At 41.7% G+C, this 576716-nt stretch overlaps 9 protein-coding genes, 2 non-coding genes and 2 pseudogenes across 43 annotated transcripts; 4 read left to right on the top strand and 9 right to left on the bottom strand.

Annotated features, from left to right (window-relative positions):
• The first annotated feature begins 3006 nt into the window (after positions 1 to 3006).
• TERF1 (telomeric repeat binding factor 1) lies at positions 3007 to 34312 on the top strand. 4 transcript variants are annotated; one of them, XR_012491918.1, is made up of 12 exons: positions 3007 to 3333; positions 7047 to 7142; positions 12144 to 12265; positions 14453 to 14539; positions 17147 to 17296; positions 18028 to 18137; positions 20927 to 20977; positions 22515 to 22603; positions 24678 to 24787; positions 31092 to 31286; positions 32394 to 32443; positions 33062 to 34312. XR_012491918.1 is itself a non-coding variant. In XM_074319299.1 (11 exons), exons 1-10 carry the CDS (start codon positions 3030 to 3032, stop codon positions 31266 to 31268), a joined length of 1296 nt encoding a protein of 431 aa, XP_074175400.1. In that variant the 5' UTR covers positions 3007 to 3029; the 3' UTR covers positions 31269 to 31286; positions 32394 to 34312. The 4 variants fall into 4 exon arrangements, 3 of the variants coding, with proteins under 3 accessions (XP_074175400.1, XP_019581508.1, XP_019581518.1); XM_074319299.1 differs by having other exon boundaries at positions 32394 to 34312; XM_019725949.2 differs by lacking the exons at positions 32394 to 32443; positions 33062 to 34312 and having other exon boundaries at positions 31092 to 32328.
• On the bottom strand, positions 25903 to 59470 carry SBSPON (somatomedin B and thrombospondin type 1 domain containing). Of its 2 annotated transcripts, XM_074319300.1 has the most exons (6): positions 59034 to 59383; positions 49684 to 49878; positions 41326 to 41416; positions 39534 to 39710; positions 37686 to 37811; positions 25903 to 29979 (listed from the first exon to the last, which is right to left on the bottom strand). In XM_074319300.1, exons 1-5 carry the CDS (start codon positions 59245 to 59247, stop codon positions 37694 to 37696), a joined length of 795 nt encoding a protein of 264 aa, XP_074175401.1. In that variant the 5' UTR covers positions 59248 to 59383; the 3' UTR covers positions 25903 to 29979; positions 37686 to 37693. The 2 variants fall into 2 exon arrangements, with proteins under 2 accessions (XP_074175401.1, XP_074175402.1); XM_074319301.1 differs by lacking the exon at positions 25903 to 29979 and having other exon boundaries at positions 33876 to 37811; positions 59034 to 59470.
• LOC141568718 (U8 small nucleolar RNA) lies at positions 27482 to 27648 on the bottom strand. Its single transcript, XR_012491938.1, has one exon. It is a non-coding gene; the product is annotated as a U8 small nucleolar RNA (small nucleolar RNA).
• A 74275-nt stretch (positions 59471 to 133745) lies between the features above and the next one.
• Positions 133746 to 158050, bottom strand: LG14H8orf89 (linkage group 14 C8orf89 homolog). Its single transcript, XM_074318935.1, has 6 exons — positions 156771 to 158050; positions 144185 to 144348; positions 142511 to 142664; positions 140348 to 140420; positions 139499 to 139556; positions 133746 to 134522 (listed from the first exon to the last, which is right to left on the bottom strand). Exons 1-6 carry the CDS (start codon positions 156935 to 156937, stop codon positions 134374 to 134376), a joined length of 765 nt encoding a protein of 254 aa, XP_074175036.1. The 5' UTR covers positions 156938 to 158050; the 3' UTR covers positions 133746 to 134373.
• LOC141568768 (U6 spliceosomal RNA) lies at positions 153744 to 153850 on the bottom strand. The gene has a single exon (XR_012491962.1). It is a non-coding gene; the product is annotated as a U6 spliceosomal RNA (small nuclear RNA).
• Positions 158051 to 162336: 4286 nt separating the features above from the next.
• RPL7 (ribosomal protein L7) lies at positions 162337 to 165646 on the bottom strand. 2 transcript variants are annotated; one of them, XM_019725936.2, is made up of 7 exons: positions 165504 to 165646; positions 164615 to 164720; positions 164160 to 164326; positions 163470 to 163607; positions 163240 to 163349; positions 162725 to 162934; positions 162337 to 162406 (listed from the first exon to the last, which is right to left on the bottom strand). In XM_019725936.2, the coding sequence occupies exons 1-6, from the start codon at positions 165515 to 165517 to the stop codon at positions 162726 to 162728; spliced, it is 744 nt and encodes a 247-aa protein (XP_019581495.1). In that variant the 5' UTR covers positions 165518 to 165646; the 3' UTR covers positions 162337 to 162406; position 162725. The 2 variants fall into 2 exon arrangements, with proteins under 2 accessions (XP_019581495.1, XP_074175374.1); XM_074319273.1 differs by having other exon boundaries at positions 165160 to 165534.
• A 1205-nt stretch (positions 165647 to 166851) lies between these two features.
• Positions 166852 to 192196, top strand: RDH10 (retinol dehydrogenase 10). Its single transcript, XM_019725924.2, has 6 exons — positions 166852 to 167491; positions 169239 to 169474; positions 188170 to 188268; positions 189443 to 189588; positions 191148 to 191279; positions 191372 to 192196. The coding sequence occupies exons 1-6, from the start codon at positions 167203 to 167205 to the stop codon at positions 191493 to 191495; spliced, it is 1026 nt and encodes a 341-aa protein (XP_019581483.1). The 5' UTR covers positions 166852 to 167202; the 3' UTR covers positions 191496 to 192196.
• A 31673-nt stretch (positions 192197 to 223869) lies between these two features.
• LOC141568693 (anterior gradient protein 2 homolog pseudogene) lies at positions 223870 to 224391 on the top strand (annotated as a pseudogene).
• Positions 224392 to 253687: 29296 nt separating this feature from the next.
• Positions 253688 to 477207, bottom strand: STAU2 (staufen double-stranded RNA binding protein 2). Of its 26 annotated transcripts, XM_074319217.1 has the most exons (18): positions 476508 to 476597; positions 470401 to 470466; positions 467805 to 467859; positions 459888 to 460009; positions 459426 to 459472; positions 455733 to 455863; positions 447481 to 447640; positions 443226 to 443361; positions 405861 to 406020; positions 404487 to 404594; positions 402080 to 402292; positions 396019 to 396156; positions 389007 to 389138; positions 385827 to 385887; positions 363055 to 363362; positions 349608 to 349721; positions 255895 to 255983; positions 254235 to 254773 (listed from the first exon to the last, which is right to left on the bottom strand). In XM_074319217.1, the coding sequence occupies exons 6-18, from the start codon at positions 455844 to 455846 to the stop codon at positions 254680 to 254682; spliced, it is 1827 nt and encodes a 608-aa protein (XP_074175318.1). In that variant the 5' UTR covers positions 455847 to 455863; positions 459426 to 459472; positions 459888 to 460009; positions 467805 to 467859; positions 470401 to 470466; positions 476508 to 476597; the 3' UTR covers positions 254235 to 254679. The 26 variants fall into 26 exon arrangements, with proteins under 26 accessions (XP_074175313.1, XP_074175326.1, XP_074175319.1 ...); XM_074319216.1 differs by lacking the exon at positions 467805 to 467859 and having other exon boundaries at positions 476508 to 476619; XM_074319213.1 differs by lacking the exon at positions 459426 to 459472 and having other exon boundaries at positions 476508 to 476612.
• An 18868-nt stretch (positions 477208 to 496075) lies between these two features.
• On the bottom strand, positions 496076 to 537591 carry UBE2W (ubiquitin conjugating enzyme E2 W). The gene is made up of 6 exons (XM_019725851.2): positions 537307 to 537591; positions 526326 to 526417; positions 520668 to 520770; positions 511386 to 511541; positions 507679 to 507754; positions 496076 to 499554 (listed from the first exon to the last, which is right to left on the bottom strand). Exons 1-6 carry the CDS (start codon positions 537574 to 537576, stop codon positions 499541 to 499543), a joined length of 711 nt encoding a protein of 236 aa, XP_019581410.2. The 5' UTR covers positions 537577 to 537591; the 3' UTR covers positions 496076 to 499540.
• An 11200-nt stretch (positions 537592 to 548791) lies between these two features.
• Positions 548792 to 565258, bottom strand: ELOC (elongin C). 3 transcript variants are annotated; one of them, XM_019725842.2, is made up of 4 exons: positions 565045 to 565258; positions 556984 to 557037; positions 554368 to 554511; positions 548792 to 550672 (listed from the first exon to the last, which is right to left on the bottom strand). In XM_019725842.2, the coding sequence occupies exons 2-4, from the start codon at positions 556985 to 556987 to the stop codon at positions 550482 to 550484; spliced, it is 339 nt and encodes a 112-aa protein (XP_019581401.1). In that variant the 5' UTR covers positions 556988 to 557037; positions 565045 to 565258; the 3' UTR covers positions 548792 to 550481. The 3 variants fall into 3 exon arrangements, with proteins under 3 accessions (XP_019581401.1, XP_019581396.1, XP_019581402.1); XM_019725837.2 differs by lacking the exon at positions 565045 to 565258 and adding an exon at positions 564869 to 565005; XM_019725843.2 differs by lacking the exon at positions 565045 to 565258 and adding an exon at positions 564661 to 564742.
• On the bottom strand, positions 550824 to 550920 carry LOC141568712 (U6 spliceosomal RNA; annotated as a pseudogene).
• Positions 565259 to 569420: 4162 nt separating the features above from the next.
• On the top strand, positions 569421 to 575577 carry TMEM70 (transmembrane protein 70). The gene is made up of 3 exons (XM_074318720.1): positions 569421 to 569748; positions 570855 to 570960; positions 574907 to 575577. Exons 1-3 carry the CDS (start codon positions 569539 to 569541, stop codon positions 575362 to 575364), a joined length of 774 nt encoding a protein of 257 aa, XP_074174821.1. The 5' UTR covers positions 569421 to 569538; the 3' UTR covers positions 575365 to 575577.
• The last annotated feature ends 1139 nt before the right edge of the window (positions 575578 to 576716 follow it).

The following is a 576716-nucleotide window of genomic DNA, read 5'->3' as shown; positions in this document are numbered from 1 at the left end:
ATGTCACTTAATGTGGATAATTTCACCCCGATCCTTGATGAAAATTTTTCCAGGTCTCTGATTTTCCTGTTCTTTCCTCTTAGGTCCTATGGTCACTTTAATGAACAAACACAGGATGAATACAGAAATTAGAATGTGCCGTCCAGAGGTTAATCAAAATTCTGAATTTGATTTAATGTCAAATGTCTCTCCTTCCAGCGTGAGCCTGATTCAGAAGGGAAGCCTGGTGTGGGGCATCTCTGCCCCACAGAGATGCCTTGGTTGGCATCTGTGTATCTGTTTCCTTTTATCCCTCCAGGCTGGCACATTGGAAGAGGAGGAGGAGGAAGCAGGGAAGGTCCTATTTGACCTACTACCATCATCAGCCTGTTTCTCATATGCTGAGCCTGATGGTAGTTTCAAGATGAATCTGTCTTCTGGTGTAAGTAGGTGCCACCTGGGCCTCTTCCACCTTCCGGAGGGCCCTCTGACTGAGTGGCTCCCTGATTTTCATGTACTTGGTTCTAACAGGTACCACATGGGTGCTCTGGGGAGGGCAGAGAGAGGAATCTTAGATTTTTAAATCAGAAGAAATTCCTAAAGCCAAAAGAGCAAACATAGTGATTCACATTCGTGAATGTTACTTGTGTTAAAAAAAAGAAACAATATGGCCACAATGGAGTCATTTGCCAAGCCAAACCAAAGCTTAGTAACTTAATTAGTTTCCTCCTCTCCCAAGAGTGGAATTTTAAACCAATCAATCTGGAATTTCTTAATCCACATTAGTGACAATCTGCCTGATAAAACCCACTAGCTCATCAGAAGGGAAGGTATCCCTGCCTAAAATAATCCACTCTTTTAACTTCTTAGTTTCACCCTCTTTCTGCCTATTAAAACCTTCCATTTTATACAATTCATTGGAGTACGCTTCTAGTTGTTAGATGGAAAATTCATGACTTGCTTAATAAAGCTTGAAAGTGAGCTAGTAAGAAAGAATTTCATATTTTTTTTTTATTTATTTTTTTTTAAGATTGAAAACCTTTGCATTGGGCGGAAGTACATTAATGTGTTCTGTTGCTTAACCAAATATTTCATTACATAGTGACCTCTACTGGGAAGACTAAGTATATCACCAGGGCTAACAAAATAAGAAGCCAATTTAGTCTGTTTAGTCAAGGTATTGGTTAATTTGGAAAGGCACTACGGGTCAAATCTGTTATTTAGAATTGTTAAGGCCCAAATGTACTCTGAATATTTTTATCTTCAAAGAGATTTTGTAAACGATTTCAAACTTATTATGTATAGAGAATAATAATCACATACCTGCCACTCAACCTTATCAAATGTTAACATTTTGCCATATTTACCTCAGATCTTCTTTTCAGTAAGACAATTACATACACGTGAAGCCCCTCCCTGAAAACAGTCCCTTCCTCCCCTCTCAAGGGGACACGATTGGGGTCATCATTTTCATGAATATTTTCATACTTCTCCTTATGTGAATGGATATATAATACAGAGTATTGTGTAGCAAGTTTGAAATTTTTACATAAATGGAATTACACACACACAGACACACACACACACACACACATATATATATATATATATATATATACTCTTTCTGAAATTTCACACTTTTCTGCTGTTTGAATTGGCCTATTATAGAAATCATGCCCCTCCCTCCCTTGAAGTGTGTGTGTGGGAACTTTGAGATTTAAACTGACGGGGAAACCATGATTCTTCCTAATAGAGGTTAGGGGGGGCATAGCAAGTTTTCTAATGTCTCTTTTTATAAGGACACTAACCCTATCAGATCAGGGCCCCACCCTTATGACCTCACTTAACCTTAATTACCGCCTTATCCGCCCTGTCTACAAACACAGTCTGAAGATTGGGACTTCAACAAATGAATTGGGGTGGGACACAATTCACTCCCTAGCAGAATCTTTCCACAGTATCTTTTTCCAGGGGTCACCCAGCCTTTACATCAACGATCCTAATGGTGAGAAATAATTACCTGTCAATACTTCATTGTGGGAAAGTTCTGATGGTTAGAAAGTACATGTGATAGGAAGTTACATTTGCATTTCCAAAACTTCAGTCTTTGCTTTCACAATGTGCTCTTAGGATCACCACCACCACCACCACCACCCACCCCACCCCAAAAAAAGGAAAGAAAGAAAATTTTTTTAAAAATCAAATCTCTCCCCTCTTAACAGCCCTGTAACTAAAGATAACTGTAGCAATTGTGGATCTCAGGCGCAAAAAAAAATTTCCCCATCACAGAATGTTTACTAATTGCATCCAGATTTTACTGAAATGCATTCTGTAGTCTGTTTCAGAATCTGATTGAAATTCATTTCCATAGTAATATGCTCTTTCGAGAACAGTGATTCCCAAAATGCGGTCTCCAAAGGAGCAGCTCCAGCATCACCTGGGAACTGATCAGACTTGCAAATTCAAGAACCCCAATGCAGACCCACGGAACTGAAGCTCGGGAGGGGCCCGGCAACTTGTGTTTTAACAAGCGCCGGGACTGATTCGGATGCACGTTAAGGTTGGAGACGCATGGATTTAAGTCCGTTGTTAAGTTTTGGTTAGTGATTGCACAGTAACTGTGTTAGGTGACTCTTAGGGCCTAAAGCGTTAAGCTGGACTAATGGTGACAAGTTCTAATCACCTATCTCTTTTCGAAGTACACTGCGGGTAAATGCTTTTCATTTTAACTAACCGTGTTGTTGTTCTAGTCATTGTTGCAGTTTCGCACTAGGATAAAGCGGTCCCCTCTCCGCCCTGTCTCCCCGCGCAGGCTGGAGTTACTAGTTTACCAACAAAGTCCCGCCCTAGAGTGGAGGGAAATTCAACATTCCGAGGAGTGAGCAAGTCTCGACCAATCAGAAGCCGGGCTCGAGCCGCTCGCCCATCCTGGCAGTGTGATTGGTGGTTTCCCGGCGGAAGAGCCCCGTCGAAGCACCGCCCCCACCCTCCGGCCCGAGCCAATCGGCGCTCGGTGCTCCAAGTGGCAAAACCAGCGCGGGTGGTTGAACATGGCGGAGGACTCCGCGGAGGCGCCGAGCCCGCGGGGGCAGGCTGACGGGGAGGATGCTGGCCCCTCCGAGAAAGGGCTGTCAGAGACGGCGAGGGCTAATCAGGAGCAGTTCGAGTGCCAGGAGCTGCTGGAGTGCCAGGTTGAGCTGGGGGCCCCCGAGGACGAGGAGGACCGGGGCCTGGTGGCGGAGGCCGAGGAGGTCGCTGCCGGCTGGATGCTCGATTTCCTCTGCCTCTCTCTGTGCCGGGCCTTCCGCGACGGCCGCTCGGAGGACTTCCGCCGGACCCGCGACAGCGCGGAGGGTAAGTGCTGGGCGCGCCGGGGCGGGCGGCCTGAAGCGCCGGCCCCCAGGTGGGTCGGGGGAGGGGAGCGGCTGCGCAGGGAAGGCGGCTCAGGTGGAGCGTTGGCTCGACCCAGTGTCCGATTCCGTTCGTCTCCTTTGGCGCCTGTAGTTGTTGTTTCTTTCGACTCAGGTCTTCGTGTGATGGCATTTAGTCCGCAGTCTCGATGGTCTCCGAGTGACGTAGGCGTCGGTGTTCTCTCTTAACTTGGGAGCCATTGAAACCTCGTCTGCCCTACTTGCTCGGTACTGTCGGCTTCGGAATAAAAGTGACTGTCCGAGGAGACAGCCTGTAAGTGACGGAGAAAGACAGAGATCTGTAGAGAACAGTAGCCTGGCTTTGTGCACAAGAGAAAGATGCTCTGGTGTTTATTTCAGAATCCGCACGCACCTTATGGCAGCTGGATGCACCCCCAAGGTAGTATTTAATAGAGGGTTAAACCCTTAAGAAAGCCATATTGACACATTTCATCTTCACAGCAAACCCCACGAGTTAGGCAAATCATCTTAGTTTATAGAGCAGTGAACTGGTTAAACATCCTAAAGTAGTGATAGCTTTGAACCCCTTTTAAGGGGGTGTCCCAGACCCATGCTTACCTTCCAATTCAGGAACCTTTCCTCTAACTGTATCACAGATAACACTAGAGCCCGGGTTAATTAGCATTGATTAGAAAGGTAAACGGTAGAATAATTAAATAACTGAGAGAAGAGCCAAAGCTGCCGTGCAGAATTTCAAGTAATCTGTGCATCTGCTCTGTCCTCAAGGAGGTGAAGCAGGACCCGCCATTCCTAAGTGTGGGCTGTGCACGAGTGACTGTTTTCTGAAGAGTCCAGTACGGAAAGGGGGCAAAGGGTAACTTTACAGGAGGGAAACTGACAGACTCTGCCTCACCTAGGTAATCACTGTCAGCCTCAACCGTGACAGGTGGTAGTGTGTCCACTTGATACCTACGGTGAAAATGGACCTTTATGGTCTTCCTCCCCAGATCCCATGACTCTAGTCTAATGATGAGAAAGAAACACCAGACACGTCCCAGTAGAGGTGCATTTTACAAAACACCTCCAAACTGTCAAGGTCATCCAAAGGGAAAATCGGATGACTAATTGTCATGTGGTCCTCTGGATGGATGGGATCCTGCAGCAGAAAAAGGACGTGGTACTAACAAAGGAATTCTGACTAAAGCGTGGATTTCAGTTAATGTATCAATATCGGTTCATTAATTTAACATATACCATAGTAATGTAAGATGTTAATAGGCAAACCATCTTCATAATAATTCTGTAAATTTAAAAACTTCTAAAAAATCCTGTTTATGAAAAAAGTAAAAACCCTTTTCAAGGTTCTAGCTCAAGACCTGAGAAATAATCTAGGCCACCTCCATTATTTGCAGGTCGGGTACAGAAACCCAGAGAGGGTCAACTGTGTTTCACGTTGCACTGCTAATCCATGGGAGACATGCAAACCGCGAACATAGTTTTATCTTTTGTCTCTGTGTTCCCATCTTGACGGAAAGGACTCCCTTTTACCTTTTATAGAATTTTATTCACTACGCTTTTCAATATTGTAAAAATATATGACTCTTGATGCCTTCTAGAAAATTCTTAGCTCTTTCATTCCAACTCAGAATTGTTGTCACACCTCCCATAGATAATGCCTTTCCCAGACTGGTGTTCCTTATCTTAGATAATTCCTTTTCCAGACTGTTATTCCTAACCTGTCTCCTACCATGGGAAGCAGTGCGGGGTATTAGGAGCACAGACTCCAGAGTGAATGATCTGGATTTGATTCCTGGCCCTGCTGCTGTACAGCTGTAGGACCTGAAGCAAGTTGCTCACCCTCTTGGTACCGCAGTTTCCTCACCAGTAAAATGGTGATAACAATATTTACCTCGCAGGGCTGTTGAGAAGCAAATGAACTGAGGTGTGTAAAGCAAAGTTTCTCGACCTCAGCACTGCTGACTTTTGCACCTCGTAATTCTTTGTTCTGTGTATGCCTGAGGGTGGAGGAGAGTGGGGATGCGGGTTCTCCTGGGCGTTGTAGGATGTTCGGCAGCGTCCCTGACCTCAGCCACTAGGTGCCAGTAGCATCCTCTTCCCCCCTTGACAATCAAAAATGTCTCCAGATATCGCTCAGTGTCCCCTAAGAGACGAAATCACCCCCTGTTGAAAACCACTAGTAAAAACCAATGGTATAAAGAATGCTTTCTGATATTATGTACATATATATATATATATAAGTGCTTAAATGCAGTTGGCTATTGTTCCTGGTCATTAGATCCTGCCTAGTGCTTTGCTGTCGCTGTCGGCAGTGTTTGGTTACAGAGATGGAAAGAGCAGATAGCCAGGTGCAGCCTGAGTAGGTTTTCCTTGTTTTGTTTTGTTTCTTTGCCTCGCAGGTAGAAAGAACAGAAGGGCAGTGGTGCATAGGATATCTGTAGTTACTGCATTGTTGACTAGATGGAATAAGGAGGGAAGTGAATACAGAAGGGTCTGCCTTTCTTCCCTAGAATAGATTAGGTCTTTCTTTTACTTTGCGCGCCTATGCTATACTTACCCATTGTGGCACTGACTAAAATTTTAATGAGTCACTTGCATAACTTTCTTCATTTTGTGCCTTCTTAGACTAAAACTATTGGCAAGGGCAGGGACTGGCTAGCCCATCATTCAGTTATCAATCCCTAATATTGGCTAGCAGTAGATGTTCAGTAAATACTGAATGAATTGTGTTTACATTTCATGCTGTTCTTGAATCCTATTAATTATATGATGGCTATAATTAGCCCAGGTAATTGCTAGTATAGTATAAGACGATGGCATTTGAGAATTAAGGAAATAAGTACAAATAAATGTGTTTATTTGTCTTACCTGCTTAGTGGCTGCAGGACTGTGTTTTGGTTTGCTAGTTAATTTAACCTCTTTATTTACACCAAGCCAGCCCTGGGCGGAGTGTGATATATAAGGCTAGTGGTACCTTCTGGTCTTGAAACGTTTCTTCAGAGAGGCCTTCCCTGGTATGTCCTCCCTCCAACTAGCTACTGAAACACTCGGTAACATTGTTTGTTATGTTTCCGTAGCATTCTATACTTGTCTTCTTAGGTTTTCTCTCCCTTTTTACTTTAGTTGTTCAGTCATTTTTCTTTCATGGCTACATGGTAAGAAACTCTCTGAGGTCCAGGACCATGGTTTACTCACCATTGTATACAGTCACTGCCTGGCGTAACATCTGGGTGGGCATTCAAATATTTGTGAGATTAATATTAATATGTTTTATAATAAATCTTTGTAAACTAAACAGACTCTCAGTTAAATGAAACCGTGACAAAAATAATGTGAAGTATTTCCTATAATATTAGTTTTAAGGTATAAAATAAGCTTCCAGATAATGATTTGACTCACTTTACAGGTTGGCTGTCTCTCTTTTCATTAGAGTGCTACCTGTGAAAGTAGTTTTAAATATTTATTCTACATGTGAAACATTGGTTTTATTTTGCAAGAGTTCATTGCTATTTTTCAGATTTTTAAAAAAATTGTCTAGAAATAAAAATATACGGCTCTAAACTTATGATAATTTTTGTGTGATGTTTATAACCTATTTTCTCAAAAAAACCACACTGGCACTGTGGGGTCAAGGTTTTTTCCTATGTTTAAATAAAATTCACTTTTTTTCTTTTTCAGCTATTATTCATGGATTATCCAGTCTAACAGCTTATCAATTGCAAACTGTACAAATATGTCAGTTTTTGACAAGAATTGCAGCAGGAAAAACCCTTGGTAAATATGAGTTTTTATCTTATATTGGAAATATTTCAGTCTATGTCTAAAGGTAAGACAGTGAGAAGAAAACAGATGGGAGCTGTCATTTGTTTTTGAGAGTTTGCCCACATGTATTTGTTATATGTATCTACACACAAGCGCATCTAAAGGAAGTAAAAGAAATGTAGTCCCAGTCTTAGAGCAGTGGTTCTCAAACTTTAACCTGCTTCAGAGTTACTGGAGAATTTGTTTTTAAAAAACAGAATGCTGAGTCCCCTTCCCCTCCACGAGTTTCTGATGTAATAGGATGGGCGAGGGCCCAGGAGTTACGTTTCTGATAAGTTCCCAGGTGGTTCTGATGCCGTTTTTGGGGTGCCCCACTTCGTGGGCTTTACCTTGCAGATTGTACTTTAAGTTGGTATGGTAACTTTGCGGTCACTCCTTTTTTCACTGGCAGCTATGGTAGTTGAAACCTCTTAGTTGAACTTGATTTCAGTACTTGTATAAGGGAGTATGATTTATTGCTGTATTATCTCCCTTCTCCACGTAGTTCATTTTAGATTGTAATGGGCAAGCCTGATTCAGTTGGTCAATAATGGCTGGTATTACCACATGGTCACTTGAAGGACCTTTTGATGCGAATGATTACCTTGGCCCTCAGCAGTCTAGCTCTGGCTCAGGTAGCATGCTTTGTGCCGGGGGTGAGGCTGGGTCTCGAGTTGGTACCAGGACCATAGGTGGCTAGGACTAGAGCAGAGTAGATGTGGGGGACAGAATTATAGGCAGGTCTGGGCTGAGGAAAAGGGGCTGATGTGGACCCAACGGGAGTATCCCTGACCACACAGACCGTGAGGTAACAGGGTTATGAACAGAGTGGCTTTATAGTTCAACGTGACAGCATATTCTAATGCTTCACATACAGCAGTTGTTCAGTGTATCTTCGTTCCGCCAATAAAGGGGTGGGAACATCTTTTTTTGGAGGGAAGGTGCTGGCCTGTGTTAGTATCCTGCATCCTGAATCTTGAAATTCACCAGGATCCTGTTTTGGGTGTATCTTGGATGTAATAGGCCAAGGTCAGTTACCAAGAATCAATATATTTCACCATAATGGACTCAAGCGAGAAAGCATTTAGAATTTCATTTTAATTTATATATTGGATTTTCAGTGTATGTACCCTTTCGCATTTTTTTTGTGGTTGCTCTGCAGCAGCACTGCCTGATAGAAATATAATGTGAGCCTCATATGTAATGGAGAATTGTAATAGTTACATTAAGTAGAAAGAAATAGGTGGAATCAATTTTAGCACTATCTTATTTAAGCCAGTATTTCTAAAACATGCACCAACATATCAGTATAAAATATGTTAATATTTTACCTTTTCTTTTTTTTTGCAGTAAGTCTTTGAAATCTGGTGTGTACTTTATACTTAAAACACATCTCAGTTTGGACTAGCCGTATTTTAACTGCTCAAAAATTACGTATGGCTAGGGGCTACCATATGCGCCCTAGTCTCCTGCCCCACATAGCTTTAAATATGGTAAATGCCTTGAAGGAGAAATGTTTGTTTATGGCAGGCTCCTTCTTTCATGGGATTTTTATCCATTAAGATCTGTACAACTCAGGGCGATTTCCCTGCCTTTCCACCACAGTTTCCTGCACTGCCCCAGAACTCAGCAAACGTCCTGTGGGGAAAACCTGTGTTTTCAGTTCCTCTAGTTTCCAGTCCACCCAGCAGCCCCAAGGAACCCACCAGAAGCTTTTCTCGTTTCTCTTACCCCAGCGAAATCTCCCTGCCTGGAGTGTACTGGCCCCTCAGTGTAAACGAACTCAGGGAAGACAACATCATCAGCTCACCTCAGGACTCGAATTGTACTTCGTCTCGTCTTGGTGCTCGCACAGCTACCCTATGTCTATAGCAACGTGGTTTTATAATTTGTCCAGTTTTTTCCCGGTGGTCGTAGGAGTGCTGGCCCACTGCAGTATCCTGCCTCCTCCCTGAAAGGGAAGGTCTACACAGTAAAGTTTTTGAAGTTAAGATCTAACATGTACACACATTTTTTTCTGCATCTCAGTTATAAGGAAGGCAGATTAGAGAGAAGGGTTCGATAATGTCAGTCAAGACTTGTTAGGAAAGAGGAGTACTGAAATGCAGGTTGAAAAGAAGGAAAGCAGATGTGAAGTGAAGAAGGACGAGGCCATCTGCCTTGGCATTTTCATTTCACGGCCTCACAGCAGGCGCCCTAGCCACCAGCCATCCTGTCACTCCGGAAATGTGCCTTTGGAGACAAGCAAGTAGTGCTTAAGGGTTCTGGTGTCCGTTTCTGCCACTTGCGAGCTGCCACCTTTCTAGATCACAGATCCTCCTTTATCAAACAAGATCGATGATACTGTGTACTTTTTTAAAGAAATTGTGTGGCTAAAGGCCTCCTGCATGTGAAGCAGTTAGCACAATGCCTGACACTTAGTAGGGCCTCAGTGAGTGTTAACTATGAGTGTGAATGTCTTTCGTAGGCCTCTGCCTTATCTTCTCCATCTTCCTGAAGTGTTCTTGCCATCCTCATCCCCTTCACTTGCTTATCTTCTGTTTACTCGTAATGTCCCATCCGGAGGACTTCTCCTTCACAGAGGATTCTTTTCTGGTATCCCTTCTGAGAGCTAATCCTCTGTTCCTCAGGTACACTGGTCTTTCTAGAGAGTTCCCAGAAAACAAAGGTGCATGGCCTCTGCTCTGTACTAATTAAATTGATCTCTGGGGGGTACGCCTAGGCATGTGTATTTTGCAAAAGCTCCTCAGATGATTCTGACATAAAGCTAGGGTTGAGAACCATTGGCATAGAACGTAATTCTGGTAAAGGACCAGTCACGTTGGTTTGTCTACTTGACTTCCTTCGTAGCTCACATGGAAGTTCCACATGGAAGTGCAGAAACTTTTTCTTCTTCGTGTTTGTGTCCTAAGCCTGACACAGAGCCTAGACTATAGAGACTTGGTCTATGACTGAATATATTTTTATATCTAAAATGTTGGAGAAACACTTTGGAGAAATCAACAAGAAATAAAGTAGAAATCGTTGAAACAGCTAATATTAAATTGCAAGCTCCCTCTAGTTTTTAAAAGGGAAAAAAAAGGACATTCTCTTAAGTATGTTTGTTACATAGTTGCTATGGAACTGCTAGTGTACCGGGAACTGTAGGGATTGGGAGGAATACACTAAATAACTCCTGCCTCAGAAATTGAAATATCATTATGCGTAGTAGAGTAAGAGAGTTTCTGCCTTCAAGACACTGGAAAGCTAAGGGATTGTTGAGGTAAGTATACGCAGAAGATGCTGCGAGGCACAGCGAAGATAGGAATAGTGATACAAGAGATTTAAGGAAAAGAAATTTCCTGCTCACTTAGAGTAAGGAAGGAATTCAAGACGGAGGCAGAGTTTGCTCTAAACCTCTTAGGCTTGATGGGTTCCCTCAGAATGTGGAAATGGTAGTCTAGACAAGACGAAACATCCGAGTTATTTGGCCACAATAGTTTACCTGGATAGTAGAACTCGTGATTTCCATGCTTGACTCCCAAAACTTGCTCCTCTCCCAGGCTTCTCCTGTCCATGGCGGCAGCACTATTTATGCAGTTAGTAAAGCCTGGGAGTCCTTTCTTTTTCCTCACATTCCACATCCAGGCCCCCAGCAAGCCCTGTTCCTTGTCCAGTCAGAGTTCCCAAACAGGCATTTCCTCCCTCCTCCGTCATCTCTGATGGCAGGCGTCCCACTTGCCCACTGCTTTAGCCGCCTGACCTCCTTTCTGTCTTTCTGAACACCAAACTCCTACTCAGGACCTTGGTGCTTGCTGTTCATTCCCTCTGGAATGTTTTCTCTGTAGATCTTGAAGTGACTGCCACTTCTGCCTCACATTATGCTGATCCGGGCCCACTGTCACTTCCTCAGAGAGGCCTTTCCTAATTCCCCCATCAGTTTGATTCCTCCTGTAGTACCCTTATTACTCTGAAGTTAAATTATGTGTAATTTGTTTATTACCTGTCTCTGTCATTAGCATGTGAGCATCCTAAGAATGGAGTTTGTCTTATTCACTGAGATATTCTCAGTTTTTAGGCGAGTGCCTACACATAGTGAGTGCTCAATATATATTGAATGGATGAATTAATAGATTATAGATGTAAGACATACATGGTGAAGGTTCTGAATTTCAGATTGAGATGTTTGTATTTAATTTGTTATGTAGCTACCAGCCACTGTGAGTCTTTGATCAGGATAACCTGGTAAAAATTCTATTTTAGGAAAGTTTAAAAGCAGTAAAAATACTATCTAATTAAATAGTCACACAAATCCTATGAGATAGAATTTATTTTCACCATTTTGTAGGTGAGGAAAAGAAAAATGAAGTAACTTTTTCAACACCACACAGGTAATACATGATGGAGTCCAGGAGAAACTCCAAAATCAAGTTTTTTAAACCACTGTACGGTGTTTTGCAACAACTCGGATACGGTGATGAGAAAGGGGAAGTAGTGAAACAATGAGTCCTCGGGTTTTAAGCCTGGGTGATTGGAAGAACGTTGGTAGAAAAACAACTTCTTGAAAGATCCTGTGTCAGATATCCACAAAATATATAACAGGGATTTCAAGTAGCATATGGTGAAATCAAATTCAAAGTAAACTGATTTTATGTTCCAGAGGTTTTTTTATAATGCAGTTAGACTTATGAGCCATTTAAGAATTCTGTTACCGTGACACCTTATGTAAAATATAGTTTATTTTAGCTCTTAAAAGTAATATTTTAGTAAAGAAAAGTAAGTTTTATAACTTACCTAGCTTTTCCATTGTTAAAGTTGATTTTAATAAGGCAATTAACTTGAAAGATCAAATCACTTCCCTGACCTGGTATATACAGGAGCAGTGCTTGACAGGTAGTACACACTCAGTAAATATTCAAAGAAATGAATTTTTAAAAATTGACAAAGTGATGTTCAACTTAGCTTTCTAATTTATTTTTGTTCTGGTTTTAAAAGATTTTCAGTTTGAAACTGATGACCGAATTACACCCTTGGAATCAGCCCTGATAATTTGGGCTTCACTTGAAAAGGAACATGACAAACTTCATGAAGAAATACAGAATTTAATTAAAATTCAGGTATGAGTGTTACTTTGTGTTTATAATTACCTATTTTGCTAGAAAATAAAAATATAGCATCTAAAGAAATTAAGAGCCACTTAATGAAAGTTGGGCACTAAACCCAAGAGTACAGTTTAATATAATCATTCTCTTTAGAAATTGGACCTTTGGTGTATAGTCTTGACATGAGCACTGAGAGTTGGGACTTAATGTTTGCTACCAAAGTGTTATTGTCCCCACTTCAGAAAATATGCCTCATCAATTTAAAGATCACCAAGCAACTTTCAAAGACTCGTGGTTTGTGCTCTCCCAATGTTTATTTAAAGATTATAAATATAAACATATTTGAATATTTGATACCAAATAAATGGATATTTGTGATTAAGAAAATGTAAAGTTTTAAGTATGTAGAGAGAATTTTAGGAGTAGCCTATTAAAGAGCGAGAAGCCAAAAAAAGCATTCAAAGGTATAATAGCAGGGAAAATATATCTTGCTAACAGGCAAAGCACATACTAGGGATTTTGTTAGATAAATACACTTTTCCTTACTTAAAAAAAATTTTTTTTACAGTTGGGTAGGAGGGAACATCCAGGTGGCATCCTACCTGCCCAAGAATTATTGGTAGCATAGTGACTGTCCAGTAGAATTAAGACCTGAAGAGAATGGGCAGAAAAATGACTGCTGCTTTTAAGAATTTCAGCCTACAGCAAAGAGAGTTATGTTACCCCCATCTGGGGGAGGGGAGCTTCTAGAGGAAGCAGGCCTTTGATGATATACTATTACAGTATAAAGTGTGGGTTACCATAAAATGCATAGCAAACATGTAATATATTGCTTACTATTTGCCAAGTATGTACTATTCTAAGCACTTTCATATGTAACTAATCCTCACTACAACCCTATGAAACAGGTACTTTTATTTCTATCCTTTTACATATAAGGTAACTGAGGCACCAAAAGGTTAAAGAATTCGCCCAAATTTACAAAGTTACTTAGATGGTAATGGTGGTTCCATATTTACCACATATGGTATCAAAAAGGGCAATTTATAAAATGATTATTCAAAAGCATCTGGCTTCCTAGGTTTCTATTAGAGATTATCCAGGGATCCTACTCGCAAATTTTATGTCTCCTAATCATCACAAATGCCATTTACCTCCTCTCTCATTTTCTTTTTACTCAAAATATTTAGGTGGGTCCTAAACATATATAATGTAGCTCCTAATTTATTTATTAATACCTGCCTTCCATTTGGCCTAAATTAGAAAGAGACAGAATGCTGGGTGTTTATGAGTAAATATGCAATGGGCCAATGCAAATTTTTCATCTTTTCAAACCACTGTTATTTTGTCTGTGAAATATTTTATATGATTTATCAAATCAAAATTATTACATAAAATATTTTTTAAGTAAAACACTTTAATGAATTTTATTTTAACTTATTTTTTTTAATTGGAGTTTATTGGGGTGACAATTGTTAGTAAAGTTACATAGATTTCAGGTGTACAGTTCTGTGATACATCATCTATATATTACATTGTGTGTTCACCACCCAGAGTCAGCTCTCCTTCCATCACCATATATTTGATCCCCTTTACCCTCATCTACTGCCCCCTCCCCCTTACTCTCTAATAACCACTAAACTATTGTCTGTGTCTATGAGTTTTTGTTTCTCATTTGTTTGTCTTGTTCTTTTGTTGTTTTTGGTTTATATACCACATATCAGTGAAATCATACGGTTCTCTGCTTTTTCTGTCTGACTTATTTCGCTTAACATTATAATCTCAAGATCCATCCATGCTGTCACAAATGGTCCAATTTCATCTTTTCTTACCGCCAAATATTGTTCCATTGTGTATATATATACCACATCTTCTTTTTCCAATCATCTGTTGAAGGACATTTAGGTTGTTTCCATGTCTTGGCCACTGTAAATAAAGCTGCAATGAACATTGGAACACAGTTGTCATTATGGCTAAATGTTTTCAGATTTTTTGGATAGATACCCAGGATAGGGATTGCTGGGTCATATGGTAATTAATTCTATTCATAATTTTTTGAGGAGCCTCCACACTGCCTTCCATAGCAACATAAAATATTTTAAATGAAGTAGTTTAGACTTACCTGAGTTATTTCGATTTTAAACAACAGTTAGATATTTCAAAAAGCAATATAAGGTATGTATTTGTCATCCTATCTTTTAGGCTGTAGCTGTTTGTATGGAAAATGGCGGTTTTAAGGAAGCAGAAGAAGTCTTTGGAAGAGTATTTGATGATTCAGACGCTGACACGGTAATTGTGTAGAATCAGAATTTTAGAACTGTTTATATGGAATGAGGAAAATTGAAAGTATATTGGAAGAGGAAAGGAATGGTTTCTTTTTTAAACAGTATAGAACACTCCTGTCCGATAGAAATATAAGTCACATATGTGATTTTAAATTTTCTAGTAACCACATGAAATAAGTGAAAAGAAACAAGTGAACTAATTTTAATAACACTTTACTTAACCCAATATATAAAAAAACATTATTTTTAATGTTTAACCCGTATAAACCAGTGTTGATGAGATATTTTGCACTTCTTTTTTTTGTACTGTCTTTGAAACGTGCGTTTTACACTTTTGTCTAAATCCAGGACTCACACATTTTAAGGGCTCAGTAGCCACGTGTGGCTAGTGGTTACTGTACTGGGCAATGCGGGTATGGAAGGAGGCATTATAACTTGCTTATTTTTTTCTAGAGGTTTCTTATGTGATCATTAGTAGTTTTTGTGTGTATGTGTAATTTTAAGGTCAACAGGACTAAGTTTTCAAATATTAAAAGCAAAATGCCATTGGAATCAATTAAGTTTATTCAAAGAAAAAATCGTTTTGTAGATTTTTTAGCAAACTTTTTATTGACCAGTATGATACCTCTAGTGGCGTACATGTATCATACATATGTAAATAGATGTGTTGTCACAAAAGAAACACATTTGTGTGACGAGCCCCGAGATCAAGAGCATCACCGGTGACTCCCCGCAGTCACTGCCACCTGCTCAGGAGTAACCACTGTCCTTAGGACATCCACGATTCATTTGGCTTACGATGGAGTCATACAGCAGGTTTACATTTGTAAGGTTGGTCCATGGTGTTGTTGCTGATAGCAACAGTTGTTCATTCTCGTTGATCCATGGTGGGAATGGACTACAGTTGATCCATTCCTACAGTTGATGGACATTTGAATCATTTCCAGTTTTTGGCTATTACATGTCTTTACACATCTTCTGTAGAACAAATATATATGTGTTTCTATTGGGTATATACTTAGGAATATAATTGATGGGTTATAGGATATGCACATACTCAGTTTTACTAGATACTGCCAGTTTTCCAAAATAGTTTCATTCTATTAATTCCTTCGGTACTGCGGGAGAGTTCCAGTTGCTTCACAGACCTTATCTGTGACCTTATCTGTCGTTTTCATGTTAGTCATTCTGGCACGTATGTGTGTATCACATTAGGCTTTAATTTCCATTCCCCTGATGACTAAAGAAGGGGAGCACCTTTTCATTTGCTGGTATGTCTAGAGTTGGGAGTGGTCACCTTAACCCGTTGAGGGACTGAGACACATTGAGGGCAGGCTGTAGTTTTTAGAGGCTCAGTTTGTCTGATGTGCGCCTATTTTTGGGATATAACCCTCCAGATTGCAGCAGAAAGCCTGATACATTTAGTGGGTTCCCTGCTGCTACTTTTTGCCTTAGTTACTGAACACTCTACTCTGTGTGTACTTCACGAAGAGGAGAACCTTATAGCCAGTAAGCATCAGAGAGCTTAACCTCACTGGTATTAGCAAGCAGGGCAATGCAGAGTAACACACTGAAATAGCATTTCCTGTACCTCCAAAGGGCAGTGATGTAAAAGGTCCTAGAATACCAGCAGTTGGCTCAAAAAGTGGAGAAATGCTAGGACTGCTATGCCTTCCTCTCTGGAGTGAATTGGTTCTTAAACTTGGGAGAGCATTTTAGCAAAATCTATAAGCATGCACTCCAGCATCCCACTTCTAGAGATACGCCTTAAAGTAGCTGTTTACACGTTTTAGAAGCTGTAAAACTTTACTTAAAAAAAAAACCCCAGGCCCTACTGAGACAATTGGTCTGGGATAGAGTCTGAGAAGTTGCCTTATAAAAGCTCTATAGCTTTTACTGCGCAACCAGCATTGAAAGAACTGCTGTACAAGAGAAACTTGTGCTGTACCAAGAAGACGTGGAAAAACACTGAACAGCATCGTGGTAATAGAAACAGCCTGAATGCTATCAATGGGCTGGAAGAGTGAATGAGTAAATGGGTGTTTTTGATCAACGGAATACTATACAACAGCGAAAGTTCTACACATATCAAATCTATATGGGTAAATGCCATAAACATAGAGTTGAGGAAAGTAGAGCAGGATTCAGAATACACAGTATAACACCACTTATAGAAAGTTAAAACCATGCTAAGCAATACTATGTATTATTTATGTATGTATACATGTGTAGTGCAGGTATGAAGAATGCACAGACATGGTACATTCTAAACTCAGGGTAATGGTTACTTTGAGGAGAAAGAGGCTGGGGGATTACCAGTCAGATTATGGTAGTAAACAAGGGCTGCATTTGTATAGATGACCTCTTATTTCTCAAGCTTTGTAATGGACATACAGGTTCATAATATTTTTTAAAGTCCTTTTGTGTATGTGTGAAATATTAGATACTTTCTTAAAAGTCAGAAAAAAAGATGTTGGTAGGCCATTTAAAACATGAAAATTTTTTAAATCTCTTAATTGTGTCTCAGAGTTTATATTTCTAGTGATCTTTTCAGTTATGACAAAATTTCTAGTATCTTATTTGTGATTTTTGTTTCTTCTGTTTTCTTTAGCCTTTACAAAGGAAATTGCGTATGATAATCTCTCAGAAAGATACATTTCATTCCTTTTTTGAACACTTCAGTTACAACCACATGATGGAGAAAATTAAGAGTTTTGTGAATTGTGTGCTCCGTGAAAAATCATCAACCTTTCTAATGAAGGTATGCATATTTCAGAGGGACTGGTAGACTTAGGAGAAATTATTATAATAAAGGAGAATACTTTAAATAGAAATCCTTTAAAAACAAATCAGAGTTTTTAGTGATTTTTGTAGAAGAATGTGACAGTGTTACAATTAGTAAATCTAAAGGGTTAATCGGTGACCTTTGCAGTATTTTTACAACTTTTCAAAATAAGGGTTGGGAAAAATTTCTCAAAGTAAAAAGTTGAAGTGGAAAACTTAGAATGAATTAAGCAGTAAGTAAAAAAAAAAAAAATTTAGTTTAAATTTAAATTTTAAAGAAAGTTAGAATATTTTTGGAAAGGGATAGACTAAAATTTTTTATAATGTTTTATTCTCTGTCTTAGCCTCAAAAATTTTTAACAAACATTGATTAAATTGAGGTAGTTTCATTTTATAATATCTAGAATTTTTATTGCCTTTCTTTTAACTGACCTTTTATCTTAAAATTGCCTAGAGAGTATTATGTGCAGCAAATACATTTACAAGGAAAGACCTCCATAATGCTTACACACCAAGCAGGTAGCTAAAGTAGCTGCTGGTGTTGTCATTGATACTGAGGAAAATAAACAGTGCCCTTTATTGCCCTTTAGTGTCTGTGAACAGACACTTGGGTTATGACCGTCAAAGAATTAGAAGCCTTAATCTACTGCTGTTTGTTTAAAATGGCTTAATGCATTTCTTTGTCTCCCACAATCCCCCCTTTTTAAGGCAGCAGCAAAAGTAGTGGAAAGTAAAAGAGCAAGAAGAATTTCTCAAGATAAACCTGATAGCAGCGATACTGACATGGAAACTGAAGCTAATTTGGATACAGGAAAAAGGTTTGTAAATTCACTGATTCTTTTTTTTGTCTTACGAATGCAGTGTCTTTATATCAAAGTGATACTAGTGAGCCATTCCTCATAAAAATCATTGAGCAGTGGGTGTCTTGTCTTGCTGATGGCTAACATTTGGCTATTTGGAGTATGTAGAGTTTCTTCATGGTTTATGCAAAATTCTGATTATATGTGCTGAACGAAAACAGAGAGTGAGAACACGCACAGTGTAAGTGGTGTGAGTAATAGCATTTAGCATTGTCGGGACCTGCTCTAGAACAGCGTGAAGGTTGGAAGCCTGACTCATTTGCGCCCCTTAGTTCTCAGACCCCACTGACCCCCCTCATCATGTGACTGTTGTACTGTCCGAGACTTATTCTGTTAACAGCATCTTAAAACATTGTTCGTACATCTTCTCTAAGGGTAAGCTGACCCGCTTCGTCGGTGCTCCACTGAAGAAATAGTAATTCGCTCCAGTGCTGGAGGGAAACCGCTGTGTCAGTCGTACATATCGAGAGACGAGTTCAGTCTCCAAACTTTCTTTAGGGATTTGCAGGGATGATTTTTACAGAATTGATTGTTACCTGTAGCTTTGGCTTTGGAAGCTAATCCTATCGAAGAAGATCAACTCTACCCTTATAAAGACCTTGTCTATTGAACCAGTGGTCCATTCCCGCTATTCCACCCTTAACCCAGTCAAATCCCATGTCTCTGGAAGGACGCATTTGACAGTAGATGTAATATTACTGTTTTTTCTTGGAGCTATGACTTGAACCCTGAAAATTCCTCATCCTAGCTATTTATTTAGAAGTGGGGATTGGGGTCCCAGTTAGGTGGGCATGGCTTCGGTCCCCCCGTGACAGCATCACCTGCTCCTTGCTGGTTCGTCTCCCCAAAGGCTCTGTTCATGTCTGTCTTAAGACCCATTTTGCTCTTTGGCTTATGTTTGTCTAAGACTCATTTTGAGAAGTACAGATTTTATTTTTACTGGCTCAATTATTTCATCTTGTTTAGGGAATCAAAATTTAGTAGTACTAAGACTCAGTGCATTCTGTGGTCCAGCCTTCCTGCCCAGTGTAATACTACTTGAAAATAAAATTAAATCTTACTGTGATTCTTACAGATAATGAACACATTTCCTATGCGCCCTCCTTACATAGTACCACCCACTTAGTTCAAATGCCCTCCCACACAGAGTCAATGTGTGTAAAACAGAATTCTTGATGTTCTCGTTTGTGTCCTCTTCACCTCACACACATCCAGTTATCTCCCCAAGTGTTATGAATCCCATCTCAGAAATGCCTCTCTAATCCACTTTTGTCGTTTATATCCTAGATTATTACTTAGCTTTGTACCACACAAATCCATCCTTGACATGACTTCCAGAGTTAGCTCCCCATGAAAACAAATCTGTTTAAATCACTTCCCATTTTAATAAGCTCTGTTGGCTTTCTGTTTCTTACTAGATGAGTTAGAACTTGTTGGCATGACTTACGAAGCCTCACATAGACTGTTTTTTGCCATAAACAACCTTGTCTCTAAGCATTAACCCCTCCCTGCTCACATATATGGTACTTTCTAGCAACACAGAACTTCTCCCTGATCTTGAAATGTTACAAGCTCTTTCATGCCTTTACTCTTGCTTCAATTTTGAGTTCCCTTCTGTCTGTTCTCTCCAAGGCAAGCCCTTACTTGCCATTCAAGGTCTAGCTCAGAGAGCGCCTGTACGAAGTCTTGCTGAGCTCATCAGAGTTGTCATTGCTGTGCTCCCACAGCACCGAGCCACACATCTTGGAAAGGAACACACCTCTGCCTGTCCATGTCTCACTAGATTCAGAATTCTTTGCAGGTTCTTCATTAGCTTTGTGTCCTGGGTGCCTAGTTCATTACCAGGCGTACTTTAGAACTTGTAGTGCACTAGACCCAGGGGGCAAAACCAAAACTAGAGACCAGGATCAACAATCAGGCAACTCTCCAAACCTTCCTGGAAGCAGATAGAATCGGGACAAAGAAAGCATCACATTCACCAGTGTCGGCAGGATGCAAGTGAAGTAAGGAGAGAATCAGCAGTGTGACTGGGAGGTCAGGCAGCTGCCAGGAAAGGTGAAGCCCCTCTGCTGTCAACGTGAGAGGAAAGAAATATTCTGTTCTGATACAGCTGACACACTGTTTGAGGCCGTGAAAATTATTGATGTGCAACAGGAGCAGCAGACGTTGCATAATTTGTTGTCAGAGTTTATAGACGGACATAAAAGCTGATGAAGTTGATATGGACAGCTCCCAGGAAGTGTTAGCATTGAGCAAGGCCTTGAAGGATAGTTATTTACAGGTGGGTGGGAGAGGAAGTGTCACTTCAGGAGAGAATAGTTCCAGTGAAGGCAGGCATGGAGGTGTAAATGGTCATGCTGTGCTTGCGGAAGCCAGTGTTAACCACAGCAAAGGAGGAATTTGTTTAACAGTTCAGTGGGAGACTGCTGGGGAGGACGAGAAATTAAGCTTGAATTTGTGGAAATTAAGGTAGATGGGGGAGTTTGTGAAAGAGTGACATGGATGCTGGATTACAGCATTAACTGCTTCACTTACGTTTGGGGACATTTCATTTAGCATCTCTAGTAGGCACATCTGGGCAAAAATTAGCCATGTTGTAATGGACTATATATGTCCTAATGTTGCCAGGGTTTCTTTCCAAAAGATATTTTTACAAATTGAAAAATTGAATAAATTGTGTGAAAAGTACTATTATGAAAAGTGTTTTTTTTTATTACATTCTTTAAAAAGTCTTTTTTTCTTTGAAGTGTTAGTGATAAACCATCTGCAGTAACTGAACCCACAGTATCCTTACTGAGGTAAAGTAAATTGGCATTTTTCTTCTCTGTCTTTAAAATCTTAGCAATTCATGCAGACCTATATGTTATTGTAGCTGCCACATAAATGGTGTTATTTAAAGAATATCACGGGGTCCTGCTAACTTCAACAGATATTCAAGACCGTGGCATTTCCTAAAATTCCAAACTATAGAAACCTGCCTTGGGGTCCCGGATTGGCTCACACAGTTTCTACAAGGCCAGGATTAGAATACACGTATAGGGGGTCCTGGAACTTAAAGCAGATGTGTAGTAAACTCTGATTCTGCCACAGAAACAAGGAGGGCATGATGCTGGGGCAGGAAGGGGACAGGGCTGACATTTCTGATGAATGTCCTAAATTCTGATTTTATGAAAAACTGTAATCTACTAGAAATGCTGTGACAGACAATACAACATGTTCAGAGAGCAGGAAGTCCGTATGAATGATTTCAGAGATAGCTCAGTCAGGATGCTGAATGGAACCATGGGGGAGGAGGTCATTGGAAATGAGACATTGAGGGGCCAGGATGGTATATCGGTGATCCATGGGAACAGTGAAATGATTCCTGGTGATAGCAGCAGTTGGGGGTAGACAAAGATCTGTGAATGACGGGGAGTACGTGAAAGGAAGCGAAGGGCTATGAGGAATGCGAGGTGGTGAGACCCTCAGTGCGTGAGTCCTCAAAGGCCAGGTTCTGGATGGAAGCAGCATCCCGACCGTAACTGTCGTTAGGAATGGAAAGTATAGAGACCCACCTCTGGGATTGCGTGGTTCGTGAAAGGTGGAAGATTAAGTCAGTGTCTACTTGTCCCCATGAGAGAGCTAGGTTTTAGACAAGGTGACGAGACGGAGGGCTGGTGAAGAGGTTTGTGAAAGGCATTCCAGAGAGCACGACAGAAAGTTTCGGGAGGGAACTTCTCTCCCTCCCGCTAGAAAGGAGGGAGGAGGAGGACTAGCCGGGTGCATAAAGCGTTCTAGGGGTGAAAGGACACATTTCAGGTGGTGTTAAAATAGCACCTAAGCTTAAATGAACTACTTCTTTCATCAGACTTTGCTCCTTCAAAATTGGAATACCGACTTTGTAGGATTGTCAAAAAATTCTGCCATAGCTGGTATTTCCTGACAGCCTTACCTTTCAAAAAAGCTATGAAGATAATCAGGTGATATCTGCCATTATGTATAAAGGAATTGTTGGATTTCTCTTTGGGAAAATAAACTTATAATCCATAGAAGAGAATGCAAGTTAATACTTTATAGTCTGAGGATTTTTTTCCTTGATCTAATTGGAAAACCAAAAGAATCTGGATTTCTGGGTAGATAAGATGGAGAAAATAAGTGATGGGAGAGATGGAAAACTGGTAACAAAAATCTTAAGAGGCCAAAGGTTAACATGGAGCACAAAGCATGGAAAGCACCAAAGGAAACAGGCCAAAGTAGAAGAATGTCCTAGAACAGAGATAAGACTAATCATCTACCTTTTTCCATAGCTTTTCTAGTCTTTGTGGAACCAATCACAGGCTTTCATGTTTCATTTAGGTCTCACAGGAATCTCTTCTTATCTAAGTTGCAAGAGAAAAGCCAGCAAGATTTTTATGAGAGAGAAGAAAGAGCAGAAACTCATCTAAGTGAGTACTCGTATTACATTTTAGAAGTGGAAAATTGATGTGTTCTCAAAAGCGAGCTGACCCTTGACCTCAGCACCACACCACACAAACACACACTTCAGAAAACTGGAGCACAAAGAGATGAAATGTCGTGACTTCGCAGAGTTAATTAGAGGTGGTGGTTAATTTAGAAAGTGAGCTGTTTGGCCTGCCTAGTGTAGAGTACTTTTGCTCTGGTGGTGCACTGCTTTTCTACCTTAACTTTACTTAGCAACCTGACATAGTTACTTATCTGAAACATAAATACAGTTGATTCTTGTTACTCACAATAGTTAAGGTCTGTGAAGTCCCATGAGCAGTGAATTCGTGAAAACTGTACCATTACAGGGGAATAAATACAGGGGTACGTTCTTTTGAGCCTCTGGTCACATTTTTGTCGGCTGATCAATACATAACCTGTTCGTGTGTTTTGTTTTAAAGGCACCTTATTTAATATATATTGTTGATCCATTAATATTCATGTCATGGCCGGCAGCACTGTAACTGTTGTGTGAATGACCACGTTTTCTCTGGGGAACGTCGTAGTCTCCTGGCACTTAGGAACACTGGACAGCATTTCCACAGCAACACTGCCAGCAAAAAGTACAAAAATGTAGTGCTACATAGGCTGAAAACTGGCCAGTTATTTATAGCGTGAGTGCTAAAACAAGAAGGCAGAGCTCCACCTTGTTGTGTGTGTAGAGATGAATCCGATTTTGTGCCACACTGCGCATGTCCGCCCATGACTACGAAAGCACTGAGGATTGACTTTTGAGTTGCAGAGTTTAGAAGGTTCGGTGAATTGGCAAATGCAGAATCCATGAATAATGCGGTGGACTATATATAGCATCTAGCTCCCCTCCTCATTGCATTCAGAATTTGTTATCCTTATTATCATCATCCTCATTTTAAAGATGGTAAAGTTACAGTCAAAGAAAGATTTTGTTTCATGTTGGTGAAGTTCCAAAATTGTTTTTCTTCATCTACTGCTGCAAAATGGCCAGGAATGGTAATTCTAAACTAAAATAATTTGGTTCCCTTGGCCTACGTAGTGCCTATCTAACTAACTACAGAAACTGCTTGGTATCAGGAAATAAATAAGTCTCATACATCCAGCAAGAAGTGCAAGGCTGCTGGCCCCATGGTGCACTACCTCTCCTCACATGTAATGTTAGAATACTCTTGTTAAGTTCTGCAAAGTACCCTCGTAAAATTTTGATTTGCAAGCGCATTGTAACAACAGATCATTTTAGAGAGAATTGACACAATTATGTTTGTCTTCCTACGCATGAACAAAAAGTAGATTTCTCTATTTAGATTGTGTTAATATATTTTTTCTTACAATGTATGTGTATATATGCACATATATATAGTACAGCTTTATAGTTTGCTACATACAGATCTTAACCACTTTTGCTAGAGTTTTCCCTAAGAGTGTTATATTTTTTGTTACTATTGTAAATATTATCTTTCAGTTGTTTTAATATTTTAACTGTTTGCTGCTATGTAGAGATATACTACTGAGTTTTTGTTTATTGATCTTATAACTAGCCATCTTGCTGAACTCTAACTCTTATTTGTATATTCTTTTAGGTTTTCTATATAAAAATCCTTTCAATAATTACAGTTCTATTTCTTTTCAGTTACATATACATTTATTTCTTGTCTTACTAAATTGACTGAATAAGAAAGGGAATAAGGAAAGGATTATATTTATTACACTGTGTCAAATACTTCTTAAATATTATCTTAAGAGAATTGCAACAATTTTACTAGGTAAATATTGTTTCTGTTTTTAACAGATGGTGAAAAGGCATGCTGTTGAGATGAAATGCCTTGTTTAAAGACATAAAAGAATCGAGATTCAAAACACACCCCTTCTGATTTTCCAGTACTGATCTTTGCACAGCACCATGATTCAAAGGGGGGAAAAATTAAGCTCATAGACTCTTTTTCTTTAAAGTAGCTAAAAAATAAATAGGAATTTCATGGTAACCTTTAAAAATACAAGTCCTCTTTTAATGTGAAACAGTTTTTCATGACTTTCTACTTTTAGATAGAAGAAAGATACAAGAAAATAGTAGACAAGCCACTGAAAGCAGGAGAAACCATGTTTTAAACAATCAGCCAGGAACTTCTCAAAATCATCGATCTAGGAAAAAACAGGTATGTTTATGATTTTTAAATAATACTTGGTGTTAAATTTAAACTTGAATAATTGTGATTGTTTCACATCATTTCTTTTCACCCGTAAGAAAACATATTGAGTGTAAGTTGTTTCTTCTTGGCCATCTTTGATTTTGTCATCTTAGGTTAATGGACCAATCTGCCTATTCAGAGATTCGAGAAAATACTTTATGTGCATTTTTAAAATAGTCTTAAGTTAGGCTTAGATAGGGTTTTTTTTATTTATTTATTTAAACTTATTGTGATACTATCATAAAATCAGTTCATCAGATATAAGGTGGGACTTAAGTTTACATTATAAGCTTTTATATTCATACTTTCTTAATAGAGGTCCGATTAAAATAGGTTCTTCTGTGCTTTAAAAAGAATAATGAGACACCACTTGATATGGAATTTTTCTATTCAGAAAGTTAAGATAGGTTAGTTTTAAGACTAACTTCATCTGTTTCCCCTCTAAGTGATTATAGCCATCTGTCCATTGTCTGAAACCATTGTTTCCTGTATTTTGTCTGGTTTTCTAGTTGTTTACAACAGGTGAATAAATCTGGTCCTTGTTCTGTCGTGGCTGGAAGTGGAAGGTTATCCTGCACTCCTTTTCTTACTCTCCTTTATTTAAGATGAGCATTTTCTGTTGATAAACTTTTGCAGATGGTTCATATTGCGATGTTAGGGCTCGGGTCAAGTTCCAGGCTACTAGGAGGATGTCCCGTGACTCAAGCTTGATTGGCCTTGACTTCTCAGTGAACATAGCAGGCACCTCCTACTTTTGCTTTGCTTCCTGCAAATATTGCTAATCTGTGCGATTCCTCATGTAGCCCCATCATCTCTAGCTTTGGAGCTATTGCAGCTTGCGGGAGGCTCTTGCTGGTGCGGCGAGAGGTTTAGGGTGTGCAGCGCAGGGTGTGGGCCTCACTTTGGAAAAGCGAGCCCCACAGGCTGTGTGAGATCTGGAAGCAGAGTGCCTGTGCCCTGCTTCTTCACATACCTTTTGTCAGTTTCCACTGACAGTGAATCCCTTCCACCTATATTATGGTTCAGGTCATGGGAGTCTAATAATTTTATCAGAGTTTGGGATTTTATTTCTATCCTTGGGTGAATTCCCCCAAGGAAAATAGAGAAATACTGTCCTTATACCACTAAAAGTCTCACGTATTTTTGTCTTTGATTTTTTGCACTGCGAATATGATGTGCCAAGGTGTAGATTTTTGGGTGCTTATCCTACTTTGTGTTCTCTGAGCTTCCTGGATCTGGTTTGGTGTCTGTCTGTCATTTTGGAAAATTCTCAACCATCATTACTTTAAATCTTTATTCTATTCCTTTTTTTTCTGGTATCCCATTACATGGACGTTACATGTTCTGTGATTGTCCCCCAGTTCTTGGCTGTTTTTCCTTTGTTTTTATTTTTGTTATCCCATTACATGGACATTACATGTTCTGTGATTGTCCCCCAGTTCTTGGCTGTTTTTCCTTTGTTTTTATTTTTGTTCTTTGCTTTTCAGTTGGGAAGTTTCTGTCGACATACCTTAAAGCTCACTGATTCTTTCTTCATCTGTGTCTAGTCTGATGATGAGCCCATCAAAGCCTTCTTCGTTTCTGTTACTGTTTTGTAGATGTCTAGCTCTTCCTTTTGTTTCTTTCTGAGGGTTTACATCTCTGCTTACAGTTACCCATCTGTTTTTACCTGTTGTCCCCTTTTTCCACTAGAGCCCTTCGCGTATTGATCATAGTTCTTATAAATTCCCACTCTGAGAATTCCAAAATCTCTGCCGTAGCTGAGTCTGATTCTTTGTCCCTTCAGGTTGTGCTTTTCACCTTTTAGTGTACCTTATAATTTTTGTTGATGGCTGGATGTGATGTATCAGATAAAAGGAACTGAGGTAAAATGGCCTTTAGTGTGAGGTTTTATGGCTGTCTGGTGAGGTTATACTGGTTGCCGTAGCTGTAGGTGTCAGGGGCTAAAATTTCCTTGTTTTTATCTCTCTTGTTGTCTCCGGATTTCCCAAGAGACTCCTTAGTGAGGGTCCAAGGCAGCTCCTTCAGCTGAGGTGGTTGCTATACAGGAGCCCTAGTAGTATGGTAGTAAATGGGGGAGGGGGAAGGGAAGCATCTGTAGTTCTGCGATTGTCTCATTCTTCTAGTGAGCCTGTGTCCTGGGCTAAGACCTTCATATGCACTTCTCAGCTTTTATTGTTCCCTCTCGGGTGAAACAGGAAGGCTAGCGGGGGCTGAAGCTGGATGTTTCTACAGGTCAGTTAGGCTCTGGCAAAATCAGTTTCTCTTGTGGGCAGGCTTCTGTCAGTGAGAATTGAATGCCCTGGAAGTGTTTCAGAATGACTGCTTTTTCCCCTCCCCGTTAGAAGAAGAGGGAGATTTTTCTCCCATCTTCACCCTGAGAACCGGGTGGGGCTTTTAGAGGTAAAACTCACAAAAGTTTGTTGGCCCCACTGTGATTGGGCCCCTGGAGTTTTATTACTGAAGCTTGTCCACAGTGAGCCCCCATCAGTTCGTCTGTAACAGTTAAATGTTTCTACCTGTACTGGCTCCAGCTGTGAGCTTCTCCACCTGGCAAGCTGGGATTCCCTGTGTCCACCCGTCTGTCATCCTCATTTTCAGGGCAGCAGTTTGCCCTGCGACATTAATTCTCTGATGGATCTAAGAAGAGTTGTTGACTTTGTCAGATTTGTTCTTGTTCTGAGGACTGGGTAATATTTCCAAGCTCTTTATGTAGTGGCCCAAAACCTGAAGTCTCTGCCTCATACTTTTTTTTTTTTTAACTCCATCGTCATGTTCTAGTCTGCCCTCCAAAAGGAGGGACAGGTAAGGATTGTCCTACCTGACGATCTGCCTCTGGTTCTTCTGGCAACAATTCCAAATGGGACTGTAGGTGTTACTTATGGATGTTTTCGAGAAAACAGTTTCTCTCTCTTTGTATTCGAAACAAAACGTGGGTTATCAACTACATAATTTAAAGACTAAGCATGTAGGTGCTTTGTCTATCACTGTTTACTGTCCCAAAAAATCATTCTGTGGCTAGCACTACTGTCTGGTTTTATTTTTCGCTTTCACCTGTTGGCTTTTGGTGGGACAACTTGTTTCAGATGAATGCCAGGTTTTATCTTATTTTGTGTTGAGATTTGGGTTCTTGCAGTAGTGCCTGCCTGATTAGACAGTGTCTCCTTGCTGCTTTTGTCTGTTAAACAGACATAGGTATTTCTGCTTGCCTCATCACAATTTAAAAAGAGACTTCGTTTTGTAAATTTATTTTATTCAAGAAATAAAGTCCTTTCAACAATACTTTTTTCCATGGATGTTATGCACTGGGAGCTACTGTAAGAGTATTTTTTTTACTATAAATGGTATCATTTTTAAGGCTTTATTAAAGCATTGTGTTTTTTCCTCTAACAGGCATTTGAAATGATCAAATATAAGTTATATAAAGTTCAGCTTTAGGAAAGAAAGATTGGTGTGTTTTAATTTGTTGTGCGCTCTTTGTATTTTAGGGAATGGTTATGGGCAGGGCTAGGATTGTTAGGATTTTGTATTGATTTTATTTTTTATTTTTCAAGAAAAGCAAAACGCAAGAGAATAGCACAAAGGACAGTTGTTTTGTCCTGAAATATATCATCTTAAGCTCTTTGTTAACTGTGTGTCATTACAAATGGAATATAGTACAATAAGTTAAATGTATAAAATGAAGAAATGAAGAGTTTAAAAAAAGGAGTAGACATAATGAAATTTTATGCCCTCGTGTTTTCTTTCTGATCTCATGCTGATAAGCCAATTGTGGCACTCAGCTCCATCTATAAAAAGTGGGAGTTGGCTTCTTTAAACTCTAAACTTTTAAAGAATATAGTTATTAGTTGCTATATGATCTTTTGTTCCATATGATATTTTTCAAGACTTTTTACCTTTAAATCAGATAAAATTAAGCAGACTGTAAAAACATTCAAATCAAACTAAATAAGGCATAATCAATCACAAAGTAACAATATATCTTTAGAGTTTCTCTTTTTTAATAGAAGAAAAAAGCAAATACTTAATGTTAAACACTGTAGTTTTCAGTTAATTTACTGACAAAATTGTATTAGGTTGGTGCAAAAATAATTGTGGTTTAAAAGGTTGAAAATAGTTACAAAAACTGCAATTACTGTTGCACCAACCTAATAACTTTCTCCTACGCCAAAGGTTGGCAAACTTTCTATAAAGGGCCAGGCAGTGAATATTTTAGGTTTTGTGAGACACATACCATTCCTGTCACATTTTTTTCTTTTTTAGAAACTTTTTAAAATGTAAAAACTGTTGTTAGCTCCTGGGCAGTGTGAGCTATTTTGGCAATAGCTTGCCAACCCCTGCTATATGTGATCCACTGGAAAATACTGCTTACATTTTTTGCACTCAGGAACCTAATAAATAGGATTTAAACAGATTATTAGTTATTTCTTAAGAGAAATGGGCTTTGGTATTATATCAGATACCATCTGTGCTCTCTATTCAAAGTAGTATAGCTCAGATTAAAACAAGAAAACAGTACTGTGTTTATGAAAGTTACATAAGCCAAAGACTACATTTTAAAGCTGAATAAATGTGTGGCAACTTCTTACACAATGGAAATTCTCTTGGGGACCATAAAATTGATAAGCTTTTTAAGGGGAGTCTAAGTGGCCCCTGAAATTTCATGTAAAATTTGATAAACCTTTACTTGTCTGTGAAGCGGTTGAACACAAGTGAAGACTCCAAGTCCATCTGCACTGTAGTGTGTACCCACAGCTTTTATCCCTTTCTCAAAGAGTTACGTGACCCCAAAGAGTAATAACGCACTGCTGAAGTCCTTTTTGTCAGGAAGCCCACCTCCTCCCCCTTAAACTCCTCACCACACACGTGCGCAGTTACATCTCTTGGTTTTGTGTCAGTGACGGCCAGTGTGGAGAGGCTGTGTCGGCGTGGTGAGTGGCAGGGAAGTGCGTGGGTCAGAGGGTCCCAGGAGGGTGTCCGTCGTCTGGGGGTTGAGCTGCGCAGCTGGTAGGTGGCAGCTCAGACAGACTCCTACAGGGGTTGGTCGTGGTCACTGCCAGGTTTACGCATCTACACATGACCGTTGTCACCTCGGCTTGTTCTCTTCAAGCCACTTTGAGTTCTCTTTCATAGTGCATCACGCAACTGAGGTCGGGTTTCTGTAATTGTAGTAAAATACACATAACAAAAGTTGTCATCTTAACCATTGGAAAGTGTGTGTATATATGTACATTACACACGTTCACATTGTTGCGCAACCAATCTGCAGAACTTTTGCATCTTGCAAAACAAGCTCTGGACACATTAAACCGCTCCCCATTTCCTCCTCCCCCCATCCCAGAGCAACCACCATTCTACTTTCTGTGAGTTTGGCTACTCTAGGGACCTCATGTGAGTGCAGTCATACAGTATTTGTCTGCTTGTGACTGATAGATGGATTTTTAATGAAAATGTGAAAGTCAGTGGGGAAGATGCATCCTCATCCAGGCTCAGTCAGTCACGCAGGCAGTCACATTGCTCCTTCAGCGTGGCAGCAGGAGGAGTGATCAGTTGGTCACCTGTAGCAAATGCGAAGTTTCTGTGTATGGTACTGATTTGATTTTTTTTTAAATTTTAGTCATTTTCTCCAAAAATAAACTAGTATAGTTTTAACTAGTTCATCCTACTTGTTTTCAAAAACCTATTTTTATACAGATTTGAGAATAGGGTTTACACTTAGTTCATTAATGAAATTAAATATTCATAAACTGTTTAGAGATATGTAGGGTTAATAAATACCAGTCTACTAACAATTGTAGAGAAGCATCTTAGGACACAGTGTGCACTGAAAGTTAGACGAATTAGGGAATTGGGTTCGTGTTTAGCTCTCTGACCTGCAGGAGTTGAGCCATCGTACAGTTATGTAAGATGAACAGTAATAGTTAGAGCCCTTAAAATGTTATTGTAATCAATATGAGATCTTACATAAGGCTAAGAAATATACACAGAAATTCTCCCATCTTTAAGAAACTAAAATTATCTTGATGAAAAAAGTTACATCTATAGTAGATATGTGCTTTAAAGAATTGTTTCTGTGAGTAACCGTTCTACTTTTTATCTACTTTTGATGGATGTTAACTAGACTTATTCTGGCCATCATTTCACAATGTATACAAATATCAAATCATTGTGTTGTACACTTGAAACTAATATGATGTTATATAGCAATTATACCTCATTAAAAAATATAAAGAATTGTGTCTGTGAATAACTTCTGTTTTTTTATCAAAAGGCATGGCTTTGGGAAGAAGATATGAAACTGAAATCTGGCGTGAGGAAATACGGAGAGGGAAACTGGTCTAAAATACTATTACATTATAAATTCAACAATCGAACAAGTGTCATGTTAAAAGACAGATGGAGGACTATGAAGAAACTGAAACTGATTTGCTCAGACAGTGAAGACTGATGTGTTTGTAAAAGCTTGGTAAAAGGACAGTTAAATATTTTGATCATTGCTTTTTGTTTGAAACTTGGTGGTCTTTGATGTATCTTAACGTTTTTATTTAAAACATTATAGTACTTTTCTTGGCACAGCCATTTGATTAAGGATTTGTGCTATAAGAGTAAGATGATTTGCCATCATTGTATTTTTTAAGTACCTTTTTACTCTGATGAAATGTAGATTTGTTGAACTCTGATGCTTTCAGTACCTCTACCTCCAAATCCTATATCAATAAAAACACGAAAACCTGGTAAGAGAAAAACTATATTTCTCTGAATTCTTAGGTTCGTAGGCTGACTTCAGCTCCACAGCACACACATAAAAGTGATGTTTCTAAATCAATGACTAGTAATAGGCCTTGAACATAAGAAGTAATGATTTATGGCCTTGATATATTAATGACTAAAACATTTGTTTATAGAATAAAACGTACAAAGTAATCTTTGTGTTTTACAATATTTAAAATTTCATTTCAGTAGTTTCATATAAAGGAAAAAACTTAAATAGTAATATCTGCAGGACAAAATTTGTACTATCACCAAGAATCTCTTCATTTCTCATTTAGGTACATTCGACCTTTCTTCCAGTGCTAAACCCTAGTCAAAGTTGGTTTTAAATAAAGCTTCTTTATAACCTGGTGCCATAAATATCATTTTCTTTGACATTTTTAATATAGCAACACTGTACCTAAATGGTATTCTGTAAATGCTTGCATTGATATTGACCAGGATCATTTTCTCACCTGTGATGAATCCTAAATAAGCGGGAGCATACACACCTTTCAGTTTTCACCAACATTTTATTCTTTAGAGAATTTAGTTAAAAACTAATACAGATATTTAGCAGGTTGAGTTACATGTGCTTTATTCAACAATTGAGTGAAAATGCTGAACTATTTGCATAAAAAGTTAAATGATAGTATTTTGTCATTTGTATTTCATCTCTTCTAGCATTATACATTACTTCCCCATTGTGCCTGAATTTGTTGTCATATATTCATAGTAAACAGAACTGTGGCTGATTACTGAATGCCTCCCATCTCGGTCTGTGCTGTCACACCACCACTTACTGTCACTGTGTTTCTCGTAGACATTTGGATGGTTAGCGCCCAAGCAGGCAGCGTGAGCCAGACTGGATCTGTAAGTCAACCTCCTCGTTCCAAACATACCATAAACCATCAAATCTCAGTTGCCATTAACTAGAAGATGCTCAATTATTTTATGTGCCACTGAAAAAGATCACTGTCAATTACAGTGTGGTGCTTTCTTATTTAGAATTTTCTTATTAAAAGAGATTTAGATTTAATTAAAACATAGATTTTTATTATATGACTGCGGGTACATAAAAAGGAAAAGAGCCATTACAGACAGGTCCCTTGTACACTGGTTCCAGTTTACCCCAGTATTTTGTAAAACTGCGGTATATTGATATTGATACAATCCACAAATCTTATTCAGATTTCCCCAGTTTTACTTGCATTCTGTATGTGTGGTGTGTGTGTGTATTTACCGTGTTTCCCCGAAAATAAGACCTAGCCAGACCAGCTCGAATGCATCTTTTGGAGCAGAAATTAAAATAAGACCCAGTCTTATATTTTATATTCCATTATATTATATCATATTACACCCGGTCTTATTTTAATGTAAGACCAGGTCTTATATTAATGTTTGCTCCAAAAGACACCTAGAGCTGATGGTCCGGCTGGGGCTTACTTTCGGGAAAACACGGTAGTTCTAAATAATGTATCATTTGTGTAGGTGTGTGTACCTCCCTCGTCAGGCGAGATACTGAACAGTTCCAGCACCAGATCCCTCCCGTGGACGCATCTCACTCTTACATCATTCCTCCAACCCCTGGCAACCACCACTCTGTCATTTTGGTAAGGTGATTTTGGTGTCTTTGCTCACTCCGCCTGTGAGGACAGCAGCCCGTTACTCGGTGCAGCTTGATGGGGCCAGAGGGGGCAACGCAGACCTGTCCTCCCAGAATTGCGGTTGTGTGTGTTGACCTGTCTTGCAGTTCCCTGACGGCTTAATTCAGAGGTTGGCCTTTGTTTTGCCCCTTCTGAACTCTCTGGGCTTTACAAACAGGGCCTACAAGCTGAAGACAGACCAGAAGTCCTGGGGAGGAGGCTGCATGGGGTAAGGAAGGGTTTAAGGACTCAAGAAAAGCAGGGCACTAGAAGGCTGTGCACGTGCCCAGACCTGGGCCGTCTCAGAAAAGACCTGGAGGCCCAACGCCTCCCTCTCTGAACGATCTCGGCAGCACACGTGCCGGAGGTGAAGGCTAAGGCCGCCTGGTAGGAGCTGGCGAGGCATTGGCGTACCCCAGCTCAGAGCCAGTCCGCACAGGCCGTGACAATGTCTTGTTTTTGTGCCTTGAGGCAGTTAAGGAAATTCAGTACTCTCTGTATTTGCTATTTTTTCTTTCACTCAACATATGTCACATGTAGCTGTAGCTTGTTCATTGTCATTTCTGTACAGTAATGTGTTGTATGATTGTATCACAGTTATTTACCTGTTATGCCATGGAGCATTTGAGTTGTGGGAATAAATGATGACCACTCAGGAATGAGAACAAACAGGCTGTTTACTCAGAGCTTGCTGTAGCCAGGGGGTCCATCACGAGTCTTGGGCAGAGACTTACAGTGGGGAAGCTTTGGAGTGAAAACCAGAGAAGGCTCAGGCCAGCTCTAGCTGGAGGTCGTTGGCATGAGGAAGCTGGGAGCTGGCCAGCCAGCAGCAGGCATCTTGGGTGCTTGTTTTGGCTTTCTCTAATTGGTTCTGAGTTGGAAGGATGTTGGCAGCCATCAACCAAGTCCTGCCGTTCTGGGGGCATTGCTGTAGTTTGCCTCGGCGTCCTCCACGCTTGCTGCAGAGCTCATGGGTCAGTTTGTTATACAAGGTCTGTCCGTTGTGGGTTTGTATTCAGGCTCTCAGAGTTGTTTCCAGTCTATGGCTGCTAGACTTTGCCCATTTAATACAGTGTGATACTAAGACTAATAACTCTTAAATAAACTGTAAAGTTAGGGTTGATATTAAAACCCCTAGAGCACCCATTTAAAAGAATACAGATACAGAGCCAATCATTATTAAAAATTATTCAAATAATCCAAAAGAAAGCAAAAGGTCGAGGGGGAAGGGAAACAGAAGCAAATAAAACCGTAAGGACAAACAGAAAAAAAAAAATGGTACACCTGAATCCAACCACATCAGTAATGAACATTAAAGGTAATAATGGTCTAAGCCAGAGGGTGGGCAAACTTTCTGTAAAGGACCAGATACAATATTTTAGACCTTGTGGGCCATTCAGTCTCTGTCAACTCTGCTTGAAATTAGTCATAGACATAAATATGTAAATGTGGGTGTGACTATGTTCCAATAAAACTAGATTTACAAAAACAGACAACCAGCAAGATTTAGCCTGTGGTCTGCTGACCCTTCCCTTTGAGTTCTAGGTTTTACATTTCACGAATTTGTCTCCCAGGATAGGAGTTTTTTAAAAAATTCATTTTTTGGTGCTCAGTGGGACCTCCCCACCCCAGGAAGAATGGCTGTCACCTCTGATTCCACCTTGTTTTCTACATATTTTAAAAGGTATGGTCCCTCCATTCTGGTTTATCCATCAGTGGAATCCTATTTTTCAATCTTCAAAAAAGTTCTTCAAAATCTCTGGGCTGATTTCCACCCTTCCCCCTTCTCATCTGTTATGAACCTATTCTCTTTTGTAAATCCTGCAACCTCAGTGGGATTTGGGGAAGGAAAGAGGGTTAACGTGTCCATGTCACCTTGATATTAAAAGAAATTTCCTTTCTCTCTCAATAGGCTCTTCATCTGATGTGCTTCTACCTCAAGGCTTTGCTTTCTACATTAGCTTGCAGTCATATATATGAACTTTCACTAGAATATTCTTAGAAGGCAGAACCAGATTTATTTTGCCTCATTTTTGTGTATACCTAGAAAAAGCAGCTAACTAAAAATTTTATGACAGAAGTAAACAAATTATTGCTTCCAACATTCTTGAATAAAAACAACCTAAAAAAGAATAGCGTGATTATAGTTCTTGTTCCTTTTTCTACTCTTTTTTTTTTCACTTTTCTAAATGAGCACCATCCCTAATTTCTTTCCCCTACTCTCCTGAGTGGGTGTATTTATTTTTGTTCAAATTACTTTCCACATGCACTTTTAAAAGTCAGTCGATTAAGTAATTCTAAGGTCCATCACTCATTGCATATAGTGCGTGTGAAAAGGACCCTTGCTCGAAGGTGCTCATTAAAAGAGAATTAAATGCTTTGATATTTAACTTTGAAAATAAGAACTTTTGGTTCTTCATTAATCACTGGGACGACATCTTTCAGTTCTGAACTGTTTCCTTGGGCTTTCCTAGAATTAATAACCATCTCAAAACCATTATTTAATAGGTAAGTCTTCCAGCCTATGAAATTCTTCTCAAAAATAGAAATTCCAAAAATCGACTTCAATATGAAACTAATTAATGGCCAGGCACTAAAAATAAATGCATACAGTGAAAAAGTGATTTTATGCAACTGAAATACGTTAAATGTTTTAACACATATTGGAACCATAAGTGCATCATAGTTTTGTTGCTGTTTGTTAGTCATCATACCCGATACCCGTCAATTCTGAAGGGTTTTTTTGTTCCATTCTGTTTTGGTGAGATTTTGTTTATTCTCTGATCAATCCAGAACATTTGGGTATTTTCTAGTAAAATAAGTAAAAAGCTTTTTAAAATGTGTACAGAAAGTTTATTTACTGGTATAAAAATTTTAAGTCACACTGAAAATTCCCCAGGTATATTTTCAAAACTCTGGCTTTACAAACATCAGAAATGGTCTTGAAATGTTAATGCTGAGCTATTAATTGAAGTTCTTAACCTTGATGAGACTCAAATTTTTTATTATTAATTTCTGAAGTTTAATTTACCATAAAAACAACTCTAACAGTTAAATGATATATATATATATATATACATACATATATATATATATATATGTATGTATGTATGTGTATATATGGTCACAAATATTGCTACTCTCAGCATTAAATATTGGGGGACTTTTCCATCCCTATGAAGCTTGCTATTGTCCTGTCATTACATAAGTACTGAGAAATATATATTGTAGTAAATCATTTGTTAGTGAATAATATTTTACACAAATGAAACTGAGGGAATTTCATATAGTTTAAATACTAAGATTCAATTCTCCAAAGAAAATATCCTGAATTTAAAATTTGTTTCACAAATGCAAAGGGCTTAGCTTTTACAGCACAGTGTTACGCATCGTCAAGCTTTTCATTGAAGCTGAGTTCTGGATGAGGAGCCGAAATGTGGCTCTGTGACTGACTTACAGAACGACTTGTCATCCCAGATCCTTAAACAAGCCACTTCGTCTCCGGTTCACTGATTTTCCAATCATAAAAATACGGAGACTAATACTTCTCTGCGTATGTGTGTGTGAGATCATAGCATTTGTAATAAAATTTCTCCCTTCTGTAATCTATGCTTTTGCCTTCTACCCCAAACATAAGAAAATGTATGCTCTAGAAAAAAGCAGTAAGTTTACTTCAACTAAACTTAACATCGGACTCCGAAAGATTATTTTAGTCAGCTCCAGGCTTTAGCCTTGGAAATAATCTTAGATGCTAATGATGGTAGAATTTTCATAATTAAAGCAATTCTTCCATTCTTGGCTGCCAAAATTTGTCTTCATGGAAAGTATAACATTTAAAGGAAATCATTGGCCTTGAATGAACATTTGATCTTTTCAATTAACTGAATACTTTCAAAACAATATTATTAGCATAGCTGTTAGGTTTTTTTATTACAAAATGCTTACTAAATCTTAAACAACTTGTCCTGTGGAAAGTTATTTGTGACAATTTGCTTGAAATTAATTATTTCAGAATTTGTGCACTAATCTATGGGGAAAGGTATGTGTGAAAGTGTACCTATATCTGCACACATCTTTAAAGTGAGAATTTCTGAAGATTACAGAATAGCAAGAAAAAAATGCAACATTCAAAGTGTGGATACCCTTACATGACAACTTATTCACCAGTAAATGAACCATGTTGTAGTAGTTGTAGTGCAGACAGACACCAGTTGAATGAGAGGATTCTATATGGAAGGTCAAGGACACAAAACCACAGGAGTCTTAAAGGGTGGATCCTCAACTCAGTAAAAATAAAAGTAAAGGTGCTGTGTTTCTTGAGAACCGGACCCTAAATTTTCTTTCTCCACTTCAGACTGTGGCAGTGACGTGTTCAGGAACTCAGCCAAACAGGTTTGGAAGGTTTCTGAAGCGTTGAACATGACTTGGTAATAGTTAGCATGTTTACAAACACATTTTGAAATATTTACCTCGCAATCTATATGAAAATGAAACTGTGAACAGCTGGACAAGAACACTGGTCTACTCGCCGAACTTTCTTCCAAGTCCCTTGACATCGAGGATTGCCAATTGCTTGCCAATGGAGAGTTTGATTCCTGAAACAATATTTTGGAAATGTTACACTAAACGCAAACCAAAGAAAGTTCAAATTTATAAAATTATACATTGACGTTTTCTGAAAAAGAACATGATTACCATACATAGAGTTTTGAAAAACACTGTAAATGAAAATTTAAAAAAATGATCACAAATGGAGTTTTCCTTCTTTGGGTTCTAACAGCACAAGTTACCAATTAATCCCTATTTGACAACACTCGTGCTGAGAGTAGTCTGAAGTCCCTGTGTTCCTTTCCTGTCACTTGATGTAAATATATGAAGTGCTACATAAAGGATACTGGCTTCCTGTTTTACATGTATTTAAATTAGAGGGTCTGAACCAAATCATCTCTTATAATCCTTTCCAACTCTGATTCCATAATGAAAAAAAATGGAAGAAGTGAAAAGAGCAAAGCCAGATTATTGAAATTATTATTTAGAGTCACTGAACTTCAGCCAGGGCTTAAGGTACTTTATGGGTACAAATTAAATTATAAGTTCATTTAAAGTCTAATTATAGATGAGGTATTCAGAAAAATAATAAGTCTAAATATTAAGTTTCTATTTCATATGAATTCCTTACCCACTTTACTGTTCATATGGTGCACTCAATAGAGGCTGGTAAGCACAAGTGACTAATAAACGTAAATTCAGGTCATTAAACATTAAAATATACTGTGGGAATAATGAGTACCTGGAAAGGTCCATATTTTCCTTTTAATCTGTATTTTGACCAGTTCCATCTGACATGCTTAAAACCATAATCCATGCCCAGCGCGAAGTCTACCCTTTTCTTATAAATACTATTAGCAGATTTAACTGATAAATGAGTACAGGACGGGAATAGCTTTTCAGGGTGGTAAAATGTTTTCAATGGTCAATTCTTTTGGACAATCTATAGATTTCTGTAGGTTTATGACCCTGCAAAGCTCAGCCCACCACCGTCTCAGTCATGACTTCTATGACTACCCCACTGAGCGGACATTCTGCAACTGCTGGGCATGTATCCTCTGGGCAGGGATTACTACGACCCGTGGGGCAAAGCCAGCCCACCCCCTGCTTTTGTGGAGTCTATGAGTTAAGAAAGATTTTCAGGTTTTTGAAGAGTTGGAAGAAAATTAAGAGAATATGAAAATTATTTTAAATTCGAATCTTAGTGTCCATTAATACAGTATTATTAGAACAAAGCCAAGCTCATCAGTTTACATAATGCCTATGTCTGCTTTCGTGGTAACGCTGGTAGGGTTGAGTGCCAGTGACCATATAGCCCCCAAAGTCAAAAATATCTGTCATCCAGCCCTTTACAGCAGACATTTGCTGACCCATCACCTAGGAGATTGTTTAAAATCCATCCCCAAAGATTATGGTTCAGGTGGGGCTCAGAAATCTGCATATTCTTAATCATCATCCCAAGATACTCTGACTCGTGGTCTTCGGAATACTGCTTTGGAGCGCCGAGTCTTCGGTGGTCATTTGGGAGCTTGGTCTGAACCCCCGTCTCCAAATTCACCCACTCGTCTCTGGTATAGAGCCCACGTCCCACAGTGTGACTGGGCCCTGGACTCCGCAATGGCCAGCGGGAAAGTTCTCCTCACTGTTTTGGCTCCCCAAGTCGTGCCTCGATAGTCTACACACTGGTCAGCTGTTCAGGACATGGAGAGGAGAGGACAGCCCTCTCCAAATGAGGAACAAGAAAAGTCCAACCCATCTCCCTCCCTTACCCGTCCGAGTCCAGGCCATCTCCGGAACAGCGAAGGCTCACAGAGTTCATAGCTGGCGGTTGACAGTCGACACACACCGTGTACCCCTCTCGGAGGTACTGCATCCAGCGGGTCAGGGGGCGGTTTTCCAGTGCACAGTGAGGCGTCAGGGACTCGGTCTTGAACTCCATACAGTATCTAGAGCAGAAGAGGAACAGTTCCACTCACTAATGAGAGGTGGCCTAACGCTGTAGAAAGTTAGGAAGCTCGTCCTCCCCAAGGACATCTGACAGACGGGAGGAAGTAATACAGGGCATTTTCACAGGTCACGCATCCGTCGCGGAATGCCTGCTAAAGTCTCAGTCGCTGTACTGTGACGACGTCAAGAAGACGACTACACAGAAGCCTGGGGCTCTTTTTTCAATCTGTGATCGAATTGCCTGGTCAACCTGAATTTGCAGAAATTTGGATATCGTGTATCTGTCTACTCTGACCACTAAAGTGTGCATGTACAAAAGCACGTTTCGGTCGGAAACTAGGCCATGATAACTTTGCAGATATTTTGATGAATTATATACATGGAACAAGAACTTGCATTGTATCTGAGAACATGTGAGTCCCAGGAGGGCTTATCTGTGATGCCCAGGCCAGCACCCAAGCTTTTCTGTCCCACAGACGTTCCCAGGGGCCATTCCTACACTGCTCACCCAGCTCAGCCGCGTGACATGCTGTAATGGGTTTTATGACTTGAAATCAAGCATCAAAATTATATCGGGCATCACAAACAAAAGAAAAATGGTGCTAACAATTGTCACCCCAATAAATTTAAAAAATAAATTTAAAATAAATTTTTAAAAAAAAGAAAAATGGGAAGCTAGGACATGTTTTTCTGTGACAAACTAATGTCACCTTTTATTGAGCTATGGAAAACTACATGTGATGAGACTCTGAGGGCCCCAGATACGGGTGACCATTTCAGAGTCTTGTTCTTGAGAACAACACAATTTTACAATTCTTCAGGGAAACAAAACAGTAAAAACCCTGCATGTTGCATTTTAGCTCTTCCTACGCTAAAATGGGATTTTTTTTTAAAGCATAGAACTATGAGCTATATAATAGGTTAGATGGAAAGTGTTTGGAGAGTCTGCTTCAAAGATCTTTAACAGTGGTAGGTATCATTTATTGGGTGTCTTAAGGTATTAAGGTAGGACATTTTATGATGCAACTTCAGTCAACTTCACACAGCGTAACCCAGACAGCTCTTCCATGATATTTTCTAATGAAATTCTCATAACAATCCCATGTAGTAAGTATTCGCATTCTCATTTTTTAAGAAGAGGCTGGTAAGTGGCAGTGAGGGGATTTGAACATGCAGCCATCTGGTATGCCTTTTGTGACAACAGAAGAGTGGCTTTGTAGCGAGCACGGAGGTTGCTGCCAGCCTGTGCTATTAGGTCTTACTAGAACTCCAGAGCTCAGGTGTGGGCCACTATCAAATTCACCAAGCAGAGGTGGTACTGGAGTGCATGGTCCCATAAAAACCCTTCGTGTGACTGACAATCTCACTCATTTTCATATAGCGTGTTTCTTCTTGGAGAACAGACCTCAGAGACAGATAAATCTTCATAGCCCCCCAGAAACAGCGAGGGAACAAGTACTTTCCCAACTCTGTTTAAGTGTCATGTTTTACCCAAAGTCAATGAACAGAAGTAACAGGACGCCCGTCACCCAAGGTGACCTTTGTGGAATGATTCGACCATACCAGTGGCAAAACGTAAATTAAAATAACACAAACAGCAAAACACCAAATTACCCGGTATCCTCCGTGTCTGTTGACCACCGTGGGGAGGCAGCGTGTCGTGTTCTCTCCTTGTTGAATGCAGAGGTGGTTATGAAGGCAGGGACTAGAAAAGGGAGAGTGGCGTTGAACACATGTAGCCGAAAGTACCCAGGCTGACGTTTCCCAAACCCTCCATTTCTCAGTGCGAAGGTCTGTGACACAGCACCAGGGAGCTGAAACAAGGCCAAGCTACAGTGTCCGCAGAACTCAAGTGGATAAAGATTTTTGAGCACGTCGATGAGTAGGGAGGGGGGCTGCAGACCTTGGACAAGTGGGCTTGTCTGCAGTAATAACACAAAAGGAAGGCGGGGAACCAGGAAGAACAACCGAGAGAAATCACAAAAAGATGGAGGGAGGGGAACCAAGGGAAAAACTGAGGTAATAGAGAAAGGGACAGGATAGTTTTTAAAATGAAAGGGAGAGAAATAGAGAAGAAAAGGGAAAACAGAAGAATAAAGTAAAAGAATAGAAGGGAGAGAGAAGAAAGGAAGGAAGGAAAGAGGAAGAAGGCAAAAGAGAGAAAAAGGCACAGAAGGACAAGAAGATGACCAGAGAGAGAGGAAATGAGAATGGGGGACAAAAGAAAGCAAAGGAAGGCAGTGTGAGGGCTTCCCTGGTCAGTAACCACAGCCTAGAAGCTTCGCTGCCAACCACAGAGCCCAGGTGCGGCTGCCCGATGCCGTGCCCACCTGGGGAAGGAGAGCTCAGTGGTCCCCTCCTCGTCCTGTCCCCCCACCTTCCCCCAGCCCTGACGGTGGGAGGAGAGAACAGGAGCCAGGAACTCGTGCCTCCTACCTCTGCTCCTTCTGTAATTGTGTTTTACTGGTGTGTCTCTCCTATTTCATCTCTAAGTCCAGGAAGGAACCTGTCACTCTGCATGGCACTTCTTGATTCCACTCTGCGGTCAACTCAAAGAAGACAGCGTTTTGCCTTGTTCATCAGTGTAGCCATTACACACTTAAGTGCGTGTGCAATGGGTCAATAAGTGGATGAATAAAGTCCCAAAGTGCCACCAAGGGGCACAGGTCCTACTTCCTTCCCTGTGGTGTTATGTTCTTGTACTGAGACTTGCAGCTGAAATGGCTCAACAATCCTTCCTCCCTTTCATTTCAGAAACTGGACCAACCGAGGAAGGGTAGATACCAGCTGATACTGACTTCTGGACACCAAAGCCACCACCAACATGAACAAAATGGCGGGAGAGTACCGGATGCAAAATTGATGCTTCCAGCCGATATGCTCATGTTACCTGGCTCCTTACTACCACAAGATGGCGACCCTAATTCTGTTTTAGATTTTCTTAATGAAGAGACATTTTTATATTACGAGGGACTATGAGTCAAGAGTGGCTTAATACCTGGCAGCCACTTGCTCCTAAGAGATGCAGGTATTCGTCTCATATGGTTTGGTGCCTACTCTCTCCAGTATAAAGTACCCACCTCTTGCGTAAGCCCGAGGCTCTTCCTTGCTGCACTAACATGTTTAATTGTTTCCAGAAGAGAACGTGTCACGCTTTCTAAATGTGACTGTAGCTTTTGAACTTCCAAACTCCATGGACAGAATCAAAAAGAACAAGTGGATTCATGTACACGATGATCCGTGTCTGTTTCTCTTAGACCTAATTATCAGAAACACAAACATCTGAAGTGTTTCGGTTTTCCCCTGGACTGGTTTCATTTCTGCTCTTCTGGCGCATTTATGTATTTATTCACAAAGTAAAGAATGCTTGTACTGCGAAATCCACGTAGCATTATACCAGTCAAACTATAAAATTTCACAATGTCTTCCTTTAGCACAACACATTTACCTGAACTCCTAACTTGTACTGCATATATTATCACAAAAGTTCAAAGGCTTACACGCTTAATGCATAGCTGGGGTGCGGAACGAGGTTAGGAAGTTGAGGGCATGTATATGATTATAGCTGCTGATATCAAACTCCTAAGAAAACGTTTTATAATAAAAGCTAACAATTATGTCCTTCTAAGTTTCCTGTCACAAAGCTGAGCACTTTTCATGTGTCAACTCGTTTAATTCTCACAACAGCCCTCTGGAATCGATCTTATTATCTGCCCACAGAGGCTCACAGAAGTTAAATGAAGGGAAAATAAATAGTAAAGAACGTAGTAAGGGCCCCAACACAGAAGATAGCTTCTGTTTTTTTAACACCTACTAATCGTGGTCAGTGACAAGCCTCTGTGCTTACAACCCATCCTGAAACCAGGCCAGTAACCCTGGGCCTCGTCCCGTGTGTGTCCTGTCCCCTCGGCCCCAGCTGGGTTGGTGGCACATTCTCCTGAGAGGACGCCTTCCCCCCTCACATGGGTCCTCAGTAAACAGACCAGGAGCCAGATCTCCTGGAGGTTTCGGAACCAGCCCCACTTTTTAATCTCCCCCACAAATTTAATTTTCACTAAAGAGTGGTAAGCAATTTAGAAATAATTTTTGTCTGCAGTCCCGCTTCTGCTTATGTGTGGAAGCCCGTCGCTACATGCCCGGGACAAAAACTCAATAAATGTGGTTTCCACCTCCTTTCCCCTCCTGGCAACAATATTCAAATGTAACAGATTCTTTGTGTACAGGCATATGCCAACTTTTCTGGCATCCTGTCAGCCTACCATGGTTTGGTTTTACCACTTCCACTTCTCAAAGCGTGGCACTGCACATACTGACTTTGAACCTGGAATTAAATTTGCTTTGAGAATTTCTTAAAGCCCTCTGACACAATGGGGGTTTCACAATAGCCTGCGTAGAGCCGCTGGTCTGTGGATAGAGAGTAAAATAGAATAGAAAGAAAATTTGACAAATAACACCAGTCTGGAAGCATACAGTTGAGAGCACACATTGATTTCCTTGTAGGAGGAAAACGCGTATAAGCAATGGTCAGTATGTGCAACAAATACAATCATATGGCTTTTTGGATTTGTTTTATGATAAAAATATAGTCAAGATATGCGTTAAATGAAACAGGAAAATGCAAGAGCTACTTGATCACTAATAAGAGTGCTTCCGTGATCGTGTTTTATTCACTGGCCTCACAGGACCTTTATATTTGTACGTAGAGTTACCAGAATCTGTATGTGCAGATTTAGCTCTAATGATAACAATTGACAGCAAAACAATACCAAGTGTAGGGCGGGACCCACAGGATTTAGAGCCGTGAGATCCAGGTTTAAATTCTGTTAGCCCTTCCTTCCGAAATGTTGTCACCTCTGAGCTCCAGTGTCCTCATGTGTGAACCAAGGATAATGAGACTGTCCCATCTCCATGCCAGACAGTATGATGGTCCCCCAAAGATACCCATGTCCTAATCCCCAAAACCTGTGACTATGTTCTGTTACGCGGCAAAGACGAAAGGTTGCTACTCGGTTGACCTTAAAATAGGGAGATTATCCAAGTGGGCCCATGTGATCACAGGGGTCCCTCAAAGTGTGGGGGGAAGGAGTCAGAAGAGAGTCCTAGGAAGAGGTGACCATAGAAGAGAGACGCAGTGTTGCTGGCTACACAGATGGACGAAGAGGCCAGGAGCCAGGAATGCAGGGGAACGTGCAGACGCTGGAAGAGGCAAGGATGCGGCTTCTCCCCCAGAGCCTCCAGGAAGGAACCCAGCCCTGCCGACAAATTGATTTTAAACCAGGGAGACCACGTGTCTGACTTCTGACTACAGAACTGCAAGATCATGCGTTTCTGTTGCTTGAGTCACTAAGTTTGTGGTCGTTGGTTCCTCTTTCTGAGGTAGGGACAAAAAAAGGTAATCAATCGAACCGCCACCCTTGGTGTCTTCCTCTAGCACGTGCTTTCTGACAGCGAATGAGTGCATCTCTTCATTTCCGTGTCCCTGGCCATGTTGCTAGGCTGGCAATTTCCCAATCCATCAAGTCCTGGTTCCGTGGGGATGAGCAGTTCTCCCCTCCATCTATCCCTTTGCTTTCCTGTTTGACTATGAGCAGCAAGAAATCTCCTCAACGAAATATCCAAGTTCATCGCTTACAAGTTTTACTTCCCACATACCCACAGGACACAATTCCTCCAAGCTTTCTGCCCCAATAACAAGGGTCCCCTTTGTGCCCTGAAAAGGCGAGGGAACGAATTCCCCCCTGGAGCCTTCAGGAAGGAGCACAGACCTGCTGACTCGTTTGATTTTAGTCCAGTGAGACCTGCATTGGGTCTCCCTCCCACAGAACCGTAGGATAATAAATGTATGTTGTTTTCAGCCACTAATTTGTTACAGCAGCCATAGCAGTCTTATAGGGCTGCCACAAAGACCGAATCAATAAGGTCTACAAGCTCTCAGCACACCAGTGTGAGGGGTTAGTGTGCCATGTGTGTAACAAAGGCACCTGCTCTGTAAATAGGGAGTCTGGTGGTGGGGGGGAACAGGTACACAGGTGACCACGCAGCAGGACTGAGCCCCAAAGTGAGGGGTACCCCTTTTCCGTGCGCCCTCACCAACCTGCACAGCCTTCCCTCACAGCCCTCACTCACCATTCTGAGTTCTAACTAACTGGGACGCGGTTCCCACTCAAGTTGGCATCTCCAAAACCCAGCACAGTGCGGTTATGTCGCAGATGCCCAGGGAGTCTTAATGAAATACATAAGCGAAGGTCCAGGGCCCAGGGTGAAACCGGGGCTGGGGGGCCCAGAGAACCCACCACTCTGCCTTTGCACGTTACTGTCTCTCGTTTCCCTCACGTCCCCAAGTTCATCCTTTTCCAATATGCATTTCACAAAACACTGGTGACATAGTGAGATGCCCCTTGGAAAAAAGGGTCATTTAACCAAGTACGGTGGGGAAACATTCCCTATCTTCTCCCTCTGGTAGAATGAAGACGCCTGTTAGCATTACAAAGAGAGGTTCTTTGGGAGAGAAAATTGTCTGGCTGATGGTCCTCACATTTTTTCCTGATTCCGCCCCTTGTTTGCACTTTGGGAACTTCTGCCTCCAGGGAGGTGTCACTGAAGTGACCCAGCTATGAAGCAGGGAGCTGAGGAAAGAACTGGGTTCGTGCTTGGGGCAGAGCAGCGGTTTGGGACATCAGTGAGCCTCACATCCCCCTGGAGGGCCTGCTCCAAGCAGAGGGCTGGGCCCCGCTGCAGCGATTGTGGGTCTGGGTGGGGCCCAAGGAACTTGCATTTCTAACACATTCCCAGGTGAGGCCCCGGGTGCTGGTCCAGGACCACACTTTAGGAACCACCAAACTGGGATATTCAAGGGGTCCTTCCTCCCTGGCAGTTTGTGACAGGACTCAACATTTCCAAGGTACTCCAATAGGAAAGGGAATCTCAGGGACCAAAGTCAGGGCTGCATATGTCTGTGGGCCTGCCCAAGTAGCGATTTCCTCCTCTCTTCCCAAACTGGGACATTGTGCTTGACCTTATTGTGAAAGGAGACCCTGAAGGAGAGCTATCTCCCACTGGTGTTATACCAGAATTGCTAAAACCTTCTGGTTGTCACAGAAGAAGACTACTGCTTCCTCAAATCCTCTGAGTGGTTTGGTGAGAGGGGTGGTCAGAGGGGTAATTTGGGAACATGGGACATTTGGTGGCAGGGAGGCCTGTGGGATTCACGCAGTCAGAGGACAGAGGGGTGGACATTTCCAGGCAGAGAAGGGAACCCCCGAAACCAATATGTGGGCCCATGTTCCATACCACCCTCTTCAATGACCTCCCTGTCCCCTGTCCTGGGACCTGCATTGTCCTGTTATAAAGAGACGCAGGGCTGGGAAGGGGTCTGAAACAGCCTGGTGGAACACTCCAGAACTACGTTCTAGCAGCCAAACTCTGTAAATGAATGGAGCCTTGGCTTTTCCTGATAGATCGACTCTCACTTGGAAGGGTCATAAAGAACATCAACAATGTCCTACGGCAGCTTCCTGCTGAGCCCTTTCTGCAGTGTTTCTGTGGAGCTCAGGAGCTGCATGTGATTTTGTTCTGCGACCCTTTCTCTGAGCACTCAAGTGCCGCGAGCTTGCAGTGACTGCCACGTCTGTGAGAGGTTTCCACTCTGGCCCTGCTGTTTGCCACTCCATTACCAGGGGGATCTTTTCAAATCACAGATCTGACCGTATCAGCCCCTGCAGAAAACACCCCAGAGGTTTTCCAGGGCTCTTAAGAGAAAGACCAAAACCCTAACCAGGGAGCTCGGAGGCCCTGCATGGAAGGGGTATCAGCCCCCTCACGGCCAGCCTCACTCTCTGCTCGCCCCACCCAGGTCTTCCTCCAGCTTCTCCAGTGGGCCTTGCGTTTCCCCCCATGTTGTATTAGGTTGGTGCAAAAGTAATTGTGGCTTAAAAGGTTAAAAATAACTGCAAAACCCGCAATGACTTTTGCACCAACCTAATATATGAATGAGCCAAAATGTGGCCCCTAGGTTGTTTATTTCCCCCACAGCAGGCTGAGACCTGTTAGTTCCAAAGCTTACTGGCAGCAAAGTCAAATTTTTATACATACAATTATTATAAAAATAGCCAAACAGGCAGATTTTTAGCTATTTAGCTCTGGCCTGCTTTGTATACCCTGTGAAACCACACCCAACATCTGCTGGCTGTTGATCAACTAAAGCCTTATACTCATGATACCTGTCATGCGGGAGACCCTGCTCGCTGCGCCATTTGTCGTGTGGGGCGGCCTGCGGGGTCTCTGCTCCCGCTCCCCATACAAGAACGCAGGACATGGTGAGGCCAAGAGGGAACACCCACGGAGCCATAGGTAGGGGAGTCATACCACTATATTCTCTCTGGCGGCATTATACTCTCACTGGAGGCTGGATCCACACTGTCCGCAAACCGCCATCCACGCTTGCCAGCCCAGCCACCATCTTCTTGCTAGCCCCCATTTTGCTGCTAGCGTAGCCACAGCAGTTATATTAGTGGCCATTGGCTCACTGGTTACAGCTGACGGCCAACTAGCCACAGCTGATGGCCATGCAATCACAGTTGATGGCCATTTACTACCTGAGCCAGCACCTGTCTATGTGAGGCCGAGAGCCTGGAAACTACTTTCTGGGGCTCTGTCCCCACAATACCCCATGGCCTTTGCCCTTTGCAGCTCTGTGACTCTGAGACCCCTGGCCTCAGCTGACATCACCTAGACACATAAGCCCCCCTCCTTCTCGACTGTGGTCCCCACACCACGACCTCTCATGCACCCCTGCTCCAGTACCACCCAGTACAGCTGGTGTGTTACTGCCTCTCAGGGTCCCCTGGTTTTCCCAGATCAACCTCTATTTATGGTTCACCACACTGGTCTGTCTGCCTGCACAGCTCTGTGTTTCTCAGCCTCAGCCCCAATCCCCCAGGAAGTCCCTCCCCTCCCCACCTCTCCCCCAAGACCAGGGGAAACCAACTCAATGCACACTCATAGCTCCACACCCCTCTCATGGGGGCAGTACCAGCTGCACCAAATCGCCGCTGTAATTGTCTGAGATGAATTTCCGAGGATTACCCAGTGACCTTCTCCCCCTGCCACTCGACGGTGAGCTACATGACAGCAGACTCCCGTCAACTTGTCTCACCACTGCAACCCTGGCAGCCAGCCAGTGCCTGGCATGAAGCAGAGTCTAGATAACACATTCGTGTGCGGAATGGGAACAGCAACAAAATGGCTTGACGAGGGTCATGTTGACATGCAATCTTCCAGGCTCCTAGGAAACAGCTGGGGTCTCTGCTATCCTGAGGATCAGGGTTTTCGTCTATCAGATTCCATCCAGATCAATACACCAGCACTGGCCTTTGTATTGATTTCTCTGTGAGCGTCCTGGGGCTCCCCACTCACTCATGAGGACAACCGCTGGCCCCTCCGTCGGCCGGGCCACAACCACACTGCTCTTTTCAAATCACAAATCGGATCACGTCCGCCCAGATCCAGTTGGCGTGAGAGGAGAGAGAGGTGTTTTAAGAGAATCAGTCTATCGCTGTTCAGGAATTTATAATGGTTCTACTATTGTCACACGATGTGAGTGTTGGTGTTGAAACAGGAATCGCAGTGAAAGGTAAAATGGAGTTCTCCTTATTGGACAGTCACTACCCTGTGTGAAATGCCAAGAGCCTGCCTGAAGCCCTCCGTGGCCAGCTGGACGGAGTCTGCTAAACACGGTGCACAAGGAGAAGAGGCCACCACCGGGTTATAAGCACAGGGAGGGAAGAGAAGGGACTGGGGACATTCATGCAGCTGACCGGTAACTCCTTTATCAAGCGTTTCCTGAGCTCCTTATCTGCTCCCCGCAGACTGGCCCTCCCCACTCCCTGCAGCGCATGCAACTTGCCCTGCACAGCACCTGGCCTCTCAGGGGACCACGAGATGGAAACGCAGCGCCCACGCAAACCTCCGTACCGAAGGCGTGCCCGCAGGCCTGGCCCTGCGGCGTCGAGTACTCCAGGCAGCCGGCTCTCTCTTCCAGGGCCGGGCAGGGCGCGCCGCCGTTCCGCGGCTCCTGCTGCACCAGGCGCCTCCGCACGCGGGCCGTCGGCTTGCACCGCGCTGCACAGCCGCTCCAGGGGCTCCACTCCCCCACGATGCACGGGCGAGCTGGAAAACAGGACCGAGGGACGCTCAGGCCGCAAGCCCGGCAGCCAGGCTGCTCCCCGCCACGTGGCGCCCAGCCCGCGGGACCTGAGCCCTGACTGGGCCCTGCATCGAAGGAACAGCCTCCGCAGGGTCTGGGTGACAGTGACTCCAATGCCCCGACGACGACGGTTAGCTGATAATCAAGTACCTGTCAGAGGAGGGTGGAGGTTTCCGGATCAGGAAGGTGGGTCTGAGCCAGGGACACACCCGAGAAAAGAAACAGAGGCCTCAGGCTATTTCCTCATTCTCCCCTGCTTAGATCAGATCTTCGCCCCGGTTTTTCCTTGATTTTAACTTTACCCTCCCCGGGCCAGAACGTTTTTTATTGTAGCAGGACTACATATTGCAGAAAACGTAAAGGGGAAAAAAAAAACGTTTAAAAAAAAAATGAACTTCACCCACCAATAACCCCACCACCTGCCCAAGTCAAGGCCACACCAAGGGACCCCTACGCTGGAGTCAGCTCCCGGGGGCTCAGTCTCATGCGGCTCAGAGACTCAAAAATTATGAGAGCTGGAGTTTAGAGATGAACAGCCAGGCCTCGCAGAGCTCGTGGTCACCATGAAAGGGCAGAATCAGGGCAAGAGTCTGGCCAACAATTCCGCGGCGGTGACTGTAAAATCAATGTGGCTGACATTGAACTGTCCCATTTAAAGTGCTAGTGAGCCTTTTCAAAGGACTGGAATGAGTTTTTTCATTGAGTTATTTCAATAGTTGGAATTGGACACAAGACAAGGACAGAAAGACAGAAGACAGACCTCTGAACTAGAGGCCAACACGCTTTCTTTCCTCGCAAAACCTGTATCACCCTCTTTCCCTAGATCACCCTCACGCTTTCGCACAGAATCTTCATCAAGGAAGCACCTTAATTTCTTTGAAATCTTCTGATCTTATTTGGAAACTCATTTGTGCCTCTGAGCACACTCTAGTTTGGGGTTCACGGCTTGTGGCAGGTGTATCATTTGGCAGCACATAGCTTCCTCAGACATAAAAAGGGTCACATGCAACATAGACTGTCTGTCACTAATTCAAAAATTCCAAACTTTTAAAATGTTTTTATTTAGTCACCTAAAACTTCACAGGTAGCACACGACTCATAGGTCAACTACCTAAAGAAGCAAAAATGAGCCACGTCAGAGTTCCTTCCCAATCTCTGCCGTGCAGACATCCTTTGGAAACTCGGTAACAGGTCACTTCCTGCTGTTGTCATCTCTTGTTGACCCTTCCCTTTTCGTTTTCAGAATCCCATGATGTAATTGGCCTGTGGAACTGAAAGGCATTTAAAGAGACTGTCAGGCTAGGACCTGGTTGAAAAGGACTCCTCTGGCCTTAATTCTTTCAACGGCTCTCTTCCCCACCCAAGTCTCTTCATCTCGGAGTCTAGCTAGTTCCTGCCCTGACGTTTTGGACTTAAACAACACTTAAGGATACACTTTTTAAAAAAATACACTTGTTTCAAGGATTAACATTGGGCATCACAATAAAATGAAATGTGCCACGGCGCTAACTCAGAATTCAGTAATATGACCTTGGGTTACACTCTATCCATGTGGTAAAAGATGACATCGGGGACAGTTTTCTGAATTTAGTCTCCCAGTACTTCAACATTTGTGCCTGTCCAATGTGTGTTTCTTTTATGTGGTTGCGTGCACCGTGCAAATCCTCAAATCACAGGATCATTGGATCAGCTGTTGTTCCCATTTGGTTCAAGTTTGTCCGTGGCAAAAAGCTACGTCCCGTTTTCACGATGCATGACTCTCATAGTCTCATCAAGAGAGTCAGAACGCTCTGGGGCCCCGAAGAATAACATCTCAATGTCTGCATGGTAAGTCAGAAGGAAAGACCAAGTTCACATGGAAATACAGGGTTCATGGAGAGGCAAAAGGTGTTCCACAAAATATTTTGAGTTGGAAGATTAATCTGAGGTATTCCTATTCTGTGGGAAACAAATCTATTCTTGACGAATGTGAGTTTTTGATGATTTAGATTGTAAATCATCGTAGGTCACATGCAATCTTTGGTCACGGAGCTTAGGGGAAGTAGGGAAACTTCTGACAGATTTATTACAAGTCCTATCTGACAGCTGCATGACACTGATTTCCTTTTGAACTATTCCATGAGTATTCTTGTTCCCTTCCCACGAAGCTTATCTAATTTACATCGACATACAGCACACCAAAATATTCTTTCTTAAAATCTGACTTTCTCAATTTTCACATTCCACTTGCTGTTCTGGGGCCTGACAGATGGTTATCTAGTGAGCAGAGTGATCACCTTGGACTCCCAGCTTGTCACAGCTTCCCGATGTCTGGAGAGTTAGGACATGATGACATCATCCCACTTATTGGAGGCGACAGAAGCCTAGATTTCATGGGTGCCAGGAACCTCGGCAAGCCCTTTTTTCTCTTCTTCATGTTTGTTTCAACACAATGTCACGTTCCGGTTGAGTTTCCCCAGAAGCAAATTCTGAGACACAGAGCTGAATGCAAGTAATTTATTTGAGAGGTGATCCCAAGAAGCGTAACGAGAGAATGGAGAGCACAGGCAGGCAGGAAACATGGAATAGAGACCAGGGATATGAAGCAGACACCCAAGTCCCTACTTCAGGCCCAGTGGGCACCTCTGGCTCCCAGCTCAGCGGGAAGTGAGATAATCTAGAGTGTGAGGAATTATCGAGTCCTTCCTGCTATGCTAGCTAGTTCCCTGTCCTCACGAGCTTTCTGTGATAGATGGCCCTACCACAGCCACAGGAAGAAAGGTCCAGAATAGGAAAGTAAGTTACACATTTCAGGAACGAATTTACACAACACAAGAGTAGGGTATATGTTTGCCTGCTCTAACAGGGTATCTAGTCATAGCCAGCCACATACAATTACCTGAAAAGATGTGCCACTGACTTTATTTTCTTTTTTAATAAATGGCCTTTGAAATTCCCTCAGTGGTTTGCCACTGAATTTGGAATGAAACTCAAACTCCCTGCCGTGTGTGACTGGCCTGGGCCGGCCCGTCCACTCCCATCTGGAACCGTCACCCCACTACCTCTGTGCCAAGCTCCAGCCATGCTGGCTTCCTGACCTCTTGAAAACACCCAAATTCTTTCACCCTCTCCTTTGTTGTATGTTCGCTCTGCCAGTTCCTCCCACACTGGGCATGGCTGGATTCGACCCATCCTTTAGGTCCCAGATGAATTATTTTCTCCTCAGAGAGTCCTTCTCTGGCCAGCTTAGCTAAGCTGTCTCCCAGCATCCCTTTACACACCCCTCAAAATTATTTCCTCTCAGACCTCAGTGTTCTTTGCCTTCTAGCAACTCCATGATTCATAATTCCTTTTTTTTTGTTTTGTTTTGTTTATTGTTGCTGAGTTTTTCATTTCATGCCTAGTGCTTGGCACTTGGTAGATGCTCACAAAATATTTGTTGAATGAATGAATAAAATGGCATTGGGCAAGCTCTTCCTCCTTCGTAAATAATGTTCTACATTGAAGCAGACTCTGGTCTGCTTATCTCATGAGTTAGAAGCCAAAGCACTGACGGAAGCTCCAGAGTGGGAAGAAAAGCCGGTGAAACTAGAAGCTCCCGTAGCCAACACGAGGGAATTCTTAGCCTGGCCCAGAGCTGTCTGCACCCTCCTTGCAATGGCGGCCCCCAAGGGTCTGTGCCTTCAGATTAGGTAGATCTGGCTGCTCTTGACAGGCACAAGTCCATTTATGTCTCCTGCTAGTACCACATCTCGAATGCAACAAACTTCTTTCATGTCACCATCTGCAGCGTGAAATGGTATTTCCTTTTATTTGAGCCAAATTTCCCTCACACAAGAATTTCAGAATCTGGTGCAAAAACATATCTCTGTTGATCTTATCTGTGCCACTCAGGAACTTACTGTTTCAGGAGGTCCCCTTTCCTCCAGCACAGACTTTTCAGGTTGAATACTCCAGCTTTTGGATCCATCTTTCTATAGACACTTCCCCTCTCAGAATGACCCCTGGACTCAGCCTTGGTGTGTTGTGGCAGCCAGAACCACACACACTAGTCTCAGTCTTTAGGTACTAAAGGGTAATTTTTAAAAATGGTTTTCTAGTGCTTTTCTGGATGGTGCCAAATATAAGCATGCGTACACACACACACACACACACACACACACAAACACACACACACCACAACAAACAGCTGACACCAGAAATAGAGTTTGGATTACTTCTCCCTAATGGAGGGCCTTGCTTTTATTCTCATGTGGCCTCTCCTCGGTTGAGCACAGACTCTCAAGCATTCCCAGTTGTATCTGACCCTGCCTGCATGGCTGTCTGCTGCCTCCAAGTTTAAGGCCACCCACGATCCAGTGCCTTCTCCCTTACACTGTCAAGTTCAGATATTCCTAATCATTCCTAAGGAAATATTCTTTTTACACTTTACTCACAGCAGGATTATTTACACAGGGCTGTTGCTTTCTGACGTTCCATGGAAGGAAAAGAAAGCCCCTTTATCCACACGCACACGTATCTCACAATTTCAAATGTATATTATCCGCCTTTTGAACCTTGCCAAAACGCCTCTAAAAGTCAAACAAGACTATGTTGCCCAAGTGCCTATTGACCCCCTGAGAAAGCCTCTAATAAAATGACCAAGTATTTTTTTCCTCTTGCAGAAACCATGTTATCTGGCCCCCAGTAGGGTTTGTTTTGTTTTGTTTTGTTTTTCTTTCAAGACATTAACTGGACAAGCTGCATGAAATGCTAGCAAGACAATTAAATGTGCTACCTCATTAGAAAAATGGAATTTTACACACCATAGAAACCCAGGAAAGAAAGGAGATGGAAATCAAAAAGATAATGATGCTTTTTCTGGACAGTAAGTTTCCAGGTGGGTTTTTGTTGTTTTTTTCTTTTGTGGCTCTCTATATTTTCCAAATATTCTGCAGCATAGCTTTTGTAGTCAAGGCAGGAAAATGTTATTTTTAAAAGGACATGTGGAAACACCCCAGCTGGCAGTGCCCTCTGACACCACAGAGAGCAGCCCCTCGGTGGAATGACTGCTCACGTTGTTTTGACAAACGTTATCAAGTGACACCACAGTAGCCATCAGGGGACTGCAAAGAGGAACAGGACACATTTTGCCCCTGAGCACACAGCCATGGAAGACTCATCCACTCTGCCAGTGTTTATCTGGGGTCTACCCTGCAAAGTACACAGCTTCTCATAAAGCCTCATTTCTCTGAGGCAATACAAACATAATGTTTAACCATGTGAGCTATGGATCTGGGTTCAAATCCTGGGTTCAAATCTCGCGTCTTCACTTAGTGGTGTGACTTTGGACAAATTACCTAATCTCTAACCACCTGGTGTCACACCTCATTTTATTGCGTTTCACTTTCCTGTGCTTCACAGTTGTTGCTTTTTTTTTTTTTTTTTTTTTTTTTCACGTATTGAAGGCAAGACCCTCCACCAGCAAAAAGATTATGACTTGCTCGATTGCGATACTCGCTTTATTGCGGTGGTCTGGACCTAAACCCGCCGTACCGCTGAGGTATGCCTGTAACCTCGGCAGGTTGTGAGACAAAAGTAAGTTTAGAGCTGTGAGGTGCCTGTGAGAGGGCCTGGCCTGGAGCCAGTGCTGGGGAAGCCTTGGCAACTCTACCCTCCTTGACTGCACACCCAGGGCTGCAGCCAAGTTCTGCATGATGAATCCTGGTGCCAGGCCTTGCTCGTTTTTTTTCTGCAGAGACAGAGGCAGGGGAAGCCACACGCGGTCTCTCAGTCACTCCGGCTCCAGTAAAGCCTCCATTTTCTAAATCTTTATAGATTGGGACATCATTCCCTTGGGTGAGTTTTGGAGCCCATATTTTTAAGGATGGTGCCCCTTCTTCCTCCAGATATGACGTCAGAGATTTTGGCCAGTTGGTTTCCTAAATGCCGCATAAATCTAGAAGAGACTGACCCATCTAGGCTTCTCAGTTTTGGTCCCTCTCCACTTGGGTTAATGATTCGTCTTCCCTTACGTTGTTCATCCAAGATCTAATGCAAACTACTGTTTCTATGAGCTTAGAATGCAGACTCCAGGAACCCAGCTGAGACGGGGACGCCTGTGCCTGATAAGCGGGTTTTGCAAGAAGTTCTCCCAGGACGGGTCACTTGGATCTGTCCCCCCTCTGCTTCGCCCCTTCCCCCCCAACCCCTGACCAGGCCAATGGTGAATTTTCTATTCTTTTTGGGGGATGGGGGAGGATGTATGAAAATACGTAATTGGTACTGAAACCCATGCCATCATCATAATGAGAATTTCTGAGATAATTAGTTTCAGAACAGATTTTTTTTTAATGGCAGCTTAGTAATTCTATAGATCCACTAATATATTTTTATTCTGAGTGAGTGAAAAATAACTTTCTATTTAGAAAAAGAAATGCTAGTATTTTATCTTTTAGCCACACCCCCCCAAAAAATGCACTTATCAAGATGAAAAAATCAGAAGGAACAGAAGTAAGGCATGTTTAGTTCTGACACAGTTCCATTTTCTGTTCACATTTAATGTCACTTCAGCCAAAAGGCTTCGGGCAGCATCAATGGATAACACAGCATTGGGTAAGGAGGAGATGAGATTCTAAGAGGCGGAATGGGGTATCCGTGCTGCCGAGCCTTGATTTAGCTGGAAATAAATCATAACCCTGCATTAGCACAAACAGATGTGGCTGATGGCAGCTTGAAATCAGGCAGCCGTGGGTTCAGCGCTCACTCCACGGCCCATTCGTGGTCACTTAGTAATGGGAAAGCCCTCTGGCAGCCTCAGTTCCTGTAAAATGCTAACACAGGCCAACCCGACCTCCCCCAAGCCCCAAAGTCAGCTCATTTGTGACAGTTGTCCAGGGCTGAGGACGCAGAGCACCTCAGCGCCAACCTGACCTTCACTCACTCTCAACTCTGAGGCACCAGCAGGCTCAGTCTCCCCAAAGTGGCCAGCTTCCAACCATCTCTATTTTCTTCCTCCCTTCCAAAAAACAAAACACTCTAGGTGCAGAGAATTTACCAACAAGGAGTCTTTTCAGTCCCGCCATCTTCTTCTGCTAAGCTAGATTTCTTTCTCAGTCTTTCCAGAGATGGTGAGGTCATCTCCCACCTTCTGCTATCCCTTACCCAATAAATCCCCACTCCAACACGACAGGCTTTTTGTTTTAATATGTCTACCTCCTGGACTGAAAAGAAGGGATGTATTTTTGACCAAATCAAGACTTGGATGATTCTGCAACTCCTCATAGCACTGTTAGGCCTCACTAGAAAGCCAGTTTTTCTCAGCTTGCTCACCTTGTCTGTGCTGGAATCGCGCCATATCTAGCTATATTCACTATCCTGTTCTCCAGCTTACCTTAGGGCCTAGCCTAGCACCTGGCATAAAAGGTTGACACCAACAACCAGTGATGCTTTCCTCCTAGAATTCCCTTCCCCTTCTAGAGACCTCTCGCTCATTCTCTGGGACTAGACTGCCCATCCCCTCCTCTGGTCTTCTGAGTGTTTCCTCTCTAGCATCCCAGGTCCTTTGTTTTGGCACTAAGCGTGCTGCAAGTGGTTTTGCATGTGTGACTATGAACTTCTCAGGGGCAGAGACTATGCCCTCACCATCTTTGTGTCACTGTGCTTGCCATGGTCTGGGGGACATTATCTGAACTAGGGGAATTCTGTATTTACCTTTAACATGTAGGTAAATCCCTCGCGTGGGAGGGTTGAGTGAGAGAGGCTACCACAGTGGACAGGGTGTACCTGAGTGACCCAGGTAACTGAGGAAAACAGGGGTTTTCCTGTTTGGGGTGGCTACCTGAGGAGGGGGCTGAGGACAGCTGGCCCGAGGGCACTGCATCTCCTAACTGACTCTTCACCTTACTTTAGTAGTAAAAGCTCCTGGCCTTGGAGCAGGAAAGTGAAAGAAGTTTATCAAAAAGAAAATCAATATTCATAGGTAAATCATCAACTTTCCATCAGGGTCAAAAAAATCTTAATGTGTTTCAACCGTGTTCTTTCAGCAGCGGGCCTGGCTGACCATCCTGCCATGGGCTCGTGGCCTCTTCCCGCAGAACAGAGGCAGGAGGGGAGCTGCTCTCTACCAGGCCCCCAGCCCTGCTGGTTACTCTCCCGGGAAGATGTGAGGATCCCACACCGAGATCCTTCAGGTCAAACCCTAACAACTGCGTGGCGTTGGGGGTGATGCGATTAAGGGGGGTGGGGGGGCCCCGAGCTACTTCTATTTCCGGAGCTGGCTTCTCTCAGGTGCACCTCGTTCTTCAGAACTACCCTCACCATTTCTTCCTTTCCCTTTTAATGTAATTAAATCATCATTTATTGAGCCCATACCAGGGGCTGTGATACTGTGGGAAATTTAAGGATGAAAAAGACTGACCCTAAAGGGAAACCAGCAAGATTACAACACAGTAAGATCCCTGAGATAAAAATAGTTATCAAGCTATATAGATAAAACTGAATTCAAAGGACAGAGGGAACACTTTTTTGTGAGGAAGGGGCTCTATCCACAGGCTGGAGTCTGGAGTCAAGGGCAATCGTGCTCCTCCAAGAACTTGAACTCCCCGCCCCCCCATCCCTGCCCCCGGAGCAAGCCCTTGGCACAAAGTGGGATCATTACACATTCCTTCTCTCGTCACCCTTCACAGAGCCCTTAAGGTCCCTGAGGATTAACAGGATGGAAGTGGAGCCTGACCCAGGGGCGGGTCCTGGAGCCTGTCAGCGCCGCTCTCCAGGCGGGAGGTGGCCCTAGCAAGCTTGAGTTCCTGAGAGGACGAATTCATCCAGCAGAAGTGACCTGCACCCCTCCAGAAAGTGCTCCAGCACTTTCCATCCAGGCTCTGGTGGGAGGGATGCTTTGGAGAGGGATGTGTAGATGGAAGGGGGCTGGAGAGGCCTAGGATAGAGTCTGGGGTGCCCACAGACGGAGGGAGCTGGAAGACCCTGGACAGATGGAGCTGGTGTACCTGGATGGAAGGGGTGGACCGGGATTGAGAGACCGGCCCCACCACGACGGAAGGGGCCGGAGGATGCCTGGTCCTCGGTGTGGGACTCTGTCCCTTGGCTGCAGGCTAACGGCCGGTGCCCTCCCTCCCCCCCCCCCCCCGGCCCCGCCACCCACCTGGACACGCCCTGGTGTAGTCGAAGCAGCAGTCCCCGGTGAGGAGGCAGGCTTGGTCACAGAAGCACGTCCCGTAGACCCTGTCCAGCCTCCAGCCTCGGGCAAAGCAGGCGGGGTCCCGGCCGGGGCAGCAGCGCCCAGCCTCAGCGCAGCCTGCCAGGGCGCCGGGCCACAGCCGCGCCAGCGCGCACAGCGCCAGCCACAGGGTCCTCATGACCAGCGCTCCCGCGGCGCCGCCGACGCCGCAGACCTTGGGAACCGGTTCTGTGCGCCTCCGACAGCGGCAGCCGGGAAGCGGCGGGTGGCTCTCAGCGGGGCCCGGCCCTGCTCTGCTCCGCGCGCGGCCCCCGCCCCCCCGCGCCGCCCCTCCCAGCGGGGCGGGTGCTGCGGCTGCCCCGGCCCAGGTGGGGAGCTCGCTCTCCCGGGCGCCCCGCGATCCGCGCTCGGGGCGCCACCTCTTCCCGCGGGGACCGCCAGGGGGCCAGCGGAGAAGCAGGTGCCCCGGATCCCAGCGGCCCAGCAGCCTGGCCAGGGCAGCCCCCTTTCCTGTCCCCAAACTCAGCTTCCTAACGTCTGGGGACATGTTAGCAAGTGGGCATTGTCACTGTCAAGCCAGGGGACGAAGAGTGCTTCACATGCAGCAAGTGGGTCCCAGCAACGCACTGCGCGCGGGTCACCCTGACTTCGCCCAGGGACGCCCGTGCTCTATTTACTACCGGGTACCGTCCCCACGGCCACAGGGGCCCCTCAAAATCGAGGCGATATGACCAAAGCAGCATCCTCTCTGCAGCATTTTATAATGGGATTTTCCTGCTCTGGGAAAACAACACTTTGCTTCACTGAAGAGGCAATTGACGAATGTTAAGGAAAGGAGACATAAAACATAAACGATGTTTTAGGAATAACCTCTGCTTTTAAAACATGCTTGCCTAAGTTTGTATATACATTTTCTTCCACCTTTCTCTCCAAGTATATTCTCCGCACCTCTTTTTGTTAACCAAAAAGAATCCTGGAAGTTTAATTTAAATTTATGCTCTAAATCACTTAAACTATTATGGTTTTTGCGAGAAACCAAGAATATAAAATTTCCTGTATCTGTGGATCTAAGGAATCTGATTAAAGACTAGGGTTTTTTTCTTTTCTCGTACAAAGACTTCTCAAAGATGAACTTCCTTTATTCTTTAGAGAGAAAAGTAACAAAAGTAAAAAATAACAATAATAAAATAACTTTACTACAAACGTAGTAAAACAATAATCAAACATAAAAGAATAAGCAAAAACAGTTGTGAAATGAAAAAGATATGAAGATGCATTATAAGAATTGTATCTCATAAACTCTAATCACAGATAAAGTTAGACCAATGTAAAAAAGTAATCGTTTTTCATTGTCCAAAGAAAATGCACTTTAATGTTACAGAGAAATTCTTTCTTTGTGATTATTTATGCAAATAAATTTTAGGGTTGGCCGTTTATTTTTGTTTTCCATTTTAGATAAATCTCTCTTACTTTTTGCAATTTAAATAAAAATCATATACTTCTTTATTTTTTATATTTTTAGTTCTTGGTAGTTGGTACTAAATACCTCTCTCCGCAAATTATACCTCTGCCTTTTACCTGTGTTGTAGGTTTTATTAGCAGCTTTGTACTAACTCATTCATGTAATTTATCCCTCACTTCTTCCCTAAGGCTATCTGCTTTACGGAATATCTTTAGCTAGACTTATTCTGTAATGCCATAAGAATCCGGAATTGTTCCAGAAAAAAAAAATGTGAAGGAAAATGATTCACTGGCAAGCTCATTTTCAGGAATAAAAAAAAAAAAAAAGGAAGACATACAGAAAATGGAAGAAGATGACCTCCCGTCTAGAAAATTTAAAAAAGCATGCCAAATGCTTGCTCAAATACCAATTTTTTTTCACTCCTTTCTCCCTTATCCCCAGACAAAATCGAAACCAAAAATCAAAAACAAAAGTTGGGGGTCTGTGCTCAGGAGGCTTGCGTCCAGTTCTGATTCCATGTTCTCGGACAAATCACTTCAGTGTCCTCAGCTCAAACACAGAACACTAAACCCTTTCAGAGTGCTGTGAGATGTCTAGAGAAACCAGACAATGTGTGTAAATTGAGCACACAGTGGGTGCAAAATAACTATTAGTGTCATAATGTCCACCCCACTCCTACTCCATAATTTAAGCCTACAAGCAAGTGAAAGACAGACTAAGTTTCAATAGTGTGCAAAGGCAGGGAAAGCACAAAGTTGAAAAGAACAAATAAAACCACAAATAAACGATGACTTCTTTAATGCCAAACATAGCATGGAGCTTGTCTCTGGTAAGTCACATTGAAAGCAACTCATCTCAAGTTAAAGCCCGCACTGTCTTAAAAACCTCAAGACAAGGCTCCCCTAGTGGTCCTTGCAAATAAGCATTTCCGGCCTGACAGGCAAAATCAGGGGGACCCTGACATTTAAAGCCATGGAGTTCACATTCTTACTGGAAATTGGGTGCAGTCAATGTAACAATTAGTCACTTTGTTTGCCATGTCTTGTAGATCTTTCGAGAACAGAAGTCATCCCAGCAATCATGGGGGTGACTATAGGAAGTAATCAAATGCACCTTAAAAGACACCCTTTCTTCTGAAGCCTTTGGAAGCTGTCCAAGACTGGTAAAATTACAGAGGGGAGCGGAGGCCTTTCTGCTTATCAGATTCCAGAATGCAGTCATTTTAAAGGACATCCACACATGTGATCTCACTGGACAGCACATAACTGTGAAGAAAATATTGGCACCTCCACTTTGCAGATGACAGAAATTAGACGTGTAGGTAATTAGTGGCAAAACGAGACTAGAACTAAAGTTATTCTTTCCACAATGGTTCCAAGTTCATCTTTCAAGCACGGTGGTTGTGGTGGTGAGATGGCAATGGAAAGTAAAGACAAGTAAGATTAAACGCTGTACTAAATAGAAATCATTTTCAAAAAGGTTTGGATACATTTAAAATATAGGGAGGGACCCAGGACGCGGTGAGGGATGTAAAAGGACTCTCGTGAGACTGACAAATAGACTAGTTGATTCTTAGTCAGGTTCGGAACATGTGTCAGAGGCAGAGTACTGCATGGATATCCATAACATTGTATTTTGTTATCAGATACCTTTGATTGTAAGAGTCACCATTATTTTATGGAATATTAAGATACAGTACATAAGACATAAGACAAAACACGATCAATTAAAGTATGGTATGTACTTACACGTGGATTACAGGATGGTTTTAGTCTTTCAGGCCACTATAACAAAATGCCATAAACTGGGTGGCTTTTTCTCGCATGTTTGGAGACTGGGAAGTCCAAGATCCAGGTGCCAGCACATTCGGTGTCTGATGAAGGCCGGCTTTCTGTTCACAGACGGTGCCTTCTGGCTCCAACTTCACGTGGCAAAGGGCTGGGGAGTTCTGTGGGGTCTCTTTTATCAGAGCACGCATCTCACCGTGAGGGCTGCACTCTCATGACCTAAGAACCTTTCAAAGGCCCCAACTTCTAATCCCATCACTTTGGGGGTTAGGTTTCAACATACGAATCTGGGGGGGGCACACAGACATTCAGTGCCTTGTAAGACTGGATCTCAGTTTCTGAGATGGTGACGTATGAGAAAACGTGCATCTTAGAAAAAAACGAAAAATGGAAGAGGTCACACTTTCTTCACTTTACATTTTATATGAGACACCGTTAGTTTTTTCATTTGGTGGGAGAGGAGGCTCAGAGGAGCTCACTGGACTCCCCAGTATTCCAGGGGCTCCAGCCCTCATTTCAGAGCTGGCACTGTTCATTCGGTTCCAGTCATTTGCTTTCTGTAGGCGACATGCTACTCCAGGCTGAGGGCCAAAGATGGGTGACAAATGGTCCTTCCCTAAGGAGACTTTTGTCTCGTGGAGATGTTAGTCATGTGACAGTCATGGCAACATGTTGTGATAGGTCTTATTCTAAAAGAGGGTGGTGGGGGTGTCTGAGATACCGACCCTGGAGCTGGGCAGACAAGAGAGGATTGAATTTGAGTTATAAAGGCTAGGATTGGTTCACTATTAGTCCCTTTACTTTCTCCCTGGAAAGTGCAGTCTGAGCCCCCAGGAAAAGCTCGCATACCTTTTGGGAAGGTCCTGCCTTGACAGGCTGATACCTATTCATTTAATGATGCCTAAAGTTCAGGCAAGAATCCAAAAATGCTTGTTGACGATTGGTGTACGTAATGTACCTTGAGCAATTCTCCCCTTACCACCTTAAAACAAGAGGTCCAGGACACCTCCACGGAAGTTTATGCTGCCAGTTGTGTATCTTTGACCCTACGGATTACATACCTGGGGAGAGGATACGGAGATGGTTAAGTAAATGCGTTGGTTGCCTGTAAAATATTCGTTCTTCCCTTCTTTTTCTAACAGCCTCCAGGTTTTCCTTTCCAGAAGGAGCACCCCTTCTCTCTATCATGTGACAGCAGCTCATCTTGGGTGCATGAGCTTCCCTCCTGGTTCTACGGATGGGTTCTGAGGATTAATCCTGTCCTCAGCATATGGACTAGTGCAGAGATTGGTCCAAGCAGAGCTGCAGGATCAGGACGTTCATTCGACCAATGATTCACTTTCACCTTGGCCTTTCCTGGGTGTGAATGAGGCCACGGGGGGCAATGTGAAGCCAGCGTGAGACCAGGCAGATCAAGCCAGGAAGTCAGAGCCCGGGATCTCAGGGCTTGGACTGAATGACACTGCAAGCCACACTTCCCCTCTTCATGCCCCAGCCCCCAATACATCCTTCTTATAATTTACACCATTTTGTTGTCGTTTCTGGGGCTTAAAACAAAAGCACCCAACAGAGGTGACACAGAAAGTGAAGCGCTCAGGTTTTAAAGAGAAAAGCAGATTTCAACTGGGGCTCTATCACTTACTAGCGATGTACCATGAAATAAGTTATGATAAGCTCCTCAAGCCTCAGTTTCCTGATCTGTAAAATAGAGATAAAGAAGGAAAGGATTAAATAATGCTTGTGTGTCTAGTACAGCTCCTGATATATTAATAGAAGAACGAGTTGGTAATTAAGGGTCATTATTGTATTTGTTCTCTGGACTTGAATACAAAAGGCATGCTTTAATTACGAGTAATAAAATTCCTTTCCATAAACTATTGTGTCAGGCTATATGGTATAATTAAAATAGTGCTGCATGGGGTGTCCAGAGACCTGGCTTCTAGGTCCTGCCAATTGTTGACGGTGGGCAGTTCACGTAGGCTCTTTGGACCTCAGTTGCTCCCATATAATTTGAAGGTGTGAGCCAAGAAAATCTCCCAGGGCCCTTTCAGCTCAAAATTTCTAATATTCAACTTAAGTACCAGTATACAAGTCATGAGAGAGGTCTCACACACTTTATTTGACCCCAATGGTAGGCTGCAAGTAACACAGTTAAGGAAGTCATTTTGCAGAGTCCAAGTCTCTCCAAGTTGAGATCAGAAGAGCTAATCTGGAGACCGACATTTATGTCCACAGATTAATTATAAGTTCACCGTAATGCTTGCCTGGACGCGTATCAGTCATGGTCATTACTGAAGAATGACATGGTTTATAAAAATCTGATGGAAAATATGGTTTTGCCTCCATAACTCACCAGCTGAGGAAAGCATTTAAATTTCGCTGTGTTCCAGAATTTCAGCTATAAAACGGAAGGCCTTCTAAAGCTCTGTAAGGTCTCCAGCAAATCCAACACTTGTTCTCTGACTATAATCTTCTAGTTTAGGGATAGACAAATTATGCCTATTTTTGTATAGACTGTGAGCTAAGGGAACATTTTTTTTTAAGATTCTTGTGTGTCATGTGGAAATTAAATGAAATTCAAATTTCAGTGTCCGTAAATAAAATTTTATTGGAACACAGTCATGCCCCCCTTTTTTTTTTTAACGTATTGTCTATGGCTGTTTTCACTCTACAAGCACAGAGTTGAGTAGTTGCAACAGATAAAAACTATACGGTCTGCAAAGCCTAGACCATTTACTACTTGGCCCTTTATAGCACATGTCTGGCTGACCTCTAGTCAATACATCCAGCGCTAGCACTCTATGAACTAATATACATTAAACACTTTGTAAATTACATAGTATCCATCTATATGTAAGGGGTTCATATAAAATGGAATTCTGAAATTAAAAAAGGGGCAGCCAGCAAACCCATGCCCTGCAAACATTGTTTACGAAGGCCGAAGCTATGGATACTGCCAAGTGAAGCCTGCACTGCTAGGAAATGTTGTGGAATTGTAAGCAGAGCTTAAAAAATGAAAAGGAGAAAATCATCTGGATGACATTAACGAAGTCATGTAATTTGCTCCTTTTACGGTAAAACAACCTTCTCTACTCCGCAGCAGGGATCTTTAGAGCAAATTGTTCTTTCTTCCTACATGCAAAACTCCCACTAAGCCCGCGAAGGGCACAAAACCCTACGAAGTGCCTGCCACACAACAAGCCAGAGAGAAATGAGCCCCTTCGAGGGAGAAGAATGTTCCTACTCCATTTAGTTCTAAGAAGTAAGTGGGAAGGGAGTGCACACGCTGGCGAGCCTGGCAGCCTTGTGTGGGTGTGAAAGCAGTCCACGGCTGCGTATTATGACTTTGACCTTGATCCTAGACTTTTGCTTGGGAGAAAACATGTTTTTTGCACGCTAAGCCTGCAGATTCTGGCTTATTTACAGGGCATAAAGGAGCTACCATTTATAAAGGCCTGTTTGGTATACCAGGGACCATATTAAATACTTAATGTATCTTATTTTGTTGACCCTGATGAGGCAAGTATTACCATTTATTTTTTCAGTTGAGGATATCGAAGTGTGATGACGTTAAATAACTTGCCCAAACTAGAGATATTCAAACCCATTCTGTGCAATTTCAAGAGTCTAATTTTTTTCTACTCGGAGAACTAATTATGTAATCAACAACTGGATTTCTATTAAAATTTCTTTTTTTTTTGGATTTCTATTAAAATTTCATAGGCTCTTTATGATAGGTATCTTGACAAATAGCACATAGTTAGGCCACTAAAAAAACTGAAGACATTAAACCATGTGGGATCATTTTCTATTGTCAGTTCCTTAAATTCTTTTTTTCAGTTACAAGTTTTTTTTCCTTATGATGAGAACTTTTAGGAATTACTCTCTTAGCAACTTTCAAATAGACAATCCAATATTATTAACTATAATCACTATGTTGTATATTAAATCCGTTATTTACATGACTTTTTATGTTATAACTGGACGTTTGTACCTTTTGCCCACCTTCACCCATTTCACCCACCTCCCACCGTCTGCCTCTGGCAACTGTTCTCTGTATCTATGAGTTCAGTTTTTCTTTTCTTTTGTTTTCTTTTTTCTTTCCTCTTTTCTTTTTCTCCTTCTCCTCCTCCTTCTTCTAGATTCTACATATAACTGAGATCATGCAATATTTGTCTTTGTCCAACTTATTTCACTTGGCATAATGCCCTCTCGGTCCACCCATGTTGTCACAAACGGCAGGATTTCCCTTTTTTAATGGCTGAATAATATTCCATTGTATACATATGTGCCACATCTTCTGTCTCCATTCAGCTATCGAAGGACACTTAGATTGCTTCCACGTCTTGGCTATTGTAAATAATGCTGCAATGAACATAGGGGTGCAGATATCTTTTCGAGTTAGTGTTCTCATTTCCTTTGGATAAATACCGAGAAGCAAAACTATTGGACCTACTATGTGGTAGTTCTCTTCAATTTCTTGAGGAACCTCCATCCTGTTTTCCATAGTGGCTGCACCAATTGACATTCCCACCAACAATGCACAAGGGTTCCCTTTTCTCCACATCCTCGCCAACACTTTTATTACGTATTTCCTTTTGATAATTGCCATTTTAACAGGTGTGAAGTGCTATTTCATCGTGGTTTTGATTTACATTTCAAGCGAGTCTTTAAATTTTTAAACATTTAATTTGTGATAGAGAATATTGAACTGAGGATGAGAAAAACCGGGTTTTAGGAGGTTTTTGTTTTGCTATCCCCTGCTTGTGTTTAAACTCATCTGTACACCATGGACAGTAAGGTCTACCTTGATAGCACCACGGAGCTTTTGTGGAAAGTGCTTTGTAAACACTTATTGTGATTTCTTGGAGATACACATATATATATATTCATATATATACAGAGGGTGCCAAAAACGTATATATACATTTTAGAAAGGAAAACTGTATTAAAATTGTAATACTCAGTATATACTGATAACAAAAGATGAATACAAGTCACGTTTGACTTCTGCGATTACAGGAGGTGCTCAGAGTGGTTACCATCAGCGTCCAGACACTTCTGATTACAGCGAACTACTGCTTGAGCAACGTGGGCCAGTGTCCACTTGTACACAGTTTTATAAGCACCCCCGGTATATAGTTAAAATGTTGGTTAAAAATATTCTAAGAAGTAAATGGAAACATGCCTCAAAGATTGAATTAGATGTCAATACAGGCTTTGTATGTATTATTGGCTTAAAATGTGAATTTTTTTTTAAAAAAGATGTCTCTTTCTAGTAAGCTTAAGGAGATAAAATTATTACAACAAAGAACAGCCATTTTCTAATTTTGTGTAAGATGCTATGAAAGAGAAAGGCACAGCCACAGTCACAGACCCTCTAAGAGTTTGCATTTCAGTCAGATGTAGCAAAAGTTCAAATTCCATGCCCACCTACAGCACTGCACACCTGTCTAGATTATAACCACCGGAGATATTTCCCACAAGCCCCTTTTCACAGACTTCCAAGAATCACAGAGGGTACTGGCCACAGTTAGCAGTAGTCTGCAAGCCCAGCAATTACCATCACCTGGATACTTACTCCACTTGCAAATACCTGACAAATGGGAAAGACCCATGCGGTTCCTGCTCCCACCTGAGAGCTGTTTCAATCAACAGCGCCATCTGCTGGCTGAATCCCGGAACTGATTAATGTCCTGTCTTCTCAGAACTTTCACCAGCTATCGTCACCCCTCTGTATTTCACAGTTCAGTTTATTCTGTTTATTAGGAAATGATTCTTTTGCAGGTAGTCACACATTCCCTTTCATTCCTAGATTAATTTCCTAGGGCTGCCGGAACAAAGAACTGCAAGCTGGGTGGCTCCAACAACGGAAATGGATCATCTCAGTTCTGGAGACCCCAAGTCCGAAACCAAGATGCCAGCACGTTGGTGCCTTCCGAGGACTTTGGGAAAGGACCTGTCCCAGGCCTCTCTCTTTGGCTGGTAGCCGTCTTCGTGCTGACAGAGTGTTTTCCCTGCATGCATGTCTCTGTGTCCAAATTATCCCTTTTTATTTTAGTGTATGTGCTGCCGGAGTCAGCACGACATTTTCCTTTTTATGAGGACACCAGTCATATTGGATCAGGGCCCACCCTAATGACCTCATTTTAACGAATTACATCTGTAATAACCTTATTTCCAAATAAGGCGATTTGCTGAGGTTCTGGGGATCAGGAGTTCAACGTGAATTTGGGGGAGGACACAATTCAACCCACAACAATTTCCTTCTCTCTGCTTCTTCCAACTTGCTCAGATCCCTGCAGGCCATCTTTTATTCTCATTGTCTTTTCTTCTCCTCCTCCTCCCTACCCTGTCAGCCTGTAAATGGTCCTGTCTAGGATGGAGACACAGAAGAATGGGCACATTTTCGAAAAAGAAGGCCATGTGCTTTGAAATATACCCTGACCTGCCGAGATATGAACGACGTCTTAAATCACTCAGGATCTCTCTTCAGGTCCTCACTTCCTCACCCTCCTTTATTTAAACGAGTTTGTTTTCTGTTCCTTAAGCACCATCGTTCAAAATAAATCTTTCCTACACAGCATTCTCCTGTTTCGACCATCAATAGTCAAACCATGTTGTATTCTGCTGTAATAGATTTTCTTTGTCAATGTGTAGTATTTTAACTGCTATGAAATAAATTGGAGTAAAAATCCTTATGAGATGATAACTATCCCCCACCCTGGTCATCAATACAATTCTTTTCTTTCTTTCAATTCTTGTTCTCTACATATTTATTAAGATGTGAGAGATACAAACATACAATCCAGAGGGGCAGCTAGACGTAACTAATACTTGAATTCTTATAATAATAGTATTTATAAGATGACATGGAAGCATAGAAGATGGAGCGATTAATTAAGCATTAGGAATCAGTAGTCATCAGACCCTATCCATCCAGCAAGGAGACAGGACAGCATTTTTGGTAAAGGTAGAATTTCTTAGCGGGTTCAAAGATGGAGAGAGAAAGGCTGGCCTGCAGAAGAGAGAAGCATTCTAGCACAATGGGGGCAAACTGGAAAGTAGACGGAAGGTTTAATTGGGGTACCTATCAGGTGACAGAGTCTTTGAGCAATCTTCCATCTAGCCATTGGCCTCTGTCTCCTGCTGTGAATCGGTTTGAATTTATTAGAGGCTCAATTATGTTAAAGTGATGGATGCCACTTTTGACCTGAGGGACAGCCACTGTCCAGTGCAAATGAATGAAGTATTTCTAAATTCGCTTTAAAAATGGCAATTCAAGCCTCTTCATCAACTTACAAGACTCATTATAATCATCCAACCAATGAATTGTTGACACACTGTTTCATCTACCCTACAGATGACTATTATGAGCTGTGATGCGACCAGTCATCCATGGAAACTTGGAATTTTCTCTTGGTAGTGCGTTTCCCATTATTTTTACTTACACAGTTCTCGCAGTTAGTTTGGGACTGAATTTTCTCAGCGCTCGCCATATACTCAATGACCTGAAACCTGGACATAGCCATAAGCAAGCTTCAGAGTGATTCTTTCAGAAGAACAGTTTCAGAATCCTGATTTTCACTAGAACCATTTGATTGTGGCTACATTAACCAGAAAGAGCACATTGGTTTTGTTTGCTGTCTGTGCCACTAAGATTTGGTCAAGACCTTGCACACAAGGTCCCAAGTTGCTCCAACCAAATCCCACCCCCAGCCCTGGAAGGATATCTTGTCCTCAGTTGAGTGGTACAGACCCGAGAAATCTCTGAATGTTAAAGCCCGGAGAGTTAGAGGTCATCTTATCCAATCATACACTTTTTCAGCAAGGTGCCTGAGGCGAGAGAAGTTTCAAGACCGACAAGGTCATGCAGAATCCAAACCAGAACCCAGGTTCCCAGGTACGCATTGTTGCTCTCAGTATTTCTCATTCTTATTCTTTTTTTGTAAATCGATTCCAGCCTTCACCTCTCTCTCCGCGTTAGGGAGTCTGATCTTTATCTAACAAGATAGGGGATCAACTGATGGATCGCAACCTGGAGGGAGCATAACCTGAGTTATGTTAGGGAGTTTAAATATATAGAGAGAATGGATTGCAAGAAGCCCTGGAACAGATATGCCTCATGGTGAGTGTCCCAATCACAACCCTGAAGTGACCCCATGTGCCTCTTGAAGCTCAGCTACGCTGGCCAAGCTCAGCATCCCTGAATGGACGCCTGGCCCCGGGGCAACCCATCGGCAGCTATGACAGAGTCTGCCCAAATAGAACTGGTCTGGTCTACTCCTCCCCCTGAGAGATGTCATCTGGGACATTGTATTAGTTCTATAAGAAAGCCAAAGAATGAAAAATCATTTTTCCAAGACAAAAAAGAAGGAAGAAAGAATGAGAAGGAAGCAAGAAGGAAAGAGAAAGAAGGAAGGGTGGAAGGGAGGGAAACTTCCGAAATGGTTACTATCGTTGTTTAGACCCCATAATCAGTCCTGGTGTATGTTTTGTTGACTTGTTCTATGGACCGATGGATTTCCAAACTTTGTGTGTGAAATGTGGTAGCTAAACTCACCACCAAGAAGAGAAGAAGAGAGAGAGACGCCATCTGCATGGGGAGAATCAGCTCTTCTCACAGAGGATTTACTCAATAGTAAAAACACTTTGTTCCTGTTTCAAGTTTAAATTATAGCCACTGCGATATTGAGGCCTCGATGAAAGGACGGTCAGGTCAACTTCAAAGCGCAGCTGAGATGTGGGATCTGTCAGTAGAGCTCATGCCCCACCTCACCTCCACCTCCTCACCCAGACACACCCAGGGCCGGACGGCAAACCCACCCAGCTCACTTTGTGTGTTCTCCAGGGGATTTAACTGATGGAATCAAGATGGGCAGACTTCAAACATGCTGCCTTCTTGTATTTTTTTTCTTTTCCCTTCTTCCCTCACTTGTTTATTTCCTGGTTTACTCTTGAGAGAGTTTTCTCTCTCTCTCTGTCTCCCTCCCTCCCTCTCTCTCTCTCCCTCCTTCCCTCCCTCCCTCATTTAATCTAAGAGCCTAGAAAGAAAAGTCTTTAAAACCAGAAGCTGCTTAGCTGTGTGCACACAGGGTGTGGCCCTTTGATTTACAAATTCATTCCTGGTGGACGAGTGGGTGGTTTGCCTTCCCTGGTTTCCAGCGCCTCGCTGGGGGCTGAGAGCTAACTTCCCACGAGAGTGAACACTGAATCATTTAAGCTTATAGAAATCCTTCTAATTTTATTTTTAAGATTACTTCAAGGATCCCCAAATGACCCTTATTTTTCTCTTTAGAAAACTAAATTTATTTTAATATCTTGGATGCCAATAAGCCTACAGTGGTACCAGGACACATCAGATTCAGATCAGATTAAACAAGCATTATAATTATCAAACTGCAATTTAAATTCCAGGCCTCAGAGGCCAACATTTCAGAAGGGCATTTCCCTCCTTAACTAATAACAGTAATTAACAATTGTGTTTTGCTTTTCCTTCACCCAAAGCACTTTTACCTCGTCTTAGGTCAGCCATTCTATAACTCTGGGCAGGAAACAGGGCATGTGTCATGCGAGCTCTAACAATGAGGTTCGCGAACTAGTTACAACAACGTTGCTAACCTTTTTGGATATCAGAGGGATTATTCATTACGAATTTGTACCAACTGGACAAACAGTTAACCAAGTTTACTATTTGGAAGTGCTGAAAAGGCTGCATGAAACAGTTAGACGACCTGAACTTTTCTCCAACAATTCATGGCTCTTGCATCACGACAACGCACCAGCTCACACAGCACTGTCTGTGAGGGAGTTTTTAGCCAGTAAACAAATAACTGTATTGGAACACCCTCCCTACTCACCTGATCTAGCCCCCAATGACTTATTTTTTTACCTGAAGATAAAGGAAATATTGAAAGGAAGACATTTTGATGACATTCAGGACATCAAGGGTAATACGACAACAGCTCTGATGGCCATTCCAGAAAAAGAGTTCCAAAATTGCTTTGAAGGGTGGACTAGGTGCTGGCATCGGTGCATAGCTTCCCAAGGGGTGTATTTCAAAGGTGACCATAGTGATATTCAGCAGTGAGGTATGTAGCACTTTTTCTAGGATGAGTTCACGAACTTAATTGTCAGACCTCGTATTATCTCCAGTTTACAAAGATGGGACACAAAAAGTAAGTGACCTGAGGAAGAAGGTAGCCGCTAGGACAGGACTGAGGTGTCATTTTGGCCCAATTCTGAGACTCTTCCACACCTGCAACCACTCACCTCCATTCCCCCCAAAAAGAAGCTCCTTTCCTGGAATTTACTTCAATGCCTACAAGCACCATGGTTAGAATGTGGTACACTGAAATACATTTCCAATATAATTGTATGTCTTATGTTTAATAATTAGGTATTTAAATTGTTCATATGTGTATGTTGTTTTGATCAAGTGACAGTGTTTATAAAATCACTGTGGTATTCGCAGTTCAGTGAATATATTAAAAAGAGTAATATCATAGTGTGACTTTTAAGTACCAATATCTGTGCTACAATAGAAATCGTCAAATTGTATCACTGACAAGACATTTTAGATGTCAACGTTTTTTTCAGAAGAGTTACAAAGTTTTTTCACATTCTGGCGGGGGGAGGCATAAAAATATTTTGCAAACCACTGCCTCAGAGTACCAGTTAGCCTCCAACAAGGGTGGCAAGAGTAGAGAAAGGTGACCATTTTAATGAACTATTGAGTGGGAGACAAAACCTTTCAATGGAATAATACAGGTCAATCGCCAGTTTGGATACGAGAACCCTCTGAAATACATTTCATGGAGACACAAAGGCATGAGGTACCTTGTGCCACATCACACGTCTAGAAAATGGCCAAGCGGAGATTTAAACCCTGTTCAGATGGGCACCAGTCAGGGTAAGATAAGATGAAAGTGAGGTAGCCCTCAGCTCAAATCTTTGCCCTGTTGGTAGTGTCTAAAAAGTGGTTTTCAGGTCAGTTTATACGCCAGAGCGCTATTAAGATATTAACACAGGAAGCTGAACTGATACGTACGGAACTGAAATGTTCTCAAGAGAGTAGCAAGCATGCTGAGAGCCTTAAAAACGTATCTACGCAAATAGAAAAGGTGTTCGCAAAAATCAGCACCTCTAGAGGTACCGTGGGCAAATGTCACAGAAATACTGCGTGGATTTCCATGAGTGAATGGGATCAACGATGGAGGACATACGGGGGATAAGAGTATAGCTTTAGGAATGCAAGACCAAGAACTCAACAAAGCGAGCCCCTGGACTGCCCGTTCCCTTTTCGTCAGGAAAACGGGTTGAACTTGCTGGATGACTCATGACACATCATCAGGTGTAAACTTAATGAAAACCAGGATGCCAAAATTGGTTCAGCAGGGAATTAAAAAAACAACAACAAAAAAAAACAACTCAGTGGTCTGTTCTATATTTTAACACAGAAGAAAAAGCCAGGCTAATTACACCGAGCAAGGCATTTTTGTAACGGGATTCATTAAGCACAGGATGTGCCCAAACGTCTTCCCGAAAGCGTGCTTGGTAGTCTTTGAAGATGTTATTGGCGCAATGAAATGCATTAATAAACCTAAGAAAACATGAATATGTTTTAACGTGAGTCATCAACATGAGATACACCCTTGTCCCCCAAAGCCTTCGTTCCAACACCCACTTCCATCCCTTTCTTTACTTCCTATCCCTTTTTTATAACTTTACAGCAAGAATTGAGATCTATAAGAAACTGTTATAAACTAGAGAGCTAAGTGCCAGGAAAACAAGGAGGAGTCTGGGAAACAAAATGGATTTGGAGCAAAGCAGAGAGCAAAAACGACCAAGGTCAGTTTGAGAGCAATGGCCCATGGTTTGATTCTGTGGATTATGTCCGATGTTAAATGGACTTTGCGAATAGCCAACCATCTAATGTACAGACATTAACCTTTGAAATATCCGTAGACCTGGAACAAGTGGATTTTGTCCAAGCTCAATATCAGAGACACCTGTGGAATTCAGCACAACGGCTGTGCAAAGGCAGCTCAGAAAACGCGGCAGACAGAAGGGAGTGTTTGCATTTAATGAAATCACTTGTAACTCCACAGGGCGTGTTATCAAACGATGCTCTTTTCAGAATGTGTTTCATCGAGGGGTCGATAGATATGGTCCTGGGAAAGTTGCTGGAGGAAAGAGAGATCGCTAGACAGAGTTAGGAGAGACGTCCCTGCGGAGTAGGGTTTGGAAAAGGATCTGTGAGGAAGAGACCGGGGTGACCAGGCAGGAAGGATGTGGGAGACTCTTTCAGCTGGGGGTGGGGGCCGAGCACAGAGACATCCTGGGGAACAAGAGAGAGGTCAAGCGTGTGTCTGTTGGGGAGAAATGAGAAAAGAGGCCCAGTGAGATGAAGGGGATGAGAGCATCACAGTGTCACTGTGCACAAACGCAGACAAGAGAGCAGATTGTGAGGAGGACAGAGGTGTAGCTGGCTCAGAAAGCCTGGAGCCTGAGATTGTCCTGGAAACAGCATTTTGGCCTCAAAAAAACCAACAGCATTGTGCTACTGAGCGTGTGAGTGGAAGCTTGCAAATAACACTGGCAAAGTCTGTCCTTGGAAGCAGGTTTTTGTGAGGAGCCAGCAGATTTGGGGAACCTTTAACACGATGTAGGCTAAATGCCATTCCCTTCTCCACGACTGTTTGGTTGGCAATCAGAGGAATACAAGATCAACGTGTAAAGCAGTGGTTCTCCACCGGCGGCCATTTTGGCCCCATGCCCACCCCGGGACATTTGGTTATGGCTGGGCACATTTTGGGTTGTAATGGGGGGTTGGTGCTACTGGCATCTAGGGGGAGACGACAGGGAGGCTGTTAAACACCCTGCAATGCTCAGGACGGCCCCCACCACACAAAGAATCATCCAATCCAAAATGCCAATAGTGCCAAGGCTGAGAAACTCTAGTATAGACTGGTCTGTTGTGCTCCATACCCAGGACACACACACACACACACACACACACACACACACAGTGAATTCAAAAATCTGAGGCTGGGTCGCAGGTGTCGGTCAAGGTGTTGGGCTGCCACCTGGAGGCTAGAGAGTGACTGAAGCTGGCAATAATAGCGACCGGCTTTGAGTGCCATGTGCTGGGTACCATTGTTTATTACTCTCCATAGCAGCCCTGCATGTTAGGTCTTCTCAGTTCAATTTCACAGAGGAAGAAACTGAGACTCAGGAAACTTATCCAGGCTCACACCACCAGGATGGAGAACCCATTTCTACCGACTCTAAAGCCACGTTTTCCGATGAGACTGTGTCAATATCCACTGTGATACCAGAGTCATGTTGATTCGGAACATTTTGCTGTGAAGAAAAAGGGCATCAGACTCTTCGCTGGTTTTTGTTTCATCAATGACATTTTGGTCTGTTCCAGACCCTCTCTTCTTTGATTGCCTGAGTGAGGGTGGAACCGAGGTGAGGCTCGAAAATATCTGTTGCTTGAGGGTTTTATGAGGTTACAAGAATAAAGCGGCATGAAGTCAGTCTGACTTTGGCCCTGTCTCTATAGTATTTGGCCCTATAGCATTTCTTCTGTCAGATATATCACCCTTTCTTTTCTTTTCTTTTTCATATATAACAGGGTGTTTTATCTTCCTAACTATTTCTGTCCCTTCTCCATGCTTTCTCAGGACATTACTAGCCCAGTGCTATGCCTTTGGCCAGCATTTCATAAATATTACCCTTTAATACTATTATTTCTCAATTTTGGTGCATGTTACAACCTGAGGCCGTACTGTCCGTTTATCTGTATCCTCTGCAGGACTGGAACCTCCTGTAAGGCAGGGGCTGTGTTTTTCTTGTCTTTGAAATCCAGCTCCTGGCACACAGCTGACACTCAATAAGTGTTTGTGGAATAAAATGTTTGTGGAATGACTACTCTATTGGAAAGTCAGCCTCAAACACAATGTTTTGATGATTCAGGAGGCCTGGTTCCTGCTTTCACTCAGCACTTTTGTTTCTCAAAAGCATTGGCATAACCCTTCAAAGCCGTATCTCTACAGAAATAGCAGGTTTTGGCTACTTCAAGCGTGGCACTTTGCCACTGGTGCCAACAGAGACGAAAAGAGTCACGCTATTTGTCAGGAAAGAAATTGATGGATAGTGTTCTCGGCATTTTGACGTGCCTCTATTTTATTTTTTTTAATTCTTAAAATTCAAAATAATAACCTAAATGTTAACAACTTAAAATTTTTAATTTACATGTTTATATATTATAATTTTTAAACAAAAGTTAATTTAAATCCAATAAAGGAGAAGGAGAAGAGAAAGAAGCAAGGTGTCGTTCTAACAGTCCTATTACCTCATTATTTCTAACGGAAGTGTATGGTTAGAAAGTTGACCTTGGAGTTAAAAAACAAATATGTCCTTCTTGAGTTGATAAGTAGGGCTTTTCTCTGTCTCTCTCTCTCTCTCTCTCTCTCTCTCTCTCTCTCTTTTTTTTTTTTTGCATTGATACAGTTCAAATTACAGACATTGGTTTCTGTAGTTCTTGGCTTGATAATCACCCTGGAAAATGATTTTGGAATGTAAGTGATTGCAAGAGGTTGTTTATTCCATGACTTTCACTCGGACCAAGCCCACGTCTTTCTCCGAAGTATGTCTTCTTTTTAAGAGTTTATAAATCAACTGTATTGTATAGATGGAATGCACCATGAAAGACAGTCACAAACAAAAGTCAGCTTTATTCAGCAGTACTTACATGGCAGAAACAAAAGTATAGCCACTGAGACATTTCTCTCCATGAGGTTCTAACTTTGGACACTTTCTCAGATATTTAACATGCGGTATTGTAAAAAGAAAAAAATCAGAAATCTACCTTGAAAGAAAATTTGGTTATTTGAACAAAATCACCAAAACTGAATTCTTATTCATTCCAACATGTGAGACTCCAAGTTTTAAATATTTAAAGCCTACTGAAGACACATGACTATTTAAAATGAGCATAAAAATAAGAAGAAGCAGAAGAAAGCCATTCATTAACACATGGTCACCTCCGTATCTAAAAAGAAAGTGTGTGTGTTCCAGGTCCCTTACCTGAGAGACGAACGCGCTGAATCACGTTTTTTTCAGGTCCTTTCCTGGTCTCCTACCCATGATTCCCTATTTCTCACTCCCAAGTCTACTAACCTCCTTCGAAGTTGTCCAATTTTACGTAACACCGACATCACAGTGTTTGAAGGGGTTTCGTTTTCGACATGAGAACAACAAGAATCTTTAAAGGTCAGTGAGATAATGGAACCAGTTTCCGGGGGGAAGTCAAACTGCAGGGGCAGCTCTGGCACGTGAACTCTGACGAGCTGGCACTAGAAATACATTCCCATGTCTTTGCTGATGGCGTCCCAATGCCTAAAGATCCCCTGCTCCTTCTCCCCTTACCAGAGACCCCAGCCCCTGGGGACCTTCACCTGCCCACATCCAGCGCACTTTCTCACGCTGACCCTTAAGCTCACCACTGCAGAGTTGTTTCCTTGCCCTGGTCATATCTCATGATCCCTACCTTAAAACACATCGGGTGGCCTTCATATGGGCCTTTGTGACTTTATTCCTTGGAAAGTGTCTAGGTCTATGCACTCACTGGTCTTTTGAAAGTGACAGTATCCAACGATAATCTCGGCACATCTGGTTTCTAAACATAGTCGTACTATTTTTCTTCTTAAACTATGTGTTTTACTTTGTCTTAATTTACTCATCTGGAAAGATAGGAAATAGTCACAGCCTTTGCTTTCTCACTCAGATACACGGAGGATAAACTAAGATATACACGCAAAAGTGATCTGAAGAGTTTTTCCTAGTTTTATCAATGTAAAGTCATAGTCCACAATGAAATTAATGTTCAAATGATCTCCAAGAAACATTTTTAAATGTGTGTGATGCCTCTTTGTGTCGGGTGCCTTGATAAATTATAGCTTTCAGATCCAAGTTAATAGAGCAGTGGGAAGGAATCTGCCCTCTCCTTTCCTCCACCCCCCTCTTTTCTCCTTGCCTGAAACATCTGGTGGCCCTTTGTAGTTCTGGATGAATTGATTTGGAATTCATTAGTAATAATTGATGTGCTTTCTGGAATTTGTTTAAACAGCTAATCGTGTGGGGAGTAGCTAAGCCATAAAGGATTGTGCAAATGGAGCTTGCCAACCTGGCAGAACGGAGCCGGGCAGGAAGGAGGGACTGGTGCCTGAGGCTTTCCGAAGCCGCACAGCCCTGCCCCTCACCCAACCTGGGTGTGAGGGAGCTTGTTTGTCACGGGGGCATCTTGGTTTCCTTGTCGTGTTCGTTTTAAGAGCTGCCTTTTGGCAGAGTGATGAGGAGAACAACCAAAGACAGCCGTGCTTTCATGACTACAGGTGATGTGTCCACACAAATATGGAATTAGCGTTTGAGAATTTTAAAATCTGGAAATCTGGGGACGGCGGGGAGTGCCCCCAGAGGCAACTCTAAATAAAGTGGGGAGGACTACTCTAAGGCAACTCTGGGGTGAGGGTTTTTCAGCATTTTTGGGTTGTGGCTCTATCTCTACGAGGACCTGATGAAAGCTACTGAGAGATGTGTGCGACACCGTGTATGACGTATGTATGAATGTGTTTGTGTATCTGTGTGCAATTCCTTGTGGTATACCATAAACGGGGTTCACAGAGCTCCTCGGCTGCATCCAAGGACCCAGGTTAAGAAGCCCTGGCAGCAGTGATGGTAAAATAATAAATATCCCATCGGTTATGACTCTTTCTGTTAAGAATAACAGAAAACTCATCGTTTTTTAGAAGCCCAATGTTAATGATTAGGTTCGATAGGCACAAAATTGCTCTGTTAAATTGCTAGAAAAGTTTTTAAATGTGTACTCTCAATATCTGTACTTATCTTTCTAGGGATCCGTAAGAAGCACTTTGAAGGCTGGCGTAGGACCATGGGTCACTGAGTAGCTACTAACTGGCCCCGTACTAGAGCACAACTCTTCTTGCTTGCTCAGGGACGTTACTTGAGAAATGTCCCCCCCTCTTCTGAACCACTAGTTTTCCCTCTCCACTAGATAGCTATCATCAGCCTTCAAACACACCATTAAGAAAGCTCACACTGACCTAATCACGAAGGGAGTTTATTGATCCTATGTCCACATACAAACCTGGTGAGGCATTTAAAGGCTATTTCACCCCTAAATAGTTCAGCATAACCTTTCTAAAACTTAAGATCAGTTTCTTACCTAACAACTATGTGACAATCACACTTAAGAAAATGTAACAGTAATTCCTTAATATCATTTAATATTCTAATTCCCCCCAACCCACCCCCCAATGTTTATTTACAGTTGGTTTGGTTTAATTAGGATCTAGGAAATTTCCACACGTTGCATTTGTTTGCTTTGTATCCTTAGTCTCTTATAATCTACTACAGTTTCTCCCCCATCAACACACACACACACACACACACACACAAACCATTTTTTCCCCATGCCATTGACTTGTTGAAAAACATGAGTCTGGCAATAGTGCAGAAGGTCGTACATTCTGGATTCCTCCACTGGCCTCTTCATGGCGTTCCCTAGCGCTTCTATTCCTTGTCTTTCCTGTAACCTGGAAGTTAGATCTGCAGGCTTGGCTATTCTGGGTTCCCTCCCTCCCTCCGTCCTCCCTCCCTCCCTCCCATACGTGGAAAAGCATTCTGGGCATGGATCTAGGGACTGTGATAAAAGTGTTGAAGCAGCATGAGGAGGACAGAACATGGGACGAAGTTTCAGGAAACCTGGATTGTCTTCCCGGCTTTGTCATTAATATTTGTGATAGATGGGATGAGATAAGAGATGTGACTGCTTTTTGACAAATGACACAGAGTACAACTGTCTACTCTTCCCAAGATACTGTTCTTAGCGGCAGGTTGAGGATGCCCAGCGACAATAAGCAATCTGGTCAGTCACCTGTGGGTGTGCCTGGCCTTGGGTCAGAGTCCCCATTCAGCATAGAGAACTCTTTTGAGTTTAAAAAGGCCCACTTCGAGCAAGAAAACCTGAAGAATTTGTGCAATTTCCCAGACATGCAGTGAAACCTGAGAACACAGTAATTCCTGAGCTGGGTTTAAAATCAAGAGCACGACTATCCTTCTGAAGCCACTGTTCCATTTAACTCCATGCCAAGGGTGACTGCCAGGCTGAGTGATGGGCAGGCTGTTGATCCAGCTGGTACCATGGAAACCGTAACACAGACACATGTTGTTATCTCTAATTACGTTCTCGAATGGCCCACTACCGATCTTTCTGATACGGGTCTGTCCCCAAACATGCTGTAGGGGATAAGAGGGGCTTTTACAAACTGCCGTGTGGAAGCTCAGGGTGATAACTGCTTTCTTAGGCCCATACATCCAAGTCCTCTTTCACTCCTGGAATTCTCCAGGCAACCATACCAAGAAGGGCCAGATAAATAAAACAGGACTCTTTAGAAGCTGATTGCCCTGCTGCAGTTAAGGGCTTAAAGAAAGAGAAGCATGCGTGGTCGGAGTGGGGTTCCCAGTCCGGCGGCATCAGCATCTCCTGGGATCTTGGCAGAAATGCAAATTCTCAGGCCTACGGAATCGGAAACTACTTGAAACCCTCATTGTTCCCATTGCGTAGAAGCCAGCATTTCTCAGTTGGTGTTTAGTCCCAACTTAAGTGCTAGAGAGGCTAGATGAACTGAACCAGGTCCCGGGATTGGGAAAGCCTGGAAAGCTAGGGCTGGCCCCTGGAACTTTCAATTTCCCCTCCAGCACACTTTGCAGAACATCAGGGACAGCAAGGGTTCTCCAGGGGGATTAGGGGAGTGGGGCCAGGTGGGGCGTTTGAGGAGGAAAGACAGTGGGTAATCGTTGGGTGGGGAGCAGTGTTTTCATGAAAGTTCTACGCCTCTGCCAGAATGCATGTCAATGTGGAAATGCTCTTTGGGAAAAAGTCATATTGGTTGCTTCTCTAATGATAGGAACTAGGTTTTTCCATCCAGCAGCTGATAAGATATTCTGCACAAAAGATTGAGAACCACGGCCCTAACGGCCACCCAGGGAGAACAGTGCTGGATCCAAATGGTCAGTTTTTAGGAGTTTACCCATTCCTGAAATAGGCATAATACGGCAGCCAAGTGGCAGCTTAATGCAGAGTAAATTTTGAAGTGACAAATTCCTTTGAACATGTGAATCCAAAATGGAAATACTTACTGTGACCCTGAGATTACAGGAGATGTTAGAACTCAATAGAGGAGAAAAAGGACATTAGAAAAGACAAAAGAAAGTACAGGATTCTCCTCTTCCATGTGGATTTTTGTTTCATTTTGATTTTATTTTGGATCCAAACAGTATTCTTTACTGGAGGGCAGGTGGTCAGTAGGAACTGGGAATGGTAAGTTCTACCGAGGGCGTCACTCGCTTTGTGCTCAACACAGAGTCAAAACAAACGAACACACACACAAGGCCTCCCAAGAGCCTCCCTTTTGTAACTGCTCTCTCCAGGTGACACGGAACAAACACAGCCTCCCACACCCACCGAATGCTATGTCTGGCGGAGGCGGCTCCAGAACATTCTGCAAAGCGTGGGCCGGAAGCATCCGGACTCTGCCAGGCTGGGACAACCCCAGAGTGGAGGGTGGCGAAGCACTGCACTAACTTTCATGAGATGTGAGGGCCTCTTTACAGGAAGTCATTTATCAAGGAACTCAATTCCAATGGAAATCCATCAAGCTTCAAACTTGTTTTAAGAAGAAGCCTCTAACAAGCCTATTTACCTCGTTTTCCACAAAGCTTGTGGCAAAGCTCCTGAATTTCTGTGTGTTTCTTCCGTTGGGCTGTTTCTTATATCACCAAGGGAGTACACAGATCTCCTTCAGAAGGCTGGTGTGTGTAACGGGTAAACAGGAAGTTTATGATGACACCCCTGGAGAGTTCCGAAGAGAAACAGAGCAGCCAGAATGCTTTCTTCTGAGAAGCACGAAAAAGTGCCTGAAAAGCCCTCTCGTGTCAGAAGTCCAGATGAGAGCTTTGGCCCAGCTTGCCTAGAGCAAACCGTCTCAACCCTCTAACCCTGTCTCCTGATGAAATCTTTTTGGAAAGCAAATTGGATTTGGTCACAGATAAGTCAGGAACCGTGAAGGTGCTGAGATTTTTCCCCTACTTCTAATGGGCTTTTCTTTCTGGGATGGTTCTGAAAGTTAGATACAAATTTTCTGCATTGCAATCTTTAACCTCAGAGCAGGTAAAGCAGTGACGGTTCAATCTACAGAATACACTTGTTTTAGGGACTGGCATTTCCTCACTTAAATTGTAAATTAACTGTTAATCTGATTCTCCATAATATAAATTGTGTGGAATTATTTGTTCATTAGAGAAAATTATTCAGGCACCTGGGTCTAGTTTTTCTCTTCGCCAATTTTGCAGTGCACAATAAAAACAGGAAAGGTTTATAACCAGCTAAAACCCAAACACTGTGCAAAGACTATCTTGAAAGCATATTATCCCTTTTTCAACCATATACTATTATCATGCATCCAGGTGTCCAAAAAACACAGCCGAAACTCCAGTCTTTCTGGTCCCTGGATAGAAATTTCTTTCAAAATCTTACAGACTTCACTTAATTTTGAACATTTTTAATGTGAAAAATAATACAAATATTTTCTACTTTGCCATCATTTGAATTTCCCAAATATTGGGAATAATTTGAAGCGGTTCCACTATTTTTTTTTTCCCATTTCAGTAATATTTTCCCCTTTCCTCATAGGGAAGAGACTAAGGTTATTTTCCATTTCACAGCTTGGCTGCTAGTAACACAGCGTTTAAGAACAGACACCAGAGAAAAGCTATGGGGCCAAGGCTAGGAGACACCCCTCCCCCCCAGAGCACGTCCACATTCGCTGTCTAATTACATCGTCATGTACCCAAAATGAAATCCCTTCATTCCAAGAAGCAAGTGACAGTCCAGTTACGAGGGGAACAAGTTAAAGGAGACACCTGAGTGCTGGTCCCAGAAGCCTGTGCAAAGGAAGACTGATTCTGTGCAAGAATCAGCAGGTGTGTGGCATGGCTCGTCTGTGCTACCCGGCCCACCTGAGGTACCAGCAGGCTGAGGTCAGCGGGTGGGCTTCTTGCTGTGTGTTTATATCCGTTAGATGAATGGCCACCGTTACACCAATGACAGGCTATTCCATTGGAAGTGGCCTTAGGGAAAACAAACAAAAACCAGCTGCCTTTCTCACATCTCAGCTCTTTTGTGGAAAGGAAGGGCTTAGTCTCCTCATTCTCTTCCGAAATGAGTAGAGTTTCAAGATGTCTTTGATGTATCTCTTGGAGTAAGAATAATGACACTATTTGCTGCAAGGTATCAGTCACTTACTACATGCTACATACTTTACATTTATTTTCGCAGCCAGTATTACTGTTCCTTTTTTTTTCTTACCAGGAGGTAAGGTTACACAACTAAGAAATGGCAGATCCAGGATCTGAAAGCCCAGTCTGTGTGACTCCAAAGCCCTAAGCCTCAGCACACCCTGTGCACTTGCCAGATGTTAAGCCAAGTAGAAGACATGTGCGTCTGCTGAGGGGGGAGGTGCTTCAGGCTGGGCAGCCATGGAAATAAGCCACCACTAGTACCACAGCACATGACAGCACTCCCACCTGCCGGCCACCAAGCCTGCCACTCCACCTGTTGGCATTCCCTTGTTTGGTTCACACCGTGCTTGCTCTAGGAAGTATCTCTAAAAGTGGGTGCCAGGAACAGGATGACATCTCATGCCACCTGTGTCCTCTGAGAGGCAGACAGCCCGATGGGATGACAAATACCAGAGATTTATGGGGGAACCATCAGACCCCAATGCCAGGATCTCAAACGCTGCACATGGGTCAGCAGATGGCCTCTGTGCTCCCGCAAACACCAGCCAAAGCCTTTCCTAGGTCATGTGCTGTTTGTTCACCTGTGTCTCTTCCCCAGGGGTCAACAAGCTCTTCTAGGTCGAGGCCTGTTTTTGGTCTCTGTTTTCCTAGCATCTGAAATATGTCCATCCACTTGGCCAACTGAGAGTAGTTTCAGTGAAGCGGTGGGGATGGGATTCTGGTTGAAATAGGTTGAGGAATTTAAAATGTGGCTGAATTTCAATTAGCCAAGTGGAGGGAACACAACAGAAATGTGGGGGAAACAAACAGAAAGAGGTAAGCCCACAAGTTACGTTTGACTTTGAACGTATGAGAAACCTGTATTCTTTCATAGATCCAGGCGTCCCTCCCCCAGCCGTGGCCCTCCTCTGATGTGGCCTTAATGTCTGCAGGTAAGACTCCCAGGAGAAGAAGACAGACAGTAGACCCCCAAAGCGGATGAGCTCCACGATTAAGTGAGAACCGACTAAGATGGAAGGGACCTAACAGAACGAAGCTTCTTGTGAGTACAACTGTCTGCGGCTTCAAATATCAGATAATCACAAAGTCTACCATCCTTACTCTTGTGATAAACAGAAGGTCTGAATGTTTGCAAGCCAATAAAACATTTTCAAGCCTGGAAGATTAGTATACTTTAAGATTTTGGAAGAGTGCCATTCAGAAAGTGTTTCCTTTATGAAGGTGTCATTATAATAATGAATGTTTTGCGTTTGGGGGAGCGGTGTAATATTTGGAATGTTCCGACAAAGGGAAAAAGATTAGTAGCTGATTTTAATGACTTCTGGAGAACATGAGAGTCTTGAGTCCTCTTTTTTTTTTTCTTTTAACCCCAAAGTCAAATGAAGGGTGGAGTGAGAAAAAAATGAAAACAGAAACAGTATTTTGGCTCCATCATGATTACAGAAGTACTTCATATACATAACTGTTGGTTTATAAAGTACAGTGACGAGCATTGTCTGATTTGATGTATATTTCTAAGCCTACAAACCAAAATGAATGCAAGTTAGCTCTGATAATCCCCATCACAGAGAGAGGAAACTGCAGATCAGACACAGATTCATCCTTAGCAGCACCAGCCTTTCGAGAAAATGAGCAAACCAATATTCTCCTCCTGGTAATGACCCTCCCTCCCTCCCTTCATGCCTTCCCGTGGTCGGTGTGGGAAAAAGACTCACATTTGGTGTCAGAAGTCGTAGAGGGAGAAAAATGCAGTTTTGTTTTTAGCAATGTACTGTACACGGCCCCAAATCGAATAAATACCGTCTTATACAACCTGGGGTCTTCAAACAGACCTTCTTCCTGGACTTCTGCAAGTCAGGAAGATGAGAGCCTGCGTGGTGGCTCAGGGCATGGGTCCTGGGTCCACTTACAAGCCCTTTGACCTTGGGCCAGTTAATTAAAGCTTGCGTGCCTCAGTTTCCTCACTGGTAAAGTAGCACCTCCCTCAGAGGGCTGTTGTAAGTATTAAATGAGTTAGTATTTGCAAAGTCCCTACTTGGCACTCAATAAACATTATTTAAGTGTGTGTTTAATAAATAAATGAGCTGGGTTAGCTCAACGTCCCTTTGTGAGAGAAGAATTACTTATGATAGCCAACACAGTTATAGCCAATCTCCAAATATGTGGGAGTGAGACATTTCTCTTTCTTGCTTCTCTTCTTGCCACCGTCCAGAACAAACTCCAGAAATGAAAGAGTTTATGAGAACCAAATACATAGCACCAAAGGGCTCGGCTCCAATGCCTACTTAAGGAAGAAGAGGGCTGCCCCTTCGGAGGGTACACCCTTTATTCAAGTCCCAGGGGGCATTCCACAGCTGAAAGATACGGGGTAATGATTCCCAGAGACCACTTTTTGAGACTGTTGAGCTGATTGCGTCAGTGTGTGCCATTCGTGGGTGGGTGGGAAGATTTCACAGTGTGTTACCAGTTCTTTCCAACTGCTGGAGAAGAGGAATATTCACTCACAGTTGCTTCCACGAAGGTCATGAAGTCACGGCATGATTTTTTTTTTTTTCCTCTTGTCCTTACAAGGAAATCTTGAAAACTTTCTTTAGACGGGGAACAAAAATAGTGACGAGGAGAAAGCATTGCCAAAGATGTGTGCCTTCCAGCCGCCTTTATTTCATTTATAGTAAAATCTTAAATCTATGAGAGTGGCTTTGCACATTCCTCTCGCTAGACACTGTTTATTTCAAGTGGTAATTCATGCTGCATTTACTGCATAGCTCTCAGGATATCTTATGTTTCAATGTCTACAGCGACTACTACTTCTTTCCGTTCATTTTTACTTACCAACAATTTTTCAGAACGCTCAACTCACCTCATTCTGTCTCAGCCAAATGTCCCAGGATGGCTACAGCCTCTGAGAGAGGGAGCCGTGTTGGTAAAGCACACGGGCTCTGGGGGCAGAAGATGCGGGTTCAAGTTCTGGACCCACCATTGGCTGTGAACCTTGGGCGAGTCACCTGTCCTGTTTCCTCACTTCTGAAAAGTGAGACGCAACGGAAGGCTCTCCTTCCTTCCTCACAGTGCCATAGAGAAAATCAAGTTACACAATGATGTAGAAGCTCTCGCAAGCTCTATTTAAAAGTAAGTTACATTTATGCTTTATGCATTTTTTCTATATTTAGATGTCCCAATAAATAAGGTTAAAATTCTTGAATCTGAAAACTGTAACTCTGACAATTGTAAATAATTGTCAAATCTGCAAAACAAAAGATGGCTATTCAGGTGTTAGTCAGTACCCTACCTACTGAAATAAACATATACAAAGGATGCCAAAAAAATGTACACACATTTTAAGAAAGGAAAAACACTGTATTAAAATTCCACGGATGGTAGCCACTTTGAGCACCGCTTGTAATTGCAGAAGTCAAACGTGACTTGTAGTCATCTTTTGTTATATTGAGTATATTTGGTATATATTGAGTATTACAATTTTAATACAGTTTTTTTCATTTCTTAAAATGCATATACATTTTTCTGGCCCCTCCTGTGCATATATATGATAGAGTACTAGAGACATCTGTCCTCTCCCTAGGGCTTCAAACTTCTGATTTAGCACCTCCGAAATAGAAGGACCTGGGATTCAGAACACAGATTGTATTTTTTCCCACGGGTGACATTTTTGTACGTCTCTTCCATTCATTTGGATCATTGCTTTGCTTCTGAAGTGAGTCGAAGATAAGGATGGATGCAGCCAAATTTGTGGCAGAGATCATTAGTTGCCCATCAAACATGCATCTTCTCCTACTGTTTCGAATGACCCGAGGCCTGGGTTTTAGCTGGGCACTGCGAGCCCAGCTACAGGACGACATTTCCCATTTTCCCTTCCAGTTTGGTGTGGCCTTCCACTGAGACATAAGCAGAGTGCTGTGTGGGATTTCCAGAGAGTTCTGTAACACAGGGAGAAGTTGCACTTTCTCCCATCCCTTCTTCCATCCTGCTGTTTGGCAAGTGGCTGAGACAAGGGCTGAAACTGCCAAATGCCACAGGAATCTTGGACGCGAAGAAACCGGTCACATCCAAGGGAAGGATTCGGGTGAGATGAGAAGGGCTTTGTATCTCTGGTGACAATGGAGTCACCCTACAAACCCTGGACTCCGTTGTTCCAGACTTCTTATATGTGCAAAAGAATTAAACTACTATCTTGTTTAAATTTGTTGGCGGGGGGTGGGGGGTCTGTTATTCACAGCTGAACCTAACTTTAACTGAAAAACAACACTCCATGACCCATCCATTGCAAAGACAAGTTTGAATCTCTTACCTAAAGTCAGATGCTGAGAGGCAAAATATATTGCCTGACATGGTTACTTGGCAATTCACTGTTGCTTTTGTGAGAAACCCTTCAACTCCTGATGCTTGGTCTTTGACAAACAATATGACTTGTACACGAATGTCAGCCCAAACAGAAGGGACAGAGTAGCTTTAAAAATATCTGTCTGAGGGAACAGTGAATTAAGCAGAAGGACACCTCCAAGTTGCATGTCACTTGCGCGTGGAAACTAACCTGACAGAGCAGAGCCAAGTTCCCCATCCCTGGTCTGCTGAAGGGTGGGCCTGTGGAGGGAGGCGGATGGAGCACGCACCTGTAATGTCAACCACAGCACAAGGAAATCTAGCCGAACAGTGTGTAGATCCATATTTGGAAAACGATGAGGTGATAAGACACTGCATTCACATTTATTGGGAATGTGATATTTTTGCACCGACAAAATTGGCAGTCCCTTTGGGAAGGCACCCTCGGCTGTCTTGTGCTCAGAACGCATGGTCCGGCACTGGCTTCTTTACTCACTCACTCAACAAGTGTCATGGAGTCCCTACCGTATACCAGGCGACATATTCACGCCCTGGACCACCTTTGCTGACACAGTTCCCCTTTCTGGGATAACATCTTTATTCTCCTCTCGTCTAAGGCCCATGTCTCTCAGAGGCCCAGGTCTGTTCCCAGAAGGCTTCCCTGACCTCCACGGCCCTCTGTGATGGCCCCCAGCTCTGCTCCGAGTTCCCATAGGGCTTTGCATCTGCACAACCCACCAGGCACTTAGCAATGGCTACCTCGAATCTTTTAAAAAAATTATTTGTTCTACTGTAGCGTGAGTATCTTGAGTTCAGAGACACACCCCTGGTGCTTAATAAATGCTCATGGATGGTATCGTGTTCATTTAGCACTTTACATTCCATCAGTCAACATTGATTGGGCACCTTCTGCATGCCTTGTGCTCTACTGAGCACCAGTGGTGAGAAAATATAAAAAAAAAACTCACACTCACAGGCTCCTGGAAGAACAGAAGGGCGAACAAATTCTAATTCAACATTATACACACCAGGAAAGAGCCTGGAGAAAGTGTTAGAGTAGAGGCGACTGATTTATCCTTGGCAGGTCAAACAGACTTCACAGAAGAAGCAGCGTCCCACCTCACTCTTAAAGGAGGAAAAGCCACGTGGGTGAGGGGACCATTCACACACATGCCGTCGGTGGCTCTTCACCACCTCGCACGAAGCAGGCAGGGCACTTACTAAATCTCCGCTTTACCTGAAGAACTGGGCGCAAAGCGTCTCAGGAGCCCCTGGCTGTAAAGAGAAATGAAGTGGACCCAGGCGCAAGCTGGCCCCTAATTCAGTTCCCTTTCCATCATGCCTCACGGCTTCCTGCCTGTGGAACGTCAGTGACCATGAGTTTGGCCCTGGAGGAAGTCAGGTGTTTCTTATTTTCTCAGTTAAATTGAGTCAAGCAACCCAATTCATTTAATTTATTGCGTTTTCCCCTTCCATTTTTCATAATTCTCTCATTTATGAGGCCAGAGTTCCCCTTCCAGGAATCTTCCCTAAGGAAATAATCAGAGGCAGACGTAGATTTATGTACAAAAACTTTCCTTGCAGAGCTATTTATAATAATAGAAAATAGGAAACAACCTAAATTTCCAACAAAAACAGACCAGTGGGCAGGCCCTACACATCTCTCCATATATTTTAATGACACTTTTAAAATGCTTACCATTAATGTTATTTTTTTTTAAAAAAAAGAAAGACAGGATAAAGACTCGTGATTCTAATTTTGTTGGGTGTACATGCCAATATGTGCATAGAAAAAAAGGAGGTTCGGCAAGTTGCTGACAGTGACCATCTGGGTATTATGTTTAATATTTTCTATGTTTTCCACAGTATTGTCAGAAAAAAAATTGTTTACTAAAATGCCAAAGTCATCAAGAGGGCAATAAAACAGAGACTGGATTTTGGTGTTAGTTAGGATGCTCATGGAGGCTGGCATGTCCACACTCTACATGGCTGGAGATGCAGAGAAGAGCTGATGTGCGGTTTCAGTCCAAAGGCCGTCTACTGGCAGAATTCTGTCTTCCTTAGAGGCCAGTCTTTTTCCTTTTAAAGCCGTCAACTGATTGGATGAGGCCCACCCACCCACATTTCGGAGGGTAATCTGCTTTACTCAAACTCTACTGATTTCAACATTAATCTTATCTAAAAAAAAAAAAAAAAGCCTTCCTAGAAACATAATACTGTTGGACCCAATCCCTGGGTACTGTAGCCTGGCCAGTTTGTCACATAAAATCATCATCACCATTCCAGTAGACCCACTGTTTGAAGAAAGTCTTCGTCTCCTCTCCATGTCCCTGTCACTCAGCACCGGTCAGACTCATGGTAGATGTTCGTCAGGTGTTGGAATGAGTGTGCGGGTGAGGGAGGGAGTAAGGGAGGGAATTGCGAAGAGGATAGGCAACGATATTACAAAACTATCAAGTCAAAATGCCACAAATTTATAAGCGTCCCTTAGCCTGGGACGTGGCCAGCCAACTCAAAGGAAGCCACATCACAATATAATCATGGCCACTGTGATGACCTCAAACCCTACCCCACCCACCTATCTAGACCTGCCAAAAACTTGCCTTGAGCCCACAGACTAGTGAGGACATGCAGTCCACCCCCCTGGGTTGCCCTGCCAAAAGCAATGGTCAGTGCGAGGCCTTTAGGACACAGCTGTGGACTCCCAGGGGGCTGCCTTAACATCAGGTCCCTACTGGACGCCTCCGTCCAGGCAGGTGGCTATGGGAGCAGCTGTTCACTGTGGACTACAGGTGAACGGTGGCCCCCGCTGCCCCAGCCCCTGGTGAGAGCAGACAGCTTCTCCAGCCACTGTTTGATGTGGGCTTTTGTCCCCTCTGGGTTTCTTGCTCACTGAAGAGCTCCACCATGCCTTGGGCTAGAATCTCTCCTGAAGCGGCCAAGCCCCATATCCTCTGACCCTCTGCTGTTCCACCTCCCTCTGGAGCCTGGGTGCTTAGTCAGTTCAGAACAGCGTACAATAGTTACAATCACCAAAGGACAAATACCAGGAAGTCTGGGACACGTGTGAGCTCATTTGAAAGAAGAGACAAGGAGCAAAGTTGGTTTCCTTATACTGTGGATGAATAAAAATCTTCTATTCAATGTGGCAAGCTTGTTCTACTCAGGCAAAAAGTACTTTTTATAAAAAAATATCTACTATGAGGAATTAGTTCCAAGATCTTACATATTTCATGGGGTAATTCAGACACGAGAGTCCTTACTGAGAGAAGGAGACTTTTCATCTAGGGGTTAGAAGCTGGGGTGGATAGACATCCAAACAAGTCAACCCCTATCAGAGGCAGATTTGAGGTGGTGTGAAGCGACTGGACAGGGTCCCCCTGTGCCCCCACAGAGGAGTGGGTCTGTTAGGTGAATTTGTCCTTCGTGTGCTCAATAGCGCTGGCATGCAATCTGTATGGGAGGGTGTTAACTCTGTGTACAGCAGGTGAGAAGCATACCTGGTGGGCAGGAGTCCCAGAAAATCAACAGCCTGAGAAGTATGGGTCCTAGATGTTGTCGGATGTGATAACAGCTCACTTTTACGGGGCCCTTACCAACCGCCAGGCACTGCTCCAAGGGCTTTGCGTAGATAATCTCACTGAATCCTCACAATATCCCCTTTGAAGTTACTATTAAAAGTCCCCGTACTTTATAGCTAAGGAATCTGAGCTGTGGCCTGACTTGATTTGCCCAGAGTGCACAACTAGTAAGGGAAGAAGCTGGGTCTTGAGCCCAGCAGCCTAATTTCACAACTGTCACTCTTAAACTGCATGCTCCACACAGACACACAGATTTCTTAGGATGCTAAAGTCAGATGCCTTTTCTTCTCTTATACGAAAACGGCATACACACTCACTTTCTTATCTCCCCAGTCCAGCCTGAAGCAAGTTTCTGATCTAGCCCTGTTCCACCAGACTCCAACATTCCCAAACAGCTATATTTTGGTCTTGACTTTTCTTCGTTATGTTCCCTGCTGTGACAGCTCCAGGCCAAGGAGTCACCACTACTGGCCCTCCGAGCCCATTCGATGGCTGTTCCTGGACTCTTGTCTTTGGTCTTGGCAGTTGTGGGGCAGAGTGGGGGAGAAGCAGGCAAGCCCTGGGTCAGGACTCAGGCGACCCCAACTCTACCTCCGACCAACAAGGCGGCCCCCCAGGCACAGGTTTGTTATCTCCAAACTGAAGGAATTGGTCTCCGGGATCCCTAACACACTAACACACTGTGTCTCTGTGGGCTCTTTCCAGGGATGCAAGATGGGTCATTCTTCCTTTTGTAGCCACCACACTTTCCCAGGGGGCTTGCTGGTCTATCTTTGGGCAAGATAGTGGATTTATTCTAGGAAACTGGCCACACACACACACACACGCACACACACACATGTTCTTGGTGTCCTTTGGGGCATAAGAAAGAAAACACGAATGCTGACAGCGAATGTATCTTTGCCAAGTCTTGCAGCGGAGCTTTCTGAGTTTCAGGTTCAAATTCGTTCCTCAATTTAGAACAACTTCTTTCTCTCTCAGGATAACTGCGGAGGAGAACTCTAGGGCTACTAGTCATTCAGGGGGCACAGAAATGGCATGAGACTAAATGACTAACCTTAGACTAAATGACTAACCGTTTTAAATCAATAAGAGTTTCCTGGGACCTAGCTTTGAGAAAGGTAAACATTTGCAGTCTATGCATTCTGTGCGTTAAACAGAGCATTAGGAAAGTACCAAAGAACAAAAATAGCTTCTGGGAGGCAGGCAGGTGCCCAGGGGCATTGAGAAAGCACCGTTGGGGCCAGGAGGCCTGTGTAGTTAGGCAAGCCAAGCCTCCCAGGGCTGGGGACAGCTGGTTTCACTTTGATGCACCACCCTGGCCTTTGGAATTCGCTGATCCTTCCTGAGAATGTCGGGATTAATGCTGTGAATCTAATCCTCTTTCATACTCTGCTGGGCCCACCCAAACCAAGAGGGAAAATAAGTATGGTTAGTGGCTTGGCCGCCAGTGAGGTGGGAGGGGTGCTGATATTCTGTTATTCCTGACTGGCTGGTTGCTTGCTTTATGAAGCCCTTTTTCCAAGGTAGAATCCCCCAAAATGACATTTCCCCGCTTCGCTTGGACCTAAAGTATAGGCATTAACCAGAGCCAGCTACATAATTTGTGGGGCCCAGTGAAACATGAAAATGGGGGGTCTCTTATTCAAAACACAGGGGGAAAACTACAGTTAAAGGTTCTAAACTATAATCCATTTATTTTAAAATATTTTATTACTCATCAAATATGCTACACAGTAATAGTAATATATTAATAACGTAAATTTACAAGTGCAAACAAATTGGGGCATAATTTTAAATAATATAAGGAACAATACTAATGTGGTATCTTGACTGATCTTCAGATTTTTCTAACTTCTTTTTCTGAAAATTCATTTATTCAGTCCTCAAAATTTATGCTTTTAGCAACATGATTGTCAGTCAATATAATCCAAATGATGGCAGTTAGCAAACGGAAACTTACAAATGATTTTCCATAATTTTTAATTTTGAGAAGGACTTTTCTAATGCCACTCTCACTGGAGTTGTTAAGAGTATCTCATTGTCCATGACAACATTGGGATAAATTTTTGCTCAATTATTTTGAAACACAAATTTTAGTATATCTAGAGCTGGTGATTCTTGCAGAACAAGTTTTCTGAAAAGATTTAAGTCCGCATACAAATCAGTTCTGTGTAAGTCTGAATGAAATTTTAAGTGCAGATTCATACAATGGCATGTTGCTGTTTCTTCTGACACTTCCTGTAACTTGTTGCGGTCGTAAAGAAAAGTGAAAGTGGCCTCATGATTTGCACATAATTCAGAGCACCTATTTTTATATTCTGCCACTGGGTCTTCAGTTACAAAGAAAAATTAGTCATGAAATTATCTTCCTTGGTAATAACTGATTCATCCAAAGCTTCATCTGAAAACAGTGTGCTTTTCCATCAAATGTGGCAATCTTAAATTGTAACTTCTGTTTCTCTCCCTGTGGATGTTTGCTTTGCAATGTTGCAGCGGTTGTCAAAACCAGAGGTTCTAAACTCTGTGAACAATTCTAACCATTCCCTGCTACATTCTCTTGCAATGGCTACATATATGTCTTTATTTTATCGCTTTACTGCCCCGTTTTTTGTGTATGTGATCAGAGTCAACTTTAAAGGAAAAGCACCATCAGTTCCTATCCTACCTCTCGGGCTGGAGAATCTAAATTAGGTTAGAGTTACTGCATTAATATTTGTACAGATGCTGCAAAGAGGCACAGACCACCTGGCTGCCCACCACGGTCCCTGCCCCACCCCCACCCCTATGGGGCCCTTTCTCTGCGTCCACCACCAATCGGAGCCCGGGTCCTGCCCAGCCACCACCTGGGCCCCTCATGGTGCCCTGGACTGTCCCAAGTGAGGATGTGGGCATCGGCAGTGGAGCCGACAGCTCGGTGCCCACACTTCCCTCACCCCTGCAGCCCTGAGTTCATGGGTGCACGTGGGACGCCCAGTGCGTCTTCCCTGCACTCACACACACACTCCATTGTCCCATCGACTTTGTATAAAAGCACAAGTTCAAGAATAAGATGGTTAAGAAGTTTAAGACAGCCACAGCGGCAGACCATCAAACAAGGCATGGCCCCCCCAAGCCCAAGAATGGAGCCCTATACTTGTGTGTGCCACGAAGCCAGCGTGCACGAAATGTGGTTCCAGTGATCAGACACGCCCCTGAGAGAGGGGGACTCAGAGGGAGCTGTGCAAGAATCAGGTGTGGCAGGGAACGTATGTCGGTCAGCCTGGTGGCCAGGGGGGATGGCAGGTTTCTGGGGTTGATAGCAGCGGCAGTTTCCACACCAGTGCAGCTAGAATTGGGAAAGGGAGGCAGCAGCTCCTATCGGGCCAGTGGGCCAGCATGGCTCGGGGAATTACACCTGGGATTGTACCCCAGAGTCCATTTCTCTAGATGCTCTGGGGGCCCACGAGCCACCAATAAATCTCGATAAATCTCTTTCTGCTTGAGCTACATAGAGTGCATTCTTATTTGCAACTAAGAACCTTGATAAGACGGTAAGTAGTATTTTCTCCATTTTTGCAGATGAAGAAACTTGGGTTTGGAGAGAACTTGCCCATGGCCACAGACTAATGAACGGGCCAGTCAAGATTGAGACCCAATGCCTGGGCCCTGGGCCACCACACTGCACCAATTCTTCTTCATGTGCCATCAGAGAGCTCACCACACCACCCTCTGTAGTGTGTTATCTCCCTGTACTGAGTATCTGCTAAGTTTTCCTTGAATAACATCTTTTCTTTGGGGGAACGGCCTCTTCTACACCGGGTAGGACTGTCCATCACCTGCCTTGATTCCCCAGTGCATGGGGTGGGTCACACAGGCTAGATGTCAGAGAATCCCATCTTCTTAAACACAACGATGGGCCCAGTGGTGGACGTTTGACCCACGCGAGGTCATGCAGAGTCCGCTCTGGAAGACTATTATGCATGCTGGGAAAGAGGGGCTCTCCTTCTGAGAAGGTAATCCACATGTACGCTAATAAGGACCATTTTTCTATCCAAGTAGAGAGAGGGTTTGAGTAAGAAGCTAACGTAGAAAAAAGCAGAGCTGAGGGACACTTCTAACGATGCCATTTGAGCCCCTGGAACTAGCCACTCCAGAAGCCAATAAATTCTTCTTTTCACTTATGCTAGTGCGAGTTGGTTTTCTGTCTCTAAACATTAAAACAAGAGCAAAAAACTACAAAGATACTTCGTATACAGAAGGGGCAGAAGACTTGAGTCCTGCTTCCTGGCCCCCATCTTTGGCTGCCTCTCTAACTGCTTCTGGAGACTTCCACTCTGACCCAAACAGCTCTCCACTGAGGCTCATTTCTGTCCCATTATTTATTTTCCGTTTCTGTTCACAACGGAACTCCCACGGAGTAGGAATTTCTGCTCCAACCGTCCACTCTATGCATCTATCACTCAGGCATCCTTCTTTCTCTTTACCCTCTCTCCTTGGCCATGCGTGACTCTCAAATAAAAGTCATTATCGACCCTTGCAGAGACAGAGGGCGGCATGAAGGAAGAGCTTCCCTTTAAATTCGAGGCTGCCTGTACAATATCTGATAGCACTAGAAACAACAGGAAATACCGCAGAGGATGTGACTTATTATAAATAATGTGGTTTGGTTAATACCAGTGTCTGGATTTCTTCAGAACTATAAACGAAAAGGTACTAAACGGAATTATGGAGATGATCTCATTCAGTGTCAGTCAAGAGTAGGTGGCCCTCACTGTTACACAAGAGACGATTTCATAGGAACATGGGCATGCCATTAAATAGCCCGAAGCAGAAGCATGCCAATCTTTCCTGGATCTACTCTACACACCGGAAATTGAGGGTTGGTCTATAAAGTAACTAGCCTGCATTCTTCAAAAATGCCAAAGTCATGAAATACAAAGAAAAGACGAAGAACGGTTCCAAATTAAATAAAACCAAAGAGACATAACCACGAAATGCAATACATGATCTGAACTGCTTCCTGTACTGGGAGGGAAAAAATGGCTATAAATGACATTATCGGGTCAACGGACAAAATTGAGTATTTTGTCCGTTGACCCGCTAGGCACAGAAGTATTGCATCAACATTAAATTTCCTTACTATAATTGTTATCCTGTGGTTGTAAAAAAGAATCTCCTTAAGCTTAGGAAAGACATTCTGAGGTTTTAGGGGCATGGTGTGTATGCAAGCTACCCAGTGGTTCGGAAAAAAATTATAAGTGTATATAGAGAAAGAGAGAACATGATAAAGCGGATATGGCCGATGTTCAAAAGTGGTTAAGTCTGGATAAAAGATCTACTGGAGTTCTTTTGTACTATTCTTACGCCTTTTCAGTAAGTTGGAAATTATTTCCAAGTAAAAAGTTTGCTTACAAAAGAGTAAGCCAGTCTTTCAAGTTTCTTTCAACTCTCATGATTATGTCAAAAAGAAAGTATCAGTTTGGGGCTAATATATCTTTAACACTTTTCTAACACTTGCTAATCTGCCTTTTTAATAAAGAGAGAGCAAGCCCCAGGCACAGATTTTGGCAAGCAGCACTTAACCCGCTAGAATTTAATAACATAGTTTTGTTTTCATTGTATTCCCTTTTGCATTGACTTACTATTTATGGCTAGTGGGGTAGCTTTCCTGATTGGTAAGACATAAAATCACCTTTTAAAGACATTTATATAATGAAAAAGGAGTTCATGTAAAGAAAAATATTAATAGAAAAGGACAAGTAGGGTACAGATGGGACATTGAATCCCAAACTGCCTGACATTTAGGAAACACCGATCTACTCTAACAGCCTCATTTTAAAGAAGGAAACTGGAACTGTGAAAGTTGGGTGGCTTGTCTAAGATCACAGTCCCTGGTGATGAGAACGGGTCAGGAACCCATAAGAGGGAGCCCTCCCGTCCCACCACAGCCCGTGGTCGTGGGATTCAGGCCCCAGGAGTGCCACCAGCCATCCCGACAAAAAGAAACCCAGCTCAGAGCAGCAGCCTTTATTACTTACACACATGCAAACCAGTTGTCCATTTTGCAAATCAGGCAATTTGTAGCAAAGGTACCCCTTTGACCTAAACCTCTGACATTGAAACAGTCTTGTTTTTTCTCATTTCCCAAGTGGTCAATGGAAGAGAATATGTCGCTCCTACTGTGTTTCCCCAAAAATAAGACCTAGCCGGACCATCAGCTCTAATGCATCTTTTGGAGCAAAAATTAATATAAGACCTGGTATTGTATCATATTATATTATATTATATTATATTATATTATATTATATTATATTATATTATATTATATTACACCCAGTCTTAAAGTAAAATAAGACGCGGTCTTACATTAATTTTTGCTCCAAAAGACACATTAGAGCTGATGGCCCGGCTAAGTCTTATCTTTGGGGAAAAATAAGTGGTTTTTAGACAAATTCAAAATATTGTTTTTTAAAAGCAGTGACATTACCCTAGAATGCTGGAAGCTTGCGAGCACAGCTAGCTCTGTCTTCACAATAGTTTGGGAACTTGTTGAGGGGAGCAGAGCTGGTGCGCTGTCATACATCTGAGGCACTGGCCCTGTACCCCAGCTTTCGCACTTCAAACTCCTGGAGTTGACAATTAAAATATTTCTCTTTTTCTCTTGTGCTCTTATTAGTGTTCAACGCTGGTTTTCATAATTGTGTAGGTGGGTTTGATTTGGCCTCCGGTGAAAGCTTAGAGTTGCGGGGGCAGTGCTAACATGTAGGTGTGATCTAGTCCCTCTGTTCCTGTCAGGGAATTCAACCTCACTAGCAAGAGGCGAATTCTCTCTGCTTCCGAGGTCACGAGAGGAAGGCAGGAGACCGCTTCCTCAGACCCAGTCAGGCTGGCAGGCCAGCCTTCCTCCCGCTACCTGAATACACCTGAGCAGGAGTGTGTGCCTGCATTTCCTTGTGCCGTCCTCCCTGGATAGCAAACGGCCTCCAGTCTTTGTAAAATAACCTTTATGTGTTTGAGGATGAGGACCAGTCCTCTCCTTGACAATCTCTCCCCAAAGTGAGCTCACCCCGTTTTTCCATCATCATGCCTAAAATAACATTTCCAACTCACTCATCAACTTCATGGCTCCACTCTGAGCTTTTGTGTTGGTTTTTCCCTTTCATTCTGAAGTTGCTGAGTCCAGAACAGAGCACAGTGTGTGTGTAGTCGGTGCAAAAAGGCCCAACATTCCTGCATCCTTGGGAGGGTCAAACCTCCCAGGTAAGCCAGGACCTCACAGACGCTCCAAGCCCAAGCACACCTGTTTGGGGCCACTGGCGTCCTAGACGTGCCTTTGGTTGTTCAAGTTCCACCCACACAATATCTCAGGTAAGAGGTGTACCTGTAACTTCAGCGAATTACCTTATAACTTCGGGAGTGGAAAGTCCAGTTTAGTCCTAGGTCACTTGATGGTCCAGAGAACTACTAAAATGTTGCCCAGGTTCTCAAGCCCCCCGAGAGAACCAAATTAACTATTAGGGGAAATCAGGCATACAGGTCTTTCCGGGACTTGTCAGACGCCTACCGAACTAAACTATTTCTCCGAGGCTGTTATGTGGAATGATTTTAGGGACACTAAGAGATCACGGAGAGATGTTCCTTTCCTTAGTAAAGTGAGAGAAATTCTACACTGTGCCCCAAAATGTCAATTTACCTAATACATTTGAGCTTCGTTTAGCAATTCTGTGTAAGACTCTTGCTCTGCCCACCTTGCGGAAGTGCGAGAACACAATCACACATGGTGACACTCCAAAAACTAGAAAAGCAGAGAACGGACGGAGGGAGGTTGGGGGTAGAGGGTCTAAGGAGTGTGTGTTTGCACAGCGTGTGCCCAAGACCATCTCAGAACTGTCCCAGCCCCTGATTGTCATGAAGCTGGTTCAGGACTCCAACGACCCCCCTGGCAGGTGTAAGGACTCAGCCCCAAAGTTCCCAGATTCCCTCAGGGGTGGAAGTGGGGCTCGTCCAATGGCTGCATCTTGGGCAAATCTACCTAAGTGGCAGGAAACTTACTCTCTAAACAGTTTTATGCTGATGGTTGGGAGCCAGTGAGTCTAGGTTTCTCACTTGACACATGGGGAAGCTGAGCCCAGAGAGGGTGACTGTCCAAGGTCAGGCAACAAGCAGTGGCAGAACCCAGGCTAAAAGTGACTTCTCTCTCCTTGGCCATCTTGACCCTCTTTGAAAGAGCTAGAGTGTTGAACCACTAAGGAGAATGGGAGAAATTCCTTCATCTCTCTATCTAGACCTTCGTGATAGATGGGGGGCACGTCAACTGCCATTTTCTGGTTCAGCTCAAATGGCAGATGCAGGGTGGGTAAGTGGGAGGCAGGGTTGAACAGTGAGTATGTGTACATTTCAACTTCTCTCTTTGCATGTTGGTTCCATTTAACAATGTGTTACCTCTTCACAGAGTAGTTTATATCATCGCGGGATGCCAAGAATGACATCAACATCTATTAAAACCTAACGTTTCACATTCTCAACTGTAAACATTAACATTGCTTAGTTTCCAGATATAAACTCAAAGTCATTCTGAAGTTGGATGGTTTCTTTCCAAGAAAGTTGGTGTTGCTGTAATGAAATTTACCTAATTAATCTCCTTAAGGAGGGAAGGAATCCACTGATGACGGTTAATAAAGACCTCAACGTTCTTCTTGTAATCAGAGCAAGGCAATCTGTGGATTCATTTTGGGAGACACCACAACTTTCCAAATAAATCTCAGCAAAGCTTTGCAGACAGGGCACTTGAGCTATTTCCCCATTTGGCTGGCTTGCCTTCAGACTTAACTGGCCCACGGTAAACTTCTCTACAACCTCGGGGTGTATTTATATTCACCTGCGACCTTGGACCCCACTGTCCAGGGTCACTGTTCCAGAGGCCAAGAACTCGTATAAAAAGTAAATTTGAATGAATCATGGCTGGAAACTGTTGGTCTGCTATATGTGAAAGCCATCCCTTCCCCATGCATTGTCTCCACGCTGCGTGCATGGAACACCCCTTGATACCAGCACATTTCAGTTGTACCGAGCAGTGAGTATGGAGAAAAGTCCAGTCATCCTCTGCCGGGGTCTTCCCTGAACCCCAAAAGAGCTGTCTATATATACTCGTATGCAAGCAGGATTTCTTCTTTTCAAGGAGCACAGGGCTCATACAGGAGGCCACACTGGGGAATAAGAAGAACATCTCCCCGTTTCCTGGCCCTGAGTTCCAGAGGGCTGGAGAAGTGGCACCCACAGGAGGAGTCTTCTGAGAGACAACCTCCTGCGAAGATGTTGAAGGAGCGGTGGCATTTATTGACCCTGGAACAGGCAGCCCAACAAATATAAAGGGAGTCCCTGGTGGGAAGTTGGGTCACAGCAGTACAGGCTGGAGGGCATGAAAGAGTTTGGAAGCTTAGAGAGAAAGCCCTGGCATGTGGCAAGGACCCAGTTTTCAAAATTGGGGCAGCCGGTCATGGAGAGACAACTAGCCAAGGGGAACTTGAGCCTCAGCCCCAAATGCAGAGTTGGATCAGTTCAAGCCTTTACTGATTCAGGACAGATCAGACTAGGAGGCCCAGTGGGGCTGGGTTTTCAGGTGGCAGGTGAGATAAAGGATGTCAAGGCAGGTAATATGCCAGGCCTGACATTATCTCAGCAAAGAAGGCCCTAATGAGTTCCCGGAAGCCGGTGACCCAAGTAGGATTTTCAAGAACAGAATCTCTCTACCAATCCCCACCCCATCCATGGAAAATTGCTGTGTAGGCCTAACATTCTGGAGTAACTCATCCCTGAAAACTCATGGCAGCCATCCTATGCTCTGCAATCTCCTCGCCCAGTGTGAAGGGTCTGAAATCTAGGACTGGGTTCACTCAACCTTTATTAAGGTAATTGCTGGTTTCATCATTTATGTCCCATACTGGATTGCAAGCTCCACGAGGGCAAGGAACAGATTTACTTCTGTTCCTATAGATCAATATCCAGCACAATGGCAGTCAATAAATAGGTGATGAATGAACAAGTAACTGTGGCAGAAAGCGCTACTGTGCTCAAGGACTCACTTCCTCCTTCCCTGTAACACATTCCTTTGGGCGTGGCCATGTGACCTGCTTTGGCCAACGGAACACAAGGAGACATGCCGTAGTCATTCCTGAGCAGCAGGGAAATGAGACGGCTGGGCATGGCTCAGCCTCTTGTGCTTCCACTTTCTGCCACAGGCAGGTGGGGAACACTCTTGAGGCCTGAGTCCCAGAGCAAGAAGGTAGGAGAAGCCGCCTCCAAGTCAGCCCACAGCCTAGAGCAGAACCATGGCCAATCCATTGCTCTGATGCAGCATTACGGAGAAATAAATGTTTGCTGCTGTAAGTCACTTGGATTTGGGACTTGTTTGGTATGGTGGCAAAAACCCCAAGATTGGAGGAAGAAGGTCTCTCCCACTGAATTTCACCCACGTGCTGGCACAGCTGCCTTCAGCGCCTCCATCGTGCCAAAGCTGGAGCCAATGGCAAACCCATTTGCCCTGCCCCCTGTCTTCTCCAAAAGGATGCTCAGAGCGTCCTCCACCCCGGAGAAACTGAATGGTTAACTGTCAAGGCTGCTTACAGTGAAAAGGGGCCTGAGAGCGAGTTTACGTATCATAGTTTAAACATTTACACCGTTTTAAACTAAATAGAAGGCTGAAGCTGACTTTAGTCCCCTCCCTTACTTCACCTACCAGTGAAGCATGTTCTCTCCAGTCCTCCAAAAATCCGGAGTGTTACTCAAGTGCTGGAGGTGCCGCGTTGTCTAGAATCTGCAAAGGATCTGACTGAACCTCAAGGTCATCTCCCTCTGCACCAGTGTTCCATTGATCTTGGGAAGAACTTTGAGTATAAAATGTGCCCGGGACTTTGGGCATAAGTGAAGGCAGACCAAAAGAAACCTGGAGACACTGTATTCTTTGTTCAGTTCCGTCATTGCTCCCAAAAGCTGTCTGTATGGCATTTCAACTTTTGATGAAAGGTGAAAAAAAAATGCAGACGGACCTATGAGATTTGAAAGAGCCAAACATTTGGAAAGAACTAAACGGTTTGTATTTTTATCTGAGTCTATAACGACATCCACTCTCACGGTCTTGGCCTCCACCAATAGGCTGCTAATTCCACATTCTGCATTACAACCAAGGGCCAGATCCTTGCAGCCACTCAATGGTCCACACCATTTGCTACGCCACGGGTTTGAAATTAAACACTGGGTCCCTCCGAGAGTCAGAGCTCCTTTCCTTTTGTGCCCCGTACGGATTGATTAATGGCACCCTGCCCATCCAGCAGTCCAAACCCAAGGATGGGCACCTTCCCAGATGCTCTCCTGTCCCTCACATCCTGTATTCGTCAGATTAGCAAATCCTGAGGTATTACCCCAAATCCTCGGTGGGAGAAAGCTGGCCACAAATAACGTATACCTACACATACAAATAAAGGTCTGCTTACAGTGTCTCAGAAATTCCCCTGAAACTCTTCCCCCTTCCCATTCAGCATCCCCACCCTCATTATCTCAGTTCACCCCCACAATTGCAAGGACCTCCAGACTGGGCCCCACATCCCGTCCAGCCACAGCCCCCTGAGCTGTAACCCATCCTTCGGACCAGAGTCCTCTTCCTAAAACACAAATCTGATGATATCCTTTCCTTCCAGGCAAGCTCACTGTGGCTTCCCAGTGGCTACAGAAGAAAGCTCCAACTTTGACTGAGAACTTCGTGGCTTGGCCTCTGGGAATTTTCCAGGCTCATCTCCCAAAGTGTCCACACTCTGAGCATTTCGAACAGTGTGCGTTCTTTACCTGGGAAAACACTGTGTTTGCCTAGGGGACCCCTCTCATCCTTCATGACTCAGTCCACAAAGATCCTGTCCTCTCTGATGGCTGTCCTGACAACCCCCGGCCCCCCAATGCCCAAAGCTCTGTTATAGCCCCAACAGCCTCCCATGGTGTGTTTATATGTTTGTCACCTCTCCCAAGCTGTGAGTGACGTGAAGGCAGCAAGCTGGCCTGAGTTTTCGCTCTAACCTCATGACCAGGTACGTTGCATATGTTCTGTTAACATCACTGAGTAGGTGGAAGAATGAATATCAGGATAGATTCTCCAGCCATAGGCTAAACATCCTGAAGTGGAGAAACGACTTAGCTCAGGAATTTTTTTTTATCTGTAAATGAAAAGTCAGAATGAGAATCAGCAGGCAGATTTATTTTTTTTTTAAAGCAATGTTCTTCTAAATGGAAAGACAAAGAAATTACGCTGTCCCAGCATCATTTCTGTAAGACGATGACATTTGCTATAGATCCCAAACGTGAGAATATTGGTACACTGATATAGAGCACTGAGGTCCTGAGGTAGTGATGGTAACGGGGAGCGGGGAGGAAGGGAGGTGTTTAGAACCTAAGCTTTTCCCTTTGCAATGAGAAAGCACAGAAGCTCATTTTGCAGAGCTCCTCAGCCTTCTCTGTGGATAGCACACTCACTAAGAGACGGACTTTAGAGCCAAAACTCAAGGTTTGAGTCTCAGCTCCAGCACTAATTAGCTCTGTGACTGTAAGCAAATAACTTAATCTCTCCATACCCCAGTTTTCCTGTCTGCAAATTCAGTATGCTGTAAGGATTAAATTAATTAATGCAGATAAAGCACGTAAGACAATACCTGGCATAACATAACGGTTAGGTAAGCCGTATATTTTACCCAAAATATTAGGATACATTTTCTAAGGATCAGAGATGGTTTGATCCACTTTAAATGGTATTTCTCCTATATAATCAAGCAGGTATGTATTTCTCTGGATCCTTCTCATTAATTATTGTCCAGAGTTTTTTTTTTTTTTTACAAAAGCCACACAATTTTCACAATGTGTACAATGAAAGATTTGGAGAAATGGATCCAAGATTTAGAGCTTTAGGAAGATTACCCCAACTGCCAGCTTGAACTATCCTCCAGCTTTTGTTCAGGGACGATCAAGCCAGGAAGGGTGAGTGCCAGAGACCCCGAGGCACCCCGTGATGTGTGTGCCCAGTGTCACTGTGCCATCTAGTGGACGCAGAGCTCAGCGCGGTTTGAAGCCCTCTCAGAAGAACTGGATCCCTGGGAAGGGTTTAGCTGTTAGTGTCCTGGCCTGTCTGGCCAGCTCCCAGGTGACCTCCTCACACCACCCTTGATGGCATCCCCAGCACTAATTGTCTGGGACGCCACGACCCCTTCTCATAAGGGGACAGCTCTACTGATGGACTCAGCTTGTCCATCCTCCATCACAGCCATCTTTGCAAGACCAGGCAGAGAAGCAAACGATAAAAATGTGCATGGCAGTATTTATAAAAGCGAGAAAGAAGCTAGCCAACATTCACCTATGTTGTAATAAGAATATACCAAACAAGCCAGCCAACAAGACATGCCAACGCTGAATAACTTTTTGACCTCTATTTCTGGCTTTAAAGCATCTTGGCACAAGCAAACCTGGGGCTGACAAGGGCCGAGCCAACTGAGGGCTGAATCCCTTTTTACTGAAGTGTTTTCAGGGCAGGCCAACTGCTCTTGGTAGGTGATTAAAAGCTTATCCCCAGAAGGCGAGTAAACACTCCCCCTGCCAATAACCCAGCTCTGGCAAGCAGGGTAAGGGGTACTGAACACCATAATGGGGACAGAGTACCCACATAAAACCCAGGCAGAGGCAAGGTTTGCCCTGGAGGGGCACTTGGAGGCCAATAATCCACCTTGTCTTTATTTTCTATTCAAAGTTCTTGGCCACAGTGACCAGGCAGACCGCTATTAAACTTGAAAGACAATGGGTTTGCAATCAACGACTAACTGGAATTACTTGCTTGGGCCTAAGTTCAACACATTCGGGCCAACAGACATATTCACCAGTAAGATGGCAATGAGTTTGGCTGCGTCTTGTCCAAAACACAGATTCTTTGGGTGATCCATTTATTTCACGATCCTTCGAAAATTTCATACTATTATTAGAAAGAATAAAGTCCCTGGGACACCATTTGTCCCCAAACACTTCATATTTGACGAAAAGAACAATTTCAAATCAAGAAGAGGATTCAAGTAGAAAAGATCTAAAAAGTTTTCAAAATAAAAGTTTTTAAAAGGAGTAAAAAAGGGAATGGAGAGTTCTAGTATGGGGAGACATGTGGGTAGATACTTATTTCTTTCCCTTTTTGCTACTCCCCAATCCACAGCATTCAAGCCTTGTTCTTCTGAAAGACCAATTAGAGAAAAACAAATTGAGTCAAAACACCATTTCAAAAAAAACACTAACCAGTAGCAGCTACCAAACAGTCCCGTTTATACTGCAGAGGTTTTCTAGAAGGAGAAACGTCTTGTTCCGTGTCTTCGGTGACCAGCTCTCCTGAGCCAGGAAGCTCTGTTTACATCCTCAGACGGCCCTATGTGGACCCAGGTCCTTGAGAGTACAGAGCTAAGAGAATAGGACTGCAGGCCACACACTGCCCCACCCCTAACCCCTCACCACACCCCACAAATAATGCAGGCCCCAGAGAGGTCAAGGTCACTCGGCTATTGAGTGGCAGAGCTGAAATTCAAGATTCTAAAGCTCATATTCTTTACTTCATCTCATTGCTTTTGCAAGAGGTACCCATTTTGGAGGAAATCCACTCAGTCATTCATTTTTTTCTTTCACTTCATTCAAAAAATGTGTGAGCTCCCACAAAATGTGAGGATACCACAGTGAATAAAATATAGCCCCTGCCCCCGTGAGTTTGTCATCCAGTACAGAAAAACAAGTTACATCAACAGTTCCAAAGCGGTGGGGTGGGTTGCTGTAGATGCGGTTACATGTTACGGGTGCATGACTGAGGACATCTAAGACAGCTCTGGAGGACAGTGGAAGATTTCGTTACGAGACTTGACCCTGGATCCCAAAGAGTGACAAGGAGTTAATCAGAAGGGAGAGGGAAAGGTGTTCTAGAAAGGCCTTCAGGGGACTGCAAAAGTTGGACATAGTTAAAGCAAAGGGGATCTATATACACAGAGTGTGTGTGGGGGGTGGGGGGTATGTGGAGTGGAAGACAAGGGGTGAGTCCAGTAAGACCGTTTGCAGCCAGATCTTGAAAGACATACTAAAGAGTTAAGATTTCAGCCTGAAGGTGATGGAAAGCCACTGCAAGATTTTATCTTGATGTGATTTAATATGCATTTAAAAAGAGAACCTTAGCAGTAGTGTGGAGCTTGAATTGAAGGGAAAAGGGGTAAAATTCAGGGTGGTTTCAAATAAGAATTAGCTCGTTTCCCCAACTAAAATAGTTTCTATAGAGATTTCTGGTCAAGATGGTGAAGTAGGTCAACACTGTGCTCACCTCCTCTCAGGGCCACATCAATTACAACTAAACCACCGAGCAGCCATCACTGAGAATCACCTGAAGTCTAGCTGAACCGAAGCATTACAACTATGGACATGCAAAAGAAGCCACCTCGAGACTGGTAGGAGGGGCAGAGACGCGGAACGGGCTGGTCCCACACCCATGTGTGACCATTAAAAATCAAGAGGGATACCTCGGCTGCGGAGGTGCCCCACACACCAAGCTCCCCAGCCCAGGGTTCCAACACCAGGGAGAGGAGTCTCCATAATTTCTGGGTGTGAAAACCTGCAGAGATTGTGGTTGAGTGAGACAGAGGGCAACTGCACTCCCAGTTGCTCCTCTTAAAAAGACCACATACAAACTTATTCATTGACAGACTCATTCACTCTGAGATCCAGCGCTGGGTAGCAGCTCAAAAGGTGCCAGGGAAGAGCAGAATTGTCTGGCTTCACAGCCAAGGCTGGAGGGGCAGCTTTCTCCCAGGTGGAGGAGCTGGCAGAAGCCATTGTTTCTTTGTTGAGCCTGCCCCCTCCCTGTGTGCAGAGGAGGTGGATGCTATATCTGAGTCTCCATCAAACTCGATAATGCCCTTCATTCGCCTCGCCCTGGTGATTCTGAGATCCTGCCCCACCCAACTTTCAGGTACACCCAAACAGCTTCCAGTGGCTTTTCAGTTAAACAGAAAAGACTTGTCTCATGCTGCGGACTTTCCTAAAATCTCTCAAAGGTTCGCAAAATTCAAACAGAAAGCACCTGGCTTTGGTCTGTCCCATGCCTCTGGCTGAGCTGCCCTAAGCCCGGCATTAGCAACAGCTGGCCTTGGTTCACATCTTGGCTTCTCAGGGCACCTCCAAGCCACGCACAGAGAGCTTCCCAGACAAAAGAAAGCTGAAGGAGTTCCTCACCACCAAACCAGTATTACAAGGAACATTAGAGGGACTTCTTTAAGACAAAAAAAAGATAAAAAAAGTCTGAGTAATAAAATGGCAATAACTACATATCTATCAACAATTACTTTCAAAGTAAATGGATTAAAAGCTGCAATCAACAGATAGGGGGGCTGATGGATAAGAAAACAAGACCCTCACATCTGCTGCCTACAAGAGACTCACTTCAGATGGAAAGGCACACACAGACTGAAAGTAAAGGGATGGGAAAGAGATATTTCATGAAAATTGAAACAAACAAAAAAGCTATGGTAGCAATACGTATACCAGACAAAATAGACTTTAAAACAAATGCTATAACAAGTGACAAAGAAGGACCCAGTAATCCCACTTCTAGGTATTTATCTGAGCAAACCCAAAATGCTAATTCAAGGGGACATGTGCATCCATATGTTCATCACAGCATTGTTTACAATGGCAAAGAAGTGGAGTCAGCCTGGGTGTCCATCAATGGATAAAGAGGAGGTGGTATATATACAATGGAATATTGCTCAGCCATGGAAGGGAATGGGTTCTTGCCATCTGCGGTGGCATGGATGGACCTGGAGGGTATTGTGCTGAGTGAAGTATGTCAGTCAGTGAAAGACATATGCAATGTGATTTTGCTTATATGTGGAAGCTCAAGAACAAAATAAACAAACAAAACAGAAACAAACTCATAGATACAGAGAGCATTTTGATGGTTGCCAGACGGGAGGGGGGTTGGAATGGGTGAAAAAGGTGAAGGCATTACAAATTGGTAGTTACAAAATAGTCACAGGGATGTAAAGCAAAGCATAGGGAATATAATCAATAATATGATAATAACTATGGATAGAGCCAGGTGGGTACTAGATTAGTCTGGGGCATCACTTCCTAAATGATATAAATGTCTAACCACTATGCTGTACCCCTGAAATAAATATAATATTAAATGTCAACTATAATTGAAAAATTAAAAAGGGAGGGGGAGGTGAAGGGGAAATAAGAGGTTCAAATTTCCAGGTATAAAACAAATAAGTCATGGGGATGTAATGTACAACATAGGGAATATAGTCAATACTATTGTGATAGCGTGGTACGGTGTCAGATGGTGGCTGGACTTATTATAGTGGTCATTTCTTTAGTGAGTTGAACATAAATATTGAATAACTATGGCGTACATCTGAAACCAATATAATGTTGTATGTCAGCTACATTTGAATACAAATCTTTTCTATAAATGTTGACTATTAGACATCTTTTATGGGAAGAAGGAGACGCAAGGTGAATGGAGCCAGCTGAACTCTCCTGAGATGCACATAGTCTCAGTGGTTCCAGAGGGTCTTCCCCATGGTGGGGAGGGAGGGGCGGGGGGGCTGTCGATGCCTATGACCGTCACCCTGGCCACAGCTTATTGGACCAGGGTGGCCACCTGATCTGAGGCCACCTACCCACGACCTACGGTGCCACCTACGGTGTGGTTTGCTGCAAAACTGCGCATCAGAAATGACATTGTAGATGAATCAAATCCTACGCTGAGGAGTTTGAACAGGAGACATAGAAAGAGGGTTGAACAGTGGTTGAAGGAGCAGAAGTTGAAAAAATGTGCTAAAACCAAGAGACTACCTGGAGATGGTAATGGGGTGGTCGTGCTGCCCCAGGGACACCAGGATAACCCAGTCAGGAGGTCTTTCCAATCCCAAGGCACACGCATTCTTGGTGAGCCCCAGCTCTTCCTGGGTGCTCACGAGGCTGGGCCCTAAGGTGAGGACTCCTTCCTTTGTCCTGGTCTCTGTGGTATCCTAACAACACCCTGGCAAGTCAAGTGAGTGGCTTCCACTCCCGGTCATCGAGAAGGGCAGCAAACACTGGTTCCTAGGGAGACGGAGCAAAGTCTAGGCTTGTTGATGCAAACTCAGACTTGCCAGCATTTCCTGACACTTATTGAATCTCCCGCCGTGTAGTTTCCTAGTCCTGTCTTGGGGAAAAGAGTTAAGGGTCCATTAGTCCTCATCCTGGGGTGACAAGTCAACAGAAGGTGTCACGGAAGCACCCTGAGCGAGGTCAGGAAAACTTGGAGCCCAGTATAAGTGCCAGGGAGACAGCCTGTAGGTACCAGAAACAAAAAGCTCCACCGGGGGCCTCCCCTGGGGCTGTGAAGAGCCAAGCACATGGGCAGTGACCAGTTTCGAGGCCATAGGGCCGGGTCCTGCCTCTCCTAGGGGCCAGTCGCACCATTTTTCAGTTTCATTGCACAAGCCTCACTGAGTGTGTCTGGGTCTAGATAAGAGAGAAAGCCAGGGAACGTTCTCAAGAAACGTGCGGGCTCTTTGTGGACATGATGCAGACTCAGGCATCAGAGCCAACCTGTGAGGTACAAACAAGCATCTGTTAGGCTCCCACACTTTGCCAGGCCCTGCTCCAGGCATCCTGTGGACATTACCACTCACCCTGACCACAGCCCTACAAGGCTGATGTTATTGTACCATTTACACCAAAGTACAAGATTCAGAGCAGTGAATTGATTTTCCCAGGAACAAAAAACAATGGGGAACCAGAGTAGATTCCCAGGAAAAGAATAATTAATATACTAGCAATAGCACTTTGGGAAGATTAATTAAGAGATGGTACCCAGAGCTGTCCTAAGGGAGAAGAAAACGCACATTTTATACTAATCTATGCAGAATACGAGACAAGACGTTTTGCGAGGATAAGAGGAAGAGAAGGTTTAGAAAGAGAGAGGCAGGATCACCAAGGAGCCAGAGAAAAGATCCTGTAAGAGCCGACCCAGTTTAAGCCCTGAAGAATGTTCACTAGTGTCTAATTGTAGATACACACGCATACGTACACCCTCGTAAAAGGCCCACATCTTCTATCAATAGTAAAAGGAAATAGACAAAGTGAACAAATGTGCTGATGGCGTTTGGAGGGGCAATGCCATTATACGAGGCAGGTGGACGTGTCTGCCCCAGCCCAGCCCCTACTCGGCCCCCATCTAGGGCCTCTGCTGAAGACACAGCTCAGGTGGTCGCATGTGTACATGACCCATCTCCAACACGTGCCGATCAGCCAGGCATGGAAGTCGGGTCCCCTGGCCAGCAACTAATCCATGCCCTCTCAAGACTCTTATATATTTCTGTTTTGTTTCTTTCTCTTTTGTTGGTCGTATATTTTGTTTTCTAGAGTGGAAGCTAGGGCAGCTGGGCAGAGATAAGCTGGTAGCCACTTGGAAGCTTACAGCAAAGGTGAGCCTGAAAGCAGATCTCTGTATGGGGAAGGATAAACTTGAGGTGGCCGTGATTAGCCAGCTGACAGACGTGCCAAGAGCATAACTCAGACACAGGCGACTTAGGAACACCCAGTCCAGCTGGAGTGAACGCAGCACTTCAATTGATTGTATTGCAACGGGTCTGAAGAAAGAAAGTGACCACAGAGGGGCTGGGGAGATTGCCAGGTATCCTGAAAGGTGAGGAGAGCGAGAGTCACGTGGGCTGTTTCCAGCCGATGGGTCCCGGAGAGGGAGGGGTCCTGGCCTGACCACTGGGCATCAGGTGTGCAAACAGTGACACTCAGGACACTCAGCTGAGTTCATGTTCCGGCATGTTTCCTTCTTGGCTCTGAACCTCCAACTGCCTAAAGTATTTTACCATATGTAAGGTGCACCATTGTTTTATGTACCGCGAGGGAAAAAACAATGCTGCCAATTACACTGCAACACAAGGCTCTCTTACCACTTCACCTTTTAATCACTTAGATGATTTTAAACTTAGTTAGGTATAGATTTTTATCATATGTCAAGTCTGTGCATACATGAAAAGAAAAATGTGAGGGAAATAAAACGGCTAAAGTAATTCCTAAAACGCCTTCACATGTGGTGTCTGCTTCTGCTGACTCACTTTTAGACTTAGAGTCTTTGATGTCTGTGTTTTTTCCAACATAATATGACCTTCTACCTTCCACAATGTGGGTGATGCAGCATTTTTTTAAAACAGAATAAACTGATATCTATTTGAATATAGGCTGTATATCCGATAATATTAGGATATGAACGTTAATTTTGGGGGTGTGATAATGGTATGTCGTTATCTAGAAAAATGTCTTAGTTTGTAAAAGATAAGTACATGCTGAAGTATTTAGGAGTGAAGCATCATGTTTGCTCTTCACTTTCAAAATGAAACAAAGCAAGCAAAGAAACAAAGACACCCAAAAGAACAGAGGGAAGGAGAGAAGGCAAATGTCTCAAAATAACATGAACAGGAAAATCTAGGTATTCATTGAACTACTTTTTAACTTTCCTGTAAGTCTAATTTTTTTTTTTTTTAATAAAATGTAATGGGTGGGGGAAACTGTGCTCCTACTAAGAAATCCACCCAGATTTTCTTCCAAGTTTTTCTCAGGCTGCTCTGATTCTAGTGCTTTCTTGATCTTACCAGATAGATGTCAACAGGTTTCAGACAAGAATCACAATTCATATTCCTCCCCCCAAGTGGTCCTCACTGGTTTGTTGATGGAAGCATCAATGGTTGCAGCTTTCCAGACATGTCACAAGAAATAACAACCCAATTCATCTGTTTGCGGGCAACGTCAACTCTGTCAGAGCCGCTGTCTGGCTGACAGTGCTTGCAAAATTAATCCCTGTGTCAGGGATCTTAAAACATGAGGGGGAAAGTGCATCTTAAAATTGGACAATTGAGATGAGTCTATGCCACTTGGCAGCTATGGGTCTCATTGTGGACTAAGAGGTTGGAAATCTGGTTTGAATGTCAGACCTCGCAGGCTCGGTGGGCAGGAGTTACTCTCCTCGGCTTGACCAGTTTTGGGAATGGCACATCTGGGCCGTGTGACCCTTCCCAAGGCACCGCTGGTTTGTGAGACCCTTCCCGAGTCCTAGCAGCTTTTTCTGCTGTTGGCATGTGTGTCTACTGTCTCTGAGGGTGGCAGGGACCATCACTGTCTAAACAGAGACAGCGGGCTTGCTACGAGGGATTTCATACCACATGTATCCCTAGTACTACGATGGTAACAAGGCACAGGAGGTCTCATCCCATTTCTGGTTACACCATAACTGATCTGGTATCTGAGAATGACGGCGCCTGTATTGCCTCCTCTCGCCTTCAGTCAATATTAAGTTGCTGCTACACCTCATGGGACTATTGTGAGCAATCAAAGACGGAACGCCCCGCCCCCCAAAAAGTATGAAGTACTATTATTATAAAAACAAAGGCCTTTGAAAGGACTGATAGAAATAATGACCCCAAAATATAACTGAGGACACTTTCTTCTTTCACGAAGTTATTTCCTCTCATTCCTTTGGTTTTTGAAGGAAAGATAATCTTGGTAGCTTGTTTTCCTAGGCTGTCCTTTTATTTGCCCCTTTGGATACAAAACGCCTGTTCTCAATTAGCCAAATATGCCTCGAACTCAAAAGCATGTTTGCGAGCATGCCTTTTACACATTTAATGTGGAAAAACCTCACTAACGAGAAATCAGGACGGCTCAGAGATCATGAGCCTCCTTCCCCCTGTGGTTTTGATGTGTGTGTGTGTGTGTCACTCCCACTTCTGCAGCCCAGCTACCCCACAGCCCCTCCGAGGTGCCACCCCTGCCGCCAGCAACCTGCCCCGTGGGGTACTTCTTCCCACACTGGCAGAGCAACCCATGGAAGGCAGCCCCTGGGTTTGCTGACATTTACTCCATCTACAAAGGGAGGAAATGTAAGCAAGTCAAGCAAACAGAAGTGACTCAACAGCGCTAACAGCTTCTAGTTCATGACTTGGACGCCGCGAAGATGTAGACGGCAGGAGATGAAGCACTTTGCCCCAGGCCACGCCGCTCCCACTCCTGGCACAGCACCCACCGTTTTGATCGCCTCCTCTTCACCCTATTGGTGAAGGAGGGGGTCCCACCCTAGGGTTTGGGGGATGGCCAAGGACTCAACAGCGACACTGGACAGATGCGATTGTCAGCAACTTATTAGTCACAGGGCTAGCAACTCCTAGCCCAGGGGAGGAGGTCGCTGCCACCACACAAAGCCACACGGGGTTGCGCTCAGAAACAGTGAAGCAGCAGGGGCCGTGGGGGCAGGCTGTGTAGTACCAGGAGGGTGACATGCCCTCTGGTTCCCAGGGGAGGATGTGGTTGGCTTGTTTGAATAATTCTAGCAGGGAAGCAAAGCTGAGAGTTAGGGAGAAGCAAGACTTGTGCCTGGCCCCCGTGATGTGGAGGGTTGTTTGGCTAAGTCTCCTTCTTCACAGGGACTCAGATCCTCTTGGATGCAAATCCCAGCTTCAGGATCAGACAGCTTGTGAACAGCCGTCAAACCTCCGTTTCCTCATCTGCAAAATGAAGCTGATAAGTGTACCTGATAAGGGTGATTTATAAAGATGAAGTGAGAGAAGGCATGTGCTGTGTTAATACAGGGCCCTGGCACAAAGCAGAACCTCAAAGATGCTAGCTACTACCGTCCCTTAATGAATACAGTTCACCCTGGAGTTTGAACTACGTGGGTCCACATACACGCAGTTTTTTCTATAAATGCCTGTACTGTTTTCCATCCGTGATTGGTAATCTGGGGCTGCAGAGAGCTGACTGTATGTATCGATCTATGCCACTTTATACAGGGGACTTGAGAACCCATAGATTTGGGAATCCCGCGGATACCGAGGGACAACGAAGTTTTGGGGAAATCAAAAGTTATACGTGGATTTTCCACTGCACAGGGGTCGGTGCCCCAACCCTATGTTGTTCAAGGGTCAACTGTACACGCTAATTATGATAAGAATGAAGCATAGAAAAATGTCTCTGCCTCTAAGTAGTTACTGTTCTCTGCCACTCTTGGGTTGGTCAGGAATGAGTATTTTCAGCCGTGGGCATGAGGCAGCGCTGACCCAGGACAGAAGCAAAGTACAGTAGGGCCTCCCAGCTTTCTAGGAGGCGGGTTAGGAAGTCTCACTTTAGTTGTGCAAACTTTAGTTGTGTTCATCTTTTGTTATCAATGCATCTGACAGATTGCCAGGGAATCGAACTTTATACACAATCATATTTTAAACACACAAGGGACTTTGCTTTTTGAAAAGGCTCTTTGCACTTGGTCCTTTTATAATATCAATTATTATAATTTGATTAAATGCAAATGACAGCTCTGTTTCTTGAAAACAGGACATCGTGAAATCGTTTCAAATTGCTGTGACATTGACAGCATTTTCAGAGAGGTAACAGAGTGGAAGAAATGATTGGCAGTTCTTGGTGCTCTTAGGGTGGAAACTACTTGTTCAGGAAAACACGTTGATGCACCATTTTGGAAGCTGAGACCCTGAAGATTCAACCCAATGCGAGAAGGAGCCAAACTTCCCAGTATTGGAAACAAGCAGGTGTGGGGGGTGGGGAAGGAGCAGGGACACCGGGATGGTGAGCCCTTCAGTGCAGTAGGACAAGACTTGTGAAAACTGGGGTGATGGCTAATTGTATGTGTGCCATGGGGTGCCTAGATGGGGGTCAAACATCATTCTGGATGTGTGTGTGAGGATGTTTTTGGATAAATTAACATGTAAGTCAGTGGACTCTGAATAAAGCAGATTGCCCTCCATAATGTGACAGCCTCATTCAACGACTGCACCCCCATTGCCACCCAACCCACAGCAAGAGGGAATTCTGCCAGCGGTGGCCTTTGAACTTGAACTGCTCCTTCCTGGTTCTCCAGGCTGATGGCCTTCAGACTAGAACTACAGACTTTTTTACTTGCCAGCCTCCAAAATCACGTGAGCCAATTCCTTAAACTCTCTCTCTCTCTCTCTCTCTCTCTCTCTCTCTAAGCTTCCATGAGAAAGGGCTTTCCTTCTGTGTCCCAGGAATTTGCACACCTTTGGGGAGAGCAGTAGATTTTTATGACTTTCCAGCCAAACCAAAGGAACTCTTAAGAGATGGAGATGGAGCAGGGAAAAGGCCCCCTACCTCTCCCCACCCCCACCAATCTGGACATCTGAGTTCCACAAAAACCACAACATTTTTTTCTTTTAAGTTCACACTACCTTCATAGTAACCATCTTCATCGAACATGCTTAGATGCAGAGCCAGGTAATAAAACTTGGCTGGTGATCACAGCTTGCTTCTAATTACACATACTCCTCTTGGAGATTCGCGGTGGGGGGAACACCAAACAAACCAAAACAAATAAAACACTAAGCGAGGCCAAGGCGGTGGCCAAAACGAATGAGTCAGCATCTTGATTGTGCAGAAGGGGGAAGATGGAAAATGCCTCCCAGTGTGGTCACAGGTGCACCAATGCACGTTGCATTCCTGGGCAGGGATGGAAGGATGCAGCAGGGAGAAGAAAGGCCACCTGGGATATTGCTGTTGTGGAGTCCAGCCACCACTGCGCGGGCCTGGTGACCCATTCCCTGGGGTTAGCAGAGAGGACCAAGGTCCTTCAGCTGCCACGAGATGACAGAAATGCCCAAACTAACTAAAAATAATTATCAGGAAAAAATGACATTCTAGGTCCCAAGGGGAGGGATAACAATCAAGATGGATTTCAAGTTTATGTGTCTTAAGGGAGGCAAAAGAATGACCACTTGGGACCCAAGCAGTGTCCTGCAGTCCAGCAGAATTCATGTCTAAAACATTTCTCAACAGGCTCTCGGGTCAGCTTGCGGTGTGCTAGTGCCTGGGCGGGATGGTGGCCTTTTAGAATTGCTAGGAAACAGAAGTGGAATTGATGGTGTCTGGTGCTTGCAGACAAAAACGCACCCTCCTCCATTCAGCTTGTCTCGTCCTTCTCTCAGTCACAAAGTTTGAGAGGGGCTTAATACTGTTCATCCCTACTTGAAAAAAAAAATCCAAACTCACACTAATATTTCGTATTTTCTAAACCCTGTTAAATAGTATCTGTATGTGATTCAGGGACCAAATGAAAGAAATGTGAGGTTTATGATTCATTTTTAAACCTCAAACAGCACCGTCTCAGAGTTAAGTGGAAAGGTCACACCAATAAAAGCATCTAATCAGCCTCATTAGTATGTTCCTTTAGCCACATTTCTCTTACTCAACAGAGCATATCTCCTCTGAAGAACCAGTAGATTTCACAATAACACATGCAAACACCAAAGAAAGAATCTGTGCAATGCAGCCAGGACCCATCTGACCAGGGAGCATAAGCCTCAGAGGGAGAAGGAGAGGCAAACACTGACAAAGGCGCATCAAGCCTCTGACAGGTGCATGTATCTGCAAAGCTTAGTAAATTTTCAGTAAAATACCCCTGCACGCAACTGCAAGAAACCCTGGTACTGAGCTACAGGTGAAGGGTTTATTCTGATGCTGCGGGATTTGGAGCAAAGTTTCTTTCGAGAACCTAATAGACTTTTTCGGCAGTTATTCTTGGAAAGAGAGGTTTTTGTCCACCCTCTTCCGCCACCAGCAAGCAGTGGCAGATGTATGGTTGGTATCGATGAAAGATCTGAGCCCAAGATTCCAGAAGCAATTGACAGTTTTATTTACCTAATAATCAAAGTAATTTATAGTGTTATCTTAAGTTTCCCTTGAATGAAATACAGTGTTTTTGTGACTTACTGATTCCTACCAAATCTAGGTTAAAATCTTCCTTCAAGGGATCGTTCAAGTCTTCCCTGAGGGTTCTTGACCACCGCTTCTCTGTCTTGCTTATGCCCCCCCCCCTCTCTCCTCCATCCTATGTCAAATGGGTGACCTCTGCTATCTATATCCTTTTGCTAGGTAATCCCATCCGTCCCAATACTTTAGATATCAACTCTACACAGATAACTCTCACAGGTAAATCGTCAGACCAGAACTTTACTCTGAGCTCTGGACTTGAGTATCCAACTTCTGACTTGATACCTTCACTTGATCTAGAACTTCACATGTCGACATAGAACTCTGGACTTTCCCTCAGGTCTGTTTTCCTATCAGTAATAGCACTGATATTCATTCCATTGTTCAAACTATGCCTAGGTATTACCCTTCAGCCCTCTCCATTTCTGACTGCCCCCATTCAGTCTGCCAACAAATCCGCTTAATTTACTTCTAAACTATGCCCTGAACCCCTCCTTCACCTCTTGCACGACCCCAGTCTAGGCCCCCATTCTCTCATGCCAAAGTGCCTTGCTAGTGTCCTCCACGGTCTCCCCACTTCTACTCTTAGCCCCTTAAAATGCATTCTCCACAAAGCAGCCACAGGAAGCTTTTACAAATGTAAATAAGATCACATCACTCTGCTACTTAAAACCCTCCAGCTTCACTTAGGATGTAGAAAGTCACAAGAGAACCTACCTCACCCCACAATGAGAAAACGCAATGAGAAAACAGCAGATAATCTACAAAATCGTCACTTTTCTTGAACCCATCAAGGAGTTGAGGTCACAAAGCAACCAAGGAAACTGAATTACAAAGAGTGACAAGTCCTAGCAGAGATGGGACACAAATATTGTTTCACCTTTGATAAAGCAAGGAAAAAAGAGGTGGCCACCAGACAAGTGGGTAGAAATAAATTATCTAAAATTTGGACATCTTCTTAAAAGCCAGTGGGGGCTAGCATGTCAGTTTGGAAAAGGTAGGGTCACAAAACACAAGGGGAGGTTAGACTCACTTGCAAGCTCTTTACCACTGGCCTCTCGCTGGTGCTCGTGAGAAAGACTGGAGAAAGGGCAAGAGACCAGGGAGAGACCCTCTTAGTGACACAAGTGGAGCTGAAACCTCCCAAAACACCAAAGCTCCACAACTTCTACGCCAAGGACCAAACCCTGAAGGGTAACTTCATTAGGGAGCAGCACTCTTATATCTTGGTGGACCACGGGTACAAGGTAAACTGAATGTTAATAAAATTTTCGACACTTTCAAAAAAAAAAAAAGAAAGAAAGAGGCTGAGATTGTCAGACTGGATTAAAAAACAAGAGCCAGTTATACGCTGTCTATAAGAAACCTACTTTAAAAATAGGAAAACACAAACTGGTTAAAAGTGAAAGGATGGAAAACATGTATACCATGAAATTACTACTGAAAATAAAGCAGAAGTGGTTACATTAGTATTTGACAAATTAGATTTCATGGGGGAAAGAAAGGAATATTACTAAAGAGACAGGGGACATTGCATAATAACAAAGTGGTCCATTCATCAAAAAGACATCACAATTCTGTCTGCACAAGCACCAAACAGCTTCAAAATACATGAAGCATAAATTGGACAAAAAGAGAAAATTGATAAACATGCAATTATAATTGAAGATTTTGACACTTCTTTCTTAATAATTGATAGAACAAACAGAAAAATCAGTAAATAGTGACCAAAACTAATACGCAAATTGACTGAGTTGATATTTAGAGAACACTATTTAACCAAAAACAGCTGAATACATATTCACTTGACGTGCTTATGAAACATTTGCCAAGATAAACCATGTTCTGAGTCATAAAAAAGCCTCCACAAGTTTTTTTTAAATTAAAATCATATAAAAATCTGCTCTCTGAGCATAGTAAATTAACACTAGAAGTCAATAACTTATCTAGAAGAGTCAATAACTTATCTACAAAAACTTATCTAGAAAAACCACTAATTACTTTATATTAAACAATGTCCTTCTAAATAATCTTGGTTGAATGAGGAATTCACAAGAGGTATGAGAAAATATTTTAATAGGATGAAAAAGAAAACATAACATCAAAATTTGAGGGAGGCAGTTCCTAGAGGGAAATTTATAACATAAATGCTTATGTTAGAAAATAAAAAAGATCTCAGAAAAATAATGGAAGCCTCCATTAAGAAACTAGAGAAAGAAGAGCAAAGCAAACTCAAGTGAGCAGAAGGAAGGACGCAATAACAGGAAAAGCAAGAAAACTGAACGTCGATGGAGATCGTCAAGGAAAACAACAGCTGGGTTTTGGGAAGATCGATCAAACTGATAAACCTTGAGTCAGTCTGATAAAGAGAGAAGACACAAACTACCAATATCAGGAAAAACCCCTGCACCGTAACCTCTAGATTAGGTTTGATTGACGAACTGAAAGAGAAAGGGAGGGAGAGAGAGAGAGATACAAAAGGCTACTGCTTCCCTTTTATTCTCCAATTCTCTAGAGAGATCACCTCTTGTAAACCACTCTATTTAGAAACACAGTAAGAAAGGAATTCTACATACAGCTGGAATTTAGCCCAGCGTATTTCACACACCAAAGAGCTACTATCACAATGGTTAAGAAAAAAACATGGAAGGAAAGAAAGAAGGCAGTGAGCTAATATTTATACATACACAGCAATCACCAATAGGCAGCACAGTATAGTTGTTAAGATACCAGCACTTGGGACCAGGTTGCCTGGATTTGAAACTCAGCTTGCCAGGGATATTAGTCTTGGCAAATGAATTAATCTCTTTTTGTCTCACTTTCTTCTTCCATAAAAGGAAGGTGATAAAATAGCACCTAACTCACAGAGGGGATGGGAGGATTCAATTGAAAAATCGTGTGGATTAAGATTAAATGGCATGTCTGATACAGAATAAGCATTCACTATTATTACCGTGTGCTAGATATTTTGCATATTTTTTCCTCATTAAATAACTCACTTCATCATTGAACATCTACTGTGCAGCCTGGGAACAGAACAAAAGACAACAACCATGGCTCCCACCCTCACTGAACTTACCAATAAGTGGAGAAAAAACAAGAAGTCCTTCTAACACAATGGGATAAGCATTACTAAACTCACCATAACCCAAAGGGCTAGGTGAGTTATCATTCTTCTATAGGTGCGTGACCCCAAACTTATAGATATTAAAGAACTACCTCAGAATTATATAGTGTATCGGTTTGCTAGGGCTGCTGTAACAAAATACCACAAACTGGGTGACAGAAACAACAGAGATTTGTCCCACAGTTCTAGAGGCTAGAAGTCCAAGGTCAGGATGTAGGCAGGGTTGGTTCCTTCTGAGGCTGTGAGGGAGAATCTGTTCCATGTCTCTCTCCGAGCTTCCGGTTTGCTGGAAATCTCTGCAGTCCTTGGCTTGTAGAAGCATCACGCCGATCTCTGCCTTCATCTTTACACAGTGTTCTGCCTGTGTCCAAATTCCCCTTTTCATAAGCAAACCAGCCATATTGGATTAGGGACACACCCTATTCCAGTGTGACCTCATCTTAAAGAACTATATCTGCACTGACTATTTCTCAAAAAGAGCACATTCTGAGGTCGGGGGGCTATACCTTCAACATATGAATTTTGGGGAAGACACAATTCAGCCCATAACATACAGATCCAAGTGGCAAAGTCAGGACCCAAACCCAAGTCTCTAACGTCTAGCTCAGAGAATGACATATGTGGGTCCTCATTAAATCCGTGGAGAATTGGACTGAATCTTCCTTATCTTTATGTGTGGAATGTATGTGAAGGTGAAAGAACAGGTTAAAATCAATTAAAATCCATGTATTAAGGATTGCTCCCCTGAAACCTTTTTAGAAAGAACTGAAATATGCCTCTAAAAAAGAGTAAGTATAATGAATAATATGTTTGTACTTCTATTTTTGTCCTTCTATTTGCAACATTAATTATCATTTTAAAGTCTTCTGCCTTCTACAAAAGTACGAATAACAATGGCTAAGTCTTTCAGTCAACATTGTCCCATTCCAACAAAAGCAAGCAGGATTTGGGGACTTGTTTTACGCAAGAAGATCAAAATTGGATTCAGGAATTTGCTAGCAGCTAGTCTTTTCTGTTGCAGACATTCCCTTTGCTTTGGTCTTAACCTTGACTCTTCATTCATTCTAACGTCCACAAGGGCAGGGCAAGTGTTTCCTGGTTGGCTGCATGGAGGCCAGGCTTTGCAGAACACTAAAAATCCCACCAATTCAGACACAGGGGGGACGAGTTGAACCACACCACCAAAGCAATACATCGCAGTGGTTAAAAAGCCTGGGTTTGAAATCAGAAGGATTTGAGTTTGAATTGCAGCTCAGCCCACTCACTCGCTGTGTGACCTGAGGCAAGTTACTTAACCTCTCTGAATCTCATCTGTAATATCACAATCACATTTATCCTTACATGGGAAACATTAAATCACATGATGCATATAAAGCACGTAGCCTCCTCATAAAATAAGGGTTTGACACATGATAGCTATTATTAAATATTTAATAAGGGAAAAGTTTGAATTGTAGAATTTTTATTTTAGATTTATTACTTTACATATTTAGTAACTAAAGACACATGATGACTTATTATCATGATCTTCAACATAACTACCAACAAACATTTCTGAAAACCAATTTAATTTAGAGTACTCAGTGCCCTCGGCTAGAGAATAGAGGGGGGGTAAGTAATGATTTAGTTGAAGAAACAGACCTTAACCTAGTAAAGGTCTTGAAAGAGACCACTTAAATCACTGTTAAAATGACTTGAATTAGAATTTCAGTTGTTTGTACATTAGCTAGAACATGTAAGTACTTGGAAAAACTATTTTCCTGAGTATTTTACTTACAATCTCCTTTGTCCCACTAAAGGTCTATGAAAAGCCATTTTATCATAGAGAGTACAAAATGCTAATTGGTATCTATGGGAGTGGCACAAAATTTAAAATGAGTAGGGTCTGAATTGATGTGAGTTTTCTCTGTGTGCATCTGTATGTGTGTAGCACGACTTTTACAGAGAGCACACACAGACATAAGCACAATATTCATAGAAGACCGAAACATCTTGCAATCAGTCACTTTTATCAAATTACCCCACTGGGTAAAGGCATGTGGTAAAGGCTGGTGGGCTAGGCTACTGGGATTAGAAACACCCTTCATCCACGTCACAACTGGCAGCTTCTAAATTCTCGGTTACTCGGTGTCCTGGAAGGACTCTGTTTTTGCTTCCCTCCTGACAATTCTGGGTGTGTCTCTCCCAAGGGGGCTTATTCTCCTGTAAGGTTCGCTGGTTGGCAGGTGGGAGCATAGCCCTTGAGACACGTCTCTTATTTAAGGCTCAGGAAATGGATCTTTCAGAATTCTGGATTAACATGGACTCCGGAGAGCCCCAGGGCGAATAATAATACCATGCCCACACGAAGCAGTTTACTTTGGCAATCCCGTGGCATGGTCCCTCCTTTGGATGGAGTGAGGGATTAGGAATCCAAGTGAGGGCAGAATTCTGCATTCATCAGGACCGAGCAGGCAGTGGCACAGTACTCAGGGATTTCCACACATTCTCATGACTGCGACACTCTGGGGGAGCCTGGCTGACTAATAGAGAACAGCCTTGACCTTGCAACCCTACAAATTCAAACGCCATTTGTCATCCAATGTAAAATGTATCTGGCCGTGTATGATCCTACATGATGGGGAAATGGAAAAACTCAAGAACATAAAAGGGGGGCATTCAAAAAATAAAAGTCTACAAAATGGTTGAGAAGACACATTGATATGCTAATAACAAATTCCGTTTACACAATAATGGACAGCCCTGTGATCCCAGGGCAGGACAGATTCCCTTAACACACAGGGGATTAAAGTGGGAAATTACTGCTCATTTTCCTCTCTCCTTAGAATTTGAAACATATTTTTATATTTATTTCTCACTATCTCCTTTTGTCATTTAAAATCAAGCCGGTTTGTTATGGTTATTCTGTTCCACTCTTTGTGATCACCAAAGAAGAACGGTTGAATTGCAACAGTCTTCTCTTGTTCCAGAAACTTCTTTCGCTGGGGACTTTTCTAAGTGGGTCAGGAGCCAGGACTGGACACAACTCATCCTGTGGGAGAGACTCAGAGAAACAAACCTGAAATTAAAGCACTAAGTCGCTCAAACGCCATGAGGCTATGTCTGGGGGTTCCAGCACCTCTCCTGTGTCTTCCACCCAGGAGCTCTGACTGCCCTTGCATCAAAGAGCATTCTTAAAGCAAACCTCCCTACCTATGTACTTTCTAACTTACCTAAGTTACCATCAATTTGGTAGCAGATGTGAAGCCTGGAATGTGTGACAGCCCTATGGGTTCTTTTGGACATTTGAAGTTCATTATGAATGTCCATTGGAAAGCTTACAATTATGAACTAGAGCAACCATGTAAATACCTACAAATCATTTTCCAGTGGATTCTTTTTGCAGAACACACGTATCCCTGGAAGTTACTTGGATGATAAGAATAAAGAAACAAAAACGTCTGTGGATTTATTCTTTGTCCTATCTATTTTTTCTTGGCGTGTTTTTAAAAATTTCTTCCCTTGCAAAATCCAGAAAATATTCAGAAGTCCCGCCCCAATCTGCCAGAGAGACTTCTTAGGCCACCGTAAATTATCAACTTGTCCTCTGTCTTTGTAAAAGGACTGTCTCTAGACTTCTACTTTCATGGTAATCCAGTGGTCACAAATTGACCATGACCCAAAGGAGTTATTTTGCTCTTGAATACTCGGAAATGTGAACCTTTCTCTAAAAGGAATGGTGCTGAACATTACACTACAGCGATCTCTTTCCCACTTGTATTGTTAGGAAACAGGAGGAGATTTGCTGCATATCTTTGTCATAAAGCCTATTTATGGGGACCCCCTCCACACACCTTCCTACCTGCCCCATATACATCTCCTGCTCCAGCCCCGAATTTCTCACTATTCCGCAATAATGACATACACATTCATACCTCTACCCCATCGAAAATGGGGTTTTCTTGACTTAAAATGACCTTTTCTTCTCTGCTCTGCTTAGCAAATCCTCCTCCAGATGTTGAGGCTGTCCTGTAAGCCTCAGCAGCGGCCTTAGCCTGTCCCATTCTCTGCTCACACAGACCCTTCCACTCGCTTCCATTTCTGCACTTGGACCTCGGTGTTAGAAGCGGTCCTGTGGGTTTGCCTTTCCCTCCACGAAGAGCCAAAGGGACAAATGACTTCTGCGTTCCTAGTTTCTATCCCAGTGCGAATCCTGTTACCTTCCATGACACCGCGAGAGGTCAGTCATTCCCTGATGGGATATCCGCAATAACTGGCCAACCCATCCCTCTGTCACACACTGGACCCACGACTGCCACCCCTCGAGAACACTGTACTCTTCGTTCAATGACAACATTGGGGTGTGTCTGCAACATCTCACAAGCCAAATGGCTCGCTCATGCCCAGCCCCCCTGGGCCAGGCCTCCCCCTCGCCGGGTGGAACTGGATTGAGTTCGTCCTTCGTGCTTACGGAATAGACAGTCACGTCTCCATGCAGCCGCCTTTGGGGAGAGTGAATCTAAGCCACACACGGGGGTGTGAATCTACAGCGTGACTCTTCCTGCCCATGACAAAATCAGACGCTACGTGTGTTCTGTTTCGTAAACAAATAGTGAAGGTGCAGCATCGAGATGCAATGACATACATTCCAGTTCCTTCTAAACAAGAAGCTGCAGGGAAGGGCAGCCTATCTTTTCTGTAACCCCACGGAGGGTCCCCTGCCTCGAGGGCAGCATAGTGGTTAAGGGCACAGGCTCAAATTTCAGTTCTGCTGTGAACTAGCTATGAGACCTCAAGAAAGGGACCGAATCTCTCTGAGCCTCATCGCAAAATGGGGTTAATCATGATCAAAATAACACCTCGCTCATTGGGCCACTGTGAGAAATAAACAAAATAATGTTGGTCAACTTAGTACCTGACATAGATTGGTGGTGGCTCACCTGTGCATCCTCTAAATGTCACCTGCTTTGGCCCTAACCTCATGTCTTTGGTCTCCATGGAAACGTCACACTCCTGCTTAGTGATCTAACTACTCTGATGGTTCCCTGGTCTCTGACTTCCATTCCCTTGACAACTGGGTGGGGCGGGGATGGGGGACAGACAGTGAAAGTCGCTGTTTTCAAGTTTGAGCCAAATACGTAAGTCACTCACTGACTGATGCTTTCGAGTGCACGACACATATGTGTCTTTCGTGCATCAGCGTTAAGCATTGGGCAACAGGGCTCTGAGAAAACACTGGAAGGGAGGAGAAAATCACCAAGGGGCTGGCAGAAGGAGCTGACAGATTTAAAGGCTATGTTTACGCAGTGCTGTTTGGACAACAAGAGCAAAAAGACAGATGACAGGTCTGCCTCATGACAAGTCCATTTCATTTAATGTAAATGTATTTTAGCAGATTGAAAATATTCACAAGTTGATCTACCCATTAGAAGATTTGGCACGTACCCTTGAAACAGTTTCTGACGACTGTCCCTTACCCCAACTGCAGGTCTTGTTTGTATAGTTTTTCTGTGTGTGTGGTACAATACACATACGATTTACCGTCGTAACCATCTCTAAGTGTACAATTCAGTGGCGTTAAGTACATTCTCTTGGATAATCTTGAGTTCTGTTGGTGTTTTGTTTCAGACTGACTTCCTTTCTTCTCCCCGATGGCATTATTTCACCAGATCCAGTTTTTGGAAGAGAGATTTTTGGTCTCTCTTCATGTTCCCGTTATCTCAGATGGTACTCAGGTTTATAGAGTTGTAGAAAAATTACAGACTGACACCTCTTTAGTTTCAGATAAAAGCAAGGCACAAGCAAAACACTGTCAATGACTCCAAAGCACGCTTCTCCCCCCACATTTACTTTGTGTAGATGACCACTTGCATTCCAGGGAAAGTCAGCTATGCCCGTAACTCTGAACTCACACATTTTCTGTGTTTAGCTGAACACTGTGGTGGAATCACCAGGCACTGGTGGCGATTTCTATACTTCTTTAAACATGAGCATCAATCAGACTGCACACCATAAGCATTTTGCAAAAGCCATACATTAAGAGGCAAGGCCTGCTCAAGGAATCACAAATATTTATTCTAACGCAGGTCTTGCTTCAGCTTTCTTCTGACGTGGGGCTGTCAGCCAACATCAGATCTTTATTCAACACCTCAAACCCGTTCAAATAGGAGCCAGCTCTTCATAATTCCAGTTGGCAGTCTTCCCTTATTTCCAAAGGAGAAGAATCCAGATAGAAAAACCAAATAAACGTAAAGCCCTTGAGATTATATGGTTGATTATATGAGTCCACGATGGACCTCAAGGAGGTGTATAAAGTGTTCCCGGTGATGGGGTGCTGTGGGGAGCTGCCGCTCCATAACCATGTGTGGCACCAAGGGACCCACTTGACTTGGGGACCCTCTGTTGTCCTCATCCACGAAATAAATCATCCACAGGTAACATCTCTGTGTAACCTCGTCTTCCAAGGATCAGATGAAATCGTGTGAGTGAAAGGGTTTGGTAACCCATACATCACTGCAGAGATGTCGGTTATTATAAAAATTCAAACTATTACTTAGGGCTCCATAATATTTCTATTTATTTTCCGAGGTGGGAAGGTTTCCTCCCCCTGAAGCTTCAGGCCCTAAATGAGGTGAAGAAGCAGGAATTAATGACAATCGACTTTGTATCCACAGCCCTAACCCAATGACCCATCAATTAAATGTTGTTGATGGATGAGTCCGGGTGGGGCCAGGAACACAGAAGGGCACTTTTTGAACTGGAAGGACATTAGCGTGACATTGTAATGTGACGGAATGCACAGGGACTCAGGGTTCAGGCAAGCTCAAGTTCAAATCGCAATCTCTTTGTCTACAAAACGGGAAAACAGTACCTTCACCTTGCTGGGCATAGTGAGGATTAGAAATACTGCATGGAGGGCATCTGTGTCGATTCCTGGGGCCACCGAAAGAATCACCAGAAACTGGGCTGTTGAAAACAACAGGAAATTGTTCTCTCACAGTTCCAGGGGCCAGGAGACTAAAATCGAGGGGTCGGCAGGGCCACCCTGCCTGCCTAGGCTCTCGGGGAGAATCACCCCTCGCCTCTCCCAGCTTCTGGTGGCTCCAGGCCAACCTTGGTTTGCCGCTGCATCGCTCCCATCTCTGCTCCGGTTTTCATATTGCCTTCTCTTCTCCGGTGTCACTCTGTGTGTCTTTTATGAGGGCACTTGTCATTGGACTTAGAGTCCACCCCCATGATCTCATCTTGAGATCCTTAACTCAATGGCATCTGCAATGACCCTTTTTCCAAATAAGGTCCCATTCCCAGGTTCCAGCAATTCGGATCTACCTTTGGGGGCGGGGTGGCCACCATTTAACCTGCTACAGCATCTAATATCTACCTGATATAGAGCAGCCATTCAGTTTATGAGCTACTGCTCAATAAGTAGCCCCTAGAATAATAGTTATTATTACTATTTTCAGTGTGGAAGGATGGGGCTTTTCATCTCCCTCGTCCCTTCCTTCTTTCCTTCCTTCCTTCCTCCCTGGCCTCACTCCTGGTGGAAGGGAGCTTTACCTGGATGACACATCAAAGCAGCTACGGGAGTGGTCACATTTACCAAGAGGGATGTGTGTCTGGCAGGTGCTCCTCTGTGAACATTCTAAAGGGCCCGGCCTGCCTCTAAAGAGGAGTGTTTACAAGCTGTCGTCTTTCTCATCGTCTCAGGAAGAATACTCTCCAGAGCCTCGGCCTCCCACTCCCAGGAGTGAGCCAAGACAGAGACGTGGCGGAGGTCAGCTACAGGACTACAAACAAAGAGAGAAGATCAGGGAGGAGACCGGCATTCCTGGATGCCCGGTTCAAGCTGACTGTACAGGAACAGGAACAAATACTGGCCACCACCATTTGAACTCTGCGTGCTCCGTGTCAGATGCTGGTGGTTTTTAGGGGATGGACTATGGTGGCACAACCTTGCATCATCCCCATCCAATTCAACCCCCTCGCTTTAAACGTTTCCTGCTCCCCCTTTCCCTCCTGACGTCTCAGATTTTTCAGGCTGCATGGTGCACTCAAGCTGCCCTCCTCAAGTTCAGTCACTCAAATGCCACTGGAAGGCAGAGTGTTGGAGACCTCAGCGGGAACCAAACACAAGCCAGCAGGGCTCGGTGGGAGTGGATGCGAGGTCAGAGGCCCCTGAATTCTGGGGGGTTGGTGGATTTCTTGCTTTCTTGGGCTTCACATTAGCCAAATTCTCCCTCCGGTCCTTCCCTCTGGGACCATTTGTCCCCATCTTCTGCTCCACATTGTCCCTGTACTTTGGCTCCAAACCTCACATCGGTGACCTCCCCAAAATTCAGTTCCATCCCAGACTCTAGGTCAGCCTCAGTCTTTGTCAGTAGAAACATCTGGAATGCAGAGCAGAGCAGCACCTCACCCTTCACCCTGAGTTCTAATCCCTGGACTGTTTTGGATTTGTACTCTTTGCTGGTTGTCCTCCATTTGCTCACCCTAAGTCCATCCTCTGTTCACCCTGCTCTGAGCCAGATACAGACACCAGAATTGCCTCACCCAGGCTCTGTTACCAAGTGACTTTCAGCTGGTTGGCCGATGAGAGGCATTGGTGGGAGATGGAGCATCAGGGACTTAGCGGCCCCCCTGCTGCACCTCCTGGGGTCCCTAGTGACTACAGCTCCTACCAGGCAGTCATCCTTCCCCAGCTCCTGCCCTCGCTGGGCTCGGCCGGCACTGTTTTCATCCCTCAGCCCCTCAGCCCCACACGTGGTAAGAGCCTTCCCTTGCTGGTGGTCTCAGGTACCTCAGCATCCTGTCTGCTTCCCTGACCACGCGCACAAAATCTCCCCACTTGAACCACTTCCTAGCAGGCGCCTTCCCGGGGCCTGGTCAAGCCGTCTTCTTCCTCCACTCTTGAGGGCTTGTCCTCACGTCCTACCTGATACTTGGGTTTCTCTGGGGAGAGGGTGGTGGGTGTTGTCATGCGCCCCCCAGATCTCCCTTGTGGGACTGCAGGACTCGCCCCCCAGTGGCTGGGGGTGTTTGTGCTCTCAGCTGAGTCCTCCTGGAATTTCCCTCAGCAGAAGACAGCGCCCTTGCCCAGGTCTCAGCCGTCCCCACCTGCAGTTCACGTCCAATGACTGGTGCGCGGGACAAAGGGTGTAGCTTATAAAGGTGAAGTCTCCTTGCTTCAGGGTTTCACACCCCTGAGGGGGCTTTTCCAGCATCACTGCTCCATGTGGGACAGGCTGAAGCTCTCACCGAGACTGCACTGCCCATTCCTTCTGCCAGCTCTCCCTCAGGAGGGCCGCTCCTGACAGCGTCCCCAGTAAACTTACTGTGCACATGTCTCCATCTCAGTGTCAGTGTCCCAGGGACTTGTCCTGAGATGATGGGCTCCTGACTGCAGACTAGGAAATGCTGCTAGCCGTTGAAGACACTGCCTGCCAGACTAGATCCAATTTCCTTCTGTCAGGTCCTAACCAAAGTTTGCCACTTACCTGTCTGGATCGCCTATCTGTGCCCACTTCTCAGAAATTCCATTCCTTGGTCATGTCTCCCTCCTGTTGGTGAGAAAGCCCAGTGTCTCTGGTCTCAATTATCTCACCACCAACTGACCTCTAGCTCTGCATTCTTTCTCACAAAATCATAAAGAGGCTTCTCACAGAAAACAGGAAAAAAAAGAAAAGGAAAGGAAAGAAGCTTCCCAGTTCACACTACATGCTGAGCACAGTACCAGGTACGAGGGACGTAGAAATGGATAAGCAGGCGTGTCCGCCTTTGAAGGTTCAAATCCCAGCTATGCCACTTCACGAGCTGTATGACTTGTTAAGGAGACTGAGAAGGAAACACACAGAGCAGTAGATCGTAAGAGGGTAAATGTTTGTATGTTTGTTTAAGACAGGAGATCCTGCAGCAAGAGGTATAACGATTGATCGTGTCAGGGAAAATGTTGATGATTTGGAGACAATTGCTGGAGTGAGAGGAGAGAGAGACGCATGGAGGTGAGGAAGAGAGAGGCTGCTCTCAGGGGCATGGACAGTGAATGTTAGAGCACCGAGCAGGTTCCTGGAGGAGTAAGTGCAAGTTCTCTTCTGATTGCTCCTACGTTCTCAGTGAGATAAGGACAGAGGTCATACGCTAAGAGTGAGAGGTTGGGGAAAGGCACTAGTGATGTGAAGAGAAAAGAGAAGGCGTATAATAGTCGCCAGGGGAATGGAGTGGAGATGACTGGAGCTTGTAAACCTAGGGCGTTGGGATGATTCAATAAGATAGATGAAAAGCGTTTAGCACAATGACCTGTAATGGTGAACATGGAAAAAAATTTAGCTATTATTGTCATCGCTTTTTGGTGACTATTTACTCAGGAGTCTAGATTACATAGTAAAGGGTTCCTTGATGAGCTTAGAATTAGAGAAAAGGCAGTGAGTCTTAGGAAACTCCTTTGGAAATTATCATTGACTAACCACTTGTCCTTGCTGAAGTAAGTATTCTTTGTAAAGAACAGTTTTCTCATGCAGAAATCAGGACTCAGTGCTCCCACCCTAAATATTTGCCATAAGGTACAGACTCCCAAGATTCTGACTGACACGGCTTACACTGGAGGAACGTCCAAATCACAGATACACAATGGTCGTTTCCGGCAAGACCGTCTTCAACCCCAGACATAAATTTAACATCCATAGTAGTAGCTACAATTTCAGAAGTTGGCGTCTCATCCTTATCTCTTAATTGTGGGTGTATCTTACTGGGGGGTGATTTGAGCACTACTTCTGTGCACTACATACATGCTGGTTTTTCAAAAAAGCTCACGAGAAACAAAAAGAGCAAATGCAATGTAAGGAAGTAGAGCCTGTGGGTTTTAAAAAAAAAAAGATTTAATGAAAAACATGAGTTAAATTAAATTCAACCCAAGGCTAAAAAGGTGATTAATTATTGTCAGGATATCTCATTTATTAAAAAGAAATAAACATTCCACTGCTTTCTTGAATTGACTTGAGTTGAACTCTTTCATGGGGGAGAGGGGGGCAGGGAGGGGTCTTTCTACTCTACTGGTATAAATGCTCCAAGATGTGTGCATGTCATAAGTCAGAAACTTAGCTCAATATTATGAGATATTTTTCTATCTTGCAAGTACTACCTTCCCCTAAATGTTAAGGAACTAAACCAAGGTGTATCAACTAAGTTTAAGGTTTTTAAAAATCAGTATTCCATTAAGTTTATGTATATGGGCTTTGGAACCTAGCAGGTTAGTTCTCCTATTTTCTCGCTAGAGACCCAGTGTAAAACAAAGACCCTTTATCTACTTTATTTTTATTAAAAAAAAAAAAAAAACGGGAATAATATCACCCTCCTACTTTTTAGGGTTTTCATAAGATTGACAAATAATATTAAATGTTTATAGAGTACATAGTAGGAGCTTAATTAATGAAATCCATTTGATAACCAAAGGTGTTTAGAAGTGCTCACCCAAAGAGAGTTCGTCAAATTTTTGTTTGAGAGTATCTTTTCTCCCATTTCCCATTTCTTAAATCATTGACCACACTTGGAGTGGATTATCAGAAGGTAGAAAAGGTACAGGTTAATATCTAAATCATTCTCAATCAAAATTCGGATGTAAGCATAAGCATATGCATTTAAGTTTATTTAGTTATCCCCATAGGAACTAATGCATTGTGACAATGCATACAAACACATACATATTAATAGTATATTTTATACATTAATATAAAGCATGCAAGGACATGGAATATGTCCATTCCCCTACATCGGTGATGCTTTTTTTTTTTCCTTCTATTTTTGTCTTCTTCCTATTCCCTCCCATCCCTTACGAATCTGGGCTCTCTTCTCTCTCTACTTTTGTAGCAGGAAAACTCAGCCTTTGCTATGCAGGTGTTTCTCCAAGTTCTAACTCTAGTCAGTATCTTTTTTCCAGAATTACACACCGGCTTTCACCTACCTGTTTGGATCTCTGTGTGGATGTCCTGATAGTACCTTAAACTGAATACACCCAAAGTTGCATTCATCCTGCTATTCCCCAAAACCAGTACGTCCTCCCGAGAACCTTCTGTCTAAAAGTGGAAATGAGCTGGTTTTGATTCTTCCTTTCTTGAGACCCATAGATCCAATCGTTGATCTTAAGTCCTTGCCTTGATGTCCCAAGTATCTAGTCTCTCCTTCCCATTCCTGTTTCTACCTTTCTCCTGAGAGATTCTTACTTCAATTTTCATAAACATTTCCTTGCTGGTTTTCCCACCTCCAGTGTCCAACCGTCACAATCTAGCCTACCAATTATACCTGAGTGAATCTTCCTACAGCACAAAAGCAATAATTTACTTTCATCCTGAAAATCTCCCATTGTGACACAGAGGAAATACAAACTCATGCTCAGGACCTGAGTCTCTCCACCAGGTATCATCCAATTACCTCAAGCCCTACCACCCTCGATTCCTTTGACCCCGAGGCTCCATAAATAAATGGTCCCTCAAAGCCAGATCGAGCGCGCACCTGTAACTTTCTTTGGCCCACATGAGGGCTTTACAAATTTGGAATTAGCTGCTAATTTTGAATTCGTTGGTAACATTTACACGTTGGAAGATTTCACACAAAAATCCAGAGTCTGGCTTCTCATGAAAAGTTGGAACAGCTGGCCCCGTTGGGCCTACGTTCCCCGTGACACCAAGGGCAGAAGCTGGCAGTGAGCGCCCCAGTTCCCACAGCCTTCATCTGCTCGGTGTCACTCAACGTGGTGCTGGCCTGTGGTTTCTGCTGCCTGTCCTATCCTACCACATGCACCCAGCCACTCGCATCACTCCCAAATGCACAGCACGTCTTTGTTTTTGTTATTCCGTCTCTAGAAAGGCCCTCTCCCTCCATCTGTCCTGTCTTTAAGGCCCATTTCTAATACTGCATCTTCCATGAAACTTACCTGCTGGGTGTTACTGCCCCGTTTCCGAACTTCTCTAACCCCCTGTGGTTCTCTTACAGCCGGATCCCACTCTCCACTGGATCAGTCATTGGGGTCCAGGATTTCTCCAGGTTTCTCGGGGAGGTGCACTGACAAACACTTCTCCCCCACCCCTCAGGCTTTCTTGAGGAGGGGTTTTCCTCCTGACCTAGACCTTCCTCCCCCTCCTCCTCCCCGTCTCTCCCCACCTCCTGCCCCCTCAGGGATCTGCCTGTCTACACACTGCAGAAGCCTTGTTCTGCTTGGCGGTGAAGACCCTCACTCAGCACATGAGCCTGAGGGCATCAGCACCACCTGACGTGGTGCGTGCATGGGCTCAATTCTGACGCTCAGCATTTGCAGGCTGCCACACACCTAAGCTAGGATTTCCCTTCCAGGTTTTATCTGCAAATGAAGCCAATATTTTCATCTTCATCTGCTTGAATACTTAGCTCACAACTGTTTCAGACTCAAGCAGGGTAAAGGAGGGGTTTTAATTGAGCGCCTTCTAACAACAAGAACTCACTTTTTCTTGAATCTTCTACAACTCCTAGCGAAGGTAATTGTACAGATAGGCACTCAAAGAACACTTATCAAATTGAATCAAAAAATAGAATCAATGTGCATAAAATGCATGGAATATAATTTTTTTATGCTTATGTCCCCATAACCCATAACTTAAATGTCCTTTTGTAATGTTGACAAAATATCAATTGTTCTGTATGTAACATAAAATATTTATTTCCTATTTACATTTGCATTTTAATGTAAATCATTACACATCATACCACATATCAAAAAAAAGAAAAGAAAAAGGAAAAGGAAGTGAAAAAGTTTCAACCTTAAAAGTCAGTGAAGAAAGTATCCATATGAGAGTTATTAGCAGTCGTGTAGCTCTCGTTTCTTACCCTTTTTTGATTTTCTGGCTGTTTCTTGACGAATGGTATCATACTCCAGGATGGCCATTTGGGAAAGTCTTTGTAAGTATTCAGATGATGCTCCGTTGAGAGGATCGCTGAAGCCAAAACCTGTGAAGAAAAACATCAGTCATTAAAATTAAATTAAGTGTACATTAATGATATTCTCTATAGTGTGAGCAAAATATCTGTTCCTCAGATCACCATCAACACAATTAGTTCTTCATATAACACATTCCTTGAAGTAGAAATGCCACTACTTACGTCCTAAAGTGACTGTGATAGCAAGTCATCTCAAAAAAATATTTAATTTAAAAAACCCTGCAATGCTTGCATTTAATGATAGAAAACTAGTTCTGTGTCTATCTCATGCTTCTTAAAACATGGGATGGCTGAGGAATTTATTCTTAAGTAAAAGGCACAATCTCTAGAAATAATTAGCTCATCTAACACTTTACATGCTTATCAAGTTATTGTCTCCAAATAAAATTGTTTCTCATAAATGTTAAGTGAAGTAAAATAAAATTGTAAAGTAAAATGAGTCATTCACTGAAACAATATTAATCCAGCCTCTATTATAGAGTGGCAGTAATACTAACAGTAATAGATAACATGTATCTCTCTAGGCAAGTACTCTTTTCATCTATTTCATCCATACAACATTATGAAGTAGGGAACTAGTGCTAACTTGGATTACAGATTTAACAACAACAAAAAGATTTAGTGAAGCGAAAATACTTGCCCAAGAGCATACACCTAGTAACTGTGACGGACAGGATTTCAACCTAGATCCACCAAAGTCCAAGTTCCCATACCATGACTATGCATTGCCCTAAATATGTAAATGTGTATAAATACTTCTATTTAGAAACATACAAGTCTTTGAAAATAACATACGGGTCCACACAGCTTTGAAATATTATTATTTAACTTCAGTTTCAAGTGTCAAAAAGCTGTTTTCAATTTTCCAATGTGGTTGGGTTTTTTTGTTTTGTTTTAGTTGAGTATATAACATGTGTGAGAAGTTCAGAGAGAGAGTAGAGGGTAAAAATATGATCAGGATTCTTTTTCTGAGCAATACAATGGGCTTGACATTTAGAAAGACCCTCGGGCTGCAAAATCACTAGATTCCAAGCATTAAGCGATAATGCAATAGCAGAAAAATTTCAAAGAATTGTTACCGTACAGACCAATCCAATTAACATGGAAGTTGTTCACAATAAGTAAAAATTCTCAAATATTTAGAAATGTATATACACATTCTAAATTATTTATCAATCAAAAAACAAATAACACAAAAAACACACATTTAACTAGATGATAAAGGAAACACTACAAAACTTGTGTGTGCAGCAAAAGTTGTACATAGAGCGGTTTATAGCCTAAAATTCCTATGTTAGAAAAGAAAGCTGAAAATTAATAAGCTAGGTATGAGATATACATGAGGGAAAGAATAAATCCAAAGAATATGGAAGAAAAAAAGATAATACAGAAAAGAGGAGAAATCGATGAAATAGAAAACAAACTTACAATAACAAAGATTTTTAAAGAGTCAAGAGTTCTTCACTGAAAAGACTAATAAAAAAGAAAGCTTCTGGTGAGATTAATTACAAAGAAAAGGCACAAGGAACAAATAAATAATAGTAGTGGAAGAGAGACAGAAGTAGAGACAGAGCAAAGACTAACCTTTATGCCAGTCAATTTGAAAACTTAACACAAAATGCAAAAAATTCTAGAAAGTATAATTTACTGAAATGGATTGAAGAAGAATTAGAATGCCTTAAGAGTCCCCAAAATTAAAATGATTGAGTCAATATTAAAAGATTCCTACGAAGGACACAAGTGACCCAAATGATTTACCTGTAAGGCGCTGGGTTACCTTATAGTTCTCTAGAGAGATTTCATTTTTTTTTTTTTTTTGGCAGGCAGATCACTCCAATCCAGCCAAGACTGCATTTTAGGCTGTTTGAAAGCTAGTCTATTCTTGCAATGCCTTTATAGTGGGTAGCCCTTCAGGAATTTTAACTGAAAGCCTGGTGTTTACTAAGGGCTCTTCTTAGTAGGCCTGACGCCCCTACCTCTGTCTCCCCAGCAAACGCTAATTTGCTGGAACCTCTGCTCAGCTCTTTAGTCTCCAAGTTCTTTTCTGCTTGAGGTCTTGAAATATTACCCAGCATGCATGCTGCTCAGGAAGAGGCAGACACCTGTTGGGAAAACTGCTCACAGAATTTTGGGCTCACTTCTCTGCAGTTATCCCTCCAGTATCTCAGTCTTTCAAGTCCTGTTGGAAACGATAGCTCAACACCTTAAAACAGTTGCTTTTTAATATTTCTCTATTAATAATAAATATATGTTACTTTTACATTATGTTATTTATTTATTATAAAATATATTTGTATTATATCTTTATAATTAGCTCTCATGGTAATTATTGGTGGTAAAGTTGGTCTGATAGGAGTTATTCTATCATAGCCAGAGGTGGGAGTTCTATGGGCCAGTTTTTAAAAACTTGTAACTACTGTGTTTCCCTGAAAATAAGACTGAGCTGGACAATCAGGTCTAATGCGTCTTTTGGAACAAAAATTAATATAAGACCCGGTCTTGTATTATATTGTATTATATTATATTATATTTATTATATTATATAAGACCCAGTCTTATATTATAGTACAATAAGACCGGGTCTTATATTAATTTTTGCTCCAAAAGACGCATTTAGAGCTGATTGTCTGGCTAGGTCTTATTTTCGGGGAAACACGGTATTGAAATAGATGACAGTTGTCACAATGATCCTTTAAAAACGTAAATCAGAGCACAGTGAAAGCATTCTTTTGTTAAAATCATTCAATGGCCCCTCACTTCAACCAGAATTAATTTAAATACACATCCCTTCCAAGGCCCTACATGGTCGGAGGTACTCCATCACCTGTCTGACCTCATCTTCCACACTCTGAGATGAGCCACACTCGACTCCTGACACTCTTCCAACAGGTTTGGTACCGTCCTGCCTTGGGACCTTTGCTGGCTCCAAGAGAATAACTGTTTCCCCGGGGTTTAACTCCCTCACCTCTTTCAAGTCTTTGCTCAAATAGTACCCTCTCGATTCAACCCATTCTGACCACTCTATTAAAAACTGTAAATCGTCCTTTTCGCCCCAGATCACCTGACCTACCTTACCCAGTTCTACTTGTTTATTGTGGTTTCCATTGCATTTGCACCTTCTAATATACTAGGTCACGGACTTCTTTACTAGTTTTAATATTGGGTGGCTGTATTTTCTCACTAGGACGTAAGCTCCACAAGTGAAGGAACTGCCACCTTGCATGACTCTGAAGGAAATTCAGCAAGTATTTACTGAACACTCAGTTTGTTGCAGAAACTGGCGTAGGCACTGCAGGATACAAAGGCAAGTAAGCAGAGCACCCAGCCCGACAGAACCCTAAAATGGGCCTGTTGGAAAATAGGTCGGCAAATGTTCGTTTGGGCCAAAATGCAAAACAAATGCCTTTTGTTGAAATGAACACTTATATTTTTATTTTAGGCTGCCCGTTGATTACAGAAGTTGTTTATAGTACATGGAAATTCACAGAAAAGGAAATATCCAAGGAGAAGTTCACGAACATTTAACCTTATGAACATCTAGAGACAGAACTTGCAAAGCTGCTAACAAGTCAGTTCTGACTGCTACCAAAGATGTCAATGAAGGTCTTACTTAGTAATTTTGTGTCTGTGCTGTGATTGGAGGGGCTCTATTTACTCCATTATTCCATCAGTGCAAAGTCATGGAAGTGATGGATGCACTAGAAGAAGACAACTATGACAGTGATAAAAATAAGGTTTAAAAAAATCTTAGATTGGTAAGGAAATAATTGTTACACATAGGTAAAGAAGGAAACATTTGAAAGTCTGAAGGACAAATAGTAAATAACATAAAGATGTTATATTTAATCCAGGGATTCTCGACTGGGAATGACTTTGCCACGCTAAGGACATTTGGCAACATCTGGAGCCATTCCTGATAACCACACTTGGGGTGGTGGTGCCAGTGAGTAAAGGCCTTCCCTGCACAGGACAGACGCCCACAAGAAGGAATGATCTGGTCCAAAATGTTAGCATTGTTGCCGTTGAAAACCCTGGCTTGGATAATAACCAACAAAAGACAGGAAAATATTGTGGCAAAATTGAAAACTTTTTCAAGAAATGGTTAAGAATTTATTGGAGAATTTAAATGCTAGACATATGCATTATGTCATATGCCATATATCGTTCTCTTGGCATAAAATGCCCAGGAAGCTGTAATACATGAAAGCTATAGAAAGGGATAAGGCAGTAAGTCTAGATACCAGAGCTGCCAAGAAATTCTCTTGTAGACATCATTAAAAGTGTAATTACCTGGCTGTTTTTGAAAACCAAAATTCTGATCAAACATATCAGAAATGTAGAGGTGAGCATTCCTGATTTTAGAGACTCAAAGAACAAACCCATACTTCAAGTAGGTGGAAATACACCTTGGTGTTGTTATAAACCCTTTTTGTCACTATGGACTTAGGAGTAAACCAATCTAAGAGTAGTTTTTATGAACCCAAAACGGACGGCGTATAGATAATAAGTTTCTGTAGTTGGTGTTATAGATACACAGGATTCATGAAAAAAGTTCATTAGAAGATAAGGCCAGAAAGGAAAGTTAGGGGAAGATGGGAAAGGGTTCAATACCAAGCTATGGGGTTTATACTTTAGCCTGTGGGTAAGGAGGAGTCACTGTTTTTGAATAAGGGAGTGATGTGATTAGAAGCCAAGGTTTTAGGCTTTTGTTGCAGTGTTGAGGATTTGAAAGGTCAGAAATTCAAAGCTGGCCGACACTGCACCACCCATGGGAGGTGATGAGGGCCTGTCCCAGGTCCTGAGATAATAAAGGTATATGAATGTTGAACACAACATGTACTAAGTTTATAAAATAAACAAAGATTTTAAAAAGCGTTAACAAGACAAAGACAATTAAACTAGTGGAAGTAAAGGAAGTTAAAAAAAAAAGTGAGTATTCAATACCAAATAGACGTGTCGTAGGAGAAAAAGATGTGCCTATTTACCTTTCGATTTCTCATGGCGTGGTACCACAGAGCATGTCTCCCTAATTTTCTTCATCCTAAAATTATATATTATCATAAAATCAATTCTCTGTAAATCCAGGGTATATTCATTCTTAACAATAGAATAAGAGACAAGAAGCATGCTTTCGGTGAAACTTACTTGTTGAAAGATATTACATGGAAATTAAATAAACATTAAAGAAACAAAATTCCTTCCACTAGGACAAATCTAATCAGAAGCTGATATGAACCAACTTAATATGTCTGGTTTTGCTAATAAATTTTACCAGTGGATGAGTGTTAGGTCTAACTTTTCCCATCTTTATCTCAATTTACCTCTCACTGATCAACGTTCTGGGAATGCTAAGAGGAAGGGAATCAAGATTGGATTCACAGGGTGTCTGGATATGCCAACTACCAGCTCCCGTATTTGTGTACTTTTTACTATTCATCACCGTAATCTGAATTTTGTCATGATTAAGTTTTGTTCCTTCTGGAACAGACCCAGTTAGTAAGTAGGTTATTAGAGGAAGTACATCATGATTGAATCTGCTGTGGGTGAGATAGTCCATAAAAATTCGAAATTTCTTATAACTATTTTAAACTTTAGAAGTCAGCCCAAACTTTTAAATACTCTTTACCTCTAGAATTATTGCTATCAGTTATATTACCAGAATGTGCCTTGAGATTCACTGAAAATTTCTGGTTATCATTAATCTGAAAAAATGTTAGACTTTTATCAGCATTTTCAAAGCAAATATTTACATCGGGAGGGAGAAAAAAAGAGGGTAAGAGGTTGCAAAAAAAAAAAAAAAAAGAGAGAGAGAGAACAAAACTAAGTACTTCCCTGCTTTGCCAAGACTGTTCTTGGGTAATGTGCAGAGGAGAATAAAACACTTGTAGGCAACTCAACTTGTTCTCACTAGAATGGTTAAAATAAAGACAAGCAAGAGCATTAACATCTATTTACACTTGCCAAGCACTTCGTAAACATTACGGCACTTCGCCACTTTTCATATAAAGAACACTTATCATAACCCGAATGTAATATAGTTAAATTATACTTCATTGACTTAAGTAAATTCACACTCAAGTCAATGCACAATGTAAAGGGATCATCACACAAACTGCAAATAAAATTGCAAATGAAAAAAATAAATAAACTGAAATAGAGTGTAAACAGTAGGAAGCAAAATAAAGACTGAACATTTAGAGGCAGGATGGACTCATTCAGGGGGTGCTTTCCAGGCTTCCCGTTTCTTTAAGACAATCATATGCATTGAAAGATGGGTAACAAGACCGGTGTGTACTGAGACAAGTCCATTGCCGTAGGCAGCCCTCCACACTCTTAACCTGCCCCCGCCCCACCAGCCATCACAGGGTTGTGACTCCCAGTGAAATGACAAGAGCGAGCTGAGTGTCAGGGATACAGGTGTCTTGGTAACCATGGAAATTCACTGTCCTTAAGTGGATTTTACACCCATGTTTCCAACGATCCTTCTTCTTTCTACATCCCTGTCAGCCTTCCTCTGTTAACTCTTACCTTCTAGTCTACTAGCCACTCACTCTCTCTCTTCTATCATCTCTGATTCTTTCTTACTTCACTGTAATCTCATTTCAGAAAGAGTAATTTTGCTTTTCATATTTTTAGAGGTTGGCAACCTGTCCTCAGATAATATTTTAAAAAACGATGGGAAAGACTTGATGCGTGCTATTGTTCCCTCGGAGTGTTATTTCCAAAACCGAAAAAGTCCAAGCACCTTAAGAGTCCAATGATAGGGACTATTACATAAACTGTTATTAAACACAGTTAAATAAGATATGGACCCATCAATGAAATATAATGTGGACAGTAAAGACCACTTGAAGATTATGTCGTGACATGAAAAAAGATACACTTGTAATACTAAGTAAAAAGGCAGACTAGAAAAGTTGTAAGTACACCAAAACCACAATGAGAATTAAAACCCATGACAATGAAGGATAGAAGAGAACACCCAACAATAAAAATTGATATGTTAGGATGGGTAAATTGTCAAATAATTGTTTTTCTTTTTTTCCCCAAATTTTCTTCAAAGCTCTTACTTATTTTCATAATTGGGATATAAACTAACCATAGCTTTTCATTTTTAGTATGTACTAGTTTTCTATTTATATTACCAGGATTTATTTCAAGAGTTAATTAACAAGAACAATAATACTAGTGGAAAACTCAAGAAATAGATTCTGAAATTCCAATACTTGTGGGCTATGCATAACTGGATAACTTTCAAAGCTCATTATGGCAGGAGATAATACGAAAATAAAAACCTGCCCTAAAGAGAGTTGCAAGTCAGACTGCTATAAATGCTTCATCTTTTTTTTTTTTTAGGCTGCCACATTCAATTAATACCTGATAAAAAATTCAATAAACCAAATAAAATAGGAGACTTACTAATTTATAAATCCCTTTGAAGAAAGGGGTTTCTTTTCATGGTAAGTCAGTCTAATTTGCAGTAGGAAAGGTATTTATAATAATATTTTAAAATGCCAGTATGCAAAGTCAGTGGGACTTGACTGCCTGACAAACTCATTTCTGATGTAGGCGATGCAGGGTTTTCATTCGGCTGACATCTCATTCAGAATCTCCCCTTACACCACTTCAGTCAAACGAGAAATGAAACACAAAGTTCTGTAGTCAGGGTAATGAAACCTATTAATATTGCAGAGAGTTCGTTTGTTTTTATTGCTAAAAATTCCAATATTCTCATGAGCAATCTACACTTGGGCCATAAAGATTTTTAAGAGAAAGCCCTTAAATCCTTTCTGGCAATGTCACTTGAAAACCGAGAAAAGCACCTACTGGTCAAACTGAATAACATCGCTAACTTGGATTTAAAAATTAATTCCTTCATGGAAAGAAAATATTAGTAGGCAAGAAAGAATTAGATTTACTGGCCGGAAAGACCTCTATATTCAGCAGTATTACTACAAATACATATTCAACAAAAGAGAAGTGAATAGACGATCTACCTGGCTCGAGGCATCTCGGTGTCAGTCCCCAGCAGCCTACCATGAACCGCCAGGGGCGAAGAACTCACACTGTTTTGGCAACTTTGCAGTCCTGGTAAATACGGCATTTTGACACGTTTTCTGAGCTCTTCCAGACCAAATGCTGTGGTGTAGTCTAATTAAAAATAGTATCATAATTTTGTTCATTATTTCTTAAGTAAATGTATATACCTACATACTACTATAATGCATAATAGCATACACTCACTCAGTCATTAAGTAAAGAAAATTAAGCTACTGTGAGTTATCTAACATCGTTCCCATGAGGATACCTTAGAATCCCTAGTGTAGGGACAGTGGGGAAGAGTGATCAAGGGGATGATTAAGAATTAGAATAAGGGATAAAGGACAGCTTCACAGATCTCCCACAGTCACCACCGCCCTTTGGCTTCATTATTTCATATAATTATAATTCTCAGAATATTAGGTGCATTCACATGGAAAGACTTTAAGAGCACTTGCAAGAGTCTTGTATTATCTCCTACTTTAAATCTTTCCACCTTCTGGGCTTTATGCAAAAAAATCAAAATGTGTAAATACATGATCATCTGAGCTAGCAATGAGAGATAAAAGACATCTGTTTCAGGGATTGATTTTAATTATCTCGCTGCAAAATTCCACACCGAATCTATAAACAACAACATTGAAGCCTTACGACTGCCTCTTCTACTGACCTCACATTATTACTGGACATAGAGCTTGTCAAATTATTATCATTTTAAATTCAAAATGGAGGCCATAAATGGAAAAGGCAGATTAAGAGATCTGGGTGATCATTAAACCAAACATAGAGAATCGTGTTTTACGCTTTTTCTACTAAGCAAGTCTAGCACAACAATAACAAAGGTATTCAATGGGACTGGAATTATGTTAAATACTCTAAATATCATTTTGCAACCTTTTATTTTTTTTTCTCTTTTGCAAAAAACAATAGTTTTTCTTGATCAAAAAAATATGTAGATTCTCTTTTCAGCAACTAGATTTAGGAGTAGGAGGGTCGATAAACTGGCGTGTTCTGAGTATCTTTAATGGGAGTCTAGTGAAAGCTTTGAAAATCAGAAGTGATGAAATGGTTGGGGAGTTTGAGCTTTGCTATTTTCAAGAATTATATCTCCATTAATAAAGCTAAAGGAAGAATTCAGGATAAATAAAAAATACAATTATAATCTGAAATTAAGGGAGGAAGCTATTAATACACTCATTTACATGTCAAAAGTGTCAAACTAGTCTTTACTAAGCCACTATAGGATACAAAATACTTTCCACATAGCTCACTCAAAAAGTAACATTTTGGTTAGAATTACTAAAAAGGGACTGTTAAAGATCTGGATTTTTTTAAATATAAAAACCAACTTGAGCTATTTAAAAATAAACACTATTTATGAAAAGCAGTATGATCCAACAGAGTGTACTGCACTGATATCACAATAAACAGTTCTTTAAAATTTGTTTCTATCATGAGTTACAGAATTACATTAAGTAAATTCATTTTAATTTGCTTCCATTTTCTTTTCCATAAGCTTAAGATATTATCCTTACCGAAAAGTTACAGAAATTATACTCGCACTGCTTAAAAATATACAATTCACTATTTCTATATTTTCTTAAGTAAAATAAGAGTAAAATTGAAGTCACCTTTCCTCATCTTTTGTGTTTCTAAAACTGCTTTCCTCCAACTACTCTCAAAAAGAAAACAGCCGTCAAGGGAATTTCTGGTGACATAAGACGTCTCAAATTTGATTTCAGGAGATAGCACCGGCATTTTTCCTTCTTCCAACAGTGCTGATGAAAGTGAGATGCTAATCCAGGTTCAGAACACAAAATACAAAAAAAAAAAAAAAATGTATTTCAGAGATACATACTTTTTTTAATTTGTTTGCCATTGTACACATTAAATACTAACATAGATTTCAATGAAAAGTTTACTTGTAACATGTCAGTACATATTCTTGGGATTTTAAAGCAAGAGGTCTTTAAGAATATAGCTAAAATACACAGTAAGAATTTTTTTCTTTTATATATTTTAATGAATTCTTTCAAATTCCAGGTAAGATACTTGGCAACATAAACAAACAAACAATTAAAGTCCAACAGCAAGTTATCATGTACAAGAGAATGCTTAGAATTCTCTCAAAAATATTACCATTATTCACCACGACAAAGTGGGATTTATCTTTGGGATGCAAGGATGGTTCAACTCACAAAAATCAATGAACGGGATACACCACATTAACAGAATGAAGAATAAAAAAAAAAATCACATGATCATCTCAATAGATGTAGAAAAAGCACTTGATGAAATTCAACATCCTTTCATGATAAAAAAAAACTTTCAACAAACTAGGAACAGAGTGAAATTATCTCAACATAATAAAGGCTATATATGAAAAGCCCACAGCTAACCTCAGTCAATGGTGAAAAACTGAAAGCGCTTCCTCTAAAATCGGGAGCAAGGCAAGGGTGTCTACTCTCAATACTTATATTCAATGTAGTACTGGAAGTCCCAGCCAGAAGCAATTAGGAAAGAAAAGGGAACAAAAGTCATCCAGATAGGATAGGAAGAACCGAACTGTCCCTCTTGACACTGACATGACTTTATATATATATGTGTATATATATGTAAAATATATATATACACACATATACAGAATGTATATATACATTCTGTATTATATATATTATATACACACACACACACATATATACACACACACACACATATACACACACACACACACACACACACACATACATATACAGAATACAGAATACCCTAAGATTCTACCCCAAAAATGTTAGAACTAATAAAGGAATTCAGTAAAGTTGTGGGATACAAAATCAACAAACAAAAATCACTTGCATTTCTATACACTAATAACAAACTATCCTGAAAAGGGAAAACGATCCAATTACAATAGCATCAAAAAGAATAAAATACTTAGGAATCAACTAAGGGAGTGAAAAACTCGTATACTGAAAAACTGCAAAACATTGATGAAAGAAATTAAGAATACACAAAATTATGGAAGGATATTCCATGTTCATAGACTGGAAAACTTAATATTGTCAAAATATCCATACTATGCAAAATGATCTACAGATTCAATGTGATCCCTATCAAACTCCCAATGACATTTTTTACAAAAATAGTAAAAATAATTCAAAAATTTATATGGAACCAGAAATGACCCCAGATAGCCAAAACAATCTTGAGAAAGAAGATCAAAGCTGGAGGCAACAAACTTTGTGACATATTACAAATCTTAAGTAATTAAAACAATATGACAGACGTATGGCATAAAGACAGACATATAAGCCAATGGAACAGAACAAGGTCCAGAAATAAATCCACACATATACAGTCAAATGATCCTTGACAAGAGTGCCAAGAATACACAATAGAGCAAGGATACTCTCTTCAACAAATAGTGTTGGGAGAACTGAACGTACACATGCAAAAGAATGAAACTGAACCCTTTCTTATCTTACGCCACACACAAAAATAAACTCAAAGTGGATTAAAGACTTAAGCCTAAGACATGAAACTGTAAAACTCCTAGAACTAAACATAGTGGAAAAGCTTCATGACATTAGTTTTGGCAATGATTTGATGGATATGACACCAAAAGCACAGGAAACAAAATAAAAAATAGGCAAGTGGGACTACATCAAACTACAAAGCTGCACAGCAAAGGAAACAATCAAAGAGTAAAAAGACAGCCTACAGAACGGAAGAAAATATTGGCAAAGCATATATCTGATACGGGGTTAATATCCAAAATATATAAGAAACTCCTACAACACCCTAGCCAAATAATAATAATAATAATAATAATAATAACCCTATTAAAAATGGGCTAAAGACTTGGATAGACATTTCTCCAGAGAAGACATACAAATAGCTAACAGGTATACGAGAAGATTTTCAACATCACTAATCATGAGGGGAATGCAAATCAAAATCACAATGAGCTATCACCTCACACCTGTTAGGATGGCTATTATAAATTGTTTTGTTTTAAAAGACAAGTGTTGGTGAGGAGTAGAGAGATTGGAACCTTTGCACACTATTGGTGGAAATGCAAAATGGTGCAGCCACTATGGAAAACAGTATGGAGGTTCCTCAAACACTTAAAAATAGAACTGCCCTACCAGCCAGCAATCCTACTTGTGGGTATTTATCCAAAAGAATTGAAATCAGGATCTCAAAGAGATACTAGCACTCCCACGTTCTTTGTAGCACTATCACAAGGGCCAAGATATGGAAACAACCTAGGTGCCCATCACCAGGTGAATGGATAAAGAAAAGGTGGCATAGATATTCAATGGGATATTATTCTCCCATAAAAACAGAAGGAAATCTGCAACAGCATGGATGAACCTTAAAGACATTATGCTAAGTGACAAATACTGCATGACTCCATTTATACGAGGTGTCTAAAGTAGTCCGTCTCATAAAAGCACGTAATGGTGGCTGCCAGGGGCTGGGGGTTGGAGGAAAAGGGTAGTTGCTCGTCATCGGGTATAAAGTTTCAGCGAAGCAAGATGAGTAAGTTCTAGAGATCTGTGTACAACATTGTACTTACAGATAACAATACAGTGTTGTACACTTGATCTTAAGAGGGTAAATCTCAAGGGTAAGTGTTCTTACCACAATAAAAACAATTGTTTAAATTATTACCATGATAAAATGCATTCGTGCCTGAAGAAAAGATAATTTCTATGCTCCATGAAAAACACGTCCTCAAGCTAGCCATTACTTTTATTCTAAAATGGACACCGAAGAACAATTAATCATATATCCAGCTTACTTACCACATGTATATTCAACTCAGTCATATATATTAAGTGTCGGTTATGTACAAGGCATTACTACACTCTGAAGAGAGTACAATTCTGCTCAGACGCGGCCCCTACTTAGGACAATGAAACCACCACGGTGACAATTAACTGGACGCGTATTCATCTGTGCTCCTGGCTTATATTCATTTTCTTCAATCTTCACATTTTCTTAATCTTATATTCATTTTCTTCAATCTTCACAACATAAGGATTACAGACATCCAGAGTCAGCTGTGTTCATTCATTCCTACAAAATGTTATTTACTGAGGTTTGATTCTATACTGAGGATAGCACCAGGCGTTGGAGAAACAAGATAAACAAAATAGTTCCTGCCCTTGAGGAGCTTAGAGTCCAGTACAGGAAACACAGACAAGAAAACGGATAATGCAGTGTAGTGAGTGCTTGTAGCAATACAGGCTCCTAATACAGAAAAGCATGTAAAAAGACTGAAATAAACAAAACAATAACAGACTCATAGAAATAGAGACCAAAGGGATGGTTATTGGAAGGAAGGGGGTGGGAGGGTGGGAGAAAAGGGGAGGGAGAATACAGTCAATAATATTGTGGTAAGTTTACATGGTGACAGATGGTTACTAGAATTAATGGGGTGATCACATTGTAAGGTATAAAAATGTCAAATCACTTATACTGTTCACCTGAAACTAATATACCCAATATAAGATTGTATGCCAGCTATACTTAACTAAAAATAATTTTAAAAAAGTCTACGCAGTGAGAGGCAACATGGCATGAATGCCTCCTTACGCCTGGGTACACGCCAGCAAGCAAGGAGCGGAATGAGGAGGACCTGGGAGGCGAGGGAAAAGGAAAGGAGAAAGAGGGAAGACAGGAGGAAGAGGGAGAAGGAGAGGAAAGAGGAAAAGAGCGGACACACAAAAGTAGCCTCAGAAACGGAGGGGTGGTGAGCAGTCAGCACCTCCTAGGAAGGCCAGCCCTAAAGAGCCAGCTGTGTCATACCCTAGAGAGGTTATTTATTGTAATAAGAAAAGACGGATAAGAATACAGGGGACAGTCTGGATTTGGTGATGAGGTCTCCGGTCTGCTTTGAAATGGCAGTGCTGAGAGTTAAAGGTGAGGGTGGAAAGCAGACAGGAAATGGGCTACAGATGGGGGTGAAAAGCAGTAGGAAACGCAGCCAGAGACAGAAAGAGAGGGGAGAGTCACAACCTCAGTACCACGCCAAGGGCCTGCGTGGGCATCTCCAACCAGACCTGCCAAGTTCTCTGGCTTTGAGCCACCCTCTTTCCCTGCAGCAGGGCTCAGAGGTTCCCACTGCTTCCCAATACTCTCCACTGCTACCACCACCCTCTCTCTCTGGACTTGGGCTTCATTCCCCTTCCAAGCAACAAGAAGAATGACTCATTCTGTCTTTGATGCTCTTGAACTCGCCGGATTTTTATAGGGCTTTTTGCTAACGACTTGAGAAAACAAGACCACCATAACAGCAACAGCAATAATGAAAATCTAAACAAATCTAAACTAAAATATGGAGTAAATTAAATTTCCAAAGTCTTAAAAGACTCTTACAATGACGATCCAGACTCCATTCTAAGAACTTGTTTTTCCTTTTACTTGTGGAGGTGAAGATGACCTGACAACTTTCTTGCAGCTCCAAGGCAGACCCTTCTCTCTACCAGCAGAAGAAACAATCAGGGACTAACAATAAATGCCTCTGCGGCATTTGATCAAACCAGGTCAAGAGAAAAACTTCTGAAAACTGAATACTTGGGGGTGGGGGAGGAAGGGGAAGCCCAGAGTTGCAAGAATGTACCACTTAAGGAATGTGCTGAAATAATTTTTTAAAAAACAAATGTTTTTGATCTGATGTTTCCTGAAATCATGGTCACCACCTAATTCTAGTGGAAAGAGAAAAATTAAGGATATTTTATAGGACAAAAAAAAAAGAAAGAAAGAAAGAAAAGAAAGAAAGAAAGAAAGAAAGAAAGAAAGAAAGAAAGAAAGAAAGAAAGAAAGAAAGAAAGAAAGAAAGAAAAAGAAAAACGACAAAAAAACACATGTAGAAAGAGATAATCAAAGGAACCAAGTACTTATGGTCTAGGGCAGGCCATAAAGAACTCACTCAAAACAAATGCTTTCTCAAATTAACAGTAAAGAGACCCGGGATTAAAACAAACTAATTGTTTGACTAAGGACTTATCAAATAATTACTATATTTTCAAAGCCACCCCAAAAATATGAGTGCATGTAAGTATTTTTTTGTATTAAAAATATTCCAAATATTTTAAAATTAATGTCATCTTTTTACCACCTAGTTTAGAACTAGAGGACAATGGTAATTGAATGTTTGTTCACTGTTCATTATTTATCCATCCTTCCATGTATTCATTTAACAAAAATGTACTGAAGGACAATCATATGTCAGGCATTACGGATGTACAAGTGAACAGAACCGGCGGGGCAGGGCGGTGGGGGGGTGGGGGGGCCCCTGTCCTCCTGAAGCTTAGGTGGGGGAGATAAACACTAAGCAAGCCAAGAAATGAACAAAGTTTATTTCAGATAAAATCAAAGGAAGTAGAGCTGATTCTCATTATTCGCGATAACCACGTTCTATGAAGTCACCACTAATACTGAACTAACGAACACTGAACTATTGCTCCCAGGGGAAATATGAAACTAGGTTCCTGTGAGCCTCTGGTCGCAACATTTTCATCCGCTGATCAATACGTAACCTTGTTTTTGGTGTGTTTCTGTTTAAAGACCCCTTATTGAATGCATATCACTGATTGATTACCACTGAGCTCACCGCTAACAGCATGGTAACGCATGCCTAAAGGAAGCTTCTCTGACACACATCCTTTCTTCGTAAGATACAGCACATTCATCTTGCACTTAGGCACACAGGGCGGGATGTTAGCACTGCACTTATAACAAAATCACCAAGAGCAAGCACACAAATGTGAAATACATGGCACAGCAGAGATGGTGAGAAGAACCTTGCTTATAGTGTAAGGGCTGTGACAAAGAAGGCAGAGCGGCACCTTGTTTGACGTCCACTGGGAACTGTGTGTCAGCAACCCAAATTTTTCACCACTCTGCACATGTCTGCAAGTGAGCAGGAATGCACTCTAAGTATTGATTTCAGAGGTATACATAAATTGTAATGAATAGGTGAATTAGCAAATACAGAATTGATGGCTAATGAAGGCTGACTGTGATTCATTGTGGCAATGTGCCAAAGGGCCAGAGGTATTTCAGACTGGATGGATAAAGAAGGTCTCATAGGTCCGGTGATATTGGGATGAGATCTGAACGGACCAGAAGTAGCCAGAGATATCCGAGGAAGACGTAAGGAGAGAACATTCTTCACCAAGAAAACAGTGAGTGCAAACGCCCCAAAGCCAGAATACAACCTACATGCTCTACAGCAGAAAGACCTGTGTCAACACCTGCGCTGTCCAGTAGCGCAGCCACTTTGATCAAGCCTTTAGAAGTAACTACCAATTTAGAGGAAATGCAGGAGACAAAGGAACACACTACATGACATCACAGAGATGTGATCGGCAAAACCAGAACGTGCAATCCTATACCTCTCCTGTTCTTTTTCTCCTGTTCTTAACTTGTGGTTTGCACACCTTCATCTCCTCATTTTTTTCCCATCATGTTCTATTATTTTTTAGTTTTAGGGTACCAATATCCCATTTGCTAAATCTGCCAAGTCTCCTTCCTTGTGATTCATTTCTTTATATAATGTGTCATCTTTGACTGTGAGCTCATCTTCGAGAGATCGCTATCTACAGGAATCCAATGTTCCCTGAGCGACTGAAACTTCCCTATTCAGAGAGGTTTTCCATTTCTCTCTGCCTGGACCTGGGTTTCAGACGAGCCAGCCCAGTTCCCATGTCAGTTTCTTGGACTGTGTTACCGTAACCATGTAGTCGTATGAATTCAGACCCCAGACCTGAGCTTTGCAGGATATGAAGGTCTAATGTCTAGCTGCTGACTCATTTCCTAGTTCAAGGGGATGGCAAGCTTCCTTGCAGCCTCCTCAGGAAATGGGGGGTATTTTTCTAGCCATCATCTGTGTCAAGGTACTGTGTCAAGGGTTGTATTTTTCAAAGAAGAATGAATGCACTGACACGTATCGGTTCCCACAAGTTCTTCCTTCAATGTTGTGTTGTCACGCCTCCTTCAATAGGCGGAGTTTGTGTTCTCCTCCCTGAAACTAACTTCCTCGGTCAATAACATGCTGGAGAAGTGACTGTGTGATTTCAGGTCATAACAGGTGATACAACTTCCACCGGCTCGCTCTCGGGACACTCACCTTAGAAACCCAGCGACCATTTTGTGAGGAAACCAGGTGACAGGAAAGGTCCACAGCTAAGGTCTCGGTCTACAGCCAGCATCAAGCACCAGACATGGGAGTGAATGAGCCTGTAGGTGATTCCAGCCCCAAGCCTTCCAAGCATCCATGTCAGGCCCCACACACAAGGAAGCAGGCAGGGCCTAGCTGCCCCTGGTGTGCATTGCCCGAATTCCTGACCCGCAGAATCCATGAGCACAATCAGTGGTTGTTTTCCATGACTCAGTTTTGGGGAAATTTGTGATGCAGTCATACAGACTGGAACAGTACTCCTTTGTGACCTCCAGCTTTCGGCAGACGCTCAACAGTGGCTTCCTATGTGAACATTCCTTCGTTTCTGCCACCTGGGGATTTCCTTCCCTTGGTTCCTAGCTTGGCCACATACCCATAAATTATCTTATTATATTTTACCCAGCATTTGAAATGTAACGAAGCAGAATGGAGTCCCTTTCATATCAGCTCACTGTGCCCAGGAGTTCCCAGAATAACTTTTCAAATGAAGACATAAAGAGCTGAAGGATTTAAATTCTTTGGTAAAGATACTTAAAAATAAAAATGAAGCCTATAGAATATACAGTTATTATAGAACAGATAACTCATTACAGAAAAAAAGTACACCACATGGTCAATAAAAGCTCACTGGTATCAAATAAAAGCAATGTAATGACTGAGTTTCGCCAAATGGCCAAGGATTTTCTTTAACACTCGACAGTGTAAGATGGGATTTAAGGAACATAAAGCTTCAGTGTATGTATTGGTATAATATCTCCAGAGAGCAATCTCTCTCTATATATCCTTATAATTTTGTATACATTTGACCGTGTAATTCCACTTCTAGGAATTTATCCTAAAGAAATAATCATTGATATATTCAAATATTTATCTTCGCGGATGTCAAATCCTATATATTATTTTTATAATAGAAAAGCAAAAAGGCTGAAAATAACCCAAACATCAAGCAGCAGATGGTAAGATAACCTTGAATTTCAGCTTTGTTTAAACCCAAATAATGATCAAGTGAACAGAAAGACAAGTTGTAGATTCATTGAGAAAGCTAGTTATTTATTGATCCACAATGCCAGGCATTGTCCTAGAAGCTGAAATATAAAAATGATTAAGATATAAAGGCATACAGTCTACGGGGCGGGGGGGAGGGGGGACGGACAAAGCAAACAATTACAGTTCATTATAAATATTAACGATAAAGCTGTTTAAATTCCACGTACAACAGAGCCTTTGCTAACCTAACCAGATTGGGGAAGTAGGCGAGTTTTGATTTCGTTTTTAAGCAAGGTATGTTCAAGCTAAGTCCCACGGATTTTGATTAGTAGAAAGTAACTGTGGCAGAGAAGGCGGAATGTGTACTCAAATCCTTGCTCCTCCAGAGAAGAGAGTTGTTCCCAGAAAGTGGCTACCTCTCTCCCTCCGGCGATTGGAACGGGAGTGGATATGAGGTGTAATACTTTCAAGAAGCAGACCTGCTCTCTGCATCCTTTCTCCTTCCCTGTCTGCTGGCTGCCGTTAGTCAAGAGTGAAGTGCTAACGAACAGCAGAGCCTGGATCCTACTACTAAGGAGCAAAGCTGCCTTCTGACCAGAAACACCAGGTCCCTGAAGGACGTCATTTTGCTTAAAGTCCTTTCGTTACAGTGTTGATGAGAAAAATAAATGATTCCCCGTGGAGCCACTGTCTGAGTGGAGTTTGCCCCAGGTCTGCGTGCATTTTCTCCGGGACTCCGGTTTCCTCCCACATCCCAAAGATGTGCACGTGAGGGGAATGAGAATTTACTGTATGTGGGTTTTGTTGTTGTTGGCTTGTTTTTTTATTAGTTTCAGGGGTACAAAACAACGTAATAGTTAGACATTTACACCCCTCACAGAGTGATAACCTCCCTCCCCCAATCTGCTACCCCTCTGACATCGTCTATAGCTGTTACAATTCCACTGACTATGCTGTACTCCACATCCTGTGACTATACATGTATATATGTATATAATTATAGTTGATATAAAAACATGGAACACTTCACAAATTTGCATGTCACCCTTGCGCAGGGGCCATGCTAATCTTCTCTGTATTGTTCCAATTTTAGTCTATGTGCTGCCGAAGCGAGCACTACTGTATGTGTTAAATCACTAAAATGTTGGGGTCTGTTTGTCGTTATAGCTAACAATACACTAAGACATGTGGCTGTTATTCCTAAGTGTGAGTGTATTCGCTCACTTACTCAAATGTATTCACTAAGCATGTACTATGTGCACATGGGAATTCCACGTGCATGACAAGTACAAAGGTGAACAAAACAGAGATCCCGCCTTCACGGAATTTCCTGCCCAAAAGGAAAAACAGTAGCCACTCATACAGCGACAATATAAGGCATTGTGGCATTACAGCCTCGGGGAGACGTATACGTACATATATACGTACATATATGTATCTATACATACATATATATGTATGTCGCTCCCTCATATTAGAGGAGTTAAAAGAAGGGAGATACTAGTTTCATATGGAGGGTAGAAAAAATATTTGGAAGCCACTAGAAAATGACCCTAGAAAATGTAAATAAAATTCAGACGGGCAAAAGTGTAGGTAGAGGCATTCCAGGAAAAGACACAAACGTCCAAGATCCCATGGAGAGTGGAGAGAGTTCAGGTAAGGGCACTGTGAGAAATAATGAAACGACTGACTGGGGCGAGATCACAGACAAATTTGAATGGTGGCCAAAGTGGTCTGTGCTTTCTTCTTTGAGCAATGGGAAGGCACTGAAGGTTTTTTAACAGAGTCGTGGGACAGTCACAGCTATTATGCTTTACGAAGAGTAATCTGGCAGATCCTTGAGCCAAGTTAAAGGCTACCGTAATGGTCCAGGGTGCTTACGGTAGTAGCAGCGAGAAGGCACGATTAACAGTTGAATTTAGGAGGTTCAGCAAAGAAAAAGGAGTCAGAGACGATGAAGGCTGTGGCTGAGGGTGACTAAGAGAATAACGGAAGCATGCATTAAATTCTAAGAGAAAGTGCTTCTCTTGGGGTGGAGGGCAATAAGCTCAGTATTAAAGTGAGCACAGGGAATCCGGGAGGAGACACAGCCAGGGCTTAAGCTGCATGAATTGAGGTCTACAGCTTTGGTTGATAGATGGAAATTTTTCAGTTATCTATTTACTGGTGAGAATGAAGACCGGACTGGATTACAGTTGCCAAGAGAGAGAAGACAGCTCGATTCCCTTAAAATACACGCAAGGCAGGAAGATAAAGAAAAGGCAGAGAAGTGACTAGAGGGGGAGAGATCCAGAGGAACTGGAACGGCAGGAAGCATTGGACCATGTCCAATTCTACAGGAGTCAGTAGAGAAAGGAACTGCTAGCAGTAGTACTTCTGAAACACCAAATACACAATCTCATTGCATCGTCAAACAAGCCAATGAAACACAATTCCCAGCTACTGACCAGGAATTCAGACCCAACAAAGAACATAAGGAGTAAAATGAACTTAGATTCTAATCTAGGCTCTGCCATTCAATGGCTGCATAACCATAGCGAAATAATAACCACAAAGAAAATAATAGTGTTTGTGACTCTCATTGGGTTAGTGAGGATTAAATCTTAAAATGCATGTAAAAGATTCAGTGCAGTGCTGGGCATGTAATAAGCCCCAGGTAAGTGGAAGCTATTGTTTTGTTTTTAAATAACGAGTACACATAGGTATTTCTCAACACAGCCTGTTAATGGAAATGTAAGTCAGTAAAGACTATTTGGAAGGCCAGACCAGAGTCCACCAAATTTTTAAAGTATATACTCCGGACCCAGCAATTCTGCTTCAAGGAATTCTTTTTGTTGAACTGTTCCATGTGTAAGAATGTTCACTGTTGTGTTGTTTGTAATAAGCAAAAACTGGAAGCAATCCTAATACAGAATGGTTACATAAATTATGATACATGCATACCACATCATACATCTGTATGATACATCCATGAAATATTCAATGCAGACCTAAGTAAACTGATATGAAAGGTATTTGCCATAGCTTACGTGAAAAAGGCAATTTCTCAAAGGAATCCACATATGATTCCATTGATGATTAAAAAACACAAATGAAAAAAGAATGGAAGGATAAACACCAACTCAACTCTAAGACGTGTTCGAAAGTAGAGTAGAAAGAGGGCTTTCACCTCAAGCTCTACTTCTGGGCTGTTTGAATGAGAAATACTAAGGTATTATAATGTAATTTCCCAAATGTAAGAACTTAAAATAGGAAATGTCAGAAATACTTTAGAAGAAATGCCATTGTACCTGGAGATTGAACTCACCCTAGCAATGCAGATAAAAAGTCAATAAAGATGAAGAACGGGGATTCTTGTGACTTGGAGGGCAATACCCTGAAAATGGTTGCAAAAGTGCATTTGGATAGAGAAAGCCTCCACTTTTCATGTCTGTGACCCTACAAAGTTTGTGGGGGAAACGACGGGTACAGTAGAACAGATTACCTGCACGACACAAATCTTTTCTGGTATTTTTAACCTCTCGTGAAAACAGTAATAAACACACAAATCATAGGCAAATCATAAATGGAACAAAGCAAAATTGGCCATGAAAACGGGGCCAGACCTATCTAAGCAACACGCTCAGCGGCCGGAGTCCTGCTGCATCCACACGGCTGGGTGCAAGTGTGGGAGAAAGTAAACACGTTCTCGTGTCTCTTCAGTTGAAACCCTGGAGGGTTGCAGGGCGCACCTGTAGGGGTGCGTCCCCTGGAGGGAGGGACGTGGGTGCTGGCCTGTACCTGAACGGCAGGAGTGCGGGAAGGGGGAGATCTGGCGAGGGGTCCTCCCCCGGGCTCACTACCATCTATCTGTCCCTGCCCCGACCCAAACGCGCAGCTTGAGTGCGTTCGTCATTCCCGGCCTCCCCGCCAGGTCCCCGCCAAGTGCACGAGAACCCTCGGAGAGATCCATGTGCCCAGCCAGGTGTTTCCCCTTCTGGGGAGGGGGCCTGGCATCCCTTCCAGCCCCGCCCCCTGAGGCCGCTGCCCGCACTCACTGTCCCCGCAGCTCCGCGGTGGAAGGGAGGGGCTTCCTCGTGTGCCCAGGCCGGGGCGGTGGCGCCCAGGTCTGCGCCTCGGGCAGCAGGGTCAGCGGGGGCAGCGAGCGGCACGGGAACCTGGGGCGGCCGGGCGCCGGGCAGAGCCCCCGCCCCAGGCCGGCCATGGGGCAGCGCGGTCCGCGGTGGCGGCGGGGCAGGGCGGCCGGCCGCGCGCTCCTGCCAGCGCCGCTCCCGGGGTGAACATGCTCCGCAGCCAGCAGCCCGGCGACACTCGGGGGTCCGTGAGCCCGCCGGGCCGGGCCCACAGCGGCGCGCGCCCCACCCGCCCGACGCGCACCGGTTGCCAGGAGCCTGGAGCGTCCGGCTGCCCTGCGCGCTGTCGCGGGCCGCCGCAGCCCCAGGCAAGGGCCGACCGTTAGGGGGCAGAGCCAGGGTGGTGCTGGAGCGGCTAGGAGGTGCCCCCGCTCTGCAGGACTAAGTCAGCCACAGCTCGAGGTGCCGCCGCCTTCGGGGGTCACAGCACAGGGGTGGGAAGAGGGTGCGGAAACAAGGCCAGTGAACAGGAGTCATTGGTGACGTAAGATCTGCGGCGGGACAGGAAAGGTCACAGGGTGGGTAGTTGGACGAGGCTGGCGACGTGCAGTTCTCTGGGTTGCATTTTTTAAGATTCAAACTATCCAGGGTCTCCTGAGCACTGAGGAGTCTGGACCTTTCCAACAGCCCAGCAATACCTGACTAGTCCAGTCTGGGTAAGTGGCAGTCACCCCAACCCCTCCCACGTCGGAAGGGATTCCGTGTTCTAGGCCTCCTTTGTCTAGGTTCTCTGGTGAGAGATTAGATGTGTCCCCTCCGGAGCTGGGACGCCCAGCACGCCTTCCACGGCAGTACCTCAGCATCTGTCTGTCCTCTTGCTGACTTGTATTCTAAACCCTCTTCCTTCCTTTCTTGACCCGCCGGAAGGGCGGCCAAGTTTAGCTCGGTTAGCTCGGGTAATATGGTTTCAGATCCCACAAAACTCCTGAAACCACTCTCAAGTTCACTTCTGTTTTCATGAAGCTGGATACTAACCTTTCCTTTGGTTAAGAAAACCAGCTTCAAGTTAAACTTGGAACCTCATACTAGCCCTACCACGTACTGAGTTGTGTGACCCTGGGGAAGGCAAGTTAACTCATCTGAAAATTGGGATAGTGGTGCCCTTACCTGAATGAATGGGCTGAGCATTTTAAAACCACATGGACAACTTCAAGGGGAAAGTCTAGGACAATCCCAAAACCAAGGAAGAATTCAGTTCTGGGGCTGCTCTCAGTGAGGAACCGCTGACCTAGGACTGCAGATGAAGTGGGCACTGCGCTCAATGCACCACAGGGACGTTTGCTAAACGGTCTGCTTTGCAGTCTGGCTGCCACGTCCTCCAGGCCATCACTCCCCCACTGACAGCTCCTGCTGTGCTGTCTCCTTTGTGAACCTCCCCAACCCTCATGGCAGGCACCATCTCCTATATTTCCCTAATATGCTGTTCTATTTTCACGTACTACTTACCCCTACATGTCTGACTCCTCCAGAGTAAAAGTATATATATAAAGTATATATATATATATTCTCCATAAACCCACATTCCAGTCACCATTTCCCATCCCAACACTCAAGGACTGCAATGAATCAACAACTGGAGATACAAAATTTTAAGTGGCTACTGCCCTTTAAGAGGCTGGATTCAAAGCAGCAAAGGGCGTGCAATGCAGCAGGCGCTGTCCTAACTGCTGGAATAGCAAAGGCAAAGACTCAAACCTTACGGGGGTTTGAGTACACACACTCCTTTCTTGAGTGGTTGGGAAAAGCAACAGACAAGTAAAGGAAAAAGCACTTCAGATCGTGAGAGATGCCATGAGAACAAGGTGATGTGATATACTGTCGGAGACCCCTTGTTCCAGAATGATACAGCCCATGCACACACACCTGAGGGCTGAGTGTTCCAGATGCAAGAGTACAGGCACCAAGACCCTACATTAGAAGCTGGTCATTACTGAGGAACAAGAAAAAACGACTGCTGGGAGCCACAAGTTAAAAGATCAAAGAATGACCCTCCCTCCCAAATATTTCCCTGTCCTAATTCCTGGAACCTGTGAATATCCTACCTTATGTAAGGACGGCAGATGTACTTACGGAATTTGAGATGGGGAGATTTATCCTGGACCAGTGTAATCACAGGGTCCTTGTAAGAGGGAAGGGAAGAGGGAGGGTCAGAGCCAGACAGATGGAAAGATGGAAGCAGAGACTGCACATTGCAAATGAAGGGGCAAGCCAAGAAATGCAAGCAGCTTCTGGAAACTGGAAAAAGCGAGGAAACTGAGTCTCCCCCAGATCCTTCAGAAGGCAGGCAGGCCTGTTGACACCTTGATTTAGCCCAGGGAAGCCGATTTTGAACTTCTGATCTCCAAAACTGTTACAATAAATGTGTTTTAAGTCGCCTAAGTTTGCTGTGATTTGTTACAGCAATAGGAAGCATACCTAAGGCCTGCCATAACATACCTCGATACTGTAGGACCAGGTCCAGACCACTGCAACAGCCAGTACCACAATAAAGCAAGTCCTAATCTTTTTGCTGGTGGAGGGTCTTGCCTTCAATTTATAAAAAAAAGTAACATCTGTGAAGCACAGTAAAGCGAAGCGCAATAAAACAAGGTATGGCTGTGTGTGTTACATGTCAGGAACGGCATGATAAAAGGCCGGCCTTAGACGGCTTACTACCCAAGAGAAGGGAAACACGTATGAGAGCAGTGTTTCGGCTGGTTTGGTACCAAATCTGTAAAGACTGCGGGATCAGAATGTTGTCAATCTTTTGCAAGAGCCTATCACATCCCAGACATCACTGCAGCGCTTTAAAATCCTATGAAGTTAGGTATGACCGTTTCCCGCCATTTCCTGGTTAGGGAAGTTTAAACAATGTATTAAGCTACTACATGGAGGCTGTACGTGACCCCGAGCAGTTCGGCAGAGCTGGCACTCTCGATCCAGCCCACCAGAGGAACCTTTGAAGATATACAAATGGTTACGAGCTCATATTGCTGAAGGCCCTTAATGCGACAGGTCCCCTTACGAAGACAGCTAGGGGAAGACTGAGAAAGCTGGCATACTATGAAGGGTACAAATGGAAATGTACACGTGAGGTGACTTTGCACAAGTACAACTTACTGAGTGGCCCACTTTCAGAAAGTAGGTGGGTTAGCCTTCTAGTAGACAGTCCCTTGTAGAAGGGACTTTTAAGAGGTTGGCTTTCTAAGTAAAATCGGGTATTAACCTGCATTGAAATAGGTTGTAACTGTTCACAAATTCATGTTCATACCTATTTAGTCTTTACAATTCTGGGTGAAGGCAGGAGATCCCACTTTAGGTACCAGGAAACTGAGAGCTGAAATTGTCACCTGAACGCATGTTTTCTATTTATCCCCCCTCTGCAAATTCCCTAGGTTACTTAATTCTGAAGCAAGTGCCTCCGACTTCTCTAGGGCAATCCTAGATGTCTGCAATTCCTTCCCACTCCCCAACTCTCAGACATGTCACCATCTGGTTCTCTAGCCCCTCTTGGAAAGTCATTTACATGGACAGTTGAATTTACAGAACTGAACACAGGAATGTGTCTGCACAGGACAGATACAGTCAATCTACTATCCATTTCTTTATCCTAGAAATACCGGCAGAATTTCCTACCCCTGCCAGCTTTAAACGCTGCGCTCCTTTGGTGACATGTCAATGTTCGTGGACCCTAACTTATCGCTACCAATAATGGGTGTTTGGGGGTGGGGCACATGGGAAGTCGTGTGGGGTAGAACCCCATTAGCCATGGGTTTGATTTCCTTACTTTGTTACCCAGGTCAACCACAGTCCAAAAATATTTTATGAAAATTCCAGAAATAAACATTCATGTTTTCAAATGCACAGCATTCTGAATAACGTGAACTCCCACGCCCGGCCTGGGAGGCAACCGTCCCTTTGTCCGGTGTCTCCATGCTGTATACACTCCCTGCTCATTAGTCACTAATTGTCTTCTAGGTCCCATATCACAGTGCCTGTGTTCAAGTAACCCTTATTTTTAATGCCATATTCACATAACTTATTACACTAATAAGTTTTAATTCCTGTTAATCTCTGTGCCTCATTTATAAATTAAACTTTATTGTAGGTATGTATATACAGGAGAAAACAGTATATATAGGGTTTGGTACTATCCAGTTTTCAGGCATCCACTGAGGGTCTTGGAACATATCCCCCATGGATAAGGGGGGGTGGGGCTACTGTTCCCCTCAATTTCGCTGTGAACCTAAAACCTCACACATATAGAGTACCACTTCTGTTACTATCCCCATTCCTTTCTCCCCCATCCACCCGTACCTGGGTAAACAATATGCCACCTGTACTTGGTTGCAATGCGATTTTCTTTCTTCGGGGCCACTTCTACCTTTCAGAATACTGGATGAGCAAAGGTTTACTGCTCCATCTACTGAAGCAGTAAAACATAACTTCAAAACTTACACTCTTCGACTCCACCTAGAGATTAATGTACAATTTTTTGTTCATTGATCAAACTGTTTGTTTACTAAGACACTAAATTTCTTGTAAAACAGGGTTGATACCCTGAGTTTATAAACGAAAGGACATTCATTAATTTCTCTCCAGAATTCAGACCCTAAATTCACTAATCCAGAGAAGTAGCTTCAAAGACCAAAGAATTTAAAGAAATTTCTTAAATATATTTGTCCAGCAACTTCCAAATACTAAAAAGTACTGACTCTGGCGCAACAGTATCAAGAGAATTAGACAGGGCATCCTTTTCACACACATCAGTGAGGACTACAAATGTTTTCCCTTCTATTCTTCGTGCTGCATGGTACACCCTACGCTTAAAACTTTCAGTTCACTAGTCTAGGTGAGGTGATACATAAAACATACAGGAATGTTACTTATAAAATTCTCAAAATTTCTATTTAAAGTTTTTGCTCACTAGTTTCATTAGGAGCGCTCCGGGTACGCCAAAGTAACTTGCATCAATGGGTACAAATTTCATTCCTTCCTTCATAACATGCAATTATTAAAACTTACCTAAGTAAGGACACGAGATACAAGAAAAAGAACGTAAAAATGGAATGCAAAAAGAAAACAACGTTCATGTGGTCTTTTATAGGCAAGCCAAAGCCTGTGAAAACGGCATTTCAGCAACAGAATTTTTATTTGTAAACTGCTTTTAACCACCTTACCTATAAAGCATGCACAAAGGCATGCCTTTCATAGAATACACCCATTTGCGCTAACGCAAAGGCACAAATCAAAAGTGAAAAATAAATGGAATCTAAAAAGAATGAATGAATGAACTAATCAGAAAAAACATTTCTCTTTTGTACGGAAAGGTCCTTAAATAAACCCAAGGAATGTTTTTCCAAGATACAACTGAACCCTAGTTTTGCATTCAATAGCTGTGGACTTGGCTTAATTTTAGCACACACCACGATTTTCCGTAACAGTCAAGGGACAGCAGCGGCAGGCTAACAGAAGTCACCAAGACAACACATTTCAATTTGAAAACAGTCGCTGTTTATTTTATTAACTGACTGGATTACAAAAATACCCATGGTAGATACCTGAAAAGAAAAAAAATAAACCTGTTAAAGAAACTACCTTAATAGTTAAGAATTAATATACATCAAGATTATAAGAAAAATACCAATTCAGTTTCCAAGTAGGAAAAAACCCGGCCTTTCCTCCCTCCATAAACGTCTTCAAAAGGAGTAACAAGCCAACCATAGTAATGTAAGATGGCTGATTTTTTCCCACACTAAAAATATCGATTAGAACTCAACCAAACCCTTACTAAAATGTAGTGGGAGAAGCATTCGCGATTCCGACTTACACTCCAGTATTACTGAGCAGTAAAGGACTCTCCGGGTGTAGCTGCTCACCTTAGTTCATCCTTCTAATCAGCCTGTTGATCTGGTCTTCTCTGTTGCCAGCATCTCCCCCTTCTACAAAGTGGGTGGTCTTTTTCTTCATTCCACCTCGTGGGGAAGACAATTTGAAGGGCCACAGGAAGTTGTTTGCTTCTTTGAAGCGTTTGCCAACAGTGTAGATCTCATGAATCAGATCCTCCATGCAGATGATGCCATATTTACCTGAACATTTTAAGGTTCTTTGATTAGAATTGTTCATTTGTTGTTGTTAACTTTTTGAAAGATTACTGAATTTTAAGGCATTCCACAAGCACAATTATAGGATGGAACATACAAGTAAATAGTGTAAAGAGGGAAACGCATGGTTAAGATTAGGTTGAAGCCAATAAAATCATACCTTACGTTTTCCAGGCTTAAGCATTGCAGGGAATATGTGAAGGTTCACAAGTAAGAAATGTAGGGCTACAAGAGGTCAGAAATTACCAACTTTGTCTAATATCAAACTTTCCCCCAAATAAGCAACCTACCAAGAGAGCGAGCAATCAATGTGTTATCTGTCAGGGCAATTCGCTGTTTGTTGATTTTGCCATAACCACGCTTGTAGATCAATTCATTTACTGATTTCAGGTTTGGGTACCTGAAATATGAAAGACAAATAAATGTAAGTGAACAAAGATCTATAGCTGTCAAAACACCTAAAATTCACCTTGCTAACGCACTCACTTTGCCAAAAGAAAAATCGAAGGGACAGACTTACCCCCACGCGATGTACGGCTCCACAATCCTCAGCATGTTAATGGAAGCCTTGTTGAGCTTGACAAAGGTGCCATTGAAAATCTGGCGAAGGCGAAGCAGCTGCAGCACCTTCCGGACCTTTGGGCTCACGCCGTTGATGCTGCCGGGAAAAGACCAACACATTTACTGGGCTTTAGTCACAACTGTCATTAACGGAGAACAGGAAACTCACCTTTATAACTTCGGACAACACAAGCCCCACTGACATAGACAGGAACCCTCTCGCGTTACTTAGACCACTGGTGGCTTTCCTGTAGGCGGCCAACCTTTGCTGTCACCTGTCCCAACTTGCCACCTCCTCCATCCAGTAAACTGTCTTTGGACACATCCTGTGGACGTTTCAAACTTCCCCTGAGCCTTTTACCACTTCCTTGTTTTGTACACACCTTTGCTACAGCACGTTTGCGGCTACCTTTTACCTCCTGCTGAGGTTCAACTCCAGGACACCAAACTCATGTGCCCCGTGAGAGAACGGACAGCAGCTCCGGGCACAGGGCGTGCAACTAAACTATTAAAAAATAACCCCCTCTCGCTCAGACTATCCCCCCAATATCTTTATTCCCGTGTTTAGGGACCCAGGCCCCACAAGTAATGTTTAACTTGGCTGGGACCACACAGCTTTCCCTTTAAAACCCGTAAACACTGGACTTACCCTCGGATCCTGATGACAAATGCCAATTTGGGTTCCGCGGGGACGTAGAAGTTGCCGGCTTTTCTTGCCATCCTCGCCATGCGAATCTCAGTCCTGTACATCTGCCTGTATTCTTTGTGGTAGTGCTTCGCTTTTTCATAGATAAGCTTCCTTCTCGCCTTTCGAAGCTGAAAAACAACCGTTCAGTGACTCATCTGATTCATCGCTGCCCAACACCACCAGCACGGGTCAGTTCGTGAAAAGAAAAACCACCTTCCCCGGAATCTTTCTTGCCTGGTGTCCATTAACATCCCAGAAGGCAGGGGCCACCTTCATTGGAGATGCCACCGTCCAGAGCTAACCCGCCTCCCCGGCACAACAGGGGAGGTAATCACGGCCTCCTGAGAACACCCTCCTCGTTTTGGGTCCCAAAGCCACTCGTGACATGGCGGGGGCCTTACAAAAAGCGTCCTTACCATCTTCTGGGCAAACTTCTTTCTCAGGCGCTTGATCTTCAGCTCGGCGAAATTCCTCCGCTTCTTCTTAAGCGTTTCTGGCACGGCAGGGACCTTCTTCTTCTCTCTGACATTAGCAAACAGGGAGCGCGCATCAAGCTCGCTGCCCGACGTGTCTCCCGCTCGGGACTGAGCCCACTTGCTCACGTGACAGAACCACTGTCACGGAGTCTAAACACCTGCATCTTTCACGGGTCTGACGTGCCACGGCGTTAAGTCGCAGACCTTAGGGACTCTCTGTGCCAACAACCACTTTCAACAGCAGTCACCGCGCTGACAGACGCACGTCTCATCCACGACCAGGCCCGGCCTCCCCCAAACCCAGCCCCAGCGAAGCGAACAAAACGCACAGACGGAGACCGCTACGAGGAACTGAACCCTAGACTCTTAACGAGGGCTTAGGGCCCCCCCCACGCCCCCAAAACACCCAACTCAAAAAAACCCCGACCACCCTGCTTCAGGCCTCAAGCTCCACATGTTAAAAGTAAAGGGCTGACGGCACTTACTCTCCAGCCAGGTACCAGCCAAAAAACGAACCCAATTCAGAGGTTCTGCGCCTCCCTCAAAAGACAGCGGACCGGACAACCGACCGGGACCGTACGCATTAAGCTCTCACACCGCTCCCCATTCCCAGTAACTCCGAAACCTCCGCCCCAAGGCCGCCTGCATCCCATGTTGTTAGCCTGCGGCCCCCACCAGTGCCGCAGAGGGGGGCCGCAGAGCAGCATAAACACACAGGTAAGTGGGAAAAGGTACAGGCTACAGTCAGATCCAAAGAGCGTGAGGCTAAAGGTCTCTGGTTTAGAGGATGGAAGAGGATTCTCTCTCAAGAGAACGAGGAGCAACTTACTCGGCAACCTCCATGGTACCGGCCGGAAAAAAAAGAGAGGAAGTCGGCGCATGCGCACTGTTCACTTAAAGACGGCGAGAGGAAAGCCCCACGATTCATTGGTGTCCCAGGATAAGCCAGAAAAGAACTCAGAACTGAGAACTCTCCTTGCAGACTCAACGTTAAGAAGTGCCTGATTCAGCCTCTTAGGATCAAGTTTCTGGTAAAATTTGTATGGGAAACATGCGTGCACTGATTAAACTTTAATCAATATGACGAGAGCAAAGAGTGCTGACAGCTTGACTACTCGGGGTCCTAGTGCTTAGGTTGAGTACACCGGGTACGGATCGAATTCCACCCAGTTCTGTAGGCAAATGCACGCCGCGGGGGTGCGAACTACAAATCCCGGCATGCACCAGCTTCATTGCCCGCCCGGCGGGAGGGCAACGCTTGCCTGGGACTGTAAGCAAACAACGCGGTGGTGATTCCAGCCACGAAAAAGGAGAGCCTTTGGGCCCACGTTACAAAGCGCTTCCTGCGATTCTAAGTCGCTCCCGAGATGCGGCTTTGACCACTTTTTCGGCTCTCTGCCAACCCCAGTCACCGACTCCCGCACCCCCACTGCCGCGCTGCCGAGGTCCTTTCGTCCCTCCACCCTGAAGGGCTGTCCTTCGCAGCGCCTGACTACAGAGCGGGCCGTCCAGAGTCCCCCGGTTAATCAAAGTGGAGAGACGGGGACGAGCGAGGATCGGACGGCGGGAGGAGGATGGTCGGGGCACTCGCGACCTCCGCGCCTGGCAGGCGGAGGTCGGGACACCCCACGGCAGGGGGCGTGAGCCGCGAAGGGAGGTGCGACGAGGATGGAGGCTGCGGCCACGGCCATGTGAGAGGGGCTGCCCGGCCGCGGTTCCGCGGACGGCGGGCGGGCTGGGGGCTGGGCCGGGGGCGGGGTGCGCCCGGGGGCGGGGAGGGCCGAGCGGAGGGAGGGCCGATGCCGCCGCTGGCTCTTCCCGGTCGCGGGTTATATAGCGAGGAGCGTGGATCCCGCTCAGAAGCGGCCAGGAGCGCCCCGACCTGCAAGTGGTGCTTCGCTGCGGAGCCCGGTGCCCGAGTGACAGCCGCGGGGAGTGCAGGGCAGGGCGACCCGAGACCGCGGGGGCAGCTACAAGCTGTGGGGCAGCGCTCGCCTGCGCGGAGCGAGTCGCCTGTGCTGGCGCTGCCGGTGCCCCGCACCCCACTCTCCCACCCTCTCGCAACTTGGGTCAAGTTGACAACTCCCGTCGCCGCGCGCCCCTCCCCCGGGGTGAGAGGGAGCCACCGGGCCGGCTCCAGGGACGCTCGGGCAGCGGCGGCTTGGCCATGAGGGCAGCGCGCGCCGCCTAACTCGCGGCTGTCACCGCCGCCGCAGCGGGACCGGCCGGCCAGGCGGGCGCTCCGGGACGGGCGGGCGGCCGCCGGCAGGAGGCGCCGAGCCGGGCGACCGCCGCAGCGGGCACACCGGGGCCACCGCGCGGAGCCCGGGCGGGAGTGGCCCCGCGCACGCAGGGAGCGGCGCCGCGCACTCCAGCCAGGCAGGCACCTCGGGGGCGGGGGCGGCGCGGGGCGCAGCCGTCTGGTCTCAGCGGCTCTGACAAGCGCCCCAGGGCGGGGAGCCGGGCTGCCCGGCGCGGGGTGGGCGCGGACGCGGGCGCTGGGCTCGTGCGGGGCCCCGGGCGTCGCGATGAACATCGTGGTGGAGTTCTTCGTGGTCACTTTCAAAGTGCTCTGGGCGTTCGTGCTGGCCGCCGCGCGCTGGCTGGTGCGGCCCAAGGAGAAGAGCGTGGCGGGCCAGGTGTGCCTGATCACGGGCGCCGGCAGCGGCCTGGGCCGCCTCTTCGCGCTGGAGTTCGCCCGGCGCCGGGCGCTGCTGGTGCTCTGGGACATCAACACTCAGAGCAACGAGGAGACGGCGGGCATGGTGCGCCACATCTACCGCGATCTGGAGGCGGCGGACGCCGCGGCGCTGCAAGGTAACTGGGACCTGCGCCCGAGCATTGTTGGGTCAAGCCCCTCCCCGCCCCCGCTCCCCGCCCGGCAGGGCCCCGAAACCCCACTGTCACGGTCAGCCCCGCTCTCGAGGAAGAGAACACCCCCCGCCACGGTCTTCTGCGATTGGATTTGGCCCCTGATAAAGGAACATGGTCACCTCTGGATTCGAAGGGGGAAAGTGTGCCAACCCCTGGTCTTCCCCGAGGTCCTGTCTCTTTGGGGACGACAGGGGTTTCTCCGTGGGGTTTCCTAAGCCCTCTGACGACAGGGAAGGCAGAGGGAACTTGTTACCACGAGTTTGAATCCTAAAGAAATGCCTCTGTCGCCCTTGGGATGGGAAACTAAAGTGTCTTTGGGAAGTTCTCAGGGCCGATTGATGCACGAATATACCGGGGGTGCCAAAAAATGTAGACACGTTTTAAGAAGTGTTATCTTAAAATGTGTATACTTTTTTTTTTTTTTTTTTGGCTCCCTCTGTATGTTACTGTGCTGTGAACCTCTTAAACTGGGGCCGCACTGATGATTTCACTATAACTTTATCCATGAGAAAATAATTACATTGTTTCACCAGAGATAAGTTAAGTACTTTAGTTACATACTCAGCCCGATTGAAAGGATACCGTGCCTCTTAAGGCAAAGTGCTTGAAAGATTTAGCCTTTTTTGTAAATTTATTCCATGTTTTTGGTAACCTCAAGAAAAATGCATTTCTGTGTATTTATCAATTACCATGAATCTGAGACTTTTTAAAAAAAAAACCAAAGCAGAGACCATAACCAACCATAAGTATTGGTCCAGGAAATTTGATAGTGGCAATTGCTTTTCGACAAATTTTTTTCTTTCCAGGGAAAACCTTGAACTATAAGGAGAAGATTAACTTGGGCACCACCCCTCCCCCATATTGGTCATTTGTCACCAAAATTATTGGCACCTACCTGCCTTTTAGGTCAGAACATCAAAGGTTAATAAAAACGTTGCATTTTCAACGCTGGTATGGAGGGTAGCTAATACAGATTGTTGTTCTCCCTGCCAAAACTTAAGAGATAGTTATTTGTTTTCCAGGGAACAGATTTTGGTTTTTAAATTGAGTTCTTGTGTGATAAAATTGCACGTTTACCTATGAACTTGATTTATGTAAGGGTGCTTTTCTTAGAGGAGGTTCAGCTACTCCAGTTAGAACAAACCCATGTGACCTCCACATTTCATGAGAAACCTGAGGTTCATTTCTTGGCTTTGGATGAATTCAGATTATTAATTACAGTTTTGATTTGTGAGCCTTGAGGTGAGTTTCCATTTTGAGGATCCTCATACTACAGCTGAAGAGCTGCTTCTGGCCACTATTCCCCCCAAAAAGAGGAGTGTATAATGTGTGTGTTTGGGGGGGAGGTGTTACTCTCTGGGCTGAGATCAGTTCTTTCCAGGTGTCTTTCGCTCCAGGAAGCCGATCCCATGAGGTCTGACTTGTATTGGGCTTGTCACAATTACATGATTTCCCCCTAAGCAAAGTTCTCCAGCAAATTGCTCTAATTCCCCAAGACTTTTAGGGGAGGAAGGCAGCTGGAGGTTCAGTCATTGGCAAGCCTTCCAGTGTGAGAAACTTGAAGCTCACTGTAGAATTTTTGTTTTGTGTGATCTTTGTCCTACCAATTGCCGTTGTGACTCACGTTTTGCAATCCACCCCCCCCCCCTTTGTTCCATGTTTCCCCCCTCATCTGGACTTCTGAGGACAGCTGGGAATGGTGAGGAAGAAATTCTGCCCCACTGTAACCTGCAGGTTTTTACCTACACCTGTGATGTGGGAAAGAGGGAGAATGTCTACCTGACGGCCGAAAGGGTCCGCAAAGAGGTTGGCGAGGTCTCAGTCTTGGTGAATAATGCCGGTGTGGTGTCGGGGCATCACCTCCTGGAATGTCCTGACGAGCTCATTGAGAGAACCATGATGGTCAATTGCCACGCACACTTCTGGGTAAATATCAACATCCTTATTTTCATTACGGGGCCCTACTCAGTGAGAAGGTTGGGAAGGAGGGTATTTTCAATGCCAGCCTGAAAGCCACCTGCACACTCTCACCACAAAGCTTGCTTCCAGTTCACTATTCCCCATGGTGAATTACAACGTATGCCAGTTGCTATTAAATAGCTGTTTGCTCCCCACCCCACCCCCCAATTCAGTATTTCTTGAGAGGGTAGAGGACTGAACATTTTGAACTAGTTTGAAAGATTGCCATAAAAATAACAAGAGGAAGCATAAAACCCTGGGTTTGTTTATTTTACTTTCTGTTGAGTTTGTAAAACATTGGTTGTTCTTATGAATTCCTAAAGTCAGAGTTTAGGCTTCCAAATTACTGCTCAGCCACATTTTGGAAAGTGCCAGAGATTCTGAGATCAGCATCTGTGGTCCCCTGGGAACGGTCAGGCCACCCTGACAGTCACTGAGCGTCCACTGACCATCTGCAGTGTCTGTGGCATTGTCCTGTGGGAGTACATCTCAGCTGAGAAGGTGATTCTCTTAGGAGAACAGAAGTCACCCTGATAGGACCACAGTTACTGTGTAGGGAGCCGGGGGGCTGTAAGACCTGGTGAGCCAGGGGCTGCAACCATATCCACTTCTAGATGATGGTTAGGACATCAGAGCCACTACAGCGTCTAAGGATGAGAGGGGAGTGCTTCCTACTGCGCTGGGGACAACACTAAACCCAGCCCAGCTTTTCAGCCGAACTGATTCAGTAATTGTGGGTGTGAAACTCTGCCCTATACCTGCACTCTATTGATCCACGTGAAGCTTTTCTTCCTCCGTTGTGTTTCCCCCTTCAGTTTTGTAGACACAGTAAGGAGATAGGGTGGTGTGTTTTGTTTTGTTTCCCCCATAGGCAGATTACCCTTCTAATCAAACACAACAAAGAACTGTTTCTCCTAAATAGGTCACATTAAACCTCATTAATTTTTTAGCAACTGCTTAAAAACTTAATCTGGCTTTAGAAATACTTAGTATAATGTTGCCCCTTGACTATCAAACCATTTCTCTGCTCCTGGAAGAAGCTTATTTTAATGTTTTATTACTATTTTCAAACCTGAACTTTATTTAATTCATTTCCAAACCTCTAGAAATGAGCTTATAAATTATGTAAGCTAACTCATATCATGTTTTAAATGAAGATTACCAGATACAGTTTGGGGGAATTTAAGTGTGTGTGTGTGTGTGTGTGTGTGTGTGTGTGTGTGTGTGTGTGTGGTGTGCAGTGGGGGTGGGGAGTGGATGAAAGATCTTGCTGCTGCAGGGTCCACAAGAACAGGTGGCAAGTGACAACGGGATAGATCAAATGAGCAAAGGCCAGTACCGCCGAATGAACTGGGCAGTACAGTTTATCAAGAATCGTGTGTGTTCATGAGTAAAACAATCACCCTTTAAAACAGAGGACACACATAAATTCCAGGGGACTGTAGTCTTCCCATTTGAAGAATGGTAAGGATGAAGGTGCCATAGAAACTCGAGCTGATTCCAGCCAGCTCGTCATCCTTAAAAACACGTGTCCAGCCATCAGTCGCTACTATGAACTGCCGACATCAGGACTGGAGTTTTCCAATAACCTGGATGGAGATGATGCTTGGTTTCCAGACCATAAACGTTTACCTACGCAAAATACTCTGGAGTTTGACCATCTTGCCTGCTTTCTCTGCATGGTGATTTTGCTAGGTTGTGGAATTTCAAATGCAACCAGATTTTTAAAGAAATCCCATGCAATCTGAAGTTAAATGCTTAGAAGCCGAAAGCAGCTTCTCCTCACTGGCCCTCCTATAAAATGAGAGCTAGTTTAGAGTATTTTAAGTGCAGACAAGCCAGGGCTTCAGCTTTGAAGATGCACATGAGTTGGTGTCTGTGCCTTAAACATGACGCTACTTTCTAACCTAAGCAGAAAAGTAAATCAAATCTCCAGTAGAAATATTATGAAGCTGAATCTATAGAGAGAGAAGGAACAAATCACCTTCCCTGAGTCCTTCCTTTGCTTTGAGTTGTTGCTTAAGTACACAATTTAGGGAGTTCTTGGAAGCCCTGCCAGTAATGACGTCACTTCATATTAAAATAGGGGAGGCTCCTGAATTCTCCAGCTGTTTTTCCCCCAAGCATCTAAACTTAAGAATTTATTTTCAATATTGAGTCAGAAAATTCATTTTCGAGTTGTAATTTTTCTGACTTTGTGCCGAGACTTAAAAACCTTTTAAGCAGTTGAGACCTAGCAATTAAGATGTAAAAGACGACTCACGTAATTTGCAGGGAGTGATGGGGGGGGGGGAGTAGGGGTGGTTTACATGGGCTCAGAATGCAGCTGCCCGCCCAGTCATGCTCTGAGGTGACAATGTGCGTGGCAACCGCTCGAAGATGCACAGTTTCGGCATGTGCTGCTTTCCTTCCAGAAAAAAATAACCGGGGTGTCTTTTCACTGCGTCCAGGTAGGGAAAAGAAGTTGCCCCCATAACCTTTGAAAAAAAAAACAGTAGCTCAGCAGAGCAAAGACTTGTTCGGTCATTTGGACAGATCGTCATGAGCCAGACTTTTAAGTAGCAGTTGTTGTCTGTTTTCATGAACTGCTCGCTAGTGTGGTGGTCCTGACCCAGAGTTAAAGCGCGATGAAAAACCACGTGACGTCCGCCGCCAGGCCGTGGATGCTGCCACTTGCAAAGCTTCCCCCATCCTCGTCCCCCTGCCGGCAAGGCCGTCTTCCTCCACTCCAACCACCTTCAAAGGCCTAGCTCAAGTGCTTACTGGGACCCTCGCTCCCCACTGCAGCCCTTTTCTGGCATTTTTGCATATTTGAACTGCAAGGGCCCTTGGGGACCGTCTTGCGCAACCCCTTGTTTTCTGATGAAGCTGCAGGTGACTGACTTGTCTAAGGCGTCTTCTCTTCCTGCCATGAGTCCCTGGCAGTCCTTACTGTCATTACCACCCCTGGGTGGATAGTATGTGCTCTCTGGTGTTGCCTTTTAGACTTTGTGCCCTGAAATCCCAAAGTCGATGGCAAGCTCTCTGAAGGCAGTTTATTATATGCACCTGTTTGTTTTCCCCTGCCTGGCACAGAACTCTGCTCATAAGCCACTCAGTAAATGTTTGATAATACAGGCTAGGCTTCTGCTTAAATATTTAGCAGATAACCTATTCAGAGACTGCTCACATGTATCTGTCTTCTGAGGTTTCAGAAGGTAAGCATTATGCTGGACTCATTCAAGCAGGGTAAGATTGCTGCGATTTCAAAGTGGGGCTGGCTCACGGTCGTTATTGTATGTATCTCCTTTGTTTTCCGACTCAGTTTTTCCACTCTCCCTGCCCCGCCTGTATGCTCATTTTTACTATAGTATATTAACTGTGCTCGGCGATACGAGGCGAGTGACTTTGAGAAGGCTGGTGTGGATATACCAATGTGAATCAAGCTCCAATTGAGTGCCTGGCAGCCATTCATATTTCCCAGTGACGGGGCCTCAAGGAGAGGCTTCTTACTATATCTGTGCACGCTGGAAGTTTCTGCCCTCCTTGGCAGTATGCGGCCCTCCGCGCTGCTGTGATACTGTGTTGTCCAGTGCTCTCCCATCACCAGCAGCTCCTAGAGGAACTTTCTCTTGGTGCCCAGTCAAAGTGACAGATTTGGGGTAGGTGCCAGTCAGCGTAACCTGCTGTGCCCCAGTCGTGGTGAGGGCAAGACCATGGAGAATGTATGTACAAGGCAGTGCACCTCAAGTTTGCCGTAATCATAGAAATCGTTCACTTAGGCTCTCTGTATCTTTGTGGGATGCAAAAGCTGGAAAATACCTCTCTGGTCTCCTTTGAAATATGGAAAGTGGGCCTCCACACAGGAACTGCAAACCCGTGTTTTCCCCGAAACATTAACACTTGTTATTTTTTAGGAGGCGTCGGACCTTAGCTTGCCATTTCTAAAACACCAGGTTTATCTGTAAGATCCTTTCTGACCAAAGAGCTGCATTTGGCCTTAATACTTGAGCAACAAATTGATCCCTGATTAACCAAAAGGGGGAAGCAAAAGCATTTAACTGCAGGCCTTTTATGTTCTGAAGAGATTTTCTGTGGCAAAGGACTAAATCTGTCAAACAGCTAGTCGGTAATTTACTTCTATTGATATGGTAGTCAGACAAGATAATTGGTAGTTAATTAATAGACCACTTAACTTAAAAGGTTTCACAGTTTTAAAATACTAATTACTGAATTAGGCATTTATCTATATCCAAATGTCTAAGGTCTATTTAGTTAAAATCCATCCAGGAGAAGTAAAAGCCCACCAGCTTAGATCTGAGTAATGTAGCACTTAAAGACATTAGAACCTAATATCTCATGAATGGTCCCTAATCATTACTGTTCAAGTTCTTTTGTGATTTACTAGTTTTTAATCTCAAATACTGTAATCCTCTGTTCTCTGGTTAAAGAAACCTAGTTTTGTTCAAGGCCTCTTAGATTTAGATTTTTTAAAAATTTCTAAAGTATTCATGTAAAACTATATAGCCAATATTTCTTCCTCCAAACCAGAATATTAAGAACTGTTTGACTGCGTATTTTATAGAGCATTGTTGCCTCTCTTGAATAGCCCTTAAAAACTTGCACACCAGGCCTATTTTTAAGTCGATACCAGATCTGGCTTCTGTTATTCAATAAATAGCGTATGCATAAAAATCAAGTGTTTGAGCTTAGAAATAAAGACATTTTATGTCTTGAACTGTAAATTGACGTGGGGTAGACACCCTTGGTCTTATTAATTCTTGCGGTCACAGTGAACAACTGAGTAAAACATCCCTTTAGATGGCAACTGCTTGGACACCTGAGACTAGGTACCTAACAGGATCATTTCATAGCCTCTTTCCTAACGTAAAATAAGGTCACATAGTCATTGAACTTGGAGTGTCTATGTTTGATAGATTACATGCTGGGTCCACATCAATTGCTATTGGAAATCAGCATCTGTGACATAAAATGCACTTTACATGACTGGTGTGAGCAGGAAACCGTCCTATAAAAACCTTCCCAACACCTTTGATACATGTTCTCATCAGTGTCCGGTTATCTCCGTTGTTTAGAAGATATTACTAAGTAACCAACGTCATGAAAAAGTTACAGTTCTCCCCTAGCACCATGTCCAATGTGCAGCTGGATGTTTTTTTCAGAGTGTGACCCTGTCAGCCATCTCTTTGAGACTCCGCTCTTGAGCTTCCATAAACCCACTTTTTCCTGCTTCTCTTCCCATTTTCCTGTCAAACCTCTCAACCTCCCTACCTTCCGAAATATAATGAGTCCTTAGTATTGCGTGCTCACACCTCTTCTCGCTGTGGGCCTCTAGCCTGGTCATCTCTTTATTTCCGTGGCTTCAACTGTGACTTCTGTGACAGTTCCCAAGTTCACACAACTGTCTTATCTGTCCCACTTATCCCGCAAGTAACAGCAGCAAGTCTCAAAATTGAACTACTTTTTGACCCTTCTTGAATCCCCAGATGTAACCACTACCAGATCCTGGAAACAAAGTTGGCACATGTTCGTTTCTCCCTGGTTATGTCTGTATCCAGGGCTTTGTCAGTTATGTGCCCGAGTAGAAATTAATCTCTAGGACATGGAAGCATTCTTTTACCTGGCTGCTGCTACTGATTGAGTAGGTGCTGCAGAGGGACGGAATGGGCAGTGACCTCGGTGGCGTCCTTGGCCATTCATTGCAGGATTGGGTCCTGGGGGCCCGGAGAGGAACTACAAACCCCAAGGCTAGCTGCTTAACGGCTCCCACCCACTCGCTCAGTTTATTCTCTTCCTTTAAATTTGTTTTTACCAGAATCATTTTTCAGATTTCCAAGATCTTTGGCAAATTCTGGTGAACTGACTTTTGTCACTTGATTATATCTAAGATGTGGCAATCAGAAAATTCCTTTCGAGCAGTGTTAACCTCACTGGGGAATTACAATTCATTTTTAAAGCAGGAAGCCCCATTTTATTTAAGCTTTTTTTTTTCTTGAGTTAAGCAATATTAATAGTAGATTCATCTAAAATTTTTGTTCTCGGTCTTTCAGAAACTACAGTGAAGCCTGTTTTGATTATGATAAGTAGCCACATTGCTTCTGTCTAACCCACATATCTGCCTGTGTCCACAGATGTGTGGTTGGCATAGTTGGCTTGTCTGGGGCTGCTCAGTGAATGACAGGCAGAAGGTGCGGGGCTGGGGTGCGGTTATAACCACTGCACTGGGGAAAGTCCATCCCAGCCTGTGGTAGAGTCCTCCACACCCAGGTGTCTTTGGACCCCCAAATTGTACTATGCTGAAATTCCACTAGGGGGTGTCCTGGCAGGGTGGATTTGTATCTTATTTCCTTCTACACACACAGCCAGTAATGTTCCCAAGATGAAGGGCCTTCTGTAGCTATCTTTGGAGTATGACAAACGCTGAGAGTCCTTAAGAAACGGGACCATTCTCTGCCTCCACTGAACGGGTTAAATCCAATGTTTTGAGCTTGTAACTCCAGGGATCAGATTAAAATGTGTTAAATCTCTCTTGGCTTAATTAGCGATGTCTTATCTCAAGTTACTGTAATAGTTAGCTATTCAAAGAACTAACCCCTTCTTAAGGTTTCTATTAACTGACCTAAAAACTCCTTTTAGGCCGAGAACGCCTCGTAAGCATAACTGGAAAATAACTCAGAGGATGGAGTCTTTTCATTCTTTCTTGAGAATGTATAGTAGTTAAAGCCAACAGCTGGTCCCGTAGGGCGGCCTGTGCTGTGACTACGCTGTTCAGAGCGGAGGTTTGTGGGAGCGTGGCCTGGGGACTCCCTCACATTCCCCCGCCACACTGGCCGGCCAGCTCCGGTCACCTACATCTCTGGGTATACGAGGCTCCATCGCAGCCCTCGAGGGGATGCCTTTCAATAGCAGGAATGCTAATAGCTTTACCCAGCATGGCCCATGCTTGAATTCCTTTTTCTTTTTCACTTTATTTGTCGATTCTCTTAAAACTCAAGTTCACACCTGTCAGGGACCATTTTCCTAAATGCTCTGAAAGTAAAATTAAGTGAACCACGGGAGGGGGGAAAATTGACTATCCTCTCATAATGATCATAAAACTTTCAACACTTCAGCAAATGCTGCTAGAATATTTAACAAGTAAGGGCAATGACTGCTGCAACCTTGAGTGCTGTCAAATCAGCCCAACTGACAAGCCACTTACGATGAATTCACATTTGGAAACAAAACATTACTTGGTCTGTGAAACTCGCAGAGATCACACAGATCTGTGTGAAAGGTGGCAGCCGTGTGAACACAGAACACGGGCAGTTTGGGTTTGGGGAAACCACAGTGCTTTCTCATTTGCCGCTTGCATAAAATGTGAATTTCGTGCCTTTCCTTCAAATAGCTTAGTACTGGGATTTTTGAATATTAACATAGTTCGGCTTCTTAGTGTTATTCTAAACAATGGGGCTCAAAATAACACTTCCCAAATCAGTGTAACTGGGAAAATATTTGTGGTGTAACTTATGTAAGCACATGGGTATTTTGAGGACAAGTGAAACTTGAAATTCAAAGCCTGAATTTTCCCACCTGCAAATTGTAATTAACATACTGCCCCCTACTGATTTCTCAAGGATCTCTTTAAAAACAAGCTAGTTCTACAATCTCTCGGGAGAGAGGGAAACATCAGGTATACTAAATTGTTTTCAAGTAGTTCTGTGCTGTTTGTGTTTTTACATTTGCTGGGCACTTCTCCGTCAGGCATTGTCATTTATTATAGTTTTCAAACAGTTGCTCTGTGCTCCTAGTGAAACAGGACTAAGGAAAAGGGTTGGAAAGGGCCGTTATTGGAAAGCATTTTGGGATTTCCCAGCACCATCTAGGATTCTGGAGGAGAGGGCTGAGCAGCTGAAGCAGCTGCCCAGCAGTGTTTCTGAGGTCTCTCCTAGTGGTTAGGTGCTGGGTTTTTGCAGGAAGTGTGGTCTGGCACTGAGTGGCGGGCAGGAGGCCTGGGAGGCATACATAGTAAGAACCAGGAACTTGAAGAAACAACAGAAACAAAAATAGATATTAGCACTTTTAACAACCAAAATAGCCTATAAATATATGCTTAATGCGTCTTGTGTGCACTTTCTGTGCTTCAACACAGCACTAAATTTCACAAAGCTCTTTCAGTCACACTCTTCTGAATTAGGTAGAGCCATTGTCCCCATTTGTATGGATGAGGAAACAAACCCAGAGAGGTTATGGCGCTTGCCTGGGGTCACCGCTGGGGGAGGAAGAAGCTGGGACCCAGACCCTTGTCCTAGGCTTTAGTTAGAACCTCAACAAACAGCCAGCCCTCACTTGACGTGGTGGATAGAGTCTGCGACTTGACGCAAAATGACGAAACCAATTTTGCTGTAGACCAATTGATACAACCAAGAGGGAAGTTCCTAGGGCATCTCATCAACGTCATAATGACACGAAGGAAACGACGTTACTCGAGAACCTGCTGTCCTTATCTGGGCTACATGTTCAAAGCACCTAGACCTTCCTGGGGGTCACTTATGCCTGTGCCCTGTGATATAATGGAAGAATCTACCTTCAAATGTTGATTTTTTTTTTTAATTAGCCTGGTTAGGTTAGCAATGACTCATTAACTCTAGCTTAATATCCCCAGAAAGTTTGCTCCATAAATTAGACAAGCATGTAAACGTCTAGACTAAAGAGCCATCCGCACACTAGAGTTTTATTACCAAAGCCCAAGTCAAGTGTTTTAATCTGTGCTTTTTTGGGAATTTTCCATGGTCCTCATCTAAGGTGGTTACTTCATCGAGAGTAGTGTAATGCATCCTTGGTCACTCAGCTTCCTTCCTTCTCTTCCTAGTGTGTATGTCAATATTGACAAACTGGACAGGAAAAGTGGGAACTAAAAGGACCCTTCTCCAAGCACAGGCTGAACAAAGTTCTATAAATACTCGTCAGTAACAGGGTGGTTTCCTTTTAGGGTCTTGTTGTTGTTTTAAACTTATTATCTTCGGGGAAATGTAAAGCCTTCATTCTGTTCCCTAACAATCTGTGGGATCAGAGTTCCAGATAACTCCATACGCTTTGCCTTTGGGCATGCTGATCATGGATTTTCAAAAGTGTGCGCTTTGGGCCAGTTCACGCACCCAAACTTAGGGCCCAAGCATCTGATTTTTAAAGGGGAGTTGTTTTTCCTGGGTAGGGTTTTCTCACAGGCTTGCCAAAGCATGAAAGCTTCAGAAAGGTAAATGTGGAAGGTAAGAAAGATACACGCGGAGGCTCAAGAAGGGTCTGAATTTCCTGTCTTGAAAGTTAAGCTTTCAAAGCCTCTGTGGAGGAGTGGAAAGGATTTTGAAGTTTTCTAGGTCTCATTTTGAGAGCTTGTTTTCATGTGGACGAGGATGTCTGAGCGCATTTGGGCTGTTATCACAGAATACCGAAGCCTGGGTGACTTATAAACAACAGAAATGGGTTTCTCGCAGTTTGGGAGGTTTGTCCAAGGTCAAGCCTCCGGCAGATTCAGTGTCTGGTGAGGACCCACTTCTTGGTGTGTAGACAGCTGTGTTTACTGTAACCTCGCATGGTGGAAGGGGTGAGGGAGCCCTCTGGGGCATCTGTGACGAGTGCACTAATCCCATTCCTAAGGGCTCCACCGTCATGACCTAAACACCCCCCAAAGGACTCACCTCCTAATACTGTCACTTTGGGGGTTGGGATTTCAATGTCTGAATTTCAGGGGGACACACCACTGAGACCACAGCAGAGGGGCTGGCTAATGCTAAATATCCACCCAGGGCCAACGTGCATGGAGTCAGTCTGTAAACTCCCAGAGTCGGGCATAAAGCTCAGCGGGCTCTTGGCATTGACGTGAACTGTCCTTTATCTGACAAACATTGTTGGGGGAAGAGTGTGGGGAAGGGAGAATGGGGCTTCCTAACCCCTAAAATCCTGTTCCAAAGAACACAGGTGGGATAGAAGGCGGAGAAATCCGTCTGCCTATTTTGCTGAATTTCTAGGAGAAATTGATGTGAAGCCACCTGAGGTTTGGCGTAGACAGTCCCCCGCTCACGCTCCAGCCTGATGCTCAGCCGCTGTCCCAAACCAGCCACCCGCATGGCGAAGCCACCTCAGACCCCTCCCAGCCCTGCTGGGTCAGAACCTGCGTTGTATTCAGGTCCCCGGCGATGCTTACACATGTCAGGCTTGAGGAGGAACTGCTCTGGATACTTAGTTCCCTTCCCGCTTTCTCAGTAGTCTTCCCCCACCTTTTTTCCCCCCTGAGCTCATCAGCCCGTTAGAGATCTCGTCAACCAGGAAAATGCCAGTCTGTGCACTCGGGTCCACCCTGGTCTGGCTTCAATTCTTTGATCTGGGTTCCAGTCCAGTGTTAAAAGGAATAGCCCTGGTGCTCTCTGGTCACTGTTCTTCTTGGTGGTGCCCAGGGTGGTGTTTCCAAAGCACAGGCACCTCGACACAGAGTGGTGGCCCTGCACTGAAGAGCTGTGTTCTTCCTGCCCAGGACCCGATGGCTGCCTGGAGGGCCGTTCCTGGAGGGCCAGGACCCCCGCCCCCACTTTTGGCCCCTGACACGTTGTCAACATTATTGCCCTTCAGAGATCTTTCTTATCTTAGTAGTGCAGTGGTGGTTTGAAGGTATTGGCTTACAAACGAAAAGTGATGGGCTTCTGAGCCCATTTTTAAGTTGTGATTTTTAAATTTTTTTTTAAAGCCCAGAATGTCATCCAAACCTAGAAAAATGTCACTACAATGTGAGAAAGCATCATTGCTGGGCTCTGTGGAACTTGACCTGCTAACGTGCATGTTCCTTCTAGAGCGTGGCTCTCAGGGACTCCTCCCCCTTCAGCGGCACGTGGCTGCATCTAAAGACAGTTTTGCTTGTCAGTGCGGGTTGGGTTGTTACTGGCATCTAGTAGGTAGAGGCCACGGATGCTGCTGGACACCCTGCAAAGCACAGGACAGCCCCTCGCACGGCATGAAACTGCCCAGCCCCAAACGTCGGTGGTGCTGGGGTTGAGATAGATACTCTTCTGGAACACTGGGTTCTCGTACACGGCTCCTTGGCTCCAGGGAAGGTTGTCTCCTGGTGCCTGATTCCCTCCCTGGCGTAATTAGCCTGGGATGTGGCCTGGACAGCAAGTGGAAACCCCTTACATGATTCCCATGTGCAGCAAAGTTTGAGAACCACCGATTTATAGAAAAGGTGGCTTCTGCAATCCTTCAATTTCTTTAAGAGTTTCCCAAAGATTTTTTTTTTTTTTAAATAAAACAGTGCGTAAGACAATATAGGTACTTCATTGACCCTTGTGCGTAGTGAGTAAACTCTAAGTTGTGATTGTGCGTGCTTGGAAAGAAAACGTTTTCACGAGTAACCTCTGGATTATCTTTCATTTAGGTAAAGATTTTAATTTCTTGTAAAGACTCCACAGTCAGCAAACTAGAAAGCGGAGAAGAATTTGAACGGTTTACATTTAGGAAATGCGGGGGGTGATGGCCGGTGATCGTGGGGACACTGCTAAGCTGGGCTGTTGGACGGGGTGGGGGTGGGGAAGGAGCCCTGCCACCTGGCTGAGCCTGCGTGCACGCGCTCACGCCTCATGGAAGTGGTTACCAGTCACTAGAGCAGAACGGAGCCTCTGCCCTTTGCCAGAGCTGTCTTCATTACAATGTCTGGGATGTGATTTGAGTTTGAGGCAAAGCAAAGGGATTAATGACAACCTGTTGTGCAGCAGACTATTTGGCTGCAACTTTGTGGGTTATTTTCATTATTCTATAAAGAGTTATTAAATGGGGGAAGGGGCCTGAGCTGGAGGGAGATCTGGAACACTCCTTTGATCATCTAGGACTCAGCCAGGGGGCGGAGCAGAAGCCGTGCTCTGTGTTCACAGTTTCTTTTAACGCACTGAGCTTCCCTGGGCTCAAGTCAAACACAGAAAAGCGATGGTTGTTTCACTGATAATTTGTAATGTTTGTAATACATAAGAGGCGTGAATTCAAGTTACATGATTTTAAAAGGCACAACCATGACACTATATAAATGTTTAATGAATAGTTTTACTGGTCACCAGCTGCTGGCAAGTGCCCTGATGGACTTGATGCTTTATTGAATCATTTACGAGAGTCTCAGGCAAGTAATACCTCAGCGTTACGACTTGTATTTTGAAAGAGTGGTAGGAAGCGAAGAAAAAAACTAGTGGATAGAAGTCGGACCTTGGAGATCTCCTTTTCTCTCACAAGCAAGTTAAGAAAGGTCAAGCAACTGGAGGTTAAGTGACTGGCAGTTGGGACCATGTGGTTTCTGGACCCTCAAAGCCATTGTACTTTCCAGATGGGGTTTTGAGTCACCCCTTTCTGGTATTTCTACATAGCAAACTCCAAAATGCACGGGAATGTTGATATCTGAGTTTCTGCCTCAGGGTAGATTCATCCCATGCCTTAACATTGGGGAGGCAGTTCATGAAGCATTAATTTTGCTGAATAACCCATGGTGTCATCATAGGTGTTCGTTTGAAAAGCCTCGCTCTTTTATTAGCTTCTTGGTCGCAGGCAACTGTAGGAATAGACTGGTGCGTGTGTGTTAAGTAGTAACTGCTGATGCCTGCAAATGTCAAACCGACCCTTGTAGCCTCCACATAATAATAAAAAGGATGGTAGGTTAACGTTGGTACGAATCTGGTGACTGACATCTTCAGTCTCGTCTCTAGCTGAGAGAGGACATTCGGTGTGGATCTGATGGAGATTTTGGTGAACATGTTCCGTCTGAGAGAAGTCGTTCCAGGCTTCAGTATCTTGGGGCTCTATTGCTCAATTTGTCCCTTTCTGTCTCTGCAGACACACCCAAGTAGGAAAGGGGAAAAACCAAAGCTGAGATCCAGTTACATGAATGTCAGAATCTGTTCTGTCGACTGCAAATAAAATACTTAAAGTCAGTACATTACTAGCAAGTAGAGATTTGGGTTTTGCTTCCTAACTGAGGATCATTTTAGAATGAAAACTGTTCACGTAACCCTTTCTATGGTCAAAGTGACATGTCCCAAGTTTGCTGGTCAATATATTTATTAAGCAGATACCTGTAAATCTACAGAATGAAAAGTAAATACTTAGCTGCATGTTCCTTTCCCATGTTAGCTTGGAGGTAGGTCGCCACTTTTTAATCTTTGAACACACTAATGATTTATCCTATTAACCTTTGTAACACAGCTCACCCTTTTTTTCAGCGCTTTCAGTAGTTTGTACTGTTGAATCAATAATTTTCCAGGAGCAATGACTGAATTTTCAGAGAAGGGTGCCACCAGATGTCATGTTATCCTTGTAAAGATGCAGTATATTCCATTGTGAGGCTGACAAAGATTCAGACAGAAGGAGCAAGACCCCAGGGAGAGGTGTTGAACCACCTGAAGGGGTGGGCACCACGAGACTGTCCACTTAGCAGTTCTTTGTTCAGTGGAGTCTTGATTGTATCTTTTTCAAATTGAATGTATTGTTGTTATTTGGAGATTCTGAAAACCCTTAAACGTACGTCAGAAAACTGTACTATGTATGTGCAGATGGTGTTAATCCTCTTCTCGTAATATGATTTATGGGCCTCTTTAGAAAGCCTACTCTGTTTCTTGGACGTTCAAATCAGAGATAAACACTTGAAAACAGTTCTTTGAAAAGATGCCTTTTCTTGACTTGACCACAGGACGGTTGGGAAAATGCACAAATGCAAAAAAATTCAGTGTGAGGCCCTTTCGTACTGGGAGAAGCTAACTTTGCTTCCCCCGTCGTAGCCATGAACCTGGAATTGCTTACAAGTATGGAGAACACATTCTGGGTGTTTTACCTACACCTTTAAAAGGTCATCAATCTCGAAATTTCAAAAGTCAGACGTTGCCCGATACCACTTTTCTTCACATTCTCTTTTGTTTCACTTTGGGCTCATTTGCCCCGACAGTGCAGCTGCACGCCCTGCGTTGCCATCTGTCATGAAGAGAACCAAGAGGGATCTAGAGCATTGGAACTGCAGGAAGTTAATTTGGCGTAAACCTAACATTCAGAGATTTCTCAAGATACGACATGGCTCGTCTATGTGACGTCACACTCCTGTTTAAGAAGTTCTCGTTTACATTCTAAATAGGACCTTTACAGTTATCTTTCAAAGTGTCCGGTGCTTTGAAGGGGACCCCTGAGGAGCTCTGGAGAAATTAGACTTGTTAGTGTGTTTAGGAGGAATTGTCAGTTTCCTTGTGGGTGTCCTTTTTCCTTTTTTTTTCAGTCACATAGCAACCCTGTCAGCTGGTGGCAGATTATGATATTGGGGTCTTGTGATAAAAGTTAATCCTGGGGAATCACAGGTCCATCTCCACACTTTTTAGCCAGGGTCCATTATTAAAAGAGTTTTCTCTTTTGCAGATGAGATAATCCTCAGGTCCATTCCACCTCTAAATGCTCTCAGTAAACAGACCAATTAGTGTATATTGGTTACTGACTTTGAGACCCCCACGCTCAAGAGTCAACCCTACGTATTTTCTTGGTGAGGAGTAGGTGTCCTCCCGTTTCTCAGACATTTCAGGGAGAGGACACAGCAGGGGAGCACGGTTCTCTGACGTAGGCTCAGGATCCAGCCGACCACCACGGGCTCCTGTACTCCCTGGAGACGTCCCTTTCCCAGGTGCCAACTGCTGGTCCAGGGAATCCATCCTTAGAGTGGAGAACACATGGCCGCCCTGGCCTCCAGTGAGTTACCAGAGATGCCACTCAGATTCACTGAGGGCAGCCCACACGTGAATTTGGGTGTGGGCTTCAGGTTTGCCCTTTGTGCTCTTCTAACGACTCTTTGAGACAGAATTAAAGATCACGAACCTTAGTTTGAACTGACTGGTGTCATGGCAACTAGCACTTCCCCTTTCACTGCTTGTCCCCATCGCGTACATGCTCCACTATTTGTGCACATTAATAATTCATTGCAAAGTGCCAGATTTCTTTGTGCTGTCAACCTGCGTCAAGGCCGGAATATGCTGTGCTATCTCAGATGTCATCTACCAGACTGTTGAGGGCAAGAGTAATTAGGAAAGAAAACCAGTCACGTTACTTGGGAAAATTCCTGAAAGGGCGATGCTTTCTAGCCACCCATTTATGGCATTTTCCTTGTAAAGTAAGGGATAGAATTAGTGTTGATCAAAGTTTATTTGGTAATGTGCTCCAGACGTAAGGCAGGAGTTTGCTTGTGGAAATAACGCACGAGCAGTAATTGCTCACCTCCACTCAGGCAGCAAAGGAAATGATTAACAGCCTTAGGCCTCCGTCACGTGGCTCGGGCTCCAGCGTGAACCCTGAACGCTCGGGTTTGAAAAGAAGCCTCGAGTGGTCCCGACGTGCTGGCCTTCGCCCGCACACAGTAGGAGCTGAGCAAGTGTTTGACGGCAGCTTTGGAAGCCCAGCAGTCGGGTACCGAAGCCAGTCCCTCCCAGTTTCCTCTGCACCTTCTTTTTCCCTGGAGTGTTAACCTGTCATTGCACAGCTTGTCTAAAGAAAGGACATAAGACTTGTCTTGAAATGGAGCAAATACAGTGACACTTTGGATTTCATTCATACAGGGGCCACATTTGTCCCTGATCAGGCAACAAATTACATATTTTAAACAAACCGTTGACCTGACACTACTTTTTTATCTTGTAACTAACCGCCCCCCCCAAAAAAAAACAACTTCATATTAAAACAAACAAACCTATGTCACACTTTACAAGCTACTTAAGTGAAGTATTTTTCCCTGAAAAAATACATTTACAGCCCACAATTGGAAAAGATTTTAGTCACTTAGCCCTATTTTGATGGATTCTTTTGTTTTCTCTTTTCTCTTTAAATACAAACCCAGTGAGTTAACTACTGGGAAAGTGTGCAGCAGGAAGAAGCCCAAATCTCGTTTTTTGTAGAAGCTGGGAGCCACCATACCCAGCTTCTGTGCAGGAGAAAACTAGATCTGATGTCGGATTTAACACTGTTAAGTGCTAAGTTCTGCCTCGAGACAGGAATACGAGCCGCGGCCACTTTACTCACCCCTGTTTGTCCACATCGGAATATAGTACCTGCACGGAACAGATGTGTGAGAAACACTTCTGCATGAATAAGTGAATACCACCCGACTGATTTCAGAGGAGGGGACATTCATTGGTTTCAGAACCTTGCAACAAAATAAACTTAAAAAACCGTTAGGAACTTGTTAATCTTCTATCACCTACTTTTATGTGGTGCCGGGCTCTGGATTAGTCATTTAACACCTGCAGGCGACAATGTGGCCCATGAATACCAGGAAGTCATTTCAGCCAGCCCACTCGGTGTCTGTGTTTCTAGTCAGGGCCAGCCGCCGGCTTGAGTGAGAGGGGACACTGGCCATGTGAGCCGTCACAGTCACTTGGATTCGTTGGGTCACCAAGTAGCCAATTCTTTCTGGGGTTTTATACTGTGTGTGATTTCTTGGGATTTCATACTGAGTTCTTATCCTTAAGAACTTCCAAACAGGGCCCTTTGTGCTCAATCTGTCCCTGTCTCCCAGCACTAGGCAAACTTTTAATGCTTAGACATGATCTCTGGGTAACATCAAGAGTAAACGTTACGCTTTTTAGCTCATCTGGGAACAATTCGTCCTAACAGGTACTTAAGACTTGTAGACTTGATTATTTAAGGGTAGGATCTTCTAGTTTGGATTGGAATATATAAGCTTCTTTGTGACGTTCGTGTATTGTGGTTCTGTAATATAATAGCCATCGATAAGCTAGAGATCCTAAGGGTGAACCTGTAATGACCTACAGTACCACAGCTTGCCGTTTTTTTGGCTATCAAGCAGACCAGCATCAATTACTATGATAATTACCCTAACCATTCCCACTCACCACTACAAGAAATAATACCAAGCTGAAACGTGTGTCTGTCGTACATACTGCAATGTACCAAGTGTATAAAGTACGTGAGAAGTACTGATCGCTTTCTTCCGCAGCGCCTGTCACAGCACATCCTCCCCTAAAGGTTGAAAGAATCTGTATCTTCCAGCTAGTCTGGGGCAGCCAGACAAAGGAAAACAATCAAAATCAAAATAGCATAACACGTATCATTATATGTTGTTGTGAATGGTACCAACCACATGTCTTAAAGAAATTGGGACGAGGTCAAGGTGAATAGAATAATATTAGATAAAGGCTTAATACCCTAACTACCTTTGATAGAGAAGCATTGGGAAACTCCAGGGACGGAAGCACTTTGAAAAGCGGAAGAGGCTCTGTAAATAGGTGATGAATGTTACACTCGGAATGACATAGGAGGGCGTGGGGGGTAGATTGTCAGAGAGGAGTTCATGGGTGAAGCTTACAGGTGAGAATAAGCACGCACATGACCACAGTGAGGAGGCCCCGACAAATGGGGTCTGAGTTGGGGGCGAGGGGCGTTTCTCGATGGTCAGGAGTCAGACTGGAGAAGACCTCGGGACGCGTCAGCAAGATCCAGCTGGCAACCGGATGCGTTGTGGATCGCAACATGGAAAAACTTCAAAATTGATGGAATGACTGTTTTTGATCTTGTGCATGCAAAAGTTATCATAGCAAATTAGATATTTATGTAAAACTTCAGTGATCCCTTGGCCAGGAAATCCTCTGAGAAGGGAATGCAGCTCTTCCTGAAGTCCATTGTGTAGTGTTTGGGTTTTTTTAACTTCATAAATCATGGGAAGCTGTGTTGGCAGTGGGCTATAACTCAACAGTAGACAGATTGCTCTTTGCTGCTTTCTTTTAAGAAGCAGGTTATAAAACTGTTGGGAGCCTGGCAGAGTAGTTCATAGATCATCTTAAGCAATTTGAAGTAATTTTTTTTTTTTTAAATACAGCCTTGCCTCTTGAAGGCAAGAGAGCTAGACAGAGGGAGAAGAGAATGTAGTGAATAAGATCCATGCCGCCTCTCGGCTCACGGCCCTGGAACTTGTGCCACGTGCTCTGCTACACGGCATGGCCGGTCACCTGCCTCTGTGGGAAAGTCACTCACTCCCCAGCATACCTCCCCGTGGAGCATGGTCGTGCAGAAGTTTTCCTCAGTGCAAAGTTGGCATAACACAGTGTTCACTAAAATGCTTCTGTACTTTGACCTGTTTTGTTTTGCATCCTAAACTACTTTACCTTCTGTTAGTACACTTTGGTCATAAGGCTTTGGATGCTGGAAGATGATGCTGGAACGTCTTTTCACGGGTTTATCCCTGTGTAGATACAGCTATCAGGTAAACATTAGCACAAGTCACCTGCAGGCAGGAGGTGCCTCACGGAGTGGGAAATGCCTGTGCTAAAGTGTTAGGAGCATAAAAAGATCTCTGACCTGGGAGTCATTTAGATTAGCAGATAACTATCACTTGAAAGGTGACAAAGAGCCTTCTACTGATGCTTTCTTTTCATCTGGATATTGTCCCCAAAGGGTCTTGTTGGTCACGGCTTCTAACAGGCCTGCCATGCCAGTGACACAGTGGGACATTAGCCAGACACTTAAAGGATCTTCTCTTTTTCATAAATTCATTTAAAAATAAACGAATTGGGAAGTATAATATCGTGTGGGTAAAACGTGGTTTTATGATCTTGGGTTGGGTTTTAGATGAAGCACATCATGTCAGTTCTGAAGTTTGTGTCTCCCTTTTCTTTCAGACCACGAAGGCTTTTCTTCCGACAATGCTGGAGATTAATCACGGTCACATAGTGACAGTTGCAAGTTCCTTGGGATTGTTCAGTACCGCTGGAGTAGAGGTTTGTCAGATGGAAAGCACTTCCTGCATTCAATCGCTTTATCTCACGACAAATATGCTAAAACCCTAAAGAGTACCCTAAAGCGTACCTATCCATTCACGAAAGCCCTCTACCAGTGTGCCTGGTGGCGCGCTCCAGTAACCCAGGGCCAGCTGTTGAAATGCAGCTCTGCATCTTCTGCCATGAAATCCCTTGCACGGGCTTGAGCATGCAGTCGGGAGGCAGCGGCTGGTCCTCGGGTGCCCCGTTTTCATTAGCAGTTTTGCTTGATGACAGTGGGGAGGGACAGGGTCAGAAATAAAGCCATGGAGGGCGGTGGCAATGCCACAGGGACAGATAAATGAGGCCAAAGGTGGACCTTCTGTTTTGGTCAACTTGCCAAAAGCGAGCTCGCTTGTATGAGCTCCTCAGATGAGACGGTTATGGCAGATGGGAGGTGTCCTGCATTGTACGTTCTTCACCATATTCAGATTATAAAACATGCACATGTATGTATATTGCCCTGTGCTGTTTGTCCTGTAGTGTAAGATTGAAAGCACTGCCGCGTGCATACACCAAGGGACACAGAACAGATGACTCCCATAGCCCACATTGCCGTTCCTAAATTTAAAGTTAGGTAATGGGGAAGAACTTCCTTTTACACCACGTGTCCTTAGGTTACATTCTAGTTGAAGTTCACAAGGTATAGTTATCATTTTCATTTGTTCTTCCCCCTAAAATGGGAATCAGATCATAACAACTTATAACCTAAGCTGGGCTTGTCTTTGTTCTCCTAGCATTAATTTAAACAAACTGGCTTTTCAGTCTCCGTTACTGAACAAGAGACCATTTGTAAATTTTCCAGACACTTCAAAGGGAAGCTGTCTCCATTTTTAACTCCAGCTTGTTAGCTTTCATAGAGTCCTTTGTGGTAACTTCCCCAGAGTAATACGATACTTCGTTGATGTGGCAAAAAGTGTTCATCTGTTTCTGCTGTTGCTTTGAAAATATTATTTCTGCACTGAACCACATCAGATATCTGTCTTTTAAAATGCTTTCCTTTTCTTTGCTTAGTCACCTGTGACCTTTTGTAGCAAACACGTACCCAGAGTTAAACCAGGGAAGGAGCTTGGGCTTGGTCTGGGGTCCGTGCATGTACCTACGACTGTTTCCCTCCTCTCTCCCTCTAACTCAGGATTACTGCGCCAGTAAATTTGGGGTCGTGGGTTTCCATGAATCCCTGAGCCACGAGCTAAAGGCTGCTGAGAAGGATGGCATTAAAACAACGTTGGTTTGCCCTTACCTGGTGGACACTGGCATGTTCAGAGGCTGTCGGATCAGGTCAGTGAAACCTATCTTACTACTGATAAAAAGTTGTTTTAAAAGTCATCATTGCATAGCAGGAGAATACGTGGAGTGAGGTCGTCAACGTCGTCAGCCTTGTGCTTTCACTGTCACTTGCCAGGGAACCTGTAGTTTTCATTGGTCAACATTCATGCGACTGATTAGCAAGCGAGCGTCTGGGGCCACCCTCCTGTCAGCCTGCAGAGGCTTCTGTCCACATTCAGGGAGAAAACAGAAATACCTGGGGTTTTCCTCAGAAGCTATTCCTTTGGGAGTTCATTTCTTTGTAAACATTAGTGTTGGTAAATAAAGGTGACTTCAGTGTAGATGGGAAACAGTGTCACGGCCACAGAAGAGTCACGGCCTTCCTTCTAAAAAGACCTTTGACTATTACAGACCAGATTTGGGAGCCCCTTTTCTGCCGAGAGTGTATTAGCTAGAGTCACTCTGACAGGATGAGAAGGCACGATTAGATTTACTAGAAATGAAATGAAATACCCACCCACTTTGAAAGGAGGCATATGGGAATATAAATGTCAAGTCCCATCTGACTTGAGCTAAGCAGAATAAACAAAGCCATGAGTCATTAAGAGGGTACTTGTGAAGACATGCTTACTTTGAGATCTTTGCTTGGATGAGTTTGAAAGGCAATGGCAGATAACCACTGAGTTCCTGAGTTCCTCAAGCTCCCTCTGGTCACATCCTGAACCTGACCAAGCTACCACGTAGGTGGAGGGCGCTTGGAGTCATTGCAATGTCAGCCTCACTCCGTCCGTCTGGCTGAGAGTGGACTCCAGCTCTGCCTCCTTTCCAGACTGTGTGCGTGTGCGTGTGTGTGTGTGTGTGTGTGTGTGTGTGTGTGTGTGTTTTCCTCTTAGGTACTTAGGGACCAGTTCCTGAGGGTCTGAGGAGCTGTTTCCTATTTAGCATCACAGCAGGTGTCCAATGCTGTGGTGGGACAATGAAAAAGTGAAAGAAATAAATTATATTATTAGGATATTTCAACGGGGAACTTATTGAATTCAGCTGAAGGTAGGATGTCTCAATGCACTTCACCTCAGAGACCCCCTCGAGAAAAATACCTTGGCTTTCCTTATGCAGGCATCTGGGAAAGTACATCGCCAACTTTTATTTCACTCAGGAAGGCTCTGCCAGTGTTTACACACTGTCGTTTGAACTAGACTTCAGACTAAAAGTTGGCATCTTGTTTGGGTTTAGTGTTTGCGATGCCAAACACCCTCTCCTTTTTCTGTTGAAAGAAAAAAATGGAAACCTAATTTGAAATACCTTTCAAGGCATTTTTAAAACATGACTCACTTTACAGAAAAGCAGACTGAGTTTTTGCCTTCTTTTGTTTTGTTTTTTCACTTGGTTTTCCAGACGATGCACATAAAATGTGTTCATAGGGAAATTTGGAAAGCACAGGACAGCACGATGAAGTAAACACAATGGATCCCAAGTCTTGTGGCTCGGATAACATCACTGTTAATGTTTTGATATGTCTTCCCGATTTCGCGTTCTTGCCTAATTGCGTTGTTGACATATATGACTTGCAGGAAAGAAATCGAGCCTTTCCTGCCCCCGCTGAAGCCTGACTACTGCGTGAAGCAGGCCATGAAGGCCATCCTCACCGACCAGCCCATGATCTGCACCCCGCGCCTCATGTACATGGTGACCTTCATGAAGAGGTAACGGCCCCTCGCGCTGGGTCTCCCCGTATCCGCCCCAGAACTGAACTAACCCCCCCATGTTCGCTAACGACTGTGGCTCTCCTTTGCAGCATCCTCCCTTTTGAAGCCGTCGTGTGCATGTACCGGTTCCTAGGAGCAGACAAGTGTATGTACCCCTTTATTGCTCAAAGAAAACAAGCCACAAACAATAACGAAGCAAAAAACGGCATCTAAGAATCCTCTTTTGTATGGAATAGCACTTCTCTCCGAAGACCATCAAGATGTTTCAGTCCGGTCCACAATCCACGTTAGCGACCTTCTCTGGATTCTAAATCATGTCGACTTTTTTCTTTTTTTTTTAATCAACTTTTTTTAAAAAAAATAAAGGGTAAATTCACTGACTAGAGGACTTGGAAAATGTGATCTGCAAATGTGAGCTCAAGTTGTTGCCAACAGGGTCCCTTCTAGGCAGAACCCCCAAAACCAGTCTAACCTTTTAGACAAGCACTGTATGTCATCTCCAGGCCACCATTATTACTTTTTTTTAATGAGCAGAAAGTCTAGAGATGATGACGACAGTGTGTTTCATGTGTGTGGTTTTTTTAAATTCCCATAGAGTTTATTAATTCTTGTCATTAGACTTTGTAGTCAGTTGACACCCTTGCAACTTCAAGGACTGATAGCGCTCACTTTTCTCATGTTTTCTAAGTTTCGGCTTTGCAAAGCCTGTGTGGCTTTTTCATGGTGTTTGTGTATACAGCGCTTTTCAAAAGGAATTTTGAAATCTCCATCAGTTGGAATTACATGATGTTTGATTGTTACAGTAACAGTGATCGGGTCCCTTTCTTAAAGTCATAGTGACTGAGGTGTTAGCCGAATTTTAAATTGTATCTCTGAAATCTGTCCTTGAGTATCTATTACTCTGGAGACCTAGTTATAAAAAAAAAAAAAAAAAAAAAAAAATCATACATTTTCTACCTATGAATTTTGCTGCATCAGAAAGTGCCCTGTCCTCAGGAAGTTGCTGTGTTTCATTTCTTTGGATGGACTTTAGAATACATAGCAGCTCTGCAAAAGAAAGAGTTTCTAAAAATGGGAACTTCAGCATTTAAAAAAGTCCCCATTTTTGTGCCAACTATGATTAGTGAGGGGGAAAATCTTATCCTATGGAGTACGTATGGAAGGGTGTAAAGATTCTTTTAAAAGTTTTATTCACATTGTAGAACAGCAAATGACATTTTTACAGTATTTTTTTGTAAAGCAAACTATTTTGTGCCTTGAATTTGGTAAATGTGTATCAGTGAAACATTGTAAAAGTGAACTTCTACCTCTGTATCTAAATGTATACCATCCACTTGTAAATTACTATAAACTATTATGTGACTGCCTTTTTTGTTTTTTTCTTTAGAATGTCTTGTTTAAACAGCGACCAATGTTTAAGGCTATTAAAATAAGCCATCTTTTACTAATTAATTGGGAAGTTTTATAAAGGACTGATTAAATTTAAAGAATTAACTTACATACAACTGAGTGTGTGCTTATTAGTTATGAGCAGCGTTGTAGGGAAAAGCATCGTGTTTTTTGTTGTTGTTTGCTCTGTGCCATATCACACCTTAGTTAAAGCAAAGTATCCGAATGGGGTAATGTTCAGGAACAGGCATTAACAGGCCTAGGGTGCCATTCACTCAAATGTCCCATGTTTCCATCTGCTGAGATGAGATCCTTTATCAGGGGCTTGTTTATACTAAAAGTGGGGAAATAGAAAGGCTTCCAGGACCTGTGTGTTTGCACCACAGATCAAATCTGCACGGTATCCACGTCCACTGGAGTCCTGGCTCGCTGCCAGTGTCCCCATCGCTGGCCGTTGTAAGGAACGGCTTCATGCTATGTTTGAACTTCTCTTTGTAGATGAGAACCAAGCCTGAGGCCATTAAAACAACTGAGGCACTGGCTGCCTCTTCATTTTCCATTTGGGATTTAAAGAAGTGCTTGGAAGTAGACTCGTCATGATGTGGGCGGAGACATTTCAGAGGGGATTCAGGTCACCTCTGCGTGAGCCCCCCACCCCCCCAGCACACTCAACACCCCCGAGAAATCTGTTCTCCTTTCACCAGCCAGTTCTCCATGTCACCACGAAGGAAAGTCTTCCTTACATTTACATTTTATTCTCATGCGTTGTAATTTAAACCTCTTTCTATTTTTGTTTGTTACTGCCCTTGTAAGATTGTCCGTCTCTGAGTTCAATAAACCTAATTCATTTCACTTTTTTGTAGAAGTCTTCAATTCCCATGTCCGGGCCTAGTTTAATTACATCTGTGGCGCTCCCTTGAACGCTGTCCAACTTCTCTAGCTGTGGAGACGGGAAGGAAGGGGGTACGGTTCATGCAAGTGTAGGAGGCCAGGCCCTTACAGGTTGTATTGCTTCCTCACGCTGTAGCGATGACTGTGGTTCTCTCCTGGTCCAGCCTGCAGAGGTTACTTGTGCTGTTGCTTATTCATCTACACCCCTCACCCCACCTTGACTTTGAATGTGTTCTCTTTGCTGTCGTCTGGCCCATTCAGGCGAATGTTCCAGGCCACTGAGCTCAAGGCTGACTCCCTAGGGAGACCACTTATGTCTCCCCATGTAGAACTGGCTTGTGAGAGTGTCTCTCTCTCTCTCTCTCTCTCTCTCTCTGTCTCTTTCACCTTTCAACCAATTTAATGATAATCATACTGAGTGGGACCCAGGAATCCACAGTTTTGAAGCTGGCAAAGATGAATTCCAACTATTGTTTTCCCCTTGATCTGCCAGGTCTGCTGCTCTGTCACAAAAGATTAGATTAGCTTGACAGGATTGAACTACATAAAGCCAGGCTGGGTTTTTTTTTGTGTTGTTTTTTTTTTTTTCCTTCTTTTTTCTTTTTTTTTTAAGTATCCTGTTTCCTTGAAAGGCTATACCTTTCAAATTTTCCCCAAGTAAAAGAAAAAAAAAAAAGGCGAATGTCTTTTTCAAAGTTTTCTTTTCTGACTGGCAGAAACACTTCTAAATTGGTGTTGCCCTGAAGCGTGGATATTAGCTTTTGCCTCCAACTACGTATAAAGTCAGTGGGGGTTGGGGAAGCAGGGTAGCTCTTTCAAACATGCCAAATCTATTGCCTGCATCTGATTAAAAAGGGGAGTAGAGAAAGCAAGGCTGTGATGGGTCAGCAGGGCTGGGACCCTGGGCTGGGGAGCATGTAGTCAGCATTTGCCCCATCAGTTGAACAAATACACTAGGTATGTACTAGGCCCAAGGGCCTTGCCCAGGAACTCAAGTAGCTTGCAGTTAACTCACCAGGTCAGATCCGAGTAGCTTATGTGCAGATGCCACAAATGAAGCCCCAGTGTGTGATGAGATCTCAGCAAGGAGGGGAGGTAAGAGGTGGCAATTAAAATAAGCCTTGAAGGTTGGTGTTGCAACAGATGGAGACAGAGTGAGAGCTTGGGCATTCCAAAGAACGGATTATCAGGAAAGCCCGGGGGTTGAAAAAGAAAAAGTACACTCATTATACCTGGAACAGGACATGGGCCGAGAATGCCATGCATTCCCTAAGAAAAGTCCCATCTTGCAAACAGCCTTCATTCCCGGAGGAAGAATGGGTGCTTCATTGGACAGGGAAGAGAGAGGCCCTAGGACAGCGACGTGAGCAGTTGTGAGCTTAATAGAATCAGTGAAGCTTCTATGGAGAAGTTTGAGGCCCTCGGAAGCCAGGAGGCGCGTTGAGAGGGAAGCCAGGGCAGGAGTCCACCTGAGAGGCGGTAGGGCCTGCAAGACAGTGCAGCCTGGCAGTGACGACGGGAAGGATGGAAGAGGTGGCTTCGAGATGGCGCGGAAGGCCTCACCACCGATGCACAGGAGGCTTAAGCATGAAGGACAAGCATGGTTCATGATGAGCCAGGTGGTTTTTAAGTGGGAACAGCAACACAAACAGTGAATCTGATGTTGGAAATATTGCATCAGAGAGAACATAACTGGTGGGGGGCGGGGTGGACACCTAGCTCCTGTTCTCAGGAAAGAGGCCCGTGCTAGGGTTCTGGGGTCCTCTGCAGAGAAGCTATGAAGTGAACGCACCTGGGACGGGGATGTCCAAATGAGAAGGTCCACGGACCTAAACTTGGGGAATGGGAGGAAGCAGCCGGCGGAAAAAGGCATGAAAAGGTGGAGCAGAGTAAGGAGGGGAACTTCCTTCTCCCGGGGAGAAACCCGACTAGAAACAATTATCTCCTGTGCCTGCACCTAATCTCCAGTCTGAGGCACACTTAAGAAACCTCAGTCTGACCCAAGAAAAAGAGTCTGTGTGGCCAGTCCCAGGGCTGAGGCCCAAAGGTGAAGGGCAGGGCTAACAGATAGCACATGGAGCTTTCCCTGACACTCGGGTTGCTAGTAACTGAATCCATTGTTAAAATGACCAAAGGAGAATGTCTTCCTAAGGGAAACCTGCCAACTTGTTCTTTGGCGATTTTGTTGGCTTGGCCTCAGAAGCACGCCTTTGCTGAAACGTGTAGGCCATGGTTCCTAAGAATCCCGGGGAGAAACAAAATGCATGTCAGTAGCACCAAATGGATACATGTTAGTTCAAATGAACTGTTTCCATGTGCCAAAAAGATGGGGCACCACCAGTTTCTATCAGTCTGCACAATGGGACAGGTTCCTATCTGGTTCCTCCAAGTCCTGAACTCACAGAAGGTCAAGAACTGCTCTGGCCAGGTCCCCAGATCAAGAGGACATTGCTGCCCTCCCAGGTCCCACAGGAAAGGTCAAGGCAGAGCCATGTGTGACCACAGTCCTCCATACTATGAATTGGGGGCTTGTAGTCCCTTCGTTACAGTTGCTATTTAACAGCGCTTAACACGTTTTCATGACTATCTCTTCGGGAAAGCCCTGAGAATGATGCAGCCACTAGTCCAGCATCCTTCTTGCCGAGTAATTATTTCTCCTCTAATTTTCTCCACTTCTGTAGACAAGTTACACAGTGTCTTCCAGAAGCTTCTCACAATCTTTTTAGCTGTAATTGAACCCTTCTAACTACTTGAACCCTTTCTAACTACTTGCCCAAAGTAAGAGAATTGGTTAGCAGGAAAAACAAAGCGTCTTCAGCCCAGAATCTGTTTGAGGTTTTCCTGTCAAGGTGATTTAAACCGTGCTGCAGGGAGAGATGTGTGTTCGTAGCAGCCATGAAAAATGCTCTCTTGCCTCGCCCACACATGCTGGGTGGTCCACCTGGATGCAACGGGTCAGCCTGCCCTCCCCCACAGGGGAGCAGCCCAAGCCTGACTCCGCCAACCGGGCCCTCTGCCCTCAGGGATGATGTCTCCCCATTGAGCCTGGCTCTGTGTATGGAACAGGAGGCCAATGGACAGGTGACGGCCCTGGCCCCCACGCAGGCACATATATGTATGTGGACAGCACACAGCGTCCTGCAGCCATGGAGTTCCCACCTAAGAGCTCGGCATCGTAGGCTGAATCGCGCCCTCCAAAAACGTAATGTCCTACCCCCCAGTTCCTGTGAATATGACCATTTTTGGAAAAAGGGTCTTTGCATATGTAATCATGATGAGGTCATATGGGATTCCATGGGCCCTGAATACCCTCACTGGCAACCTTTTAAGAAAAGAAACACACAGGAGAGACTGGAGGGATGTAGCTAGCAGCCAAGGAACGTCCTGGCCTGCCTGCAAGGACGCAGCTAGCAAGAGGCAGGGGGCAGATTGTCCTTCAGAGCCTCTGAAAAGGAAGCAGCCCTGTCAGGACATGGATTTTGGATTTCTAGCCTCTAGAATTTCGAGAATAAATTTCTGTTGCCTCAGCTGCTCGGCTTGTGATACTTTATTTCGGGAGCTCAGGCAAACCAACATTGAGGCTCTGCTCTCAGTGCCCTCCCTCTCACCAGCCATATGGCCCAGGCCTTTTCCCTAACCTCCATGAGTGTTGGTCTCCTTAGGTGTAAGCTGGGAATCGTAGCACCTATCTCAGGGGTATTGGGAGGGATATATGAGAGGACACACATACAGCACTTGGGACTGTGTCTACTCCAACCTAAATGTTGAAGAGATTGCATTTGGTTTGGCGACATAAGAAATGCCCAACCGGTAGAGAATTTTTTTGTGTTTATCTGAGCCAAACTGACAATTGACGGGAAGCAAAATCTCAATGGCTAGAGAACGTGTTCCGGAGAATGGCAGTTGTGCAGCGTATTTTATATGTTAGAGAAAAAGGAAGAGACGTAAGAAGGCTTACATGAAATCCACTGGTGGTAGATTCGGCAGGTGGGAGAAAGCAAAGCGGAAGTCTCTGGGACTGGATAAAAAGTAAGATGGAGAGACATATGAATCTTCTACACTGGCAAGTAGAGGGGAGTAAATAAGTACCCTCCACAGCACACAAAGATGGTATTTGGGGAACAAGATAACATGGGTTCTGTGGTCTGAGCTCTGTGCAGAGGGTTGTGCCCTGAGGGATCTGGAAAAGGAGATATGCAGACACTTCAAAGGCATTTTATCTTAGATGCCAAAAGACAATAGGCGGCTCACTTCAGGTAATGACTGACCCTAGTCAGGGAAGCTACGGCGTAGGACGTGACTAGTTGCCACGACCTCTTTTAGTTAGGAATTTCAGTAACCTCATCCTATGAGGTTACTTTTGGTCTCTGAGTTTGTAAGACCCGCCATGCACGCCTCCCTTGAGCTTGTCAGGTTTAGTATGTGGCCCCTTTTCCATCCACAGGTCGAATACACTTGAACCCCCTATTACGCAACTCTTTTTGACCTACAAAAATGGCCATTTTGTGTGGGTCAGCCTGACAGTAATGATGGTGGCGGGGGTGGTGGTTGCTGTGTCAGTATTAGGCAGCCTGTTGATAATACTGTTTGGATTTTACAACAATTCTCAGTCCTCTGACACCAGTTGGGTGTCCTAAAGTTCAGCTGAGTTCTGATGCTACTCAGAATTAGCACAGACCCCCACAGGTTACGGGCTCAGTCCCACAAGGCTGCCCCCGCTTCAGAGGCCAGCGGCAAATGTGGGCCCCAGGCTACTGACACATCTGCCCAGCTGCCTGCAAATTGGGGGGTTCCCACAACCCCCTCCTCAGCTTTGATGAGTCCTTACAACAACTCAGAACACCGGCAAACACTATACTTGCAGATTATTATAAAGGCTACAAATGAACAGCCAGATGAAGAGGTAACAGGGCAGGAGGGGATGGGGGAGTTGGCAGCCGGCTTCCCTGCCCTCTGCAGACACACCACCTCCTAGTTCCTTGATGTGTTCACCAACCTGGAGGGTCTCCACATCTTGGAGTTTCAGAGCTTTTATGCAAGTTTTGTGACGTAGGCATACTTGACTACATCATCGGCCACTGGTGTCCGAGTTCGATCTGCTGCCCTTCTTCCCGCCCTGGAGGTTGGGAAGGCGCTGGTTGAAAATTTCAATCCTCTAAGGTCGGCCAGGCCCTCAAAACCGAGTGTCCACCCAGTGTCACCTTATTAGCATAAACTCAGGTGTGATAGTGACAGTGATAGAAAGAGTCTCGTTATGAATAATGAAAGACACTCCCATCACTTGGAAATTCCAAGGGGTTTCAGGAGCTTTGTGCCAGAAACTGGGGGCAAAGGCTGAATATATATATATTTTTTTATTAAACCACAAATACCAACTGTGCTACAATCAGTGAGTTATACATCTGAGGCCAAAGGTCCTTATACATCTCAGGAGGCCTAGTCCTAGCACCTCACGTAGAGCTAAGCACACAGTAGATGCTCAGTCCATGCTGAGCTGAACGCCCCTTGTGCTGTTCAAATGTGACCTGGTGATCGGCTCCTCTGTGAAATAAAAATGGACGTTGCCAAGTCTTCTGTGCACTACAGGGTGTTTTTTTTTTTTTCTTCCTCCTGCTCTGTTGCTTCTGAAGGAGCTATGAGGACGACAAAGGAATTTTCCACTCCTGTCCCCTTGCTCTGAGTAACCTCACCTGTGTGTGAAAGTTACTGAAGAGCAGAAAAGTGTGGAAGGCACCCCACCCCACAGAGGCTGCTCCAAGATGCTGGTCCTCCCAGCCTTTGAGAACATCCAGCCAGTCTTGGAAAGTCAAGAGAGAAGAAACAAAACAATGTTGCCCGTATTCTGAAAAGTTCTCGACACAAAGAACTCTAATCTGACCTTTCTAACACCACTGTCTTCTGGCTGGAAGTGACAGTGGAAAGTTTATCCTTTGAGGGGGGAGGAAGGATACATAGAAGTCTGTTGTCCAGATACTGCCTTTTCTTTCCTCCCCTTTGCTCTGACTGTGGCAATGGCGGTTGTCTGATTCTCTGGGATTTGCTGCAGGACGCTAGAGGTCTTCACACCATCCCTGGAAGGGGACCTCAGATGCTTCTCTCACCACGGCCTCAGGAGCCCAATCCTGCCCTGACATTCCTGAAGTGGACTGAGAGCTGGGAAACACAGAACCTGGCCAGGGAGGGAAGAAATGAATACGGCTGTCACGGAACTAGATGGAGCGAAAGCTGCAGCCCCAGGGGACATTCCCCAACCACAGCTCCTCCAGATGCTCTGACTTCCTGTTCCACCAGCGCCTGGAGTTTGTCCCCGAAGACATTCCCACCGCCAGCTGAAAGCCCAGGAACCATTTCTGCTTACCTGCTACAGATGCAGTCGGGAACTTAAGCTCATTCTGGAGAACAGGGATTGGCCAGATTTCTCTCTCTGGGAACAAGCTTTTGGGAGTGAGTTTTGTTCACGCCTCTAGGTTTTAGCTCAGTGAGCCACAGAATAAGACGCTTGTGTGATTTGGGCACTTCTGGTCTATTCCCAGTGACGAAATGTCAGTTTGGAATGATTTATCTTAGAAAGAAAGAAGGAATAGTTTATGTATTGGGGAGGAAAAAATCAAGTAACTTCAACGATCAGTGAAACGTCAGCTAAAAAGGAAAAAATATGGCTATGGTGAACTTGAGAAAAACACACAAAATTGCAGGATCCCCCAGGCTAGTCTAGGCTGAAACAGATTTCATAATCAACCTTAGGGTTTCTAGTATTTCCTCCTTGTTCCAGACCCCTAAAATCAGATTCATTTGCAATCAGCCCCTTTACACACGGGAAAATTCTGGAGGCAGGAAGATGAAAAAGGAAAGGAGATGCAACGGGTTCTACATTTCCAACCTCAAGGGAGCTCGAGCGGAGAGAATACCCGCCACCCTTAGAAGAACAGTGATTTAAAACACGAGAACCCTTACGCACTGTTGGTGAAAATATCAAATGGCGCAGCCGCTAAGGAAAACAGGATGGTGGTCGGTCCCTCAGAAAATTAAATTTAGAATCACCATATGGTCCAGCAATCCCACTTCTGGGTATATACCCCAAAGAATTGAAAACAGGGTCTCCAAGAGATGTTTGTACAACCAGGCTCATAGCAGAATTATTCATATAATAGTCAAAAGGTGGAAGCAATGCATATGCTCCTTGACAGGTGAACGACTAAATGAAACAGAGGATATACAGACACACAATGGAATGTTATTTGGCCTTAAAAAGGAAGGAAATTCTGACACACACTCTGACAGCACATGAATGAACCTTGAGGACATTAGTGCTAAGTGACATAAACCCGTCACAAAAGGACAAAGACGGTAGGATTCTTCTCAGGAAGGTGCCTAGAATAGTCAAAGTCATGGGGACAGAAAGTTGAGTGGTGGTTGCCAGGGGCTGGTAGGGCAGTTGAGGGAATGGAGAGCTAGTGTTTAATGGATCTAGAGTTTCAGTTTTGCAAGACAAGAAAGTTCTGGCGGTCGCTTGCACAACAATGTGAACACACTTAATGCGATTGAACTCTCACTTAATAAGGATCAAGAGGGTAAATTTTCTGTCATGCGTACTTTACCACAATTCAAAACAAATAAATAAGTAGCACTAGAATGGCCCAGAGTTTGGGAAGGTGGTATTCCATTCTTAAGGAGTGTAACGCATGATAGCATCCTTGCCTGTGACGAGAGGAAGAAATCACGGACAAAGAGGCACTAGAAGCTGATGTCACATGCTGACACTAAGGGTGCAGAGGTGACCAGGACACACATCTTGTTCTCAGGGGACCAAAAGTCAAAACATTTGGATGGAATCATTTTTCTACAAAAAACAGCACAAAGACTGTTTGCTGCCACGTGGGCCTCCTAAGCGACTAGCAGTGCCTGTGCTGGTACCACGGCCTCTCCAGCTCCCAGGCTGTGCCCCATACAGGGTGTCAGCCTACCCGTGAGGAAACCTGGCAGCATTTCCCAGGTGTCTCATGGGATGCTACCAAAAAGAGCTCTATGGCCAAGACCTTTGCCATCCCTCGTTACTGAGGGGTACTCAGTTCTGAGCAAACATGGGGGCTGCTGTTTATGCCTCACAGTGTGGTTGATCTTGGTCAGACCCGGGGCTCTCCTTGAATCATGGTTGAACCTTGGTTTTTTTCCCTCCCCCTCGGAGTGCTGGGCACCCACTAGGCATTCGGGACACACGAGCCACTGCTTTGCACACTTGGTTCCCTGCCAAAGCTAAGGAAGGAGTTTCCCCACTTGGGAACCGGTTCTCTCACTGGCCTGGGGTGGAAAGTAATGACAGCCAGAGTGACTTTTCCAAGGTCACCTACAACGGAGGTGTAACAAGAAACCACAAGGCTGAGGCCGTGGCGGGGAACTGGCAGCTCTCAGGCAGCCCGCAGAGCCCTCTGTGGCTCAGACAAGCCAGGGGAGACCCCGGGGCAGGGGCAGGCTACTGGTAGTCCCTGCACACGGGCCTTGGTGCTAACACGGACGCCACCTAGTAGGAAACAGAAAACCTCTGGGCTCCAAGGGCTTTGGGCCCCCTTTCCTCAGCCACACTCACACACGTGAGGAATGGCAGACGGAACACATATTGCTACAACCCCCATTGCTGCATCTAGGAGCAGTTCTTGCAAGGTCACTACTCAGGTTCCAGGCACTTAGAGTATTTAGGATCAGGGGATTTAGGAGAGTAAAGTAATCCCACCCACCCTTACACTGTGAACATACTCCTAAGGCTGGGGGACCCATCGGAGAGAGATGGAGACGCCACGAAAGAGAATACAGATCTGTGATGCTGGATAAAGAGCCCTGTCCCTTTCCATGCAGAGCCCTGGAGTGGTGGCAACAGCCAAGACATTTGGGGGGTATCCGGGTATAGAAGAGCCCCGAGTCCCTCTCCCTGGCCTGTCTACCTGCCACCTTCGTGTGGCGTGGAGGCGTAAGTGGGCTCAGGGCCCCAGCCAGTCTCTAGCATGACTCTGTGTTCTGAGAGTGGAGCCAGACAAAGGCATTAGAGACACACAGATTCCAACAGGGGGTCGTTTAACAGCTGTATGAGCTATGGTCCTACTAGACAGGAAAACTATATGGGGGATTCTGTACAGCGCCGGGCAATAAATGGAGAAGTGAAGCAACCTGGGTGTAGGGAGTTGCAGACTCAGAGCCCATGACAGTCCTGGTGAGGGGACCTTGACCTTGGAGATTCCAACCCCCGCCCTGAGGGCCTGCAGCTCCCATTGTGATAGCTCACTGGGTCTGTGAGTGTACAAGGAAAACTGGAGACTGTGTCCCCAGTAAAATCCGTTTGCGGTATCGCCTCAGTCCGCTGAGACGGAAAAGACAATTTGCTGAGCTCAACGGGACTGTTTCCTGTTTTGACCTTGGGAAGGGTTCAAATAAAGTATTCATATTTTTCTATTGGGTTTTGCAACCATTTGTGTATATTGGGCATGCTGAGTGTTTGTAATGTGTAAGGGGAATTGGCATGAAAGAATCTAATAGATTAACATTAGCCTTGTGATTCCAATTTAAAGTGTGTAATTGAGTAATTGTTTAGGTTTGTGATTTTACTAGGTTTGTAAACAATATTAGGACATTTCTGAGAACTTGCGATGCACTATATTTTTGTTTCCTTTATTATATTCATTAGAATTGCTTTGGGATTTGGGGATGTTCTGACTGTTAGGTATTTGAAGTGCTTATAAATAAAACCAAATACATTAAATTTATAAATCAGTTTAAAATATAAAAGGGGACTTAACAAAATGTGAAAAGCCCCTTTAAGAGCGATTATTAAAATTTACTAGATTTATAAATAAAATAATGGGAGCTGTCAGCTTAACTCAAAAGCTTAAGTAAAATTTGGGTGTTTTCCCCATATGTTACTTAAATAAATTGAGTGTAATTTTAAAAAAGTAACCACAAACAGTGTCTCTTTTACACACAAAACTCCCCTGGACATTACAAAAATCAACTTAGTGGCCACTGAACCTTACAGAAGTGACAGAGAGAACTGCCCAGGGCCATGTGGGTGAGAATGGAGGAGATACAGGGTCACAGGAGGGCTGATGTCAGGGCCAAACGTCCCTCTCCACAACCCCTGCCACTGCATGAGCATAAAAGCTCCATGGACGTTTTCCCCCATGTTTTTATTATAAAAACTTCAAACCTACAAAAAGGTAAAAAACGCATAGTACAATGAACACCCATATACCCACTACCCAGTGGTTCTAAACTTTTCATCATAGTGATTTATTTACATCTATCTGTTTACTCATATATCTATCTATCATCTATTTATCTATCTATATCTATCATCTATCTGCAGAACCATTTCAAAGTAATTTGCTGATATCATGAGTTCTCTCAAAATGCTCCAGTATAAATTTCCCAAATTAAGAATGTTCTCTTCTCTTTTTTCAAAGAATATTCTGTTCCGTAACCACAATACTGCATCATACCTGATGTTTTTCCTAATACCATCTAAATCGCAATCCATAGTCAAATATTCTCAAAGCTATGTCCAAGCGATTTGCTGTTTTCTTTTGAATCTGGTTTAATTAATTCATGTTGTGTTTTTAAGAAATGTTTATGTCATATGATACAGTGATATTGTAGTTCACTGCTGTATAATGTTTCATTATATACATAGTAATGAAATATATACATATATGTCCATTCAACTGTTTGTATGCATTATTGTCATGTCTAGGTTTTGCCTATCCAAATGCTGTTTTTTTAAAGTTACAGTCCAAGCAAGAATCATGCAATGCATATCTCTTTATATTATTTTAATCTAGGATAGCTCTCTGCCTTTACTTGTACTTTCATGAAGCTAATGTGCTTGCAGTGGATAGGCCAGTCGTCTTGAAGAATGTCCCAAATTCTACATTTGTTTTTCCCTCATGGCTTTGTTTCAATCTTTTCCTCTATTGCTGGTTTTCTTGTAAACTAGAAGTTAGGCCCACAGTCTTGTTTAGGTTCAGGTGCAATATTTTTGGCAAGGACCCTTCCCGGGTGATGCTGTGTGTTGAATATTGCATCCTACCAGGAGACTCCCAATACCAGGCTATCCGATTATAACTTAGTTAAGTCACAGAGTGAATGATTCTCCCACAGTCACATGATGACGAAAGAGGAAAGGAAGGCAGTACACACCGTGTCAGAGGAGTGCAAGAGATGGCACAGATTTGGAGGTTGACAGGTCAGAGCTTTGGGGTCATTGTCACGTACAAGAGGAGCTGGGCGGGCCAGTCCCCTCCCTTCCCATCTCGGAGGCTTTCAGGCCTCTCTGAAACCCCCATATGGTGTCAATTTGCCCCACCTCAGCCTGCAGCCGTATTGGTTATTCTTGGTAGACAACAAGATGAGAGCAGTGACTAAGAGGCTGAACAATTCACTCGCTCAAATCAATAAGTAGTTAGAGGTGAGACCTAGAAGAGGAACTTGAATTTGAAGCTATGGGAAGTTTAGGTTTCCAGTCTTTGCGACCCCCCACCCCCGATTTACCCAACGGGGGCCTGGCAGACTCCCAGGAAGAAGCTCTGGAACTCCCCGAGTAGGGAGCCCCGTGAAGGCCTGCGTGGGTGTCCTGGAAGTGCCCAGAGATCTTCTTGCCTCGGCCTTTCATTCTCCAGACAGGATTTCCACACGTATCTATTGAATTAAGAGCATGGGCTGGCCTCTCTTGGGTCAGTCACTGGAAGTGTCTGCTTCAAGTTCTCCTGAAACCAATGAAAACCTGTGTGGCATCATGCTGCTCACGGATGCCTTTAACTTTAACCCCTCTGTGCAGACCAGGACACAGCGACAAGTATGGAGCCAGGATCTCAACCCGAGCCCTTGTTCTCAGCGTCCAGCTAGATAAAAGGCTCATTCCTGTGTGTGTGAAAAACGTCCAAACCTATAAGGAATTTTATAAGAGTTTATTGGAGCCCAAACTGAGGACAATTGCTGAGAAGCAAGATCTCAAATGCTCCAGAGAATAACAGTCTTGCAGTTTCTTTTATGCATTTGCGATTAAGGGAGATTACAGCAAGGCGGGCATTGGATTACAGGATAGTTAACAAGATTATGTGCCCTTTTGAGGGTGGTTCTGCTTATTTCAAAGGTGTGTTAACCTAGATGCACAAAAACAACGGACAGGGCTTACTTAAGGCAAAGATAAACCTTTTACTAAAAAGGTTATATGCCTGGGGCGTGACTACCCACCATGACCTGCCCAGTTAGGAATTTATGATCAGATCAGATCCATAGAATCCCTTTTTCATTCACATCCCTAAGTGGTTAACCTGTCCTGCCATGAGCACGAATGGCGCCTACCCAGTGTCCCAGATGCTCCCTTTGTATCAGAACTGACAACACTGCCGCAGACAGCGCCCCCCCCTCCCCTCTCACACCCAATTCTTCTCCCAGGCTGGAAGGGTTTCCACTGTCTAAAACAGTATTTGCTCATTGGAGCTAGAAAAAAGGCTATAAAATGGATCAAGTCGACATTCAAAGTGACTTTCTTCTTATCCCCAAAGTAAAAGCTTTTCTGCCTAAGGCTTTCGTTGTTATTGTTGTTGTTATATTTTGATGCTTTATTTAGTTGTAAATGACATAACTAAAACGGACTAAAAAGCACTGCTACACCTAACTGAAATGACCAGTGTCTCCGATGAGGCCAGAGGATTTGGAAACACATTCTCTTTTTTCTTGACTCCACTTTCTCTTCCAGGCTTCAACCTGAGGCGTGCTACTCCTCTTTGTGGAAAGTTGTTTCGTCTTCCCTGCATTCCACTCAGTGACTCAAGAAAAGGGAGCCCTCCCTTCCCCATGGATTATTGTGAATAGCCTCTGACTTAGCTCCCTGTTTCTATCTTGCTCAACCTCAGACTATTGTCCACCACATTCAGTATGACCCGTTCTGAAGGGTGGGAAGTCCAAGAAAAGGTATGGGCAACGTAGGTTCATTCTGAAGACTCGTCTCTTGGCTTGTGGATGGCTGCCATCTTTCTGCAGCCTCATATGACCTCTTACTTGTGTGCACACACGTGGAGTGAGAAAGAAGACTTGCAAGACTCATCATGTGGGTGTGAGAGAATCCAGGGAGCTGCAGGAACCACAGATGTGTCAGAGGAAGCCATAGTTAGCAAAGGTCTGAGGTGGATTCCCTAGAAGGATTTTCCAGAGTGTTGGGATTAAGTTGGCTAAGCCTCATGTCAAAGGGACTGAGGTCTAGTGCGGGACAGGGCAGTATTCAGAGATGGTGTGGGGAGGTGTGAGTCAGAAGGAGAAGCAGGTTTTCCTTTCTGTCTGCAGCTGTGGTCTGGAGGACTCCACTGGCCTTTCAAATTCTACATCTTCCATTCTGTGTTCCTGACCCTCTGATGATCAGACGTGCACAGTTTTTAGAGGTTCATCAAAGTCTTGCTTGGACACAGGAGGAACTATTAACTGAGCCCACACTCTTTTTGCTTTGAAGACCGATGCAGACAAACAACAGATAAGAGAATACTTGTGTAGTTCAAATGGAAGACGGTCCATAAAGAACTCTGAGGAGGCTGGCGAGCAGAGCAGAAGGAACATGAGCTTGACAGGCTGTGTCCTGCTGAAGCGGGAACACAGAATCCTGAGGGTAATAATAGCAGACCCTTATTGCGTGCTGGCTTTCATATATTAACTCATCTAAGCTCCACAACAACCCTGTTGAGACAGTTACTACTATTAAACTCAGTTACAGAAACAAAGGCACAGAGACATTGAGTCATTCAGCCCAAGGTCACGTAGATGGCGTAGACAATGTAAGAGCCAGGAGTGGGACACCTGCAATCTGGTTTCAGGGTCTGCCCTCTTAGCTACTCCCCTTTCTCACTTGCCCTCACCCTGGATCAGGGACTGGTATCCCTGTGTAACAGAAGAAGGTGGGCTCCAATTCCTCTGCCACACGTGGAAGTAAAACAGGACCCAGGAAGCCAATCCCAAGGCTGGGAAAACCAAGCGGGAGGGATTATATTCTCCACATGCAGTTTCCTGTGAAGCACAACCGCAGACGAGGCAATCAAACCAGATCCTCTGGTTCAATGTACAGTAAGTAAAAAGATGCTCAATGTCATTAGTCATTAGGGAAATGCAAATCAAAACCACAAAGAGATACCACTGCACACCCATTAGGTTGGCTGGACACAAAAAGAAAAAAGATAAGTGTTGGTGAGGATGTGGGGAAGTTGGAGCCCTCATACGTTGCTGCTGGGAAGGGAAAACAGTGCGGCCACATTGAAAAACAGCCTGGAAGTCCCTCAAAAAGTTAAATACAAAGTTATCATAGGACCCAGCAATTCGACTCCTACATATATACCCCAAAGAATGGAAAACGGGGACTCAAACAGTTATGCACGAATGCTCATGACAGCATTGTTTACAATAATCAAAAAGTGGAAAGGAAAAAAAAAGTGGAAAAGACCCAAACGTCCATCAGTGGGTAAAGGAATAAACAAAATACAATATATCCTTACCATGGAATATTATTATTCTGCATAAAAAGGAATAAAGTGTTGATACGGGCTGCAATGGGAATGAACCTCAGAAACATTATATTAAGTGAAAGACGCCGGACACAAAGGTCATTCATATGTTCTATAGTTTCGTTTACATGATAAATCCAGACTTGGTAAATCGATAGAAACAGAAAATAGATTAGTGGTTTCCAGAGGCTGGAGGGAATGAGGACTGAAGAGTGATTACTTACTGGATACAGGGTTTCTTTTTGGATGGATGAAAATGTTTTGAAACTATATTGAGGGGAAGGTTGCACAACAGTTTGAATGTGCTCAGTGCCACTGAATTGTTCATTTTAAAATGGTTAATGTTATGCTATCTGAATGGTTCGTGTTATGTTAGATTATAACCTCAATTTTTTTTTTTTTTTTTTTTTAAAGCAGAAACAAAATAAAGTGTGGAAAAGAGGAGAAATGTAATTTGGCATCTGTGGCTCTAAAAACCTGTGTGTGGCTAAGTCACGTGTGAAGTGTGAGCCATGGGTGCCTTCCTGACAATGGCTGACATGCAGTGGTCTTTTCTGCCCAGCACTGACCTGAGCGTCCCACAGATGGGCCTCACAATACTGTGAAGGTGAGACAAGAACTGAGCTGGCATTTGAACCCAGGCACTGTGCTCTTGAGTTCATGCCCTGACCCCAAACACTCTGCTTTCCACAGAAATAATGATCAGTACTAAAGAGAGTCACAAAAGCCAACATTTAATAAGTCCCGATTGTGTGTCAGGTATGTGCTAAGAAATCTGTTTATTCACATACTCATTCCGTAAATATTTGTCAAGTGCTTACTCTCTGCCACTTACTTTTCTAGGCACTGAGTCACATCAGGGAACGAGACAAATGCGGTCGCTGTGCTCATGAAGCTTACATTCCAGGAAGCAGAGACAACACTCTACATTTTCTTGGCCCCTTGCCCTCAGCCCATTGGCTGTTGTCAATTCCTGCCAGGCTGCCTCCGACCTATTCATTCCTCGTCTCCACACCCAGTGCCCCACTGACTCTTCTGTCCCTCACAAACCAGGCATGCAAAGACAATTAGACGTGGCCCCACGCTCAAGGAGCTTACTGTTCAACAGAAACCAATGAGTCGATAATTCGTCTACGGTAAATCCGTGGGAGAGGAGGGCACAGGGTCACACCTACAAGTGGGGGGATGAGGGTGGACATCTAGGTAAGCTGAGGAAGTCAGAGAAGGCTTCCTGGAGGAGGTGATGCCTGAGTTGAAACCACAGGACATTAGGGACAACAGGCGCTGGCCAGCTCGTGCACAGTTCTCTGTGGTTCAGCCCTGTATCCCATTCAACCCTGCCCAGCTCCAACCCCACCTCCCAATAATCCTGTGCTCTACATACTCTCCACCCTACAACTTTTGCAGAAAGCAGCTGTTCAGAGACCTGGGTTCAAATCCCCATTCTCACACAGCCCAGCAGCCTTGGGCTGGTTGTTTAACCTCCCTAAGCCTTCCTTTCCTCAGCTGTGAAACAGTGATAATAATGTCTTCCCCTGTAGCTGTTGGAAGAAGTAGCAATAACACACGCCAAGCTGATACATGGCAGTTATTTAATATGTGGTTGCTCTTAATATCATACAGTTTCTTCTGCCTAAAATACCTTTTCTCCTCAAACCTCCATCTCTTTAAGAAATCACCTGAGATCCAAGAGTTGAGATTCGTAAGGCCTTCTCCAGACCTGGTTTACTTCCGTGACGTGCGTCTCAGACTCTGCCTTGCCTTAGTGTCGTGTGGCATGTCTGACGCTCTTAGTCCACTCAGCTCTGGAGAGCAGTAACTGTGCTTTATTGATCATTAACGCCTCAGTGCTCGGCTGTTTATATGATCGAAGTATGAACCGGCCCCTGCCCTGAGCATTGTCTGGGGCAAGGAGGGGTGAGGGTGTCATGCGAGCAGAGGCCACAGCAGGGACAGGCCAGGGGGTCAGGACCCAATGGCTGAATCTGAAATGGGGTGGGGGCGGGAGGTGGGGTGCAGGGGGTACAACATAGGTAAGACCCAGAAAAGGTAGAAAAATACAGGAAAGGGAGGTGGAAATTGACAAAACTAACATGCTTCAAATTGCCTGAACTTTTAAATAGGAGCCATTTTGCTTCACATTAAGAAAAATCTCCCACACATAAGCACTCCCCAAAAGAAGACATTTAAAGAGATCATAAATATATGAAAAATGGCCCAAATCTCAAAAAGTCAAGAACTAAAATAAGACACCAGATCTCAGACTGGTAAAGACAAAACAACAACGTGCCCCACTGCTGGTCTCCCACCCACTGCTGGCAGGAGGTAAATCGATCCAACCTTACGATGTGCGTGTCCTTTGATTCTATAATCTTACTTCTGGGAACTTCTCTTAAGGAACTTATCCAATAAGTGTGTGATAGAATGTTCAAGAAGGTTTTATTACAGCATTGCCTATAGTAATAGCAAAAAAACAATGGTAAACTAAATACCCAATAATAGGAGGCTACTAATATTACATAAATTATGGGACAATATTATACAGCCACAAAAATGAATGCAGCAAATCTGTGTTTCTTAACATGGAAAGATGTTCATGATTTAGGAAAAGTGAAAAAAGCAGGTTACAAAATGATATGATCCCATGTATGTATTTGCGTGTGTGTGTATGTGTGTGGTCTGACAATTAAGTTTGCAAACTTGTTGCAATGATGTTGCTAACCTTTTTTGATACCAGAGAGATTATTCATTATGAATTTGTACCAACTGGACAAACTGTTAACCAAGTTTACTATTTGGAAGTGCTGGAAAGGCTGCGGGAAAAAGTTAGACGACCTGAACTTTTCACCAACAGTTCATGGCTCTTGCATCAGGACAATGCACCAGCTCACACGACACTGTCTGTGAGGGAGTTTTTACCCAGTAAACAAATAACTGTATTGGAACACCCTCCCTACTCACCTGATCTGGCCCCCAATGACTTCTTTCTTTACCCGAAGACAAAGGAAATATTGAAAGAAAGACATTTTGATGACATTCAGGACATCAAGGGTAATACGACAACAGCTCTGATGGCCATTCCAGAAAGAGTTCCAAAATTGCTTTGAAGGGTGGACTAGGCACTGGTGCATAACTTCCCAAGGGGAGTACTTCAAAGGTGACCATAGTGATATTCAGCAATGAGGCATGTAACACTTTTTCTAGGATAAGTTCATGAACTTAATTGTCACACCTCGTATATAAATGCATAGAGAATTCTAAGTCTGGGAGAGTATGTCCTGTTACAGTGATTATTTATGCATACTTTCTAATTATTCTGCAGTAAAATAAAATAAAGTTTGTGCTCCCCGTGGGCTCAGTGGGGAACCAGGAGCTGCCTCCCTCTGTGCCCTGCACACCGGGCTGGCCTGGCTGACGCTCACCAGAGAGCCCAGGTACACAGTCTGCATCAGGGCAGGAGTCTAAAGCCACCGCAGAGAAATTCTTCCCAGACCAGAGCAGGTCAGACAGGGTGGGAGGCCCTTTCTCTGTCTCTTGCCTGAGAGAGCAGAAAAGGGAGTCTCTTCTCACATGAACAGTTTTATGAGAACAGAGGTGGGGCTGTCCCCGCTCTGCTCTGGAATTAGGGGTCACACACTCAAATGAGCAGTGGGGGCAGTCGAAGGGCCTACTCCACAAAGCAGGGGTGGGCCCTGGGGGAGGAAGGAATGTGAGACCCCTCCCCCCGGGAAGTCACCAAGTCAAGATCTGATTGTCATGACCGGTCCTTACAATGTCAGACTTGCCCAAACACTGAAAGGAGAACCCTGAGATCAGCTTTGGGATTCACTGATCACCAGCCAGCGCTGGAATTCCTCCTTGCCCCATGCACATGCCTGAGCCAAGGACTCCCTAGGAAGCTGGCTCCAGGAACCAGCACATATGAAGCAAACCCTTGGGCTTGAACTTGCTCAAGGCTGCAGGAAAGCAGAAACCTCTCTGTATGCATGGGGAAGCAAAAAGGAGGGAGTTTGGAGGGAAAGGCAGAAGCACTGCCCCTAGAGATAAGTACTATTCCTCCCAGAGGCCACCAGAACTTTTTCTTCTTTTTTTTATTCATTGACAGTTAACACCTTCTACTTGGTACTGTTGCCTTTTCATGTATTTCCAGGCATTTCACAGCTTACCTCCTCTGTTAGGTTCAGCTGAGAAAAGGGCCAATTTCACGGGTCTCCTTATCTGACCCCTTAAGTACCACGCATGGCATCTTGTGCAAAGATATCATTCCTTCAATACATAATTAGTGTGGGCCTACTATGTGTCAAGCATAGTTATAGGCACCAGAGGCTGCAGTGTACAGAGCAGACAGGTTTCCTAACTCATTCTAGTAGATGAACACCAGACAATAGACAAATAAATAAATGTGAGAATATGACACTAAATACCCACTGGGTTTACATAATGTCAACTACATTTGTTCAGCAATGCTCAGCAAGAGAAAAATAACAATTTAAATCAGGCAAACAACTCCACCTGCCATTCCACTCAGTGAGCCCATGTCCAGAGAGAGCTGAGCTGGGTGAGGTGAATCCATTGTTCCCTTCTGAGTGTCTCACAAGACGGAATAGGATTCTGATGTTAATGTGCTTTTTCATAAAGTGTCACTCCTCAGTAAAAGCCAACTGCTTCATTTGCTGTCTGACCACAGGAAACAGTGATCTGTTCCAACTTGCAGGAAAAATGGTCTGTCAAACTTACGGAGACGGTGTGTGCTTTTTCAACATAGAGTCTCCCTGGTGAGGTTTCACACGGGTCACATGTGAATTCTAGGGCACATGTGAGCTTTAAACCTGATTCCCGATAGAGTTTGACTCCCCTGCATGTATGCTATCTGCTCACTAGCCACTAACTTGATATCTGACATCCACTAAACTCAGTACCATTTTTTAATGAAACCCCCACGATGAGTCAGTAACTATTTATACACTGAAACTAGAGAGATGAACCCAGAGAAATACCACTCCCAAAGAGTGAACAATATCTGTATTTGTATGATGTGTTACATCTACAAAGTATTTTGTAATGCTGACCTTATGTCTTATCTGCCCAGCATCTCTCCTCCTTTTCTGGGACTGTACCCAGACTTTAGGAAATGCCCTTTTCTACCCTACAACCCTGAGTTTTGGATGGGAGCTACCATCGGTTTCCAGCTGCTGTCTCCCTGCGCACACGTGATTGAAGAGGGGCCACCAGACTCATATTGAGCCAATCACAGTATCCCCTCCTTCTCCCTATTGACAATCAATGGAAGAGTACCCTGCTTCAGCCTGGTCAATCAAAGTCCCAGCCCACCTGAAACTAACAGAAGAGCTGCAGACATTTCCAGTGGGGAAGCTCTGAGATCTGAGTGTGGGAGCAGCAGCCAGCCATGATCCCGTGGCCGTGTGAAGGAAAGCCACCTGGAAGGATGCACCCGTGTTCACATGGGAGTAGGAGTGAGAAATGGAGACCTAGCCTCCCAGCGGCAAGACTCCCCACCGCCTGGGGTCACCCCCTCCCCCACCAACATGAGATTTCCTATAAAATTCTTCTTTTTTGCCTGAGCTTGTTTAAGATGGCTTTTGGTTACTTGCAACACAAGTGTCTACGATATTCTATCTTATTTTATCATTTATCCCTCACCCTGAGGACGGAGCTCAGAGAGGAGAGAGAGCTGTCCAATGTCCCAGTGCTACTAGAGAGAGCAGCAACAATGTAAACGCTGCTTGGGACCATGGCTCATGTCTTTGACCCTTAAAAGAGGTTTCCCTGCTTGGGATCTCATGCCCTCTCACATGCATTCTGTGCACTCTGGTGGGTGTCTTTTTCACAATGCACAGCCGCGTGTGTCACGGCAGTGTTTCAATAACTGGGGTCACACGCAGTCACAGCAGAGACACTTCCACGGGGCTCCTGCCTACCACTCCCTCCCTCCCTCCAACTCTCTGAGTGAGCACGCTTCTCCCTCTGCCAGGAGCCCACCTCAGAGGCCAGGCCCAGTCCTCCCGTCCCCACGCATCTGGGAAGCCTTGTGCCACCCACCACCCCAGGTGGAGCCATGCCTCCCCTCTCTGCTCCTTCCTCGGATCTGCCTCGTTGATTCTAATTCTCCTCCTCTGCCTTCTAGAATAGACCTTCATGGGGGCAGGGACAGCAATGTCATCTATCTCTAGCCCGTGGCACAACTCCTGGCGCATAGTAGGGACTCAGTAAATGTTTGCCGAGAGGACAAACAAGAGCAGCGGGAGCATGAAAGCCGATGCAAATATCACGCTTGTTCACAGTTGTTAATTCATACTTGTTAAAAATCAGCATCAGTTTGGGGGTCAACTGACGCGATGCTTTGAGGCCTGAGATAGCTGAACGGGAGAATCTGAAATACCTTTGCAGAGATTCATCACTCCATGTACCCAATTAACGCCAAGCCATTAGTCCTTTCTGAAGCTGCCAGGATCTATTAAGCCATTTAACTTCTCCACAGACACTACAAGATCAATCCCAAGGGCAATTTTTTCAGGCCTGGGCAGCCAAAGCTTAAATGACTTAAGTGGTGAGCTTTCTATCACTCCCACTGGGAACCCATCCACCGAAGCAAAGCTTTAATGGGTCTAAAACACTGGAGTAAGGAAGCGCCTGAAACACACACTGGAATCAGCCTCAACCTTTAGAGAAATACTAGTGTGGTGCCCTTCCTAAGGGCTGACCTTCTGAGGAACTGGAGCAGGAAACCACCCTCTGTGGGGTGATTGGAATGGTCCCAGGAAAATCCCCGGGCCTGATGGATGGCCCTCAGCAATTCACTGCAGTGCCTGAAATTCCCTCCATTAATCACGTAACAAATATTTATTGAGCACCTACTAAGAGCCAGACACTTGGAGATTCTGCCTCAAATCATCACAGGTTTGTTCTTTTGAGATAAGTTAGGCTTTATGCAGAGCTCAAAAGCAAATGTCTCTTGGAGGGTAATCCACCAAGCATTATAGTGGTTAATACCACCCTTGCAAGGAGGTGCTGAGGCAGAGGACGACAGCATGGGTGGGGTCCTAGGACAGTTACGGATGCAAGTTGCTGGGAAGAAGAGGTGTGGGCCCTGTGGGGTATAGGCTAACACTACGTGCGGTGAGTTGGCACCACGGGTAAGGTGACTATTTCTACTTCCTCACCCCTGGAGCCCTATGGAGTTGCCAGATCAGAGACCCAGCCTAGTGGGCATGTCAAATATACCTTGTTTGTGGGATTCGCTTGTATGCCACAGCCTGTTTCCGCTTTTAATTCCAGCGAGAAATGCCCCAGATTTGCACTGGGAATACAGAAGCAGATCTAAGCTGCCTGGCTTGGGCATTTAGTTTCGTCGCTGGGAGCAAAATGTCTTTAGTCAGGGCCAGCCAGCTGAAAGCTGCAACAATAACAATGACCCAACAACTATAACTATCATTTATTACATATGCACTAGGTACCAGGCGCTGTGCCGGCTGCTCTACAGACTATAATCAAGTCTTCACAATAAGGTCAAGGGCATGAATTTTTATGAAACCAAGCCTGCGAGAGGCTATTTGCTCCAGGTCACACAATTGGTCGACAGCTGAGATCGGGTTGCAGCACAGTCTCTGCCCTCGTCACGAGAAACCCAGGGACAACCTGTCACCCACAGGAGTGGGTGGGTATCTCTCCCATCCCCTCTGGGCTCTGCCTTCGAAACTTTCATGCATCTTCACCTGCTACCTTTCCCAGGCATTAAAAATAAAAATCGCTTCTAAAACTAACCATCCCTACAAGTTTTTATTATATAAACTATATATGTTGGTAACTATATTATGAAATATAGTATTGGATACTATTTATAAATGTTATAAGTAAACATTTTGTAATTATAATTAAATTCTGGAACTTTTCAATATATAAAAACTAGAAGAATACAATGAACTCCCACCTCCTCAGCACCTAGTTTAAACAATAATTCAACACTTTCTCCATCTGGTTTCATCTATCCCCCACCCTTTTTCACTCTGAGCATTTTTAAAGTCAATACCAGAGGACATATGATTTCACCCCGAAAAGTTGGGTAAGTGTCCCTAACAGATAAGCACATTTGAAAAGATATAACCATAATGCCATTATTCCTTTTAACAAAATAAGCAACAATACTCAGTCCCAATGTTCAAATTTCTCAGATTGTTTAAACAAGGTTCATACACTGCACTTGGTTGTTATATGTTTTTCTTTAAAACCATCCCTTCTCCCTATTTGTTCTAACACCATTTATTTGTTGAAGAAAATAAATTGTTTATGTGGTAGAATTTCCCCTCATTCTGGACCTGGCCGATGGTTTCTTCGTGATGTTAGCTAGTCCCACTATTGCTGGCATTTTCCGTAAACTGCCAAGTAAGATTTAGGGCAACAATGTCCCATGGAAATAAAAGGCAAGCCCCAGATGTAATTGTATATTTTCTTAGCAGGCACAGTAAAAAAATTCAAAGAAATGGGTGAAATTACTTTTAATAACATTTTATTTAATAGGAAATAGCTAAAATATTATCATTTCAAAATGGGATTAGTATAAAAGTTATAAATGAGCTATTTTGTATTCTTTTTTATACTACATCTCCAAAATCAGATGTGCATTGTACACTTAACACACAACATGATTCAGAATGGCTACATTTCGAGTGTGCAAGACCCACCCTATTGAATAGGGCAGATCTACAGACTTGTGTAGAGTCAGTTGTAAATTTTTTACGTGAGAAGAATACTTTGTACGTATTGCCCCGCATATTAGGGTTGAACATAGCATGTCTCATACCCATTTCACGGATGATTTGAGTAAGTTCCGTACATGACTGTCATTTATTCACAGTGTCTGGCAGCTCGCCAGCCTGTCCCCATACTGTGCATAGCGCAGCAGTGAGCCACTCCATTAGAGTGTGGTTGCCCTGGTCGTGGGCCAACCTATGGCAGTTCTGTAACTTTTGTCGCAGGGACAGATGCACTGTCACAAAGTTTAGCTTTTCCATCTCGCCTGGGGAGCAGAGAATGCTGTCTGCTCCCTCATCCCATAAACGTAATAGCCAAGCTGAGACTGGCTCTCCAGGTCACTGTCAGTACTGCCTCCCCAGCTCCTGCAACTCAGTGGGACTGTAAAGGGTGTAGGTTTGTGAACTCAGTCACAGCTGGGTCACATGCAGCAACGCCCCCGGGGCCCAAAGGTTGCTCACGTTTTACCCTTTGCTTCAAGATGGGCTGGGCGTGGGGTTTGGGAGCTACATTGTCTCCACTCGTGTCGTCTGCCTCTACTTCAGTCTCCACTGTGGGGCTCATCCTCTAACAAGCGGACCTGAGCTTCCAGTGCCTCCCACCGGGACACCTGGTCCCACACCTGGGCTATTGCAGCAAGCGCTTCTTCCAAGTTATGACGCAACGCGGTGAGAACCTCCTCTAACTGGCGGTCCCCAGCTTCCAGCACCTTCCCCCTCCACCTGGGGCTGGTGGTCCTGCACCTGGGCTATTTCATTAAGCGTGTCCTCATGCTAGGACGCTACACGGCGAGGAACATCCAGCCCACGCAGCTGACTGTACCCTTCGCCTCCTCTGGCAACCGCTCAGCCAAAACCTGCAGGGCCCTCTCCACGCTGGCCAGAGGGCCATCCATATCCTCCCACCCCTCCTGGGAATCCAACTCCTGAGAACAGTGGCTACCGGGCACCACACACTGTGTGGGGCCCACCTGTCCTCCTGCCCGGAGTCAGACTCCATTCCTACCTGGTCGGAGTCTTGCTCGCCGTGCCAGCTATCCGAGTGGGTGGAGGTCCTGGTGCAAGATGTCCACAACTCCAGCAGCCTACGGCAGCAGCAGATCACCAAAAGGAAGGCGACGCCTTCTATGGCCAAGAGGGTGGCCTGCCATCCGGAGGCTCAAGTCTCTCAGGCAGACCTCGCCTCCCGTTCCCGGCGCCGCTCCTCACGGGCCTCCCGAAGCTGAGCTTTGACGTGTATAGTATAAACTGCTCCATTACCCCTTTGGGGATTCTGGCCAGTGCCATACCCTGCTCACTGTGCCATGTGTCATACAGGGTGTCAGGCGGGGTCTCTGATCCTGCTCCCCACATAAGAACGCAGGATATGGTGAGGCTAAAAAGGGACATCAATGGAGCCATAGATAGGGGAGTCACACCGCTATATTCTCACTGGCGGCTGGGTTGGAGACACAGGAAGCAGGAGCCATACGATCTGCAACCTGCCGTCCACTTCTCTGCCAACCGACCCCACTTGCTAACTGCAATCCGCGCTTGTTAACTTAGCCACGGCAGTTACATCAATGGCTAATGGCTAACTGGTAATAGCTGATGGCCAACTAGTCACAGCGGATGGCCATTTACTACCCGAGCCAGCACCTTTCCACGTGAGCCCGAGAGCCTGGAGACTGCTTTCTGGGACACTGTCCCCACAGGGTCAGTACCCAAACAACCTCTACTGGTGACGAGTAAGGGGGTCTCTTTTTATCATTGTGAACTCATAGTTTTCTGTATTTGCTACCTTTCAGTACAGTGCAGTCATTATTCTTTTTGATGCTAAAAATCCCCCATCCATGGCTGGTAGGACTCCCCAGCTGGCTCCTGGGCCAGCGTTTGACAGCCTCCCTGTTTTCTGGTACAGTCACGTAGGTCCCTCTTGCACATTTCCTCCCCGAAGCAGAATCTGCTATTTCTCCAAGAAGCCCTGGTTCCTTTCAGTGCTCCAGGCGTCTTTAAAGGAGTCCCCTTGGGATGATAACATAACCTAAAAGAATTGAATAAATGTGGAAATTGAAAGCACCAAGATGAGTCAATAGAAAAAGGTTTTCCTCTTTTTGGGTGGAGAGGGTCGGATGAGAGGAGAAAAGAAGATTTCAGAGGTCCTCACACCACGATACCTGCCCCGCTCATCCTTCTCTCTGCATCTCGACTCACCATACCCTCTACTCTTAGGATTAGAACTTTCCTTTGCTGTTAAGTGCAGGTGAAAGTTCAGCCAACTGGGAACCCAGGGACCCCACCTGACCTCCCTTTGCAAAGAGCCCAGAGCCTTTGTCCAAAGTTGCATCACTTCCCACCCAGCCCTTCCTGAGCCAACTCCCTGATGTCTCTGGGAGAACTCAGTCGGCATCACCCCAATGACATCAGGGAAACTCCTATTTCCAGCAGTTTCTCCTTCAGCTGCAAAAATGTGCAGCGGTAGACAGGGTGTGGGCTTTTGAAGTCTCTGCAGGAAGCAGAGTTGTTTTCTCAGCACCACATCTGAGCGCATCTTCTGTGAAAGCCGTAGTTGCTCAGCTGGTGTGGGACCCTCCCATCCCCTCGCCCTGCCCACCACCACCCTCGGACAGCCGGCAGGGAGGGCAGACCCCACACCACGAGGTGGGTGGTAAGGAAGTTGGGAGACCAGCACGGAGGAGCAAAGAATAACGGACACTGGAGTGGGGAGGGCGGGGATGCCTGACGCCTCTTCTCATTTTCCTGGGTGTTGTTTCTTTTACCCCCTGCTCAAAAATGCACTAAATATCACTGCACTGAAACTCACACCGGCTTAGGGAGAGCGTGCCACACTCCAACGGTGTGGTCATTGTCATGCAGGGAGTCACACGGGGTCTCTGGTCCCCCTCCCTGCATAAGAACGCAGGATATGGTGAGGCCAAAAAGGAACACCCACGGAGCCATAGGTAGGGGAGTCATACCACTGTAGTCTCACTGGAGGCTGGGTTCACACGACGTGCGACCTGCTGTCCGCTTTCTGCCAACCGACAGACTCTCGACTCTCTCCTCAACTTCCTCTCGACTCACTCACCAGCACAGCCACAGCAGTGATATCAGGGGCCAATTGTCTAACTGGCTACAACTGACGGCCAACTAGCCACAACCGATGGCCACCTACTACCCGAGTCAGCACCACCCCCGTGTGAGGCCGAGAGCCTGGAAACTGCTCTCTGAGGCTCTGTCCCCACAGTCATGAATCTAGAACAGCCATTTCGTGTCGTTATCACAGTCCCCGGGTGCTGCCAGCCAGAAATGCTGTTTATCGTCACAACTGCCTCACTATGTGCCCAATCCCAGAAGACAAGGAAAGAAGAAGTCCCAGCTTCAAAACACTGACATCTGCTAATCCTGGGACACAGTTCAGAAGACAGTCACATTGGTTGTGAGCCTACTGTGTGCCTGGGGTGCTTTCCCATGAGTTCTGTTTGCTCCGGTCAGCAGTCCTGTGGACAGATGTTGTTTCCCCATTGCACAGATGCAGAAGTTTAGGATACCTAGCTAGACATTACGTCACCGGCCCTCGATCACACGGTTGGCTCGGGTCAGGTCTCACTGTCTCCGAGGCCAGGCCCTGAAGGTCATAGCCTTTGGCTATGGATACCTTCCCTTAACCAGACACTTCATGGTTATTATTTCATTTCATCTTTGTTCCACTTTATAGAGTGGCTCGTCATACGCCCACTTTACAAACGAGGAGCCTTGTCTAACATCACTAAGATTTGTACCTGGGCCTGACTCCAATGGTCATGGGTTTTCCAATGAGCTGCCCAGCCTTTCACAAGCAGGTAACTTCTCCATCCCTTCCAACCCTGATGTCCGGCTCTGTGTTGCTTTAAATGCACCAAAATGCAGAGACCCATGGCGATACTTCTGTGTCTGAGTGGTATTCTGCCCCTGTTAGCCTTAGGAGACACTGCACTAGGAGGCCGAAATCTGGGTTCCTATCTGGTTCTGTGTTTATGAGTGTGGTACTCAATCACTGTTCACGACTCCAGAGCATTTTAGGTGATATTCAACATTTTGAAAAATGTTTAATATGCTTCAGAAAAAATGCAACTAGCACACCAAACCTATTATTTAAGGTATTCATTAGGAGGAAGCTATGCTTTACGACGTCATTAAAAATAATAAGGAACTAATGGCACAATGGGATCACTGGTGTGTCAAAAATCAAGATAGTAAATGGCAAACACGCATGAGAAACTTTTGTGCTCCAGTGTGTAACGAGCAAACAGTTCTCCTGGCCCCTTTTTGTCCCAGCCAGCACATGGACTTTTTCGTGAGTTAAAGATAATGGTTGTAAAACAATACTCAGTTCTCTAGGTAGAGTTGTCTATTGCTTGCTTTTATCACTATCTAAAAATGGGAGTATGGTTTCCTTTTCTGTGGCACATTAAAATAAAATAGAGAAAACCTAAAATCAGGAACATGTTTTCCCCCTCTATGTAGACATCTCATGAGATTTACCGAAAAACTACCTTTATCATTAGGAGAGTTTATGGGAAACAACAATCCATTCCAAGAATAAACACTAGATGGAATGACGCTTTTCAAGGAAGTGCTATCTGGCTGAGGTAGCAGCAGCCATGAGCTGAGAGAAGTTCTTGGCAGCTCCAGAGGGCCACGGCTAACTCTGAACTGTGATTAAGAAAGCATTCATCCGTTTATCTCTGTGGGAGTGGGGGAGTGCCTCCTGTAAGGCATGAGGGTGTCCACTTATCTGGGGATTTCCTTTGGCATTACAGAAAATGATGCAGGGGTGTCTCCATTCCCCAGAATGAGAGGTGAGAGGCCGACCAGGGCAGTGATTCTGTGGGATCCAGATTCTCACCCGTGGTCATACTCACTGACGGCTCAGGGACCTTGGCCAAATGATCCATCCACCACCCAGCATTGCACAGAGGGCAGCTCAAAGCTGCGTTTCTAAAGCTGAGCCCCGCTGCCCAGGAGCAATGCATTCCTGTTTTGTCCCTTCCCAAGAAAGAGTGGTGTTCAGAAGGCACAGTGGCTTCCGGAGTCTCTTTTAAAAAAACGAGGCTGTTCTGTGTGCAGAAATGTCCCTTGTGCTTGGGTTGCAAACAGCCAAGAGCGTGAGTGGGAGAGTGGTTTAGTATATCGCGGTATGTCTGGTATGTCCTATGATGAAATACAGTGAAGCTATTTGCAAAGGATTACAGGAGAGCTACGTGAATTGACAGTGAAAGATGTGCACTATGTTTGAATACAAAAGAGAAGCTACAGAGCGACATGCAGGGTGTGATCCAGTTTGCGTGTGTAATGCACACAGATAGGGTCTGGGAGCAAATGTGCCTGTGGGAGGGGGCGGGGCAGGGCTGCTTGATGAACTTGGGGTGGGCGGTGAGAGATGGGTGCAGTGATCCTGCCTGTCCTTTCATGATTTCATGTTCCAGGAGAGGGACAGAGACTCTGGCTTAATAGGAGTGGACACGTGGGTAACAGCCTGTTCCCAGGATCCTCTTGGGGAAACTGAACTTTTGGCCCTTTTCTGGGACTAGAAAGAACCTGCATGAGACACGACCAGTGGGCCTCCCCCATTGTCTACGGAGATGGTCAGACTCCCTGTGCCCCGAGGACCAGCCAGCCCAGGCCGAAGGAGCAGCTGGGGCCTCTTCCACCTCTGGGATGAGAACCACCTCCTCTTCCCTTTCCCAGTGTTCAGGACCCCATCCTGCACCCGGATTCCCCAGGTCCCAGGGCATTTCCCTAAACTCAACAACTTCTCCTGCCTTTATCCTTTAGTCCTATCAAGCCACCCCTCCAAACCTTGCTCTCTGGGTGGGAACCAAGAAACAAATTCCAGGCGTCTCTTGCAGGCAACACATTTGCATGTTAACTGGGACTTCCTGGGAAAACCTCCTTACCGGGAACAAGCCTATCCATTCTTTCCACACTTTGTGTGCACCAACTCCAGCCCAGAACATAGAGGGAGCCTCGCCTGGTGGCCAATGAGCCTAGCCAACACCACTGCACACTCAGAGTCTGGACAAGGCAGGGCCAGGAGGGGGGAATTTCATCGATATGATCAAAGTAGACCAAGTAGGCACCGCCTCAGCATTTGTAGGAAGCTGTTTCTGGGAACAATCCACTGAGGGATAGAAGAGCTGGGTTCAAATTCTGTCTCTACCACCTACCCACTGGGCGACTTTGGGCAAATCAAGTCACTTAAACTCACAATTTCCTCATGAGTAAAATAAGGATAAAAAGAGCCCCTGCGTCCTAACCCATGGGATTCTAGTCATAGTGACTGAGATATGTTTAACCTGCTTTCCACGTCACAATGTCCCCGGTGAGTGTTGTTAAGATGTGTGCAAGCGCTCCCTGGAGGCGCAGTGTGGTCCTTAGAGGGCGACCCAGGGACAACAGTTTGGCACAGTGGTCAGCAGCCAACCAATAGTGCCCACACGGGTCCGGTGCACACACCCTAAGGCCAGGCGTCTGGTTAAACTCCGTGATTTGGGGTAGATGAGTTACCTCCAAGGACCTCAGTTGTCTCTATTGAAAATGGAGACAATAATACCGTTTACTACATAGGCCTGTCAAGAGCATTAAATCCACATAAAAGCAACGTAGGCAGTAAGCTCCGTGACATTGGCCTTGGCAGTGATTGTTTGGAAGTGACACCAAACGTGCAGGAAACGAAAGCAAAAATAAACAAGTGGGGCTACATCCAACGAAAAAGTTTCTGCACAGCAAAAGAAACCACCGGCAACGTGAAGTGACGACCTATGGAATGGGAAAAGTACATATTTATAAACCATATATCTGATGAGGATTTACTATCCAAACGGCATGAAGAACTCATATAACGTAACAGCAAAAGCCCCCAAACAGTCCAGTTGAAAAGCAGGCAGGAGGCACTGAGTTGTGCTCCAGTACAGAAATAGAGGCTGAGCTGGGTGAGCACAGGAGGAGGCCTGGACGGGCCGTGGCCGCTGGGCTCAAGACAGACTTGCCATGGAGCAGATTTCAGCGTCACCATTCTCACTCCTGGTGACTCTCTCCTACACTCTGGCTGAAGATTCCACAGTCAGACGGGGACCCAAGAAGGACACAAAGGACTCTTCACCCAAACTGCCCCAGACCCTCTCCAGAGATTGGGGTGACCGCCTCATCTGGACTCAGACATACGAAGAAGCTTGATACAAATGCAAGACAGGCCACAAATCCTTGATGATGATTCATCACTTGGATGAATGTCCACACAACACAGTCAAGCTTTAAAGCAAGTGTTTGCTGAAAATAAAGAAATCCAGAAATTGGCAGAGCAATTCCTCAGACTAGTATACGAAGCAACAGACAATCACCTTTCTCCTGATGGCCAATAATCCCCAGGATTATGTTTGTTGGCCCATCCCTGACAGAGCCCACATCACTGGAAGATATTCAGATCGTCTCTATGCTTATGAACCTTCGGACGCAACCCTACTGCCCGACAATATAAAGAAAACTTGCAAGTTGCTGAAGTCTGAACTGTAGAGAAAAAAAGAAAATTTGCAAGCACTTTCCTCTGTGTTAGGTCTTGCGACTTGGGACCAGAGGAGATGTCAGAAGACTCTGGAGAAGGCAGAAGCACTAGTGGACATGCTGATTAGATTACGATTTAATGTTCCAACAGCTGTTTTTCAAAAATTTGGTTTCAAGTTATACATATATGAAAACAATATTGTATACTACCATAGGGAGCCACACTTTTAAAAAAATAATTTGGGGGGTGGTGTTTGAAAAAATAAATAAAAAATAAGCAGAGTACGAAAAAATAGTCATTGTTTTGAAAGAAAACATACAGATGGCCAACGGTTTGTGAAAAGATGCTCAACATCATTAATCATCAGAGAAATGCAAATCAAAACTACAATGAGAGGTCACTTCACACCTGTTAGAATGGCTATTATCAATAAGACAAAAGAAATAACAAGTCTTGGTGAGGATGTGGAGAAAAGGGAACCCCTGTGCACTGTTGGTGGGAATGCAGACTGGTGCAGCCGCTGTGGAAACTGGTATGGAAGTTTCTCAAAAAAATTAAAAATAGAGCTACCTTATGATCTAAAAATCCCACTTTTGTGTATTTATCCAAAGGAAACACTAAACAAAAACACTCGAAAAGATATCTGCACCCACATTTTTCCTGCAGCATTATTTACAAATAGCTAAGACATGAAAGCAACCTGAGTGTCTACTGATGGATAAAGGGATAAAGAAAAAGTGTTTTACATATATATATATATATATATAATCAATATGATAGGAATTGCCAGTCATGCATCATTTCTACAGGGCTCTAACAAGCAGAGGGCTCAGAAGAAAAAAAAAAAAAAATATATATATATATATATATATATATATATATATATATATATATATATATATATGACAAAATATTATTCAGCCATAAAAAAAGAAGGAAATCCTGCCATTTGCCACAACATGAGTGGACCTAGAGGGTATTATGGTAAATGAAGTAAGTCAGAGAGAGAAAGACAAATACCATACGCTCTCACTCATATATGGAATCTAGACCAAACCAAACCAAACAAAAACCCTGAACTCATAGATCCTGAGAATAGATTGGTGGTTGCCAGAGGCAAGGGGGACAGGGATGGGTGGGAGAAATGAATAAAAGTCAAAATGTACCAACTTCCAGTTTAAAATAAATAAGTCCTGGGGATGTAATGCATGACAGGTGACTGTAGTTAATACCACTGTATTGTCTATTTGAAAGTTGCTAAGTGAGTAAATCCTAAAAGTTCTTACCACAAGAAAAAAAATTTGTAACTATGTGTGTTGATAGATGTTAACTAGGCTTACTGTGTCGATCATTTTGCAATACATGCAAATAACGAGTGTTGTACGCCTGAAACTAATATAATGTTATATCAACTGTATCTCAATTTCAAAATATCCGTATAAAGCAGGCGAGCATTGCTTGACTCGGGTTGGTTTGGTATGAGGTATTGGCAGGGACCAGGGAGGAAGGGTCACGCTCTCAGTGATGACTCAGGCTGGGTTGGGGATTCGACAAGCATCCTGGTTGTTAGAGAATTCTGCTTCGTTTCCCAGCAGAAGGGAGTCATGCAGGCACAATGCATGACTGGTAGTCCCTATCTCACTGATTCTCTGATTATAGCATCAGTCACAGATAAAAATGTGTTATAGCTCAGGATGCGAGGCTTTACTTTCTTTTTTTTTTCTGAAACAAGAATGGGGTCTAAATAATAAAACGAACAGCTGGCTCTTCCAAAAGAGCAAAGCTAGGGATTTCTACTAGTTTTGAGGGTAAATATAAATCAATGGAAGACAACGATTCTAAAATGAATTAAATTTATGAACCTGTTGAATTCTGAGAAACTGAGCGTCTTCCAGCTGATCTGGAGGGTTCCAGGAATATCAGGAGCTTCCAGTGTCATTAGAGAAGAAGCATTGACCTCACATCCAGTTGTGCTGGTCCAGGACGCAGATGGGAGATACAGGGAAGCAAGACATTGCATCATCTACCTCCCAGCATCAGTGATGAGGCGTGTGTGAAATGCTGGTGAGCAGAATAGCAAGACAGCCTTTGGGATTTTAGAGGAAGCCTTGAGTTGTGAGGCCTGGGCTGAGTGGGGGGGAGGGGCTCTGTGTCTCCCAGGAAGATGAGAAAGGAGGTTTCCTCCTAAGGAAGATCTTTGGTACCCAACCACTTTTAAGCCTCTTTAAATTTGGTAAGAGATGGACTGGAAAGGAAAGAAAAAGAGTTTTGAGGATTAGTATGGCAGAGAACCAGCGGGCAAAGGTCTCTCGGACAGAGGGAAACAAGATACCAGGCCTCAAGCCACTCCCTGCGTCCCTCAGCGAAAGGCACACATTCAGATAACGGGATACAGGCTTAAATGTGTCTTCTGGACCAGGCCTCAGTTCATTCTTCAAAAATAACTTATCCGATGTTCTAACCCCAGACTATGTCCTATAAACCAGGGGACAGTTCAAACCGTTGAACGAAACTCCTTGGTGGGTATTTGTGTGATTGACAGATCATTATATGTAGACTTGGGACACAGCCTGTGGGGTTCAACCTTTGCTGCTTTGGCTTTTTCTAGTCAGAAATTAAGCCAGGGTGTGCATTTCTAGCCCGCCCCCCACCACTCCCGCCCCAAAGAAATTCTATCTAATAGTGAAATGCAGGAATGTTTGCAGTTACAGGTGTGGAACCCAGCTCCCACACAGTGGTGCCACCAGGCGTGGAATTGAAGCAGCGAGGGACTGCTATGTCCATTGCCGTTTATGGGCTCGAAGGCATCAATTAGGGCAGCGGTGCTTCCAGAGTCAGGCTTTCACGATGAAGCCTGTGGGTTGCATGTCCCCCGCAGAAGGTATGTCCTCCTCAAACCAGTGAAATGTGACTTGATTTGGCAGCTGTAATCAAGTAATTAAATTAAGGACCTTGCGATGAGATCATCCTGGATTAGAGCGGGCCCTAAATCCAATGACAAGTGTCCTTCTGAGAGGGGAGAAGGCTTTGGGAGACGGAGGCAGAGGTTGGAGTGATGCAACACCGAGGACCACCTGGCAGCAGCCAGAGCTGCAAGATGCAAAGAGCCATTCTCCCCTAACGCCTCCCATTGAGGGCGGCCGGAGGCCACCTTGATTTTGGACTTCTGGCCTCCAGAACTGTGAGAGGACCCATTTCTATTGTTTTAAACCAGCTCCACCCCTTATAGCTCTGTGACCTTGGGCAAACTCCTTCCCCAAGCCTCAGCTCCTTTTCCACACACAAAAATAATAATAAAAATATAAAGCCAGCCATTGGTCGTGGGTCGGCTGTAAGGACCGAGGAACTTGATACACGGAAAGCAGTTGATGCACATTCTGATAATGAAAGCTCCCAGCGTGTGGCCCCAGCGTCATGAGGCCATTGCCTCAGGCCTCAGGGGTCCCCTTGCTTTCCCCTCACCTCACCCACCACACCTCCCCTGTTCTAAATGCAGATATCATTGCTTCCAGGACAACAAGGAGGTGAAAGGAACACGCCAACGCACAACAGTTGGGATTTAGAGCCCGGGGTGTGTGTGTGGGGGGGGCAGGAGCAGGAGGCAGAGCAAGTGCAGGAACTTCACTGTCACTCATCACAGGGCCGCACTCTCTACAGCCCGAGTGAAGACACACAATCAGTACATGATCAGGCTTCCGACAACTTTATTGTTTTCGCTAACAAAGAGGAATTGTCTTCAGAGTTCATGCTTTTGTTGCGAAGGGTCACCTAGCTGCCGTGTGGCCATACCCTCAATGACTTTTTCTTCTGTTAAATTCAAGAAAAATGGAATCTTGAACTTGAAACACCCGTGGATTGAAGAATCCCATTTTCCTAAATTTCATCTATCTGACTGCCCTGTTCTTCCCGGGGTTCTCTAAATATATAAGCATAGAAAGGTGTCCAGGATGGTGTTCAGAAAATGCTGACGGCGGTATGTTGTGATGGAATTTTCCTTTGGATTTTCCTTGAGGATGTATTTTTTTTTTACAAAAGTATTATTTTCATAAAAACAACAAAGTTATTTGTTAATAACTTATCTGTTGGTACCTACAACAGGCAAATGTACAGAGACAGAAGGTAGACTAGAGTTTACCAGGGCCGGGGGTGGGGGTGGGGGTGGGGGATGGGAAGTTATTATTTAATGGGCGCAGAGTTTCTGTTTGGGATGATGAAAAATTTCAGGAAATGGTGGTGATGGTTGCACAACATTCTGAATCTACTTAACAGCACTGACTTGTACACTTGAAAATGCTTGAAATGGTCAATGATGATATAAATGTATATGGTATATAAAAATATATATTACACATATATATTTACCGCAATTTAAGAAAGAGCTTATCTCTTGTGTTTCCCATCCCTCGGGCACCATGACAGTAAATGACTAGGTGACCAATGTGACGGATGAGCCTGGCCAGTAGATTTCCTTCTTCAGTGCAGTATTGGCATAAATGAAGCATTAATGATTGAACCCCTAGAAGAGACTAAAGTGGGGATTTCAGGCTCTTAGGCAGGGCCCCGGGGGAGAAAAACCTGCTAACTAACTTGCAGTGCAGGAGAAGGGTGGGATGGAAGAGACTGTTTCCTGTTGCCCTTGCCAGCCCAGCAGGTAGGTGGAGGCTTTCTTTTCCTTTTCCTTTGCAAAGCTGGCCAAGAAGTTCTCAGCCGTGGAGCTGCTCTTGGATCTCTATGCTCTGCGTCCTTCCATTCAGCCGAGTGTCCCACGTTTGGCCCAGTGATCCAATAACCAATTCCAAGTTTACGTCTCTTTGTCCGGCCTGGAGCCTGTCATCTTCCAAGAAAGCGCAGTCCTGTAACTGTGTGCTCGGTCTCTGAGGAAGACAGATGGATCAGTAGGTCGTGGAGTGGAGACAGGAACTCAGCCCCACCTCCAGCCTGTCAAGTCCAAGCGCCTTGGAATCTCTGTTGTACATTGCTGCCATGGAAACTGCTGGGAAAGACACCTGGCCGAGAGGGAGCCTGCCAAAGCCCATTGGAGCAACAGCAGGGGACGAAGAGGGTATTTCCGGGACAGTCAGTGAGCAATTAGAGAGGAAGGGGCCCGAGCTGAGCTAGCCAGCCTGGACAGTCTGGAAGTGTTTGACCCAGAGTTTAAACCACAGAGGCTGAAAACACAATCTTAAAAAAAAAAAAAAAAATCAATAGAATTGCTTTTATAAGCGCTAAACACTGGAGGACTGTTTATAAGTTCCTTTCTCGTTCTTGGTTCTGGGGCACGATGACCAATGAAAGCCTTGGCCTCCATTCCTGGGCCTCCACGGGGTTTATAATGACAGCAGCTCTGCAGAGAGCTCCCAAACACCCAGGCCAGGCCAGGCCGAGACCAGCTGTTCGCACAGAGACCTGGCAGACAGTGATGCCTGCACACAGTGAGCCATGTTTTCCTATTAGCGTCTTGCTCGCGAGCTCTGCTCCACTAGAGTGTTAACAGAAGTCATGGGAGGCAAAGTGGCTTCCCTATGCGTGTTTCTCCTCTCCACTCCCTTCTTTTTCTTTTTAACATGGAGTTTTAAATTTCACGTTCTGTGATCTAACTTCCCATTTCCCACTCACAAACAAATGACATCTGGCCACTCTCAACAATAAACTTGGAAAGATGAGACATTTCCTGTTAGTTCTCCGTGTAACCCTTGCTTAAACTTTCAAATTCCTGAAAGAATTGCCTGAAAAATAAATGGGTCATTAAAAAGTGAGGAAAAAAGACCTGTCAGGAGAGCCTTTTGACAGTTAATGCTGGTATGTTTTTACCAGTGTTTTATTGTTGTTGTTATTATTATTATTATTATTTTGCCATGTTTTAGCTCTGAAAGATCAAAACAGATTTGCTTTCCTGCACAATCACCTTGTGGAAATAGCCATTGGAAAAACCTTCCACCAGGCTGCTGGCTCCAACCTCACGGCTAGTTGCCCAATTCCTTTAAGTGGTGGTAGAAAATATTATTTTAAAGTCCTCATCCGTTTCTTAGTACCCTGCTTATCTATCCACTTAATTCCTAAGAAATTGCATATGGCTTCCAATCTCAACAGTTACACAACACTTTTCACTTCTTTCTATATTTCCAAATGTGAACTTTCTTCCTCGTCTTCAGCTGCCAGCTGGGCATTTCTCCTTGGAGGCCCTGCCCTTATCTCACATTCAGCATGACTAAGACGGCTTACTCTCCTCACCAACCACCCAAAGCCAGCTCCCTTTTCCACACGTCCTCCTTCTCCCGATGATTCCAGCTTTCTTCAAGACCCAGGCTCAAGCCATGGCGCCGTCACAGAGGGCCTGGGCTCTGGCCCCACTCAGCCCCTAGGGACGTGACCCATCCTATCACATCACACGCGCCCCTTCTTCCCATTCTTATAACCACTCTGTGCCCATTTCATGACGTGCTTGACAAGTCCAATGATTTCCTAATAGATATCCCTCTGCCACTTCCTGTGCCCACCCATCCAGGAGGCACCAACACTCTCATCTAGCTTTTTCCTGCTCAAATGCATCCTCCATGCTTACAACATGGCATGGGCTTCATGAATCCCAGTGGGGCAGCTGCAAGGGCCGGCCCTGAGCAGTGGAGGGGTCTGCACTTGGTTTAATGCTACGCTATCTTGAAACTCTTCATAATGTTTGAACAAGGGACCCCGAATTTTCATTTTGCATTGGGCTGTAAAATAGTAAGCAGTCACGCTTTCATGCTAAGTCCAGATTCCTTAGCTTGGCATTGAGAACCGTTACAATTTGGCTGGTCCCTCTCTCTCTCGTGATTAGATCTCGATGTCAACCCTCCACTCCAGCCATTGATATTGATAGTCTATTGTGACTGGAACACACCATGCTTATGCTTTGCTTCCACTTCTTTGTTGATCTAATTCCTCTCTCCCATGACTATACCTTCGCCCCTCCCCTCTCCTCCTCCTCCTGTTCCCTCTCTCTCTCTCTCTCTTATTTCAATCCTACTCATATTTCCATATCCTCCTCCCCCATAATCTCTCCCTACACTGGCAATGATGGTTAGCCTCATCCGGCTCTTATATCCTTCTGTTTCTTACTCTCTCCTTTTACTCCTTGAACCTCGTCCTCCCAACCCGTAAGTATCAGGGTTCAGGGAGCATGTCTTATGTGTCCGTGATACCTCGCAGAGTGCACAGTGATAACCAGCTGACCAGCTATTTCTCCCGTCTCTAGTGAGTGTGTTAGAACAGCTCTGCTTTGTAGATGGGTAACAGACACAAAGTGGGGTAAAATGTCCTCAAGCCAGGAAACTGGAAACAGTCATGGAGTACCTCTATACACTCTTTCAAGAAATGTTCATTGAATGCCTCCTCTAAGCAGGAGAGAGGCAGCTGATAGAGTGGCTGCTAGCTATTTGGGTGTCCCAAACAGCCCCAGGGATGTCCTGCTGCTGGGCCCACAGAGGAAGACTATTCCCCATTCCTCAGGCTCATGGGGAATATTCTTCAACTCCCAGGTGAGGCTGTCACTGCCCTGTCCGCTCCAGGGTGTTGGTACCCAGTTCTCAGGTGAGGCCAGGTCTCCTGTCTCAGCTCTAGTTCCTCAAACACAGCCAGGTTTCTGCTGTCAGCTCCCTACCTGGGAGGTGGTTTATAGAAATGATGGGGAAGGAAGGGCGGGGACCTGTCCTTACCCTCCTTGCGTTCCCCCTTATTCTCCACTAGCTCAGAAAATCTAATTTATGAGGAAATTGTCCAAAACAATGGTTTCTGCTCTAAGTTCCCTCAAAACCCCCATCTTTCCAATCATTCATTCCCTGTGGCAATGAATGCCTCTCTGTGGCTGCCTATTGGCAGGGTGGAGCTAGGGTTAAGGGGTAAAAGGAAATACTGGGGTGCACATAGATTAATATTTTAAAATTAGGTACCATCTCACACTCCGCCATTTAACAAATATTCACGGAGCACCCTTCCACATGGCAAGCACCATACTGGGTGCTGGGCCAACCACATAAACGGCTGTCACTACAGCCCCCTGCCCCCTGCGGCTCACGGCATAGTGGTGAGCTTCCGGTCTACAGGGAAGGATTCCAGATCCCTCCTGCACTAAGGAAACTCTTAGTCAGCTCTTCTGCAAACAGCTGTCCCAAAGGGCAATGACTTCTTAGACACAGAACAAGAACTCTTCGACTTTTTCTTATAAATACAGATACAAAGAACAGACAGCTCCTGGTAGGAACAGAAGCACTGTATGGACACACACTTACAAAGCATATGTTAAATAATAAAATACTATGATTTCTTTGACCAGTCACATTCTTCTTCCTTAAAATCACCACCATTGGAGTTCATTACGGGTCAAGCATTGGAAAGGATGTGGGCACTTTTACTTCCCTCATGGACTTTTCAGAAGTAAAGGGAGAGGGGACAGGGGTTCCTGGTGGCCTCTCTCAGGCAGGTGTGTTCCGGCTTGCCAGGATTCCAGTCCTGTGGGCAGCTGGGGAGGCGACGGGTTATCAACTCTGATGGGGAAGAAAACACTGAGCCAGAAGGAAGAGTGGGAGCCAATCTGCAGCCTGGAGCCCGGCCTGGGGTGTCAGGCCAGGAAGCCACGCACGTGGTGAATGGAAACAGCGCTTACTGCCTTCCTTGGAAGGTGCTGAGGGAAACACTGCCCAGAAAGATGCATGAAGGGAGGTGAAGAGCTGCACCAACTCCGGAGGCCAGCTCCGCGTACATTCTGAGAAGAGCGGAAAAGAGAATTGTGAAACTCCCTGGTGACCCAATACAGAAAAGAGAGATTTGTTTTCCGAATGCCACAGACTCTCGCCTCCGGAAACTACTAATTTTTTATTCAGATTTATTTATGATCACAAAGGAAAGGCATGTTGATTTCTGGTTCTCTGGTGAAGTGTTTTTGATGATGGGATTTTAAAAAAGAGATAACACGTCATTAATTAAGCTACTCATAGGAGAATAAATATTTGGGAAAGATTGCATTTTTCTCAAGAAGGTCTTACCAAACCAAAATCAGAATCCATTGCAGGGGAAGATGAAGGTGCTTTTATATCCATCAGTGTTTGCTGATTACCCACGAGGTCCCAGGTAACTGCTGAGGAGAAAAGTAGGTAAGACAGAGCCTAGGTCCTCGAGGAACTCGCAGCCCATAGTGGGAGGGAGACAAATGATCAGACTGAGCTAAAAGAAGGAGGAAAAGATGGTGAAATTCCTGGAATAGCTTGCATAATTTGACCTGCTCAAACTCGCCAGTGGCTCCCATTTTGTTCTGAGTTACAGCCAAGTTTTTCAATGGCTGTCAAGGCCCAACCCCACCTGCCTCGGCCCCTTTCCTCTCCGCCTCATCTCCTGCTCTCTCTCTCTGCTCCCTCACACTGGCCATCTCCCCAGACATGCTAGCCCAGGGGCTTTCAACTAGCTGTTCCCTCTGCCGGGAGGACTCCTCTCAGAGATGTGCTCAGGATGGCTTCCTCCCACAGGTCTTTACTCAGCTGTCACCTTCTTCTAGCGCTTTCCTCCCATCCCCCACCACACTCCATTATTCTTTCCAGCATCGCAAACCTCCCCAAAGCATATGGGTGACAGGGTCCACGGGCCCCACTTTGAGAACCACTGCATTAGAATTTCATAGCAGGCTTGCTATGTCCCCCAGCTCGCCAGCCTGTCCCCACAAGATGCTGTTTTAGTGGCTCTACATTTCAAAAAGCAGCTCAAGTGATTCTAATAATGAGATTCAAGATCACCTTTGCCCAAAAAAATAAAATAAAATAAAATAGGGAAGCCATTGAAAGGTTTCAAATGGAGAGTGACAAGATTAGATCAGGCCTGCAGTCCTGGGTATCTAAATTAGGGGTCAGTTAACTCCATCCTTTGAGCAAACTCCAGCCTTCCACTTGTTTTGTAATAAAGTTTTATTAGAATACAGCCATTCTTTTACATAATTGTCTACAGCTGCTTTTGTGCTAGAATGGCAGGGTTAAGTAATTGGGACTGAGACTATAGGGTTGGAGAAGCAAAAACTACCGGGGGTGCCAAAAAAAATGTATCCAAGTGGACACTTCGGTCAACGTTGCTCAAGCAGTCGTTCACCGTAATCAGAAGTGTCTGGACGCTGATGGGAACCACTGTGAGCATCTCCTGTAATTGCAGAAGTCACATGTGACTTGTATTCATCTTTTGTTATCGGTACATATTAAGTATAACAATTTTAATACAGTTTTTCTCTTTCTTAAAATGTGTATACTTTTTGGGGGGCACCCTCTGTATTTACTATCTGACCCTTTTCAGGAAAAGTTTGCCAACCCCTAGTCTACACCGAAGGCTGAAAAGCAGAGAAAATGTGATCACTATGTAGAAACACGATCAGTTTTAAATGTTTGCAGGGAAAGAACAACAAAAACCTGCCTGCGTTTGTGATGGCGACAATGATGGGGAGTCTCGCTTATCACGTACAGTGAGCCCTGATGGAGGTAAATACTGAACATCCTGGGGCCCACGCTGCCCAGAACTGCCATCTGACACACGTTGGTCTTAGACCAAACTGAACCTCACACACACACACATATATATATATATGTCTACAATTCTCTTTTTTATGATCCACAAATTTAAAATTGGTTGGTGAGGAACGACTACACATTTCCATGTAGGCTGTTCTTTGTCACCATCCAATGAGACTCACCAATGGCTGAGCCAAGCTTGCAACTGGTTCAGGATTGACAGGTAGGAGGAAGGGTTAGTGCCCTTGGGGGCCAATATCACACCCAAATGACAGCCTTGTTGACTGGTGGGTCGGTGCAAATGTGTGAGGGGGGCCACAGGCCAGGCTTAAAACGATGAGCTGGTGTTTCTGGTGTAACAGATTCGCTGCTGAATACAGGTTATTAGGAATGGAAATTAGAGTTTGGAGAAGCCACCGCGATATCCTGGGGTGCAGGGCAGTGTGTGTTGGCAGCCTGCACTCAGCCCCACCATAACTCAGCCCTCACAGGCAGGAGGGCCAGAGAGATTTATGGACCCCAAGGAACGTGTGCGACCAAGGCTGCTCAAAGGAGGCCATACATTGTGAGAGTCTGACTGTCAAATAACATGTCGGGGTTTCTTCAGTGGTCCCAAGACTTAGAGATTACATCTTTAACACATCAATAACTTAGCCTCTGGTTAGCAGGGTTCACCGGAGCGTGACTAATCAGCGGATGAAAGTGTCTTTGTGGGGATTAACTTTAATGAAAAGAAAAGGGATAGTTATTTGGGGAGTTTGAAATCTTCCATAAATCAAAGCGAACACTGACAAAGCAGGTTCATAAGGTAAGAATGAAGCCATTGTGGGGAAAATTAAGGAACAGCTACTTTTTATATAAATCACAGGTCCTGACTGCATTGGTTGACAATTCCATGGGAACAGGACCATTTAACTTCTTCAGGTGTAATGGAGGGATATTTGGGGGACACTCAGCTCTCCTTAAGGGAAACCAGATGTCCATTGTCCTTATTAACCCTTTCCCACCGACTTGTAAAATATCTGGCCATGGGCTCTTTGAATCTTTGAGGGAGTAAACTCCACTTATGCCAAATCCAGCTTTCAACGTCCATCCTGATCCCATCCATCCCTTCCCAGAGGGCCCTGTAATTCAGAGTCTATCCAGGAAATCTGGGGGGTGGCTCCGAGTAGTCCAACAATCCCATAAAAAAGATGACTCCGTCTCTCTGAGAGCTGAGGCGTTAGACTCATAAGAATGAATCAGAGATGAACTCCACCATCATCCAGTGGTTAAAGCTTACTCCACCAGTAACAGGTAAAAGTGACATCACGTGCCCCTGATGTGATGCACTGAGAAGGTTACAACATCACGAATGTCGTGTTCCTGCCAACAACGTGTAACCTGAGTCTAATCGTGAGGAAACTACCAGATAAACTCAAGTTGAGGGAAATTCTACTAAACAACTGATCTTTTCTCTGTAAAAAAAAAAACAACACCCAATTTTGTAAAAGACAAAGAAATGCTGAGGCACCATTTCAGATTAAAGGAGACGGAAGAGATTTGACGACTAACTGCAATGTGTCATCCTGGACTGGATTCTCATCCAGACTGACAGGATTGTTACAAACAGCATTAGGACAATTAGTGAAATGTACATATAAGTCATGTCTTAGTAGCAATACTATATGGATGTCAAACTTCCTAAATTTCATAATTATGCAGTAGTTATGCAACAGACTACCTTCGTTTCTAAGGGACACACACGGAAATATTTTGAGGCCGAAGTTCATGATGTCTGCAACTTATTCTCAAAGTGTTCAGAAAAACTTACATAACTTACACCTTGGTGGTAAAACAGATACCTTAACTGATATAGTAAATGTTATTCATGGTAAGAGTCAGAAGGAAAGACTACCTCTAGGTGACATCACACAGGAAAATTACAGCTATCTCATATAGCTGGCATTCTCATGACATTAGTCATGTTAAAAAATATAAGCAAGATGGCAGCATGTGTGTGTGTGTGTGTGTGTGTGTGTGTGTGTGTGTGTTCCTTTTATCTGAGACTTAAAAAATACAAAATTCCTATATGTATCCATATTCACAGAACACTATTTCTTTCAAATAAAAAGTTGTGTTGGTTTCAGCCCTGACACTTTCTTCTCTAAGTCTCCCGACACAGAAACTCATTTTTCCTTATGCCTGTAGATTTTCTCCATCCAGTTTCACTGGCCACTGTTTTCAGTGAAAAGGGAAAGACTCTTCACGCTCAGTTATTAATGAACTAACATATAGGACTTACTTCATTCATGCCAGACATTAAGTCCTTTACATGTACCAGTCATTTATTTCTCGAAGCAACTTCACGATACAGAGTGAGGAAACTGGGCTCCAAAGGATTAAGTAACTTTACTCAAGGTCACAGAGCCAGTCAGTGACAAAGATGGGATTCAAAAGAGTTGGCCTGGCTTCAGAGTCGATGCTCTTGACGCCTATGCTATCCTGCCTCTCACAGTGACCCACAGCAATAGAAACTGGACCTCAAGACAGAATAGGTTTCAGTTACATACTGTTGCTCACGTAATTCATTGTTCTAATACAATATCTTGTGTCAAGTAGGTATGAAAGCAAAATCCAGGTTATTCATAAAACATTATGAGTCAAAAAAGAGATTTCATCGGAAATAGAGATTAGAAAATATTTTGAATTGAACCCACCATGTCAAAATTTTGGTAGCAGCTAAAGCACGCAGAACGGATAACGTATAGCTTTGAACACATATTGAAAAGGACAAAAATCTAAAATCAGTAATTTAATCTTCTATCTCAAAAAACCAGAAAAAGAAGAACAATTCAAACCCCAAATAAGGACAACGTAGGAAATAATAAAGATCAGAGTGGAAATAAACAAATTAAAAAAGAGAAAAATAACAGAGGCAATCAAGGAAACCAAAAGTTGGTTTTCCAAAAAGACCCACAAATTTGATAAACCTTTAACCAAAATGACCAAAAAAAAAAAAAAAAAAGAGAGAGAGAGAGAGAGAAGGCACCAAAATCAGAAATAAAAATAGTATCATACCTAGAGACCCTACAGAAATTAAAAGACCTTTAAGAGAATATTTAAACATGTAAAATATTTAACATTATATCAGCTAACTGAATCCAGAAACATATGAAAAGAATTTTGTACCATGAACAATTGGCATTTATCCCACGAATACAAGATTGGTTTAACATCCTAAAATCTAATAATCAATTCATGTACTACATCACATAAGTAGAAAATAGGACAAAAACCACATGAGCATCTCAACAGATGCAGAAAGATCACTTGGCAAAATTCAATGCTCATTTATGATGAAAACTCTCAAGAAACTAGGTATAGAAAGGAATTTCCTCAACCTGATAAAAGGCACCAATAAAAACTAACAGCTAACTTTATACTTAGTGCCAAAAGACTGAATGTTTTCCTCCTAGCATTGGAAATAATGCAAGAATGTCTGCTCTCACCACTTCTATTCAACTGAATGTTCGAGCCAGTGCAACAAGACATGACAAATAAATTAAACAAATACAGGCTGAAAAGGAAGAGATAAAACTCCCTTGCAAAGGTCCTAAAGCACATAAAGTAAATCTGAAAATTTCAAAGCTTGCATTTAAACATCTGCATGTCCTACTAACACACAATTTTACCCTTTGTACATATGCATACTGACAAAATAATGGGTAAATAAATTGCAGCAGTCATGCAGTGGAATATTATACATCCATGAACATGAATGGACTACAACTACACCCAACATTAATGACTCTTAAAACTATTGGGTGAAAAAACACACCCAGAAGACTACATACATAGCATGATACCATGTTTCTAAAACTCAAAAATAAGCAAAGGTAAACAATGTGCTGTGTAAACATACATGCAAATTTCATTCTGTATAATTATATATGTATACATACATCATTACATATATAAGTGATAAACCCCCAAATAATGACACCTCTGGGGAGAAAGCCTGGGGACCCCAATGGGGAAAGAACATTATGTATATGAATTATCGGCAATGTTCTAGTTCTTCGGCTGGGTGAGGGGTTTGCAGGATTTCATTATATTAGCACGCTTCACAGTAAATATGTAATATAACGTGTATTGTTTAAAATATAATTTTTAAGACAGATTTTTAAATAAAGAAAAAATTCTTAATGCTATAATTTGGCCCCCCGTGAGCGATTATCCTCTGTCTGTCAAGTGCATTTCTTAGAAATCATAGGGTTAAGTGGGCGTGGCTCCTGACTCTTCCAATTGTTCTGTGAGCTTGAAACTGAGTGTGTTGTATCAGGCCAAGAGTCGCCCTTTTGGCACCTCTGCTGGCACTTTCTTACTATTCTTCTCACTCAGTTGTTATTTTTCCCCTTCTGTATTCAGTGGTTTTGTAATGTTCCAAAATTTTCCATGAAGATAATTTCCAGAAAAATGAGCTACTGGGTTTAGAGAACAAGCTCATTGGCTCACTCACTGTCCCTGCAGAACTAGAAGAGAATAGCCCGGCTGACATTGCCACTTATGTGACCTGCCCAGGCCTTGGGATCCCACCAACCATACGTCCCAAAATCTCCATAAGGAGGGGAAGCTAGAAAATCCATCTCTATCATCTCCATCACCTCCATCATCTCCATCACCTCCATCTCTATCATCTCCATCACCTCCATCATCTCCATCACTGCCATCATCTCCATCACCTCCATCATCTCCATCACTGCCATCATCTCCATCACCTCCATCATCTCCATCCCCATCTCCACCTTCATCTCCTCTAGCTGGTCTCAGTCTTCACCACTTCCCAGCCTTGAGCACCCACACAGCAGGGCCTCCTGGGCTCTGTGAGCAATGCCTGTGAGTGGACAAGGGGTGGGTAGTTAATGGAGGCCTGGGCCAGGCCAGCACCCGAGCCTGAACCTTACTCTAGAGCAGGTCCCTAATCCCATGCCCAAATCCAGCCCCTTACCTACATTTGTAAATAAAGTTTTATTGGCACACAGGCACACTCATTCATTTACATATTGTCCATATGGTCTATGGCCTCTTTCATGGCAAAATGGCACTGTTGACTGGTTTTAACAGAGACAGTGTGGCCCACAGAGCTATGTACTACCTGGCCCTTTACAGAACAAGTTTAGTGACTCTACCCCCCATTCCCCCAGAGCCCAGGACTCTGTGTCTACCTCCTGAGGGGGAGGCCTCAGTATCAGACCTGTTAGCTGGTGGGGGGCAGCATGGTGGTGAGAGGTTGTTGTAAACACCCACCTGTGTTCTGCCTTCTGGGTTTGGGCCTCTAGCCAGCTAACGACTGGCAAATCACTAAATTTCTCTCTGCCTCCATCTGCCCATGTGGCAGATGGAAAAGACAATAGCTGCCTCATCTACCTCCCGGGTGAGGATCAGATGAAAGACTGTGTGCCAGAGCCTCCCAAACGAAAAAGCACGGGGCCCAGAGGAGAGAGTCTCAAAGTTCAGCAGGTATCGAGAAGGCGAGTTAAAAGCACCGCTCGCCAGGCCGTGCCCCCAGAATCCTGGATTCAGGACATTTGGGGGGGGGCCAAGAAAATCGCATTTCGTACAAGTTTCTAGGTTGTGCTGTTATGGGTGGTCCGGCCACCACACTTTGGGAACCTCTGGCCTAGGTTAGAGAGTGGTTCTGTACCATGTCTGACCTTTAGCATCACCAGGCAGCCTTAACATTCCAGGTGCCCAGGTCACAACTCAGTCAGAATCTCTGGGAGGGGGCCCCAGACATCAGCAGTTTTAAAAGCTCCCAAGGTGATTCCAACGGGCAACCAAAGTTGAGAACCATTGAAGAGAACGTTAACTGGGGACCCTAGGAGGGATCTGGGGGTCTTTTTCTCGTTCGTTTGATGCTACGTCATTTATAACCGGGAAAAATGAGATCAAATATGGATAGCTACATTACAGACGAGAACGCAAAATCTACATGACTTCTCAAAGACATTTTCAAGCAGTTTGCAATGAACTGCTCACTGCTTTAGGTTGTGTCCTGCTACCCAAGGAGGGCCTAATTTATGTGAAAGCATCTTGCATTGTGGAAGCAGCCAAGATGGAGTTGTCGTATCCTGGGTGGCCCTTGTCTACATCCCTGCACGGATTTACATCTGATACGGCCACGGATAGGATTTCCAGGGCTACCTCCTCCGGCAACCAGCTAGAAACTTACTTCCTCCAAAATGCACTTGATCTGTTTCTTTCCTCCACCAATTGGGCCACCATGGCTCACCTGCCCTCTGCAGGGGCCTCCTACTGAGGTCTCTGGCTGTGTTCCCTGCGGTCCTTCTCAATAGCCAGCTTGATTTTACGACATATAAATCTGATTGTGTCTCTCTCTTGCCCCAAGCCCCGCATGGCGTCACACTGCACCCAGAGTAAAATGTCCACTCTACAGGCACACCTCGGCGATATTGTGGCTTCGGTTCCAGACAACGGATCATTACAAAGCAAGTATCGCAATGCAGCAAGTCTCAGTCTTTTTGCTGGTGGAGGTTCAGTTTTCCATTTGTGAAAAAAAACAACACAACATGTGTGATATGTAATAAAGCAAAGGGCCATAGAACAAGGCTGGCTCTACTTGGTTGACAAGTCCCGCCACTGCCCACCTATCCTTACCTTGCTCCCTTCTCTTCCACACAGCTTTGACACCAGGCCTCTCTCAGCTCCTGAAAGAACCCAAACACTTCCCATCTAAGGCTTTTCATCCACCTAAATAGTCTCCGAATCGCCTCATCCTCCGGGAGTTAGCTTACACACGTCACCCCAGACCGCCTTTCCCCACCCCACCCCAAGTTACATTGTATGGCACCTCCTCTGTCATCTTGCCCCTTTCTAACGATTATCGCAGGTTGGAATTATTTTGTTTTCTTTTCATTTCTTGGTTTCTTTTTTTGTCCATCGATTCTCTAGAAGCTAAGTTCCTTTAGAAAAGTGACGGAGTCATTTTGCTCTCTGGGGTGTCCCCAGGACCAAACACACTTGGTCGGCGCTCTGTCAATAGTTACCACATCAAGGTGCGTTTAGTGGTACGATCAGCCAACTTTGACTTCTCTCTCTGGTCCACATGCATGACGTGACGTGCAAGGGTGGGAACGCCCATGCGCAGAGGGCGAGCTGGGGACAGAGTGAATGAGGGCCAGGGGCAGCTGCCAGTCATTCCTGCCAACCGTCGCCCATGTTGCTGGATCTTTCAACATTTCAAGAAATGCAGACAATCCAGAGCTTATGTGATGTTAAAATCTTGGCAACTAAACTAAACTAAAAAAACAAAAAACAAAACTGAAAAAACCCCGGCCCTCTGGGAGGCCAAACAAAACACAGAACACATCTGTGGGCTAGGTCTAGCCCGAGGGCTGTCAGTTTGCACCCTCTGCTGAAATCCAGATGGACGAAATCTATGGCTCTCAGATCTACCAGCCCAGGCACCCTATCAACAGGAGGAACGAGGGTAGATATGGCTAGGCTTATCAGTGCTTCCTAAGAAAAGATAATCCTTTGAACCATGAATTCGACCCTGGACTTCAAGGGCTGTAGGCCCAATGATGGTGCGAGCTTGGCCAGCCGGCCATTTACTAAACATTTCTTTCTACCTGGTATGTCCCAAGGACAGGGCAGCCCTTTGGGCAGACGCTGGAGATGAGAGGCTGAAGTAGTCCCCCAGGCGGCACCTTCCTCACTCTGTCCTCCCTGCCCAGCCCCCTTGAAGCTCTAGCGGTCACTTCTGCCCCCCTCACCACCACCTTCCTGGCTCCCTAGAATCCTGCTCTCCCCATGGATACCCCTCCTCCATGGATACCCCTGCCCTGTCAGAGGACACACTTGTCCTGCAGCCTCCCTGGCAGTGGCAGCACTAAAGACAGGGGAGTGCCGTGGTTTGGGTGGTGGCCAGTACTGGGTGTTTAGTTTTGTTACGCTCTATTTTGCCATGTTTGTTCCATCACGTATCTACCCATCCATCCCTCCCTCCACCCAACAGTACATTTTCTTTTCTGATGCATTTCAAAGTAAATTGCAGACATCAGTACACTTCCGTTGTTAATATTCAATGTTTGTTAACGTTTTGTATTTTGAGATAAAACTATCCCTTTAACGAAATGTGCAAGCTAAAGAATATAGTTTCGAGGTCTGACAAGTGCGTACACCAGAGCCACCCAAACCCTTATCGAGAGACATAACGATCACCCCGGAGAGTTCCCTGGGACCCCTTTCCCAGTGCAGCTCTCATCCTGCCCCTCAGAAGCAAGCACCGGTCTGATCGTTTTCACCATAGACAAGTTTGCCTATTCCAGAACTTCATAGAAACGAAGTCATGCAGCCTGGACGATTTTGGGCAAGGTTTCACTCAGTGTAATGCATTCAAGAGTCACCCAAAGGAAAAATTTGTATGACCTTTCTCTTATTGATGGACCTGTGGGCTGTTCACAGTTTGGGGCTATGACGCGTAAAGCTGCTGTGAGCATTTTTGTACATGACGTCGGTGTTCCTTTTGGGGTGGAAAGCCTGGGTCACAGAGCAGATGCCAGTGGCACTGGTTTGGATTGGGGTTTTCATTTACTCAAATGATACCAGCAGTCACCACTGAGTTTCTACCGTGGGCCAGATCTGGCTGGATATGTCCAGAAAATGGAAGACAGGCCTTGCCTTTAAAGAGCTCACAGTCCCGTGATGGGGACATGGGGCTCACCGTCTGCTGAAGAAAGAATGAATAAGGCAGCCCAGCGAAGCCACGTATCTGAGCAGGCAGGGGGCTGGGGCACTCAGGAGGCCTTCTCGCAGGAGGTGGGACTTGAGTTGCACCTGGAAAAGCAGGTGAGCAGGGAAGGGGTAGGCGAGGACATGTGACGGCAGACAGGAGGGTGTGAGGAAAACATGGAGGCAGGACAGGGCCGTCCTGTTCGGAGAAGACGAAATCAGGCTGCAGGAAGTTTGGGGCTCAGGTTATTGACTATCAGGCGATCCAGTTTCAGGTTTTGAGGGGTTCTCCTCCTTCCTCTCCTGGGGCTCAGTGAGCTGGATTATCATTAATTGTAGCCTCCAAACAATGCTCCAAAAATCCAGACACAACTGTGGCCTTTTACAGTTCCATGCAATTTCCAGTGGCAGAAAGCTGAGTATGTCATTTCCACACGGCTCCCGTGACATTGCAGTTCCGTTTTTCAGTGAGGCGAGGAAGCGTCCCAGGAGCTGCACAGAGTAGGGAATCCCTTGTCCTTAGGATCCAGTGGTCACTGTCATTGTTTCATAAATGCCCCCACTTGCGACTTTGGGTGCCCTGCTCTCTGAAGGCAGGGGAAGCAGGATGCCGGCCAAGGAAGTGGAAAGAGAACACCTTTGACGCTCGTGTTCTGTCCTCAGCAGCCTGGCCCATGAAACGACGTGCTCCAAATGGGGTAAGAGCGGCTCAGGAGCCTATGAAGACACTCTGATGGCCTTAGGCAGGAGAAAGAGCTGGTGATCAGCTCTCACTCATCTTACAACACGCTTGTGTGGCAAAGGTTCCAAATGGGTCTCTGTGTGAGACCACAGGCTGGGCCTCCTGGAGGAAAGGGCCCCTCTGACAAGCCACGGAGCGCCACAGTGGGAATAACCTAAGCTCTTGTGGGCCTTTGCACATGATTTCTTTTTCTTTGGTATTTGGAGACATAGCTTGTTGAAAGGATGCAAATAGTTTCCAGGGGTACAAGTCTCGGGTTTCATCAGGCTCAGGGGTGGGGAGAATGTTGCAGGGGAGTCCACAGCTACAGGGCAGCTCGCATGGAACTGCTGGAAATCACGCAGGAATCTTCGCAATTTCCTCTCCTCTGCTCCAATAGGATGAACCAATAGGCAGTGAAGAGACCACCATCCCCATGTGCTTTGATCTGGTTTTAGTCATGTCCCAGGAAATCTCTGTCCTGGGCAAACCGAGATGGCTGGTCACCCTGTACACAGCCGCGGTCCCATGGAGCACTTTTCTCTGGATGAAGTGTGGGTTTCTACAGTGCTGGTTAAACGAATTCTCAGAGGCATGTGCTGACAGCTCCCAAACCAAATCCAGAGCCAGCTCAGCACCCGACCAGGCTGGCGGAGGGGAGGGCAGCAAATGCTCCTTTCCAGTTGGCTATGAGCTGCACACAGGGGCCCTGCAGACAAACATGGCCGTTGTCCTGTAGGAGTCGGGGCCATGGGTGTCAGCTACGAAGACGGTTTCTGGATCAGCTTCCACAGTCTTTGATGAAGCAATAGGTCTTAGCTGGCAATCGATCTTTCATTTGGCAATTTCAGAGGGAGCAGATGATAGATGCACAGTGAGCGTGACTCTCTGAGCTGGGGGTTGGAGGTCAGGTCATTGTCATTCTTCAGAGGGCTTAGTTCTGGGGTGGGTTAGTAGAATTTGCTCCACACCCCACCCTTCTACCTACCGTGTTTCCTTGAAACTAAGACCGAGCCTGAAAATAAGCCCTAATGAGTGTTTTGGAGCAAAAATTAATATAAGACCCAGTCTTGTTTTCCAGGAAACCTGGTAGAAGAGGAGGATACAGCTCTGGAGGGGGTTTTGTTGCACTCTGCAGGGTCAACACGGAGGCGCCCCGGCTATGTAGTTTTTATTGTCTCATGTCTGTTCCTTTTCTCATGTCTGTTCCTCTTTAGTAGATTTGAAGGATCTGAGATTCTTGTCCTCCAGAAACCATTTCTGTCCTCCAAATAGGTGAGGGAAGCTCTTCCAAAGAGATCACAGCTGCCTTTGCTCTGAGGTTAGGGCTCTGCATGGCTGGTCGCATGAGCCACTGCCTTTCTGAGATGGCGTAGACGTTTGGGGCATTCCATTGTTCTATGGGTGTTGGGCCAAACTGCCTGACACAGATCTCTTAGTGTAAACACAGCCAGGTCAGACTCCCATCTCGGTCCCACCCTGAGCCCAGATACGGCAACAATGCACTGTTGACAATATCACCAATTGTCCCTCAAGGATGTATGACTGGGCTCACTGATGGCTCTCAGACAACCATGGGTATCTGTCCTCTACTATGCATGCTAGCCAAGACACACAATATGGTCTTTATTACGGACTACCCAGGGGGTCTGAATTACAAGGAAATAATTCAATCTAGCAGGCGAGGGTGAAATTGCCAACCAAAAGAACAATTTATGAGCTCATCCCAACCTGCATGCGAAATTAATTCCATACACGACAACTCACCACAGACCACCTGGTTTAATTTAATTTTTTCCTAGTAATAGGATCTTCCTGCTATCATTTATGCTCCAGACAAAAATGAAAACAATACCACCATCAGGCTGGAAATTAAAATTATTTAAACCTGAAATACAAAGACTTATTGCAACAGTGTGAGCTTTAAGCAAATTTTGTCTGTTAATAAATGAGTTCCTTTGAGTTGAAGAGTCTAAGTATGCTTGTTAACGACTGTTACAAGCCACTAAGAAATGAGGGATTTTGGCTGGTGTAGCTTAGCTGAACTAGAACTTTCTGGGGCACACTTGAGTCAAGCTCAAAGCCCTGGTCCACAGGCCACACTCTCCCAAGTGACGTGCATTGACTCTGGGTTCCCGTGAGACAAAAAGGAGCGTGGTTGAGGCTTTTGTCATCCTTTCCTGACCCGCCTTGCAGGGTCCAGATCCAAAACAAGTTCTGGCCTCTGTTCTGGAAGGGCTGAGAACTGAAGTTTTGATGACAAGTTAAGACAGATGAAGCTACAGTTAAGAGCTTAAGGTAATGCATCACGGTGTCTTGGAGTTCAAGCTTAATGTCATCCAGAGGGCTTGGCTGGAGGGGGCCGCCAGGCTGAGCAAGGCTCCCAGTGGACCGGGGGCCACAACTACACAGTTATTGACCAAGGGTCATATCATGTAACTGAAATTAGCCTTCAATGCAAGAAAGAAGGGGAAGTTAGCCATCTGGGGCCACCCAATCTTGGCATCTGCCCATCTCCCATGGAGACTGACAAGGAAAAATACTGAATGCTGTTCAGCCACCTGTGTGAAAACGGCCCAGCCCCAACGGGCTCTGCTCACTCACATGGAGAAAAGCCCCTCTCCTTCAGGTGGATTTTCCCAGCCCCTCTGTGCCTGGTCCCCATGCCTGGGACATGCACTACACCATAAGCATCTACAAGGACAGACAGGACAAAGGGAATGCCTACCCTGTTTTGCTACTTGGAAGGAATTGTAGGAAGAATTCTGTGCATCAGAGATGGAAGCTAGTGGGTAATTTAACATTTGCTTTTGCCAGTTTACTCCCGCAATTGGGTTCAAGTCTATGGAAAACATGAATAAAAACTGTCGTTATTCACTGCTCCATAACAAACCATCTCAAAACTGAATGACAGGAAACAGCCACTTTTGCATCATTTCTCATTATTCTGTGGGTTGGCTCAGCTGGGTGCTACCTCTGGTCCACATGGCAGCGGGGGCTTCGGTCATGTGAGGCTTTATTGGGCTGAGGTTTCCAAGTGGCTCATTCACATGGCGGTAGTTGATGCTGCCTGTTGCTTTGGAGCTCAGCTAAGGCTGTTGTGGCTGGGTTCCAAGAGTGAGAATCAGAAAAGGGAGTGACCCAGTAGGGAGGAAGCAGGAGGCCGGGCCCAGAGGCTTAACCCTGGAACAAGCACAATGTCACTTCCACCAGATTCCATTGATTTAGCAATTACAGGGCCAGCCCGGAGTCGAGGGGAAATTAATTCCACTTCTCAATGGAGAGAGGGACAATTCACAGCCATCTTTAACCCACCACTAAAACCTAATTACAGCCTTTCCATATAAGGCAAAATATTCCCGTCTGTGCCTACACATGCCCCATCCTCACAACCTCAGTCCCCTACACAGCCCTTTCCAAGGATGCCCACACCAGGCTGACTTCCAGTGGAGTTTAAACCAGTACCTTCTGCCTCACGGCTCTTCTCTTGGAGCAGAAGCCCTATCCTCAGAAGGCGAATAAAAGCAGCAGAGCTAAGACCACAAACCCACCAGGATAAGGGACAACTGACTGCCAAGGTGGGAAGGGGCTTCCAAGGAGGAACACCTTTGTGGGGGAACACCTACAGGCCAGGTACTCAATGCCCACCTGCAGGCTCCTCATCTTCCGAGGCAGCCAACACACGCCCCAGTCACAGGTCAATGGAGAGCAGGCCGATCTGAATGAGACACACGAGTTTTCGAGTTCCCTCAGCACCGCCTCCTTCTACTGTAGTGACAGCACTCAAGCAGCCACCATCTCCGGGCAGAGAGTGGGAAGAGTTCACTGCCAACAGCATCCTTTCTTCACTAAATACTGGGGTACGTATTGTCAGATTGTTCTCTCGCGAGTTGTACCAGGTTCCAGTCCCTACAGCTAGCGTCCTAGTAGGTCGAGTATCTAGAAGACAATGGACCCACACTGCTTGAGGAGCTGTCTAGTACCTCAGAGGGAGGGTCAAGCGGCCTTCCCTTGCAGCCTCCTCCTCCTCCTTCCTGAACAGGACTGTCAAAGCTCATCCATGGCCTCCTGCTGCCAGATCTTATGGGCTCTTTTCCTGTCTTTTCTTGCTCACTTCCTCACGGTGGCTACTGACACCCTTTGACCGTCCGTCCTCCGGCCATCTTTTTCTTACCACGTCTATTCCTTCTCAGACCCCTGCATGAGCTCCTCTTTCTCAGCCTGTGCCTTCAGTGCTGGCACTTCCCAAGGCTTTGGTGAAGAGGGTCTCTTGCTCCTTCCCCTGCATTCGGAGGATGTGGAAGGACCAGTGACCAACATGTTTCTGGAAAACTACTACCCATGTAGGAGATTCAAGGGGAGGCTCAAGTGTAAACATAAAATGTCTGACTGCTCATTTAAAGACTTCTCTGCAGGGAACACCTGAGTCGGTTCTGCTCACAAATGCCTTCTCCAGAACTTCCCTTGTCCTCATTTTTCTCCAAGGCCACTGGCTTCCTCACCCACTCTACTTTGGAATCCAAATTTCTGATTCTTTCTATTGTCTGCTTCCTCCTAGCCACTTAAATAACCAAGTCTCTTCCCTTATTTGGGCTCCCTTGAAAACTTACGAGTAAAGGTTGAAATAAAATTAGACCAACATCGCATCCATTTCTACCCACCTCAGTTGTAAGAATCAGACATTTCCTCACAGTGAAAATCCACTCAGGGTAACAAGAGCAGGGAAGTGGCCTTCAGTCTTCTGGTTCGTAAACATCAGTGAAAATGGATGACTCCTGTATGACTTAAATTTCTCATTATTTATGCTGAGGTAAACGAGGCTTTTAATAATGTACTAATTTTGGATCACTGGAGAGTTTTTTTCTTCTTGGTAGTTTTATGACTCATTCAGGATAGCTTTGTGGTTCATCAGACCCTTGAAACTTAAGACCGAAAGGATTAAACGAAACCAAACAAAACAGCACAGCCTGTGCAAACCTGAGAACAAGTTATGGTATTTGGAAGACTGCTGCTACTCAGTTATTTAAGCTTCGCTGTTTACGTTGATTTAACGAGTCTTTTCCCCTGGGAAGTAGTTGAGGCAGATACCTATTGGGTTGTCTTCTGAAATAGGGATTCTCTCTTTTATAGTGACTACTCTGTCTTATTGCAGAGGGGTAGAGTTGGGGCTGCCATATTTGTACATCGTGGGCCAGTGGTGAACACCTGGTCCACAGTGGGCCGATCAAGTGTTCCTTTCGATGACTTTAGGAATGAAATCAAAAGAAGAGTTAGTGTTTCTTCACGTGGCTGTGAACTTGGGTTCTACTGGTAGCCATGTTCTCTGATATGTGTAGTAGCAAAGCACGAGCTGGTGTGGAGAGAAACAAATGATTCACACATTCAGAGGGAGGAGGGGAATTGACAGAGGGAGAAAGAGAGCTTCCTGGTTTCCCCACAGCCTTAGGCTTCCTGGCTCCAGTTTAATTCTGCATTTCTGCCCTTGGGTTCTGTGAAACACCCTGTAGCTTTGTAACAAGTTTCCCATTGCTGGTTTGAATACGTTTTTTAGAACTCTTAACCAAAAGAATCCTAATTGATATGAGTGGTATTGTTCCTTGCAGGTATTTGATTTTTAAAACTTTTTGCATATTAGAGACAATATTTGAATACAAGTATACCACTAGTAATAGAGGTACTGTGTTTCCCCAAAAATAAGACCTAGCCAGATCATCAGCTCTAATGCATCTTTTGGAGCAAAAATTAATATAAGACTTGGTCTTATTTTACTACAACACCAGGTCATATAATATAATAAATAATATAATATAATATAATATAATATAATATAATATAATATAATATAATACTGGGTCTTATATTATATTAAAATAAGACCGGGTCTTGTATTAATTTTTGCTCCAAAAGATGCATTAGAGCTGATTGTCCAGCTAAGTCTTACTTTCGGGGAAACATGGTAAGGGTAATACTATAAATTTAGAGCTGCAATGCTCTTCGAGGCCATCATTTTATAGATGTGGAAACTAAGGCCCAGGAAGGCAAATCCCTTGACAAGTTCACATCTGTGTCTCTAGACTCTTTCCTTAATACCTATTAACTTCAATTAAAATATCTTATTTAATTTAACAACTTGTATACTTTAAAAAATAGACCACGTAATCCTGTATATTCTTATCCCTATTTTGTTTGTTTTTTTTTTGGATGAAAAGCTGAAAGTTGAAGATGTTAAAAGGCTTCAACAGGGCTACACATCAACAGGAGTAGAATCAGAAGTTTATTCCCAGACAGGTGGTTCCATCCAGCAGGCCACACTTCTCTGTCCATGAGTCCAGGTCACCGTTGATCCGGTTAGAATGGCAAATCCATCATGGCAAGGTTTTTAGAGTCATTCATCTACTCAACAAATATTTATTGTGTACTTACCATAAACTGAGTATCTCCCAGGCCAGGAGATACAATGAGGAAGAAATCCAGTCGATCAGCCTCATGAGTGGTGTGCTGAAAGCCTCACCTAGTATATGAATACTGGGGCTGGTGGTAGGGGTCGGTCAGTAGACATTTGGGGTTTGTGGAGGTGAGATAAGATATACTACTAGAATGAAAGCAGATGGTGGCTTTTTGATAGACTCATCAGAATATAGCACCGTGCCAAAGCATAGTAAGATGAGCATGAATCGTCACTGACTGAAAGGGACAAACAGATGAACAAAGAGATACAACACAGTGATTCTGAGCACAAAATGCTCCACTTTCTGCACCCATTTCCTTGTCTGTCTTTCCCACTAGCTAGAATGTGGGTTCTTTAGGGAGAAGTAGCTTCATTTGTTTATTTATTTTCTTCATTCCCAGCATACATCAGAGTGTGCTGGGGAATTCAGTCAAGGGAGCTTTTAGTTAAGAGGTTAGAACATAAGAGGAAGGTTTCCCCAACAAGGTAAGTTGTAAATGAGACTTGGCAAGGTGAGACGGAACTTGGGTGGTACTGTTAGAAACAGACAGCTGGGTCTGACCGAGTCTAAGGAAGTCCTTGCTTTGAACCAGATATTATCCGTCCTCATGAAGACATACATCTGTGATTGTGGAAATATAGGAATGTATCTGGGGGTGTGGATTGGAATGAAATCTGCTAGCCTAGGGAAGAGATATAAATGAAGAAATGGGAAGATGGGGGGCAGGATAGTGGGCTTCCATGGGTCTAGGGTCCTCGGAAGGGAGGGTTTTTTGGGTTCACCATGTTTTTGATTAAGAAACGCCACAGTCCCCCTGGGGTTAAAGGTACAGTCTAATCCACAGTAATGTGTGCCTATCTCTGTATCAGGCAAGCGATGGGATTTAAGTTTTAGTTCTTTAACAGGCTGATATGGCGCTTTGATAGATCATTCGTCCATTCATTCAATGTATCATTTACACATGTATCGGGTACCTATGTCATGGGGGCTGGAGAAGGGGGGAAGGCCAGGGGAAACTCAAAGACAAATTCACATATGATTTTGCCATCGGTGACTTCTTAGCTCTGTATGCAAAACAGTTAGGTTTTCTACCATTCTTGGCCATATCATAACAAGTGGCTTTGGAAATTCAAAGGTACAGAACACACTCTGGGCAAGTGCAGTGATAACTCGTCTGCAGTAGAATTTAAACATCAAACAATTGGTCTGGACCACATTTCCAAGGTCACTAGGAGTCCTGAAAACCTCTGTATAATAATGCAAGCTTTTCATTAATCTATTTTTAGTTTAAGGTACAGAAAATTGGTTGAAGCTGTCAAAAAACAAAACAAACAAACAAAAAACCCAACCCCCCACCCCCAAAACCCACTGCTGAGAATGTTTGCTTGGGAGAACTTGGACAACTCAGAGAGTTCACCCCAGGAAAGGGGAGGGATGTCCTTGTCACAGAGCTTGATCAATGCTGTCTCACCATCGATCTTTGGCAAGTTGTCCTGGAAAGGGACGGTCAGAGTTCCAAAGTGCAATATTCTATTTCCAATTAAAATGTAAAAACAAACCTTTTTCATAAAACACATTGGCCTCAGCACTGGGGATTGACTACAAAGCCCAGTGCGGGTTGAGAAAAGCTGAAAGCAGACACTGTAATTGATAAAGGAGATAAGTCAATCTGTGTCCTTTAAAGAATAATGAGTTCCATTTTTCATCAAAAAGATCTCCTTGTGCTGGAGAAACATTCTTTCAATAAATCTATTTAATGGTTTCCTCTCTAATGATATATAGCGTTGCAGCAGGTCCCAGTAAGGGACTGCAGACCACCCATCACCTCATTTGCATTGCTAATTCAACCCAAGGAAAACCCACGGCTTCCCAGGAAGGGCTGGTGTCCCGGGAACTAGCTGACAGCCTTCCTGGGCTCTTCAAGCCGGTAGATGGGATGGAATTTGGAATAAATGCCCTATCCCCAAACTTGAGATCCTTTGCCAGCTTACATGCCCCGGCCCCTACCACCGTTCTGGTGAGTTCAGGGATCCATCAGCTCTGAGGGTGACATCGCGTCACATAACTAAACAGTTCAATGCCTTGGACACTTGGGTTGTGAGAACTGGTTGGCTTTGTTTCTTCCCTGTGCTCATCCAAGCCCTGCCGGCCTTGGTGTTGTTTAGACTGTGGGAGATGGTCGATGTTTATTGCCTTTGGTGACTTTAATGAGCCTGCCTGAGTAGGCTGCCTACGGGCCCGATCCACACCCACCTGAGGCCGGGCCTGTCCCCTCCCCAGGGAATGAATTAGGGCCCTCTGCGCCCCTGTGTCAGGCAGCAGGACCTCCTGCTCAAGCTGGCTGACCTTTGTGAACCCCAACTTTACCAACATGCTGCTATTTCCACAAGGACCCGGCTTTATGTAACCAGAACTATTTCCTCCAAGGGCATCGGCCCTCCCCGTACCGGCGGACTTCCCCACATGGCAATCATTACAAACAAGCCTGGAGTGATTTCCTTATGTTGCTGTTTGTTTATTCTTCTGTCGCGTGTGAGTCAGCCAGCTCATGGTTTGTGGCGGTTTTGCTTGTGAAATCTTAATTCTATTCCTATTGTCATGTTGGGTCCGGCAGTGAGACCATCTAGCGTTTTCTCATTGCACAACGTTTGCAAATCAATAAGGAGAAAACCCGAACAATGAGATGACGTGGGCTGGTCAGGAACTCGGCTCCCAGTCACCGGGGAGGCAGCTCTGCAGTTTCGCAGATACGGCAGGTGGCAGGGACATCCTCTAATGTCACTGGTGCGAGGATGACGAGGCCAGGTGGTGGCCTCTGGGATGGGTTTCAGTGAGGTGACTCTTAAGAGATGAGAGCGAGGGAATGACAGGACAATAACAACACTTCACACAGCAACTGACCAAATTTTTACTGCATTTGCTACACACTGGATTCCGACATGCTGGTCCCCAGCGTGGCTGGCTACAAGCTGGCCGGGTTCTCCTTTCCCCGCCAGGGACATTATTTCGATCCTACTCACTGTCCCAAGTCCAGAGGCAGTTATTAAAAACACTCTCGATGCAAACAGTGAGGAGCCACAAGACACAAATGGCGGTGGGTGCGATTTCCACAGCGGAACGTGGAACCCAGAGAAATGGTTTGTGGAGGCAAGACGCTTCCTTGGTGGTTAAGAGTATTATGGAGCTCAAGGCCCATAAGGGATTTTTTTTTCTTTTTAAATTCCTGGAGTATATTGAAACTAGTTGTTCCTAACATTATTTCATAGTTTTAATTAAATGTCTGACCTGATTTAAACCATGTTCGTTTGCATACATCTTTGAGTAGTGCGCCTTATTCATATTGATATAGGATGAAGGTTACAAATACCTGCATAAAAAGAGAAACTGTGACTCTATATGAAGACAACAACCACATTCCACAGCACGTCATTGGTTAATTTTCGACTCGTCAAGCATTATTTCAAACGAGAGAGGAAGAGAGAGAATATAACTGAACACAAGCGCCACGCACAACAAAACAATCGGAACAGAACCAGACCCGATTTCTCTATTAATCAATGTAAAAATCGTTACCTCTGTTTCTAACACTTTTCATTAATTGTTATTTTAAGCTCCAGGAGCAGGATCAGATTTCTGCTGCCTCTGGGCAAATGAGTTATGATCTGATCTCAAGTTCCAAGGGAAATGTGCAAAGTTTGATTTTTTTCCCCAGTTGAGTAAACAGTACTATGTATATTATCTCTTGTGTTAGAATAGTGTTGTCTTCACATAAGACTCAAATAATGGTATTAGTCATTCATTTCCGTGGACACAGACACCCTCATGCGTGCTGACAGGTTTATAAGGAAGCGGTGGCAGCCGTGGTTCTGGGAGCTGCTAGATGACGGACTTTGATTTCTTGCACTCCTGAGGGATGGAGCCCGGGTGTGTCTGGTTATTGTCCGCTTTCTCTCCCAGATGCTGGCCTTGTCTGGAAGATTAATACATTAACAAGAGCTGAAGGTCCAGGCTTGCACGTCTTCAGACATGTTTATTAGCAGATGGCACACAGGATTCAAAGGTCACCACCAAAGTGACGTTTTAAAGTGAAACAACAATATTTATGTTCAGATGGTCTACTGATGAGATCATGTGGAAATGTTTTTGATTAAATTAGCTTATAAATGGTTGCCAATCTATAGACAACTTAAAAATGCCATGTCTGTTTACCAAATGTTTTCTTCTCACGCTCTCACCTTTTAAATATTAATGACCAAATGCTGCTTTGGCAGGGGGGTGCTTCTTTAACAGTAGGATCGGCGTATCTGGATTTCACGCCCTGGGTTATCTATTTTTTTTCATTTTAAAAATGTTATCTCTTGTGTGTTCTGAAACCTCACCTACTATTATTACTGCTCTGAAAGAGTTTGGATTCCACTAGGTAAATACAATTGCTTTCAATTTCTGCAATACAAATTGGGTCTCTGGAGAGACCTAAAATTCAGTCTCAGATAAGACCTTATGTTCAATATCATTAAAAAAGCTCAGAGCTAAATCTCAGAAACACTTATTATAGCTGCATTTTTGCCCTTGCAGCCCTTGGGAGCCACACTTTTGTGGCAACGTGTGCTTGTGTTTCGTATAACAATGTGAAAAATGAAATGCAGCTAAGGGGAGGGGAGGCCTCTCTCAACTTCTTTCTCTTTTCTCTTTGTTGGGCCCACAACTTAGCAGGAATTGTGAGGGAAAATTTTTACCTCAGAAAATGGGTTAGCCAGAAAACGCTCAACCGTGTGAAGTGAACAACTTTTTGTTTGTTTTGCAAGTCTCTACAGTCAACACAACTCACAAAACTATTTCCAACAAAGGGATTAAAATGCAGAAATAATCATCAGTTCGTAGATTAAAACTCTCACAGGCATATTGTAGGAAATGCATATGACCACATATACTGTTTCTCACTTGTTTATATTTAATTGTATTATGGATAATTTTGTAAGATATAGATACTATTGTCTTGACTTTTTTTTTTTACCTTATTATTACCTGTATCTTATTTTTCATACAGTGACAAAATTATAAATGTAAGAATGCGACAGAAGATTTACTCACTTTTCAAGAGAACCTTTTTCAATATTCATTGTCCCTTCCATTGGATCCAGTCCTTGCTCAGAAAATTGTTTCAAGGCACTTAAAGCTGCCTAAAAGTGAAAACAAACACAAACTAACAAGGAGATCCAGTCACTGGACTTTAATGTAATAAACACGTAACTGTAAAAAAAAGCTGAGATATACAGTAAAGACTATCAAACTCATTAGTCTACATAAACGCTCTTTTGCATCACTTAGCAAAATTACATTTGGAAGGCTGGATTTTCACGGACCAATGTGTACTTGGTGAGAGCTTTACTGCTGGTCTGTGACGGGGGAGAGAGCAATCTCCACAAGTCTCCTGCCTTATCCCTTCTCCATAATTTTGTCAAAAATTACAATGTTTTACCTGCAAATGTAGAAATGCCTCGTATAAACATACTTTGACAATGACTTTGCCTGATTTCTCCTCACATTACTAAAACTACACATTCTCTTCCTTCCCAGGTGAGAATATCAGACTTTCCCAAGTTGGGTACTCTTCTCAAAAATTAGCATAAAGGTATTGTTCCGTTTTAGAGACAGTGGGCCCCCACCAAGTCACCGAACGTGAGCAGAGAAATGGACTGAAGACCCTGTACATACTGAGGGGATGGTATCCTCAGAGGAGAGAGGAAATCCCCCCTCCTCGGGGCCCTAGGGAGGCGGGCTTGGCCATGGCAGAGCCTCCCAATGTGTTGCTATGCCTGTGACGCGCGTGGGATGCTGAAGGCTGTTGACAGGCTGGTGGAGCCACGCTGGATAGCTGGGAGGCACCAAAAATGCGATGCTGATAAGATCTACATAACTTGTTGACACTCTTGTGCATGTTCCAAACTGTTATTTCTTTGACTAAGAATTTGGTTCTTCTTCCCCTCCCCCGCACCCCACTACTTTTAAGCTCCATCAGAAGGGCTTTGTTGAGTCTGAGAGAGGTGTGAGCAGCCAGGGTTGTTTGAGTCCTGGAGAGCCCGCTGGGTCACACTTTGGTCATCTGTATCTTTTCAACTGCCTTTGAAAACGAGTTAACTCTTGCAATTGCCCAGGCTTTTATCTGCCAAGGGTCTCTTTTGGGTAGCTAAGTGCATGATCCTTTTTACATTTCTTTTTTCGTAATAGACTTTTTTTTTTTAGTTTTGAAGTTAATAGACTTATTTTTTGAGAGCAGTTGTAGGTTTTCAGAAAAATGGGGCAGGTAGTACCGAGTTCCCATATACCCTCTCTCCCACCCAACACAATGTCCCCCTGTTACTAACATTCTGCATTAGCAGGATACAACTGGTGAGCCAGTATTGATTCATCATCATTAACTGAAGTCCATAATTTACATTGGCGTTCATTCTTCGTGCTGTACATTCTATGGGTTTTGACAAATGCATAATGTTATGTGTTCATGACTATGTCACACACAACAGCTTCACTGGGCTCCGCTGTTTGTCCCTCCTCCTTAGTCCCCAAATCCCTGGCAACCACTAATTTTTTAACAACCTCTACAGTTGCCTTTTCCAGAATGTCAAATAGTTGGAATCATGCAGTATGTAACCTTTTCAGATTGGCTTCTGTCACTTAGTAATGTGCATTTAAGGTTTTTCCACGTCTTTTCATGTCTTGATACCTCATCTCTTTTTAATCGCTGAATAATATTCCATTGTACGGATGTACCAGCGTTTATTAATTCATTCACCTATTCAGGGATATCTGCTTCCAAGTTTTGGTGATTATGAATAAAGCTGGGATAAATATCTGTGTGTAGATTTTTGTGTAATTGTAATATAATTGTAATGTTTTTTCTCCCTTCTCTCTTGGTCTTTCTACAGAAGGTGCCAAAAAAATACATACATATTTTAAGAAAGGAAAAAAACTATTAAAATTGTAATACTCAATACTGATAACAAAAGATGACTACAAGTCACGTATGACTTCTACAATTACAAGAGGTGCTCAAAGTGGTTCCCATCAGTGTCCAGACACTTTTGATTACGGCGAATTACTGCTTGAGCAACACTGACCAAGTGTCCACTTGTATACATTTGTTTGGTGCCCCTGGTATTTTGAAATCACAAATCCTATATTCAACCAAAAGTCACAATATGCTCTTTTCTCTTCCTTTAGACTACTCTGCCTTTCAGGTCTTTTACATTGGTCTCCCTAGCTCAGATATGCCAATCTAAATGCCCACCCAGGTCTGCAGCCCTGGCCTGGGCACGCTGGGCAGGGAGGGGGCATCCTCGCTCTCTGTTACCTCTTTGGACCTGGAGTCCTCAGGGACGTTGGTGCCCCACCCCACTACGCCTGCTCTTGGCCCACACTCATACTAGACAGCAGCTGGCACGGGTGGCAGCGGCAGGTAAGCACTCACCTCAATAAACCACACGGGTAGGAGCAGTGTGGTTTTCTCCCTGGGGTGCTGTTATTGGCTGAATTGAGTCCTCCCCAAAACCCACATGTTGAAGTCCTAACCGCCAGGGCCTCAGCATGTGGCCTTATTTGGAAATAGGGTCATTGCAGATGTAATGAATTAAGATGAAGTCATACTAGGAGAGGGGGGGCCCTGATCCAATATGACAGATGTCCCTATAAAAAGGGGAAATTTTGACCCAGACACAGGGAGAACCCTGTGTGAAGATGAAGGCAGAGATGGGTGTGATGCAACAGAAGCCAAGGAACGCTGAAGACCGCCAGCAAAAGCTGGAGAGCGGCATGGAACAGATTTCTCCCTCTCAGATGGAACCAACCCTGCCGACACCTTGATCTTGGACTTCTGGCTCCAGAACTGAGACAATAAATTTCTCTTGATCAAGTCACTCATTTTGTGGTACTTTGTTACGGCAACTCTAAGAAATGAATATAAGTTTATCATAATTCCTCTTTAAGGTTATTAGGACCTCTCTTTCCTCTGTTGTTTCCTTTTATTACCTTTTTACTATAAAAATAGTTTTTCATTACAGAATAATCATAATCTGTAGGCAACCAATGAAAGTGTAAATATTCACAACCCCACTCTCCATTTCCAACTTGGTATCTGCCTTTCCAAATATCCCCTCTCCATCTGGACATGCTATAACCCGGATTGTGCCTTAACACTGTTGTATACCCCGCCCTTTCATTGAACACGAGCAGTTTTCAGAGCAACAGAAACATTTCATTAGCACCATTTCGCACGGCTGTACCCTCTCCCATTGACTTCACGTACCCTTCTATATTTAGCCAGTCGCTGCTGTTGGACCTTCAGGCCACTCCCAGTTTTTAAGCTGTTATTCACACGGCACCAACTTTCCTAATAGTTAAATCTCTATGTACCATCTCAATAATTTCCTTGGGATAAACTCCTAGAAATTGAATTTCTGGGCCAAAGAACATGCACATTTTTAAAGACTTGAACGTGAGTTTTCTCTCTGTGCCCTCAGAGAGGTCGTGCCCACACCAGCAGTGTAAGGAGTGTCCGTTTGTCTAGGCGCCTTGGGAATTACCTCTCTGAATCACTCTGTGGATCATTTGAGCAATCCAGTGCTGTCTTTTATGGCCCCGCCTTATTTTTAATTTGTGCACCCTGATCATTTACCTTTATCACTAGACTTGCCTTTGAGTGAAGTTTGTTTCTTTCACAAATTAAATGTATCCTCCAAAGACCCAGATTAGAACAATTCTCCTCCCTCCAAAAAAGAAATTTGCAGAGACTGGACTCTCATTTAGATTCAATTCAGTGACCTCTGAGGTCCTTAAAAGCCCTGAAATGCTGAGGTGGCTGGGCAGCCTTCCCAGGTGACAGGAGTGGACATTCCTTGTGGCCTTGTTACATGAAACTGAGCTCTGGAGTCCCACCTCATACACACGCGTGTGGAGCTAAGAGCCAGGCCCACTCACTGCTGAGCTCTGACAGCCACCCCACACCTGACCTTTCTAGATAGCACAACTTCCCGAGTGGGCTAATGGACTTAGAGTTCTTGCATATTCAAAAATTGTTCTGATCCACTAACATGTGAATTACTGTCAGGAATGCTGATTTTTATCAATCTCTTCCCAAATGGACTCTTACAGAAGGCTATTCAGAGCCTGGAAATTTACATTTGCAGTGTGGGATTGCAGAACGAGACTCTTGAGAGCTCCAGAGCTTTGCAGTCCTGTTTTATTCCCTAAAAGGCTAAAACAACAACTGGAACCAAATTAAAAAACAAAAACAAAAGAACTTTAAAAGCTCATTTATAGGCTAATTGTAGCCCGTGGTCACTGGTTGCTTTTTGGAATACTTGGTTCCCAGGGTCGTCTGAATACCAGGAACTAAATGTCTTGCCTCACTGAGTCAGGACCTGGTGACACCTGCTTTCTTCCATCCGAAAAGAGAAGCACATACGAGATAAAGGCTAGGTCTCAGGTAGCAGGTTCAATGTTTCAGATCTTGCAAAACCTCCTGAATGATTTTATCAACATGTCAGGCAGGTCCTGGTGTGCTGTCAAAATGCCTGTCATCACTCAAAGAATGTCCTTCAGGCTGGAATGGCGGTGTGCTCTTTCACTCGATGCCACGAACAGATTTTCAGAATTCTTGCCTGGCTGCGTCCCTCTGCAGGTATGCTTCAAGGGTTCCAAATCACATTCCCTTATCTATTTGATGAGATAATTCAACCCACATCTTATTGATAACCCCGACTACAATCGCTTATAAATATGAGAGGACTCCTTGCTAATTTATAGAAGGCAATGAAGATGATTTATCTTCTCTGTAAACAGTGAGAGCTACCATTTGATGAGCGTCACTCAGCCAGTCGTGAGACCGAGCGCCTCACGTGTGTGATACGCAGATGTTAACCACAGCTGGCCAGGTAGGTCCGCCTACCCATCAGGAATTCAGTCATCTCCTGCAGGTCATACAGCCAGCAAGTGGCAGAGTAGAGATCTGAACCCAGCCCACATTCCTGACCGCAGCTCTTTATTTCTCCATCCTGAAACACTACTCACCTTCAGGCTGCCCAGTGTCAGCGTACGTCCTTTCAATATCATTATGGCGAAATCACACTTCCAGACTCATTCTATTAGCTCTCTTCCACAACAATTACTGGACGTAAGCTCATACAATGATCTCCGTTTTCCAGAAAGGGACTGATTATTTCGCAGGGTCACACTCTCAGGTTCCAGTCTCCAGCCTTCTTGCAGACCCTGGGCTGACTTCTGAGGCTTCATTCAGCACTTCTGTGACACTTGTGGTTTGGGTTTGGGCTAACACGAAAATGTTACCGAAATTATTTTGTCACTTAGAAATTACCCAGTGACTTGATTCCCCATTTCTTAAGCTTCTGACGGTACTGAGTGTCACTGCCCTGACTCGCTTTCCCCTCTCGATTGTTCTTTGGAGTTTTTCTTCTCTCACCACCCTGTGGTTGCTGACAGGAGGGAGACACAAGCTTCAGGGTTTGTGGGATGTGGAGCATCCTAGTGAGGTGCTGGGTGTTCAAAGGTGAGAGGGACAGAGAAAGCAGATGAAGAGTTTGGCTGTGAATCATAGGGAATAGAGTCAATAATATTGTAATAACGATGTATGGTGTCAGGTGGGTACTAGATTTATCGGGGTGATCACTTCATAAGTTATATAAATGTCTAATCACTACGTTGTACACCTGAAACCAATATAGTACTGTATGTCAACTGTCATTGAAAAAAATAAAAAATAAACAAGTTCAGCTGTGATTTACGGAGAGCGAAAAGCCCAGCAGCGCTGAGAGGGGCTGCCAACCAGCTGCCTTCTCTTACAGGTAGGTAGGTACTAACACAACTTCCTCCCCGACTTGTGACAGCCCCAGCTAAGGAACTGGGGGCTCTCCTCCCACCCTCACCTCCAATTCATCATTCACTACTGTCCCAGAAAGGACACATGGCAGATCACACAACCCCATGGAATGAGATGCCTTTGCTTCCCTTCCTACAGCAAAATGCCCACAACAGGATTAGGCAGCAGTGCCTGAAATAGCCACGTTCCATTCAGCAAGACCCAGTTCTCAACCATGTCAAAGAACACCGTGTAAGGGGGTGGCTTTGCTAACAAACACTAAAATGTAAGTCCACAAAAGTGTTTTACTCTGTACCGCCCAATCTGTCCAGCAGATGGTAAAACCAACAAAATCTCTATGATTAAACTACACGAACTGAATAAATTGTTACTCACTGGAAGCCAGTTGCTTAAAAAACAACAACAACAACAACATATTATAAATATGCTACATAATACTAACTAAGGATGCTTTGTAAGGGGAAAATCAAATAACCTTCATATGTGAAGTCTGATGAAGGAGCAAGTTCTCCACTGTCTATTACTGGAGGGGAAACAGCTAACATGATACCGCCCGTAGCTCCCTTTTCAGCAGGGACAATCTGCTGTGTGATCAACGTAAACTAATCTTGGGGAGTCGTGGGAAAGAGGTAAATCTGGGTTCCTTAATGAGGAACATCCTGAGTGATGCTTCAGCCCAAGTTGTGTAACTTCCCACACACTGTGCATTCGAGAATTTCAAAGATACACTAACATGAGCACCCAGAACTCTCCATACAGCTCTGGCCATAAACAAATAGACAACGAAATGATTTCATTTCCAAGGGCAGAAAATGTTTTCCTACCAAATCAAAACAAACTCACTCAGCATCCACTTGTATGTTACCACAGCCTACCAGCTGGAATCTCAAACTTTAGCTCCGTGACAATTGGCCTGTTCTACAATTTGCCTGTTCTGGGATTTTAAAATAAAAGGTATATCCAAGGCAGGACATGTAGCTTCGTTTGAAAGGAGAAAAATTAAAGTATTTTAAAGGTGTGAATATTTCCTTTTCTTCTTCCTGTGTTTTCAGCTCAACACTTGTATCTGTGTGTGTGTGTGTGTGTGTGTGTGTGTGTGTGTGTGTCCTTTAGAAGACAGCATCTGCATAGATACATGGAAATATTTTTGTCCCTCAAAAGATTTTACAACTGTTTTGTGAGTAAAGCCCCACAGGTTCTCGAACAGATGTCGCTACCATTTCATGTGTCGCTTGTTTTGTGTGTAGTTATAGCAATGCCAGAAACATGATGCCAATGAGATCCTTTCCATGCCTCTTTGTTGGTCTTGGTTCACACGTGTCCGTGTGTGTGTGTGTGTGTGTGTGTGTATGTCCCCACAGAATAGCAGAATGGACGTGAGTCTTTCCAGCCATTTCTGTGATTTCTGTCTTTCCTCTTGTCAATTAGCAATTAGCAAATTGTGCTGAAACCAGAGCCTGGCCTTCCTACGTCCTTTTTCAGGAATTGAATAGTTTGTAATGACAGGGTAGCTGTATTAAGTCCCTCTTTGAGAGACAACATGGTCTTCATTAGCTAAATCTGCATTTAAACTCATCTTCTTATGACACACAATTTTTAACATGATACCCAGTGGATCCTTTTATTTCCCTTTTTTCCATTTCACACTTTTCCCAAACGATTTCATAGCCTGAATCCCAGAAACAGACAGGCTGTTCCCATTCAAGTCAGTGGTAACCACACATGTCTGAGTGTGGTCTTCATTCTTAAGTGCTCAGGGTTTGTTTTGTTTTGCCTGAAGTGCTTGTTCCCGAGGAATAGTTCCTGGGAGCAGATCTAACTGTTAGATTCGTTTCAGTTCACACCCGTGGTCGTATATGCAGCTCATTGAATCACTCTCCTTTATTGAGAAAGTGGTAAGTTTCGAACTGCAGACTCTCCTACCTTCTCATCCCAACAATCATTGAGACTCGATTCGATATTAAATTATTCAAATGACTGGAAAACCAGAAGGTTCTTCAGGGAGCCGAAAGGCTTATTGCCCAAAGGATGTGGATTTTAATGTTTCTAAGGTATCATTTTCTTCCTTTGAAAGGTCTGTAACAAAATGCCAAGTCTCTATACAGAATAAGAGAAACCCAAAAGAGAGAATTATATTTCTAAGTTTTATCACATTACAGTAGGAGCTTCAGCCTGTTACATTTGAGATGAATCAATGATAGATAGGACTTTAAAAATAAAATGAAAAGAGGATTATAATAAGCTTTAATGAAACCATTTGCTGCCAGCTTTCTAATAATTTCACTATAGCCTGCACTTTCCATTTATGCTTACATAATCCTGTTGGTTCAGGTAATTTCCATAAAATTGGTGCTTTCTGAAACGGCTTACTGTTGGAACAAAGGGATGTCAGCCTGCTATGGTGCTGGCTACTCACTGTGAAAAAAAAAAGGGGGGTGGTGGCCGGAAGACACGCGGGTTTTATGCAGTCTCCTAAAGCAAAGAACAGGAATTTTGACTCCAGAATGTGGGGAATTAGTACAAAATTGGACACGTAACCTACAGACTGAGCCATCACCTTTATTTCTGCGGTCAGGCTCTTCTGTTGGGTAATCCATGTAGCTGGCAGCCTTGACAATAATACAGAGCTGAATTTAAAGCAGGATTAACTGTGCTAAGGAATGTTTTCAGTGTGTTTAGAGCAAACTTGAGCAGCGGCATCCGTGCTGCCATGTCTTCCTCCAACCATGCTTTTCTGTGTTACCAACATTGTTCCTTTTTCAATTCCCGCGTTGTCCTCTATTTACTTTTGATTCAGCAAAACATGTTTACCCAAACAGGGGGTTGGTACAAAGCAAGCATCACTCTGTGCTTGGCAGGATAATGCCCCCAGGTGGTGTCCATATTCTAATTTCCAGCATTTGAACACGTTGCCTCACATGACAACAGTGATTCTGCAGATGGGATGGAGGTATGAATGTTGAAATGAAGACATGATCCTGGATTACCCACATGGGTTCAATCTAATCACACCTTCAAATCAGAGGCACTCTCCTGGCTTTGGTCAGAAAGATGTGATCAGGAACAAATGGTCAAAGAAATGCAACACTGTTAGTTTTGAAGATGAAGGAAGGGGGACACAAGCCATGGAACGTGAGTGGCCTCTAGAAGCTAAAAAAGGCAAGGAGACCAAGTCACCGCAAGAGCCCTCCCCAAAGAATTGCTGACATCTTGATTTTAGTCCAGTGAGCCTGCTGTGTGACTTCTGACCTACAGAACTTTAAGATAATCCATTAGTGCTGTGTGTTAAGCCACCAAATCTGGTAATTTGTTATAGCAGCAAGAGAAAACTAATATGCTCTCCTGTTATCTGGACAAGGAAGGGGAAAAGGCATGGTGTTTGGAGTCTGTCAGGCCTCGATTAAAATGCCAGCTATGCTGCAGACCAGCTGTATGTCTTTATGCAAGTCCCTTCAAATCCCTGAGCCTCTTTCTCACCACCTGCAAATTGGAGACTACAACACTTACTGCATCCAATTGTTTGGGGAGTTAATGCCTGGAGCATAGTGGTGTTTAATAAATGAGGAATTTTCTTACACGTCTTTCTGTGTGGAGCCCAACATCCAGTCATAACATTCTTTATACTCTTATCTCCACGTTAATCTATGTCCAGTGTCCTGTATACTTCTATTTATTTTTTTCCTAGCACACTGCTTACCCATCCCTCTTCCTAAAAGAACCCTACCATTATGCTTCCTCCTTAATCAAAAGTTTTGCATTCCTTCCAGCCTCAGAATAACATTCCGTATCCTTGGCCTGGCATTCAACTAGCTGGCTCCATTCTACTTCATGACAGCCTGTTTCCCACAGTGTGTTTCCCACGTCACCAGCCTCAGGAACACCTGGCAGGTGCCAGTGTTATGAACGAGCTCCCATTTCAGAAGCCCCGCCCACATGGATCTTCCGCCCTGGTCTACCTTGGGTCTGCGGGAGACATCTGAGCCTTTCCGACATTTCAGGCTGGACTTTCCTGATTCCGGGACTTTCTCCCACTGAGGAATTTCTGACAGCCCTTGCCATTTGCCTCCCTGAACGGTGAATCCTCTTTGACGTGTTTACGTTCTGACTCCCAGGTGGTCGGTCAACCTGTGGCTGGTGGAACCATTTTCCTGTCTGAAATCATCCCAGTGTGTTTTCAGAACGTCTTCAAGGAATATTCCTTGATGCATTGTCCATCAGCTTCCGTCTGAAGCTCCCCGCACACAGACAAGTGCTCACAGACGCCTTTCTTTCTTCTGTTTTCTCTATTCTCTGAGTCACTATCCTGCCCTCGCTTGCTTTCCCCCCATTGCAGGCATCTCCAAGGCTTCTTTCCATCAAGGCTCTCTCTCCTCCTTTCACGTCTCCATCCACAGGCTCTGTGGGCAATATGCCACGGGATAAACCATCCTGGGAAAGCAGGGCTGGGTCGTATGCATCTGTGTGCGAGAAGGTTCTCCTGCTCCACAGTTTACCTCCAAGGAACACAGATGATACTTACTGTCTTTTTGAAACATCAGTCATTTGGGCTTTGGCTTCCATCACCTTTGAGCAACCAGCGCTCTACCCTCCCTAAATCAGTATGAGGTCTATACAGGAAGTGCCTGGGAAACCCCACCTGGGAAGACCCTGCACATTCTGAAACAGTGGGGCCTTTGCACATTCTGAAACAGTGAACCAGAGGAGAGCCTCTTGGGCCCAAGGGGAGCCTGGCTCTGCAGGCTATTGTGGCTAAATTCTGCCTCTGCAGACCTCCCCTCCACTGTCCCAAAGGTCCATTTGGGATTTCTTGATCCTTTGATCCAAAGAGAATGAGAAGCATTCCCGCTAAACTTGTGCACACACTGCTCAGTCTATTTAGGAATTCCATTTGGGTTTGAGTATGTGACTGGTAAAAACTTACATTACAGTTATTTCATAACTTTTACTGCATTTACTGTATTCTTGGATTGCATGGGGAGTGGGGGGTTGGGAACGGGATGATGGTCAGACAATAATCTATAAAGTTCTGTTTAATTCTGAATCTTAGGATGAATTACAATAAAGACCGAGGTGGAAAGGCAGATGGCTCGAAGGCCTTACTGCAGAAGCCTGATTTTCTTGGGGAGTTTGGTGGCTGTCCTTGTGGTCAGATTGTAGGGGAGGGGGCCAGAATAGACCATCACCTTCATCTCAAATGTCTCCTGAGCTTCTTACAGACACCTGATTTACACACACACACACACACACACACACACACACACACACACAGTTACATTTTAAAATAAAAGTTTCAAACATTCACAAAAGTACAAAGAAAGGTATAGTGAACCCCCACATACCTACCACTCAGATCAAGAATCATCAGTATTTTGCCAATCTTATTTTATGTAGCTTCATGTTTTTCCTGGAGTGTTGTCAAACAATTATCAGATAAAGGTACATGCCATTATCACACCTAACAAAATTAACAATAAAGCTTTTCTACCATCTAAATACCCAGGTCATGTTAAAATTTCCCTGATAGTCTCAAAGATATCTTTTAAGGTTGGTTTCCAAATCTATACCCTACCAGTTTTCCCACTGTATTTGATTGATCTTTTGAGATCTACGAGTCCTACGGCAGGCAGAACAATGGCTCCCAAAGATGTCTGTGTCCTGATCTCATGTCTGTGAATGTTACTTTACAAGGGACTTTGAGATTAAATTAAGGACCTTGAGGAGGGACGATTAGCCTGGATTACCCTGTGAATCCAATCTAATCACGTGAGTCCTTAAAATCACAGCATCTCCCCCCCAACTCTGGTCAGAAATTCAGACATGAGGATGGAAGAAGGGTCCGAGGGGTGTGACATTATTGGCTTTGAATATGGAGAGAGGGGCCCTGCTTTTACCCCAGGGAGACCATGTGTCTGACTTCTGACTACAGAACTGCAAGATAATACCTTTGTGTTATTTTAAACTGCCATTCCTTTAACAGGGCACCGAAAGTCACACTGAGGTGCAAACGTGTGACACCAGATTCTTTTCTGAGACCTGGCTGCTGTTGGGCCTGACAAAGAGACACCAGGGCCTGACTGATGTCCCGGAAAGGGGAGACTGGGGGCCTGGAAGAAATGGGGCCAACTGTGCTTGGTGGCCCTTCAGATGCCGTTGGTGGTTCCCTGCAGAACACATCAGACAAGAACAGACGAGCTCCCCACCCTTTTCAAAGCAGGCTTCACATGAAGGTCAACTCACTCATTGCCTAAGTCCTTCCAGACCTTCCTCTACCGTTAGGGACCCATGCACCACTGTCCCCTTCACTCATGACACTCTATGCTGGGCTCCTGTTCCTTGACCATGACCAGCTCTTTCTTACCTCAGAGATTCATGTGGTTGGTCCCTCTAGCCATCCCTTCTCATGTCAGCCTCCAGGTCTCAGCCCCAGGAAGGCCACCCCTGATGACCCTATCTAGGCCCCCTATCCCCCAACAAATCACATAACCTTGTTCATTTTCCTTATAACACTTGTCACAATCTGTGGTTCTTTCCTAGAGGGAGGGGCCTAGTCTGACTCACGCCCGGGTACCATCATCCATTCAACGCACATTCATTGAGAACCAGGCAGCACACTAGGCACCAGGAAAACGGAGACTGAGCTCCACAGTCCCTGCCGTTCACGGCGTGTCTGCCTGCAGAGGGCAAAGCATGCAAACAGTGCCAGTGGAACAAGATGATTGCTGCAGAGAATCTACGACAGCAGCAGCGAGAAAGCGCTCTCAGGTGTCCCTGGAGAAAACAGAGTGTCACAGAAAGCAGCATTTGGGGTGCAGCAAGCTGAGTAGGACTTTCTTAGGGAGGCAAACAGCGAGAGGGAGGTGTTCTTGGCAGAGCGAGACGCCTGTGCAAAGCAATTCAGAATGGCTGGGGCTGGGAGGTAAATGAGGGGTTGGTGGAGGGGGGGCATGATAAGTGTCTTAGGCAATTTTAAAGCTGCTGTTAGAAGGAAGCACCTTGCTCTGGGAAAGGCTGAGCCAAGCCCAAGGGGTAGAAGCCACAGGCAAATGGATTTGGTCTCAGGACAGGAAGGAATCTTGTGTCCAGGGAGAGCATACTGGACACGGAGGTTACACTGGGGGACGGCCATCGCCTGGGCCATCTGTAAGGTGGGAGGCGACACTGGCAGGCAGGTGTCTGTGAAGGCCTTCTCGTCTCTCAGGCTCTCGCGAGTCAGGCCTCACAGAGCAAGAACACGAGCACATTTGCAGGATGAGACGGCTTGTTGGAGAGGTGGCATTGAGAACTATGTAACGTGTGATAAGTATGGTTTGCAGGTGAAAGCTAAGTTCTCCCTGAGAGGGGTGAGAATTTGGACCTGAGCTTCACCATGGGTCACGTTCCTCACCAGAATCAGTACTGCCCTCTACGATAGGGGTTCACTGCTGGATGTGTCTGGCGGATGTGTCCTAGAGGTGTCTGCCGTGTGAGGATGTGTAACAACAGACTCTCTGGGGGAAACATCCCTCCCTGGCGCTGTCTCCAGCACCCTGCTTACTGCCCCGAGGCAGAGAAGGGGATAAGAGCCCAGGATGTGCAACCCCACAAACCTGGGCTCAAGGACTGGCCCCACCTCTTAGTAGCCGTATGACCTTGGACAAGTCAAACATCTCCACTAGTCAACGGCGTGGCATCTTGTGCTGACGACGCTCCCTGGGTTCTAAGAACGTTACATTCCTAACTCATTTGATAGTCACCGTCACCCCAAGTGGGCTTGTTAAAACGAGGATACAGGGAGATAAATGGAGTAATTTATACAAGGCCACAAAGTGTGTTCCTGGAAGAGCTGGAATTTGGACCGAGACCACCTGGCTGTGGAGCCAAATCCGTAACTACTACAATAAGTTCTCCCTTGACATCGTCGATAGTTTGGTGACTTTAAGTGAAACGACTTATAACAAAGTGGATTTTACCACAGGCTAATAGATAAAAGCAGAATTAAGTCCTACGGCCCCTCATCAACGTGACAATGAAACGATGTTGAATGAAACAACATTCTTGGAGGACTTGCTGTATATTGTACCACCTCTTAAGCCAGAAACAGGACGTACCATTCAGGTGCTCAAGAAACAGCATGAGCCAGACCAAGCAAGGCATGGCGCCTGTGAGAGCAGGTCTGGGTGCAGGCGCTGAGAAGATGGGCCCCCCCCTTTGATTCATGCCCTTACTTCCTCTTACACTGCCCTGAGCTGCGGTCTTTAGTGGGAACCGAGACGGTGCAAAGCTGGCAGCAAAGGCTGATGGACTTGCGTGGGTAGGCAGAGGTCTGGCGACCCCAACTGGACTTACAGCAGGCACGACTGACCTCAACAGGGGGACTATTTAGGTGGGGCCAAGATTTGGAGCTCGGCTAATTTAGACTCACTCTCAAGGCTGGAACCCAGAGAGGTTGGGACGAGTTACTCACTGGGCTAATCAGAAACTATGACCGAATGTTTGTTAATCAGCCATCTCATAGTTTTTCCCAATACTACAAGGCTAGATGTCCCTTGGCTTCTGGGACCGCCAGGCCTCTTGCTTTTCCTCTTATGTCACTGGGCACCTCCTCTCAATCTCTGATGCTGGCTTTTCTTCATCCTGACTTTTAAGTTCATCTTTGGACCTTTCATGTTCTCTATGAATAATCTCTCCCTAGATGATTTCTTTGAGGCCGCTACGGCTTAAATCCCTTACAAATACCAATGGCCCCCAACGCCCACCTTCCGCCCCCGAGTTCACACATATGACGAAGGGGGTTCTGATGGGTCTTCTTTGAAATGCATCCAGAATCTAACTACTAACCACCTGCTCTGCGACCATCCTAGCCCAAGTCACCGTCACCTCTTACCAAGATTCATGCCGTAGCTTCCTAGCTCATTTCCCTGTGTCTACCTCTGCCCACCTAAAGCCTCGCCTCTGAATATATCCTGAGAGACGGGCGTGAGATGTAAATGAGAACAGGCCACGACCCTGCTCAAAACCCTCCAGTGGTTTCTTGTTGCTCTTGGAGCAAAACCCCCATTTCTGATTGGGCCCCGAAGCCCTATCATGATGTTACTCCATGTACAGCGCCCTCTCACCACTTCCATACTCCCCCAGGTCTCTTTGCTCTTCACACACCCTGAGTTCATTCCTGTCTCAAGGACTTTCATCTGCTTTTCCCTAAACCTGGGACGCTTCTCCCAGTCTTCACATGGCTGGCTCCCTCACTTCATCCACTTCACTACTCAATTGTCACCCCTTGTCACCACCACTGTACCTAAAGAAGTGGCACCACCCCACTGCTAGCCTGGCCTCTCCTCACACTACCTAATTTTTAATGCTTATTGTCCCTAAAATTTTATTATATATTTACCCATTTACTTGTTTATTGTCCGTCCCCCATTAGGATGTCATTTCCATGAGGGAAGAGATGAGATGTGTCTGGTCTGTCCATTGCTTAATACCCAACACGCAGAATAATACAGGCTCACTAAATACTTATTAACTGAATGATTAAAAGAATGAAAGAATGGTTAAAAACAGTGGCCGTGTTCAATGATATCCAGCCACCTCATAATATAGAAGGTGCCAAAAAAATGTACACACATTTTAAGGGAGGAAAAAACTGTATTAAAATTGTAATACTCAATATATACCGATAACAAAATAAATACGAATCATGTGTATACATTTTTTTGGCACCCCCGGTATATAGCTTTATTAATTTTCAGAAGTTCCCTATGGAAATTAGGGAGTAGATCACTTTCTTCCATTTTTGAAACCCAGAAGTAACCATTGGTTTGATGTTTAAAGGCTGATTATTCAGCTGGAGTAAGTAGCTGCTAAATGGTTTTTCAAATGAAGAAAGTTAAATACCACGTTTCCCCGAAAATAAGACCCAGTCAGACGATCAGCTCTAATGAATTTTTTGGAGCAAAAATTAATATAAGACCCGGTCTTATTTTACTATAAGACTGGGAATATAATATAATATAATATAATATAATATAATATAATATAATATAATATAATATAATATAATATAATATAATATAATATAATACTGGGTCTTATATTAATTTTTGCTCCAAAAGACGCATTAGAGCTGATTGTCCGGCTAGGTCTTATTTTCGGGGAAACAGGGTATCATGGTAGGGTCCAATGTGGGTGTTCTCTTACAAATAAGTTGTAAACTTATTTTATGCCAATTACAGTACTGCAACTTTGGAAGAAATTTTATTGGAATTAACTTTAATTTTTTTCTAGAAAGCTTTAATATTTTTAAACTAACAGAAATTCAAAGTCACTGTAAAGTTCAAGAAGTAAACTGTATCTTCTTTTTCTCATTACAATGGAGCACATCACGAATAATACCACACTGCATTTAGTTAAGTTTTAGAAACTTCATTAAAAGTAAATTTTAAAATCTATAGTTAAATAATCTCAAAAAAACCTAGTATCCCTAGTTTCTTAAAAAACACCTTCATTAAGACAATGTAATCAAACAAAGAGAATTACTTTGTGTCTAAATAATTATGATCACAAAGGGTCCCCTTTCCCTACCTCCACCCCAAATCATAAGAAATTTAGTGTATTTTTGGGAATATGGTTTAGGTCTGCCAAATACTTAAGTAAAAATTTCTCCTAAGTTGTTTTAAGAAACTGCTAGTGTTCTAAGAGGGTTGACACATTCTAATATATCTAGACACAGTTTTTTGGGTTTTTTTTTCTGATTGCTTGGCTACAGATGAAGATGTAAATTATAAGAATTTATGTGACGATCAGAGATGGAATCCTAATCCATTTTAAGATGTAAGCATGACAACTGGCAGTTCCCAACAGAGGATTTTTTTTTTTTTTTGCCTGAGGGGACATTCCCTTTCAAAACCAGAATATTTTTCTCCTTTTCCTGCTACAGATATCGTGTTAAACTCTAATCATACTGGTTAATCTTCTAAGGAGGCAAGGTAGATAAGAGAGAATCTGTGATAGATTTATAAATTTGGGGTAAATTGCAACATGAAGCATTCCAATATGCGATTTCAGATCAAAACCTTAACTTGGGCAAGGGACATTATATCAACCAACAGCATTCTTTAGAAATACCTGACATTCAATTGGATAGAATTATATATTGAGACAGATTGTAGGCATATTGTGAATGTTTTCCCTCTCGCACCTGGTGGCATCAAAGCCCAGGAGGAAGAGTGGGTGACCATGCCAGAATTTAAAAGCTGCCTTTCGGATAAATATGTGGAAAGGATTTCGAATTAAGTTATCAAAAGGCTAGAAGAATTTGCTGAAAGTGGGGTGGGTGCTAAAAGCAATAAGCTGTTCAGAATTTGACAGCATGCAACTAATAAATAGCCCTTTGTGTAGCTAGTATTGTTAGCCAAATAAGGGTAAATAATATTTCAAAAGAGCGAAATTGAGAAATGAATATAAGCATCAAAAGTAACATGGCAACACCCTGCTCTGTACAAGTAAGTAGTACTTACAGTATCTGAGATGCAATGTGGGATGGTGGACAACAGGCCCCTGCTCTCTGGAGTCTTTCTTTGCCTGGGAGTAGTGAGTTGTGATTTCTGAGCCTCGAGTGATAGTCAAAGTAAGCTAACTGCTACCCAATCACCCCAGAATCTCATTGCTCATGGAAAGCCCACCTGGGTGTTCTTGGGCAGCGGACCCTGGTCAATCAGCGTCCCAGGCCCCTTGCATCTTGTGACTCTGCCCTTCCTGGGGTAGCATTACCGATCTCTCCATTCAGCCCATGGATGGGGAAATAAAACAGAAGACCATGCAGGGGAAGAGTTTATGAGCGAGGACTGAAAGCCTTCGTACTCCACTGACATGACCACACCCAGTGACATGAGGACACCTAGCTCCCTGACGACACTCAGCTCCAGGTTGGATACCCAAGCCTGGCTGTGCACGGAGGACAGGAAGCAGGTGTGGTGAGTCATCAGTTTCGGCCACAAGTGGCACCGTGTTGTTGCCGTCACTGCTGAGACACGTGCACGTGTCCTCCTGCTGAATCGTAAGCCCCACAAAAGGGCAGAGTTGGGCCTTTTGTTTTGGTAACTAGCCCCAGCGCTGGCATGAAGTTCATGCTCAATTCATGGTCAGGGGCTGTGGGTTGCCTGTCTCCTAAAACCCAGCAGTGACCTTGTAATGTTAGTTAGACTGGCTGTCTAGGCTGTAATGTTGCCAAGAAATGCCTGGATCTCTCCCCTTCCTCAAGATAGCGTCTCTGTGAAGACATTTCCACAGGGCATGGGGAGTGCATACCAACCGTGAGCAAGGAACGTCTACTTTCTTAATTCCCACTGTGTCTTCATGCAATGAGCCTTCACAGAAGAGGTCTCACCCCCTTCACCTCGGAGCCGCTGCTGCTCTGGTGGGGGAGGGAGAGGTTAGATTCCCGAAAGACGAAGGGGTAAAGGGTTTCTAGTGAACCCCAACGTTGAGAATACACAGGGAACCAAAACCTTACCCACTGAGAAAGCAGTCAGAAGTTATGAGGGAATAAGCAGGACTACAGAACTTCATAAAAATTGAGAGCCTTCCTTTCTGTTTCCATTTGGTTCCACTCAAAGCAGGAACGGCCTGTGTGACTATTCAGACAACAAAGAAAGGGGTCTCTGTGGAGCTCGCATCCCACTTCGTGGTCAGGCTGGGGTAAGATGACTCTCTAAGGAAGAAACAGAGGCAGCAAGCAGCCTTATTCATGTTTTGTTAAGCGAAATGGCCATAAAAGAGAAAGCGATACATTGGACTGCTTTAAAATCTAAAAAGCTTCTGTTCTGTGAAAAGCCCTGTTAGAAGATGAAAAAAGAAGTTACGGGCTGGGAGAAACTACTTTCAGGCCACATATCTGACAGAGGACTCATCCCGGGACTGTATAAAGAATTCTCAAAACTCAACAGTAGAAAACAAACAACCCAATCAGAGGATGGGCCAACGACATGAAGAGATGGCTCACGGGACAGGATTTACGTGTGGTTAATAGACACGTGACAAGATGCCCAACATCACGACCCATGAGGATCACACTATGACTACAAACCAATTCAAACGGCTGAAATAAACAGCAGGGGCACGGCCAAGTGCTGGAGAGGAGTCAGAGGAACTGGACCTCTCCTACATTTTTGATGGGAACGTAGAATGGGTCAGCCCCTCTGGCAAAATAGTTTGGCACATTTATAAAATACGAAACCTCAACTTTATAACCCAGCAACACTCACACGCTTGGTCATTTACCCTAGAGAAATGAAAATGTATGTCCCCACAAAACCTGTACACAAATGTTCACGGTCGCTTTATCTGTAATAGCCCCACACTGCAAACAACCAAAAGATCCCACGACAGATGAACTATTATTAAACAAACGGTGGTACATCCACACCCTGGAATACTTCTCAGCATTAAAAAGTGATGAGCCATTGGCAACAAAGCAACTTGTTGGATGGACAGTAGGCTGAGTGGAGAAAGCCAGATCCCATCCCCCTTACTATATGATTCCACTTAAATAACGTTCTCAAAATGACAAAAGTATAGAGGTAGATAACAGATTAGTGGTCGCCGAGGGTTAGTGGTGGGGGTGGGAGGAGAGGCAGGATAAGGCCACGATGGGATAGCACCAGGGGGGGTCTTGGTGGGGGTGAGAGAGTTCTGTGTCTTGACTGCAGCAGTGGTTCCATGAATCTCCACGTGAAAAAACAGCACACATGGCCCCAGTGTCCATATCATGGTTTGGATATTGTAGTTATAGATTAAAAAAAAAAAAATGTAACCACTGGAGGAAACTGGGTACAGAGTACATGGGACCTTCCTTTACTATTTTTGCAACTTCCTGTGGAGCTATAATTATTTCAAAATAAAAATTAAAAACAAAAATGCAGTCAGAATGGTGCTCTTTGGAAAATTACCATTTTTAATTTTAAAATTAGTAGTTCTCATCGAAAAACTTTGAAAAATACTTCAATGTGAAGGAACGTCCCCCATATTGTATTACCTTTCAGTCACCTCCAATCCTTCACCACAAAAATAACTGCTATTAACATTTTGGTGTGCATTTTTTCTAGTTATTTTGTTATATCTTATTTACCTATATGCAGACTTTTCCTATATGTATTTTTCCTCAAATGGAATCACTATGCCCATTCTTCTGTAACTTGCTTTTTAAAAATGTAACAATGGTACACCCTGAACATCTTTTCATGACACACACACACCCACACCCACACCCACACCCACACACACAAACTCTGTCTCATTCTTTTGAATAGCTGCATAGTATTACACTCTATGGCACTGCCGTAATTTATTTAATCAGTCCCCTACTAATAGACATTTAGATTGTTTCTAGCTCTTACAAATAATGCTGTAATGGATACTCCTGTACATATATTTTGCACAAATACATCTATAACATAAAATTAAATTTTTGATATTGTCAAATTGCTTTCTGAAAAAGTTGTAACAAGCTATATGGGTCATGGCTGCTTCAAAGAGAACAGGAAGGCAGGCTGTGACCAGGGCCTGGAAGGCAGCTCTGCAAAGCCACGGGCCACGTCTTCTTGCGTTTCATGCCCAGCACCTCGCAGAGAAGGGCTTCACACATGTGTGTGCAGCCCCACTGAATGGCTCCCATAGTGCACGAGTTTGTCTTGAGTTCGAGTAACTGAATATTCCCTCTCTCTCCCCTCAGTCTGGATTTGTGGGAACACTGAGCATGGGCTGACTTTGGCTACGGGCCGTGGTTGTGAGAATTCTGGAATCCCTGGCCTGTTCCAGCTCTGTCCCTCTTATAGCATTAGGGATATTAGAAATGATCTTTTTATTGGTAAAGTAAGGGGTACTCCAGATAAGGGCTTTGCTGAAAATTCCCCTGGGCCCCTTCCTTGGCATTACTGAAGAATAAAGACTGACAAGCCTAGACGCCTTGAGGTCTAGGGTGCCATCATCCTGTGTCACCCACTTCCCCAGGGGGACATGGTCCCCTGAGCCACCTGTAGGGTTGGCAGGTCCTGCTGACAGGACATTGAAGTACCCGAGGCCGGAAATGGGTTTCACTGAATTCACAAGAACAGGCTGTCCTGAAAAGCACAAGATCTGCTTATTGAAGAAACATTCTGAGTTTGGCAGAATTTGGTCTAATAATTGCTTTGATTTTAACACGTCACAGGCTGGCAGTGGTTAAACAAGAGGGAACAAGTACAGCCTCCCCATCCCTAGTTGCCACCGGTGACTGGTATGGACCAAAGGACCCACTGGTTAACAAGTTAACCACGAAGCCGGTGCCATGCTGAGACAGGGGGAGGGGCTGGCTCTCTAGGATGGACAGACAGACGCAACGTTGCCTCTCTCTTCCTGTTCCCACCGTGGGCCCATCCCCAACACAAGTCTCCTTTGACTTTACAGTGGACTAGCCCAGATGCAAGGTGCTGGGACCTTCCCAAGGAGGACCTTGGGCAAAATTCTGAAACTGTAATTGTACAATGGACCCACTGCACACTTCGCCCTCTCCCTCCCAGCTGTAGGTATCAGAGTTTTAAACAAGAAAAAGCGAAGGTTGGCTAAAGCACGTTGGCTTACAGGAATTCATGGATTGGGGTCATTCAGGGAAAGGTTATTTGGGGGAGGGGGGAAATCACATATACATTTTTTGTAACGTTTGCTAAAAGGCGACACAGGTCTTAAAAGTGTTGAGAAACGTGGCCCTGGGTCTGTGCCCACAGTCTGCCCGGAAGCTGGTATCTGAGGAGGTCATGGACTCTTCCTCTAAGGTCACACAGGGCAGTAAGTGGCCCACCTGGCCTTGAACCCCCATTATCTGTATCGCATGTTGGAGCTGGGCAGAGTGAGGACGATCCGGCTGGAGGAACGGCTACGTGTTTGTTCATCCGATACTTAGGGCACGCCAAGTGCCAGGCACTATGCCAAGTGCTGGGCTGGGCTCTGGGAACACAAAGACGAGGGAGAGACAACCTTCCCCTGAGGTGGCCTCGGCGAGTGGGGAGCAGTACAGCCGGTGGGCAAGGGGGTGTCAGGGAGAGACCTGCAGCCTGGGGACTTGGGTGAGGGGCTGCCTGAGCTTTTGTGAAGGACGGGCAGGGGCTGGCCCACCGCCGTTTGGGAGAAAGGCACCCAGGACAGGGCCCAGCACGGCAGAGGCACTGGGGTGGGAAATGAAGGGCGTTGTGTGCGTGGGCAACCGCGTGTGCCAACGTCCCTGCCAGGCCCGTCTCTCAGGAAGCCAGAGTTAGGCTGGGTGGCCCCAGAGGGCTCGGAGTCCGCTCAGGCAGCCATCACAAAATGCCCCAGGTTGGATGGCTTAACCAACAGAAATGTATTCTCTCATAGTTCTTGAGGCTGGAAGTCCGAGGTCAAGGTGTCAGCAGGTTTAGTTTCTTCGGAGGTCTCTGTCCTTGGCTTTTCTGTGCGTCTCTCTGTGTCCTAATCTTCTCTTTTTATAAGGGAACCAGTCAGATGGGTTTAGAGCTCACCTTAGTGGCCTCCTTTTAACTTAATCACCTCTTTAAAGGCCCGAGCTCTAAATACAGTCACACTCTGAGGGGGGGGGTGGTTAGGGCTTCAACACGTGGACTTGGGAGGACACGTTTCACCCCACAACAAGGGCCTCTGGGTCATTTGGGAGTAAGGACTCTGGCTACGCGTGAACTTACACTGGGGTGGCAGCACACTTGGAGTTGTGTTTTCGAAAGAGCCATCTGCCCGTAGCTGGATGGTGATGGCAGCATGTAGACCAGTCAGCAGGCGAGCAGAATGCACTGGACTTTTTCCCTTCCTGACATGACTTTTCTTCAGCTCTTACACCACTGACTCCCCATCGCTGATCCGCTGCTTTCCTGGGCAGACAAGGTTGCTCTTTGGTCCATGGGGCTGGGGGGCTAACAGATGAGGACGTGGAGAAGCCTTTCCCTGGCGTCCCGTCGCTGCCCACTGCATGACAAGGTGCTCTCCTGGGTCCCTGCTCTGACTTGACCCGCTGGACACCTTCCCCAATCGCCCAAGGAGCAACACCTTCCCAGCAGGGCTGCAGGGAGGGCCAAAGGTGAGCAGAGGCCTGGACGAGAGCCAAAGGACAGGACAGCCGAGGCTCCCGGAGGCAAGGGGCTGACTGGGAAATCCACCGGCCCCAGCTACTGACTAGATGGCATCTTCACCAAGCCAGGGGTTTAACTTTGGGTCCGAGGATTTACAGGCTTTCTGTTTAGACAGGGAAAGACATTACATTTTTTATGTATTAACATCTCACAGAAACATTGGAAGTATATTAGAAATTTAGTTATTAGACCAACGGCTAGATCTAGTCAGCCAATGTACTAATAGACAGTTTTACTGCTATAGCACACACTTATTCTTAAAGTATTTTGGTAATTTTTTGAAATCTCATGTATTTTTATTTCATGTCATTTAAAAATAGTCTTCTGAAAGAGGTCCGTAGGTTTCGCCAGGTTGCCAAGAGTTTCCTGCTTCAGCACGGCCGTGGGTGAGATGAGTTAGAGTCCAAAGACAGGAAACTAAGTACCCAGTTACCCTCAAATAATAAGACATGTGGGGGCGAGGACATCACAGAACCTCAGCTGTTGCTGAGCACCTAGAAAGTTCAGGGCTTCAAAATGTAACACAGATAAAAAAAAGAAAGCTATCGGTATTCCTCCGATGACAACTCTTCTTTGATTTTCATTATCCTTTTGAACAGCGGCCACAAGCCTGGAAACTCAGATACCATTTGCAGAATGCTGAGTACGGCGAGGACCCATCAATCTTGGATGTGTTCGTCTAAAACCTAGCCGTGTGTGCAAAGCCAGGAGAGGGCTGTGGAGTGAGGGATTTTGCCAAGATCCCACAAGTGCGTTCTGTCTTTGCTCCAAGCAGACTGGATGCTTCTATTGTTATGTATCGAGACACCACAGGGTGTGGTGGCTCTAGGACTCTATCACCACCCCTAGAGGGGACGATGAGGCAAGAAGGTGACGGCATCTACAGTTACCAGCCACCCTCTCGCGCCTCTAACACGGTCTGTGTATCACACACCCAAACGCCAGCACACAGGATGTGGAGACCGGGCACGGGAGGAACCTCCCATGAGACCACCAGAAGGCACGGTTACCTGTGCGTTGGCTCCCCGGTGCTGCCAGACAAAGCCTGTAGTTGGCAGGCCTCTTGGCACATTTCTCTCCCAAAAGAGCCGCATCAATGGAATCCTTGAGCAGAACAATCTCCTTCCCTGCAGCTCTTTCCTAAGCCTGCACTTTCTACTTCTGCGATATTGTCTTTGCTCATCTCACTTGAACCTACAGCCGTCAGCTCCTTCAATCGGGGTGTCCATAAAGAACGGCCCTCAAACATGCTTTTCCAGTGCACTTAATGTCTTTCCAATTAAATCCAGATGGGGAGAGCTGAAGGAACAGTTCTCAGGACGGAACAAGATGACATAAATCTTGCAGCTGACAGAGATCCCACTGAGCTCGGTTGGGGAAACTCGCAGAGAACTTGTTTGGGGCCAGAAAAGCGGCTGGGTATAAAGACAGATGTGTACACGCTGATTCGAAAAAATATGTTAAGAGAGAGAAAGCGCTCTTCTACCACAGTGCCTACAAATAGGGCTGGAGGCACAAAGCAGGTTGGCCTTGCTCCCCCTCCCACACTCGCAGCTAGATCAAAGGTGATTGAAAAGGCTTTGCTAGAAAACAGACCAACTCAGCGAAGCTTCCTGGTCTCCTTAATTGCTCCTCTCAGGGAGGAAGGTGGGTACTCCTGACAGACCTTTGCTGGACGAGAACAAGGGCTGTTTGTGCAGCTGAGGGTTTGGTTTTTATTTTTTTAATTATCAGGTTTTGTACCCTTTCCAGAAAGTTCCTTTTAAAAATAGTATATTCTTCCTCCTCTTCTCCAGATGCTAGGAAGTGCAGGTTCAACCCAAACCGTGTCTATTTCAAAGGGACACAAAAACCCAGGGCTGGAGTTCAGAGTTTGGTGGCATGCTGCCCAAGGACTGAAGCCTTGGGTTTTCTCTTACCCTCCCAGTAATTTTGTTTTTAAAGCTTGGAAAACAAATTCCTCTGAAGGATCAGCTTCTGCAGGATGCAACACGGAGAAGGGCGGGGCGGGCGCTGGAAGCAAGGAGCTGGGTGCAAGGAATGAGGCCAGACTGCAGGGGACACGGTCCCTCTGACAGACAGCGGCCGCGGTGGGCAAACGGCTCCTGATGCTTCCACGAGGCTCACTTTCTATAGAGTTCAGGTTCACAGAAGAGCAGTCTGGTTTTTCCCCTGAAGAGTCTGCCCCCCCAACCCCCTGCCCCCAATATCCGCTGCTTTTTCTCTCACCCCTCTCCCGCCCCAGCATGGCAGCAGCTCTACCACGACAGACAGAGGGACTCGACACTTGCTGTGGGCAGCTCACCAGGGCCATTTGCAAGGCCTGCTCGGGACACCCTGCAAAGCTCTCCTGGGCCGGGTCAGGCCCTTGTCCCCCCTCAGCTGAGACTTTTCTCTTTTTCCTGCCATGCCTCCCACGGAAAGCCCCGATGAGAGTGCATTTCATTGACAATTTTATGACCCTGACCATTTCCCCCTGTAACAATATCTTTAAAATGGCCCCTTGTCTTCAGGTGGGCGAGGGCAGGGCTGTGCCCTTCTTTCGACTTCCTGACGCTAAAAGGGCTCTGCTTGAAACAGTGGTACCAAAGTATTAGAAAGGGAGTTCTGGGTCACAGAACTGCACATGTAACTTTGACCACTTTTATTTTCCATCCTGAGATAAAAGCCAAAACATATTTTTTAAATTTATGTTTTACATCTTTCAGTTGGGTATGACTTTTCTGAGTGAATTCTAAGTATTGGAAAGATCTCTTCAAAGATAGACAACGTGGGCTCGAAAGAAATTAATGCAAATTACAGTGTCTCATAGTGACATGCAAATTTATGGCACTGGGAAGGTACAGTTCAAAGCTCGAATGAGCCAGAAGGAAGTTGGTGGATTGATGGTTTGCAGGAAGAAAGGTTTAGAAACAATAAAATGTAACCAGGATTTTCGTTTGGAAATGAACTAAAGGGTCCATTTGTTCCAAGTTACTGAGTTTTTAATTTAGATCTGCTGTTAAAAGCTAATGCATTTTGTATTTGCGGTTAGTAAATAACTCTAACTCAGGGTCTTTAAGGAAAAATTGCAAAAGAGCAGGAATAATTCTTAAAGATAAGATTCACAGCTGCAGTCTTCTTAGCAAAAATGTAATCTCTATATCTCTCCTTCAAAATGTGATTTCAAAGCAGAAAAGTAAAAAAAACAAAAGACATACCTGTGACTTTTTTTTTAAGAGGTTAGCAATTCTTGTAAAAGGGAAAACACATTTCCACAGAGGCAACATTCACTTGTAATAGCATATAAAAATATTGTATATTCATGAATCATTGCTGGTAACTACTTATTCCAAACATTTGGATCTGAGCAAGAATGTAAATGCTATCACTCGATGTTTTCCTCCGTGACTACATAAGCATATATTCCCATTTCTTTGCTCAGTATTCATGTCATTTATACTCTACATCTACAGAGAAGGTGCAAATATATTCAGAAAACATACTCATTAGGTTCTCAGTGCTGTCTGGGAAAAACGGAGAGGCACTTTGCTACCCAAACCAAGCTGACGAAAATTGGCACAGGGGCTTGGAATAGCCTGGGTGCTTTGAGGCTTGAGTAGATAAACCAGTTTGAAAATGGATAGCTCTTTTTAGAAATCAGAAGGAGAAACTTTTTTCTTTTTTTCTTTTAAGAGGCAATGAATTCTTAGGGTAGGTAGACTTTTTTCCCCCCCTCCTATTTTATACCAACAAGAAATATAAACTCTGGTTTGGTAACACAAAGAGATGAAGCTATTGGTTAGGTACGTATCTTTTTTTTTCTTTTTTTTTTTCAAGAAGGCAAATGTCCTAGGTGCGGGTCAGAGCAGCCAGCTCACTCTCTGCCCAGTGGGTGCCATCCTCTGAATGGACGGCTTGCCCCAGCAGCCATGCTGTTCCAGAGGGCAGAGCTACGTGCTTTCACTTGGGGTGTATAGCAAGAAAACAGACACTTCCACTAAAAGTTACCTTCCTTTAACTCAAGATCATCTGATTCTAAATGCATTTCTTACAAAAAAATCTCCAGAATCTTAGACTATTTAAAAATGAGTTATCCTTAATAAATAAGTTATCTATAAAACAGAGGTTATTAAATTTGTTTCTCAATAGAGCAAGCTATAAAAGAGGAATTCTGTTCACCAGTCCAAATTAGCAGCTACAAATTCAGCACTGTAGGCTACACGTTAGTTTTAAAAATGCCACACATTCATAAAGTTGCATTTTACTGCACATGCCAAAACCTTAAACAGTAACTGTGATATAACACCCACTGGACAAATTTAAAACTTGCAGAACCCTAAAGAATAATATTTCGTCTTGCATTATCTGGTTGCCTATGTCATTTGCAGATATGACCTAATTAAAAAAATGTTAAGTGGCTCTACCCCTTCAACTCACGTATTTACTTATGCTTCTTTTTTTTAAAAAAACCCATTTTACCACTAACCCCACTTGCACCCCTTCCCCCTTGCCTCTGGCAACCACCAGTCCATTCTCTGTGAGTTTGGTTTTTTTGTTGGTTGGTTTTTAGGTTCCACATGTAAGTGAGATCATACAGTATTTGTCTTTCTCTTCCTGACTTATTGCAATTAGCATAATGCCCTCAAGGTCCATCCATGTTTTCGTCAATGGCAGGATTTCTTTTTAACGGCTGAATAATATTCCATTGTGTGTGTGTGTGTGTGTGTGTGTGTGTGTGTGTGTGTGTGTGTAGCTCACATTTTCTTTACACATTCAAGGAACACTTAGGTTGCTTCCATATCATGGCTGTTGTAAATAACGCAGCAATGATCATAAGGTACAGCGATCTTTTCAAGAGAGTGATTTCATTTCCTTTAGAAAAATACTGAGGAGTGGAAATGCTGGATTGTATGGTAGCTCTAACTTTAATTTTTTGAGGAACCTCCATACTGTTTTCCATAGTGGCTGCACCAATTGACATTCGCACCAGCAGTGCAGGGGGGCTCCCTCTTCTCCTTATGCTTGTTGATAGCGTCACCGTACGGATGGATTTAAAACACTTCTTCAGTTTTGTTTGTACCTGTGTGGAGGGATATTTTTCTAAACCTTCATTCAGTGCTGGCATCAGGGAAGGCAAGTGAAGATTAGCGGCCACAGGAATGAGGTCCTGGGTCGCTCTGTGCCAGTGGTTCACGCAGAACACGTGCTCATCCACTCGCTTCCTCCACGTAACAAGTCCAACAACAATAGTCCATGATGCTGTCTTCCATTCATTCAAACGGCATTTGACTTATCTTTTTAAAGACAAAAGACTACGATGCGAGACAAAGAGACAGCCTTCTTTCAAAGGCAATTCCGTATCATCTCAGCTTTCTTAGCTGTGGAGGTCCTACAGGCACAGCCTGGAAGTGTTTAACACACACAGACCACTGCAGTGACGTCACAGGACAGTGAGCAGCGAGACTGGGCTCCCCCAGGGACAATGACACCCGTTGAGCGGAGCAGACTGCACAGGTCTGGGACTGTTAGCCCCGGTAGGTGGGTAGCTGTGAAGCAGGCAGAGGACTGCGGTGGGGAGGACCGAGGCCTCCCCAGGCTAGAAGAGGAGAGGTTTGGGCAGTTCTTCCATGGCAGCTCACGCTTAAACATAGGATTCAGCCTCCACTGGCGATGGAAACATTTAGCCAGGTCACCCTACTCAGCGTTTGCAGCGTGACACTGGACTCCTCCCAGGTGCAAACCCACCAAACACATGCCTTGCTGCAGGCAGAAGGGCCATCTGGATCCCATCTCCTTGTACAAAGGGTCATGAAGCCCAGTGTCTGCTCTGCTCGGCTGGGTCTGGGCCTCACTGTTGTCTAATGGTGGGGAAGGTTCCGCTTGTAAAGGTTCAGAAAGAAGAGGCAGCATTGATTTGGAGAACTTGACAGCTTTCGTCTCTGTTCAAACTACTACTCTCTCTCAGGGGCTCTGTGGCCAATGTGGAGGTAACCAGGAGCCAGGACCACAGGTCAGGAGTCAAAGGCCAGTGTAGGCTCACTGTAGCCACAGCAGACACTGTCATCTCTTACCAGATCTTGCTTGACCTGGGAGGCATGGGAGGTGCTCCCTGTGGGCTCTGGGGCAGCCACAGTTCAGAGCAGGCTGGTGTAGCCCAAGCCAGGAACGGGAGACGATCCCCTCAGCCCTCAGAGACAGGACCGCGGTGCTCTGTGGCTTTGCTTAGGCTGTTCCCTCGCCCTAGAGGGCCCTTGCTTTCTGTCTTTGCCTGAAAAACCACTATTCATGGTTTAAGACTCAGCTAAACTGTCATTTCCTCCCTAAAATGCTCCCCAGATTCCCTGAGAGCTGTTCATTCCTCCAGAATGCTTTGCCCATATATTCATTATGGATTTTTATTGCACTGACTCCATGTCTTTGTACCCTGTCAGGCCATGAGTTACTCAAGGTCAAGGGGTGTGTTGTATTTATCTCTCTAGCCCCACTACAGAACTCAAAATATAGTGGATGTTCAATAACTAGTGGGTGGATGGATGGATGGATGGATGGATGGATGGATGGACGGACGGACGGACGGATGGACGGATGAGAAGCTGAGGCTCGGTGTCTGAGGCTACCAGCCAAATCACAGTTCATTGGCTATTTTTAGAGTCTAAGAAGATGGGTTCAATGTCGAGGTCCAAGCCAGAAAGGAATCCCTGTATCGGCACAAGTTAACTGAGAAGATACACTCTCTCTCCAGTGGGCAGGAGCAGGCTCAACAGCCAGACTAAAGCTCTTAAATACTCAGATCTGTGAGCTGCATATGCTTCAGGCTTGTTGCAGTGGGGCCGTTGAAGGAAAGGGTAAGTAGGGCATCATTATTGCGTGAGAACAGGCACCAAGGGGTGATCTAAAATACACCATGCGGTCTTTTGAAGGCAGATCCCAGTTGGTGGTGTGGAGGGCTTTACCCAGGACCTGTTTAACATCGGTGAGCCTAACTGACTCCAGGGTAAGAAATGGAACGTCTCGTCTTGCATTATGCGGGGAAAGAATAACTGAAATCGGCCCAGAGTGATCAATGCTTCATTCAGTCAGGCATCTTGTGAGGGCCTCCTACGTGCACGGAATTGTCTGTGCTTCATGGAGGGTGTAAAGAAATAGGAAACACACAGGAAAGAGCAAAACTTGGTCAGGTGGGAGTGAGAGGGAGCAGGCATTCCTCACGGCAGGACAGGGAGGGGCCACACAGCCTACCTGTGAGGCAGGCTGAGCGTGGTGCCCGCAGCCAGAGGTCTCAGGCGGTTTCTACTCCATTCCATCTTATTAGATAATTATTCTCTTCCTGTTACTCACATGTGGGTCCCCTGGGCTGATACCCTGCTACATTTTTAGAGCCACTGACATTTTCTCTAGGATAACACTTACATTTTTCAGATAAGAAAATTTCTACACAAACACATTTGGCAATCCAGAGACAAACATGAGCTGCTGAATTCAAATTTGAGGAGTATTACAGAAAAGCTGTATTTAGTAGTGAATCACGCACAGCGTACTCAATGGCCACATTTACCCAATGAAACCAAGGTGCTTTTCTGTTCCAAAAGCTTTGAGTCTCTGATTGAATCAATGGATGGGTACTTGAACCTGCTAATGACACCCTTTTAGTTCTGCCATCTTTCTTTCATATGCTTTGGCCACTCTTTACATGCTATGATTTTTCCTCATGACCACATTATATCCACGAGTTCAGACTGTTTTCATAACTCTCTCTGGCCTTTTCTTACTAATCCAGGGCACCGAAAGGTCCCCAAAGTGATCGCGGCACCGTTACGTGTCTGTTTTCCAGTGAACCAGGCAAGAGTATTAGAGACCGAATCAAGCTTAGAAATACACAGAAAGAAATCTCAACAACCAAAGAAAGCACTTCCTTCTGATACTAGCATCTAAATGCCCATCAGTAATAAAACAGACCGGTACCCAAGCAGAGGCTCCGAGAGGCTGCAGAGACCCTAGCAGGGCACCGACTGAAGGGCCCACAAGCCAGCGACAGGTGCTGTGTGGACCCAGGCAGCCCCCACCCTCACCCCCACCGGCCTCTGCTCTTACACAGGCAGTTGGGTCTTCATCTCAAATGAACCATTCATGCGTGGGCACCCTCTCATATTTCCATTTGTCAAGTTGCCATAGGGGAATTTCATTTTATACTTTCCAGACTAATGATTTGGTACAAAAAAAAAAAAAAAGATACACTGCCAAAATAAGAGGATGGGGGAGGAGGAGAAATCTTGCAGACATTCGTGAATCAGCAGAGCCAGAGGCCGAGAAAAACTACGCAGTGACTTGCATGCTCTCCCAGGTCCCTACGACTCAAGAGGCTTTCCTTACAATTTGTTCAACCTGGGCTTGAAACAGTGCGGGCATGGATCAAACACAACTGACTTCTGTCCTGGGTGGGGCGGGGGCTCTTAGACACCCCGCGTTGCACTGGGTGCTACCCCTTTAGTAGCTGGGACTCGGGGAGCCGAGGGGGGGTCTCAGAGAGGGGCCTGGGCAGCCACGGGTTTGGCAGAGGGCGCGGAAGAGAACTCGAGGCTGTGCTACCAACCAATGGGTATGCAAGTATTTCGAGATTTTAGCGACCAACGTGGGCAAAGTGACCGATCTGAGGCACCTCATCCCCATTCAGATCTGTCCTTAAATTTCTAAAGTTTTTTAAAAATTGAATTTCATTCCTAAATTTGTCTTTAAAATTTCCTTCCCAGGAACCCTCCCAGGAAGAACTGCTTAATTAAAATTCGCAGCTTTACTTCCATACAATAAAATTGGCCCCGGGACTGACTTGGGATTTTGGTTTTCACAATGACAGTTTTCCTCATTAGACAATTCAGCTTCACGATAACATAGTTGAACCTCAGGGTTTTTACTCTGATCCCAATTCAATAGGCTAAGATATTCAGAAATAATACTTTTACTACTGCTTTCATTTTAATGCACAAATACCTTTTTTACTTTATCAGTTCTTTGGACTTGATCCTGTTTAGTAAGTTTATAGAAACAAGGAAGAGAGAGGGAAAAAAAAAAAGAGGCTGAGGTTCCATTAACAGTTGCCAGACATTCTCTCCCCAATACTTGTCAAGCAAAGCTCAAGGAAAAAGTTTAAAAATGAGAACAAAAATCCCCTGAAAAGTAGCTATAGAATGCTCTCTTTAAAACAAAAACAAAACAAAACAAAACAAACTTTACTAACTTAAATACTTTAATTAAATACAATTAAATCCCTAATTGTAAAAATGTTGCCTCATTCTGAGCCCTTTAACAAAGATATAAGAACTTAGTTCTATGTTACATGAATATGATTTTTGTCCCGTTATTCTCAAAAGGGGAAACCATACATTTATCCTGATATATTCAGAACCAAAGTGGTGTAAACCAAGCTCTGAATACAGAAAGAACAGGAGGAAGCTGATGCTGGTCAGGGGGTGGATGGCATCGGAGCAGGGCAGTAACACTTGACATTAATTATACATCGTCCCACCCGGTCCCAGTCAGGGCATTTGCCAAGAAGTTCTTACATTCCTGTGGCCGGGGAACAGGGCCACACTAGAGTTTCATGGAAAACAACAGTGCATTATAAAACATTTTACTCACTCCTGCGCCCCGCAACAACTAAATAATCAAACATAATTTTTCATTGAGTGGAAGCCTACTTTGTGAAAGTAATCAAATTTTGACTTTAAAGGTTTTTTTTGTTTGTTTGTTTTTTTCTAAGATGTTTTCTACATTCATTTTTCTCTATAGACAAACGACTGCTTGTTTAATGTTAACTTGCCAAGGTTTTTATACTACAAAGATGGATGTGGAGATAACATTTGCCAAAAAAGAAAAACACACATAAAGGGTGCTCTTGCTTTGAGTGTGTACAGTCACCGGAGAGAAGCAACACCTTCTCATCTAGCGAGAAAAAATTAATTCCCAACAAATACAGGGATTGTGAGCCCTTTCGGACCGGCTTTGCTATTAGATTTGTGCAAAAGGAGCCATAACTTTCCAGTTTATAGAAATAGCTTCGGAGGATACATTTTCCATACAGAAACTGGAAATCCCTAAATCCATTCTGGGAGCCATCTGAATGCCCAGGCTTTTTTAAAAGGGCGACTTTAAATAGTTTAGAGGCGCTCCGGTTTCTGGAGCTGCATTTTCCCCTTCTCCCTGTCAGGAAGAGGGGCCTCCTCCAGGAAGTCTGCTCTCGTGAAGAGGATCCCCTCCACGGAGACCTCAGATGGTGGCCCTACCATGTGCAGAGCTCCCACTGAAATCAAAGCTGATCCTCAGACTCACGCAGCTCTGCCCCCAGATAGCGCAGCTTCCCACACGTCCTGCTGTCATCACACCCACGCTGTTGTCACAACACCCAACGGGCTGTTACTAAGGGCCCTGGTATGCTGCCGAATATATGCATTAAATAGGAGTCGCAAAACATATTTCAGGAACACTTATCCTTGGCTCCGCATCTGCATTTGTGCAATGTAGCGACTGTCTCTGGGGGAGCAGCTCCTGCCAGGCACGGCTCCCTATGAGTCTGCAGGCTTCCTGGGACCCCAGCCCCGTGTGGAAATCAGAGGAGGGCTGCAGGAAGAAGCGAGGGCAGTGCTGAGCTGAACTGGTCTCCTGAGACCATCCAGACGGCTCAGCGCATCTCACTTCACCCTCATCCTCGGCTCAGCAGTGGCTGCCAAGCTCAAACTCAATTCCAGTTTTGTGCCCTTGTCTTCTTCAGAGTCTCAGTCTTTTAGCCTGAGGTACCTGACAAGTTACGCGTCTGCCAATCATCCCCCTGCCCCTTGATATTGTACAGTAACTATTGTCTCTCTATTGAACCAAGCAGGAATTCTTAAGAAAATGGAATTGCTGTTGTTTTGATTAAGGTGGCTTGGGGACGTTCATCTGTTCCAAGTTAGAAAAAAGACATAATTTGATAGACATCACAAATGACAAAATCAATATTGAGGGCTGCTAATTCTTGTGAAACATGGATGCTAAATTACTACGGAGTTCTGAACAAGTTTAAACACATCTGATGATATTTAGCTTAAGAACTCCTTTCCACCTTGCCTGGAAATGGACATGAGCACACCAGCAGAGGTAAAGGGTGGCTAAAGAGCCCTTACAAAGGGCTTTGGAGGAAAACGCTTCAGTGAGAGGGTTGATTTCTGTCTTCCACTAAGGCTCTGAGTCCACTCAGCAACATGGTCTTGTAGACTCGGAGTATCTCGTGGTATTCCCTAGTTGCTTTGGAGGCCTTAGCTTTGGTGATAACAGAAGCATCAATTATTTCCAGGATGAGAGCCATGATTATTTAGTGTCAGACTGTACATACCGTGTTTCCCCAAAAATAAGACCTAGCCAGACCATCAGCTCTAATGCATCTTTTGGAGCAAAAATTAATATAAGACCCAGTATTTATTTTATATTATATTATATTATATTATATTATATTATATTATATTATATTAAAGACCGGGTCTTATATCAGTATTTATTTTATATTATATTATATTATATTATATTATATTATATTATATTATATTATATTATATTAAAGACCGGGTCTTATATTAATTTTTGCTCCAAAAGATGCATTAGAGCTGATGGTCTGGCCAGGTCTTATTTTCGGGGAAACACGGTATCATCTTCTTCACACCGATGCCATAAGGAGCTCCTGATATTGTCCTAACATATTCAGGACATGTTGGTTACATTCCACAGGTTTCCAATAGAGTCTGAGTGATTCATTCCAAAAGGTGATTCATTCTAGCTGTTGACACTAGAATTAGCTCCGAGCTTGAGTTTTTGGGGTACACTTCTTCCCCTACTGTCCCCCCAACTGTTTTCCTTCTTTCAGTTGAGTTCAACAAACATTCACTGAGTAACTGTGTGCCAGGTTCTTCGGTGTGTAGTAGCTGATTATACGGGCTTTGGAATCAGAGCCACCCGGCCTGGGATCTGGCTGGGAGACTTTGGGGAAATTGCTTCACCTCTCTGAGTCAGTTTCTTCAATGGGTATCTTCAAATGAGACAATGCACATAAAGTATTTACCACAGTGCTTGGCACATAGGAGATGTGTAATGCATGGTAGCTGTTATTATTTATTACACAGATGTATATGACAGACCACAAACAGCTCATGGGCTTAGTGGAGAAGGAAAATGCTAAACAGGCCATCTCAATACTTCTGGTAAGTGTTGGTTTTAGAGGAGGAATACTTATCAGAGCCCTAGTAAGTAATTAGGAGGAAGACAAGACCTAGAGGAGAAATACAAGAATTAATACGTGAGCTGTATCTTATTGGATAAGTAGGAAAAGAGATCCTCTCTCTTTGGTTTGGGGGAAGAGCAGAAACCTTGTGGAATCATAACTAATTTGGAAAATATGAGGTGCCTTTGGAGGCTCTACACAACTTCTCCCGTGTGTGTGTAAAAATGCATGCATATGCTAAGGAGAGGATACCAGTTACATCACGTCATGCTGGTGGCAGCCACAAAGAGGTCAGCAGATAGCGTAAGCATGATGGCAGGTGGGAGGAAGAAGACCGAGTGCGTAGGATGGGGAGAATGACGTGGGGAGAAGCAGAAGTCAGGTAGGGACCCAGCCACAGGCTTTCACCCATCTGTGGAATGTAGGGCAACTCTTAAACTCGGAGCCTGCAGGGATGGAACTGGACCAGCCCCTGGAACGCCTGGGTCTCTGCCCAGCCGCGGTGCCACACCCAGAGCTCCAGCTGTATTGTTCCCAGCAGCTCTGCTGCCGCCCTTCCCCATGGTCAACCCGACACCCCGCTTCTTTGTCTGGTTTGATTACCTAACCCAAGCCTGTCACATCACCTCCTCTGTCAATCTCTTCAACCACTACCCCCCATTTGTCATGATTTTTTTGTCCACATCTGCCAATAAATAGCAAAAACTTTTAAACCTAAAAAAATATGTAAGCAATTTTCCTTATTTCTGCTGCATCTATGAGCTTCAGGCATCACCTACATTGTGTTATGCTAAAGTGTAAGTGGTTTTAGTCAATTTAATGTCTTTAATACCTAATATTAAAGAAATATGGGAATTTGAGTATCTCTGGGACTTACGCAGTCGACCAGGCAATAAAGAAGACGGGATTCCAGAGTGTGAGCCAATGACAGTGAAGGAGCGTCTCTCAAAATTGTTTGCACAATAGACACTTAAGTTGAAAGCAGTCATATTAGGAGGCAATGAGAAGTTCCTTTTTCTTCCCTCGGGTCTGCCTGCTTTCCTACCTACCTACCTACCTACCTACCAGCATTTGCTGAGCCAAATGGAAAAGTGGGGTCTAATAGACCTGGGTTTCACTCTTTGCTGTGTGATCACAGCAAGTTAGTCATTATGACACTTGCTAGAGAGTGAAAAGGCTAATACTGTCTAGTTGGAACTTCCTTTATACATTATCAGAGCACTCTGCAGGCCCTGGGAAGGGGAAAGTGGCCCAAAGATCTTTCTGTGTGCCAGTGCATGGGCGCTGGATTTTACTGGTCCTTTTGTACTCTTTCCTGACCTGCTCTGAACCGGTGAGATGCACATTAAAAACGGCTTTATTTAACACTGCTGTCCAGAAAAACAGTGTTCCTCGCCAGTTCCGAAGAGTAAATATTCTTTATGCATGGATTTCTGAGTACTTGATCGTAAAGGATATTGCTTCATAAGAATGACTGTAGAAAAATAAATCACTGTAATTATTATGTAAGCTGATGACACGTAACAAATGTTCACAGTTCAGGTTTCTAAGTCTTTCTAAGTGGTCAAGGCCTTGGTCTCATACTCTTCCCACGACTTTGCTAAAAGTTTATTTATTGATGTGCAACCCCAGACTCGGAACGCTTACTTTTATGGGCAGCAGACTCAGGAAAAGGAGTCGAGGTTTTCCTCCATTTGTGAAGGAGACTTTCAAGGAGGCAATTTCCTTTGGTTCTGATTTATCCCGTATCTGGGATGAATAAAAGTTTGATTTTTGGCAAAATGATTTCTGATCAGTGAGCAGCTGCAGGGAACGTTCGTGAGCTGTAGGATGCATGAGGAGATAAGGGAAGTCCCTTATGTCACATGGAATTGACTGAGTATTTTTCATCTTAACCTTCCAAGCGGCTTCGCTAACCTTGTACGTGCACTGAAGAGGAAGTGGGGGGGGGGGGTGCGAGGCTAGGAGATCAAGACTTTAAAATGGTGCATCGTGATTCTTCCCACAGAAGGCCAGATGGGTTATGAAACATCTCCACCCATTGTTTTTCCTTTTAATAGAGTCGGGATTTTTTGAGACAACATTTTACAAGTTGCCTGAAAATGTGTAGCAATTTCTAGTTTTTCAATAAAACATTTCTGGGCTAGTGCCTGAAGCAGAGGCCCTGGTTTGGTTTGGTATGGTTTTCACACAGGCAGCAAGCTGGCGGAGACAGCGGGCAGAACCCGTCTCGGGAGGCTGCTCAGCCTTCTAAGCTCACACCGAGCTATAAAGCTGGTTCTCAGACGTCTCCATTTTCTCTCTGAATCCTTTCTGAATGAAGGTTCTTGGGGCTGCTTACTATTCTTTTGGAGGGTGACACCTATTCTCTATTCTCCTTCACTTTGAATATCATTTTTCAAGCTTTCTGGGAAGCGCTGCTACACGTCTATGAAGAGACTCCAACTGCCAATCTTGAAATATTCTTTGAAACCAGTAACACCAGGTGCTCTGTTCAAGAAGGAGAGGAAGCAGCTCCACATAATATACAATACAACATTTGTTCGCCGGCAGCATTGGACTTAAACACACACACACACACACACACACACACACACACACACACACACACAGAGGCCTCAACAGCTCAATGATTCTCTTGAAACACTCTAAGGGTTTCAAGAAATGCAAGGAAACTTCCAAAAAACAAAAGAAAAAAAGGATCAAAGGCAACATTAAAAAAGAAATCCAAGTTGGACATGGCTTGTAATAATAACATGCTGAACAAAACGGAAGTTGAGAAGTTAGATGAAGTTATAGCATCAACCTGCAAATCAGAATGATCTCTTTCAGAATGATGAAAGATCTACTCGTTGTAAGCAATTACTGGAGGGGTGGGATTGTTTGTGTGATATCATTGTAGGGAGATACAGCTAACATGAGCTCATTGCCCATAGGAGGATGTCACTATTTGCTCAGATTTATGTATGGGGCCAAAGAAGAAGGGGGAATAAACAGCAACATCATGTTTGCGACTCCTGCCAAGAAACTATTTATTTTCCTTTTGCAATGTCCTACAGCCTTGCTCTTCAAAGAGCAGAGACCTGCGCAGGAGAAATTCAGGTGGCAGAGAGATGGCCCCCTCCCCAGCCTGCACACTGACAGCCTGGGTCTGGCCCCAATTTGCCGGCCTGGCAGTGTGGCCAAGCGGTGCTCGGGTATCCTACAGGGCTCAACAGTTTCAAGACACCATAAACATTTCAAATCCTTTCAGATGCACATTTTGTTTTCCAGCACGTGTGATAATATTTTATCAAGTATTTAACACGGCATTTTTTAAACCATGGTGCCTTTATGATATCCTAGAATATGGCCCATCTTCCTCCTGTAGTCGACATTTAGCAGGAATGTATTTGACCAGAAGATGTGTTACATCCACGTTAGTGGGGGTGTTAGGGTGACTCATTTATTTTTTTATCTCTGAAGTGTTTCTTCAAACTAATGATCTCTTTTGAACCAAATTTGGGTGGCTGCATATATTTTTGGAGCGGGGTGATTGACTCCCCTCTCTGCTTTCACAGGACATTTTAAAACTCTTTTCCCTGTGACCTTTCCCAGGTGAGGCCGCTGTGGATTTACTGCGACTGATACTGAGACACCTTTAAACATGTGCACACACACGTGTGTAAGTCTGCACCTGTGTTGCTTAATTCTACCATAATGGGACCTAACGTCCCCTTATCTTTGTTGCCCTTTCTTTGCTGATTTCCTCACTGCTGCGTAGGTTTATGCCCAAATGCGCTCATCTTCATTTCCCGACTAATTCCTCCAGCACTAGGGAAGCATTCTTGCATCTTAGAACAGCAGACCTGTAGATCCCACAAGACTGAACGGCAGTCCACAAATTACAATGCTCTAAACACTGTGCTGTGATTTCGTAACTGTATTTTTGGGTTTCAGATTCATGAAGTTACCCTATCATCTTTACTATTTATTTGTTCTAGTCATTTTAACGTGGCTAAAAAAAAAAGGGGGGGGGGTTCTTCCTTCTTTACACTGGGTCTTTAAAAAAATAATTTGCCAGCTCTTCTGTGCCTAGCCTTTGTAATAAAATTCCTCTAGAGGAGAGGTGAAAGGGCCTGAGCAATGCCTGTCTACCCTCTGGCTTATTCGAGACGATGAAGGCTGTCTAAGCAGGATGAAAGAAATAATCCAGGAAGGAAGCCAGGAAGAAAAGGGGGTGGAGGGAAACTTAAGCCAGTGTCAAGAGGTTGGTGAATGGAAGAATGTGACACAGAAGAGAAAAGAAAAAAAGAGAAGCCACGCTGATAAAACTCACCATCCATCCTGGAAGGCTTATTTCAAAGGCTTTTCCGTGGGGCCATCCCTGCCTTTCCCACCCCCACTGTCACATCTCATCTTTCCCTCCACTGGAGTCCCGGCACATTTCTACCCGACAGTCCTCACCCATGTCTACTTTGTATGAGAGGTATTTGTGTGGTCTCCTGGAAGCCCTGCGTTCATTCAACATTTCATAAACAATTACTAAGCACCTCCCTTGATAACATGCACTTTGCTAGATGCCAGGGATCCAACGATGACGGAGATGCTCCCTGCCCCGGAGACACTTACAGTCCCGGCCTAGCCCTCGGCTACAACAGCAGGCCCATTCTCTGCCATCCGCCACCTTGTTCCTGTGTCATTTCTGAGCTTGCCAGGCTGAGTTCCCGTAGCATATGCACGCTTATCCTTTAGTGCTTCCCATCGATTGGAACTTTCTGTTTACAAGTCTATCTTCTCCAGTGGATTCAGGGCAGGAACCTTGCCTTCGTCTTTAATTCTCCAGGCTCAAGCACTGTGCCTGCTCCATGGTAGATACTCATTCACTATTAGCTGAATTAATAATTGATTAGCTCTTCTCATGACATGTCTCTAAGGTGAAGTGGGGAAGACATAATTTATCCCTTTTTACAGGTAGGGAAAAGAAGGGATGGTGTTAAGAACCAGATGTTTGTGTCCCTGTCAAAATTCACACATTGAAGGCTAATCCCTAGTTTGAGGGTATTTGGAGAGATAATTAGGTCATAAGAGTGGAGCCCTCACGAATGGGATTAGTGCCCTTAGATGAAGACACATGACAGAGAGGATCTCTCTCTCTGCCAAGTGAAGACACAGCAAGAAGACGGCCATTGACAAACCAGGAAGAGAGCCCTCACCATACAGAGACCATGCTGACACCCTGGTCTTGGACTTTCCAGCCTCCAGACCTATGAGAAATACATTTCTGCTGTTTAAGCCATCCAGTCGATGGTATTGCGTGAAAGTAGCCCAACCTGACTAAGACAAATGGGGAGGATAAATGAACTGACCCCAAGTGCAGATGATGGGAGGACGAGGTAAGACGCCACATCGTCTGCTCTGCCCGCCAGACATCGACTTGCTAATAGAAAAGGTGTACCTGCTTCCTTTGGGTCATCTTAGGAAGAGAGCTTGCATGGGACACTGAGGTAAAAGGACAGGGGGACCGACACGGTAGGAGTTCTATTTGGAAAAACAAAAACAACTAAAACCCAACGGTTTTTTTGTAGTCTCTAGAGAAGACAGGTCAGGGGTTAGTGCTGTCGTCTGGATTCTATCCATGGTCCACTCAATAAAGGAAAAGAACGTGGCTCAAAGGAAAACAGGGTGCAAAATAGATTAGTAAGTGACTGCTTCTACCGGGCAGAAACACACATGCAAAAAATATGGAGACAGAAGGCACCTGGGAAGAATTCAGTTTAAGCTCAAGCTAAAGCTACTTGGAGAACAAAGCTGCAACCAAAGGGAAATGGGAAACAGGGGAACAGATTTGTGAGTGAATTTCCAATTGATGTGACTTTTAAACGTGCAGATATATTTCAGTTTTATGCAAGAGAGACAAACATAAGGCAGCATAAAGTAGTGGGATCGTCCCATTTGAATTCAGAAGCCCTGGTTTTAGGTCTCTCTTCAAATGTGCAGGCTCTGTCACTGCACAGGTTACTAGCTTCTCTGAATCTCAGTTTAGTCTTAAGATGACATAATGCTATATATTGTTCTAAGGATGTTGTGAACGTTGACTCTCCTTTTCATTAAGAAGTTCAGATTTGTTTTTCAAATTATTACACTCAGCGCTGGATTAGGTTGTTGGCCGGTTTCCCCAAAAGCTTCTAGGCAGATACACGCTCTGTGTCATTGGCAAGGTTTCAGTTCTACGGCTACCCCCCGGCTGCAAGGGAGTCTGGGAAAATGACTACCTGTTTTGCTTTGCTTTTCGTTTGGCCTCTGCAAAGATAAGAAACCCTACAGTGGTGAAGCTAAAAGCTAACCGTGGTCAAGTCCGGGAGTGGAGACGCAGGAAGGGCACACAGAAAGGATCTGCCTGCAGTCAGTGTGTGGTGTGATAGGACAGAGTGCTAGAATTGGGTGGGGAAGGACAAATCTGTCAAAACACGAGGAGAAAAACTGATGTGCTAAGAAGAGATGACACTGAGTTTAAAATAAAGCTTCACAGAAAGCTACACAGTTGGGTAACACCCAATCAAAACAGTGCTGCTAATGGACTAATTATTAGCATGGAGATATAACTGTGAATTATACATGGTAACGGAGGGTGACAGGGGGCACAGGGAGAATCGGACTGGGGGAGGGTCCATTGAAGGTAAATAAAAGTCGGCCTCACATTATAGCATGCACCAGGCAAAATTAAAGAAAATGTCTTTGCTTTGCTTATTCTTCAGAAAATTGTATTCTTTTTTTGTCCTGTGTGTTTAGCCACGTATGTGTCCTATTAGAAAACCACCAATAAAAGAATATACATAGATAAATCGGGGACTAATTACTCACAATATAAAATAATTACTGACTTTACAAAAAGAATTCTCCCTACGGTTTCTTTCAGTGCCCTTAAAAGTATTACTCAAGTTATCAAAGATCTTCTTCTTTTTTTATGTATAGTACAAGCTTTTAAGAATTCTATTTCAAAAGGTAGGCCAGCCCTTGTAATAGGGAAAGGTTTCTTTCCGTCGGTGTAGTTCAGCATAAAAAAACAAGAAACATACACTGCTAATAGATAAAGGACATAGGAAAAAGGCAACCCTCCTTCAGCTGTAATAAGGGGTCATTCTATATGCTGTGCCAGTAAGCTCCTGTTTCATCAAGAAGAATTCATTAAGTAGAGAGAAAGTCAATAAAAATGAGCTTTATTAAAAAGAACTGATGCAATGGAAGGTATTGGTGAAAACTAGCTCAGTGATGAATGGAAGTGACTCAGCAGCGCATTTAAGAAACGAGACAATATACCATGGAATCTTCTCCCAATTTAAGTTATTTTAAAAAAATATGACACTTGGCATCATTTTTAATAGCCAAGGTGAATGCCGGCATGATGGAGGAAGAAGTGCTTCCATAAAACTGTCATTCTTCAAATAAGAGTGAATTATATTATTGACAGTGCTGGCAGCCAGAAAAATCTGTTCGTGAGGATAGTAAGAAAGCCCACGGTCGACTTAGGCAGACACAGCTTAAGATGAGTGATTTTCATCAGTTCTGTTCTGTGTGTCACCGTCTAAACGGGCCTATTTTGGCCTCTGGAATACTGAAAGCTGCATCCTGAGGAAAAGAGGTTTAAGACTCTGAGAATCCCAGATCAAATGATATTTCTGTGGCAAAAAAATGTGTAGGCTAGTCAAACGATAGACCATCCACACATCAAAAGGCAGCAGAGTGGCTACGCAATACGGGTTTTTAAAAAGAATCATCCAAGTTTATGTGGTCTTTGTCACATGGTTTGAATATAGGGCAAACATCCATGCACCTCAAGACCAAGCAAAGGGCATGCTGGGTATTTGTGCCGACCTCAGCTGTGCGGACGTGGGAGGAAGCCAGAGAGACTGTGTGAGCCCAGGCAGCACCCTCTCCCCCTGCAGGGCCCACAGCTTAGTGCTGTCTTGTGATCTGAACACTGTCCTGGGAGACAGAGAAAGAGCCGGAGGCCTGGATTTGCCAGTGATGCCATATGACAAGCCACTGACGAGTCTGACACCTTCTAATATAACACCATTAAAAGGATTAAGTGCTTACTGGCTAAAAAATAAAAAGGGGGCTCAGAAGATGCTCCAAGCGCTAGAAAGCTTAGTGCGGTGTTCTACTAGCTGCCTCACCCTCACGCCAAGGAGGAACATAAAAGTATTGTGAGAAGAAGGAAGATGGAAGAAGCCTGGAAATTTCCAGTTACAAAAACAGTAAATAACCCGTAACAAGACCCGTTACAAGTGGACAGCATTTTCCAAATTAGGACACAACGTTTCCACGCACTCTGTGATCCACACAATCTTTCTTGTCTACCCCAGGGAGTTGTGAAGACAATCAAATGAAATATTGCCTGCAAGAATGATTTATGAACTATAAAGCCTTTAATAATTGTCTGTGTCATGTGGTCTAAATGGTTAAAAAAAACCAGGAGGCTTGAACAGGAGTATCTGAAAATGGTTAGGCCTTTATCATGTCCCTGGAGTCTGCAGACATTTTCCTCCTGAAACGTCTGCGGCACATGGGAACTGCAGAATTTGGGGCTGTACAGGGAGCCTGTCTTATGAAGTATAAATAAAACTTGGGTGACCAAGCTTGGGGTGGGGGGGTAATTTCATGATTTAATTACTGCTGACTTAGGAAACGACGTTAGAAAAAGTTTGGGTGAATCTGAAACTTTAAGTTTACCTTACATAAAGCTCTTTCTATCCACCAACTGCTGCTCTATTAACAAACAAAAGCAAAAACCAAAACCACCCTTTTCTATTTGTAACTATTGTTTAGGATCGGTCGTTTCACAACTTTGCTCTATTTGTCACTCCTCGTGCAGAAGGAACGTGAAGTGTTCATTTCCCATCTTAATGCGTGTGAGTGTGTGTGTGTGTGTGTGTGTGTGTCGGGAGAAGGAAAAAAAAGTGGGTTTGAACTAAAATTGATCCATGCTTTTGATACTTCTAAAGCTAATTGCTACTCAACCTTCCAGCAGGTGCATAAGCTATGTGCCTATATCACAGGAGGCTACGTTTAAAAATGGATCAGTCTTCCCAATGGAAATGGGTACATATGTTCACCAAAAGACATAAAAGAATGTACATGACATTATTCATAATAGCCAAAAACTGGAAAGGACAAATAAATTATGAGATAGTCCTGCCATGGAATATTATACAGCAATGACAATGAGTGTCCTGCAACTATACTCAACACTACATGCAAACACTTGTATAATATCAAATGAAAGAAATTACAAGAGTATTTACAGTAAGATTCCACTTACGCGAGGGACAACTACATTGTGTTGCTGGCAGCTGGACAGGGCTGACCTACCTGGGCAAGGGGGTGAGGTGGAAGGGAGCACAGTGGTGGCTTCCGGGATGCCAGTGTGCTTCCTGGTCAGGATACTAGTTACGCAGGTGTGTTCGACTGTGAAAACACATCAAGTGTACCCTTACGTACTGTTTTCTGCGGTGTATTTGACTTCAGTAAGAAGCTGTTTAAAAGTGGAGCAGCCTCTGTGTAGACAGGATTCAATTAGATTTACTCTGACTTGTGTTCGGATACCACCTGTTTTCAAACTTCCTTGTTCCCACGGACCAGGAAGCAACTGGTCAATAGAAACTCAATGGCTTCTGAGGCTTAAAGCTGAGACACAGAATAGTCATGCACAGCTTAACGACGGGGCCACGTCCTGAGACACGCGTCGCAGGCTGCTTCACCCTGGTGCGAACATCACAGACCCCACTCACAGCCTGGAAGGTCCAGCCCACTGCTCCTGGGCCACAAGCCTGCACAGCACGTCACTGTGCAAAACAACACGAGATGAAATCAAGCCCAAGAGAAAACGATGCAAGCAGGAGAGAGGTAAACACGACAGGTGTGACGCTGCTGCTGGCGAAACACAGCACTTTCATAGCAAACTACTTCTTTATAAGTAGAAAGAGTACAGTCTAAATCACGATAAAAGTATAGTGTAGAAAATACATAAACCAGCCCCAGTATCGTTATCAAGTATTATGTACTGTACATAATTGCATGTTACACAGCGCAGTTTTGGTGACACCAGCATCGCCACAAACAGGTGACTAATGCATTGTGTTATGACGCTCTGATGTCACTAGGGGACCGGGAGTTTTCAGCCCCACTATAATCTTATGGGACCACGGTCATGTACACTGCCTCATAACACACTCTCTGTTGTTGACCGAAACGTTGTTAAGCGTCGTATGACTGCATGTAAATAAGTATTCCTACTATTACTATAAATCATGGGTTCAGGAAATGGAATTGTAAATTTGGTGGATTATGGGTTGACAGATCCACAGATACTGATATTTTGGTTATTTGGATTTTATTCCATTTTTTAGATGTCTTAAAAACCTGAAAGACCACATCCCCTATATGAAAGAAATCCAGCCATACAGATATTCAAAAGCAGACTATGGACTTGAATTCAGGTTCCCTAACTACTAAACCAATTCACTTTCATTTCAGCTTTCTGGCTTCTACCTTATTGTTGATTCACAAAATTACAAACAACTAAAAAGATGATATGAAATGAACTTACAATGTGACAACACTGACGTTTCAGTTTATTGTGACAGTCATACATTCTAAAGAGCGGGGCCAAGAAATGACTGTTCCTAAGTGACCCGTGATTTTTAGAAACAGGCTAATTATGAGTTTAGGAACTCGTGTTAATAGTATCTTTACAAAAAATACCATACTCTGAGTTTGGAAATTGTTTATTGTGACCAATGAGAGCTGTATGGGCTATTTTATTTTCCTATTCAGGAACACACATTGTCAGAATAGCACTAAATGACCTCAGGCCAGCCAGAGTGGAATTTATCAGGTCCTTCTAGGTACATGTGAAGACACATCTCAGGCAGACTTGATGTAATTATAGAACTCCTCAGCTTGAGAACATTTGGGCTATTTTTACCTTACAAAGGCCTTTCAAGGACTATTTACCCGCTGTGGGTCATTACTATTTGTAAATACTAATAATTACCTGAAGCTGAACCTATTTATGGTGTCTGTTCCATTTCCTAAGACTCATGTGGCTCTGAGTCACTGTAGAGCAAAGTAGATTCATTGTATTCACCCAGTTTCCCTTCTGGCTTTGTATTCTGGGTAATGTACTGTGACTTGGTATTGTGACCCGTATTCAGATTAAAGATATGTTTCCTTGATCATGGCTGCATAACATTTACAGTCTGATTCAGCATACATCTAATAATAGGAATCAGTAGATTAAACTAGGCTTTAAAAGCAACCATCAAAGACAATGAATTAACAACATAAAATACTGAGGCAGATGCTGGGATCTTACTGCACGCTCATCCGATTCTCAGATGACGGGACAGAGTCTGCACTTTGCTCTCAAGCCCGAAGAAATGCTTACACCCCCTGTGCCATTCGTACCCATGGAAAACCCACTGTTCATAGGCGCAGTGGCCATGTGGAGACAAATGCTCAGAAGAGCAGCCAACTTACGAAGTGGATTCTAAGTACTGTAGAAATTCCAGGATAGAGAACACATTAATATCCTTCCTGTGCTAAATAACAAGTGCAGGGCCGTGAAGTGAAATAAATTCGTCCCACAAGTACTTACTGTGCACTTATTTTGGCGATTGGAGCTAAAATGAGGTAACCATGGGAAGGGTTTAGCCCAGTGACTGGTATATGAGACACACTTTCTACTATCAGGGGAACACTTCCTGCAGGAGGCGACATGGAAGCTGACATGGGAACGACTGGAAGCACCAACCAGGCAGACGGGGGAGGCATGGGGAGAAAGCAGTCAAAGGCAAGAGAGGGCAGCTTCGCTCTGCGATAGTGGCCAGGAGTCCAGGACATCACGTGACAGGGCAAGTCCAGAGAGGAGCAGATGGCAGAGCAAGACGAGACCACCATTCTCGGTACGGAGGCCGGTTCTTATCCTTTGCACAGTAAGAGTCCTAAACAGCAGAGATGCTCACATCACAGGATCTCATCTACTCATCAGCCCTGAATTCACTTCCACGGGTTTCAACCAGCATTACTTTTTCAACAAAAGATATGAAAATGGAATAGGGTAGGACAGAAGAGAAATCCTAAAACTTACACATTCATGTGTCTATTGGGTATTGATGTTAAATTCTTATTGTAAGTCACAGTCAAAAAGTTTGAAGGCCATTTCTTTGAAGTACTTAAGTGAAGGAATGACACAAACTGCCTTGCACTTTGGAAAAGCAATTTGGCTGCTGTGTAGAAAGGATTGGAGGGCGACAGGCCTGAGTACAGGAAAAGCAGTTACCACAGTCAGGTTAGAGGTGACAGTGTCCTCCTGAGGGCGGGACTAGTGAGGACAGACAGAAGGGCCACAAATGGACAGCAGGATACTGAGGGGGACACGATTTAGGTGAGGGAGCTGTCAGAAATGCAACCTGGGTTGCTGCGTTTCTACCTTCGGCAACTGATGGGCCTTGCAGCCCTTCTTCTGAGGCAAGGAACACGAGGGCAAACGCAGATTGGAGGCAGAAGAAAATGATTAGGTCAGGATATGTAGAGAGACGAGGCTGAAAACATGGAGAATAAGCACAATTTGGATAACTTTTTCTATAGAAAATTTTCATCTGCAGAGCAGCCATTGTCAAGTCTGTATGCGCTGATGCTAAAAGGTAGCACTAAAATTTGGTTCTAATGTTAAAAATACATACATACACACACACACACATATACGTACACGTATATATACATATATATACATGTATATGTACACACTTTTTGTAGGAGGGAAATAAAGTACGTAAGAGATTGGCAAGTGCCCTGACTTTGGGGACACATTGAAAAAAAAAAAAGATACCTTCTAAAGCAAATGCAAATAAAAATCATTATTAAGAAAATAAGGGGAGGGAGATCCAAGATGGCAGAGTCGATAAACACTGTGCCTGCTTCCTTCCGTGAACACATTAAAATTACAACTAAATTATAGAACAGTCAACCTGGAGAACCATCTGAAGTCTGGCTGAACAGAAGTTTTATAACTAAGGATAAAAAGAAGCCACATTGAGACTGGTAGGAGGGGCAGAGACACGGAACAGGCCAGCCCCAAACTTCAGTGTGGCGGCTGAAAATCAGGAGGGATATCTTGGCCGCAGAGGTTCTCCACAAAGGAGCAAAAGGCCTCAGCCCAACACCAGGCCCCCCAACCTGGAGTACTAGTGCCGGGAAGAGGAGCCCCCACAACATCTGGCTGTGAAAAACAGTGGGGATTCCGACCAGCCAGGTGGGATGGACGGCTTCCGGAAACCCAGATGCCCTCTTAAAAATGCTGCACACACACTCACTCACTCATAGGCATTCATCCTGGGCTCCTGCAGAGGGATGATGACTCAGGGGCATCAGAAGCATATGGAGGGGGGGCAGACTGGGTGTGTGGCTTTGGAATGAGAGCTGGAGTCCTCCTCCCATGCAGCCGGCAGGCGGGATCCATCTTTCCTGTGTTAAGCCCTCCCCCAAATGGCCAAATCTGAATCTCATTGGTCTGGTTAGCTCCGCTGGGAACCCGCCCCACCCAACTCCCCCAGGGCTGAAGGCACTTTCTCGGAAGCAGCCAATCCCTTCTGCATTGCACTTTTCCTGAGAAAACTGTTGGAGTCTGTGGGCCCCAGGAAGACAACGACTATCTTCAGTGAGCTCTGACACATTTGCTGAGTAGCTCCAGGCTCAGCACTGACTCCAAACCAGAATCTACATTAACATGGCGGCAACTCTTCCCATTCTAGCACTCTAATGACTCCCTGAGACCCTGCCTCACCCAACTCGAGTACCGCACGAAGCTTTATCAGTGGCTGAACCTTAGAGGAGCTGGAAGGTGGCAGCAGGCCTCAGGGTGTCCTGGCTTTTTGCCAAGCTGCTCCAGGCTTGGTACTGGTGGCAGCTTCCCAGACAAGAAAAAGCTAAAGGAGTTCATCATCACCAAACCAGTATTGCAAGAAATGTTAGAGGGCTTCTTTAAGACAGAAAAAAAAAATTATGAACAATAAATGGCCATAGCTACATTATCTGTCAACAATTACATTTGATGTAAATAAATTAAATGCTCCAATCAAAAGACATACGAGGGCTGAATGGATAAAGAAAACAAGTCTATTACATACGCTGCCTACAAGAGACTCACTTCAGATTGAAAGACACACACAGACAGAAAGCAAAGGGATGGAAGAAGATATTTCATGAAAATGGAAATGAAAAAAAAAAACACACATATAAACCTGGGGTAGCAATACTTACACCAGACAAAATAGATTTTAAAACAAAGGCTAGAACAAGTGACAAAGAAGGACCCAGTAATCCCACTTCTGGGTATTTATTTGAAGAAACCCAAAATGCTACTTCAAGGGAATGTGTGCATCCATATGTTCATTGCAGCATTGTTTACAATGGCCAAGATGTAGAGGCAGCCTGGGTGTCCATCGATGGACGAATGAATAAAGAGGAGGTGGTACATATATACAATGGAGTATTGCTCAGTCACGGAAGGAAATGGGATCTTGCCATCTGTGCTGGCATGGATGGACCTGGAGGGCACTGTGCTAAGTGGAGTGCCAGACAGATGCAATGTGATTTTGCTTATATGTGGAATCTAAAGAACAAAATGAATGAACAAAGCAGAAACAAACTCATAGATACAGAGAACATATTGATTGCCAGATGGGAGGGGGCCTGCAGATGTGGGTGAAAAAGAGGAAGGGATTAAGAAGTACAAATTGGTTATTAAAAAGGAATCATGGGATGTAGGGTATAGCCTAAGGAATATAGTTAATAATATTGTAATAACTATGTATGGTGTCCGGTAGGTACGAGATTTATTGGGGTGATAGATGGAAGGGGGTTTGGGGAGGGTGAAAAAGGTGAAGGCATTTTAGTTACAGGGATTTAAAGTAAAGCAAAGGGAATATAGTCAGTAATATGCTAACAACTATGTCTAATACCAGGTGGGTACCAGGCTAGTCAGGGGAATCACTTCTTAAATTATGTAAAGGTCTAATCATTATGCTGTACTCCTGAAATTAGTATAAAATAATTGAAAAATTAAAAAGTGGGGGGAAAGGGGAAAGGGAATGAGAGGTTCAACTATTGTCAACTTCAGCCAGTGCTCAAATTTCCCGTTTCTTAATTTAATACTTTGTTTGAATTTTAGACACTGATTATTTCTTGGTCAACTTATAAAACAGGTCCTCAGTAAATTAAATTTATGATCAGAATAGGAACCTTACCAAGAAACCTTCACTTCACAGCCTGAGGCCAGATCCCTCCAGAACTTGAATTTCTCCCTTCCCGCATTCCTCCCGTTCTGCCTTATCTCCTTTAACTGCAACTCACCTTTGCACCCACGCTCACACACACAATGGGGCAAAAGCTTTAAAAGTTGGGTTTTGTTGTGTGAAAATAATTGCTTGATGTAAAAATGAAAATTCTGTGTTTCCCCAAAAATAAGACCTAGCCGGACCATCAGCTCTAATGGATCTTTTGGAGCAAAAATTAATATAAGACCCGGTATTATATTATATTTATTATATTATATTATATTATATTATATTATATTATATTATATTATATTGTATTATATTATATTATATATAAGACCTGGTCTTCTATTGTTATTAAAAATAAGACCAGGGCTTATATTAATTTTTGCCCCAAAAGACGCATTAAAGTTGATGGTCTGGCTAGGTCTTATTTTCAGAGAAACATGGTTGTAATACAGCAGAGAAATGGACTAGAGAAAGCTAGTCTTAAGATTATTATCAAATTTGTAATTAATGACAACTATCAAAAGTTTGGGCAGGATACCTTCTAATACAGATATATTTAAACACTACACACACATATATAGATGTATACATATAGTGTATGTATATGTGTGTGTAGGCCTAAAAGCAGCACTTTACTGTGCGTATTTGAAATGAAATATCCAAAGTTTCTGCAAAACTTCATATCCATCACACCTCTCTCAAAATATCTTCAGGAACGTAGACACATTTAAGTGAATGGTTTCAGGAAAAAAGAAAGGAAGCGTCCCACACAGAATCAATGTGTCTTCCCTTCCACTGCTCTAGTCAGCCTCCTAACTGGTCTATCTCCAATCTCTCCCCCATTGCATCTAACACACACATGCGGACAGACTTAGTTTTCTAAAATACAGATCCAACTCGCCATACATTCCTTAAAAATGGTCGCTTGTTAAACACTGCCTGCAGAATCAAGTTCAAATTTCTGAAGGTGACAATCGAGGATAATTACCATCTCCCCTCAGCCTATTCTTCTAGCCTGTACCCTATTGCTCTTTCCCACCTGTCCCCTCAGTGCCCTGGCTATGCTGGAAGAGTTCTACCCCCTGGACGTGTCTTCGTCAGGCCTCTGTGGTTTTGTTCATGTTGTTCCCTCTGCCTAAAATACAACATATCTTATTTATCCAACATATAATAAATGAGATCTTGCAATAAAGAGATCAAGATAAGGAATAAGGCATGATCTTCGTTCTCAAAGAGCTCACAGCCTAATGGGAAACAGAGGAGTAAACAAATTTCAACAGAGGTATGATAAGTACGGATATATTAATAGGTACTAGGTTTCATGGAGACAGGAAGGAAGGAGTACTTAAGAATCTCCCCAATTACATATGAAGCATGAACATGTAAGCATATTAAGAGCTCAGTCCAGTACAGGTTAATGCTTATGACAGATGGTAATCACAAATGCAAATACAACTGGTTTACTTTAAGACATCTTTGTTAGCAAATAAACACAAAATCTGTGGGAACCAAAGGCAAAGCGAGGCTGAGCATTTTGACTTGCACACGGGGAAACTAACTGAAACAATTCCTTCCAACAAATTATGGTGCCGTACAAGGAAGTGGTTCAATGTGATGCTGAAAAGTAAAGCTATGATCACACAGTTAAGAATATGCCATATCTGCTGCTACATTCACTCCGACGTCCTCTAAATAGTTAAAAAAAATTTTAACGATTCTAGTTATGAGAAGTATGATACAAAGAACGTATATATACCTTTTTTTTTTTTTAAAACCAACCAACAAACATCCGCGAACCCACCTTCAAATCCCCCAGACTCCCCCTCCCCAACTGCCTCCCATTCCCTTCCTATGAGCGGTGACCACTATCTTGTTGATAATAGCTTCTTTGATTTTCTTTATAACTTGACCATCTACATTCTATCACCTAAACAACCCTTGGGCTTAGTTCTGGAAAACAGCATGGCAGGCACAAACGCAGCAGTCTCAGGAAAGAGCACTACTGCAGTTACTGGATGGAAGGCCTGGAGAAGAAAGACTCAGCAGGGCCCTAGCAGGGCTTCTGGTTCTGTGAGGGTTCACACGAGCTTCTACTGGAGAAGACAGAGGGCATGCTGCTCAGCGACTGCCCAGAAACAGAGGTCTCGCCACCTCCGGGGCCATTGTCACAGCCGTAGTGCTGACCAAGAACTGGCAGGATTGTGGTCAGGTGGGGGCTGCTCTCCACCTTCTGTGTTTTGTTCTTTATTGCGGCAAAATATATGTGACATATAATTTACCCTTGTAAACTGTCCAGCTCAGTGGCATTAAGCACACACAGCCGTGCAACCATCACCACCATCCATCTCCAGAACTCTTTCATCTTCCCCAACTGAAACTCTGTACCCCCACGTCCTGGGGACCACCACTCTACTTTCTGTCTTCAGGTTACCTCATTATAAGTGAACCATATAGTATTTGTCCTTTCGTGACTGACTTATTTCACTTAGCACAATGTCGTCAAGGTTCCTCCATGTTGTAGATGAATGTCAGAATTTCCTTCCCTTTAAAGACTGAGTTGTGTCCCACACTCTGTAGATACCATAACGTTAATAGCATAACAAGTTCTGAGTGGTTAAAAAGATGTTCTCTAGAGCAGTACAATGTGAGTCCTCAGGCTGGCGGCACAGCATCCCTTGGGAACTTGTTAGAAATGCAAATTTTCAGGCTCCATTCCAGACCCTACTGAATCAGAATTTCCAGGATGGGACCCAGAAATCTATGTTCTAACAAGTGCACCTGGGAATTTCGAGGCATGCCAAAGTTTGAGAGTCCCTTCTAGCTTCTAATTCTAGGAATAAGTATTTGGATCAAAATAAGCCAAAAAATACTTTTGTGAGTGTGAACCAAACTAAAACTTTCTCTAGCTGGAAGAGCATTTTTGCAACCCTACCGCTATATGTCGCCGAACCAAACGCCCATGTTCATCTTAGTTATATAATAATACTCCTGTTTAAAGTGTAACAACAGATTCAGTAACTGCACAAGAAACTAAAATGTGTTTTAAACTGACTCCTATTTCAGAAATATGGGGAAATAGTCATTGCTTTGAATTTTTAGCTGTGAGTTTTAAAGGTAGGAAGTACTGCTTGTGGAAACATTATAATGAATTTTCACTGCATGGGATCACTGAGGCTTAGGGATGAACCAAAGTTGAGTATGATTCAAAAATTCCCTCCTCTTAAAACAACTCTATAGGGTAGAACTCTTGTTTTCTTTTAGATCTAGTGCAGTAGGTGGGCCGTTTTCTGAGGAAGTCTCCCTCCTATGCAGTCAGTCTGTGATTATATAGTCTTTTGAGTGCTATCCCACACCGGTGGGGTTCTTGTTCCTTTTATTTAAATGTTCTTTTATACCTGGAGAGTTTATTTTTGCTGTTGTCGCTAACAAAATGGTATATACCCTTTTTAAACCTCCCCTCAGGTGGGGAGAGGCACTCAGTTCTTTATATGTATTATCTCATCTAATCCCCACGATAACCACGACTCCTCATTACAGACAAGTAGAGCAACTGGCCTGTGGACACACGGCCGGGGAGTTTGTGGATGAGCTGGCAGATCACTCCTGGACTCCAAATTCGGAGAATTCCCATTGGGTCCACCATAGCTACTAGCTATAACTTCAAAACATAAAGAACAAAGAAAGGAAAAGACTCATGCTCTAAAAACAGCTCTTTTTTTCAGTTCAAAAATTTAATAGACATTTGAACAGTAAACAAGTTGGTTGGTGTCAGCACACATGACATATTTCTAGGCATGAAAGGGACCCAAAGGAAGGAGAAGAATGTCCTTGCCTTGGCACTCTGTAAATTGACGACATGCAAACACACACCCTTACACAAACACCCTAAGCCCAAAAAGGTCTCGTAAGAAACAGTAATAGAGTCATTTCAGTATATCGCCTTTCACTTAATATGGACTGGACTACACATTTCTATTAAATGCACTTAAGTTTTATTTTTAACAGAAGTATTTTATTTAGGTTACAAGCTATAAATACTTCAGAAAATTTTTTTCAGTCAGAAAGATCAAGAAACACTAATTGTGGTATAGATATTTTATCATATAGCAATTAATTGAGATTATGATATTTTTACATAGAGTTTGTTGATTTGAGCCTCCTCCTAAATAAAACTTGAGGACTTCACTTTTGAGATCACATGATGAAATTGGGTTCAAATTAACAGCTATCGGTTCAAATTAACAGCTAAAGGGATGCTATTTAGCCAACTGGGAAGGCTTAACTGGTGGTTTTCTCTACAAAGGCTGGTAAACAGAACTCCTATACCTCTTGTAATTTCCTTGTATCAGAACCAAGAACAATATTTAATATTTGCTTTGTACCTTATACAACAAATTAAAAAAAAAAAAAAGCCCCACACACAGTGTAATCGGTGGTCAGCAAAAGAATTTGAAAGAGGCACTTTAGAGGGTAGAGTGGCTGGTTTCCTCTCTGGTCTCTATTTCTAGTAGCATAAAAATGGAGTTATAAAAAAATGTTTTCGACATGCTGATAAAAGATTAAAAAGGATCACTTGGCTTGAAGGAATTTTAACAACATATCATTAAGGAGAGCAAAGGCTGTAAAAGAAAACCGAAAAGCATGTCCACAAGAACTTGAAGAAATCAGGAAAAAAAACACACAAAAACCCCCAAAACCCGAAAACCTCGCAAACTGTCTAGGCAATCATGAACAATCATTGACTTGGTTTGCTATAATTTCAAATTAACTCCTCTTAAAATATGTGATTTATATGTGACCATTTATACAGCCCTTATCTATGCTTCCCAAGGTGACCAGTTCAAAGCTTAATGAATTTTCTTGATATTGAGTTTTGAAACCTTTGAAATCTTATATTTCAGTAATGTACTATTAACTTAACATTTAAGCAAAGCTGTGTGATCTGGAGAAAACTCAATCTCTTCTGATGATTAAATTTCAGTAATTGAACATAAAAACATTTAGAACACGAAGGGCTGTATAAATGAACTGTCAGCATATATCACAACATTATAGTGTTGCTTAGGTAAGAAAATGCTCCTTGAAGAAGTTGGCACGGTGAGCAGCCAATTGGAAAAACAGAGGAAGTAAGCTATCACTGAAATCACGAGGGGAAATTCCATTAAGGCTCCAGTCCAGGTATGTAAAGAAGGTGTGATTGATATGCGGGGCTTAGAGATTAACTGTGTGGGACATTCGGAGGCCGTGCCTACAAGCACCGAACATAAAGCTATATTTGGTATCAGCCTTTGACTGAAGCCGTGTTTACAGAGTCAGGGCTCTTGCGAGCTCTTTCCTTTGAAATGCTGAGGATTTTGTTTCAGCCATGGCGTCAGCAAGGGAGCATTTTCACGAGGAAAAGGAAAATACAGCCATGCCCAGAGTTAGTCTCATATTGAGATGTGATTAGTGTTCACTTTTAGTGTCAAAGACAATTTAAAAAGCTACATTTCATACAAAGACAGGGATGGCAAGGACCATGAGCTCATCACGTCCCTATGTTCCTATCAGCAGGTCCCCTTGGATGCTGCTAATAGGTGGTAAGATTTTAGAAGCCAGCATATGACTCGATGCAAAAACAATTTTAAAACTTTGACATTTATGAGTATGGGAGAATGGAAAAAGCCATTGTTTTGAAGCCGTGTTGAGAATTGCTACAGAGCATTGGAATCTGGTTCCAGTTAACATAACATCCTTGAAATGTTCAAAGACAAGGGTTAGCGCTGAACATATATTTCTCGTGCGAGTGATTATATAATGGGAAAAGTCAGATGGATGTATTTGGATCATCTCAGTCTTTAAAACATTCTTTCTGGAATAGACGTGAAGCCCTGGAGACCCAACACAGTAGAACCTTACTAATGGACGCCTTTCTATTAGCATGAGTTGCGATATAGTGAGGGTTAAATGACGTTTCGGCAAGCCCATCTGTTATGTCCGCAAAAGTGCGTCATTGGCAAGGTGGATGTGAGTTCCGCGCACCAACCCCTGAGTTCTGGCACAGGGTCCCCTTTTCCTGTTTGTGGCTCCTGCTCTACGTTACATGACATGACCAACCTGTGACACCTATTCTGCCACCAGCCCATCGGATGACCCTGATAAAAATCACCCAGCTCTCTACGGCAATGACACACTCAAAAAACTGAGCACGCTGGAGATTAGTTTAAATTACCTACAAAATTTTCTCTAGTGAAATAAGGATTGACTACTGGACCTGACAGAAGTAAAAGAAATAACCTTAAGGTATTTACTTTTATCCATGTGTTATTAATTATTTAGTAATTTTACATCACAAATACACTGTATCCTTTTCCCAAGACCAAATTCAGATAGATTCTAATTTCATGGGCGAAGGCAGACGCATGGCAGCAGGCATTGCCAGAACAGTCTCTGAGATCTGAATTCACGATGCAGCCCTCCACACGAACAACTACTATGACAGGCAATTTAAAAGCTCTGTTTTGCTTATCCTTTTAGAGAATTCCATCCCTATACTTTAGAAATTACAACTGTTCTAAAATTATCAATTTAATACAATATACAGGCACTAACTATCTTTTAGGCACTATTCTGTATACTTAAAAGACCACATTCTGTCCTCAAGGAGTTTACAACCCAGTGACCAAGTGGCTCCAGGAGAGAAGCACCAGCATACGGAGGCTCAGTGAGGAGAGACAACGAAAACAATGAAAACATGTTTCCAGATAAAGGAGACGTCTGCAATGGCGTTTCAAGAACCAACATAACTAGGAAAGAAAAAAGACAGGGAGAAGGCTGTCCAAAATGAGGAAAAAGCAAGAACAAAACAAACTGTCAGGAAAACCCATGGAAAACGAGGTGGTTTGGCCAAAGATGAGTTGTGGGGGGCAGTAGGAGAAGACACTGCTGACCAGGAAGTGTGGGGCGCACCACTGAGCATCGTGGAGTCTTCTCTTAAGGAGTCCAGACAGAAGGGGAAAAATGGAGGCCAGGCCTCTTTCTCCTGACGACTGACCTGAAACTATCAATTAAGAACACAGGAATCACGGGTTCTAGCTACTGAAGGGCCTGCTGTAAGGAAGCACTCACATTTTTATAAATAAATAAGTAAACGAACAAATGGCGAAATGGATTAATCAAAGGTAACTGTGAAATTAGAAATTGTACTATTCATGTATCTCTTCTTGCAAATACGCTCCTGTGTGATTTTTTTCAAGTAAGTGACACTTAAATAATCGAATGGAGTTTCCTTTACTCCACATTACTTCCTAGGTTACTCAAAATTTCAGATAAACAGAGAAATATTAACATATTTTATATGCAAGAAGTTGCTGTCACGAAGTTGTACTAGAGCCTGGTTTTGCATATTATCAACTAGTACTTGTATAAAAAGCGAAAGAATTATTTTACCAAACGTGGTAAACATGGAATTTTAGAAAATCCTTTTTCTATCAATTTTTCCTAAAAATGATCAATTCTTCACATATGCTTTTAAAAAGGTGGAAATACAAGAACACCTCTTATAATTGGCCACCCTATCTAACATTTCTGAATTTTTCTTTCTCAATGGCCATTGAACTCTTGAAATTGGTGGGGGGTGGTTAAGTGCAATACGCTGTCTCCCAACTACCTACGACATCATTCAGTGAGGACGTATTTCAATGGAGCCATGACCTAAGAACCCTCTTGTTCATCAGGCTGTCCAGGCTATCTGTAGGTCAGTTAGGAAAATGATGCAAAGGTCTTCCTTTGGAAGGACGCTGCAGAAATTACTTCTGAAGGGACTTTGGGACTCCATGCCTGTTCTGAGGCCCTGAGATAGCTGACAGGAGTGAAGATTGGTAAATGTGTCTGGACTCATGGAAGAGAGGGATTCTGATGTTTCCTCCCCAGACTGCAAACCTCTAATGGTCACTGGAAATTATTAATAATAAGGAGGTGAAGAGATGACTTGTGAGTTTTCCGTGATAACAGAAGAGGCTCCCAAACATAGCAGTGATTATGGATGAAGCGTTTACCCTCCTCCACTTTCACATAAACACACAGGCGTGCCTTTCTATTTGATAAAGAGGGTGACAGGAGATCTTCTGATTTGTTTGTTTGTCTAATGTCCAACGCTTGCCCGATCCTGCTGCAACTTGAAAATGGACACTTTTCTCACAAACTGCCTGCAAAGGCATCGTGGCACATCTTAAGAGATTTACATATATCTGTACAACGTAAGACTCTGGCACTGAAATCAATGTTGAATGGTTTAAATAATCCCAGAACAAATTAGCTTGATTCAAATTAACAACGCATGCTGCAAGAGAAAACCAAAACATGGGATCCAAGAAAGGAGAGGTGCAATTTCATTTAAAACCCAGAATATAAACTTTCACTAGGTACAACCTATAACATAAAAATTAATTTGTGTTTCATAATGAATCATAACTTTTATTAACTGATTGTGATGAAATATCTGGGAGAATCAGTAATTCCGAAATATAAGTGTTCTTCCTTAATTTGTTGGGGGTAAAAAAATCAGTTTACTATAAACAACAACAAAAAAATGTACTGTATAGTTCAAATATTTACCCAGGCAAAACAGTTTTAGTTTTGTGACATGCAGTTTGCACTCAATAAATATTAGGAAATATGTGTGAATGAATGAAAAATTTACCACAGACACTTTTTGTCCCTTGAAAGCACAACAGGGTAATATAACTGTATTCTTCTACAGAGTATAAACTTTTAAATTACCTTTATTTGTAAATATAATTTCAAATCCCAAATAAAATGGCACTATAATCAGAAACATATATACAAAGGGTGCCAAAAAACATGTATACACATTTTAAGAAAGGAAAAAACGGTATTAATATATACTGGTAACAAAAGATGAATACAAGTCACGTTTGACTTCTGCAATTACAAGAGGTGCTCAAAGTGGTTCCCATCAGCGTCCAGACACTTCTGATTACGGCGGCTACTGCTTGAGCAACGTTGACCAAAATGTTAACATTGCTTTAAATGTGTTTACATTTTTTTGGCACCCTCAGTGTGTGTGTGTGTGTGTGTGTGTGTGTGTGTGTGTGTGTATACACATATATACATATATACACACATATATATATCTTTTCTGTATTTTTACAGTGCTTTTCACATGTTCTTATCCAGGTGTAAATGTTCAAAGATAAAAATATGTTCAAGTTTCCTATTTAGAGGACCAAATTCATCATAAAACAGCTTTTGATTACAGAGAACCCAGCATTTATGTCTCTGCTAGTCCAAGGAAATAAAACTGTAATAAAGGAAATAAAGCTGTAATAAAAGAAATAAAGCTGTAATAAATTGCCCCAAAGCAAAGGTAAAATGACCACCCAATTAAGCCATAACTTTAAAAATCACCTTGAGGTTAAATTGGGAAGAAATATGAGGAAAGGGCAATTAAAGATCAGTCTTAAATTCGAGGTCTCCTCATTGACAATGAAAGATGCAGTTACTTCAACTGTTTTTCACTATTGCATTTATGAGTTGCTTTTAACAGTGTTTCATCCCTCAACAGAGGAAATAAGTAATCCTGCTTTTAAAAGAAGGAAGGAAGGAAGGAAGGAAGGAAGGAAGGAAGGAAGGAAGGAAGGAAGGAAGGAAGGAAAAGAAAAAAAGAAAAAAGAAAAAAGAAAAAAAGCTATACCAGGCTATCAAAATCTTTGCTAAGAAAAATAAACTAATCAAGATTGATCTTCTGGGTTTCTCAGAAGTTCACCAATTCCAAATGTTCACTTAAGTTTCAAAAGGGAAGAAAACTATAAAGTTTCTATAATACAATGCTTAATAACTTGTGGTGGGGACAGGGTTAATGACAGCGGCATTCTAGAAAAAGCATTTAACTATAATTAAAGTACTAATTTATTTTCTTTGCTGAAAAAAAATCTAAGTTTCTATTCCCTAGTACTGAGAACTATAGGCCGATTTTGTCTCTCAACGCTTAAGGGATTTTCTAGAATAGTTTTCAATGAAAGACTGAATGTGCTCTTAGCAAAACTTTTAGAGGAAGAGTTTGTTTTTGTTTTTTTTAAAGCCACAACAATGTAACTAATAAATATGTCTACAGAACTTCAAGGGAGATTTCCTTTACATTTAAGCATACTGGCCAGTTACGCTTTTCAAGAGGCCTGTGATATTGGTTAATGATAGAGCAAATGAAAATAATTAAAAGAAATATTAATCACACTACTGAAAAAAGACTGGTTATTTCCCCTTGTCTTAAAATCCTCTTCCTGCTTCTTTTAAAGTCACCAACAAGACACAGTTTGCTATAAATGTCGCACAAATGGGATGGGTAAATAGTTAAGTTCAACCAAAGGAGGTCTTCACCTAATGTACCCTTGTCTGTCAGCTAACCTCTCCTGGTTTAACAATCTGAGTTTAACTACTTCATGATGAATGAGACAGGGTGCAAATGACCAGAGTGTTTCAGCCCATAAAACAGGCTTAGGGAAATAAAACCTGCAAATTTGATCACCAGCCTTAGATTGGCCATCACTGGCAATATAGTTAGGGTTTTAACAGAGACGAACGGTTTTAAAGGAATTGTCTCAGTGTAATACAAGGTAATGAAATGCTAATAATTTACATTTAAAGTACCATTTACCCTAAAGCGGCCTACTACATGCAAGATTTGCTGTTATATAACTGAAATTCAGATAGCTCTGACTTGAAAGGTAGAGAGCTAATTGTCAAAAGACCCACTGAGGCTGAGAGTTTTATAGACTCAGTTTTGCAGAAAGCTTCTTGCGAGCATTAACAGAATCACATTAAGCAAAAAAAGACTCTAGTTGTTAACAGCAGGAGGTCTATTGTTCAAGAAGAAATACATTTCATGAGATTCATTAGGAAGGGGGGGGATCCTTTTTGGCATTCTGCATATAAAATCTCAAAAAGCCATCTGCAGTTTTAAAAAATTCCACCCACTTTTACTACTACAAGCTTTGTTAATTTTCTACAGTTCTCTGCTCTGACTTAAAAGTCATTTCCTTAAGAAAACAGATGACAGACAACTTGAGTGACTGATGATATTGTGCCATCACTTTGTTTTTCTCAGAGGCCTTGGTTTAAGAGGATGGATGTTAGTGTAAATGACAGAAAGGGGAGTTTCGCATAAGATTTCACTTCTGTTCAAAGACAAGCTAATGTAACCTCACTGTGGTGCAATCAACTTGACAAATGGACACCGTGCAACCCTCTGCCTCCCACGGAAACCCGAGAGCCTGATTTACACAGTATTCCCCCTGCAGACCAGAAGACTTCATGCTGCTCGGCTGTAGAATGGGTTGATCTGATCATTCTGTGCCTGTCGTGAAATTTGACCCTATGGAGGTGAAATGCATCTCGAAGAAAGCAGCAAGTTAATGAACTTATAAAACTACACTTAAGTCTTTTAAAACCTGAATAAACAGAAAAAAGGGGCTTCGCTCAAACCCTGTTGAGAAAAACGCGGCCGTTCTCATGCCTAAGTCTGCAATCAGTTGAAGATATATGGCTTTTACTGACAATGAAACAAAGATCCCAGCTCTGAGGGGTACAGCTCTATTTACACAATTCAATGTAATCTGGAGGCTTTGGTGTGCCTTATCTCTGCCATCAGATTTTGCCAGCCCTCAGTTCTTTACCGCAAGAATTTTACATTACTTTATCCGGTTAAATTATTTCCCTGGAAGCTTAATAGTTTTAAAGGGGACAATTTCTGTAAGAATGTATAAATACTACCATGCCACATTACCAAATAGTTCATCTGGAGATTTAAACATATTCTAAACCAGCTAGGGGCACCCAATTCACCCAAATCAGGGTTTTCATAAGAAATATACACTCCTGCTTTAAAGTCAAAATATAAATTCTTACTTATTTAAAGTATGGGTGTTTGGATAAATTATTTGGAAAATAAATACAAGGCATCGTGTGGTTTGCAGGCCAGGCTGATTCCAAGTCCTCTGTAGAAAAACTGTCTATTGGTACTAACGCAAGTACCATGGATGGAGACTGCAGTTAGAAGCGCTTTTAACACATGTAAATGTTGAATGAGCTAGAATTTTAGTCTTCTGTTTACTTTGCTGTTGTCACAAATAAAAAAAGCACTTATGAAAACATTTCACGCTGAACTGAATGGATTTCAACAGCTGCTGATTTGGTGACATGGAGAACACCAGTGGGGACATCCTGCTGAATTAACGTTTTGGAAATGTTAAAAAGAAACTTCAAACAGACCTCGTTTAGCAGGCGGTCAAAGATTTTGCTCAGTGGGGATCAAGTGAAGGCTAGCAGAGCAGTCAGTCAGCCATGAATCAGACTTGTCAATAGCTGCCTATTCTCTCAACAGGTGACTCAAAAAGGCACACGGTCCATTTCCCCTAACATTTCTGTGTGTACTTGCCTTCCGCTCTGGTATTATTTAGGAAGGCATAGCAGGCACGGCTGGGGGAAGAGTCGTTTAGGGAGTTCAAATCTATTTTTTAAAATTTGTACGTTGGCTTTTCTCTAACCGAAAAAAAAATTAGCTGAGCTATATTTAAAATCCACTGAGTTTCAAGCAAACTTTAATCCTAAGTGAGAAATGTGGAAGAGTCAATCGAAGACGTACAGAACAGCAACCCCTCACGTCACAGATGAGGAAACTGAGGCTTACAAACATGTAGAAGAGATGGAAGTATTATAATTTGCCAAAGGTCACATATTTATTGATTGATGTGTTAGGACTGAAACATCCATCTCCTGACCTCTCAGTTCAATATTCATTAAACTTATCCTTAAGGAATAAATCAGAAGTAGGTTTCATTTAGCAATGTAAAGATACTTAAGGAAAGACACCGTTCAAGGAGGCAAAATCTCATGGTTCAGTGTAGGCATTTTTTTTTTCTTTTCTTTTCTTTAAACTGGCCTTGGAGAGTCAGCATTAATGGAAAATTCCTTCCCCACATCACCAAGAAGTGGGGGTGGAAGGGGCGGTGTGAAAAGAGTTCCACGACCAAGCTTTGTTTTCAACTCTCAACATTTAAGAGGTTAGTTCAAATATAGAGTACAAAAATAATAAAGCATTGCATTGTTACTGATCAGACTGGCATTGTAAACTGTGCAATACAAGCTACTATTATGTCAGAAAATTACCAGGTATCCATTAAAAAAGCCCAGACTACTTTCTATTGTCGCAGCGTTTTGAGCTGTTGTTGAAAGCCGCAGCAGAGTTCAGTGAGAGTTCTCGGAGGTGACGCTCCAGTCGTAGCTGGGCTCATGAGCTTAGCCTCACCTGCGGCTCTCTTCCTCCATCAGCCGTTCCCAGCCAACACTAACATGGAATCTGAGACTTACTAAATCACCTCACATTGGCAAGACGCTTCCTGGAAGACTACCCTGCTAACAATACTTTCTACAGAGGTCAGAGGAAAAACGAAGAAACTTACGTTCATGTCACCCCCATAAACACACACACGCAACCATATACACAAACTTCTCAGGGCCCGAGTTCATGCATTCTTGCTTTATAATTTACCTCTTAAAAATGTAACTCCTCATATGGTAAGAGGAAACAGGGACTCTAATGTAAAGGTTGACGGGAGTCTGAGAGACAGATTGGGTTCATACATCAAAATGAAAAATGTTCTCATCCTTCGACCCACAATTCTCACATAGAGAAGTTACCTCAAGGAGATAATTCAACAAATGGAGACAGATATATGTGCAAGGATTTTCATGGCAGTATTTTTCATGGTAGTACAAAGTTGGAAATAAAGTTAAAATTAAATTACATTGAATTAAATTAAAAGTTGGCAAGAAAATAAAGGTACATACATACACTAGCATATACACAGCTGTTAAAAATGGTCCTTCACTTAATCTAAAGCTACAATAAAACTGTTAAAAAACAATCACCATTAATTTACTATAAAGCCACAGAAATATTAGCATAAGGATTGGTAGATAGATTAATGGAACAGGATACAGAGCCCAGAAATAGATCCACACTTATTTGGTCATTTTATTTTCAACACAACACCAAAGTATTCTTACTGTGTTAGGATTCAAACTATAAAGCGTTTAGATGAAAACAAAGGAGAATATCTTCACAAATTGGGAACAGGAAAAGGTTTCTTAAAATAGAGATAATCATAAAATAAAAAAAACATCAATTGGGTGACATCAAAATTAAAAATGGCTGCTCATGAAAACACATTGATAAGAAGGTGAATAAGGAAACCAGACTAAGAAAAATTATTTGCAAAGCATGCATGACAAAGGATTGGTATCTGGGATATATAAAGAACTACTGTAACTTAATGAAAAAGTACTCAACATCATTAGTGACCATGGAACAACAAATTAAAATCATAACGAGATACCAAGACACACCCATCGGAACGCTAACATTAAAAGGACAGCACCAAACGTTGGTAAGAAAGACAGCAACTGTAATTTGCATACATCATCGATGTGAGTGTCAAATGTTATCTCATATAAAGCATACACCTACTGTGTGTGTGTGTGTTACATGCCGTTGACGCGGATCTGACTCCTGGTGACCCTATGAATAACACATGTACACACTGTCCTGTCCTCACAGCCCTGCTCAGCTCCTGTAGACTTGTGCCTGTGGCATTTTGATGGAGTCAGTGCATCTTATACTTGGTCCTCCTCTTTTCCTGCTGCCTTCCATTTTCCCGGCATTACTGTCTTTTCCAAAGAACCCTGCCTTCTCATGATGTGCCCAAGGTAGGACAGCTTCAGTTCTGTCATTTTTGCCCCCAGTGATGTTTCAGGTTTCATTTGCTCTAGGACCCACTCGTGCATCTTTCTGGTGGTCTGGGGTATCCACTGAGCCTCCTCCAACACCATATTTCAAATGAATCAATTTTTCCCCTATCAGCCTGCTTCACAGTCCAACTTTGCATCCGTACATGGCAACTGGGACTACAACGGTGTGGATGACCTTAGCCTTGGTCTCTAATGACACATCTTCATTCTTGATGATCTTTCCTAATTCTTCCATTGCTGCCCTTCTGAGTCTCAGCCTTCTCGTGATTTCTTGGCTGCCGTCTCCATTTGAACTGATGACTGAAGCAAGGTAAACAAAATCTTTAACAATTTCAGTATCTTCATTGTTCTCTGTGAAAGTTGTGTATTTCCGCTGTAGTCATGATTTTTGTTTTCTTGATGTTCAAATGCAGCCCTGCCTGGCACTTTCTTCTTTCCCTTTCATCAGAAGTCATTTCAAAGCATTACTACTTTCTGCCAGTAAGATGGTGTCATCTGCATATCTTAAGTTTTGGTATTTCTTCTGCCAATTTTCACTCCTCTTTCCTCTGAGGTTAACCCAGTTATTTGCATATGTTCTGTGTACAGACTGAACTAATAGGGAGATAGAATGCACCCCTGTCTGACACACCTTTGCCTATAGGAAACCATTCTGTTCCTCCATATTCCGCCCTGACAGTGGCTTCCTGTCCACAATACAGGCAAGGCGTGGGACAGTCAGTGCTGAGGCACGCCCATTTCTTTCCGAGCAACCCATAGCTGCCCATGCCTGATGCAGTCAAAGGCTTTACTGTGGTCTGGAAGACAGACTGACCTGAAATTCTCTGGAGCTCTCCAGCATCTAGTGAATACTCGCAATTAGATCTCGAGCGCCTCTTGCTTTTCTGAGTCCTACTTGGACATCCAGCATTTCTTGCTCCATGTAAGGTAGAAGCCTTTCTTGCATCACTTTGAGCATCAGTCTACTTCCTTCAGGAAATTAGAGCGATGGTTCTATAGTGACTGCACTCCTTGGTATCTCCTACCTTGAAGATTGGGGTGTATATTGAAAGTTTCCAGTCTGTAGGCCATTGTTTTATTTTCCATATTTGTTGACATATTCTTGTTAGGATTTTGACAGATTCAGTCTCTGTGGCTTGAAATAATTCTATCAGTATCTCTTCTACCCCTGGTGATTTGTTTCTTCCCAATACTCTCAGGTAGCTTTCACTTCACTTTCTAGAAGTATAGGTCCTTTCTCATAGGAACCTTCTTCAAAGTTATCTGTCATCTTTTTGTCTCTTATGTACAGATTTTCATTATAGTTTTCACCTTCTCTTTATTTTCTCTTGGTCTGATAATATGCTTCCTTGTTGGTCATTCAACATTTCTAATCTAGGTTTGAATTTTCCTTTTATTTCGTGAATCTTCAGGTAGAGATCTTCTGTTTTTCCTTTTTTGCTGTTCTCTTAGGTCTCCTTATACTTGCTAGTGTAATAGTTCTTTTTATCTCTATGTGATAGTCATTGAAAAACTGCATTCAGGATTCTAACCCTGGTTTTGAAAACTTTTGTTTTGTCTCTTGACCATCTCTAACTATTGTTAGTGCTTCTTCTGTCATTCATTGTGTTTTTTCTTCCCTTTTGACTTCTGGCATTCTTACCCAATAATATTTCTAGTTTCAATCCACAGTTCTTCTGGTTCTTGGTCAGTTAAGCTTAACAGTGCCAATCTGTTTTTTATGTGGACTTTAAATCCATCAGAAATGTTATTCACATTATATTTTGGCACTCCAATTCTCTTAGTTTCTTTAGTTTTACTCTAATGTTTGATTAACAGTTCATGGTCAGTACCACAATCTGCTCCTGGTCTTGTTTTGGCAGAGCGAACACAGCCTCTCCATCTCCTGCTTCCAATTACATAGTCTATTGGATTTCTATATTGGCCACCTACCTTATGACCCCGCATTCCACTTCTAGGGGTTGATCCAAGAGAAATGAAAACATGTTTACAAAAGACTTGTACAAGAATGTTCATAGCAGCTATACTCGTGGTAGTTAAAAACTGGAAACAGCTCAGGTGTCTATTAAAAAGAGCATGAATAAACAAACTGTGGCATAGTCATACCCTAAAGTACAATTCAGGAATAAAAAAGAAACAAACCACGGATACACAACAAAAACATGGATCAATTTCAAAAATACGTTGCTGAGTGCAAGAAGCATTACACAAAAGAGTATACACTACAGGAGTTCATTTATATGACGTTCTGGAACAGGCCAAAATAATGTACCATGGAAAGATATGAGAACAGTGGTTGCCTTTGAGGGTGGTGAGGGCTGGGATTTCCTGAAGAGGAACATGAGCAAACTTTCTAGGGTGGTGGTGATGTTTTGTATCTTGACAGGGGTTGAGTTGCACAGGCATATGGTCAGAATTTGTCAACTGGTATACTTAAGAGTTGTGCATTTTATTGTATGTAAATTTTACGTCAAAAGGAAAAAAAAAAGAACCATCAAGATATACTGAACTCAAATTAATGACATGCATGCTAAATTACTGGGGTAGGGGGCAGTATGTGGATGTCTGCTCCTTTCTTTGAAATGCATCCCCCAAAAAAGACAGATTACTAGAGAGGTGCTTAATAGAGAGATAAACAATGAAGGAAGTACAGTAATCATGATTGTCAGTGATTTGCAATGAGCATGTATAATTTTTCAAAAAAAGCATTTTGCACTGACACTTTACCTCTATTAATGGATATTTCTTTCATCTTTGTATACAAGGAAATTTAACTTCTACTTAAAGATAGAATGCTTGAATGATTTTCAAGTTCATTTATGGCAATTGTCAAAGGAGATATGAAATAAAATTAGTTCAGTTTGATCAGCTGATCTGAATATCAAAGTTTGTCATGTTTTTGATCAATATAAAAACGTAGCAGTAATTGTACCAACTTCTACTAAAAATCTATGACATAGCTCAGAACAAGAATCTTTTAAAAATGATCTAGAACAAACTGCAATTCACTTGCATTGTAATTAGATATATAAAAATTATTAAGAAATAATGCTATCTTCAATTTTAATGGGAAGTTTTGTTAACATTTTGGATTTTGTAGATTACTGATTTGTATGAATGCAGAAGGAAAAACAACCTTTTTCCAATTGTGTTGAGCCAACAAAATGGAGAGACACAAATCACAAGATACGGTAGAACCCCCCGAGTCACGTATAATTAGAATATTTTATTATAATCTCGGAGTTCCTTTACATATATTCAGATTAAAAACCTAAACTGTGCATCCATTTCTAAATTAATGTATTCTGTTGATAAAAGGAAGCATTTATACTCTTATTTTTTGGGTATGATTTTTTAATTTACAATTAAAAAAATAAATCTACCTTGTATCTCATCTGGGATATTGGCCATAACCCAAAATACCATGCAAGAAAACCCATCTATATAAATTCAAAGTCAACTGGTCTACTTTAGGTGTTCTAAACACCAAATATATTACTATATATAAAATTTGATGGTATATATGGGAATATGCTTATGGTATTCAATAATTTACAGATATCATATTACATATGCTACTTATAAGAACCAGACCTGCGAAAGATTTCTTTATTTTGTGGGGTAGTACGTGTTTTTTCCTTTTAGTTTTACAAATATGTAGCACCATATATCAATAAAGTAAAAATATTCTGCCATTTAATTGGAATTGAGGATTTTTTTAATGGTTAATGACTACAAGAAATGTTCAAGATGTTAAATGAAGTTTATCTTAAGCATTTACACTTTTCCTCTAACAAGTTATTTTTAAAAACACATATCACTTACTTTACCAAATGATTTTATTCCTTATTTAATGTCTTCTCTAACGTAATATTGTAGTCTTCCAGTTGTGAAGTAAAATGCCAATAAAAATTCATACTCTTTTTAATTACTTAATTTATCCACATTTAAAGACAGGGTTGCTGGGGTGACCGGATGGCTCAGTTGGTCAGAGCGCGAGCTCTGAACAACAGGGTTGCTGGTTTGATTCCCCCATGGGATGGTGGGCTGTGCCCCCCGCAACTAAGATTGAAAATGGCAACTGGACTTGGAGCTGAGCTGCGCCCTCCACAACTAGATTGAAGGACAACGACTTGGAGCTGATGGGCCCTGGAGACACACACTGTTCCCCAATATTCCCCAATAAAAAAAGTTAAAGAAAAAAAAAAGGACACGGTTTCTTAAGTAAATAATATACTACTAGAGTAAATAATTCATAAAGTTCTATATGTGCATAGTTAACACTAATTCTTGGGTTTATCTAATGAATTTGACTATGAAAGAACAATGATTAAAATATCCCAGAAATTATGTATACAAATGAGTACTGTCTTATTAATATTTACCTAGGGAAGCAGTGATGGATTAATATAGTTGTAGACCCCCATTTTGGAACTGTCTTTTACAAGATTGTCTATCTCCAAGGTGTGTTCTCTCTCTCTCTCTCTCTCTCTCTCTCTCTCTCTCTCTCTCTCTCTCACACACACACACACACACACACACACACACACACACACACAGAAGTTGCCTTCTTTTATGACCACACTTCCAGACACAATAATATTATTTCGCCGACATCTCCAAATAACTTGTATTTCTGAAAAACCATAGCCACCACAAAAAGCGATAAAGCTGATACCAAAAGAATGTTTGGAAAATTCTGAAGATATTTCTGAAAGTGGAAACTTAAATGTATCGCTAAAATAAACATATTCTGCCTTTTGAGGCACTAAAGTGACCACTTTGGAGGAACCAATCGTACATACTTGGATGTATATGCTCTGGAATGCGTGTGTGTGTGTGTGCGTGGCTGTGGGTATTCACTGTCACATATGATGGAAATGTGCTAGACTGAAAAGAACTGTGTCAGGTATGAGAAGGCCTGGGTTTCAGCCTTAGCTCTGCCATTTATAAACTGTGCAAGTTTGGGTGAGTGCCTTCACTTCTTCAGGTTTCAATTTTCTCATCTTTTAAATAAAAGAGTTTATCTAGACCATCACAGTCCAATAGAAATATAATGTGGGCTACATATGTCATTTTTATAGTCACATTTAAAAAGTAAAAAGAAACAGATGACATTAATTTTAATATTTTATTGAATCCAATATATCCAAAATATTATCATTTCAACATTTAATCAATAAAAAATCATTAATGAGATTGAGATATTGTAAGTTTTCTTTTCTTTTTTGTACTACATCGTTGAAATCCTGTGTATATTTTATGCTTACAGCACACATCCCAATTTGGACCAGCCACATTTCAGATGCTCAATAGCCACATGTGGCTGACGTATCAGACAGCATACAGCATTGTAGTAGGCAGTTCCTAACAGTTCTTTCAGTTTAAAAAACTTTAGTATTACTTTATTGTCAAAATTAATCTACTAATAGAATTAGCATGAAACTCAGCACAAGTATATGAAAATCACAGGTTAAACGCTTCTATGGGACACCTCCTTTCCTCAGGAAAGGTTCATTAATTTCCTATCTTATCTGGCATTTTTAAACTCTGGATGATTTTTCCTAACACTGAAGAAGTAAAGAACTGGCAATTATCTTCTGAACTCAAGCCCACAGAGAGTGGATTACTTAATCTATTAAATTGGCTTCAGTCTGTTAGCTAACCTCCAAGTCTCCATCTCATATTATATCATGCAGATTTGTCCTTAATCTGAAGCTTAGATCTTTATGTAATCATAAGAATCATAAGACTGCCTTTCAAATGAATAAACATTCAAAATCACCACTATAGTGATAAAGCCTATTTAATTTCTGCTTTGCTTCATTTAGTCTAAATTATTAAGGCTATTAAAGCGTTTTATATCAGTGAACCATGGCACAAGCAAATCAATGTTCAATAATAGATATCATTATCAATTCTTGGCAGCTTATTACTGTGAAAGGCCACGCTCATTAAAACAGGGGATGCTGTTCAGGTTCTAATTGAGAAAAATGTATAAACCATTAGCTGTGTATCCTTTAGTAATTTAAAGACTCGAGTAGAATCTACTTGCATCACAGGACAACTATTCTATTATCAATTATACTTGCAACAGACCTCTGCAAGTTAGTTACCTCCAGGTACAATCATGTATCATCTTCATTAGCTTAGGATTTTGTTATACCAAACTTCACAAAAATTATATAATCATTACTATAATCTTTTGAACCTTCTCATTCCCTCTCAAATTTATCATAGAATAATAGCACACTCCAGTGTTTCCGTATCATTCCAAATCCTTATAATACAGAATTCTTCTTTAAAAAAGAAGTGAATAAAACATCTCATATGCTTGCTTTGTCAAAATACAAAAGGTGTTTCTGCAAATCTCTAAAATTTATCTCAACATCATAGAGCGAAAGCCGATGATATTAATTCCTATTTGTAGGTGGCAACCTAAAAACATATTGATCCCTTAATAATGAACATAAGATATACGGTGTTTGTAAATTTGCCTATGAGATAAGAATCACATCATTTGTCGTCAACTTTCTACGTGATTTATATTTAAGGAGCACTCAGCAGAACCAGCCTGACATGTAATACTGTCTCATTTCTGGAGGAAAACAGGTAAACATGACTGATATGCTGTAGTCACCTATTATTCCTCCAGGCAATTATGTACTACAGGTCAGAGGCCAGTGAGGAAAGTAATAAAGGCGAAGTCAGGGAAACCCCTACCGTGTGGCCCATGCCTGGAGCACCGCCTGGCACTAAGATGTTCCATGTTTGGCGCATGAATGGCCATGGGTTATGGACATTGCACGGTATATATGTGTGCATACAGTATGTCCCGCATTCATTCTATAAGTAAACAAACACACACACACACACCATATAGTATACAGGCACATTTATTTTAACTAGAGGAATTTGTTAGGAACTTTTCATCGGATTCTGAGGTTTGAATCTTAGCTCTCCATCTAGGTGACATCAAAACTCAAGTCTTTTTCCTGCTGTCATTCATTACGCACTCCATTCATTCATCAAGTATTTATGGAGCTGGCACTATGGTAGGGATGGGGCTGTTCGAAAAAGAAGATCCTCATGAAGACAAACACACAGACCAATAATTATAGTTTTGTAAACAAGGGAATTGCTATTGGAGGAGATGAAGAAAGTTGGCCAAAGGTAACCCAGCCTATGAATGTAAGACCAAGTGTCAAATCTCAATCTATATGTCTTCCAACTAGGCCATGAAACGTCAGCCTGGAGCTGGTAAGGGAGAGTGATGGTTGCTTTTATGTTGGCTAGGCTCTGGTACCCACCACTAGATGTTGCTATGGAGGTCTTCTGTAGATGTAATTAATCGTTATAATGAACTGACTTTAAGTGAAGGAGATCATCCAATCAGTTGAAATCTGAGGAGCAAAATCCGGTTTCCCAGAGAAGAGATTTTGCCTCAAGACCCGCAACAGATTTTGGACTTGCCAGCCCCCACCACTGCCTGAACCAATTATTTAAAATCTCCCTCTCCACACATGTTTCCTATTGGTTCTGTTTCTTTGGAGAAACTTTGCTGATACAGGGACTCATAATTAAATATGGAGATTGGGAAGGCCTCAAAATGTGGACAATGACGCAAGTCATGCAAGTGGATAGGACACAAAAGGAACCAAGTTACCCAGGATAAAACCTGGATACAGCAGCATCTAAGGGGCCATCAGAAGACAAGGAGTAAAAGGAAGAGGTAAGTCAAGGCAAAAGAGGGTTTCACGGAGCAGAGAAGCATCCTGCAGAAAGGACTGGATGAGGGCGAGTACAGGCCCTGCTATTTGGCAATTAATAAGACACCATGGTGGTTGGGATGGAAATCCCACAGCGTTCCCTGTCTGTCTACCAGCGAATAGGAAGCAAGAAGTGGAACAAACTGGGCCATTGAGGAAAGGAAGACAATAATAGCTCAAAAAGAAAGGCAGAGTGCGGGGGGGGGGGGGGGACTTTTTTCTGAACGAGGGAGATATTTGTAAGTTGAGGGAAAGAAGCCACTGGAGAAGATAAAGGTAGATGGCAACTGCTGGGAAACCCAGTCCCAGGAGAAGCAGAATATTCCAGAAGGGCTCTAGAGAGCAGGGGTAGGGAATGACTTATGGGAAGGGATCACCTCGTTGTCTAAGGCACGCAGTGTAGAGATAAGAGATCAGAGATTGGCGCTTGCATGGCTTACTGGGGGCTGGGGTACCTGCCTTTATCTCATTTATCCTTTATTTTCTCAGGGAATTCGGAGGTGAGGTTATCATTGAGAATCTTTATTAAATAATATCTATGTGTCTAGTACTTCCAAGGGATTCAAAACAGCATGAGACCCATTCTTTGCCAGTCTACCTGTCCAGCTAATATGGCCGAGTATATATTTAGCCACTAAACAAACAAAATATTTTAACCATTCCTAGAGTTAAATTATTACTAGTATTAAGTTACACAGTAAATTGTGGGAAACTTTTAGCCAAATAGATTCATTCTGCCAGTTATTAGTAATAAATATTATTGGTCCTCTGTTTTTCGTTGTTTGTACAATTTTTTTAATAGAAGCTGGAAAATAAGATTTCCAATACATGGTTTAGTTATAATTCCAATGATAAAAATAATTATATGATATTAGTGGCCACAAGATGAGACCTCTATTTATTACAATAGATGTACATGATAAAATAGCACGGTATATTTTAATCTTAATAGGTTCAAATGTTCTGAAAACTAACTTGATGTGATCGGTGTCTTCGTTTTTATTATTTTCTTAGTTGTGAATATAAAGTGATTATACAAATAATATGTAACAATTTTTTCCTAAAATATAAAGTAATTTGCACTATTTTCTCACATTGTACTAAACCTAGGAGATGGCTGGTTAGAGTCTAAAATCTTTAGGTTCTCAAGTGGTGCATCAACTAACCCAAAAGGACAACTTGACTCATTTCAAAACGTCTTATTAAAACAGCAATCTTCGAAGGCAAACACAAAAGAGTCTACTATGCATAGATTTTAAAACATAAATAACCAATTTAATGCACCACTAATGATGTACAATAGATGTCTTCTTGTAGTACCAATTCAAATAAGAGACTGATGTAATCTGCCAGATACTTCAAAGTAACTAATTGGTAATCAGAAAACACTTCTTTTGTGCAAACTTTCCTACTAAAAGAAAACTGTGTACACCTTCCCAGTTGGATATTTACTAAATAAAAGTGTTGAACTCTCATTAAAATGTTATTTAATAAGAAAAAGAGAATTAAGTACTTCAGATCTTAAAAATGTATCTTAACTAACATTAGGCTTTAAGATGGAAATATCTTTCCATACAATGAAAACAGATATTAATGGCCACGCACGACCTATTTTAGAATTGTGTATTTATATTCAATGGGTTTATATTTAATGTCTTAACATTTTAAAAATCTATTACATTTGTTGCTATTGCGTTACACATGCTCTACCCACACACTCCAGATGCCTTACCAGTGGAAGAAGTATAGTGGTACACTTCACTTCTCTAGAAATCTTCCCCAGCCAGTGTAAGTAACATTTCACAGACTCCAAACTTCTAAAGGTAAAGGCGTAGGCCCATTTTCTGAGCATGTTCTATGATAATGTTTAAACTATTTTTCCAGGAAAAGAACCTTAGACTTCTCTCTGCCTTTGTTCTCCCTTCCCTATCATGGAATCTGCAACTCCAGGCTTAAAGGGAAAAAATAAAATAAAATTCAACAAGCATCTTTTTTCAAAAGCATGTTTAATAAGACCATTGTTCTTTAACCAAGACCATTTGCAATTTGTCTTTTGGCCCACAAATGTCAACCAAAATATAAATGTAAATTAAGACTTTTTCAATTATCTGTTGTTTCTTGTCCAGGAGTAGCTAATCCTGGTAAAGTACCTATTATTCCACAAAGGAACAAGAAAGGGGTTTCCATTTCTATAGCCACTTGCGGGGGAAGGGAGGGCGGTGTCCAGAAGTGGCACACAAAAGATGATTCTTAAGAGTTCCTTCCAATGGTATTCAAAAGACCCCGGATATAATTATCTAATTTGTGAAAAATATTTTCTTAAAATTAGAATTTTTTTTTTATGGCTAATTATTGAGGAGCAGAACTAACACCTATGTTACAGTAGGCTTTTCCTTTGCTGCATAATATTGTAGAATATATGTTCCCAATTAAAGAAAAAAACCTGAATGATTTGAGCCATAAAGTAGTAAATTATATTCTCAACAGGGCAGCATTGTATTATTTATTCCACAGAATTTTAGAATTAAAAAAAAAAAAAGATACTTCTCAAACTAATTTGTTAAATCATTTCTCACTGAATATAAACGGTGCATAAGCTCTATGCCAGGTCATTAGCCATAACCGCTTTGCATGTTTGCAAATTGTCATGGCTTCTCATGACTCACTAGATGGAATCCAAATTTCTGTCCTGGCGTCCACGACACTTTACAGTCTGATCTCTCTCTCTCATTCTAGTTCTTGCTCCCACTACTATCTAAAGACCAGTGCTATCCTCCAACCAAAGAGTTCTTTGTACTACATGATCCTTGCTGCCCCCAATCAGTACTCGGGCTCATGCCAGCCCCACCCTAATGTCAGACCAAATGCCTTCCACTCAATGCCGTTTTTCCTCTGCTGCCTGGAGGGAAACCTGGTTCATCCCTCACCTTCTACAGAGCAGGCTACCTTCTGCATAAAGCTTTCTCAGTCAAAAATCATCCCTCTCCCAACCCCCAGATTCCTTCAACATTTGCTTCGACTTCTCTCAGGCCAGTCGTCTTTCCCTTGCATTCGAGGTTTTCTTCCGTCCATGGTGATCCGTCCTTGGGGCAGCGTCCATTCTCATACACACCTTTCGATCCACGTACCCACATGTCCTCACACTGCCTTGGATGCAGCATTCAATAAAGGTTTACTGAGTGAATTAACTTTTATGTAATCGTAATCTTTTATTCTGGATTTATTCTTATTAGAACCATCACTGTAGAAACCAGTGGCAAAAGCTGTTACCGTCTGTAATCTCCTCTCAAAAGCCAACAATAGAAATGATTAATCTCTCAATTATAAATTCAATTGGAGGTGAAACCAGAGATGAGCCTCATTCATGAGATGAGACACTGGAGCCCATAACCCTGATGCCGGGGAGTAAGCATTAGCTCCTGGATGATAGGTTTCCTTATAACTCTGAAAAAGATATACTGCACATCAAAGCACACATGGGAGACGTCATTTGGCATAAAACAGAAATGAGCACATGGTACACTGAAGTGCTTTATAATGAAGTTTTGCTGAATAGATTCTTTACTACCTGATTAAAGTGGTCAAATTTTAAAGCCTCCAAATCAATGAAGCTGAAAGTAATAGTGAGGCTCATTTCCTGGGATGACACTTGATTTTCTGCTCAGGGTTCTATCATCTACATAAACTGAGAAGCCTGTAATGGAAAAATTAATAAAACAGGGTTTCTTTTCATGGAACTGACCGAAAGAGTGAATCACAATTTGAAAATTACTCATCTAAGACAACAAAACACTCAAGCACCTGGCCTCTGGTTTAGAAAGCAACAGTACCTTTTTTATTTTTGGCACACCAAGAGCCTAAATAAATATTTGTTGAATGGATGAATCAATGACTGACTGCTTTTTTATTAGAATATTAAATAAGATGGTTTTGACAAGTGATGCTGTGCTAATTAATATCCGAGCACGTACTTGAGGGCGACAAACTAAACATTTGCCTCTTGTCTGAGATTCTGGAAATGTTCCCCTCGACTGTAAGCTGTTCTGGCTTCCCCAGGACAACAGCTTCTGGGAAGCCCCAGTGCTCTCTGATGGTTCTCCTGGGCTCAGGGAGGGAGTCAGATTCTATTAGAATGAAAGCAGTAGTCTGCTGCCTTTTCAAAGATATCTGGAGACTGAAGGACAAAGTCAAACATATGTAAAAAGAAAGAAAAAATAGTCCTAAGGGAAGGGAAATCGCTACGAATGTTAATATGAAAAATGAAAGTGGACCATTACTTGGCGACCCTAAGAAAGAAAATCTTTGACTAGCACACATGCTGTTGTATCTCAGGCTATTCTGAAGCATATTCTATGTCCCAGGTAATTGATGAGACCCCAGAAACCTTTTATATTCATGCAAGCCCAGAGAAGAAAGCAACCTATAGCAACAGATAGTAGTTTAAAGAGGACTTCTGAATGGCTTGCTATACCAGCCAGTGCCAGGTAGAATGGCTTACTAACACAGAGTTGATCATTTAGCTCAGAGTTCTTCAATAGTGAGGATTTTCCAAGAACTCTCGGCCAAAACTGTGAATGACCGTAGTAACTTTCTCCTCAGTTTATGCAAATATTTAATATTTTATGTTGTGTCCCAAAACATTCACAAGTGTTTGCTGCCAAAACCCAACACACAGTATGTATCTTCACCATTCCCTCTGTTTTACAGGAAACTTTAGGTATTGCATGGACTACGTATTTCAAATGTACAGTGTTTGAATGTTTCAAAATGACGGTTCAAGGACACATCACTTAGAAGTGACAAAGCAGGGGTACGAGACCTGCTGTGTTCTCTCTCTCCGCAGCTTACTTTTGCCATCTAGTGGAGGAGGCAGTTGCATCGTTAGGTTTGTGCTGTGTGCAAGGATCGTCTCCTTCCTTTAGAAGAGGATCGAACATACTTTTCTTTCCTATTGGGGATTTTAGATAGATTTTTTTTTTTTTTTTTTTTTTGGTAACCTTAAGTAATTTCTCCAAACTGGTCTGTTCCTTATCTGTTGGTTTTCCCTCAAGGAGTTAGCTTCCACTACAGTGATTAACCTAGAGAATTCAAGGTAAAATAAAACCTTATATAAATTTATCATTTGCAACTCTGGAAAAAAACCCTGAACTTTTCCTCATTTCCAATCTGCTTACCTTGTGATTTTCACAAGGTCTGTGTTTTGGCTCATTCCTGTTTTTCACACTTATGTGGAGACCAAATCTGTATCTTTATCCCTGATTTTTCATTGTGGTCCTAATGTCAAATCTTCAGTTATCTACTAAATCTCATTCCTGGAACTGACATTTAATGTGTCAAAAACCTAAGTCATCATCCTCCGAAAGAATCAAAGAACAGGCTCTCCTTTTGAGCCACCGTGGCAGGTTTAATCGGAGGTAGAGTACAGGTCAGAGTTAAAAATGGTAGAGATCTGTGTTTTTTAAGAATGTAAAAAGTAACGAAGTAAGTTAAGCCAAAGGAACAATTAAGAGTAGGGATCAGTTTATTGGGCTGAGCAGGAGGAAACATAATGATCCAGAGTTAGGGTGGAGCAAATAACTGCTTGGCTGCTTGTGTCTCTTGGTTTTTTAAAACATATCATTTTTGTTCTTATATTTAAACCTGGCTTTCTAGGCGACACTCTTGTATCTGTATCACTTAGCTGTTAGTCAATGATTGGTCAGTGGTTGTGTTCAAACACCCTAATCCAATAAAGCTTCTACTCTCTGCCAATAAATCTGCATTTGGGTTGGAGATCACATTCAGAGTTCTAGTCAAGGTCAGTCCTCACCGCTAGGCAGCCTGAGGGTCAATCCCTCCCACTGACATGCCAAGAGCAATCAAGGCTCAACTGCCAACAAGAGGGCACATCTGGAGCACCCGGCTCACGTGACCAGGGAGACTTTGTCACGGGGTTTCACAAGACACCTATGACATAAGGCCACTCTACCCAGACCAGGAGACATAGCTGCCCTACCTAATACACAGAAACAAACACAGGGAGGCAGCCAAATTGAGGACACAAAGAAACAGGTCCCAAATGAAAGAACAGAATAAAACTCCAGAAAAAGAACTAAACAAAATGGAGACAAGCAATCTACCAGACACAGAGTTCCAAACATTGGTTAAAAGGATGCTCAATGACCTCAGGGTGAAGTTCAACAAAGACACAGAAAAACCAAAAACGGAGGTAGAAAACATAAAAAGAACCAGTCAGAAATAAAGAATACAGTAACTGAAATAAAGAACACATCAGAGAGAATTAACAAATTAGATGAAGCAGAGGATTGAATCAGCAATTTAGAAGATAAGGTAGCAGAAAACACCCAATCAGAACAGCAGAAAGAAAAATGATCCAAAGTAATGAGGATAGTTTAAGGGGCCCCTGGGACAACACTGAGTGTACCAACATTCACATCATAGGGATACCAGAAGGAGAAGAGAGACAGCAAAGAATTAAAAAACCTATTTGAAGAAATAATGAAGAAAAACTTCCCTAATCTAATGAAGGAAATAGACACAAAAGCCCTGGAAGCACAGAAAGTCCTCAACAAGATGAACCCAAAGAGGCCCACACCAAAACACATCATAATTAAAATGCCAAAGGTTAAACACAAAAAGAGTCTTAAAAGCAGCAAGAGAAAAGCAGTTAGTTCCCTACAAGGAAGCTCCCATAAGACTCTCAGCTGATTTCTCAACAGAAACTTTGCAGGTCAGAAGGGGCTGGCAGGAAATATTCAAAGTGATGGAAACCAAAGACCTACAACCAAGATTATTCTACCCAGCAAGGCTATCAGCTAGAATCAAAGGAAGATGAAGAGCTTCCCAGACAAGAAAAAGCTAAAGGAGTTCATTACCACCAAACCAGTATTACAAGAGACTGACTTCTTTAAGAAGAAGAAAAAAAAGATGAAAAATATGAATAATAAAATGGCAATAACTACGTATCTATCAACAATTACTTTAAGAGTAAATGGATTAAAAGCTCCAATAAAAAGATAGAGAGAGTGGCTGAATGGATAAGAAACAAGACCCTTACAGATGCTGCCTACAAGAGACTCACTTCAGATTGAATTCAAGGCACATACAGACTGAAAATAAAGGGGTGGGGAAAAGATGTTTCATGAAAATGAAAACAAACAAAAAATCAGGGGTAGCAATACTTGTACCAGACGAAACAGACTTTAAAACAAAGGGCATAAGAGACAAAGAAGAACCCAGCAATTCCACTTCTAAGCATTTACCTGAAGAAACCCAAAACACTAATTCGAAAAACATCCACATCCACATGTTCATTGCAGTATTATTTACAATAGCAAAGATATGGAGGCAGCCTGGGTGTCTATCAATAGATGAATGGATAAAGAAGTGGTGCATATATACAATGAAATAATTCAGCCACAAAAAGAATTAAATCTTGCCATCTGCAACATAGATGGACCTAGAGAGTATTATGCTAAGTGAAATAAGTCAGAGAAAGACAAATACCATATGATTTCACTTACATGTGGAATCTAAAGAACAAGATAAATGAACAAACAAAACAGAAACAAACCCATAGATACAGAGAACATTTTGAGGGTTGCCAGATGGGAGGGGGTTTGGGGCGAGGGTGAAAAAGGGGAAGGGATTAAGAAGTACAAATTGGTAGTTACAAAGTAGTCACAGGGATGTAAAGCACAGCATAGGGAATACAGTCAATAATATTGTAATAACTATGTGTGGTGTCTGAGGGGCACTAGAGTTATCAGGGTGATCACTTCATAAGTTACATAAACGTCTAATCACTATGTTGTACACTTGAAACTAATATACTATTGTATGTCAACTGTAATAGAAAAATAAAAGATTATTTAAAAAAAGCAACACAAAGTCCAGGCAGTTGTCAAACCTGCCGTGGTATTCACTCTCTGCCAGGCCCCCTTGCATCTCTTCTGCATATGTGCAGAATCTCGGCATCAGCCAGGGATGTGTAGATAGCTGGGGCTCTCTCTGGTCTCTCCTGCATGTGTATGAAGCCTTTTGGTCAGCCAGGACTGTGTGTTGAGTTCATCAAGGCCCCCTATCACTGTATCATTTCCTGAATCTTCCTATAAATTTCGGGCTAGTCTGTTGGTCCACTGTTGACTTTCCTGTCTGTTTGCTACCCAGCTGTCTACTGTCATTCACTACGCCACTGGGTGAGGGGTTTTTCACATTGCACTTCAAATCAAGCGAGGCTGCTGGTTTTCATGAATTTCCTTTGCCCTTATAGAACCACTGTACTGAACCTGGAGGTGGGGGCAGATAGGAGAAGCTGCAGGCAGGCAACTACAGAACCCCACTTTTCTTACCTGAAGTTCAGTAGTTTTTCCATGCATAAGTGCTTCTCAATTTGATGAATGCCTTTGGTCAATTTCCAGAGTCTAAAAATTGCTGTTTTGACAATTTCGTCCGGTTTTATTGTTGCTTTTTGGAAAGAAGACTTGCCCAGCTCTCACTCTGCTGTATTGGTAGTCTGTCTTTAAAGCCCTTTTTAATTGCTGTTTCTTTTTAGCAAACTCAGCTGGTCACCAAGGTCTGCTGATTCTTTCTCTACCATGTCACTCCAGGAGAAACGCTGCTGTCCTTGCCATTTTTAGTCACATCCATGAAGGTAAGTAGCACCCATTCATTCCTGACTTGCTGTGATAGAAGCCTCCTTCCCATCACAGTCAGCTCTGCATCTGGCTGCCGGTTGATCTTACAGATGCCAGCATAACCACAGCCCTTGCTCTTGACTGAAGAGTGGTTCTTCGCTTCAAAGAACGTAACATTCATGCTGCTCAACCCGCCTTCCCAAGAATGTGCTCAACGGCCTCGATCGTACGCAAAATCATTTATTCCTGGAGCTCCCACCAAGTTGCGTTTTTCCTCTCCCACATATTCCTGGCCAACTTCCATGTTTCTACTTTTTTCTCATGCTGCTTCCCTTATAAGGAAAGCCCTTGTAATTTGTCTTTCGATTTATAGTCCATCAACTCCTCAAAGAAACTTAATCAGGTGAATTCTTCTGCTCTTGATCATTTCCATATTCCACAGCCTTTCAATACATATATATACATATACATATATATATATATATGTGTGTGTGTGTGTGTATACACTATACAAACATCTATAGATTTCTGACACTAAATCATGTTGCTTTGCAATCGGTCCTCAATTATTTCTATGCAGAGGGTGCCAAAAAAAGTATACACACTTTAGGAAAGGAAAAAACTATTAAAATTGTAATACTCAATATATACCAAAAGACGAATACGAGTCACGTTTGACTTCTGCAATGACAAGAGGTGCTCAAACAATAACTATTTCTTAGTATCTAGTACAGTGGTGGGCATACAGCTGGTGCTTAGTACATGATTGCTAAATAAATAAAATGGTTCTTGATTTCCTATGGAAATGTTCAAAAACCCTGTAAGAAAAACGATCACTTTGGGATGTCTTTCACTTCCTCCCCTTGAAGAACTTAACATACAGAGGTGATATTAAAAATATTTAAGAGGTGCATTCAGAGGTCATATTAAAAATATTTAATAATTAGTGTGGCATCAACATCAAGGCAAAAAATCAGGCGACACAGTCCTGAACACTCCTGCTGGCCCAATAAATGACCCGTTAGTTCCCGAATCGTGGGGAGGTCCCAGAGATCCTGGACATGAGGCCACGATGACAGGGAGTGAAACACGGGCCATTAGCTATTTGCCAAGTAGTATGAAAGTCTGTGAACATTTTAACAACTGGTACAACCATTTCAGGGGCCCAGACTGAATATCAATTCTACCAGCAAGTGAATGATGTTGTCTGGATTTTATAATGACTGTAGACTAGACTGTCTATGAAATGGACTTCTGTCAATCACGAAGTTTTGGATTTGGAGAGCAATGAGTCTCTGAAACGCAAGGTGCAGGCAAGCACAGGGAACAGTCAGAAGCCCATGTCAAAGGGCAGGAAGGCAGTAGATCAGAGAGAACGGAAGTACTAGTGGGCAAGACACACCAACAGGGGCCCCAGGGAAGTAACCCAGAGGCAGGCGTCAAGGTAAGGTGGTAGAATCAGCGAGGCAGACATTAAGGAAACTGCTAAGTAAGGATCCCAGCAGGCACTTGTCCAGGAAGCAGAAATGTATCAGCAACGGGAGACTGACAACCGGGCAACTTGGCCCTGAGCTGAAAAATTCCTTATTAGGCTTCCTACTATGGCAAGAACCTATGTGAAGGCATGACCTCTCTCTGCATACGTGGTTAGCTGAACTAGGTAGGGAAATTATCAATGTGTGAGTCTTTTAGAGACAGAAATTTAAATGTGGGTCTTCGCAAGAGTGGTGACGCTTCTTACTAAAAGGTACCAGGTTTGCTGGTAGCACATTTATGTACTGCTGATGAAAGAAACAGACACATTTTTAAACCACTACATTACTTTCACATGCTAAATATTTTGGGGCTTAAAAATGTCTTCAAAGTCCTTCCATTAGAGGATGCAAAAGAGAAGCCAATTACCTGAATGGCATTTTTAAAAGACGTGGTCTGAAAAGGAATTAGCTGCCCACTTAGAAACTAAGACAGCAGGCCAAATACCTATTACCAATGAAAGAATAAAATTGAAAATTCTGAAAAACCACCAGTAACTGGTTTGTCTAAAAAGGAATTTTGGAGATGGGAAGAGGCATGACTGAACTGAAGGTGTATTGCCAAGAGAGAGAAGGTTACCGGGTTGTTGTTGTTTTTTTGGTTTTAAATAGTGTAATAAATCATATACAACACCATAATTTGAGTTTACAAGGAAGGTAATACTCTTTAGGTTGTAAAAGTGACCTCCAGGGGGAATAATGCTCTCAACTCCGTGGCCTAGGGAACTATATTCCATTGATCGTCACTTTAGAAAAGTCTATATGGGCAACAGTTTTCCACTATAACTTTCACATCCATTTAGCCAATTATACACATATGGTATTTACTGGTTTCATAACGTATCTAGTTATGATTCATTAGTATGAACTGTTAACAGAAAGGTTTTCAGAATGTTTTTCCAATGATCTTCAAATCAACATCAAATATACAGACTTACAGGACAGTAGGAACATTAGATTCCTACTTAAATAATTTAAAATTAGAATACTGAATTAAAAATTAAGGAACTGATGTGGACTATGTATGCAGGCCCCAAATCAAACAAAACTTATTAGGGAGAAAAACTAGAACATACTCTTGGACTCTATTTATACTTTAATTTGTCTCCTATGATATCATGAATGTGAAATTATCTTCAAAGAGATACTCTGTTGAGAAACACTGAGCTAGCAAGCTGAGGTACAGATTAAATAACCACACAAAATCTTTTTTAATATAATTGGGAAAAGTCAGGTTTTTTAAAACCTAAGATTTCACACTTTCCGTTGATTAAAATAGCTGTTATTCATCACTTCAGGAAAGAAAGAGGGAAAAGGAGAGAAATAAGTAAGATTCATGGGTTTTGACTGTGGTCCAAAATTATTTTATAGGCCAAGTTAATAAGTCACTTGTGTGCACAATATCACTGGATATATGCAACCTCTTAGAAATGTGGTCATGCTGTCCTAAGCATAAACGAAATTATGACTTGTTTATAAAATACATAATATTCAATCTTCCCCACTACCTTCCCCTATAACTTGCTGTTGCTTCTGGGAACTGCTTATATATCTGAAATGAAAGAAGTGAAAGATCACTATGGAAACAACAGAAAATTCCTTATTACTTAAAAAAAAAAAAAAAAAAAAGTCCAGCTATGAAGTGTTTCTAAACGGGATTTCAGAAAGAAGACAAAAATAACCTTTGCTATGGGCAAGCTTTCTTTCAATGCTCTGCTGAATACTGATGAAGACAGACTTATTTATTATTCCCTTAGAGAATGAAATTGGTTTCTATGGTAGAGTAAATAAATCCAAAATTCACAATCAAGTCTAATTGTGCTGTCATATGGGCAACATTGCCAGAAAACTGGTTCCTTAATGAACTCTGAATGATCACGATGAAAATAACATTTAATACAAAATTCTAAAGGTGAATGCCTAATGTTCCTTCTTTCTAGTTTGCTGCTCTAGGGATTAGAGCAGCAAACTTTTTCTGCAAAGTAGGAGATAGTAAACGTTTTAGGATCTGCAGGCTATAAGGTCTCTGTTGTAACTACTCGTCTCTGCCACTGTAGAAAGTGGTACGGAAAACACCTGAACAATACCTGAACAAATGGGCGGGGCTGTGCTCCAACAAAACTTCATTCTTGGAACACTAAGCACTAAATTTTGAATTCCATATAATTTTCACGTCATGAAATATTACCCTTGTTTGTTTTTCCAACCCAGCCTAAAAACGACTCTTCATTCGGGTGGTAGGCTGGATTTGGCCTGCAGACCGTGGTCTGCGGACTCCCGTTCTAGTTCATCAATGAGCAATAACTATCCAGGTGAGAAGTGGTTCCTGGTGACTTTTCCTGCTGAAATAATTTTTTTTTTTTACTTAATATATGACTGCATTTGTTACTATGTGTGGTGGTGGTTATTAAGTAAACTTATTGTGATAATCATTTCACAATATATACAAATATCAAATCATTACATTGTTCACCTGAAACTAACACAATGTTATATGCCAATTATATCTCAATTAAAAAACAACAACTTAAAAACAAAAACATAAAAACACTAGTTCACCCACTAGGTGAACTACTGGGCTAGTTACTAAAATATAAAATGTAAAGCAAAAAAGATGACTGAATTCCTTCACTATAAGATGTATTTGTACAAAACGGGAATTTTATATAATCACGGTAAACGTCAGGAAAAGAAATAATTGATATGCCTTTTTAATATCTCTCTTAGCAACCTATTTCATAAAAAGGAAACAAAAATTAAGTTATGTTTTTAATTTTGGCAGCTCCAGAACCTCCTAGAAGCTTCTAGTGGCAGGGATCGCACGCTCTGTTTCAACACCCCATGGCACGAACACTGTGGCTTCATACGTGGAGAAAGTGCACAGCTGAAGTTCAAAATGGGTCTGAATCTGTGTAACATACAGACACCAGGACCCTATCTCAGTGCCTCCAGGATGATGACATGCCGTCTGTTATTGTGCAATGTCACGTAAATGTGTCCTTTTACATTTATATAAAAAGCTTTGCCTTGGGTCATTGTTGCTCAAACCTATGCAGTGAGTGCCTCTCTAGATTTTGAGGAATGTAGTCCCAAACCACAGACATTATTCAGTGAATACTGACTTTTATACGACACTGTGGAATGCTAGAATCAGGACGCAGCCGCTGGAACTTGAGGAAAGCAATTTAGGACATTGAGAAGGATGCAGTCACATGCATGATAAGTTAGAAAAATTAGAAGTTACAAATAGAGAAGTACAAGAATTAATGAAGGGCTATGATAGATTCCTCATGCTAGTTGCACGTATTCAGAGCATGTAAATACTCCGAGGTCAACACTTGCAAGTAGCAGGATACTTTCACAAAAATGTCCCTGTAAGGCCACCCCCAGAGAAAGCACACTGAGCTAAACAGTCTACTTCTGTCACTAATTCTACCAAATGAATTATACTAAATTCAAGTCATTCAACCTTTCTTAGAAATTCAATTCAATTCATCCTATAAACATGTATTGAATGCCTCCTAAGTGCCAGGGCGCAGACATGGAGATGCTAAGGCCCATGACACAGCCCTGGTACCTCACAAAGGTCACTGGTCACTAACCCAATAGCAATAAATAATAATAATAATAATAATAATAATAATAATAATAATGGGGAAACAGTGTGATACGCATACCACACTGTTATGGATATGGGATAATGGAAAAAGTGGGTTTGGGGAAGTCTTATTGGCTGGAGTGACATCTTGGTTGGATCCGATGAGTCCAACAATTAAAGTTCCTCTATGAGCAAGGACAGAATGGCCTAGGCAGAAGGAACAGGGCAAACAATGACACAGATAGAAGAGAGCATGCGATGTAGGAACCCAATACTGCGCGAGCAAAAAGTGTGGTTACGGTAAGTTAGGTACAGGTGAGAGGCGAAGGATGAGATGGCAGACATATGCCCTTGGATTGCACCCTACAGACCTGTGGGGTGGCTACTGAGCACTTGAGATGTGGCTCATCCAAAACAAAATGCATGAAAAAAACTGAATAATTTAAAAAGTCAACTATATGCCGGAACGATACGTTAGATATATTGGGTTAAATAAAATATATTATTGAGATTAAGCCAACCTGTTTTTTGTTTTTTTTATTGGGTCTGCTACAAAATTTTAAACTGTATCTGTGGCATTTAATCCTTCACGCGGTCCCTGTGGTTGACTCTTCAACAACCATTTCACCCCGAGCACTGAAACTAGTAGAGAGCTCACCCCCAGTGACTACTGCAGGGGGGCACGCGACTGACCCCATCCGGGCTGAGCCAGGAAGGAAAGATGTCTGGAGGAGCTCCTGATACACGTGCCTCAGCCCCGCAAAGGAGACCCAAGAAGATCAGATCTGTGAGAGGTGAGTACTAGACTAACCGTGGTGATCATATCGTGAGAGACATAAATGTGGAACCACTATGTTGTACCCCTGAAACTCATATAGTGTATGTCAACCATACTTTAATAACAATAAAAAGATCAGCTCTCTCGTCTTCTTTTGGATGTGGCTTCAAGTATGCTGCCAGTGACACAGAGAAGTTCTGTGGCCACCTCTCCGTGAGCCAGCGATGAAGCAGAGGACGGCAGAGCTTAGAAACGGAATAATCTGAGGGTTTGCTGACACCCTAGAGCTGCTTTATCGACCAACCCTGGAGTTCACCCTTCCTGTGAACTTCCTGTTATGTGAGATAACAAGGTTCCTTATTATTCAAGCCAGTATGAGTCAGGTTTTCTGTTCCTTATAGCCAAAAGCATCCTAGCTGATATAACCCAATAGACTAAAGTTATCTCCCGGGCAAGAGAGTATATGCACTATCATTTAAGACCATCTGGTACTACAAAAGTCCTGTACATAGCCCACAATCAATCAATATATTACTGTTGTGATAGTATATATTTAAACAATATGTATGAAGGCTTTTTCTCTTTTAAGTTACCATAAAACTGCAAGACATTATGACATAATTTCTCAGGCACTAAGAGACTTTAAATTAATTAGAAAAAGAACTATGTGCAAAATTTAATTAATCAAAAGTAGAACAGAATACCTATTAGATTTGTAAACTATTATACTTAATGGCTGCCCTTTCATGAGAGATCTGCCTTGAATTCTAGCCAAAGCACACATACTGGGAACAGCTCAGCTTGGTTTTACTAACCTGGACAAACACCCTTAAAGGTGATGCCGCAAATATACAAACGTGAGAGTTTACACCTCACAGAGTTACTATGAGAACTAAGGAAAACAATGTAAGAAGAGCCTAGCATAGTATTTGGTTCTCGGTTCTTTTCTCTTGTAGACTGTTGATTTCTAAAATTCTAAGTAATATGTTAAATATGCATTGTCATTTACTCTATGTGATATTCTCACTTTGTGTTGACTAAAAGTCAGATTACAGCAAATATTCATACGCACATACATATGTTATACTTTATTTGCTAGTTAGTGTTTGGTTAGGTTGTTGATTTTTTCAGTCCACTCTTTTCTTTATATGAAGCAAGTAACTTCCAGAAATAACCTGAACAAAAATCACGGAGGCAGTGACACAACTGTTAACTAGGAAGTAAGCCTATAGTATTTTGACTAACCTACTCCTACCTAACCAGTATTTGTGAAGTTGACAGGATGTAACTAGAAGGTGACTGATGCACTTAAGAGAGAGAGAGAGAGGAAGAAATACTCAGTAACTTCTAAGAGTGATGAAGAAAGATGTAGAAAGGGTATCAGGCCAGAGGGAAAGAGTAAACAAGATTTGGTGAGTTGTATCAAGGTAGAAGATTCCAAAAACCTTTCTGCGCTATTACGAAGGATTTTGCTTTTAATAATATGCACTAACCAACATAAATTTAGTTTCCAAAAAGGATATCCTGAAAAATATTGAGCAAAACCCTCACTAGCTCAATCTCAACAAATAAATGTGTTTTTTACTCAACTTATGAATAAGGATAATGACCCTTCACTGAAACCATCACATGATCTATAAATACTAAATTTTACAAGACGACTGGCTCAGCGGGGACTAGAAGAAGTTAGCTATTGAGCATATTATGGGGACCGTGGGCAGTTATCTTTGTATGCTCTAGCATCCAGGGCAGTTCCCCACAGAGTTGTTCAGTTAATGAATGTTGCCGAAAAAAATCAGTGTCTGGAAATTTGAACTATGTTTTTATTCTGGACAATTAAACATTCTAAACTAATGTGAATTTGTAACGTAACATTTGTTGTGATGAAGGAGAACACATGGGGGACCCCCACCCCTCCCCAGGCAAACACCAGCCTGAATGACTTGTCCAGTGCTCGGATGAGAATTCAGAGTTCCCATAAGGGAAACGCTGGCCGAGAGACCCTTCCCCTGACGTAGGCAGCGCAGGCTGAGCCCACTTTCTGGAGCCTCAGTTATCCCAGGAGGTCTGACGCAAGCCTTCACTACCCATCGGCGTTCGGAGGAATTCTAAGCCTGGCTACTGAGCGTGTTTCCAAGGCAGATCTAACGTCCGTAGGGAATATAGGAAAGGAAGGGAAGTCATCCTTCCACGTTTCCTAGGGAGCGGTACCACATGAGTGACCGGCAGAGAAATGAATCCGGCCTTTTCTTTAAGTTAGGTTTAGTGAGGTATAACCTACATGCAGTGAAATACGCCCTTTTTAGCGTACCTCCTGTGAGCTTGACAAATGCATAGTCATGTTTCTACCACCACAATCAGAATTTAGCGCATTTCCATCGCGCCAAAAAAATCCCTTATGACAATTTATGGTCAATCCGTCCCCAGCCCCTGGTAAGCACTGATCTGTTTCCCATCCCTATAGTTTTGCCTTTTCCAGAATGTCACACAAATCAAATATGTAGTATGTAATCTTTTGCATCTGGTTTCTTTCATCTATCATGCAGTAACTGGTAACAAGGCCAGTGAGACTGGGACACAGTGAGTGAAAAGGAAAGTGGTAGGAATTGATTTTGGAGAAGTAGAGGGGCCAAGTCACATAGGGACTTGTATGACTTAACAAAAAAAAACCAAAAAAATCTGGATTTACAGTAGGTCAGATGGGAAGCCACTGGACTATTTTCAGAAGCTGAGTAATGCGATCTTAATAACTAAAAAAAATACGTTTTGACTACTGTGTGGAAGATAGACCATGGTGGAACAAAAGCGGAAAAAGGAAACCAGTTTAGCGTGCACTGCAGTTGTCTGGGCGGAAAATAGAATGGGAACATTGGAGGTGAAAAGTGGTCAAATCAGGGATGTAATTTCGAGGAAGAGATGCTGGGACTGGACGTGGCTTGTAAGGGGGACAGAGGAGGCAAAGGATGGTACATGGTGCTGGGCTTGAGCAGCAAGGGAAACGGTGGTGTCACCTCTCAGGCTGGGGAAAAGGAGAGAGAGGGGAGGAAAGAGGAGTGGGTTTGGCAGGTGGAGGGAAGGATTCAGGGTTCCATACATTTGGATGCCATCAGCATCCAGATGTCACTGACTCACTCTCCTGATCGTTCTGCATATGTGTCCTGCTTCGATAAAGTTCACTTAGCAGCCCCTGTCCTGTTACTCTTGAATACAGTGAGTGAATGCACTGGGTCATACATTCAGTTTCCACGTCACTGGGTCCCCAGAGGTAAATTTTTAAAAAATAAGCTGTAAAGGTTCAAAGCCAGAGAGTTCTTCCATTTCTCACCTTCTTTTTCTACATAGACAAAGATCGCCTCTACATTTTACAGACTTTTTCTCACAATAAATACTTAGTCCATTTGCTCAACTGCATTGGCACAAATGAATGAAGAACAGAAAACATTTTTCAGTGACAGTAATTTTTCCTGCTTTAAAATGTTTTCTTCTTTTCTGATCTTTATGGATGAATACATGAAAAGGCATTTAGTGGTTCATGTTTTCCATGCTTATGTGTGGTTTTTTTTGTTTGTTTTTTAATTTTATTAGTTTCAGGTGCCACGCTTATGCTCTTGGTATGGTGCAGGAGTACCTCTGCTTAGATAGACCCTCGGTCGGAGGAAAACATGATGATGACACAGTGTAAAGAAGCAGAGAATGGGAAGCAGAGGTTTACTGTGCGTCCCCTTTCCTCAGGGAGCCCAGTTACCTGAGGACGAGGGAGCAGCACTGACCACACCACTACCGGCACTTTGCACCTCTGAGGCCACCAATGTAGGGTTTGACATACAAAATGGTCATTCCAGTCAGCTGCAGTCATCCATCCATCCATCCATCCATCCATCCATCCATCCATCCATTTCACCAATGTCAACACGTTTCCTGAAAGTTCTTTTTTAACTTAAAATATCATGCAAATTTGTTATCTATAATGAATTTGTATTTGCTTTCTTATAAAAATGTCTTTTTTTAAACTTACCATTGAGTAAAACTGACATTCCAGATAGAGGTAGTATAAGAACACTAGGTACAGTTGTGTAGGTTGTGCACTGCACAACTTCCGGGGGGCGGGGAGGGTGCTCCATTAACACTAGAGTTATTGTAGATTTGTTTATTACAACAGTTTTCTGTTGGAAGCAATAAAGTGCCTTGAGGAAGAGCCACTTTTTTCCTAATATGTAACAGTGCCATTCAGTAACGGTGACGGTAGCCCTGAGTACTTTGGCTCATGGACCTGGCACAAGCCTGATGCAGCCTGTTTTACTCATGGAGAAGCCAAGTTCCAAGACGTGAAAGGACAAGGTCCCATGGCTCATTCATGGCAAATCCAGGTTTGATCCCAATCTCCCTTCCCAGTCCAGTGTCTCTTATAAGCAAAACGCTACCTCTGCTAACAGTGGTTGCTCTTCTCAGGGGTGTGGGTTTCTGAGGTGCTTTCATTTCTTTGTTCAGCCTAAGGAGAGACCTTTGCAGGATGGTTATCTCATGCTGCTCTTGCCATTTGTTTCCGCCATGGGTGGATATAAAGACAGAGACAGAGGTAGAGATAGCGACGGAGATAGAAATAGATAAACTTCTTGGCAAATATTCAAAGGGATGAGGTTGCCAGACTGCAAACTCCATGAAAGCAGGAACACATCTAACATTCTTACCACACGTCCTTGGCACCTAACTATAGCTAAGTTATAGTTTTATACAGGGAGACATAACACGTTCTACACGGGAGTTGGGCCATGTCCCTCAGATCGCACTCCCTTCAACAGCTAGAGCAAACGTCAGGGCAAAACCCTGAGGAGCACCTGAGTGAGCTCTAAGCTGCTTTCCAGATCATTAAACTATTAACTGATGATTACTGGTGGGGCGCTTTCAACCAGAAGCAGGAAGATTGGTTACAGAATCATTAAAAAGGAGCACTACAGAAATCTCCTAAGTCATCGAACCAACTCCGTCATTTAACATTCCAGGAAACAGAGTCCCAAAGAGATGACAGAGTCCACCCACGTTGCTTCAGCTAACTGAATCCAGTTAGTTCCCCAAACTCAGATTTTCTCACCAATTAGTTGCCCTTTCCTGAACAATGCAGTATCTCACCACCAATCAACCAGTGATTGGAAACCCACGCTGTCGAGAGACAAGAAGGAAAGGAGTGCCCTTCAGATGTTTGCCTCGGTCTTGTTTGAGCTGGACAACTCACCATGTGTTTGAGAAGGTCCACTATTACGCTCTTTTATTCTCTCTGTACAAGAGCACTACTCAGAAGGCAAACAAGATTAGTCAGGCAAAACTATGGAAGTCCCCCAGTTTACTGGGAAATGAATATGAAAGTGGGTTATGATTGTTCTGTACGTGAATGGTTAATCTAGAAAGCACAGCTGGTTACTCATACTGTAAATGGTGTATGTCTATTTATTTTGACTCCAAATGAGAATTTGATCTAGGTCAATTCTATGACCTAGATCATGAGTTAAGTCTAGTCTGATTATTTTCACTGAAAATATGTATTATCTTATAAACACGATGTGTTTTCAAGCTGCTATCTAAACAAGCAAAGGAATTTGTTCATTAAAAAATAATAAACTTTTCAGGTTTTTAGCTTTATTTCAGAACTAAAACTTGAAGAACAACACTGGAACTTCACTTTAATAATACCCCAAGTTCTCGGAGGCGTTTATGTTTCCAAAAGTTCACACGGTTTATATATTCTATAATACTAAACCTCTTCAACAGAACTGTGTGTATTATAAGACACCAGTGTTATCCACATTGTTTTGAGGATACGTTTTCCCACGTATAATTATTAAAACTAAAAATAGTTTGTAGGACCATGATTTCTTCCTTATCAGAGAATTCTATATTTAAATTAATAATGAATTGCAAACTAGAAGTCTAAGATACTTTAAATCTCCTAAGATACCAGTTTCTCAAACCCCCCAAAATTTATATTTTCCCAAGTCTAGCAAATGGTGCTAGTGGATACTGTATTACGGAAAGCAATCTGGATGTGTGCACACAGCTTCCATGTTGACGGTCTCTGATTTCTTAGCGGGGCTGTAACAGACAAATGGGAGTGGCATATGATACCTGGTCATGGCTGGCTTCAATGGAGCTTCCAATAGCATGGAAAGTCATCTGGACAGGGGCTAATGTCAGACAGGTCACACACTCTTTGTCACTTTGTCTATCACAGTAGTGAACCTATAACAGAACACACGCAATCTGCTGAACACCACTGGTAAGAGGGAGCCAGATGCAACAGGTCCTTTTCTAAGGGTCTAGAGTTCAAGAAAACTTCAAATGATTTATGCAGCACATTCTTCAAATACTTAAAACTTTATTGGGACCTTCCAATGTCTATGGGAAATCTGTTAATTCTACTTTAAGTACTTTCAAAGTTTTAAGAGTTTAGGAAATGCTTTATGAAATGTTTTGTATTATGATATCCAGTAGAAAACTTCACAACTCAGGGCTACACGTATCTTTGTGGTCCAGCTTTTCATAATACAGAAGGGACTCAAGGGTACGTATAACTCAAAGTTCATTTGACTCTAATGGAACTTTGTCAACCTGAATTTTCTATTGTATTTGACTATGTGTGTGTGACTGCCACTTAATTGGTAGAGACATTCTGCTATTTCCACATTAGAGTCCCTATAAAACCACTATTAAATATACGTGTGTGTGTACATATATATATATATATATATATATGTACACACACACATATCACATCATGTTCTGCTTAAAATTTTGACATTACAATCCAATTGAATTAAACTGAAATGATTTGTAATGTCCTGACCAAAACAAAGTTACTATAATATTATTTTTCTTTTAGTGAATTACAACCAACCATGATTAAAAGCACATGTAAGACACTCCACATCAGAGGTAGGGTACGTGGGGGTAGGGAGAGTGTGAGCCCATCTTCCCACTGGGAAAAATTCCATCCTCCCATTTATCTACTTTCAAAAAAAAGTTCTTTCAAGTAGTGTTTATTTTCATTCTAAGCTAATACAGTAAAAATAGCATTGATTTTGTGATAAATTAATGAAAACATGCCTACAGAATGGGATACCTACTAATTTTATATTTCAGGGGAAATTGGTTTTATTAGCTCTAATGTCCCCAATTTGTTAAATGTGTGTAGATTTTGGGTAAAAGCTTAGGTGAAAATCTTGAATTTGTGAGGAAGAAAATTAAAACACCTATTGGCTCCCTGGCTGAGGTTTAATTCTAATTGTGGCACAATATCCATATATCTTCATGGCAGACTATGGTCCACATATATTTTGTCACATATAATACAGAGCTCACTGAAAATGACAACAATATGAATCCCAGTCTCATTGTTCAATAATTCAACTTTTTATACCAGCAGGGTTGTTAAGTGGCCACCAGTTTCCCTGAAGGTAGGGAAACTTCCTGGAATCTATGAAAAGCAGTTTACAGTTCAAGTCAACTCAATATACAAACCTTTGTCTCTAAAGTACTTTAAAGACTTTATTAGAAAGATATTTTTCCAAGTTAACTTTGGGGGGAAAGCTCTGACAACAGTTCTAAGTCATTGTTTTGTACATCCGTGTCTATGAGTTCAAGATCGTGGAGGTCAGCTTACTATGGGGGAAAGTAAGGTGAGTGGGAGGCAACCGGGCTTTCTGGAGACTTCCTGGAACAGAACCATCACCCTAGCCCTAGACTGCAAGCTTACGGACATTTACATGAGAGAAGAATAAACATCTATTTTAAGTCACCAAGCTTTTTACCGCTCACCTAATCCCAGTGGAGTTTTTCCTATTGCCCCAGAATCGATACCGGGACCCACAGCCAACAACGAAAGGAGAACTAAGAAGCTGCCAACATGTAGGGCTGGGCCTCATTTCCTTCCCCCACCCCCTTACGGAGGGTCAGCAGAACTGGTTCAAACATAAAGAATACACAGAGGAACTAGGAGGATCCAGTGAATGGGAGGAAATCATCTTGACTGTCCGTGTTATAAGGAATATGGTATTTCCAGAGAGTGGTGCAGCTCTAAGAAAATGGCCGATAGAAAGTGGGAGAACCTACATGGAAAAGAGACCTGCACACTCCTTTAAAAGAAATTTTGACTGAGTATAATGTATGTCCATAAGCAGTTTGGAAGCAAATGAAAATATCGTGTTTCCCTGAAAATAAGACCTAGCCAGACCATCAGCTCTAATGTGTCTTTTGGAGCAAAAATAAATATAAGATCGGGTCTTATATAAGACCTGGTATTATATTATATTGTATTATAGTATATTACAGTATAGTATAAAATAAGACCAGGTCTTATATTAATTTTTGCTCCAAAAGGCACAGTAGAGCTGATGGTCCGGCTAGGTCTTATTTTCGGGGAAACACGGTATAGAGACTGGGTGTGACGATAGCTGAGAGCTTGCTGAAGGAGTCCTCGGCACTGTACCTGAAAACAGAAAAAGGTAAAGGGATGCTCTCCCCAGATCTCCATGGCCCTTGTAAGAAAAGAGTCTCAGCAGAAGCCAAGGGGATACTCAGGCCAACCAAAGTGACACCCACCAACAGAAGGGGTCAGGGATGTAGACCACTGGGAAAGCCCAAAGCAAACATGGCTGCCCTGGAGGGACAGAGGGCGTTAGGAGAAACTAAACACTGCCTCAAGAAAATGGTGCATATCACCTACGTGGGAACCAGCAGTGGATGAAACCAAGCTAGGGGGGCACCTTCCCCTCTTCTAGCCCCCTCCAGGTCTCCAAACACCAGAGGCGGAAGGCCATGATGCAGAGGTAGAGTATGGGGAAGACATCTCAGGGCGGATCAAGCCCCCACCCCACCGACCACAAACACTTCAAGGTAAATAAATGCACGAGTGAGAGGAAGAGAACGAGAAATCAATGTACAGCTTCCCTCCTTCACGTGTCTTGGGACAAAACGATGGGCTTACAATGGGGGGATATGAACTTGGGAGTTCTACAGTGAACTGGACTACATTTTTAAAAACTAAAGCTCACCAGAAAACTATGGAGTTTACCGAAGATCGCATACAAGAACATAAACGGGAGATATGACAGAGCATGGAGGAAAGTGGTGACCGAAGAAATATAAAATCACTTCATGTTTATACCCCCACTGCCTGGAGACTGCCCCCAAAGCCAGATAAAAATATGTGAAAAAGATAGGAAACTATTGCTTGAGGACACAATTTTGAATTAAAGAGTGATCGTGTGTAGACTAAAAGCCTTAAGAAAGGCACACTTTACATACTCATCAATCACTCATAAAAACAAGCTCTCTTCAGTTATGTATTTTCTTTTTGGACATAAAATTAATATCAGAGTTCATAAAACTGTGAATTTCAAAAAAAGAGATCATGTGTGAGTGACATTTTGAAATCCATCCTTCTAAATCTAAAAACGCTTCCTATAATTCAATGCATCAGCAGAAGGCAGGAATCTTAAAACAGTAGGCTGAAATAATTTGGGTAACAAAATTGCATTACGTTTTATAATGCACAAATCTTCAGGATTGACAGGCAAAATATTTCTGCTACAACAAAGCAGTGTTTCTGCAAACGTGGCCCTAAAAATTCCAATATACAATGTCATACGACTTTGATTTTGATTAAATAAAAATGAATAAAGTAATTTTAAAAGATTACAAAAGTCATCTCCTATGTTTACTTTAATATCTGTTATTTATAAATCATGTCATTTTGCTTTCCTTGGTACTCTAATATGTAAAGATCTTGATTTTTTATAATGTAGCACTTATTCTGAAGTTTTAAGACCACCAACGACTATAAATTGACATTTTGTTTCTTGTGGATTTACAAAACTTATTCCACTAAAAGAGGGTCAGAAATTTCAATCTACGTAAATGAAACAATATGGCTTCCTTTGAAACTTGCCAATCTATAATAATTTTTGCTTTAAAATAAGTTTCCTAGTTTGAATTATAATTGCATAAACCCAGACAAGATGCTGTAATTGTGCTTTCTGACACTGATTTTGCCAGTTTAGAGACTTCTTTTCCCTCAAAGGAGAAAACAAATCACTTCAACTAGTCATATAATTTAAGAAAAATACTACAAGCCTTAATTTACATAAAAAGCTAGGTATGTGAATTTTTTTCTTGCTCATTTGAGAATATGAGGCCATCCAAATGAAAATTTAAATTCCCTACCCCCTACTTCTAAAAAACGTGGACTCAAACTGTTTCCTGCAGGGCTGAAGTTCCTTGATGTCATAGGACTACTAAATATTTTACTAATCTCAGCAGGGAAGTGGGTATCTGCTCCTCTGTCAGACGTTTTTAATGGCCACCCCCGATGGGACAAAAATGAGGAGGGTGAGAAACAGACCCATGTTTAAAGAAAGCTGCTCACTATTCATTCAAGAAAGATAAAGGCCTGTCCACTCTCATGTGATACCTGACACAATCACTGTGTCCAGAAGACATGTTTGGTCAGCACACCTCAAGTTCATTACCCGCGGGGGCTACTCCACAGCAGCGTGGCAGGGATCCCGCTGTAGCCACCGCATGGGAGCCCTGCAAGGAGTAAACAGCAAGGAGCTGAAGGGCAATCACTTAGCACTAGCTCAAGGTACTTGATCAAAACGTGCTTGATTCTTGCAGAGTCTGCACACTAGCTGCGCAAAAGACCTGAATCTTTGTTAACACACAAAATAGCATGTTCTTGGCCAAGAACAAAGTGCTACTGTTTGGTATGTATTGCCCTAATAAGATTAAGTTGGTATCAAATATTTAACTACTTTTTTAGATCACTAGATGACATGTAAGTCATCTTACTTATTTGGATCAACTACGGTCAACGGTACGAATCTGCATGATTTCTATTTGAATATAAATTAACTAATGAATTAATTTATTAGTAATAAATGAGTTTCTCCATGAAAAACACTTAAAACAATACCTGCTTCATGGTTAGCATTAAAATAAATATTATCTATTCTTGTTACTATTATAACATGTTGCATAACAATAAAAGATAGGACAAGATATATAATTATGAAGAATAATATCACATTAGGTAAATGTCTGTCACTGACTTTCTCTAAAGCTTTCTCCCCCAATCCTTTTCATAACTAAAATCAACTCCTTTGTAACTAAAATATAAACATATATTTAACATGCTCAGTCATGTACCAGTGTTTTAGCTGTATGAGTAATGTTTCACTTCCATGCAATATGCTTGTCACATTAATGCCTCAAAAGGGATAAGTGAATGAATGAAATCACATTATACAGACTGAGACTCAACTTGTAATTATCGTTTCTCTCTTTCAGAAATTCTATGCTTGGGATAAGCTTTGAGAATTACATGCCTATATCTGGTGGACAAAATCTAGCAGTGATGTACAGAATTATTTCTACTATAAATCACAGATAAAAACTGTCTAACAAATGCAACAACAGATGGGTTGTCAGTACTGCGGAGGGAGATCATTGCATTCTTATTGTAAGTGATGAGTATCTACATGACAAAAACCATACATTTTTTATCTTTGCTTTTCAGTTTCCAATGACTATGCCATTGATGGTCTAAGGAAGCAGCTCATTAAGACATAAATTATATACAGACACATGCATAGTTATTTCAGGTCTATATTTTCATCAAAATAAAGCACTACGTGATTTTAAAAGTCAATTTCATATTTATCAGAAAAGGAGCTTCCTTTTTTGTAGTATGTACTCATTCTAAAATACTCACATACATCCACTTATATATGTAAAAGAAGCCACATTAAAATCTACAGAGCTTTGCAAAGTAAAACCTTTTTAACAAGGAAAACTTGTCCAAGGTCAAAGGAAAATTACCTTTCTACAGGCAGTCAGTACACCACCAAAGTTAAACTAATGCAAAATATTCTACCAACCAACTCTACTACTTTTCATGTAACTGAATTCTACTGCATTGAATATCATTTCAAAAAATGGGTAACAAAGACAAGACATTACAAACCTTTTCGTTATATACTGGTTTAATTCATAACGGAATTTAATTTTATATTTTCTTTAACAAAAATACTGGCATATGTTGCTTTCTACTCAGGAATTACAGGTTTTAAAACATACTTATTTGTATTTAAAATGTAATTACAGTAGATGCAAGATGGCGGAATAAACACTGCCTGCTTCCTTCCATGAACACACTAAAATTACACCTAAATTATAGAACAATCAACCTGGAGAACCATCTGAAGTCTAGCTGAACAGAAGTTTCATAATTAAGGATATAAAGAAGAAGCCGCATCCAGACTAGTAGGAGGGGCGGAGACGCGAAAGAGGCCCCAAACCTCCGTTTGGCAGTTGAGAATCAGAAGGGATATCTCGGCCCTGAAGGTTCCCCAGAGAGGAGAGAGGGATCCCAGCCTCACACCACACTCCCCAGAATACTAGTGCCGGGAAGAGGAGCCCGACAACATCTGCTGTGAAAAACAGCGGGGATTCCGACCGTCCGGGTGGGATGGACAGCTGTGGGAAACACCAGCGTCCTCTTAAAGGGCTCGCGCGCAGGCACTCACTTGGTGCTTCAGCGGAGGGACAGTGACTCAGGGGGCGTCAGAGGCATATGGGAGGCAGACTGAGGTGTGTAGCTTTAGGACAAGAGCTGGAGGACTGTCACCATATAACCTGTGTGAGGTCCTCCATCCCTGTTGCCAGCAGGCAGGCACCATCTTTCCTGTGTTGAGCCCAACCCCACACGGCTAAATCTGTATCTGATTGGTCTGGTGTGTTGTGCTCACTCCACCCTGCTGACTCATTGAGACCACGCCCCACCCAACTCCCATAACACCTGAGGTACTTTCTTGGGAGCAGAAAGCTCCACCTGCATTTCACTCTACCTTGGAAGAGCTGAGTTCACTGGTCCCAGGTGGGCAGTGACTGGCATTAGTGTGTTCTGAAACTTTTGCTGAGTAGCCCTAGGCTCAGCACTGGCACCCAACCAAAACCTGCATTAACCTGGTGACCACAACCATCCCATTCTGGTGACGCCCTGAGACTCTACCTCACCCAGCGTGCATACCACATGAGGCTTTATCAGTGGCTGAGCCTTAAGGGAGTCAGCAGGTGGCAGCAGGCCTCAGTGTATCCTGGCTTTTTAGCAGAGCTACCCAAGAGCCGGTACTGGTAGCAGATGTCCTCAGTTCACAGCATGGCGTCTCCCATGCAACTCCAAGTTTAGCACAGGCAGCAAACAACCGCAGATCTACCTACCAGGTAGTCCCCGGCCAGGCACAGGCAAGTGGGTGACCTGAGCTTGCACTGGAGCCCCTTCCAATAGGTCCCAGAACGAACATACTTGGAGGTTGGCTTCAGACCACAGCAGAGGACCACCCAATTAGCCCCACAAACGGCATACATGAAGGACGGTCTCAACAGGAACCAGAACCCACTGGGGTGAATCCCACTCAGTGGGGTAAGCCCCCTGTATAGCAGCACTTAAACTGTGGATGTGGCCAAACCCCACAGCCAATCAGCCTGAGGGTCAATCCCATTCACCAATGTGCTAACAGCAACCAAGGCTCAACTATAACAGGAGGGCACACACACCCACACAAGGGACACGCCTGGAGCACCTGGAGCAAGTGACCAGGGAGGCTGTGCCAGGGCCCCACAGGGCACCTACTACATAAGTCCACCTAGCCAAGAGTTGGAGACATAGAAGATCTACCTAATACATAGACATAAACACAGAGAGGCAGCCAAAATGAGGAAACAAAAATATACGTCCCAAATGAAACAGGAGAAAACTCCAGAAAAAGAACTAAATGAAATGGAGGCAAGCAACCAACCAGAGACAGAGCTCAAAACAATGGTTATGAGGATGCTAAATGAACTTAGTGAGAACATCACCAAAGAGATAACAAGCATAAAAAAGGATATAGAAACCATAAAAACGAACCAGTCAGAAGTGAAGAATACAATAATTGAAATGAAGAATGCACTAGAAGGAACTACCACCAAACTAGATGAAACAAAGGATTGAATCAGCAACTTGGAAGACAAGACAGCAGAAAACATCCTGTCGGAAGAGCAAAAAGAAAAAATAATAATAAAAAATGCTGGAAAGAGGCAAATAGATCATTTCAACATGACCTAGAACAAGCATAGGTATTGATATTAGCCTGACATGAAGACACTACAATTAATCTCTTATCACTAAGTAAAAATTACATCACTGCCAACCTTTTCTACCAAAAGGAAATGTAATTCACCTTTGGATGAGAAATAATTTATTTTTCTTCAAAGACTTGATTTTCATATAATTCCAAATAGAATTCTCATATTGCATTGAAATCTATTTTGATACAAACACAAAAAGCTACAGATATTTCTGCTTGGAAGGACACATAACGACAGCCATTGTTTTCTGTACCACAGTGGCTCATTTCAGATCTACATCAGGCACTGTGGTAGGAACAGCTCTTTCTAGGTTTATAGATTACATTTTCTTTGAAATATCCTATATGTCTTCTTAGGTATGTGCTCGGGCCAAGGCTCAGCATGAGTGTCTTTGTCCTTTTGGGTTCCAGGATTAAATTCTTCAGTGATTTCGGGTAGAGTTAGTCCTGAATAGCTTATGCAGTAATAATAGACTGTTTTACTCGAGGCCTGCTTGCTGCTTTCCTGTATTACTGTTACTCATCACAATATGTTTTTATATGCATCAGGATTTCTTCATTCAAATGTATTAATATTTTTCTCTATAGAGTTGGAAATTTTAGCAAGATGAGTTGATCTGTTATAATCCCACTGGTTTTTATAGAAGCACAGTTATGTGATAGGTAGTTTTCATCCCCTTGGGGGTTTGGCCCAGTGTATCCAGGTATAAAGATACGACAGATAATAAGACAGTTTGTATGAACTTGGGCTGCCCATTTGAATAACAAACATGAGTTTTAGGGTCACTATAGGAAGAACAAACTTTCAATCACCCAAACTCTCCAAGGTCTTTGGAAAGTAGAAGAGGCCAAACCCAAGAGGGATGTTTATGGAGTGACTGCAAATCAAGCAGAATCTGTTGACTCCATGCCAAACCTACAAATGTGTTGTACTCATTGCACTTTGAGTAATTTCTTACCACTTTATGCAACCATTTATATAAAAAAGCAGGGAAAATTTGGGCTCAGAAGTGATATGGCAAGTTAAGTTTCAAGGACAAATTAAAAATGGGGGAAAAAAACTTTTCTAAGTGGGGAGTATACATGTATATGCACATTTCTTTCTTCACATGCTCCTATTAGAAATCTACAAAGTTTTACTTATCCTGGTCTGAAAAAAAAAAATGAATCCCTAATTCTTCAAAAAAAAAAAAAAAAGCGCTGCAAATAGCCAATTTGATGATAAATACATGGATTACAAAAAGTGAGGTATAGGAAGATAAGAAAAAAGTGAAAGAAAAAAGGCTGATTTGCAGATTAAACAGCCCCCTCCGCCCCCTATCTTAATATAATCTCTACTAAGGTCATATCATTAAAATATGTTACGCATCATATATTAAAAATAAATACTTAAAAGGAGCCTGTAACTACAAAAGAAGACTGCTACAACATATTAAACTTCACAAAAGGAGATGTAACAGTTGACACTAAGTTTGAATTTGTATTTGAAAATAAAGTTTTTAAGGAGATGGTTCAAAGCCTCCTACTGGCATTCTCATCTTGCTGGAACTGGGGCCAACATTTACAATTCTCCATAATGAAAAGCTCCTCTAAAACGCGCCTTAAATAAGTAAAATAAACTAATCGTGGCTTAACGAAGATACCAACATGGTGCTTTTTATATTCTTTATGTCAGTAAAACAAACTTAGCTTATCATATTTTGCTCTGAAGGTTTCAAAATCAACACTGCTCAAAGGATGATGATCGCTAGAAGGGGCACAGAACAGCAAACTGAAATTAAATCAATCTAGAAAGGATAATTTACTAAAACACATTCAGCCCTCCATATCCGTGGATTCCGTGTTGGCGGTTCCAAACAACCAGGGATGGAAAATATTTTTGGGGGGGGGGAAATGTTACATTGTTGCTGACGGGTACTATGTGGTCAGGCCTACGATGGTGGCATCTGTACTGAACATGTACAGACTGTTTTATCTTGTCATTAGTCCCTAAACAACACAGTATAATTATTTATATAGCATTTACATTGTATCAGGTATTACAATATTCTGTCTAGAAATGATTCAAAGTACACAGGAGGATGTGCGTAGGTGATAGGCAAATACCACCATTTTATACAAGGGACTTGACCATCCATAGATCTTGGTATCCACGAGGGTCCTGGAACCAATCCCCCGGGGATACCGAGGGACAACTGTAATTCATTTCCACTTCCAATCTAATCATTTTTCTAATGACTCATTGAAACAAAGAAACTGCTTATATTTAATTATACAGAGATTTCTAATATAATTAGTATGGAAAATCATATTACAGATGCAGTAAAAACTGAATAATGTAAATTATAACAAAAAAGTCTCCTACTTCAGCTCAAATGTCTCTCCCAAAATAATTTTCTCCAAAAAGCTGAATGATTTTGAAACATTTTGGCATTATGATTAGAGTATCAAGACACACAACCAAAAGCCCTGAAACACTATGGTATGACTGTAATTTCAAGTGAGTTTTTATGAAATGCATAGAAATAATAGAAGCTTACTGACTGAAACATAAAGTCTGACATTCAGATAACTATTAACATAAAACCACATTTGCTAAAAAATGGTAAAGCAATCATTAAGAATATTCAGGTTTTAAAAGAGGATAATTAAAATGTACTCAATAAAACTTCAAAGAAACACATATTCACTTATGAGAGAGATCCAAAAGCTTGCTTCTGAAATGTGATAAAACTTTAGGTGAGCCCAAGCAAGGATAAAAGAATTATCAAGAATGTGTAAATGTTCAGTCATATTCCGCTCTGTGAAGTCAGCTTTATTAATAACTTTAATGGTATAATAATTTAAATTATTTCATAGATTTAAGCAAAAGAATGGGAGTTTAATACCTACATTCTGGTGAGCAAGTACGCTTTCTGTAATTTATAAATTTTAATTAAAGATTGGGTAATGAAAAATATTAAAAGTTAAAACAACTTAAGTTTTCAGTACACTAATATAATTTTACTTCGTAATACAATACAGCTGTCACATACAATGGCTCTGGTAAGCTTAAATCAGATTGCAATGGCCAAGAGGGCCAAGGAAGGGTTTATACAGTATTCAATAAGCAATAACATCTATTCAGTGCACAAGAACAAAATAAAAAGTACTAACCTAGGAACACAGAAAAAGAAGTCATTGTTTTTAAATTCCAGAAATAAAAATAACAGAATAGCATATGATTCATAAAAACCTGGCCCTATATTCTAAACTACAGTCCAATTAAAACATTTAAGAAATAGAAACAGTCTGTGTTTTTCTACCAGGTAAATATACCTGAGAAAGTTACCCATAGAGAAACAGGCTTTAAAACTCTTACCCACAAAGAACCTTCTACTGTGACGTTATGCAGATGTATCATGCACCTGACACTAAGGCATTTCCTACAGATTCTGTCTGCTGCTCAGCTGCCGATGGCAATCCGTCCGAGACAATATTTCATATAAATATCAAGCTCATTCGACCAAAGAAGCACAGTAATGTTTTAAGACCACCTGTTTATGTCCATTAGTATGTGAAAATCACAGTACACGAATTTGGAAATGCTTAACTTGCCCATAAATAATGTATATTATCTCCGCACAAGCTAAAAAAAGGTCTAAGCAGTCAGCCCAATAATGGGGAAAACAGACTACATTTTGACTAAAGGTACGTTAAAATTATAACTGCTGTGAGCGACAAGAATTAACAAATAAATACAAATAAAGAAAATTAAGTAGTTCTTCTGGCAGCAAAATTACATCTACCATAATAACATCTCCAAGCAACAAAAAAAAAAAAAAAAAAAAAAAAATTCAGAGCTTTAATGCAATGTGTGCTGTTTCTATAAAAACGCAGTGTCACTTTCAGATGTTTCTATATGACTAGATTTGTAAATAAGCAGTGAATTTCTTTTCATCCCAGTTTATTTCTAGTTCAGATTATAGATAGACCTAAAAATTAGGTTTTTTTCCAGTACTTTAATTGTATGAATCGAGATCTTTTTATTTTGAACAGTGATTTATTGTCAGTCTTAAACAACAAAATGAAATTCTAAAATTTTAACTTTAAGTGTTTAAAAATTCAGATGACAGAGCCAATAATTGGTAACAGTTTCTTTAATTTCATATTAAAGTCTAATTAAAAACACGAATGACTACCTGGCAATATATCTGAAAGAATCCGTGTTCTGTGAAGAAGAAAAAAATCATGCAAAATCCCCCCCACCCCACAAACACATAATCTTCTTTCTTATTTTGTATCTAAATTTGTAAAATGTTTATAAATACATGATTATCCTACACAATACAGATCTCCTAGAGCATTTCTAGAGGAAATTACAGTTTTGGGTCTTAAGGAATAAGACTGAGATGAAAAAGGGGATGAAAACAGTGAAATCTGAGGGAGGAAAACACTCCCACACAACAAGCACGCTTGTCTCTCTACGCAAGTTAGCGGTTACAGCTCAGTGCATGATTTTCAAGGCAACTACGAAATCAGAACACAGGCATTTCCACTTCCTAGAGTTAACGATTCTTTGAAAAGTTCTATCCATAAAGAATGGTTGGGGTGGTATTTTTGTTTTGTTTTTCCAAAATGCAACAAAGAATAAATAGGAAAAAAGTTTCCATCCCCAAATTCATACACACACAAGTTAGGTGGAACTGTAAGCCAGTTTAGACTGCCCACTGAAATCGAATTATTGGTACCACCAGAGGCAGATGCTACCCTAGCTGGTTCAAAATATGATCCAGGAAAACAAATACATGTTGTTATGCCTCAAACAACGGGGAAGCATTTCATTATTGTTTTAGTATCATGTTTAATTAATTCCTAAGATAAAGGACTTCTAGGATGTTATACCTTAATGGTATACCTGAATCATTACCAGCAATACAATTCCAAGCCACATGAAAGTAAAACCATCAGTAGAAAAACTCAACCTTACTGTAAAAGGAGGGAGAACTACTTAGTGGTCAATACTAATACCAAATGTATCAAGGCTGAGTTTTTGTTTGTGGAAGACAGAGTGGGGAGATACATAATACCCAATCAAAACCAGCCAGAATGCAGAACGGGGAATGAAAAATGTTAAAAAGAAAAGAAAAAGGAGGAAGTGGAGAAAGGAAAATGGAGCAGGGCCAGGTAGCAAAAGAATTACTGGATAGAATGAAAATAAAAGAAAATGAGGCCTTTGCATATGACTCTGTGTTTTCTGTCCTGTGTGTGCCTAGTAATTTACAAGGTAAGTGGCATATGGGTCACATTAGCAGGCAAGAATGAGCTTTCTGATGGATAGAGATGAAGGATTGGGGGCTAATGAAGTATTTTGTTTTCTTGTCTTTGTTTTTGCTTTTAATTCATACCTGGAAGCCTTGAATCCTTGCTAAATATTCCAGCTGTTTTGAAGGTTGTACTGGAGAACAAGGGGGAGTAGGAGAACTTCCTTTTAAACCTATGGCTTCAGCTGTAGGAGACGTTCCATTCATGAGGAGTTCCCTGGCAATTGTAGCTGAGCTATTCGATGTGGGAGATATACTGAAGAAAGAGCTGGAGGGTTGGTTCATATCTTTGGGTGACAAATAGCCTAGGGTAGTGCCAGAGATTACTTTGTGGCGGCTGGCTTCCATCTCTTGATAAACATCAGGAGACAAATGAAGAATTCCTTTCGGAGCTATAAATAAAATGAATGAACACTGTTATTACTCTTAAAATAATTGAAATAGAAATATACTATAGCATTAATGATTAACTCAGTGATCCCTTGGAATGGTAACAAAGCAATGAGAAACATTGTCCATCCAGCATCTTCCACGTACTTGCAGAGGCAATTGGAGTCTCCGTTTAGAGGTAAATAATGTATGTTTCAATATCCCTAAAATCAGAAGTTTAAAAAACATCCACAAAAGTGCTTTCAGTGGAACTTACATATGGTAGGGAACCTGTGGAGGGGGAAGGGTAACTGACGTGTGGAAATGCAATGGGGAATCAGATTAGGAATGTGTGGTGTATTCACCCTGCAATTTAGTATCATATGAGCACACAAAAGAGACAGGAAACCCCTAACACGCGTAGCAACTGAGACACAGCCAGCAAAATAAGGCTGGATCGGTCGAAATCATCTGAGCTACACACTATATACCCAATGGCCTACTGGTGCTCTCCTCCTCGTGATAATGTCCACAGACAACTCTAACTTACGATGACATCAAAAAGTGACAGAGGATCCTCTTCCTCAAACTAGCACTATCACCTATCTTGCTTATCTCATTATGGCACCACCATCTATCTGCTCAGTTGCCCAATGTAGACTCCTGGCAACCATCTTTGATTTACCCACAAACATGTAGTTACCATGTCCAGTCCAGAGTTTGTCCCTTCATTATCAAGTGCATCACAGTTCGAGCCAGGCCATGGACAGGTCCTGGTATCAAGAGGAGTGAGCCTGGGGCAGTGCTATCAGTTGGTGGGGTTGTAAATATACCGGGGGTGTCAGAAAAATGTCTACAAGTGGACACTTTGGTCAATGTTGCTCCAGCAGTAGTTCGCTGTCATCAGAAGTGTCTGGACGCTGATGGGAACCACTCTGAGCACCTCTTGTCATTGCAGAAGTTAAACGTGACTTGTATTCATCTTTTGTTATCGGTATATATTGAGTACTACAATTTTAATACAGTTTTCCTTTCTTAAAATGTGTACACATTTTTTTGGCACCCTCTATATGAGAAGCAATTTCTTTGACTACCATTTGTCTCAGAGATATTTGAAACCACATTTCTCGTTGCTTATTCTAATATCTTTGATCAGATAGTAACAATTCACAAGTCATATCTTTTAAAATTATTGATAAATTACCACTTTTGGAGAATGTGATCTGAGAGACACAACTTAACTCCCTTGCTCTTCCCTGCCCTCCACTGCCATTACATTCTTTTTTTATTATTATTAGTTTCAGTTTCTTCTGCCATTAAATTCTGATTCAAGACCTCAATGTTGTTTTTTAAAATATATTTTAATTGCTTAATTACAGTTGACACACAGTATTAGTTTCAGGTGTACAACACTGATTAGACCTTTATATAACTTGGAAGTGATCACCCCAATAAGTCTGGTACTCATGTGACACCATACACAGTATTACAACATTATTAGCTATAATCCCTATGTTGTACTTTATATCCTCATAACTATTTCTAAAACTGGCAATTTGTACTTCTCAATTCCTTCCTATTTTTCACCCATCCCCTAATGCCCCTCCCATCTTGCAACCATCAAAACGTTCTCTATCCATGAGTTTATTTGTTCATTTATTTTGTTTCATAGATTCCACATGTAAGTGAAATCATGGTATTTGACTTTCTCTGACTTATTTCGCTTAGCATAATACTCTCTAGTTCTATCCATGTTGTCGCAAATGGCAAGATTTCATTCTTTTTATGGCTGAGTAATATTCCTTTGTATATACGAACTACTATTTCTTTATCCAATCGTCTTACCGATGGGCACTAGGTTGCTCCCATACCTTGACTATCGTAAATAGCACTGCAATGGACATAGGGGTGCATATGTCTTTTTAACATTAGTGTTCTGAATTTCTTTGGATAAGTACCAATAAGTGAAATTGCTGGGTCACATGGTAGTTCTATTTTTAATTTTTTGAGGAATCTCCATGTTTTCCACAATGGCTGCACCAATTTGCAATCCCACCTACAGTGCATGTGGGTCCGCTTTTCTCCACAGCCTCGCAAACACTGTTGTTTGTTGGTTTATTGCTGGTGGCCATTCTGACAGGTGTGAGGTGGTATCTCACTGTGGTTTTAATTTGCATTTTCCTGATGATTAGTGATTTTGAGCATCTTTTCATATGTCTATTGGCCATGCTTATGTCTGTCCTCTTTGGAAAACTGTCTATTCAGCCCCTTTGCCCATTTTTTAATCGGATTGGTTTTTGGTGTTAAGTTGTATGAGTTCCTTATATGCTTTAGATATTAATCCCTTATCAGATGTATCATTGGCGAGTATCTTCTCCATTCAGTAAGTTTTTTCATTTTGTTGATGGTTTCCTCCACCATGCAAAACCTCTTGTTTGATATTGTCCCATTTGTTTATTTTTTTCTTTTGTTTCCTTGCCCAAGGAGACATATCCAAAATAATATTACTAAGGGCAATGTCAAAGAGTTTACTGCCTAAGCTTTCTTCCAAGAGCCTTATAATTTTGGGTCTTACATTTAAGTCTTTAATCCATGCTGAGTTTATTTTTGTATATGGGGTAAGAAAGTGGTCTAGTTTTACTCTTTTGCATGTGTCTGTCCAGTTTCCCAATAACATTTATTGAAGAGACTGTCTTTACCCCATTGCATATTCTTGCCTCCTTTGTCATAGATTAATTGGCCATATAGACGTGGTTTATTTCTGGGCTCTCTATTCTGTTCCATTGTTCTATGTGTCTGCTTTTATGCCAGAACCATGCTGTTTTGATTACTATAGCCTTGTAGTATATAGTTTGACATCAGGTAGCATTATATCTCCAACTTTGTTCTTCTTTCTCAAGACTGCTTTGGCTATTCAAGGTCTTTTGTGGTTCCATATATTAATAAATTTTAAGATTATTTGTTCTAGTTCTGTCAAAATTGCCATTGGTATTTTGATAGGGATTGCACTGAATCTGTAGATTGCTTTGGGTGGTATGCACATTCTAATGATGTTAATTCTTCCTATCCATGAGCACATAAATCCTTTCATTTATTTGTATCGTCTTCAATGTCTTGTAGTTTTCCAAGTAGAGGTCCTTTACTTCCTTGGTTAAATTTATACCTAGGTGTTTTATTCTTTTGGCTGCAACTGTAAATGGGACTGTTTTAATTTCTTTCTGATAGTTTGTTATTGGTGTATGAAAATGCAACCAATTTCTGAATATTAATCTTGTATCCTGCTACTTTACTGAATTAATTTATCAGTTCTAATAGGTTTTTGGTGGAGTCGTTAGCAAATAATGACACTTTTACTTCTTCCATTCCAATTTGGATGCCTTTTATTTCTTTTTTTCTTGCCTGACTGCTATGGTTAGAACTTCTAATACTATGTTGGATAAAGTGGTAAAAGTGGACGTCCTTGTCCTGTTCCCGATCTTCAGGAAAACTTTTAGATTTTCACTGTTGAATATAATGTTAGCTGTGGGTTTGTCATATATGCCCTGTATTATGTTGAAGTATATTCCCTCTATTCCCACTTTACTGAGAGTTTTTATCATAAATGGATGATGGATTTTGTCCAATACTTTTTCTGCATCTATTGATATGATCATATGATTTTTATCCTTTATTTTGTTTGTATAGTGTATCGTGTCAATTGATTTGTGGATAGTGAATCAACTTTGCATCCCAGGAATAAATCCCATTTGATCATGGTGTACAATCTTTTTAATGTATTGCTGAATTCAGTTTGGTAACGTTTTGTTGAGGATATTTGCATCTATGTTCATCAGGGATATTGGGTTGTAATTTTATTTTTCTGTAATGTCTTTGTCTGGTTTTAGAATCAGGGTAATGTTGGCCTCAAAAGAGTGAGTTTGGGAGCTTCACCTCTTCAATTTTTTGGAATAGCTTGACAAGAATAGGTGTTAATTCTTCTTTGAATGTTTGGTAAAATTCAGCTGTGAAGCCATCTGGTCCAGGACTTTTGTTTGTTGAGTGTTTTTTGATTACTGATTAGATTTTTGCCAGTAGTTATTCGGTCCATTCAGATTTTGTTTCTTCTTGAGTCAGTCTTAGAGGACTGTATGATTCTAGGAATTTATCCATTTCTTCCAGGTAGACCAATTTGTTGGCATATAATTCTTCATAGTATTTTCTTATAATCCTTTGCATTTCTGTGGGGTCAGTTGTCACTTCTCCCTTTCCTTTCTAATTTTAATTATTTGGGTCCTTTGTCTTTTTTTCTTGATGCGTCTCATTAGAAGTTTATCAATTCTGCTTATCTTTTCAAAGAGCCAGCTCTTGGTTTCATTCATCTGTTGTATTGTTTTTTTCAGACTCTATTTCTGCTCTGATGTTCATTATTTCCTTCCATCTACTCACTTTGGGCTTTGTTCTTTTTCTTGTTCCTTTAGGTGTAAGGTTAGATTATTTGAGATTTTTCTTGTTTCTGAGATAGGCCTGTATCGCTTTGAATTTCCCTTTTAGACTGCTTTGGCTGTGTCCATAGATTTTGGGTGGTTGTGTTTTCATTTTCATTTGTCTCAAGATATCTTTTGATTTCTTCCTTGATCTCATTGTTAACCCATTCAGTGTTTAGTAGCATGTTATTTAACCTCCATGTGTTCGTGAATTTTTCAGTTTTCTTCTTGTAATTGATTTCTATTTTTGTACCACTGTCATCAGAGATACTTGCTATGATTTCAATCTTGAATTTATTGAGACTTGTTTTGGGGCCTAACATATGGTCTATCCTGAAAAATGTTCCATGTGCGCTTGAAAAAAATATAGTCTGCTGATTGGGGGTGATATGTTCTAAAAATATCAATTAAATCCATCTAATCTAATGTGTCATTTAAGGCCGCTGTTTCCTTATTAATTTTCTACCTGGAAGATCTGTCCATTCATGTCAATGAGGTGTTAAAGTCTCTACTATTATTGTATTACTGTCAATTTCTCCCTTTATGTCCGTCAATATTTGCTTTATACGTTTAGGTGCTCCTATCTTGGGTGTGTAGATGTTTACAAGACATCTTTTTGGATTGATCTGTTTATCATTATGAAATGTCCTTCTTTGTCCCTTGTTCTAGCCTTTGTTTTAAAGTCTATTTTGTCTGATATAAGTATTGCTACCCCAGCTTTTTTTCTTTCAATTCCGTTTGCATGAAATAGCCTTGTCCATGCCTTTACTTTCTGTGTGTGTGTGTGTGTGTGTGTGTGTGTGTGTCTTTCTTCCGATCTGAAGTGGACAACACCTCAATGTTTCTTGTCCGGGCAACTGTAACAATTGCTAGCAGGTTTCGTTGCTGCTAACCCCCGAGTGTCCATTTTCCAAAATGTATCATATAACACAGTCCCCAAAGGATTCCATGATCAATAAATATGGGAAATATGCAAATTAAATCACGCGTGCACATGCAGGCGCGCGCACGCGCGCAGACACACACACACATACACACACACACACACAGAGTCCTACTACTAGGTTCCAGGCACTGTACTGACCTAAAGTCATGCAGTCTACCGGGAGATGAAAATGAAAAGGGACAACATAGTGTGGTTGGTGCCTCAGTAGAGACAGGTCCAGAGAGCTCAGGAAAGGAGCTCTCTGGACCCATTCTTGGAGATAACACTGACAGCAAATTTCAAGGGATGCGGAGAATTCAGCCAGGAAAGAAGAGAACTGAAGGCAGATGCTGGCATGAGAAACAGCAGGGACCAGCAGAGTGTATTCCAGGAAACCTCAGGCAGTTCCTTACCACTGGAGCATGGGGAGGGAGTAGGTAAGTGCAAAGGTGAAAGTGGAGGTAGGCAGGGGCCAAACTCCAGGGGACTTTATCCTGATGACATTAAAACATAAAAGAGCTGCTGTTCTTTTAAAGTAGTTTCTATAGCTTAAACTAGCATATATCAATCCTATTTTATGGATTGACTTTATGCCTTTGTGTTAGTTTTATAATTAGGAAGAAGTTTCAATAAAAAAATTTTTAAAGAAAACATATGCATTACAAAAAATACAGATAAATCTCACTAGCCAGAGCAAACTACTTCGCATTTTGCTTTGAAGATAGGATTTTAGTCTTTTTTTTTTTTCTATGAAACTTTTTCGCTACCTTGAAATAGTATGTTAGGACATAGGAATTCCCTATGAGCCTGTTGTGTTTACAAAACAATATACTTCTAGTACTGGTTTTAAAAATATAATATTTCATTACATGAATCGCTTCCTTAAACAATGCTGTACTGCTGGACATCTACTCTGTCTCCAATTTTGTGCAATTATAAACACAGTGATGAACGTTTTTGTAATTAACTCCTTGTTCACACGAAAATTTATTTCCTTAAATTAGAAGAATTGCTAGTCCAAAGAACATGCATTTTAGGGTTTCTGACAACTCCAAAAAAGTTGTACCCATGTCTCATTCCCATGTTAACATATGAAAGTGCCTTTTCCTCTATTTTTTTGGTATTGGGTATTATTAAAAAGCCTTTGCCACTGCTGGTACTGTAGATAAGTGGCAAAGGCTTTTAAATAATAATATCCAAACCAAAATAGGAAAAAAGGTACTTTCAGCCCCACCCCCTGAACTCTGGGTGGGTGACAGCCACTGGAGATTTGAGTTAAATCGCAAAGGCCAAAGCCTGAATCAATCATGTCTATGTAATGGGGCCTCCATAAAATACCCTCAATGATGGGGGTACTGAGCTTCTGCGTGTCCAACACATCCACGTGCCAGGATTCGTGCATTCCCATTCCAGGGACAGAAGCATCTGTGTTCCTGATCTTGCTAGAACCCACCCTGTTTACTGCTTCATCTCCTGTTCATTTCATGTCCTTAATAACAACGAGTGAGAGCAAGTTCAGAATCTTCCTGCATTCTGGGAGCCGTTCTAGCAAATCATCACACCTGAGAGAGCTGTAAGGACCCCCTGAATTTATTGCTGGCTGGTTAGAGGACAGGTGGCCATGTGAGACTTGTGACTGCCATCTGCCATGGGGCAGTCTCCGGGTGGTGTCAGAACTGACCTGAATTGCAGGACCCCCGCTTGGCGTCTGGAGAGTTGGAGGACTGGTTGGTTTGGGGGGGAGCGGGAATCTCATCCATTTGGAGTCAGAAATGCAGTTCAGATGCCAAAACTCATCCAACTGTACACATTAGCTACAGTTTATTATACTTCAATTATATCTCAAGAAAGTTACAAAAATATTTGCCAATGTGGTAAGTCAAATATCACATTATTGATTTCTGATTTTTTACTAGCTGCATAAATACCATACGCAATTCTTATTTAAATAACTTACATGTTATGACTAAATTCTACACTCATTTTAAGAAATCAAGAAACAGCATTACTTCAGTATTATTATTATACAGCAGTAATGGGCTTGCCAATAGCAATATTATAAAGCAACAAACATGCTCTCTCAACACCAAAGGAAGGCATTACATCACAGCATAAGAACTCATGCAGGGTTCTGGCTCCCTTATTTCTATAGTAAAGCCTGAGTTGACTTTCCTTCATGAATAAAGAAGATTCCTTTCTACAGAGCTCAATTAATACAACAGTCACTGAGAGAGTACAAAGACACATGTGGATTTATCAGTCAACTGCTGAATGATTTTCAACTTGAATATTGGTAAGAGAGTGCACGCATGGTCTCAATTCATTTAGGCTCTTCCTGTTGTACATTTAAGTTGCCTTTCAGTCGGGTAAAGATCTAAAAGTCCAATCAGAGAGTAATTTAGGGTATGCATGGTTAATGACGTTTAGCTTATTTTGTCAATTAGCTCCCCTGAAAAAAACTATACCAATTTATATGTCTATGAGCAGTATGTGAGTAAACCTGTTTTCCCACAATTGTCGAAACAGGTTTTAACATCCTAAGTTATTACTGCCCCTCTACAACATTGCACTGTTATATGAATCTCCATGTGTTTGATTACTGCACAGGATAAACTTTTTTTCATGAGACCACCTTAGGCCGGTGCTACTTTCCCATTGGCTCTGACCTCAGTTTTGCTCATGGACTTTGAAGAAACGCCCCGGCTCAGGCTTGTTCCTTAGTACATTTGCCCTCTATCTGAAGGTGTCCTGAACCCACTCTTCCATCATCTAGCTTTTGTCCCTGATTTTGGTTTTAATACTCCCATCTTGCTACTGTCTGCTTGAGACCACTGTACGCGGCTACACTGCTCATATAACACTGGCACCGGTCTAGCACCTGGCAGGCATTCTCTCACATAATCTCCACCAAAAGCATATAAAATGGGGATTCTTATGTCTTTACATTAGCGGTGAAAAGGCTGAACCACGCAGAAGTCATCAAAGCCAGCCAAGGTCATATGAATAGTAAGTAGCAAGACTAGAATTTGACTGCAGGTAGTCTGTCTCTAGAGCCTGGATACTTAACCACTGCGTTAACCACTGCCTCCCAAAAGAAGAAGTAGAAAATTAAATGCAATGTCCAGCCAGCTCCAAGCACCAAGGTTCAATCTCGGAAGCAAACTCCATGCCTGGCGTTTGCCCGGGTGGCTCCAGGGTTGACCGAGGTCATCATGGTTGTTCCAGAGATGGCCTCACCAAAATCTCTTTAAAACATATGATGTTCACACAGGATTTTTAAAGCCCAAACTTGCCCGGGGCTGTGACATCTTACAAAATGAGGACTGCCAGGTCATGGTGCCCATTTTACATGCTTTTCCCATTAGGTCTGTGCTTCTGTCCAATGCGCATGTGAACCCTCTGACACACAAAGCCTCCCTAGCGTCTTCCTGGAGCTCCAGCTCTAAGTGGGAGAGGTGTAGAGGACATTTTGAACTGAGGTCTCTTAAAAGGGAAGCAGACTTAGCAGGACCTCGCCTTTTAATGTTCACGAATGGCACGATTACAGAGGCTGAAGAACATAAATGCTGGACCCACCTCTCCTTTTCCACACAGCTCATTATCAACTTGGTCTTTCAGCTGCTGCCTGTGGGCCCCTTGTTCTGCCCAATTTTTAAGCTAAATATACACTACTGCAATGGAGACAAAAATCAACAATGCAAATGTGAAAGAAACTCTTCTGAAAATTAAACTAAACAAGGAAAATGCTGGCTGAAAGCAATACAATGAAAAGAAATCAAAGAAACAGCTCAATAATTTGTTAGAAGTTTCTTTGTAAGGTGAGTTGCAGAATCACCTTGGAAGGTAAAGTTTTCTTAAGCAGTGAAAATTTGGTCATCTCATACACGAGATTAAAACTGTTCTGGATTAAAAAGGAAACAGCTACATTTAAGAAGAGTCCTTATTAAACAAATGACCAAAATGATGTAGTTCAACATGCTCAAAATGCATAACTTAAATCACTGGTGAAAATTAACCTTGATCTTGCCCTAGAGTTGGATGAAAGCTCTGATTTTGTTAATTTCTGCATTTTATTGGTCCTTTTTTTTTGCTACATTTAACATGATGTATGTGAAGAGTTATTAATTTGGTGAACGCTTATGAATAAAATTACTGACAAGAATCTTTTTGGCAATATATCCAAGTCTTCTGGTGAGCACAGTTCTCAGAGGGCGAGGTACTCAGTCCAGGCCTGACCCCCAAAAGGCAGCACCTCAGGGCAGAGGCCTGGCAGGAGGCCATGATGGCACCTGGCACGGCTGAAAGAGAAGGTGCTGTGACTGTGTCACGGGTGTGCAGTCGGGAGGAGGGGGACAAAATGGTAAATGACACATTTTCTTTAAAAAATGAAATATACTAACAGCAAATTTCTTATCTTTTTCTTTTTTTTTTTAAATGAACTGGGACATGCCTTCGGAAAGCTTGTTCTACACAAACGTATACTTGCTTGGTACAGTGTAAAGAAAGGGGCTAGTCAGAGTTTTCAAATCAAATGTTGAATTATTTTTTCTTTAAAAGAGAGTAATAAGAAGTACATAATGACACAGGATAAGAACCTGGGAATGGTGAATAAATTCACACCATGCATCTCAATAATAAAAAACAGTCTCACTTAGTTGGCCTGTGTAGAAAAGTACTTTTGAAGCTCAACATTTTCAATAAAGACAGAACTGTGAATATTTCCACTGAGTAAGACAAAACTGTTGGCAGTGAGATTGAAGAGTGAGAGCAGCTTGTGAAGATAATGAGTCATGTTCAAATATTAGTTTATTTAAATGGGACCAAAATGCTGGTAAAAATAAAGATCACTCTTACTAGTTATCTTTCTTCACAGAAAACACCCATTAGTGACCATTTCCCTAAGAAAGACCAAAAACTGGATGATACAGAGGCCTGCCATATGGCACAAATGACCAGCATCTCTGCAGGAAGGAAGAGATCCCGAAATGTCTAACACAGCTGCCCCAACACTGCACCCCACTCTTCTTCTGCCAGCACCCTGAGCTCCCCCAACAGTGATAATTACAGCTCAAACTCATATAGTCCTAACTAGATAGCAGGCTTCACATGCAGTAGCTCAGTAATCCGCACAAAATCCTAGTTAGTCGAGATTATGAGTAACCCCCAGTTTACAGCTGAAAGCCGTGAGGCACTTGCTCAAAGTAGCAGCCAATTAGTGGCAAATTAGCAGCAAGCGTGGGGCTGGAACCAGGCACCTGGCTTTGGAGTCAGCACACGCATCGACCGTTTAATTGGCAAAACAAACAAGCACACATTCTTCTTTGCATCTATACATGTGAGTTCTGTGCGTATGGATTGTTGAAATATTCTACCACCGTAGCAGAGAAGAGGAACTGTCAAGTTACGGAGCTTAATATGAGGTGTTTACTCTTTTCATCTCAGACGTATGTTCTAGGCTCAAGGAGCCAGTCTCCCTCGAGGAGCATGGTAACAGACAAGATGGAGATAGGAGAAGTTACAGTTTTTATTAAAAGATTCTTATTGTGAAGCTACCCTGTGAAAGGGATATAAAAACAATGTGCTTGGCCGGTTTCATAATTTTACTTGTTGTGAGAAAGGAACTTCAAGTATTAGGTTTACACAACAGAAAAGCATACTTTAGGATGAAAGAACCCACATAACACTTTCCTTTAATTCTCCTTATGTGATATAAATTCTGACATAAGAACATATTACAAAGTAGTCTACATATTATTCAGAAGGTTACGAAGGATTCCACAATATTATGAATAAAGATGAACTGATTGGGACCATATAAATATTAAGTACTTAAACGACTTTAAAAAACGTCTCACATTAATAACAAATTTAATTTTTAGGACCAGGAAAGGGGAGGTCTAGTGAGACAGAAAACTCAGACAGAAACCACTTTGGTTTAGCCAAACACACAGAAAGAACTGTTGTCCCACTCTTACCCATGCCGCCGAAGGCCAAGAGGGGGCCCTGGGCCCTCAGGAACCTGTAAAGAGGTTCCCAGCATCCCCGCTGTGGCAGTGTTGGAGAAGAACGGGTGGGGCGCTGCGATTTTACCCCACCCCGGGGTGTCAGTGGAGACCACATCGGGAGCCAGGATGTCTACTCTTGACACAGTCAGACAATGAAAAATTATTCAGTGCTAAAAAAAAAAAATGAGCTCTCAAGCCATGAAAAGACGTGGAGGAACTTTAAATGCATATGACTCTGTGAAAGAAGCCAATCATAAAAGGCTACACATCTACAATTCCAACTACATAATAGTCTGGGGAAGGCAAAACTACAGAGACAATAAAAAGACCTGCGGTTGTCAAGGGTGAGGGGAGGGAGGGAGAGATGAATAGACAGAGCCCAGAGGATTTTTAGGGCAGTGAAAATATTCTACACAATACAGTCATGATGGGTATGTCATTATACATTTGTCTGAACCTATTAAACGTCCAACACCAAGAGGGAACCCTGAGGTAAACTATGGACTTTGAGTGACTAGGATGTGTCAGTGTAGGGTCATCCTTTTTAAAAAATATACCATCTGGGTGAGTGATGCTGACAATGGGAAAGGCTGTGCATCTATGGGGACGGGAAGGGACAGGGGAGAGATGGGAAATCTCTGTAGCTCCCTCTCAATTGTGTTATAAATCTAAAACTTCTCTAAAAAAAGGAAATATTTTCTTAAACATAGCAATTTTTTTTTTTAAAGCCTGACGTTTTGTATGAGCACAAAATGTCACAAAGAAAAGAACAATAGTCCGAGTTCTAGACTGACGCCTGGCTATCTGAGTTCGAGATGCAGCAGCATGGAGCCTCTTAAGCCTGCTTTCCTCATCTGTAAAACGAATTAGACAAGAGGAACTTGAAAATCTCTTTCAGCTCTAACCTTCTGTGAATCATCTTAACACAAACCAGAAAGCTTGGAATAAAACAATAGAGTTGAATAACATCACCCAAAAAGCCTGTTGAGTGTTTTTAAAAATGAACTATTACTAAAGTTTTTTTTTACATCTTAAGAAAAATCATGTAATACAGATGGTTTTTCCATTGTTAAAACAAACATTTCACATGCTTTCTCAGCCATTTTACTGTTTTTACATGATCCACCCAAATATTAAAACTGGTATCTGAAACAATAGTTTGGACAGTTTCCATGTTATGAAACATTTTTAAAAAATGATTCTGGTACACGATATAGAAAACATTCTTTCCAGAAACTATGTACTTAATTTTAATGGAATTTCTTTTTAAAAGCATTATTCATTTTTGTCTTAATTATCAGCAAAGTGATATATTTATTAGCAATAAATATGTTGTCTAGTGGCAAATGCAGACCCTGGAGGCAGAAGACACAAGTTGCGGTCTTCAATACCCCTAACTAACTCAATGTCCTCTGGCAAGGTGTACAATCACCCAAGCCTCTATTCCTGTTTATAAAAGGAGAGGCTGGACATTCTCCAACTTCTCACATTTAGGACTTCATGTCTTGTTTTTCCTCTACGCACTTCATGTTTCGAGGATCTGTCTTTTAGACAGACCACACTTCCGCAGTAGCGGGCAACTTCCTGTTCCTTTCACCAAAGATTGCCAATCCGAGATTCAGAACAGCTTGAGATATGAATTCAGATATAATTCTAACCAGAGCAAAGACATCTACTAAGAATGAATGCATCATTTCTATTAGATTGTTGAAATACCAACAATGACACCTATTATTCCATCGAGTCCAGCAATACCAAGCTGAGAACCATGGGTCTAGATGACATCTAAGATCACCAAAACAATGGGGGAAAGTGAACATACTGTTTTTTGTGGGGTTTTTTTAAATTTTGTTCAAATATTTTGCATGGACAATGTCAGGTACTGTGTCATATGATTTATTTTTTAAATAAAAAAACGACTGATTTTTTTTTTTTCCCCCAAATAACACTTGTTCCATTTTTTAAAAGTTTTCCCTCCTTTTTTCAGGGGGGAGGTGGTAGTTAACCATGTTTTTATCTCACAGATTAACTGGCTTTTCAAGAAGCAGTTTCAACTTAAAAAAACTTTATTGGAATCACCAATAATACCAAAAATTATAAATGCAGTCCATAAACACTTTCTGAATCAATTAAGAACAAGTGCTACATCCATTACACCCAGAAGTTTTAGGGAGTCTGTTGCCACTGCCTCCAACCACCAGTCCCCTGTTGCTTCTTTTAGTGGATGCTTTGACCACCCTTGCTCGTCTTACTTCCCTTGTCAAAGGGATTTTTCATCTTTTCAATTACTTATACTCCATGTAATATGGCCAGAAAGATCACAGACCAAGCACTTCTTCATTCACAATTGTTTTAAACAAACAGAACTTTAAGTGTATTTATGATAAAACTCAATAAAGACGCAATGATTAAAGCTGGTGCATGAATAGTCAGAGGAACAGAACAGAAAGTTCAGAATAAAACCGAATACATACAGAATCTTAGTATCTGATAACAGTCAAGTCTCAATGTGGTGGGGATTAAAATTGGATCCATACTTTCACTGTAAGTACCAGATGGATCACAGATTTGAAGACAGAAAAATAAAACTATAAAAGTTCTGGAAGATAACGTAAAAGAATTTTTTTGTAATCTCAGAGTGGGGAAGGCATTATTAAGATTACAAATGCTAACAAAAGACTATAAAAGAAAAGATCATTCAAATACATTAAAAAGAACACCAAACTTTAGAAGAAAGTTCCATCATAAACAAAGAGAACAAGATAAATATCAAGCAGTATTATAAAGCACACACACATACACAGTCTTGTCAAATAAGAATAAAAGACCAACTACCTAATTTGAAAATGAGCAACTGATACACTATATCATTGACACAAAATGTATAGAAATGGCTCATAAGTGTACAAAAACTACTCAACCTCATTCACAGCGGACTGAATGCCATATAGGTTGAATACACTGACTACCGTACTGCAGTCATCAGACTGGCACAGATCCAGAAGTCAGCACACGCTGTGGGACAAGCTTGGGGGCAACAGGCAGTCTCACCTACGCTGCTTGTACAAAGGCGACTGGTAAGTCTCCACTGAGCAGAATCTGGCAACGTCTACCAAAATTATAAGTGCAACATTCTTTGACTCAGTAATTCCATTGGGAGGAATCTATCCGACAAACATACTAGCACACAGGTAAAAGGATGTATGTGTGAGGCTTTACACAGTAGGACTAGTTATAACAGAAAAATACTGTAAACAATCGAAATGCCCACCAGTTGGAAAGTGGTTAAACAATAATAAACTTCTATACTTATTAACGTAGAAGGATCTTCAGGACATATAGTTAGGAGAGGAAGAAACCTGTACAACAGTGTGTCTGGAATGCTAGGGGATAAAATAATAAACATAATCTGCATTTGCTAGTACACACACACACACACACACACACACACACACACACAAATACTACAAAAGAAACTAACCAGCTTTAAGTTACTTGCTTGGGGGACAGGATGGAACGTGTCCTAACGGGGACAAAAGTAGGGGGAAATTTTTCACTTTTTTGCATTTTTTATTTTTATCCATCAAAAAAACTAAGTAAAAATAGAAAAGAAGATTAATGATATAATGGAATTGGAACTAAACTTCAACTAAATTTACCATCGAAAATGAGATCAATGGAACAACAGTGACTTAAACATTTTCTGCTTCTAGCAGTACAGAGCACTAGATACTCCGAAGGGCTCTCCAGCTCTCCCACCACAAACCAACTAGCAGTATCTCTTGTAAATCTAAACTTACACATACCCCATAATTCATAAATTCCACGCCCAGCAACTCTTGGGCATGTACACCAGGAGACATGTTCAAAATGTTCAAAGTACTATTTTTGTAGTAACAACATCCTGCAAATATCCCAAAGGTGTTATCAATAGGAGAATACATAAATCGAATATACAATAGTCACATAATGGATGAACTACTATACGAGTAGGTAGCAAAATAATCTTAAATCACAATGTTAAGTGGGTGGGGGGAGTTCCAGAAAACACACAGTGTAATGCCATTTTTCTGATGTTTAAAACAAGAAAAAACCAAAATGAAACGAAACAAATACTGAAAGGACTCATACTTGTTTGATAAAAGTATAAGAAACAAAGGGTGGGTGACCATGTGTGAAAGCCAGGGAGAGCGGTTACCTCTGTTGGGGGGAGGCATGGCGGCCAAGGGATAGGAAGGAGGAGGTCACAGGTGAGTCAGTATTGGTAACTATATAGTATTTAAATTGAGTGGTGGCTTCAGGAGTGCTTATTTTATCGTGCTTCACAGCTTATATGTGTTAAATACATTATGTATCAGGTATTACCTATATATTTTCCTTAAAAATGATAACAAGTTTAACATTTCTTGGCAAACTCTAATACTCGATACTGGAATTACAGATCTCCGTCTTTTCGGACAAGCTGATGAATAATTATGAGAATTACCCTTATTTTCTCCTCACGCTTATTGCAGTTTCTTTGAAAAAGAAAAATCAATGAAGTACTTCTTAACACTTCAACTTTCAATCTCTGGGAGACTTTCACCCATGTCACTGCTATGCTCTATTCCAGTTGAGAAAATACTAGTTTTAAACGCTTTCCGATCCCCACAGAGTTCTGAGAAGAGCACACATTTCTGACTTACAGAACGAACTTCAGAAATTGAAATGTCATTCAGCCTTTAGAAAACTTCACATTTCTCTTCTTGTTTAAAGAGAAAACGTCATAAAAGGTTCCCAGGTATACTCTAGGTTATAGATAACTGCCGCCGAAGTGAGTGTTTAATACATAATTTTTGTTTAAAAGCAACCAGATTGTGCCATTCCAGCCAAAGTTTGTGTATCTGTTTTTTAAACACACTTTTTTTTTCCTGATTATAAACCAGTATATGTCTATTAATGAAAAAAGTGTTCCCTTCTATTTCCCCAAATCTTTTAGTTAAGCTCTAGAAAAACGGGCCTACGCTTTATTTTACATTCTTGCTGCAGGAGGAGAGCAAACTGCCAGTCCTGCCAGAGGTGCATCACTGCCTGTTTCCCCAACAGCCAGAATCATAGGTTTTAAATCCTCACAAATTTTTACAGATCAGAAATTACATAGCATGTATTTTTAATTTGCACTTTTCTGATTGCTGGACAAGTTTTCATTACTTACTGTCGGTTCTTTTTTAATCTCTCCTTAAGTCCTTTGGTCATTTTTCTATTGGGACGTTTACTTTTTTTTAAAATTAACCTATGTAGGTCCTTTGTGTACACTTAACCAGTTGCTATATATGCCACAATTTATGCTTCCTGCTTGCCATTTGCCTTTTTATTTTGTTATGTTGGTCCCTGAATTCGTTTTTAGTTTTTATGGACCTAAATCCATCTCTTTTTCTTTGATTTCATCCTTTGCTCTTATGCTTAAAAAACACTCTCACACTGAGATCAATAAATGTATCCTTAAATTGCTCATATTATTTCCTTTTTTAAAAAAGCATGTATAAAACATGTATCTGATGGGGGGTGGGGGGTGGGAGATGAAGGTAAGGGGGATCAAATATATGGTGATGGAAGGAGACTGACTCTAGGTGGTGAGCACACAATGGGATTTACAGATGATGTAATACAGAATTGTACACCTGAAATCTATGTAATTTTACTAACAATTGTCATCCCAATAAATTTAATTTAAAAAAAAAAGTCATGTATCTGAAATCTTTTGGGGGTAAAAATATGAGTCAAGCAAGTTTTTAAAATCATGAAAATTTAAATTCATTCAATCTTTCCTGAGAATATTTCAGAAAAATATGCTATCTGTGTTAATCTGATTAAAGACTTCGCTTTCTAATTTCAGATTCCTTTTCCTTAAATGAATGAGCCTTTAACTACAAACTCAACTCGTCTGACTAAAACAGAAGCAAGCTTCCTGCTTTCTCTCCCCTTCCTAGACACAATGGGCAAGAAAAGGGAACCCTGGGGCGGCCGGTGGCTCCGGTGGTTAGAGCGCCAGCTCTCAACAGCAAGGTTGCCGGTTCGACTCCTGCATGGGATGGTGGGCTGCGCCCCTGCAACTAGATTGAAGGACAACGACTTGACTTGGAGCTGATGGGTCCTGGGAAAACACACTGTTCCCCTTCCCCAATAAAATCTTAAAAAAAGAAAACAGAAAAGGAAAGAGAACCCTTTGACCCTGACCAAAGGAATAAGAAGGGCTAAAGCTTCTCCCCACTGAGCAGTCCAACACAGCAACCAATGTGAAAGGGGGCGAGGATCTTACTGGAACTTCTGCATCTTTCTCCCTTGGCTGAGGGGAGGAAGACCATGGTTTTCCACCTGCAGCTTCCGCAGGGCAGAGTAACAGCAGTGGCGATGTGTATACCTTGTTGCCCCAACCGCCCCAGATAAGCAGCCTCTCCTGCTGGCACCAGGCTCTGTTCAAAGACCTTCAGTCCTGCAGGGAGTGGGCTGCACGAGCACAAGTAGCCCGCCAGTCCCTTTGAAATGGACTGCTACAAGTCAGCTTACACGCTTACACTTCCAACACAGTATTTATCTCTAAATAAATAACTAAGTTGGATCGCTCAGCTTTATATTCAAAGCCACTGGCTCCAACTTATTTAATTGTCTCATTGCAAAGTGGTTTCTATTGTGGGAGCCCCAAAAGGAAATCGTGGAGGGAACTCTCCCAAACACTTATAGAATCTATAAATCTATGGTCTTAAATGTACAAGCCTCACATCAAAAAAAAAAGAACTAAAAATGCAGAGGTTCTACGCACAGTACACAGCACCTGGGAAACGAGCATATAATCTACCTAATGTCATGTCACTGGGAAGCTTTAGTATCCTGTTTTCAGGATGCAGTGAGTTTAATAATATAGAGATAAGACACGAAAGTGACAAAAATTTTGGTAAGTCAACTACAATATTGAAAAGGTCAGTAAGCACTCTATCCCATCCCCAAAGTATTTGTCTTGGGTCATCTCTAATGAACCCAGGAGAGTCAGCATATTTCACAGGGGCTAAATAAAACTTTTTAAAAGGTTAACGGAAAAATATTTATGTGAAAAATGCCTCCAAATAATCTTTTAGTGGGTGGATACGGCACATACCAATGAATACCTTTGAGCTTAGTCCAATTTTGAATTAAGCTGGAGTTCACCTTTAAGTAAAACTCTGTATTAATAAGCAACATGGAATGTGAATACAAAAAAAAAAGAAAGAAAAAAGATACCAACTGAACTGTATCTAAATATTTTACGAAGTTTTCCATGAGCCGTCAGTAGATCTTTAAAATGCATGCTCTTTAAAAAAAAAAAAAAAAAAAAGTTGTTAGTCATTCATCTGTAAAAATCTCGCTTTTTATGTGTATGCCAAGCATAAAATTGCCCCATGCTAAATTTAACACAAACCTCACATTACAGAGTTATGTGCTCTTGCCCTTCAACACGATGATGACAGTGATTCAAAGGGTAAAAACACACTTAGAATAGTCTACCTTCTGCAGCAATTCAGGCCAATGAAGAAAGCCTGAGAAGCGTGCAAAAATTAAGTCCATATTTTAAATCTGCAGGCAATCAAGTCACGAAGCAGACTATGTAATCACAATCACTTGCAAAACCATTTAAACTATTTTTTAGTTGTAATTGCTAGCAGTTTCTTACGACTGTAATCTTTAAAAAATATATCTTCCACGAAAAAAACAATAATATCTTCCACTTCAAAAATTAAATGCACATGTACACTGACTTATTTTGTGTGTTTACGCACAGTTAAAGGCGAGCTATGCCAGGTTAAAATTGTCTTCTTTCCCCTTTCAATTCTACATTCCTTTCTTTTAGCTTTTTTTGTACACTATCATTCCAAGTTAATTTCATTTTTTATCCAACTAATGGCTGGCTAAAAATTTGATCTTATTAACTGCAATTTGGGAAGTAATGTAGAGTTGTAACAAAGAAAACAATGAAGAAGAGCCACTTTATGACGACATTCTGTTTTTTATCAAGTAACATGCTACCTTTTCAGATGTTATTTAAGGAAGGTTAATCATTTTACAAAGGTTACACAATTAAAGATCCTCAACGTTATAAATCGGTATGCATAACTCTTGACAGGGCACATTGAATAATAAGATGGAAAATGAGTTGCTCAAGGTCAGACAATATGTCAGTGAGGCAGCAGCACTGGCAATCTCAAATTCCTATCTTCCCCCACACGTGCCATCCTGAGAGATCCCTGCTCTGTCTAACCTTTGCCTGCAAAACACAAACACAGGTATTCTTCCCAGGACAGAAACCACTTAGGGCAAAATTTCAAACTTAAGGAACTGATTAAGTAGAAGAGAATTTAAACTAAATGTTACTATATGGATTTAAATTAATTTTTAGGTAAGGATTCATCACTTGAGTGATCAAGTCCTACGAAGAGACCCCCTTTTTCCTAAGGTAATAAGTAGCTCTGAGCCGGCTCCAGGGGACTTGTGGCCCCACTAGAGAGAAGTAGCCTTTTTCAGAGCTGCTCGCCTCCTCCGTGGCAGGGACCACTCAGCATTCACAGGAACAACCCTTGGGGCAGCTTTCTCACCTGTCACAGCTGGGAAGGGGTGAGGGATCATCCATTCCCCTTTCAAATTCTCAGTGTGAACTACTGTAGGCCACCGGAAGTCCTAAAGCGTTTACAGTTTGGCTAAGTTTTAAGGTGGCTTCAAACAGCTTTATCACTTCTAAGATTTTAGCTAAAGCAAATACTGCAAATATTTTGTGCATTCTTATGCATTTCTGATCACTGAAACTCACCAGCCTCTGTATGATACCTCCTCCCCTACTTGCAAATGAGTTTCAAAATCCTTTAGCAAGTTAAAAATCAACAAACACATATAAAACCAAGAGCCAAAGTATCACTGTTTAATGATGGAGTTTGCAGGTTATTTATAATGTGATTTCATGTTAAAACTGTCAAGTTAATAAGTGACTTCCATATTCAAGTAAATAATGCTTATATTCTTTGAAAAAATGTCTAGTGCCAAAAGTTAACTATTCAAGTATAAAGTATATATTCTTTGGTCACCATGTAGATGCAAAAAACATCCGACAGATAAAAAGTATAAGAACAGAAATTTTGGCAAGCCTACCCAGAATTATACAATGTTTATTAAATAAGGGGAGGGAGAAGGCATGGAAGGAAATCAACACTCATTATGTGCTTACTAGAAAACAGATACTATGCTAAGTAAGTACTTTACATAAAAATGAAATCAATGCAATGCTTCTTACGGTTTCTTACCCAGTAATTATAAGCCTACAAGTATATATTCAAACATCAAAGTATGTATTCAACACAAACTCTGAGAATCCTGAACTGATTCCATTTTTTCTTTTGGGTACGTGCTAAGACTATCACATTCATTACACACACACACACACACACACACACACACCCCAAGGACTCGGGGTCCTATTATTTAAATTACTCCCAGAAAGTAACTCATGAATACCATTACCTCACTGAAATATTCTTTTCAAGAGGCTAGTTTTGATGATCCAAAAATTCAGGTCTCATAAGCATGTGTTGATAAGAGTTTGTTACTCATGTTATTATACACCAAGAGATGAGCTGCTAGTATCAAAGAATAAGTTATGAAAATTTACATATTTAAGCTTATTCGGCTTCCAGGCATTATGAGGAAGAGAAACAGGATGAGAAATAAGATAGATCTGACTCCACAGAGGACTTCACTTCAATAGGGTCTTCACTGGCTGGCTGTTTTGTTTTACTGATTTATAGTAAAATGGTCACTTCAGTGAAAATAGATGCTTTTCAGGAGAGGTGGGAGGAAGTTAAAGAAAAATGTCTACGCTTCCAATGCATAACTGCCTGATCGTACACCTTTGAAAAAAGAAATAAACTGAAGTGGATTTTTTAATCATCTGATTATACTATAATTAGAACGCAATTGTGCGCAATTTTATTCTTACCGTTCTGATATTTCTATTAGTGACTTTAAAAATATTTCAAAATTCTAATGATTCAGCACAACATGAAAAATGCTTTTTGCAATGTTAATGAAAACAACACAGTACAAGCTTTCACCTGTATTACAGACGAAATCTATCATCCATAGCTACTTTCCACGGAAGACTAAGGACACGGGAACGTACAATGCATGAAGAAAATCGCGACAGAGACGCTGTTTGTAGTTGACTTAGAACATTGATGTAAGTTACCATGCAATGAGGCTTTGGAGCATCATTCTTTGCATTCAAGTAAGACGGAGGAACATTCTGCATTTTAAATAGTTTCAGCAATTGCTCTTTAAGGAATAAAAGCTGGCAATTCATTAAAATCCTAATTTATCTTCATAATAGCACTAGATAGAAGTCATGAATATTATTTGATGTGGTTGACATGAAGAAGTCTTCCCAGAAATCTAACAGAAGTACAGCTAACTCTTCCCTGAAAGCGCATAAAATGATTGTACATCCATGTTTACTAAATAATGAACCTCCGTCTTGAAAACCATAGAAAGCACAGCTCTCAGAACATTCCATCAAAAGAAAGCTTTTGAATGCTTATAATCTGTATTTTGAACCAGGATCATACAGTGGATTTTGCAATGCTTTATTTAAAGACTACGTGTGAACTTAGTCTATTTTAATGAATAAAACTGAGCAATTTTTAATGTAAAAACTTATAATTAAAATTTTGTGCTTACCTGAAAGGAAATAGAACTATGAAAGAGTTTATTTTAGAGTGTAATGAGCGTGTAGGCATCTGCTTTTGCTTTTTTGATTCTTTTATACTATAATAATGTTGCAATAAAAACAACTCACAAAAAAAAGAATGTCCTCCCTATGTGAATTAAATGGTACCTGTCTGCAGTGGCTTAACCACATCAAGGACAGGAACGCCCGTGTCTTCTATCAGTTCCAGGAAAGCAACACCACGACTTCCTTATATTTCCCGCAACATTAAACATGGCGGCTAGAGCCCAGACAGACCCAGTAAATACCCAGGGAGCTGGTCACTGAACCACTGGTGAATGCCAGGCACAGTTAACATGAAAGTAAAAACTCACTGTTATTTGTCGGTTCAGGAAACCCAGCCTTCGGACCACTCCATCCTTTGTTTTCCCCTGTCTGAAAAGATTAAATCAATTGTTGAAATCCAAAGAAACAGACTTATTCAAAAAGAAAAGCTGTTAACTAATGAATGAGGCCAAGTCAGAGGTCCCTTACATTGTTATTCTGCTTATTCCATGCATCTCTGACCCCAGGACCATGGACACACAAGTAACTAACTTGAACAGTATTATCTAGCCCTTTCTACACTGGAATCTATTTCTGTCTCGTGCTTTTATCTGTTCATTTAAATTTACAATTTCAGCCCTACATTCAGTCTAGGTATTATATACACACAGGCTCTATCTAGGTGGTTAAACAGTAAACATTATCATCATAGGTGCTAAAGTGATGAAAAGAGCTTCTTTATCACTCCTGGGGTCAAATTAACAATAGAGACATTGCTATGTTCTGCTACAGTTCTGTGACAACGATCACCAAATATCGCTACTAACATATACATGTATTAGTGTATACACACAATGTCTCTTTGAGGATGTTTATTTTATTTTTATTTATCAAATCTTCATAGAATAGTCACTGTATTTCAGACACTATTCTAAAAGCTGTACAAATTTTATTCATGTGAGAGATGCCCTTTTGGAAGAGAGACGAGGCGTCTAAGGGTCTCAGAGTAACATTTTTTTAATATGGGAGACTAACCTTTTTTTCCCCCCCGTTTTTGTGTTATTTGAATCCTTTTAACCATGTACATATCTTGCTTATTCTTAAAAGGAAACACTTTTTAAATACTGCCTTTGCATGTTTTTAAAATTGCTTTTGCCACATTCACCAAGATCTGATTGACAAGTCAGTGTATCGAGACCTTCTCCTATTGGGTCTCTGCAGCACATGGCTGCCAACTCCTTCCCAAGTCATTCTCTGCTCCCCCTTTTGGCCGCTATGCTTTCCCTTCCTTCTTCCTGGATCCCCCAGGCATCCTGTCTGCCACTGAACTCTTCGCACTTACACTTCAGAGGTGTCTCTGGTGTGGCTCCCTCTCCTGTCTACCACCTGCCTGAGTCCAGACCCTTGGCTCTTCCACCTGAACAGCTCTGCCAGCCTCCGCACTGGCTTTCCGGCCTGCAGGCTCTTCCGGCTCAAACCCATTCACTACCCCACTTATAGGGCTGTCTTTTGCAGAATGCGAACCAGATTATGTCATTTCATGTTCAAATCTTAAATGAGTCATTCCTCAAGCTCTTTATTTCGCATACAAACTGTGGTCTCAGCTATTCCTGACTTTCCAGATTCATCTTCATGTCCTCTAGGTCCCAGGATAGTACAATTTTTGTTGTATGATTAAAACTCCTCGCCCATGGTCAGTTCCTCGCGTGCAGGGACCATGTTTCAGTCACGTGGTCATCTTCAGTCACCCTCGGCATTTAGGGAGTGTAATGGTTGATTTTGTGTGTCACGTGTCTGGGCTGTAGTGCTCACACATTTGGTCAAAAATTATCCTGGGTGTTTCTGTGAGTGTGTTTTGGGGAGGATTTACATTTAAATAATTGAACTCTGAATAAAGCAGATTGCTCTCCGTAATGTGGGTGGGCTTAATTAGCTGAAGGTGTACCGGAAGAAAAGGCTGACCTTCGCTGGAAGAAGAGGGAAACCTCCAGCAGATGCTTTTGGACTCGAACTGTAACTCCTTCCTGCGTCTACAGCTTATCAGCCTTCCCATCAGATTTCATACCAGCCAAGCCTCCATAAGCGCATGGGCCAATTCCTTAAAGTAAGTCTCTGTGTGTGATGTATAGCTATGTATGAATGTATGTATGTATACCTATGTGTATGTGTGTGTATAAAAACATGCATATATGTGTGTGTACATGTATATACATACATATACATACACACAGCCTGTTGGCTCTGTTTCGTTGGAGAACGCTGACTAAATAACACAGTGGGTATGCAAAAAATGCTTTTTAAATTAATGACATTAATGCTGCTTTTTGGTTCTGTTTTGTTTTCACTTAACTTACAAATAAATGTCTATGAGATTTATTTTGACATATTTTTATAAATCACTCACCAGTTTTAAGTCAATATAAATGTGTTAAGTTAAAACAACATATACACAATATGCGAACTATAGAAACTTGAACACATGTTAGGTGTCATGTTACAAATACTTTTAAAGGAAGAAAAAGCATTGACTACCCAGGTTATAAAAACAGAATTCAAATCTCTAGCGATACTACACAGACAAATAATTTTTTTAATCACTCAAAATAATTGCCTACATATTCATAGTTGCCTTAAAAAGAAAAACAGATCGAAATGTTTTTTAATAAATGATTTTGTTTCTACTCTAAACTTCAGAAATGGGTTCCTGCAGAAACTGAAAATATCTCTGAACAGGAAATGGCATGGAAAAAAGCATACTGTTTGTGACAGAAATCATTATTAAGCCTGTCTTATGAATTTTCATATAAATAAAACATTTCATGAAAATGACCTCTACATGTACATGGTTAAAATGATAATTTAATACTAAATGAAATTAAGCCAGTTCTTGCCAAGTTATCTTCTCTTGCAACAGAGGCAGGTGTGAATGATGTCATTAACTGCTACAGAAGAAATAGGGAACCATGAACACAAGTCTTGGCAGAAAATAAACACCCTCTGAGTTTACCTTTAAATATAAAGTAAATAGAAAAATTAGTTTATAGAGTGCCTGTCCAATATAGTTCCTGCCCTAAAGGGATAACTCAGGCTCTTTATTTTCAGTGTTTTCAGCTGTATTTCAGAAATAAAAGCTAGCAACCTCTGTTCTTAAAAAGCACAAATTAAAACCATGCCGACGTGGCAAAACCCACCAATCAATAAGCTAAAAATTATTAAATTGGTATTATATAAAATATGGACAACCACAGCACAAATTTGTAATATTTGTTCATGGGAAGACTATCATTAATATTTCATCTTGACCCCATAACACAGATGTTAATTTGTACCTGGAGAATCTATCTTCAAAGACACAAGGATAGGGTACTACCTTAGAAAAGGTAAAACCTGATGTCACTTGAACACCAATTAAGCTATTACTTAAGAGTCGAGGAACACGGGACCACAATTTGTTCATCACTCTGCTATTCTGACAAAAGAGGACACGTGCGTGTAAACTTAATTCTCACCTTGTCAAGCTGGTCTTGAAGACTGGTAGATGCTTTATAACCAAGTTGTAACAGCATTGCTTCCGCAGCATTTTTTTTGGCTATCTTTTTATTAGGTCCTGTTCCGGTAGCAACTTCACTGCCTACCTTGACCTGATCAGATTAAAGTAAGAAATTAATGAGAGTTATTCTGGGAAACAGAAACTCTTTCACACCATCAAGTAATGTGTTCTGCTCTGCAGCATTCAAAAATACAAACTTCAGGCCATGACAAAAACAGCGGTTAAGATAAGAACCTATTTATGTAACATCAGATATACAAAGGAACACATACATGGACAAAAATATGGAAACGTGGTCCTCAAAATGTCACTGGGGGTTGTCTCAGGATGACAGTCTTAGAAGATGTTTACTTCCTTACATGTTACTATATTATTTGATTGTTTTAAGTAAACTTATCATTTACATAAGCAGAAAAATAAAACTTACACTGTAACACAGTTTATGTTGTTTCTCACTACATTTAGTATTCTTTATTTAAATGAGTAAACTGAAAAGGCTGAAATTCATGTTTGTCCTATTTAAAATAATGTTTGCATTGCATCCCAAGTCTACAAAGGTTTATATTAAATAGTTCCTAAAGAATTAATAAGTAAGGGTTAGTACAAGGTTGTAGTTAGGAACGAGGAATTCCAAGTCGGATTTGGGTATAAAATTCAACTCTACTTCTTCCTAGTATATGAACTGATTCCAATTACTTAACATCTCTAGCCTTAAGTGTTTTCATCAGTAAGCGAAGGGTGACAACGACCTGATAGTGTTGCTTTGAAAATCAAATAAGAAAATGTATGTAAACTACAGTATATCATTAATCTTAATTGCTCAGTAGACAGTAGCTTTTTATCATCAGAATTATTCCATAGTTATCTTTAGTAAGTAATGCACACATGTATGTATGTATATGCACGCCTTTAAGTATATATACATCAGTCATCTTACATCCATACACACATTTTCTGAGTTGGGTATGCTCTTTTAGAGATGCCAAGAGATAATACAGATACAAGCAGTAGATTTGAAAGCAAAAAAAAGATAAAATTACAAGAGAAAGAGAAAATACACAACTTACAGTAGGATTTGTTTTTATACATTGGTCTCAATGAGTGATTGAAGAAGTATAAAAGAAGATAATCACAACTTTGGAAATTAAAATAATCTAAGTAAGTAATCTAAATAATTAATGTAAGGGGAAAGAGGAAAGAAATCCTAGTGGAAATTAGAAAGTTGTTTAAATAGAAAATACAATATACAATAATAGAAATGCAATACGTCAAATCTTAAAGGATGTGGCTAAAGGAAAGTGTGAAAGAAAATACACAGTCATAAAATCTTAGAGAAAGGCAGAAAAGAAATGACCTCAGGAAGTTATTAAGAGCAAATTAACTCCAAAGAAAACAGAAGAACAAAGACAAAGGCAGAAATTAAGGAAGCAGAAAACAAAATACAATAGAGAAGTTCAAAGAGGCAAAAAGTTAGTTCCCTGAAAAGAATAAAATGATAAACTAAAAGTAATACTGATTGGGGAAAAAAAAAGACACAAATAAGAATGAAAATGGAGATTATGATAGCTTCTATAGCATTATAAATAATAAGGAATATTGAGTATTTTAGTGAAAATTTAGATAAAATGGAAAAGAGAATATAATTGCTAAAACTGGCAGAGATCAAACCAGTAACCGTACAGACCTATTACTACTAAAGAAATTAAAGACATAATTTAAAATTTTTTCCACAAAGAAAACTCCTGAGAGCTTCTCCAGCAAGTTCTACTCAATATTTAAGGAAAAATGTTACTCTTACAAAAACTCACCCAAGATTAGAAAAAGAGGAATCAGTCCTCAATTATTCAGTGAAGAATCACTCTCATTCCAAAATCCAACAAGAACAGAACAGTATAAGGATATTTAAGACCACTTTCACTCCTAAACATAAATGCTGAAGTTTAAACCATATTAATAGTAAATTGAACAAAGTAATATATAAAAAATAGAATCATGACGAAGTTAAGTTTACTCCAGAAATGCAGAGTTGATCTAACATTCGAAATTCAAATAAAAGCAATCAACAGAATCGCTATTTTAATAGGCTAAGGAGACGAACCTTATGGTCATCGTAATAAATGGAGCAAAGCATTTGATATAAGGCAACATCCATTCATAATAAAATCTCTTAGCAAAAGAAAAACTCAGGGAAAGAAGGGAACTTCCTTAATATGATAAAAGACATTTTACAAAAACCTAAAACAAACCTCAGCAAACATTATACGTAATGTTGAAATTTTGAAATTAAAAACAAGACAAGGATATTCTCTGTTTTTACTAGTATTTAACATTTTACTACAAATCCTAGACAGAGCAATAAGGCAAGAAAAAGAAAAGGCACAAGAATTAGAAGTGTAAATACAAGCTTATTATTTGTTGATGATATTTACATAAGAAATCCAAAATCTTACAAATAAATTGTAAGAATTTATGAGTGTTAAGTTTTCTATATAAAACGTAGTATACAAAAGCCAACTGCATTTGTATATTCTATCAATAATCACGCAGAAAGTGAAAAATATTGAAAGATGCCACGATCATGTATTGAAGAGTCAATATTATAATGATGTCAATTTTCTTCAAATTGACCTATAAATTCAATAGGTCAATACATGATCGTGGCATTCCCACCAAAATCCCATACATCTTTTCATAATACTTCACAAGCTGATTCCAAAATTTACATGGAAATGCAAAGTGTTAAGAGCAGCCAAAATCCTTCTGAGGAAGAACAAGGTGGGGGCACTTATGCTTCTGGATGTCTAGATTTATTATAAAGTTAACATAAGAGAAAAAAACAGAAAAAATTTGACTGCATTAAACTTATGACTTTTGTTCCTCAAAAAGCATCATTAAAAAAAGAGAAAAAAATAGGAGTCATAACACAAGAGAACATGTTTAAAATGCCAAATCACTACAAAAGGCTCACATTCGAGAATATATAGTAGATTCCTACAAATCAATTTTTAAGGTGAGTTGAAAAATTAGCAAGAGTTGAACAGGCAATCTATCTCTGAAACTTTAGATTATTTTACCGGATATCACTGTGCTTTGTTTAAAAAATAAAAAAAATTAGCTTCAAAAGTTTCATGCCACTTTAATAAAATTTCACAGTGACCATATACTGGGTAGTAACAATAAATGATTGTGTGGTACAACTAAATCCAGATTCCATATCTACAGCATGACCCTTCTACCGTTTTTCTTTTTTGGCTCTTGTGTGAAATCATAATATTGGCTATTTCACTTGTCTCAGAACATAGGGACTCCCATCTGGTATCTAGTTGTGTACTGTTTGCCATTTATTCTTACAACATTATTTATAGTTTTACTTGTGTTATTATTTTCATCACTATGTTCAAGCTTCAATGAACCAACTACTTTTAAGGAAATAGGAATATACAACACAGCGGGAGGAAAGAACTTAAATATAAACCCAATGTGCAAGTTATATGACAAAGAAAAGTGCACTCTTAACAGAATTTTAGTTAGGATTAACTAGTTGACATAGTTCTTGTAGTACATGAAACATTGAAAATGTATTCATTACGGAATTCCTGTAACTATTGCAAATCTTATAGTTTAGATCTGTGCAATGTTTTTGAAACATGCATTGCTTTTTCTTCTGAAAGCAGAAATCAGCACATTATGACAAATCAGCAGTAATCTATGGCCCTCACTCAAAAGCACTGAGCCAGTACTGTTCGCGGCAGCCCCTTGGAGTGGTGTGTACACGTGCCACCTCTCATGTCTGTGTTGGCCTGCACTTGACCTGGATGCCACAGGCCCCAGGTATCATGTGCTCGAGTCCCTGGCTGAAACCAGTCTCTGCTATCTACTACTTTTTCCAGTGCTTGGTTTGTTCGCCAGCTTCCCCAGCCCGTGTTGTCCCGGAATGCTGGCCTGCTAAAAGATTAGGCCCGCTACATCAGTAGAAGCTTCTTCTTCTGCTCTGAGAATCAAAAGACTGGCCAAAGTAAATGGAAGCAAAAGACCACTGGGCAGCAAAAATGTTTCTTCTGTCTTTCCACGCTACATACCCTCACTCCCTCGCATTCAATTCTGCGGCGGCTTCATCTCCAAACCTCACTTATCTACTCCGCCGGAGCCCTAGGGCTCCAGGCTCCTGCTCTGGGATAATGCTGTTCCCATCTCAGTATATTCACATCGGATATTTGTCTGCAGACTTTCCCCCTGACCTATTCTGAGAGCTTCAAGATTTACTTCTAGAACAGATGCTTCCAGATTCATTTTTCCCAGTCACCCACCCTTGCCTCACACAAGTTTTTATAGTTGCATGAGTCAACAGTTTGTGAGCAGCTATCCTAGGTTATTGGTTAGTATTAAAAAAAGACCATTGTGCTGAAGGATTTCACTCTCCACTAACAAACACAACGGTCACTCAAGAAAAAGAAAATCACTTCATTGTAAGAGTCAAATATGTATGAAACTTCTTAAGTCATCTTCCTAGAAAGCACACAAATTTTATAACTATTACAAATAAGATTTTTACATTAAAATGTTAATTTGCAAAGAAGCTCAATTTTGCTATGCAGTAAATTTAAGAAGCCAGATTTTTGACTTTCAATAAATCATTTAAATAAATCAAGTCCTCAAAAAAAAAAAAAAAACTAACAAAAAAGTTCTAAAACAGCATTTACCAAAAACTTGATTCATTACCTTTCACTGAGTCACAAATAAAATTGATGAAATTTGCCTTATGTATGTTTTTGAAAAAATCTCAATCACAGGTAGAAAAACTGACATCATATGACATACAATGATACAATGTACTGATACGCAAGTTATTATTTTCTCTTTGAAGAATTAAAATATCCTAGTCCAAAAAAATTAAAAGCTTTAAGAAATTTACTCTGAAACTAAATACCCAAATAATAGGTTTTCATTCACCTAGTAATCAATACAAGTGACAGCATCCATTTTATAACACACAAACTTTTTTTTTTTTTGGTGCTAAATAAATATTAGCATATTATCTCTAGATATTTTACTTCCACATTCAATTATAACAAATAATAACATTGCTTAAGTAGTTTATACAAAAGCCTTTACTTTGATAAAGTTTCTGTAATACAGTAATAAATCCACTGGGGCTTCCAGAAGGGGGGAAAAAACAATATGAATTCAGTGTGAAAACATGTAAAAGCAAAGCCAAATGTTCCTGTTTGACTAGAATGTTTATGAATACCCATAAAATGGAAGCTGGTGTAAGATACTCTAAATTCCTCTTTCAAAAGGGGTACTCAATATACTCCATAGAAAAGGAATTGTTTCATAAAGTCAATGCCAGTTTTTATTTCTAATACAGGTCTAAAATTTAGGTAATTTTTTTCCTTTCCAGCTTTAGAATTCAAAGAGTGATTTCTAGAATTCATCAAAGCTAAGCATGTAAAAAGAAAAAGGGTGCATATATTTTACAAAGAGAAAATACTATAACAGCTCTGTTCTCGGTCCTAAGGACATATGGACAAAAACAAGTTTACTAACCACAGAAACTGCCCCCTCTGTGAACACGTACACGGAGGTTCCCAAAAGTGGTTTATCTGACCACATCGTAAGTTTATATCTCCAACAAAAGCCAAACATAACCAGCTCTCAATCAGGCAGGCAGACAACAAGTATATATCAAAGGTTATTAAGGCATTACTATATACAGACCACTGCATTGGGTGCTGTGAGATGAAGAAATATGGAGATTATAAATTAGGAAGGAAGGTAAAATTTAGATATGCATGAAAAGTTCATCAATATGACAGACAGACTATGTTTGTATATCAAAATTTCTCCCATATGGTCAGCAGTTAATAAATATCTGCTGATTTTAACTAGATTATATTAGAGGTGAACTCCATGGGTTTGACTGAAAAGTTTCTTTGACATGCCAATTATAACAAAAACAGTTTGGGGACACTAACGATAATTTAAATATAGATTGGGTATTAGATGATTCATTAGAATCATGCCTAATGTGAGAAAATGTTAAGAAAACTTACATTTTTTTAGAGATATGGACTACATATATAGGCTGAAATGACATATAGTTAGACATTAGCTTTGAAATTCTTCAGGAACAGAAGCAAGGAAGGGTGTGAGGAAAGAAAATTTGACATCTGAAGCTAGTGTGGTAACAAATTTCAACTGTTGTCTGGATGATGGGCATATTCCCCAACACGCCACGATACCCTTCTTTATAGCGTACCATTAAACATGCCCACCTTTGTATATGTTTGAAATTGTCAGAATAAACATTAAAAGGTTTCAACACTGGGGCTTGAGTTGGCAAGTGAAGACGGACATGTGGGGTCTGACAGCAGGAGGGCGTTTGGGACGATCTACCTCATGGCTGGTCCCACCCATCTGCCAACACACTAGCAACCACTCTTCCACTCGCTTGGCTGTGCAACAGTGCAGTGAAATCTCTCAGCAATTCTGTTTCCCTCCGTCCTCGCCATCGTTAGGGAGACAGCGAGCTCCCTTTGCCTAATTTTCCTGGGAACCCTGAAGATCACTCTCCTGGCCCTGTTCCATCTGCTACACCCATCCTTCTCAATTTTGTTTCAAACTCCATGGGTTTCTGGGTCCCCGTAGTTAACAGACTCTGGCAGCAAATGGTAACACAGTAAGTCAGAGACAAGCATCCTAGATAAACTCTGTGGTAAACAGCCTTTGTGAACTCACAGTGTCTTCAAAACTCTTCTGTCTATTCTAACATGTCCCTGACACTTGAATGTGTCAACCACGCTGGCAGGTGGGCCTAGAGGGAATTAATGCATTCAGTATAAAAAGCGTAACTTTCTGCTATTCTTTCCTACTTTCCTTTGTCCCCGTATCTCTATTCCAACCTGGGGATTTCTAAATGTTTGCGATAGTTAAAAAAAAAAAAATTCTGCTAATGTCAAGGTTAGAAATACCTGCATTACAAATTCCCGACGTCGCGGCATCCCTCTTTCTGAGAGCAACACGTAATCTGGTTCCTTTTCCTTTTTGGCCTGTTGAATTTGAGCCAGGCGGCTGATGGGGTTCATGCCTTGACCATATTCTGGTCCAGCCTAAAAAATAATTTAAGAAAACACTTTCAAAACATGCTTGCAAAACTCGCTACTGAATCCTTAAAACGGTTCTTCCCTCCTCCCCTGTACTCCAACACCGTGACGGAGAAGATGAGAGTCACTTACTAAGATTTATAAAGGAAAATCAAACAATGGATCTGAAACTAAGGCTGGTATGGGATTTAGGGCTCAGAGGTATTATTGATAAGTTGGGTCAACCATTATGATTTTAAACTCTTCAGTATAGAGCCACTTCACAACTTCTGTTCATCAAAAAACACCAAAAAAAACAAACAAACAAAAAACACAACAAAACCTGACAAGGCAAGCCATGAACTGGGAAAAGATATTTGCAATACATATAACTTAAAAAGATACATGCAGTATCCAAAATATAGTTTTTAAACTCCTAAAAAGTATTAAGAAAAATGTAATCTAAAAGAAAAATGGGCAAAAGACATGAACAGATATTTACCAGACTGAAAATATAATCAATCTCATTAGGACTAGGTAGTCTTTTCAACCAATGATACTAGAATAACTGGATATTCATATGCAAGAAAAACCAGAAAACTTCAATCCATACTTCATACCATTTACAAAAATCAACTCAAAATGCTCATAGACTTAAATATCTAAACCTATAAGACTTCCAGAAGAAAACATGGGAGAAATATCTGTGACTACGTTGGGTGACAATTTCTTAGATCCAACACCAAAATCACATTCCATAAAAATAACAGTAACAATAATGAATTGGACTTGTTCAAAATTAGTAACTTCTGTTCTTTGAAAAGGACAACTCCCAGGTTTGGAGAAAATATTTGCAAACCATATATCTGATAAAGATTTTGTAATCAGAATGTATAAAGACCTCTCAAGATTCAATAATAAATGTATTATTATTTAAAAATGGGCAACCAAAACTTTTTAGGTGGACGAAAGATTTGAACACTTCCTCACGCCTCATGTGCTACTAAACACATAAAAAAATTGCTCAGTATCATTAACCGCTGGAGAAATGGGAATTAAAACTACAATGATACCAAAACACACATATTTAAAGACTGAAATTTAAAACTACACACGTTAGAAAGGATGTGTGGCAACTAGAATTCTTACAAACAAATGATGAGAATGTAAAATGGTATAATCCCTTTGGAAAACAATTGTCAGTTTCTTAAAATGTTGTACACCTACTAAATGACCAAGCCATTCCACTCCTAAGTGTTTACCCAAGAGAAACAACAGCATGAGATTTATTCATAAGTGTTCATTGTAGCTTTATCTGTAACAGCCTCAAACCAGGAACATCCCAAACGCCCACCAAAAGGGTGAATGGGTAAACAAATGGTATAATATAACCGTACAGAACACTACTTAGCAATAAAGTAGAACCGACAATTGATACACGCAACAACGTGCATGAATCTCAAAATGGTTCTGCTGAGTGAAATAAGCCAGCCAAAAGGAGGGGTTGCTAGGGAACTGAGGGTGGGGGGATTACCAAGTGCACAACGAAATTTGGGGGCGCGATGGATAAATAGCGTCACTATCTTCATCGTGGTCATGGTTTCACACGTATGTACCAAAACCTATCAAAGAGAATGCTTTTAAATATAAACAGTTCACTATTATGTCAATCACACCTCAATAAAGCTGTTTTGAAAACCTAACCAAATACTATTTTTCAGAGAAACAAACAGGTAGTAAAAGTGTAAAGTAAGGACATGTTAAACCCCAAACTAATGATGGTGGTTACCTATGGGGGGTGGTCAGGCTGTGACAGAGAAGGGCATCCAGAAAGCTTCAGCCTTACTGAGACATGTTCTGTATTCAAGCTGGGTGGAGGGCCTTCCTTTTATTTAGCATGCTTTTGAACTTACATGCAAGTTCTATAAAAACCTTTCAGAAGGCGCTCTCCTTATTATTGCCTTTCCATAGGGTAATGTTTAAAAATAAAGCTTGTTCTATCTTTTTGTAAGTTTTCCTATAGCTTTTTCTTAGTAACTTCTAAAAGTTTTAAAAAACAAAAATCTTTGTAAATATTCTTTCTGCATGTGAACTTTCTTCATATATAATTCCGAGAAATGAAGGTCTGCATAGCCAGAACTTGATTTCACCTTGAAAATGTATTCTAAAACGGGTCTCAGAGACCAGGATGATCACTATGTTACAGATGACAGGTGGCCCTAAACTTACGTTCAGAGCCACTGTACGGTCTTAGCTCTTCCTGGTAACCGCTGCGTCTCCGCCATCTCTACTTTGGTGCCGCACATGCAGCCTCCAGGTCAGACCCTGCAGGGTCTTTTAAATTATGTGTAGGATTTTGGACTTTATCCAAAGAGCAATAGGACATTACAAAAAGATTTTAAGCAGAGACATGACATAATCTGATTGGTGTCTCAAAAAGATAACACTTGGAAAAAGACCATTTGATGCCCGGAGGACTTGTAGGAAGGCCAATGAAAAACCCTCTGTTCAGGTGAGAGGTGATTGTGAATTGGACCAAAAGGATAACAGAGGGAGGGAAAGAAATGGACCAACTTAAGAAAATTTAAGTGATGGAATCAATAGGACATGATGACTAGCTGGATACGAGGGGTAAGAGAGAAGTTAGAACTGACTCCCAGGGCTCTGCTTCAGCAGCTGGACAGCGGTACCAGTCACTGTGATAGGGATGCTGCAGGGGAAAGCAATTTAGGAGGGAACAAGACGAGTTTCGACACAGGGTTTGAGATGCCAGTGAAGACGCCCAGGGGGCAGTGTAGACACAGGAGTATTTGGGGGTCATCCATACAAAGACTGACTTGAAGTGCTAGAAGTCTGAAGGGCAGCCTAGGAAGAGGGGGAGAGGGAGGGAGGGAAGGAGAGAGAGAGAGAGAGAGAGAGAGAGAGAGAGAGAATATCAACATTGCAACAGTTAGGCGGAGGGGGAGAACAGAGAAAAGGAAAATGTTAGCTTTTGATAAAACAATGGTGTCCACTTCTACTTACATACCAAAAAAATTAAAATTAAGTCAACTATAAAGGAAGTAAAGAAGGACTAATGAGAAGAGACAAACACAGACAATAATTTGTAAGTCTAAAACTGAGATGCAATGAAAAGGTAAAGGGAAGCTTTTGAGTCTGACACTAGAAATACGCTTACGTACTTCATGAACATGTTCAAATAAGTGTACTGCCCATGGCATGTGATCTCCAGTCCTGTTTAATTTGCCTCTTTAATAAGAATGTCTTAAGTGCCAAGGGCATTGCTGTTGATGTAGATTTCAATGGCAAAGGACCCGATGCACAAATCCAGTTAGGTAAGGATGGATTTCTGAGAACACCAAGAATGGGTGCTTTCTTCCCTTGACTGAAATTAACTACTCGCACCCTTGACAATTAAGTTATTATATCAGCTCTTAGATTATCATGCAACAAACCAGTAAGAACAGTCTTGTAACAGCTGTGTCCAGAAAATTTTATCAGAAAGCCTTCTTTGCAGTCTCATCTTACAGAAGAGTACATTAAAAAACAAGATATAAACCCAAAGACATCGTCAGGGAGTCTTAACTCTACAGAGTAATTTTTATAACTGTACGGAGTAAACGTTAAAATCCAAAAACAGTTCACAAGCAGCCAATTTCAAATGGACAGTAGACTCAGACATGGCGGGACCTGAACCCCGACTGTGTTGTGTGACCTTGGGTAAGTGTCCCAAAGCTGGGCATCACCTGTAAAATGGGATGATGGTTACATCACAGAGTGACCAAGGGGATCAAATGAGACAACGTGACCGTTTTACTGTTTTAAATAAAATCAAGGCAAATCATCAACAGATATTTTCTCTGTTGCACATAAGGAACTGTGGACCCTAGATGTGTAAGGCACGTACGGAAGTGACAAATATGCTGCAAACCAAGATACTATTCCAACCTGATCCATTTACTGGCCCACTGTAAGGTGTTAACATTTCTGAGATTCCAAATCATTGTACGCATGCTGCTTCCTCAAAATTGTGTTATGCTTCAGAGGACATCTACAGACTTTATTTTAACATAAGACAGACAAGTAATTCCAAGCATGATGTCAGTGAGGAAAAACGCAGGGGGCTGACCTAATCTTGGAGTGGGGGAGGGTCAGACAGAAGGCGTCCCTGAAGAAGGCAAGTTTCCTATCCCTGAATGGTGGATAGGAAGAAAGTTCTGGAATGATATGCTTATATACTAGAAATAGTAGCAAATAATTTTGAGAATTCAAAATGTTTCTCCCTTCTCTGGGGGAGACTATTTAAACAATAACTTCATTTTTAATGGTTGTAGTTAAAAATAGCAAGAGTTATATTTATATCCTACTATGAAAATGTATGGATCTTTTCTAGTCTAATGGCTTATTATTCTTAATTTATTACATTAGACTTAGTTTAAAAAATTAGATGGAAGCTATTTTGACCAGTTTTGTGCTGCCATTCTGATGGAGAGCACTGTTCTTCCATCAAGGATAAACTACAGATTTTATACATGAAAAGATTTAAGAAAACAGACCATGGATATATTCATGTACTTATAAAATGCCAGCAGACAATTAGACACAAAATAATAATACTTAATATTTATTGAGTACTTATTATTTGTATTATCAATAAACATTATAAATATTATAAATAAATAATTACTAATGCATTCTGTGTATTATTTCAGTTATCAGCTATAACAATCCTATAAAGCGAGTTCAATTCGTATCAATACTTTGTAAATGAGGAAATGAAGGTCAGAAAAGTTAGGTAACTTGCTCAGGCCACACGGACACACACTCAAAACTGGCTCCAAAGGTCACGTTCACACCAGCCACATCCTACTCGGGGCGGTTAGTGCCCAGGAATGAAAACCAGTCCTCCTCGGAACCATTAGGACTCATGATGAGTCGGCCTATTTGGCATTTAGTTGCAGTCTACCTTACACAGCATGTAGAACGCTATTTCGGGGAATGCATAACCTACATCTCCTTAGTGAAGCAATGACAGTATTCATTAAAAAAAAAAACCCCAAGTATTTATGTAGTGATTTATAGTTATTTATTTAGGTAAATACGTATTTTGAAATAAAGCAAAGGTGCAAAGGTATAAAACCCACAGAAATGTCATATGTATTGAACACACATGTGCAGTGCCAGGTACTAAGTGCCAATTCATCTCGTTCCTCTAACCGTTGCCATTTTTTTTTTCCGATTAATGTAAATAAAATCTGATCCAATAAAATTTGACCTTGAAAAGCCATGTGTTCTGTATTCCTCTTTGGCAAGGTGTACATGCCTGGAAGATGGAAAGAACATAACACCACGTGCCTCATGTGGGCTACATGAGGCCTGGAGGTGACCACGCATGCAGGGCTGGGGCAGCTGGCACCCGGAATGCTTCCATTCACTAGCTGCTGCCGCTGCTGCTGGCATCCGTGTCAGTATCATTCCCATGCCGACTGCTCTGGATCCTATTACCATTTCTCACACCCTACGAAGTGACCGTTAGGCAGTGTGGTGTGCAGAAAGAACACAGCGTTAGAGGTCACATGACGGGTGAATAAAAGTGAGCAAGTGCTTTGAATGTGTTTCATTAAACCTTACCTGTAAAATGAGGGGTACCATCGTCAACCTTACACGGTCATGGTGAGAATTATACTAAAGGTGACCCTAAACAGGAAAGTGTGGTTTAAACCATGACAAAAACTATAAATATGTTAGGTATTATTTGATGAACAAATGCAGGCACACAAGTGTCTAAAAAGCAAAACAGAGTTACTACTACTTTATAGTCACATGTCCAACCCTGACTCTGGGACAGTGTATAATCCATAGGTTAGACACCTGCCCTGTGGGAAAACATTTGTCTGTTGTTACCGTAATATTTATACAGTAAAACTAATGCTCACAAGCTCCTACTTACTTTTACTATTGTCTTAGGGCGTTTTTTAAAAAACAGTTTTGGCTTCTCAACCACAGGAAGAGGAGGGAGTTTCTTAAGCTCCTGTAAGACGGTGGTTGCAGCGCGCTTCTTGGAGAGCTTTTTGCTGTTTCCCTCTCCTTCTGCAGAGAACTCCCCCACGGACACCCGCGTCACAAAGCTTTTCATATGTGGTGGTCCACTCTCTTTAATAACCTGGAACATATAAATACAATAGTCAATAACATACAGGCACCTAAGGTGTGCTCTTGTATCATGGAACTTTCTTAGTGCTCATATCATGATTAAAATTAAAATTATTAAGAATTCTGCCAATCTATTTATTATAGATTTTTGTAGATTTTTTTTAATAAAGCGATTATGAAAGTAACACATAGGGACTATTCATTTATGATACTTATCCTGCTTAATGCGCTGAAGTGGGAAGAACAGAAATCCAAAAAACCACATTAAAGACATACTCAAAATTGTTTTTTACTAGTTTAAAATAGGCAACTCTAAATGTGGTTGCGCCACTTCTTACCGAACAGAAAATTAAGAACAGAAAACATAGAACATTAGATGAGGTATATCGGCCATTGAGAACGGTAATTTGCATAGAGGTGTATACACCTCTGATTTTGCCCTCTGGAATGAGCTACTGCAGGACAAGCGCTATGTCTCGTTGGAGTTCCATACGCCATAGGCATTCGACATGGGGAAGTGTCTCAAGAACAGCTGACGGGTGAAAAATAACTTCTTTCTGATGGAGCACTCAAAGGCTCTTTGATACAAAGGGATATTGACTCTCTGTGACGTGATCTTAAAAAGGTAAGTAGAGAAACCATCAAAGTACCTAGCTTTCTAGAGGAATGGGTTAGGAAGCTGTCGGCTACCAATGCTCCCAAACCCTGTTCTGTGTTCTTTTAAACTATGACAACTTTTCCAGGAAAGATGCCCTCGGAAACCTGAGGGCTCAAAACTTGACTCTCCTTCAAAATTCTGACCTATAAAAGATACCCCAATTATTTAAAGAGTTTATTATTTAACACTATGTGACAAGTTGGTCTTTTAAGATCAGATATGAATCAGGAAAAGAAAATTTAAAAAACCCAGGCTCTCAACATTGCAACAATACTGGGGGAAAGGTATTTATGAAAAGCCTAAATAATGTTTATGTTTACAAGTCGAAATACCAAAACGGTTTCTTTTAAAAACTTGGATGGACATCCTCCTCAATTAAAAAAGAACATACTGTGTTCTTTTAGAATCTTAACAGAATATTCTCTATTAAGTCAGCACAGTATATACATAAAAAGTATATACATAAAAAGTATATACTGTGCTGACTTAATAGAGAATATCAAATATTTCACCTTTTATTGCTCACATTGGATGATTATGAATATCAAGAATTCTGCAATATATGGTGGTGCCCCTAAGGACTTCCAAGATGGATAAGGCTGTTCTTGTTCGTTGCAGCCTTTAAAAGTCCCCATGTCCAGTACATTCTGAGCATCAGCAATTACGCTTGACAGGTCCCCCATACTGTCCCATCATCTCCTGCTGCCCCGACAGGCCACGCACTCAGGCCCATTCTCGCCCCACCTTCCCCACTTGGCTGCTTTTAACCTGCTGCAGGCTGAGAAATCCGATAACCCAACTTGTTGGAATTCTGTCTGAGAAGAAACTACACAGGTTCTCAGCTGAGGTCAGTTGTTCCTGCCAGTGAGTTAAATGTGGGAGTTTCCCAGCAGGGAAACGTGACACCATTTGAAGGAAGATACACCACAACTGTTTCAGCTTGTTTCTTGGGTTTTGACTATTTTCTAGATATTGGGGTTGCAAAATAAGCAATCTCTTAATGTAGGAGGTATTATAATAATGTAACATTTTTTTCTCTTTTAAATTTCACACGTTTATAAATATTTTGTGACATATTTATCTAGTTGCAAACTAGACAGCTGCTTAGTTACTTCTAAGTGACTTATTAGTAAAATGTAAACATTTTGGCAACAAATTGAGAAGAAACCAAATATTAATATATGTGTGTCACTAAATAGTAACGTGACTATTGTCAATTTGATCCTATTAAAAACACCAAATCCTATAGAGTACTACAAATTATCTCACGCTCAGAAAAATACACTTTATGATAAAAATTGAAATATCATATACACAAATGGCTTACTACAGAAAAGCCCAAGAGGTCAGCAGGAATGCACGATATTATAATAAGTTCTATTGTCCCCAGGGCCTAGATCGTGCCATGACAGAAAGTGTGAGCCTAAGGAAACACATTGACTCTTTCAGGAGACTAGTACACCGCTTAATTTTATTTGTCTGTTTGTTTATTTAAAGGACTGGGGAGCGGGGGGAGAGGACTAGAAAATCTCTACTGAGCACATACCTCAAAACTGACGGGCATATTTCGCTTCAGAGCAATTTCAAACACTAAGCTGATCTCAGATTTATTTGCGTCTTTGTCATCATCCATTTCTTTTCCTGATTCGCCGTTCTAAATCACAACAAAATAGGATGACATTGAATCTTCACTTTGTAACACACTTTACATGTATTCTACAATGAAGAGGGCCTACCTGAAATAAAATAAGTAAGAAACAGAAAACCACAGACTAGGTCTCATGGGTTCCTATGTAACCACAGTAGTCTAGGACTTTGCTGTGAGGCTCTTTGTTATTTGGTTTTTAGGTTTATTTCCTCCAAGTAGAACGATAAATGCCATGTGAAAACCTTGTGTTCAACCACACACGAATTTGAGTGTATCCTACATCCCCAGATCCGGTTCTCTTTAGAAATATTTATTCTCCCCCGATACACACACGCACACACACACACACACACACACACATACGAGATACCTCCACTGGTGTTATAACATGATATTTAATCTTCCATGAAAACTAAGAAAAGAGCACAGGCTGCAAACCCGGATTCTGGGGCTCTGTGTCTGGCACCAAATCACGTATTTGACACCCACTTTTGGAGGGAGAGCCTCATGTATGATGAGCATAGTGTAAGAATTAGAGATAAAGGGAGAGAGCACTTCTGCTGTCAAGGGGCTTGTGATGCAGTGGGAAAACACATACACATCCTAATGAAAGTGTACAAGGAGCGAAATACCTAAGTCTGCCATTCACCAACATAAACCTCAAAGGAGGAGGAAGAACAGGTTTGGGGAGGGTGGGGTGTAGAGGGTGAACTGTACAGCTTGAAATAACTAGGTGGAGAACGCAATAAGATGACTTATAAGCCATGTCTGAGCTGGAGACACTATGTTGATGTCGATAGAGGAGAAGCAGCTGAAGCCACGAGAATGGGCGAAATTATTCAAGACTCGCCTCAATCTCCTCATCTGTAAAAATTAAGTAGGACTGAAAGATCCCGTAAAGATCTCCTCCACTTTCAATTTCTCGATTCTAGCTGAACACAACGCAATCCACGTTCAATAAAGGTGGCATTAAATGCAAGGTAAATGAATGTGTTTCTCATCCTGGTACACATTCCGAAATCCTGATCTGCCTGGGACGTGGACCCCACAGGTGAACCCAAGCTCTGAAAGCCCAGCTCATCCGAGCAGGAACACAGGAGTCTGGCAGAGCAGACAGGTGGTCTTGAGAAGCAAATCACAGGAGATCGCGACTCTAGTCTTCTATCCTAGCAGCAGAGATTCTTTTCTTTACGCGTAAAAATGCATTTATTTGCCTTTTCCGTAAGCTCACTGGGTACCTATCAGAGACGGTCTCCTGCAGCAGAACCTCACCTGAGGTGACTTTTCTGGAATAGGTTCATTCTGCAGGGCTTGAAGGGCTTTCATTGCAGCGTTGTGCCTAGCAGCTTGTCGAGTCTTTCCTTCCCCAAAAAATTCATTATTCCCTACGGTCAGCTGAACATAAAAGATCTTCGGCATTGGGCAATGATACCTAAAGTAAGAAAATATTAATATCAGTTCAATAAAATCACTCTATAATCATTAATAAGATTCGCCTTGTTTCAAATGATACCAACCATATACTGTACTGTACCCTCTTATTAACCCTAATTAAGTTTTAACCTCACAAACGTATAAAAGGATAAAATGTGAGTCCATCTGTCTATAGATAATCAAGAGTGTATACTGATCTTTGATCTCCATGAAAAACACATTATAGAAAGCAGCATTAATCACAACATTATAATACTTATTTAATTATATCACAAAAACTTCCTGGAGAGAAGTTTTCTGGACGGATGTTGACGGAAGTGAGGCAAACAGTCTGGCGTTAAGGATGGAGAGCCACAGAGGCTGGACACGACGCACGAGCCCATCTGGGTGACAACACTCAAGTCACTGTGCTTTTAGCAGAAGATAACAAGTATGATTTGAATAGGAGAAGCAGAGAGATGGAGTTACTGCTCCAAAGTAACAAGCACTTTGCAAAGTAATAAGGAGATTAGATTCTACATGAGAAAGAACAGGGAATGACAGGGAATGTAAGCCAACTCTTAAGTAGAAAGTATAATTAAAAAAATGTTGCAAAGTAAACGTTTTAGCAGGTTTGTGCTCAAGGAGACTGAGGTAAAGAAAGCGTGACTAGAAAGCTGCAATGGAGCAGACATGAGGGAATAAAAGAGGCTGTAAGAAGAAAGAACAAACCCAGAAGAAATTAAGAAGGAAAAATGAGGAAGCTACACAATAAAATCCATGAATTCAACAGTTATTTATGGAACACCTTCTATCGTATGTGACAGGGGAACATGACAATGAACGAACACGAACATTGTAGTAGAGAAGGCAGACAATAAATGAGATAAATGTGTAGAACATCTACTATGTTCAAGAACCCATTAAAGTAAAAGAGGGAAAGTTCAGAAGTGGCAGGGAGGTGGGTTTGAGACAGGACGCCCGGGGAGGGGTACGTCACTGAGAAGGCTGGGGCTGTGGAAGGCCTTCAGTAAGTGAGGAGGGAAAGTGTGCAGGTTGTCTAGACTGTGTGACTGAAGCAGAGAAAACGGCAAGTGCAAAGGTCCTGGGGCAGCAGCAGGCCGCCCATGTTCAAGTGATTCAGAGGGTGCCCATCGGTTAGTTGAGGGAGTGAGGGAAGGAGAGCCAGGAGATGAGAAGAGATGGCCAGAGTCCCTTAGGGCCTTCCTGAGAAATCACAGTAAGGATCTGACTTTTACCCTGGGAGAAACGGCCAGTCACCAGAGGGTACTGAGCAGAGAGGTGGCATGATCTGACTACTACATGAGAACAGACTGCAGGGCAACGATGGCAGAAGCCAGGACACCTATCAGGAGGTTACTGCACTAACACACACCAGGGCAAGCAACAGTGGCCTGAACCAGAGCGGCAGCAGTGGGAGTGACGCGCAGTGGATTCTGGATGAATTTCAAAAGAAGAGGGATAGGGTTTACCCAAGAACTGGCGATGGAAGATGAGAGAGGAGTCGAGGGTGACCCCAGAATTTCTGACCTGAGCACCTGGAAGACGGGGTACTGTATACTGAGCTGGTGGAGACTGCTAAAGAAGGGGTGTGTGGGGGCTAGATATGAGCAGCTCTGGTTTGGAGACGTTACATTATTAGGCCTGTCAGATGTCAAACGGACAGTTGGATTTATGAGTCTGGACTCCAGGAAAGGGTTCAAGGTAGAAATCAAATTTGGGAATCATTAATATGTACATGGGATTTAAAGCTACAAGACAGAAGTATGAGCTCTGTGAGGGAGAGAGAGGAGGAAAATCTGAAAACCAAGTGGGAAACCTGAAAGCCTAGCTCCTCATGGAGGAGCAAGGGTCAACTGTGTCAGATTCTACTCACACATCAAGTAAAATGATGGCTGAGAACCATTACCACTGAGTTGGGCAATTTAGCAAAACTAATAGGATCGATTTTGATGGAATGGTGGATTTATAATTGTAATGCTTAAAAGCAAGTAAAAAAAAAATTGATCCAGTGCTAAAAAACATCTGTTTCCAAGCAAAAGGAAGTCTAGTTGACATCCTACTAAGTTTTAGATGATTATTGGACATCCAAGTAGCAGTGGTCTATATTCAACCTGAGATAAACTAAACAGAGCCCATCGTATAAGAATTCAGCAGGCAGATGGGACTAATCAGTGAAGGTTTACTAAAGGTGAGGGCTGGAAATGGAGATCGGTACTGAAGATGCAGATTTCGGCGGCAATAATTGAAACCATGCAACTGGATAAGTACCTGGAAAGGGGAAGCAAAGGAACCAAGAAACAGAGCCTAAGGCTGGGCTCTGATTAGTTGCCATGATCAAAAGGCAGGGGAAATAATAGACGGCAGTGAAGGAGGTGAAAGAGGGTCAGAGTCAGAAAAGAAATTACAACACAACGTCAGGGAAAGGGACAATCAAAGGTAGAGAAGAAATCCAGAGTATTAAAAAAAGAAAGCAAGAAAGAAACTGTTTTAAATTCTTAGAGTCAATTTTCTTGGCACACAGTTTTCTATTAATTTGTTTTAAGATAAAGTATTTTAAATGTGTTTTTATTATATGTCATATGTTCTCATTTTTATTGGCAAATATAAAAAAAGTTAAAGGAAGAAACGAATAGCTTATAGTAAAAGACTACATGCAAAGACTAAGAAGCATTAAAAATCAACAATTTTTTTTTTTTGCTGTTCTGTTAGAGTAACTGTGTACTGAAATGCACAGTCTCCAATTACCTATTTCATTTTAGATCTCTTTAACGCAGAAATTTGGACAGAACGAATATGAAGAATGCAGGTTCTCTTTACTCTGTGTCCCAAAAGATTCCTTTTTCCCACCTCCGCAGACCTCCATGCCCATCTTCCACTGGTTCCACTACAAAACCTTCACACAGACAACCTGAAATCCGAAATGGACTCCTGGGAGCACACATGGCCAGTTTTCCCCATAGAGCAAATGTTTACAATTAATTATGCACTTCTGAAAATAGAGGTCCACAACGGGAACGCCGACAGGCCTTTAACTGCAATGGAGGGAGTGGGCGCCACTGTAATCACTCAGGCCTGCTGACAATTACAAAACTCATTTCGGTTTGCCACAGAGACAAACAAAATTTCTGTTCATTATAACTTTACTGGAATATGATGTCATAGCACATAACCATACTGAAACAATCTGCTGATTTTTCTAACCAAAATATTAATTGTGCACTAAAGAGCCCTTGGGGCCTCTTCCTTTTTTGGCCATCAACTATGGCTGCATGCTCGTGTGCGTGCATGGGGATACATATGTTTATATAAACTGTGCCACATAAATATCAGAGGGAACATTAGGTATGCTGTGTTCTTAAACATTCTAGCACTAACAACAGGAAATGCCGAGGCCAGACGCCTGACTTGATTCATTCCAGTTTGACCCCATCCTCTTACTGACCAATGATTCGTAATGACCTACCCCACGTAATTTGAGTACCTTCTATGTCACAACTCCTCATATCATCACGACAATTAAGATTAACCAGAGCCCTCTCGCTAACCGCACCCAGATTCAATTAGAGAGAGACGGTGAGAATGTTTTGTGTTAGGTCCTGGTCTCTAAATACTTATTTCCTCTGGTAAAGAAACGCTGTAAGTGTATTCACTTTAAAGGTTGATATGTTGTATTTAATGGAGCTCCTACGTCTATTTTTATTTATTTCAAACATTAAGCTCATTTTTGGTAGAGCACTTACAGTAAGTGATACACTGACTTCTACAAAGTAGTATATATTCAGCTCATCTTACATTGAGATTCTGGAGTAATTTTTCTTAATCAGAATTTTGTGGTCAATGCTTAGATCCCTACGGTGACTACTGTTAAAAGACCCAGGAAAACCTCGCCAAGTGCGATCCCACTTTTATCAAAATCTTTTGTGCTTGTCAAAAATGCAGATTCCTGGGCTCTCAGCCTGATGTGCTGAATTAGTTCCTGGGATGGAAGTGACTCTTCACTCCGATTTCCCTGGGGGCGGGGGGAGATCTGCACAGCGAGTCCAACAGCCACCGCTCTGTGACAGCACCACAGCCTACAATACAGCTGATGCAACCTGACGATTGCGTCAAACTCCACGCAGGACCACGTACAGTCCTCCCTTCAGGCACCATGAGTAAGGTGCTTCTATCTCCTTCTCATGTCATCCTCCCAGCAGCCTGGTGACACAGATGTCCCCATGGTCACTCTGAGAGGTAACACACCTCCCCAAAGGAGTCAAACTTCAGTCTGCCTAACTTCAGAGCTCAGAAAACTCTTAAGGAGTTTCCTAAACACCTGCTTTCTCCTCTTCTATTTTTGTTCGTTATTTGCTATTACATTGGCTGCATGTATGTCCTTGGCAGGCCAGAGAACCTAATGCAAGAGTTCTTTCTAAACCTAAGGCCCAGTGCTAGACTTCAGAGGTGTTTTACTGAATAGCCCCTGAAGCAAACAGAACTCCACGATGAAACTTTGTGTTTTTACAGTGTGGCAAGTCAAGCAGGACCAAAAACACAGTAGCCCCAACTGAGTGACCTACGGAGAGTGAAAGTGAGAATAGTGGCATCATGCAGACACCGCCTAACCTTCTCAATATTACAAAAGCTGCTTGTAAGGCCTGTTCTCCCCACACCCCTTGGCCCTCTGTCTGCAAAAAATAAACAAACAAATACAGTTTCAAGTAAAATAAAAGTTTCCTTTTCTTTGGATCCCCAAAAAGTCTTTAGATTTGGCCTATTTTCAAAAGCCGATACGAAAACAAAGAAATGAAGTGTACTTGGTTCCTCTGAATTAATACTTGGCATTCCTTACACAGTTTTGTTTTGTTTTTGAAGAAAGGGAAAGATTTTACATCCTTATACTCAATGTAAGTATTCTTAGGAGAATATAAGCATTATTCTTATATTTGATTGTCGGTTATAACGACTTTCTACACCGTATGCTTTGCCATCCTCCCTCAAGTTACTTCATTAATGCGGTTTTTATAGACTCATTTTGTATTATCTTTGTAAACTAGAATCCACGTATCCTCCCTCCCATTCTCTGACCGCCTTACTCTCTAACATCTCCACTTTCCTAAGTATCACTTTTACAAGGTGAGAAAGACATTTTCCAAATAACATTAGAACTTTTAAAAAGTTGAAAAATAATTGCCTCATTTTATTTGATAGCATTATTCATAAATCTCAACACAGCTTAAGTGTTCATATCTCTTCTACAGGTTTATGTCTTAAAAATATATGAATATGTTATCTTCTAATCTAATAAGGAGAGGCTCTGGGTTTCTGTGTTTATTTCTAACATTGACTTAAAACAGAAATGTCACTTAATCTTTCTATCTCAGTTTACTTATCTGTAAAATATTTGCAGAATCTATGTTTAAAGAACTCTAAATGCCAAAACTTAGAATTCAAATGACATGTTGATTATTTTGACTCTTTGCACACTTTTTGGCACTGCTAAGCATTCTTTTTCTTGCTATAGAAAAATAATAGGTTTTATCAGAAAGCTATAAAATAGTCCTTGGCATATTGTCAAGCTTGTATGCATATAAAATGTCTAGATAGGAGAGGGGTCTTTCTCTATTCACATCTATAAATTCTGAAAATATATCTTTTATGAGATCTGAATGTTAAGTCTCGAGGAATTTCAAAAATTAGCACCTATGAGAAAAGATTCACAGGGCAGTTGAAGAAAAGCTCTAAAAGAGTTGTAAGGATCTTGTGTTTATAGAATTATTATATTTAAAATACCTCTGGGAAAACACACAAAGATATGCACTAAAAGATGGGATGGGGTGTTTTGAAGTGATGGAAGTATAAATGAGGTTTTCTTTCAGAATTTCAAATTTTCAAAAATAATACGGTTGTACTGGAGTATAAACAGGAAAATATTTAATTGAAGCAGGTCCAGTCCCTGTCCAAACAAACAATGGTACATCTGTGTCCAAAGTGTAAATTTGATAGACACGTGGAACGACTTGTGGAATACAGAATAAGAGCCACAAGAGGAAATCACTTACACTGGGACGCTGACAGTAGAATCCACAACAGGATCACGGAAAGCAGAGCATGTTATGAGCGAGCCTGATTTTGTAAACACACAATCACCAACCCCAACCCCACACTTGGATCCAGTGTAAACCTATTCTCGACCCCTCCCTAAATGGATATCCAGATAAATCATCATCGTCATCATCACCATGGTTACAGCAAAAACATAAAGCACTCACTATGTGCCAGGCCCTACTCCAAGCACTTGACGTACTATCCTCATTCAGTCATCAGAACCTCAACTTGAGTTTACACATTAGAAACAGAGATGTGAACTAGCTCGCCCAAAGCCACCCCGCTTGTACCAGCATTTGGACCCTCGGTAGGGCAATGGTAATGTCTTTACCGAAGAGAATGCTGGGGGCCCTAGGAGGGCCCTCCTAGAAGTCCAGGAGACTGATTTGCTCTATTCGCTCTCATTCTGTGTCTCCTCTCCTAACCCATCTTTCTGGAGCCCGTGCTTACACACTGACGTTCCCATTAAGGAAATGCAAATCAAAGCCACCATGATATACCACTTCACATCCACTAGGCTGGCTATAGTCAAACAAACAAACACAGAAAACAAGCATTGGCAAGGATGGAGAGAAACCAGAATTCTTGCACATTTTGGTGGAAACGTAAAAATGGTGCAGCCACTATGGAAAAGTTTGGCAGTTCCTCAAAGTTAAAGAATTACCATTTGACCCAGCAATTCCACTTCTAGAGATATAAACCCAAGAGAAATTAAAACAGGTGTTGAAACAAAACAAAAGTATATACAAATGTTCACAGCAGCATTATTCATAATAGCCACACACAAAAAATGGAAATAATCCAAAGGTCCATCAACTGATAATCGATAAAGAAAATGTATTATCTAGCCATACAAATGAATGAAGTACTGACACGTGCTACAGTGGGGGTGAATTTTGAAAACATTATGCTGAGTGGAAGCCAGACACAAAAAAGCTACATATTGCATGATTCCATTCCGATGAAATGTCCGGAACAGGCAAATCCATAGAGACAGATAGTAGATTGCGGTTGCCAGGGGCTCGGAAGAGGGGGGATGGGAGTAATGGTTCTGGGGTTTCTTTTGGAGGTGATGGAAATGTTCTGAAATTAGATACTGGTGATGGTTGCACAACATTGTGAATGTAGTAGACGCCACGTAATCGAACACTTCAAAATGGCTAAAATGGTGAATTTTGTGTTATGTGAAATAATTTTTTTTTTAATGTTGCTATTCCCTAGGGTTCAACCTTCTGTTTCTCACAGCAAGGCTGTCTTCCTACGTGATCTCACCTAGTCCTAGTTACATTCTTGGCAGACTCCCAGAAATTAGCCCACCAAATTGGAGGGGGGAGGGACTAAGGCGCCCCTCTCTTACCACTCTGGGAAGTAAATGACCAGGTCTTCTTCCTGCCCTTGATTGCTTGCCTGGGGGAGTATGTGAATTCAGTTATTAATTCCACAAATATTTATTAAGGGCCTAATTCATGTGAGGAAAAAGTGTTCCGAGCAAATGGCAGCAGTGCAAAGGCCCTGGGGAGGTAACATATTGGGCATTTTTTTGCTGAAAAAGGAAGTGTTCTTGTACCTGGAAAGCAGTACGTCAAGGGGTGAGAAGTAGGAAACTAGGGATGAGGAGGAGCCAGGCGGCAAGTCAGAATTTAATTCCACATGTAATGGGAGCCACTGGAGGGTTTTAAACAGAAAGTGCCATGATCTGATTGCTGCTGTTTGCCCAGAGAGGCAAGGGGAGAGCCGTGGGCAGGCCACTGCGCAGTCTAGGCCAGTCACCTCTGAAGATACAAGACGGAACTGACGGAACTGACGAGAATACAGTCGGGTTGCAGGCAGTGCGCAGTCTACTTAAGGATGGTGGCCATTATTTCAAGATGGAACCCGTCTGCACAGCTGTGTTTGGCTGTGGCTTCCTGGGTCCAGAGTCCGAGTTACGGTTTTGTCCAGCGTCAGTGACCACTCAAGCTGCGAGGCGCTCGAGATGCAGGAATTAAGTGACTACAGCACTGGTGAGAAATGAACGCTCAACTCCAGCGAAGCGCCGCCGCCCCGCAGAAAGGCTGCGACCGTCCTGGGGGTTCCGCGCACGGCGTCCCGGAAGCACAGGCCCCCGGGGACGCCGCCCCCCTGCCCGGCCCTGCCACGTGCCACTGAGCGGGACAGACGGCCGCAGCAGGAGCAGCCACGCGTGCCTCCTGTGCGGGGGGGACAAGCAGAGGGCGCTGGAAGCATCTCCACTTTGTAACTGAGAAGAAGGGTCCGTGGCAGAGCGACACGCCAGCGTCTGACGCAGGCAAATGGCACTGCGGACGGCGGGGCTCCGCGGGGCAGCGTTTCGCAGTGTGGCCCCACGGGGACAGCGGCAGGGCCTCCTGGTGGGGTCTGGGGACAGCGGTTAAAACGCAGATTCAAGGCCGATGGGAAGGGGGCGCTGGGTGGAGTCAGATTCCCAGGAATCTGCGTTATCACCAAACAGCCTCGGTGACTGTCATGCTGCTAAGCGCGCACAGGAGCGCCGCCTACAGGGGCCTTCCTTCCTGCCCTCGTTTGTGACTATGACCGCTGTTTGAGTCTTCAATATTCACTTTGTACCTGGCTGCCTCTAATACGCTTTCAGTTGATTCTCTGGCAATTTTCCAGATGAACAATCGTATAGAAGTTGCAAAAAGATAATTTTTCCTATTTCTTTCCACATTTTATTCTTTCGATTTCCCCTCATTGTGTTGGTGCAAAAGTAATTGCGGTTTAAAAGGTTAAAAAATACGTGCAAAAACCGCAATTACTTTTGCACCAACTTAATAAATAGCAGTTGATACGGGACTTTCTTGCCTTGTTTCTTACTTTAATGGTAAACTAGTGTATACTCAGTAAGTATAATATTGCCGATGGGATGGGATGGGACGGGATCTGGGAGAGTATATGCATGTGCATCTAGAGAGTATATAGTTTATAATGTTAAATAAGTATTCAATTAGTCAAAATCTATTGAGTTTTCAAAGTCAAGAATTGGCTTTTAATGTATTTTTAGCATCTGTGTAGATAGTTAACAATTTTTACTTTTTCATCTCTTAATAAGGTAAGTTTTATTTAACATATTTTCTATTAGTGAAACAATTTTACATTCCTGGAATAAATCCCACTTGGCTATGGTGGTTGTTCTTTCAATGTATTGCCAAAATCTGTTTGCCAATATTTCAATTGGGATTTTTCCATTGATAGTCTATAAATAATATCGATCTGAGGCTCTACCCTTTCTTGTTATTTTAAACTAGCATTATTGAGCTAGACATCAAAGTTATATTTGATTGCTCAAAATAATTTGTTTCCTATTTTTCAAAGGCTCAATAAAAGCTCTGTGAAACCATTTTGACCAGGGGCTTTGCTTCAGGGGAGTGGAGGAGGTGGTGCTATTTCACTACATATCTATCCTTTTACTTCTGCAGCCATTGCATCTTTTGAGGTCAGTTTTGGTCATTTATATTGTCCTACAAAATCACCCAGTTCATCCAGGTTCTGAAGTCTGAAACCGTTTTTCGTGAGTTGCACAAAGTAGTCCTTTATGAGAATTTCCATTTCCTGTGCATCTATAGTTTTCCCCCATCATCAGACCACATTTTGCGTATTAGTACTTTCGACTCACATTGGCTTACTTTGATTAGAGTACATATATTTATGTTTTATTGGTTCTTCCTAAGAACAAGATATTGGACTCTGCATGTTTTTCCTATTATTCTTCTGCTTTCTAATTAATCTATTTCTTCTGCATTCATTTTCCTTCGTCAGACTTATTTTGCTGTTCCTTTTCTAACTTCTTATGTGGGATATGTAACAAATTTTCATGGTATCCATTTATATATATATACATATATATATATATATATATATATATATATATGGTTAATGAATTTGACTTCTCATAAGCACCATGTTGTCTGTAGTTATGTTTTCAAGAGGGAAATGCACTATATTAGGATATGATGGACTTATTTAAGAGGATCCTCAAAAGCTCCTCAAATATTTTTGATAATAAGACTCCCTTTTTAGTGAAGTAGCATGTGTATTCTATGAAATGCACCTTGAGGTAAGCTGCTTTAGGTAGTACCCCTGCCTTAGTTACGAGTCTATGCATTCTCCAGGTTACTTGTTTAATTCATCCGCTAAAAGTTTTTTATCTTAAATGTAATAAAGACACATCACATTTTAAGAAACACAATTAAAAATGTTTGTCAAGTATTTTTACAAACTTCAAGTAAATAAACAGTGAGGAAGAATGTGAACAGAAGAAAAGCTCTTTAGATTTACACTAAGATCAACTGGCTTTAAGTGCCAACTGCTGGAACTTAGACGAATGAGTACTGGCTAAGAGGACTTCCTTTCTCTAAGACTCGTGGGTAATAGGAACGATTTTTACCTGTAACAACTTTCTCAACCTTATTCAAGTGGCATACCAGGAAGAGGAGACTGTATTTTTCATGAACTATCATAGCGTATCAGTGTCTTTACTCAGGGACAATTTTCAAATACATATATATAGTGTGTCTGCATTGAAAGTACACGTTACACTTTAAACACATTGATAAATTGTTTTAGAGAAATACAATTTTAGGTTGTTAATATCTATTTACTAAACACTGCGTGCTAGGTTTAAGAAAATTACGGAAAATATGGCTTATTTTTTCCTTGAGTTCTAGGAAGATTCTCATTATTCAATTCTATCACCAGGCCATGTTTGGTGAAAGGCTGTCTGAGAATGTTCTTTGAAAACCACTCATGTAAAGACTCTCATGTCCTTTCCAACACCAAAATGGTTCCTGAAACTGGTTCTAGAAAATATTTTAAATGCTTCTGTTTCCTCATTATCTTCAGCCCCAAAGTATATACTTTTGAGATGTTTAAGTTTAAAAAGAAAAAATACAAACATATCAGGTTGTATTTTCAGACGAGGTTTCACACTCTTTTTGTATAAATTAAGTTTGTAATGTCTAGAATAAGAGAATCAAATGGATGACTGTATTTGCACTGAAATCTTCCAAGAGTTTAGAAATTGTTTGCTTTGTTACAATGTCCAACCCAGACATCTCCTCCAGTGCCTCTGCTGATCAGAATTAACTATCAACTTTGGACGCTTGCCCACTTCAAATACTCCCCAAAGTAACATAGAGACATTACATCAGTGGTATTACAGAAAGATTAATGTGCTTTGTTTGGAGATGCAAACTGTAATCAGACTTATTGCATACTTCTAGTATTTTGATTTTTTAACCCGAATCTAAGGGAATCTAGTTGTACATTTGCATACAGTTTAATGATAACAATAATATGTAGTTAACAGATATTCACTGGAATATAAAAAATTTACTTGGCATTTTCCCAGCTAATTGTTTTTACAGCTTGACTTCACTTATGCATTAGCTACATTCATAAAAAGGTTTACATAAAGCAAATATTTTCATACTAAATCCCATTTTCCCACTGTTGCCCAATATTAAAACTTCAGTTGTATTTCTATAGGAAAATGTTGGCGTCAACACATCATAAAAATTACAGTTAAACATCTAAACATGTATGCTAAGGAATAGGTACACTTACTCAATTATTTTACAAACTATATTTTATCCTCTCATCTGCAATAAGCATGAATCAAATAGATAATTTGTTTCATAGTCCCACAATCATTAGAAAGACATGGATGTTTTTTAAAAAGGCAGGGTTTTTCTGTGCCTTCATACAAACTGAAACTAGAAATAGAATTGCGTAGCTGGCACTGCCGTGGGGAGATATGTTGTCAGATGCAGGCAATGTAAGTAGTCTCAGGTTACTGGTACCATTCAAGGGTCTTAGAAATGTCTCCGTTGGTGTCACGAGCCCCACCAGGTGATTTACTGGAATTGCACAGGTCCTCTGGAGCATTACCATCGTCTGACTCAACGTCTACCTTTCAAAGAAATGGCAAAAAGAACTTGCTGAACTCCCTGGATCCTGTCACAGTGTAAAGTGTGAAAAGGATTTTCTGCTAAAACAGAAGAGTACCTGAAACTTTTAGAAAACTCTCCTACTTTTACTAGGTTTAAGGTGACGCTAAGCAATTTAATTCCTAGTCATTTTAAATTAATTTCCTGGCGCAAATCCTCAGGGGAGTGCTACGTGGAAAGCAGTGATCTCTGCTGCCCTCTTCCCGCGTTCCTGCAGGTAACCCAGGTGCGCTTCCCGTCAATAAATCGGTGTGAACTGGGTCTTACTCCAGGGTGGACTAAGCTGAGAATCACCAAGTCCTGTTCATCTGTGCCATGTACCCTGAGGCAAAAACATGGCAACAAATAAGTAAGACCATCCTGGGAAAGATAAGGTACTGCTGTTCAGTCTGACTACACTCAGCTCTGAAAGGCTCACAGGTCTGACCGCTGATTGTGATGGTTTGTTCCTATTCGTAAGACAGACAAGAGATTGCGTTTTTGTCGTACTGCGAATTCTCTGCTGTGGGCAAAACAGCTATTGAGAACATTCTTATATAAGTCCGTCATACCCTAATATTCCCAAAAAGCAGATGTGGATGAATTAGCATGGTGTCGCAGGAAAAGCATGGGCTTTGAAGACACAGAATCCTAGGGTGGAGAGCCAGCTCTGCCCTTTCCTGGCCATGTCAGCCTGGGTAAATTCCACACAGTGCCAGGTCATCGTAGGAAATCATAGCAGGTTGCCTGCCTTCTTTCTTGGCAACTACCCCACGTCCTTCTTAGACATTCCATGATGCTGCTGTGAGGTTTCAGCGCCTCTGGCACTGTTTGTTACAACCTGGGGACCATGCCACTAGCTGCTCATGAAGTCTGCTTGCAGGGGTCAGGAAAGGGCTGCAGTACGCTGGCTGATTTCCGTTTCATACAGGAAAGCTGGCATTCAGTTTATCCATCATTGAGGAACCTCAATGTACGTCCAAACATCAGGCAGTGTTCAAAAGATACACTGCTAAGTTCAGATATCATAAAAACCAGCTAAATAAACCGTCAGAAGAATTTAACGTACCAGAATGAATAATGTTACTTTTATTACCTTTTTTTTCTTTGTCTTATGTCTTAAAGGACACTGATTTACATGTTTGGGGTTGTATTCTGTCTTTATAGACTGCTCTGTGACCTGTCAGTCACGCACAGTGCAGGAGCCCAGTAACTCATGTATCTTTGAAGAAATGCATCTTGACCAGAGAATGTGAGAATGTCAACAAATAATGAGGAAAGAAAGAAAGCAAGTGGGTCAAGGTTCTGATAACTGAAGCCAAGAGAAAGCCTGGGAAATTAGTGAGTGATAAACTCCCAGGAAATTCAAACTGAGAAAGGCAGGAAGCCATGATGAAAATAATACCTTAGATAATTAAATACATAGTCCACACATTACTGCCTAAGAGAGAATCACTAACGCGTAGAAGCTGCTCATTTTCATCTCAATGAGAGAGAGAAGGGCTGAGAAAGAGAGAGAAAGCATGAAAGCAAACAAGGGTGAAACACACGGGATGATATTAGGTGTGATACTAAGATTATTTCATTACATTAGAAATACAGACTATAGCAACTCAGCATAAAGAACTTGTTTGGATTTAGGAAAGATCAGAACATAAGACAGGTTTATTTTTGTTTTAAAATGGGGTGTATAGACAACTAGGAAGCTCAAGGCAGCAAAAACTCTTGTGCTTTTACTGATTTGGAGAAAGCCCTCCAATATGTCAAGCAAAATCAATGAGTCATGGAAACTCAGTGTGTTAAGGTTCCAGAAATATTTGAGGAAGCAACATGGAGAATTGTGAAAAACTGATAATCCACATGGGACTAAAGTAAGACTGTATCTTGAGCAAATTTTACTTACGATACGTTTTGTTATCCTGCTGAAATATCTACTCAAGAGAACCAAAGGCAGGCTTGCCAATAAGACTATACAGTCTTATCTGCAGAGGATGACACTGTTTGTGAGACGAGGCAAATCCACAATGTAATCAGAGATTGTAAGTCTTGGAACGACAATGCTGGAGGTTGATCACAACTGACAAGGGCATGACCACACACCCTCCCTCAGGAAGCCAATCATTCCAGACGTGCCCGAGAAATTCTGCCCAGACACCGAACACTCCAGAGCTGGTGAACTTACGACGAAGTCAACCAGATGAAGAGCTAACTCTATAATCTCAGCTGTCACTTGACTCTTGTTTTATCAAAATGTCATTCTAATAAATCAAAATAACTACATTCTCTTCCTTCTCAAATTAAGGACGAGAGTCCTCTGCAAAGGCCCGCGAACCCGTACTGGACCATATAATTTCATCAATAAAATACAAAGTGTAGACTCAATGATTCACGTATGTCCCAGGGCTGGTGTTCTCGGAAGCTGTAAGGACTGATTTCTGCTCCGACACAGGGAAAGGGAGTCTCGTTCACTGTAATCCTAGCATCTTGTATCTGATATGATTACCTAACACTCACAAGGAGTCCAATAAATATTGGTTACCCGCAGAAGTGGTCAGAGCCAACACTGACTGAGCAGTTTACTGGATGCCAGCATTGTACACAGTAAGTCGGCTGATCCTCACAACAGCCCCGTGAGGTAAATACAATTGTGATTTCCATTCTACAGCTGAGGGAACCAAGAACAGAGGCTACGTAACTGGCCTACAGAAAGCCAGGTTCAAAGGGAGACCAGCTCCACAGCCCCCCTTAGGCGCGACAGGGCACAACAAGGGTCCTCACCGTGTGGGAGCGCGTGGCTGGGAAGGAACGGGGAAACGGGGCTAGCAAGGGCCAGGTTCTAAGCTGTGTGAAGTCGGGCCGATCTGCTGCAAAAGGGTGAGCTGGGAACAAAAGGCTGCAGGTGGGACCCGGCTGGGGAAGTGCTAGGAACGGGTGCACTGGGGGGGACGGCGGGCTCTCCAGGTCGCTCTTGACATTGGGCATGAATGACCACGGTGACCTGGAGGCAGTTTCAGGACACACTGCAGGGATCACACAAGGTCTGCAGTTTTCATCCTTAGCTATACGTGAAATCACCCGATGTACAAATCAGCAAGAAAGAGACGAATCAACAGAAAAATAAGCAAAGGTTATAAACTCACAATTCACGGACAAGGAAATACAAATGACTTTTACACATACGAGAAGACACTCAACTTCATTCATGAAGAAATGCACATTAAAATGCCAAAGAGATCATTTTCCACCAAATTACATCAGCGAAAACCCCAAAAGATTCAACACAGCCTCATCTCTAGTCTGGATTTTTGTAATAACCTTCTAACCAGTCTCTTGGTCACCAAAGTGCTCCTTCTGCAAGGTCACTCAGATCCTGTCACTGTTTTACTCAAGACCCCTGCAACCGTCCTACCTTTTCAGGGGCTGACCTCGTGCTTCTCCCCCAGACACCCTCAGATCTCACGCCCCTCCAGTTTAGCCCTTGCTCAAGTCTCTCCTTCTCAACAGACCTCCCGATGTAAAACTGCAACCTTCATCCCTTCACTCTGCTCCCCTTGTTCATTTGTCCACAGCACCTTTCACTTCATCACCTTCTATAAAACACACCTATTAGACTCATTTTTTTATGGTCTGTCTCCCGCAGTTAGAATGTCAGCTTCAACAGGGCAGGAACTTAATTTTGTTTCTTGAATATTTGTCTGTTTTATGTATTGATGTAACCAAAGTACCTAAAAGAAATGTCTCACAAAGCTAAAATGTATGTACAAGGATATACACTGCAACATTGTTACAGCAATACATTCCAAACTGAATGCCCATGAATAAAGAATGGGTTAAATAAATTATATAGCAATCACACAGTGGGATACCAAACAGTTCTTAAAGTAAATAAAGTAGCATTCCTGTTTCCAGTATGGCCAAGTGCGCTCTGATTGGATCAATTCTCCAGCAGCAAATTGTAATCTGAACAACAAAAAACCAATCATCTGTGCTGAGGTCTTAAATACATCTATATAGTGACAGGTTTCTAGAATCTTTATACTAAAGTTACAAAAATGATGCAGCTCCTTGTATCTTGATATGGAAAGATCTTTAAGGTATATTTCAAATAAAAAAAAATTCAGAATATTGTTAAAGAATGATACTCTCTTAAAGTAAATATACACATAGCCAGAGAATGTCCTGAAAGGACAGACACAAAACTGGCAAGGGCAGATTGGGTGCTAGAATGCAGGGGTGGCACAATGTTTACATTAACATGCCAATTTAAAAAATCTTGTAATACATGAAATACAAAAAATCCAAAAATACACACAAAAATTGACAAGTAAAAGCTCTGAGAAGTCCCACAATAAGAAAACGTTTAAACTTTCCTTCATTCAGCATTTCCCAAACCTATATGTTTCCTAAAGGAAACAGACACCCTTCCTTTTTTCAAATAACAACTATTCTAACTCAAGAGAAAGTAGTACTGCAGGTACAGATTTTTTTTTTTTTTTTTTTCAAAAATCAATTTTTGATTAATTGAGCCAACGAAAAACAGTAAGAAGACTATTTGGGTCATTTGAAATACTGCTTTTTTAAAAAGATTTAGTCCATCACAGTAACTTCAAATATAACTGCAATGTCACTGGTTGCATCCACTAAACATCTAGACAATATTTTCCAAGATATTCTTAAGTGCAGTCATCATCCAGGGTCTTATTTATTTCACAGTCTCTTCACTGGGCATCTCTGACATTGCTAAATGAAATTAACCATCTCTGAAAACACAAACACACAAATGATTTCCATGAGAAAATGCCACGATATATGTTTTAATTCCTAAAGATTGATATGAATTATAACCCTTACTTTGGTGCAAAAAAACAAAAGCCAAATAGCATTCCAAACTCTTTTTACTTAGTTTAACTGATGTTAGATTGTATCCATCTTGGTGTTACAGTTCAATACAGAAAATCATTCTATATTATGATGATACGTGAATTTTACTAGTTCCTTTGGTTTTGGGGTTCCTTTGGGGTTTTTGTGTCTGTATATGTGAGGAGAGCATATTAAATTTACTATATTCCTTGGACCAAAAATAACATGGACAGTGTAACAAAAACAAGGGAAGGCAGAATACAACTGAAAAATAGCTTTTCCTTTGGGTTTTAAATGCATTTGTCAATCTTCTTTAATAATGTATTTTACTCCATTTATCTTTGTACCTACGTCAACAAAGGAATAAGACCACAATTTGTGAATGCTCAGAAATTCTTTAATCATGGAGACTGTGTATAATGTTTCTATGCTCTTTGAAGGAAGGACTGATACTTTTCACTTGTGCTAGCAAGGAGACTGTATTATGAGAAGATCTGAGAGAGGACGGAGTTGATAAGACGAAAGACGTGGACGCTGACAACATCCAGCTAGTTTTCTTCTTCATAAACGAAGTGTTAGTAGGGCGGTGTTAACGAGCCAGACTTGGTACCTATTCTCTACAACCCTCTCAGATGACTCAGGATGAAGACGAGTATATCACAACTGAACCTAAAAGCTACACTGAAAACGACATGTTTGCGCACCTTAGAGGTATCCACATATTTCAAGCTACTTCTTCAAAACGTCATGTTTTACATACCTTTGAACAAGACACCGTAATTGCATTATTCTTGCTCTGGTTTGATATTACTTTTACTTCTCCCAAACCACAAAATTTACAAAAAGAAATAAATTCATCTGCTCATGTGTTCATGTATTTGGAAACAAAAACGAAATCAACCCTCTTAATAGCCATGAAGAGAGCTACCAAATAGAATACATAATAAAAACTTAAAATTAGCAGCATTCAAATCAAAGAAGTGAAGTATTCTAAGAATATTTGCTCCAGTTGAGTTAGGGGGAAAAAGTAGATCATTCACTGGGCCTACTAAATCTAATAAGAATAGCATTCTGCTGCTTATATGATCATTTGAAATAACTATTTATAGTCTATCAAAGTCAGCTTCCAATATAACCGTTTTTCACATAAATCAAGTCCATGAGGAAAAATATAAAATCATTCCAAATTTCTGTGTATTCTACCAAAAACTACTTTCCAAATCCAAGGGCTTCCAATCACAATATATGACATTATATACTGTTAACTGGTCAATAGGAAAAAAGTAGAAAATTAATTGACGTTAAAATAAAACTTGGGCCAGCCCGGTGGCTGAGGCAGTTAGAGCTCCATGCTCCTAACTCCAAAGACTGCCGGTTCGATTCCCACATGGGCCAGTGGGCTCTCAACCACAAGGTTGCCAGTTCGACTCCTCAACTTCCGTAAGGGATGGTGGACTCTGCCCACTGCAACTAGCAACGGCAACTGGACCTGGAGCTGAGCTGCGCCCTCCACAACCAAGACTGAAAGGACAACAACTTGACTTGGAAAACAGTCCTGGAAGTACACACTGTTCCCCAATAAAGTCCTGTTTCCTTCCCCAATAAAATCTTTAAAAAAATAAAAATTAAAAATAAATAAAACTTATACATCTTCTACCAGGAAAAAAGAGAAGAACAGAACGAGCAGGGACAAATAAGTCAAAATTATTAGAAGATATTTATTTAGAGATCGGTTACATATAAAACATAGTTCCCTATATTCCATATACTTAGTCCTATCAAATAACCCCATAAACTCTACTGCTCATTAATCTAGATCAGGGGTCAGCAAACTTTTTCTGAACAGCGCAGGCTTTCAGGCCATATGGTGTCTGCCACACCTACTCAACACTGCGCTGCATGTGGTGTCACAGCACCTACAGACGGTACATAAATGAATTCATGGAGCTGTGCGCCAATAAACTTTATTATGGTCACTAAAACCTGAATTTCGTATCATTTTCACCCATCACAAAATGTTACTCTTCTGTTGATTTTTTTTCAGTAATTTTTAAAAATACAGCCTTAGATTGTGGACCTTACAAAACCAGGCAGCAGGTTGGATCTGGCCCATCAGCTGCACTTTGCCAACCCCTGATCTAGAAATACATGAAAAAACAGTTACCGTGTTGCCCTGAAAATAAGACCTAACTGGAAAATAAGCCCTAGCGTGATTTTTCAGGATGACATCCCCTTAACATAAGCCCTAATGCATCTTTTGGAGCAAAAATTAATATAAGACCCAGTCTTACTTTCAGGGAAACACGGTACTAGTAATACTTTCCAAACATTCTTTTTTATAATAGAATATAAATACTGTTGCATTTTTACTATACCATTCTTTTTCCAATATATTAAGTTCTAAAACAGCATTATCTGCCAAAATAACAACTTAACCGAAACTAAGAAAGTTAAAATGAAGTATTCTTAATATTTCAAAGCCACAAAAAAGAGAGGTCATAAAACAGAAAAATGTGATTTTGTTACACATTCTTAGGTCGTAAATTTCACATGGAATTAAATTTGTTCTATATAATATTTGCCCATTGAACTCTAATGGATTTATGAGTTATACGTATGCCAAATTTAGAATTTCATTCACCCCACATGTAAAATAGTATTACAATGTGGCTACAGAATTCTGGCCTTCTCAGACTTAATGCTGTTCTATGTGGTAAAACTGAAACATCTTAGAAAATCACAGGACAGTCACGGAAACTGTACTGTAGCTGCAGCTTACCTTTAACTAGCTGTTAAGATCTTGAGCAAATCACATAAGCCAGCATTTCCTAAAGTTTGTTCTGCATCCATACGTGATTCATTAACGTAACAAGGTCCATGGCCAAATGACATGGGAAATGCTATACATTATAGACATTTCTAGAAGATTTATAACGTACATAAGCATATCATGAGTTCTGAGAAGTCCTGCAGGAAAGAAATCCTTTGGTTTAATCTTACTCTCCAAACTTACTCAATTCCTTTTTCTGTACAGTACTTATTAACATCCCCAAAAAACTAAAATCCCTCAAAACACACTTTGGAAAATTTTCTCATGAGTAGGGATCAGGTAAATATCCCTTCAGTCTCTAAGTTTAAAGTACTGTAAGGCTACGTCTAAGTAGAAACTTTGTGAAAGCTGTTCCAGCATTAAATTCAGGTTTACAAACCTGAACCCCTAGGCCAAACACACTCACCTATACCCCCACATACGCTCCAACCCTCCTCTCTCAGAGCACTGCTCTTTCTACTGAAATCCTCTCTCTCATCTCCTAGACTCAGCTCCTTACGTAGGAGACAGAATAATGTGTTCCCACCCTTGTTGCTTCAACACGCAGCACAGTACTTGGATCATTATGTTTTTTTGGTTTTGTTTGCTTTGGTCTTTGTTTTTATTCTAACAGGCTCCTAACTGATGTACCCATAGCTACTCTTACCCTCTCCTACTGCGTCTCTGCAATGTGGTCACGTTTCCTGCTCCCTAAAGTGCCTTCACCTCCCACGTAAGAGAAAGACCAGGTTTCCAGGGTAGGCGTGGAGGGTCCAGTCTTTGCCCGCCCTCTGCAGCTTCATCTCCCACCCCTGCTCTAAGGAAACACTCTCCACGCCAGGTAACCACCCTGATGGGTGCAGTACACTTGATGAAGAGCCCACCCACGTATGCCGTGCTTCCCAGGCACGTGTCGCGCACACACAGGAAGGACATCCCTTGCATCTGATTCCCGCGTCAGGGAATTACCATTCTTACGGGGACAGAGGCTGAGTGCAGGGGGACATTAACCCGGGTGTCCCCTGAAAGGCCCAAGGTCCATCTAAGACAAAATGGAACATGTCCACTGGGTTCAGCCTAACAGTCGCTTCAGGCTAGGGGGCAGCGGTCCTAGAGAGGTCCTCACAGCCTGACAGTTTCGACTAGAAGGGGGAGGTCCCGGGAGCCCCACACCAGGCAAGTGTCTCATAACTGAAATTAAATAAACTTACAAACGAAGTCCCTCAGTCACATTACCATATTCCACATGGCTGGTGGCTGCAGTATTTTTTATCTTAAAGATTCAGAATGTAGTGTTTTATTTTCATCATTTTAGAAATAATAGGCGTGCATCAGTGTTTTTACATATTATACATAATATACATATGTACATCCATGTATATAAAAACAAATATGTATATATGTAAAGTCAATATTTTGAATATGACAGAGAGCTCCTATGTACCCTGCCTCAGTTTTCCTTCATGGTCGTTAGAATCTTACGTAAAACAACCTCAGGACATCAGTCAAAACTAAAAACTTAACATTGGCACAATAGTCTTAATTAAACCGCAGATTTTATATGGCGATTCTACACTTTTTGAGTACCTGATGACACCTGTAAGGTAACTGGACATCCAGATGTCTTGAGGGAATTCCTAATAGCATTCCTAATTTAACTGTTTTCCCCGCTGTTCAATGAAGTGTAAGTCTCCATGAGAATATGGATTCATAGTGGCCAAGAATCTTGGTGCTGGAAGGAACCTTAGAAGTCATCAAGATTAGTGTTTTTCAAAGTACAAATGATGACCCATTAACAGGTCAAAATGAATTTAGTGAATCACAGCTAGCATTTTCATAGAACAAAACAGAAAATATTAAGTACAACACACCTGTTTCATAAATCTTCTCTTTTTGTCATATATATGTGTGTGTGTGTGTGTGTATGTATATATATATATATATATATGTATATATATATATATACATATATATATATAAATTCACCAAACCTGTATTTCACTAACTGGCAACTTCATTCTACCTAAAATGCAGAAGAAACTCAAAATGTATGAAGGGAAAAATAAATTCGGAAGTCAAAAAATCCATGCACTGAATAAAGCTCAAGTACGTCACACCTATCAGAGCGCCTTCGAGCCTGATTCAAAGTCTTGTTTGCTCCCAATTCTAACTACAGTGTAAGTTTTCAAGATAATAGCCATGTAGCAGCATTACATCAAGGAGCCCTGCTATACAAAGACACACTGACATGCAACAAGAAATAACATGACATTCTGACAGCCCAGGATGCCTGAGGAAGCAACAACGGCAGATGTGGGTACTCAGGAAACTGACGTGTCAGTGTATGTGGCGTAAGGACAAGCCGTGTCATGCGTATCACAAGGCTTACAACAGTGGTTGCCATTTATATGGTTGACACTGAGTCCACATGAAAGATTCTTTGTATTCAAAATTGTGGCATTTTTTTTAATATGAAAAATGTATGCTCTGACTTTTAGAGAAATTTCTATCCACAATTACTGAAACAAGAAAAGTCTTTGTTTTCCAAAGGGGTAAATGCTCAGCGATTTGAAAAGCTTGGGTGTCCAGAACAACTGATTCCCTGAGGATTGCAGTTAACTGTCATTTTCACCTTCTATTTTAACTCGTCTAAAGGTCTATGACGACTTAAGCCAGTGTATCATAAAACACTCCTTGACGTTAATCGAGGCTAATGTGTGTCCCACGGCTTGACACGAGAGTCACCTGGGGAACTTTTTAAAACACTGGTGTTCACATTCCCCAACCGGAATCTCTGATTTACTTAGTCTAGATAAAGCCTGGCATCAGACTTGTTAAAGCTTTCCAGGAGAGTCTGATTGTTCCGCCAGAGTTGGGAAACCACTCAGACAAATTGTTTTCTGCCTGACATCTTTAAGAATCTTTAAGGAATGTTTAAGAGGGATACAGTATGCAGCATTTCCCAAACTTGTCTTCATATCCCTTTTTTCACAGAGCACCTTGTAACTCACTTAGGTAATTCTTCAGCTAAAAATCAAGTAAGTATTAGGTTTAGAATCAAACAAACGGTGCCACTTTCCAAAATTTAAAAAAGCTCTAATGTACTTAGGGGCAAGGGAGGTGAGAAAAGAAAGTCAAAAAGGTAATGTTACCATCACTTTTATAATGATATCACTTTTTCATTATACGACAAAAATTCCAAATGAAAGATCTGAATTTTAACTAAAAAAACTTCACAGTTAATTTAAATGATGCTTACATTAAACCTGCGACTCAAAGCATTCACGTTGTAAAAGCCAATTCCATAAATAAATTCATGCTGCCCTCTAATGGTTCAAGATATTTTCACCTGTAGTGCACCAGAAATGCTGATGATAAACACAACTTTACTATTTGATAAATGGAAGAATTGTATTAAATAACAGAAGGAAAATAAGATTTCCCTGTGGGCTCAGAAGATTAATTAAGACTGCTATATTCATGTTCAAAACTTTCAAAACTACCAGGCCATTTTCATCAAACTACCATATTTGCCTATTCATGTGAAAATCAAGATAAAAATATACATCTTCTTTGCATTCCACAACTGTCATCTCTAATTCAGCTTTTCATCAAATAAATCTATGGCAACGGTCTTCAAACTTAATGCTCAGACCCCATAAAAGAATTCTGAAAACTATATACATTCTTGTACATTTTTAGAACATCTTAAATTTTAACTGAAATCTAAACTTTTTCATTAGAAGTGTAATAAATATTTGCAAAGAATGCAGTTTCTGGTTTACTGTAAATACTGACATTTTAAAATAAAAATGTTATGTCACTCCTTTTAAATGTACCCAAAGGAACCTAAATATCATAACAAGTTGGTATCTATCCTCATCTACTTCAAAAATACATGAACTCTGTTAATTTTACACCTGAAAGTATCAAAAATATGGATGTTAATTAAAATTTTTAGAAGTTTATATTTCCTGAACCCAAAGCATATATGCTTAAAAATGTTGTGGAATAATCTATTATTGCAATAATTATTAGCAGATAATTAACGAAACATAAATATTGCAAATTACGATAGTTTTGAAACAAAAAGTAAAATCTTGTTGGGCATGCTTCTTAGTGAGATGGATAGGGCTTTTTTTAAAAAAATGTGCATTGCTGTATCTACATAAGAGTGTCTTAATTATTTCACAGTTTTCTAGGTAGGTATAATCATTGAGAAACATAATTCATGTTAAGAAGTCAATCACCCCTGAATTTTGTAATTGCAAAAGTTGTTTCCTACCATCAGGAATAATTTTTAATGCTGTGCCAAGTCACAACTGGATTGGGTCCTGTTGCAATTTGTTGAAAGCAAAGAACTAGAAACTATCTGATTTGGAATAGGATGTGTTGCACATTTATTACAATTATTCAGTCTCTCAATTTCTAGGAAGTAGCTCAAAAAGGTATTCCTAAGACCTATCAGATGACTGTTAATTATATCAGTTATTCTTATGTATACACTTCTTTAATTTGGTATACTTAGGGTAGAAAAATAAAAATACTATTAATTTCAATACTTGTCTGCTGATAAACAAATATTGCTATCTTATCATGCACTTCAAATATATTTTCACCCAAACTTTGAAGCAGCAGATGGCCAACACCCAACAGTACATACTATCAACCAGTCCCCAATCAGGCTATCAAAAAAAGTCTCCTTTTGTTTCTCAAGTCAAATATGTGTTGGGCTTAAAAGAAAAAGATTTTTAATTTGTCTCATAAAGCAAGACCCAACTATGCTACGTACAACAGACATACCAACAACAGAGACAGGCTAAAACTAAAAGGTTAGACAAAGGTACACTAGGCTAATAAAAACAAAAAGAAAACAGTGATTCTTATCCTGACATCCAAGAAGAATTCTGGCTAAAATGCATTCACGTCAAAAGGTCGTTCCTAAGGCTAAAATCCATAATTCTCAAATAATATATAACAGTTATGAATATCTATGTACCAAATAACACAGCAACTACCTTTATGAAGTAGAAACTACAGAAAATGTAAGGAGATATAGACAGAAGCACACAAATGCTAAGACATCTTAACATACGAACCACTTTCGATACAAGGCAAATCAAGTTGGGGGGAGAGTCACGCTACAGAAAACCTAAACAACAAGCAGAAATTTCCCTACAAAATATAAAAATTGTTTTGTCCTAGCATGCCATCGCCATTCCTTACTAACTTCGGGTTGCACTAACTACTGTGTTTCCCTGAAAATAAGACCTACCCCGAAAATAAGCCCCAGTTAGGATCATCAGCCAGACGGATGCATTTAGTACGTTATGACGATGTTCCAGAAGAAGATGACATGACTGTATTTGAATAAATGAAGATTGTTGTCCACGAAAAAATAAGACATCCCCTGAAAATAAGCCCTAATGGAGCAAAAATTAATACAAGACCCGGTCTTATTTGGGGGGAAACATGGTATTCGATTCTACACCACTGCTCTAAGGCACATCTTACCCACAGTGGCTTGGACGAAGTCCTGCCTCTGTCACTTTTTCCATCTTCAGCTGCCTTTCTGGCTGCCTCTCCATCTGGTTATTTAGCCCACGACTGTCATTACGCCTTCTCCTAACGCACGCCCAACACTTAAAGCACCAACCCTTCCTTGGGCTGACTAAACTTGCTTCTATTAATAAACAATTTGAAATTAAAGCTGGGGACAGGGAAACTGTCCCTCTCCGTGGCCCCGGATGGTGCCTGGAATCTCCCTTTCTTTTCTACTCCAGTTACTGTTCCAGTTAAACAGACACTCAGTCCTACAGATCAGGTGGCATCAAAGGGGGAAATTTTCCTCGGAACCCAAAGTAGAACTATTTACAAGGTACCCTGTTCACTGTAATTAAAATGAGTTTTTATGGGCTATCTTGGGAACTTTGCCACCATTTACCAAAATCTTTCTATGAGAAAATACTTAGCATTCTAAGTTTCCAGTAACCAACATAAAAACAATCTTTGAAACATGGCCTAGTTTGATGACCACCCAAAATCTTGCCCAGAAGTTATTTGACACAGTATTCCATTTCCAAGAAATGTTATTATTGCTGAAACTTCTATAAACATGTAAGATAAACACTCATTAATAGTCACATCACTTACATTAAAAACCTTACTTAAATTTCTTTCTAAATCCAATTAACATTAAAAACTTCACAAACCCTTCACTAAAAATCAATAGTTCAAGAAAATAGATAAAAGCGATTGAGTATTAAGGAAAAACGCCTGGTATATAACAGTGTTTTTCGATTCATAAAGGAACACTCCAAACCACCGAGGAAAATAAAAAGATTCAGCATTTTTCAAATTTCCCAGAGTTCTAATCGCAACCTGCATGAATTTTCTTCACACATTTCTAAAAACAGAAAGCCCACTCACTCGTCTGTCACCTGCCACACTAAAAAGATTTTTCATCAATGGAACTGTCACTTTACCCTGATATTTTTTTTAAAACACAAGTAAATAAGTATTGTTAAGGCAACATTTTGCTCAACGGAACAAAAAGAGGCATCTGTGAGCGACCGTTGCTTCAAATACAAATAAAGGGAACGAATTATTATACTAGGTTCTCAGAGCCTGAGCAATAGATTAATAAAATGAGTCTCAATTAAAACAATAGAGGAGGCTGTTTATTTCCCCCAATCCAGGACAAAAATGCTTGAAATTTTAAAAATAAATTTGGGGTTAAAAAGATAGGCATTTTTTTGTAAAAAATTATGAATTTGGCGTTTATCACACTTAAGTCATGGCTGCATTTTCCTAAAGAATCATGATAAACTTACAGGGAGGGAGTCATAGTCATTATGCTTTGGGTGCTACTTTCCTTGTATTCACCTTTATGGAGAGTAAGTTTGAAACTTTTAACATAAAGAACTCAAAACGGATCTCAAGAGCATGTTACAAAAAGTGGCCAAATAAGACAGTCAACCCACAATTATTAAAAGTCATCTTTGTGTTTCAGAATTGGCTTTGTTTACTTCTGCTTTTGTTTTTGTTTTAGGGGAATATGAAAAATGTTAAACTTGTATGACATGACAAAAGTTCTTTATTTAATAAATATACCAGATATTTTAAACAGTCTCTAATCCAGAATTAAGTGGTGAACCTCGGGCCTTGCCTGACTGCCTGTAAGGACAGAACAAAGGAGTATCGAGTCTGAATTTGTATGATAGAAAATTTATTACCAAGTTATTGGTACTTGAATACTACACTCAGTGGTAAGAAAACACAGACCAGGCACTCCTTGGGAATGAGGGTAAGACAGTTGAAGGACCAAAAGTAAAAAGCATGGCTATCAAGCTACGACAAGGCAGAAGCATGTGTATAAAATGCCGAAAACACTGACATAAAAAGTACCAATTTTCAGAGGCTCTTGTTTAAATCCGAAATTAATAACCGCTGATGTGCTCCGTAGCTTTCTAAGGGAGAAATGACTCTGGACTACAATGTCAGAATTATTCCGGGATCAACTGACTTCCAACAAAAGGCCAAAAGTATGCACGTTTGTACTAAAGACTCAATCAGTCCTCATATACTCAGAAATTACAATAGAATCATAGCCTGATTCTTTTTAATTGGGCAGATGTGAATTTTTAAAAACCTCTCAAAGTAACCATGTCCCAGAGCAAATACACTGATATTTAAATTCTGTTTAAGGAACTACAAGCACTGTGGTAAGGCAAGGTTATGGGCCACGTGTGGTCACAGAATTTTTATATTTAATCCTGAAAACATCACTATGAGGAAGCACAACTTATTCTCCCCTATTTACAGATGAGCTAACTGGGGACTGGAAGGCTGAGTAACCTGCTCAAATCCACACAGCCTGTACTTACAACCAGACTGCATTACCTACGATATAATAAAGGCTAACAAATGACATTTATTGAGCGAAGCAGTAGCTAAGCAATTTACAGACATATGATTTTATCCTGAAACACTATGAAATAAATACTATTTTAGCTCCTAGTAAGACATTTACAATGGTTTTGGACAAATGCTTGAGAAGCAAAACTATGCTCTCTTAGAAATATTTTTAGCTTCAAAGAAAATTTTATATTACACAATGTATTTCTAAGTCAACTTTATTGAGGTAAAATTTACATATAAAGATATGGGCTTATGCTAAGCTCTTTGTTAATGAGTTTTGACATATACCCATATGGCATTATCTGCTTACTTTAATGTTTCAGTTTCATCTTCATTTAGCTCAAAATATTTTACTAATATTGTTTGTGATTTCTTCTTTGACCTATGCATTATTTAGAAATGTGTTGTTTCATTTCCAAATATTTGTGGAATTTTCCAGATATTTTTATGATAATTATTTTTAACACTCCCTCTGTGGTCAGAAAGCATAGTTTATTATTACTTCAGTTCTTAAATGTATTGAGAACTGTCTTATAGCACAGCCTATCATCTCTCTTGGTAAACATTCCACATGCACTTGAAAATAATGTACTTATTCTGCTGTTATTGGATGGAGAGTTCCATGACAGTGATTGGCAGTGTCACTGAATTCTGTAACTGGCTTAGTTACTTCAAGCTGCCATAACAAAATACCATTGACTGGGTGACTTAACATAAATTTGTTGTTGTTGTTGTTTTTTTCCCCACAGTTCTGGAGGCTAGAAGTCCAAGATAAAGGTGCTAGCATTGTTAGTTTCTGGGGAAAGCTCTCTTCCTGGCTTGTAGACGGCCAACTTAATGTCCTCACGAAGTGGCTGGGGAAAAGGGTGGAGTACACAGCGAGCTGTCTGGTGCCTATTGTTGTAAGGGCACTAACTCCATCATTAGGGCCACACACTTATGACTTTTCGAAACCTAATTACCTCCCAAAGGTCCCATCTCCAAATACCATCACACTGGGAGTTAGGGCTTCAACATATGAATTTTGAGGGTATACAATTCAGTCTATAGCAGTAGTAATCTTACTGCTTTTCTGTCTACTTATTCTAAGGGTTATTAGTAAGTGCATGTATATTTAGAATTGTTAGGTCTTCTTGATGGTTTTTACCCTTTCATCATTGGTAATTTTATGCCTGGCAGTATTTCTTGTTCTGAAGTCGGCTTTATCTGACATAAATGTAGACATTCGAGCTTTATTATGATTAGTGTTTGCATGGAATATCATTTTCCATCCTTTATTTTTAACCAATTTGTCTTTATATTTACAGTGGATATCTGTACATCACACATAGTTGTATTTTCTGCTCCTTTATCCAGTCTGACATTCTCTACCTTTCAACGAGAGTGTTTGGAACACTTACATTTAATGTAATTATCATTATGGTTGGGTTTAAAATCTATCATCTAGTTCTTTGTTTTGTATCTATCCCATGTGTTCTGCCTTCTTTTAGATTATGTTTTATGATTCCATTTTATTTTCACTATTGTATTCTTAACTATTATTTTTAGCTTTGCATCAATATACATCTTTAATGTACCACACCTTCCGTTCACATCATATTATATCAGTTCATGTATAATGTAAGAATCTTACTTAGGTTTTCTAGACGTTGATGATGGTGAGGTAAGTCTGGTTCCAGTTACTCTATCACAGCCAGAAGCATAAGCCCCTAAAATGGTTTTTTTAATGATCTGATTTTTATCTAATACTTGGGGAAACAGATGTTGGGGGCCCTCTTCATATTTCACTTCAAAGAAGAAGTTATGTTTCTCATAAAATGAAGAGAGTCACATCTGCTCTTACTAAGCAATGAGTTTTGTTTTAAAGAGTTACAATGTCCACTCATTGCTATTCTTAATTTTAAACACAGCTTGCCTAAGACAAGAGCTGCTGACCCCAAATCATCCTTCACTTACCCTGAAGTCATCTCCTTGGCTCTCCAATTCCTCGCTTCATATTCCAGTTCATTCTCCCTCATCTTTGCTTTGGTAACCTGTTCAAATTCTCCTCTGGCTTATAAGAGTTTTAAAAGACAATGCATTTTTAATGTTTCATTATTGTGGGTTTAGATTTATTTCCCATAAACGAAAAAGATTTTTAATTTAATTAACGTAATCCTACGTAAAAATGGGAAATATTAAATTTTTTGTCTTTTAGCCTCCAAACCTTCAGTTCTACATCCATTCTATAAAATGATATCCTCACAAAGAAATACTTTGAAAAGAAATATTTTGAAAAGTTATGGCATAAATTCCAGGTATAAAGCATATGATAAAAGAAAAAATATACATTCCCCAAACCAAGGGATATAAGACAAAAAAGGCAAATTATATATAACTATTTGAATGAATTCCTATTTTTCACCACCTCACATTTATTTCATTTATCCAAGAGGCTTTCAAGTTGTGCAGCTGGCTTTTTCCTTTTATGTTGAATAATATGAAACTGACATATTTACAGGTTGAAAATGGTCAAATCTTGGCGATTTCGTACGCTTTAACCTCTCATTTATCAGTTAACCACCAGGGTTGGAATACTAACCAAAGTGAACGCCCCCACTGTATGTTGTTTTCTCAAGATACAAGCACCATCTGGTGGCAGGAAGCAGAACTGCAGGTTTATATCTATTTATACGACTACTGACCCAAATATATTATTCGGTTTCTCAACGGTTCTACTTTACAACATGCTTTTTAAAGGGGCGTTACAAACTAGTGAAGAATGCTTAGATTGGCAGCTTGAACAAGCTCAAAATAAAGAGCACGCCAATGTGACAATAATTTGCAGCCGGTCATCAGCCTAGGCACCATAAACTTTGAAATATATAATCACCTTCAGGATAAACTCCAAACCTCCTGGCTACCAGGTGAGATGACCCGTACCAGCTACTTCATGAACTAAAATCTTGGTCATTTCTACTTTTACTGATAATTAACATAATGACATAGAATCCGTTCAGACACGACAAAAGGTTTATTCCACCCTATCGAATGTCCACTGGTAGTAGCCACAGCAGTCTGTGAAGTCCTGTCCAAGTCTCCCAGGTGTATTTCTTTCCCAGGGTAATGTGGGGGGCCACGAAGCCTCGTGGTACCAGGCTCTGCCCACAGAACAAGGAACTTTTTGGCCAAACAGTCCAAACTCTTCCTTGATTGACTTGCTATGACTCATACCACACATGTTAAGAGGAAGCAGCTTTGCTAACCTAGGTGCAAGCGATTGGAGCAGGAACCCGATATACTAGCCAAAGGCAACCGAATGCAGCCTTGACACAAAACACGCCAACCACCCCTGAGGACAGGAGCGTGGCATGGGCGCATGCCGCGAACTGTTCCAAACTGAATGAAGACAAACCAAGAGAACCACATCCTTTTGGGAAGGAGGCGTAAATCCCAGGTAAATGAAGAACAGAGGAGTCAGTCAAACTTAGAGTGTATCCTAAACAACGCCATTTCTGCAAGACACTTGTGCGTTTCACGTGCCTATCAGGGAAGCCCCGGGCCCTGAGGTTTCTCCTGCCACGCGTACATCCAACAGACCCTCAGGGCCAAAGATGCTCTTCATACATCCTTCACCGGAGATTTAAAGAATGATCAAATGACTCCTCTTAAATATCTCACAGGTAACATAAACTCAAAACAGGCAAAACTGGATTCCTCATTTTTCCAAAGACCTGCGCCAGCCCCTCCCACTGCCCACAACGTCACTAGCAAGCCGGACACGTGGAAGGTATGCTTGCCACTCCCTGTCCTCCGTCGATCCCCAGGGCTATCGTCTGCCTTGCAAACACCGAGGCACTATCCTCTCCCTCCATCTTCTCTGTCCCAGGCTCTCATCGAGTTCAGCCTGCATTACAACATCCTTGTAATTCATTGTTCTCCCCAGAAGTTTAAGCCTGGCTAAACGATTTTCCACACACTGCCAAAAGCACTATTCCTAAAACATATCCAATTATTTTATCGCTCAGCTTAAAATCTTTCAGTGGCTCTCAGTCACCTTCAGGATAAACGCCAAACCTCTTGGCTCCCACCTGAGATGACCCGTGTCAGTGCCCTGCCTGAACTGCAGCCTCTTCATCCCACACACACCATCTGCTTCCAAGGCCAGGAATGAGCTACACTCGGGATTCCTGGCCATTGTTCCCCAAGGCGAGATTGCTTTCCCAAATGTTCTCCCCCTCGCTAACACTTACACTTAGTTGATCTTGCAGATCAGCTCAAGTGTCCATTCCTTCCAGGAAACTTCTCTGATGCCCCACCTGACTCAGTGCTTGTCCTCTGTGTTTCCATCACAGAACAGGGACACATCCAGCATTGTTGCTGTTTCTTTTCAGTGTCTGCCTCTCCTGTAGACTCGGGGTCCAGGAGACTGTCTTCCATCAAAGCTTCTACTCTACCACGACATGTGGCCAAGAGGAGGCATTCAGTTAACGTTGGCTGAATGAATGAGACCTCACAAAGGCCCTTTCAGTCGGTATGATTAGCCCTATTCAGCAAACGAGGGAACTGAGCGGTCCGCTGCCCTGTCCAAGATCCCGGCTAAAAGCATCACAACTCGGATTTGAACTGAATGTTCTGACTGCAATGGAAATGCTTTTCCCTCCGAATCCTGGCCTCTGGAGAACCAGTCTGTAAAATAATTGTGCTCTTCCCAGCATTTGGACTCCATCAGGCAGCCCACAAAGCCACGCCCGGCCAGTTAAAGTGCCTCCCATGTCAAATCCCATCTGAAAGATAAATCCTGAGGTGGGCAGTCTACTCAAAATTTGGGTGTTTTTTTTTTTGTTTTTGTTTTTGTTTTGGGGGGCTAGACTTTTCTAAGAACTATCCAAAAGCAAAAACTTACTACAAGTCTAAGGATTTGGCAGCATATGAGGTTTAGCAAACGGAAGTGAGTTTCTTTGAAAATAAAGTCAGGCAGAAGAAAAATGAGACAAGAGCTAGAAAGAGAAATTAAAAATGGGGGGACAACAATACTAAGGCCGTACCCCCAACCATGCCTGAAGACCTCCCTGAGACCTCCCCATCACGCACGGCAGAAATCCCCACGTTCCCATGACCTAGTTTGAGCCGTGGCCCTTTAGCAATCGGCCTCAGCTGGCCAGGGGCTTTCTGGTCATCCGCCAAGCAAGTCGCTTTCTCCATCTGTAAATATACAAATGTGACAGTCTGTAGAGGGCCTGATTTCAACCATTCTATTCCTTGAGATCATGTATATTGTTTTTTGTAACAAAGGTGGGAAAACAAAAGCATAAAAGGTCTCCAATAAAGAAAAAGATGTAACTGGATGCATTCATTTTCAAACATCTTCGGTGTAACAAAGGGAGACCGTTACTTAATAATAATAATCTCTTTTTCTCCGGCCATCATAACGGGGTGGGGGTGGGGAAAGCCTTTTTATGAGACCCCCCCCTTAGGCCTCTGAATGAGTTAAAGTGCAGCAACCTCACCAGGAAAGAACAGACTGAAAAAACAGCATGGGTACTACCTAATTATTACTTAATATTAAGCAGAAAATGAAAGGACCTTTTCAAAAATCCCTATAAATGACATGTTTCTTAAACTTCTTAATCTTTCATTCCCTGCCTTATTAAGAAGCTACTGACTCATTTGCAATCTGACAAGGAGAAAAGTCTCCTCTGATCTTTCCCTGCAAATTCTCTGGGACACACTCAGGTGTTATCATCTGCAAAGTAAGGTCACACGTGAAATCATAATGTTAACAGCCTAATGAGTAACGGTGAAGTTTGCCCTTTTGTGAGCAGAGGCTTTTAAGTTAAAACATGGCTTGGCAGCTAACCCATACTCCCGATTTTCTTTTTTACCGTTTGTAGTCTATATAAAATTCTCAAGACTCTCCAAGAATCTGAAAAGAAAGTCCACTTTATCTGTGAAATGGGAATGGCCTCAGGCACTCCCCTCACGAGAAGTCATAAATAAAATTCTTGTACCCCTTAAGACAACCATGAAGTCAGATCTTGAAACTAGGAATTGACAACAAATGAAAAATATCAATACTCTTAACAGAAAAGCTAAAAGAAAAAAAATAAAATCAAACGAACTACTCTGCCCTTGGTTTACTCTGTTCAGCCACATGGCCTCCTGGTGGCCGCATCAATGCGCTAGCTCGTCTCCTCTACAGGGGCTCCCGCGACGGGGGCTCCCGCGACGGGGACTCCCGCGACGGGGGCTCCCGCGACGGGGGCTCCCGCGACGGGGACTCCCGCGACGGGGACTCCCGCGACAGGGGCTTTGCACTTGCTGGAATGCTCCCTCTTCTCTTGCGACATTCACATCACTTATTCCCTCTCTTCCTTTAGGTCATTGTCAAAATCGTCACCCTGTCAGTGAGCCTCTGCTTCTTACCGCCTGCCTGTCCTAGAACCTGAGCTCAATAAGGGCAGAGGTTAATGTCTGTTTTCATTGCTTTAGCACCCGATTTCTTTCGTTTAAAAGCAATAAATTATATGTCAACTACACCACAATAAAAAAATTCAAAACAGTAATACATTCACTAACCAAACTCTAGCAAAATTTAAATAAAGGACTATAGATTTCAAAATACAATAAACATTTAAATATAATACCCTCATGAATCTATTCGTTATAGTACATTAAAAGCAAAATGTCTTGCTTTTAGTAAAGTAGACAAGGTGTCCCTAACTCAGGTGCCCAAATATCTACTGTGATCCCCTGGGCAGACAGTTTGATTTCTATCAGGTCAGCTCAGCCTGACGAGAAAGGCAATGGCTATGTTATGCATAAATAGAGAAAGTGACGCAACTGTAAGACGAATGCTACGTCGCTCTTGCCTCCTAGGCAGTGCAGACACCACGGTGAAAGCTGACGAGCCAACGGACGCTCCACAGATAGAAAAGGCGACGCTACAGACGAGGATGGGCTGGAACCTCCCAGCGAGCCACGGAGGGCTAAGGGTTAAAACAAGTCAGCCAGAAGATGGTAGATAACTCTTCTCCAAGACTGTGTACCGGGGGAAAATGGACTGCATGTCACCAACTGCAGGTTTCAGCAGGGCAGGCAAGAGAGGCGTCCGCTACCTGCTGGACAAGAGCCATCACCACAAAGAGCAGAGGAGCCAGAGCGTGAGGCAGGGCGCCCACACAGAGGAGAGGGCCCCTCCCTTCCTCAGGACGCTGCAGTCATTCCCACCCCCACACACACCTGGGACGGAAGGGGCGGGCTGGGGCCCCAGTCTAAGATTGCCCAAGTTTTTCTCAGAGAAGAACCTGAGCAGTAATATTTAAATGAGTTATTCACAGTCTGAATAGGACTAAGTCTTAAATGGTCATTTTCCCACTACCAAGCAAGACCCCAAAATGTATCCGATTATGTACAGACTAAATAAATATCTTCTCCTCACAACTGAGTTGTAATGTCAGTAAATAACGGAATGATTTTAGAAGCATCAGCATCCCACCACCAGAAGAAATGGTGAATAATTACATGACCTGACAGAGGTATTCACTAACACTAGAATGGCCATCATAGTGCGGTATAAATGTATCAACTCAATGTCATTCACCTTAAACTTACACAATGTTATATGTCATGTGTAATCAATTATATCTCAATTTAAAAAATTTTAAAGCATCAGCAAATATCTGATCACATGTGAGAAAGAATTTCTTAGGGCACAAAAGCAATGGGAAAAATCACAAAACAATAATTAACAGATTAGACCATATAACATTTAAAACTGTGGTGCATTAAAAACAAATACAAAACTAAAAGCCAACTTTTTCAAAAGCAGGAAAATTAAACAAATAAAACAGACTTACTGTAATACCCTCAACACACAAACATTTGAAGATTGGTCAAGTAGTGCAATAAAAATTAGCAAATTAAAGTAGACAAATCAAAAAGGACAAACCAACTAATAAATATCTGTAAAACTGTTCAGCCTCACAAGTAATCAATAAAACCAAAATTGAAAAACATACCATTTTTTAACTATCAAACAAGACAATGTGTTCAAACTCAGTGTGTGTTGTCAGAATATAACAGAATATACTGTACGAAATTAATACAAACTTTAATATAATTGGGCAATAATTATTCTTTTTAACTCAATCTTCCCTTTATAGTAATCTATCTTTAAGAAAAATATCAGTGATATGAACAAAAATTTATATATAAAGATTGTTCTCTGCAACACTATTTATATATTGTCAAAAAAAGGGAAACCTAGATAACCAAAACAAGTATATTTTGTTTGTATTCTTTGTTTATACCTCTTTATGTACTTCTAAAGTATACTTTGGCCATATGAAACATTAATACACATCAAAAATATTTTTCAAAGAGTAACTAAAGCTATGAAAAATGACCACTATCTGAAGTGAAAAGAGGGCACGATGTTGCCTACACAAGATGAACAAATTATGATACAGTCATACAAAGGAACACTGATCAGCAATAAAAAAAAGGGCAAAACCCAGATATGAGCAACACGGATGAATCTCAAAAATAAAAGCAAACAAACAAAACAAAAAAAACCACAACCTAAAGCGAAAAAAGCCAGACACAAAAGAGTAAATACTGTATGAGTCTATTTGTAGGAAGTTCAACAACAGGCCAAACTAGACTATGGTTCTAGAAGAGTGGTTACTTCAGGGAGAGGTGTAACAAATGCAATCAAGGAGGAGGAGAGTCTCAGGGTGAATGGAAACATCTTGGGTCGTGATCTGGGTGGTGATCACATGAGGATATACACACGTATAAGGTCATCAAATAAAGTATAAATACACAGATAGAGAAATAAGACAGTAAAATAAAGTCATCAAGATGGACACTGAAGATGTGTGCATTTTATCGCTCATATATACCTCCATAAAGCACCATAGAAATTGCCATAAAGGATAACTTCAATTTGGTTATATTTATATGCAAAGTATAAAAAGATAAAGTACACCAAAACATTAAAGGTGGTCAATTCTGGGACTGCAAATTATTTATTTTCTTTTCAACTTTCTTCATTTTTTACATTCTCTACAATGAGTTAAATGACTTCTCTAAATGATCAGAAAAACAAAATAAACTTTTTAAAAAATTCTGCCATGCTTGTAAAAGAAACTCCTGTTACACTGGTAACTATCACACAATTATGCAATGTGCAGAAAGACTTAGTAAATCCTTCCAACAAATTTCCTATAAATTATAAACACTCATGTTTGCAATGTATTCGAACAAGTAAAGAAAGCCAGTAATTAAGCTCAGCATCTGCTTGTGACGAAGTGACCGAGGCAGCTGGGCAGTCCGCACCCACTGCGGAGTGACTTTGAAACGTGGTCCTGCCTACGACAATACAGGGCTCTCATAACTCAGTGAAAACTAGTTCTTGAAAACCAGTTATTTCTTTAGTTATTCCTTTAAATATTCTCTGTAAGCCTGATTTACCTCATTCCATGCAAACTCCTGAAGGCGAATATTCATTACAATAAAAAATACTCTAAGTTTCAGGAACTTTTACAATATCCATAAAATAATAAATAAGAACAAAACCAAAAATGGCATACAAACCTCTGATTGTACATGCCCCGGAAGTTGTAATTAGCTCTATAATTTGGGAAAGGCTTTGGATCTAATGGCCTGTAGATGGCAGGCTCTCCCCTTTTCATAGCCAGTCCATTCAGTTCCACAGTTGGAGTTATGCTACCTGTTTAAAAAAACATATTAAAGGCATGCAAGTGAAATATTTCCGTAAGAAATCGTGCAAGCTATGTTTATATTCTAGATAATTACCATGGAAGAAGGTGGAAGTAGATAGCCCATCTGTCTGATTTTCTAAGGGCATCATAAACAAGTTACATCAACAAGAAAATTGTTTCTAATGAGATCTATTTAGGGTTTCTGCAACATTTTCTGTATATTAATAACCAAAAATTCAACTTTATAGTGATACAGCAAGGCAAACACAAGATTTCATAGATCGATCAGTTTGGATATTAGAAAGTAGTAAACTTCAATATTAATTAACCAAGCACGCTTATTATTATTTAATCATTAAAAACATAATCATCTGTGAATATTTTATTTATATTTTGGTAACCAAGCAACTAAAATTAGCTATGAATACAAGGTCATCAGTAATTCTTGGATTTATCTAATAAATATAAATTCCACATTTTTTCTATAACCAATAACAAGACAAAGTAACCCAAATAACATTTTCTGTAGATAACCTTTACAGATACATACTGAAGCATTTATGGATGAAGTCATATATCTAAGAGTAGTTTCAAAATAGCTCAGAGGAGAGGTAGATGAGAAACAAGACTGGCCCCCATGGGTGGGTAGTTAACTGTTGAATCTGGTAACGGGTACAGGGAGATTCCACTATTGTATTCTCTCTACTTCTGCAAAAGTTTGAAAAATTCCATAATAAATAACATACAATGTAAAATTATTATGCCAAGTTACTTTTAAGAACCAAAAGAGGTTATTTAGTAAAACATGGACATATGTTCCATATAACAAACCACAAAAAAATGAATCTAAAGCTTTCATACAAAGTAAAATTTATTTGCAATGTAAGGTCTGTACTACTTCATTTTAATTGTGCCTTTTGTACCACACACGTAAGACTCCCTTCATCGCCTACAAATTGGGTCCGCTGACTTGCAGCAGAGAAACTGGGAGAGGCGTCAAGCACTAGCAGAGGTTTGGAGAGCCTGACACGAATGAGTGACTCGCGCCAGGGCACAAACTATCCATCAAGAGTCAATAACCTGCTCATTTCATGTCCCGTTTCTAAAGAATCCATGTGACATCACTGAAGAGTGTAAGGGAACAGGAACTCAACTAACGAAGAAGGGAGAAATAAAGGCGGTGGAAGGACAAAAGAAGAGACAAAAAAGAAAAGGACATGGATAAGAAAAACAACAAAGAAAAGTTGACAACCTAAATACTAAGTCCAATTAGTCGAAATCCCTAATTTAATACACACACTTGGGCAGAGGGGGAGAAAGTCAAGCATAAAGGGATCTGTCATCTTGCTTGCTTACAGTATTTTACCAAAGGCTAAGGAAACTGCACAAACCTTACCATACAGCTCCACGAATTACCGCCCATGTAAACCTTCATGAGACCACCATTCATGAGACATCCAGATATGAACAGTTCCATCACCCAGAAGGTCCTTCACGCCTTTTTCAAGTCAAGACCTACCTCCCCAAGCCAACCCTTCTGACTTCTGTCATCACAGATGAGCTCTGTCTATTGCTCAGAGCTGAGTACCACTATGTCTGGTTTCTTTCACTCAACACACTGGTTTTGTTGAATATCAGTATTGCAAACGCTTTTAAGTCGCTGAATAATATTCTGCTGAATGAATAGACCAGCTTATCTATTCTGCTGACTCACGAACATAGCATGGAGAAAAACAAACTATCACAAAGAGTGTGGTGTATAATTCCGACAAGCAGGCACGAGGAACCTAAGACGACAAAGCAGAACAGTGGTTCCCTTGGGGTTGTGCAGCCACCGGAAGGGACAGGTGGGAGGGTTCCGAGTGCTGTTGACACCTGCGGTCCTGGTGAAGCGTTCACAGTGCAAAACATCGAGGCGCTACAACTGCAATTTGTGCACTTGCCGGTACGTAGTATTATACTCTATTTAAAAGTTTACGCCCCAAAATCTACTCACTGTCTCAGCTCACTGCAACATTCAATGGTAGAAACTCTTATCTCCACTGGCCCTTCAGACTGTCTCCTGGTTCCCTCCTCCAGAGCCTTGGCTGGTTTACCTCCTGTGTAATCCTCCAAGATGGACTTGACCTACAGTCAGCACACACTGCCCTTGCTTCACACTTTACGCCTGGAGCGCTTGTTCACTGGCATGGTGTCAACCAGTTCCCTTCCTACTGCCACGTCCAACACTCGCAGAGTACAGGCATGTAGGACTCCATGCATGTGAGTTTCTCCTCTTCTTTCTTCACCCAGAAACTACGGCAGTGGTTTCCTAACTGATCATCGCTTAATATTTTCCACCTTCCATTCACATGTCAAATTGAACTTCCTAAAATGCTCTTTTGAACACATCACATACCAGCTCATAAATATGAATCCCCCAAACTACAGTTGAGTCCTTACTTAATATGGTCATAGGTTCTGCAGCCTTAAGTGAAACGATGTAGAAGGAAACCAGTTATCTACTGGATAATTGATAGAGGCAAGAGTTAAGTCCCTACATCTAACAAAAGACGGTCAACAAGGCGATGTTCTTCGAGGACCTGCTGTATCGAGCAGGTTTCATCTCCTCATGCCGGCATTCCAGCCCCTCACAATCTGCTCCCACATCTCCAGTCTTATCCTTCACAGTCACCTACCTGCTCTAATTCAACACCATCTACAGTTTGTTTTTAACCAAACCCATCATCCAGATTCCAATTCCAAAGCCTTTCCTCACAGCATCCCTGAGTGGAACACCCTCCTCTATACAGCTGCCGACCCTCCACTCAAGGCCCGTAGCTCAGCTCAACTACTTCAGTCCATTACTCACCATTACTTACAATAGCAACGGCTGTTATTATTCACTTGGTCCTTAATCGTTACCATTGAGTTATGTGTTTTATGTATACAACTGTCAAATTTTCTGTTGTATACCTCTTCGATATCTAAAAGTTAAGTTCTTCACAAACAGAGGTAGTGGCGTGGTGCTACTGACCAACCGGTAATCTAAAGAGATTTGTTTAAAGTAAATAAGTAGGTAGCCTCTTACCAACTCCAAACTGAATCGGTCTTTTTCTTTACTGCAATAGTATATTGGCTGATGGAAGCTTACTTTAAAAATCCTGGAATCAGTTACACAGGACTAGCAATACTAGAGACATGCAGTTCTAGAAAGAGCAGTCCTTGCAAGAGGAGACCCTGTCCACCTGGCACGTGCCACAGGACAAAGACGTAAGTGTCTGGCTGGATCGTGAGCATAAGCATGTGAACTATAATCAAATAGATTATAGCGTCACTGTTGGCAGGCAAAATGTCTGTTTTCACTCCATCACAAACATACTTAAAGCAATGTCGGTCAGAAGGTAACCACTTGAATTAACAAGTTAATGAATGAGTAAATGGATGGAGGGCTGGTACTAAACTTAGGGAACTATATTAATTTGGTGCTGTAAATTCATATACTACGTCCAATACAGGTTTGCCTCTTCCCAACAGATCACTGCACACAGCATGTTGGTATTGTATGCAATCAGAGGAGCTTAAAATTAGAGGCTTAGGAGCTTACAATTAGAACATTCACACTTAGCATTATGTTACACACAGGTGGGCTTTTTTGGATTCATGGGTTGCTTAATAAACTTCATATATATGTTCTAAACTGAATATCAACCATTTCTACACCAACAAACAGAGTAAGAAGACGCTTAGGGCTAAATTTATAATGTTTTATTAAACTAAAAACAAGAATCACCATTTTAATAATTAAATTACATAGTATATATTCAAAAAGAGAAACTCATCATTTCTATCCTAACTTTAGGGAAAAACTTCAGTCTTATTTTCTGTTCTTTGTATCCAAATTTCTTCTCACCAACATTTAAAAAGTCAGTAATGCACCTTTGTAAAGCATCCACTAAAGCAAATCTCTGAAATAATTACAACTACGTTCGTTATTCTCGCACCTTGAGCTATCACTCAGCTGTCTTTCTGTGTGTGTGCTATTAGTACCTGTTGACCACACAACTGGCTTGTGCTAAAGGGAAATACAGAGACCAGCGTACTCAGGACACAGCAGCACGACAGAAGGAAACGAGCGCGGGCCGTACCTGGGTTACTATTAACATTACTTTTCGGCGGTTTCTGAACTGGTTTGGGAAGCGTCGATTCGGTCAGAGCCTTATTAGCGACAGCTTGTTGGGCCTTCTTTATGCTGCTCCCGTCGGATTCCCATGTCTGCTCACCAAGACTCAGCTGCACTGAGAACATCTTGGAAAAACGTGAAAGAGACAAATGTTAAAATTTTTCAGAAAATAAAATTTGCTGCCTGAGCGAAAAATAGATACACCATAGAATCAACATTTTAGAGCTCGAGGTGTCCTTACAGATCACTGCAACAAAAATCTTGTTCTACCCAGTGAAAGAACTTCAAGAGATTGTGCCAGATTCTGTTCTATGCCATCCAAAGGCTCAACGGCAGCTCTCCATGGACATTTTGAGTAGAATAAATCAAGAAGAAACCACTTCCCGAAATAGAATCATATTGTTCATGTCATTCAAATAGTCCTCCAAAAAGCAGAATAAGCACAAGAGTAAGAGCAACTGTAAGAGAACCAAAAAGGCCCGGTCTCTGCAACGCTTCACAAAATCTAATTCCTTCAACTTCACACTTAGCACAATCTAGTCAATGAGTCAGGCAATCCTATCAAATATTAAGTCACCAAGACACTCAATCCTCCACAACCAAAGTTTAGCCAGCCCCCAAATTCTGTCCATTATAACATCGTAAGTACTTCTCACATCTCTCTCTTCTCTGCCAGTGACACTGCATTGAAGCCAATCGTTCATCATCTTGGGCTTAGATGTAATAATCTCCCAGCTGACTGCTGCTAAAACTATCTTTCTAAAAGCCAAATCCAATTGCAGCACCCCAACCAACACCAGCTCAGAAACCTAGTTGTTCCCGGGCTAGCACGGCACAAAGCCTCCACCAGCCCATCTGCATTTCATACCCACCTTTCTTTCCCTTGCACATCCTAACCTTCCATTCATGCCATATTTCCATAAGAGCCCAAATCTATTATTCACCTTAGAAATTTAGAATCGATTTAAAGGATACTCACACAACCCACTATTTCACTCTGCATATACCTTACTGCTTTCTAGGAATACAAAACATTAACCCAAAACTACTTATTAATTATAAAGAAACACATGTTTCTTTGCAGGCAGGAGATCAGGTAGAAAATACCATAAACAAGTGATTGAAGTTAATATCATCAATAATCATACAAAGTGACACCGTGTACCTCCTGATATGATCCAGTGAGGACTTGTAATATTCTTGGCCAAAAATGTTTAACCTGAATCTAATCATAGGGAAACAATCACACAGATCTAGATTATGGCATATTCTATACGACAACTGGCCAAAACACTTCAAAAAACGACAATATCATGAAAGGAAAAAACAAAAGTGTGGCAAATAAATTAACGATCAGTAAATCTGAAAGATACATGAGTGCCCATTGTACTACCCTTCCAGTTTTTCCTGTCGGTTTTCAATTCTTCAAAATACAGAGTTGGAAAATATTTACAATCACTTGAAAGTCAGAATATGTACCGTATTTTGCCATGTATAATGTGCACGTTTTTGCCCAAATTTGTGAAGGAAAAATAAGGGTGCACATTATACGTGGGTAGTAGTAACTCCGTATCTATATAAATGTTTCTAATTCTTTTATTTATGCTTATGAGTTAAAAGTGTAACTCTAAAAATCAGTAACAATATCTGTATGCAAAATAATACCCTGGAATAGAATCATCAGTTTTGTTGAATTTACAACAAACTTGCACCGACAAAGAGTTCTTGGCCTTCTATGATGTGTAAATATCACAAAGTTGTTACCAGTACCTAAAATTTCTTGTACTTTGTATCTGTTCTTGTGTTTTGTAATTAATTGTTACATAAAATTCCTTGTACCATAATATATTTTTAAAAAGTAAATAAATGCTAAAATTCCTTTATAATACAAAAAACAAGTACCTAAATATAAACAAATAAAAATTTGAATTAAAAAATTAAAACAAAAGACTTTTCCCTGAAAGTTTGGGCCAAAAACGTGGATGCGCATTGTACACGGCAAAACATGGTATATTTCTGTTAAAACTGATTGATTTTTCTGGTTTTCTGATTTAGTTTAAAATATATAGCTAAAACATATCTTTAATACATTTACCTAATTTTAAAACAATGTTTCAATGACTAGCTCTTTGATTTCTTCAAATTATAGTATTTAACACAGAACTCAGCCACAAAGCACATATCCTCCACTGTCCAAATCAGCTCACACTCCAGAATGTCCCATCCATTATTCTTCCATTAATTCAGGTTCAAAACCTCAATAGCTTCTTTGTTTATCCTTGCCTTCCTAAGATTTAACAGCATCTCAAAACTGTTCCTTGCAATTTCTATTGTTAACACCAAGCCTAAAGCCCTACAAACTCAGACTCGGAATACTTCATTTACTTCCTGCCTCTAGTTTTCCCTGCCCCCTTATCTTCCAGACATCACCATTTTCCAAGTCTCACAGGCCAGACACCGACGAGCGGTCTTCCTCGTCTCTTCTATTTCTCTCTCCATTCTCTCTTGCATCCAATTATCAAACTTTGTTTTATCAAAAAGTGTTTTTCAGATCTGGCCTCCTCTCTTTATACTCTGTGCCAATGTCTTAGTGAAAAATATCAATATCTCCCCCCTAAACTTCTAAAAGACCATCCTAACATCATTCTCTTAACATAATATTTTCCCATCATGACTTTCTTACCACCATCACCATGAACAGTCTATAAAACATAAATGTTCCCAAATCAATCCTCTGCTTTTTGGAAACCTCCTTAAGAATTCTACTACATTGAACACCTAAAACGAATACAATATTATATGTCAATTATATCTCAATTAAACTGGAGGGGGGAAAAGAATCCCACTACAATAAAAATTCAATAATTTTTAGTAGGAATCCTACACACTACATATTTATGAGTTTAAGTCATAGCTCCACCATTTACTATGTGCAAGGTTGGCAAAGTTATTTATTCTTGCTCTCTGCTTTCTTATTTCTTTAGTGAAATGAGGCTAGTAAGAACACACAAGATGGATGTGAAAATTAAAACATAATGGTGTAAATAAAATAATCCCATTTGAAAGGCAGAGTGTGTTAAACTGCAAAATCCAACTACTGCTACCTGTAGGTAATACACTTTAAATACAAAAACACATGTAGTTTAAAAGTAATGGGATAGAAAAAATATACCATTCTAACATAAATCTATGAAAAGTCAGAACGGCTGTATTAAAATCAGACAAAGTAGATTTCAGAGCAAAGACTATTACCAATGATAACAAAGGTCATTTCACAAGGCTTGTAAAGGGGCCAATTAATCAAGAAGACATAACAATACTAAACATTTAGGCTACTAATAACACAGCTTCAAAATCTATGAAGTAAAAACTAATAGAACTGTAAAGAGAAATAGAAAAGCCACAATTACAGTAGGAGATTCAGTACCCCCTCTCTCAATAACTGATATAACAATTACCACGCAGTCCAAAGGAGATGGACGTGAACAACACTCAACCAATATAACCTGGTTGACAGCTTTAGAACACTCCACCCAAACAGAACAGAATATACATTAGCTCTTAATTTCTCATAAAACATTTACCAATTTCTAGCACTAAATGTCTATTCTAGAAAATAAGTCTTAAATAAGTTAACTTCAGCTTCCATCTTAACAAACTGATGAAAAGAGCAAAATCTGAAGTTAACAGAAAAAAAGAAAGTAACAGAGATAAAAACAAACATTAACAGAAAAACAAGAGAGAAAAAAAATCAATAAAACCAAAAGCTGGTTTTTTGCAAAGATCAATAAAATGGGTAAGCCTCTAGCCAGACTAATCATGAAAAAAAGAGAAGACACAAATTACCAGTTTCACGAAGGAGAGAGGTGCCATCACTACAGATTCTTAAAGTATTAAAAAGATAACAAGAGAATATTTTTTTAACAACTTTATGCCAATAAACTGAACAACTTAAGCTCCCTGAAAGACGAATTACTAAAGCTCATTCAAGAAGAAATGCATAACCCAAATAGCCCTACGTATGTTAAGGAAACTGAATATGTAGTTAAAACTCTTTCCACAAAGAAAACTCCAGGCCCAGTTTCAATGATAAATTCTACCAAATATATAAGGAAGAAACAATACCAATTTTCATAAACTCTTCCCAAAAACTGAAGGAGCGCTCCCCAACTTATTCTATGAAGCCAGCATCACCTTCATACCAAAACCAGAGTACGATACTACTAAGGAAAATAAAATAATACAAAACAAGTCAGAGCTATCTGCTCTCACCATGTCTATTCAATATTACACTGTAAGTTCTAGCCAATGCAATCAGGCAAGAGAAATAAATAAAAGATATTCAGATTGCAAAGAAAGATTTAAAATTGTCTTTATTAACAAATGGCATGTAGAACACCCAACAGAATCCTTTTTAAAAAGCTACTAGAACTCATATGAGTTTAGCAAGATTACAAGATACTATATAAATATATAAAAATCAATGTTTTTATAGATCAGCAATGACTAATAAAAACAATTCGAAATTGAAATTTAAAAAAACAATACCATGTACAATAGCATCAAAAATATGAAATACATAAACATAAGGATGTGAAACACCTGTTCACTGAGAACTACAAAATATTGTTGAAATTACAGAATATGTCAATAAATGAGAGATATACGTTGTTAATGGGTTGGAAGCTTTGGTGTTTTCTAACCTGTTAATTTTCCCCTAAATTGAGCTATAAATTCATGGCAGTTTTATTCAAAATTCCAGCAGGGTGTTGCATAGAATGCACAAGCTGACTTTAAAATTCATAGTAAAATGCAAAGAATGTAGACTAGCCAAAATAATTCTGAAAAAGGACAGAATTAGAGGGCCAATACTACCAGATTTCAAGACTTATAAAGCTATGGTAATCAAAACAGTATAGCATTTGCATAAAGACAGGAACATAGATGAATAGCACAGACTCCAGAAATAAACACACACATACATAGACAGCTGATTTTTGACAAAGGGGCCAAAGCAATGCAGTGGAGAAAGAACAGTCTCTTCAACAATTAGACATCCACATGCAAAAAATAAATAAATGAACCTTGGTCCATATCACACATCACATCCAAAAAGTAACTCAAAATGGCAATTAGACCTAAATGTAAGACCTAGTGTAAAACTTAAAACTATAAAATATCTAGAAGATAACATAGAAGAAAATCGTATGATCTCTGATGGGGCAAAGATTTTCTAGATATGATACCAAAAGCACAATCTATAAGAGGACAAACGGATAGGTTGGAATTCATCAAAATTAGCTACCGCTCTTCAAAAAACACTGTTAAAAAAAAAAGAAAAGCCACAAACTAGGAGGACATATTTGCCAAGCATGTATCTAATGAAGGACTTACAACCAGAATACACAGAGTGACATCACACAAGAGGGCAGAGCAGGAAGCACAGTGCCTGTCTCACAGTAAATACCCAATAGATATTTTACCGAGGAGTTTTTTTAAAACCTATACGCTACTCACAAGCAATGATAAAATTATCAGGATACCTCCATCATCAACATAATTGCTAAGAATTGACAAATCATCATTCCATTATACCGCACTAGAGCAGGTATTGTATTTCTCAAATTACAGATGAGAAAACTGACACACTAAATTGGGGGGGGAGGGGAGGGAAAAGGAGAGGAGCTGGAGGAATGGTCTAGAACGGTGAGAGGGGTTGGAAACTAGTACAGAAATAGCGGGGTTGGCCTCCGCAGGCAGTTCATCCATAGTTCAGAAGGGAAGGCAGAATTCAGATTTTAGGTTGGGATTTTGAAGCAAGCACCAACCAAAAGGGACAAGATTGCTGCGGGTACGTACGAGGCACGGGGAACTGAAGCTGGATGAGGAACCATGTGAGGACTGAGGGAAGTGAGGACTTGTACAACGGTGCAATCAAGGGATCTGTGGTCTGGAAGGAGTACTGAAGTCAAACTACTAGAGAGAATGAACTAGAAAATTAGCACGCATCAGAGAGAGATGAATGCTTGACGTCATTAAAATTATGGAGGGTCTTGCAGTTACTGGTAATGACAAGGTCGAGACTGTGATACAGGAAGGAGTGGCTGAGGAGAGTGGAAGATAAGGTGACGGGACAAGTGCAAGAAACTGAAAGGTACGCATGTTGGAACGATCCTCTATTTGGACAGTAAAATCACCAAAAATGGAAGCAGGATGAGTGTTAGAGAAAGTGAAAGTGAGCCATGAAAAATGTGATGGCATTATGCTGAGTGAAATAAGTCAGACGGAGAAAGACAAATACCATATGATCTCACTTATATGTGGCATCTAAAGACTAGAATAAATGAGCAACCCAATCAGAAATAGTCTCAGAGACAGAGAGAAAACTGAGGGTTGCTAGATGGGAGGGCGATGGGGATGAGGGAGAAGGTGAGGGGACAAGACAGTACAATTGGTAACCACAAAACTGTCACAGGGATACGAAAGAGTTTGGGGAATATAATCAATAATGTAAAGATTTTGTAGGGTATCCGATGGCCACTTGTCTCATTAGGGAGACCACCTCAGGGACGGTGTAGATGCCTGATCACTGCACTGTACACCTGAAGCTGAAGCTGAATAATAATGAATGTCAACTATAATTTTATATACATATATATATGTATGTATATATATAGTCATGGCATGTGGAGTACAGCATAGGGAATAGAGTTAGTGGAACTGTAACAGCTGTATACGATGTCAGAGGGGTAGCAGATTGGAGGAGGAGGTTATCACTTTGTAAGGGGTGTAAATGTCTATTACATTGTTTTGTACCCAAAACTAATTTAAAAATGCAAATCAAAAACACAACAACAAAGAAATGTGATGGAATCAGCCAGAGGTTGGTGACTGCCATGAAGAGACACAGGGGGTCAGTCTATTAACATAAAGTTCAAAGTGCTGGGGCCGTGTCTCCCCCGGAAGAAGCCTTGGCCTTGGCAATCGTATTTCCTCACACTACAGGACCATCAGGACACACCTGAGAAAGCTGTAGGTGGTGCTGGAGGCCCTGAGGAGGATCAGGGAAGTTTCGCAGAGGTTTGGAGGGTGTGATACATGAGCTGAGTGTTCTGAAATGAGAAAGAGCAAAGGGACTTTCCAGGCACAGAGACACTACCACACAGGCAAAGGCGGAGCGACGGGAGGAAACATGGACCGTTCTAAGCAATGCAAACAGTTCAACAGGATTAAGGCAGAAAGAAAATGAGCACGAAATGGGTATGAATTAATGTGTGTGCGAGTCAGGATACATGACCAGACAGGTGAACCATCACCTTTTTCTCTGTACAAAAGGTATGTACAAATGAACTGCTGCCCAGAAATCCTTCATAAAAGCCTTGAACAGGAAACAAAATGGACAGATTTTAATTTCATTTTATTTTCCTTCTTTGAAGTGAATGCTAGAAAAACAATGAAATAATCCAATAGCTATTCGCTTTACAAAGATTACCCAACTTTTACAGAACCAACAGCTTCCATTTATATACAAAAATCAATGTTCGGCATCCTCTCCAATATTCAAGTTAAAATGTCCCAAGAAAATGATGAATTAGAGCTGAAACACAAATGCATCAGTTACAGATTTCTTTATAACATGTATACATGTAAACACATACGTATGAGGCTATACAGAAACTGCCTTTCCATTTAAAAGAAGAACACAAGCGAATGCATAGATAATAGCAGTAGTGCTTATACAACTTTTATCAGTGGTGAATCTCGGAATTAAACCATGGAAAAGCTGTCTGACTAGGTAACCGCCGCTGTACTTGCTCTGCCTCCATTATCACCAGGGCAGTGGTGATTTAATGGAAAGCGCACTGCAGCAGGGAGCCAAAGAACATATTCAAGTGTTGGCCCAGGCACTTAGGAACTATGAAGCAAGTCACTTAACTTTTCTGTGCCTGAGCTTCTTAATTTACAAAATGGAAATCAAAACTCCGCATTTCCTGGTATTGTTAAGGTTTCTGTAAAGTACTGTTTCTGAAGGAGCTTTGTAAAACATAACGAGCTACCAAGTTGTATAGAGATTTTGCAATATTTTTAATACAGATCTAACAGCCTTCAGGCCATCGGCTTGCTCCCACCCCCAAAATGAAGCACAATTAAAACCTGACATGCTAAATCTGATAGGCTTTGATAAGCATGTCTCACCACCTCGCTTCATAACCTTACCTTCGAATGAGCAGGCCCTCTTTCTTTCAGAAGTTTATACTGGGGTTGGACTCTATTGAAACGGGCTAACTCATTTACCAGACACATTGCAGTTTTCTCTTTGGGGTTTGCCATTTTATCTTGGAGAGAAGCTGTAAATAAAAAGGCTGTAAAGTTTTTGTCATTCTTGACTTTACAAAATGGAAGAAAAGCTAATTTTGACTTTTCTCAGACTGAAGTCAGATTGTATATTTAGATTAAATTATCTTCATGAATTTTATACAAAAAATTCAAATAATCTAATGGACTCCATCACATGCAACAGAAATATGTATCACATTTTAAACAATAAATTAAGGTAACTTTTTTCCTAAGTACTTAAGTTGCTCTCTATACATATATATATATAACAGCATGCTTAAAGATTTTAAAATAATATAGAATAATAATTTTTAACTTATTTTGTAACTTCCCTTTCCTCTCAAAAACTTTTAGCATAAACACATAATTCTGACTGTTATTGCTATAAAACTCAATTTTGTCTACCTTTTCTATCATTTGATCTTACTTTTCCTTCTCATTTTGAAGCAGCATATTAATTGAAAAAGCTCCAGACTTGGGAATGAAGTCCTAAGTTTAAGTACTAGCTCTTTCAACTACGATGTTGAAGTAACTTCCTTTTTTGTTTTTTTAAACAAAATTTTGAAAGTAAGAAGTAGAAAAAAATAATTTAACAAATGCCCATGTCCTTAGCATCATTACCTTCCAGTTCCAATCCCTTTATCTATTCCAGAAACACCACTATATGAATTTAGAATATATCCCCTTGGAATATTTTAAAATACATTTACATGCATTTTTTTACACGTATATCCATGAAGACATATAGTCTTGATATATGTGGGTTTATAGTCACATAAAGAGTATATAATAAAAATATCATTTTCACAACTTTCCTCACTCTTCATTACGTTTGCGATTGTAACTTACATTCAGTGCATTACTTTTAATTGCTATATAATTTGCATCACAATATCATGTCCATTTCTTAATCCGCTCCCCTACTTTTAGGTTGTTCCAGTTCTTCACTCTTCCAAGTAAAAACACACTCAATGACTGGACCCCATTACCTTCCCTGGGCAGCATGAGAAGTACCATTTCCCATCAATATTGAAAACGTCCAGTATGGTCAAGTATTGTAATTTTTGATAATCTGATGCTTGACAAATTGATCCCAATATTGTTTTTTGTTTTCCCCACTATTAATTTAATTTTAATTTCCCGGATATTATTTACTTTTTTCAGATTACAAGCAAGGCTAATCATCTTCTCATGTATTATTGATTAGTTGCATTTTCTCTTCTGGGAATTGTTTCTGTCCTTTTTTCTACTGATTATTTTATGTATTGTATTTATCGATCTTTTCTTTTATGGTCTGTGCTTCTTATGCCTTATTTAAGAAATCCTTTCCTAACCCGCAAGACCTTAATAATTTTTACTTAAGTTTATTAAGAATTCTAGTCTTCATCTGTAAAATAAGGGTGTAAATCTATCCTAGTTAACTCACAGGTTGTTATGAGGTTAAGATTTTTAAATGTCTGATTTTCTAAATCCTACCGCAATTATTATTACAGCTTCAGAATATTTTCCTAATACTATATGAAATTATTTTATCCTACATTTTTCCTTCATCTCATTTATAGACACATTTAACTGCTTTTTAGTTTTTCTTTCATCTCCTATTAATCAGTGCTAAAACATGCAAGTCGATTACTTCCTGCTCAATTAAACTGCAGTCACAATGTACAGAGGATACATTAAGTGAGTGGAAATAACTAGATTTAGGAACTTCATCTACAAACTTTCCATGGCAAGGATTAATGTAGAAAATGGTATTCTTTTAACTTTTTTAATACTCTTTACAGGACCAATTATTTGGTACAATAATTTGATCCCAAGCATTATGATTAAGAAATTACTTTTTAAGAAAACTATATAAATATCTAATAGGGAATAAGTAAAAGGAAAGAGAATCTGAGCAAACAACTGTAGGACCAATACAGAGGACAGTTGATTCTACAATTAAGCCATTCTAAGTGGCTTGCAAACTGGAAAAAAAACAAACAAACTAGTAATCATTACTTTTTGGAACACCACAAAAAAGACAAGTGTACATCAAGAGTTTTGAGGAAACCTGCATTTTACTTATTCCATTGTGTATCATTCAAATAAATATTTTATAAATTGTGCCAGAAACTCAGTCACTATATAAAACACAAGGTGACCTGGGGCTAAAATCAATTTTGGCCCTTGCACACCATGCCATTAAATACTCAAGTACAATAGATAACACAGCTACCTGAGTATCAAAAAGCAAAAGAAGAATGACAATTTGCTAAAAATGAGAATATGTGGTAAAAAGTCTGGTAAAAAAAAAAATCAGCCAATTTTGCATAACACAGAAATAGCACTTATGCTTTGTCCAATTTTCATACCCTCAGTGAGTGATGCTGTACATTCATCTGTTACGATGTAAAAACTACTACTAGGCACGTTGCAAGCATAACGTGATAATTTTATAGCACAAAAAATTTTAATAGCGTAGCCTTGAAATATATTTAAAAAGTACTAACTAATAATATGGTGTTAAACTTATATTCCATTAATTTTGACTTTCTGCTTCATAAAAATAACATGAATCCAATAAAATCTTTTAATGTGTGACTGAAGTTTTGGTGTGAACGATGTGAAAAACACATGCATGATCTCACCTTGATCAAACTTTAGAGCTAAAATCCAAATGTTTAAAGTGGGTACATTTAAAAATAATTAGTCTTAATTGAAATGATTTGTTTCACAAAATGATTAAAATTTTAAATAGCTGTTCTTCTAATCAGAAATCTTATTAATATTAACTACTTAACAGAGCTCAGTGATAAGAGCAATAATTTAAAAATTACACCAAAATTTTGATAAAAGCATAAACAAACTGGTCTATAAAAATTGAGATCAATAAACTTGATTTATATAACTTTTTAGAAACATCAACAGTACAAAAAAATGAGACATACATACACTGTTGCATAGGCGTACATCTTCAAGAGACCTAAGAATGTCCTCAGTGAAGATAGTTTGAAATAGGTTTCAAGTCAATTTGGTGATTGGAATAGATGCCTACTTAGAAGTAAATAAAAGTAATGATAACGGATTTCACAAACTAAGATTTTGCTTTTGAGAGAGCAAATGCCATATAGAGGTTGAGACCTCGTTTTGGATATTGCTGCCACTTATTGGCATGGTTTTATAAACTTATTTGCATATTTTTCTAAGCTAAAATATTATGAGTTAAAATAGTCTGTTAAGTTGATTTTGTCCATACAAACATACTTCTTTAGTATTCTGTATAAAACATGTGTTTATTATTTTGTCCACTGACTTATAACATCGTAAGTTTGTTTCCACTGAAAAATTCCCACGTGTGATATAAATTAGTTAAGATTTCTCATTTTCTACTTTTCTTGATATGAAATTTGTTTACATGTAACTCTCCATAACTTTAATAAGTAACAGCGGTAAATAGCTATTTATAATACCTATAGTATCTGCATACTCAACAAAACTTAGATATGCTCTATTTTTTAAGATACACTCTATTCTTGTATCTTTATAAAACGTCCTGCACTCTTCAAACCATACCAAAATAAGGTAGCTTACAGTTTTCAAAATAAGGTAGCTTTCAGGTTTCCAAAGAAGCTCACACTCTAGTACAAGAAAAAACACAAACAATAAACAAATACATAAACTACACTATGGTAAGTGCCATAATAAGGCTGTTACAGGACGTGTTAGGTGAAGGGAGGGAAAAAAGTAGGTTTCCAGAGGTGGTAATTTGATTAGTTAAGGAAAGTAGGAATTCACCAAGTTAGCAATGGAGGAAGAGAGACAGCCCAAGTCTGTCCAGAGCACACATGCAGGAGAAAGCAAATAAAACACATCACTTCCAGCAAACGCAAGTCGATTATTAGCAGATGATAGAATGCATAGGAAAAACGCATAGCAGAAAACACAGTGACCAAACATCAAAAGTTTCCTAAGCTAGAACTGAGAGTAGCAGCATTTTTAAAGTAGTTAAATGGCAGCCAGAGCTGTTGCCAGCGAAGTCACCTTCAACCTCACCTGCCAAGGCAAGTCTCTCCACAGAAGAATCCACTTCCATCCCTGGTCCCAGAAATGACTTGGACACAGTTTATGTCTCTTTGCTGACTTCCCTTTCCCTAGTCCCTTAGAAGGGACTCATCCTAATTCCCAAGTAAAATAAAAAGAAAGAAAACCGAGTCAAAAGAGCAAAGGAATTTACCCTCCACCGGCTCTTGCCCTCCAGGAACAGTGTGACTACCTGTCTGTCCATACCTGTAACTAAAACAAACCTTGTAACTTCAAATTAGGCTATCACATAAGGTTGTCCATGCAAAGTCAGTAACCCAAGGTCAAACTGCTCTGTTATAATTGCCTATCAATTAGGAAAATTTAAACTTAAGTTCCTATCTCATATAAACACAAAAATTAATTCACATTAAAATGCAAAATGTAAAAATATGACAAAAGCACAAGAAAACCTGGCTAAATATTTGTCATAATCCTGAAAGCTTTTCCAAATAAGAAGAGAAACTTAAAAGCCATACTGGGATAAACTGACAGATTTAACAACGCAAAAATGTAAAATTTCTGTAGCACAAAACACACCATAAATCACACTAAAAGAAGTCTACAAACTGGAGGAGAAATACTCGCAAATGTGAAGAAAAACTGTTAACTTCCAAAAAATACGAAGATGATAGAAATCAATTTTTCAAACCCAATAGAAAAAAAAAGGCAAAATGCATGCACAATCAACTCACAATATAATTTACTGAGTAAACACATCTGTTCAAAAAATCAAATGTTTAAATGAATAAAAATTTGAATTCCAGTGAGATATAATTTACCCCACGAGACCGACAAAGATGAAAAAAATGTAAGTATCGGCAAGGATGTGGGAAAATGGGTGCAAACTCTGTTGATGCAAACATAACAGTATCAACTTTTGGTGAGCAATCTGGAAATACTGATTAAAAGTTTCAATTACATCTCTCTTTAAAACAGCAGTTCTCCATCTAAGTATTCGTCCTACAGGAAGACTCACGTAAGGTATGTATGTACAATACAACCTGCGACAGAAAGGCTGCAAGGGCAAACCTATAAAACAAGTTCGGTATTTATCCATCAATAGCTGATTAGTCAAATAAACCACAATGGACTGTGCAGCTTCAAAAAGAGAACGAGGGACAGGGCTTCTGTGATAACATGGGAAAACATTACCAAATGTTGAATGAAAAACAATTCCAAGAGCTTACTGTCTGAGCTTAATTTCTTTCAATCAAATGTGTGTATGTGCGTGTGCGTGCGTGCGTGTTAAGGAAGTGGGACTTGGCTTGGGGGAGGTCCTCACTTTATACTTTGAAGTATGGCATTTACTTTTTTACAATGAATATGTGTAACTTTTTTTTTGAATATGTATAATTTTTATATTTTAAACAATTATTTTACAAAGCCATACCAAAAACAGGGAATGGTTCATAGTGTAAAAGTCTTAAGACTCTAATTGCTGTTGTCGCTTTCTAAAGTCTTCACAGTACCATCAATTTTCTGAACAACAGGAAGATGCTCGAGGACCTGATTCAAAGCAGGCCATGAGTCAGTAATAAAATAGTCAGGGGACATAAAGGACAGCACAGGGAACAGAGTCAATCATATTGGAATAACTATATATGATGCCAGGTGGGTACTAGATTTAGTGGGTGATCACTTCATAAGTTATACAAATGTCTAATCACTATGCTCTATATCTAAAACTAATATAATATTGTTATGTCAACTGTAATTGAAAAAAAGAAAGCAGGTCATGAGTGACATGCCTACCATCTCTGACTTTTCAAATGAAGCCACCTTAGGATTTCAACACTGCAGAAACATACCTCGGCCTTACCAGCGTCTGGTATGGTCAGTCATTGTAATAGTGTGTAAGGTATCCCACTGTGCTTTTAATTTGCATTTCCCTAATGACTAATGATGTTGAGCATCTTTTCATTTGTTTTTATGTTATCTGTATATATTCTGTAGTGAAATGTCTATCTGAATATTTTACCCATTTTTATTGGGTTCTTTTTCTTATGTTTTATTTGAAGTTCTTTCTATATTCTAAATACAAGTCAGGTATTAATCAGGTATATGTTTGACAAGGATTTTCTCTCAGTATGTGGTGTCTCTTTTCACTCTGAGCAGTGTCTGTTGAAGAGATTTTAATTTTAATAATGTCTAATTTATCAATTTGTTAATAGATAGATTGAGCTTTGGGTGTTGTATCTAAGAAATAATTACCTAGTTAAGGTCTCAAAGATTTTCTCCTGTTTTCTCCTAGAAGCTTTATAGTTTTAGGTTGCACATTTAGGTCTCTGAGCCATTTTGAATTAATTTTTGTATATAGTGCAAGGTATGTATTCAATTTCATTTTTTGTGTACCAACATCCAATGTTTGAGCACTATGTGGGAAAGGCTCTATTTTTTCCACTGTATTGCTTTTATGGCTTTGTCAAACTCAGTTATCTATATATAAGCGCATTTATTTCTGGACTACCTACTTATTGTTTCATTGATCTATTTGTCTATTTTTGTGCCAATACTGTTTTTACTGTAATTTTATAATTCTTGAAATTAGGTAGCATTGTTCCCCCCACCCCCACTCCCAACATTGTTCTTTTTCACAGTTGTGGCTATTCTAAGTTCTTGCATTTCAACATGAATTTTATTTCAAGCAAAAATGCCTGCAAGGATTAGAGTAAAATTCCCTTCAATCTATAGATTTGGTGAAAATCAATGTTTCAACACAGTTGCCTCTTCCAACCAATGTATGGGATATACAGTCAATTACTACTGAGATAATTGATTTCTCAATCAAAGGAATGTTTTCTAACATGCATTAGCACATAGTAAACCACTGCTTCTACAGGAAATACAGGTTGGGTTCCTACAAACTTCTGGTCATAACATTTGTGTCAGTTAATCAACCCATAACCTTGTTTTAAATGTGTTTCTGGTTAAAGACACCTTACTTAATGTTGTTGGTTCATTAACACTGAACTCACAGCCAACAGCTCTGTAATTCCTGCCTGAATGAAGCTTATCCAAACACATGTATCTTCTCCATAAGGCACGTTACAGCTTTCTTGTGCTTAGAAGACTGCACAGTACGTCAACACTATGCTCAGGACCTTTTTCCATTCTTTTACTTTTAACTGATTTATATTTATAAAACGTTTTCTTGCTTGTATTGCCACTCCACTGTTTTCTTGCTTACCTTGTTTCTGACAAGAAATCTAATGTCCCCTTTATCTTTGTTCCTATGCACCTAACATGCCCATGTCTTTTTTTCTCTGACTGCTTTTAAGATTTTCTCTTTGTCATTTGCACTTACAAATCTGATGATGATGAAACTTGGTGTAGTTTGCGTGTCATATGCTTGGAGTTCACTGACCTTCTTTGACATGCCAATTTTTGGTTTCGTCTTAATCAAACATTTGAAAAGTTTTGGGCCGTTATTTCTTGAAATCTATTTTTCTGTACCCTGCCTCCTTCAGGAACTCTAATTACTCATATATTTGGCTGTCTGAAGGTACTCCACAGACGATTTCTACTTTTTTAAATTCTTTTTCTCTGTATGTTTCATTCTGAATGGTTTCTATAGCGATGACTTCAAGTCCATACATCTTTTTCCTGCAATGTCTCATCTGCCATTAATCTCATCCAGCACATTTTTTCATCACAGATATAATTAAAAAGCAATTTCACTTCTGAGCATATACCTAGAATAACTGAGAGCAGAAACTTGAAGAGATATCTGTACACCCATATTCACAGCAGCATTATTCATGGTAGCCAAAAGGTAGAAGCAACCCAAGTGTCCGCTGATGGATGAAACGCTAAACAAAATGTGGTCTATACATAAAAAAAAATATTATTTGGCATTAAAAAGGAAATTCTGACACATGCTACAGCATGGATGAACCTTGAAGACATTACGCTAAGCAAAATAAGCCAGTCACAAAAAAACCAATACTGTACGACTCCCCTTACAAAATCTTTGGGTGTTTTTTTTCTCACAGTGTCTTTGTTTGGCTTTGGTATCTGCGAAATGCTGGTCTCAGAGTGAGTTATGTAGTATTCTCTCTTCTATTTTTTTGGAAGAGTTTGAGAAGAAGTGGTGCTAATTCTTCTTTAAACGTTTGGTAGAATTTGCCAGTAAAGCCATCTGGCCCTGGACTTTTGTTTGTTTGGATGGGAGGTTTTTTTGTTTTTGTTTTTATCACTGACTCAATCTGTTTACTTGTTATAGGTCTGTCCATATTCTCTATTTCTTCTTGAGTCAGTTTTGATAATCTGTGTTTCTAGGAATTTGTCCACTTCATGTAAGTCATCCAATTTTTTCATGTTTGTTCACAGTATTCTCTTATAATCCTTTTTATTTCTCTAATGTCAAAGATAATGTCTCCACTTTCATTTCTGATTTTAGTTATATGCAGTTTTACTTTTTTCCCTTTGTAAACTCAGCTAAAAGTTTGTCCATTTTGTTGATCTTTTCAAAGAATCAACTTGTTTCACCAATTCTCTATATTGTTTCCTATTCTCTATTTCATTTATCTTCACTTTAATCTTTATTACTTCCTTTCTTTGTTAGTGTTAGATCTAATTTGCTCTTTTTCTAGTTCCCTTAAAATTTTTGAAAAGTAAGGTTATTTGAGATCTTTCTCTTTTATATATACGTGTATATGTGTTTACTGCTATCAATTACCCTCTGAGCACTGCTTTAGCTATATCCCATAAATTGTTATACAGTATTCTCATTTTCATTTGTCTCTAATTATATTTTAATGCCCCCTGTGATTTCTTGTTTGAACTGTTGGTAATTAAAGAGCATGTTGTTTAATTTCTACATATTTATAAGCTTTCCAGTATTCTTTCTGCTACTGATTCCTAGTTTCATTCCAATTTGACCAGAGATGATACACTGTATGACTTCAATCGTTGGAAATGTAGTGAGACTTATTTAGTAGCTTTACACATGGTCTATTTCTGGAGAAAGTCTCCTGGGCACGTAAGCAGCATGTGCATTCTGCTGTTGCTGGGTGTTTCACATTCTGTCTGTTAGTGTTGTTCAAGCCCTCTATTTCCTTACTGATCTTCTGTCTAGATGTTCTATCCCTTATGAAAGGCAAAGCAAGCAGCATTTTAGTTTTTGATTGGATGACAAAACCGTGAATTTTACATTGTTGAGTTTTGAATTGTGTTGTATTCCTCTAAATAGTGTTAGACTTTGTTCTTGTGAAGTTCAGTCATTTGGGATCACTTGGAGCTTTCTGAGGATTCTTGCCAATGCTCCAGAGGTTTTTACACTCTAGAGAGGAGCAACACAAACTATCCCCCGCATTCTGTGAACTCTGAAATTGTCTTCTAGAAGTCCTTTCCCAGGGTTTCAAGAGGTCCTGTCAGGAATCTACAGATCAAAACTCAGCCAGAGACTCAAGGCGAACCCTCTGCAGATCTCCCAAATGCATACATGCTTGCATGCACTCTTTTACTTTAACATATACTCATACATACCTCTCCCCTACAGCTCCCTTTTCTCTGGCACTCTGCCCTGCAATTCTAACTAATCACCTTGGTCTTTCCAAACTGTTACCTGTTTCGTAATTTCAGCAAGACTGGGCTCTGTTTGGTTCTTTCCGCTGGCACTGCAGCCTGTAAACAACCTCTGGGCTCCACTATAAACGGGTGCCACAGAAGCCTACCCCGTTCATTTCCATTCTCTCAGGGAACACAGTCTGGTGTCATCTGTCATTCAACGTCTAAAAACCACTGTCCACATATTTGTATGTTTAAGAAAGAAGGGCATATGTTATGGCTGCGTAACAAATTACCCCCAATGTAACAGGTTAGAAACAGCATTTCTCTCTCACACAGTTTCTGAGGTCCCGCAGTCAGAGCAGCTCAGCTGGATGGCTCTGGCTCAGGTCTCTCATGAGGCTGCAGTCGAGATGTCACTGGGCCAGTGGTTTAGGACTGGAGGACCTGCTTCCAAGAAGGCTCACTGTTGTCCAGAGGCCTCAGTTGCTTGTTAGCTGTTGGCAGGAGGCCTCAATTTCTCACCACGTGGGCCTCACCACAGGGCTATTCACATGGCAACTACCTACTCTCAGAGCGAGCAACTGGAGAGGGGGATCCAGAGGGAGAGAAAGGAGGAGGCAGAAGCCACAGTGTCTTTTATAAGCGACCCTTGGAAATGATCCATCACTTCTACCCTATCCTATTGGGCACACAAACAATCTGCCGGCAGATTACACAATGGAGTAAATAGCAGGAAGCAGTGACCACTGGGGGTCGTCTGGGAAGCTGGCGACTCAGAGGACAAATCCTGCTACACCAGCATGGCAGAAAGGCAAGCATGTGTCCTTCGTATACATATTAACCACCTCATGTTTACTATTGTTTTTAACCCTTTAACTGTAGACTGCATCCTATGGCTTTAAGGAAGATGGGCAGATTGTGGATCTGACTCCACCACCAGACTTGGAGAAACAATAGCTAAGAGTGAGCAGCAGCAGCTTTTAAGAGAAAAGATTAGAGTTCCTGGTGCCTGAAAGAGGACAGCACGTGCAGCTAAGCTGGGCTTGAAAAACATCCAAGGGCTTCGTCCCCCAAAACTACTCTCGTGACCAACGTAAATGCTGCCTGTCTCATCATCCCCGGGGCCAGGCAGCAGCATGGACACCAACACGAACAGCAGCGGCAATAGTGCCAGGACCAACAATGAGCCTTTTGCCTTTGTTCTCCCAATTATTCCTCACAACAGACCCGTGAGATAGTTACCATGGTCCCTTAAATGCTAGGCCTTTGTTTCCTGCCTACCACGGCCTGCATCTCCCCTTTCCAGTATATCCTGGGACAACTTGACTCGTGCAATGCAACACCTGGCTCCCTCTGGGCTATAGGGTTCTCCCGCTCTGCTGGCCCTGAAATTCTGTTTGGTCTGGCCTTTCCTCCCATTCCAGGCGAGTCAGGCCGTAAAGAAAGCTTCCACGTCCCCAGCATCTACTACCAAAGCTCTGTAAAAGGAATCACGTAGACGTCTTCTAATCCCCTGCTGCTGGGCTGTCCTGGTACTACAGCTGCCTAATGGCGACTTCCCAACCCCTCAGGACACTGCCCTGGCGACTCTGCTTCACCAGCTAACACCCCAAAAATGCCCCATGTCAGCCACTCATTTTAAAATACTGCTTTGCAGCACCATGAGCCTTCATAACTCATATCTGCTACAACTGAAAGTTAACATGGGTTTCCTGTCCCTAGGGTCTTATAATTAATCATCAGGGAGAAAGATCCAAACCATACCAAATTCCTGCATGGGTTCCCATTAGTCATTTGTTGAATAATGAATGAAAAAATATAAAGCAATGATTATAAATACTAGCTCACAAAATTCTCAAGGGGCTATAATCCAAAGAATTTTATTCATAAATAAAAAGGAAAATATACCAGTGGATACATATAGGCAATTCATAAAAGACAAAACACAAAAGAACAAATAGAAGCAAATCATAGAAATGCAACTTAAAATAACACTTTTTGTCAGACAGATCAGCCAAAACTGAAAACTTATCAAGGCTGTAAGGAAACAGGCATTCTAATAAACTTCTCATAGATGTAATTTTGTATTTTTGGTATTTATGCATCAAATATCTTTATAGTCTGCATACCCCTTTGACTAGTATTTCCATTTCTAATCATTAATTACATGAAAATAATGGAAAGAAGAACATAGATGTATGTTTTTAAAAAAAACTCACTGTGGCACTAACTATAACATAAAATCTGTCCAACAATAGGGCTTGATTAAATAATTTTAGTATTTCCAAACTACGGATTATTATTATGTCACTTGAGAATATCACACCTTGTATAATCTGTTTTTTAAAAATAACATATATTCACACAAAAACATACCTGCATAGAAAAAAATCTAGAAGTATACACCTCAAAATGTTAGCAGTGATTATCTCTGTAAAAGAATAGTGGAATTATTTGTGATTTTTTTTCTTTTTGCTTACTTGTACCACCTAATTTTTCTACATGAGTTGTGCATGGATAACAACACATCACATTCGTAAAAGGCAAAAGTAAAACTGAGGAGCACAATTTACTGTGCCATTACTGTAACAAAACGTGAACGTCCCCATATACAATAATAGTTATGTCAGGCAGGACTAATATCAAATAAAATAGCAAAGAACTTAGTACTCAGGAGCCTAGGTTTTAATTAGTTCTAGGAACACACATGGAAGAGTTTGTTAGTACTCTCCAGGCATTTTAAGACAACAAAATGACCTCCCAAACAGAAACGTCGTACTAGTCCTAAAGGCAGTGTTGAAAATTCATAGTAAAAAATCTCAACTGCTTCAAATTGAGTGTCGGCGTCAACCGCCTTTTCACATTTATCTCAAGAACCCTCGCTGTAATGGGAACGCAGTCACTATGAAAACGATCAAACGTACAAGTCACTCCTAAGTTGAAGAATTCATGTGACTTAAATTTGGCTGATGAGAAAGTCTTCTCCATACCTTCTACTATTCCAAATTAGGTGAACTTTTCCCCTCAGACTTAACATTTTGGGGGATAAAACTTAGAAACGAGAGAGGGTCCTGGAAATGAGCCTACAGATACATACCTGTTACAAGCAAAGCATGTGTCTCTCCAGGCATCGTGGACAATTTCTAGCCAGAGCCCAGGGCCCTGCTGTGCCCAGAAAGAACGTTGCCCAGGAATTGTCTGCAATGCCTGACTCAACATGACCAGTAGCACAGACAGTGAATAAATCCTCACTGGATTAATCTATAAACTGTAATTTTCGATGATGCTGACCGGCATAAGATGAATGATCATGCCGTATGTCCATGGAAGAATATGAAACAGACTATTCTAATCGCACCCGCACAATTAATGGCAGGTATCGGGAAAGTCATTTGGCCGCAACTTCACACCTACGACACAGTTTGCAAGTCACGTGTCGTAAAGCTCCATCAACACATCCAATGGGAGTGGAGAGCAGCACGGAGGCACACGGAGCACTGAGCACAGTACGGCTTTAAGATGCCTTTACTCTGATATTAGTATCGTCTTTGATAAAAGCAGTATTTGTTGCACAAGAAAATTTTCCAGTACAAGGAGAAAATCAACTTTACAAAAGGGAGAGATTTTACATTAATGGCATTTGTGTAAAGCAAGCATTGTATAATACCAACGCTGACAACACAATTATGTGGTTATTGTTGAAAAGAATGGAGATCACGCTATTTTCATGACAAGCCCAGCACCATTCGTCCACTAGTTCAGCAAATACATGAAACCATACACAACAAGAACTATTCGAGGACTTCAGTATACAAGAGTCAAACAACCATGGTCACTGTCTTCATGGAGCATTCAGCTAACAACATATATAAACATGTGGTTAACATATAAACAGACATTCATTACACATTTGAATATAATGGCAAATGCCAGGATATGATTAAAGAAAAGAGCAGGCAGGGTGGGTGCTATGAGAACAAATACGAGGCCTGAGAGGCAAGCGAACCAAGCAGGGGAGGGGAGAGGTTCAGCAAGGGAATCTGTGCAAAGCCACTGCAGCTGGAATGACCTTGCCCCATCGAGGAACTGAAACAGTGTGGTGTACCAAGCACTTAGGTTATTGTTTCCTGGACACACGTTAAATCTGAGATGCACAAAGTCGTCAAAGTTCAGAGATCACATTGGTAACTGCTTCGTGACTCTGGAGCTCAGAAAAGAGGTCTGGACCAGGTACAAACTGAGAAGTCACTGGCTTAGAGATGGTGTGTGATGCACGGGAACTAGAGATTTCTTAGCTGGATGGGGCCGGACAGGGGGGCATGTTTTACTTCCTCAAATCACACAAAAAATTGACTTCCTATAATCAAATTTTGCAATCAAATTAAACGTCTCTCTTGATTTGTGAAATAAAACAAAGTATTTTCTAATATTATAGTTATGATACACGCCCAATTTGTTCAGAAAGGATAAAATTAAATGTATAAAGTTCCTGGAGAAATGCCGAGACCGAAGAGAACGATTTATCTCGGTGAGGCTAAGGCATTCCACGCTGTAATTTACTTATCAGCAGAGCACTTCCTCCTGTGCCCTAGAAAAGGAACTTTTTGGAACACACTGATACAAAGTACTCCACAAGATTAGTCACTAGAAATGTTTGCCGTCTGCAGAAATGCCACCTACTGAAGACACATCATGACGGCAAGCATTCTGAACACGTCCACAAGCCCTGGAGGGATGTGACATCCAAAAGGATGGTCAAACCTGCTCTGCACGCTCAATGCTCCTGAAAGTTATCAACGTTCAGGATTATCAGTCTAATCCTGCAACAGCCTGCCCTGCGGCCTCCTTTGCTAGCATGTCATTGCCCGGTAAAGCGGTGGTCAGGTGATGGTCATAGAGAAGCTGAGGACAAATGCTCCACAGTTTAAGGCCCAAGCACCATAGCAGATGACAGGCCTTCACACAAACTCACCTGATTTATTTGAAGCATGTTAAAACAATAGTGACCGAACCGGTGTATCCCTCACGGCTCCAAAAACTGGAAAATGAAAATGAAGAGATAAAGTTCCACTTAGTCGGTGATCTCAGTGGTCAGCACTTTAAAGACATGTCCTTGATCAGGATCGAACATATAACGGCAAACACCTAGACGAGCACAAAACTTTCTATGACGACCAACACGCTGTACGCCTGTGCTGTCCAACCCGGGAGCCACCAGCCACGTGTGGCCGCCTGAGCACTTGAAAAGTGAGTAATGCAACCAAGAAAGCCAACTTTTCATTTTTTTCAGTGCTAATTTAAATTTGAAGAACCACACATGGTTGGTGGCTACCAGACCGGACAGTGCAGATCAAGGCTGAACAAAGCCTCTCTGGTTCTAAAGTTCTAAGACAAATTCCAGCAAAAGTGAAACTGTTAAAAAAAATCCAAAAATTTCAGATCACTATTTAATAAGTACTCCCCTTGAGCCAATAAGGTTTTAAACAGCTTTGTTCCCATCCTCTGTAAGATAAATTAAGGCTAAAGAAGATTCAACACACACATATTCTCTTAGGTGGTATGAAGAAAATTAAACAGTAAGGTTACCTAGCTGGATTTTTTTTCTTTGTTTGTGGTTTTGTTTATCATCACCATTATAAAAATGGCATGCACATGAAAATTTCACGTAAATTTTTCGAAAAGAAAGTCAGCATCCTAACACATTCCAGCATTACATTCGGATTTGTTTCCACTGGGTCTGCCCTCCTCTCCATGGCTGTATTTCTTTTCATGTGACAAATCTCGTCTACACTTAATTTAAAAATAAATACTGAAGAGGAGCAAGAAAACACAATTTATAATCAAATAAATAAATCATGGGATCTTGTAATTGGAAAAGTTTACATAAAAAATAATGTACAGATCGCCAAAATTATGTAAAAAGCAATAACACATTCTTGATATACAAAAGTTATCTAATAACTTATGAAGAAATTTTTATGTTATAAAATTTTAATATCAAACTTTCCCTCAGAAGGAAAGGTTCTTAAGGAATATATGCGCACACACACTACACACACTACACACACACACACACACACACACACACACACACACAGACGCCTATTACAAATGTATATATATTTGGCTATCATTTTTTCAAGATGACAAACTGGGGTCAGTTCAAAATGACTTTGAAGGTTTTTAATATATTTCTGACACTAGTGACCTCAAAATGTGCATCAATTTTTCTATTTTCCAAGAGAATCACATGTTATAGAAACAGCACAAGGCAGAGAAATGAGGCCTTCAATCTAGTACCTCCCTCTCCCCCCCAGGAACTGAATCTTGCAAAGAGCCACATGAATGAGCTTGGAAGCAGATCTTCCCCCAGCTGAGCTTTCAGATGAGACTACAGCCCTGATGCCAGCTTACCTGCAACTTCGTAAGAGACCCTGAGCCACAGCCCCCCAGAAAAGCTGCACCCAGATTTCTAACCCACACTAAACTGAGTTTGTTGTCTGAAGTCCTCTGTTTCTGGGGTAATTTGTCATGCAACAACAAGACAGTTCAACTCTAAAATTCTGTAATTGTATGGTGCCTCAGGTATTAACATATTTAGGTAGGCCAAAAAATAATAATTCCCTGTTCAACATGAACAAACGAGTAACATCCAAATTAGAAAGTACATTTTATTCAAAAGATGAAATCATTAAAAAGTGTAGCATCAGACAAATGGTATTAAAATACACTAGCTATATCTAAAAATACAGACCCAACCCATTTTCCTTTTTTAACTGAAAACAATTCATTTGGAAGTTAAAATGTAAATAAACTACAATAATTTAGTCCCTCACTTTCTAAAATTTAACATTATTTTGTAAGCACTCACCAAATGTGAGAAACCCCATTTTGTTTTGATTTAATGTAAGCCTCTAAAAGTTACAAATGTTTATCAATAGACCTGGAGGTTTCTTCAATGTTGATTTGGTAACACTGGTGGCTGAAACCAGGAAGAAGGCACAATAAGATACAGGGCAACATTTTTAAAGTTCTACTCCTCTGATGTACAAAACGTAATTTTATGAAGAAACAAAAATGACAGCATCTATTTGCTTGAAACTGACCATACAATTTATATATTCTGTATTCCTTCCCTTCACAATTATAAAATAAGGATCTATAGAAATTAAAACATGAAACTACTAGCTAGAACAGCACTCTTGTGAGGTAACTGGCTCACATTCTGAACTTATTCTTTTTCATAAACAAGTTATATGAGATTTACAGCAATATAAAAGTTAACAATTCACAACTATACCAGGGACATGCCCACGGTGACACGTCTTGAACACTTCATTCCTTTTCTAAAAGACATGCCTGGTCTACTGTCCTGTATTTAAAACAATTTGATAAAATATCAAGGCATACCAATAAAACGCAGAGAAATTTTATACAGCCTCTGGCTTCAAATAAAATCCACCTCTCCTGTCTCTGTCAAAAAAGTTTCCAGCCACAGTTCATTCCAATTACAGCTAAGGACTTTTAAAGAAACCTATTCACATGTCCCCAAAATGCCCTACAGTGATATCCAGTCAGGCACATTAGGACACGCAGTTTCAGATTCCAAGCTACTAAGTGAAAACAGGCGGGCGGTTTATGGAGAGAGAACAATAACGAGAAGATCTGCCCCTGACGAATTCAAGGTCCAACATGTATCTGAAAGGTACTGCGGACATAACTCAAAGCTTTCCGTATGAATCACATTTGCCCATCTGATAAACTGAAAGCTGTGTATACATCTATAAAATCCTCGACAAATACTGCCTCATAAATGGCATTATTAATCTATCTACAAATCCTTATATCAGTACCCATCCCACAACTGACAGGCAATCCTCACTTAAATGTTTGACAATACGAAAAGCAAAAACATTTTACTATCCCCATTCTTAGACTCCAAACTATAACAAAACTAAATTACAACTCAAAGCTCCTTACTCTAAAATACTCACAGGGTCCTTAAAATGTTTTAAGCATGTTTTTCATTTCTATTTCTTTTTAAAAGTAGGTATCCCAAAAAAACTGCTGTAAGTAAAAAAAAAAAAAAAAATTAGTAATAAATTTTAATATCTCCTAAGAGCCTATGAAAGATTCTCTGTATAAACACGTCTCACTCCATGAATTGTTCCAGTGGAAACCCCCACACACCACCACCAGGAAATAAAGGACAGATTTATCAGACACCATTTGCGTGCCAGGTGCCATATTTTGCCATTTTTACATTAACTCACTTAATCCTCATCACCTTGAAATGTGTTATCCCCATGCTTCTGGAAGTTGGGTTACTTTCCCATAGTCCATTGCTAGGATTAAAACCCAGTATAGCCTGGTTCCAAGTCCTCTTCTCTTCACCATATATTAAGTTATAAAGACTTGACTTCTTGAAATTTTTCCTGTCAAGAAGGGCTTGACCTCTACGACAACTTAATGGCAAGGATCCTATACAGAGCTTCAGCGATTTATTCAAAATCAAACAATTACACATATATAAACGTAAATTATAACTATCATGGATTGTAGACACTCATCTAATAGTTTCTTAGAGTACCTAGTTTCTTGAGTATCTATAGATGATTTGAACATACAGTGCACGTTTCCAACTGTTCAGTCTAATATTAACACAATCCAATTTTGCAATATCTAGATTTTTCCCTCTTTATCACGACCTGTACACACAAATGATCAGATACCTGTCACAAAAGGAGACAGAGTAACTGGAGTAAAGATGAGCTACAAAGAGAAAAACAAAACAAAACCCAACACATTGGCCAATTATATCTTCCAGAACCTGATCCTAAAACAGGAAAACCACTCAGCCTCTCTTTCTGTATTGTTTATATACTGTTTGATGACCACCTTAGATCTTTCTGGTATTTTTATTCTTTGCTGATCAGCCCAAGCCCCTTTCCTAGAACTTCATTCCACGCACGCTAAGTAAACTAAAATGGACAAGTTATATGGTTTTTCCATGTTGAAGTATTTAGGAATAAAGAACCATGATATATGACACTTACCCTCGTGGTCCAGGAAAAAAATCTTACGTGTGTCATAGAGAGATCAAGTGATAGATGGCTAAAATAACAAGTGAATCTGAGTAAAGGCTACACGAGTGGAGTGTGTTGTATTCTTATTCTTGCTGCTTTTCTGGAAACTTGGAACTATTTCCCAATAAAAAGTTAAAACTTTGTGTGCTCACCAAAAATTACACTGGCATTCTATCTGAAATTAACAATACATACTTGGATTATACAGCAACATTTTTACAAACACAAGAGTTTTTTAAGAAAAAAATAGTGATTTGTGAGGAACTATGCACGGTATCCTACCAACTAATGATCACTTAGGAATAAATTTCAAACCCCATGAAACGTGGCAATAGGGTCTTGAGCTGCAACCATAGCAGGAAAGGAAAAAAAAACATATACATCCCACAGTTTGGCGTTAAGTGCTTCACAAATTTAACACAGGCCTGCTGCAATATGCAGCAAATCTACAAAGCAAGTAATACGTGATACCTCTGGTTTGCAGGAAAATATGTATAGACAAACTGAGAAATGAAAAACTTGTCCTATTACAAAACAACTGAGATGCTGAATGTCTTGGTTTTAACGGTTTTATTAAATAAGATGGTTTTTCCCCCAACTGCAGTTCAATTAACAGTATATGTGAATCATCGTAAGAGCAAGGACGGGGAAGAAATATCCTCCTGGAGAAATGTTGCAATCTCTTCTCCCACAAGGTTACTATTATCCTGCCTGCCCATCAAAATTTTGACTTCAAGTGTTCACCACGCTTTCTTAAAACGCAAGGATGTATCAGAAGAGAAGAAAGTCCATCAACGTTGTGAAATCACACCCTAAAAATAAAGGTTTTCAGCTAACAGTGAAATACCTTTAAAGGATCATCTCTACCCTTTCCGCAGGAAACACCCACTTTAAAATCCTTTAGTACATTCCCGTAATTGAATGGTCCTTCGCTACCCAAGTAGCTCTTAACCTTTTGACGCGGGGGTGGGGGTGGGGTGGGGGGGTCCTTTCCAAAGAAAATTATTTACAAATGAAAAATTCTGCACCTATTTCCAACGACTTCCAGAACCCGGGGCCATTATTGCCGCCCCCTCCCTAAGAATCCCAGCCGAGCTCTCCCCGATCGCCTCTGCAGAACAGAAGCCCCCCCTCACCCCAATGCCCGGCTCTCACCGGGAGAGCCCGGAGGCGCTGCCCGCACACAGCGGATTCTGTAACTGATCTTTGTCTCTTCGCCCAACTCCCTTCACCCCGGCAAGGTCACTAACTGCCAACTACCCCTTTAAGCCCAGCCATCACCTTAGTAGTTCGTAGGAGCCACAGCAGAACTTGCCTGTCATAGGATATATTTTGTCCCCTCGGCCCCACCTACCTACCCATTCCGGCGCATTACGTCTTCGCCACTTGCCCATTTTACAGAAATAGCCACCCCCCAGCCCCCCGCGCGCCCCTGCCCCGCGGCTCCCCCCGCAGCGCCCCCAGGCCCATCCCCGCAGACCCTCCCCTCCCCTCCGATCCCTCCCCTCCATCTCCCCTCCCCACCCTCCGCGGGGACCCGCCGCGGGGTCCTCCCCGCCCTCCCTGCCACACCGCCGCCGCACCCCCCGCCCCCTCCTCCAGCCGCTCCCACCCTGGCCCCCACCACCCCACCTTCCAGCGCCTCCGTGGGGTTCCTGCCCCCTCACCCCGGGCGCCCCATTTGTGCCGGCCTCCCAGCCTCCTCCCGGCTCCTCCCCTCCCGACACCTGCGTCGTCCCACCCCCTCCACACGCCCCCCCAATTCATTCGCCCCCTTCCCGCCCCCCTGCCCCCCGCCGCCCTCCTCCCCTCCCCCTCGCGCCAGGAGCGAGCCGGAGGAGGGGGGACGACGGGGGAGGAGGCCGCGAAGGGGCCGCGCTCCTCGGGGTTCGCCGCGCGCCGCGGCCCCGCAGGGCTCCCCAGCGCCCTCTGTCTCCTCCGCCCGCGGGGCGGAAGTCGGGGCCTCCCGGGCGCCCCCCACCAGGGTATTTACCTTCTGGCCAGGCACACTTTGCAGGCGGCTCCCACATTGGCAAACACTCCAGAGAACTGACCCCGCTCGGCCGCCGCCGCCTCCGGCTTCCACCCCTCGGGCTCCCCGCCCCCCGCCTCCCCGGCGCTCCCGCCGCGCCCTCCCGCGCCCGCGCCGCGCGCCCCCGCCTGCGCAGCCGCGCCCGCGCCCCGCCCCCGGCGCGCGCTCCCGGCCCGCCCGCCCTCCCTCCCCGCCGGCCGGCGGCCGAGCGCGGCCATTGTTCGCGGCGCCGCTCCCGCCCCCTGGCGGCCATCCGTCCCCCGGAGCAGCGGCCGCCGCGGTGCCGGCGCGGGCAGGCTGGGCCCCGGAGCGAGGGCCGTGCCCGGGGGCCTTGCGGACGCGGGCGGGCGAGTGTATGGGGAGCGCACCCCGTCTGCAGTCTCCTGGCCCCTCGCCCGGCTCTCCGCCCCCTCGGCTACAAATGATGGGCCTGGAGCAGCCGCTTCCACACCTGCAATCGGCAGCCGCCTTCCCCCACCCCCAGCTGACCCTCTGCTCTTTCTAGTCGGCAGTCGGCGCCCGGATTCCCTGCGCGTACCTTCCCCAGGCTCTCTGGCTGCCCCTCTTTGCTGTGCTGGGGACGTGTGACCATCCCGTGTCTGCTCCGGCCGCCGCTGTGCGATGCACGGTTTGGCGGATCCTGCACCTTCCCAGACTGGGGGGGGAGGGGGGAGGGGAGGGAGGGAGGAGGTTAGTGCCACTGTCTCGCCCAGAAAACACCGGTGATCAGTAATCACCTGCTCTCCACGATCGGCAGCGGCGTGGCCAAACATCCTCCTCGACCAAAAAAATTGTATCTGGTCACATGAAAAAGAAATCCTTAGAACCGAAAACGAGGACCATCACACAAGTGCCCTAGATCGTTGAGGCAAGAGTGCTAGAAAACTCGAATTACTTCCCGATTCGCCCTGGTTTTGATATAGGTTACTGTTACCCAGATAAACTTCAACCCACTTAAACCCAACGAAATTCAACACTCCATTTGGTAAATGGCACCAAAAATAATGACAAGTCTAGAACTAGAAGTATTCTGTGTTTTCACAAACGTATCTGTTTGCATTTTGATTCCTAGTATCCGTTCTCCACCTGAGAAATGTCTACCAGGCCTGTGATTTCAGCTATCAAACCAACAGTTCTATCTACACCTGCCAGACAGTGTAGTGCAGTGGTTCAAAGCAAAGGCACCAGAATTAGATAACCTGCCCGGTTATCTACTTGCATGTTACTCCCCCAGTGAGTCAGTTATTCTTCTGTTCGACAGGAGGTCACGTGATAATATGTGTTTAAATGTGATACTATATATAAGGTCCTTTAAGTTGGGCCTGGCATGTGGTGGGTCTGGTGGTACAGGATGTGATACAGGATGAGCTACTGCCACGTTTCCTCCTAGGAACTCTTTCTACGTCGTCCTCTCATTGCACCTCTGCCAATTCCCTCAAACTTAACATGTTGCACCCTCTTGAAAGCTGCACTAGTCCTTGATGAATGACTTCCAGCTGCTCAAGCCTAGCATCTGGTCAACAAATACCTGTTGAATGTTTGGAATGAATACATGTCCTTCACACCAGCAGGACCACGGAACAAGCTCCCCTTCCCAGAGGCTCTTGCCTCTTTCTGAGGCCCATCCTCCTAACCAGATGAACACATCCTCCTTCAGATCATGCCAACATCTCCTTCTTGAAAGGCACTCCAACTCCTCCGAGCAGGCCAGCCTTCTTCTTCTGACTCTCTTCTCTGACATGGCAGGTGTATTAGATTGGTTTTGAGCTTGTTGTCACCACCACAGTGCATTAATGGCAAGCTCTGTGCTTCAATCATCTTTGTAGTCCCAGCATCCAACAGCAAGTGAGTGGAAGTAAATGTTTTTGGAGCAAATGGATGACTTCGTGCTTTTGGAAATGACTCTGAAGTGGTCAGAAATTTCATTCCCTTCTGATTTGGGTCATCAATGTTCATTGAAAACTTCATCTCTGCTGCAGCTTTTGCGTACAACTGATTTTAAATCTTTGGTTATCCACTTGCTAACTAGGAGACCATGGGCATGTTACATTCAAACCCCAAACAGAATGAATTTTTAGAAGCCATAATTTTCAGAGAGAACATTGTTTTTAAGCTTGAATCAGCACTTTCAGTTGCTTGAGGTATATAGCATCAATACGTGAAATCACCTGAGTGACATGGTAATTCACACATAAATGTATGATCTTAGGATTTTACTTTAAAATGGAATATTTGCATAGGAGTTGAAAATAATGGATCATTAAAGAGGCGTGGTCCTACTGGCAGCTGATTAAAATAAAGCAATTGATTTATCAATGCATCTTTACCAGGTATCATTGCTATCAAATAGTCAACCATCAGAAAAAATGCTTTCAAATTCATTGTGGTCAGGTTTGAGCAACTTGAATGGGATGGATTCCAGAATCACAAACCATGATTTCTCTTCCAGCTATGTCTTTTCTTATGACATCCTTTTCTTGACATCTATTTTCCTGTAAAATTCATCTAGTCCCCAGTGCCCACCAGGTAAGTTACTTTCCTTTATATGCTTCTATCTGAACATATTTTTATCACTACACAGTATTTGTTTCTTCCAGTGTACCTTCTGCTCCTCGAAGAACAATGCATTCCTATGTGCTTCTCCAGTATCTAGCATATTGTCTGTGGTAATAAATAAATGCTGTTTGAATAAATAGATTAATGAATTTGACAAACATTTATTGAGTACCATGGGGGAGGAAAATTTTTTCTCCTACTCTTCTAGATTCTTTTTGGCTGGTCTAATAATTCAAGTGACATGAGACAGATTAACAGGAGAAAAAAAATAATTACTTACATACAGGAGCCCCATAAAAATATGAGACCCAAGGGCAAGGCAGGCAGTCGATGCTCATATGTCATCCTGAGCTAAGGAATGAGACAGGGGCCGGGGGCTTCAAAGGGGAGGGGGCTGGGGGCTTCAAAGAGGAGGAGGGTAATTCACAGGACAATAAATGAGAAGAGCAGACGTTTTGGTAATTAAATGTTTGCCCTGCCATCCAGGTAAGATGAAAGTTATCTCTGATAATAGCTGTCTTTCCGGGCCAGGCCCCTTATCTAAATTCTTTCAGGTAGTTGAGGGAGATGTAAGAGTTTTTGAGTCTGCAGTCTTGACTGCCTTCAATTCAAAATAATCCACGTGCCATAGTGGCATATTTTAGGGTCACATATTCTGCTCCCCTTCAGTACCTACTATATGCTAAGTTCTATTCATGGCCTAGGGTTTTATATAGCAATGAAAAATAGCTTCAAAGTCTTTGTCCTCATGGACCTTACAGAGGAAGAAATGGATGAATAAATGTGTGTGATAAACACTTCCAAATGCTTTACCTCTATTAGAATACCACTCTGGACCCTCTGAAGCCCCGAGGCACCTTACCTCATCCTTAGCTCAGAATGTCATACGAGTATGCACTTCATTTTAACTTTCTGTCCCTGAACTTCTCGTGTAGGTGGAGTCTCTGACTTGCTCATGTATGTGGGCTTCCTATGCATAGGTATGTATTAAATTTTGGTTAATTTTTTCTTGTTAATGTGTCTCATGTAGTTTAATTACTGGACCAGCAGAAAGAAGCTTGATAGTAAAGTTTCTTTCTCCCCCGTAGAACTTACTATTACTACATTGATGTATAGTGTAAAGCACTCATGGAAAGTATTCTTCTGTTCCATGAGTTATTTCTCTGCTAGCCGGGGTTCTTCTTCTGTCTTTTGAATGCACTGTTCCATTTTATTATTATTTCTATAATGATTGACATCATTGTAACGTACTTTATTTTCATTTTGCTCATGTCTAATCTGGGAAGTTCTCTCCAGATCTTCAATTAGCTTAACTTTGCCCAGTACAGCTCCTGGAAAAAATTAAAATGTTTTGTTTCATTCATTTCATTAGTTTTTAGGGATGGAAGAGTGTGATGTTGTGATATAATAAGAAATATTTATTTTGATATTTGTCAGGGTTCCTGTTATTGAGCTCCTAAAACCCTTGTAATTTCCTAAGTGATAAGAGTGATAGGGGCTGGCCCGGTGGCTCAGGCAGTTGGAGCTCCATGCTCCTAACTCCAAAGGCTGCCGGTTCGATTCCCACATGGGCCAGTGGGCTCTCAACCACAAGGTTGCCAGTTCAATTCCTTGGTCCCACAAGGGATGGTGGTCTCCGCCCCCTGCAACTAAGATTGAACAGGGCACCTTGAGCTGAGCTGAGTTGAGCTGCAGCTGAGCTCTGGATGGCTCATTTGGTTGGAGCACATCCTCTCAACCACGAGGCTGCCAGTTCAACTTCCGCAAAGGATGGTGGGCTGTGCCCCCTGCAACTAACAACGGCAACTGGACCTGGAGCTGAGCTGCGCCCTCCACAACTAAGACTGAAAGGACAACAACTTCACTTGGGGGGAAAAAAAAAAAAAGAGTGTTATAATATTTGGTTTTTGTTGCAGGCTCCTGAAATAGCTGCAGAGTATTAAAGGTGAAAGAAGTGTCTTTTGTCATTCATAACAATTTCCTCTCAACCACACCTGAGTTTGTGTTATGGAGGGGACTTTTGGAAAGCCCCTAAGGATGGGAGAACTGGTTGCCAAGGGAACCAACCACGTGATTAGACAGTAGGAACTTTTAGCCCCACCCATTAACCTCCAGGGAGGGGAGAAGGTCTGGACTTCACCAAGGCCCAATTTACTTAATTATGCCTACATAATGAAACCTCCATTTTAGAAAAAATCTAACCAAAGAGGGGCTTCCAAGTTTTGGAACATATTAGGGTGGGAGAGTGGAATTCCTGGAGAAGTCAAAGAAATTCCGTGTCCCTCTCCCCATACCTCGTCCTATGCATCTCGTCAATTTGGCTGTACCTGAGTTGTCCCCTTTTATAATAAACCTGTAATCTAGCAAGTAAACTGTTCCTGAGTTCTGTGATCAGCTCTGACAAACTACTGAACCTGAGGAAAGGGTCATGGAAACCCTAGATTCACACCCAGGTAGTTGGTCAGAAGCACAGGTGGCAACCTGAACTTGCAATTGACAGCTGAAGTGTGGGGAGGGAGGCAAGGTTGTGGGACTGAGCGCTTACTTAACCTGTGGGGTCTGCACTGGGTGGTGTGGAAAATCTATACCTCTGGTGTCAGAAGTGTTAGAAAAGAAAAACTTTTTTCCCATTTAGTTGGTGTTCTTCAAAATTGGGGAATTGGTCGGTGGTGTGGGAAGACATTCCAGAGAGTGAATCTATAATTTAGTTTTATTTCACCATCTTTACCCTAAATTTCTGATACTTTTCTTTGAACCGTGCGTGCGTGTGTGTGTGTGTGTGTGTGTGTGTGTAACAAAGCCTAGAAATGTGCCTTGTTTATAATCACTTAAATTTCCTTGCAATGAAAATAAATTTGTAACATTTCTAAAACAAGTTGGGAAGAAAGGCAAGTGTTGCTTCTTAAATAAGGTCAATGACTTCTTCACACACTTTTTCAATGTGACTATTTTGAAAGGCATCCTCTTACCAATCACCTCTCAATCTTTCCTTATTGTCCCCGCACCTTTTCAAAAGACTCCATCATTCATCAAACATTCTCCCTTTCCCATTTACACGGGAAGGGAAAAAACTGAAACTTGCAGCTTCTTACTCCTTCACGTTCTTTCTTCTCTTTGGTACTTGTCACTGACATTCTGAATTGGTAAGATACTGCAGTAAGAAAGCACTCCGAAATGTAGTGGTTTATAACAACAGCAATTTACTTGTTCAGGCAGTTTGGCCAATGCTCAGCGGCTCCGTGTGGTATCCGCCAGGCCAGCTCACAGGCTGGGAGCACGGCGAGTGTGTAAGGGTTCGTCACTTCCATCCGCGGTTGATACTGGCCGTCTGCTGGGACCTCAGGGGCTGTCAGCCAGAACACCTAGTACCTACCTGAAGCCTTTCTGTAGCTGCTTGTCTTCAGCACAGCATGGTGCCTGGGTTCCAAGAAACAGGAAGTCAAAGACACCAGGGTTTGAGGCCTGGGCCCACAAGCTGGCACAGATAGGCTATCAATTTGGCCATATTGGTCAAGTGGTCACAGGGCCCCCGATTCAAGGGGTGGAGACCTGGCCCCAACTCTCCATGGGACACATGTCAAAGAATTTTAGGGTCCCATTGAAAACTCCACACCTTCTCTGAAACATATCACCTTGTCTTACTGTATTGCTCCTAATGTTAATAAAAAAGGTGACGTTGGAATTTTCCTTCCATGGCTACCTGGGTCTGCACGAATTACGCATGGCAGCTGACTTTACTCATCTAACACCTTCCTTGCCCCCAGAAGACAGCTGCACCCTTGAATTATGGAGATTACAGAAATCAGGTGCAGGAGGAACAAGGCTTACTGTGCTGTTTCCATCCATCCTCGTCCCAGGTGAAGGGAAAGGCTTTGGGAGAGAGAAGGCAATTAGCAGTTGTAGCAGCAGAAGAGACGGAGGGGTACGTTGGAAGCTGGAGGACACTCCCGGGCAGTGCCATGCAATGGTGACATTTAATCCCACTGCGTCTGGGACACTCTGCACTTGGAAGCGATGCCAGTGAGGGGGTAAGAAGTGACCCAGGGAGGGACCAGCAGAAGGCAGCCAGACAAGGTCAGGTCGACTGGCATTGTCCACTGCTTATCATGGGGGGGGGGGGAGGCTGTTCCCTCCTCTCCCAGCCCCACCCCAGCATCACCTGCAGGCTCAAGCCTTTTGTTCCTTTACTCATTCAACACATAATGCCCGTGACGAGGTCCAGAACACGCTCCCCCAGCATATGGGACCTTGGTGTAGTGCGTATTTTAAGCTGCAGGAATTTGAGAAATGGCGGATGCAGAAACTCTCTGACCTTCCCCTATCACAGGTCATAAAACCCCATGTAAAAGGTGCCCTCCCTAGCCCCGGAGGAAAGCAGCATCTTTATCTCCAAAGATGAAGACGCACGGAGGAATCTGCAGGAACAGGTCTGGCTGAGTTCTCCCCAGTTCACTTACCTCATGACCTATGTCCCATCATAACTTTCCGTGACTTTCCAGTCTTACCAAACCTAGCATAAACACACGCAGGTTTAAAGGTTTCTCTCCATTTTCATTTCCTTAGGAAGGCTCCCGTGTCACGGAAAACTTACATTAAATAAACGTGTATGCTTTTCTCTTGTGAATCTGTCTTTGGTTACAGCGCCCCCCCGTGGGGAACTTAGAAGCCCAGGGGAAAAGATTTTCTCCCTCCCCTCCACCTGGTGGTGACGGCCTCCGGGTGCATTAAGAAATGGCCTGGTGGTGGCTCTCTGCACCCCTCGTCTGCCCATCTGCCCAAGTTCTTGGTATTGTTGTTCCCCATCCTGCCAACTGCTTGCAACACACGCTCACACCCCATTTCTTAGGACCTGACATATAACTTTCCTATCTAGTACCTGCTGGCCTATGGGGGCTGCACCCACATGGGTCCCTCACCTCTCAGGTTATCCTCCCCCAGGGTGTTCTCAGAGAATAAACCGCTGCTGCCTCAAAGCCTGGCTGTTGGTTCTCTCTTCTCCTTCCCTCCCCACCCCACCTTTGACCACCAACCTTTACTGAGTCTGAACTGAACTTACCGCACCTCCTCAGAGCTCTGCCGACATTTTGGGAGCCTACATTCCTAGCTCCTGATTTGTTAGCAACTGCAGCGAGGAGCGTGCCTTTCCAAGCGTCACATAGCAGGACCTCCACTAGGCTAAACAACGTCGAAGGCAAAGAGGACACAACAGAAACCCGATTAAACGTTTCAATCTTCATCATCTTATCAACGCATTTCGACATTCTCTCACCCTAATTGTGGCCCAGGAGGCAGGGCTTCGCCAACCCAGTGACAGTGGGTGACAGTACCTAAGGTTCCCTGTCAGGACCCCGGAAAGCTTCTCTTCTCCAACCCCTGACGGTTGCCACACGTGACTGCAGGTCCGATCTCATCCGAATCTTTTGCTTTCCAGCTTTTAAATGCTGAGCGAAATAAGTCAGACAGAAAAAGCAGAGAACCATGTGATTTCACTGACATGTGGTATATAAACCAAAAACAACACAAGAACAAGACAAACAAATGAGAAACAGAAACTCATAGACACAGACAATAGTTTAGTGGTTGCCAGAGGGTAAGGGGAGTGGGGGATGGGAGATGAGGGTAAGGGGGATCGAATATATGGTGATGGAAGGAGAACTGACTCTGGGTGGTGAACACACAACGGGATTTATAGATGACGTAATACAGAATTGTACACCTGAAATCTATGTAATTTTACTAACAATTGTCACCCCAATAAATTTAAAAAAAAAATTTTCTCCAAACCAGAGTAAAGAGAGCTCACTTGCTGGGGGGGTCGGTAGGGGGCCCCGTTGGCCTGCCCGACCTCGATAGAGCAGTAGTAAGACCTTTGTTTTAACCCCGTCCACATCCGTCTTAAGCAACTCATTTTTAAGTAACCTCCTAAAGACTTCCAGCCTGCTGGGATGAGTCCCAATACTCTCCTCTTTCTTCCACCTCTTTGTTTCACTCCTATCAATGTTTTATTTATTCGCCTTCTATCTTAATACCCATTTAAAAATTCTCATCTTCCTGAGACCAGTCCCTGGACTCTTCCCTCAGCCGCTCTCCGTTCTCTTGTTAATTAACCAAATGTCTTTATAATCATCTGTAAGGCCCGTGAGGGGAAGTTAAGACAGCAAACTTAATAAGGCTTCCAGGCTGTTGCTCAATTGTGCAGCTTTAAGGTTACATAAGGTGCCCGTGCCAAAAAGGACCCCTTAACCCACAGCATTTCCCGTGGCTGGGGTGATGGGCGTAGTCAGTAGGTGAATGTGCTGATTATTGGGAAGCCAGTGCCACACAGCTGGCATAGAAAGCCTTTCAGTTGCTTCACCTGGGCTGTTCCACTTGCATGTATAGGGGGAGCTGGGCAGTCTGCCTTCCCAGGGTAAGCGGGTCTCACAGTGGCTTCTAGCCAGTCCCCGAGGCTGGCTGTTCCCTCGGGAGCAAGCTGCTTTGTGTCTGGATCAGGTATGGCCATCTGTGGTTATTCAATCGTGAGCATGAACCCAAACGCTCTCCTCTGCCTGCAGAATTCAAAACCAAAGACACTGCCCTAAATTACTCTCACAACCCATTTTAGTGAAGGTTCTTCCAGAAGCTGATGGTGGTGACCCTTAAAATGAGACCGGTGGCACTGGGCTCCCTGCAAAGGTCGTAGAGGTACTCTCTGTTGTCCCCGCATAATGCTTCCCTTTGTGGGGGGGCCGGCGCTCAGACCAATTGAAATCCGAGCATGGTCCAGCATCAAGGTCCGACCCAGCTCTTAATCTCATCTTAGTTATTACGGATCACAAGGGCCAAGGGCTTGTATCTCACCTGTTGCTTATTGGCTTGCGTTTCCTCATGCATCCAGGGAACTGGTCCCTCCCCCACCCTGGGTGAGGGTCCATCTCCAGTTTCCACTGGTAACGTTTACCTTTGGTAACTGAGAGCTACACAGCTGCTGCTCCATCCGTGGGTGACCACGCAGCCGCCCAGGAATCAAACGTTCCTCATCTCCGGCCCTTTCATCCTTTCTCTTCTCAAACCACACGTTTCCTTGAGCCAGCGCTCTTCCAGCACACACCCCACTTCACAAACACCAACTACAGGAAAACTTTTTCTCTATTCTCAGTACTGCCGACACCGAATTTGTGATGGTTTTCCCACACTGACCAATTCTCCAACTCCCGGGACACTAACTGGGTGTCCGACTTTTGACAGCAGCTACCATGAGGTAACAGAGACCCCCACAGGTAAGGGCTGTCCCATAAGACTGCCGCCACTTCAGGCGCCAACCACCAGTTCTAGGCCTGGGGTACTTCCTACCAGCTCAGCTACAAACAGAGTGTTCCCATAACCTCCTCCTCCGGTTCGGAAATTTGTTGGAACAGGCCACCGAGGTCAGAGAAACACGTCTGTTTCCCAGTTTATTACACCGATGAAGGACACAGATGAACAGCCAGCTGAAGAGGTACACCGAGCACAGGAACCCACAGAGCTGGGGCGCCACCCTCCCAGCATGTGGATGTGTTCTTGCTCACCAGCCCAGAAGCTCTCGGAACCCAAGGCTTCCTTATATAAGCATGATTGATTAAATAATTGACCTCCCACCCCTTTCCCCTTCCCAGATGGGCGTTGGGGGTTGAGGGAAGTGGCAGTGTGAGACTGAGTTTCAACCCTCTAGCCAGGTCTTGGTTTTTCTGGTGACCAGCCCCCACTTCCCCCGCCCCCCGCCCCCCCCCAAGCAATCTAGGGGCCCCAGCTACCAGTCACCTCATTAGCATACACAGTGACATTCATCACTCTGAGACTCTAAAGATCTTAATGTGATAACAAAATTAGTATCTTAAATATTTTAACAAACGATGCTCCTATCTCCTCTAGCACACAGGAAATTTACAGGGATTTTAGGAGCTGTGTGTCAGAGACTGAGGGCAGAGACCTGATACGCTGCAAATTCCCTTAAGTCAGCTGGTGGTTTACTTAATACTACCCAGAGGTCCCACGTTAGTGCCACTTTTCCAGCGCCACTTTCCAATCCTCCTTATAGGACAAAAGGAATTGAAACACTCATCACTAAGGCCTGTCAGGTCACAGTTTTCCCAGCACTTCTTTGAGCTGCAGGCTCCACGAATACTGTCAGAATTATCCTCGGATCCCCTAAATCCAGAAGACAAAGCCAGAGCCAGTCTCAAACAGGATTAACATCATGGAGCATGGAAAGTTGTAGCCATGCATCTCACATTCCAGACCAGAAATAGGACTGACACAGAGTGTCACGCACTGCAACTCCACAGAACCATTTCAACAGACATTAATAGATGTTATGTGGGGAAAGGATGCTTTGGTTAAATACATCTAAGAAGCGACCAGCTCAACCAAATTAAAGCAGCTTTTACTGCAGAATTTCTCAGAACCTTTCCTCTGCCCATACAGATGGCGTCTCCAAGAAGGGGCAGGGTATGCGCTGTCTCCCAAACCCATTTGACCGTCGGAACTTTTTGGCAGGGAGCCCACCCATGGAGACGTTTTGGGGAAACACTAAGGCACAGCTGTGTAATGGAGCTAAAGGCTCCAATTCCAGCTGGGAACTGACAGTATTCTGGTGAAATAAGGACAGTCGTTACAGGGCTCATTTCCCCTGGTATCTTTCATCGTCACCTGATCATTTCTTAAAATAGACTATTTTTTTAGAGGAGTTTTGGGTTCACAGCAAAATTGAACGGAAGGTGTAAAGATTTCCCATATAGCCTCTGCGTCCTCACACGCACACCCTCCCCCATTATCAACACCCCACACCAGAGTGGTGTATTTGTTATAAATGATGCACCTACACCGACACGTCATTACCACCCAGAGCCCACAGTTTACTTGAGGGTTCAGTTTGTGTTGTACTTCCTATGGGTTTGACCAAATGCATATATTTGTCACCAACTGATCGTAAGTTTTATAGGCCTTTATCTCCATTCTCTAGTAGCTCTATTTTCTTATTCCAAGATTAAAATGTCATCTTGAAAGGACCACGGATGGTGGTCCTTTGTCTGAAAAGATAGGTTTCAATGCTTGACAGCAGGTCAAAAATGGCCCGCTGCCTGTTTTTGTAAGTGAAGTGCAATCATGCCCTCATTGCATACTGTCTATGGCTGCTTTTATGGATCTATGGAGTTGAGCAGTTGCAGTAGAGATGGTAGGGCACCCCCAAATCGAAAATATTTACTATCTGGCTTTTTATAGAAAAGGTTTGCCAGCCCCTATTTAAAAGAGAAATGAAAGGTAATGTTAGGTCAGTATTCAATATACAGGACTTTTCCAAAGTCGTAGTTCAATGAATTTTGCTAATTTAATCTTGAAAGAATGCCACTCATTATATGAGGTGCCCTTGTATACGGGCACACCTCGTTTTATTGTCCTTGCTTTATTGAGCTTCAGTTATTACATTTTTTTACACATTGAAGGTTTGTGGTGACCCTGCTTCAAGAGTCTACTGGTTCCATTTTTCTAAGTATAAGCATATTGACTTAGGGAGAACGTGGATTTTGGATCAGACTCAGGTTTCAATTCTAGCTCCTTCGCTGTGAAGCTGCGATTACTTTTAAGCAAGTTGATTATGGTTGAATTTGCCCACTTTGTCATCCTCCACTTCAGGTCATCATCACGCTTTGTCTTTATTACTGAAAGCCTCCTAATTCTGTCTAATTAACGCATAATACTCAATACATTACAAATATGTAATGTGTGCCATTCAATGAGTTCTGACAATACATGTCCATCTGTGAAACCAAGATAATTTAGAACATATCCGTCACCTCCAAAAGTTCACTCATGCCCCTTCCCACCACCCCATATCCTCAGGGAAACACTTATCTAATGTTTGTCACTATAGCGAAGTTTGTATTTCCTAGAATTTTACACAAATAAAACAATACAGTTGTACTTTTCACTCAGCATAACAGACGGTTATCAATGTTGCAAGTGTCAATACCGTGTTTCCCTGAAAATAAGACCCAGCCAGACCATCAGCTCTAATGTGTCTTTTGGAGCAGAAATATAAGACCCAGTATTTATTATATTATATTAGTTATATTATACTAGACTCGGTATATTAATTATATATTACATTATGTATTACATTATATATTATACTATAAAGACCTGGTCTTATATTATAGTAAATGTGTGCAAAAGAGGCATTAAAGCTGATAGTCCAGCTAGGGCTTATTTTGGGGGAAACATGGTAGGTCATTCCTTCTTTATTGCTGAGTAGTATTCCATTGTAGCGATGTGCCAAAGTGTGACCTAGTCACCTACTGATAGACATTTGGGATGTTTCCAGTTTGGGCATTTTATAAACAAACTGGATAGAATGTGTGTAAGCCTTCGTTGTGGACATATGCTCTCTTTCCTCTTGGGTAAATACCTAGGGGTGAAATGGCTGGTTTGTATAGTGGGTACATGTTTTACTTTTTAAGAAACTGCCCAACTGTTTCCCAAAGTGGTCCAACAATTCTACACCCCCATCCGTGGGGCAGCAAAGCTCCCGCTGCCCCACGTCCTTGCCAGAACTTGGTATGGTCAGCACTGTGGGGGTGTGGTGGTATCTCGCAGTTTTCATTTGTATTCCCTTAGGAACTAACGCGCCCCTTTTCATGTACTTATTTGCCACCCCTGTATTGTCTTAAGGACCAGTTCAAGTCAAAACGTTCATTGACAAAATTTGCCCCTTTTTAAATTGGGTTTTGCTCCGTTATTCCTAATTTCAAAAATTCCTGTTTCAAAAAGTATTCTAAATTGAAGTCCTTTATCAACTGTGTATTTCACAAATATATGTCTTGCCTTTTCAGTCTGTCTTTTCAAAATCCAAGCTTTAGATTTTGATTCTAATTTATCATTTGTTTTTGTGTCACAACTAAGAAATTTTTGCCAGATCCAAGATCTCAGATTTTTTTCCTGTTTTCTTGAAGTTTTATATAAGTTTTTACTCTTAATTTAGGTCTGATTCATTTGGGGTTCATTTTTGTATATGGTGTGAGGTAAGGTTTTTATTTTTAGTTTTTGCAGATGGCTTTCCAAATGCGCTAGCACCATTTGTTGAATAGACTATTCTTTTCTCAGACATATACATCTGTGAAACCAGTAAGAGTCAAATCAACTGTTACTGAACTCTCCCTCTGTGCCATTGGTGTATGTGGTTATCTTTAATGCCATTACTTTATAATAAATTTGTCATCTTTTTCTGGATTACCAATTAAAGCTCTTAATTTCCCCTCCAGATTTGTGACATTTCCATGCTCTTCAGACTATGGCCGAAGTAATTTTTCTGAAGTGCAAATCTGATTCCATCAGTCCCTGTCGCGCAGGAGGTAAAATCAGAAGTCTATAACCTGGACTTTCATATCCTAGCTCTAGTTTTATTTCTTACCACTCTTACACCCAAATTCAATGCTACACACACACTGTTCTCTTTCATCCCAGGCCTTTGCATTTGCTGTGTATGCCTAGCAAATACTCACTTCCCCTGGAACCTTCCTGGATGGCCTTTGATCCTTCCTGCCCTGATGCTCACTCACTTAGTGCTGTTATTACCCAGTCACACCAAACATCACATTATTTCAATTTCCCATTTGTCTTCCTTGCCAGACCATAAGCTGCTTGGGATTCAGCTGGTACTCCATATTTGATTATAAACAAGACAGGTTTTTGCTCTTCAGAAGCTCCCAACAGTGTGGCATGCAGCAGTCAAGTACGTCAGATGGTGTCACTCCCCACCCACCTCCAATGCTTTGTAGGTCGATTTTTCTGGTGCTTCTTTATCAGGGTGTCTTGTTTGCTGAGCATGTCATAAGTTTTGTGTACTGGTCACTGTATTGAAGTAAATCCCTTGTAGAGATTCTCTGAGACCTAGAAGAGGACGTTCATTTGCTTCTGGTCACCTCCTGAGGACAGTTATCACTTAGAGACCTCACCAAATCCAAGTCCAACACTTGATATCTCCGAACCCCTCCAGGGTGCAAGTCTGAATGAGCGCTGCTTACTCTGGGGACAGAGCTCTACTGGAGTCCAGCTTTAAGCTAGTTTTGATGGGTGGGCCGGTGCAGTCGCTCCCTCATTGGGGACATATCCTGGGCTGTTTTCTGGGCAGCCTTCCCTGTGATACTGGCCACACGGTGACTCCGTTTCCTAATTTCCTCCCTATTGGTAAGTGTCCTGAGGATAAAAGAACTTTGACCGCTAGGCTCCTCTCTCTGTTTGGTGAAAACTCAAAGACCAATTTCTTATCCCGACTCAGAAGGCCCCACATCACTTGGCCTTGGCTCCTGCTCCCTCGCTGGCTCACTGGGAACCAGCCACATCTTCTGGGCTGACCTTCATACAAGTCCTGGCCTCGGGCTCTGGTACTTGTGATCTTTGTACTAGCCTAGAACTCATCTACAAAGTTTGTCATTTTCCAGCCATGGTAGTACTTCTTGCAAACTCATTTCTGTGATGACGAGAAACCGGCATTTACCTCTGCACCTCAGGGCTCATCACTTTTTATACTATCCCCCATCTCCCTTATTACATAGGCAACTTGAAGACAGGCTTTTTATACGCCATCCTTCACTGAGAAGTACCCCCCGACTCACGGTGGGGTTACATCCCCATAAAACCCTCGTAAGCTGAGAATCTCGTAAGGGGAAAATGCACTTAATACACCTAACCTACTGAGCAGCACAGCACAGCACAGCCTCACCCACCTGGGCAAAATCATCTCTGCCACTGCCCAGCATGAGAATACTGCACTGCATACTGCCAGCCTGCGAAGAGGTCAAAATTCAAAGCATAGTTTCTACTGAATGTGTATCACTTATTACACCATCAAGTTGAAAAATTGCAGTCGGGGAGTGTCTGTATTTTTAATGACCATTTTTAACCTTAATGAGTATTAGGCTCATTCTTATGATTTCACGGCTTCTCAGACGTATCTAGTTTAAAGCAATCATGTTCTTAATTTGTGAAAATATTCAAGACAAGCAATTTATCCGAGATAAGGCAAGGATATGAGAAACACCTTTTTTTTTTTTTTTAAATGAAAGCAAACCCAAACGAAGTTACTTAATTTTTTTATAACTCACTAGGCCAGGAAGGGTAGCATATTGTGCTGTGACACTTCGCACAGATGGTGACTTAGATGCATGTTTCGAATCTGCTAGCGCCTCAGTGAGGTTCGGTGAAAAAAACAAGCACAATCAAGTTAATTCAACAAACATTTATTAAAAGCTTCAATGATAGGACTATGTGCTGTGCTGGGGAAACGAATGCAATCGGGACACTTCCTATTGTTCGAGTTCAGGACGGAAGACTGGTAGGGGCTGGAGAGGGAGGGACAGAGAGGGTAACTCCGTAACCACCTTTAACTGGCCATTTCAGGTAGAAAAGCAGACGATGGAACATTCTCGGAACAGGGAAGAATATCAGCAAAACAGACGTACTCTTGTTTTGCTACTACTTATGGAACAAGGTGTGTGCACAGCAGAAGAGCAGCCTAGAAACTCTAGGAGCGAGCAGTGCAAGGCCGTAACGGCAAGGGGACTGGAGAAAAGGGACACAAGTCAGAGATGTTTTAAAGACAGGCGCCCCAGGACTTAACGATGTCAGAGAGGACAGTAAATAGTGTTCAAGTCTTCGCTGGGATAACTAGGTTGGATAAAATGCCATTATGACAGGAAAGATAAAAGAAATAGGTCTGGGGCTGAGAGTGGAGATGAAAAATTCTAACGTGAGGCTGTATACCTTTTCTGTAGAATGCAGCCTTCCACATCAGGTTCTTGCCTGATGACACATCTACCCACGTTGTGTCCTCGAAGGCCAAGTACATATATTATCTACCTTAGTTTCTCATTTCAACTTTCCTCATTACAATATTTTCATACTCCACTGAATGGGAAAGGGCACACTGGTACTTACATGTATATATTTTGCCTTTAGCAAACACTGCAAAGAAATCTCATAAGCATTTAAGAGATGTACTGGCAGGGTTCCTCACAGGACAGATATAGAACCACTATGGCCTTGGCCTGCACTTTCCCCGAAAATAAGACCTATCCGAACCATCAGTTCTAATGCATCTTTTGGAGCAAAAATTAATATATAAGACCCGGTCTTCTATTATATTAAGACCCGTTCTTCTATTATAGTAAAATAAGACCGGGTCTTATATTAATTTTTGCTCCAAAAGACGCATTAGAGCTGCTGGTCCAGCCAGGTCTTATTTTTGGGGAAACACGGAATTATCCAAGCATGTAACATCCTTAGCTGTGTCATCTGACCCTTCAACTCAGTTCATGTTTAATTTGCTGTGTTGCATTAGTGCGAAAAGTACTAAGGAACGTGGACAGGGCTTCACTTATCCACAGTAGCTTAAACTAGTGGAGAAAAGTCGTAACTGCTATGAGAGGTAGACATTATTTTAGGAACTACAATAAAGGGAGAGCGTGCCATCCGAGTACACAGGAAAAGGAAGATGGACCTAGCTGGTTACGGCTGCAGAAACAGCTTGTTAAGACCGTTTTATGGTAGAACGGCTGCCCCAACAAGGATTCAGGCGCTCCCGGGGCAAGCAGACCCCCTGTGAAAAGAAAACTCAGCGTATCAGCAGAGCACACTGCATTTCCTCCTGCTGGAGCAACTGGGATGTGGAGACATTCCCTTCTTCCGCTTATTTCTTTCCCTCTTCTCACAGCTTCAGGAGTCCCTCAGTTAAGGACGTTACTGATGGGTCTGTGTCCTTGGGAAAGCATCCAGAAGTCCTCTACAGTGTGTCCTTATTAATCCTACAGGTTGAAGGTCAGCAACACAGGCTCCTGATAATGCTAAGCAAGTGCCCGGCTCTCAATTGCCATCTTTTCTGACAATGCTCAGTCTTGAATCAGGACTTATTTCATTAAAGCATGAAGAACCACTAAAACACACCCAGTGACACTACTTAGGATGATCTGTTACATAAACAAACAAGCAGCTTCGGTGACTATTTTCACTCTGTCGCACTCACTTTAGAAATGGACGTTACTATTTCCATAATCTTTTAAAGATCAGTCTTTGTATGTAAAGAAGTTTTCCCATTATTACAAACTACAAAGAGGTTTAATAGCTATCCAGTTTAGTATTCAAGTCGACAGAAAAAATCGACAACTGCTTTATTATCAAAAGTTACCGAATCCCGTAAAGCACACAATGTAGTTTATATTAAACTAACAAAAGTTTGATACATGTATTTTAAAATATATAATATATAGGTTTATCTGTTTTAACATTTATATTCTATTTAAAAAGCTGTAGCTTTACATATTTTACAACTTGAATTTATAAAATATATACATCCACTCTATTCAAATCCTCAAGCACAAACTCCCATCAAATCCACTTCCATTAAACATGCACTTAATTCTTGGCTACTAGATAATGAATCTAATCATCTATTGAAATAATCCTTTCACCTCAAGCCTGATAACAATTTGCATTTATATACACAATCTGGTTAACTATGTGAAGGGACTTGCATTTTCGAGGTTATCTGACACAATCTACCAAATTCTTTCCTAGTCTTGCTTCAGGCTTTAAAATTAGAGGTAGGATTATTTACTCTTTCCATGTACCAGGAAATGTGACAAATGACGTCACACCTAACAAGCCAAAGCCCAGTAAGTTTGAAATCATGCTTTTGCCTTTGAGCAAACAGCTTAGAATTGCAGGAGCACACTTTCCTCAAAACCCTGACACTGTACGTGCCAAGAAACACAGCAAAAAATGTTTTTCGTCTTCCCAGTCAACTGCACTCAACTTGCAAAGCTGGTGTCTTTAGCTTTGTAAGGATATGCCAGCTTTACTCTGGCACTCTTTCCACGTGTTCAAAATGACTTGTATTATATTTTTTAATCAACTAAATATTTTCATGAAAAAAGATATTCATGTAATCATTCTGGAGATTCAGCCCCAAATAGAAGTCCCAATACTAACATTGGAGAATTAAAATCACAATAAACACCTCAATTATCAGTACCACAGTCAGAATCAGAACTTCAACTTGAAGGGGGAGATCTTAGTTTGAAGGACATGTTTAGATCCCACGGGCCCGCTAATGATAAATATAAGCCTATGTTTAAATGAATGCATGATTTATGCTGAGAAAGCAGGTCTCCCACAAATTATTATTTTTTAAAAGGAATTCCAAATCTCAAAATCGCTTAGAAACTTAAATGGAAATACACTTATACGAAAACAAGTAATTTAATTCAATTGGGCAATAATTAGTCTTTGGGGGAGTCACCATCCAAAAAGTAAACAAAATTCCCTCAACATTAGGATTTAAAGGAACTAAACTATAGTTAACAGCTCATTTACCTAGCCAATTATTCAACAAATTTAGCCATCTACCGATGAACTGAAATTACGTATCAGAAATTCTATGTATTTTACTTGTGGGAAGGAATCTTTTTATTTAAAAAAATTTCTGATGAGAAGTGGACATTTTAATAATTTCCTTCTCGGGATTCCCTAACCACAAGAAAAGGAAAAGGGATGGGGGAGGAACGGAAGAAAGGGAGTGAGGGGAGAAAAACTTAGAGGTCAGAAAGAGAAACTGCTGAAGACTGATGCACTGCACACCTGTGAGGAGACAGGAAGGAAAAAAATAAAAGGGATAAAAACAAACAAACAAACACAACAACAACAAAACGACTGCAAAGAGGATTCAGAGCGAGACTCCTCTTTCAGAGATCCCACTCATGCCAAGGTATTAAGGAAACACAGAACAGTGTAGCAGCTGGTTTTCATGAGAATGAGTCTTCAAAGTAAGTCTCAGTTCTTTATAAAAAAAAACAACTTATGTACACAATTATAAATCTGAAGCATTCAGCTAAAATACGTACAAAGAACTAAATAAAAGTAAGATCGAGAAATACAAGCAGCAGTAACCATAAAAGGCTTAGAACTAGTGACACTGAATTCTTTATTTAAAAAAGTTTTTTGAACACACAGTACCTCCTCTTCTCTTCTGTTTTTCGGAAGAAGCTTTAACAAGTTTTAAATATCTCAATTCTTAAAAACAATAGGCTTTTTAAAAAATAAGACTCGAGTACCAGAAACAAGTAATATGTGGTTACATACCATTTTCATATCACTACTCATTTCCATTATTTGTTAATTCATCTTTGATGCAATCTGGGAATAATCAAGCAGTCACTAGATACCTGTTTTAGAATCTGAAAAAATTATTATCCACCACAGGAATCTAATGATATATATATATTTGCATATATTTAAAATTTCAGAAGGGAAAAAGTAATAAACTATTCTGGTTACTTTAGACCAAATATTTGTATACCTAGTCAAAGCAATAAGGATTAAGATCTTTCTCCAGATGAACTGTATAGAAAAGCTATTTTTAGCATTTTTTTCCTCGGGATTAAAGACAGCTTCATTTCCCTGCTAGCTAAAAAGAGGAATTTACACATTACAAGTAAAGTCCTTTAGAGGTGAATATTAAATTTCTTAAGAGAACATCCATAAAGTTTATTTTTAAAAATTTACCTTAAAAAACAAAACCGTTTCTCTCTTTAAATTCGACGGCATTGATACCTACTTGACGTAGTCGCTTTTTGAAAGGGCACCAAGTTCCTGATCTACGCATGCAAAATAAGGAAATGAATGTATGTCTTAACAGAATTTGGCAATCCAGAGAATGGCCTTAAAATAAATCAATAAAGAAGAAGAAGAAGAAGAAGAAGAAGAAGAAAAAGAAGAAGCAAGTTCGATTCTGAGGCAGGCCCACGCAGGAAAGAGGGGAGGACCACGTTCCTATGTACGCTGTCTTGGCGTTCCGGCTGTCGTTCAACAACATCGTACGGAGAAATTTGTTTTATTATTACAAAGCCACTAATCGTCCTCTCTAGAGCAATGACTCGGGTAAAGATGTGTCTTTTAATAAGGCAGCTTACTTTTAAAATTAACTGATTAAATCTAAGTGCAAAGGTGATTTCAACGATTCCTAAGTTCAAGGGAGTAATGAATAAGGTGTTATTTGATTGCTAATTTTGAATGGTTGGGGTTTCTATATTATAAGGTATTTCATCTTAATTTCTTCTCTTTAAACCATAAAATGTACCAAAATTATTTGGTTTTCCTTTGCTTTCCTCCTCATTTTAATTTATGATATCTCTGTAGAGAGGTATGTTAAAATACTGTTATTCATATTAAAAAACTCAATTGAGGCTATATATGACCTATTAATCTATAGCATAGCATTGTTAATCTTTAACCTGGTATATCAATTCCTTTGGTGAATAAATGTCACAGGTCAGTTTTTTATAAAAGGACCAGCAGTACGAAGAGAAATCCGCCCCCCACTCCAGAAAATGATCAAGTCAGTCAGTAGTTTAGAGTAGTTATGTAAAATGTGAAAAATACGTAATTTACAGCTGCAATTCTCATATTAAAAAGCAGTTTAAAACTAAGGGTAGTTCAAAGCATTCCAAAGAACATTTTCTGTCTTGGTCAAACAGGCCAACTAATAAGATAGATAGAGACTACTGTGAGAACTTAGGTATACCTCGTCAACACGGAACATGAATGTTTTTAATTTTAAAAAGTGTAACTAGCAGTATAAACAGTGTCCACAATTTGGTGGCTGGCCATAGTTTTAATTTTTTTCAAGTTATTTCTAAAGCAGACATATTTTTGAAGTCTACCCACCCCTGAGTTCAGCAATTATACTTTAGAGTGTAAAATTAGACGCCCTTAATTAACATGTACAAAGCTACAAAATGTCACCTATACAGAGATTAAAAACAATTTTTAAAATATTCTTTGCCAATTATTGATTGGATAGTTTAGCTGGGGTACATATTTCAAACCTTTCAGCCAACTGGCTTTTATTTTTAAGCCCAAATTGATCCATAAATTCACTGCAGGATATGTCAAAAAGAGTGCAACAATAGGCATTAGTAAAAATAACATTGTAGTAGAAACAGATTTTGCATATGTGAAAAGGTAATTTATAAAATACAGTAATCACTTTTTAAAAAGAGAACCTAGTTGTAGTATCATTAACTTACATGGTACTGAGAATTGGACCTTTCAACAATTTTTTTCTATAGAAAAATTTTACCTAGCTGTAAGCCAAATGAAAACAAGAAAACAAAACAAATCCCTCCAGGAATAACTGCATGATGTGTAAGACAAATAAGCAAACATACCATTCTACAGTGTACTTTTGCCTAAATTTTAAAATAAAAATGTCCACACTCTTTTGTTAAAACATTAAGCCTCTGTCAAAAATGTATTTCTTATTTTAGGGTACAGGATTGAAGGACAAGATGATACTTACAAGTAAAGAAAATTTACAAGAAAAAAACTTGACAAAAGTTTTTCAGTTAAAGTATTGTAACATTCAAACTTGACTTAAGACAACAAAAGAAACAAAATTGCAAACAAAAATGTTTATGGATTTTCCAAACATAAATAAAATGAAATAGTGTTTAGGCAGTAGGGCTCATGCTGATGGCTAGCAGGAAGTAACAGAGTGTAGTCTACTTGGAAAAATCGTTAATGTACAAACAACAATCCCAAATTATGGACTGCAGCAGTTTAATCATCACTGCCATTTTTCTTACTTCCAAAATAAAGCCTTGATTAAACCATTCATACCCTATATTACTCATACCTTTACTTCAGAGATTGAGGAACTATATACAACCAAAGGATTTATTTTCACCATAGGGATAACATATTGTACCTTTCTGCCAATGTTAGTTGAAAATCTTCCATGTCAAAACAATTTGACAGCAGATATAAACAATTCAATAAATACGCAATGATCTTTCATTACAGTCCTTTAAAGATGCATGTTAATTCATGCTGTTACCCTCAGGATCACAGTGCATAGAATCCAAATATGAACAGTTGGGGTGACTTGCAAAGTAATGTTGGATCCCTCACGTTATTATAATCCCACTATAACAGGTAAGTTCATTTCATAGGCCCTATCATGCATTAATCACTGGGTGGCAGGAGTTAACGAAAATTTTTCCTGTTACGACGTCCATTGCCGGCAATGAACGTCCCCAAACCGTCAAAGGAAGTCATTGTTATTGCACAATACATGAGGACCTGGAACTTTCCAAAAGCTTAAAAAAATAAAAATAAAAAATGGAATTCTATTTGACATTTCCTGACGCCTGCATTGATACTGTATGACTAATAAAAGCACGTCAGTTGCCTGGCTTGAACCAGCGATCAACATGCGCCCAGAACGCACACGAGTAAAAATGCAGTAAAAGGAAGTAGTCTTCATTGCCTATAGTCACTTCCAGTCAAAGGTTAAAGTTCAAAGACTGAATGATCAAAGTGCTCATTTCTCAGTAGGACTATCTTCTGCTAGGAGGAGGAGAACAGTGGCATCAACAAGTATCATCTTTAAGAAAAGGAGAAAAAAGGAGAAAAAGTCAAGCATGTGTAAGTAACATCTGTACAGTCCAACATAAAAATAATTTCAAGTAGCAAGAAGAACATGGTTTACACGTCTGACTTGCCTCCCCCAATCCCTGCAAATAAAAAGTCCAACTTGTGTTCAGTTACACAGTGACAAACAAATCACGTCCTATTCTTCCAGGAAAATGGTGATTCACACAAATCTTAAAATGATGTATTGTTATTGTCAGTTTTATTTAAAATAATAAATGGACGTGTTAGCACATATTCAGGATTTATCGTCTTAAGAGAATTCTTTTACGGGCAACGTTGAAAACGGTAATGAGACAGGAAGCCAACTCCTGACCAGCACTGTTATGCTATTTAACACAGAATACAAGTCATGTCTTTAGTCTCTGAAGGAAATCACAAGTGAGGTACAATCTCCAAATCAATCAAATAATGTTATTAATTTCTCCTTAGAAAATAAGTTTTTCAGCAAGTATAGATCCATATGCAAAAAGGTCATTAAAAAAAATCCCACACAATTACTCAGTAATGCCTTCTGGCAGCCTCAGCACATTATATTTATGTGACACACAGCATAATCTTTTGGGTTCATTACTTATTTTACATCAGTTATTTCACAAAACATGGCTGAAGGGTTTATTCTAAGGACTGGTTATTCTTCAGAAAGAAACTAGACTAGTGGCAACTACCCGAAAGTGGTAAAAGCTCTCAAGGACAAAATTCTGAAAAATTGGCCAAAATATTTTACAAAACATCCCATGTGAAGATCGATATATTGCTAGTAAAATTCAGAAAGATGCAATGGGAGCTAAAAACCAGTAAACTGACTTCTGTCCCGGGCAAACTAGTGGAACATTAAATGATCCTACACCTTAAGGGTAATCTAATGGGTGAAACAGACTAGGTTTTCTAGGTTTTTAAAATAAATAATATCTAATCATTAGAATCCTTTAAACAAATAAGAGTATCTTTAAGAAAACAAGTGGATAGTTTACAGCTTCAGTCACATGAAACTATCTGCTTCTTAAGTCACTGTGGAAATTGAAATAAAGAGGATATATTAGTCATGGATGTAGAACAAACTTACAAGTTCCTTAAAATTTCACTTCTCCAGTAGAATATTTTATAACAAAAGGGATCTTGAAATTAATACCCAAACTAATCATACTTGAATCTCTAAGAGATGGCACTAAACGCTACCTAATGTCAAATTACTAGGGATAAACTTTAGTTATCACACCACATGACAAGGTATACTACACACTAAGTGACAGATAATATTCAACTTGAACATAATGTTAACCAGCAATAAGCTGCTATCTCCAAAGACATATCATCTTTGATGGGGGTACCACAAATGTATCTTTATCAGTTTGTTCATTCTGGAAGTTTTTCAATACATTAGACTGTTGTAGAATATGCTACCAACCTCCAGAATTACTGGGAGAGCCTTGTAAAGCCATTCACCCTATCTCAGTTCCCATCTTGGGTCAGATGTTAAAAGAAATCCAGGACTAATACAATACTATCTATCTTAAACACTGTATCCTTGGAGAAATAAACTTACTAAACTTCTGAAGGTAAGAATTCAAGTATCTCATGTATCTCTGTTAGGTGGACTCACAGGAACTTAAACATTACAAGTCCATGATGGCTATACGTAATCAAGAGTCTCTGAGCAAACACTTAAGCAGGGAGACAGGTATGAGCCAAAACCATGGCCACCTTTTCCCTCAAATAAAAGGCCATCACTAAGAAGCAAAAAATCTCTTCTGTTAGATGAAGGAACACAGTTTCCTGGCTAGATGAAAGGATTATTGGATACTGGGAGTGGCTTGCAAAAGAAAGTTGTTACGGTAAACCCATCTTGGATCAAGACAAATATAGGTCTACAAAAGGTCCTAAAAGAAAAATACGCATTTAACCTTCTGGTTAAAGTATTTGTGGCAAGATGATGGCCTCAAAAAAAAAACCAAAAAAACACACTACTAACCACTTTAATTTTTTCTGGAACTGCAGAAGCCCTACTAAAATTATACCCTCAAATAGAATATACAAATTACCAGTTCCAAAGAAGTGACACCTACCATGGCTAACTTCACTGGGCTTCTGGAAAACGTGAATGAGAGAGAACTACATTAGAAGGTCATTTAGTTTTCCCCAGAGTATAAGAACCATCACATTATATTGGAAACCATCTCCCTGGATATTCCCAGGGACAGAAGACTAGAAGAAAAGGAACACAGTAATAGGTCAGTAGATACGAAGTGGGATGCTACCTCCAAAAAAGAAAAAAATTAATCTTTACAGTTAGGTTTTTCTCTTAATAGTTTAGGGAATTAGTTTCCTTTGATAAACCGATTCAAGAAAGCTTTCAGAGTAAACAACAGAATTGTTATCCAGCAGGAAATAAAGGGCAAAGGCTGAGTAAAAGTTTGGACTCATGAATTTTGAAAATGATTTTGTAACCCTAAAAAGCACAAATAAAGCTCACAACGAATGTAGATCAATTTATGCATTTATAAGGCAAGGAGAAAAAGAGTTTGTTACTACTAGTCTAAGATAATTTTATGTTCCTATCTCCTTATAAACCTTGTAATTCTACAGGAAATGTTTTTGGCTAAATGGAACCAGAATACAGTCTGCAGTTTTGTGAAAAGAGATTCCTCTACTCCTCCACAAATTACACACTCATCAGTTTACTGGATATGACATCTAAACATGATGCCCATTTGCGTCCTGTAAGCCTAGGTTCCTAGAGCCAATACTCAATAGCAGTCTTAAGCTGTACTGTTCAACTCTCTATCGCTTTCAAGAAAATGCTTCAGGAACCACACATCTTTATTCCCAACCTTGGAAAGCAACCATTTCTGAAACTAAGTTGTAAATGTTTAATACTGGTCCCAGAAAATAGATATTACTAATGGATTCTAGTTGGCCATCTCAGTGAAATGGCTTTATCATCTCAGAAAAAGGTTCTTTTTACCCTTTTGAAGAACAATTATGTCTATTTTATGATACAGAACTTTGAAGCTCATTAATTCATTTGTACACTGTACTGGATACAGATTTGTTTTCTATGGAAGATTCCAGCCCTGAACCATTGGTAAATCCCTCAGCCCCTTTATATGCTGAGATGAACTGCCTGTTCAAATACCCACTTTGGTTAGTTTCCTTTATTTTTAACCCTATTCTCAACTCAAATCATTTTTCAAAGCACACGGACCTGACTTAACTGGCCACACACACGTGTGCATTCCACCGCAGGCGTGCCCCTAGTCCACTTCAGGTAAGCAGTAGTGAGGAGCATGGATTCACCCATCAGTGACGTTTATGCACACAGCCAGGTTGTATGGTGTGGCCGATGCTCCAGGCTACAAGCCTGTATAGCATGTCCCCGCACTGTCACCCAGTGGTACGGATTTCTGCATCTACACAGAGCAAAGGCACAGCAACAACATGGTATAAACAACAAGCCTCCTCTCACGGGAAGCCCGTCATCCATGCAGCCTGTTGTTGACTGAGACGTGGCTGGGAGGTACTGACTGATGAGGCGGGATGTACAGAGACATGCAACAGGACGGAAGCAGTGGCTGGCCTAATTTTCAAGGGACACTAACCAATAGTGTGGAAGATCACAAATGTAAGCCGAGAGGTTAGTCCCCGCCGCCCCTCCCCCCCAACCCAAGAACCCAATATTGGTATCTGGCAGCTCAATTTTGCTGTGTCAGCTGAGTCCTCCTCTTCTAAACCCAGGAAATGAACTCCATTTCAGATTCGCTGTTTTGCATCAATAGTGCCTCCATCCTGCACCCAGAAGCCCCTCTGAAGCGCACAGGTATCACTAACCTAAACCCCAAACTGCTCTTGCGTCTCAGAACACACCTGACAAACACTCTGCCCCACACTGCTCCAGGAATGTGCATTCGCACCACACAGGACTGTGCAGCTTGACCGTAGGCTTACAGGGCTGCTTGGTTTCTAGAAACTGAAATGTTAAGTTTCAGGGATTCGTCCAATTCCAAGCAAGTCTTTGTTCAACCTGATCTTTCTGTTTAGCTTTGCAGGTCACACCTGTAATCCTTTCAGAAGCAGCTGGTGCTGAGAAACAACAGAAGACCGTATCGCTCGGTAACTTGGGGTTACAAAGAGAGCAGGACCAATGAAGACCTTTTGCAACTAAAGCAGCTAAGCAGAGAAACACACCCTCAGATCTGGAAAACGAACACAAAGCCTGATGTGTTCCGCATTATGAGTATGATTACTCTTTTTGAGATGGCTTTTCCAAACTGAACTACAATGCCAAGGTGGGCGATTTCCCACACTGCCTGTAACTGCTACTGTAAAACGTAGAAAGAAGACAATAATACGTGACACAGCTGAAAAGCCTTAGCTCTTTAAAGGGGAAGGAAAAGTTCAAGGCAGGTCCCTGCACGCGCCCATTTGACGACAGCAGTTGCTCCATCATCTCAAAGTGTAAACTAATGTTACCTTCCTTGATTTCACACGAGGCTCATTCATGGAGTGAAAGTGCCCACTTAAGGGAAAACGTGGGGAGGGAATGACGTAAGCACGCAGGGTTCAAGCAGGAGCAGAAAACACTGAGGTTAAGAATGGCCACTGAATGTCAAAGAACTGAGGACGTTTTAAGCAGAATTACTGGTGGATGAAGAAACATCTGTACCTGGGATGAGGACACTGTCCCAGGACTGAACCTGGACTACGACAGTCACAATTCAGTTGACTTAGAATCCAGTGCCTTTAAAAATCAGCTCATTTGTATTTGGGGGCGTAAAAGAGGCGATATGTTTAATCTGTTTATTGGAAAAAGTCATTCCTACCCAAACCCTGGACTATGTCACATTAAAGGAGAGTTCCTTTTGTTTGAAAAGCCTCTTTCCTTGGTACTTTTTGGCTAACTTGAGATGATCCATCCTCAAACTATTAAAAGAGTTTTCCAGTTTAGTTACGAAAGTGTAGATTTTTCAGTAACATAAAAACTATTAACTCCATCAAAAATACCTTCTACTATGAACTGTATTTTGTTTTAAATAATTAATTTTTATATTTCTAGTATCACTATGTCACTTTTCTCCATTTTATTCAAAAGCACGTCGTAAGAAATTCGGGAAGTATTCTTAGATAAAGGCTGTCTCGTAAGTCCTCTCAACTATATAAGGCAGCATTAGAGGGCTTGAAAGATGATGATCTTTTTGCTACATCCCTAGCAGGGACGAAAGAAGGGAAACGGGAATAAAGGTCTAACACTGGGGTGGGATACTGGCAGAGAGGGTTATACTTTCAACATAGATGTATTGTTAGAATTCATCACTCTAAGACAATTTCTTCTCAAATTTTAAAAGTTGGTTTAAAAGCACTAAAGACAATGGAATTTTTCTGTTAGGGAGGTTGAGTCTGAAATAGAATGACCACTATCTTAGGAACTCTGACTCTAAAAATAATGTTTCATTTAGTTTGTCAATATTCTTGACTAATACCAATTTTTGATGAATTTGGGAATTTACTATACTAAGATGAAGGGGTCTGTGACCCTCAGTGAATTTTTTTAAAGGCTCCTTGTAAAGGCACCAGAAGGAAGAGGTAGCATAGTGTTTAGTCCCAAAAGGTAACAGGAAGCAAATGAATGAGAAGCCAGCAATGTAAATTGAAGCAAAGGGCCATTTAATTAAAGTAGGGTCTTGTTAAAAGTCTGAGCGGTACTTCAGTGCCCAGAAAGCATTCTTAAGCTCTGATTAGCAGTGCATCTTATTTGAAAAGCTGTCCTTTTCTATCTAAGAATTCCTGAGACAGAAGTTCTCCAAAGTACAGCTGTACAGAATTATTTGAGGAGCTCTTACAAAGCTAAAACAAAACGAGTGTTCCAGGCACGGTCACAGTTTATTAGATTCCTTAAAAGAGGGAATAATCTACAAGGCTTTGGTGCAGGAGGTCCCCACAGGGGGCGTGTGTGGAAGGACACTCTCCGGGCAAATAGCACGTGGAAGGGAACACCTGGAGGGCACGGTGTCCACTGAATGCTCCACTGAACATTTCACGCACAAAATGTTTCTTGTATTAAAGATCATTTCCTTAGGAAGAATTCTCAGAAGTTTATCACTGAGACAAAAGGTTGATCTTGAACTTTCAGCTGGTTCAATGTTGCTGAACTGCTTCCTTATTCCTTAAAAGGACTACAGAGATGCTGTACTACCAGCAAGTATGAAAACACTGTTTTGTTCTGCCCTTCACGCGCCTCCAGCAGTGCACTCATTTTATAAAACTCTGTCAATTCAGTAAGTTTCAAAATATTAACTTTGTAATTATTTCAGTATGTTGAGTTTTTCAGCCTATGCTTTTAATTAATTGTATTTATCCCTAAGCAACTTTCATAACCTTTATTTTTAATAAGCTGTTTTTCATAATTTTATTTTTTCTACTTTACATGACATTTGAGGTTTATTGGTGTTTTTATAAAAGGTTTAAATTTTCATGTAACCAAGTATTTAATTTTTTGTGATTTCCTTTTTAGAAATTCTTCCTTCCTCCACAGTTAATACCCAACTTAAAAAAAAAAAAAAGTTTTTTCTATTGTTGTATTTTTAAAAAATACTTAATTCAATCCACAGGAAATATTTTATGTATGAAATAAAAATGCTAATGTTTCTTTCCCAAAATGATTACCAATTTTCTAACAAGGTTCCTTACTAAATAATTTTTCCCTTCTCACTGATTTATGACATCTTATTTACCATATATTCAAATCTTATATACAAAATGGCCTAGGAAAGAGTAATTCTATTTCAATGTCTATTCTTGCATTAATATGTTTTGGTATCTCGTAGACTAATTCTCCATTATTCTTTAGTTCAAAATTCAAACTGATCTCACCTTTATTTTTTTCCAAATATTTCAAGCACCCACCCCATCGTTCCACTAAAATTTTACTGAATTACATTAAACATGTAATTTGTAAAGAATAATACATTTTTTTATAATACTGGCTTCTCATCAAAATACCTCTATTTTTTCACAGCTCTTAAAAAGTTATTTCTTCCCCTAGATCAGCTATATTTCTCCTCAACATTATCCCAAATATACATTTTCTGTGGCCCTAAGGAATGACATTCTTCTGTTACTGTGTTCACTACCTTGTAACTGCTGGGACAGTGACATTGTATCAACTCTAGTCCTCTTGTATCCAATACTTAGAGAACTCCTGTGACTGGTTGTTTTAAGTTTCTAATTGTCTCAAATTAACTGAAGTAGTAACAGTTTTCATACTGGGTAGAAAGATAAGGGGGGAAAGGCCATATTCTTATTAATTAGTTTTGTCAGTTCTAATTTCTTATTAGGATAACATTTTAAAAAACAACAATAAAACAAGAAACAAAAGAAATACTCATGTATACAAAAATCACGGGGTGGTTTTTGTTCATTTGCTTTCAAAAAGTACATTAAGGAACATAAACATTTTGTTTTTAATTTCAAACATTTCTTTGGCAAAGCAGTAAGATCAATACATGGAAAAGATGCTAGAGGCTTTCAATTACAAAAGCTACCATCAACCCTCCCAACAAAAGCAACAGAAATTTAAAATTATTGAAAGTACTGCATTTATAAAGCTATAATCAGCAGACCCTCAGTTTTCTTGAGGAATAACTATTAGAACAGGAAGAGCTTTCTTTAATTTAGTGGGTCATCTCTAACAATGCAATCCACTCCTCCCCTAAAGAACAGTGTCAGAACTAAATCAGTATACAAGGCATCAAAACTTCTATTTCAAATAACAGATTTCCCAATAATTAATTTTAATTTGATCTAAAGATTATTAAGGACTTCTTTTTTGTAATAAAATGGAAGAGTTTCAGAATGTGAAAGCAATTTTAGATTTTACTTGTATGATGGCTAGGACTTTATGTGCCCCCATTGAAAAGCTAGTCTAACTTATCCATAAAATATCTTAAAATATTTTTAAAAATTTTCCCCCTATTATAAAAGTACAACATCAATTATATATTCCCTTCTCTCAAGCAAACAAATATACAATATTTCAAACCAAGATGCTAAAAAATTATTATTCTAAAGTAAAACTGCTTACCATGATACCACCATTTTGTTTTCTTTGGATTCTTGTTACATGTTCGAACATAAAAAGAATTATCTGGTGGTCGTCTCTGAAACCAAAAAGAGTTTAAATAGATAAGAAGTTGAAAAATAGAAAAAACATAAGGGAGAAATAGATTCAACAAAAGCTTTAGCAAAACTATTACAGGATTCTAGAAACAATATAAATGCTGATGGCATAACTAAAATAATATACCCTAGGAAATGCAGACTCTTAACACTGAAATTGTCTTTTAAAAGAATAGGGGTGTGAAAGCATGTGTGATTTGATAGGTTCCAGTGGGGTTACTAGAGAATGACTGTCAACCAAAAGTGGCAGCAGTGGGTTGTAAAGAATTTTGGTTTCATTTCTTATCTCCCTAGAATTAATTTGGTAATTACTTTTGTGAGCTGATTAAAACAAAAAGTCTACCTAACTAGGTTTGTCTGAAAAATTATAGCAAGTTATAAGCCTCCACAAAGGATTACTGTTTTTCTGTACGACAGTATCACAAAGTACAGACCAAAGGATTCCGTTTCCAAACAATACATAAGGGGAAAAGGTATACTGATTGGCATCTCTGCGATACATGTGCCCTGACTACGCAGCACAACATTACAAACATGGGGCAGCTCTGCGAGGGAGCCACATCAGAAATCGAGATGCCAACGACACTGAAGGCACATTATGGAGGAGAAGTGTCCCGCAAACTGCTGGATATTGATCAGACACAAGAAATATGTGACACTGCAAAGATCTGGAAACATGTCAACGCTCTATTAAAGCCACTGAGGGCAGGTTTGTAGATAATACAATGGGTCCAACCAGAAAGCAAGGGTGAGCAAACAGCAGGTGAGCAGACAGACTCCACAGACAGCAGGAAGGACAGCAGGCAGTACACTGGCTGTTCTAAAGCTCACATATGTACTGTGATCTCAGCTGAGTCTCTGAGTTAATGCCCCTATGAGTTAATATTAATAGTAATTTAACAAAAGGGAAACGTAGAGCATAAGACGTTAAACATCTATTCCAAGATTACCTTGTTAACATAGTTTGAGAAAATTCCTGAAAATTTAGTATTATGAAATTAGATGCCTGACTCTGTCAAAGAACATGATCTGCTGTTATTTGTCTTATAAAGTTGTAACTGGTGTTCGTGTGGAATAAACTGCTACCACTACGGCAAATAATTTCATAAACTCATTTTATCTGTATATGTATTAGAACCCAATTTTCAACAATAAATATTTCAGAAAGAAAAAAACCCCACTGATTCTATTTGCTTAAGTCAAGAATATAACCAAACTAGTAAGTGACCAAGGAGGTATGGTTTTTAGAAAAAGTAAAATAACTATACAAAAAGACAGACTACCACATTGTTTTAGAAATAGAATACAAGCTGGCAAGTTTGGATTGTCTATATTATATGGGTATTGAGAATAAAGCATAAATTACTGAAAGGCCCCTGATCTCAATATCAGAAATTATCTTTAATCTACTGACATAACAGATTTAAATGCCTTCAGTTTAGGGAACCATTCTTGACTGTGAAAAAAAATTATGGAACAAAAAAATTATGACTAAATCAAAGTCCCCAAATGCCTATAGTAAAAATTAAAATTTGTATTCAAAGAGTCGATTATTAAAGTGAAACTCCTACAACTATATCCACCACAGAATAAAATTCACCTGTTTTAATAGAAGAGCTTTCAGTGAGTATTTAAAAGACTTCTGAAAGCTTATTTGGAACTAGGTCCCCTCAATGCCAAAGCAAGTTTTCCTCTTTGTCTTTGTAACCGCGTATTTAGCACAGTAAAAATAAATATTTGCTGAATTTTATCATATTTCACAGAACTAAGGCTGCCAGAATTCTGACTTCCAGATTACCACCTTGGTTAAATATATTATAGTTTTATTACATAATGTAATTTATCAATAATTTAAGTGGAATGATTAGTCTTATACTAAGTACGCAAGAAGCATTAGCAGCAGAGAACAGAGAATGATGAGGGTTAGAAAAGCATGAAGGAGATACAGAATAGTCATTTTCTAGTTTTTAATAGTAAATCATTACATTTAAATGTAAACAAAGTTAATCATCAGGCATATGCACAGGCGCGTGCAGACATCGCTGGTGTCCATCTCGTAACTTTTCTTATGAAATCCTATGTCACTGTGTCACCTTTCCGTAGACGTTAAACATTAGCGGGGACAGAGAAGCCTTTGTAACTGCAAAATGCTGGGCTCTACACTTCAAAGTGTAAAACGTGTATGTGTGCTGGGGGGGGAGGTGGTAGGGGAGGAGAAAATATGGAAGCAATAAACGAGTAAGACCTGTGTCTAAAGCCCTCGGGGTTAACCAAAAGCTCACGCGTCACCTAAGATGCAGCTTAGAAAAGCCAACCAAAGAGGAAACTGAAATTAAAAAGTGATACTAACATCAGGTAATATAAAATGTACTCTATTTCATCTCTTCGAAAGTGTGCATTTTTTTCTGCACATTTTAATATTCCTGAATGGGGATAACATGTCTTTTAACTAATGGTGTGTTAACACAGTTTAACTGCCAGAAGTTCATTTTCTTTCTTATATGGTATATAAAACTGTGTATTAGAGGCTCTTAATGCTGATATATATTATAAATTTTATGTATAATGTATATTTTATACATATGTAGATATATATATAATACACATATATATGTAATTTAACCCATTATTTCCCATGCTTATTTGGAAAAAAAAAACTTTTCTTTTTCAAACCTAATATCAAGAAACCTGTTATGGAACTAACATTCCAAGGAACTTACTTTACAAACAGTGACTTAATGTGTTTGAGTCTAGCTAACCTACCATTTAAAAATGAAGTACTATCTTAAAACTTCTCTAAATACAATAAAAAAGAGTCACTTCAATTCAGAGAACACAGGAAAACAGTCCTGCTAGAAAAAATAACTCTACAGCTCTCTAGTCTCTAAAAGTTTGTCCTTTAAACAGAACACAAAAGGAAACCTTCATGGAGAAGAGAGGCTTTTAAAACTACAGAAATACGTGAACGCTGTGCTATACTAACCCTCACGCAGGAATGCTAAGAAGACCAGAAATGCAGGGGAACTTAGGCACTTTAAAAGGGTATAGTAAATTTAACTCATGCCATTTTTCTTTCTGGTCTTTCCCTCCTCTCCCTCAGACATAGAATCTGTGGATTTGTAAAGGAGAATTAGAGGAAAAGTCCTACAAATTCTACTGGTAATCAGTCTTCCTCCTTCAACCCAATCATTACGCTAGGCAAACTCTGGTTCCTGGGCAATGCCCTGAAAGAGGCGGATGGGGTGAGAGCCAGCAGAGGGGAAAGGGCACTGCCTGTGACACTTGTTCCTGGGGCTTTCCATCGTGGAATCTAGAAACAAGAATTTCTTGTACACTTTCACCCTGTGAGTGTTTGCGGAAAAAAAATTCAGATTATTTAAGAACATCTGTAGAAATTTCCTGTTTAAGAAATAGAAAACAATGTCGAATTTCTATTTGGAACGAAAGATTATCAAAATCATTTCCCAATCGATTACTAAACATGACATTCCCCATATAACTTTATAATAAAAAGCATTAAGTCCTTCCTTCAAATAAAATGTGCATTAAAATAGTTTCTCTACCTAAACTAAAAGAAGAGGTATTACCTGGAATAATTCTGAAAAGTCCTACCTTTTCTTTGCAGCTGGAAAGCATGCTAATAATGCTAAGACAAACTGATTGGACTGAGAGCGCTGGGGACCAGTCTTCTGTTAGAATGGATAAACAGATATGACCATTGCTATAAACATGAGGATGAACAGGAATATTTTCACCAGTAAACATGACCTAAGAAAAAATAAAATTTCATTAATACTCAAATATTCTGTATTACCAAAAAAATAAAATATTCTCCACATAACTTAATATTTTTAAAACCAAATAAAAAACAAATCAGTGCCAAGAACAAGATAAACAAAACTGCTTGCTGTTTATTCTCATCAACTCAGTAAGTACCAGTTTCACTGTATGAATGTCCGAGAAAAAAAACCCAGATTATCTATTTTATATTTGTTATTTTTCACAAATCCCTTATAAAAGTTTCCAAATTACCATGTATTTCTAGACTAGTGAAAGATAACTCCATTTATAAAAACGTTTTTTCAAATTCCATTCATTGATTCCTGCATATAGAAACCGAATACACTCAAATTCCAAACAGAAAGTATTCAATTTTGAGACAATATGAGCAACAGGTGATAGGAACAGCCCTTCCGCCTGTAACAATGCTGTCACCTCAGGTACTATATGCAAAAGGAAATAACTCCTATATATTCCACCTCCTCTAAACTCACACCTCCAACACGATGGGCACAAATGACTATTAATCAGCAAGTAACTGTGTGCCCAGACCAAAAGACAAGGATTGAATGAGTCTCCCAAATACTTGCTGTTTTTCTCTGTCTTTTCTTTTACTCAATTCTTCTAATAGTTTTCCTTTCTCCATCCATCTTGCCTCAGCACTGTTTTAAAAGGTAATAAATCTATTATTTCCTTCCTTTGCCCTGATAATTCAACAAATATCCCAATAGTAGTGTTTCTTAAACATGCTACCTAAGGATCTGAATAAGCAGGAGAGTAATTCATGTATCTTGACAAATCTGTAAGCACAGCCCAAAGTGGCTCAAAGAAAGCAGAAGTCCTATACTTAAGAATGTTTATATATGTTACTTCATACTAAATTATTTATTTTGGCATAAAAACAAATCCACCAATCTTTAGTGAATCTTACACTGCAATAATACATACCATTTTTATTCTGTTGTTTAGTATTAATTCCTAATTACTGGCCTGTCCTTAAAAAGAAAAAAGAAAAAAAAAAACGCCCCAAAGATCTGGCTAAAAAATACAAATTCAAGGGCCCCACTTTTACACATTCTGATTCGGTGGGTATGCTGGGATTTTTATAAAGTTTATCAAATATAAATCAGTAGTTCCCAAACCAGACTTAGCAGTATCTTTCTCAGCCCTGCAAAACTGCCTCACACTTGAATATAGCAGGACCACAGTAAGGAGAAACCCTACCTTAAGTTATGACAGGAACTGACAAAATATATATTGCTCTAGGCATATCTTTTTTCCCTTTATAGAGGAGAAAACAGAGCCAGTGAAATAAGTGTTGCCAGAGTAAGGTATGCCATAGTTTAATATGGGGTATGTTATGGAAAATTACCATCAGCTAGGTTTTTACTTTTATTTTTAAATATGTAGCTACAAATCCAATTTTATTACAATTTTACAAATATTTACATTTTAATGAAGCACTCTTTTGTACAAGTCCTTTAATATTTCAAATATACTACTACATATGGGACTCATTTCTTTGGCTGACGCTAATATAAGACAGGAAAAGGAATTTTTTCTCAAAGGAATGACTACACACATTTGCACATATTTTTTTTTCTTTCAATTCTGGCTATCCACCCTCCATTCCCACTAAAGAGAGCTAAAATAAAGCTGAAAAATAAAAGTCAGGTCTCAAAATAAGAGATACCAAATTACTTTCCCCACTTCCCCACCGCCGAAAGACTTTGGCACAGCTTTTTGAGAAGCATACCATTTACCTCAATTTTATCTCTCTGTGCTAGTGCCATTTTCATCACTTTTTGCTTAAAAAAAAAAAGTACTGCTCTGCAAAAAGAAATGACTGCTTAAATGGTTTTGCAGTTCCACGCTTTGAGCTTATCCACAATAATTTCTTAAATGTTGTTTTTATAAATATGAACTACAATTTATTACATTATATGCATTTCATATTCCCACAAATGTTTTACAGAGGTTTAGAGTGGGAGTTTGTAAATCTCACAGAATATGCATCTGCTTTGGGGTATTCATTCTGCCCCCAAATGCCATTTGACCAGTGGATGGATTCGTTAAGAACAAAAGCAATGCCCAAGAGTTTATTCCCTGACCACAATTATTTTTTAAAGGATATCTCTTTTCCAGTAGCATCTCTGTTTGAAGAAGTCAAGCAGAACAGTGCTCTGAAAGCGCCAAAAAATTAAGAACTGCCAAGTTATCTTCTTTGGCAAAAAGGAATTTATGTATCCGCAACCATCAAGGAAAATATACAGCCCGCCAAATACAAAGGTTACCATGGCATGCTTTGACCAGCCAATTCAGAACAGAAGGAAAGCAGTATTCTTGGACAGAAATGATTATAAAATGACATCATCTGGCCTGGGAGTCAAGAAGTATGCATGAACCAAAAGGAAATCAGGAGAGAAGAGAAAGAAAAGGAATGAGTAGCAGTAAGACACCTACAGCAGAAGCAGCAGACATCCTATAAGCAGAGAAGGGAGCCAGAAATTAAGACAGAAATAGCTTTGAAGTCTGAGGGAACTGGAAAAAAAAATCAGATCTCAATAACCCTAAAAAAAAAGAAAAAGAAAAGTAGGGACTTAATAACATGTTTCATGCAGGGCAAATACAGCCAGCCTGAAACTTTTAGCGACCATAAAAACGGGAATGAATTAGTTACACATAGTATAGCCCCTAGGGCCAACCCTGCCAGATACAGAATTTTAGAAGTTTGTCTAAACACGGACAGGCTGAGTTTACATGCCAGAGAATTCCTAAAATAGAAGAAAACACTTTTTTCCAACAGTTTATTCATGTAAAAGGCCGGTAAGCAGCTTCCACAGACTGTTTTAATAAACTTGGCTATTCTGGTTCTCTGCATGTGATGGGGAGAATAACCAAGGCTGAATTTCTTCAAAATCACTCTCTTAACCATCCTCACTTACTTAATATGCAGTATAAGCCAATGGAGGATTTCAGTTCTTTTTACGCAGCCAAGTCGGTTCTGAAAACTTCAGAGATGACTAAGCTATACTCAGAATTCAACAACTGTAACTTATTTAGAGTCCCAAGCAGGTGATAAAACTATCGAACACAGATCTGACAAGACAACCAAATGCAACAAATTTGAAACCAAAGGGACTAAATAAGAATGTTGCTAATTTATTTATTTTAAAAATTATTTATTTTAAAAATAATTTATTCAGAGTCAAACTAGTCATAGAGATTTAACAGTCGGCAACTGGAGACTGCACTCATTCCCCGCGGTATAAACCAAACTGAGTAAAACAGAATGAGAAACTTTTAAGATTTAAGAATCAGCTATTTGATGGAAATAAAAGTCACTTTCAGAAAAGGATCCTGGACCGCACGCCTGTGCACCACGTCTGAAGTTCTGTGTCTGCATCAGAAGCAGTCCTCAGATGTCTCTAATTTGCAGACATCTCCCGGTAAGTGTGGCTCCTTTTCAAGAGCTGGTGAGATCTAAGAGAGAGCCATGCTCAGCAGCTGTGTAATTTTGTAAGTATGCATAGCCCAGGTGCGACAAAAATTCTAAGCAAGCCAACCTCTGGGTGACTTTTGGGTACTAGACTGTACTGTGTTTCATAAAGGTACTAAAATCTAAACTGAAAGCCACCAATAGTGACAAAATAAAGGATGGAGATTAGGTAACTGTTTCTAATATGAAATTCATGGTACATACATAAGATTTCCAAACATGAAGCTTTACCTCACAATATTGAGTCAACCTTACCACAAGGAAGGCATACTACTGTGTTCAGACCAGCGCTCTAGAAGTAATTAGAATATGGTGTCAGGCTAGGTCAAAACCCAGTATACGCAAAATGAGCGTACAAAATAGGCTATAATTATGAAAGCCAATCAATAACATGGATACCAAGATTTCTCCAGGGACAATATAAGAGGATGGCTTTTTTCTGACTAAAATTATAAGTAGATGACAATACTTACTGAGCAATTTTAAAAACAGAACATACAAGCAGAGAGTTTATTTTAATAAACTACATTGGGTATCCATGAATATGATATAGGTAGTCTAGTATAAATAGCAAATCTATGACAAAAGTGACTGGGAATTAGAATTTCAACACTTTTCAGTCTTCCCTTTTTGTCATCCAGTGTGTATCAGCACTATCAATATTAATAGTTGTCTTGGGTTTTCATAATTAGCACTACCATGCAGCTATCATGCAGACAGAATTCTCGGACACAATGAAACCACACTTGGATCCCGTGAGTGGGAACCATTCTCTCCTTCATGCCCTGTGCTCTGGCCTACTCGCCTTCTCCTGCTTTACCTCCCAGGCTTCAGGACAAACAGGTCCGTGTTCAGGGCACATGCGAAGGAGGGGAATAAGGCCGAGGGGAAAAGGACTACTCTTTTCCCCCCCATGTTATAATCAAGGCAAGTATATTTTCAGCAGGGCTCTCAGCATCGATATGGTTTCAGGAGTAAATAGTGTCCTCTTCCCCGTGAAAATAAATATTTCCTCTCCTGTTTCTAAAACTTCTTCAGCAAAAATTAGAGTTGAAAAGCTTAAAAACAAGTATAACTAGGTCATTTACAAAATAATGTTTCCGACTTGTTTCCTTCAAATAGAACGTTCGGACAGAGGAAGAGGAAGATAGTACTTGCAGGAAGGAAAAACTGCTAACGTTGAGGGAGGAGGCAGACAGGAAAAGAAGCAAAAGAGTCAAGAGACGAAGTTGGAAGCCTTCATCGTTCTGATGGAGGCTGAGCACACCTCCCAATTCCTTTGAGACACATTTCCAACGCCTTCACACAGCGAGCCCCCCTCTGACAGGCCCCCAAACCCCCTTCCCCTTTCTACCTCCGGCTGTAGCCCTCGAGGGAACCACACGTAAGACCAGAACAGCGTCTGCTCACAAATCTCAGGCCTTGCCCCACTTGGACATAAACTCTTCTTGTCCTTCAAGGCCCGATGCAAACAGGTTTCCCTTTGCCCCCTCAGTCTATTCTAAATCGGCGGCGGCTTTCTCTTTTGCTCCCTAGGCATAGAATTCACGCGTCCAGTTGCACAGGCCAGAAATGCAGCAGTCTTCCTTGACTCTTTTCCTTCCTTCACATTCCACATGAATCCATCAGCAAATCCTGTGGGCTCAACGTTTACAATCGGTCCCACTACGGCCGCCTCCGCGACCTCCACCACAGCCTTCGGGCGCAGGCACCTGTCACCGGGATCACTGCCCGGCTTATCTGGCCGCCCCACACCGTGTGCTGCCCACAGTGGTCGCACAGCAGCCAGATCCTCTCTTTTCATGTTAAGTAGGATCATGTCGTTGATCTGCTCAAAATCTTCAAAGGCTTCCTTCCCACCTCAGTCCGTTAGGTCCAAAGTCTTACAACGGGCGATAAACGTCCTGTACGCCCTGTGATGACTCCGCCACCCTCTGGCTGACCGACCACTCGAGCTCCAGATTCGGGCCTCTGCATGTGTCTTCACCTGCTCCTTCCCTAACCTGCGTCACAAGCCTCACTCACTCACCTCGTTCAGATCTCTGCTCCAGTGTCACCTTCTCCAAAGCTACAACATTCCTCTTTTCTACTTTTTTCCCACCATTTTCCATACAATATGCTTGTTACTTATGGTTTATTCTGTCTCTTTTTACAAGAATGCAAACTACACATAAGCAGGATTTTTGCTATTCTGTTCATCACTGAATCTCCAATACCGAGTACAGTGTCTGTCTTACGCTATGTGCTCAATAAATACTTACAAAATGAACGAATACTTTGCCTAGCTCTCCAAACAGTAAACAGATTGTAGGCTGTTTAAAGGCAGAACCAATGCTTTTTAATTTCTGTACTCTCTTCCATCTTTAAAGTACACAGAAGAGTATCAGATACACAAGCTGTGCTTAATACACGTAAAATGAACCCACCATTTACTTGTATCCTAACATAAGAAAACAGACTATATAAAGGTATTTTATTTTCTGCATGGCTGATGGTGTAAGTGCACATCAGTACAAAACACTGATGAAAAGGTGCCTCGTCTTTGCCCCAAATATTAACTAAAAAGTTTTTTGCTGTTATTGTTTCTTTTAAAGCAAATGACTGGGCCGTATTTTAGATATGTAGCCTTTTCACTATAAAGTGAGATAATGTGAGAAATCAGTTATAAGAAGTAGGGGAAAAAATATAGCAACGATAAAGTTTATGTATAGTCTTACAGATCTCACAGATAAAAAAGTAATAATTTCACAACGAGACTGGTTTATTCTAGGAATATTTCCCCAAATTCTACTCTTTTAAGTAGTGGTAAATTTAGTGTTTATTGCATAGGAAAATGAAAACTAATTATCTAACCAGGGCTAACGAGGTCAGGTCTCATCAAATAAAACCTTTGGTGAGTATGGAATTTTACTGCTCCAGAGCAGGTCCAACCACTTCCCCAGAGCAATGGACCTCTGGAAAGTTTGTTATTGGAAAAATCCTGAAATCTATACACACATCAAGCATTTATTGTTAGGCCCATTATAATTATTTTATAACCATATAGATGATGTGATTAATAAAATTTTTAAAATAATTTAAAAGTATCGCTGTCATTTTCTCAATCACGGGTATTAGAATATACGTATAACTTCTATGACATGGGAAAGACTATAAAATTAATTGATGTTAAAAGAGGAATCCTTGTATGCCAAAAGATTGGGAAAAAGTGCCCTAAGAGATTTCAAAGGCATCATTCTACATATAATCTTTCACTTCCAGAGATAACATTACTGAATGGATAAACAGGCATTTTTCCCATGCTGGTACTCACTCCTAATTGGCAGTATGAGAGAGAAATAACTTGGGTTTGAGTCTTGACTGTTCTACTAACTAGCTTTTAAAACCACGAACAAGACATTTTACTTCTATAAGTTTCAGTCTCTTCACTTATAAAATGAGGATGAACCCATCTCCCATAACCATCACTTCATTAAGCGCTGTTACAAGATAAAATCAGAATGGATGTTGCGTTATAAAGTATGAACTAAATATTCCTATAACGTAGAATGCACGGAGGTGATGTGTGGCTGAAATGATTAAGTTTGGACTTGACCATAACGGGACCCGACTGCTGAGCTAAAGGGTTTTCAGACTTGACCTCTCCGGAAATAAAGAACCATTAGATTTTACTGAGAAGGGTGGGGATAGTGGTTGTGTGTGAATGTGTGAAAACCAATGAGATAATGGCTCCCTCAAAGAAATCTGATGGCACTGAGAAAGGATGGCTAAGAGTGGAAAGAACCAGAGGTTACTTTGCAATAGTTCAAAGGAAAGATAAAAACTTAGACTACAGTGGTGGATTTACTTCAGCATTGCAAAAGATCTGAAAAACTGCATTTAAGAGTGAGGGAAAAGGAAGAATTTTAACATGAGCAGATAGGTGAATAACAACTCGAGAAAAAAAAAATTTCCCCTTGTTTTGTTATTGGAAAGGACTGAATTTAGATGTGTTAAATTTGAGATGTCTGGAGGTATTCAAGTAGAGATGTCCAAGAAGGGTGTGAAATTAAACCTCAGAAAGAAGAGGTTGTACACAGAACTGCAGATCGAGGAGTCAGCTGCTTGAGATGGTGGAAGAGGCAAGAGAACGAAGTGAGAAGAGGAAGGGAGTGCGGAACACACACCCTGGAGAACACCGAAATCAGAAGGGGGGGCAAGTACAACCAGGGAAGGAGAATAAAAAGAATATGAGATAAGATGATAGAGGGAATTTATTATCAATGCTCCAACTTACAGAAATATTAAAGATGAAATTCAAATGATGCGTAAGTTCGATGTTTGATCTAAATTAAATGCTAAGGATTAGAGGACACGTTTCACGTTTACAGAAATGTTATTTCCCTCTAATGAAAGATCTGAGCTCCCAGAGTAAGCCTCCAATGTGCCCCTGGTCAAAAGCGTCATATTCTCCCTTCATATACCTGAGACCCCACTGCCTTCAGGCACTAACAGAAATGATGCTGATAAGCAAAAGGCAATAATAGAAGGTGAAGGCCATTTTCTGGAGACAAGGAAAACATTTGCTTTTGTTTCTGATTATAGCCAACAGGTGCTTTGTAGGGAGAGGCCCAAAGTTCATAACACATACCCCTTTGCTTTACTTTTGTGAAAATGACAAAAATGAGTCACCCAAATCTTAGTTTTCTGCTCCAATGAGAACTTTAGAACTTGTTTCAATTCTATGCCTTGAAACAATGAACTCTTTATCTACAGCATAGCACAATAACTGACTTCCATCTATACCTACACGGCCAGGCAGATTAAGCTGTTTGCTATATTCTATTGCAAGTGACAATGAGATATGATTTTCCTTAAAAACAGCATATTTTAGCACCTACCAAGTTGAATTTCAGGTATTTGGGAAATTTCATCATCTAGAACACCTCATTACCTAGGAATCCTAGATAGAGTTGGCACTAAGTCTTATCATCTTGCCACTACTGGTAACTCATTTACCCATATCACCAAGTCAGAAATCGGGACCTCATCCTCGTCTCCCCTTCTCTGACCTCCAATGATTAATCATTCACCATAGTTAGTTCTCCAAATGTTCCTTTACCTCCATTGTCCCTTGTCCAAGTATTAAGCCATTGACTAAACTGACCGTGCGTCAGACTGTAATAATCCGATTTGGGGCCGGTATCTCGTTGCTTAGCAGCCTGTAATATACTCCGCCCTTGCAGTCAGCTTGTCAGCACCAACGCGAGGAAGTGCTCCTTGGAACCAAGCACTCAGCTCTCCACGACGCTGTTCTGTGTCTTATCTGGGAACGAGTGCCCAGCAAACCCGGGATGCTAAGTTCTCCCACAACCCACGTGCCTGGGTCAGTTAGCTTTCCACCCCTTTACTACCACCTTTGGATAACAAAGTCTTAAAGTACAAAAGCAACAAAGCCCCAATCTCAATAAATATTGTAATATAATAATTACATTGCAGTAAGATAAAGGAACAGATCTATTCACATAATTATAATGAATTTCTTTCACAAATTTTTACTTAGTCAAAAATCACCATTTTAGCATTTTGCGATAATCTAAAAGTACAATAAAACTTTAAAAAGCAAGGCAGTTTACCTGAGGAGAGTCAAAAGGATATCGACTACTAAACTTAAATAGAAGTTGAAATTTTTCCCCTTCATATAAGGTACCTGGTGCACCTTCCATGTCTACAATCCACCTAGAATAGAAAAAAACAAATTGAAAACTTCAGAGGAAAGGGACTGGGGTGAGAAGCAGAATAAGGAACAGCTCGTACTTCCTGTGCGCCGGGCGCGGGGTAGGGGCCCCGCACGCACAACAGCTCACTTCACCCTCCCGACGAGTGCGAAGGAGGTATTAACACTCCTGGCCCCATTCTCTTCTCGGACACCAACGGGTTCAGTAACTAGCTCAAGGTCAGTCAGCGAGCAAAGGACGGAGCCAAATTTGAACCCAGGTTTGAAGAGCCCGAAACCCCAGCCAGGTGTGCTGACACCAGAGCCCGCGCTGCTCCTCCTCCATTGGCGTTATCTTATCTTTTCAACACTGCTTCTACAATGACTCACAGATTTTATAGATAACGTCAAACTAATCAGTGCTGTTCTGATATCAATTATTTTAGAAGGAGGTACCAGCAATAACTACGGAGGACTGCCGCGGTCAGGCCAACTTTCTCATCAGTATTCTAGAGACGACTAAACAGGGGAAGGAAGCTAAGCTGACGTCAGTCCACTTACTCTGATCGGTATTCAAGGCTCTATATGACCTTTCCTTTGTCTCTCGTTATGTTTCAATTGCTTAATAAAACCCAGAAGAGAGTTTCTAGGGCATCTATGCAAGCTTACTTTGTTTCCATCTATAACAACTGTGATTATAAATTTGCTTCTAAGTATATTCTATACACTACATCTTGTTCTTCCCTTTAAAGAAAGGGGTGGGGGGAGGGAGTTAAGGAACAGGGATTATGACGGCAAAGGTGATGGGGCAGCATTTAGAAGCAAAAGTGGACGAAAGTCTTAATGAGTTCCTAATTATGGTCCTGCCACTGACTAGTAATTACCACACACCTGGTCAATTCCTTGCATCTTACACTTTTCAGGTATAAAATTTTATTATTTTAAGTACAAGGATACAAAAGGAAGTAAGACTGAGAACACAGTTTGGGGGCTCTATTAATCACCTCACACACTATGGATTAAAGCATATATCAAATCATAAATGTGCCTGCTCTGTGAGCAATCAGACCCCTCAGAATGCATGCTGCATACCACACGTGGTAGGAAGGATGACCACAGACCCAAGAGGCAATATTTTACAGTGAAATTAGATAGGCCTGCCCCTTAACTAGCTGTGTGGTCACGAGTAAGCTGTTCAGTTTTAACTACTTCAACTGTAAAACACATTTAAAAAAAAAAAGATTCATTTCGAAGTACTGTTGAAAAGATAAATGACATTGCATTGTGCAAAAAACCTAGCACACTCCTGACATCAGAGCCAGAACACAGTAAATTAAATACACCACAAGCCAAAAACTGCACTAAAAAGCAGAAACTAAAACCTATTCTCTTCACGAATTAGGGAGGTGCTTCCCAGCCATGCAACTCACTACACCTCCCCCAACACTCACGATGCAGTGATATCTCAGGAACACAAGCAGGAATCCTGGCACCCCTTCATTCTGTTTATAAGGTAATTTTTAGGGCACACGATGTATCATAAATTTACATGCAATCTATCCAAGCGCAGCTTTTAAATAACAGCCAAGCGAATATCCCAGTAATTCTAATAGCTAGGGGAGAGATAGGTCAAAGAAGCCTCGATGGTCAACAGTGTGCAGGATAATTTTAAATAACATTTTACTATTTAAAATGCAATATATGTTCACTACAGAGAATTCTGAAAAAGTAGAAATAAAACAAAAGTCACCCAAAGATAATCACTGTTGAAGTTGTTTTGGGTGCGTTTCATTCTGGTCATTTTGCAGTTTCTGTATGGATGGCACCGAGGTCCCGGAGGCGTGCATTACGTGCACCCGTAAATGACAGGAACGTCTGTCAGCAGAGTTTATGACCCAGACATGAGCGCACGCCCCGAGGAAGGATGAGATGAGAGGCGTCTCAGGACTTAATTTCTTGTGAGCAGCTACTGCTCTATGATTCCAATGTTCCAACAGGTTTCTTTCACACATTCATGGTTCCTAATCAAAGAAACAGCCACCTCTTCCCCTCCGACGGACACACTAGCTTAGCTGGATATGTGACATGTGAAGACAGGATACATAGCAACATGGCCTCTTTAAGGGATTTTCGAAGGCAATTAGGACCACACAACATTTGTGCCTTTCCTGCTGACTACAGACTATATACCATAACTAAAGGTGCCACAGGTGCCATTTCCCTGTATTACCTTGAGAAACCATTTCCGTATTATTTACTTTGTTCCAGAATCGTCCCTAAAAATAGTAATGTTGAAATGAACGCACAGTTGACCCTTGAACAACATGGGTTTGAACTCCGCGGGGTCCACTTAGTCATACGTGAATTTTTTTTCAATAAATATGTACAGTACTGTAAATGTATATTCTGTTCCTTATGACTTGAATAACATTTTCTTTTCTCGTATTTAAGAATACATTATATAATACATAGAACATACAAAACATATGTTAATTTACTATTTATGTTATCAGTACGGCTTCTGGTCAACAGCAGGCTATTAGTTCAGTTTTGGGGGAGTCAGAAGTTCTATTCAGATTTCTGACTACATGGGGAGTCTGCACCAGTAACCCCTGCGGTTAAAGGGTCAACTGTAGTTATTTCTAAATTATATCTCTGTTCTTCCTTAGGACAGCACAGGGGTTTATTTACTAGGTCAAAGGATATGATACTCATATTTTTAAAAGTCTTAATACATGCTATCAAACTGTCTTTCAGAAAGCTTGACAGGCTTTCATCATTTCCTTTCCCATATCCACATCCCATATAATTCCCACTTACACAACTATTTTAAGATCTGATATTTATAAGAGTATTTTTATATTCTGGATGATGGTCCAAAGACAATAAAAGTTTTGTGATGCATTTACAAATAAATTATTCTAGAAGAAAAATTATTGCCTAACAAACATCTCTAAATGACAGGTTTATTCTACAACAAAGATAATGCTGTTTTAAAAAGAAATCATCAACAAAACAGAAAGGCAACCAACCGAATGGGAGAAGATATTTGAAACGATACCTCTGATAAGGGCTAATATCCAAAATATCTAAAGAACTCAGATATTTTGTAACTCAACAACAACAAAAAACAATCCAATTAAAAAATGGGTAGAGGACCTGAACAAATACCTTTCCCAAGAAGATATACAGATGGGCAACAGATCTATGAAAAGATAGATGTTCAACCTCACTAGCTGTAGGGAAATGCAAGACAAAACCACAATGAGATATCACCTCACCCCAGTCAGAATGGCTATCATCTACAAAACAAACAGTAACAAGTGTTGGAGAGGCTGTGGAGAAAAAGGAACCCTCATACACTGTTGGTGGGAAATAAATTCCATACAGCCTCCATGGAGAACAGTATGGAACTATGGAGGTTCCTGAAAAAACTAAGAGAGCTATCATATGACCCAGCAATTCCACTTCTGGGTATCTACCCCCAAAATTTGCAAGCACTTACTCATAAAGACATACGTACCCCTATGTTTATTGCAGCCTTAGTCACAGTGGTCAAGACATCAAAACAACCTAAACGGCCTTCATCTGATGACTGGATAAGGATGTGGTACATACATACAATGGAACACTACTCAGCCGTAAAGACAAAATATTGCCATTCGAGGCAACATGGGTGGATTGTATCATACTGGGTGAATTAAGTCAGATGGAAAAGGACAAGAACCATATGATTTCACTCATATGTGGGGTATAAAACAAAAAGCAACAAAAGAACAAACAAACAAACTCATAGACACAGACAACAGTATGGTGGTTACCAGAGGGGCAGGGGGATGGGGGAAGAATTCAGAGGGTAAAGGGGGTCAAATATTTGGTTACGGAAGGAAGGAGACTAGACTTTGGGTGGTGAGCCCACAATGGAATATACAGATGCTGTATTATACAGCTGCACACCTGAAACATAATGTTATTAACCAATGTTATCCCAATAAATTTAATTTTTTAAAAAATAATGCTGTTTTAAAAGTTATAATTTGTGGTATAACTACATGATTATTTATAAAAGTGTAAAAAATTCCTTTAACTTTTTACAAATTAGTGTGGCTCCTCCCTTCCCCCAAAAAAATAAATGTTGAAAGAAGAAGCAACTGATTAACACAAATTTCCTTGAGAACTATAGGGCGAGTTGTTATAGGCTATTCTGAGGTGGGTTAACAAAGGGAGAGAGGAAAAAGATGAAAACAGAGTATAATCCATCCGCATGATTACAAAGTCACTTGCTCAATTATACAGACCAAATGACATACACTCTAAATGTGCGCTCCATTTTCAAATTTTGATATAAATGAAACACCAATTGAGAGCCATCAAAAGACATGGAAGAACCTTAAATGCACATTACTAAGTGAAAGAAGCCAATCTGAAAGGGCTACGTACTGTATGATTCCAACTATATGACACACTAGAAAAGGGAGAACTACGGAAATCGTATAAAGATCAGGGCTTGGAGGAGGGGTAGGAAGGATGAAGAAGCAGAGCACAGAGGATTTTTAGTGCAGAGAAAATACCCTGTATGATACCATAATGATGACACGTCATTATAAATGTGTGCAAATCCACAGAATGTGCAACCCCAAGAGTGAACGCTAATGTCAACTACACTTTGGGTGATTACGAGGTAGCAGTGTAGGTTCATCAATGACAACAAATGCACCGCACTGGTGTGCGGTGTTGATAATGGGGAGGCTGTGGGAGCAGAGGGTATGTGGGAAATCTCTACACCTTCTGCTCAGTTTTGCAGTGGACCTAAAATTGCTGACCAGAGAACCCAGCAGGGTTTAAAGAGGCTGTTACAGAGCTAGAGACGTGCACTGCACTTTCAAATACCAATACATCTATTCTTAAAGCTTGATTCCTGCCCTAAGTACTGACTCAAGTGTCAACATCATAGGTAACCAAAATTGTTTCTTCTGAAAGGACAAGTATGTCCCCTCTGTTGTGTGAATGTGGACACTTCAGCTCTCTAGACCTAGAATACCACTATTTGAATTGTCCTATTTGTGCTACAAGTTGGTCTATAGTAAACTTGTATTTTGTTGGCTCCTATCTCTTCCTACATTTTGGGAAATTTTTTTAAAGGAGAGGATCAATTATTTTAAATTTCCCCCCTACTTCAGAACATTTACCCTTATCTAAAAGAATTATTAAATCAAAGAGCGGTAAGAACAGTCCATACTGGGTTGTGAGATCTTAGGATGATACTCATGAAAACATTTCAAACTAATCCAAACGTTCATTTTTAAGAGAAGGGACCCGTGTATCTCCCTTCTTCTTGGCACATGTGGGAAGAGACTTCTTTTTGCTCCACTCCCAAGGAATTAGAATACTTCCATGTCCTCCTTCCACCCTTCACCTTTTCATGCATAGAGTAAGGTCTGTTTACTGCATTTACCTCTTGGTGGAAGAGAATGTGATGAATACAAAAATAGTTCTGTATTTTGAAAAATGAGTATATGTTCATACATTACATTGATAGTAAGAGACAAATGACTTACTTTAAAAATTAAATACTTACTGTGTAATTGAATTTTGAACACTCTTTTCATTTAAAGTCATCCCGGGAGGTGGATCATTTTGCAAAGCCAACAATTCTTTCTGCAGTCGTTTCTAGAAAAGAATATCAATAATAATTTGTACTTTTTTTGTTACGACATATCATTCTAGTTATAGAGTCTGAAATCCTTGATTAGATTTCCTCAAATGCTCATGTGTCCCTTTATAAAGACCCTTCATTCAGGGCGAGTGCCAGGCAATGAATTTGATGTATGCATATTAGGAAACATTTACTTTCCTTCTTAATTCTAAGCCCACTTTACAGACCTTAATTCCTAATAGTTACTTATTGAAACTTCCCCCCTTTTAGGAAATGGAAAGCCTTCAACAAATGGAGGTATTCGGTCTTATTATAAATATAAACTAACATCTTCAAAAATCAGATGGGATGCAAAAACTGACAAGACTAAATGACTCCTGTTTCTCAAGAGCCCATGGTCTAAGGAGAGACAAATATGTAAACAACTTCTACATGCTTTCAGGGTACAGTGGTGCCCAAAAGGAGAGCGTGGTCACAAGGGAGGAAAACCAGGACTGGTATACCGACCGAAAGCCCAAGGAAGTAAGTGTTTCAAAGACTACACAGAATTTCACTTGCAGCACAATGGCAGAGACTCCAGTTCTACAGCAAACAAACAACAAAGTGAATTCAGGAACTCTGAAATTTCACCTTGGGGCTGTCTACCAAACCAAAAGGGGTCAAGACCAAAAAACGAGGAACCTAAAAGACGACCTACATCAAAACCACGACCTCTCAGTGTTAAGGGTGAACAAGGCAAAGGGTGGCGAACAAGACAAGGTTTGAAATGTGCCTGTTTTGAACTTAGCACATGGGTAGAGAGGGGGAAAAACATTCTTCCATGAAATGTCATAACCTCAAGCGGACACCTATGAGGGTTTGCAGTCCGAACTGCAACCTGAGAAACCTTAGGCAAGAGTTTGATCAAAAGTGACCCATGCAGTACTGCCCGAGGCAACTGACAGCAGCAAACAGAAATCCTGGAGGAATACAAGTTCTATGCTTGGAGGCAACAATTTCATTTTTCAGGATCTAGAAAGATACATAAAAATTTAATAAGGACCAAATAAGAAATTATTCAGAAGACAGCATACAACACCTGATGTGATAAAAATCTATCTTCCCTAGCTGGAAAAGCACCAGATCCCCAATTAATTTACTTTGTGTTCTTGTAGCATTTATATAAGCGTGAGGAACTCTAGGCAGAGATTATGGTCTATTTATCTTAGTACTCACAGCATTCAAAACTGTGCATGGTGCATAATGCTTTTTTGCCTCAGTAAATTGTTTTTTAAAAATTAATAAAGACGTTGACCACTTCACTGTTTGTAAGAAAAATCCAGAAACAAGATATGTGTCTATCAACAGGTGAGTCATACATTATGGCATATGCAAATAAGACTATTGCAACCATGAAGAATTATGTGGATCTATGTGTACTAACAACAATGTCTTTGTGCTTAGGGAGAAAACAATCACATAATTTTAGTATCAATAAAGCAAGACCTAAGACTGTTTGCTATCAGTGTAAAGGCTATAGATGGAAAGCCTAAAGAGAAAACCCTACCATCAGAAAAGGAAAGAAAAAGAAAAACAACTTTCATTGAAGTATTATCTACAAAGTGAAAAAAATCACCAAACAAATATTAACCTCGTTGAAAGAGAAACACATGCTTCACAGGAAATTTATACTGATTTTAAAACGCTATCTACATTTTCCTATTCAACTCAATTCTTTAGTTTCTTTAATTGAGCCAGGGCAGAAGTTGAAACAAAAGACATCAAAGGATTCCAGACAGGGCAAGAGAGCAAGGTTTTTATATCTTTTCTGACCTATTTTGAAAAAAAGTTTTTTTTTTACTTGAGTCCCTATTCTATTTATTTACTCAAGAAATATTTCAGTACTTGCTACCAGCAGAGCATTGCCCTCAGTGAGCTAAAAACCGAAAAGACAAAGTACCTTTGTCATAAGTGCAAGGCAGAAACGGAAAATCCTACGAAAGAAGTGTGCTAGGAGGGCACACGAGATAAGAAGGTGTGCACAGCGGTGAAGACTGAGGCTAAGTTTGGTGGATTCATGATCTCAGATATAAAGTGATAAAGAACTAAAGTGGGTTTTGAGTAATATGAATTCAGAGAGACAGTACAAAGAGTGAAAGCGGTAACTAAATAACCTGCTAGATTAAAAAAAAATAAAAAATCCCAGGAACAATGAAAAGAACGGAGCTGTCAGAACTAGCCAGAATTCAAAATGGAATTTCACTATAAAAAGTGACAAAAAAGTGTTGCTAAGTATCCCTAGCAAGTCAAGGATACTGACAGAATGTACAAATTTGCAGGAACGTCCACTTCTACCTAAGGACGAGGACAAGGGCAGACAGACCCACGACGCAGAATCATACACAACCTAACTCTCAGGGATTTTAATGGACAGGCCTTAGATGTAAGGCCAGCAGTAGCAGCAAGGACTCCAACGAAGGGCCAACAGCCTAAAAACAAGGGCTGTTCATATTTTAATACAGGGATCCTAAGATTATCAACAACAACAAGCTGAGATTGTTATTCATGTTCAACTCCAAAGATTCATGATGTAACATCTGTAAGTTTGTCTGCGTACACAGCTGGCATAGAAGCATCAGCTCATAACTGAACCCAGAGGCCCACTCAGCAGCCATATCGTAATGTACTTCGTTCACTAATCCTCCTCCACAAAGAACTCTCCTGGCAGATACTTTGTTTCTTCGCGTAAAACATCTACCAAACAAGAGACTTCACTAAGACTAACAAGGCAGCCAACATGTGCACAATAAAATGCATGTCCTTGATAGAAACATGATTATGCAGACAAGCAGGAACATACATAAACATTTTTAGTCTCAAGTTTGGTTCTTAACGACCTCTCCCGAGGTCTCAACTTTGATATGTCTACCATCTCCTGAACTCTAACCCTGGGCCAAGGTGATGAATTACATCATACGCGCCTTACAAAATCTGCACACCTCAATCCCACCATTGCAGTGCAGACGAGCTGGCTCTCACCTCCGACTGAGCATTAGAAGCGCCGAGGAGCTACAGCCAAGACGCATGCCAGGCCAATCTCTGGGGACAGTTTTGTTTTTTAAAGCTTCCCAGGTAATCTCAATATAATGCCAAAATTGAAAATCACTAACTTGAATTGTGTGGCTAACTCAAGAAACAAACTGGGGAAGGTACTGCCGGACACCAGGAAATGGGAAAAGCCAAAGGAGGAATCTGGATATAGAACAGCAACAACATTCCATTTTAGCTGTTTTACCCTGGTTTCCATACAGTTCAAATCAAAAGTGGGCTGGTACTTAGATCAAAATGCAGTCAATTCTCGATATCCGCAGCAATTGCGCTCCACAAAATCACAGCAGACACTGAACCACTGCTGCTAGGGGAAATACAAGGTTCGATTCCTGCGACCCTAATCACAGTCAATCAACAATAATCTTGGTTTCTGTGTGTTCCCATTTGAAGACTCCCTACTGCAGACTGTTGACTCATTAACATGGAACCCAAGGCCAACAGCACAGGCCTGAACAAAGGTTAGCTAACACACGTTTCTCTACGTAAGGCCACAGTCTTCTTGCAGTTAGATACACTGCACAGCACTTCAGACTTCTCTTGGGAGCCATTTGAAACAGTGAAATCCCCAAAGACACAGAAACGCGAAAAAGTGGCACTAAACAGACTGAGAAAAGGACACTTGTTTACAGTAGGACAGCTGAAACAAGGCAGAGCATTGCCTTGTTGGACATCAGCTGGGACCAGGAAAATCCAGCAACTCAAATTATTCGTTTTTCACTAATCTGCTGTGCACATCACCACAAAAGCATCACGGATATTAATTTTTAGGGTTAGAAATAAATTTTACTGAGGAGGCGGATTCACAAATACAGAATCCATGACTAATGAGGATGGACTGCAGAAGCATTAAGTCAAACTAACTGCTGCAAAGAAATGAATTCTATGAGGTTTCTACTAACCATCTAGAGCCCCGATGACCAATACGCCCAGCTATGTAATGTTCTCCACTAGAATCCTTAAATTAATGCTCCTAAGAACATAACAATTTTTCTAACATCAAAATCTATATACTAAAAAAAAAGTCTATACAATCAATTTGCTCCATATTCCTTTTATGTAGTAAAAAAGTAAACAAATTATATTAATTACCTCTAATCACAAAATGCAGCAATCACTTAAAGAAAAGGTGTGATGGTTGGACTACATGACCTCTAATATGCCCTATGACTCAAAGTTTCTGTATGTCTAAAAATTAAAGTTAGTATGCCTACTTTAATTACAATACAAGTCAACCTATGAATACACAGTGTTTTCAGTAATAGCTTATTTGGATTACAATCACAGTTTTGTAGTAGTAGGATTGCAATATAAATTCTCATCCAAAAAACAGCTAACAACTCCATTCGCTTCTAACTTGAATTCAGCAGGATACTATCAAACTCAATGGACTCTCAGCTTGGACCTGTGCAACTTGAAAAAGAAAAAAAGCTGCATTACAACAAGACGCATTACAGCTTGATTGCCTGGCTAGGTCTTATTTTCGGGGAGACACGGTAGATAAACTGAACATAAAAAAAAAACGTTGTGCTTTAAAGGAGATCAAGAATGTGCAAACGGAAGGCCGGGTGGCTCAGCTGATTAGAGCACAAGCTCTCAACAAGGATGCCGGTTCACTTGCCACATGAGATGGTGGGCTGTGCCCCCTGCAACTAAGATTGAAGACGGTGACTGGACTTGGAGCTGAGCTGCACCGTCCACAACTAGATTGAAGGACAACGACTTGGAGCTGATGGGCCCTGGAGAAACACACTGTTCCCCAATATTCCCCAGTAAAATTTATTGTTTTCACAAAAAGCAGTTTTATACATGTTTACCTCTGCTAATCTCCTTTCGTCTTAACCACTACATTACACACTGATTTTGTACAACACAGCTGTTAAGTGTGAAACAACCTGAATCCAAAAGCCTTCTGATTCCAGGTCCTGTGCTTTTTTTCTCCTAATGACGTTTTACAAAGCAACTGAATAAGATGAGTTTTTCGCTCTTTCTCTCTGACTGCTGCCACGAGAGGAGCTGTGGCCAGGTTGCGCATCTGCAATGGACGGTCATGTGCAATGCTCCAGCTCGCTGATCAAAGGGAACACGCAGACTACAGCACCGAGCCCAACGATGTGAAGGCCCACAACTCCTTCCACGACAAGGGGCTGATTCACCGCAAGACGATGGGCCTGGAGCCAGCGGCCGAGGGCAAAGGCAAAGGTGTGGTGGTCGTCATAAAGCGGAAATCCGGCCAGCCGAAGCCAGCCACCTCCTCCATGCGGACCACCATCAACAAAAACACCGGGGCCCCCCTCCGCACACCCCGCACGTGATCCACAAGAACAAGTACAGCCCGGACCTGCGTGTGGCCGCCACCCGCTGAGCCAGCGCCATCCTGCACAGCCACAAGCCGGCTCGCCCACCCAGCTCCTGAGCACCTACCTCCCCGCCAGAGCAATAAAGCATAGCGTCAGCAGACTTTCTCCAAAAAACAATTATAGAGTTCTTCTCAGAATAAAATAATGCAAAGGCATGCATCACTTGTTGGTGATCCAAAAACTGCATTCACAAATAAGGGCTATGAAATCAACATTTTAAAACACCTGACAAATATGAACAGGTATTTTGTACATAAAATTAATAATAAAGCAGACAGCAGTGACACAAAAATGAAATAAAATTCATCTAACAAAAGCTCAAATTACATAAATACTACACAAAGAGTATACTTTTAGAAAAATGTCAGATCACCCCTACTTTTAAAACTCTCCTTGCTAATAAATATCTTTGAACAGTAAACATTTGCCATTATAATTTTACTCAGTGCACAAGTATACACATAAAGAACCTCTTCTAAAATGTGATGCATAAAGTAACTGTGTATTATAAAGTATAAGGAATATTTTCCTTTCATTTTCTTAGCTATAGAAGCTATATTACTTTAGTAAATGCTTGACTAAAAAGTTAAATAATGATCCCAATGATTTCTCTACAACGCTGAACTCGTTAATGTGTTCATTACCTATAACCTCACAGCATCAGTGGATTTCACAGCTTGGCTTCTAAGCGCAGCTTCACTATTCGTTTGCTATGTAGTTTTGGATAAGTCACCTTCCAAATAAGTGATTACTTACCAAAAGTCTGTCTCTATTACAATGAAATAGGGTTATCTGACTTTCCATTTTACAAGGTTGGGATAAGAATTCAGAGAAAAAGAATATGAAAATGCACTGAAAAACATTCAAGTTATGACAAACACATAAATCAAGAAAATAAGCCAATGGGAGGGGATATATATATATGTAAATATGAATGTATAGGTACTCAAACTTCCTATTACAGAATTGCTTAATTCCTCCAGAACAGAACAAAACGGATGCAGCATTTGCTATTTAGGAATGCTTTTCCAAATGTCAACTGATGCACACGTACCGTAGTTACCATGTGCACATTTAAGGGACAGAGACAAAGCATTTTTCCTATTTTCATGGGCTCTACGGCCCAGGGGAATGGAAGAGTCAAATAAAAGACCCAAACAAACATTTTGGGACAAAAATAGAAGGCATCTCATAAAGCAGTAAGTGATTAACAGCAAAAGAAAACGGTACAATGGCTGCTTTGAGGATTAAGAAAATATGACTGCCCTAGCTTTACCCGTTCGCTTTCGTTCACCCACATACGAATCTACTATCTACGTCTGTTTATCACTCCCACAGAACACCTTCAACTCTACTGTATCCTGTTCCTGTTCCCGTTCCCTTGGCACTTGCTCCAATAACCCCCTGACAGCACTATTCCTAACTGGAGTATCTAGCCAATCTTCTCAAACACTGTAATTCTAGCTATACCCCTACAAGTTCCCAGGACTCAGTAAGCCTCAGGATCCAAGATGCCAGTCAATTTTTAAACTTTTGATTATGCTGTAAGCCTTCATAATGATATCAACAAGCAGTCATATGGAATCTAACTGCCAAGGCAATATGACTACAATAATAATAACGTCCGTAAGAGTTGATATTCCACCTCGCAATCAACGAGAGCCAATTACTTGAGTAAAGAGCAATGCAGAGTTGTAAATAATCCAAAATAATTTATTTCTAAGACATCTGAAAATACGAACACATTCATAACTCATCTTTTGTTACTAAACCTCAATCTCCTTTCATCTAGCCATATTAACAGTCAGTAGTCTAAGATTCGAGAGGAAAAAATGCAGAAAATCCACAAGAGTAATTCAATTGACCATTTCTCTCAATTATATCACTGTTTTTAGAGTTGACAAATATCAACTATTATGCACTTTCTAAGATCTTAACATATAACGTAAGGAGAGTTCATACCTTAAGTTAATAAATAAATCTAGATGGTCAAATTATAAAAGTATACCAACTATACTTAAAAACTTGCAACGTAAGAGAAGTCCGAATGAAACATTTCATTCTAAAATCAGAACATATATCAAGGAGGCCAATTTAAATATTTCACAATACATACTTGTGAATGAAATGAGCCAACAGGGAAAGAAAAAAAGATTAAATACAAAATGAGAATGAAACATCACACACAAAACACAATAGTATGGTTGAGGTGAAAACAGAATACCATAACACTGCTACACATTTAAGAATGTTTAGAATCACATAAAAGTTCGCTCTAATAATGCTTTTGCAGTTTGGGGATATCAAAATTAAATGCAGATTTCTTTCTTTACTCCTAACTCCTGCCAATTTTAAATACCAACATGAGCCCACCATTCTCTAAAAATGGTTTCTTAAAACATAATCTAACCATAATCTTACTTGGTGATTTGTGACTTTGCTCTAGGAGGAAAAAAAGAGAAAAAAACGGGAAAGAATCTCTCCAAGGCCTCACATCAGTTTGAAAGTCACAATCTGGAACTGAGTATTAATGAACAACCCCAGCAATGTTCTAGAGCAGTTTCTCAGCATTACAGGTGTGCTGAAATACCGATCATCCCCAACCATTCACACACAGCTGTCTAGCCAGATGCTTCCAACCTCCCACAACCTCACCCACTTCAGCATGTGAGTCAAAAATTTTCTCCGTGTACCACAACCTGAAAAGCGGCTGGGAGGCACGGATAGGGTACACTAAAGCAGTTATAACCTCAGCTTTAAAATATATACTTTCCGAGTATAAATATTTTTTGAACGAGAAATTCAAAGTCTATCCTTAATTGATTTATTGATCTTAGAGACTAATTTATTTCATTTTTATCAACTCAAGTAATCAAATCCTATGTTACATTTGTATAATATGCATGTTTTTAAAATACAGTTCCTCGTACAGCTTAAATAACCTCTTCAGCAGCAGTAATATCCTGGGGCAAGAAATCTGAAAACTTTTTAGGTAAAGGCATGGTCAGAGACGCATTCATGTACGGCACACCTTTTCCTAAGCATTCTAACTGAAACCCCAAAATATCCATTTCCTAACCTCCTTCCACACTTTTTCTCCACAGCATTATCACTTTCTAACATAGGACATAATTAACTTAAATATTTTGTTCTTATCTGACTCCCCCAACTAGACTGTTACATCCACAAAGGCAGAAATCTTTTCTTTTGTTCATTGCTCCATCGCCAGCAACTCGATGAGTACCTGACAGAGTGGGCCCTCAAAAAATAACCGATGAGCGAATGAACAAATGTCATAATTTGGCTGCAATTTTATGTGTAACAGTTATTTCAGAAAAAAAGCTCAACTTGGCTATTAAGATGGTCAGGAAAAAAAATGTGTTCACCAAAGACAGAAGAACCACATTGGAAGGAGTGCTGTGTTTCAAAAAGCTGGATTTATCTATATTAAAATAGTTTTCAAGACACTACCAGAAAATCTGTATGAGATGTTTTTAAAATACAAATACAAGACTTAGTTTTATTTGAATTAAAATAGGGAACATCAGTTTCCAATTCCTCTCATCAGAAGATACAAAGATATAAAAGGCGGTAAGACAAAGGTAGTACTTGGGGCACAGAAAAATGCAGTATTACACTGGCAAGTATTTTTTTCCATTGTTAAGTTGTCACATAAAATTCAAGATTATCAATATTAAGTTCCATACTGACTCATTTTTCTCTTAAAAACTGAAATCTGCCTTTTCTAGACTGGAAGCCTAAATCTAACTAGCTAATAAGTTAGTTATCCCTGTTATTTTCTTGTGAAATATAATCCCAAATATTATGAATATTAAGTTTAATTTTTAGTCTTAAAATAGTTTTAACACAAATAATCTTAAATTGGTCGTATAGCCCATCTACTGTTCAACTAGGATTCCACAGTTCCTTTTTTGGTCTCAAATGAGGAAACTTCTCTAACGTCTCTGGGGAGATTAGTGTCAAGTATGTTTCCTCAAATTGTTCTTGTTTTTCCCCTCCACCATTTCGCTGACATCTTTTCAACTAGGAATGTTATATACATTTTTTTTTTCAATTTTCCAGGAAAGTCCAGAGGGAGAAGCAACAGTAAAAAGAATACCGCATGGCAAACAGGTTGCAAGGGGATAACCCAAAAGCACGTAAGTAAATGTGAAGCAAATACGTACATAAGAGGAAGATGATGCAATAAAAGAGATAAAAGAAAACCACTGTAATCGCTTAGAAAGGAGGAAAAAAAACACGGAGGGGAGTATAGGGAGACTTGCTTATTCTTCCAAAAACAAAAGCACAAAATCCTTTCAAGAAAAACTCTAAAAAGCGCTGGGCTGACACTCCAGACGGGAGTTCTACCTTCTCTTCCTATGTGTTTTGATACAGGTAGTCTTCCTCTGTAAATCAAATGCAGGCTATAGATAATGCGGAGTCAATCCCTAAAACCCTGCAATTGTGGTTGCCATCTTTGCCAGGAAGAAAAACAACAAACTCCTTGAATTTGAAAAAAAACAGGGTTATATTAAGTTGGAAAGCCAGAAAACCATGCACTGCCAAGCCAGGTAGCTATGACACGAGTTAACAAACACCTTCTACCAAACTAAGGTTCCACTAGAGAGCAGGGGAAGGAGGGCAAAGGGCTGGAGTCGGACCGCGGCTGCATGGGTGGGGCGCCCGAGGGAAAAAAAAGATCGAGGGCGCGCAGTCCGTCCCAGGAGGTGTAAGGGGTCGGTGACTCGGCTCTCCGGGACATTGCTTATTGGGAGGCAGTGATGCTGACGGGCGAAGGGCAGCTCCGGGGACAGCGAGAAAGCGGGCTGCTGTTCGTTGCGAGCGAGGAGGCTGATAGAGGAAGGTACCCAAGTGGCAGATGATTAAGAGTCAAAGGGAAGAGAGCCGGGGGCCGAGCAGCGAGAGGCCGGCGTGGGAGGCCTAAGGGGGGCCGCGGAGAGCCCTGGCACCAGCCGGCTTTGCCCGGAACGCGTTTTCGGCTCCCCCACACTCAGCCCCTCTCGGGGCCGCCCTTCCCCGGGCGACAACGGCGAGAGCAGCTGTTTCCGCCCGGCCGGGGACGGGGAGGAAAAGGCATCCCTGGGTCCGGCGGGCAGGCCTGCGGCGGCCGTCTGCACGAGCGGGACACGACTCCCAGACGACTGCCGCCGAGCCAACGCCAAACTTGGCCCTTCCCTCCCCTTAGCCTTCTTTATCCCCCAACTTCCCGGCCGCCCGTGTCCGCTTCGGCCAACCGATACCGCCCCCCCCACGTCCTTCTTCTCGCCGCTTCTCACCCCTCCTCAACGCCCCAAGGCTGGGGCAGGGCTCGCCCCCAGGGCCGCTCCCGAGCCCGCCGGGGTGCCCTCGAGTCCCAGATGCCGCCCCCGACAAAACGCTCCCATCCTCTCCGCGGCTCCCTCGCCCGCCCAGATGCTGCAAACTCCTCTCACCTGCATTGACGCCATGATGGAACCATCCCCCCCGAGGGCTGGCGAGGCCAGAGACGCAGGGGGCGGAGCTGCCGTGCTTACGTCACGCCGTGGGGGCCCAGCATCCCGGGCGCGGGAGGCGGGGCCTCCGAGCGATGGGCGGGGCGTGAGAGGGATTGGCTGGCGCGCTGGGCCCCCGCGGGGAGGGGCGGGCGGGGCGCCGTGACCCGCGCTGTCAGTGTCCTCGGTTTCATCCAGCTCCCGGGCGCCGCCTGCGAGCCCACCCGCCATGCGGGTCGCTTGGGAAACGCCGGTCGCGTTCTGACCTGGCCACAGTTGTTTTTATTTGTGTGTGTCTCGAGAGCTTGATGATGTCCGGACTGCGAGTTTTTTTGTTTTGTTTTGTTGTTTTCTGTTTTGTGTTTCCATCCACAGGTGTATGGTTTACAGATTTTCCCTTTCGGATGTGTGTTTGTTTCCACACTACGGCGCCCACGTTCGCACCCGTGGGGCAAGACAAAACTTTCCGCTGGGCTTTTTTGACTTTTCGAATCTGAAGGGCTTCTCGTGTTCCTATTTGGGGAAGAGAGACACAGATTTCCTCGTACAATGGGATGAGAATTGAGAGCAGAACGGCATTGTGCTTTAAAGACAAGGGTAGATTTGTAGAGCTGTAACTTGCCCAAAAGGGAAGAGAACATTTTGAAGCTTTTTCGTCTGTGTGCGATTTCCGCCCCTTCACCCCAGCCCCTCCATTTACAAATTCACGTGTGTATCAGTAATAGTTACGGTTGTCACAGCATTGGCATTTGATGAGACATTTGCCCCTAGACATGAATTTCTTTTTTTAGTACCACTGTCACGTTATAATATACATGTATCTTCTATCACATCCAAACTTTAATCTATCTCATGGTGGGCAGTTTTGTGGTCATTCGACCTAGGGATGTATCTGAGCAGGGAAAGCTGGAACATACGGTATTTATTCTGGGAATGCACCAGTTCTGCCAACATTTATCAGAAGCCACGTTTTTAAAAAGCTATTGCAGAATTCAGGATGTTGGTTTACAAGAGGAAAATGGAAGCCAAGGCTTGCATCTCGTGTTCTAACTCTAAAAAATTAAGGTAGCTGACATACAGAAAACTTTCACTTTACCAGAATGAAAGCGTCAAATCTGTCATTTTATTAATTCACAGATCTTTTAGAAATTTCTAGAAGTTAATATTTAAATATAAGAGCAGTGTAGGATATCATCCTTTCCACTCTTAAGCTAGATTATGTTCTTTGAAATTCCCTAATGTAAAATGTGTTCAAAAAGGAAAAATCTTAAAATACACCAATTATTCTATATTATAATAATAAACACACCATTATTCATCACTACAGAAGTTATATTGGTTTACTTTTTTTCTCTCAGACTTCCACCCTCATTGCCAGAAATGGGCTGGCTTTCCCTTTGTTGTGCGAAATGACTGTGTTCTTAAGGAATGTTTGGAGGCTCTTGGCAACCAAGAATCATCCAGAAGCACATCAGGTGTTAGCCCAGTGTGTTGGCAACATTTCAACTGTGAGTAAAACCCATATATTCCAACGAAAGAGGAAAACTTCTCCAGATTTATTTTCTTCTGGAGATTTTTTTATTCCTATGATGTCAGAAAATTGCTCCAGAAAGATCAGATTTTACCATCTAAGGTACACTGTTTAAAAGCTAATTCTCCCTTAGGTATAAGTGATATCAGGTGACCCCGCAAAGCATTATGACATCATCAGAACCAACAACCTGCCATTACAAATACTAATAAGGGGTTATAGGAATCTTGACAGTCCTTCACAGTGAAATCAACATCTGGTCCCTTGAATTTTCTGTGTGTTTAAAAGGATCGTAATAAGAGGGGAAAGTCAATACCAGGCTTATCTTTCCAAGGAAATATTAAATAGTACATAATTACTTCACCATCTTCTTCATTCTTTCAGTAATATATAATAGAAAGTCCTTATGGACTCAGGAGCTAAAATAGTTACCTTCAGATGGGGTTGGGACATGTAATTATAGCCAAAGAGCATGAAATTTTTATATCTGAAACACTTGATTACACAATGTTTGAAGACTAGGCTCACATCTCATCTCTTCAGAGTGGGGCTTACTATCAGATAGGCAAAAGGTAAAATGTCTGACAATCCCAAAAGTGGGAGAGGAAGTGGAGCTTTCATAAACTCTGTAGGAAAGAAATTGGTAGAATCGCTTTGTAAACAGTTCAGCAACAGTAAAGTTAAAACTTCCCATACCTTTAAAGATTCTTTTTAATAGCATAAATTGCAATAAAAGATATTTAAGGGGCATATTAAACAAATGTTAACCTTGCTTGGATCCTGGTTCAAACAAACCAACTGTAAAAAAAGATATTTTTGAGATAACTGGAAGAAATTTAAACATAAAATGGATATTAGATGATACAAAGGAATAATTATTATTTTGTTAGATTGGATAATGATATTCATTTTTAAATTTACACAGCAATTAGAAATGGCCACCAGGTTAGAGGAGGTGATTCTCTTATCTCAGAAACTACCCCCACCTCTGCCTCCCTGGAAGAAGAAAAAAAAAAAAAACCCAGGACAGACCCAAGCTGTGTATGTGCCTGAGGTTTTCCCTTTCAAGGAAAAGGCACAGCCTGTGATAGAGGATTAAAAGCAGCTGCATTTTCTGGCAGAAAAGGGGAGGATATATGGGAAACCAAACAGTCTAGTAACTTGAAGGACCCATATGTTAGAAAAGGCACTAGACTTGCAATCAAAAGGCCTAGATTTGAATCATAACTCCGCTACTTCTCAGTTCTGTGACCTGGAGTTGGTCATTTAAACTTCTCTGGGCCTTAGTTTTGTCATCTGTAAAATGGAGATAAAAATGCCAGCATATGGATTGGGGAGGAGTCTTGATGAGATCATGTGTGAAGGAACTTCATGAAGTGCACAGCACCACGTGGATGAGACGCGATACCTCCTTTATCTTCCAAATTACTCTGTTCTTTCTTCCATGGGCAGATGTGATGTTGGCTAGAGATGAGAAATGGGGTATATGGCAGTGACTGGGAAATACCCATACCAAGATCCCCAAATTTCCCATCACTGTGAGCACAGAAGAGTCTGGGCAGACATTCAGCTCTGAACTGAGCCTGCCATCGATAAACTTGCAAGGTTGGGATGCTGCCTCTCCCCACCCCATCCAGTGTCCTCGCCCACATGTGGCATCCTCCCAGACCTGCCCTTAGTAATGGCAATAATGATAACAGCTGTCTTGGATTGAATGTTTGCATGTGCCACCATAAGAGGCACTTGTATTTCCTGTATTATTTAATCCTTAAAACAGAACTGAGGTGCATAAACCGATTCCCACTTTCCAGGGAAGGAAACAGGCTTCGAGAGGCCGGGGAATTTGCCAGACCCCCAGCTTATGAACAGCAGAATCAGAATTCTGCCTTGGGAACTCGAACTCCATGACTCAACAGATTGAATTATTCAACTAGTACACAATCCTGTCCTTCAAATTCCATTTCTTAATGACCCATATGAATGAGGTGTGAAAATAAAGTAACTCTAATCGAATCGATTCATTTTAAACTATGAAACCTAACAGGCAAGGTGGATTTTACATTTCACCCAGAATATCTGATGCCCCCAAATATATCTAATTGGTGAAGTTTCATAATTTGACAAAATCCAGAAAAAAAAAAAAAGTGGCAATTTTGACCAAAAAGCATATATTGAATGGCAGGCACTGGGGATATAAAGATGAGTAACATACAGTCCCCATGTTCACATTGCTTACAATCAGGATTTTGATAGAATATGGAACAAGCTACTGACTGGCTACGAGGGGATCATAAGGGAGGGTCACGTGGTCTTGCCTAGGAACTGAAGGTGGCTTCCTGGAGGAGCCAAGGCCTGAGCAGAGGGGAAAGGGGAGGAAAGAGGCTTTCCAGGCAGAGAGAGCATTAACCATGTAACTGGTGTTTACAGAGGATGACAGTATTTTCAAATGGGAAGTTGAGGTATTTTCAAATGGGAAGTGGTGAGGCCACATTTGTGTTTTGGAATGACTGCTCTGGTGGCTGAACAGATTTGATCAGGTAAGATCAGAAAACGAAAATCAGGAAAGAAGGCTATTATAAGAGTGTGACCAATGGAAGATGAGGGCTTGGACTAGGGCACGCAGAGGAAGAAAAGGAGGATATTTAGGAAGATAGTTAGGGGGGAACAGACAGGGTTGAGACTTGTTGTATGTAGAGGACAAGGAAAGAGTGCAGTGCCACGTTTCTGATTTGAAAATACAGGAAGTTGGTAGAAACAGAATGAAAGTAAAGGAAAAAAATAATTCATTTTGGACATGTTTGAGGATTTTAAGCTTCCTGTGACATCTGTCATATCTTTTTCAAGTGGAAATTGTAAAATTTATCTGAAATGAATTCACTAGGAAATCCTAGGAAGAGGCTTGACTGATATGACTTTCTCTTAAGTCTCTGTGGTGAAATAGCCTGTAGTCTCCAGACTCATATCCATCCTATAAATATCCCGCTCAGTAACCCCAGCGGCTGGTTCTAGCAGCAAAGATCTGGGAGAGGCTCTGATTGGCTTAGCTTTAATCACCTCCATCTCTCAACCAATCAGTGATGAAAGAGGTAAGGTACTCTGATTGGTTAGGCCTGGGACGCGAGTGGAGTCAGCCCCACTCAAATCACATGTAATGAGACCTCCCATAAGAAAGAGGCTGCTTATACTAGAATGAGGGGAGATAAGAGGAGAGATACCAGAGAGATAAAAAGTGCAGAAATCCACTACTACATCGAAAGGGAACATATTAGACAGGCAATTCTACATCATAGGCCTTAAACTGGAGAGGGTAGGGAGGTTTCATTTAAGTGAAGTTTTGGATTGTAACATTAGATGGCCTGCAATTTTTAATGACTGGTAAGGCTACTCTTGTAACAGAGGGACTGGAGAAGTTCTGGGACCTTCCTGAGATTTCATCCAGGGCAAGGAAAGCCCGTGAAGCACGTTTGAAAGCACAGTGGGATACAGCTACACATGGGAGTCCCGCTCATTTAGTAACATGACTACATTTGAAAGCATGAAAAGGAGGAGATCGCCCCGAGAGAGAGTTTAGGAGAAAGAACATGATGCTGAGGTCAGAGACTAAGGGAACACCAACATGTAAGAGGAAGAGAGTGGCCTAGAAACCAAGAGTCTGGAGGACGGAGTAGGTTACCAGAAAAGTAAATTCATCCAAGACAATTTGTAAAAAAACAAAAACAAAAAAACAACAAAAGAAAAAATAAAACCAAAAAAACCCCCCCAAAAACTGAAATTGCAATGTAGTGTACATCCGTGATCTGCCAGAGATTACTTTTTGAATGTTGGAATGAACTGGTAAGTGAAGATACAGAGATATCCAGAGGCTTAGCTAAGACAAGAAACAGGGAGATTAGACGATACCAGATAAGAGACAAATGCAAGGTTAAGAGTAGGGGAGAGTTTTGTTTCTTGTTTGTTTTCTGAAAGACATTTGAGTATTTTCATATGCTAATGGGAGTAAATAGAGTGGGAGACAGGACTTTGAAGAGGGAAGGCTGTGTGGGTCATGGATGTTTAGATTTTGAGGAAAGCTCCTAATAGCTTCTTAAATCATAATACCATAGGCCTGGGGGAAATATAATGCTAGGATATGACAGAGTATATGAAACCAGAAGATAAATTCAGTACACCTTCCTAGAGCATGGATTTTACTGTTTGCTAAGTTATTTCAAATAGACTCCTTGACATTCAAGTGCATACTTAGGATTACTTAAGTGGAAACTAAAGAGAAACACTGAGGTAAATATTAAACTTCATCCTACTGGTGGCTTCTTTTGCTTGTCTTTTTCAAATAAAAAGAATAAAGAGTTTAAAATTATTAGAGAAGCCAACTTTGAAGGGGCTCTTCTGGCTAAAAATAAAGTTTGAGCAACAAAAAAGTAAGGAATGCTATAAACTGACATAATTATAAACATGGAAATATATGTGAATGTATGTATATCTAGATATAATCTGCCTATATACACACATACACAATCATATTGTCATAAATTCATAACTATACTAACTAAAAACCCCACATTGGTCACCTTTGGAGTTTGCTAAGTCACCAACGCATCGGGGGAAACATTAATCTTTCTCTACCTTTCCTATATAAATTATATTTCAAGGAGGCGGCCAGTTGGCTCAGTTGGTTAGAGCGCAGTGCTCATAACACCAAGGTCACTGGTTCGATTCCCACATGGGCCAGTGAGCTGCGCCCTCCACAACTAGATTGAAAAACGACTTGAGTTGGAGCGGATAGTTCCTGGAAAAACACTGTTCCCCCATATTCCCCAATTAAAAACATTTTTTTTCAAGGTAACCAAATGATTGATAAAAGGGAGTTCTTTATAGAACATTTTCAGCTGTTGCACATGGAAGCTACAAAGAAAGAAGAATTATAATTGTGCAAACCTTAGTAGAATAATGGAGGCTGGCATCACTCTGCTAATCACTGGGTAACTAAGACGAGCAAGTGAAAAGTTGAGGGGGAACTTATAATGGATGGATCCTGCTGACACACCTCAACCAACTGATCAATTTTAATATCAGCAAAAGTGGGGCAGCCAGATATTATGTGCCTCCTGTAGATGGTATGATAGTAAATAACATGAAATGCTCTTGCCAAAAAAAAACTAATCCAAACTGTATCTCGTGATCAGTTTATAGGAAATAAGGAAGAGAGGTGCAAAACGGACACATGAGGCTGCAAACATCTGGTCACACAGGAAATTCTACAGGACAAATGATGCAGTTTCTTCAATAAATGGTTACCTAACGGGAAAAAAAACCGAGGACACAAATTACTAATGTCGAAATGAAAGAGGGGACAGCACTACAAATCCCATGGACATTAAAAGCATAATAGGAATATTATGAGCAACTCTATGCTCACAAATTTGATAACCAAGATAAAATGGACCAATTTCTTGAAAAACACAATTTGCCAAAACTCACACAAGAATAGACATGTAAATAGGTCTACATCTATTAAAGAAATTGAATCAATAATAACCTTCCAAAACAGAAAATACCAGGCCCAGATAGGTTCACTGGTGAATTATACCAAGCATTTAAGGAAGAAATTATACAATCTTCCATAATTTTTTCCAGAAGATAAAAACAGAGGGAATTTTCCTAACTCGTTCTATGAGGCCAGCAATAGCCTAACACGAAAACCAGACAAAGACATTACAAGAAAACTACAGACCAATATATCTCCCGAATGCAGATGCAAAAATCCTCAAAAACATATTAGCATATCTAGTCTAACAATGTATAAAAAGTTATACACCATGATCAAATGGGAATTTTCCTACATATGCAAGGCTGTTCAACATTCAAATTCAATTAATGTAATCCATCCTATCAATAAACTTAAAAAAATCACATGAGCATATCATGTAACAAAACCCAACACTCATTCATGATAAAAGCTCTCAGTAAACCACGGAGGGGCACTTCCTCAACTTGATAAAAATTATCCCTAAAAAAACCTACAGCAGAAAAGAAATACAAAGAAAACAACAACAAACAACACCCTACAGGTAACATACTTAACGGTGAGAAACTGGAAGCTCTCCCACGAAGATCAGGAACATGGCAAGGATGTCTCTTCTCACCTTTGCTTACCTGGGAGGGTATATCCAGGTATGACGAGTCCCTGCTTCGTTACAGCTAGAAGACGGTGGCAGATTGATTTAGCTGTTGAGAAGGGTCATGAGGGGTTGAAAATGATCCCTGCTTATTTTTTGGGTTCCCTCTCTTTTCTCAATATTCTAAATTTTACACGGTAGATAGGTAACCACCAGCTGCCAATTCAAGTGGTATTTTAATTCAGCAACTTAACTGGATCAGTCTTCAAGTTTGGTTTTACACATGTCAGAAAGCTGAAGAATAAAATACTAGAAATTTCCTAAGATTCCAACTGTGTCTTGAAAAGAAACAGGATTTCAACTGTCTTGTCTTTAAGCTGTCCAGTACCATTAAAAGCAACCATTCCACTCACCTGGCTATAAAGTCCCACTGTTGATTCTTCATGTCCTCCAACCTGTTCTTTGGCAGGTACATTGCAAGCATCCAGAGCCCTGCCCTCACTGGGCAAGAGGTCACTTGAATAGCTCTCCAACCCTCCTGAGCTCTTGGCTTTGAGATTCCCACCTATGACTACTACGGAACTGCCACTGCTTTCGGCCCTAGCGAGGTGAGGTAATCAGATTCCCCCGTTTTCCTGAGGGTTTGTTGTGTACAACCTACCCTCAATATCAATTTCTGCAAGAGCCTTAGTTCTTAACTGAAAGCAACTGAAATCAACTAGAACTGCCTGGGCCAACAAAAGGCAATTACTGGAAGGATGATGAGGGATCAGTGTTGTTTTTTAATGACAGACCAATGATACTTCCTAGTGAGTGGTTGATCATTGATGCTAAAGAAAGCTCTCCATAGGAGGGGAAATGGGAAAGAAAAACAGAAAAATGGCATTGTTATTGCCAAGACAGCAACCTAAAATGGAGCCAGGGGCCCTCTAGGAAACACTCCCCATCCTTAAATACACAAGGTACTCACCAGTGAAAACCTGTTCCTGAACAGCTGAGGCCATGAAGTTACGTCGACTGGTGGAATGGCTATAACAAAGCCATAAAAGGCCCAACTTTGATGCAGCTAACTTTCTCAAACTTGGTTTTGTGATATGCCATGTTAACCGAGCCAGGTTACTGGCTACTTGAGAAAGCTACTTGAATTTCTTTAGTTATGTACCTTCTTCTTGACACAGCCTGGCTACTCACATTTACTCAACAGGTTTGAATCAAAAACATTTATTGCAAAACATTTAATCTCCCTCTATTGAAGCTATTCAAAAGAACATTATAAGCTCTAAAGCCAGTTCCAGAAACACTTTTATAAACAACAGCCCTACTAAATGAAGGATGATGTTCATTGGATAGAAAGGTTATATATTTTTCAAAGCATTTATAGGCACACCTCACGTATTAACTCCATCTCAATACCACCATTTTAATATTCTGTATAGTTCATTTCAATATTAACACGACATCTAGATGTAGCATTCATTGGTTGTCTCTAGAATCTAAGCACTATGTTTGTTCTAATTTGAACTACAATCTGGACCTATACGCTCACCACAATTAGCTTTGTGACCTTGGACTATCATGTTTTGTCTTGGAGCCTCATTAAAATGAAAAACAAAATATATTGGCTGATTCAAATGGCAGCTGTAAGAAACTAACGAAACATGCATTTGCAAAAATAGTTGAAATTATGGAAGGACAAAAATTGTCTTTGATGGTCTGATGAAAATGTACTTCCCAATTTAAAATTATACTTGAGATGGATACAGAAATGATACTACATTGACTTAAAAGAAACTTGACACTACATTGACTCAAAAGTAAAATATATTTGATAAGTATGCATCACAATTTAACACACCTAGAGTTCAGATCCTACTGATACACTTCTAAAATTCTAACAGTGGATCTGGGCCAGCTGGTATTCATAGGCAGAATTAATCACAAGCCCTGGTTCATGATGTAAAAGGAGGCTCTGATTAAAAGATTTTCAACAATTCTGCTTGAGTAATAAGTCATGAAATTTTAATTTTTCTCATCCTAAGCTGTCATCTTATACCTGCTTCTCTAAACAGTGAAGCCACAGATCTTATCACGAATAAAGGTCTTGGCATATAAATACGTATCTAGGTAAATGTAAAACATTTTCTATTTAAAAAGACTGAGCATCTAGTACTATAAAGAGGGGGGAATCTAATTCTGGTGCACCTGTCCTATGAGAGAAATAAACACAAAACTTATAGAACAATTTGGTGATTAAGACTGTAAGTTGCATGTCAAAGCAAATTTAAAATTTCCCAGTTTAGGAGAAAGGAAACTTAATATTCCTGAGGGCATGAAAAAAAAAAAAAGTCTTCTCTTTTCAGCTAAAGATTCATTAAGTAGATAAAGAAATTATGTATGTAGGTAATTCGTGATAAGTTACTAAATTGGAGCATGAACAGAAACATGCGTTTCAGGTCAGTCTGGCATTGCATATACTGGTCTGAAAACAGCACATAAATTTCCCCTTCTATCAACAATTACTGATCACCAGAGCTAAAATTTAATGTTTTTATATGGCAGGCAATAAAAAAACCTCAAGGATCCTAAATTAATCTAGTTAATATATTTAGTGCTGATGTGTAATATTTAATGCCTAATCAAAAGCAGCAAAAAGTGAAATCTAGATTTAAGATGCAGCAAGAAAGCTATTTTCTTATTTATGATTCTTCTAATTTAATCATCTATAACATTACAATCTTCGATTTAAGCAACATCCATAAAGACAATCTTGTTTGCTCGTTAAAAAAAAAAGTGGTCAACATCACCTTATGTATACGCAATTTCCTAATATTCTGGATGTGAAATTAAGGCCCAGTAATTTGTGCAAGGTCACACGGCTAATTAGCACAAGATTTCAGACTTTCTAACTCCCAGTTGGTGCTCTAATATACCGAAATACTTCTGGCTAATAAACCTTTTTAAATCAACAAACCATTACTAGGTACAATATTTAAGACTTTAGCCCAGTACGAACATAAAATCTTGGCACGAACACAACTGGCTTGAAATTAAATCAGATTTATATATTGCAAATAAAACACCACCTATATAAAGTGAATGGCATCTATTGATTTCCAGATCGTGTTTTACCAAACTTAGATATAACCAATCAGAAGCTCAACTTGGCACTGCTACGTCTGGATACACCCAAGCTTTGTTAATTTGTATGAAATTTTCTCTATATAGAAAGGAATTACTATAGTTAATTTAAAGTCTTCAATCTTTAACAGCAAGTTCATATTATTTCTCAGAATATTTGCACTATTTTGAAAGAATACTAATTGATAAACTTAGCAAAATGACTCACTAAGATGACAGGTTCATGAATAATAGCAAGTTGTCTCTAAATGTATTTCTCTTTTAACGTGACCTGAATTTACTGGTTATAGTAAATTGTATTTCTCAGTATCAACAAAAGTCTTCAAAAGAGGACTGTTTTCTATCAATAATAATTACGTGAAAGAAAAGCATCTAGAACACATAATCTAGACAGTACAAAAATGAAATATTAACTGAATAAAGCAAAGGATTTTGTGGTAATAATTTCTGTGCAGGAAAAAAAATTGAGATTTGCCATAATTTAAAAAAGTAAACTAATTACCAAGTATCAGTGTTAAGGTTTCAATGCTACAAAATTCTGTTAAATTCAACCAAATAAAAATCCCTGCTATTCATTCATACAGTAAGATGTTCCGAAGCAAATAGTTTCGTGAATCCCCAGAAAAAGAAAATTCAGGCTAAAAAGATCAAACACCAAGTGTCCATCAAACCTTTCAGTCAGCAGAGCTTTTATTAACATGCAAGTCTCATTTGCCACAAGATAGACATGTTTTCCTCATCTTTTTTCAGTATTTTAACTTAAGGTTACTTGTGGATCTAACACATAAAGTAACCTACTCAAATCGGTCCGTCCAAGTGAAACTTTATTCTAGTTATCACCTTCACCTTTAAGATCATTTAGGGTTTGTAACTGGCATTATTTGTCACCAAGCAGTGGAGTAAAATTCTTGTACTTGATAATCTTCTATACTAAAATATGTACCAGTATGTCTTAGAAGTTACTAAAATATATGCAATTAACATATTTAACTGCTTTCAATAAGCTGGAAAGTACAATGTTAGGTCTTCTACGAGGAATATTCTTTATAGATCTTAGTTGCTTATGGTTTTTGCAGTTTCCAGAAAAACTGGTCCATGTTAAACCAGTCTTGAAGAACTGAGCCGTATTCATAAACTTAAATTTATAGATTCTATAATGACAACTTTGTTTTACTACTAAGATAGAGACAATAAACCAAACCACAGTGCTGCTTTTTCCCATGCCTAAGCAGAGATGCTCTGTCAGTTTTTCAAAATTTTTTCATCTGCTTAGTAGAAAAGTTAAATGACCTCTTTATAAGGTAGACTTCAGTAGAAGAGCCACAGATTATGGGTCTCCTATTTTTAGGGACATACTTTAATTAATAGAAGATAATTCATATACTATATCAAAGTGCCTATAAGATTTGCACTGCATCTCTCCATCTGGTTTTCATGTTTTATAACATTGCAGTTAGATGCAGGAAGACTAGAACAGTTCAGAAAAGTCTAGCTTTTAAGATCTGGATAAAGTTCATAGTGAGTCTTTTAAGACATAGTTAAATAATCAGAAGTGTAATCACAACAAGAGACTATGTAAAAATAATGAATATTGCAAAGGAAGCTTTATAGTCAATGAAAGTACAGTACTTTGGATTGGCCAAAATGTACAGTGCACATGAAATCAAGGTCATGTAGTTTACTGGTTGACCACGTGGCTACAGTTCAAGAAGTCAGTGCTCCAAAAGCTGTACCTAGGAATCGTCCAAAATTGCTTTTAAATAAAGTTCTAAAATTGTAGCAATAAACAAAAAGACAAGATACACTTAAACAATACTGCAGTTTATCAAAAGACACATAAGAAATTTCAACTCTTATGTCTTTGACAGTTATAAAAATCAATATTTGGCTAAGTTATAAACATGTTTATGATGCAATTATTTGCATAATTCTAGTAATGCTAACGACGGCTATAAGATCAGAATAGGTTTTTAAAAAAACACTAAAAACATAAAAATACGTAGCCCCATTATTTACCTGTAGAACGTGTTCATTTATGCCTGAATTTCAGTATTTACTGTTATCACCACCACTCTAATTTTAAAAAATCACATCCAAAGGATAAGGCAAAACTATCTACGAACTGGCATATTTGTTTATTTCTCAATTTGTGAAAATGTCCTTAATTTGTTGATGCAGCAAACAAATTTCAACTCTGATTGCTATGCAAAAGAACAGAAGATAACCTGCACCGCAATGAACTTTCAAGTTCAACTGCACACAGGCAACATGCTATATATGAAAAAATTACTAACTGAACTACAGGTATTAAATACTGAAAAAAGTTAACAGTTTATTATAATTTATTTTATTTAACAATCTAGGAAGTTCGCAGCCATCAGCAGTTCCAGTGCAATTTCAGGTGCAATTGGGAACTCAGGGATCTCCGTGGAGCTGTTAGTGTAGCGAACCTTGTAAGTAAAATACATGCACACTTTTGATAGCACATGTGAAGGGATCTCTCTAAAATTGACTTCATTAGTTTCATTCTCAGCAAATTGACCTGTAATACAAGAAAAGAAGTATGTTTGTTGCAGGCTGAATTGTGTTCCTCCAAAATTCAGATGTTGAAATCCTCACCCCACCCCCGGTACATCATGACTGTATTTGGAGACAGGGTCTTTATTTTTGCTTTTCTGTTCAGGAAGCATTTTAAAAATATGGAGTGCTGAACAAATTTGTATGTCATCTTTGGGCAGGGGCCATGCTATTCTTCTCGTTCCAATTTCAGTACATGCACTGCCAAAATGAATTGGAGACAGATTCCTTATTAGGTAATTAAGGAAGGCAAAACGGGGTTATCAAGGTGGGCCCTAATTCAGTGTGACTGGTGACCTTACAAGAAGAGATTAGGTCATAGACACAAACGGAGGGAAGACCCTGTGAAGACACAGGAAGAAGACAGCCACCTAGGAGAGGCCTCAGAAGGAAGCAACCTTGCCGACACCTTGATCTTGAATTTCGACCCTTTAGAACTATGAGAAAATTAATTTGTTGTTTAAATCACTCAGCCTATGGTACTTTCTTATGGCAGCCCAAGCAAATATAACATGAAATGAATAAACCAACAAGCATGAAACAAAATATCTAACTCTGATTTCTGAGTATAAACATAAAAAAATCTTTATTAAGATAGCATTTGAGATTCACGGAGATTGAATTTTAAAATCCTAATTCTCTCCCAGAAGTCTGGACACTCAAGTAGCTTTTCCTAAGAATCTTGCCGGCAGGATCCCTGGAGGATGAGCAGGACGTAAAAAAGCGCAATCTTTCAGAAGACTCAGCTTAGGGAATCAAGTGTATCAGCAGCCCTGAGCTACACTGAACTGCCATGTAAAAATAAATCATAAGCGAAATACTATTTTAAAAATCTTTTCAGGAAGGTATATCTACTGCTTCCTCCTTTAGTTTTTAAAAATATGATCACGTGAATGAGCTCTGCTTATAAGACACTTCCCTTTACATACTAACACTTCATCAAGTTTTCAGTGGTCTCTCAAAATTTCTTTCCCTATATACTAGGTTGGTGTAAAAGTTAACTGCGGTTTGAAAGGTTAAAAATAATCGCAAAAAACTTTTTTAGTAATTGTGTGTTGGATGGGGGTGGGGTGGAGAGAAAGGAGATCGGGATTCACAGCAACAAGGTAACTTTTGGTTTGCCAATAAGTAAAATCCTCTTTCTTGAATGTATGCACGAAATATCAGGCACTTATTAAGCCTTGAGACTAGACAAACATTAGGATTTTTTTTTTGGAGGAGAAATTCATATCACACAAAATTAACCGTTTTAAAGTGTACGTATATATTCGTGTTGCGCAACCACCCCCTCTATAGTTCCAAAACGTTTTTATCACCCCCAAATAAAAGCTTGTACCTTTTAAGCAACTACTCCCCATTTCCCCACCCCAAGCCTTTGACAGACACCAATGTCCTTTCTCTCTCCATGGATTTATCATGCTGGATATTTCATTCAAACGGAATCCTAGAACATGCGCCGTTTGGGTCTGAGTTCTTTCACTGAGTATCATGTTTTGAAGGTGCAGCCATATTGTAGCAACGTATCAGTACTTCAATCCTTTTTATGCAAACATTCGTTTTGGACTGAAAGTGTGATCTTCAAGACAAAGCTCTTATTCCTAAATTAAAGGAGATCAACTAAAATTTTCTTGGTGTCCATGATTTTCTTCCCCTAAAGTATATCCTGGCTCTGTCCAGTTTAAAAGTCTAAAAGCAAGTCAACCCAGGAGCAATGAGTCCTGCTAGTATCCAGACTGGGGTCTCCAAGTACCATTTTCCTAAAAGAAAACAGGGCTCTTTGGAAAAATGGCCGTTTTCAAGACACAAATGTACAAAATGAGCCTGAAAAAGCTTGTTAGTATGGAAGTAGTACAGCTGTCCAAGACCAATGGAGCCATGTCAAAAGGACACAGGAGCCCATGTGGTGTGGCTTTCTGGCATAAAAATGGAGCAAATGGAGCAATTTGAACACCAGTGAGAATGACTGCACTGGACTGAAAACCATCCAATATATAAAGTCATGAATTGATAGTAATACACACACACACACACACACACACACACATACACACCCCAAACAAAAATCAAAACAAAACACACTTTCCTATTGGAGGATGCTGGAGAACCAATTCCCTACTCTGAAAAACTATATGTAAAGGGAAAAAATTCGAGCATTTATCTTTCCTATACAGACTGTATTTCAGGGTAACCAAATAGTCATTTAAAGGAGAATTCTAATTAGTAATAGAAGATATTATAGAATTAGAAAATCACTGTTGTTTTCCAAGTGAATTAAATCTCAACAATAGTCACAACAAATGCTAAAACCATTACATGAAAGTCTGACTGGGGAATTGTTCAAGGATCCATCAGCTCGATAAACCTGGGAACCTCTAATCAACCGTGACATTGCTAAAAGATATGTTACAATAGGATACAATGTACCTATAAAGTATTCTTGCCTAGCAAAATGAACCAGATTCTAATCAAGCCTCTATAATTCTATAATTATGAGTTTACAAGATGAAACATTAAATCTAATCAGGATGAGGTATTATACAAATAACCTTGTTTCTTGATAAAACTGATGGTCTAGGAAAAAGGGAGGGCGCAGGGGGGACAATCATAGATGTTGTAAGTGAAATGACGCAATATCAGAGATATGCTTGAAATACTCTTTAAAAAAGTGAGGCTAATTCGTGAAACAAGATTGGCATTAACGTTGACAACTACTAATGCTGGTTGATGGGTGGTGCATGGAGATCTATTACACAATACTCTCTACTTCTGTGTATGTTTTAAAACCTCCACAGGAAAAAATATAGTCAAAACAATGTTGAAAAAGAAAGAAAGTCCCAATTTCAAAACTTATTACAAAGCTACAGTAAACTAAACAGTGTGATACTTGGTATAAGGACACATATGTAGATCCATGGAAGAGATTTGAGAGCCCAGAAATAAGCCCCACATCTATGGTCAACTGATTTTCAACAAGGGTGTCAAGATGATTCAACAGGGTAAAGAATGGTTTCTTTAATAAATGGTACCAGTGTGTCCACATGCAAAAGAATAGTTAATCATTACCTCAATGAAATACCACTTCACACCCATTATGATGGCTAGAAAAAAAATTGCAAATAGAAAGGGTGAGTGAGGGTGTGGCGAAAAATCACGAGGAACCTCATACATTGCTGGTAGGAATGTAAAGTGGTTCAGCCACTATGCGGTTTGGCATTTCCTCCAAAAGTTAAACACAGATAGGATTACCATATGCTCCAAAAATTCCAATCCTCAAGAAAATTAAAAAAAAAAAAATTACCTCAAAGAGACAAAGAAAATGTAAGAATAGATATTCGGGAGTTGGTAAGTTCGACAGATAAACTTTGCAGTATGTAACTAAGAGCACAAATCGCCAGAGTCCTGTGCTGAAGAAGCTGACTGTGGAAACTGACCTAGGGAAACGACCCTTCCTATTACAAAACAATCAGATTGGTCTAATTGAAACTAAGGTATAAATAGTTGAACATAGGTAATGGCAGAAACCAACTTTTTCCCAATCATGCTATGTTCAGTTACTGTCTCTTTCTTTAAATGTTATGAGTAATTTAATTCAACAAAAATACGTTCATCAAACATTACAAGTGAAAGATGTATTAAGAGAAAATAAAGAAATGTTCCTACCAGGGCCACTCAACATGGCTTTTATTGTTCCTGATGTTAATGCATGTTCTCTTTTTACAATAAACTCATGACCATCCGAAGATATCAACTTGACATACATGGCATCAGGGCCTTCACAGCCACCATAGGTTTTCTCTTCTCCATCTAAAGCAAAGCAAGTAGTAAAATGACTTTTGAATCACAAAATGAATTAAAAAATAAACAGGTTTACCAAGGTAAACATTTGAGGAACTCAGACCAGAAACATTTCTGGAGGGCAACAGTGACCAAGATTTTAAAGCTTATTATTCTCTACATATTTTCCACTGTCAGAATCGAGTGTCCAGAATTTATAAAGAACTCTTACAATTCAACAACAAAAAGAAAAACAACTCAATTACAAAATGGGCAACAGACTTCACTAGACATTTCTCCAAAGAAGATATATAAATGGCCAGAGAGCACACGAAGAGATATTTAGCATCGTTAGTCACTAGGCAAATGCTAATCAAAATCACGACGAGATACCATGTGTTTATTCTCTATACATTTTCCTATGTCAGAATAAACTCTACATTCGAGGATGATACTTCGGATGAAAATTCACCAGTAGTTTTCAAGTATTAACAATATTTTTTGTGAACACAGCAGCACATTCAAATCCGAAGACTAAGGTAAAATACTCAAATAGTAAATTTTAATTATATCACCTGAAACAGTCCTTTTAAAAATAAGGGGGCCGGCCAGTGACTCAGGTGGTTGGAGCGCCGTGATCCTAACTCCGAGGTTGCTGGTTCGATTCCTACATGGGTGTGAGCTGCGCCCTCTACAGCTAAGATTGTGAACAACGGCTCTCCCTGGAGCTGGGCTGCCTTGAGCAGCCAGAGGTCGGCGTGAGCTGCTGTGGACTGCTGAATGCTGTCGTGGGCTACCATGTGCCACCGTGAGTGACCTGCAACCAACCACTGTGAGCTGCCATGGGTTGCTGTGTGCTGCCATGAGTGGCCGGCAGCCGATGAGAGCTACCGTGAGCTGCTGTGAGCAGCCGACCTACAAATGGTGACCGACTGCCTCAGCCAGGGAGTGCGCAAGGCTCCTAACACCAGCAGGGGCCAGGGAGCTGTGTCCTACACAACTAGACTGAGAAACAACGGCTTGAACCGGAGTGTGTGAGGGGGAGAGATGGAAGAAGAGGGGAAAAAAATTAAAACAAAAACAAGATGCATCGTGTGTTTATGAATGAATGTTTATATGTCATGTGAGAGCAACTTCTTTTGACAAGCCCAAAGTCTAAAAGTTAGGGCTTCCTTTACTTAGCTTTTACTCTTGATCCATCAAATTGATGATAAAAATATTGTATTGTTCAGTTTAAATTACTGCATGACGAAAGTAATAAATACAGACAAGTGGCAGTCTTTAAAAATTCACAGTAGAGGTGAGGAGATGGAGCATAGATGTTACTCTCTACCAGCCGCCCCCATGGCTTCCACGCTAGCTTCAGCCACAGGAGCCAGCTCAATATAACTTCAGGGGGGGAGTAGAAATGTTTGTACATCCTTTTAAGAGCTTTTCCACATACATAAGTTTTACAATATGGTACTGACAGAACTTGAATTTTTATGATTACCCCTATCTGATAGAAAGTATCTTATGGCTGATTCTAAAAATTCCAGAAGCCTTAGAAAGGATAAGTACAGAGGATGCAGCTGAAGTGATAATCAGCCACAATCCATTTACTCATTTATTTCTCAATAGTTAAATCCCTAAAATTAAGATGAATAAATATAAAAAACACTCTTGTACCACTGTTACCAAAAATGTTCAATCTGAATTTAATAGGAGGAAACTGACACAAATCTAAATTTAAAAATGGAAGACCTCATTCCTCACTGACCCCTCCCAATAGGGAACTGTTTAAAGGAGACTAAAGAGACAAATTAATACAATAAGTAATCCCTGATTAGATGCTGTATTTAAAATAATAAACCTGTAATGAACACTATTGAAACAAGAAGAAAACCTAGAATATGGATTGGATACAGGCCAAAGTAGTTAGGTGTGTACAACTAAATCTTAAATGGTACATAATATGTATGTGCGTGTGTGTATGTGTGCATATAACACACACAGAGGGAAAGAAAATGTGGCAAAGCATTAACAACTGGTAAAGGCTATGTAGTGTATTATTCTTGAATTTTCCATTATAAAAACCTGGGGAACTCATAAAGACGCAAGTAACTTCTAAATTATAGACTACCCAAGCCTACAGATTCTGAGCCGTTTTTGCCAACTTCTGAGAACAAGAATAAAAATCATTATCATTTATTTAAATTTGCATTGCTAGTAATTTTTTTTTTTTGCAAGCTGTACAGTTTTATATGTCTGTTAGGAAAATTTTCTAATATCTTAAGGTACAATTAATTACTCACTAGGAATCACAAATTATATTTGGCACAATAACATTACTGATCTGTCGTTCAGGAATATATAGTAAAAATAAGCCGTTGATTTAAACAATGACTTTTGGTCTAGTCTGACCATTTTCTTACTTGCATTCACAGAAGTTCTATCTTTTGAGAAGAAAAACCGGCGTCTACTAGTTGAAATACTTACTCGTTATTTTCTTATGAAACTTACCCATTATGTTCTTACGAAATTCTACTTTGCTTCCACAGGAAGTTTAGTAGTTTCCTGAAAGTATAACAGTGCTATATTAAGAATAATGCTGAAATAACATGTTTTCACCCATTATTATTTAATAATGTCCTTGGTGTTACAAGTTTAAGGTCTCTTTCGCCCCCCACGCCCCCACCCCCATGCAAGTTTCCCAGCCACTGCAATATGGAATAGTATCAAGTTTCTCACCATCTGAGACATGATGACCATTTCCAGGGCAATAGTCTAAATACAGACTTGTTCTTTTCTTTGGTTTTCCTTTAAGGCAAATTTTCTGACACCCATTTAAAAATACAGATGCTGTTCCTTAGGACCTGAACTGAGCTCGAAGGAGACCCTTGGCCTTGATCGTCTTTGTGTACTGTATCTACTTGATACCAGTTCACACTAAGGCAAGAATCTGCTGAATGAATGACGTGATAAATCCAAGGGTATGAAGAAGGGATGGAACAATACTTTAATATACTGTATTGTTCCATCCCTTCTGCATGGAGGTAAGCAAAGTTCTGAAATTTAACCGTCGCGTGGGACAAAAATTTCTAATTTTTTGAGAAATCTTAAATTTGATGAAGGAAAAGGGTCCGTGCTTTCAGTAATCTGTATTTTAACAGCATTTCTTCAAAGGAGGATTTTTCTTAATACCAATATTTCTTATGTTTCAGGAAAAACAGCATATCCTAATTATCATATTCTCTAAGAAATTCTAGCGCAATATTTTAATTCTAGCCTTAAGGGAAGAGTCAAGAAAACAAACCATGACGTTTTAGAGCAAGAGAGGAACTTGGAGATAACCTGTGTAATCCCTCACCTTAAAAAAATGGTAACATCACTGACGGATACAAAGGCGGAATGACTCGTCCCAGGTGGTGACAAGAGTGGGAGTGGAAACGAAATCTGTCAGTCTAGACCGTGGCTAAGCATGGAGGGAGATATTTAAAGCACCATTTCTAATGTGAGATTAGGGCAGCAGTGGCAATGTAACATCATTACCAACAATTTGAGGGCCTCCTAAGCAGTAAACACGGCACTAAACACCTTACGTACGTTATCTTATTTTAAAAAGACACTTTCACGAGGGAATTATGATTTCCATTTTAAAGATGCGGAAGTACTAAGAGGCTGCTACTTGTTCTTGGCGTCTACAGCTTCAGTGACAGCGCGAGGATTTCAACCAAGGTTGGTTGGTTTTACAACCCGTACTCCCTCCCATTATTTCCCACTGCGATGGTAAAAAAATTCTGGTTCCAGTTCTGCTAAGAGCTGCTGATATAAATGCTTAGCTCATTCTCTAAAATTTGAAAACAGTAGTATGTCATTGTATGATAATAGTAGGCAATTAAAAATCCATCAGTCATTATTATTTTCTGTTCATACGGCTTTCTAATCATTCTAAAAATACAAAAATAAAAAAAAATAAAAATAAAAAAGGACAGAATGCTAGAAAAGCTAGAAGGACAAGAATTTCAAGTACCAACTTTTTTTCTATCGGGAAAATTTCCAGAGCAAAACACCTAGAATGTTTGCTTAACTAGCAGCAGCTAAGCAACCATACAAAGTCACATCTTGGAAGCCCTTTGGGTAGCAACAGTTTCTCTACAGACTTCTTAATATAGTAAATCAATTCTACCATTTATACAAGGGTTGGGAGGGGGGACACTCACCATCACTAACAATGAAAGAGTAAATCAGCAGTAAGAGTGAAGAGCAATTGCTAAGTAGAAGCTAAAAATATTTGAAATATGATGAAATTTGGACTTATCCCACAAATTTCCTATAGAAATCTAAGTTTAGGGTGGCAAAACAACTCAGACTGAACATGTGACCATCTGGTCCATAATTGAGCTAAGTTCTGGGAATATGAATTAGGTAGGAAAAGCGGGTGGTCAGGGGCAGTGGAGAGCAAGCCGAGGCAGAAGACACAGCATGAACAAAGGCCTGAGATGTCACTGTGCTTTTGGAGTACTGTGTGTATATATATATAAACATTACTCTTCTATGTTTTTTTATTTTTTGGTAACAAACAGAAATTCAGGTGAGCCGAGGGCCTACAGTGAAATCAGGTTTGAATCTAGCGTCATCGAACACTGAAAAGACCATTGAACGCCCAACCTATTTCTGATTTGAAATGTTATCCTCACCATAAACTGGATTGCTCCACGGACTTCTACCACATTCTGTTCGTCAATCTGTTTGTGCCCCACCGACATCTCCAGTTTCACTTACAATCGTGTGATAAACATGTTTTGCTCAATGGTTGGGCAAGTCCCACTTTGGTTATTATACCTTCCTTACTAGGTTTACTTTTGGGTATAGTTTCTATTATGAATGGGATCTGTTTTCCTACTATACTTTCTGAAAGGTTATTGTGAAATGTTTTTAAAGAAAAGCTTTTAAGTTCATTTAATTGATCTTATATCCCATCATCTTTGCAGAACTCTCTTAAAAATTCTAACAGTTTTTCAGTTAATTTGCTTGGATTATTTAAGTAGATGATAGCAACCACTGCAACCGTATTCTTTGTATCTTTTTTGTTTTTTTTACATTGTTTTTTGTTTTTTTACATTGGGCATACACTTGGAAAAAATGTTAGACATCTGACATCACTCACAAAATACAGTGCAGATTAAAGTGTCAAATATAAAACCACAGAACTCTGGAAAAATAGCAGGAATAAAATACAAATAGCTCAAGACCTGTAAAAATGCTTGGTCCCAATGGTAAAATGCACACCTAAGCACTGAAGTTTTAATCAGTGTTGCTGAGAATCAGTGTTGGCAGGGAGGGGAAATGGGCGACACCAAGTAAATGGCACGACAGTTTTGGACGCAGCCGCAGACTCATCCAGAGGCTCGCTGTTCTCCTGGTATCTACTCAGAGAAACACGAGCATCACGTGCAAAGGCGAGTAGGTTCTTCACTATGATATGTGTATCAATGAAAAAGTGAAAATACCCTAAAAGGTTCACCAATCAGGGAGGGAGCTAAACTAATACAGTGTATCTACACTTATAAAATATTATGGGGCAGTGAAAAGGAAAGTTAAATCTATTTACAACGACATGGAAATACCAAGATTAACTCTTCATTTTTTAAAAAGCAGATTAAAATGACAGGTACAGCTCGATGCTATGGAAAATAAGTGGCTTGCCTATTTATCTGTTTTATGCAGATCAATAAATGCAAAAACTACACATTCAAAAGTGTAACTATGATTTAAAACTGACTTTTAAGAAGAAATGAGTGTGTGGAACCAAGCCGCTCACACAGAGAACTGACCATTAGTTTTTAATGATATGTAAGAATATGGTTAATTTGGAAAACAAAGTAAATTACATTAACCCTCAATCATCTCCTGTTCAGGCCTATCTGAAGAGGCTTTGGCTATGGGATACACATTGAAAGAAGTTAGGACACCGTTCCAATTTGTATTAACATCAAAATATCCTGCCTAAAAGGTGCTTATAGTGTCACTGAATTCATGTCCCTCAGGATGAGTTAAGATTCTCCTTCTGGCCTTTTCCATTTATAACAATGCTCCCAGATTTCCTCTTTGTAGACAGTCTTAATATTTTTAGCAAACAGGGCACCCTTCCCTATCTATCCTGCGGAATTCATAGTTTTCTTCGCTATTAGCTACAAATGCTTCACAGCTGCCTCACGTCTTTTTAGATCTCCATGTCACCCTAAGTAGCTGTAAGTTTCCACAAGGCTGGGAGGCTCTCTGTGACCCACATATCCAGCCCAATAGCAGTCACGTGGTCCTGTGACCGAGGGCGGCCTCCCACAATGAAGTCCGTGCCCCAGATACAGTCCCAAGGAAACACAGTTATTCAATGGCATGATGCTTGTGACCGAGATTGATGCTTTTCATGTTTTTCCCTGGTGCTGGCATGTAACAAACTTAGAACTTTTAGACAACCACAATGTAAACTGTTCGTTCTAGGAAACATCTATTTAAGCTTACTGAAATATTTTGGGTTATATTAAGGGGAAGGAGTGCCTAAGGAAGGAGATGTTATTCCATCTTTCACAGCAGAATTCAGTTAATATGAATTCTAATTCAAATGGTTTTATTTTATTTTAAAGAAGTCCAGGGCATAGCTACATTTTATGAAATTACAACACAAACATGAGCCTCGCAATCTTGGACTCAGGACCAACAATTGATAATTATAATGCAAGTGTATGAGACATGTATTCCTATACACGACGTCTGGAATTTCCTGTTTCATAGAATTCAGTTATCTCAGCATTTCTATCTTGACGCCCAGATATGTTAAGTGATATAAGACTTCTGTTTCACCTCCCAAATGAGGAAACTGGGCTAAACTGGGTCTAAAAGTCCCTTCCAGCTCTGCCATTTCATGACCGAATCCATCTGAAATTCATCCTCCCTCTACAACAAATATCCGTAACTGCCGATTTCCCATCGTTATTAGGGAGAATAGCTCTTACACAGCACGCAGACCAGGGCTCCAGGGCAGTGTCCTGGCCGATGCTCTGTCTCACTCCTGTAAATTAATCTCCCTCAGACAATGACCTCCAAGCACCTTTGTCTTGGTTTAAAAATTATAAGCAAATACTCCCACTATATAGTTGACTATAGGCTCTATAATTATAAAATAATTTAAAAGAACCTTTAGAATGATGTGCTAAAAATATGGAAACTATAAAGTAAGTTCGGACCTGGCTTCATCCCACTGTTCCAAGTTCATCGGGAATGGCACACGCGCGTCTCCTCCACATACGCCTTACTCCCTGCTCTCTCTCCTGTGAGGCACCTACCCACCCAAATCCCAACTCCGCCCAGCTCAGGCCGCAACCAGACCGACGCATGTGGCTGGAGAAAAGGCACAACCGTGTGGACGGGCCTTACCTGTAAAGGTATGTCCACACACTTCAAATGGACCCTTGGCGTTGTAGTGGTCCCTCCTGGTAACCTGGCTTTTCTGAGAAAATGTACAGCTGCTCCTAAACCTCCAACACCCCTTTCCTCCCTGCTTTGACAACTTCACTTATTTCATCAAGAAAACAGAAACAGATCACTTCAATTGCCTTGTGTTTCCTACTTCTTCTTCCCTGCATGTATCTGCGCCTGTTTCTTCCCTGCATGTCCATCCCCGTTTCAAAGGTTGACTAGAAACCATTCTTCTATCCAAGGCCAACCTCTCCACGTACGCACACCTATCGAAGGACTTTGTCCTGCCATTATTCCCATCAGCTTCAAAATGCTGCTAAGGCCATCACTATCACCCCCTTCTTAATCCACTCTGATCTGACTTTTGGCCCACCAGTTCACTTAAAGGGCTCTTATCAAATTTCAACTACTTTAAAATTTGGTTACATGATCAATTTGAATCCACCTTACTCGCAGCAGGGTTTTAGTTAAGTACTCTCTCCTTCCTGAAACATTTTCCTCCCTTAGAATACAGATGCCACACCCCGTTTTCTGCTCCATCACCGTGTGCTCCTCTTCTAACCAGAATGCTCCCAGGCATCTGCCCTCCTCTCTGTGAACACTGCCCACCTGACGTGCACAGGTTCAAACACCACCTGTAGCAGGGCTCCCGGATGACCTCCCCAGCCCAGCATCTCTGGTGAGGAACAGGCGTGCATATACGGCCTGGCCACGGCACATGCTCTGAGCTGCATACGAGTTAACAAACTCAGGACATTCCACACAGAACTTCTGAGTCAGCCCTCAGGAACCCGTGCAGCTCCCCAGCCTTCGTTTCAGTAAATGGCACTACTGTTCACTCAGGTGCTAGGGCAAGACAGTTGCTTTCTTAAAACAAAAACAGAAAAGAATTGTTTTTTGGTCCTGGGTGGTGAAGGCAAGACCCATGTGGCGCCCTCTTCAAATTACGTCCCCATTCCGACCACTTCGCACTAACTCCCAGCTCTGTATCTCTCGTCCACACCACCATTTCTCCATCAGACTGCACGAGCCTCCTTAGGAGCTGGTTTCCCCACTTGTCTCCAACCTAGTCTATTCGCCACCCAGCAATTAGTCATAAAAAGCCTAAATCAGATGTCACTCCCCTGCACAAAATCCTCTAACAGCTTCCCATTACAGACAGAAAAATGACTATCCTGTTCCCCCTTATTTAGTCGTTGTTCACCACTCTGGCTTCACGTCCCATCAGTCTTCACTACACACCAGCCACTGGACATCAGTATTAGAACAGGTCAAGTTCATGCCTCCCTTAAGGTCTTTGCATTTGCAGTTACTGCTATCTTTAATTTCTTCCCTCACATCTCCTCATTATTTAGGTCTTCGGGCAAAACATCATTTCCTCAGAGGTAGGTCTTCTTTGATTACTTCCCTATCAAATTTAGACACCTCCACCCTAGTCACTCAAACTTAATCTAACACTAGTCTTGCTATATTGTCTTTCACGCTTATCACCACTCGAAACTTTATTTGCTTGCTTATTGTATATTCTCTTTCCTCACGCTCTATCAGGGCAGACCTAGTATGGTGTTTAGCATATACCAGGTGCTCAACAAAAATGTCTTTAACCAATGGTACTATTGTTTCCTTAATCACCTAGGCCTGAAATTTCAGGCATCACTGGATGGGCTGTTTCAGATCTTATGAACAGGAAACATTAGAACAGGTTAACTAAAATGCATTAACACCCATTAGTGTAAAATTTTGGTGTTACACCCACTGCGAAGATTTTCCTGATTATTTTCTAGTACTAAAAAATCTACCAAAAAACCCCAAACAAGAATTTTGTAAGACATAAACTAATATTACTTTAGAACTTGATTTATAAGTCTGACTGTAATTCTGACTACAAACTATTGCTTAATTATATTAAAAATAAGGTAATGAAATTGGCACCCTCCATTTGAAATAAATTTCTATGATAGGAAAGGTAGATAATTAGATAAATCTCATACATAAGGAAAAAAGGATATTCATTTAAAAATTAAGGATGACCCCCCAAAATCCCTGGCAATGAATAAATATCCACGATGACTGGAGACTATAGCTGTTTCCTTGCTATTGTATCTCCAAGAATGAATGAATCCACGTGTAAACTGTGATTCAGCATCATGAATTATAATGTAAACGAGATCAGAGATTTATCATTTCAGTCCACTAAACAGAAAAGGAGACCGTTTGGGGATCAAAAAGCAAGCCTGGCGTTTTCAAAATGAGGTTTTAAAACTCTGAAGGATGTCGGTTGTGTTCTATACTGAAGGCGACGCAGAGCAGAAGTACTCCCACTAAGGACTCCACTCCACAGCTATGTTACTAGAGGTTTTAGTTCTATATATAAAAAAACTCAATGGCCACTGTACTTTGACCCTAGATACCTCCTTTCAGACAAAACTGGGTGGTAGACGCACCGCAGCTCCGAACCACCAGCCGGGCACAGATCACCCACTAAGTTGCCCAGGAGGTAAACTTCCCGGGGTCCCGGAGCAGGAAAGAGCCAGGGCCCTCTCCTACGACTTAGGGGCTGCCTCCAAAAAAAAAAGGACGCCTCTCAGTGCACACGAGGAAAGCAGTAAGGAAAAGCGACAGGGCTGCCATGGCCCCCTGACTCCACCCTCCCGCGCGCAGCCCCGAGAAGGCCCCGTCTCCCCGGCCGCCGCCCCTCCTCCCACCCTCTCCCGAACCCACCGAGCGGCGCAGGAAAGGTCCCGCCGCCCTCTGCTCCCCTCCCCCAGAGCAGGAGCTGAGGAGGCCCGGGGAGGCTGAGCGCTTCCGTTCCTTCCCCGCCCAAATGGGAAGGGGTGGGCAGTGGGGCAGCGAGCGCGCCCACTACGAGCCTCCCTCGTCCTCCACGCGGAGCCGGAGTTCCGTCCCCACACTCCAGCCCGAGACTCACTCGTCAGCCCCGCAGCCACCGCAGCCACCGCACTGGGTCCCCGCGCACCGCCACAGCCCCCACTCCAGGGCCACCCCCCCACCCCCAGATGCCTGCCGCCGTAGGTTCCGGGGCAATCGGAGGAATCACTTCCGTCGGGTCACGGGCGCTTTCTACGACGCGCGGGAGATCTGTACCTGGCGAGGCGGGCACGCCCTGAGTCAGCCGCCCACTTCCGTCCACAGGAAATGCGCAGCAGCCCCTGCCTTGTCCCAGTGCCACAGTACCACAGGCCAGCGTGGGGAAACCACGATCGCGGACAAATCTCAACCAGTCTGGTCCTAGGTCTGGTTCCCAGCGTGCAGCGCCCACCCCGATCCAATTTCCCCAGGGACAGCCAAGGACAGCATCTTCAAAGAGATGCTCGGGGCCCGAGCAGCACTGCATCCTGGGAGTTGTAGTTTCTTCGGCGGGTCTGTCCGCGTTTGGCCGAGGCAGACTGCATCCTGGGACTTGTAGTTTCTCTCGCTGGGTAAGATTTCTGGTAATTTTAGAGGTCGTCTCTACCTCTCCTTTGGGGGTTCTCCTGGAAGTTGGAGACTGTCTGCAGAGGAAAGATTGAAAAGTAGGAGTGCGGTTTCTATGCTAACAAGATCGTGCAGCAGCATCTGCCTTTTGTGAAAAGTTGCAGTGCGTGTGGAAGAGCATCACAACTGCTCGCGCAATCGGCTGGCCTCATTTCCTCTCTTCCCGGTACTGTTCAGTGTTTACTGAAAACCAACCAGGCCTCCACCCCCACCCTGGGGCCTTGCCCCCACCTCTCTAGCCTCCTCCCTCCCCCGGTTTACTCAGCATTTCTAGATTCTAAGAGCATTCACAGAAATTCCAGGCGTCTGCCACCAATACTCCATTCTGAGACCACCTTTGTCTCTCCATACTCCTTCAGACCCTGCACCCTTTCTCTTTGTCTCTCTGTCTCTCTCACTTGGCTCTCCCTCATTCCGCCACTCCTTTTTACTTGCTTTCTTGTGGTTAAATTCAGGCACCCTTCCAGGAAAGCTGAAACAGCTAAATAAAGTTCACCCTGTTTACAGGACTGTGGCACGAAGAGATTGTAGGGCCAAGAAACTCAACTAGGCACTGTTGTGTAACAATGTCCACAAAGGGAAACAGATCCAAAGTTTGTTGACCTAATTAATGACTTCTGCCTGAAAGACATTTTTCGTTGATTTGGCAGATAAAAGGTATTGCTTTTTACAGACTGTCTTGGGTTAACTTATCAAAGCCTTTGCGAAAATTGTTAAACAAGGTTTTTTGGTTGTAATGGTACCAAGAGTTTGGTGGGGAAGAGAGGCATTGGGGTGAGTAGAGAAGGCTGTAGGCCCATTTTCAATCATACCTTTCCTCCTTTACTTCAGAAGTGTCTTTTTCTCTCCTTACATCTTGCCCTTTTTTCCTCACTGCATTGTCACCCTCTAAACGGTGATAGCTGCCTAGAGAATGATAGAATGGTTTCCTATAGACAAAGGTGTCAGACAAGAATGCATTTTATGTCCCTATTTGTTTAAACTGTATGCACAACATACACCAAAAACGGGGCTAGTCTCAGAAAGAGGAGTGAAAATTGGTAGAAGAAATGTTAATAACTTAAGATAGGCGGATGACACTTGGCAGAAAGTAGCAATGATTTGAAATGACTTCTGATGAAAGTGAAAGGAGAAAATGTTCAAACTGCATTTGAGCATCAAGAAGACAAAAATCATGACTACAGAAGAAATACACAACGTTCACATGGAACAATGAAGATACTGAAATTGTTAAAGATTTTGTTTGCCTTGCTTCAGTCATCAGTTCAGATGGAGACTGCAGCCAAGAAATCACGGGATGGCTGAGACTCAGAAGGGCAGCAATGGAAGAATTAGGAAAGATCATCGAGAATGAAGATGTGTCATTAGAGACCAAGGCTAAGGTCATCCACACCCTCATATTCCCAATTCCTACGTACAGATGTGAAGAAGGACGATAGGAAAAGAATTGATTCACTTGAAATATGGTGTTGGAGGAAAGCTCTACGTATAAATACCCTGGGCCACCAGAAAGATAAACAAGTGGGTCCTAGAGCAAATTAAACCTGAAACATCAGTGGGGCAAAAATGACAAAACAAGCTGTCCTACTCTGAGCACATCATGAGTCTATAGGAGCTGAGCAGGGCTGTTGAGGACAGGTCATTGTGGATGTCACTTACTCATACAATCACCAGGAGTCAGAGCTGACTCAATGGCATGTAATGCACTGTATATGGTTATGTATACTATTTACTTTTCAACTTAACAAATCTCAGAAACCCAAACCTCTGTAACCAAAATCTCAACAAGCATCATTTTCAATGTCTGTAGAGAATTACATTGCCTAAATGTTCCATGATTCACTTAAATATTTTTTAAACGTTGGATAGTTACCTTACTTCCATTTTTAAATCATTTTAAGTAATGCCGTGTTCAGTATCTCTGCAGAAATCTTTCACCATGTTTCTGATTATTTCTTTGGAATATGAACAGTTTATAAGATCTTAAAAATCAGTTGACAAATTCTTATCTGGAAAGATTCTCCCAATGTGTGCTTTAAACCAGTAATGTATAAAGAAGTACTTACGGTTATCAGTATACTAACTTTACCAAAATTTTTCTTTTCTTTATTCCATCATACCATCCTGTCCTTAACCTCACCTTAAAGGAGGGAAGGGGCGCTAGTGTATGGGGAGGAAAGTCAGCTAAAAAACACAGAAAAATTATATACAGTCATGGTGGCCGTGCAGTCTATAAGTGATACCCATTTTCAATTTTCCCGTCAGCCAGCATCTTTAAAGGGAACTTCTCAGATGATACGAATGGGAAATCAAAGCTTATTATTTAAACAGCCTTAGTATCATTCTAAAATTCCATTCAAGTAGTTTATATTCAACAAATGTCTCTAAATTAGTAGAATGGGGAAAGCTATTAATCAATGAATAACAATTCCCTGTGATTTTATAGCGCAGTTTTCAGAATATGATTTTATTTTAGCTATTTAGAAACCTTGAGAAGTAAACCAAGTATTATTTTTATTTGCCCACAGTATTTATAGGAAGAAACTAAGGTTAACAGAAGATAAAAATGCAGGTTTCTCAGCATATTGTTGAAGTAATCAAACGAGAAGGCCATTAGACTGAGATGGCTGTGATACTTGGTAGTCCAAGCAAACCAAATCCTAAGAGTCAATTCTTGTGAATGCCTCAAGGATAAGAACAACCAATCACACACAGCCAACTAGGCTTTCCCAAATAATGCCACCCCTTCAGTTACAGCCAATCAAATAAGTTCCTTGTGTTGCCTGTGCATCTTTATAAAAACCTTGCCCCTAGCTCCTGTCAGTTGATCCCTCACCACTTTCAGTTGGCCACTGTGCTGCCTGATTTGAATACACTTTTGCTCAAATAAACTCATTTTTTTAGTATGCCTTAATTTACCTTTTTAACTATATTAAAAAAACACTATATAAACAGGAAAATTTAAATATACATCAGTAAAATAATGGATAATTGTTGTTTGTAGCATGAATTACAAAGAGTTTTATAAATGTTAAGTGGAAGATAACTTTCAGAATATGATGTTATTCATAAAGAAGTAATAATTTTATCCTGGACACTCAGGAAAAAATAGGATTTGGAGTTGTCAAGGTGATATTATTGTAGACTATTAGTTTGTTCCTCTCCTATGCAAAAAACATGGGGGTCAAAATCAGTTCTCCAATAGTAAACAAAAGTGCGTCTCTACTAGTTGGATGCTCGTCCTTCAAAACAGTTGAATCTGAAGCCTTCAAACATTCTGAGGCCGAATTAATCATGCTCCTTTGGGCTTCTGTAGCATTTTGTAAATCGGTATATTTCAATTACATGACAGCATTATATGTAAGCTTAGTTTTAGGTGTTTCCTCCACTATGTGAGCACTGTGGATTCCCACTTTTATCCAGCATCTTTGTGTCCTCTGCTCCTCTCTCAGTCCTGGCAGTAAACTCTTAACGCCACTTTAATAAGTAGTGAACGAACGTGTATAGGGATGTGAATGATTCCCCAAAACAAATGTTGTAAGTATCAACGTTATCGGAACGAGTTCCACTTATTTTCTATCAACTCAATGGTTGCATTAAATTACCATTCATTTTTGTTCAAGTCGTATAAAGTATTATTTCTCTGTGCCAACAGGCTAGAATCATTTTCAGCAAGGAAAATACTTTGGGGGGGGGGGCTAGAAATTGGCCACGAGAATGAAAAACGTGACCCTGGTTTGCAGGCTTTGTCCTCCGCGTATGGCCCTCCCCTCGGTCCTTGCACCCTGTCGTACCGACCGCCCAACTTCGGGACGCGGAAGCCGCGCGCAAGCAGGGTGTCTGCGGAGTTCGGTAGCGCGAGGTCGGTGTCGCCAGTGCAGAGCTCCGCCCGCTGGGAACACACGCGTGGCAATGAAGGTTGCAGGCGGGCCCCTTATTCCGCGCACCGGCAGCGACCAATCCAGCTCGGCGGGGCCCTAGGGGGCGGGGCCCTAGGGGGCGGGGCGTGCGCGGCTTACCCGAGCCGGGGTCCGGTGGGGAGCGGGTCCCAAGGGTTCCCGGCTGCTTCCGCAGTGCGGTGCGCCGCCCCTTCTCACGCGTGGGATGCTGCTTCTGACCGTGGGCGGCCCGTGGGCGGCCGGGCTGCGGCTCGGCGGGAAGAGGGCGGTGCCGTGGGCGGCCGCCGCGCTCCGGGGCCCCAGGGCGGCTGTCTCGCGGGCGGCCTTCTGCAGCGGCTCCGCGGGGCCTGTCGGCGGCGGGATCGCGGGACTTCGGGGAGCCACGCCGCTTCTCCCGCGTCCCGTGCGAACGCAGGTCGGCGGTGCGAGGGCTTGCGGATCCGTGAAAGGGTGGTGGGGGCGCACGACGGGCCCGGGGAGCTCCCGCTCTCCGACGGGTCTTCCCGGCGGCGGGATGGCTCCAGTGCGGGAGCTTCCTCCGCCGGCCTCGCGGGAGTAGCAGGCCTCGGCCTCGAACCTGGATGCACCACGCGGAGCCCGCACGGAAAGACCGTGCATAACCCGACTTGGCGTTTGTTCTCTCTCTAGGGATTCTTTTGCCCCTGAAAAAAGGGAATGGAGACGTGCATCCTCTCCTTTTAAACTGAATAAATGGTCTCCTCGTCTTGCCTTGTAAAGTTTCAGGATTAGCAAACACGGTTGACACTTGGAAGAAACGTCTAACGTAGGGATTGGCATCTAATTAAATTTTAGCGTAAAGGAATTAGTCATGCCTTTTGGCCTTTTGAAGTGTGTGCTGTGAAATTCACTTTCAGATGTTCGGGGGGACTCCTTGTTCCTGTGAAATTTGATACAGGATTTCAAGTAAAATATTTTAAGGAGGAATAAGGGATGCAAAGGGATGGCTACAAGGCCTTTAGGGACAGAGTTACCCTTTTTTTTTATATACTAGCTATAGCATAACTATTTTAGAAGTATTAAAAACGGTCTGGATTTTAAACAACCTGAATTTGCAGTGTTTACTTACATTAGTGTATTAAAATTATTATTTTTTAAAGCTAATGCATTTAAATCTTTGACAATCAAATGAGGGCAATTTGATTGTCAATTTGACAATCACAATTAAGAGTGAGACCACTAAACTCTTTACATGTTCAAGGTCAGACTTGTATTGTCTGAAGACCTTGGAGCTGGGATGCAAACCTAGGTCTTCAAACAACTCAGCATGTGTCTGCTTGTGACTGACATTAAGGAAAGCCATTCTATTAGCCAGTGTGAGGGTTTTGTTTGTTTGTTTGTTTATTTGTTTTTTAGCTCTAGATTATTTGGGAGAATCCCTTAAATTACCTCATACGACAAGTTCTCTTTTCATTGTCTTAAAAATTCTTTTTTTAATTTAAAAGTTCATTTAAGATGCAATTTATTATAATATGTACTTTGTAATGGTCTCTGTTTCAATAGATACCTGTTTGTTGGGAAAGATGTGTTCGATGCTTACGTACACAAGTTGAAAAGTCAGAAGATGGAAGGCTGATTTATACTGGGAATCTGGCCCGGACAGTATTTGGTGGGTAATCAGAAATAAGGGTATTTTCTTTTTACCCCTTATAATTGTAAAATAGGTTCTTAGCTTATGTCACATATTATTGTAGCACCTCTTCATTGCAAGACATAAGGAAAAATTAGACAATTTTTTTCTTGTGTCCTGTTTATGAAAGATGTAGAGGTTGAGATCTTTGCATTTTTAGGTTTAAAGATTTTTGAAGACTTACGACTTTGTGATCTTATGGCTAGGTGTTACAGTTTCCTTCCCTTGGTCACTTCTTGGGATGTTTCCAAAATAAGACAACAAAAAGTGTATATTTGTGTAATGTTTGAAAATACATTCAATAAATGTATGGAAGAATACCTCTTAGGAGTAGTTATTTTGGGGGAGAAGAACTATACTTCATATATTTTTAAATTTGACAGTTGAAATGAGCATGTAATACTTTTATAATTCAAAAATATATTAAGTTTTTATTTTTCAGGACATCTTAGAATTTTCAACAAACATGTTTATTTAATGGCTTTTCCAGGTTATGGAGAAGGAAAAGAGTGTACTAGATAGCTGCAAGTTTAAAGTTCTGTCCTTAAATCATAATTTAGGATTTAATACGGAACAATTTAGTAGGGAAGGCCAGAAGAACTTAGGTCTGTGATTTAAGTTCCTCAGGTTGTATTTCATTATAGTAATCTTTAAAGCAACATATAACATGAAATATCTGGAGGATTACTTTATAGCCAACTTGGCCACAAGTTTCAGCACCCACATTTGCATTTCAGTTTTTGATTACACTGGTATCAATCGGCCATCTAAAATTTACTCTGGAAATCTGTAAGTTCTCAAGTGTGTGACATTAAAATAGAGTATGTTTAAAGTACAATTTTAGCTATTTGAAACATTTTAGGAATAAGAACTGATTATAATCACTAATGAGTAGAGTTCTAAGGTTATTGAAGTAATCAATTCTAGATGGTTAGAAATTTCTTCAGAAGTCAATACAGTAGGCCATTGAGCCTGTGTCCCATCTCTGGCCCGAGCTGCCTGGATTGATGCCACCGAGATGTGTTAAGAGTGACCTCCATGGTACCCTTCCTTCTCAACACAGACACCGTTCTTCAAATGCAGGGAAGGCTTATCAGTTTATTTCATGTTCCCACTTGACAACATTCAGGGAAGGAGAGAATATAAATAGGAATTAATTTTGGTGTGGGTAGGATGTCATATTCGTGGAAGGGCATAGCTGTCCATGGTATTTAAAGTTCTAGAATTATAACTTGTAGAGGAATTTAACATTTGACTTCTTTCAATATTATAAGAGAAAGTCACCCTGTATATTTATCAGGGATTAATATTTTTTTCTATGTAGAAACTGAGGGAGAAACATTTTTTTCTATGTAAAACCAAGTGAGAGACATCAAGACATAGAGGTAACCATTTCTGGAGGTTCTTTAAACAACCAAATGGGTCCTAGTTTAAAGATATTTGAAGGGCCTTCTAGTCAACAGTTCTTGTTAATTCAGCAACACATAATTACTGATGTCATAGTATTCTCATTTTAAGATGAGTAGAATTTGAACATGAACAGGGGTGAAAGAAGGGCATCCCAGGCACGGAAGTGGTATGAGCAAGCCAGAAAGATGGGAAAGCCTAGAATATGTTTTAAAAATACTGATTACTTCAATCCAGGCAACATAAATTATATGTGTGTATTAGTTTCCTAGGGATCTTGTAATAAATTTCCACAAACTTGATGGCTTAAAGCAACAGGAGTTTATTCTCACAATTCTGAAGGCCAGAGGTCTGAAATCCAGGTGTGGGCAGGGCCAATGTTCCGTGAAGGCTCTAGGGAAGAGTTCTTCCAGTTTCTTTGTGTTCCTTCGTTTGTAGCTGCATAACTACTTCACAGGCTTTCTCTGTCTCTGTCCTGTCCTCTCCTTATAAGGTCACTCTCGTTGGATTCAGGACCAACCCTAATCCAGTATGATCTCATCTTCTCATCTCAATTTCCAATTGTCTGCACAGACCCTATTTCCAAAGAAGTTCATATTCTGAGATTCTGGGTGGACATGAGTATTTGGGGGGCCCTCTTCAATTCACTACAATGTGACAAAAGTCGTGGGGGGGGCGGGGAGGTAATTGAAAAGGGCTGAGGAGGCTTTTATATCGGAGGCAACTTGGTCTCCATTGTATCCCATGTGCACCAGTGTCATAGCAACTACCAGTGGGAGGAAGGAAGGAATTATTTTTAAATTACTGATGCAAGATAACAGCCTTCAACCAACAGTAATGTGTGAGTGTCTGCTTTGTTACACCCTCACCAACAGAGTATGCTGACAATCTTGTTTTTCGCCAATTTGGGGAAAAACAGTATCTCTCTGTGGTTTGTATTGTGTTTTGTACTATTGAGATTTAATATCATTTCATCTGTTGAAGGACCTTGTGCATTTTTATTTCAGTGAACTGTCTGCTTATATTTCATGCATGTTTGTGTACAGGGTTGTGTTTTTTTCCTCATATACTAGAAACCTTTTATATGTTGGTGATATTTACCCTTTGTGATATAAGTTGCAACTTTTTTCCTCATTTGTTTCTTTACTTTGTTTATGGTGTTCATACTTAAGTACATTTTAATGGAATCAGATTTATCAGTCTTTTCCCCTGATTGCTTCAGTATTTTGAGTCATAATTAGAAAAGTTTTCCTAGCTCAGGTTATAAAAGACTTCATGGCTGTTTTTTTCTTATACCTCTATGATTTTATCTTTTAAATTTAAATCTTTGGATTATTTAGCATTTTTCTGGCACATGGTATGAGGGATGGATTAAATTATATTTTTTCCTGCATAGCCATCCAGTTATCCCAACACCACTTGTCCCACTTATTTAGATTGTATCTTTAGTTTATACTAAATTTCCATATACTGTTAGGTTTATTTCTGGATTTTCCATTTTGTTCCATTGATCTGTCTATTTGTGCATCAGTACCACACTATTTTAATTATAGAGTCTTATGTTTTAGTATCTAACACCCTCCCTCTTTTATTTTTGCTTCGTTAGTTTTTCCAAATTAACTTTATAATCAACCTGTCTAAGATTTCAACTTGTCTATTTTCCAAACAGATAGTATTTTTATTGGGATCATGTTAAAATTATATATTCACATTAAGAGAAATTTACATTTAAAGTCATTTATTTACTTATTGTGGTAAAATGTACATTACAAAATTTACCATTTTAACCATTTTTAAGTATACAGTTCAGAAGTCATTGATTTTTAATCTTTCTAATACAATAGGTGAAAATACCTTACTGTTTTAAGTTGAATGTCTTTCCTTGGTAAAGAAGTTGAATACCTTTCCCACATATTTCTTAACTACTGGTGTTATTTTTTTGGTGTTTTGTTGTTTTAATCTTGGGCTGTAAGCTTGATAAAGTTAGTTCCATATTTGAAGATTTTATGTTAGCTATGTAGAAGTGCTTGTTAATAGAGTTTTATTTGAATTAAACTGCCTGAATTAATTATTGTAAGGACCCTGAGGATTGTTGAGCAATGTTACATCTTTCATCGGGGAACTGAGGTGGGTAGAAGCCAGGGAACCCTAAAGTGAGTTTCCCATTTGGAGACTTGGTCCAACGCAGTGGCCAACGGCCTGGACTGTGGAGTCAGATTGCCTGAAAGTCAACCTGTCACTGGACAGCTTTGTGACGTTGAGCAAGTCCCTCGTTTGTCTCATCTCTTAAATTACTTCCTGGTAATAATTAGCATCTATGTCATAGGGCTTTCTGTAGCTTTCATGAATAAAATATGTGATGTGTTTAAAACAGCCTGGAACGTCATAACACTTTCTATGTGTTTTGATTTTCTTGTTGATTTGATGATATAGTAAGAAAGGTGGAAGAGTTCATTGGCTAGCTTGATTCTTGTATAAAATTTAAAAATTAATCCTCTCCCATTTTCTTTCTATTTAGGTGTGAAATGTTTCTCTTACTCAACAAGTTTGATCAGCCTTGCATTTCTGCCGTACATTTTTGCACAAAATAATATCATATTTGGAAGTCTGCCTTTACAGATCTTATTTTATGGCGTCATAGGGAGCTTTACGCTGATCACTCCAGCACTGCTTCACTTTATTACAAAAGGCTATGTCATCCGGTTGTACCACGAGGCCGCAACAGACACTTACAAAGCCATCACTTACAATGTTGTGCTTTCAGAGACGAGCACAGTGTTTCACCAGAACGACGTGAAGATTCCAAACAGCACACACGTGTTCACCACATTTTATGCTAAAACAAAGTCCTTGTTAGTGAACCCAGGTCTCTTTCCCAACCCTGAAGACTATGACCATCTAATGGGTTATGACAAACCATTCACTTTTGACATGGAAGAAACCGGTGAAGAGAAACAGATTAAAGATGAGAAGTGAGTCTTTCGTTTTTATGTTTGTGCTTACATGTGATTTATGTTCCAATGTATAATAATAAAATTGCTTTTATTTTTGTTTTCTGTTAGTGACTGATTGTAAAAATAATGTGAGACTGTAGCAAGCAGATCTTGGAATTAATTTTTAGAGAATTGTGTTCCTATTCAGAGAATTATGTTCCTATATAATAAAAGAAGCTATGTTTGAAAAACAGAACATGTAATACTGCACCATTTGTGTTTTAAAAAAAGGTGTGAAAACACATGTACTTGCTGGCATATGCATGGAAAACGTAATAAGTGTAGTTGCCTCTCAGCTGGGAATCGGGTGTCAGAAGCAAACGGAGGAAGTATTTTTCCTTTGTGTTTGGATATTTCTAAGTGTATACATACTATCTTTCCTCACATTAAAAACTCCAGTTTTAAAAATTCATAAATTATGGAAAACTTAATCTGCTTTTTTAGGTTCTGAACACAGCTTATTGCCTAGGTTTTCTGGCAGGGTTGCCCCCAGTAACGGTCTGTGTGCAGTCGAGTGTGGTTAGTGGTGGGGAAATGGTGACTTAAGTGTGTTGTCTTCTGTGGTCCCATTTGCCATCATGTACAGCCCTCCCTTAGTGTACCCTATCAGGAAAATCACATGTACTACTAAATAGGTGGACAGTACCTTTTATAAAATAGCAGTCTCTCTGCTAACTTTATCAAGTATTGGCATTATAAGACGTTTTACCTCTAATTGTAAAATGGAAGTTGGTTCCTGTGAAGGATTTTCAGCCAGGAGCAAAAGGCCTCAAACCATGCTATTTAGATCAGTAGATACTTACTAAGCACATACAGCGTGCCGCGTACTATGCTAGTTGCCAGTCAGTTAAGAAAACACCCAGTGTGTATGGAGCTGCCTAGTATCTTTTATCACCTGCCACGGTGGTAAATCGAATCTTTGCTCTTGCCTGTGTATAAGGGAGCTTGGTGGGAAAGCAGCAAGGGCATCACTAGTTCATAGAGAAGAATCATTCACGTCTAAGCTGTTAGAAGCTTACAGGAGGCAAAGTACCGTGTTTCACCAGAACGACGTGAAGATTCCAAACAGCACACACGTGTTCACCACATTTTATGCTAAAACAAAGTCCTTGTTAGTGAACCCAGGTCTCTTTCCCAACCCTGAAGACTATGACCATCTAATGGGTTATGACAAACCATTCACTTTTGACATGGAAGAAACCGGTGAAGAGAAACAGATTAAAGATGAGAAGTGAGTCTTTCGTTTTTATGTTTGTGCTTACATGTGATTTATGTTCCAATGTATAATAATAAAATTGCCTTTATTTTTGTTTTCTGTTAGTGACTGATTGTAAA

Source organism: Rhinolophus sinicus, linkage group LG14 (genome assembly GCF_036562045.2).
Source record: "Rhinolophus sinicus isolate RSC01 linkage group LG14, ASM3656204v1, whole genome shotgun sequence".
Lineage (NCBI taxonomy): Eukaryota > Metazoa > Chordata > Mammalia > Chiroptera > Rhinolophidae > Rhinolophus > Rhinolophus sinicus.
The sequence above is the reverse complement of the archived record's forward strand: the minus strand, read 5'-3'. Positions and strand labels throughout refer to the sequence as shown.

Excerpts from the sequence above, each read along its gene's own strand:
- TERF1 (XM_074319299.1), top strand. The coding sequence starts at position 3,030 with ATGGCGGAGGACTCCGCGGAGGCGCCGAGCCCGCGGGGGCAGGCTGAC. Across the intron at positions 18,138-20,926 it reads AATTTGGATACAGGAAAAAG|TGTTAGTGATAAACCATCTG; the intron begins GTTTGTAAATTC and ends TTTTCTTTGAAG. Across the intron at positions 20,978-22,514 it reads CCCACAGTATCCTTACTGAG|GTCTCACAGGAATCTCTTCT; the intron begins GTAAAGTAAATT and ends TGTTTCATTTAG.
- SBSPON (XM_074319301.1), bottom strand. The coding sequence starts at position 59,247 with ATGAGGACCCTGTGGCTGGCGCTGTGCGCGCTGGCGCGGCTGTGGCCC. Across the intron at positions 41,417-49,683 it reads GGCCTGCGGGCACGCCTTCG|TCCCTGCCTTCATAACCACC; the intron begins GTACGGAGGTTT and ends TCCCTTTTCTAG. Across the intron at positions 37,812-39,533 it reads GATGGCCTGGACTCGGACGG|GAATCAAACTCTCCATTGGC; the intron begins GTAAGGGAGGGA and ends ATATTGTTTCAG.
- LG14H8orf89 (XM_074318935.1), bottom strand. The coding sequence starts at position 156,937 with ATGGCCGGCCTGGGGCGGGGGCTCTGCCCGGCGCCCGGCCGCCCCAGG. Across the intron at positions 142,665-144,184 it reads AACACAAAAGATGAGGAAAG|ACTACACCACAGCATTTGGT; the intron begins GTGACTTCAATT and ends ATTTTTAATTAG. Across the intron at positions 139,557-140,347 it reads AAGAACAGTCTTGGCAAAGC|AGGATGAAGAAAATTAGGGA; the intron begins AGGGAAGTACTT and ends ATATATAATTTT.
- RPL7 (XM_019725936.2), bottom strand. Across the intron at positions 164,327-164,614 it reads AGAAGTTTGCCCAGAAGATG|CTTCGAAAGGCGAGAAGGAA; the intron begins GTAAGGACGCTT and ends GTTGTTTTTCAG. Across the intron at positions 163,350-163,469 it reads GAGCCGTACATCGCGTGGGG|GTACCCAAACCTGAAATCAG; the intron begins GTAAGTCTGTCC and ends TTCATATTTCAG.
- RDH10 (XM_019725924.2), top strand. The coding sequence starts at position 167,203 with ATGAACATCGTGGTGGAGTTCTTCGTGGTCACTTTCAAAGTGCTCTGG. Across the intron at positions 167,492-169,238 it reads GGACGCCGCGGCGCTGCAAG|CTGGGAATGGTGAGGAAGAA; the intron begins GTAACTGGGACC and ends TTCTGAGGACAG. Across the intron at positions 169,475-188,169 it reads ATTGCCACGCACACTTCTGG|ACCACGAAGGCTTTTCTTCC; the intron begins GTAAATATCAAC and ends CTTTTCTTTCAG.
- STAU2 (XM_074319213.1), bottom strand. The coding sequence starts at position 459,927 with ATGGAAGTGGATTCTTCTGTGGAGAGACTTGCCTTGGCAG. Across the intron at positions 404,595-405,860 it reads TTCCAGAAAAGTCACCTCAG|AACGGCGAATCAGGAAAAGA; the intron begins GTGAGGTTCTGC and ends GTTGTGATTTAG. Across the intron at positions 254,774-255,894 it reads GAAAAAGGTTCTCTTGAAAA|ACAAGGCCAGCATCTGGGAG; the intron begins GTGAGTAAATCT and ends TTAATCTTCCAG.
- UBE2W (XM_019725851.2), bottom strand. The coding sequence starts at position 537,576 with ATGGCGGGTGGGCTCGCAGGCGGCGCCCGGGAGCTGGATGAAACCGAG. Across the intron at positions 526,418-537,306 it reads CCATCATGGCGTCAATGCAG|AAACGACTGCAGAAAGAATT; the intron begins GTGAGAGGAGTT and ends ATTCTTTTCTAG. Across the intron at positions 520,771-526,325 it reads GTTCAAAATTCAATTACACA|GTGGATTGTAGACATGGAAG; the intron begins GTAAGTATTTAA and ends TTTCTATTCTAG.
- ELOC (XM_019725842.2), bottom strand. Across the intron at positions 550,673-554,367 it reads AGCCATGTTGAGTGGCCCTG|GTCAATTTGCTGAGAATGAA; the intron begins GTAGGAACATTT and ends CTTGTATTACAG.
- TMEM70 (XM_074318720.1), top strand. The coding sequence starts at position 569,539 with ATGCTGCTTCTGACCGTGGGCGGCCCGTGGGCGGCCGGGCTGCGGCTC. Across the intron at positions 569,749-570,854 it reads CGCGTCCCGTGCGAACGCAG|ATACCTGTTTGTTGGGAAAG; the intron begins GTCGGCGGTGCG and ends CTGTTTCAATAG. Across the intron at positions 570,961-574,906 it reads TCTGGCCCGGACAGTATTTG|GTGTGAAATGTTTCTCTTAC; the intron begins GTGGGTAATCAG and ends CTTTCTATTTAG.